Source organism: Mixophyes fleayi, chromosome 10 (genome assembly GCF_038048845.1).
Source record: "Mixophyes fleayi isolate aMixFle1 chromosome 10, aMixFle1.hap1, whole genome shotgun sequence".
Lineage (NCBI taxonomy): Eukaryota > Metazoa > Chordata > Amphibia > Anura > Limnodynastidae > Mixophyes > Mixophyes fleayi.
This window is the reverse complement of record NC_134411.1, coordinates 48,307,880-48,816,677: the sequence shown is the minus strand read 5'-3', so window position 1 is coordinate 48,816,677 and position 508,798 is coordinate 48,307,880. Positions and strand designations below refer to the sequence as shown.

Genomic DNA, 508,798 nt, shown 5'->3' with positions numbered 1-508,798 from the left:
TCCCTATAGCCTTGCCATCATTAGAATCTATAAAGAAACTAGGAGGTAACATTTGTTTCAGATTTTTCACTTGTCTAAGTACTATATTCTTCCCTTTATTTACATGCGGACCTAATAACTCATCTAGTTCCAAGATTGCTGAATTCTTGTATATTATACTTCTGATCTTATCTGCATCCGAATTATATTTAGTAACAAACACTAGAGACTTATCCATACCTCCTCTTTCTTTCCTTTTATCTTTTTTGGGAACCATAAGGCTACCCTGATCTAATTCTCGAACTTCTTTCATGCCTTGATCCAACAATCCCTTAGGATAACACTGAACTACAAATGTCTTTGCATGCCTATCAAAAGCACTCAATTCAGTACAATTCCTCCTTGTCACGGTCTCCGACGGTAGCAGGTCTTTACGATGTGAATCCCAGGGTTCTTACAGTTTGGCACTACTCCAGCAGGGTGCGGAGTCTAACAAACAGACGGTGTTCACCAGGAACCGCCGCAAAGCAGTATGGTCTTAGCTGCATCTACTCGCAGGTCACGGCCCCTGCTAGAGTGCTGAGCGAGACCCCTTGGGAACGCAGGAGAATAGTGGGGGTATAGGCTCAGAAGACCAGAAGAGTAGTAGATACTTGGTTGAAGCATGAGCTCACTAGACCAATAGAATAGCAGGTACTTGATTGAAGAGTTAGCTCACTAGACAAGATAATAGCAGGTTCTTGATTGGAGCGTCAGCTCACTAGACAAGATAATAGCAGGTTCTTGATTGGGGCGTCAGCTCACTAGACAAGCAGAACAGTAGGTACTTGATTGAAGCGTCAGCTCACTAGACAAGATAATAGCAGGTTCTTGATTGGAGCGTCGGCTCACTAGACAAGATAATAGCAGGTTCTTAATTGGAGCGTCAGCTCACTAGACAAGATAATAGCAGGTTCTTGTTTGGAGCGTCAGCTCACTAGACAAACAGAATAGTAGGTACTTGATTGAAGCATCAGCTCACCAGACAAGATAATAGCCGGTCCTTGATTGAAGCGTCAGCTCACCAGACAAGATAATAGCATGGAGAGCAGTCACAACAGGTACTCAGGGGCAACTGAAGAACAGGCACTGAATGAATGGAGGAAGTGCCTTTTGTATTTAACGCCAGGATTGCCTGGCCAATAGGGAAGCCGACATAGGTTTTATAAGTTGCGGGTCCCGAATCCAAGATGGCGGCGCCCGGGATGGAGCGGACCGCCGGAGCCAGGTAGGTTTGCCTGTGGACGGGTGGGCTGCCCGATACCCTGGTGGATGACACTCCTAATGCGGAGAAAATGACCTTTGGGGATGTTATTTTTCTAACTCTTGGCAGGATTACTCTTATAATGTAAATAATTGAAGCTATCAACTTCTTTAGTGTTTGTCATTGTGCAAATTCTATTGTTCCTGACTGATAATGCATAACATCCAGGTAAGTGATTTTGATAGCATCATGTTGACTTATAAACTTTATGCCAAAGTCATTACTATTTAAATAAAGCATAAATCATGTAATAGAAGCCAATTCACCATCCCAAACAAAAAACAAATAATCTATATACCTGCCATAGAGAACCAGGCTCAAATGGCGAATCCCAAATCTATCAGTCCTCGAACAGACCCATATAAAGATTTGCATAGCTCGGGGCGAATCTAGTTCCCATGGCAGTACCTCATGTCTGAAGAAAAAATTGTGAATCAATAACAAAGTAATTGTGCTCTAAAATAAATTTAATTGATTCAATCAAAAGTCACACATTTTAATATACATTAAATTGTCTCTCCAAATAAAATAATCAATTGCCCTCAAACCACAATCATGTGGAATATTTGAGTATAGAGACTCCACATCACATGTTAAAAAATGATAAGTATATTTCCACTTAATCCCGTCAATCAAATGTAAAAATTGTTTTGTGTCCCTAATGTGTGACTTTAACTTTCACACATAACTTTGTAAATAAGACTAAAAATAAAGATAGATTACTAGTTATCATCATCAACATCATCTATTTATATAGTGCCACTAATTCCGCAGCAATGTACATCAGTCCCTGCTCCATTGGAGTTTACAATCTAAATCCCCCAACATACACACACAGACCGAGAGAGGCTAAGAGCAAATTAATAGCAGCCAATTAACCTACCTGTATGTTTTTGGAGTGTGAAAGGAAACCGGAGCACCCAGAGGAAACCCACGCAAACACGGGGAGAACATACAAACTCCACACAGATAAATCCATGATCGGGAATCGAACTCATAATCCCAGTGATGTGAGGCAGAAGTGCTAACCACTAAGCCACCGGAAATACCCAACACCTGAAATAATAGATCTCCCAGGAGGTTATATCAGTGGTTTGTGAATCTTGGGTAACTGATAATAAGTGGGTGTGACTGGGTGTGCTAAAAAAAGAAAACAAAAAATATCCTTACTAATTACACCATCAGCGAGGACAACTTATATAAGAAATTTCATTTCTCACTGAAAATCAAGCGTAGGATACTTAGGAAGTCTTTTATAAAAATCTTCATTATTGTCTCTTTGCCTCTTGTTTATATTCCACCACATTCTGTACTACCAACCCCCCCCCCCCCCTGCCTTTATTGGCGGGCTTAATATTTATTGAGTTATCTGATATAAATTTTGATGGGGCCCTTCTTTCCTAATTCATCAAATTACCTTTAAAAGTTCTTTTATTAGATTGCTCACAAAGAGTTTTGAAGTCCTTCATGGTACTTCCATAGAAGCTTTCAATGTAGGGAACTTTGTGTTGTAGAGCGTAGAAATTTGATTTGCTCTTTAATATCCTTGAAGTCCCTGGATGTTAAATATAAAAAACCTCAGTAACTTGTGTCTGAGTGGAGTCCAGTAATTCGGATATAAGTGAGCTCAGATCTTCTAATGCCTGTCTATCATCAATATTCAAAAGAATAGGGGAGTAAGGAAGATTCTTTTAATAAGTTTTTGTGCAAAAAATCTTTTTCTACTTAGAGATCTTATATAGTGATTAAGGTCAACAAATAAGTCAAATAGATTGGGTCTAGACGCCGGGACAAATTTTAGACTTCTCTCTCGAGAGGTCTAAAGAGGTCTTAATTTCCTGTGGATGTACAGTTCTCGATGAAAGGTTAAAAACCCCTTCATTACCTAATTTAACCTTACATTTTTGGAACGTTTTAATGTCTCCTACTCTGCATTCTCTCTTTCTAGATCTCGATTTCTTTTTACAGTTTGTGCGCCTTTGAATCTTACCCTTTCTGCATATGCAACTGGGGACCAACCTGTTCCTCAAAAAAAAAAGCTGACATATTGCCTTCTGTTTCAGTAGTAAAGACTTCCGAATTTACCATCTCATCTTCTCTTGCAATTTTAGTTTTATAACCTTTCCTTCTCTCAGGAGTATCAGATTTACCTTGATTACTTTCTGATGTTCTTGGTCTCATCCCCTTTTCCTCATATAGACCCTGCGAGTCATCAGAACTAAACCTTTCACGTAGGGGACTGTTAAATATGATTTTTTTGTTAAGGCCTCATAAAGCCTTTGTTCAGTCATTTATTGAAACTTGCATAGAAATATTATTTGCTAAAAGAGATTATTTATTTTTCTGCTGATTTGCAGTCTTACAAGATGTGAGCCTATGGCCTTGAGGTTAAGCTGACATAGAGAACACCTGAAGAATGTATCAAGGTATGAAAACAATAAGCAGTTTCATGTTCAGCTCGTAGTGTGGGAGCTGTGCCCTTGATGTTGGACATAGCATACCTCCAGCTCCCATTGAGATAAAAATAATAGGCTCATCTGTCCTTAGAAGGGGGAGAAAGTAAACACCTCAAGAATACGTGAGATAGTTAATTGGTAGCGCTTCCCATAGACATTGTATGCATATGACGTAGGATTCATTTATTCAGTAGGCTATAAAGACTTGTACCTTTGTATCAATAAATCAGAGAATATTCCTTGTATACAGAACTTGGTCTGTGTCAATTCTCTCCAGCTGATTGAAGCGCTTCCAGATATACTTGACACCACAGGCAGACTTGGGTCAGAATTTTAGATCTAACAACTTGGAGGTCGCCACAGAGATTCACTGTCCAGCAGGCTACAAGACAGACAAAGGAGGTTTCCCAGGACATTTAACCCCAACATCGCGGTCAGTAGATTTCTACTCATTGGTCTTCCTAGTCTGGGTTACCTCATGTCTGTCTGAGGCACCTGACACGTGAATTTGTGAGTCTCAAGTATCATCTGATTAATATAATACAGTACTAACCCAATTTGTTTACTGTAATTGTATTTATGATTAGATTTTTGAAAGATGAGTGAATTTTGAGTGCATGTGTTTGTACCTATTGTATGATGTATAAAGGATAAAAAGTCACATAAGACATTGATCAAAGAAGCATGTAATGGAATAGAGGTATTTAGAGAGTTACTGTTCTGAACATTGAGTGAACATTTTAGACACCATCCCCAGAGATATATCAAAGATTCTGTAATTTGCTCAAAGTGTAAGAGAGATTTCCAAAAGACCTTCGTCCCAGATACTGTCAAAGAAGCTATTTAGCACAGACATCCAGTACAAGAAGTCCACAGAACGGGACGTCCACTACAATGACAACCCACAGAAACTAGATAAGAGTCCCGATTTGGACTCAACAGAATACTGTCAATATGGGTAATATAGATAGTAAACAGATGACAGCAGCTCCCTCATAGATATGATGCACAAGGACTTTAGAGAAATGGGGGAGTAGAAGGTCTGCAGGGAATTTTTCAAGAAAGCGGGGATAGCCAAAGAAGGAATTGATATGTGTGGATGGAGAAACAAAGGTGTTGCAAGTGGTAATGTCACAAGAACAAAGGGGTATTGAGATCAAACCCCAAAAGATCGTTTGAGGTGGCACAGAAAAGTTAATAAGAGATCTGGAAAGTCGCAATATATGTGAATATGCTAAATTCATTAGAAGCTGAATGATGAATCAACTGTTCAAAAACTGATACAAATAATATAATGACTAAAATAATGAATCAAGTAGGTTGTGTACTAAAAATGTATGTTTGATGCTGCGCAGCTGAAGAGTGAAATGTGCCCCTCCCTTATTCTGTGTAAAATATTTCAGTGTGTTGAGATAAGAAGCACTCTGTTTTTTGTTATCTGACAATGTATGTAAAATTGATAAAATATGTCGAGTGCTGAGGGATAATAACATTTTGAAGCTAATTTGTATTTAGTCTAATGCTGGGACTTGTAGTTCCACAGCAGTAGGTTGGAAGATATCAGTTAAGTTTTCTTTCTCTGTATGTGAGTTTTGTCTCCGTCTTACTGCGTGTGAGGGAGATCCGTGATAAGTTCACGCTGTTTGTTCTCTGTCTTAGTGCTCTGTAAGGGAGATGTGTGATTTAGTTTAAATCACAATGTTTGTCTGTTTTGTCCGTTTTAAAAGATACATGTTTCAAGGTTGAAAAAGTTGACATTTGTGTCAGAACAAAGCTGGCTGGCTGGGATCCAACAAGCCGTTTCTGTATTTGAACAAAATAATTTTGTTTCTGAAGTTGAGAAAAATAGCTTTCTCTTTAATGAAGTTGAGAATTGTGGGAGTGAGTTTTACATGCAGAGATATTAAAAGCTGTTTTTATCTGTATTAAAATGGCGCTGATAAATGTTCTCAGAAATCAAGAGGGTTTGTTATGCCTTTAAAGAATGTTACGAGATAAAATGTCGTCTGTGAGCGAGAATTGTGAATATATATTTTTACTTTTAACCTGGAAATCACAGAATCTGGAAATACGTGTGAATATTTGGTCACAGGAGATTTTGTTGAGAAAATGTTGAGTGATTTACAGAGACAATGTGAGGTGTCTAACGATAGTACTCTGATTTATAAGAGAAGCAATGTAGCTTTTAAAATGGCTGACTGCCTGGAACCAAGATTACAGATTGAATGTTTGCAAACTCGGAAAACATATTAGTGTCATTCAAGAGGGCTGTACTAAGAGATGATGAGAAAGGAGTGGCTTTGAACACTCGCCCAGGTCTCGTCACTTTGACATTCCCTGTTTGTGAGATTAGGGACTGCCCCTTTGAGGGAATCAAGGCATGGAACGCATAGTGTCACAGTTAAGCTTTTAGCAGCTGTTCACTGGTTACCTGATAAAGGTGTACTGATACTGACAAGCATGTTAGTTACTGTAATTCCTAGTGAATAAATGTTAATCTCTATGCAAAAGTTTTTTTTATTCACAGGTCTCCAGCTGCAAAGACCCATTAGGCAATCCAGATTGCATTGATCCAACTTCCAATGAATAGAAGTTTGCAATATGTTTTGGTCTACAGCCACAACAAACATAAGTATAAACTAATGAAGGATTTAAAGAACGTAGACTCTGCTGAGTAATGATTACCTTGTTTTGGAAAGAGATATTAGAGTTTATGGGCTATTCGCATAGCAAATGCATGAACTAGGTGGTTTTTCTGTATGTGCAGAAAGCAAAAGGTTTTTTTTTGTATCCTCATTACAGTTTTGAGTCAATCAGTGTTGTAAAGACATTTACTGCCCTTATTTACTGTGCTATAATCATCATATACTGTAAATAATTCTTTGTATCGTGGGTATGGTAATGCATTGATGCGAATTCAATATTTGTACAGAAATGAAAAAGATTTAAGACTTTAAGAGCTATTATCTGTGCTCCTGCATTAGCATTTCTGGATGATAGCAAGCCATTTACACTCTCCTCTGAGCAGAACCAAATGTTTAACCAATTTTAAGCTGAAGTAACTTCAGCACCAGCACTGGCTTTGCCAGATTATGACAAGCCTTTCACGTTATTTTTTTATGAAGTCAGTGCACATGTACAAGGGGTACTGACACAAATACATGGTCGCAAGCTAAGGTCACTTGCATACTACTCTGCACAATTAGACCCAGTACTACCAGCAGCACCCACCTGCGTAAAAGCAATAAGCTGCAGCTGCTTTAGGGCTTGAAAAGAGTATAGATATTGTGCTAGGACACCCAGACACCTTAACGGTACCGCACGCTGTGATAGAAACCAAGCACAAAAATTTTTTTTTTTACCGGCCAGATTTACTAAATATGAAGATATACAGCACAACGGACAATCGCTTCTATTGTGAAATAATTGACATATAACACTTGCCAAGCGCACTGTGTATTTTCTTCCTCCCTTTCCTTTTTTAACCTTCCCTAAGAAATCCAGAATTAGAAGACAAAAAAGGAAGCCCAAGAGGCCCCAGAGTCTCTCATGTTCACAGATATATGTTAAGATCTTCAGACAAGGGGAGTCTGAGTAAAAAGTTTTTTACAAGTTATTTGAAAGGTCCAAGGGACACCAGAGAATGGAGTTCATTGATATTAGCAGGAGGAATATAGATTGCACATTATTTTCCTTTGCTGTAAGCTGTAGATGTGTACTAGTCTAGAAAGGAAAGCCAGGTCTGGAAGAACCAGACTCACACCAATAGTAATGTAAAGATCATTATACATAATTAAAAAATTCTAATATGGAAGTTTAACCCAACCAAATAAAGAAAAGAGCAACCCATGACTGTAGGGGTTTACACCCAATACAGAAATGTATTTGTGAGTATTGTGGCCCAACACATTATTGCATTTACACAAGACAATAGGTTAATATTGGTCTACCTGACAGCTTAGTCTGGAGGGCGCTGCCTGACCCTAAATATTTAAATTGAAGCCCAGGGTTGCACCTTTTTAACTAGTGATGCAGATGATGCAGAGAAAATGTTTGATAAACACTTACAAAAATTAAGACATGAAATATACATTTTTAAAGGAGCACACTGGAGATGCTTATCGAGAAAGATAATTTTCATGGCTGTGCCTGTCCGATTGGGTCAAGGGTATAGGAGGATTGGTAGCAGGTTTTATACATGTTGTACTTCAAGGACTGTTATTAATCCTTATTATTATTATTATTATTATTATTATTATTATTATTATTATTATTATTATATACACTAATAGAACTGATGATGTGGCTTATTAACAAGTGTATTAAAGCTAAGTGTTTCTCTTCCAGAAAAATTAAAGTTACCACATCTGTCTTAACTGCTGTACTGTACACCCCATCTAATTAGTGTAAACCTTGTGTAACTCAGAAACCAAGAACCTTTTCCTTGGATTCCACATGCTCCTTAGTGAAGCCTATCCTTATGAAGTAGCACTGCTAACTCCCAGTAACGTTACATTTAAGCAGTGCACAATGTTGAATCCTGCTGCCTTATTGCAGCAAGTTTCAAAAGATGGGAGAAGTACCTGTATATATTGGGGTTACCCTAGGGATTTGGGGGAATTCCATCCTAGCTTAAACAGGAAGAAAAAAAAATGCAAACACAAAATTTTTCTGAACATTTTCTGAACATGATTGTATAGAACTAATGAAACAAGAATTTCTGGTTTTATCTGACATTAAAGATAAACCATTACCAGTTGCAAACATCACTCTTTTTGTAGATGGTTCACACTATTACATAGATCCTGTCTCTTATACAGGGTGTGCTGTAACCACACACACAGAAATAGTGATTCAACAGACTCTACCGAGTCACACCAGCAAAAGAAGCTGAACTAAAGGCCCTGACACTGGCATGCATATATGCAAAAGGACAAAGAGTAAATATTTACACTGATTCAAGTTCTGCGTTTGTAATTGTGCATGATTATGGTCCTATATGGAAAAGTAGGGACCTTATAGGTTCAGCAAGCAAACCAGTCAATATGCTGAACATACAAGGGCACTGTTCCCTGCATTCCAGCTGTCCTCCAAATAGTGATGAAGGTGAAGACACACACAGAGATACTACCCCCGAAGCTAAGTGAAATAGACTGGTAGACCAGGCCGCACGAGAAGCCACCATAGCCCCAGTACCCCAAGGGGAGTCTATTTACATGGTGACCACCTGACCCCAAGTTTGACCAAACCACACTCCAGCTTATGCAAAGACAAGCAACAGAGAATAAGAAAAAGACTTGGGCAAAACATGGAGCGCTAGAAGTGCAAGGAGTGGTGTAAATTTCAGTGTTTGTGTCTGCCAAAAGTACTTTATCCCATTATGGCCAATATAGCACACTAGAAAGAGCGTCTAGGGAAAGATACTAAGGTTATACTCACTAACAGGTTATGGATAGCACCAGGCTTCACCCAAGCAGCACAGTCGTTAGTGGCAGGATCCCTAAATCTGTGCAGAGAATAACCTGGGTAAGTCTGTCCCAACTCCATGGAAAAGCACACCCCAGACACAGTATCCTTATAAGAGGATACAGATAGACTTTATACAACTTCCCAAATGCTCGGGCTTTGAGAATGTGCTAGTCTGTGTCGACTTCTTTAGTCACTGGCTGGAGACATGGCTGTATAGAAAAGCATTAGCCAAGAAAATTATGAGTGAGGTAATCGCTGATATGGGGTACCAGAGGTCTTTGAAAGTGACAGAGGGATACACTTTACGAGGCAAGGATTCCAGAAACTAGAAAAAGACATGGAAATCATATCTGCCCTTCACACCCCCTACAGACCCCAAAGTTCAGGATGTGTGGAGCGCCTAAATGGTACTCTGAAATTGAAAATGCAGAAACTAATGGCTGAGACAGGTCTGCCATGGATCTCATGTTTACCTGCACTCAGTAAGAAACACTCCTAGGAAAGACACAGGTTTAACACCAAATGAGATACTGTTTGGCACAGTAAACAAAACAGGCTGTTATTTTCCATAGCAACTACAGCATGTACATGGTGATTTGTTGAACTATGTTGCTTTATTATAGAAACAAGTAACTGAAATACATAGTCAAATGTTCGCCTCCATTCCAGACCTTAATTTTGATACAGACACCCATAAACTGCAACCTGGGGACTGGGAGGTCATGAGAAAGCACATCAGGAGAAGTCTTGAACCCAGATACAAGGGTCCTTATCAAGTCCTGTTGACGACTCCCATGGCAGTGAAAGTACAGGAAAGAAACACCTGGATTCACGCATCACACTGCAAAGTCTTCAAATCACGAGAGTCTTGTTCTGATAAATAGAAATGACTGTCTTATGGTATTGATATGTCTTGCCAGAATAATTGTGACTGAAGTAGGGATCAAGGCCTCCCTAACACAGTACGAAACAGACAGATAAGTGACAAATTGCCTATGCCACTATGAGAAACATATGGGAAGGAGTGCTCAACAATTTGCACTCATAGTAGAGTAAACTCTGAAAATGCCTTTGTGCAGATGCATAACCTCATTGGTAAAGTTGTCAGTAATGATTCATGTTGGATATTGAAAATATTGGCATTAGTAGCAAAGGGTTTTGCAATCCTGTTGATCGTATATGTGATAATGAAACTAAATATATGGCTGATTAAGAAGTTACTGATACTTGACTGTTGTCTCTCCAAAAAGGGAACCACTGAAAATCCCGAACCTCTGATGATCACAGAAATTACTGCTGAAACCAGACCTGACTATGAGCGTCATGAATTATTCGGAGTAGCAAAGCCAAAGAAAAGCACAGTTTGCAACAAGAAACTACTAAAGACTAAACGAAGAACATGCAAGGCCTGCAGAACTACTATAGACTCATTAACTACCTACTAAGAAACCAGCTTTCCTAGACATGGACATTTGCCAAATTGCATCTCCTCATAAATCAAATTAGGACAGGGAGGATCATAGGCTTATTAGTGGGGGATGAGTTGACAGATCCCTAAGGGGAACAACTCTATGTATGTGGCCTTCTACATGTGTATAAGCACCTGCTTAATCGACATAAGAATGTGGCTCTACAGATAGGTTAGGTAGGTAGGAAGAGAAAGGGCCGAAAATTGAATAAAAGATGGGAAATGTTAAATATGATTTTTTGTTAAGGCCTCATAAAGCCTTTGTTCAGCCATTTATTGTAACTTGCATAGAAATATTATTTGCTAAAAGAGATTATTTATTTTTCTGCTGATTTGCAGTCTTACAAGATGTGAGCTTATGGCCTTGAGGTTAAGCTGACATAGAGAACACCTGAAGAATGTATCTAGATATGAAAACAATAAGCAGTTTCATGTTCAGCTCGTAGTGTGGGAGCTGTGCCCTTGATGTTGGACAAAGCATACCTCCAGCTCCCCTTGAGATAAAAATAATAGGCTCATCTATCCTTAGAAGGGGGAGAAAGCAAACACCTCAAGAATAAGTGAGATAGTTAATTAGTAGGGCTTCCCATAGACATTGTATGCATATGACGTAGGATTCATTTATTCAGTAGGCTATAAAGACTTGTACCTTTGTATCAATAAATCAGAGAATATTCCTTGTATACAGAACTTGGTCTGTGTCAATTCTTTCCAGCTCATTGAAGCGCTTCTAGATATACTTAACACCACAGGCAGACTTGGGTCAGAATTTTAGATCTAACAGGACCAAATCTGTTTTTATGAAAGAAAGACCCAACAAATTCTTTCCTTCTCCTAAATTTACTTTTGTGTTGAGGGTTCCTACAATTTTCAAGTGTATATGGAAGTCTTCTTCTCTTCTCCCACCTATTCCCTCCATTTCTAATTTGATTGAAGGATGACCTATCTCTTCTAGAGCCTTGTGACCCTAACCTCGTCTTATAAGTTATTATTCAATCTGTCGCATAATCTTCCTGTTCTCGCATTCATTTTTTCTCCTTAGATTGTATTAGGGATTTCTCACATTCCTCTACTCTCCTGTTTATTTTCAGATCACGTTCTTCAAACTCCTTCCTATTTACATATTCAAGCAATTTGTTTTGAATAACATCTATTTCTTCCTGGATGGTTTCAATCTTCCTAGTTCTATAATTTACCAAAAGCTTCATTAAGCTAAACAAACAATGTCCAGTGTAGAATTCCATTCATCGGTAAATGCAGGGTCATCTCTAAAAGATGCCGACTTGAATATTCGCAATCCGGTTGGAATTATATATTATTTTTTTTTAAACTTTTTTTCTTAATGTTTTGTCATTAATAACAAAACATTAAGAAAAAAAGTTTAAAAAAAAACAAATTCCAATGAAAAACATTAGAATGCAAATTATGTCTACTGTACAGAAACAACATTTTTACAGTTGCTCTTGATTGCAAAACATGTTCTAGCATACACACTCAGCTGTCATTACCAGTAATCGGTACTTAGACTAGACCTGTAGTTAGAGCAAAAGATATGGTTGAAAAGCACGTACCTTAGAGATGCCCAGAGTTTCAATCAAATGCTGCTGTGTTTGTGCTTGGTACGTCCTTATTGTACATTGACTACTTTCTTTGGTGTATGGTCCGGTTCTGGGCATGTGCAGATTTATTGTGCGGATTCTGTGCACAAAATCGCCGTTAATGAATCAGGCACCAAGTGCCATGTGGTAACTTATTAACTGCCTGGCTGCAGCATTTTTGACAGTTGCCAGCATGCCATTCTTTTTCTGGAAGACCCAGGTAAAGAGCATTGCAGTGGTCCAAGATAACAAATGCTTGTATGAGTGTAGAAAGATCTCCTCTGGGAATCAAATGCTTGATTCTGGCAATGTTCATCAGATGAAAGACTGAAGATTTGATCATAGCTGACACCTGATGGTCAAGCAATCAAGGACAAAATCAAGATTCTACACATGATAATTCTTTGGAAACTCAGAACCCCAAGCTTAAACTCTATTGGTTGACCCAGCTGCAGTCTTATCATTTGACGGTGAGGTCCCATGATAAGATAAAAGCAAATCAAAACTCCCCAAAAGGGGGAATTAATAGGCACTAGCCAATTAATTGATATCTGAACAGGTGTAGTAATTAAAAAGTATAAAAAATGTTAACATACAAGTCAGTATTTAATAATACAAATTGATTTCTGCTCCTTAAAAGATTGTCGTGTAACAACCAAAAATACTGTAATAAAACAAACTACATAAAAAATAAGCGCATCCAATCCAGTTAGACTCTACGGTGCCACCATATAATAATACTCATCAATGATTTCAAATGAAAACATTTTAATAAACATTAAAAACATATATAACATATACCTAAAAGAAAACACTATTACCAACAATAGAAAAAATGAGAACCATGACACTTGTTTGTATTGCTCCAAAACTCCTCCCATTTCAGTGCACATAGGGGGAAGTCTTAAGATTCATTATCAAAACTACAGTTGTCGATGGCTATTATCAGCAAGAAAAATTATAGATCCTTAATCTTCACAAGACAATTTCAAAGGTGTCAATAATACATTGAATTGTAAAATATTAATTACCACCATCCAGTTCGCTTCACAGTCAGCCAGTTCAAATCGAGGTATATGTAGCGTGTGTTAGCGGTATCTTCAGCTGCTGTTGCTGAACACAGATTCCTGCTACCTCTCTCTTTTAAAACTCCTGGATTCTTTGCGATCAGACTACAGTGGACTTGAAAATGTATGCAAAATGTCTATTAATTAGACCCGGGTCTTACATATCTGGTGGTAGTCATTACACCGACTACCACAATCCCGATATCACTTACCCCGAGAAGGATTACCAGACCGTCTGTTTTCCTACATAGTTGTAAAGCCGAATGTTTATTAAACTGACTTACAAGAATTCCTAAGACATAGCATGCCGACAGCTATAAATTACGTCACTTTTAAAAGTGACAGTATTATTTCTAATCTTAAAGGGACCATTTAAGGAGGCGCCGGGTCAACAATGTGTTTTAGGTTTTTAAAATAATAGGCTTTTAAATTATAGAGGCGGCACCTCCTTAAATTATTCCTTTAACACCAGAAATAATACAATCGCCTTTAAAAATGATGTCATTTACAACTGACGGCATGTTATCTCATCAGATTTCTTGCAAATCAGTTTAACAAACATTCAGCTTTACAACTGTATACAAAAACAGACGGTCGGGTAATCTGTTTCTGGGTATGTCTTATCGGGTTTGTCGTAGTCGGTATAACATATCCAACCCTACATATCCAAGAATTCTTGAATCCGATATAAAGCCAATCAGACAAAATCACTACATTCACAAGTATCCAGGTTTACACAGTTACGCGTTTTTCCATTATTGTGGTCTCCTCAGAGACATCATTCAAGTGTAACCAGGCTTCCTTTTAAATCCATAACCAATCAGAATTAAACAGCCATTAAGCTAATGGAGATTGTATGTGACAAACAATGACGAGCGCATTTTCTAATATAATATACATATTCTCATTAAGCATATGGTGGCACTTCCTAAATCATCAAAACACTATACACATATAAATTTATAAAAATAAATATAAACCATAGATATTTTATCTTGCACTAATACACCTGAGCAACATCCAACCATTTTAAAAGACAAAAAAAGACCCTTTGATTAGAATTCATTCCACTTGGGGCTAAAACCCATAAACCTTTGTATCAGCCAGTAAGTATCCCAACTGAGCCACTAGCACTAATTAACTTCAAATAATGCTAACACAGATTGTAAACATCATGCTGAGTTTCTTCAGAGTATTATTACCACAATAGATTATACAAAGCTAAACAGAAATAATCATAACAAGGATTAATTATATATATATATATATATATATATATATTCATGGGTGTATGGGTGTATATATTTTGGCTTATTTGTCACAGTTCCCCTATAAGAAAGTAGGTAAAAACACAGCTAGTCTGCAGCAGCAGGCTGCAGACAGGGTTAAACTTTCCCTGGAATCATCTTTCAGCATATACAGTAGTTCGCTCTTGAATACTGTGGTCAGAGAATGACTGAAAACCAGTAGGAGCACAGCTATATTATATACACTCAGTGTTACAGTGAGAACAATGGAGATGGTGTGGCTTGCCTCTATTGGTCCAGGTATCAGGAAGGTCCATGAGTTGCAGATCATAGGCTAGTTCAAACTAAAGAATCCAAAGGTGGGGGTCATCTCTCCAGGGGATGTGCTCCAATCTTCCCGCCAAGACTCCAGTTTCAACTAGTCCATTAGCATTTTATCATTAAAGGTTTATTTCCTAACATCAATAACTAGAGTATGCAATGTGCGATCTCTTCACCGAATGAACCGGACAGCTGCTGATGAATAGGGGATTAAAATTATATCAGACATGACACATTTCCTATAACCTGAACCTAAACTAACACTGAAGTGTACATATAATCATAATATATAAACTAATAATAAACTAAATACTATCTGCTCATAAATCACTGTATAACGGAACCAATATGAATATGAATTATATAAATAACTAAGTGTTTTAGTGCGTGTGCGTGTGTGCGCATTTTACCGTGCGATCGCACCATGCGACGTGTTACGTGGAGTACTGATTGCAATCGCATGGCAAAACAATATTGACCAATATACTTTCGTTCATCCAATTATACGACTTTGACACACCGATGCTAATAAGTGGCCGGCTAGTAGTCAGGGAACTATTGTTTAGTCAGATGTAGGTGGTGAGAGATTTTATGATACATTTGCTGGATATGACTGCTATACCTTCGCTAAAACTATTTACCCATCTTGACAACTGCTAATAAACAGTGAAATGGTTCAGCAAACCTGTGTGAGATTCCAGTGAATGCCTTACTTTATCACATTTGGGGCTAGATTTACTAAGCTGCGGGTTTGAAAAAGTGGGGATGTTGCCTATAGCAACCAATCAGATTCTAGCTGTCATTTTGTAGAAGGTACTAAATAAATGAAAGCTAGAATCCGATTGGTTGCTATAGGCAACATCCCCACTTTTTCAAACCCGCAGCTTAGTAAATCTAGCCCTTGGTGTCATCATGGGATGTGTAGGACAGCTAAAACACAGCCGTCCTCCCAGCTTCCAGACACAAAGGTGGTGAGTGAAGTCTGTCAAAAACCACTATAATACATAAAAATCTTGCAATGCTTTGCTTCAAATGTATTTTATGTGGAGGGACAAACATGTGTACTGGGAACTGATAAGCAGATTAGACTACATCTCAGACTGATTAACTGATTATTTACCAGTGGAGGTTTCTAAAGCACATGTCAGCTTTGCAAAAAAAGGGGGTTTAAAAAAATATATATATTTTTTTTCTAGTAATTGTAGTGCCACACCTAGTGAATTGGGTGTGGTCCGCACAGTTTTGTTATTTGCCTGTGAATGCTGAGAGAATCTAGGTTCCACTTCCCAGAACAAACTGCTGTGAACATGGAAGACATTTTAAAAACACTAGTTAATGTGGCAGCAGTGCAGGAAGAAAATACCTGTCTTCTCCTTGAGGAGATCGCTCAGGGGAGACAGGACAGGGAGGCTCCAGCTACCCCCATGCTACAGAAATTAACTTCTGATGATGACGTGAAGGCATATCTAATAGCCTTTGAGCATTCCGCCACCCGAGCCATCATCATCATCACCATTTATTTATATACGCCACTGAATCCGCAGCGCTGTACAGAGACCTCATTCACATCAGTCCCTGCCCCATTGGAGCAGTCTAAATTCCCTAACACACACACACAGACTAGGGTCAATTTTGATAGCAGCCAATTAACCTACTAGTATGCTTTTGGAGTGTGGGAGTAAACCGGAGCACCTGAGGAAAACCCACGCAAACAGGGGGAGAACATACAAACTCCACACAGATAAGGCCATGGCCGGGAATTGAACTCATGACCCCAGTGCTGTGAGGCAGAGGTGCTATCCACTAAGCCACCGTGCTGCCCGAGCCAAATGGCCACCTGGGACTTGGTTTGAACACCTGGCTCCCGATCCTTCAGGAGAAGCACAGCAAACCTATATAGACCTAGATGAGGACCAGGATGGCAATTATCAGTGGCTGATAACCACCATCTTGAGGAGAGTTGGAGTCACCAGAGCAGGGGAGGCCCAAAGATATCATGACTGGAGACTCTCCAAAGATTTACCAGTTCAGGCTCAGCTTGCTGAACTTGGTAGAACACTAAAGAAGTGGTTGCAGCCAGAATAGAACACTGCGGGCAGAGTGATCGAAATTCTGGCGATTGACCATTGTATCCGAGGTATTTACAGAGGGCTCCAAAGCTGGGCACTGCAGGCGGACCCTCAGTCATATGAAGAATTGGCTGCTGTAGTGGAGAGATAGAGCCCCTTGCAGCATATGCCCAAACCTCAGTTACCCACTCCAAAGTTTGTGCCTTGGTAAAAATCTGGCATATGGAACTGTGGACCGGATGTTGGTGAGGAGAGATTGCCTAATTAAAAGGCAGCCAAACCTGCATTAAGTCCAGTCTGCTTTAGGTGCAAAGATCCTGGACATTTGAGGGCTCAGTGCCCAACGTTAGTAGAACCTATGGATTGCTCGCTAGCGCATACACAACCAACCTACCCGAGCTGCTGTACAATGAGTCCGGTTACCAGGAAGTCCTGCTTGTTCCGCGTGACTGTGTTTGTGAATCACCATCTGGTGCTGGCTCTGGTAGATTTGGGTAGTGAACTGTCCTTGGTTTCCAGCTCCATATTACCAGAGAAATTGATGCATAATCAGCCCAAAGTGAAGTTACTCTGCGTCCATGGGACTGCCGAGGAATATGACAGGCCTCTTTTGCCTGTTACTGTGAATGGACAATGGGCATATGGAACAGTGGACCGGATGTTGGTGAGGAGAGATTGCCTGATAAAAAGGCAGCCAAACCTGCATTAAGTCCAATCTACTTCGAATGCAAAGAGCCTGAACATTTGAGGGCTTCGTGCCCAACGTTAGTAGAACGTATGGATTGCACACAAATCAGTATATCACCCGCAGACTGATGGGTTACTGGAACGTTTTAATAGGACACTCAAACACATGGTGAGAAAGGCAGTGGCACAGGAAAAACGGGACTGAGATGTGTTATTACCCTATTTAATGTTCGCAGTGAGGGAGGTGCCTCAAACATCTACAGGGTTCAGCCCCATTGAATTGTATGGCAGGCAGCCAAGGGGATTTTTGGATGTTCTCAAGGAGGGCTGGGAGCAACAGAGTCTAAAAGAAGCCAATGTGATCCAATTTATGTCCCAGTTGTATGACAGATTGGTACAACATATGCATGAGCACAGATGAGACAAAAACGAAACAACAATAGGTCAGCTGTAATTAGGGCTTTCCAACCAGGTGACAAAGTTCTGGTCCTGGTACCCACAAAAGAGAGAAAGCTCTTCGCCCATTGACAGGGGCCATATGAGATAAATGAGGCTGTGGAGCCTGTTAATTATAAAGTCTGGCAGGAAGGCAGGAGAAAACCTATTCAGACATATCATGTCAACTTGCTGAAACCTTGGCATGATTGGGAGGAGCCACAAACCGCGTTGGTAAACGCAGTTGTGCAGGAAAACAAAGTTCCCTTAAGGGACGATCTGTCGCCAATGCGGAGACGACAGACTGAGGAAATGGACCAGAGGAACCTTGACGTGTTTTCTGAGGTGCCAGGCCACACCATGCTCATAGAACACGACATAGTTACACCTCCTGGGGTGGTGGTGAGAGAAAGACCATGCCGCATTCCTGAAGCTAGACGTGTAGCTGTGAAACAGGGGATTAAAAAATGTTGGACCTCTTTGGTTGGGCCACCCAGTACATTCATGTGCCCAATATAACGCATTGAAAGTGTTTTTGATGTATCTTCTTTGGTTAAAAGGTGCCGATATATTGTTGTGTTCCTTACCCACTATGTACCCCCCCTCCCCTTTTACCCATTTGTTTATTGTCCTTTCCTCCTCCCCACTTCCCCCCCTTTTTTATTTCTGTACCCCTTAAAAACTTTTGCAAAATTTAATAAAAACTTTTAAAGAGAAAAAAAATGTTGGACCTCGATGTCATTGAGGAATCCAATAGCAACTGGAATAGCCCCATTGTATTAGTGGCCAAGCCAAACGGGAGTATTCGTTTTTGCAAGGATTTTAGGAAATTAAACGTCTCCCATTTTGACACATATCCGATGCCCCGAATTGATGAATTAGTGGAAACCTTAGCCAATAGTTGGTACCTTGAAATGTTAGATCTAACCAAAGGCTACTGGCAGATTCCCCTAACGCCATCTGCCAAGGCTAAGACAGCCTTTTCAACCCCAGATGGGTTATTCCAGTACAAAGTTCTGCCTTTCGGGCTACATGGGTCTCCCGCCAGCTTCCAAAGAGCCATGAATCATCTCTTAAAACCACACCAGGAGTATGCAGCTGCATACTTAGATAATATAGTCATCCACTCCCAGGACTAGGAGACACATCCACCCAAATTGGAGGCAGTATTAGCCTCACTAAGGGAGGCGGGTCTAACTGCCAATCCGGAGAAATGCGTGAGGCCAAATACTTGGGGCATGTTGTGGGACAAGGTCAGGTCAAACCCCAAGTTGACAAAGTAAAAACTGTCAGAGATTGGCCCAAGCCTGTGCGGAAGACCCAGCTGAGAACCTTTATGTGTCTAGTTGGGTACTATCGCCGGTCTATGGCTAATTTTTCCACTAGGGCTGCTCCTCTTACCGAGCTCTTAAAAAAAGCTTGAACAGACAAGTTAGTCTGGTCGGAAGCAGCGGAGACTGCCTGGCGGGATCTTCGAGTGGCTCTGTGTTCGGCACCAATACTCCAAGCACCGGATTTCAGCAGGAGATTATATCTCCAAATCGATGCCTTTGGAGTAGGTTTAAGCACCATGCTCTCGCAGAGGTTTGATGGGATAGAGAAACCCATCCTCTATCTGAGCCGCAAACTTCTGCCCAGGGAGAAGAAATACTCCACTGGGGAACAGGAGTGCCTAACCATCAAATGGGCCACCAAGGCTCTCAGGTACTACCTCCTGGGTAGAGAATTCACCTTGGTCACAGACCATGCACCACCGAAGTGGATTGTCACTCGCCGGATCTCTGGTTCCTCTGGACCTAGATCCAGGCCACTCACCTCTCTGCCGGCGTCCGTGCAATTCCGCGGCCATCCACCGACTTAGGAATACTTCTGCGCATGTGAAGACCAGAAAAAACTTTAAAACCTTTCCTCACTTCGTATTGGCTGCCTATCAGCCTTCCCCTATGACCTTCTCGTAATTGTCTGTTTTTGATCCTCACTTCGCTGTGGTAGCCGTGGTCTACTCTCCAGTGGTTCCCGTTCCTCTCAGCGTCTCAGCATCTTCCAGACATCATCTGCTGGCCGGTTAACTTCATTGCCACGTCTGTGGTAATACCTGCATCTCGCGTCTCCTATACATCACCTGCTGGCTGCATAACCTCATCGCCATGTCCGTGGTAAATACCTGCCATCCGCTGATTATAGCTACATCTTCTATTATCTCATCTACTTGCCGGATAATCATTGCCATCTCTGTGGTTAATACCAGCCAACCGCTGTTCATAGCTATATCTCCCATTATCTCCTCTACTGGCCGGATAATCATCACCACCTCTGTGGTAAATACCAGCCATCCAATGATCATAGCTACATCTCCTATTATCTGATCTACTGGCCGGAGGATCGTAGCCACGTCTGTGGTAAATACCTGCCATCCGCTGATCATAGCCGCATCTTCTATAATTTCACCTGCTGGCTGGATAGTCTCATCGCCATGACGGTGGTATATCCCTGCCTTCCGCTGATCACAACAGTATCTCTTATTTCCTCACCTGCTTGTTGAATAACTCCATCTCCACGTCTGTGGTATCTACCACCAGCCACTCATCTGAACCTCTCTGCTGCTCCTGGGTTACTACCTGCATCCTCAGAGCACCTCATTGCGTTCTGTTATCCAGATTCCCATATCCTCAATTCTCATAGTTGTATGTCCGTTAACCCTGCCACACTCTCTTGAGGGCTGCGACCTACGCAGTGGTAGCCGCTAAACCCATACCCTCTTGCGGGGGTCCCTGGAGAAGACCAGCCGCTGCGTTAGACTCCGCGCCTTAGGTGTAGTGACAACTATTGGCAGAATCCTGGGTCGAGAATCTTAGTGACCGTGACATGGATGCACAGGAACACGGAGGTAAATGCACAGGAACAAGAATGCCTGGGTAACTAGGTGGTTCCTAGCACTGCAGCCCTACCACTTCACAGTGGAGCATAGGCAAGGGTGTCAGCACAAAAATGCAGACGCCTTTTCTCGCCTAGATGCGCTCTCTGCAGTGTGAGCATCACCGAAGTTAGCAACACTAAGGGGAGGGGTATGTGGCAAAAAGGCATATTTGTCACGGTTCCCCTATAAGAAAATAGGTAAAAGAACAGCTAGTCTGCAGCAGCAGGCTGCAGAAAGGGTTACATTTTCCCTAGGATCCTCTTTCAGCACATACACACACAGGTGTTCAACATGGGTGTAATTGGTTTGTTTTGCTGTGATTTGTATGTATCGCTTGGGTGGATGATAAAGACACTGATTGTATTTGTGGGCGGGACCACCGATGCCAGTATGTGGCCGGTTAGTAGTCAGGGAACTATTGTTTAGCCAGATGTAGTTGGTGGGAGATTTTGTGATACTTTTGCTGGATATAACTGCTGTACCATTGCTGAAACTGTTTAGCCATCCTTGTAACTGCTAATAAACAGTGAAATGGTCCTGCAAACCTGTGTGAGGCTCCAGTGAATGCTGTACTTTATCACACGACTTACAAAATGTAACTTTAATCTGTTTTAAATAAATTGTTTTACGATATCACACTATTGGAGTTTCCCTCTCTCTTTGCTTGCATGTCATAACAATGGAGAAACCAAGAAGGAACAAGAGCCACTTTAACAAAGAGACTATGCATATGTGGACAGTGATTGGGTATAGATACTGATATAAGTATATGAATAGGGTGTTGCTTTTGCAGCTAAGAAACTTTGATATCAAGCGATTTGCATTGTGCAGTGTTTGCTTAGGGATCCTTGCACGAATACATTACATCTCACCAATACCCAGTAAAAATCTATTGCAATTATACATTCTGTCATCTTATTTAGAATCCATTCCCAACTCCTATCCTTCCCTATTGCGCCTTCTCCCTATATAAGCTATCCGCTATATTTACGCTGGGATTTTTTAAGCCAAATCCAAGGGAGAAATGGCTGCATCCTAACCACCCTTTCCCCAACTTGGCGGAGCGCAGGCGTAGCAATTTACATTTTTTCTAAAGGTAAATACATATTTAGCAAACAAATGATTTGTGAGGCCTATACTTTTCTGCAGAAACAACACACTAGAACATTCTACTATATTATGAAATCAAGATACTTACATTCTTCTTCAGGGGCTTGGGATAGGCCCCCTACCTTCTCCAGCTGTGGTTCCATCAAGGTCAGGGCCGCCGCTCCCATTAGGCAGCCTTAGGCAGCTGCCTAGGGCGCCGGCCTCTGGGGGGCGGCACTAAGGACTACTTTATACATAAATAATGCGGGCCGAGGGCAGATCGCCCGCCCGCCCGCACCCCCGCCCGCAATAATGCGGTGCTGCACTGTAGCAGCACCGCATTTTAAAATTTACCTGGCGCCTAGTTCCCGGCTTCTGGTGCCGGGTAGTGACGTCACGCCGCTGCCGCTGCGAGTGTAGAGGAGCAGAAGACAGAGAAAGAAGCAAGCAAGAAGAGAAAGGAAAGAAAATGAAGAAACTAAGGTGAGTACAGGAAAGTGGAGGCTACAGAAAACAGGAGAGGATGGGGGACGGATGCTATACATATGGGGGAGAGAACGGAGGCTACATAAAGGGGGGATGGAGGCTACAGTAAGGAGGGAGAATGGAGGCTATACAAGGAGGGGGGGATGGAGGCTACAGCAAGGAGGCAGAATGGTGGCTATACAAGGAGGGGGGGATGGAGGCTACAGCAAGGAGGGAGAATGGAGGCTATACAAGGAGGGGGGGATGGAGGCTATACAAGGTGGGGGGGAATGAAGGCTATACAAGGAGGGGGGGATGGAGGCTATACAAGGAAGGGGGGATGGAGGCTACAGCAAGGAGGTAGAATGGTGGCTATACAAGGAGGGGGGATGGAGGCTACAGCAAGGAGGGAGAATGGAGGCTATACAAGGAGGGGGGGATGGAGGCTACAGCAAGGAGGGAGAATGGAGGCTATACAAGGAGGGGGGGATGGAGGCTACAGCAAGGAGGCAGAATGGTGGCTATACAAGGAGGGGGGATGGAGGCTACAGCAAGGAGGGAGAATGGAGGCTATACAAGGAGGGGGGGATGGAGGCTACAGCAAGGAGGCAGAATGGTGGCTATACAAGGAGGAGGGGTGGAGGCTACAGCAAGGAGGGAGAATGGAGGCTATACAAGGAGGGAGAATGGAGGCTATACAAGGGGGGGGAATGGAGGCTACAGCAAGGAGGGAGAATGGAGGCTATACAAGGAGGGAGAATGGAGGCTATACAAGGGGGGGGAATGGAGGCTATACAAAGGGGGAGAGAGAACGGAGGCTACAGAAAGGGGGCGAGAGGAGAGAACAGAGGCTACAAAAAGGGGGGAAGAATGGAGGCTACAAAAAGGGGGGGAGAATGGAGGATATACAAAGGGGAGAGAATGGAGGATACAGAAAGGGGGGAATGAATGCTACAGAAAGGGGGAGAATGGATGATACAGTAAATGTGTGTGGGGGAGAATGGATGCTACAGAATATTGGGGAGGGGGAGGAGGCTGGAGAAAATAGGGAATTGGGGGATTACAATTAGAAATGTCCTTGAGTTAGAGACTCTGGGGTCTTGTACTAAAATAGTGTCCTGACAAAATGCAGCTATGCATAATGAAGCACAGCTTTAATTCACCTTGCTGGGGCTACTCTAGGATAGTTAAGGAACCATTTATGTGTTTTAGTATTTGCACTCTATTTGGCTCTCCTCTGTTGCCCTCTATTAGTATAATTAATTTTACATCTGCAGAATACATTAACAAATGCAAATAAAATAGAACGGTCTAGATTATCTGTCATTTAGATTACCTTTCTCTATTTATTTGCATGTGTTAGTATATTTAATATATCATCTACAGAATACATTAATAGACAGCAACAGAGGAGAGCCAAGTAGTGGCCAAATACTAAAAAAAAAAGCCAAGTAGTGGGCAGGGGGGCATGTGAGTAAAGCTGGTGTTATGTGGCTAGCATATGTGACACAAGCTGATGGGCAAGGGGGTACATATGTGAGAACAGCTAGTGGGCAGATGGGCATGTGTGAGTGAAGTTGGTGGGCAGCGGGGTACATGTCAGTGTGTAACAGGTGAGTGATGTCATGTTTTCTTTTCTTTGTTTTGCTCTGAAGTCTAGCATTTGGAGCCTGCCCTCTAGATATCCTGTGTTTGCTCCTGGGCATCAGTGAAGCCTGGACAGCATTCTGCATCAGACATCAGTGCTGCGTTAGACATCTAGACTGCATTGTAGCCAGCCAAGAGGAGGAAAGAGTTATTATTTTTAAGTGTGTTAGGGGCTGGGAAAATAGATTTTCTTTTTTTTTTTTTTTGGGGGGGGGGGGGGGGGGCGGCAAGCTTAACCTTTGCCTAGAGTGCTGGGCAACCTTGCACCGACCCTGATCAAGGTTGATCCTCTGCCTCCTCCCTGCCCTCCAGTTGGCAGCTGCAATGGTGGTGTTGTGTTTGAAGAAATATTTTTGGGGAAATATGTCACACATTATTTTAATAATCTCTCGCTCTCTCGTTAATGGTAAGTTAGTTAACACAAGTCCATAAACACAGTTGAAACAGGATCCTAGGATTACCAGGTTAGCTGAGACACAGGAGTATTGGATACCTGGCACAACAGGGTAATTGTAAGTAAAGGTTTGACAGAATAGTCATGTTTATGTTATCTATGACTGTAGGTACAGATTTGTCAGGCTAAGAGTCTGCGCTAGAGCATGGAACTGGAATCCATCGTAGCAATACTCTGGAACTGTTCGTGGGAACACAATCCCAGAACCTGTAACCAGGGACATGGAACTGGAACCCACTATTAGGAACTCAGAATGTGTAACACAATGAAACTCAGAGCAGAATGAGCTGGAACTGGAGACAGGAACTCAGGACTGTGACTAGGAATGGAGAACTCAGGACTGTCATCATCATCACCATTTATTTATATAGCACCACTAATTCCACAGCGCTGTACAGAGAACTCACTGACATCAGCCCCTGCCCCTTTGGGGTTTACAGTCTAAATTCCCTAACACACACACACACACACACACACAGACAGAATAGAGTCAATTTGGTTAGCAGCCAATTAACCTGCCAGTATGTTTTTTTTGTAGTGTGAGAGGAAACCATAGCACCCGAAGGAAACCCACGCAAACACGGGGAGAACATACAAACTCCTCACAGATTAGGCCATGGGCGGGAATTGAACTCATGACCCCAGTGCTGTGAGACAGAAGTGCTAACCACTACGTCACTGTGCTGACTGTGTGACAGAAACAGACCTGGAACCCACAAACAGATACACAGAACTGGAAATAAGCCCTAGAAACAAAGAACCAGCCTCAGCTAAAGAACTGGTGATACTGGCAAAACATCAGGCACTGCAGAATAAGCACTAGATAGTAAGCATTCTTGATGAATGTAGAAATCTTACAGAAAGATGAGCCATTTTGAACTGCAGGGTACTTGCAGAGAGATGATCACTTGGTAATGCAGGGTATTTGCAGAAAGATATGCACTTAGGGAATGCAGGATGCTTGTAGATAGATGAAGGAGACTGGATTACCAGGTTTAGCCACTGGAGCAGGAAATACTGGTGTCCAGGTATAACAAATGAAGTGCAGTCACAGGGAGACTGGATTACCAGGTTTAGCCAGGAAGCACCGAGGATCCGTGGGAGAATCAGGCAAAGGGAGGGTCAGGTAAATCAGGGCTCAGAAGCCGTTATATCCACAATAGTCCCAGGGTGTAAGCAGGAGCAATGTCTAACAAAGCTGGGGTCTGGGTCATAAGAGAAGGTGCAAAACAAGCAGGAGTCAAATAGCAAGTAGAAGGTCAGGATCAGATCACAGGACTTTTCCCAGGGAGACCAGCAGGAGTGACAATTTATGAACTGGTCCAGATTGCTGGGAAAGGCAGTCTCTTAAAGGCCAGACACAGGTGAGTAGGATCCAGGAGTATTGATGAAGGTTTAACCTCTTGAAAGCAGGATCAGATGAAGACAGTGTAGCATTTAGAGAGGAGATACTGAACTGCAGCCTGAGGCATATTGTGACACGTTTATTAAACCAATTGACCTATCATTGTATGTTTATAAACAAGTACCACAGATGGAGCAATACTTCACCATTGCAGAATCTATTACAAACACCTCTACACCACTTGCATATGGACTTGACCTAGGAAGTGTTTTAAAAATAACAAATGCCTTTGTTATGTGAATGGTATTACACGCAACATGACTATATATATATATAATACTTTTTCTTCTACACTGGGATATAACTACATGGTCTACTTAAATTTTTGTTTTTTGGTAATAGTGAACTTATGCCTTGTTTTACCCTCCTAATTTCTGCAATCAGCTGCAGCTGTCTCCTGTGGAGGTCACTGCATCTGCGCTACAAGTGCAGAATACTCCACCTGCTGCCCACTCTGTGGTACAAATTGAGTTTTGTAGCCATATATCCTGCATTTGTGTACACATTGTGGACATATTGCTGTGTTGGACCTAAAAAAAAGCCCATTACACGTATCAGAGCCCGGAGCTCTGACAAGTGTAAGAAATTTGCTGAATGCATTTTTGCAAATGAATGAGACTTTTCAACATTCTCATCGCTGATTGACTGGCAGAATACATGTGGGCATAGGTATTTTCCCAGATCATTTCTAAAAAAGAGGATATACTTTACTGTAACTTACCATAATGGAGTGACTAAAAGCCCCGTTCAGCATGCAGTGCGTACACACTATAGAGGTTGGACACGATTTACCATCTGAACTCAGTTTTTCGTCTGTCATAACCATGGGCTCGAAGGATTGTGACTCCATACACACTGTATAGATATATGCTGTCCCAGCAGCAAAATGCTAAAATAATTTAAATAAAGGGCTGAACCTCAGCGGACACATCACCCATAAACATACATCCAGAAACAGGAAAAACCAACATCGCCATTCATTCCATTGTTCAGCTTTGTGTAAAATGTACATTAGGCAACTCAGTTGACAACTGTACACTTGTCACGATTTATTGTAATATAATGCCCTCCTTCAGAGGAGAAGGAGGAACAAATAAAGGAAGGGGAGAGAGAGGTTATAAAAGAGATTGTAATCCACGATGGCGGGCGCAACCTGACAAATGCATTGCTCAGTAGAAAGACCTGCGTGGAGCAGGTAAGTATGCTGGGACCCAATCACAGGCCTGGCGTTTGACAGACTCCTATTCACATATGTCCCCCTGCTACAGGAGATACGCGACAACATGCAGAAGAATTAAGGATGAATAATCCCGCATTCCAGGCGCTGTTCCAGCGTGTCGTCCCACTCATCCAGAAGGATAACATACTACCATTCCATGTGTACTACCATTCACATAACGAAGGCATTTGTTATTTTTAAAACACTTCCTAGGTCAAGTCCATATGCAAGTGGTATAGAGGTGTTTGTAATAGATTCTGCAATGGTGAAGTATTGCTCCATCTGTGGTACTTGTTTATAAACATACAATGATAGGTCAATTGGTTTAAGAAACGTCACAATATGCCTCAGGCTGCAGTTCAGTATCTCCTCTCTAAATGCTGCACTGCCTTCATCTGATCCTGCTTTCAAGAGGTTAAACTTTCATCAATACTCCTGGATCCTACTCACCTGTGCCTGGCCTTTAAGAGACTGCCTTTCCCAGCAATCTGGGCCAGTTCATAAATTGTCACTCCTGCTGATCTCCCTGTGAAAAGTCCTGTGATCTGATCCTGACCTTCTACTTGCTATTTGACTCCTGCTTGTATTGCACCTTCACTTAAGAAGACCCATATCTGCAGAGCAGAGACTGGTTGCTACCCTACGATATTTGGCTACAGGATGGACACTGGCTGATCTCAAGTTCAACACAGCTATTTCATCGCAAGCTCTGGGTTTGATAATACCTTAGACCTGTGAGGCTATCATACAAGTTCTCCAGGGACAATATATGAAGGTAGGTGAAAGAAACACTTATTTTAAACAAACTTTTTTATTATTACAATAGAAACTGGACATATTAACCACAACCTGACCAAATAACATATTAAAGAAAACCATAAAACCTATAAAACCCTAAAATAAATAATAATAAAGATAAACATAGTAACAGGTGATCATAATGATATTGTTCAATGCTTTCCAATAAGGAAGGCCTTCCAGTCTATTGAAGCATACTTGCGCTGCAAATTGGTAGGAAATTCCTATAGGTAGGAGGGGTAGTGGTTTGGCTTGCCATGATAGGAAATTGCGTGTGGGGAGGGAGAAGCTGGAATATATGGGATTGGGCAGGCTGGAAAATTTGCTCCTGTGTGGTGGGGCAGTCTGTCAATCTAGTGTGTGTCATAATTTCCTCCCTCAGTGTCCTATAGAGCACGTAATTGACCAAATGGTCTATCTCCAGTTTCATTTCAACTGGCAGTCATTTAATTTTTTCCGTGACTGTTGCTCCCAACAGTTCACAATCATCTGGCTCCTTTCTCATAACTGATTCGCGGATTTGATCATCTTGCGAGTCAGCATGTCTGTTTGTTCCTGCTCACGTCCCCTTTTCTTTCCCCTCCTGCCAGTTTGTTCCCCCTTGTTTCCTGCATGGGTTGGTCTGTGGTTTGCTGTGGGGGCTATTGTGTTGGCTCTGTTCATTGCTGGCTATCTTGTGTCAGCTGCGTTCGAGGAGGCATCATCACAGGTTCCTCTGCAACATTACATAGTCCTGCATCAGATAAGACAGCTGGCTGTGTAATACAAACAGAATTTTAAATAGTTAGTATGAAAATATATGCATGTATTGATTTAACATTACAACAATCTTTCTCTTGCAGTTCCCAGTGACGGTTGAGAAATGGCAACTTATTTCCGAACAATTTGACAAATTGTGGAATTTCCAAATTTTGACAGGGCCATAGATGGCAAAAATGTCAGAATTATGCCATCCTCTAAAAGTGGATGTCTGTGTCTTCCTCTCTGTCTGTCTGTCTCCCTCTCTGTTTGTCTGTGTGTGTCTATATTTGGGAATTTAGACTGTAAGCTCCAATGGGGCAGGGACTGATGTGAATGAGTTCTCTGTACAGTGCTGCGGAATTAGTGGCGCTATATTAATAAATAATGATGATAACTACAAGGGATTCTTCAGCATTATCCTGATGGCTATAGTGGATGTCAAATATGAATTTATCTTTGTGGACTTTGCTAAACATGGAAAAGTGTCAGATGGTGGGGCATTGAAGCAGACTACTTTCCATGACAAACTTAGAAACAATGCACTTAATTTGCCACCATGCACCAACACACAATTAGAACTAAATTTTGTTTTTGTAGCTGATGAAGCCTTTGCGCTGCACAAATATATTAAAACCTTATCCCAAAAAAAGTTTCACATCAGAAAGGAGGATCTTTAATTACAGATTATCAAGAACAAGGCGATTTATGGAAAATGCTTTTGACATATTGAGTAAAAGATTTAGGATTTTCCATTACGCCATAAATCCATGCCTAGACAAAATAGTGTGGTTTTGGCTTGTTGTGTCCTACACAATTTTCTTAGGCAGAAAAGCCCTAGTGTGCACAGCGCACTTACTACTATAGAGATTGCTCTAGAATTTGAGAAAGTGGTAGGGTTGACACCACTGGAGTCTTCCCAGATGAGAAATGCCAGCCACATTACGTTATGTACATTCTCATTGTATGTATATTGAAGAACTATTTATCAACTACATGTAAATAAATATTTTATGCATTAATGATTTTGTATGTTTACTTACTATATCACTTGCCGGTATGTCTTCTGCTTCCAGGTGACAAACTATGGTCCAATTGGGGCATGTTGCTAGTTGATGATCTTGCAACTTCCTGGTCACATCAAACACAGGAGGTGAAAGGAGAAAAGCAAAGGGAGGAATAATAAGACTAAAGAAAAAGAGAGAGAGAGAGTCTTGTTGAGGGAGACAAGGTAATAGCAGATCATCTTAATAATTATTTTTCCTCAATGTTCACTACAGAAAGAGAGGGAAAGGGGCCACAGTTAGGTTGCAAATATATTCACAAAAATGAGATAAATACAAGTACAATTACAGAGGAGAAGGTCCTAACAGAGCTCTCAAAACTGAAAGTAGATAAATCAAGGTGCCAGATGGGATACATCCAAGGATACTAAAAGAGCTTAAAGGGGTGCTGATAACACCATTACCAGATTTATTCAACAAGTCACTAGCTACAGGAGTGATTCCAAAAGAATAGAAAAAAGCAAAATGTAGTCCCACTGCACAAAAGTGGAAGCAAGGAAGAGACAAGCAACTACTGACCAGTAAGCCTTACATCAGTTATAGGGAAATTTATGGAAACACTGTTAAAAGAAAGAGTTGTAGAATATCTCAAATTCAGTAACTTACAGGATCCCAAACAGCATGGATTTACTGGGGGGATATCATGTCAAACAAATCTTATTGACTTTTTTGACTAGATGACTAAAGTAATAAATCAAGGGGGGGGCACAAATATAGCTTATCTAGATTTCAGTAAGGCTGTTGACACTGTCCCATATCGCAGACTGTTAAATAAACTCAAAAGCTTGGGATTGGATTCTAAGATGGTTGAATGGACAAGATCTTGGTTGCAGGATAGGAAACAGAGAGTTGTAGTAAATGCAGTGTATTCACAGGAGGGAATGGTTACCAGTGGAGTATCCCAAGGATCAGTATTTGGATCAGTGATTTTCAATATTCTCATTGGTGACATTGTAAATGGTATTGAAGGAAAGTATGCCTTTTTACAGATGACACAAAGATATGCAACAGACACACTAGGATGGGTAAAATACATGATTGATGATCTAAGTAAACTAGAGGAAAGGTAAAGATAGTGGCAACTACAGTTTAATACAGAAAAATGCAAAATATTGCTCTTGAGTCTCAAAAACAACAAAGGCTAAATATAGTATTAATGGCACTATAATGGCAACTACTGAGGGGGAAAGGGATCTAGGAGTCACTATTTCTGGTGACTTAAAGACAGTTAAGCAATGCAACAAAGCAATGAGAAAGCCAAAGTCTGATGCTTGGTTGCATAGGGAGAGGAATTAGTAGCAGAAAGAAATTAGTAATTATGCCACTGTATAGATTATTGGAACGGCCTCATCTAGAATACTGTGTTCAATTCTGGAGGTCATATCTCCAGAAGGATATAAATACATTAGAGACTGTACAAAGAAGGGCAACTAAAATGGTGCATGGCCTACAGCGCAAAAACGTACCTGGAAAGACTAAAATATGTATTAATATGTATAGTTTGGAGCAGAGAAGAGAAGGAGGGGGCATGATAGAAACTTTCAAATATATTTTGAATCTTGATTAAGTTTGTGTTTTGGTTTTGGCAAAACATCCCTTGCCTGTTTTGGTTTTGGATCCCTATTTTTTTTCTAAAATCACATAATTTTGCTTTTTGTCCCCCCTACATTATTATTATTAACCTCAATAACACTAATTTAAAGTCATTTGCAGTCAATTTTGACTATCTCACAGGTCACAATATTAGTTTCATACACTTTCAAACAAAGACTGCAGCGACCTGGCTGGATGCTAAGCCAAAGAGCAATGACTCAAACACATGGCAGTTCATAGCACATCTAGGAAACATTTCCACACAGCAGTGGCAGAAAAGAAAAGTGGTGCAAGATGGAATTGTCCTTGGATCATGAAATCACTTATGGTTCATTTGATCGCTCCACCCGTTCCTTGGATAACTGTGGTAATTCTAAGCTAATACATGCCAATGAGCGCTGACTTCCTCCGGGATGCATGCTTTTATCAGACACAGACCAATCCAGGGTGCCAGACAATGCCCTAAAAAGAGCCATTGTAATTCACAGCAAAAAGAAAGTTCATCACTGAGCTTCGAATTAGCCCCAATTCCCCAAAAATTATTATATAGTTAGGTAACTTTGGCATAAAGTGCAGATTGCAAACACTTTGTGCAATACTGATGAAACAGCACCAAAGTGGAAGGTTTCAGTAATACATATACCCATCTATTTAGACATCCATGCTTACATTACTTCTGCAAGCAACATTGTTCTTTGTAAATAAAACTGTTGTCTTTATACCGTTCAAAAAAATGTAAAATAATCCTCCACCATTCTTTGGATGTTGATAGTTGATAGTAGGATCAGGTGGAGTTACAGCAGAGGTGTCACTAATTCTGTTCAATTCTTTTACAAGATGTTGTGCTGAGTCATCTGCATCATCAATGGGTGTCTAAGATTTTTGCAAAGCACACAACAGCATATAGCACATTTAGGTAACTTTGGCACACAGCAGCAGCTGAAAGAAAAAGTGGTGCAAGATGGAATTGTCCTTGGGCCCTCCCACCCACCTCTATGCTGGATCTTAAAAAGGACATGCACACTTTAACAAACTAAACACTTCAGCGACAAGGAGTGCCACTTTTAAGGCTGAGGTGCTTGTTTTGTTTGGGCTTCCACAAAACAATCTAACAATGGCCTTAAGGTACCTAAGGTAACAGCAATGTTAATGAACTCTACTGTGGCAAGATGTTGCTGTCATCATCCTCAGCCTCATGCTCATCAGTTTGCACATCATCCTCACACATTATTAATTCATCACCGCTGGAATCCACCATTACAGAAGTCTCAGTATTTTGATGTAATTGGCGAGAAAGGCCTTCCTCGTGGAAATTGAAGTTCATTTTTATGAACATCATCTCTTCCACATTTTGAGGAAGTAGCCTCCTATGTCGACAGGGTTCCCAGCTGTGCTGAAAACTCTTTCCAAGTACACACTGGAGGGTGGGCAGCTTAGGCAGTGCAAAGCGAGTTGGTACATGGGGCTCCAAATTCCCTTTTATTCCTCACAGTATGTAAAGGGACTGTCTGATGTCTATTTCTATGCAGTCGTTAAAATAATCCTCCACCATTCTTTGAATGTTGATAGTAGGATCAGGTGGAGTTACGGCAAAGGTGTCACGTTTTTTGGTCAATTCTTTTAGACTAGACCAGATGTTGAAATGTTATGCTGAGTCATCTGCATCATCCCTGGGTCTCTTGAGAAAGTTACGTTTTTTCCTAGCAGCAGTTGACTGGGAAACTGAAGGAAGAGATGCCGTCCTGTCACTAAACACTTGAGCTGTCATCTTACTCAGCGGAGCTCCTTGCATCTCTTCAGATCTGGGTCAGTTGGAAACAAAGAGAAGACATAGCTCTTAAACCTAGGATCAAGCACAGTCGCCAAAATGTAGTGATCTGATTTCAAGATTTTGATAACTCTTGGATCCTGGGGAAGCGAATAAAGTGCTTGGTCTACAAGTCCGACATACTTAGCGTAATTGTTTTGTTTAATCTCCTCCTTCAGTTTCTCAAGCTTTTCCAAAAGTCAAGCTATCAGTGTCTGAACTCACTTACAGGTGACTACTTCGAATGATTTCAGCACCTTGCACAACATGGAAAGTATTCTCCCTTGCGCTCGAGTAAAATACATCCCCCTCCTTTCCCAATGTCATGGCTTGTGGAGTAAGCGTGGATGGCCTTTCACTGTTACTCCATTCGCAGAAGCATATACATTTGGTGGCAGGGCAAATTAAATTGCTCTTGTAGCTGCTGCAATCTCCTACATGCTGTTGCCAAATGCCGGAAATGTCAGATATTTTACGGGCCACAGGTAGCTCATCCTGCACGTCCCTGTCATTTTTTAAAAAGCTCTGTACCATCAAGTTTATTGTGTGAGCAAAATAGAGAATGTGATGGAATTCACCCAGCTGTAAGGCTTTCACTATATTGGTGGTGTTATCAGAAATGACATATCCTGAGTCCAAGTGGGATAAGCCATGTTGCAATGACATCTGAATAATGTCACGTACTTGGGTACTTGCTGCTGCTATTCCTGCTGGTGATGGCGAATCACCAACCCAGTGGGCTGTCACAGTCATATAATCTTTATTTTGCACAGTTCCGCTTGTCCACATATCTGTGGTTAAGTGTACAGTGGGTAGCATTGCATTTTATAGCCCAATAATTACATTTTTACGAACCTTCTGAAAGAGGTGAGGAATAGCTTTTCTAGTAAAATGGTGTTATGATTAAATTTGGTAACGGGGACACAAGATCTCAAGTAACTGTCTAAAGCCAGCTACATTAATAATATGGATATTGGACGCAGCTCTAATACTAGCATAGTCGCCATGGTGTCTGTGATCCGTTTTGCGACTGGGTGACAGCTTTCATACTTGCTTCCTCTTGTAAAGTATTGCTTAACAGTCAATTGTTGTAAACTACTAGTAGTCTTCTTCTTGGTCTGCTTCTGGGATGAAGATCCACCCCCAGCAGCAGCAGCAGTGGAACTAACGCTCAATAATTCTTCTGAGGAATCCAGGATAGTGGAGGTGTCATCTAACCTTACCAACTTGCATGCAGGTCTAACTTCGATTGCTACTGAAGATATTGATGAGGACAGTGTTGTGGGTGTGGATTGCAGGTGTCAGGATCTAGCTAAGAGAAGGGACCTAGCTCATGATGGACTGCTTGTTGTTATTTTGTTAGCATAAGTTTCCGATTTTCCCAACAGTTTGCCATGAACTCGCTTCATCATGGATGAAGTTCCTAGATGGTTAAGGTCCCTACCTCTATTGACTGTGGCTTTACAAACACTACAAATGGCTAGACAACTGTTGTCAGGATTTGGGTAAAACTAATTCCACACATAAGAGGTGGATTTTTTGCTCTTAAGCCCAGGCATGACAATGGCCTTCTTCTTATCACGTGGAAGTACTGCTTCCACTGGTGAAAGACTTATACAAACAACACCATCCTCATCAGCATCCTCATTAGCGCCCTTGTCAACTACACAAATATCCCCCTCATCCTGTTGTAATTCCAAAGTTGGTGTATCACCGGCTACACTCGGGTTGTTCAGGCACACATCTGCAGGAATGCTGAAAGGGGCCTTCTTTATGGGTACACTATCAGAAAGGTCAGGATTAACTCTCCTCAGGGGTTTGTGTAATCTCTTAATCTCAACATACATTTTCCTCTAATGCCTTACTGTTTTCTTCCAGCTCGGGTTTTACACGTAAAAGTATTTGGACACCACTTTTGGAGTCCGAATGACAAGGTCTTGCTTGGTCATGACTGACCTTACAAGAAGTTGCCTCAGTGACAGTTGCAGAACTAACACTCATAGAGAAGGGCAAAGGCCTCATTCTTTCCTTGCCACTGCCTGTGTAGAATGGCATGTTGGCAATTTTATTGTTTTCTGCAGATAACTTTGCCTGTGTTACAGGTCTTTTTTTCATGACCAAGGTAAAAGGTGTTTTTTTACATTTTTGTTTCCCTGACTTAAAAACCACTATGCCCTATAACATGGGCTTTAGCAGATGACGTAGATGGATTACTATCATCATGACTGGTGCCAGCAGTTGCTTGGTGCTCCTGGCCTTCTGTGTACTGCTGTGAATCCATTTTGATAACACAGTACAATGTGACTGCAGATTAATAACAACACTGCCAGCCCTATTATTTGTATTTCAGCAATGACAATTAGCAATGGAGTAATGGAGCTGTCCTCTTTGTGTGTTACATATATAACACAGTACAATGTGACTGCATATTTAGAAGACCAAGCCTGCCTGCCCTATTATTTCTATTTCAGCAATGACAGTTAGCAATGGAGCAATGGCGCTCTCCTCTTTGTGTGCTACATATATAACACAGTACAATGTGACTGCAGATTTAGAAGACCAAGCCTGCCAGCACTATTATTTCTATTTCAGCAATGATAATTAGAAATGGAAAAATGGAGCTCTCCTGAATGTCACTGGAGACTTTGAAGAACACTGCTATCCCTCCTCTTTCTTTTGTACCTATGACGCTGCCCAACTGCACTAGAGACTGTCAAGAACCATGCTACCCCTTCTTTGTCCCTCTGTGAAATGGCGCTGGATCGCCATGGATGGCGGTACTTATAGAATCCAAAACTCGTGAGATCTGACAATGTAACAATGATGTTTTGCCTCGTTTTCAATTCCGAGGGCGTGAGAAAGTACTCGATCTGCTAAGTTGTGTTCGGTTCTCGGGGAACCGAGCCTGAGCATCTCCAGTTTTAACAAGGTACAGGAGGGAAACATTCTTCAAAGGAAGAGAAATATTAGAACATGAGAACATGCACTAAAACCAGAGGGAAGTAGGTTCAAAGGAAATATGAGGAAAAACGTCTTCACTAAAAAGGTAGTGGAAAAGTGAAATAGACTTCCATCAGAGGTGGTAGAGGCTAATAAAGTAGAGCAACTTAAAACATTCTTGGGATAGACATAATGATATCCTTACAAAGAATAACTGATCAAATAGGGTTTGAGGTTACCATAGGTTAGAAAATGGGCAGACTAGATGGGCCAAGCGATTCTTATCTGTGTTATGATCTGCCTTATAGTTTTGTGTGTATTTTACCCTGTGTTATTGTTTGCCTTGTTCTCCTGTGTGCATATTAATCATCCACACCTGTCTGTGGCCTATATATGCCTGCATTTTCCTGTATCCTTTGCTGGTCATTGAAGTTCCTGGCCTGCTCATGTGGCTCTGTTCCTGAATTACCTGCATGTATCTCTGTTCCAGGTTTCAGTTAAGTTATTGGCTGCATTTCTTTATCATTTACTGTTGTCTGCCAAGATTTGGAAATCCATTGTTTCATTCAACTTGAACTATTTACTGTTTATTTGCCTTCCCTGGACTATACCTTTACTGCAATAAACAGTTTAAACATTTATATCATGTGTCTGGCTCCATGGCTGTAATCAAGGAATGGGTTTTGAACAGAACCATAACAGAATGACCAGCCAAAAAGGAAGCCTTGGAGTCATGTGGAAAAACCCTGCTTCAGATTTAGTAACATAGTAACATAGTTGATGAGGTTAAAAAAAGACACCAGTCCATCAAGTTCAACCTATTTTGGATCTCCTGCGATCCTGCACTTATATTTTAAATTAATCCAGAGTAGGCAACCGCCCATCTGTTTCAATTTTGAAAATCCCCCCAGACTCAATATTGCAATCCAATTTTTACCCTATATCCACTACTATCCTTTATTTTAAATTAACGGTCGTATCCCTGGATACACCTTTCCGCTAAAAATTTGTCTAACCCTTTCTTAAACATATCTATTGAATCTGCCATCACAACCTTCCCTGGCAATGAATTCCATATCCTGACTGCCCTTACTGTAAAGAACCCCTTCCTTTGCTGGTTGTGAAATTTCCTCTCCTCTAACCTTAGGGGATGACCACGTGTCCTGTGTATGGTCCTTGGGGTAAAAAGTTCCCATGAAAGCTCTCTGTATTGACCCCTAATGTATTTGTACATAGTAATCATATCTCCCCTTAGACGCCTCTTTTCTAAAGTAAACATGCCTAAACTGGCTAACCTTTCCTCATAACTTAATGACTCCATACCCTTTATCAATTTTGTCGCCCTTCTCTAAACCCTTTCTAGTTCCAAATTATCTTTTTTATAGAGTGGTGCCCAGAACTGTACTGCATATTCAAGATGAGGTCTTACCAATGATTTATACAGTGGCAAAATTACACTGTCTTCCCTTGCATCTATGCCCCTTTTTATGCATGCCAATACTTTGTTTGCCCTTGCAGCTGCTGCTTGACATTGAGCACTATTGCTAAGTCTACTGTCTACGAGCACTCCCAAATCCTTTTCCATTATAGATTCTCCCAAATTAATTCCATTTAATTTATAGATTGCGTTCTTGTTTTTGATCCCTGAATGCATAACCTTACATTTATCTGTGTTAAACCTCATATTCCATTTAGCCGCCCAATCCTCCAGTTTATTTAAGTCCCACTGTAGAGAAGCTACATCTTGCTCTGATTTTATTACTTTACAGAGTTTAGTGTCATCTGCAAAAATAGAAACTTTACTCTCTAAACCATCAACAAGGTCATTAATAAATATATTAAAAAGGAGTGGTCCCAGCACGGAACCTTGAGGTACTCCACCTAAGACCTTTGACCAATTAGAAAATGTTCCATTTATCACAACTCTCTGTTCCCTATTCTCTAACCAGTTTTCGATCCAAATACAAATTTTGATTTCTAGACCCAGTTCCCTTATTTTGTAAACCAACCTCTTGTGTGGCACTGTATCAAAGGCCTTTGCAAAATCTAAGTAGACCACATCTACTGTCCTGCGCTGGTCTAAGTTCCCACTAACTTCCTCGTAGAAACTAATTAGATTAGTTTGACATGACCTATCCCTCACAAATCCATGTTGATTCCCACTAATAATTTTATTGCGTACCAAGTAATCCTGAATACTGTCCCTTAAAATACCTTCCAGTAGTTTCCCCACTATTGATGTCAGGCTTACAGGTCTATAATTCTCTGGTTGTGATCTCGTCCCCTTTTTAAACAACGGCACCACATCTGCTATTCGCCAATCCCTTGGTACTGAGCCTGATGAGATTGAATCTCTGAAAATTAAGAATAGCGGTCTAGCTATTTCCGAGTTTAACTCCATAAGGACCCTTGGGTGTATGCCATCTGGACCTGGAGCTTTATTTATCTTAATATTCTTCAGTCGCCTTTGGACTTCTTCCTCTGACAACCAAGTATTAATTAATGGCATGGTTTCATTTCCATTTTTATGTATTACTCCTGCCATTTGTTCCTCTCTGGTAAATACTGAAGAAAAGAACGTGTTTAATATCTCTGCTTTTTCCTTAGTATGATTTATCAATTCACCCATGTCACTTCTTAGGGGTCCTATATTATCTTTTTTAATCCTTTTGCCATTTATATACTTAAAAAACTTTTTGGGGTTTGTCTTACTTTCTTTTGCAACGTGCCTTTCATTTTCTAATTTAGCCAATCTAATTTCCTTTTTGCATGTTTTATTACATTCCTTGTACCTATGGAAGGACTCCTCTGACCCTTCAGACTTAAACAATTTAAATGCACGCTTCTTCCTTTGCATTTCTTCCCTTACCTTTTTATTTAGCCACATTGGTTTAGACTTAATTCTTTTACATTTATTTCCCATAGGAATGAACTTATACGTGTATGTTTCCAACAACATTTTAAAGACAGCCCACATTTCTTCCGTATTTTTTCCTTCAAAGGCTTTGTCCCAGTCTATGCTCTTTATAGACTCCTTTAGCATATTAAAATTTGCCTTTTTAAAGTTTAAAGTCCTAGTTGATCCCTTATACTGTTGTTTCTGGAAACTAATTTCAAATGAGACCATATTATGATCACTGTTTCCCAAGTGCTCCTTTACTTGAATATTTGATATTACGTCTACATTGTTTGTTATTACTAGGTCCAAAATAAGCAATTAGCTGAGCGCTCATTGACTAGGGCATTCTATCTATTAATGTAGGATGATGCCCATGCGAACATGAATTATAAGTAACACAATTTAATGACATAAAAACAAAATACAAAAAATGTCAGAATTCCCTAACGGACACAACATATTGTTTATCTTTGAAATGTTATTGTTTTTATCCCTTTTAATGTCCTTTCATGTATTTCCACAAGTCTTCAGTCTAGACCTATAACGGTTGTTGTTAATGTGTGTTTTTGATTGTGCTTTTTAACCCTTTTAGGGAATTCTGACATTTTTTGTATTTTGTTTTTATGTCATTAAATTGTGTTACTTATAATTCATGTTCGCATGGGCATCATCCTACATTAATAGATAGAATACCCTAGTCAATGAGCGCTCAGCTAATTGCTTATTTTAGTACTGTTTCTGGAGGGAGGGATACCCTCAGCTGGTGCAGCTCTTGTCTAAACATCATAGAGAGCGCGATCCTTCCTAGTTATATTACTAGGTCCAGTATAGTTCCTAGTTGGTTCCTCAACTAATTGGGACATGTTATGGTCTTTTAGCGTGCTCAGAAACCTATTTCCCCTAGCTGTACCGCAGGTCTCAGTACTCCAATCAATGTCCGGATAATTAAAATCCCCCATAATTAAAATTTGACCTAGTTGTGTAGCCTTTTCAATTTGCTGTTGGGCTTCCTCAATCGTACTAATATCTGGCGGTTTATAGCATATCCCTATCAGAAACTTCTCTGAACTTTTTCCTCCGCTGGATATTTCCACCCACAATGCCTCTATATTATCACCAATATTCTCGTATATAACTTCCTGATAACTTGGTTTTAATTCTGGCTTAATATAAAGACATACTCCTCCTCCCCTTTTATTTACCCTATCCCTCCTGAAGAGAGAATAGCCTTCCAAGTTGACTGCCCAGTCATGTGTATCATCCCACCAGGTCTCAGTAATACCTATAATATCATACTGCTCATTCATTGCTACTAGTTCTAACTCCCCCATTTTACCTGTCAGGCTTCTTGCATTTGCAAGCATACACTTAAGTCTATTGCCTCCCTTAGGTATTTCTTTTTGCTTTAAAAAGGGCCGCTCCTTATCGGCTATGCTTCCCTTCCCCCCCTCTCCACCCCCTTTACTCTTGTTAAATTCCTCCTTACTACTCTCAATGTCTATCCCATAAATACTTGCTTGCCCCTCCCCCCCGGAGCCTAGTTTAAAATCTCCTCCAACCTTCTAACCATCCTCTCCCCTAGCACTGCAGCCCCCTCCTCATTCAGGTGCAATCCATCACGACAATAAAGATGGCAACTGACCGAGAAATCAACCCAGTGCTCTAAGAATCCAAAACCCTCCTTCCTACACAAATCTTTTAGCCACGCATTAACCTTCCTAATCTCCCGCTGCCTCCCTGGACTAGCGCGTGGCACAGGTAGTATTTCCGAAAATACTACCTTGGATGTCCTTGCCTTAAGTTTGTGACCTATGTCCCTGAAATCATTCTTTAGGACACCCCTTCTTCCTCTAACTCGGTCATTGGTGCCAACATGCACCAAAACCGCTGGGTCATTCCCAGCCCCTCCCAACAATCTGTCCACCCGATCCCCAATATGCCGAGCCCGAGCACCCGGGAGACAACACACTGTTCGGCATGCACGGTCCCGGTAACAGATTGCCCTATCTACCTTCCTAATAATTGAATCCCCTACCACCACAATCTGCCTGGGTCCCTGAGTAACTTTGGTCCCCTCTGTGCTGGAGAGACCATTCCCCTGGTTGCTAGAGGAAGCAGTGTCATCCAACTCTACCAATTCTGAACTGCCTTCCACAGTATCTTCATCCAATCTGGCAAATCTGCTGGGATTGCCTAGCTCAGATCTGGCCTGCCTCTTCCTCCCTCTGCTACCCCTAGTAACTGTTACCCAGCTGCCTACCTGTGCATCCTCCTCTGTCTCTGCTCCACCCTGCTCAGCTAACGCATCAACGGTGAGCTGTAAACTCTGCTCCAGGTTGGCAATGTCTCTCAATGTTGCAATGGTCTGCTTTAGATCAGTTACCTGGGCTTCCAATGAGACCAATTGCTCACATTTCTCACAGAGGTATAAACCTTGGAACACTTGCTCCAAGTGTGCATACATATGACAAGATATGCATTGAGTGAGATCATCAAGCCTGCTACTACTCATCTTATTATGGCTAACCTAACTTCTTATAGCCTACAGTGAACAATAGTACTAGCCTTTTTCTAGCCACTTACCAGATTAAACCCCTTCCTGGATTCAACTCCTTACTGGAACCAACTCCACACTTTAAACAAAAACAGCACTTGAAATCAAAAAAGCAGTGAAATCACAAGCTCAATGAAATCGCTTGCTACCTCCTGTTAAATAGAGCTTGCACTAACCAGCTGTATCAACTATGCAATTAAACCACATCCACTAGCTCTAACAGAGCTCTCATTGCAATTGATTTCATTTGTTTTCTCCCTGCAATATGTCTGCTCTACAAATGGCTGAACAGCCTCTGCTTCAGTGTCTACAAACGGACATAATTCTGTTACGCTCTCAGCTGGCTCAATTTTCTGCTATACTTTTGGACCCACTCAGAAGACTATCAGAATCTGTTTCTCTGAAATCCAATACTGTTGATTTGCTTTAGCCAACTCTGTCTGCTGCTGAAATTGTGCTGCCAGTATCTCTTAATAGTACTATGACAAATTTGCATTTTACTAACAACTACAGTGTAACAAATGCCCGGTTCACAGGTGGTCCATGCCTCCACCTGACCGAAGCGGAGAGACAGCGCAGAATAACCAACAAACTGTGTCTCTACTGTGCAAGTAATATACACTTCTTACAAGCCTGTCCTCTCCGCCTGTTCCGGGGTGCCAGCATCTGTCTCCTGTCTTGAGGTGCCAGCCTCTGTCTCCTGTCCCGAGGTGCCAGCCTCTGTCTCCCCTCCTGAGGTGCCAGCCTCTGTCTCCTGTCTCGAGGTGCCAGCCTCTGTCTCCAGCTCTGAGGTCACATCATCTGCCTCAAGCTCTGAGGTCACATCATCTGCCTCCAGCTCTGAGGTCACATCATCTGCCTCCAGCTCTGAGGTCACATCATCTGCCTCCAGCTCTGAGGTCACATCATCTGCCTCCAGCTCTGAGGTCACATCATCTGCCTCCAGCTCTGAGGTCACATCATCTGCCTCCAGCTTGGAGTCTGCTGCCACTGTGTCTGGTCCTGAGCCTGCTGCCACTGTGTCCGGTTCTGAGCCTGCTGCCACTGTGTCCGGTCCTGAGCCTGCTGCCACTGTGTCCGGTCCTGAGCCTGCTGCCACTGTGTCCGGTCCTGAGCCTGCTGCCACTGTGTCCGGTCCCGTGTCTCTTGCTGCAGGCGTTGCACCCGAGTCTCCTGCCACTGTGTTGCCCGGTTCCGAGTCTCCAGCCGCTGCCTCCAGTTCCGAGTCACAATCTGCTGTCATTGTTCCTGAGCTCCAGTCTGCTCCAGAGGGGGCGCTGCCCTTCCAGTCTGCTCCAGAGGGGGAGCTGCCCTTCCAGTCTGCTCCAGAGGGGGCGCTGCCCTTCCAGTCTGCTCCAGAGGGGGCGCTGCCCTTCCAGTCTGCTCCAGAGGGGGCGCTGCCCTTCCAGTCTGCTCCAGAGGGGGCGCTGCCCTTCCAGTCTGCTCCAAAAGGGGACGCTGCCCTTCCAGTCTGCTCCAAAAGGGGGCGCTGCCCTTCCAGTCTGCTCCAGAGAAGGCCCTGTCCCTCCAGTCTGCTCCAGAGAGGGCCCGGTCCCTTCAGTCTGCTCCAGAGAGGGCCCGGTCCCATGCGGTTCAGCCCGAGTTGCCAGTCCATGCGGTTCAGCCCGAGTTGCCAGTCCATGCGGTTCAGCCCGAGTTGCCAGTCTCTGTCTCCTGTCCTGAAGTGCCAGCCTCTGTCTCCTGTCCCGAGGTGCCAGCCTCTGTCTCCTGTCCCAAGGTGCCAGCCTCTGTCTCCTGTCCCAAGGTGCCAGCCTCTGTCTCCTGTCCCAAGATGCCAGCCTCTGTCTCCAGCTCTGAGGTCACATCATCTGCCTCCAGCTCTGAGGTCACATCATCTGCCTCCATGTCACTCACCGGACTGTGAGTGCCATTTCCCGTGTGTTCAGGAACCGTGGCCGTCCGCCATCCTGAGGGTCTGCGCATGTGCAGCCCTTATCAAACCTTCAGTACCTGTTGCTTTTAATTGATTGGATGATCAGGCAACCCTCCCTATTTAAACCACCTGTGATCATTACCTGGTTGCCTGATCTTGGAGTCTCATTCCCCATGAGCCTCTGAAGGTGTTCCTGTGTTCCTCGTGTATTCAGCTCCTGCTGATTCCTGTTTACTGCTATTGTGGTTTCCAGACCACTTCAACTCTCCTGTGTTCATCGTGCCTGCACTCAGCTGATTCCTATCTGCTATTACTACCGGACTCCTGTTCGTTTCAACTCTCCTGTGTTCATCGTGCCTGCACTCAGCTGATTCCTATCTGCTGCCTTTGTTACTACTACAGAGTTCCTGTTCGTTTCAACTCTCCTGTGTTTATCGTGTCAGCTCTCCGCTGCCTCCGTTACTACTACAGGGTTCCAGACCGCCTCTACTCTCCCGTGTTCAGCGTGCCTTCTCTCCGCTGCCTCCACCACTACTACTGGTTACCAGACAGCCTCAACTCTTCCGTGTTCATCATGTTTCCAGTTTCACTTACTACTGCTTCCTGAGTATTGCTTCGTTGATTCTGGATTACCTGCCGTGCGCTGCACCAACCTGATTACCACTTCCACCCTCCAGTGGTCTCTCCTCCTGCCGGCCTTCAGCGTTCAGGTATCCCTGCACGTCTCTCTGACAGCCTGCTCTCCTGAACCGCGGTATGCATACTTTCCATTGACTTTGCTTTTGTAATGCATATCCATCTGGACTGAGTTGTGTTCTCCTCCGGAGCCTCCTATCCACTGAAGCTATTGTTACCATTGACTTTGTTTCCTATTGCCTGGATAGCTATTGTGACTTTGTATACTTCAAGCAGTGCTTGGCAGTTATCGTTGTATTGTGGATATCATCGTGGGATCAAGTTCTGTGTGCCCCGTGTATACTCTGCTTTACATTCATCTCCTCCTGCCCCTCCTCATATATATATATCAGTGGTACAACTTGCTGACGCAGACCACTGACTCCTGTTCCCTGTGACACCAGTTTCAAGTATCCTCTCACATAAGCAGTGGTACAACTTGCTATACGCAGACCACTGACTTCCCCGTTACCTACTTTCACATGGATTCAATTCCTTCACTATAGACAGCGGTACAACTTGCTATACGCAAACCGCTGACTCTCACTACCTCCTTGCTACTCCTGGACATTCCTCCTCACTATAGCAGTGGTACAACTTGCTATACGCAGACCACTGACTCTCCTCACGTTTCCTTGTCCATCTGGTTCCTCGTGTACATTCATCTACTCATTACCAGTTGCTGCTAGTCATAGACTTTCCTTTAGCATTCTCTCACCATCTGCTGTTTCTCCTGTTCCGTTGTCACCCTGCTACCAGAGAACCATAGTACCAGCTATATTACTCTGGTAAGTCCATCATCTGGTGATATCCTGGGCAAAGACTCCTAGTGCCCGTGACACTCCAGCTCTGAGGTCACATCATCTGCCTCCAGCTCTGAGGTCACATCATCTGCCTCCAGCTCTGAGGTCACATCATCTGCCCCCAGCTTGGAGCCTGCTGCCACCGTGTCTGGTCCTGAGCCTGCTGCCACCGTGTCCGGTCCTGAGCCTGTTGCCACTGTGTCTGGTCCTGAGCCTGCTGTCACTGTGTCCGGTCCCGAGTCTCCTGCTGCAGCCGTTGCACCCGAGTCTCCTGCCACTGTGCTGCCCGGTTCCGAGTCTCCAGCCGCAGCCTCCAGTTCCGAGTCACAAGCTGCTGTCGTTGTTCCTGAGCTCCAGTCTGCTCCAGAGGGGGCGCTGCCCTTCCAATCTGCACCAGAGGGGGCGCTGCCCTTCCAGTCTGCTCCAGAGGGGGCGCTGCCCTTCCAGTCTGCTCCAGAGGGGGCGCTGCCCTTCCAGTCTGCTTCAAAAGTGGACGCTGCCCTTCCAGTCTGCTCCAAAAGGGGGCGAGTTGCCAGTCCATGCGGTTCAGCCCGAGTTGCCAGTCTATGCGGTTCAGCCCGAGTTGCCAGTCCACGCGGTTCAGCCCGAGTTGCCAGTCCATGCGGTTCAGCCCGAGTTGCCAGTCCACGCGGTTCAGCCCGAGTTGCCAGTCCACGCGGTTCAGCCCGAGTTGCCAGTCCATGCGGTTCAGCCCGAGTTGCCAGTCCATGCGGTTCAGCCCGAGTTGCCAGTCCATGCGGTTCAGCCCGAGTTGCCAGTCCATGCAGTTCACCTCGAGTTGCCACTCTTTGCGGTTCAGCCCGAGTTACCACTTGGTGCTGTCTGTTTTGCGGCTCCTCACAGTGCTGTCTGCTCTGCGGCTCCTCACAGTGCTGTCTGCTCTGCGGCTCCTCACAGTGCTGTCTGCTCTGCGGCTCCTCACAGTGCTGTCTGCTCTGCGGCTCCTCACAGTGCTGTCTGCTCTGCGGCTCCTCACAGTGCTGTCTGCTCTGCGGCTCCTCACAGTGCTGTCTGCTTTGCGGCTCCTCACAGTGCTGTCTGCTCTGCGGCTCCCCATAGTGCTGTGCAGTCCGAGTGGTGTGCTCAGTTTGGGCAATCCATCCAATGTGCCCAGCTTGTCGTTCCAGTCAGGGACTCCTGCTCTGCTGTCCCAGTGGGGGACTCCTGCTCTGCCGTCCCAGTCGGGGACTCCTGCTCTCCTTTCCCAGTCGGGGACTCCTGCTCTGCCGTCCCAGTCGGGGACTCCTGCTCTGCCGTCCCAGTCGGGGACTCCTGCTCTGCCGTCCCAGTGAGGGATTCTCCAGAGACTGCTGCTCAAGTTGAGGACTCTTCAGAGTTTCCTAGTAAGCCAGAATGCCCAGATGCCTCTTCCAAGTCATCAGATCCTCCTCCAGTCTTTTTTGATGGAGACATCAAACAGTTAATTTCGGCTCTTTAGCTTTCCACAAAACTGTTTCAAGACTCTCCAGATTACTTTGCCAACCAATTTAACCAATTGGGTTCTATGATCATGAGTTTTAGAGGGGAGCCACAGACCTGGGCCTTCTCCCTTTTAAATTCCGATAACCCCATTATCCATAATACCATGGACTTTGTTAACACTGTGTGCAAGAAGTACTCTCCATCAACAGTTGAGTTTCCTGGTCATTGTTCTTCTGTTTCCATTCCAGCCTGTGTTTCTGCACCTAAGCTTATTTGCAAATCATCAATTTCCGTTGCTTCCATTGGTCAACGTATATCTTCAAAAAATAAAAAGAACAATCACAAACAACAAACCTTGGTTACCGGCTTCATGGGCATTTCACCATCTTCTCATAAAATTAACAGTCCTGTTCCGACTCTAGAATGGGATTCAGACTCTGAGTCTGAGATTGATACTTCTAGAGACTTGGTGGATGAACTTGACAGTTCTTTTTGTGCTTTTGAAGAATTGGGCTTTGTCTGCACTCCATTGGGGAAGGACTCCATTATGTCTCCTAGAAAATCCCAGAAGAAGAGAAAAGCCTGAAAGACTTTATATGGAGCGTCTGGAATCTGCTCCTGTAAGGGGGGTATAATGTTATGATCTGCCTTATAGTTTTGTGTGCATTTTACCCTGTGTTATTATTTGCCTTGTTTTCCTGTGTGCATATTACCCTGCAGTACCTGTGCTTCTCCAGAGGTGCTGTTGTTTGGCCTTCCTATCAGGGGTTAACCAGCACTGCTTATTAATCATCCACACCTGTCTGTGGCCTATATATGCCTGCATTTTCCTGTATCCTTTGCTGGTCATTGAAGTTCCTGGCCTGCTCATGTCGCTCTGTTCCTGAATTACCTGCATGTATCTCTGTTCCTGGTTTCAGTTAAGTTATTGGCTCCATTTCTTTATCATTTACTGTTGTCTGCCAAGATCTAGAAATCCATTGTTTCATTCAACTTGAACTATTTACTGCTTATTTGCCTTCCCTGGACTATACCTTTACTGCAATAAACAGTTTAAACATTTATATCATGTGTCTGGCTCCATTGCTGTAATCAAGGAATAGGTTTTGAACAGAACCATAACAATCTGCAGTCAAATTTTGTGTTTCTAAGTTCCTTTCTGAAGACAGTCTTCCTGTTCTGGATCTTCTCTAAATCTATAATAGTCTCTGGATAATGGGGATGGCTAACTCTCAGCATGTCCTCCAAAACCAAGCTCCTCTCCTGCCTGTTGGAATACTCTATTGACTTAAATTGCCACAAGCATGGATGGAACCTGTAGGCCTCAATGAAGTCCTTCATGAGCTCTACAGTTTTGTCAGATGCCATCTTAAATGTTCTACAAAAAAAAAAATTCTTACATGTCTTGTAGTATACATACACGCAAAAAAAACAGTCTCATGTAATAAAGTACTTACTTTTCTATAATAGCAATGAAATTAGGTAAAGAAATTTTAGCATCCGATAGTAAAATATGAAAACTTCAACCAAAATTCTCAAAGCAGAACTGCAAATACCAAAGCAGACGAACGCTAGACACGAATCAACGTTCACCCACAATGCTCTACTCTGCAGCTAGAGCTGCCGTGATTGTTCCATACCAACTGTTAACACCCACATATGCACTAGAAGTGTCTCTATAAACAAAGAGGAGCCCCAGGCTATCACCATCGGTATGTGACCACATGACAGATGAGCAATGGAAAGATAAAAGTGAAGTGCGGAGTGGAGGGGGAAGGAGAAGGAGAGATGCCATTGGAAGAGGTGAAAAGAGCCAAGCCAATGAGTCCAGGGGAGATTGAGATGGTGGTGAGAGTGCTGGATCAGCATGACTGACTGACACAAGAAGAAATACCTAAATGTTAAGTACAGAAAACAATTAATCATGCAGAAGCTGATTAATTTGCTGCATGACAAACTTGGAAAAAAGAAGCAAGAACCAGAGACAAAAAAAGATGATCAGATTTGAAGAACAAGGAGCAATGAAAGTTGAAGAGACTACAAACAAACATTAAAAAAAGTGATTAGTAAAAGTGGTTATTAAAACTTTGTAAAACTTATTAGTAAATGTGTTAGTGATTAACAAAAATAATAACAATTAGTAAAACTGTGACATCTATTTACAGAAAGGAAAATTGTGTGATGAAGTGTGAACAGAAAAAGAAAAATGGAAAAAGAAATAGTGAATATAAAAGAGGAAAAACAGACAGAGGACTTAGGGAAACAAAAAAAGGAACCAAATGTATTGTGGACCCTGTACATTATATATATATATATATATATATATATATATATATATATATATATATATATATATATATATGGATCAAATAACGAACAATGCAGAAAACAAAACACAGCATAGAGTAGTATTGTCAAGATGTGCAATCACACCACCTGTGAGTATATACACCACCTATAGGGCTTCCTTAGCGTGAGCAAACAACTACGCCCAGAATAAAAACAATTGTAGTATACAGGACAACCGTGTGTTCCAACCATATAGATAAGGTAAAAACTGCGTACCAGATGGTCTCTCCAAAATAGCATGGAATTATTTCTTTAGAGGATCAATTGGGTACTCTCTCTCTCCCAGTCTGTCCTTTCCAGGTGACAGAGAATCCTACCACTGCTGCTCTATATATATATATATATATATATTACTTTTTAAAAAACTGTTTATTTATAACAGCAGGTAATAAATATACAGGTCATGGAATACATTAGATGTGATTGAAAAGAAAAAGCAACGAAGAGACAGAGACAAGGTATACATAGCAAGCAATACTAAAAGTAATGCATTACCATTGTAGGTCTCAGGTAAATGCTAGGTGCTCGTGTCTCAGCTTGAACTTCAAATAACGGTGAAGTTCAAGAACAAAAAATAGTGAGACTGTGTAGGGGTGGGGACATACGAAAGGTGGATAACACTGCTGGGTTTTTTGGGTTTGAAGGGATGGGACCAGGGGAGGGTGGGGGGTGGGAGCTAATACTAGAAATGCGTGCTCCAAACCAGGGGGTTGCTATGCCAATACCCCCCCCTTTGTACCCCTCCCATTAGATAACGGAGGGGTGGAAAGAGGGGGAGCAGATACAGAAAAGTGGAGAGTAACACAACAGAGTGGCAAAGAGAGCCTGTCGGGGTACCGAGGCTTGGTGTCACTCTGATAACCTGATTTCCCAATAACAGCAATCTTCAGTCAACTGGAGAGTATGAAACAAAACTCAGTCATGTGGTTAAGTTGCAGAGTCAGCTCTGGCTGCTTTCCAGTCCTGCTCGTATATATATCTATATATGCATATATACATATATATATATATACATATATATATATATATATTGTAGTATAATCAGGGGAACAGGTATCATCTCCTGGGTGAACAGCAGCAGTAAGACACATGAGTCCAGGAGTTTCAGGATAATGGCCACAGCCAGTTTATTCGCTAGCTTGTAAATAAACAAAATATAAACAAAATCCTAGCCGTCTGGCTGCTAACTAATATGTTTATGAGGCCCTCTCTCATGTTTAGGACCTTATGTCCCACACCCACTCCAAACCATATGTATATTTTTGCTAACTGCAGTAGAGTGTCTCAGGAGGCAACTCACCTCCTCCCAGGTCTGAGACACTGGCTGCATATCCAAGCTGCCTTATCACAGGCACCACTCAGGTGCATCTCTTGATTAGTCTGTTTAACCTACAAAAGACAGGAACCTGGGACTTCTGTACCTGCCATTTATCACTTGCCCAGAGTTTCTGTCACAATATATATATATATATATATATATATATATATATATTGTAACAAAAGGAGGCATTTAGCTGGCAATATGCAGAGAAAGCAGGGAAGTAGAGTAAAACATTGGCACAGTTATGTACCTAGGTGGAGATTAAACCAGGTAAAAACATATGTGTAGTTTAAAATTGGTTTACTTACATGATTTAAAAGCTGCTTCCTCTCAGCAAACAGACAGGGTGGGTCTGATAGTCTAAACAGAGCCAGGGATCAGCGTTTCCTTTTAAAGAGAAGGTGGGTGTGTCACCTGTCCATCAAGCTAGGCCTGTGGGAGGAGTGTCAGGTATAAAACCCTGCTTGTTTCATTGTTCAGGGAGTTCAACGCTGGGCTAGCTGGCTGATCTGGACAGAGAGCTGGACTATGTATAGTAAGCTTTGAGGGTCTCCATAATTGCTGTGCAAGTGTACGGTGTCAAAACATTATTACCATCCTGACAATAAAGAACCATAAAAAGGAAGAAGTTGTACGCGTGTGCTTCTGCAGTAGCGGGCTCTGGGCGGAGTTATACACTGACCTTCTAAATTCTTAGTGTGTGTGGGAAAAAAAATTCAGAAAGGGCTGAAATTTGGTATACTAAGATGTTTTTAATTTGTTAATTTAATTTGTTAATTGTTAAAAGTGTTTATAAAAATTTTAAAAAAATATATATATATTTCTTCTAGGAGAAGTGACAGTTGGGAGTGGTTGGTGGTTGCCTGGGGTGACAGTGGGGAGTGGTTGGTGGTTGCCGGGGGTGACAGAATGAGAGGAGTGTGATACTCAGGATCGCTGAGAGAGATCCCTGTGTCTGGATAGACATCTGGATAGATGTGGCGATGAAAATGAAGGATGAGGTGATGGAGAAGAATGATGAGGTGGTGACATGTGGACAAAACCACGTTAAAAAAGGGCGCTTACGTCGGGAAGTAACGCTCTTCCCCTGAGGAGGCCTGGGCTATGGCCCAAATGCATGACAAGAACCTTTTTAACACCTTAAGTAGCTTGATTTGACTAGAATGCATGAGTATCATGCACGGGTTAACTTGTATATATATATACACACACACACACACAGAATTAGGCTGTTGTCCAATAACTGTAAAGCATAGCTTAACGGATGCTGAAGTCCATATATGGTGATAAAGGTGAGTTTTCCTTATCAAGCTTAGCAGATGACTGATCTAGGCGTTGGCTTCAGACTCCAGTACGCAAACAAAAATATATCTGGAGGTAAATGTATAAAGGTGCAATTCCAGCGATTTTCCTGGGAGAGTTGAAAGTCGCTGATGTATGAATTTGAGATTTCATGTAAAATCATTGTGTTTCTGTCAAAATCGCTATTTACAAAATCGATAGAGATCAAAGTCCCGACTGTTTGCCACTCTAGCTATACAAGTCTCAAATGTATGAAGCTCCTGAGTTTGCTTTAAAAATCGCTACATACAACACGCTGCATCCTAGCAGCGTGTTTACTAAACACATCACTGTTACACTGCTCTTTCTGTACTTTGGAATTACAAATATATTTGGGACATTTAAAAACAGGACTTTGGAATTACAAATACTTTTGGACATTTCAAACAGGGACTTGGATTTACATATTTATTTGGACTTGGTTTCCAAAATTTTTGGATTAAAAATTGCTGACGACAGATGAAAACATCACTGGGGAGTATTTGGGATTTATTATTTGTATAAAATTATGTGGTATAAATGAGGGTGTTTAGTGTCTTTATTGGGGACTTATTATTTTTCTTAAAACTATGTGGTTTGAATGAGGGAGTTGTGGTTTTGTAAACTATTTATTTTGTGGAATTACATGTGTCAGACAGCCATGGGTGTCAGGGCATGTTGGCACTTGTTATTCTCCAAGTGCCAGCATGCCCAGGCTGCCATGGGTATGCTGGTGCTTGTGGTAGTACTAGCATCAGCATGCCCACACTGTTTAGGGCAGCCCGGGCTGTCGGGGAATTGTAGTTCCACAAAAGAAAATGGCGTCTGTTCATTTTGTTGCACATATTGTTCACCGTTATTACCCTACACCCACCACCCAGGGGTGTAGGTAGAGCCCCAGTGCTTTCAGCATTGGGCTGGTTATTCCAAGAGGGGGGGCTAGCTCTTTTTTTTCGGCAGACCACACTTCCTAGGGAATCCATCTCAGCGCTGAACAGCCTGTGGTTGGTTTGTCATTATGGCAGGGGGACCCCTGCCACGTGTCCCCCTGCTATAGTGCCACCCACCCCGGCTGGTTTGCCTAGTTCCGGTAATTTAACATTATGGGGGACCCCATGCAAATTTTTCCCCCGATTTTCACATAACCAGCAGTAGGCTGGCAGCACTAGGGTTAATAGTGTTCGGGCCAGGGGACCCCCCACTTTTTTTTTTTTTACTATTATCTATTTTTATACTTTCAACAGCTGCCAGGACCTCCAGCTGTCTAGACAGGGCAGTGTAACAGTGATGTGTTTACTAATCACGCAGGAAACACAGGAGAGTTAGCTAAAGACGGGAGTGTTTGACATCACAGCAAATCGCCAGAGATGACCAGCGATTTTTAAGATCAGAGTAAAAATCGCCGTTTAATACATCTGGCAACTTGGGGACTAAAATCGCTGGTTATCATCCGCGATTTGCCACGATTTTAAAATGCTGAAAGAATCGGAACTTGATACATTTATCCCCTGGTCTTTATTATTTAAAGTTATAACAACATTTTATAATTCACTTATCAATAAAGAAAATATAATTTTCACCCTCACAAGCCAAAGGGTGGGAGGCAAATGAAAGAGAGCCAAAGGACCTAGAGAGTGGGAGGCATGTTACCACCATTGTAAGAGTACCAGGGGCCTCACACTCTATGAAAGGCAGAAACAGTGTCATGGAGGAGGCTCATGACATATTCCATAGAGGTGGTGTGCCTGATACTGTTTATAACAGCAGTTCTAGAGGGCTGCAAGGGTTTCTACCAATCACTGCCTATATGAAGTTTAACTGCATTGTACATGTGACAGATAAGCTTATCAGATGATTTGGGAACCTCCCTAATAGGTTAACACAGTAGCATGGATAAATGATCCTTACGCACATTTGTTTTTTAGTGATCTGAGTAATCAAGAGTAAGACGTCATCCCAAATTCTAGATATGACTGGGCAGTCCCACCATATATGGAGGAAGGTACCTGTCTGTCTGCAGTTATGCCAACAAAGATCAGTGGTGTGAGGATAGTAGAGTGGAATCTCATGGGAACCATGTACCACCTACTGTAAATCTTGTAGATTTATTCTTGCATAGTCGTGTTAATGTAAGATTTTGCAATCCATTGGTGGAGGAGCGATCATTCCTCCTCATCCAGTTATATTCTGAGATACTGCTCCCACACGCGTTCAAAAGGTTCTACAGGCAGAAGACAGAAGAGCTGTACAGAATCAAAATATAGCCTCGCCGTCTTGGGTTATAATAAATGGTTGTAACGATACTGGTGGTATTATCTGAAGCCCAATAGCGAATTAGATATCCAGCGAGTAGTCAGATGTTTGCTGGGTCAGTACACAAGCAGGGTAGTCAGACGTTTGCTTGGTCAGTACACAAGAGGGTAGTTACGAATGCAAGGAAGTGCAGCAAGTAGCAGGAGCTGAGCAGGGAGAAAATTCAAGCACATGTCTGATCCAGAAAGTGCTTATTATAGGCCCAAATTGGAAACAGGATCCAAGATGTTTTTTCCTTGATGCCATTCTGGCCATCTTGGATAAGGGCAGATCTGAGGGCAAGTTTACAAATGCTGAGACCTCTAGTGGGCGGAGGTGCAAAAATCAAAGTAATTCCTTACAGTATTCCCCCCCTTTCAAAAACATCCTCTGGACGGTGCTATGCTGGGTTTCTCTGGGTATTTTGATGAAATTCCTGCAACAATTGAGGTGCATGGACATTCCCTTCTGGTTCCCATGAATTGTCTTCTGGACCATATCCCTGCCAATGTATCAAATATTGAAGTTTATTTCTAAATATTCGCGAATCTAGTATTTTCTATACTAGAAATTCTTCATGTTCATCAATTTGAACAAGATCCGGAGGAGGCAAGGTGCAACCAGGAAAAGGATTTGGAATTGCTGGCTTCAGTAAAGACCACAGGATGAACCTTCATAGATCCTGGGAGTTCAAGTCGAAAGGCAGAGGAACTGACTTGTGTCAAAATCTTAAAGGGACCTATATATTTTGGTTCTAGTTTAAAAGTAGGCATGCTTACTTTTAGATTTTGTGTGGAGAGCCAAACATCATCTCCAATGTTTAAAACTGGTGCAGCTTTTTTTTTTTCTTTGAAAAAAAAATTTTTTTGTGATTTTTGCAGAACAATATATTAAATACATACCAAACATTATACATATAATTGACAAAATGTTTAGACAAAAAGGAAAGTGACAAATATTGAGGAAAACTCAAATTTGCAGAAGGCGATGTAGGTATGTTATGATAACGGAAGAAGAATGTTGTTTTTCTTGTTTTTTTTCTCTTGGTGGGGGGAGACAAACATAGGAAGAAAAATGTTAGTGGGGGAAAAAAAGGGACATAGGAGTTTGCTACTTATTGAATTGTAAATTAATGATGGAGAAAGTGATAAGTAGTATCCAGAGTTGTAAGAAAGTATGCATAGATTATGCATATCTATCATGCAGGGATATAAATCATCCAAACATAAAGTAGTCACGTGTTATAAAGACAGGGGAATGTCAAACGGTTATTAATGGGAGTTTGGCATTATTGTAATTCGTCCAGGAAGATCATGGGATAAATGTATCATACTCCGGTTTCTTCAACTCGCGGGAGTTCGGCGAGATGATAGCTAAAATTTAAAGCGGCGCTGCCTTGTAAAGGCAAGTTTCCCTTTACAGGGCAATGCCGCTTTAAATTTTAGCTGTCATATCGCCGAACTCCCGCGAGTTGAAGAAACCGGAGTATTATACATTTACCCCCATGTGTTTTTGAAATTCACTGGTGTGTCATTGAGAACAGCTGATATGCTTTCCATTCTATAAACTGACCAAACTTTGTTGATAGTGGCAGAGAGCGAGGAGGGGAAGTGTTGTCAGTAAGACTGTAGCATTGGGCAATGCCACCAAATGTGCAATAGGGTACCACTCAATCAGCAACCCTCTCCAACATCGGTCTGTGGAAGTTGTAAATATAGTAAGTAGGTGGGAGGGGACCAAATACCATCTGTAGTAAAGCTTGTAGGAAATTTATTTTATTCTGAGATTGATGACTTGGCTAGGTTAGCTCTAATCTTTGACCATTCTTTTGGAGTCAGGGTGTCCCCAGTGTCCCGCTCCCAAGTCAACTCATGTGGGTCTTTGTCTGGCTGATTAAAGTTATTAATCAGTTGGTACAGTGTGGATATTACATCTCTGGTAATGGGAGAGTTGCAACATAGAGTTTCCAAAGTTGAGCATTGGTCCGATGGGAGAGGTGTTTGTAGAGTTGGATGAAGGTGTCCGTTTTGGAGATATTGATAGAAAATTTTGTGGGGCAAGTCTAATCATGTTTGTAAATCTGAAAATGTAGGGAAAAACCTTACTGGAGCTAGGTCCCATACAAAAAGTTGCGAGAAGTCCAGTGGTAAAACATTTTAGGATCTAGGCCCGATGCAAAACTGGTGCAGCTTTATAGTGCCTGTCTGCAATTCTTTTATAACTGTCCTGAGCATGTTGCAATGTCTCTCTTAATACTTCAAGATTATTTTGTAGTGACTCTCACCTAGATGTAACAGCAGGAATGGAAGTATCCTGTGGAAAATTGGGTCGTAGGTTTGGATGGTACCCCAAATTGGCATAATAAGAACTTTGTCTTGTGGATGAGTGTTGCAAGTTGTTGTATGAAAACTCTGCCATAAGCAGAACATTAATCTAGTCATCTTGCAGATGGCAAATGTAGCAGAGAATTGTTCCAGTGTCTGGTTGGTGCATTCTGTCTGTCCATTTGATTGGGATGGAAAGCAGTTGATAATTTAATATTAATATTAAGAGAACTACAAAACTACTTCCAAAAATGTGAAGTAAATTGCACTCCTCTGTCGGAAACTACATAATCAGGAACTCCATGTAGATGAAAAACTTCCCTGATTAGTTATTCTGCTGTTTCTTTTGCAGAAGGAAGTCCACGAAGGGCACAAACTTGCCATCTTTGTGAGTCGATCTACAACCACCAAAATTGTAGTCATACCCTTGGATGATGGTAAAAATAAAATCCATGAAGATTGAACTCCATGGCCGGCAAAGGCTGTAAAGGTCCAAGTGGAGCAGTGTGGGGAGTCTTAAACTGGGCACAAGTGCTGCAGGATGAGACAAATCATTTAACATCCTCCTTGTATTTCGGCCACCAGAAGTAACAAGATTATAATTCATAAGTTTTGTAAACATCCTTGTGGCCTGCCAGGCTAGACTCATGAACAAATTGTGGTACTTTTAATCTTGCTGCTGCTGGTACATACAAGCAATGTTCATACTTCCATATGTTATCTCAATAGGTTAGGTGTAAATCTGTAGTGGGGGTCTAAAAGGATTGGATGCGTTCTGTAACCCTCTTTAATGTCAGACAACAGCTCATCAGTGCCAATAGCTATCAGGAAATTTGATTAAGAGAGGATTGTCTCTTCTGGCTCAACCTGTGGCGAGTCTTCCATATATACTCTGGATAGAGCATCAGCTTTCCCATTTCTGGATCCAGGTCGATAACAAAGTCGAAATGATTTAGAATAAACTCCATCTGACTTGTTGAGGAGACAAGACAGTCTTTTTGCAGATCAAACAAATTCTAGATACTGGTTGGTCAGTGAGCACAGTTATTTGATGTGCAACGCTTTCAAGCAAGCTTTATTTCCTGCATCATAATTCCTTTCTGAATCAGTCATTTGACGAGAGAAAAAAGCACATGAATGCAAAAGCATTTTCTCTTCTATTCTCTGTGATAATATTTCCCCTACTACTGAAGCTGAAGCATCTGCCTCAAGGATAAAAGGAAGTTAAGGGTTTGGATATATTAATATAGGATCTGTAGTAAACCTTATCTTAAGCAGATAGAAAACACTTTCATATTCTGGAGACCAATGGAAAGATGATCCCTTCTTGTTTAGTTGAGAGATTGGTGTCACGATCTTGGAGAAGTCTTTAATCAAACGTCTATAGAAGTTAGTAAAACCTACAAACCTTTGTAACTCTTTATCATTTCTTGGAGCTGGCCAATCTACTATAGCCTCGACCTTGCTAGGGTTCATTTTCAAACCTTGAGGTGAAATGATAAAGCCAAGAACTGAATCTGTGTTTGGTGGAATTCACACTTTCCCAACCTAATTACGACCTGTGTTTGCAAAGATGTTCCAGTACAGTTCAAACTTGTTGTTGATGCTCCTCTTGAGAATTTGAAGAAAATTAGTATATCATCAAGGTAGATGACAACAAATTGGTCAATTAAATCTTTAAAAATGTAATTCATGAAATGTTGGAATGTAGCAGGAGCATTGCACAGTCCAAAGGGCAAAACCAAATGTTCAAAATGTCCATATTTACATCGAAAGGCAGTCTTCCATTCATCGCCAGATCATATGGGAATTAAATTATAGGTTCCTCGTAGATTTAATTTAGTAAAAATCCTTGCTGAGCGAAGCTCCTCCAGTAATTCTGAAATAAGTGAGAGCGGGTAACGGTTCTTGATTATAACTTTATTTAATGCTCTAGAATCAATGCATGGTTGTATTGAACCATCATTCTTCTTCACAAAGATAATAGGTGCGCCTGGAAGAGATGTGGAGGGACGAATACAACCCCTTTTTAAACTTTCATTCACATAATCCTTGAGGAACTTTAACTCGGGCTCGTATTAAAGTAATTCTATCGTTTTCAAATAAGCATTGCCCAAGCGATTGCATTGTGTTTCCGAAGCACAAGCAATTTATTTAGCAAAAGCAATTTGTTTAGCAGTTCAATAAATAAGTACAATACAGTACAATATAGCCGATACATGATACCTATTAAAGATGTTACATTAAAGCAGGAAAGTATAAAAACACTGAATACATTACATCTTCCTTATAGGTTTCACTCAGGTTCAATGAATGCAGCCATGCGGCCACATTTCCAGCTTCAAAGAGAGGGAGAACAAAAGCTAGCATGCTTGTATATACTTGTCCAGCTAACACTTAGTAAGGTCTTCATTGGTCCAGGCTTAATGGCATTCCAGTTCCTTGCAAGTTATAGGTCAGTTCATTTGATCCTTACATAGGGTGAGGGGAACATCCCCCACCATATTGTTCCCATGATTTGACTCTGAATGACCAGTGCAAACTGACCCACACAAAAGTAATTTTTTTAGCATTAATCTTATATTGCTTGTATCTTGCAATCGCTAGATGCGATCGCTATTCCGTCCACACCAGGTTAATGCTGGTGAAATAAGCTTTAATATGAGACCAAACTCTTTATCTTTTAAAACACCTGAACCATAAAAACCTTTACTACAGTATTATATATGAATAAATATACAATCTAATACATTTTACTAATAAATGAATGTGGATTGGAACCTTAATAAATATGAAATATATAAATAACCAAATGTTGTAGTGCGAGTGTGTGCGTGCGTATTTTACCACGTGATAGCGCCATGCCCCGTGTAGCGTGGCATACTAAGTGCAATTGCACGATACAACAATATTAACCAATATACTTTTGTTCATCCAATTATACGACTTCGACACTCGGCTAATGGATAGGTGCGTCAAAAGTGTATGGCAGCCCCAGGTAACTAATCCACCGGGCAATCATAGGGTCTGTGAAGTGGCAACTTGTCAGCATTCTTCTTACTACAGACATCAGAAAAGTCTTTATATTGTGGTGGTAGCTGGTACAATACATGAGGAGGGGAATTATATAACTTGTTCACCTCTTCAACAGAGGGTTCAGGTTTAGTCTCGGGAGCATAGATTTCTTGTGAAAATAAAAGAGTCTTTGATTCCCAGTTAATGGATGGATTATTTGCAGCCAACCAAAGAATTCCCAGAATAATAGGAATATTGGGAGAAGAGATCAGTAATAAAGTCAGAGTCTCTTGGTGATTTAGCTTAATTATGAGGTCCAAAGGTTCAGTTTCATGAGTGACTGGACTAGAGTTCCATTAACACAGGTATCTGTCTCTTTCTAAACTCAAGCTTGTTTCTCTTAGCAAACATAATGTCCATAAAGTTGCCGTTTGCACCAGAGTCCACCATTGCTCTACTGGAAATCCAGTGTTCACCGATCTGGAATCAAATCGGAATTGAGAAATTTGAGTTATTATTTACCTTATTTAGCTCGGTTAATGCTCAGGAGGAAAGACAAGTAATAATTGCATTCAAATGCTTAGAAATATCGGAAATCACAGACTCCTGATCTGAAGAGCCTGCATCTGCTAAGGTGGCCACAGTCCTCTGAGGTTCTTTTAGGACAATTTGAGACATAATGTCCTGGTTTGCCAGAATAAAGGCTCAAGTTCTCTTGACGTTGTTGCTCCCTTCTCTCAATGGAACTAAGTGAAGTTTGTGAAGTGTGTCTACTTGCATGGGTTCAGACTCAAATTCCTTAGTGGATTTGACCTCAGAATTCCCATAATAGTTTGAATTTGTGGATTCCCGATAACTGGGGTACGTCCAGGATAAGGCCCTCCTTTCTTGTCGTCTCCCAATCAATCGAGCATCAATGCAAATGCAATGGTTGTACGGTGGGTGCCTTTGCTTGGGCTAATTAATCTTTAATGGCATCAGAAAGACCTTTTCAATAAACAGACAACTCTGTCTCAGAATTCCAGAACCCATCTTCGAACATCTGCAGTATTTTTCAAAACTGAACTTCTTCCCTGACGTAATTTCAATAAAGCCTTTTCAGCAAGTTTGAATCATCAAAGGTTTGCTTTATCACTTTGAAGAAGTCATCAAGTTTCTCTAATATTGGACTAGAAGCCTCGATATAGGGAGAAGCCCATGTGAGGGCACTGTCCTTAAGTAGTAAAAGCACACCGGACCTTTGACTTGTCAGCCTGAAAATGAGACTCATACATTTGGAAATTAGTCTGACATTGATTAATAAATCCACCAAACTTTTGAGAGTCCCCTCTAAACCAAGCTGGTGGGAGAGGGAGAGTAGCAGGGGATAGTGATGTTACAGGCACCTGCGGTGATTTGTTCTTCAACTCTGTTATATGGTCCTCATGTTGAGACAGCGTAATTAGAAATTCCTGGAAATCACTACGTGCGTCACAAGCCTTTTGTGAGACAACTTGAATCTCTTGCTTAACCTGTGATTCGAGAGCTAAAAAAACTGTCCTTCAGAAATTTCAGCTCCGTCTGGCATTCAATTAGCATGGTGGTTAAACTTGCCACGCGCCGCTTAACAGCGGGATCCATTTCAAGGCTTGAATATCCTGCAATGATATTGGTGGTATTATCTGAAGCCCAATAACCAAGTAGATATCCAACGAGTAGTCAGATGTTTGCCGGTTCAGTAGACAAGCAGGGTAGTCAGATGTTTGTCGGGTTGGTACACAAGCAGGGTAGTCATGAATGCTAGAAAGTACAGCAAGTAGCAGGAACTGAGCAGGCAGAATACTCAAACACATGTCTGATCCAGGAAATGTCTATTATAGTTCCAAACAGGAAACAGGATCCAAGATGGTTTCTCCTTGATGCCAGTCTGGCCATCTTTTATAAGGTCAAATCTGAGGCAAGTTTACAAATGCTGAGACCTCTAGTGGTCGGAGGTGTCAAATGTCAAAGTAATTCCTTACAATGGCATTCAAACTGCATTGGAGTATGAAGCTTAAATGAATGTGTCCCGGCTTGTATGAAGCTTTTCAATTGGTTGTAATAGAATTGGAGGTTGCTGGGGAGGTCATATTTCTTGCGCATGTCTGTGAAGGATCGCAGTGCATCTTCACCCATCAGATATAAACACCTGTCCAGACCCACTCTCAGCCAAGGGAGAGCAAAAGCCCTGATACAACCCAGAGGGAACTGAGGGTGTTTACAGAGCGGAATAAGTGGGGAAGGATAGGGGGCCAATCACACTGATTTTTTAGTTTGTCCTACATCTCCAAGGTGAAGCGAGTGGAGGGGGCTGCATAGGCGATGTCTGTGTTTAGTAAGAAAAGGGGGATGGTAGTTAGCACAAATTTTGGGGTCTTAATTAGGTTTGGGTATAACTATAATAGTTGAGTGGGTGGTGCCCTGGTGAAACTTTCCCCAATGAAGAACAGAGTTAAAACTGGAAAGGAAATGCGGGATCAAAATGTGCGAGAAAGTCCTATAGTACTAGATAATGACTCCATCACGGCTAGGGTTTCTGAACCTTGAGATCCTCTCTTAGCTCCTCCTCAGTAATATCCTTGTTCAGTTTGGTAGCCAGTGTCCTATGGAGTTTTGGCAATATGCAGGTATTTATGTACTGCTGTCTTCATGCTGGGTGATATGGGCCCACCCTTATGCAAATTATAAAGGGACTTGTAAAATCGGTGGAAGAAGTCATAGCTAAGTGTTCCCTTCTTGTCTCTTACTGCCGTGATAGTCTGCACAGCCAGTTTAGCTTTCAACTTGTTTGCAAGCATGGTGTCTGACTTATTGCTCTTTTCCTAAAATTTGTAGTTTAACCACGGAAGGGCCTATTTAGTTTTGTTCCACTAGTAGCAAGTGAAGTTCCCCCCTAACTGAAAGGAGTTGTTTATAAACTGATTCTGAATGGTTCTGTTTATGGATATGCTCAAGCTGTTGCAGTTAGGTAGTAAGAGAGTCGAGTTTCAGTGAATGTTTCTTGCTAAATGATGCATATTTAATAATAACCACTCTATGACTGGTTTATGTGCTTTGCACACAGTGAGAATAGGGTATTCAGGAGTCAAGTTAAGAGTTGGGATGACAGCTGCTCTATAAACTGGGGAAGCATGAGCAAGGATTCGTTTTTTCTCCAAGATGAGCTACCTGTAGTGCAGTCCAAGAGATCAAACAAAGCCTTGACCACCAAATGGCCAGACCAGATTTGTAACAATCCTAACCGTGTTTGTTACCTTTCCCTGTACCTCTGCATTTCTGTGTGGATCACATGACTCATCCACAGGGCGGGTCATTCAAATCTGCTCTATTTCAACCTGGTGCTTACAGCTGTTCAGTGTCAGTGCAACTTGTTTGCTAGCCTGATTCCATGGATCCCTGTGTATTCTCTGATTCTTGTGTATTCCTGAACTTACCTGTTCGATTCCCTGTGGGTGAACCTGCTTCATCAACCAACTGCTGTGCACTATTTTTGGGACTCTCCTGTTTACAAGTAACTCTATGCATCATTTTACAAGACTTTGTTTATTATGCCAAGTGTGCAGATTCTCAACATTGCGATATACTGAACTGCCATCTCACCTATACTACTGTAAAAGCACTTATTTGATACCTTCCGTGCTGTTTCACTGACGCTGCTATTCCTACACACTGCGGTGATCAGACCCTTAGCTTGCATATATATTGTAGTACTAATCTCTACTAATAACTGGACCCCTGTGGCATCTTGAACATCGTTAAGCACCAACATATTTACTGTGTACAGGACTTTGCTAGTCTCTATCCTTGTCATAGACATATATAGATCGATACATACATTAGGCGCTGTCTTCACACACACTGGGAAGAAGGATGTATATTTCATATAGGAACAATGTCCAAAGTTCAATAGTCTGGAGTATGAAACATAATACACAGAAAAAACTGATGGTGAAGTATGTTGGCAAAAGTGTGATCTTGATAAATCTATAACACTCCTATATAAATATATGCCCGTGCCAGATATTGATGGTACACATAACACCCGTGTTTTCACTCTGTGGAGGTCCCCTATAGGGTATGCGCTTACTCAATGGTAGAAATAATCAGGCCCTCAGAGGATATAGCGATGTTTCACTTGATCCTAATATTTCTCATTGGCGATTTTCACCCAAAAATAAGAAGAATAAAACCAATCTGGTGCATTACCTTTTATAAAACAATCAAATGAAATACAAATACATATTGCTCGTACCGGAAAGCGGATTAGTTCTCGCGTGCAACAACAAGGTGGATGTATCCCTCACCCCAATCGATACCATCCATCCATGCGTGTGTCCGACAATCCTGGTAAGTCAGCTGTTCAAAACCAACGTGTTTCAACCTAATTGTGGTCTTTTTCAAGGTGTAATAGTCTGTGAGCCCAGTGTCCTATTTATTCTCCGGACACACCCACTATTCAAAACGAGGCTTGGTTGTATAGTTGAAAAGCGGAAGTTCCGGAATCCCATTCGTCGGAGCCCGATCTCCGTTGCCATGGTCACTTGAACGTTTATAGTATTCTCCGTTCCATTCATACACCCATGCTGGAAATGTATCAGGAAGTCACAAAAACGAAAGTCTTGTTATCCCTTTTCTCTATGCCTAATCTCTGTTCCAATAGTGGTTTAAATAGTTTTGTTTGTAAGTTCGTGAGGGAGACCAATTGGAGGGCTCACAGTAAAATATAAAAAATAAAAAATATAAAGATAAGAATAAATGCATACATATAAAAACATGTAGAAAAATACATTTAAATATTGACAATGTTAACTGGTTAACATCAACTGTGACATTCTGGAATAATGTTGTTTAAAATACCTTCCATATGATCTAGAAATTAAAAAAACAACCCCAATGATGATGTACCAATATCATAAAAACCACTTTAATTCAAAATCTGAATTTAGGCCTTTTGGGATCAGTGTATCTACATTAAAAATCCATTTAATTTCCGATCTGGATAAATGGCCCACAATATCTTTATTTTTCCATGATTCCTCTACTTTCTGTAGTCCCCAAAAACCAATAACTTGCTCATCAGAACATGAATGGTGAGTTTTAAAGTGCTGTGATAGTGCATGCGTTTCCAAGCCTCTTCTAATGTTATAGAGGTGTTTCCTCAAACGCACCTTTAATGGGCGAGTGGTTCTACCTATATAGATTTTATGGCAACTACATTCAATGGCATAAACTACGTTTTTGGAATGACAGGTAATAAAATGTTCTATCTGAATCTTTTTTCCATTTAAGGTGAGAGTCGTGGTTTTATTGTGTTCCATTTTACACGTTCTACAAGCAATGCACTGAGCACACCTATGGAAACCTTTGCTTCTATCCGACACTCTTTTCTCTTCTGGTAAATGACTCCTAATGAGTCTATCCTTTAGATTATTTGCCTTCCTGTATATGAAGGTTGGTTTTTCTGGAATCATGTGCCCTATTATTGTATCCTGCCTTAACAAATACCAATATTTCTGTATTGTTTTTTCCATCTGTTTTTGTTGAGAATTAAAACCCGAAATAAAAGCCCATTCATATTTCCTGTTCTTCTTTGAGCCCTTATTCTTGGGGACTAGAAGATCTTCTCTTTTAATATCATGCACTGTTTTCTCTGCTTTATTAAGTGTTTCCTCTGTATATCCCTTCTGACTGAAATTCTGTTTCATCTCCTCTATTTGCTGTTCAAAAACCCTCCCCTCTGTACAGTTTCGCCTGACTCTTGTCATTTGACTTAGAGGTACGCTATCTAGCCAACAACGATGATGATTGCTATTATAATCAATATAGCTGTTCATATCGGTTGGCTTGTGGAAGGTCTTGGTTTGTATGAAATTATTTTCAATATAAACCATAATGTCAAGAAAGTTGACACTAACTTTACTCCATTCGAATGAGAGTTCGATGTTACAATCATTCCCATTTAGATGGTCACAGAAAGACTGTAGTTCCTGTTCTGAACCTCTCCATACGAAGAAAATATCATCGATAAAATGGCGCCTGATACAAGCAGGGCGGCATATCTTAGTGGAGCGCCACGGACACAGCTCAACATTGTTACATTTATTGTCTCTTTTTCACCATAGAACTGGTGACTGTGGCTGCATCATGTTCACACATAGGGATTTGAGATCCACCTTCATTGCAGATACTTTTGAATGTGGTTTTGATACCAATGGGGATAATATTGACATAGAGAAGGAGGATTATGTTAATATCATGTATAAATTAGAAAAAACATTGTTGAAGGAAAATCGTATATGGTGGGAGATTTTGAGCTTAGAACACTATATAGCTGAACACATGATCCCCAAGGGCTTAATAATTCAGAAGCAACCATCATTCAACAATGCTACTATTGGTTTTAAAGATGAATGGAACACGATCTTAAAGACATGCTCTTTTTCCTTGATTAATTTAATTATAAAAGAAAGAAGAAGGTAATTAAATGTATTGGAAGATGAGATCACCAATTTCAATATTCTGATTAATCCATTCAAGGATCAGGGAGAATTTGTAAAGATTGAAGAAAAAAATCAAGGGGAGGATACATAAGGACAATGTAGAAATTATGAATAGAAAAAAGAAAAAGTTCATAAGGGATAAACATCTGTTGCTGGGAATACCTCAGGAAAAATTAGCATCGCCCAGTAAACATGTAACAGTTACTGTAGATTCACATGTAAAATATACAGAAAGAAAAAAAGGGAAAAAACCTAGGTTTCAGGACAGATGGACAGAGAATACATCTGGACCATATCACAGCCCTGTCCAGAATAAAAGATCATTTAGAGGAACATGGAAGGGTAATAGTAGAGAACATGATAGAAGACGTTTTAGAGAAGAGAGGGAGAGACGTGCACCTAAACAAACGTGGAGGGAACCTCTTCATGGAAGAGGAGTTAACCATGATTCCCCAAGAGTAAAGTATAGACCCGAATTTAATATACCTACCAAGAATAGGTTTGACAGATTAGCTGAGGAACAAAGTAGAGATGCACTTTCCCATCTTTTTTAGATTGAGGCGGAAGAAAATGGCTAAAGAAATAATACCTAAGGCCAAATATAATAAACATAGGAAAAGAGGAAAGAAAGGGGGTTCTAAAAAGAGAAAAAGGAAAAGAAAAGAAAGGACCAGTGTTAGCAATGTGAGGGACTCTAATGATATAATTCAAGATACTTCAACACCTCCAGAAGTAAGTAACAAACCTGAGATGTCTAACATTTTTAATCTTAGTTCCCACGTCCTTACAGAAGGGGAAATGACTCTCTTGAACAAAGGTTTGACGTTTGCTCCCACCAATCCTATTGCTCCCTTTGATACGTACATAGATCTGCAAAAATTTGTGCGGAAAATTACGATTAAATTTTTTTTTGAAGTCAAGACAAATAAAGAAAGTGATATACTCATAGGGAAATCTGAGGAACAAAAGAAATTCAAAAATAAATCAACTTTTTACCCTTCCTATCTGAAGGGCAATTTCATTGATACTTTCAATGAGTTGGTTACAAAGGACATTAAATTAATTAATGGTAAACAGAAAGGAGGCAATAAGAATCATCTGAATTTAAACATGAAGGAAAGGAGGGCTATTAAAACCCTGAAAGACAATCAACAGATTGTCATCAAACCCGTCGATAAGGGCGGGGGGGTTGTCATAATGGACAGGGAGAAATATGTATTAGAGGTTCAGAGACTATTGAATATGGAGGATACATATAAAAAGTTAAGAAAAGATCCGGTAGAACAGATTAGTAAGGACCTCAGAATATTTCTAGAAAAGTACAAGAATATGGGCTCTATAGATGAAGATACTGTGAATTATATATTGATTCAATATCCACGAACACCGGTCATATATATACTCCCGAAGGTACACAAAGATAGAGAGAATCCACCGGGGAGACCCATTGTGTTGGGGTCAGGATTGATCACCATCAACCTATCAGAGGTTCTAGATTCTTACCTGCAACCATTGGCACAAAAGTCCAGATCGTATCTTAAGGATACGACGGATTTTTTGAGTCATTTGTCAAACATCAATTGGGAGGACAATATGATACTGGTTACAGGGGACGTCAAGTCCCTATATACTATTATAACGCATAATATAGGATTAGAGGCTGTAAAGCAAAGTCTGGTGGGCACAACTCTTTCAGAAGAAACAAGAAACTTCATATTGGAGGGAATAGAGTTTGTGCTGTTTCATAATTATTTTAGATTTGAAGGAGAATATTTCTTACAATGTATCGGCACGGCAATGGGCACCAGGTTCGCCCCAAGCTACGCTAATATATTCATGGCCCAATGGGAGACAACACAAGTGTGGTCAGGTCATGAGTTTGGGGCGAGCCTGGTGTCGTGGCGCAGTTTTATCGATGATATTTTCTTCGTATGGAGAGGTTCAGAACAGGAACTACAGTCTTTCTGTGACCATCTAAATGGGAATGATTGTAACATCGAACTCTCATTCGAATGGAGTAAAATTAGTGTCAACTTTCTTGACATTACGGTTTATATTGAAAATAATTTCATACAAACCAAGACCTTCCACAAGCCAACCGATATGAACAGCTATATTGATTATAATAGCAATCATCATCATTGTTGGCTAGATAGCGTACCTCTAAGTTAAATGACAAGAGTCAGGCAAAACTGTACAGAGGGGAGGGTTTTTGAACAGCAAATAGAGGAGATGAAACAGAATTTCAGTCAGAAGGGATATACAGAGGAAACACTTAATAAAGCAGAGAAAACAGTGCATGATATTAAAAGAGAAGATCTTCTAGTCCCCAAGAACAAGGGCTCAAAGAAGAACAGGAAATATGAATGGGCTTTTATTTCGGGTTTTAATTCTCAACATAAACAGATGGAAAAACAATACAGAAATATTGGTATTTGTTAAGGCAGGATACAGTAATAGGGCACATGATTCCAGAAAAACCAACCTTTATATACAGGAATGCAAATAATCTAAAGGATAGACTCATTAGGAGTCATCTACCAGATGAGAAAAGAGTGTCGGATAGAAGCAAAGGTTTCCATAGGTGTGCTCAGTGCATTGCTTGTAGACCGTGTAAAATGGAACACAATAAAACCACGACTCTCACCTTAAATGGAAAAAAGATTCAGATAGAACATTTTATTACCTGTCATTCCAAAAACGTAGTTTATGCCATTGAATGTAGTTGCCATAAAATCTATATAGGTAGAACCACTCGCCCATTAAAGGTGCGTTTGAGGAAACACCTCTATAACATTAGAAGAGGCTTGGAAACACATGCACTATCACAGCACTTTAAAACTCACCATTCATGTTCTGATGAGCAAGTTATTGGTTTTTGGGGACTACAGAAAGTAGAGGAATCATGGAAAAATAAAGATATTGTGGGCCATTTATCCAGATCGGAAATGAAATGGATTTTTAATGTAGATACACTGATCCCAAAAGGCCTAAATTCAGATTTTGAATTAAAGTGGTTTTTATGATATTGGTACATCATCATTGGGGTTGTTTTTTTAATTTCTAGATCATATGGAAGGTATTTTAAACAACATTATTCCAGAATGTCACAGTTGATGTTAACCAGTTAACATTGTCAATTTTTAAATGTATTTTTCTACATGTTTTTATATGTATGCATTTATTCTTATCTTTATATTTTTTATTTTTTATTTTTTATATTTTACTGTGAGCCCTCCAATTGGTCTCCCTCACGAACTTACAAACAAAACTATTTAAACCACTATTGGAACAGAGATTAGGCATAGAGAAAAGGGATAACAAGACTTTCGTTTTTGTGACTTCCTGATACATTTCCAGCATGGGTGTATGAATGGAACGGAGAATACTATAAACGTTCAAGTGACCATGGCAACGGAGATCGGGCTCCGACGAATGGGATTCCGGAACTTCCGCTTTTCAACTATACAACCAAGCCTCGTTTTGAATAGTGGGTGTGTCCGGAGAATAAATAGGACACTGGGCTCACAGACTATTACACCTTGAAAAAGACCGCAATTAGGTTGAAACGCGTTGGTTTTGAACAGCTGACTTACCAGGATTGTCGGACACACGCATGGATGGATGGTATCGATTGGGGTGAGGGATACATCCACCTTGTTGTTGCACGCGAGAACTAATCCGCTTTCCAGTACGAGCAATATGTATTTGTATTTCATTTGATTGTTTTATAAAAGGTAATGCACCAGATTGGTTTTATTCTTCTTATTTTTGGGTGAAAATCGCCAATGAGAAATATTTGGATCAAGTGAAACATCGCTATATCCTCTGAGGGCCTGATTATTTCTACCATTGAGTAAGCGCATACCCTATAGGGGACCTCCACAGAGTGAAAACACGGGTGTTATGTGTACCATCAATATCTGGCACGGCATATATTTATATAGGAGTGTTATAGATTTATCAAGATCACACTTTTGCCAACATACTTCACCATCAGTTTTTTCTGTGTATTATGTTACATATTCCAGACTATTGAACTTTGGACATTGTTCCTATATGAAATATACATCCTTCTTCCCAGTGTGTGTGAAGACAGCGCCTAATGTATGTATCGATCTATATATGTCTATGTCATTGTAAAGTTGTGGTAAACTTTTCCTGATACAAACAGGGCGGCATATCTTAGTGGAGCGCCACGGACACAGCTCAACATTGTTACATTTATTGTCTATCCTTGTCATGTCTTGTCCCAGCTAATCACCATTCATGCTGCATACAGAGCGCTGCCAAGTACCAATCCATTGCCACGCTCTGCCGTGGCTAATTAACATCTTCTACCATGCAGAGAATTCTGCTAACATCTCCATTACTATATCTTGTCATGGCACCCACTACCTGCTGTGTATCTATCAGTGCTGCACTCTGGCGTAGCTAAGTCTATTCCGTGCTGATATGGATAATCAATTCACACAAAATGGAAGTTTAATTAAGGCTGGTTATAAAAAATAGCAGTATGCGTAAGAGTTAAAAAAGCTACAGTGCATATATATATATTGACAAATTTTTCTCCTATTCAGACAGTGTTGCTTAAGGTGTGTGGGGAAACAGGTCTAAGGTCTTATATGATGCTTTTATCTACGTATTAGTTTGTGGTTTTAGGGCATGAAAGATTTCATGTGCCTGTGCTTCCTGTCATTGTCTGCTTGCACACTCATCAAATTCTTTTCAACTTTCTTAAAAAGTTTATTGCTCTCAGTGTTTGTAAGTAGTGCAGTGAATGACTGGACTAGATCTCTGTAAGTTTGATGCAACGTTTTATAATTTTTTTCTAACTTATTCAAAACATAGTCATTTGGTAATTAGAGTTATTCTATCATTTCTCTTAATTAATTTGTGTTCCATTACTGTCATGTGTAATGCTTAACCATTCCTTGTAATGTCATATATGACAATCTGCTTATCATCTTATTACAATTGTTTATCATGTGTTGATATGCACTTATGTTCATATTAAAGTACTTATTACGCAGACCCATTGTCTTGTGTCTTTATTCTCTAAGCATTGTATGATCCTGACCCAGCTAAGTCGCATACACGGGCCTTCGTGGGAACCGCCCACTAGGCCTCAAATGTTTCCAGCCCATAACAGTATGTCAGTGCGAGTGAGCAGTTGAACAGCTTTACAACAGCCTATTATCATGTCAATTCTAGAGTAGGATTTCTGAGGATGCAAGTAAAAAGTATAATCCCGAGATGAAGGATTGTGAATCCTCGAAGAGTCAAACAGACCAGCCCCAGCCATATATTTGACTAGCGCTTTGGTGTGTGTTAAATGTGCCTCGAGCCTGATCTTTCCAGCTCTGCTGACAAAATAATGTTGAGGTCCCCGCCTACCAGAAGGAGACCTCTTTGTATTTTATTCAGTTCCATAAAAAATTTGTCAAATAATCTAGCCTGCCCTGAAATGGCGACACACAGATTCACCAAAGTGATAATTTGGTGTCCTACCTGACCCACCAGTTTAATGAAGTAGCCCTCATGATCTACAGTAGAAGAGGTAACCTGCAAAGAAACTGAATTCCTGATCATGATGGCAACCCCATTCCTCTTGGGGGCAGGGAGGCATATTCCAAGGTGGGGAATCTTCAGGAGAACAAGGCCCTGTTTAAAGTGCATTTCCTATAAAAAGAAAAATGGCCTGATTCATTAAGGAAAGTAAGACAAACAATTAGTTTTCTCTTGGACATAACCATGTTAAAATGCAAGGGGTGCAAATTAGTTTATTATTGTGCACATAAGATAAATATTGGCTGTTTTTTCTTGTTGCAAACAAATACTTGATAGCTTTATTGTACACTGAAATGTAAAGTTGATCTAGGATATGCCCTACTCCAACTATGAATCTTCCATCACATTTTAAATTTACCTCCCCCTCCAATGCAACATGGGGTTGCCAAGGTGCTTTACATTCCTTAATGAGTCAGTCCCAAAAGCTGCATTAAAGTACTTAACAGATCTATGTAAAAGTGATCGCTTATGGGGATTATTAAGCCCCTTGACATTAAGTATTAGATAATGTTCAAAAATATAGAAGAGAAGGAAGAGACAAGCAGTGCTGCGAGTGCAGGTAAAAGGTTGGGGGAGGGGTCGGAGGGTGGACGGGGATGGAAGGATAAGGGTAGGCGGTGGTCAACCTCCCAGAAAAAAAAAAAGAAGAGGCGTGGCCACTGAGGTTGAACCCATAGAGAGAATGATAAGTCGGTCTGTTTAAGTAAGTACAGACCAAGTGAGCTCAAAGTTTGGGAAGGGTAGTCTGTATCTATGAGGGAACATCCTCACTTCACTCAACCTGAAAGTAACTGCAAAGTTAATGCACCACGCATACATGCAAACAAATATAACAGGTAAAAATAAGCAAAAACCATGTAAAACAAGGTACATAACAAGGGTCCATGAAGTGCAATAAATAAATTTGCAGCAATATTTAACTTAAGAGGAATCCGCTTAAATCTGACACCACCCCAGGAGAGTCATGTCTGGGATATAGCATCTCTGGTCAGGGCTCCAAGGCAGGTGCTAGAGAACAACAGGAACTCGAGTCACAGTAGGAGTGGTTATTATGTTCAAAAGCATTCAAGATGGAAAGAAACCAAAAGCGAGCATCACAGTTGGAAGGCCAGTTCCAGTGCTGTGCAGCCAGGGGCGGGCTGGGCCGGGGGCAGGGGGGCATCGGCCCCCCCGGGCCACTCAGAACTACCGATGTTGGGGCCGCCCCCCAGATTTAAAATCGCCGTTTTTTCCCGGCGGCCGCATCCCATGACAAGAGATGCGGCCGCGTCATCGCACAGGCGGCCGCATCACATGACACAGGATGCGGCCGCGTCATCAATGATGCGGCCGCATCCCTTGTTATGGGATGCGGCCACCTGTGTGCCCCCCGGGCTGAAACTTCCAGCCCGCGCCTGTGTGCAGCCCAGGCCAAATTTCCGTAACAGAACTCCTCTTTCTTTGGAGTTACGCACAGTGAGTTGGCGGCCCCCCACTTACACAATCAGCCAAAAAAGAAAGCCTCACTTATGTTTATAGCCATGTTCTCGCAATGTTATCACCACTTCCCTGAAGCCTTTTGGTCCGGGGTGCAAGGCCCTATGGGCACTCTCAATGTGAATGTCTTGATCAGAAAGCTTGGGGACCAGGGATTGAAATATGCGAATCAGGTATGGTTCTAGTTTTGGTTAATCCACCATCTCAGGAATATTTTGGATCTGAAGATTATTCCGGTGTTCCCTATTCTCGAGATCCTCTGCTTTGACTTTAAAGAACTCCAGCGCTCTGTGAAGCTAATCAATATCCTGTGTTGCTTCATCCAGCATTTTAGTATTTGAGTCCACTTTGTATTCAATCGATGCGATCATTTAGTCAGCAGTGTAATTATACCATGAAGGTCATCTGACGGTTTTTGAAATTCAACAGTGAAGGAATTCTGAAGAGACACCATCATAGCTTAAATATTAGCCAGAGCATCCGTAGGATCCGTTGGCACTGCAGTTGAAGCTTGAGAAGATGTAGGGGAGAATCCTGCTTCGTCATATGTTGAAGGATCTCCATTCAAGTCCCTCTCCTGCCTCTGGCAGTATTTTTCTGCAAAGCAGAAGCAGGTAAAGAGTAGATTTTGACAAGAAACGTGTTTCCAGGTAAGCCAGTCCAGATAGAGTTAATTATGCAGACATGCAAAAGAGGATGCACATCTTAAATGTGCGGTGGTGAGAATATAAAGTGTGGTCAGAAGGATCAGTCCGGGAAAAGTCAGATATCACAGATGAAGCTCTATAAAGTTGACACTAGGTGGCAGGTTTGTAGCAAGTATAGTGTTAGACAAATCGTAAGCCTCATAGAAGCAGGTAACAATCTCTTTTCATAGGGGATATGCTACTGTGTGTGGTCTTTAAGTGGTAGGTGGTGCAGAGTGGCTCCTGTTTGTGATATAGAGGCAGTGCAGCTGGACACTATAACTCAGTAGAAGGGTGGAGAGGGACAGGCTGTGTGTGCTCCAGCAGTAATTTAGGCACCTTTTTTCCTCTTCCTGGCTGGAAGGGTTCCAGGGGTCCCCCAGGAGAGATGTATAGGAAGACATGGTAGCAGCAGTCACCTGGCAGACAGCACTGTACCTGGCTCCTATTGTGAGAGTTTGATGATGTTGTGGAGTCCTTATCCCTTTCCTGAGTCTGTGCCCAGCGTGCATGGGGAGATGCACTGATAGATGGGTTCCCATTACAGGTAGCTGGGCAAGTGGGTGGCATCTGTTTTAGGGTTCCTGGAAGGTCCTGCCAGCTTGGCAAAAGCAGGTTGCAGATGTGTGGGTTGTGGGAAACTCAACTACTCGGGTCACAGATGGAATAGGCCGAGGTCTGCCGCAAAAAACAACAATAATCCCTTGGCGCTAAAATGGCGGTGAAATGGTAACCACTACGTCTGCGTTCTTGCAAATAAAATAGAGTATATCAAAGAAAAAATCGTAGCGGAATCTCAGATCACCAGCAAAATAACAACTAATACACTGTGGTCATAAAAAATGATTTATTAAAACCTTTAATAAATAAAAAATGTATACTATATCACTGGGAATCTGCTGTGAACACAATACAAATTGGGATATTGAAACCAAATATTTAAATGCATATATAGGTGCACCTATAATGCAACATATGTATCATAAGATATAATTGTCCCAAACATTCCAAGCATCAAACGACTAAAGATCTGCTCCGACGCCTGGGCAGCGTCAGAGCAACTTCCTATGTTCCCTGACTTGGTGATTTCTGTGTGGATTCTCCGTGTACCAGTTCTGCTTTGCTGACTTCCCAGGCTTCTCTCTCCAAGTGTACCAGACCCAGTCTTGCTGACCACGTATTATCTCCGCTCCAAGTGTACCAGACCCAGTCTTGCTGACCACGTATTATCTCCGCTCCAAGTGTACCAGACCCCGTCTTGCTGACCACGTATTATCTCCGCTCCAAGTGTACCAGACCCCGGCTTGCTGACTACGTATATATATCCACTCCAGTGTACCAGACCCGGACTTGTTGTACCACGCATTATCTGTATCCAGTGTACCAGACTTCGGCTATCCTAACCACGGAGTGGTTAATACTACCTTCCAGTTCCAGTGTAATCGTAAGCTACCTCCTACATCCTTACCTCTAGAGGCAGATCAGTGGACCGCGACCTGCGATCCTCCGCAGCAAAGCCCATCCCGCCTTGCGGCGGTTCTTGGTGAACACCAGGGGGTTCGTTAGACTCTGCAACACCGGCCGGCCAGCGCTGATCTAGAGTAAGGCAAGTACTCCATATTTTATACCTACATTACTGCATTGTTGTACACGTTACATAATTGTTACAATAATATATAGAGAACATCGATAGGACTGATTAATTACTGCATCAGATGTTAGATGTGGTTATTATATCATATCAATCTTCAGGGAAAACAATAGTCTAACATTTCCCTAATATTTTGAGATTATGAGATTGGATATCTATCGCTGTTTGAAGAGCCTACTTTGTTTGAATTATACTCACAGCGTGAGGATTTTATTAGATTATATCGTTATTGAAGGAATTTACTACAAGCTTTCAGGTTATTCATGCATGATTTAACCAAATTGCACAGGAGCAATATTCTATCCTTCAAAGAATCGGCATTGGAACCTTGAAGCACTCCAGAGTCTTTTCCTCATATGTATAAAGATCCAGGAACTTTCAACTAAGTTTAACGTTTCCGGAGGTAATTATATCTGGCAACACTATTAGCACACAGGCACGGACAGAGCGGAGAAGCACGAACTGAATGCTGAAACACCGTCCAGAGGTCTGGTAAGAAAGCGCTTCTCATGTCCTTTGGTGCAGATTGCCTATCCTCCAACACAGTTGATTATACATGATATGTGATATTGACTGTGATAGATACTTCACCATATTCCGGATTTGCTCAGGAATTGTATGACTATATTCCTCACGCTGTATATCAGAGATTTCAATCCATAATGGCTCATATAGGCTCGGTTTGATGCTTGGAATGCTTGGGACAATTATATCTTATGAAACATATGTTGCATTATAGGTGCACCTATATATGCATTTAACCATTTGGTTTCAATATCCCAATTTGTATTCCCAGTGATATAGTATCCATTTTTTATTTATTAAAGGTTTTAATAAATCTTTTTATTATCACAGTGCATTAGTTGTTATTTTTTTGGTGATCTGAGATTCCGCTACGATTTTTTCTTCGAGGTCTGCCGCACCTTCACAATAGGACCTTCAGGCTGTCAAAAAAGTTCCTGTGGCACCTCCATCTCTCTCTCTGCAATCTCCCCAAGAGAGAAATTTTGGGCCATATACTCTTATTAGAAATCCAAAAAGAACTCATGGCTGCAGGATCAGAGTGAAGACATGTCTGCCTAAGATGGCCACCCAGGCGCAACCCCCCCGATCTTGTGCCTAGATTTTAATAATTGTGTTCTATATTTCAGTTGGTATGGACCATCACAGCAGCATGCCTGGACAAACCTAGGAAGGACATCAACACAAAGTGATTTTAAGCAGTATCCAAGGTGAGCAAATGGTAGTTGTCCCACTGAGAGTTTAAAATGATATGTCCTGTTACAGTGTTATAAATAAGTTAATAATTTTTTTGTTTTTCATTTAGATACCATTGGCATTTCTGATGGAAGTTTGGAAGGAGAGAAGGAAGGTTTTTAAGCTTCCTGTCAGGCAGTGTTCTGACTGACTCCTTAATTGATAAGATCTGGAGCTAAATGTATCCAGGTCCGTTGTTTTCAGCGTGTTAAAAGCGCGGAAAATCGCGGGTTATCACCTGCGATTTTAGTCCAAAATTTCTCAAATGTATCAAGCTTTTTCAAGCTCCTGATCTTCAAAAACGCTGGTCATCTCTGACGCTTTCTTGCAATGTAAAACACTCCCGTGTTAGCTAGCTCTCCTGTGCTGTAGCAGTGTGTTCGATAAACACATCCCTGTTACACTGTTCTGCAATACAACAGGAGGTCCGGCAGCTGTAAAAAGTGTTAAAAATAGATCAAAGTTAAAAAAAAATTGTGGGGTCCCCCTCTATTCAGTATTAGCCCTAGTGCTGCCAGACTACTGCTGGTTCCGTGAAAATCGGGGAAAAAATTTGCGTGGCGTCCGCCCGATTTTCATGGAACCAGTCCTAGGCAATCCAGCCAGGGTTGGTTGCACTATAGCAGGGGAACACGCGGCAGGGGTCCCCCTGCCATAATGACAAACCAACCCCAGGCTGTTCAGCGCTGGGCTGGATTCCATAGGGAGTGGGGTCCGCCAAAAAAAATCGAACGGGCCGCACCGCTAGGGACACCCAGCCCAGTGCTGATAGCACTAGGGCTCTTCCTACACCCCTGGGCGGTGGGTGTAGGGTAATAAATGGCGATTATGCTTGAAAAAAATAACAGACGCCATTTTGTTTTGTGGAACTACAAGTCACAGCCTGCCTGGGTGCCATAAATAGTGTGGGCATGCTGATACTTGTATAACTACAAGCAGCAGCATACCTATGGCAGCCAAAGCATGTTGGCACCTGGAGAACCACAAGTGCCAACATGCCCTGACACCCACGGCTGGCTGGGACCTGTAGTTCCACAATACAAAATGTTTACAAAATCCCAACACCCTCATTAAAACCACTAACATTTAATAAAAACAATTAATCCACAATAAAGACAGTAAACACCCTTATGTAAACCATATATTTTTAAAAAAATAATATACACCCTATACTTACCACAGATGTTTTCATCTGTCGTCAGCAGCTTTTAATCCAAAAACGCCATACCTACAATTTTATTTTGGACTTTTCAAGCAGGGACTTTGGATACAAATTTATTTTGGACTTGGGTGACAGCCATTATTGGATTAAAAGCTGCTGACGACAGATGAAAACATATGTTTTCATCTATCTTTCATCTTTCAACAGCCTCGGGTTGGTTTGTCATTATGGCACGGGGACCCCTGCCGCGTGTCCCCCACACTTTTTCTTTTTTAAAACTCTTATCTATTCTTTACAGTATTAACAGCTGCCGGAGCTCCGTCAGTATTACAGGGCAGTATAAGAGTGATGTGTTTATACAATACAAGCAGCGTGTGTATCTGGCGTGTTTTAAAGCAAACTCTCCTGAGTTTGCTTAATCGCAGCTTCATATATTTGAGACTTGTATAGCCAGAGTGACAAACAGTCGAGAGTTTGATCTCTATCGATTTTAGAAATAGCGATTTTGACAGAAGCACAACTCTGGCGATTTTCCATGAAATCTCAGCTTCATATACATCTGCGAGTTTCAACTCTCCCAAGCAAATTGCTGGATTTGCAAAATCACACCTTGATACATTTACCCCCAGGTGCGTGTGTGTGTATTTAACCCTCTCCGCAACTTTAGGCTGTGGTTTACGGGGAAACCATCACTCTTTCAACTATTAGAAGGTGGCAAAGTGTCCCAATTGCCACCATATATATATATATATATATATATATATATATATTGTGAAAAGCGTGCAAACAGATGGCTCCTCACACGGGTTTTCTGAAGCACTTTGACGTTTATTTTACTTGTCAGGATGGATAAACAGTCTTGGCAGTGTCTTCAGCAAGCAAAATGAACCTTTCACAGCAATAAACATTATCCAATAGCCCTCAACTCTGGTTATAACAGTTAGGTCCCTAACTAGTCACTGACTACTTTTTGGCACCAGTCTCCCAATCACAACACAAGATAGCTATTTATGTCTCCTCCCCAGCACTACTCTAGCTGTTTCCTTGATTGCTTAGACCCAGGTGCTCCACCTGGTCTCCTGTGCTGTGTGTGTGTTCGTGCAGATTTAACCCTCTCTGCACCTATAGGCTGTGGTTTCCCAGGGAAACCACCACTCTTTCCTCTAGCAGAAGTTGGAAAAGTATCCCAATTGCCACATACCCATCCCCTTAGCTTCGTCCAGCTACATGAAGCGGACTCTGAGGGGAGCGTAAAAGTGCCCTCTTTGTCATACACCAGTCTCTTTGGCTTCATCAACCCCAGTGAAGCAGATATTGCAGGGAGCACATTTTTATGGAAGTGGGCATCTGCAGGTTTTAGTTTAGATTCTAGTCTATGCCCTCTCAGTGGGGTCTCCTCATGCCTGGTTTTTAGAACAGCAACATGTTCAACTTGTCATTTTTTATTTCAACTGGCGGACTCTCTTTCTCTTCTTCTTATACAAGAATGGGGCCCTGTAGTCAGGTTTTGGACAGGTATTTTTACAGTTTGGGCAAGATAAGTAATAGCTTTTTAAAGCCCTATGTATTCCTGGCCACTAACAGCATAGTAAAACTCTTTGCCGAATCTTATCCTCTCCTAAATGACCCCCACAAAGATGTGTGTGTGCGGTTTCTAATATTAAAGGCACTTGTACCTGCAGTATTAACAGCTGTTCAATTTTCTTTCTAAAAACATCTGAACATCCCCCGCCTTATACAACAGATTCCCTTTAATAAAGAAATACGGTACACATTCTGCCGGCCTGGAAGCTTTCACCACATCATTAATTTTGACCACAGATCTAAAGGCAGTTTCAAGGTTAGCATCATTATGTTGATCCCTAGCAAAGACCTGTAATGAAATGAATCTTGGAATTGGGAACCAGTTGTCAACTTCCTCTGCTGACCCCAAAGTCTCCATGCATGACTGTGTCACTGATAAATGATTGGCTCGAGTTCCCCTTTTGTTTCCTTGGGTGAGACTTGGGACGAGTAGCGGTCGTGGACTTGTATTCAGCATCCATAGGCGACAGTTCTGTTGTCTCTTTTCCCAGGCCGAGTTAGAGTTGGACAAGTTCCGTTAAGATTGGACTTTCTGCCGGTGTGTCAGTTGCCGATATGTCCAGCCGGATCCGGTCATTAAGAACCTCCTAGAACATGGGAAAGTCTCACTCCAGGATAAGGGGGTAAGGTAGTTTTTGTGCTATAGTAGCCACTACCTCAACCGTTTGGCCTTTTAGGGTTATTGGATGTAGAGGAGACTAATGTGAACTCGATTCCCAAATCCACCAGGCCCTAAACAGCACGCCTATTCAACAGGACAGGCACTCAGAATAATGAAGGACTCCCCATGGAGGAAGACATAGCACAGCAACTAGTAAAGGCTGACCTCCGTCAAGCCATAGTACAGTCCATTGGTTCCTGTTGCTTTGGATATTCAGCACGGAAGTGCCCAGGTTCATTACATTCCAAACAAACAGGTGGAGAAACTTTTCTCACTGGCTCTGCCAGCCATTGTGTCCACTTTGGTTTGAGCAATAGCCTTGGATTCTCCTCTGGAGCCTTAGATATGGGTCGCAGTGCTGAGTAATGGTCTATTGCCATAGCAAGTTCCTCATAAGACTGTGGATCCACTTGTAGCATCATCTCTGTAAGCTCCTTTCCAGCCCACGGACACAATGGTCAATTGCCAGTATCTCCAACATGCTGTCACGAGCCGCGGCTTTGCTTCCAGCCACCGCTGCTCGCTTACTCTCAGTGCCCCTCGTCCTGGCCGTCATCATGACGACCGGGACGTCACTTCTGCCCCTTTCCGGCCGTTGCCCAGGCAACGGTTGGAAGCTACCTAGCTTTATTTGCGCTTCCCGGCAGCTAAGACACTGCCGGGCGCACAATATATTCTAATTAGTGCTGTAACCCGGGCACAGGCGCAGTGTGGTTCCTTTCAGCTGGGTCCCATTCTTGTGATTATAGAGCTTGTCTCCTAATTGGATTGTGTTTAGCCTCCCTGCCAGTTATAGCATCCGGTTCCATGTCTGCTAACCTGCTCCTGTGCTGTTTGGTGTGTACCTTCTGGTTTGATCTTCTGTGTATGACCCTGCCTGTACTTTGGACCTTGCCTGTTTGCCTTTGACCCTGATTCGTTTGCCTGTACCTTGGACCCCGCTATATAGCCTGTGACCCTGACCTTTGGTGGGTTTCCTGATTATTCTGCTTGCTAGTGACTTCTGACCTCGGCTTTTGTCTGACCACCCGCTGCCATCTAAGCTGCCTCCTGGCCTGCCGCTATGGTTTTGTATTACAAACTCACACTACATCTGGAGATAAGTCCTGGGGGCATCTGAGTCCCGGTGAGCATATAAAGCTCTATGGAAAAGGCGGCTGCTAAAGGTGAAGACCTCCGCCAATTAGTTCTGTGAGTTTGTGAACAGACTGTCAGCGTAACATTATAACCGGCCCATAAAGTTCTGGAGAAATCGCTTCCATGGATGAAAGCGGGGCGAACCTCTCTCCAGCCCAAGTTCTGGCAGGTCAGATCCAGTCCATCTCACAAGTGGTCCAGAACCTTGTTCAGCGTTTGTCTACCCAGGAAGAGGCCACCAGAGCAGCGCAAGTCCAGCAAGGCCCATTAGCTCCCACCGTGGAGCCCAAGTTGAATTTACCGGACCGATTCTCTGGGGACAGAAGCTTGTTCCGCAACTTTAAGGAGAGTTGCAAACTTTACTTTAGTCTACGACCTTGCTCCTCCGGCTCTGAATGGGTCTAATGATTTCGCTACTTCAGGGTGACCCTCAGTCCTGGGCCTTCAGCTTGCCTTCTGACAGTCCTTCTTTTAGGTCAGTGGATTCTTTCTTCGATGCCCTAGGTCTCCTGTATGACGACCCGGATCGGGTAGCCTCCACTGAGGCCCACCTCAGATCCTTAAAACAAGGCCGACGCTCTGCGGAAGAATACTCTGCCGAATTCCGACGGTGGTCCACTGACAGTGAGTGGAACGACCCAGCTTTGCACAGCCAGTTCCGTTTAAGGTTTTCTGGACAAATTAAGGATTCCCTGGTACAATATCCCTCACCTACCTCCCTGTAGGGACTTATGCAGCTCACTATCAATATTGATAGACGCCTCAAGGAAAGAAGAGCTGAGAGGGAAGCACCTACTCCTAGTACATTCCTTTCTGTGCCTCCTCCTAATATGGAAGCTGCGGAGCCTATGCAGCTAGGGGCCTGTTGCCTCTCCCAGAAAGAGAGAATTAGCAGACGCACCTTAGGTCTCTGTCTATATTATGGAACCAAAGTTCACTTTCAACGTTCCTGTCCCAACAAGTCTGAAAAAGATCTGGCCTAGAGAATGTGGAAGAAATTCACCTAGGTCTGCAATTCATTTCTTCCAAAAATGCGCTATTAGTTTCCCCTCACCTCTACTTCGGATCACGTTCCTTCGCCATCTCAGCATTTATTAATAGTGCTTCCGCAGGGAACTTCTTGGATGTCGGCTTTGCCAACTCTATTGGGATCCCTCTCATGAAAATTAACTCGGCAATCACTGTCTGTGGTCTGAATGGAGGGCCCTTACCCAGAGGCAGGATTACCTTCATAACTCCGTCACTACAACTTACTTCGGGGGTTCTACATTCCGAAACCCTGTCCCTTTTTCTCATTGATTGCCCTTCTGTTCCGCTAATTATGGGTCATCCTTGGCTCCACCTCCATAACCCAGTAATCGACTGGAACCTTGGAGAAATTTTTCGCTGGAGTACCCACTGTTCTCAAAATTGTTTGGCCTTGTCTCTTCGGCTTCTGCAGCCTCTACAGGAACAACTGCCTTCTGCCTATCGTGAATTCCAGGACGTGTTTTCCAAGAAGGCGGCCAATTCTCTACCTCCACACCGGGACTTTGATTGTGCTGTTGACCTGCTTCCAGGATCCAAATTACCCAAAGGAAAGTTATACTCCCTCTCTGATCCTGAAACTAAGGCAATGCAAGATTATGTGTAGGAAAATCTACAGAAAGGTTTTATCAGACTTTCAAAGTCTCCAGTAGGAGCTGGGTGTTTTTCCGTGTCCAAAAAAGACGGTAGTCTATGCCCATGCATCAACTTTTGTGCCGTAAACAAAATCACTGTTAAAAACACATATCCGCTCCCGCTCATTTCTTTCCTGTTTGACCAATTAAGGGATGCTACCATTTACACCAAGATTGATCTGCGTGGCGCTTACAACCTCATACGCATCAGGGAGGGCTATGAGTGGAGGATGACCTTTATCACTCAATCTGGCCATTATAAATACCTGGTCATGCCCTTCGGTCTGTGTAATGCGCCCGCGGTCTTCCAGGATATTATCAATGAGGCTCATTGTAATTTCCTTGGATGGTTTGTTGTAGTATATCTGGATGACATCCTGATATATTCTCAGTCCCTGCCTCAGCATTGAAATCACGTCAAACAAGTTCTTTAAGGCTAAGAGAGCATCATCTATTCTCCAAACTGGAGAAATGCGAATTTGATGTCCAGAGGGTGTCCTTCCTTGAATACATAATCTCAAAGCAAAGTCCAAGCCATCCTGGAATGGGAATGTCTCACGAATTTGAAAGCAATCCAAAGATTCCTTGGCTTCGCAAATTATTGTCGGAGATTCATCCAGGCCTTTTCTAATTTAGTGGCTCCCATCACTGCTCTTATCCGCAAAGGGGCGGATCCCAGTAATTGGTCACCGGTGGCCATTGCATCATTCAAAGCCCTTAAGAAAGCATTTACTACGGCCCCGATCCTCAAGCATCCTAATCCACAGTTATCATTCATTCTGGAGGTGTATGCCTCTGAATTAGGTGCTGGTGCTCTCCTATCCCACAGGGACCCCGGTGATCATAAAATTCATCCATGTGCTTTCTTTTCATGCAAATTTTCTGCAGCCGAAGTCAACTACAATGTGGGCAATCGGGAGCTTCTAGCAATCAAGTGGGCCTTTGAGGAGTGGCTTTACTGGCTAGAGGGAGCAAGTCATACTATTTCAGTCTTCACTGATCATAAGAACCTTTTGTATATCGAGTCTGCCAAACGCTTAAACTCCAGACAAGCTCGATGGGCATTATTCTTTACTCGTTTCAACTTTATCCTAACCTACAGACCCGGTTCTAAAAATACCAAGGCGGATGCTTTGTCCAGGAGTTTTTTACCTCATCAACTACCTACTGGAGAACCGCCGCTCATTATTCTAGCTTCCGTTATTCACGCTGGTTTGACCTAAGACTTGGGGAACACAGTGCGTCAATTTCAGAACATAGCCCCTTTTGAGACACCTGCAGGGCGCCTTTTTGTTCTGATGCATCTACGAAGAGCTGTCCTCTCTGAGGCCCATGAAAACAAATCAGACGGGCATCCGGGTATCTCCAAAACCCTTGAAATCCTTGCACGTTCAGTATGTTCAGTATGGTGGCTTTCCCTGTCCTCGGATGTTGAGAGCTCTGTCCGTACTTGAAGATTGAGCAAAAACAAAACCTCCAGAATCTCTCCTTCAGGTCCACTTATGCCTTTGTCTACGCCTACGAAACCCTGGACACATGTGTCAATGGATTTTATTGTGGATCTGCCATATTCTTCAGGAAACAACACTACTTGGGTGGTAGTGGATCGTTTCAGTAAAATGTCCCATTTTATTCCACTGACCAAGCTCCCTAGTGCTCAGGATCTGGCTGTGCTATTCGTACAGCATGTTTTTCGTCCTCATGGCCTACCTATCGATATTGTTTTGGATCGTGGCTCCCAATTTTTTGCCCAGTTCTGGAAGTCCTTCTGTAGCCTCGTTGGGATTAACATCAGTCTCTCCTCAGCCTATCATCCTCAATTCAATGGACAGACTGAAAGAGTGAATCAGTTGTTGGAGCAATTTCTACGTTTCTATACCACAGAGTTTCAAGACAATTGGTCATCTTTGCTTCCGTGGATTGAGTTGGGATATAATAACACATCTTATTCCTCCACTCAACCTTTTCAATTTTTCTGTAATTTTGGTTCCCATCCAAGATCCAACTCATTGTCCTTGCTCAACTATTCTGGCCTTCCGGAGATGCAGTCCACGGCTTCACATCTCAAAGCTGTTTGGAAAAAAGTTCACATTGCACTAAAACGGGCCTCTTTCCAGTTTAAAAAATTCACAGACCGTCATCGGAAGGATTGTTCATTTAAGGTGGGGCAAAAGGTCTGGTTATCCACATGCAATATTAAGCTCAAACACCCCTGTAAAAAACTTGGCCCTAGATTTATTGGCCCATTTCCTATCATCAAACAGGTCAATCCTGTCACCTTCAGGCTTAAGCTTCCTCATTCACTTAGGATGCTGAACACTTTCCACTGTTCTCTCCTGAAGCCTGCTATTCCTGCACGCAAGTCTAGGCTCCGTTACTTACGGAATCTCAGCCGGTCAACCTGGAAGATCATCAGGAATTCGTGGTGGAGAAGATTCTGGACTCCAAAACGGTCCAGGGGAAAATCCATTTCTTAGTTCAGTGGAAAGATCGTGGCCTGGAGGAACGATTCTGGATTCTGTGGAGACGTTTACACGCCAGCAAACTCATTAAGGAATTCTTCAAGCAGTTTCCTGATAAACCTTGATGTCGGGGGTTCCTTTACCCCTCCTCAAGGGGTGGGGGAGTACTGTTACGAGCCGCGGCTTTGCTTCCAGCCGGCTTTGCTTCCTCTCAGTGCAACTCGTCCCGGCCGTCGTCATGATGACCGGGACGTCACAACGGCCGGACAGCTCCGTAGCTCTAAGTGCGCATCCCGGCTGCTAAGACACTGCCGGTTGCATGATATATTCTATCAGCGCTGTAACCTGGGTGCAGGTGCAGTGTGGTTCCTTTCAGCTGGGTCCCATTGTTGTGATTATGGAGCTTGTCTCCTCATCGGATGTTGTCAGTATTTAAGGCAGGGAGGGCTTAGCCTCCCTGCCGGTTATAGCGTCCAGTTCCATGTCTGCTAACCTGCTCCTGTGCTGTTTGGTGTATACCTTCTGGTTTGATCTTCTATGTATGACCCCTGCCTGTACCTTGGACCTTGCCTGTTTGCCTGTGACCCTGACCTTTGGCGTGTTTCCTGATTATTCTGCTTGCTAGTGACCTCTGACCTCGGCTTTCGTCTGACCATTCGCTGCCATCTACGCTGCCTCCTGGCCTGTCGCTATGGTTTTGTATTACAAGCTCACACTACATCTGGAGATAAGTCCTGGGGGCATCTGAGTACTGGTGAGTGTATAAAGCTCTATGGGAAAGGCGGCTGCTAAAGGTGAAGACCTCCGCCAACTAGTTCTGTGAGTTTGTGAACAGACTGTCAGCGTAACACATGCGGCCAGGTTTATTAGTATTTGGCTGCAACCAACTCTTTATCACTTTAGAGAGATCAGCCATCTTTGAGTGAACCGATTTTGCTTGGAGATAACGTCAGTCATGGTAGCGCTGAGCTCTCCCTGCTCCAGTCACACCTATCCGGACCAAGATTTCGGCTTTTACTTCCTGATAGTCAGCAGCCTGCTCATCAGATAAACCAACATAAGCACGCTGAGCTTCACCGCTCAAATATGGCGCCAGCTTCTCCGCCCTGGTTCCTGGTGGCCATTTTAGTCTTGTGGCCACTTTCTTAAAGGCTAAGAGATATGTTTCCACATCATCTGAGGTTGTCATTTTCTGCAAGACAGGCACCTCAGACACATCATGCACCTGTCTTACTTGTGCTAGTTCTTTACTCAAGAGACTAGTATTTTCTATCGGGGCCTCTGCAGCCTGTAATATTTGGACCTACTGTGCTGGTTGTGTAGCAGCTACAGATAGCAATGCCCCCTGCTGTTCCTGCTGCCTATTGGTCCCATTCACCAGAGCCCTCAAGAATTCCTCCATATTGCTATTTTGGTGTGAAGGAAAATTAAACTTGTAGTATGTCACTATAAACAACCATCAATCAATTTCATACACCTGCTTTGTGGTTAAAGTTTGAATCACCTATAAACTCCACATATTTGCAGCAAAGATTTTGTAATAAACACTTTTACACATTTGTTTTGTGATTAAGGTTTGTGTCATCTATAAATTCCTCACATTAGCAGCAAAGATTTTGTAGTCAACAGTTTTAAACATTTGCATACAAACATTTGAAATAAGCAGGTTTTTGCAGTACTTGCAAGCAACAACAACAAAAAAACTTTATGCATTAACTTTTGTGTTCAGAGTTTTCTACACTTTTTGAATGCGGCAAACAATCAATGTAGTCAGGAGGTTTTGCATAATTCAATACCCTGGATCTCTTGACTTTGGGGACAGCAATGATCTAGCTGTCTTTTGCACATTCCACGATGACACCATTTGTGAAAAGCGTGCAAACAGATGGCTCCTCACACGGGTTTTCTGAAGCACTTTGACGTTTATTTTACTTGTCAGGATGGATAAACAGTCTTGGCAGTGTCTTCAGCAAACAAAATGAAACTTTCACAGCAATAAACATAATCCAATAGTCCTCAACTCTGGCTATAACAGTTAGGTCCCTAACTAGTCACTGGCCACTTTTTGGCACCAGTCTCCCAATCACAACACAAGATAGCTATTTATGCCTCCTCCCCAGCACTACTCTAGCTGATTCCTTGATTGCTTAGATCCAGGTGCTCCATCTGGTCTCCTGTGCTGGATGTGTGTGTGTTCATGCAGAATTAACCCTCTCCTATAGGCTGTGGTTTCCCAGGGAAACCACCACTCTTTCTTTTGGTTACCTTGCTACAATACAAATTATATGCACTAAATCCATAAACAATTCCCTACATATAAACTATAAAACATTTTTTTTAAAAGTCCAAAGGCAAATAGCAGCTTTTTTCTTCTAAACATCCACACCCGAAATTGAAAATAGAATAATGTAAGGCGGCGGTTCCCAAAGTGTGTGCTGCGACTTCCAGGGGTGTCGCGGTGCTGTCACAGGGGTGCCGCAGCCGGGGGAAGAGGGAAAAAAAACAAACCCACAAACTTACCCATCCTCCTCCCTCCTCACTTCTCACTGAATGTTGGGAGTGACGTCATCACGGCCGACATTCAGTGACAAGCGGGCAGGAGAGAGGAGGATGCTGGGTCCCGGACGCCACCGGATTGGTAAGTTTCTTTTGCTGTTTTTTTTTTATTCTTCCTGGCCCCTGGGATGCAGAGGGGGCACAGAGTCAGCGGAGATGGAAGGGGCACAGTCAGCGGAGATAGAGGGGGCACAGAGTCAGTGTAGAGATGCACAGCGGGCACAGTCAGCGGAGATGCAGAGGGGGCACAGAGTCAGCGGAGATGCAGAGGGGGCACAGAGTCAGCGGAGATGCAGAAGGGGCACAGTCAGCGGAGATGCACAGGGGGGACAGTCAGCGGAGATGCAGAGGGGGCACAGAGTGAGGGGAGATGCAGAGGGGGCACAGAGTGAGGGGAGATGCAGAGGGGGCACAATGTGAGGGGCGATGCAAAGGGGGCACAGAGTGAGGGGAGATGCAGAGGGGGCACAGAGTGAGGGGTGATGCAGAGGGGGCAGAGTGTGTAGTGATGCAGAGGGGGCATAGTGTGTGATGATGCAGAGGGTGCACAAAGTGAGGGGGGATGCAGAGGGGACACAGAGTGAGGGATGATGCAGAGGGGGCACAGAGTGAGGGATGATGCAGAGGGGGCACAGAGTGTGTGGAGATGCAGAGGGGGCACAGAGTGAGGGGAGATGCAGAGGGGGCACATTCAGGGGAGATGCAGAGGGGGCACAGAGTGAGGGGAGATGCAGAGGGGGCACAGAGTGAGGGGTGATGCAGAGGGGGCACAGAGTGTGTGGAGATGAAAGAGGGCACAGTGTGAGTTAGCTGTAAATTATTCTTTGACAGAAATATAATTTAAAAAAATATATAAAAATATTCTTTTCCCTTGGATTTATGTGTATTATTTCTGCATACAACTAATAAGTATTTCTGTCCTGAACTAAATACGTATTACATTTTTTTGCCCCAACTGCTTATAAAACGGGACTGTTCGGTTAATTATTTTGGAGGGGTGCCCTGAAAAAATTATGGAGACTCTAAGGGTGCCGCAAACTGCAAATGTTTGGGAACCACTGATCTAAGGTATAAAAAAATAGGAAGAAAGGGTGCTCATGGTGTAGTAATTAATGTAAAATCAGCAAAATATTGAAAGAAAGCAGCATACATTTTTCAAATAAAAATAAAACGTATCTGTCAAATGTTTGATAAATGTACTATAGGCAGGATTCTCAGCTCTCACTTATAGTCACTTTATTGGAGGAAATACACATCGAGAAGACAACCGCCCATTTGTGAAATATTTTAAAAACAATTTTTATTTTGAAGAAAGGTTAAAGACCCTTACAAAAGGTAGCACAAAATCTGTTAACTCCATATTGAGTGTAGACAGGAAAAAAATTCACCACACCTGCAGAGTATATAAGGTGACTCCTCCTCCACACTGGTGTCTTTTAGTAACTTCACAAGCTGACCTGCAAAATGTAACTATATACCATGGGTGGGAAACATAGGGCTGCCATGGAGTATTTCAAGGAAAGATAATAAGCGGGGAGTATAACGCTCCAATTTTCCTTTTCCTGCTCTGTGGCAGCCCACACAATGGGATGTACCAAAGCAGTCTTTAGCAGTATAATAGTAGGGCGGGAAAAGAAAATAAACACACTGATAATGCTCTAATAAGTATTTATTAAACAGTTTCTCCCAAACTGCGCCATCAGCCATACATGAAACATCTAGCAAATAACCAAATAAAAAAACGTGTGAATTGATGACCACCCAGCTGCCTTGCACATATCGATCGCTGATTTCCTGGCCTAGCATGCCCAGGAGGTAGCCAGAGCACTTGTTGAGTGTGCCTTTAACAGTTTAGACACTTTACGCCCATTCCTCCTGTAGGCCTGTGCATTACTTCCTTGATCAATCTTGCCAACGTGGATTTTGAATGGGCACACCCTTTGCGCGAACCTTCGAGAAGTAAAAAAGAGTTGCTTTGTTTTCCTGAGACCTTTGGTTCTGGCGATATAAATAGATATTGCTCTGACCACATCCAGAGTATCCAGCAGAACTAATTCTTAATTGATATGGAAGGAAGAAACAACCTTTGGTAGATAATCCGAATTAGTCCTTAAGACCACTCTATCCATATAGATGTATAAGAAGGGTTATTCACACCATAGAGCATGTAGATCTTGAGTCTTAAAAGCGATTGTTCAATCTCCAAGCCATCAATGAAAGAGGGTTCGGGTGAAGAACTGGACCTTGATGTATAAGATTTGGTCTGTGCGGCAGATGCCACGGTTGTTCCTGAAGCATTCCCCAGGCCACTGAATACCATGGGTCCAAAACAGGAGGATCGTTATCACTTCTTGACCTTCCTCAGTACTCTAGCAATGATGGGAAAAGGCGAGAACACATACCCTAGCAGTTCCATGGCACTGACTTATCTTCTCTGTGATGGGATTAAAACTGGGGAACTTTGGCCTGCCTCCCCGTTGCCATAGGGTCTATTTCGGGGACTGAGAACTTTTGGCTTAGTAGGTGAAATACTTCCTTGTGTAATGCCCACTCCTTTGGGTGTATTTGACACCTGCTAAGTTAATGTGCTACAACACTATCTTTCCCTGCCACATGAAGGGCTGAAAGATACTTCAGATTCTTTTCCACCCACAACATTAGGGTGGTCACCTCTGTCATCATTGCTTTGCATTTGGTGCCAGTTGCTTGTTTATAAAAGCCACTACTATTCTGTTGTCGGAAAATATTTTTAGCTGTTTGAACCATAAATAGGACTGAAAATGCTGGATCGAACGCCAAACTGCTCTCATTTCCAGAACATTCCCCTGGAGAGCTCTCTCCTCTTCCAACCAGGTGCCTTGAATTATTCTCATATGCAGATGAGTACCGCAACCTACAGAATTGGAGTCTGTCATGAGAATCATCCACTCTGGCTCGGACAAAAACCACCCCTTGATCCCTAAAACTTGGATGCTGCCACCACCCGAGATATTCTTTTGCAGCTCTAGATAGGTTGAGCATGAAGTCTAAAGACCCCACAGTGTGGTCCCATTTCACAAGTAGATTCAACAGGAGGTCCCTCATATGCCACCTTGCCCAGAGAAGAATGCCTATGGCATGGAAAAGTGGACAGGCTTTTCCTAGCAGGCGGACACAGGTCCTCACTGAAATTCGTGATTGAGTTTGGACATCCCCTTCTGCTTACCCCCATGAGGCAGCATGGGAATGTGACCTGGGTGTCCCTCTGGACGATGAGGACTGGTCTGAAATTCGGGACAATGCTGCCTCTAGCTCAATTTGAGTATGAATAAAAGAGAATGTCTATAAGCTTCTTTTTTGCTGGTACTACGTCCCTTCCCGCCTTCACAAGTTTGTTACCTGACTCCTCTGATAGATGTTGGTGTTTATGCTCTGTTATGGGCAGGTTTGTACACATATGATGGGATTGTCTGAAACGAACCCCTTTTTGGCACTAGGTCGAACCCGATTGTCACGAAAGCCAGATAGTGGGAATGGTCTTGATCTCTGCTTGAGTGACAGTTTGACCCCAGAGAGGTGCGGAGTCTAACGGAAGAAAGGTATATACCAGGGATTCCCTAAAGGGAATATGGCCTTAGCTGCTCTCATCCGCAACTCGCGGTCCTCTAGGCGGCGCAGAGCAGATAATTTGGAGAACAATGAAGTAACTGTACGGCAGAATGGAATGTAGCCTCAAGTATATGGAAATTCAGGAACTGGACAGATGCTGTGCGATGATCAGCAGTATAGCCACGAGTCTCGATAGTGCAATAGGCTAAGCAGGTAGTACTGTGAGGCGATGAGCTGCCGGACTCAGAAGGACCAAGATATACACTAGTGTAGAAATTCAGGAGCAGGACAGAGCAATGAAGTATAGTCACAGGTCTTAACAGCAGAATAAGCTGAATGATGATGCTGTGAAGCGATGAGCTGCAGGACTCAGGACTGAGGTATACACTAGTGTAGTAATTCAGGAACAGAACAGATGCTGAGTGATGCAGTATAGTCACAGGTCTTAACAGCAGAATAAGCTGAACGATGATGCTTTGAAGCGATGAGCTGCAGGAGTCAGAAGGACTGAGGTATATGCTAGTGTAGTAATTCAGGAACAGGACAGATGCTGAGCAATGCAGTATATTCACAGGTCTTAACAGCAGAATAAGCTGAACGGTGATGCTGTGAAGCGATGAGCTGCAGGACTCGGAAGGACTGAAGTATACGCTAGTGTAGTAATTCAGGAACAGGACAGATGCTGAGCGATACAGTATGGTCACAGGTCTTAACAGCAGAATAAGCTGAATGATGATGCTGTGAAGCAATAAACTGCAGAGAGCAGAAGCACTAAGATACACACATGTGTTATAACTCTGGAACAGCAGCGATATCGATTAAAGCTGCAACCAATGAATGAATGGCCGAACCCACAAAGAAAGGAACAAAGGTAAGTATAAGCACAAACAGGAGTCAGAGGTGATGCTTCCTATCAGGTAGGGAGACCTGATGATCTGACACCCATAGAAAGGAGGAGGACCCTTATAAGATAGAGGAAAACCAGGCTGTACAGTAGATAGCAGTAACCAAGGGAAACCAATGTATAGAAGGATCAGAATGGAACTAAACCAGTGAGATGCGTGATACTGATAAAGTCTGTAATTCAAACATCCCTTCCTCTCAACCCTAAATTCTTCCTCTTACCTCTTGGATTTCCCTCAGCAACTAAACATCTAAACAAACTAGCTCGCCATATTCTCTCTGTAGCCACTTGCCAAATTGCCTTCGACTGTAAGCATGGCTCCCCCTCCCTCATCTCCACCGTGATCGCCAGGATTTGCAAGTCGAATGGAATATATGACCAATATTATTCACATTTCCTTTAAAGCCTTTAACAAGACCTGGGAGCCCTGGATGTCTTACTTCCAGTATCGCTCCCCCTTTACCTAGATTACATACTTCCATCCTTCCCCTCCTCCCCTTCCCCCCATTGTTCTCAGGGTGAAGACTGCCACACCACCCCTTAACCTCTTTCTTTCTCAGCTCCCTTTCCTCTTTACTATTTTCTTCTCTCCTCCATTTTCTATCTATTCCCGTGTCTCAGGACTTCAGCTCTCCTTTTTCTTCTCCTTCTCTTTTTTTGAGACTTTCATAATACACGAAAAACTCCCGGTCATTCTTTTCTTACTCTTACAAGGTGTCTGATTAACGTTCTTTCCATTTACTGTTGTTCTCTTTCAATTGTGTATGTTATTTTATCTCCAAATGTGTCTCTTTCCTGTGGTTCTACATGTTTGACCATTAATAAATATATGTTTAAAAAAAAATAAAATGCGCATTTCTGCTGCCAACGGAGATTGGATCTGAAGACAGTCATTGTGTTCTTTGCTGTCCTTGACTGCCACTTCTCGTCTTAAAGGGCCAAAAGGACTGTCTTGCCTTGCCATCAAACTGTCTGGAGTACTGTTTTCCAGGTTTGTAGCTTTACAACACCTGGAGTGCCACAGGTTAGCCAAGCCTGCACTAGACTCAGAACATTTGACAGTCTGACCTACCTGTTCTTGTCACTTTTAGCACCTGTGGCTGCTGGTTTCTTTAGTTGCGGCTTGTCTGAATTCTGGAATGTTGTGGGCCCTATTTGGAAAAAATAATGGGTACATTTAGAAAATTCAAACCAGCTCGGCATTAAATCAATAGGACCCACAATTAATAATTAGGCCTTCCTCCAGCCCCAACATTAAAGTAATAGTATTCCCATTTAATAAACCTATTTCCCTCCCTCCAGACAGCCCCTGCAATAAATTAATCGCATTTACGTATAATAAATATACCTATTTCCCGCAACCATCACTGCCATTAAATAATTCATATTCACATTTAATAAATAGACCTCATGCTCCTCAAACTCAGCCTCACATTCAATTAATAGCCCTCAAACCACCCCATTTTAAATTAATTAATAGTCCCCACTATAAAATTAAATTGCCCCACCTTCATCCTACAAACAAAATAGCACCCATTATTAAGCCACCACCTACCACACACACATTACTGTGTGGGATGCCCCGCTGAGACATCACACACACACACACACACACACACACACACACACATTACGGTGCCCCTTCATCACCATGCTGTGACTCCTTATGATCACACTGTGCCCTCCATGATGCTTTTGCTCCCCCCTTCATCACACTCTGCCAGGGGGGCCAGAGGGGGCAGCTTGACCCCTGGCACACTCTGCCATGCTGCTTTGGCCCCCCTTTCACACTCTGCCTTGCTGCTTTGGCCCCCCTTTCACTCTCTGTCATGCTGTCTGTGCTCCCCCTTTTCACTCTCTGCCATACTCCCCCTCCTCACTCTCTGTCGTGCTCCCCCTTTTCACTCTCTGTCGTGCTCCCCCCTCACTCTTCCATGCTCCCCACTTGCTTCCGTTCCTTCACTTACCATTTCTATCGGATTCTTTCTTCTCTTCTTCCGAACTCCTCTCTGCGGTGCTCCTGACATTTTGTGTGAATAGAGCAGAGAGGAGTCGGTGAGCGCCGCAGTCACGTCAGTATTTTTTTTTTTTTGTTATGCTTCCTGCTCCCCCCACCAATGAAGAGGGGAGCGATCAGGGTCGAGGCCTACTGGGGGTAGCCCAGTCTGACCCTGGGTACACATATGGAGGAGTGCATATGCAAAGGATTTAGTGGTTGGGATTAGGTAATCTGGGAGAAATAAGTGCGTTTTACATGACAGAACAGCATTTTTTTTACATTTCTGCATTGACATGGTGTATAAAACAGCTGTCATTCCAAAATAATCAGCTGTCATTCCATGAAAATCCACACGTAAAACATGACAAAGTATCTTAGTATTACTTGTGTGAAATATATAATTCAGAAGTATAAGATTTTTTAAAATATACATAAAATATAATTTTGCTATCATAGTAGTCATTGGCATTCCTTTTAGAAAACTGGAGTTGTCATTCCTTTTAGTATGTCCCGTTACAGTTCATATTTCATTTGTAGGTCTTCAAATTCATTTGATTACAACTTATATTAAATTGCAGTTTGGACTGTTAATATAGGACTGTTAATTGTTAATGTTGGACTGTTAATATACAGCGCAAAGGGGACATTTAATTCATTCTTAGCGGTGTGCACAAAAACCGATTTGTTATAGGCAAAATATATTAATTATTTAACAAAAGTAACTGAAAACACGTCTCTCCCGTCATCACCTTCAGCACCTCACTAATACTGTATTTTTATTCCCGACGCAGACGTGGGGATTAACGAAATCTATATGCCTCTGTATTATTTGTGTTCTGAGTCGCTGTCTTCGTTGACATGTCGTCTGTTCTTGTGACAGAGACAGTTTCTTGGGGCTCTAGTGTTAGAGCTCCGTGACACTATGTTGCTATGGTGCAGACCAATCAAATCACAGCTTCACGCACCATCGCGCCGAATCCAATGTCGTCCAATTGTTTGACCAATGAAGAAACAAGACCAATACACCAATTAGAATGTAGCGTCTCATCCAATCCATTGAGAAGCATCATCGCTCAGCCAATCAGAGGGCCGTGACCCCTGTCATCCGTCCAATTATACCATATTTCTGAAGTCGGCGGGTTCTCCCAGGAACAGAGAGCCGGGTATTGCGGCAGCCATGTCCGAGGCTCTTGAAGGGGTATCCGGATCTGGGCTGTGCATGGTGTCCATTCTCTGCTGCTTGGCACTTGCCTGCTCCTACGTAGGCAGCTTGTATGTGTGGAAGAGCGAGCTGTCTAGGTACAGGTGTGAGGGTCTGGGGCAAAATGTGGTATGGGGAATGGCAGACAGAGAATAATGTTATTGGTCAGTGTGGGGTAGATGTTGGGTGGAAAGGAAAAGTGAGCTGTAAGTCACTACAGAAGTGTCACTGAAGCTAATACACAATGTTACAAGTGTCTCGGTGTGTGCAGCACCAATCAGTAGTGATAGACTGTTACAGGGATTGGGTAAGTGAGTTACCACCTACATTTTCACCGTTTAGGGACCACCCTGCGGTCATCAAGAGGAGATTCACCAGTGTATTGATTGTATCTTCACTATCACCTTTATTCCTATTGGTGTGGAAAGAGGTCACAGGCTTTAAGGTATGTACCAACAAGACGAGAATACATCTGCTTTCCACAGTATTGTCAGGCCATACTCCGTAAAGGATGAACAACACTGACTTGTCACATTCATGGACACAATTTGTAAACATGACACCAAGTTGGTTGGCTGGCTGTTTTTCCATTTTTTTAAGCACGTACTGTATATGTTTGTATATTTGGTCAACATTCAAAATAATTGAATGCAGCTTGGGCATCAATCTGCATTCAATAATAAACAATTTCCCACTGTGGTGTCAGTTATACCAAATTCAATTTCAAGCTAATCTGAATTCTTGTGTTCACTTTATGGCAACACCAAACTGTTTAAATGAACTGAAATTTCTGGCTTGAAAGAATTAACTGACTTTTTTTATGTATTAATCTTTGTGAGCTAAATATTCAGTTAGTTGCTCGTCTTTTGTAGCGTCACTAAACTGTCAAAGCCTAATATCCTGGTTTTATTCCATCTTGTGTTAAGGAATTTTTTTTCTCTAATGCAGTTCTATTTTTTTCTTCCTGTTACTGACCTTCTGATTTGATCATTTCTTTCCTGTGAAATAAGATGTAACATTTAGTAGTAGCATGAAACATGATTTTACCAATATATGTGTATCATAGTGTACAGTTATACTACGTTTGTGTCCCAGTTACACAACATGGGCAAAAGTATATGGCCACCCCAACATCACAATCATATGTGCTTGTTTAACATATCACTTGAAAGCCATGGGCATTAATATGGAGTTGGGTCAGTCCTGTGCTCCTAAAACAGCGTCCATAGTTCTGGGAAGGCTTTCAACCAGATTTTCGAAAATGACTGGGAAATTTGCATCCATTCAGTCAAAAGACCTTTAATGAAATTGGGCGATAAGGCCTGATTCGAGGTCAGCATTTTAATTCATCTCAAAGGTATTCAGTGGGGTTGAGGCCAGGGCTCTACACAGGCCAGTCAAGCTCTTAAAAACTAAACTTTCAAAATCATTGTTTGATGGACTTTGGTTTGTGCATGGGGGCATTGTCCTGCCGAAACAGAAAAGCGCCTTCCCAAAACTATTGTCTCAAAGTTAGGAGCTCACAATTCTATTGAATGTCATTGTATTGCTGTTGAATTATAACAGTGTTGGCTAACCTCTGACACTCCAGGTGTTGTGAAACTACAAGTCCCAGCATGCTTTGCCAATATATATAGCAGCTTATTGCTGGAAGGGAATGCTGGGACTTGTAGTTTCACAACACCTGGAGTGTCACAAGTTAGCCAACACTGGATTATAATTTTTCTTCACTAGAACTAATGGGCCAAGGTCTGCCCCATTACTCTTCCTCCACCAAACTGTACAGTTGTTCTGAACACGTTCGGGTAGGAAGGTTTCTCCTGGCATCTGCCAAACTCTCATTCATCCTGTAGACTGCCAGATGGTGATTTGTCACTCCAAATAACACGTTTTCGCTGCTCTAGAGTACAGTGAGTGTTTGCTTTACACCATTCCATTTGATGTTTTTCATTGCACATGGTGATCTGAGGTTTATGTGAGGCTGCTTGGCCATGGAATCCCAAATCCATGAAGCCGCTGACAAAACGTTCTTCTGCTGGCGTTGATTCTGGAGGCAGTTTGGCACTTAGTAGTTATTGTTGCAACTGATGACAGACTGCTTCAGCTCTCGGCAGACCCATTCTATGAGCCTGTGTAGCCTACCGCTTCACTGTTGAGCATAGGCAGATATTTGTAGAGTGTAGAGAATCAATCTTTTTAGCAGATGACAGATCTGAAGGTAAATCGTGTAGGTGTGTACACATGAATTGAAATGCTCATCGGGACTTTCAGCTATTGGTAAAATCGGTGCAGAAATGGCATCTGCAGTAATTTTCTGTAGTGTGTACCCAGCTTTATAATATTAATTATAAGTTGCTCTGCCAACACCCTTTTGCTTTTAAATGGTGACAGAATTAATCAGAGACTTCTAATATCAATGTGATTTATGGTAAGGAGTACATAATCCCATATTATAACATGATTAGTGTATTATACTCATTCCACTGTTTTGGTTTATGTTCTATATCGCTATACTGCAGTTAAAATAATTTGTGCACTTCCGCGTAATATATTACTTCACCCTCATTTGATGGTGTACTGCTGCAGATCTACATTAAATCAAGAGGCATATTTGAAACTGACAATGATTTTCTGTTTGTTTTTTGCTTTGATTTTGTTTTCAAACCCCAAAGCTTCTCCATAAACCTGATTTCACTTTCCTGCTGTTTTCAAGAGGATGTGTTGGCAGATGTCCTGCATCTCTAAGGCCTAGCTATAAGAACTATCTTACAGGGCAACACGGTGGCACACTGGTTAGCATTGCCGCCTTGCAGTGCTGGAAAACTTTTGCTTAATTCCGACTAGAGTGCAGTCTGTTTGGAATATGTTCTCTCTCTGTGTGCATGTTGGTTTCTTCCCCTGTTCAAAGATATACTGTTAGGTTAATTGTCATTAGATTAAATTGTCCCTGTTTGTTGTGTGTGCTTGTGGTAAAACACTGGCGACCGGGATTGATGTGCTTTGTGACGAATGATAATAATTATAGTTTTATGCACCAAAACTTTTCTTAAGGAAAAAAAACTTGATGGCCGTTTCATTTCTTGTATAAAATGTTTTTACCCATAGTTGATATATTTGCTTGTTATGAAGAAGTTCTTCGGACACAGGGAGCTTGATTAAAAACATACTTTAAATTACTGTCCCTTATCTCCAGACAGATGCAGCCATACTCTCACTTATGGGTTTCCGTCTTGAGGGAATCCTCACAGCAACAGTATTACCCTTGCTACTCACTATGGTAAGACTGAACATTCTGAGAGCTAAATAGATAAACATTTCAAATTAAATGAAATTCCTTTTTTTTTTTTTTTTTTTTTTTTTTTTTTTTTAGCAAAAAACTAACAAGCAAAAAAATAAACAACTTTGTCTCTATATATAGATATTATTCCTTGGCCCTCTGGTCCAGCTCTCTGTGGATTGTCCATGGGATTGTCTTGATGGATTAAAAGTTGCTTTTGGTAAGTGCTTATAAGAGACATGTTATCTGCTGTGTTTACAAAATTGTTGTAATTGTTTTACATTACATTATTAGTAGACACATGATGTCCCATTATAAATGTAACTAGTTGTTTGTAAATTAACAGATCTTCGTTTTTGGATGCTTTGTGTAACTGACATGCGGTGGCTTCGTAACCAAGTGATTGCCCCTCTTACAGAGGAGTTGGTCTTTAGAGCCTGCATGCTGCCCATGTTAGTACCATGTACTAGCCCTGGGATAGCTATCTTCACATGTCCGTTGTTCTTTGGCATAGGTGAGTACAGCACAATTTAGGTGATATTGTTTATTTCTATCTCATGTGAAATTTATCTGCAAAAAGTGACAGTTGGTTTTACTTTATATATAACATTGAGAACATATTCTAAATACATATTACCTTTTGATACAGACATGGATTAATTATAAAGTCTGCATTGTTGTGTAACAACGCATCTTGCCATTCAGATCAGGGATGCATGCAAACACTACATGTTGTGTCTGCATATTTATGATGTGAGACCTCCACATTATCAGCTTTTGTGTTTCAATAGACAGAAAGTAAATTCAGTAATTGACAGAAGTAAAATTAAAGAACTCCTAGTGCCGTATCCTCCATTATGAAATTGATAATATGACTCTATGTAATAAAAAGCAAAATCCAATATTAGTAGGAATACTCTGCATATTTGTTTGTTTGTTTTTTTTTGTTTAAAAGTCAACAGGATGGTATTATCTATGTAAATATCTTCAGTCCTGATGGTGGGCAAATATGTTTTCCAATGCACATCAGACTTCTGGCATCTAAAGCTGAGTTGGACGTATATGTTTGTCAAAAAAAAGAAAGTAGTATATTTACATGCATAGTCCCAGTACGACACGTCTGAAGATGTCCGGCTCTGCACTAGAAGCATTTGTGCCGAATTTATGTATGCATCAGATACTTTTACACCCAACTCAACCCATTTGTGAATTGTGAATGCTGTGCGACTACCCCATTTATTTTTTTCTTTACATTTGTTTTGATAGCAAAAGACGCATTTGCTATTCTATTTAGTTTAAGGTTAAAAAAACAAAACCTCTATAATAGTTATATAGTAGGAATGTTTGTGTTCCAAATGCCATACATTTTACAAATAACTAATGTTATTTATTGTTGGGGCATAATACAATTTGCGACTTGTCCTGCTATTTTCGTCATGTTGAATAACTACGGCACCAGTGACATTTCTTATGTTCTAAGGAGACCTCTTTCTACTCAACCTTCTAAGCATTCGCCTTGTACCACCTCATCTCTAGAAAGAGTCCCAGCTGTGACCAGGGACGGACCTAGACTTGATGTTTAGGGGGATGGGGGGCGATTTTGCATAATCACACCCCTCCTTTACTCTGATAAGCTGGCCCACGTTTAACCCTACCTTCCGCTCACGATTGGCCCTGTCCCTCCCGTTTTGATCAGCGGCTGGGACCTATTTTAAAGGTAGGCTTTCTCCTGCTAGGGGGGGGGGGGGGCGAATGCCCTGGATCCGCCACTGGCTGTGTCGCTAAACGGTCACTCTGAAGAGTCTGTGAGAGCTACTCGCATGACTCATTTGTTTGACCGGGTTCTATACCACCCAAGTATCTATTGTCCTCCATATCCAACAGCCCACGTTGGATATGTGTTAATCGCTAACGCATCAATTGATGTGTTAATCGCTAAATCCCCACAGTTTTACTATCAATGTTATTAGATATTACTAAACCACTCTCAAAAGTGAGTTCACAGCTTAAATCTTAGCCTGTAAAGTGTTACCCCATTAAGTCGCTACATTACCTCTGTATGTGTATGTTGATGCGTATATATAAAGATAGAAATAATGTGTGTTTGGGTATGTGTGTGTATGTTAGGAAATTTAGACTGTAAGCTCCAATGGGGCAGGGACTGATGTGAATTAGTTCTCTGTACAGCGCTGCGGAATCAGTGGCGCTATATAAATAAATTGGTGGTGATGATGTGTGGTATCAATGTTTCCTCTCTGTTACATGCGTCTATTTGTATTTGAGAGTGAGCGTAAGCACGCATGAGTGACCATCTGTGTTTTCCCCAGAGAATTTTGCCAACCGGGTGGTATTAAGAAGTTACTGGATGGGGGCAGTTGTAAAACTTTGCAATAATATTGAAAAATGTTTGAGGTTATTGCCCACACTGCCAGGACTGGTCAGACTGATGGTCAGTGAACTAACACACACTGCTGGCTGTAGTGCTTACATAGTGCCTGTTCTAATAGGAGAAATAATGGTTTATTCTATTATAATAAGACTCTGTTGGGCTCCAAGAGCCGGGTGGAGCACCCGGGAAATAGGTGCTGGGGAAAACACTGACCATTGTAGGATAAAGTACATTATTGTAAAGATAGATAGGGTTAAGTAACATAGAATGGCAGGGTTAAATTAGATTCTAGGACACTGATGGCTAACCTGTGACACTCCAGGTGTTGTGAAACTACAAGCCCCAGCATGCTTTGCCAGTAGATAACTAGCTGATAGCTGGCAAAGCATGCTGGGGCTTGTAGTTTCACAAACACCTGGAGTGTCACAGGTTAGTCATCACTGTTCTAGGGCAAAAGATACATAGTTTGTAGTGTAAAGTAATAGCTTGCAAGGTTATTCAGGGAAATAATTAATGAGATAAAGTTAATGCAGAGTATCTGAAAGATGCACAAGAAAGCGTGCTGAATATGACGAGGCAGCATGGAAACAGGTCTGTGTTTCTGTTGTGCAGTGGCAGAGAGACCCAATGGAGATGGGACCTGGGCTTATATACCTTTACCACTGCCCACAACTATACGTTGCACACTCCTGGCTGTGCAGGAAGTTCCCCCAGGTATGAGCTGGCTTCAGAACAGTTTGTGCTCTGTCCTGTGCATGTGCTGATCTGTGCATTGCAGGGCATAGGCGGCTCTGTCCACATGCAGGCTGCATAGTTTCAAAGCAGCGCCCATTATTAGAATCCCTACCTGGTTCACACATAATCCTCTTACTTGTGTGACAATGAAAGTAGCAAAACTTTTACTGTAAAGTACACTTACAAAGTCGTATAAAATAGTTCTTTTTTTCATTACTTGTGCCTGTCTGCTTCAGAGGTCAATCGGAAGACTAGTGCTGGCGACTGTCTTCACCAGCTTGTATTTGCACCTGCTCTCAGGAACCTGAAAGTAATATGGCTGAGATGCGTATCCGTGTCTCCTTCATGTGGGTCTGCATCAGTTGCAGTTACACAGACACACCCTTACTGTACTTGGACTGCTTTTGCCCGCCCCTTCCCTAAGTTCCGGCCTTTCCAGTCGCAAATGGTTTTTTTTGTGACCATGTGCAGCACCATTTTACGTTTCTTGCGCTAAACAATTCAACGTACTTCCGGCTCAGCATCAGATCCTTGTCTTTAATTTTACAGGAAATGTAACTTCAAAATGTTTCTTTGCATACTTAAAAATTCTTTGATATTCTTGAGTAAATTTAGTAGGTTGTGTCTGCTACATCTAACTGTACTGTCTTAGGTTGTTTGTTTTTCTTTTCGGATATAGTCACCAACAGAGATGTCTTTATCTGCATGCTCCAAGATATTGTATTGTGAGAGATACTGTATATACAACACAAATGCAATTGACAGGACAGCTCTGTGATCTTTCCTTTTTCTTCTTTTTTTTTTTTTTTTTTTATAGCTCATTTTCATCACGTCATTGAGCAGCTAAGGTTTCGACAGGGAACTGTTGTGAACATATTCCTGTCTGCTGGTGTGTAATATATTTCATATTTTTTTAATCGTTTGTGGTTTTCTATGTTTGTTTGTTTTTAAATCCCTCTTTGAAGTGTCCTCATTTTTATTCCCCTTTGTATTATTTGCCCACCCTTTATTGTTGCTTTTGAACAATTTAGGTATTTGTTTTGCTTTTCTTGTAGTGTTTCAATTTTCATACACAGCAGTGTTTGGAGCATACACAGCATTTATCTTCATAAGAACAGGTGAGAACTTCTTGGCTTGATCCAAAAGTAGTTTACAATACTTTTTTACAAACTTTACATAGTAGTTGTAGTACCAAAAAAGTTAATTTGGGCACAGATAAAGAAATGGTTGGGGTGATTTATGGTATGTATTGATAGGTACCTTATTCCTGCCTGTGCTCTGTTGCTGCAGCAACATGGTTAACACAGTTAAATGCATTTGTTTTCTCTCCCCAAGTCTAGATGGAAAATGAGAAGGGGTGTAAAGGGTGGGCGGTATTTCCATTGTGGTGCAAACCATCTTGGTTTGTTGCCCAGATGGTTGTGGGGTGTTGGTGGGGATCCTTCAGTGAGAGGGGGGATGTATTGTTTATCCTTGTGGTTTGCACCACAAAAGTAAGACCGGCCATCCCGAACACCCATCTTTTTCATTTTCCATCTAGGTTGCTAAGTATACAACAGCATTTTTACGCAATGGTACCCCACAGTACTAAAACAAATATACCATTAGTCTGCTCCTTTGTCTTGTTACTGCCAGTGCTTGAGGTGTGCCAGTATGATATACCGGCACTTCGAAAATTCTCACTGTCTCTGAAGATTGTATGAACTCTGCAAGCATGCATTTTGCTTGCAGAGATTGCATGTACAAGTATACAATACTGCCATAGCAGAATGCAGAGGTTCCTAGATCGATTCATTGGTGTGTGTAGGTAGGGGAGGGTTGGTTGTGGGGGAGGGTGTGCGGGTTGTTGAGCTGCAGCAGTAATAGAGATTACTTGTAGATGTGTCATCAGTGGGGGGTGAACTGGACTCCAGTGGTGTGTCATAGTCAATCACTCAACTGTCTTACTGCTGCACCTCAAGGCTCTATATTTACTAAACTGCGGGTTTGAAAAGATGGAGATGTTGCCTATAGCAACCACTCAGATTCTAGTTATTTAGTACATTTTACAAAAGGACAGCTAGAAGTGGATTGGTTGCTGTCGGCAACATCTCCACTTTTTTGAACCCGTAGTTTAGTAAATCTAGCCCTTGGTGAGGTGACTGTACACAAGAGACTTGAGGGAGTGGTGGCAGCCCACAGGGTAAAGGTAATTGGATCTAATAGTACATGCTGTTGTAGTTACTAATTGATCCAGTTGAATTTGGATCTATTGGTAATAAAAACAAGAATACTTATCTGAATCTCTAACTGAAAAACCAAACCAACAAAAAACTCCACCATGATAAAGCTTGGCAGGTTTCTGTCCCTATAACTCCCTAAAACCTTGAATAAAAGTATACATATATGGTATCTGTACTTGGGACAGACAAACTCTAGGGTAATGTTTTTAGTTTACTCAGAACTAAAAGTAACCACATGAAGGATCGTTAACAATTTTTATTTATTTTTTTTGTGACCTATTTATATTTCACTTGCTAATGGACATAAAACAAAAAGCTATCTATTTCAATATGTTACCAAACAGATCTATGTATGTCCCGAGAAACAGTATAAAATTTGCTTGGGTAAAAATGAATATTGGTAAGTAATGGCATGCAAAATAAGACACTGCATGAACAATGAAAGGGGACCTGTTTATAGAGGTGTAAACCTCCTCTAGTTTTGAAAGGGTTAAACCTCACCAAACCCAGTTTTTGGTGAATAGGTGAAATTACCTATGATCATTTTGCAAAACAGGACACACTGAAGAGGAGGAGATGAAATGAACAGAGTTAGAAAAACTTTCAGCCAATTAGAGCATTAAAATGTCAACGGTAGCATAAAGCAGTGTTTCTTAAATGTGGTGCTCATGACCCCTAACAGGCCATGTTTTCCTTATGTCCTTGCTTTAGCACAGATATTTTCATTACTGATTGACACATTGTAACAGATCCACAGGTGGTATAATTATTTCCCTTGTCACCTGGAAAACATGCACTGTTAGGGGTCCTGAGGACTGGGTTTGAGAAACTCTGGCATAGCATATATAAGCTCACAGCCAACACCTGTATATTCATGTATAAGCAAGTTTGAAGGGACAAGTGCTAGGCTATTATGTGTTATTCACTCACTATGTTTGGTTTATTTTTAGGACATTTTATAGGACCTGTTCTTTGCCATTCCTTCTGTAACTACATCGGATTTCCAGCCATATTTACAGCTTTGGACCATCCACAACGTACGACTATTCTTCTTTTCTACGTTCTGGGTGTTGTACTGTTCTTTTTGCTGCTATATCCTGTAACCGATCCAACATTATATGGTGACATTCCTGTCTGCTATTTACTGGAGAAGGGAACCACAAGCCACCGTTCTCTTTGCTCTTGACAACAGCAACAGCTCATGGCACTGACCTCAACAGTCACATTAAGGCTGAAGGAATATTAGCTGGACTGTATTGGTGAACAGATTTCATCCACAGGTAGATTAATCTGCAAAAAGTAACAGACTAACCTGGTGCAGACGTGGTTGGTGAAACTTCATGTAGATGTCACGTGAATGTTATCAAGAGGACTAGTTTTGTACGAGCCATCTTTTTAGTAACTAAAAACAAAACACAAACTTATTTTATTTTTTTGCAAATCTACTGTACCCATTCAGATTGATGGGCCTCTAACTGAGCTTTCATATCGAAATACATTTTTAAGACCAGGTGTTCCTTGCCATATATATATTATATTTTATTTTATTTTTTGGGACAGAAATGTATTCCATAGTGCTCTATTTTTTTACTTTGGATGTGGGCCCAAATATAAATTATTTTCAGCTTTTTTTGGAAGATGAATAAAGGTTTCTGACTTTTCTCTGGAAACCTTACAATGAACATTCAAAACTTTGTGCTGTCATTTCTCTTTGTAATAGTACCTGTAGGCGCTAGTTGCAACACTGGGGAATTAGCAAAACAGGTTAATTATATTTTTATGCAAATCTGTCAAAGCTGCTATTAGAGATCTTGTTGCAAACTAAAGGATTTATGCGTAATTCTGTCAGCACAACACTCATTTTAAACTTGGAAAATTGTGAACCTGCTTCTGTTAACTTTTATTTTTATTTTTTTTAAACTTTTTGCTCATTCCAGCTACGTTCATATAAAGGTAATAGTCTTTGTTATGTTTGTATCACTTGGACTTTTCACTTTATAACATTTTATCTGCAGGTAAAAAGGTAAATGGACCAATGCTTTGAGTCATTGTACATGAACAAGAAATGTGTACAATTATTTGGAAGGTATTTAATAGAGTGATAGCAAAAGTAGTCTTCATCACGTTCGACTCAAAATTGGTAAAATAGATCACTCATTTTTTTATAGAAAAGCTGCTTGAAACACCAGGATGTTGTGCTGAAAAGAAAATTAAATTGTTTACATTGTTATGGTGGAGCTTTCACTCCGAGAAAATCCCAGTACTACTTCGTGGTTACTTGTTGCAATAACTTCATTGTTGCTGCTACAGACCTTACTGTCTGAAACCAAGTATGATAGAGTAATATTGTGTTGAGGATGTCTGATCATGTAACTGTTCAGTTAACATTATAATGAGTAATTCTACTACTGATCTGTGGATAGTAATGGCATAATCATTTTACTTTTTTCCATTTATGTTTTTATTGTGCATAAATGACAATCCTTTACATGCTCCTTAATTGATTAAACCTTAGGACTCAGAGGGGGGGAATTAAGTTGGCCGCAAGATGCTGTGCACATTGCTGGCCTATATGGTGCAGAATCTCCACTCAGTTTCACTCAACGTCTATATGGGGCACGAGGGAAAATGAACAGAGATTTTAGTAAAAACCCTGACGTGATGTACTTTATTAGTTGCAAATCATAGTCTATTTTGTGGTTAGAGATTTTGCCTTGTTCCTTAACTGCATTTTTCTTTTCCCTTGGCAGCTATGTAAAGTATTTATACCTTAATCTGTTTAGTAGTAGTAATAACAATGTTCATATTATGAAAGGCACATCACCAATATTAAAACTTCAGACATCACAGAAATGTATTCTCGAGTTTAGAAATACGATAAAACACACACATACTTTGCTTGTGTCATGTTACCAGTCTAAATTTGGATGGTTGACCGCAAACTTAATGTTGGATGGAATTAAAATAGGTTAAATAAAATACTAACGGGCATATTCAATTGTCGCGGATTTCCGCGGCAAGCTGAAATCCAGTGAGAAAACTACCATAATAACGGTAATCGTGCGTGGTGTGAGAGATTTTCGGCGTTTCTGCCGACAATTGAATATGCCCCTAACTATTGCAAACTGGCACTACATATATTTGGTGGCCAGTGAATGAGAGCTTCTCTCTTGCTACCTCTTGTCTGATTCAGTCCATGTAAATGGAAAGCTAATGTAAGAGAGGCTTCAACAATCCCACAGTTCATTTAAAAAGGGTATGTGCAAGCAGAAGAGGATCTGTGCTGGCCTTGAGCTATAACCAAGATATCCTCATCATAACATTGATACATGGTATAGTGAGATAAAAAAAAATATATATATATATATTTTATAAAATCTTCTAAAGCACAACAGGTCGGTGCTGCCAGATTGCTTTTAATTTCTGTTTAGTAAATGAACTACTGAAATGTAGAATCTTTAAAATTGCACTACAGGGAAATAAATTACGGTTGCTAACAATATATGTTTTGTAGTAATATTTGTAGTAATACCTTAATACCTGAATTGTAAAAGCTGCATAATCTGCAATTACTGGCATGTTTTGCCAAAGGCTGTAAATAGTTTCTAGCGTTCACATGAGCAGTCTCTCATTGTTATTCCTCCATAAACAGGCTTTGCCTACTTGTGACTTCACTGACCTTCAATATGTTTGTTTTGAAATGCTCAACATAAAATACAACAAAATATAAAAATCATCTTCTATAAATATTACTTGGTGGCTAAATGGCTCTTATTTAGGAGTGTATGATTCATTTTGCCTCGGCAATATACCAGCTCTCATTCAATTTGTAAAGGGAAAAGTTGAGGTTCTTATATGTAACAAGAATACATATCTCTGTAAAAAAACAAAACAAAACTAAACCTAGTGTGTGGTCAATATAAAGACTGTTTTGTTTTTTTCTATTTGTTGGGGAGGTTGCCAACCTCCCTTTCTCCCCTAGGTTCCCTACGGTTTTTCCTTTTTCATCTGAGCTCCAAATTTCACCAAATTGGGTAGGTACATGGAGGCAGGAGGAGCTGCTGGAGAAGGATTCTGTAAGCTTGCACACAAGTAGACAGCCAGTTCCTGATGGGGAGAAGTGTGGGTGTTAGGGGCCTACTGTGTTTTTTTTGTGTTTTGTTTTTTTTTACCATTTGTCAAATCTAGGTTTTACAGGCCACTATCCAATACGTTTACAACATTTTCATGAACATTTACATTGTGACTTCATGACAGTAGTTGAGAAGCATTTTTAGATGAGGTTACAACACTGAAGGATACCAGTGCTGCTAATTTGTTTCATTTAAAAAAATATATATATATATATATATATATATATATATATATATATATATATATATATATATATATATATATATATATATATTTTATATATATATATATATATATATATATATATATATATATATATATATTTTATATATATATATATATATATATATATATATATATATATATATATATTTTATATATATATATATATTTTATATATATATATATATTTTATATATATATATATATATTTTATATATATATATATATATTTTATATATATATATATATATTTTATATATATATATATATATTTTATATATATATATATATATTTTATATATATATATATATATTTTATATATATATATATATATTTTATATATATATATATATATTTTATATATATATATATATATTTTATATATATATATATATATTTTATATATATATATATATATTTTATATATATATTTTTTATATATATATATATATATAATTTTCAGAGATCTGAATAATTAAGTGTATTTATGAATCGGTACATTTCTGAATTGACACTTTTTATGGGTTAAGATGTATATTTGCAAGTGTTAATAAATGAAGTGCTATTTTTGTTCACCTTTGGCAATTAAATATATCTATTTATTCTTACTCTTGCTATACATAGTGTTCTGGATTGATTTATTTTTCTTCTGAGTGATGTAAAACTGAATCTTCTAGGACAGTATTAATAAACCTTTTATATTTAATGTTTATCCCTCTAGCACAGTTAAAAATTAAGCAAAGTGGTTTTTTTTTAAGCTGCCTGCAGTGCATTTTATAAATATTACTTCAAATACTATAACATGTAAAGCACAGAATATAGTTTTCTGTTTTTGTGTCCATGGAATTGATGCACAAGAGCTCTTAGATTGAAAAATTGTAAATACAAATCCCCTCTCCATGAAGAAATCTATCCATGCCCCCCAGGGCAGCTGGGAATTTATTTTTGTGTACTGGGCTTTCTCTGGTTTTCCCGTTCCAGTGATGCACCATTTGTGGTGTAAGCTGAAGTCAGTTCAGCAACTAGGGGACTATAGTGCTGCTACCACCAGCAGCAACATTAGCAATACATAGTATATTTGCAAATCGCACCTCAGAGCACTGGAGTGGTTTCTGTGCATGCACACACTGAAATTAGACTGAAATCACCATGAAATGGCTGTAGGGCCCAGAACTGCTATACAGAATCATTCTCCAAATGGAGAGCACTGTTCTCTCTTCAAATACTGTTAGAAAATAGTTTTTCCTGTGCATCAAGTGGTAAAAGAGCTAATCTATAAGCAACTAACACAGGTGCAGAATTGTCAATGCACAAATACTGGAACAGATATATTCAGTTGGGAATGAGGAAGTTCTGAAGTGACGCTTAATTCCAAGAGTAGATGCAGCTATAACTACTATATGATGAGGCACAAGGTCTCTTGAAGTAACAAAATATAAAATAGTCATTTATTTCATTCACATCAGAGGGGGACACAGAAGCAGAGATAAATATGTACTTAGACATGTACAAGCTTTTATATACCTTTTTAACAATATTACACCGTGTAATGACCTTTACTCTAATTCACATTGACTATCTTAAGATAATCAACATTGTTTAAAGAATATGTGATGGCATTGTATGTCACTTTTACCTTATGTTGCTTGACATTTCAAATACCTATGCACAAAGCCTGTCCTGATATCATTAAAAATACATCAAAGCAGACTTTACCTTTTTATCCCTTTTTAAGCTCACTTTGAAAAGAACATAATTGGGCACACTTATTAACCTCCCTAAAAATTAAGTATATTGTATTACTGAATTGATACAATATTAACCATAAACATTCATATTGTGTCAATCAGATTAGCTTCTACCTCATTCCTCCCTTTAGTCACACTCTATTTTTAAAAAATAAATAAAAATTAACTAACAAGAAGGTTTAGGATGACTTATAAATAAGAGTACTAGGAAAATGCATAGAGGATTGGGCCAAGGGCCTGTATTTTTCATACAGAACTACAAACAATCACTCACCCACCTGTTTTCTCGAATTTCTTTGCATATACGTATAGTCTGGCATAATTTTCATCTTATATGGTTTTGTACATGTACTGTAAATAATTGGTATACTTTTATACAATGCATAGTGCAATAAAAAATAGCTACATATTGGATAAATGATAGCAAGAAATTATGAATGCACTTGTAAATAAACCACATATTGATGATAAGGTGTGAAGAACATGAGCGAATTGTATCCACAATAGAGCAAATATGAACTGTCTAAGGCATATGGAGAATTGCACGTGCGGATGATGGTGAAGTAGATATAAACCGTATTAAACATGTTTAAACATAGAAGTACAGCATAGTCATAGACACCGATCAGCCACAACAGTCGTCTTACCAAAACAGCTCTGACCCATTGAGTCATGTACTTCACCAGACCTCTGAAGGTGTACTGTGGTATCTGGCATCAAGACGTTGGCAGCAGATCCTTCAAGTTCTGTAAGTTGTGAGGTGGGGCCTCCATGGCTTGGATTTGTTTTTCCAGCACATACAGTAGATTTTTGATCAAATTAATATCTGGGGAATTTGGAGGCCAGGTCAACATCTTGTACTCTTTGTCCAGTTTCCACATATTCTATTCACCTTGCTGGAGTGAGCTCACTCACAATTTTGCCTAAGAACACAGTTATGAATAAAGAATGGTACAAAAACATCTTCCAAGAGCAACTTCTTCCAATCATCCAAGAACAGTTTGGTGACGAACAATGCCTTTTCCAGCACGATGTAGCACCTTGCCATAAGGCAAAAGTGATACCGAAGTAACTCGGGAATCAAAAGATTGAAATTTTGGGTCCATGGCCAGGAAATTCCCCAGACCTTAATCCAATTGAGAACTTGTGGTCAACCCTCAAGAGGCGGGTGGACAAACAAAAACCCACAAATTCTGACAAACTCCAAGCATTGATTAGGCAAGAATGAGCGGCCATCAGTCAGTATGTGGCCCAGAAGTTGATTGACAGCATGCTTGGGCAAATTGCAAAGGACACTGCAAATATTGACTTTTTGCATAAACTTAATGTAATTGTCAATAAAACCCTTTGAAACTTATGAAATGCTTGTAATTTTACTTCAGTATACCATACAAACATCTGACAAAGGTCTAAAAACATTAAAGCTACAAACTTTGTGAAAGTCAATACTTGTCATTCTGAAAATGTTTGGCCATGACTATACACTATTTGACATACAGAAATATACATACATAAGTGACTGTCACAGTAATCAAAAACAGCAATTGAAACAAGATTCATATATATATGTTAAATTGCTGACATGGGTGCTATATATAATTATGCTGTATTTCTGTGTGTAAATATGTATAATACAGTTTATATCTGCTTCACCTACCATATGCATGTACAATTCACATTTGCACTGTTGAAGATTCGATTCACTTCTGGGGATAAATGTATCAAGCTGAGAGTTTTCCGGTGGGTTTGAAATACCAATCCGATTCTAGCTATCATTTATTTAGTACATTCTACAAAATGATAACTAGAATCTGATTGGTTGCTATAGGCAACATCTCCACTTTTCAAACCCGCCAGAAAACTCTCAGCTTGATACATTTACCCCCTGTTCTTCACACCTTATTGTCAATACTTGTTTCATTTACAAGTGCATACATATGCTCCTTTGTATACATACTGGTGCACTTAGACTAATTACCTGCCATCATTTACACAAGCTGTTGGGGATGGGTTACCCCACAACCCGGGTCAGCGCTTAGGGAAATATCTGTATATGCATATTGAATAACAACTGTAGTAATGTGTTATACTCCTTTAACTATCCAAAGGGATCCCATCCTCACCTGGTTTGTTCCTTATTTGCTGCTGAAGCTTGGTTATCTCATCAATATGTCCCTGTACGCTATCATAATTATCAGGAATGTATGTACAACATTCTTGTCCTACTATGGTATGAACTCCACCTATATCTGCTAATAAGAAGTCAAGTACTATTCCATTTAAAGCTACACTTCTAATTTGTGATACCTCTTCCTTTATTTTGTTAAAAGAATCCATAGTGTCATTACCTGTCCTATGTAAGATTTCAGAATATTCTTGCAGTTTATCAGACAGCATTCTTACATCTACTTGTGGAAAGAAAGAGTAGAAAAATTGTTCATATTTATTTTTGTAAGCTGTACTACTTTTGGTTAAAATATGTTCATGACTATTGCTAGGATTTCCATAAAGTCTTTTTATTATCATTATTCCCGGTATTACTTTTCCTAAATAACATGTCCCATTTGCACCAAGTGGTAGCCATGAGTAGGCTGCTCTACCGCACACAAAATACAACCCTCTGGGGAGTCTATGTGACACATTATAATTAATATTAATCTTTATAGGGCGCTTCCTGTGCGCAATCGCATCCGTTGCCAGGCAACAGGATTTCCTTTCTTCAGCATTTCTGTTTTGGCTCTACTGATTACATGGTTTGATCTTGGCTATTCCTGACTACTGCTGCTCTCTGATTTGATTTTATTGATTCCCTGGCACTGACCTTTGCTGTCACTGACTACACTATTGGATTCAGATTTGGCTCCAGTTTCCACATATGTCTTAACGTTGACTTGTCTGACAATTCTATACACCTTGCTGCTTTACCAGTAACTGACATTGAGGACCGCAACCTGCACGTCCCATGCAGCTAAGCCCATACCTCCTTTCAGGTGTCTCTGGTGGACTCTGGGGGCATGTAATATCCGTGCCTCTTTGCTCAGTTGTGTCAACTACTGGTAAGTGACTGACATCAATTCCCTTGTGAACGTTAGAGTGTAGTGCAACTTATACTCCAGCACCATACACCTGTAGAGGCAGATTGCGCAATTGCAAGTTGATGACGGTAAGGACGCGTGCACATTGTAATCTAAATTATTCACATCTCCCTGAAATGGAAACATAAAAATTGTGGCTTCATTCAACTTGGTTTAAAGATACGTGCTAGTAATCATCATCAACACTTATATCTACTGTTGTAAAAATAAGCAAATTATACTCGCTGAGTATTTTGTTTAGAATTCTCAATTGTACTACTTATTGATGGATTTTAACTTACTCAGCTGAATACAGACATAAAACATTAACACCTTGGAAGGTATATAATGTGACTCCTTCCAAGGCTTCTTTCCAAAACTTTCCAAGCGGCCTCTGAAAAACAACATAATCATCTACAACATGGTAGGGAATGTTAGGACTGCCATTGGGGATTTCCAGGAAAAGTGGAGTCTAATATGCTATTCCATGACAGCCCTTACTGATGTACCCAAGCAATACCCTGGGGTGGGTTAAAATGAATAGTCAGTTTCAAAATCCTGCATATAAACTTATTTATTGCTTACAGCTTGTAAATAATTGTATGACTTCAAATAGTGCTACTGGACTGGAAAAAGTGTGCAGCAAAGTCCAGCCTGCACCTATGCATGAGTTCTATGTGCCAATTAGTTTGCCACTGCCCTTGTTGAGTGTGCCCTAAATATTTTTGGCACCTCTTCTTCGTTCCTCTTATAGACATGTACGATTACAGGTCGGATCCTTCTTGCTAGAATGTCTTAATGGTTTTTGTCCTTGGCGTGGATCTTCCAGGATTACAAATAGATGCTCTGTTTTGCTAAATTTCTCTATCCTTCGAAATATACACTGAAATTGCTCTTTTTAAATACTCTGATGGAGAACTGTGCTGCCTTCTGTTAAATGTTTAATAGATGGAAGTGCTGCTCTTGGTCAGTGGATCTCCCCCACTTGTATAGAAATCATGTAAAAAAAGTTGAATTTTACCTTGGCACACTTCCTTCTAGTATTGTACAATTATCAGGTCTAATGTGTTATTTTTTTTTTAATCTTTATTTTTTTCTAATTTTTCAATTTTCTACCACAATACAATAGAACTGCATAGAACAGTCATATATTGAAGATGTAATAATACAGTCAGGGGCAATGCCAGAGCAACTGCAAAATATAGCCTGGCATAGACTGATATTTAGAACAGAGTGAATTCATCTTCTCCACAAACATAACCATTCTTATAGGAGTAAGATAGGATCTATAAATAATATAAAATGTAATCTGTTGAAATCTAATAGACTCACAGCGCCTGATTCATTAAAGAACTTAGGCAATAAATTAAGTTTTCTTAATACTTAATACTTTCGTAATACTTGATAGCTTATTTGTACACTGAAATTTAAAGTTGATATTTGTATGCTGCATGAAAAAGAGCTAGTATTTAACTTATGTGCAAAATAATAAACTAATTTGCACTCCTTGCATTACAACATGGTTTTGTCCGGGAAACTTATGTAAGAAAACTTACTCAAATTCTTGCCCAAGTTGCGTAATGAATCAGGCCCACAGTGGCTAGACAATATACTGACCCATTCCTCGTCTTGCAAGTTTCATAATTCTGCCTCCCATTTAACTCTGAGGCTTAGCAAAGTGTCTCTGTTTAGTTCTACCAACAGGGCAGAATATAAGAAAGAGCTTTGTTTGCTAAGTCCCTTAGAATACAAAAATTATCTTACCAGGAGCTTTAGTTATGACCAGGGGTTGGGATTCGAACTGAGAAGCCAAGGCATGATGGAGAGGCAAATACCTAAAGAACATTGTATTTGTGACACTAAACTCATCCCTAAGTGGTTCTAACAGCTCAAGAAAACATAGTCAGACATACTCACCACAAATCTTTAATGCAAAAATGGTTCTCAGGATTCCCAAACAAATGCTCCTGACGTCACAAAATCGCAGGACTGGATGAATACCTGAGCAGTGTTTAAATAGAGCACATATGTGCGTTTTAATGTGATTGCGGGTGCAATCATTTCCGAATCACGGTGCATGTTTAGCAAGGGGATGGGCACGCCCCCAATTGATTGGACACCAAAAATAATTGAGAGTTGAGGCAAACATCTTCGACAATCCACAAGTGACGTGTCTACGCCAATACGTGCACTGAGAGCCAATCACAGTGCTGAATGTTGGAGAATCATCCACTTGGAAACATGAGGCCACAGACATTTGCACGGGCAGAGCTGCACATCCTTACTGCCACAATGGATGCTTTGTACAGGCCTCCTGGCCGGTACATCACAAATGAGGACAACTTGAGGCAATATTTTGCCATGCGCCGCTGAATATGGAGCCAATTCAATAGGAGTGTCACTCACCAGACTGTGAGTGCTTCTTCCCGTGTATTTAGGAACCGTGGCCGTCCACCATCCTGAGGGTCTGCGCATGCGCAGCCCTTTCAAACCTTCAGTACCTGTCCCTTTAGTTAATTGGCTGATCAGGCAACACTCCCTATTTAAAGCACCTGAGTTCCATACCTCGTGGCCTGATCTGGGAGTCTCATTCCCCATGAGCCTCTGAAGGTGTTCCTGTGTTTCCTCGTGTATTCAGCGCTGCTGATTCCTGTGGTTTCCAGACCACTTCAACTCTCCTGTGTTTCATCGTGACTGTTTAGCTGATTCCTATCCGCTGCCTCCGTGCACTACAGTCTTCAGACCACTTCAACTCTCCTGTGTTTCATCGTGACTGTTTAGCTGATTCCTATCCGCTGCCTCCGTGCACTACAGTCTTCAGACCACTTCAACCCTCCTGTTTTTCATCGTGACTGTTTAGCTGATTTCTATCCGCTGCCTCCGTGCACTACAGTCTTCAGCTCACCTCAACTCTCCTGTGTTTCATCGTGACTGTTTAGCTGATTCCTATCCGCTGCCTCCGTGCACTACAGTCTTCAGCTCACCTCAACTCTCCTGTGTTTCCTCGAGACTGCAACAGCTGATTCCTATCTGCTGCTCTCCGTGATCAACAGTTCCAGCTCAGCTCTACTCTCCCGTGTTTCATCGTGACTGCACCTGCTGATTTCTATCCGCTACCTCCGTGTACCTGCAGAGTCCTGCTGGCTGCTACTCCTCAGTTCTACTCGTGTCTGCAGCAGCTGATCCGCTCTCCGTGCTTCTCAGTGTTCCTGCCGGTGTCTACTCGCCAGTCTGCATCGGATCTACGCCTCACTGCTTTCATCTCGTCTAGACCATCGCTACTCTTCACTGTTCCCCAGGAGTCCAGTTCTACATACTACTGCTTCCTGAGTATTTGTTGCTATCCTTGTTGGTCTACCTACCTGTGCGCTGCACCTACTTGATTACCGCTTCCCCCTCCAGGGACTTCGCATCCTGTCGTCCTCCAGCTGTTCAGGTATCTCTGCACTCCTGTCTGACAGCCTGCTCCTGAACCACGGTATGCATACTTCTCATTGACTGTGCTGGTGTATTGCATATCTTGCTGGACTGAGTTGTTCTCCTCTGGAGCTTACTATCCGCTGAGACTATTACCATCATTGACTGTGTTATCTTTTGCCCGGATAGTTTCTGTGACTTTGTATTATTGCAGTGCTGTTCAGTCATTACTATATTGTGCATGTCATCGTGGATTAAGTTCAGAGTGTCCGTGTATCCTCTGTATTGCAGTCTCTCCCCGTGCTCCTCACATATATATTCAGTGGTACAACTTGCTAGTGGCAGACCACTGATCCCTGTTTCCTGTGTCACCTGTTCCAGTGTCCTCTCACATAGCAGTGGTACAACTTGCTAACACAGACCACTGACTCCCCGGATACCTCCACCTGGATTCCATTCCTTCACCTAGACAGCGGTACAACTTGCTAAACGCAGACCGCTGACTCTCATCACCTCCTCATTGCTGTTGGACATTCCTCCTCACTATAGCAGTGGTACAACTTGCTACCGCAGACCACTGACTACCCTCACGTTTCCTTTGTCCATTCAGTTCCTCGTGTATTACTACATATATATTACCAGTGCTGCTAGTCATAGACTTTCACGAGCATCTCTATCATCTGCTGTCTCCTGTTCCGTGATCACCCCGCTACCAGAGTACCATATTACCATCTATACGGCTCTGGTAAGCCCATCACCTGGTGATCCCTGGGTAAAGACTCCTAGTGCCCGTGACAAGGAGGTGGACTATTTTGCAGCTCCAGCGATCTTTGTAGGCGCCAGCTGCAGCTCCTTGAAGATTTTACTGCTGAGCTTAGACTATGTGAGTTCTCTACTAATCGCAATGTTTTTTATTTTTATTTTTTTTATACTTGTTTAACTGTTTTTTTTGGTTAATGAAATGCTATTATTGGTAATATGTTTCATTGGACAAAGTACAAAGCCTTAGACCAATACCACATATGTAAAATATCTGCCTCACCTGACAATTATTCTCTCAACAACTTTATCCTGTATTAAATACCTTTCCGATTCACTATGTGCTTGATATTACCCAAGTCCATCAAGTGGTGTAGAGGTTTTTTTTAATAGCCACTCAAGTCTATTCCGGTGTACAAAAACTAACCTTTTTCAGGATATATGTCACAGCAGGGGCTCTCTGAAGCTGTCACAGGTGACACTGCTTACACTGGGATGTGCAGAGTCCCTGAATACACATAGGACTTTTTGACTTCACATTTTACACTTTAGTAGCTCATCTTATCAATGAATTCAATGAATATACCATATTTACACTGCAGTTATGATTTAGGCATTATTCCTCACAATCATGTGATGGGTTAACCCTTATAAGTAACTGTAAAGTTCATGACACCATTCTACTGGATAGATTAAAAAGTTTTTCCCAGATAATCTCACAGAGTGCAAAACCCCCAAAAATGGTTCCAATCTTGAAGGGTTTAAGACAACATATCCTTTATAGTTGTAAATAACATTCACTTAAGGTAGATCAGTCACAATAGATACTTAGCAAACAATAAGTTTGGTTATGCAAAATACATTCACACTGATGCTATGGAACATGGGAAATGTGGCAGAAATATGTAAGCAGTAGGACAAGCACCTATAGGGGGATATTTCTGTATTAATTTGCAAAAACAAATCATTTTAAAGTGTAAAGTAGAATATGTACAACTACACAATATAATCTTAGGAATTGACAGATGCTGTATTTAAAAGCAAAAAGTGCCTCTAGTGAGAGTGCCGCATTTTCAAGTTGCAGTACACAAGTTCTTCATTTACACCATAGTGTTTGGCATCTGTATTCGCCACTGCAAGGGATTTTAAGATGGTAATATTGTAGGTATGTTTCCATATCTAATGTCTTACCTGTGGAAAACTGAGATGTTAGCCTCCAAATCACATTATTTGTTTCATATTGAAATTAGACCAACAAATTCAATATTCTGATTGGAAGCCACATTCAAGACAATGGAATGAAACAACTAAGCTTCCTGTTCAGGAGAAGGAATATTTTAATTATCCATTAATATTTTAGTATAATGGTGATTATGGATAAAGGATACAATGGGCCCCAACACATATAGAGGGAAACAACAAAATAGCACAAATGTCAACATAATAACAGCTATAAAAAGACCCAAAAAAGGCATTGAGACTCATGGGGGGCGGGCCAAAATGGCGTGATTCCGCGAGAATCGCTTCATGCTGGCTCTAATATGCTCAGTTCACTAGTGAAGTTGGCAGATGCTGGAGAATTGGCAGGTCTCCCGGGATTCCGGGAGATTCCCTTTTTCCAGGTAGGTCTGGGAGTATTGGCATGTATTAGGTCAAAGGTAAGTTGTTGGGGTTTTTTTTGTTTTTTTTTATCTAATCACTATATTTTAAAAATAAAAAATTGACACTTTATAATACTCTGAATTAGGGTCTTTTTCATTTGCACATTATGGAAATAAAAAATAAAAATGAAAATGTAATTAACTTTGCAGAGCTCAACATGTCACTACTAGTTTTTGTATAAGTGATTGCCCTTTTTAAATTATTAAAAATGATCAGACATATTAACCTTATCTGATCATTTTAACAGGACTATAACTCATCTAATGAGGTAGTAGTAAATATGCCTACAGTATGTGTAATAGACTAAATCTATGTCTCCAATCACTTCTCAGCAGTGTTCCACAGCCAGTGATCTAACTGAACTAACTGAGACAAATGAGCCAAATGAACTAATATTTTGAAATAATCTGTTGACTGGACTAGATCAGAATGAACTAATCTCCAAAATAAACTAGATTTCCCATCACTATTTTAAACTGTTAGTTCATTTTAATATTTGCTTCTTAAGAGTCGCTGCTTAATTAAAGATAAGAAAGTGTGATGTAACGGCTAACGTGGAAGGTGTGAATGGTTTGTTTACAAATGTAAAAACACATTTGGAGTATATTATGCAGTACTGTTGTTAATTTTGTATTGCTTGTAACACTTACATGTTTATATAGCCTGGGACAAATGACTTTGCAGTGTAATCTGCTAAAGTAATACACCTACATAAAAGTTTGTATGATGAGTTTAGCTTTGAAGTAAGAATTTGGATGCAAAAGCATTTCTGAATAATTCGCTAGCATACCTAAACATGCATATTACAATAAATATTAGTGTATTTTTAAAATAAATTAAAAAATGTGTAGTGCACTCTTCCATAATCAATACATAGTAGAGTACATACAACCTCCACACAGGTAAAGGTATATGAGACAGGAATCAAACTCATGACTCCATTCTTGGAAGGTGGATAGGCTTTCAGTTGCAAATAAAAATACATTCTTTAGACTACAGTGAGAAGCACAACAATACAGCATGTGTGCAACAGATGTAAGAGCTACACAATAGTACTATTCCTTATTACCCACAAATATAGGCCAGTTAAGATCTGCATGGGTACCTTAGTGGTTGGCACTTCTGGCTCACAACACTGGTGTCGGGAGTTCGAATATTAAGCATGGCCGTAGCGTCTGTGTGCAGTTTGTGGCCCTTATTCATTGATGAAAGGAATACGGGGAACTTTGACCAAACCAGCCTATGTTTTGCTTTTGCAACGGCTAGTATAGGATAGCATTTAGTTAATAAGGAAAGTAATGGTTTGTTTTATTGTATCACACAAACACTTGTTAGCTTGATTTTTACTGTGCCGTTCAAACGTGATCGAATACATGCTCTACCACAATGATAAATCTGTCCTCAGATTTTAGATGCATCTCCCCCTCAAATGCAACTTTGTTAGAGCAAGGTGCATTTTTTATTTAATACAATGTTTTACTTTCAAAAAGGATTATGCCCTGAAATGGACTTACCTGATCACCGCCGCTCCGTCCGGATGCCGCACTTCCGCAACCCAGAGGCGGGGATTTTGAATCCCCGTCAGCATAAAAACCTCACTCTGACACTCGCTGAGTGTCAGAGCAACACTTACCTGTTCCTGGCTCCTGCACTTCGTGGATTGCTGTGTCTTCCAGTCTCCAGTGTCTCCAGTGTCTTCCTGTGTGCTGATCTCTGCCTGTTTGACTACCCTGGCTCTCCTATCCCTGTGTACCGACCCGGCTTGCTGACCATTCTTCTGTTCTTGTGACCCGTGTACCGAACCTGGCTTGTTGACTCCGAGTTGCCTTCTGATCCTGCCTGACTCCATTCCTGTGTACCGAACCGGCTTGTCTGACTCCGCTACCTCTGCTCCACTCTGCTGTACTACATCTTGGGGCGAACCTGAGGACCGCGACCTGCGACTCCTGGCAGCGAAGCCCACCCCGCCTTGCGGCGGTTCTTGGTGAACACCGTGGAGATCGTTAGACTCCGCACCTCAGGTAAGCCAGCGCTAATCAAGATTAGTAGTAGAAGTATCCAGAATCTGTTACAGTTTGCTCTGACCATGGATGCCGCAGCTAAAGATCTGTTGGAGCATTTAGTGGGGAGGATGGATAAGCAAGAAGCTAACCAAGAGCAACTTTTAAAATTCCTCAATAGTCTATCTACTCGGTTGGATGTTGTCCAGAACACCCTAGTGGCTGGTGGACCACCTGGGCCAGCAGTGGCCCCTGTACCTCAGACCGTAGCAGCAGCTTCTTCCTCACAGTTACGGTTGCCTAAACCACCCAAGTTCGATGGGGACCCCAAGTATTGCAGAGGATTTTTAAATCAATGCTCCATACAATTCGAGCTATTACCAGGGAACTTCCCTTCCGAAAAAACGAAAGTGGCCTATGTGATTTCTTTACTGTCCGGTCAAGCCTTAGCATGGGCTTCCCCCTTATGGGAGAGGGATGACCCCATTCTACATAACTTCAGCGTCTTTTTGTCCACTTTCAAGAAAATATTTGATGAGCCAGGGAGGGTGTCCAATGCCGCTTCCGGCTTATTACGTCTCCGCCAGGGAAACCAGTCTGTGGGACAGTATGCGGTCCACTTCAGAACTATGGCCTCTGAACTTCGCTGGAACGATGAGGCCCTAGTAGCTATGTTCTGGCAGGACCTTTCAGACCGGATCAAAGACGAACTAGTATCTCAGGAACTCCCTACGTCTTTGGATGATATTATCTCTCTCTGTGTCAAAGTTGATTTGCGTTTCAAGGAACGTAATTCCGAGAAGGAACAGTCTTGGCGTAGTATGATTCGCTTGGCCCCCAACTTCCAAACCCCTGTTCTTCCTCTAGAAGAGCCCATGCAACTGGGGAGGACCTGCCTGTCAGCCGAAGAAAGGGAGAGGAGATTTCGGAACAAGTTGTGTTTATATTGTGGAGAGAGCGGACATCTTCTGAGATCTTGTTCTAAACGCTCAGGAAACGTCAGGGCCTAACGAGTTCAGGAGCTGTATCGTTGGGCCTCTTCTCTCAGTGTCAGTCAGTTCCCAGTAGTAATTATTGCCTGTCTATTCCCATTTCCCTTCAGTTAGGACAAAAGACTTTCCCGCAGTCGGCTCTTCTTGATTCCGGAGCCGCAGGAAATTTAATCTCTGCCGCAGTAGTTAAACAATTCGCTATTCCCACACAAGCTTTGGAACAACCCATCTCTCTGATGGCCATTGATGGGGGAAGAATTCCTGAGGGGTCCATTCTGGTACGCACTATTCCCCTTCTGCTTCAGATAGGAGCGCTTCATCGGGAGAAGATTTATTTTCTAGTAATTCAGAAATCTACCAACCCAGTCATCCTAGGACTTCCATGGCTTCGTCTCCACTCCCCCACCTTAGACTGGAAATCAGGTCACATATTGTCCTGGGTACAGTCCTGCTTCTCTCACTGCCTTCAGAGAGTGGTTCCTCCGAATAGTCCCAGACGTTGCCAAGAATTTCCTGTGACTCTTTTGCCTGAACCATACCAAACCTTTTCTGATGTTTTTTGTCAACAAGAAGCCACTAGACTTCCTCCTCACAGAATCTGGGATTGTGGCATTGATCTGATACCTGGTAAACCCATTCCTAGGGGCCGTGTTTACCCCCTTTCCCTCCCGGAGTCTAAGGCTATGGAGGAGTACGTCCAAGAAAATCTAAAAAGGGGCTTCATCCGCAAGTCTGCCTCCCCAGCTGGGGCTGGCTTCTTCGTAAAAAAGAAAGATGGGGGCCTCCGCCCTTGCATTGATTACAGAGGCCTGAATGCCATTACCATTAAAAATCGGTATCCTCTGCCACTAATTTCCGAATTGTTTGACCGGATTAAGGGTGCCACCATCTTTTCTAAACTTGATCTCAGAGGAGCGTATAACCTCATACGCATTAAGGAGGGGGATGAATGGAAAACGGCGTTCAATACCCGAGACGGCCACTTTGAATACCTGGTCATGCCCTTCGGGTTATGCAATGCCCCGGCCATCTTTCAGGGCTTTATGAATGAGCTTTTTCAAGACCTCTTGTATCAATCCGTAGTCATCTACTTGGACGACATTCTCATCTTTTCTCAAGATATAGTATCTTATCGCAGTCATGTACTGGAGGTCCTCTCTCGTATCCGGGAAAATCATCTATTTTGTAAATTAGAAAAATGCACCTTCGAGCAAAAACAAATTCCCTTCCTGGGATATATTATTTCTGGCACCGGTCTACAGATGGATCCCACGAAACTGAAAGCCATACTTGACTGGCCCCAACCACCAGGTCTTAAGGCCACCCAACGCTTCCTAGGATTCTCCAACTATTATCATCAATTTATCAAAGGATACTCTTCTCTCGTGGCTCCCATCACGACATTGACCCATAAATCTGCTGATGCTAGTATTTGGTCCACTGAGGCTATCCAAGCCTTTATATTATTAAAGTCTCTTTTTTCATCTGCACCCATTCTTCAACAGCCGGATTGTTCACGTCCATTTGTCCTGGAGGTAGATGCCTCTTCCCTTGGCACTGGAGCCGTACTGTCACAGCGAAGCCCTTCTGGAAAAACTTCATCCCTGCGGATTCTTTTCCCGTCGCTTATTACCTGCTGAGAGGTATTATGGGATTGGCGACAAAGAGCTCCTGGCCATCAAGCTGGCTCTCTCCGAATGGAGACATCTACTAGAAGGGGCGCAATTTCCTATCACCATATATACCGACCATAAGAATTTGCTTTACTTACGCACGGCTCGATGTCTAAACCCTCGGCAAGCATGGTGGTCCTTATTCTTCTCACACTTTGATTTCAACATCACTTTTCACTCTGGATCCAAGAATACGAAGGCAGACGCCTTATCTCGCTCTTTTGATTCAGCCGACATGGAATCCTTGGAAGACAATAAATTCATTGTAGTATTGGCAACTACACACCTGAACAAGGGTTGTCCTCCGGGCAAAACATTCATCTTGCCACGTCTACGCACTCGGCTCCTTAACTGGGCTCATCACTCTCTCTTCTCTGGGCATTCCGGTATCCGCAAGACCTGGGACTTGTTGTCCCGAATTTACTGGTGGCCTTCTTTGCTGGACGATGTGAAGAGATTTGTTTCGGCTTGTTCCAAATGTGCTCAACACAAGACCTCTAGGAAGAAGCCTTATGGATGGTTGCTCCCATTACCCATTCCTGATTACCCGTGGTCACAGATCTCCATGGATTTTATCACAAACCTTCCTCCTTCCAAATCCTGTACTGTGGTGCTAGTGGTCACGGATCGCTTCTCTAAAACAGCTCACTTTATTGCTCTTAAAGGCCTTCCTTCTTCCTCCTCCTTAGCCGATATTTTTATTAAAGAAATATTTCGCCTCCATGGCTGTCCTCAACATATTGTGTCCGATCGGGGATCACAATTCATATCAAAATTTTGGCGGTCTTTTTGCAATAAGTCCGGAATTAAGCTTGACATCTCTTCCGCATATCATCCCCAGTCCAATGGGTCTACTGAAAGAACTAACCAAGAATTAGAGAAGTTTCTAAGAATATTTATCTCAAGTAACCAAGATTTATGGCTGCCATCCTAGACTACCCACCTTCTCTCAAATCTCATCTTCGGAAGTTCCGGCAGTGGACTCTCTGTTTCGTAATTTGTCCGCTCTTTGGGAACAAACCAAGATAAATTTTAAGAAAGCAACCACTCGTTCCAAAAAATTCTACGATAAAAGGAGGAGAATGACTCCAAGTTTTTCAGTCGGTGACAGGGTATGGCTATCCACCCAGAACATTCGTTTAAAGGTTCCCAGTAAAAAATTTGCTCCCAAGTTCATTGGCCCATTCGCTATTTCTGAGATTATTAATCCCATAGCCTTTAGATTGAGTCTGCCTCCCTCCTTACGCATACCCAATGTCTTTCATGTCTCCTTGTTAAAACCGATGGTAACCAACAGATTCTCCACCTCATCCAGAACTCCTCCTCCTGTTGTGGATCGGGATCAAGGCGAATACGAAATTAAAACTATCCTAGATTCTCGTAAATTTCAAGGTGCCATACAGTTCTTGGTGGATTGGAAGGGTTACGGCCCTGAGGAGCGCTCATGGGTAAGAGCCATTGATCTCCATGCTCCCCGTCTACTTAAATCTTTCCATAAAAAATTTCCTTTGAAACCCTATTAGGTGTTCGGAGTCCACCTTTATGGCAGGGGGTACTGTAACGGACTTACCTGATCCCCGCCGCTCCGTCTGGATGCCGCACTTCCGGGTTCGGCGGTCACATGACCACAACCCAGAGGCAGGGATTTTGAATCCCCGTCAGCATAAAAACCTCACTCTGACACTCGCTGAGTGTCAGAGCAACACTTACCTGTTCCTGGCTCCTGCACTTCGTGGATTGCTGTGTCTTCCAGTCTCCAGTGTCTTCCTGTGTGCTGATCTCTGCCTGTTTGACTACCCTGGCTCTCCTATCCCTGTGTACCGACCCGGCTTGCTGACCATTCTTCTGTTCTTGTGACTCGTGTACCGAACCTGGCTTGTTGACTCCGAGTTGCCTTCTGATTCTGCCTGACTCCATTCCTGTGTACCGAACCGGCTTGTCTGACTCCGCTACCTCTGCTCCACTCTGCTGTACTACATCTTGGGGCGAACCAGAGGACCGCGACCCGCGACTCCTGGCAGCGAAGCCCACCCCGCCTTGCGGCGGTTCTTGGTGAACACCGTGGAGATCGTTAGACTCCGCACCTCAGGTAAGCCAGTGCTAATCAAGATTAGTAGTAGAAGTATCCAGAATCTGTTACATGCCCACAGGTCACATTCTCATTATTTTCCGCATACTGACATCTATTACTATGAATGGCCTAAGTCTCAGAGGGGGTTGCCTTGATTTTGAGGGGACTTTCTTGGACTAAATTGCAACATTGTCTTGAAACCTTGTTTTTTTTTCTCCATCTACGGCTTGTATGTGTTATGTTATGTACTCAACTTTGCAAAAAGTGAATGTAGACCACAGCGATGAGGTTTAGTTGCTTGCACTACTACCTTACGGCACTGGGGTCATGAGTTCAATTCCCAAACATTACCTTATATGTGTGGACATTATATGTTCTCTTCCATGTTTGTGTGAGTTTACTCTGACATTCCAAGTTGATGTATGCTATGCTCTATTTCTTATTTTAATGGGACCTCATACATTTCACATTAACCTCCCCCTTCAATGCAAGATGGTTTTGGGAAGGTGTTAATTTGGTTTGCCATTTGGCATATACCTTCTTTAATGTTTCACGTCCTCAGGGCACCTTATATGTATGATATTACTAGGAATGGCCTACCTTTTGGGGGGGGGGGGTGTTGTTGTGAAATGCAATTAGCATTAGCATCTGCCAACCTTGTTTTTTCATCTCCAGCTTGTATGTTATGTCCCCATCTTATAAGGAAAAACACTGCAACCAATACTGGGTCTTCACGGTGGTTTAGTGTGTAGCACCTCTGCCTTCCAGTGCAGGGGTCATGAGTTTGTTTCCTGCCCATTGCCTTATGTGTGTGGAGTTAGTGTTCTCCCCGTGTTAGTGTGGCTTTCCTCACAAAATCCAAAGACATATTAGTCGCTTCATTTGCTGCTAACAAATTGACACCAGTCTGTCTGTGTTACAGTTTTTACATTGGCACAATGTTATTATTGTATTATTGAAATCTCCCTTCTTTATTCTCCTCATACTCACATGTTGTGCAATTGTAATATATTAAAGACACACACAACAATGAATCTGTTTCATTATATTATATTAAATAGCAAATTTCGCAAAAAAATAACATATGTGTAATTCAGAAAAAAAAAATAACCATAAAGGTCATGTAACATTTTTAAATCGGCTTAGATTTTTTCAGGGATTTCCTACCAGTAGAATGGACGTCTAAATGTGAGTAAGTAATGTAAAGGCTTTAGTGTCAATACTTACCATCTACCAAGGCCTTCGCCTATTGGCTGTCCGCCGCCACCTCGCCTTCCTCCACCACCTCAGCGACCTCCACCTCCTCTGCCTCCAACACCGCCTCCACCACTGTCTCCTCCTCCTGCTGAGGCTCTCTAACTGCCTCCACCTCCTCCACCTGAGGCTCCCCAACCGCCTCTACCTCAACCCCCTCTGCCTGAGGATTCACCACTGCCTCCACCTCTTCCTCCTCTGCCTGGCGCCGGTCACAATGTCTACGGTTTGTTTAAACAATACACTTATATGTTATATTTATTCTAAGATCAACCTGGTTAACAATTATATAGATGTAGTCCGATAATAATTTGATCAGACATTGTGAAACATTTATGTTGCACCACAGATAAAGAAAATCTTTACAAAAAGGATATAAACATGACAGACACAAACAACTTTCACATGGCCTGTAACAATGTTTGCTTTTGACTTAGGGATGTGGACTATCTCAGTTTTAGTTTGTAATTTTTTTTATAGTCTTTTTTTGGGGGGCCCATCATAATTAAATCAACCAAATAATTACTGACTGATTAGGGACATATAATACAGGAGCTATTTGTATTTGGCCTGTGAATATGGGAAAATCATCTTAGGCCAACTGTGAGTATGAGCGTTGTGTACAAAGATGGAGTTCAACTCTTTTTGCAATATAACACATCTGCCACTTTCATATTAAAAATGTCTGTAAGGTAATGTCAGCACGTTGCTTTAGTGGTTAGCACTTCTGCCTCCCAGCACTGGGGTCATGAGTTTGAATCCCAAACATTTGGGCCTCAATCATTAGGGAAAGTAAATGTTGCACCATAAAATTAGGATATTGGGGCCTAAGTATGTGACATTGGAGAGGGATTAACATTTCTAATCTGGAGTCAGATTTATCTTTGGGGTAGGGCACCTCCTTGGCAAACTTTTTTAAAATATTCTTTAGAATAATGCAATTGTTTGTCTTTCATTATTTTATAAGATTAATAGAGAACTCACATCTTATTATCTCCTCCCTGAGCTCCGCCAAATGCTGGGGCTGGAGCCAGCATAGATCGCTCCAGTGACGTTGCAGCTGGACGACCAAGCGCCAGCTGTGAAAACACAGCCAGATATGGCGGCACACCATCTGGTACGCTCGCAACTTTAATTCATTGCTCACGTACTGACCAGAGTACATGCTATCCATGCCCTCGGTCAGTACATGTACTTTGCGTCTGGCAAAAGTGGTGGACATCATCTTTGCAGTCTCTCACTCACAATCTAATACTCTGCTCTGTGATTGGTTCGCAGAGCACGTTTAGGCAAGCTGGGGACTGCTTTGAAATATTTATAGGCATCTCTCCAAAGATATTCTTTACCATTTGAAATAAACTATACAATCAGGGGCTCTCTCTGATAGGTCACTTATTATCCCAATATCGTTAACTATGATACATTAGCTAGTCATCATTATAACCTCTACCAAGGGGATTCCTCTGATCTATATTGGCATCTTTTTAGATCCTATATATTGCTTAAGATACCTAGGAGTCATTATTGTTAATAGGGAATCCTTCTCAATAGTGGAATTTACTATTTCTATATCAACTAATATATTATAATAGCGATATCCTCCATTTTGAGTTTATTATCTATTACATGACCACTGAGCTAAGTTTGCAGTGGATCTGCAATTTTAACATTTTTTGTTTTTGGTTTCTAATATTTCGCCAGCTTTTGGGTTTAGGATTAAATGTTTATTCATAATTTTAAGGTATATCAATAAAAAATTATTTTATTTCACATACACACTCATCCATCGTCTCTGAGTGCCCCTCAGTCACCTCCTTTTCTTCTCTCTGATATTTCAAAAATAAGATAAGTCAACTTAACTTCCAATTTTAAAATTACTGGATTACAAGCATATACTATTTTTATGAACTAAAACTTAGTGTAGTTTAAGACTACATTTATTCCCATTAGCAGAAAGGCCAGTTTCTATTCAACAAACTACCTTTTTCCCATTTTAAATCACCAGAAGAGATATGTTGAGTATGGAAATATTTAAAGATTGATTGGTTAATCAGAACATAAAGATGGTTTCACTGGGGATTGAACCCAGGACCTTCTGCGTGTAAAGCAGATGTGATAACCACTACACTATGAAACCAAGACATAACCTGCTTCTGCACAGTTCAGCAAAGTTGAATGACTCGACATATGATATGAAACCTGGAAATGTGCAATTTTTGAATTGTTGGTCAAACTTCTGTTTAAACCATTGGAATCAAGTTTAGAGAAGATTTTTGAGTAGTTAATATTTCAATTTTAAAGAGAAAAATGTGACAGAATTCATGATGTTTAATGACTTGTAGTTTTATCATTCAGTAGCCCTACATTTTTAAGGATTCATTTCCAGTGATTTAGCAAGCCTTGTTATGAACAGATGCCTTTTTTAGGAAGACATATAAATAAAATTCCTTTTCATAACATACATCAAACTTTACACGAAAAACTAAAACATGTCTGATAACCACTACACTGTAAATCCAAAGACAAAATCTAAATTCTTTAATGCTCAACTACCATATACTAGTTTTGGAAAGAACTTGTTTTCATTGAAACGAACTCTTTTGAAAGCAAATGTCACTACACAGCATAGTATTTAAAGAATTTGATTTTCTTTAATCAGAGGATGACTAATTTGCAACTGAAATTAAATTTCCAAAGATATTGCCTGCTGGTGATCAAAAACCAGCAGTCAACTGTGAGCCCTGAAAATTTCACACAGAAAGTTTTTTCCAGGGTTCTCCTATTTTAGTATTCTCACAACAGCACATATTTTTTTTTTTTTTTAAAGATTTTATTTTTTGCAAGGGTCAACCAAAAGTAACATTCTGTACAGCACTGTGTTATAAACATCTGAAGAATACATATGTAATAAAACATACAGGGTCTTATTAGAAGAGAGCATTAGTAAGGATGTTGACCCAATTTTTCAAGGGAAGCAATAATTTTAGAAAGAGAAGTAAGACTGAGGAGAGTAAGGAGGGGGGGGGGGGGGCGGCATGGCGGGCCGCCTAAGTATAAGAGAGAGGAAGGAGTGTAGTAGAATATGGAAAAAGAAAATGGAGAGATGGGAGGGATGGAATAGGGAAGGAGAAAAAAAAAAAAAAAAAAAGAGGATCCAGATGGAGTGATGCTGTAGAATCAAATGACAAAAGGGGTTTGGATTTGGAAGTATGAGGTCCACGGCCCCCAAACCTTAATGAATGATTTAGAGGTATTACGGATTATGCATGTCATGTATTCCATTTGATAAACATACCAAATCTTGCCGATAATCGTCTGTAGAATTGGAGCATTGGGCTGCTTCCAGTCCGTAGCAATCTGGCATAGGGCAGCAGAGACTACATGGCGAAACATTTTCATTTGATGTTTGGTGGCCGATGGGATCCCGAGAGGGAGAAGGAAAATCCCGGGAGAAAACGGGATGTCAAGCTGCAGTAGCTGTGAGGCGAAGTCCCGAAGTTCCGTCCAAAATGGGGCAAGCTTAGGACACTGCCACCAGATATGGAGGAAGGACCCTTCTGCGCCACAACCTCTCCAACATGTGCTAGATGAATCTGGGAAGATTTTTTGTAGTTTGGTTGGAACCAGATACCAACGATAAAGTAGTTTATAAGCATTTTCTTTCAGTTTAACACAAATTGAACTGGAGGCTGTGTTAGTTCTAATTTCCTCCCAGTCTTCTAGTCTTGTCTAGTGTTTCCCCCAGGTCTCTCTCCCAAGCCCTCTCATGAGAATCTCGGTCGTCCGAATCAGGGACTTTGAGTTCCCAGTATAGTAAGGAAATGAGACCTTTGGTAGAAGATCGCCGGAGCGAAAGCGCTTCGAAAAAGGTCAACGGTCTACGACCTAGAGTTAATTTATTGGTAGAGTGAAAGTTTCTTAATTGCAGGTATTGGAAAAAATATGTGTTTGGGGTATTAAGTTTTGTTTTTAATTCATCAAATGAGGGAAACGAGATGTCTTTGGTGATATCATTGAGGTAGCGTATGTCTTTTCGTTTCCAGTGTTCAAAAGATGAAGTTATACACCCTGGTGGAAATTTGGGGTTATCAAATATTGGAATGATCGGGCTGGGAGTAGGAGCAAGGTTAAATTTCATGTTTGCTCGATCCCAAAGAGATAACGAGTGGGCTACAATTGGGTGGTGAGAAATGGATTGTGGACGACTGGTGCGAGGGAGCCACAGGAGAGAGGATGCAGAAGAGACACCCAAGCTTTCTGCTTCGATCGAGACCCAGACCCTGGAGGAATTAGGAGAGTTCCATAACACGCATTGGGCAAGTTGCGCTGCTAAATAATACTGCCTAAAATTGGGTACCCCTAAGCCACCACCCCGCGCCGACCTCTGCAGGACTAGAAGGCGGACTCTTGGGCGTTTTTTGCCCCATATAAATTGCGATGTGTAGTGTTGTAGAAATTTGAAAACATATGGGGGAATGCGTATTGGTAAGGCTTGATATAGATAGTAATCTAGGCAAGATGTTCATTTTGATTGAATTGATGCGCCCTATCCATGAGATAAAGTGTTGGTTCCAAGCTTCAAGATCAGATTTAATCTGGGAGAGTAATTTTGGGTAATTAGCTTGAAAAAGTTGGTTATATTGCTTAGTGACGTGAATGCCTAAATATTTAATCTTTTTTTGATGCCATTTGAAGGGGAATTGCTGAGAGAAGGAAGATCTAGTTTTATCTGTCAGAAAGAAATCAAGAATTTCTGTTTTTTGGGGATTTATTTTGTATCCTGAGATGGCGCTGTAAGTGTTGATATCTGCAAGGAGGGGGGGTAGAGAGACTGCTGGGTCCGAGAGAGTCAGGAGAACATCGTCAGCATACAATGATATTTTGTGTTCAGATTTCCCTGCTTTAATTCCATGAATAGCCTTATTAGAACGAATCTTTGCAGCTATTGGTTCAATTAGAAGGGCAAAGATTAAAGGTGAGAGGGGGCAGCCTTGCCTTGTCCCGTTGGAAATTGAAAAGGGGGAGGATGAGACCCCATTGGCCACCACCGTTGCCCTGGGTGATTGGTATAGAGCTAGTAGACCGTCTAGAAATTTACCAGAAAAGCCCATTGACCTCAAGATCCTAGACATGAAGGGCCAGGAAATTCGGTCAAATGCCTTTTCAGCGTCAAGCGCCATAATCAGTGATGGGTGTTTAGTGGCATTAATAGAGTGTACGAGGTCAATAGCGCGTCTAGTGTTATCTATGGCTTGGCGGCCTGGTATAAACCCAACCTGATCTGGGTGGATCAGGGAAGGAAGGAGGACATTCAACCGATTAGCTAAAATTTTTGCGTATATCTTAAGATCTACATTCAGTAGCAATATTGGTCTATAGCTGGAGCACAAGGTGGGATCTTTGTCTGGTTTTGGTATAACAACGATGGTGGCCAAGGTCGTCGCTTCGTTAAACGCTGAACCTGTTAATACTTTATTAAAAAAGTCTGTCATGTGAGGGGCAAGAACTTTAGCGAATTTTTTGTAATATTGTGGGGTAAGTCCGTCAGGGCCCGGGGTAGAAGATGATTTCATCATCTTAATCGCCGAGACCATCTCTGTCTGAGTGATATCAGCGTTTAAGAAGGCGAGGTCACTGTCTGAGAGATGCGGCAATGAAAGAGATGATATAAAAGATGTTATCTTCTCGTCAAGAGAGTCGGCAGAGGATGTGGCACCGTGGAGATTGTACAGTGCTTTATAATAATCGTGAAATTCTTGGGCGATTTGCACAGGGTCATACACCGGCTGAGAGTTAGATGTTTTTTTAAGTTTTGTGATCAGTCCTTTAGCTTTTCTCTGTCGAAGTTTATTAGCTAGTATAGAGTCTGCTTTGTCAGTTTTATCATAGTATTGCTGGTTTAATTTTTTAAGTGTATTTGCAGCTCTGCGGGAGAGGATTGTATTCAGTTGGCCTCTGACTGCAGAAATTTGTGTTAGAAGAGTAGTAGATGGGTGTAGTTTATGTTGGGAGAGCAGTAAGGCTAATTTTTTCTCAAGGCATATTATTTCTTGAGAGGCCAATTTTTTAGCTGCGGAAGTCTTGCTTATCATTTTGCCTCGAATGGTAGCCTTATGAGCTTCCCAAATAATTCCTGGGGCGATCTCTTCTGAAGTATTCAGTTCAAAGTATTCTTTAATTGCTTCATTAATCTCTTGATGGACAGAGTGGGACAACAACAGTGAGTCATCCAGGCGCCATCGACGAGGTTTTGGAGCTAATTTTATCAAGTCAAGAGTGATATCTACTTCTGCATGATCTGTCCAGCTAAGAGGGGTAATTCCTGCATCTAATATCGCACGAGTGAGTGAATGGGAAACAAAAATCATGTCTATGCGAGAATAGCTGCCATGAGGGGCTGAATAATGTGTGAAGTCTTTTGCATCCGCATTTTTAAGTCGCCAAGTGTCATGTAGAGCCAAATTGTGTAGACATGCCAGTAGAGATTGAGAGTCTCTTAAGGAAGTGGGTGAAGGTTTTTGGTTGGAGGTGCTAGAGGATCTGTCTAGTGTTGGATGTAAAATTGTATTGAAGTCCCCAGCAAGAATTATATGACCCTGTGCAATGCGCCCAACACGATTAAACACTTCCGAAAAAAAGGAACTCTGGCCCTGATTAGGTGCATATAGAGAAATTAGTGTAATCTGCTCAGATCGGAGTGTGCCAATCAGAATCAAGTACCGACCGTCTGGGTCTGAATATGATTTAGTTAGGAGAAAGGGAACCCTATTGTGTATTAAAATTGCCACCCCACGCTTCTTGCAGTCCGCAGAGGCAAAAAACATTTGGGTATAAAGCTTACTTTGTAGACGAGTGTGTTGTCCTGTGAGGTGGGTCTCTTGAAGGAAGACTATATCAGCTTTCTCTCTCCTGCAGGCTCCCAAGACCACCGCACGTTTAGTAGGCGAGTTCAGACCATTGACATTAATCGAGAGTATCTTAAGCGCCATGGGTGCAGGAGGAAGCGTAATTCCTACATAATTTTAGTAAAAAAATTACATGAGTGAATAAAAAATAAAAAAGATCTTTAGTCCATCTGGAAGCTTGGGGGAAGGATGGGGGAAAGGGAGGGATGCCACAGGTAAGAGAAAGGTAGAAAGAAGAAAGAGAAAGAGGCCTAATTAGGCCAATACCCTCAGAGAGGAGAGCCCTGGGTAGGGCAATCAATAAAATTATCAAACAATGAAGAAAAAACATTGTAATACAAGTAAGGGTGCGTGTGGGGGGTGGTTAGTTTTAGTGAGATACTGATAGGCCGCAAAAGGGGCCAGGTATAATTATCTAGTATGATAGATTGGAGTATTCTGAGCAAAGTTGGAGTGGATAAGTGACCAGAGGAAGGGGTGTTGGGGGGAAAAGGGGGGAGAGGCGAAAATAGCAGAAAGGAGGGAGGGGTGGTGGAAGTTGGGGGTGGGTGGAGGACAAAGGGGGAAAGTGTGTAGGAGGAGAGAAGTAAGGAAAGAACGGTTGTGAAGGAAAGGGATGGGAAGAAGGGAGAATCCGGAAGGTAGAGCTGGAAAAGGGGGGGGGGGGGAGTGAGAGGAGAAATTAGACTAAACAATATGAACATTCATGTAATGTTAAATTTGTAACAACAACATCAAGGTGACATCTGACCAAGTCCCTAATAAGACTGTCAGACATCCGAGGACTTGTTTACATTATAACTCCCGTAAGGGGACATAATATAAAAGCAGAGAAATACTAGGAGTACATGACAAAAGGCAATTTGGTTATTAAGTGCCTACAGTGAGCAGAAGGCAAGCAAGAGTTAGGTGTTAGACTTAAGTCCAAGAAAAAGTTTGAAAAATGTAATGAATTTTTTGTGAGTTACCACTCAGTCTGGATCAATGGAAGGTCTTGTTGATCGACGATTCACCGTGGTCCAGTCAGGAGGCGGTGCTAAATCTCTTGCAGGTCTTGAGGAGTTGTTGCGTGTTGTGGATGAGGTAGAATCTGGAAGAATTTTAAGCTTGGAGAGGATGTCTTGTCCTTGGTCAAGCGATTTGGCATATAGGACAGAGTTCCCAGCAAATACTTGTAATTGGAATGGAAACCCCCATCGATACCGGAAGTTGTGTTGACGTAGTATTCTTGTTACCGGTTGAAGATCTCTACGTTTCTGAATAGTAGAGGGGGCCAAATCTTGGAATATCTGAAGCTGCATTTCTTTAAAGTCAATCGAATCTGTGAGTCTGGTTGCATTAAGTAATTTTTCTTTTGTTTGATAATAATGAAGGCGGACTATGATGTCTCGCGGTCTTTGATCAGCTGCTGGTTTGGCTCTAAGAGCTCGGTGTGCCCGATCCATCAGAATTTCGCTATCTGTTAGGTCTGGAAGTAGGTGTTTGAAAAGGCTGGAGAGGAAGTCAGGCAGAGAAGAGCTTGTTACAGATTCTGGTACTTGGCGAATCCTCAAATTGTTTCGCCGTGATCTGTTCTCTTGGTCTTCTTGTTTCTCTTTCACCGAGTCCACCTCAGTATGAAGCAAGGCTAATTCACGCTCGAAAGACATCTGAGCACGGCACATGTCATCAGTTTTTGATTCAAGAGTATCAGTTCTATTGCCGAGGGCTGCTATTTCTAATTTGAATTCAACAATAGCTTTTTTAAGTTCCTGTTGGAAAGTAAGTTTTATATCATTCGCTAAGTTAGTAATAGCTGCTTGAACTGTGGGATCTAAGTCCGAATCTAGCGGAGAGCTGGGACTTGAGGTGCGAGATTGATCTACTGGAGGCGAAGAAGCCGTCACTTTTTTAGAGGCAGCAGTAAAGATGGGAGCTGTCCCTCCTGTGGCATGTTTTTTGTTTTTAGTAGACATCTTCACTGGGACTTTTTCGTGTTTTTCAGTTATTTTTTATTTGTTTTATAAAGAATTTTTTTTTTAATTTTTTATTATTTATTTATTTATTTTTGGTTTGTTTTTTATTTTTGTTTGTTTTTTTGTTTTTTTTTTTGTTTTTATTTTTTTTTAAAAATTATTATTTCTCCTGAAATTCCTCTACCAGAGCGATGGAATAGGTGAGAGGGGAGAGCGGGAGGGTGTAGAAGGGGGACTGGTCACATAGATAGCGAATGAGAGAATACACTTATCAGGTCATCCTGGCCTCTTAGGCGGCCGAATCCGCTTGGGGTTTACATTTGTTTATTTCTTTTGAAGTTATGGGAGTGTGGTTCAACACATCAGTGTGCCACAGAGAACAAGTAGTTAATCAGCAGCAAGGGGTTATCAGAGTATTAGAAATAGGTAAGTTCAATAAATGGCCACAAGGTGGCAGCAAAGTTCCTTACAGAGAATGAAGCAATCTGATCTGTGCAATCTGCTAAGTCTGAAGCCGGCAACTGTCACAAAGAACTCAACAATGAAGGACACTCACCATCAGTCGCTGGACCTATGAATCAAAGGAAGTCCTGGGCAGTGTATGCTGCTCTGAGATGTCAGAGGATCCTGTTACCAGACAGAGGCTGTAGGCAGACGGAGACACACTCCGACGCTGGAGCTGGATTCAGCAGCTGTCAGCGCATGCAGAGCAGAGATCCAGGGCAGAGAAGGAGCTCCAAGATCACTTGCACCGCGGGCTGGATCAGGTATGTTGATTGTGGAGAATGATGTCTCTGGGAGCGCTGTAGGTACACTAGGATATTTTGGAAAAACTTCTTGGTCCCGCGGCCAGTTAGCGCAAATAGCAGTTCTAGGGTATAGATCTGTGCCACCAAGCTGTCGCAGCGGATTAGATGCACCTGTCAGTTGTGCAGACGGTGTTTCCGCTATCAGGGTTCTTCTTCTCTTTAATTCTATTTTATTTAATGTCGGGACTGCCGACGACGGGGGCGCTGCTTCAGCTCCCGTAGGAGAGAGAGGGATCACGAGGATATAGAGAGAGGTTTTGTCTCGGGTGGATGTGGGCTCTGGAAACCCGATGCCTGGGTCCCGCAGCAACGGGATTTCTCCCCGAAATTTGGCGGGAAAACAGGCCCAAAATCAAAAGTGGAGTCTGCTTATTTCAGATGGGGCAAAACAGAGCTGACCGTGGGTACGGGTGGTCTCGGTCACTTCCCTGAGCTGTCAGTGGTCACGAGCAGGTTGTGAGCGGTTTAAATCAGCGATTTAGGGGTATCCGAGCACGAAGCTCAAATGAAACACGTCTCACTACAATGGCATCCAGGCCACGCCCCCCAACAGCACATATTTTTGTTTCTAATATTAAGCAGTCACAATGGTGGGCATGAACATATTGAATCACAGAAAAATATCATTCTCTGTGATAGCAGCTTCTTAATGGTCCTCCTCATCACACCCACTCTCTGCAGTGTCCCACTATCCCTAGGTCTCAGCCAGGGCTGTCAGTCGAGCAGTGGAGATATGGAAGAAACAATTGCATGGAGAAGCTTATGAGATTTCAATTTTACAGAGAAAATTTACACAGCATAAAGTATATTCATTAATGTAGAAAAATGAACAAAAAAACATTTTAACAAGCTCTTTTGCTTTAAAAATATATAGAAATCATGAAAATACATTGTTGGCAAAAAGGAGATAAGACAACTTAACTTTCAATTTTAAAATTACTGGATTACAAGTATATACTATTTTTATGAACTAAAACTTAAAGTGTAGTTTAAGACTACATTTATTCCCATTAGCAGAAAGGCCAGTTTCTATTGAACAAACTACCTTTTTCACAGTTTAAATCACCAGAAGAGATATGTTGAGTATGGAAATATTTAAAGATTGATTGGTTAATCAGAACATAAACATGGTTTCATTGGGGATTAAACCCAGGACCTTCTGCGTGTAAAGCAGATGTGATAACCACTACACTATGAAACCAAGATGTAGCCTGTTTCTGCACAGTTCAGCAAAGTTGAATGACTCGACATATGATATGAAACCTGGAAATGTGCAATTTTTGAATTGTTGGTCAAACTTCTGTTTAAACCCTTGGAATCAAGTTTAGAGAAGATTTTTGAGTAGTTAATATTTCAATTTTAAAGAGAAAAATGTGACAGCATTCATGATGTTTAATGCCTTGTAGTTTTATCATTCAGTAGCCCCACATTTTTAAGGATTCATTTCCAGTGATTTAGCAAGCCTTGTTTTCAACATATGCCTTTTTTAGGAAGACATATAAATAAAATTCCCTTTCATAACATACATCAAACTTTACACGAAAAACTAAAACATGTCTGATAACCACTACACTGTAAATCCAAAGACAAAATCTAAATTCTTTAATGCTCAACTACCATATACTAGTTTTGGAAAGAACTTGTTTTCATTGAAAATAACTTTTTTGAAAGCAAATGTCACTACACAGCATAGTATTTAAAGAATTTGATTTTCTTTAATCAGAGGATGACTAATTTGCAACTGAAATTAAATTTCCAAAGATATTGCCTGCTGGTGATCAAAAACCAGCAGTCAACTGCGAGCCCTGAAAATTTCACACAGGAAGTTTTTTCCAGGGTTCTCCTATTTTAGTAGTCTCACAACAGCACATATTTTTGTTTCTAATATTAAGCAGTCACAATGGTGGGCATGAACATATTGAATCACAGAAAAATAGCATTCTCTGTGATAGCAGCTTCTTAATGGTCCTCCTCATCACACCCACTCTCTGCAGTGTCCCACTATCCCTAGGTCTCAGCCAGGGCTGTCAGTCGAGCAGTGGAGATATGGAAGAAACAATTGCATGGAGAAGCTTATGAGATTTCAATTTTACAGAGAAAATTTACACAGCATAAAGTATATTCATTAATGTAGAAAAATGAACAAAAAAACATTTTAACAAGCTCTTTTGCTTTAAAAATATATAGAAATCATGAAAATACATTGTTGGCAAAAAGGAGATAAGACAACTTAACTTTCAATTTTAAAATTACTGGATTACAAGTATATACTATTTTTATGAACTAAAACTTAAAGTGTAGTTTAAGACTACATTTATTCCCATTAGCAGAAAGGCCAGTTTCTATTGAACAAACTACCCTTTTCACAGTTTAAATCACCAGAAGAGATATGTTGAGTATGGAAATATTTAAAGATTGATTGGTTAATCAGAACATAAACATGGTTTCACTGGGGATTGAACCCAGGACCTTCTGCGTGTAAAGCAGATGTGATAACCACTACACTATGAAACCAAGACGTAGCCTGTTTCTGCACAGTTCAGCAAAGTTGAATGACTCGACATATGATATGAAACCTGGAAATGTGCAAATTTTGAATTGTTGGTCAAACTTCTGTTTAAACCCTTGGAATCAAGTTTAGAGAAGATTTTTGAGTAGTTAATATTTCAATTTTAAAGAGAAAAATGTGACAGCATTCATGATGTTTAATGCCTTGTAGTTTTATCATTCAGTAGCCCCACATTTTTAAGGATTCATTTCCAGTGATTTAGCAAGCCTTGTTTTCAACATATGCCTTTTTTAGGAAGACATATAAATAAAATTCCCTTTCATAACATACATCAAACTTTACACGAAAAACTAAAACATGTCTGATAACCACTACACTGTAAATCCAAAGACAAAATCTAAATTCTTTAATGCTCAACTACCATATACTAGTTTTGGAAAGAACTTGTTTTCATTGAAAATAACTTTTTTGAAAGCAAATGTCACTACACAGCATAGTATTTAAAGAATTTGATTTTCTTTAATCAGAGGATGACTAATTTGCAACTGAAATTAAATTTCCAAAGATATTGCCTGCTGGTGATCAAAAACCAGCAGTCAACTGCGAGCCCTGAAAATTTCACACAGGAAGTTTTTTCCAGGGTTCTCCTATTTTAGTAGTCTCACAATAGCACATATTTTTGTTTCTAATATTAAGCAGTCACAATGGTGGGCATGAACATATTGAATCACAGAAAAATAGCATTCTCTGTCATAGCAGCTTCTTAATGTTCCTCCTCATCACACCCACTCTCTGCAGTGTCCCACTATCCCTAGGTCTCAGCCAGGGCTGTCAGTCGAGCAGTGGAGATATGGAAGAAACAATTGCATGGAGAAGCTTATGAGATTTCAATTTTACAGAGAAAATTTACACAGCATAAAGTATATTCATTAATGTAGAAAAATGAACAAAAAAACTTTTTAACAAGCTCTTTTGCTTTAAAAATATATAGAAATCATGAAAATACATTGTTGGCAAAAAGGAGATAAGTCAACTTAACTTCCAATTTTAAAATTACTGGATTACAAGTATATACTATTTTTATGAACTAAAACTTAAAGTGTAGTTTAAGACTACATTTATTCCCATTAGCAGAAAGGCCAGTTTCTATTGAACAAACTACCTTTTTCACAGTTTAAATCACCAGAAGAGATATGTTGAGTATGAAAATATTTAAAGATTGATTGGTTAATCAGAACATAAACATGGTTTCACTGGGGATTGAACCCAGGACCTTCTGCGTGTAAAGCAGATGTGATAACCACTACACTATGAAACCAAGACGTAGCCTGTTTCTGCACAGTTCAGCAAAGTTGAATGACTCGACATAGGATATGAAACCTGGAAATGTGCAAATTTTGAATTGTTGGTCAAACTTCTGTTTAAACCCTTGGAATCAAGTTTAGAGAAGATTTTTGAGTAGTTAATATTTCAATTTTAAAGAGAAAAATGTGACAGCATTCATGATGTTTAATGCCTTGTAGTTTTATCGATCAGTAGCCCCACATTTTTAAGGATTCCTTTTTAGTGATTTAGCAAGCCTTGTTTTGAACATATGCCTTTTTTAGGAAGACATATAAATAAAATTCCCTTTCAGAACATACATCAAACTTTACACGAAAAACTAAAACATGTCTGATAACCACTACACTGTAAATCCAAAGACAAAATCTAAATTCTTTAATGCTCAACTACCATATACTAGTTTTGGAAAGAACTTGTTTTCATTGAAAATAACTTTTTTGAAAGCAAATGTCACTACACAGCATAGTATTTAAAGAATTTGATTTTCTTTAATCAGAGGATGACTAATTTGCAACTGAAATTAAATTTCCAAAGATATTGCCTGCTGGTGATCAAAAACCAGCAGTCAACTGCGAACCCTGAAAATTTCACACAGGAAGTTTTTTCCAGGGTTCTCCTATTTTAGTAGTCTCACAACAGCACATATTTTTGTTTCTAATATTAAGCAGTCACAATGGTGGGCATGAACATATTGAATCACAGAAAAATAGCATTCTCTGTGATAGCAGCTTCTTAATGGTCCTCCTCATCACACCCACTCTCTGCAGTGTCCCAGAATCCCTAGGTCTCAGCCAGGGCTGTCAGTCGAGCAGTGGAGATATGGAAGAAACAATTGCATGGAGAAGCTTATGAGATTTCAATTTTACAGAGAAAATTTACACAGCATAAAGTATATTCATTAATGTAGAAAAATGAACAAAAAAACTTTTTAACAAGCTCTTTTGCTTTATAAATATATAGAAATCATGAAAATACATTGTTGGCAAAAAGGAGATAAGTCAACTTAACTTCCAATTTTAAAATTACTGGATTACAAGTATATACTATTTTTATGAACTAAAACTTAAAGTGTAGTTTAAGACTACATTTATTCCCATTAGCAGAAAGGCCAGTTTCTATTGAACAAACTACCTTTTTCACAGTTTAAATAACCAGAAGAGATATGTTGAGTATGGAAATATTTAAAGATTGATTGGTTAATCAGAACATAAACATGGTTTCACTGGGGATTGAACCCAGGACCTTCTGCGTGTAAAGCAGATGTGATAACCACTACACTATGAAACCAAGATGTAGCCTGTTTCTGCACAGTTCAGCAAAGTTGAATGACTCGACATATGATATGAAACCTGGAAATGTGCAATTTTTGAATTGTTGGTCAAACTTCTGTTTAAACCCTTGGAATCAAGTTTAGAGAAGATTTTTGAGTAGTTAATATTTCAATTTTAAAGAGAAAAATGTGACAGCATTCATGATGTTTAATGCCTTGTAGTTTTATCGATCAGTAGCCCCACATTTTTAAGGATTCCTATTTAGTGATTTAGCAAGCCTTGTTTTCAACATATGCCTTTTTTAGGAAGACATATAAATAAAATTCCCTTTCATAACATACATCAAACTTTACACGAAAAACTAAAACATGTCTGATAACCACTACACTGTAAATCCAAAGACAAAATCTAAATTCTTTAATGCTCAACTACCATATACTAGTTTTGGAAAGAACTTGTTTTCATTGAAAATAACTTTTTTGAAAGCAAATGTCACTACACAGCATAGTATTTAAAGAATTTGATTTTCTTTAATCAGAGGATGACTAATTTGCAACTGAAATTAAATTTCCAAAGATATTGCCTGCTGGTGATCAAAAACCAGCAGTCAACTGCGAGCCCTGAAAATTTCACACAGGAAGTTTTTTCCAGGGTTCTCCTATTTTAGTAGTCTCACAATAGCACATATTTTTGTTTCTAATATTAAGCAGTCACAATGGTGGGCATGAACATATTGAATCACAGAAAAATAGCATTCTCTGTGATAGCAGCTTCTTAATGGTCCTCCTCATCACACCCACTCTCTGCAGTGTCCCAGAATCCCTAGGTCTCAGCCAGGGCTGTCAGTCGAGCAGTGGAGATATGGAAGAAACAATTGCATGGAGAAGCTTATGAGATTTCAATTTTACAGAGAAAATTTACACAGCATAAAGTATATTCATTAATGTAGAAAAATGAACAAAAAAACATTTTAACAAGCTCTTTTGCTTTAAAAATATATAGAAATCATGAAAATACATTGTTGGCAAATAGGAGATAAGTCAACTTAACTTTTAATTTTAAAATTACTGGATTACAAGTATATACTATTTTTATGAACTAAAACTTAAAGTGTAGTTTAAGACTACATTTATTCCCATTAGAAGAAAGGCCAGTTTCTATTGAAAAAACTACCCTTTTCACAGTTTAAATCACCAGAAGAGATATGTTGAGTATGGAAATATTTAAAGATTGATTGGTTAATCAGAACACACACATGGTTTCACTGGGGATTGAACCCAGGACTTTCTGTATGTAAAGCAGATGTGATAACCACTACACTATGAAACCAAGATGTAGCCTGTTTCTGCACAGTTCAGCAAAGTTGAATGACTCGACATATGATATGAAACCTGGAAATGTGCAATTTTTGAATTGTTGGTCAAACTTCTGTTTAAACCCTTGGAATCAAGTTTAGAGAAGATTTTTGAGTAGTTAATATTTCAATTTTAAAGAGAAAAATGTGACAGCATTCATGATGTTTAATGCCTTGTAGTTTTATCGATCAGTAGCCCCACATTTTTAAGGATTCCTTTTTAGTGATTTAGCAAGCCTTGTTTTGAACATATGCCTTTTTTAGGAAGACATATAAATAAAATTCCCTTTCATAACATACATCAAACTTTACACGAAAAACTAAAACATGTCTGATAACCACTACACTGTAAATCCAAAGACAAAATCTAAATTCTTTAATGCTCAACTACCATATACTAGTTTTGGAAAGAACTTGTTTTCATTGAAAATAACTTTTTTGAAAGCAAATGTCACTACACAGCATAGTATTTAAAGAATTTGATTTTCTTTAATCAGAGGATGACTAATTTGCAACTGAAATTAAATTTCCAAAGATATTGCCTGCTGGTGATCAAAAACCAGCAGTCAACTGCGAACCCTGAAAATTTCACACAGGAAGTTTTTTCCAGGGTTCTCCTATTTTTGTAGTCTCACAACAGCACATATTTTTGTTTCTAATATTAAGCAGTCACAATGGTGGGCATGAACATATTGAATCACAGAAAAATAGCATTCTCTGTCATAGCAGCTTCTTAATGGTCCTCCTCATCACACCCACTCTCTGCAGTGTCCCACTATCCCTAGGTCTCAGCCAGGGCTGTCAGTCGAGCAGTGGAGATATGGAAGAAACAATTGCATGGAGAAGCTTATGAGATTTCAATTTTACAGAGAAAATTTACACAGCATAAAGTATATTCATTAATGTAGAAAAATGAACAAAAAAACTTTTTAACAAGCTCTTTTGCTTTATAAATATATAGAAATCATGAAAATACATTGTTGGCAAAAAGGAGATAAGTCAACTTAACTTCCAATTTTAAAATTACTGGATTACAAGTATATACTATTTTTATGAACTAAAACTTAAAGTGTAGTTTAAGACTACATTTATTCCCATTAGCAGAAAGGCCAGTTTCTATTGAACAAACTACCTTTTTCACAGTTTAAATCACCAGAAGAGATATGTTGAGTATGGAAATATTTAAAGATTGATTGGTTAATCAGAACATAAACATGGTTTCACTGGGGATTAAACCCAGGACCTTCTGCGTGTAAAGCAGATGTGATAACCACTACACTATGAAACCAAGATGTAGCCTGTTTCTGCACAGTTCAGCAAAGTTGAATGACTCGACATATGATATGAAACCTGGAAATGTGCAATTTTTGAATTGTTGGTCAAACTTCTGTTTAAACCCTTGGAATCAAGTTTAGAGAAGATTTTTGAGTAGTTAATATTTCAATTTTAAAGAGAAAAATGTGACAGCATTCATGATGTTTAATGCCTTGTAGTTTTATCGATCAGTAGCCCCACATTTTTAAGGATTCCTTTTTAGTGATTTAGCAAGCCTTGTTTTGAACATATGCCTTTTTTAGGAAGACATATAAATAAAATTCCCTTTCATAACATACATCAAACTTTACACGAAAAACTAAAACATGTCTGATAACCACTACACTGTAAATCCAAAGACAAAATCTAAATTCTTTAATGCTCAACTACCATATACTAGTTTTAGAAAGAACTTGTTTTCATTGAAAATAACTTTTTTGAAAGCAAATGTCACTACACAGCATAGTATTTAAAGAATTTGATTTTCTTTAATCAGAGGATGACTAATTTGCAACTGAAATTAAATTTCCAAAGATATTGCCTGCTGGTGATCAAAAACCAGCAGTCAACTGCGAACCCTGAAAATTTCACACAGGAAGTTTTTTCCAGGGTTCTCCTATTTTAGTAGTATCACAACAGCACATATTTTTGTTTCTAATATTAAGCAGTCACAATGGTGGGCATGAACATATTGAATCACAGAAAAATAGCATTCTCTGTCATAGCAGCTTCTTAATGGTCCTCCTCATCACACCCACTCTCTGCAGTGTCCCACTATCCCTAGGTCTCAGCCAGGGCTGTCAGTCGAGCAGTGGAGATATGGAAGAAACAATTGCATGGAGAAGCTTATGAGATTTCAATTTTACAGAGAAAATTTACACAGCATAAAGTATATTCATTAATGTAGAAAAATGAACAAAAAAACTTTTTAACAAGCTCTTTTGCTTTAAAAATATATAGAAATCATGAAAATACATTGTTGGCAAAAAGGAGATAAGTCAACTTAACTTTCAATTTTAAAATTACTGGATTACAAGTATATACTATTTTTATGAACTAAAACTTAAAGTGTAGTTTAAGACTACATTTATTCCCATTAGCAGAAAGGCCAGTTTCTATTGAACAAACTACCTTTTTCACAGTTTAAATCACCAGAAGAGATATGTTGAGTATGGAAATATTTAAAGATTGATTGGTTAATCAGAACATAAACATGGTTTCACTGGGGATTGAACCCAGGACCTTCTGCGTGTAAAGCAGATGTGATAACCACTACACTATGAAACCAAGACGTAGCCTGTTTCTGCACAGTTCAGCAAAGTTGAATGACTCGACATATGATATGAAACCTGGAAATGTGCAATTTTTGAATTGTTGGTCAAACTTCTGTTTAAACCCTTGGAATCAAGTTTAGAGAAGATTTTTGAGTAGTTAATATTTCAATTTTAAAGAGAAAAATGTGACAGCATTCATGATGTTTAATGCCTTGTAGTTTTATCGATCAGTAGCCCCACATTTTTAAGGATTCATTTCCAGTGATTTAGCAAGCCTTGTTTTGAACATATGCCTTTTTTAGGAAGACATATAAATAAAATTCCCTTTCATAACATACATCAAACTTTACACGAAAAACTAAAACATGTCTGATAACCACTACACTGTAAATCAAAAGACAAAATCTAAATTCTTTAATGCTCAACTACCATATACTACTTTTGGAAAGAACTTGTTTTCATTGAAAATAACTTTTTTGAAAGCAAATGTCACTACACAGCATAGTATTTGAAGAATTTGATTTTCTTTAATCAGAGGATGACTAATTTGCAACTGAAATTAAATTTCCAAAGATATTGCCTGCTGGTGATCAAAAACCAGCAGTCAACTGCGAGCCCTGAAAATTTCACACAGGAAGTTTTTTCCAGGGTTCTCCTATTTTAGTAGTCTCACAATAGCACATATTTTTGTTTCTAATATTAAGCAGTCACAATGGTGGGCATGAACATATTGAATCACAGAAAAATAGCATTCTCTGTGATAGCAGCTTCTTAATGGTCCTCCTCATCACACCCACTCTCTGCAGTGTCCCAGAATCCCTAGGTCTCAGCCAGGGCTGTCAGTCGAGCAGTGGAGATATGGAAGAAACAATTGCATGGAGAAGCTTATGAGATTTCAATTTTACAGAGAAAATTTACACAGCATAAAGTATATTCATTAATGTAGAAAAATGAACAAAAAAACATTTTAACAAGCTCTTTTGCTTTAAAAATATATAGAAATCATGAAAATACATTGTTGGCAAAAAGGAGATAAGTCAACTTAACTTTTAATTTTAAAATTACTGGATTACAAGTATATACTATTTTTATGAACTAAAACTTAAAGTGTAGTTTAAGACTACATTTATTCCCATTAGCAGAAAGGCCAGTTTCTATTGAACAAACTACCTTTTTCACAGTTTAAATCACCAGAAGAGATATGTTGAGTATGGAAATATTTAAAGATTGATTGGTTAATCAGAACATAAACATGGTTTCACTGAGGATTGAACCCAGGACCTTCTGCGTGTAAAGCAGATGTGATAACCACTACACTATGAAACCAAGATGTAGCCTGTTTCTGCACAGTTCAGCAAAGTTGAATGACTCGACATATGATATGAAACCTGGAAATGTGCAATTTTTGAATTGTTGGTCAAACTTCTGTTTAAACCCTTGGAATCAAGTTTAGAGAAGATTTTTGAGTAGTTAATATTTCAATTTTAAAGAGAAAAATGTGACAGCATTCATGATGTTTAATGCCTTGTAGTTTTATCGATCAGTAGCCCCACATTTTTAAGGATTCCTTTTTAGTGATTTAGCAAGCCTTGTTTTCAACATATGCCTTTTTTAGGAAGACATATAAATAAAATTCCCTTTCATAACATACATCAAACTTTACACGAAAAACTAAAACATGTCTGATAACCACTACACTGTAAATCCAAAGACAAAATCTAAATTCTTTAATGCTCAACTACCATATACTAGTTTTGGAAAGAACTTGTTTTCATTGAAAATAACTTTTTTGAAAGCAAATGTCACTACACAGCATAGTATTTAAAGAATTTGATTTTCTTTAATCAGAGGATGACTAATTTGCAACTGAAATTAAATTTCCAAAGATATTGCCTGCTGGTGATCAAAAACCAGCAGTCAACTGCGAACCCTGAAAATTTCACACAGGAAGTTTTTTCCAGGGTTCTCCTATTTTAGTAGTCTCACAACAGCACATATTTTTGTTTCTAATATTAAGCAGTCACAATGGTGGGCATGAACATATTGAATCACAGAAAAATAGCATTCTCTGTGATAGCAGCTTCTTAATGGTCCTCCTCATCACACCCACTCTCTGCAGTGTCCCAGAATCCCTAGGTCTCAGCCAGGGCTGTCAGTCGAGCAGTGGAGATATGGAAGAAACAATTGCATGGAGAAGCTTATGAGATTTCAATTTTACAGAGAAAATTTACACAGCATAAAGTATATTCATTAATGTAGAAAAATGAACAAAAAAACTTTTTAACAAGCTCTTTTGCTTTAAAAATATATAGAAATCATGAAAATACATTGTTGGCAAAAAGGAGATAAGTCAACTTAACTTTCAATTTTAAAATTACTGGATTACAAGTATATACTATTTTTATGAACTAAAACTTAAAGTGTAGTTTAAGACTACATTTATTCCCATTAGCAGAAAGGCCAGTTTCTATTGAACAAACTACCTTTTTCACAGTTTAAATCACCAGAAGAGATATGTTGAGTATGGAAATATTTAAAGATTGATTGGTTAATCAGAACATAAACATGGTTTCACTGGGGATTGAACCCAGTACCTTCTGCGTGTAAAGCAGATGTGATAACCACTACACTATGAAACCAAGACGTAGCCTGTTTCTGCACAGTTCAGCAAAGTTGAATGACTCGACATATGATACGAAACCTGGAAATGTGCAATTTTTGAATTGTTGGTCAAACTTCTGTTTAAACCCTTGGAATCAAGTTTAGAGAAGATTTTTGAGTAGTTAATATTTCAATTTTAAAGAGAAAAATGTGACAGCATTCATGATGTTTAATGCCTTGTAGTTTTATCGATCAGTAGCCCCACATTTTTAAGGATTCCTTTTTAGTGATTTAGCAAGCCTTGTTTTCAACATATGCCTTTTTTAGGAAGACATATAAATAAAATTCCCTTTCATAACATACATCAAACTTTACACGAAAAACTAAAACATGTCTGATAACCACTACACTGTAAATCCAAAGACAAAATCTAAATTCTTTAATGCTCAACTACCATATACTAGTTTTGGAAAGAACTTGTTTTCATTGAAAATAACTTTTTTGAAAGCAAATGTCACTACACAGCATAGTATTTAAAGAATTTGATTTTCTTTAATCAGAGGATGACTAATTTGCAACTGAAATTAAATTTCCAAAGATATTGCCTGCTGGTGATCAAAAACCAGCAGTCAACTGCGAACCCTGAAAATTTCACACAGGAAGTTTTTTCCAGGGTTCTCCTATTTTAGTAGTCTCACAACAGCACATATTTTTGTTTCTAATATTAAGCAGTCACAATGGTGGGCATGAACATATTGAATCACAGAAAAATAGCATTCTCTGTCATAGCAGCTTCTTAATGGTCCTCCTCATCACACCCACTCTCTGCAGTGTCCCAGAATCCCTAGGTCTCAGCCAGGGCTGTCAGTCGAGCAGTGGAGATATGGAAGAAACAATTGCATGGAGAAGCTTATGAGATTTCAATTTTACAGAGAAAATTTACACGGCATAAAGTATATTCATTAATGTAGAAAAATGAACAAAAAAACATTTTAACAAGCTCTTTTGCTTTAAAAATATATAGAAATCATGAAAATACATTGTTGGCAAAAAGGAGATAAGTCAACTTAACTTTTAATTTTAAAATTACTGGATTACAAGTATATACTATTTTTATGAACTAAAACTTAAAGTGTAGTTTAAGACTACATTTATTCCCATTAGAAGAAAGGCCAGTTTCTATTGAAAAAACTACCCTTTTCACAGTTTAAATCACCAGAAGAGATATGTTGAGTATGGAAATATTTAAAGATTGATTGGTTAATCAGAACACAAACATGGTTTCACTGGGGAGTGAACCCAGGACCTTCTGCATGTAAAGCAGATGTGATAACCACTACACTATGAAACCAAGATGTAGCCTGTTTCTGCACAGTTCAGCAAAGTTGAATGACTCGACATATGATATGAAACCTGGAAATGTGCAATTTTTGAATTGTTGGTCAAACTTCTGTTTAAACCCTTGGAATCAAGTTTAGAGAAGATTTTTGAGTAGTTAATATTTCAATTTTAAAGAGAAAAATGTGACAGCATTCATGATGTTTAATGCCTTGTAGTTTTATCGATCAGTAGCCCCACATTTTTAAGGATTCCTTTTTAGTGATTTAGCAAGCCTTGTTTTGAACATATGCCTTTTTTAGGAAGACATATAAATAAAATTCCCTTTCATAACATACATCAAACTTTACACGAAAAACTAAAACATGTTTGATAACCACTACACTGTAAATCCAAAGACAAAATCTAAATTCTTTAATGCTCAACTACCATATACTAGTTTTGGAAAGAACTTGTTTTCATTGAAAATAACTTTTTTGAAAGCAAATGTCACTACACAGCATAGTATTTAAAGAATTTGATTTTCTTTAATCAGAGGGTGACTAATTTGCAACTGAAATTAAATTTCCAAAGATATTGCCTGCTGGTGATCAAAAACCAGCAGTCAACTGTGAGCCCTGAAAATTTCACACAGGAAGTTTTTTCCAGGGTTCTCCTATTTTAGTAGTCTCACAACAGCACATATTTTTGTTTCTAATATTAAGCAGTCACAATGGTGGGCATGAACATATTGAATCACAGAAAAATAGCATTCTCTGTGATAGCAGCTTCTTAATGGTCCTCCTCATCACACCCACTCTCTGCAGTGTCCCAGAATCCCTAGGTCTCAGCCAGGGCTGTCAGTCGAGCAGTGGAGATATGGAAGAAACAATTGCATGGAGAAGCTTATGAGATTTCAATTTTACAGAGAAAATTTACACAGCATAAAGTATATTCATTAATGTAGAAAAATGAACAAAAAAACATTTTAACAAGCTCTTTTTCTTTAAAAATATATAGAAATCATGAAAATACATTGTTGGCAAAAAGGAGATAAGTCAACTTAACTTTTAATTTTAAAATTACTGGATTACAAGTATATACCATTTTTATGAACTAAAACTTAAAGTGTAGTTTAAGACTACATTTATTCCCATTAGCAGAAAGGCCAGTTTCTATTGAACAAACTACCTTTTTCACAGTTTAAATCACCAGAAGAGATATGTTGAGTATGGAAATATTTAAAGATTGATTGGTTAATCAGAACATAAACATGGTTTCACTGGGGATTGAACCCAGGACCTTCTGCGTGTAAAGCAGATGTGATAACCACTACACTATGAAACCAAGACGTAGCCTGTTTCTGCACAGTTCAGCAAAGTTGAATGACTCGACATATGATATGAAACCTGGAAATGTGCAATTTTTGAATTGTTGGTCAAACTTCTGTTTAAACCATTGGAATCAAGTTTAGAGAAGATTTTTGAGTAGTTAATATTTCAATTTTAAAGAGAAAAATGTGACAGCATTCATGATGTTTAATGCCTTGTAGTTTTATCGATCAGTAGCCCCACATTTTTAAGGATTCATTTCCAGTGATTTAGCAAGCCTTGTTTTGAACATATGCCTTTTTTAGGAAGACATATAAATAAAATTCCCTTTCATAACATACATCAAACTTTACACGAAAAATTAAAACATGTCTGATAACCACTACACTGTAAATCCAAAGACAAAATCTAAATTCTTTAATGCTCAACTACCATATACTAGTTTTGGAAAGAACTTGTTTTCATTGAAAATAACTTTTTTGAAAGCAAATGTCACTACACAGCATAGTATTTAAAGAATTTGATTTTCTTTAATCAGAGGATGACTAATTTGCAACTGAAATTAAATTTCCAAAGATATTGCCTGCTGGTGATCAAAAACCAGCAGTCAACTGCGAGCCCTGAAAATTTCACACAGGAAGTTTTTTCCAGGGTTCTCCTATTTTAGTAGTCTCACAATAGCACATATTTTTGTTTCTAATATTAAGCAGTCACAATGGTGGGCATGAACATATTGAATCACAGAAAAATAGCATTCTCTGTGATAGCAGCTTCTTAATGGTCCTCCTCATCACACCCACTCTCTGCAGTGTCCCAGAATCCCTAGGTCTCAGCCAGGGCTGTCAGTCGAGCAGTGGAGATATGGAAGAAACAATTGCATGGAGAAGCTTATGAGATTTCAATTTTACAGAGAAAATTTACACAGCATAAAGTATATTCATTAATGTAGAAAAATGAACAAAAAAACATTTTAACAAGCTCTTTTGCTTTAAAAATATATAGAAATCATGAAAATACATTGTTGGCAAAAAGGAGATAAGTCAACTTAACTTTTAATTTTAAAATTACTGGATTACAAGTATATACTATTTTTATGAATTAAAACTTAAAGTGTAGTTTAAGACTACATTTATTCCCATTAGCAGAAAGGCCAGTTTCTATTGAACAAACTACCCTTTTCACAGTTTAAATCACCAGAAGAGATATGTTGAGTATGGAAATATTTAAAGATTGATTGGTTAATCAGAACATAAACATGGTTTCACTGGGGATTGAACCCAGGACCTTCTGCGTGTAAAGCAGATGTGATAACCACTACACTATGAAACCAAGACGTAGCCTGTTTCTGCACAGTTCAGCAAAGTTGAATGACTCGACATATGATATGAAACCTGGAAATGTGCAATTTTTGAATTGTTGGTCAAACTTCTGTTTAAACCATTGGAATCAAGTTTAGAGAAGATTTTTGAGTAGTTAATATTTCAATTTTAAAGAGAAAAATGTGACAGCATTCATGATGTTTAATGCCTTGTAGTTTTATCGATCAGTAGCCCCACATTTTTAAGGATTCATTTCCAGTGATTTAGCAAGCCTTGTTTTGAACATATGCCTTTTTTAGGAAGACATATAAATAAAATTCCCTTTCATAACATACATCAAACTTTACACGAAAAACGAAAACATGTCTGATAACCACTACACTGTAAATCCAAAGACAAAATCTAAATTCTTTAATGCTCAACTACCATATACTAGTTTTGGAAAGAACTTGTTTTCATTGAAAATAACTTTTTTGAAAGCAAATGTCACTACACAGCATAGTATTTAAAGAATTTGATTTTCTTTAATCAGAGGATGACTAATTTGCAACTGAAATTAAATTTCCAAAGATATTGCCTGCTGGTGATCAAAAACCAGCAGTCAACTGCGAGCCCTGAAAATTTCACACAGGAAGTTTTTTCCAGGGTTCTCCTATTTTAGTAGTCTCACAATAGCACATATTTTTGTTTCTAATATTAAGCAGTCACAATGGTGGGCATGAACATATTGAATCACAGAAAAATAGCATTCTCTGTGATAGCAGCTTCTTAATGGTCCTCCTCATCACACCCACTCTCTGCAGTGTCCCAGAATCCCTAGGTCTCAGCCAGGGCTGTCAGTCGAGCAGTGGAGATATGGAAGAAACAATTGCATGGAGAAGCTTATGAGATTTCAATTTTACAGAGAAAATTTACACAGCATAAAGTATATTCATTAATGTAGAAAAATGAACAAAAAACATTTTAACAAGCTCTTTTGCTTTAAAAATATATAGAAATCATGAAAATACATTGTTGGCAAAAAGGAGATAAGTCAACTTAACTTTTAATTTTAAAATTACTGGATTACAAGTATATACTATTTTTATGAATTAAAACTTAAAGTGTAGTTTAAGACTACATTTATTCCCATTAGCAGAAAGGCCAGTTTCTATTGAACAAACTACCCTTTTCACAGTTTAAATCACCAGAAGAGATATGTTGAGTATGGAAATATTTAAAGATTGATTGGTTAATCAGAACATAAACATGGTTTCACTGGGGATTGAACCCAGGACCTTCTGCGTGTAAAGCAGATGTGATAACCACTACACTATAAAACCAAGACGTAGCCTGTTTCTGCACAGTTCAGCAAAGTTGAATGACTCGACATATGATATGAAACCTGGAAATGTGCAATTTTTGAATTGTTGGTCAAACTTCTGTTTAAACCCTTGGAATCAAGTTTAGAGAAGATTTTTGAGTAGTTAATATTTCAATTTTAAAGAGAAAAATATGACAGCATTCATGATGTTTAATGCCTTGTAGTTTTATCGATCAGTAGCCCCACATTTTTAAGGATTCCTTTTTAGTGATTTAGCAAGCCTTGTTTTGAACATATGCCTTTTTTAGGAAGACATATAAATAAAATTCCCTTTCATAACATACATCAAACTTTACACGAAAAACTAAAACATGTCTGATAACCACTACACTGTAAATCCAAAGACAAAATCTAAATTCTTTAATGCTCAACTACCATATACTAGTTTTGGAAAGAACTTGTTTTCATTGAAAATAACTTTTTTGAAAGCAAATGTCACTACACAGCATAGTATTTAAAGAATTTGATTTTCTTTAATCAGAGGATGACTAATTTGCAACTGAAATTAAATTTCCAAAGATATTGCCTGATGGTGATCAAAAACCAGCAGTCAACTGCGAGCCCTGAAAATTTCACACAGGAAGTTTTTTCCAGGGTTCTCCTATTTTAGTAGTCTCACAATAGCACATATTTTTGTTTCTAATATTAAGCAGTCACAATGGTGGGCATGAACATATTGAATCACAGAAAAATAGCATTCTCTGTGATAGCAGCTTCTTAATGGTCCTCCTCATCACACCCACTCTCTGCAGTGTCCCAGAATCCCTAGGTCTCAGCCAGGGCTGTCAGTCGAGCAGTGGAGATATGTAAGAAAAAATTGCATGGAGAAGCTTATGAGATTTCAATTTTACAGAGAAAATTTACACAGCATAAAGTATATTCATTAATGTAGAAAAATGAACAAAAAAACATTTTAACAAGCTCTTTTGCTTTAAAAATATATAGAAATCATGAAAATACATTGTTGGCAAAAAGGAGATAAGTCAACTTAACTTTTAATTTTAAAATTACTGGATTACAAGTATATACTATTTTTATGAACTAAAACTTAAAGTGTAGTTTAAGACTACATTTATTCCCATTAGAAGAAAGGCTAGTTTCTATTGAAAAAACTACCCTTTTCACAGTTTAAATCACCAGAAGAGATATGTTGAGTAGGGAAATATTTAAAGATTGATTGGTCAATCAGAACACAAACATGGTTTCACTGGGGAGTGAACCCAGGACCTTCTGTGTGTAAAGCAGATGTGATAACCACTACACTATGAAACCAAGATGTAGCCTGTTTCTGCACAGTTCAGCAAAGTTGAATGACTCGACATATGATATGAAACCTGGAAATGTGCAATTTTTGAATTGTTGGTCAAACTTCTGTTTAAACCCTTGGAATCAAGTTTAGAGAAGATTTTTGAGTAGTTAATATTTCAATTTTAAAGAGAAAAATGTGACAGCATTCATGATGTTTAATGCCTTGTAGTTTTATCGATCAGTAGCCCCACATTTTTAAGGATTCATTTCCAGCGATTTATCAAGCCTTGTTTTGAACATATGCCTTTTTTAGGAAGACATATAAATAAAATTCCCTTTCATAACATACATCAAACTTTACACGAAAAACTAAAACATGTCTGATAACCACTACACTGTAAATCCAAAGACAAAATCTAAATTCTTTAATGCTCAACTACCATATACTAGTTTTGGAAAGAACTTGTTTTCATTGAAAATAACTTTTTTGAAAGCAAATGTCACTACACAGCATAGTATTTAAAGAATTTGATTTTCTTTAATCAGAGGATGACTAATTTGCAACTGAAATTAAATTTCCAAAGATATTGCCTGCTGGTGATCAAAAACCAGCAGTCAACTGCGAGCCCTGAAAATTTCACACAGGAAGTTTTTTCCAGGGTTCTCCTATTTTAGTAGTCTCACAATAGCACATATTTTTGTTTCTAATATTAAGCAGTCACAATGGTGGGCATGAACATATTGAATCACAGAAAAATAGCATTCTCTGTGATAGCAGCTTCTTAATGGTCCTCCTCATCACACCCACTCTCTGCAGTGTCCCAGAATCCCTAGGTCTCAGCCAGGGCTGTCAGTCGAGCAGTGGAGATATGGAAGAAACAATTGCATGGAGAAGCTTATGAGATTTCAATTTTACAGAGAAAATTTACACAGCATAAAGTATATTCATTAATGTAGAAAAATGAACAAAAAAACATTTTAACAAGCTCTTTTGCTTTAAAAATATATAGAAATCATGAAAATACATTGTTGGCAAAAAGGAGATAAGTCAACTTAACTTTCAATTTTAAAATTACTGGATTACAAGTATATACTATTTTTATGAACTAAAACTTAAAGTGTAGTTTAAGACTACATTTATTCCCATTAGCAGAAAGGCCAGTTTCTATTCAACAAACTACCTTTTTCACAGTTTAAATCACCAGAAGAGATATGTTGAGTATGGAAATATTTAAAGATTGATTGGTTAATCAGAACATAAACATGGTTTCACTGGGGATTGAACCCAGGACCTTCTGCGTGTAAAGCAGATGTGATAACCACTACACTATGAAACCAAGATGTAGCCTGTTTCTGCACAGTTCAGCAAAGTTGAATGACTCGACATATGATATGAAACCTGGAAATGTGCAATTTTTGAATTGTTGGTCAAACTTCTGTTTAAACCCTTAGAATCAAGTTTAGAGAAGATTTTTGAGTAGTTAATATTTCAATTTTAAAGAGAAAAATGTGACAGCATTCATGATGTTTAATGCCTTGTAGTTTTATCGATCAGTAGCCCCACATTTTTAAGGATTCCTTTTTAGTGATTTAGCAAGCCTTGTTTTGAACATATGCCTTTTTTAGGAAGACATATAAATAAAATTCCCTTTCATAACATACATCAAACTTTACACGAAAAACTAAAACATGTCTGATAACCACTACACTGTAAATCCAAAGACAAAATCTAAATTCTTTAATGCTCAACTACCATATACTAGTTTTGGAAAGAACTTGTTTTCATTGAAAATAACTTTTTTGAAAGCAAATGTCACTACACAGCATAGTATTTAAAGAATTTGATTTTCTTTAATCAGAGGGTGACTAATTTGCAACTGAAATTAAATTTCCAAAGATATTGCCTGCTGGTGATCAAAAACCAGCAGTCAACTGCGAGCCGTGAAAATTTCACAAAGGAAGTTTTTTCCAGGGTTCTCCTATTTTAGTAGTCTCACAATAGCACATATTTTTTTTTCTAATATTAAGCAGTCACAATGGTGGGCATGAACATATTGAATCACAGAAAAATAGCATTCTCTGTGATAGCAGCTTCTTAATGGTCCTCCTCATCACACCCACTCTCTGCAGTGTCCCAGAATCCCTAGGTCTCAGCCAGGGCTGTCAGTCGAGCAGTGGAGATATGTAAGAAAAAATTGCATGGAGAAGCTTATGAGATTTCAATTTTACAGAGAAAATTTACACGGCATAAAGTATATTCATTAATGTAGAAAAATGAACAAAAAAACATTTTAACAAGCTCTTTTTCTTTAAAAATATATAGAAATCATGAAAATACATTGTTGGCAAAAAGGAGATAAGTCAACTTAACTTTTAATTTTAAAATTACTGGATTACAAGTATATACTATTTTTATGAACTAAAACTTAAAGTGTAGTTTAAGACTACATTTATTCCCATTAGAAGAAAGGCCAGTTTCTATTGAAAAAACTACCCTTTTCACAGTTTAAATCACCAGAAGAGATATGTTGAGTATGGAAATATTTAAAGATTGATTGGTTAATCAGAACACAAACATGGTTTCACTGGGGAGTGAACCCAGGACCTTCTGCGTGTAAAGCAGATGTGATAACCACTACACTATGAAACCAAGATGTAGCCTGTTTCTGCACAGTTCAGCAAAGTTGAATGACTCAACATATGATATGAAACCTGGAAATGTGCAATTTTTGAATTGTTGGTCAAACTTCTGTTTAAACCCTTGGAATCAAGTTTAGAGAAGATTTTTGAGTAGTTAATATTTCAATTTTAAAGAGAAAAATGTGACAGCATTCATGATGTTTAATGCCTTGTAGTTTTATCGATCAGTAGCCCCACATTTTTAAGGATTCCTTTTTAGTGATTTAGCAAGCCTTGTTTTGAACATATGCCTTTTTTAGGAAGACATATAAATAAAATTCCCTTTCATAACATACATCAAACTTTACACGAAAAACTAAAACATGTCTGATAACCACTACACTGTAAATCCAAAGACAAAATCTAAATTCTTTAATGCTCAACTACCATATACTAGTTTTGGAAAGAACTTGTTTTCATTGAAAATAACTTTTTTGAAAGCAAATGTCACTACACAGCATAGTATTTAAAGAATTTGATTTTCTTTAATCAGATGGTGACTAATTTGCAACTGAAATTAAATTTCCAAAGATATTGCCTGCTGGTGATCAAAAACCAGCAGTCAACTGCGAGCCCTGAAAATTTCACACAGGAAGTTTTTTCCAGGGTTCTCCTATTTTAGTAGTCTCACAACAGCACATATTTTTGTTTCTAATATTAAGCAGTCACAATGGTGGGCATGAACATATTGAATCACAGAAAAATAGCATTCTCTGTGATAGCAGCTTCTTAATGGTCCTCCTCATCACACCCACTCTCTGCAGTGTCCCTCTATCCCTAGGTCTCAGCCAGGGCTGTCAGTCGAGCAGTGGAGATATGGAAGAAACAATTGCATGGAGAAGCTTATGAGATTTCAATTTTACAGAGAAAATTTACACAGCATAAAGTATATTCATTAATGTAGAAAAATGAACAAAAAAACATTTTAACAAGCTCTTTTGCTTTAAAAATATATAGAAATCATGAAAATACATTGTTGGCAAAAAGGAGATAAGTCAACTTAACTTTCAATTTTAAAATTACTGGATTACAAGTATATACTATTTTTATGAACTAAAACTTAAAGTGTAGTTTAAGACTACATTTATTCCCATTAGCAGAAAGGCCAGTTTCTATTGAACAAACTACCTTTTTCACAGTTTAAATCACCAGAAGAGATATGTTGAGTATGGAAATATTTAAAGATTGATTGGTTAATCAGAACATAAACATGGTTTCACTGGGGAGTGAACCCAGGACCTTCTGCGTGTAAAGCAGATGTGATAACCACTACACTATGAAACCAAGATGTAGCCTGTTTCTGCACAGTTCAGCAAAGTTGAATGACTCGACATATGATATGAAACCTGGAAATGTGCAATTTTTGAATTGTTGGTCAAACTTCTGTTTAAACCCTTGGAATCAAGTTTAGAGAAGATTTTTGAGTAGTTAATATTTCAATTTTAAAGAGAAAAATGTGACAGCATTCATGATGTTTAATGCCTTGTAGTTTTATCGATCAGTAGCCCCACATTTTTAAGGATTCCTTTTTAGTGATTTAGCAAGCCTTGTTTTGAACATATGCCTTTTTTAGGAAGACATATAAATAAAATTCCCTTTCATAACATACATCAAACTTTACACGAAAAACTAAAACATGTCTGATAACCACTACACTGTAAATCCAAAGACAAAATCTAAATTCTTTAATGCTCAACTACCATATACTAGTTTTGGAAAGAACTTGTTTTCATTGAAAATAACTTTTTTGAAAGCAAATGTCACTACACAGCATAGTATTTAAAGAATTTGATTTTCTTTAATCAGAGGATGACTAATTTGCAACTGAAATTAAATTTCCAAAGATATTGCCTGCTGGTGATCAAAAACCAGCAGTCAACTGCGAGCCCTGAAAATTTCACACAGGAAGTTTTTTCCAGGGTTCTCCTATTTTAGTAGTCTCACAACAGCACATATTTTTGTTTCTAATATTAAGCAGTCACAATGGTGGGCATGAACATATTGAATCACAGAAAAATAGCATTCTCTGTGATAGCAGCTTCTTAATGGTCCTCCTCATCACACCCACTCTCTGCAGTGTCCCACTATCCCTAGGTCTCAGCCAGGGCTGTCAGTCGAGCAGTGGAGATATGGAAGAAACAATTGCATGGAGAAGCTTATGAGATTTCAATTTTACAGAGAAAATTTACACAGCATAAAGTATATTCATTAATGTAGAAAAATGAACAAAAAAACATTTTAACAAGCTCTTTTGCTTTAAAAATATATAGAAATCATGAAAATACATTGTTGGCAAAAAGGAGATAAGTCAACTTAACTTTCAATTTTAAAATTACTGGATTACAAGTATATACTATTTTTATGAACTAAAACTTAAAGTGTAGTTTAAGACTACATTTATTCCCATTAGCAGAAAGGCCAGTTTCTATTGAACAAACTACCTTTTTCACAGTTTAAATCACCAGAAGAGATATGTTGAGTATGGAAATATTTAAAGATTGATTGGTTAATCAGAACATAAACATGGTTTCACTGGGGATTGAACCCAGGACCTTCTGCGTGTAAAGCAGATGTGATAACCACTACACTATGAAACCAAGACGTAGCCTGTTTCTGCACAGTTCAGCAAAGTTGAATGACTCGACATATGATATGAAACCTGGAAATGTGCAATTTTTGAATTGTTGGTCAAACTTCTGTTTAAACCATTGGAATCAAGTTTAGAGAAGATTTTTGAGTAGTTAATATTTCAATTTTAAAGAGAAAAATGTGACAGCATTCATGATGTTTAATGCCTTGTAGTTTTATCGATCAGTAGCCCCACATTTTTAAGGATTCCTTTTTAGTGATTTAGCAAGCCTTGTTTTCAACATATGCCTTTTTTAGGAAGACATATAAATAAAATTCCCTTTCATAACATACATCAAACTTTACACGAAAAACTAAAACATGTCTGATAACCACTACACTGTAAATCCAAAGACAAAATCTAAATTCTTTAATGCTCAACTACCATATACTAGTTTTGGAAAGAACTTGTTTTCATTGAAAATAACTTTTTTGAAAGCAAATGTCACTACACAGCATAGTATTTGAAGAATTTGATTTTCTTTAATCAGAGGGTGACTAATTTGCAACTGAAATTAAATTTCCAAAGATATTGCCTGCTGGTGATCAAAAACCAGCAGTCAACTGCGAGCCCTGAAAATTTCACACAGGAAGTTTTTTCCAGGGTTCTCCTATTTTAGTAGTCTCACAACAGCACATATTTTTGTTTCTAATATTAAGCAGTCACAATGGTGGGCATGAACATATTGAATCACAGAAAAATAGCATTCTCTGTGATAGCAGCTTCTTAATGGTCCTCCTCATCACACCCACTCTCTGCAGTGTCCCTCTATCCCTAGGTCTCAGCCAGGGCTGTCAGTCGAGCAGTGGAGATATGGAAGAAACAATTGCATGAAGAAGCTTATGAGATTTCAATTTTACAGAGAAAATTTACACAGCATAAAGTATATTCATTAATGTAGAAAAATGAACAAAAAAACATTTTAACAAGCTCTTTTGCTTTAAAAATATATAGAAATCATGAAAATACATTGTTGGCAAAAAGGAGATAAGTCAACTTAACTTTTAATTTTAAAATTACTGGATTACAAGTATATACTATTTTTATGAACTAAAACTTAAAGTGTAGTTTAAGACTACATTTATTCCCATTAGCAGAAAGGCCAGTTTCTATTGAACAAACTACCCTTTTCACAGTTTAAATCACCAGAAGAGATATGTTGAGTATGGAAATATTTAAAGATTGATTGGTTAATCAGAACATAAACATGGTTTCACTGGGGATTGAACCCAGGACCTTCTGCGTGTAAAGCAGATGTGATAACCACTACACTATGAAACCAAGATGTAGCCTGTTTCTGCACAGTTCAGCAAAGTTGAATGACTCGACATATGATATGAAACCTGGAAATGTGCAATTTTTGAATTGTTGGTCAAACTTCTGTTTAAACCCTTGGAATCAAGTTTAGAGAAGATTTTTGAGTAGTTATTATTTCAATTTTAAAGAGAAAAATGTGACAGCATTCATGATGTTTAATGCCTTGTAGTTTTATCGATCAGTAGCCCCACATTTTTAAGGATTCCTTTTTAGTGATTTAGCAAGCCTTGTTTTGAACATATGCCTTTTTTAGGAAGACATATAAATAAAATTCCCTTTCATAACATACATCAAACTTTACACGAAAAACTAAAACATGTCTGATAACCACTACACTGTAAATCCAAAGACAAAATCTAAATTCTTTAATGCTCAACTACAATATACTAGTTTTGGAAAGAACTTGTTTTCATTGAAAATAACTTTTTTGAAAGCAAATGTCACTACACAGCATAGTATTTAAAGAATTTGATTTTCTTTAATCAGAGGATGACTAATTTGCAACTGAAATTAAATTTCGAAAGATATTGCCTGCTGGTGATCAAAAACCAGCAGTCAACTGCGAGCCCTGAAAATTTCACACAGGAAGTTTTTTCCAGGGTTCTCCTATTTTAGTAGTCTCACAATAGCACATATTTTTGTTTCTAATATTAAGCAGTCACAATGGTGGGCATGAACATATTGAATCACAGAAAAATAGCATTCTCTGTGATAGCAGCTTCTTAATGGTCCTCCTCATCACACCCACTCTCTGCAGTGTCCCAGAATCCCTAGGTCTCAGCCAGGGCTGTCAGTCGAGCAGTGGAGATATGTAAGAAAAAATTGCATGGAGAAGCTTATGAGATTTCAATTTTACAGAGAAAATTTACACGGCATAAAGTATATTCATTAATGTAGAAAAATGAACAAAAAAACATTTTAACAAGCTCTTTTGCTTTAAAAATATATAGAAATCATGAAAATACATTGTTGGCAAAAAGGAGATAAGTCAACTTAACTTTTAATTTTAAAATTACTGGATTACAAGTATATACTATTTTTATGAACTAAAACTTAAAGTGTAGTTTAAGACTACATTTATTCCCATTAGAAGAAAGGCCAGTTTCTATTGAAAAAACTACCCTTTTCACAGTTTAAATCACCAGAAGAGATATGTTGAGTATGGAAATATTTAAAGATTGATTGGTTAATCAGAACACAAACATGGTTTCACTGGGGAGTGAACCCAGGACCTTCTGTGTGTAAAGCAGATGTGATAACCACTACACTATGAAACCAAGATGTAGCCTGTTTCTGCACAGTTCAGCAAAGTTGAATGACTCAACATATGATATGAAACCTGGAAATGTGCAATTTTTGAATTGTTGGTCAAACTTCTGTTTAAACCCTTGGAATCAAGTTTAGAGAAGATTTTTGAGTAGTTAATATTTCAATTTTAAAGAGAAAAATGTGACAGCATTCATGATGTTTAATGCCTTGTAGTTTTATCGATCAGTAGCCCCACATTTTTAAGGATTCCTTTTTAGTGATTTAACAAGCCTTGTTTTGAACATATGCCTTTTTTAGGAAGACATATAAATAAAATTCCCTTTCATAACATACATCAAACTTTACACGAAAAACTAAAACATGTCTGATAACCACTACACTGTAAATCCAAAGACAAAATCTAAATTCTTTAATGCTCAACTACCATATACTAGTTTTGGAAAGAACTTGTTTTCATTGAAAATAACTTTTTTGAAAGCAAATGTCACTACACAGCATAGTATTTAAAGAATTTGATTTTCTTTAATCAGAGGGTGACTAATTTGCAACTGAAATTAAATTTCCAAAGATATTGCCTGCTGGTGATCAAAAACCAGCAGTCAACTGTGAGCCCTGAAAATTTCACACAGGAAGTTTTTTCCAGGGTTCTCCTATTTTAGTAGTCTCACAACAGCACATATTTTTGTTTCTAATATTAAGCAGTCACAATGGTGGGCATGAACATATTGAATCACAGAAAAATAGCATTCTCTGTGATAGCAGCTTCTTAATGGTCCTCCTCATCACACCCACTCTCTGCAGTGTCCCACTATCCCTAGGTCTCAGCCAGGGCTGTCAGTCGAGCAGTGGAGATATGGAAGAAACAATTGCATGGAGAAGCTTATGAGATTTCAATTTTACAGAGAAAATTTACACAGCATAAAGTATATTGATTAATGTAGAAAAATGAACAAAAAAACATTTTAACAAGCTCTTTTGCTTTAAAAATATATAGAAATCATGAAAATACATTGTTGGCAAAATGGAGATAAGTCAACTTAACTTTCAATTTTAAAATTACTGGATTACAAGTATATACTATTTTTATGAACTAAAACTTAAAGTGTAGTTTAAGACTACATTTATTCCCATTAGAAGAAAGGCCAGTTTCTATTGAACAAACTACCCTTTTCACAGTTTAAATCACCAGAAGAGATATGTTGAGTATGGAAATATTTAAAGATTGATTGGTTAATCAGAACATAAACATGGTTTCACTGGGGATTGAACCCAGGACCTTCTGCGTGTAAAGCAGATGTGATAACCACTACACTATGAAACCAAGACGTAGCCTGTTTCGGCACAGTTCAGCAAAGTTGAATGACTCGACATATGATATGAAACCTGGAAATGTGCAATTTTTGAATTGTTGGTCAAACTTCTGTTTAAACCATTGGAATCAAGTTTAGAGAAGATTTTTGAGTAGTTAATATTTCAATTTTAAAGAGAAAAATGTGACAGCATTCATGATGTTTAATGCCTTGTAGTTTTATCGATCAGTAGCCCCACATTTTTAAGGATTCATTTCCAGTGATTTAGCAAGCCTTGTTTTGAACATATGCCTTTTTTAGGAAGACATATAAATAAAATTCCCTTTCATAACATACATCAAACTTTACACGAAAAACTAAAACATGTCTGATAACCACTACACTGTAAATCCAAAGACAAAATCTAAATTCTTTAATGCTCAACTACCATATACTAGTTTTGGAAAGAACTTGTTTTCATTGAAAATAACTTTTTTGAAAGCAAATGTCACTACACAGCATAGTATTTAAAGAATTTGATTTTCTTTAATCAGAGGATGACTAATTTGCAACTGAAATTAAATTTCCAAAGATATTGCCTGCTGGTGATCAAAAACCAGCAGTCAACTGCGAGCCCTGAAAATTTCACACAGGAAGTTTTTTCCAGGGTTCTCCTATTTTAGTAGTCTCACAATAGCACATATTTTTGTTTCTAATATTAAGCAGTCACAATGGTGGGCATGAACATATTGAATCACAGAAAAATAGCATTCTCTGTGATAGCAGCTTCTTAATGGTCCTCCTCATCACACCCACTCTCTGCAGTGTCCCAGAATCCCTAGGTCTCAGCCAGGGCTGTCAGTCGAGCAGTGGAGATATGGAAGAAACAATTGCATGGAGAAGCTTATGAGATTTCAATTTTACAGAGAAAATTTACACAGCATAAAGTATATTCATTAATGTAGAAAAATGAACAAAAAAACATTTTAACAAGCTCTTTTGCTTTAAAAATATATAGAAATCATGAAAATACATTGTTGGCAAAAAGGAGATAAGTCAACTTAACTTTTAATTTTAAAATTACTGGATTACAAGTATATACTATTTTTATGAACTAAAACTTAAAGTGTAGTTTAAGACTACATTTATTCCCATTAGCAGAAAGGCCAGTTTCTATTGAACAAACTACCTTTTTCACAGTTTAAATCACCAGAAGAGATATGTTGAGTATGGAAATATTTAAAGATTGATTGGTTAATCAGAACATAAACATGGTTTCACTGGGGATTGAACCCAGGACCTTCTGCGTGTAAAGCAGATGTGATAACCACTACACTATGAAACCAAGACGTAGCCTGTTTCTGCACAGTTCAGCAAAGTTGAATGACTCGACATATGATATGAAACCTGGAAATGTGCAATTTTTGAATTGTTGGTCAAACTTCTGTTTAAACCATTGGAATCAAGTTTAGAGAAGATTTTTGAGTAGTTAATATTTCAATTTTAAAGAGAAAAATGTGACAGCATTCATGATGTTTAATGTCTTGTAGTTTTATCGATCAGTAGCCCCACATTTTTAAGGATTCCTTTTTAGTGATTTAGCAAGCCTTGTTTTGAACATATGCCTTTTTTAGGAAGACATATAAATAAAATTCCCTTTCATAACATACATCAAACTTTACACGAAAAACTAAAACATGTCTGATAACCACTACACTGTAAATCCAAAGACAAAATCTAAATTCTTTAATGCTCAACTACCATATACTAGTTTTGGAAAGAACTTGTTTTCATTGAAAATAACTTTTTTGAAAGCAAATGTCACTACACAGCATAGTATTTAAAGAATTTGATTTTCTTTAATCAGAGGATGACTAATTTGCAACTGAAATTAAATTTCCAAAGATATTGCCTGCTGGTGATCAAAAACCAGCAGTCAACTGCGAGCCCTGAAAATTTCACACAGGAAGTTTTTTCCAGGGTTCTCCTATTTTAGTAGTCTCACAACAGCACATATTTTTGTTTCTAATATTAAGCAGTCACAATGGTGGGCATGAACATATTGAATCACAGAAAAATAGCATTCTCTGTGATAGCAGCTTCTTAATGGTCCTCCTCATCACACCCACTCTCTGCAGTGTCCCAGAATCCCTAGGTCTCAGCCAGGGCTGTCAGTCGAGCAGTGGAGATATGGAAGAAACAATTGCATGGAGAAGCTTATGAGATTTCAATTTTACAGAGAAAATTTACACAGCATAAAGTATATTCATTAATGTAGAAAAATGAACAAAAAAACATTTTAACAAGCTCTTTTGCTTTAAAAATATATAGAAATCATGAAAATACATTGTTGGCAAAAAGGAGATAAGTCAACTTAACTTTTAATTTTAAAATTACTGGATTACAAGTATATACTATTTTTATGAACTAAAACTTAAAGTGTAGTTTAAGACTACATTTATTCCCATTAGAAGAAAGGCCAGTTTCTATTGAAAAAACTACCCTTTTCACAGTTTAAATCACCAGAAGAGATATGTTGAGTATGGAAATATTTAAAGATTGATTGGTAAATCAGAACATAAACATGGTTTCACTGGGGATTAAACCCAGGACCTTCTGTGTGTAAAGCAGATGTGATAACCACTACACTATGAAACCAAGATGTAGTGTGTTGCTGCACAGTTCAGCAAAGTTGAATGACTTGACATATGATATGAAACCTGGAAATGTGCAATTTTTGAATTGTTGGTCAAACTTCTGTTTAAACCCTTGGAATCAAGTTTAGAGAAGATTTTTGAGTAGTTAATATTTCAATTTTAAAGAGAAAAATGTGACAGCATTCATGATGTTTAATGCCTTGTAGTTTTATCGATCAGTAGCCCCACATTTTTAAGGATTCATTTCCAGTGATTTAGCAAGCCTTGTTTTGAACATATGCCTTTTTTAGGAAGACATATAAATAAAATTCCCTTTCATAACATACATCAAACTTTACACGAAAAACTAAAACATGTCTGATAACCACTACACTGTAAATCCAAAGACAAAATCTAAATTCTTTAATGCTCAACTACCATATACTAGTTTTGGAAAGAACTTGTTTTCATTGAAAATAACTTTTTTGAAAGCAAATGTCACTACACAGCATAGTATTTAAAGAATTTGATTTTCTTTAATCAGAGGATGACTAATTTGCAACTGAAATTAAATTTCCAAAGATATTGCCTGCTGGTGATCAAAAACCAGCAGTCAACTGCGAGCCCTGAAAATTTCACACAGGAAGTTTTTTCCAGGGTTCTCCTATTTTAGTAGTCTCACAATAGCACATATTTTTGTTTCTAATATTAAGCAGTCACAATGGTGGGCATGAACATATTGAATCACAGAAAAATAGCATTCTCTGTCATAGCAGCTTCTTAATGGTCCTCCTCATCACACCCACTCTCTGCAGTGTCCCACTATCCCTAGGTCTCAGCCAGGGCTGTCAGTCGAGCAGTGGAGATATGGAAGAAACAATTGCATGGAGAAGCTTATGAGATTTCAATTTTACAGAGAAAATTTACACAGCATAAAGTATATTCATTAATGTAGAAAAATGAACAAAAAAACATTTTAACAAGCTCTTTTGCTTTAAAAATATATAGAAATCATGAAAATACATTGTTGGCAAAAAGGAGATAAGTCAACTTAACTTTTAATTTTAAAATTACTGGATTACAAGTATATACTATTTTTATGAACTAAAACTTAAAGTGTAGTTTAAGGCTACATTTATTCCCATTAGCAGAAAGGCCAGTTTCTATTCAACAAACTACCTTATTCACAGTTTAAATCACCAGAAGAGATATGTTGAGTATGGAAATATTTAAAGTTTGATTGGTTAATCAGAACATAAACATGGTTTCACTGGGGATTGAACCCAGGACCTGCTGCGTGTAAAGCAGATGTGATAACCACTACACTATGAAACCAAGACGTAGCCTGTTTCTGCACAGTTCAGCAAAGTTGAATGACTCAACATATGATATGAAACCTGGAAATGTGCAATTTTTGAATTGTTGGTCAAACTTCTGTTTAAACCCTTGGAATCAAGTTTAGAGAAGATTTTTGAGTAGTTAATATTTCAATTTTAAAGAGAAAAATGTGACAGCATTCATGATGTTTAATGCCTTGTAGTTTTATCGATCAGTAGCCCCACATTTTTAAGGATTCCTTTTTAGTGATTTAACAAGCCTTGTTTTGAACATATGCCTTTTTTAGGAAGACATATAAATAAAATTCCCTTTCATAACATACATCAAACTTTACACGAAAAACTAAAACATGTCTGATAACCACTACACTGTAAATCCAAAGACAAAATCTAAATTCTTTAATGCTCAACTACCATATACTAGTTTTGGAAAGAACTTGTTTTCATTGAAAATAACTTTTTTGAAAGCAAATGTCACTACACAGCATAGTATTTAAAGAATTTGATTTTCTTTAATCAGAGGGTGACTAATTTGCAACTGAAATTAAATTTCCAAAGATATTGCCTGCTGGTGATCAAAAACCAGCAGTCAACTGTGAGCCCTGAAAATTTCACACAGGAAGTTTTTTCCAGGGTTCTCCTATTTTAGTAGTCTCACAACAGCACATATTTTTGTTTCTAATATTAAGCAGTCACAATGGTGGGCATGAACATATTGAATCACAGAAAAATAGCATTCTCTGTGATAGCAGCTTCTTAATGGTCCTCCTCATCACACCCACTCTCTGCAGTGTCCCACTATCCCTAGGTCTCAGCCAGGGCTGTCAGTCGAGCAGTGGAGATATGGAAGAAACAATTGCATGGAGAAGCTTATGAGATTTCAATTTTACAGAGAAAATTTACACAGCATAAAGTATATTCATTAATGTAGAAAAATGAACAAAAAAAACATTTTAACAAGCTCTTTTGCTTTAAAAATATATAGAAATCATGAAAATACATTGTTGGCAAAATGGAGATAAGTCAACTTAACTTTCAATTTTAAAATTACTGGATTACAAGTATATACTATTTTTATGAACTAAAACTTAAAGTGTAGTTTAAGACTACATTTATTCCCATTAGCAGAAAGGCCAGTTTCTATTGAACAAACTACCTTTTTCACAGTTTAAATCACCAGAAGAGATATGTTGAGTATGGAAATATTTAAAGATTGATTGGTTAATCAGAACATAAACATGGTTTCACTGGGGATTGAACCCAGGACCTTCTGCGTGTAAAGCAGATGTGATAACCACTACACTATGAAACCAAGACGTAGCCTGTTTCTGCACAGTTCAGCAAAGTTGAATGACTCGACATATGATATGAAACCTGGAAATGTGCAATTTTTGAATTGTTGGTCAAACTTCTGTTTAAACCATTGGAATCAAGTTTAGAGAAGATTTTTGAGTAGTTAATATTTCAATTTTAAAGAGAAAAATGTGACAGCATTCATGATGTTTAATGCCTTGTAGTTTTATCGATCAGTAGCCCCACATTTTTAAGGATTCATTTCCAGTGATTTAGCAAGCCTTGTTTTGAACATATGCCTTTTTTAGGAAGACATATAAATAAAATTCCCTTTCATAACATACATCAAACTTTACACGAAAAACTAAAACATGTCTGATAACCACTACACTGTAAATCCAAACACAAAATCTAAATTCTTTAATGCTCAACTACCATATACTAGTTTTGGAAAGAACTTGTTTTCATTGAAAATAACTTTTTTGAAAGCAAATGTCACTACACAGCATAGTATTTAAAGAATTTGATTTTCTTTAATCAGAGGATGACTAATTTGCAACTGAAATTAAATTTCCAAAGATATTGCCTGCTGGTGATCAAAAACCAGCAGTCAACTGCGAGCCCTGAAAATTTCACACAGGAAGTTTTTTCCAGGGTTCTCCTATTTTAGTAGTCTCACAATAGCACATATTTTTGTTTCTAATATTAAGCAGTCACAATGGTGGGCATGAACATATTGAATCACAGAAAAATAGCATTCTCTGTGATAGCAGCTTCTTAATGGTCCTCCTCATCACACCCACTCTCTGCAGTGTCCCAGAATCCCTAGGTCTCAGCCAGGGCTGTCAGTCGAGCAGTGGAGATATGGAAGAAACAATTGCATGGAGAAGCTTATGAGATTTCAATTTTACAGAGAAAATTTACACAGCATAAAGTATATTCATTAATGTAGAAAAATGAACAAAAAAACATTTTAACAAGCTCTTTTGCTTTAAAAATATATAGAAATCATGAAAATACATTGTTGGCAAAAAGGAGATAAGTCAACTTAACTTTTAATTTTAAAATTACTGGATTACAAGTATATACTATTTTTATGAACTAAAACTTAAAGTGTAGTTTAAGACTACATTTATTCCCATTAGCAGAAAGGCCAGTTTCTATTGAACAAACTACCTTTTTCACAGTTTAAATCACCAGAAGAGATATGTTGAGTATGGAAATATTTAAAGATTGATTGGTTAATCAGAACATAAACATGGTTTCACTGGGGATTGAACCCAGGACCTTCTGCGTGTAAAGCAGATGTGATAACCACTACACTATGAAACCAAGACGTAGCCTGTTTCTGCACAGTGCAGCAAAGTTGAATAACTCGACATATGATATGAAACCTGGAAATGTGCAATTTTTGAATTGTTGGTCAAACTTCTGTTTAAACCATTGGAATCAAATTTAGAGAAGATTTTTGAGTAGTTAATATTTCAATTTTAAAGAGAAAAATGTGACAGCATTCATGATGTTTAATGCCTTGTAGTTTTATCGATCAGTAGCCCCACATTTTTAAGGATTCCTTTTTAGTGATTTAGCAAGCCTTGTTTTGAACATATGCCTTTTTTAGGAAGACATATAAATAAAATTCCCTTTCATAACATACATCAAACTTTACACGAAAAACTAAAACATGTCTGATAACCACTACACTGTAAATCCAAAGACAAAATCTAAATTCTTTAATGCTCAACTACCATATACTAGTTTTGGAAAGAACTTGTTTTCATTGAAAATAACTTTTTTGAAAGCAAATGTCACTACACAGCATAGTATTTAAAGAATTTGATTTTCTTTAATCAGAGGATGACTAATTTGCAACTGAAATTAAATTTCCAAAGATATTGCCTGCTGGTGATCAAAAACCAGCAGTCAACTGCGAGCCCTGAAAATTTCACACAGGAAGTTTTTTCCAGGGTTCTCCTATTTTAGTAGTCTCACAACAGCACATATTTTTGTTTCTAATATTAAGCAGTCACAATGGTGGGCATGAACATATTGAATCACAGAAAAATAGCATTCTCTGTGATAGCAGCTTCTTAATGGTCCTCCTCATCACACCCACTCTCTGCAGTGTCCCAGAATCCCTAGGTCTCAGCCAGGGCTGTCAGTCGAGCAGTGGAGATATGGAAGAAACAATTGCATGGAGAAGCTTATGAGATTTCAATTTTATAGAGAAAATTTACACAGCATAAAGTATATTCATTAATGTAGAAAAATGAACAAAAAAACATTTTAACAAGCTCTTTTGCTTTAAAAATATATAGAAATCATGAAAATACATTGTTGGCAAAAAGGAGATAAGTCAACTTAACTTTTAATTTTAAAATTACTGGATTACAAGTATATACTATTTTTATGAACTAAAACTTAAAGTGTAGTTTAAGACTACATTTATTCCCATTAGAAGAAAGGCCAGTTTCTATTGAAAAAACTACCCTTTTCACAGTTTAAATCACCAGAAGAGATATGTTGAGTATGGAAATATTTAAAGATTGATTGGTAAATCAGAACATAAACATGGTTTCACTGGGGATTAAACCCAGGACCTTCTGTGTGTAAAGCAGATGTGATAACCACTACACTATGAAACCAAGATGTAGCGTGTTTCTGCACAGTTCAGCAAAGTTGAATGACTTGACATATGATATGAAACCTGGAAATGTGCAATTTTTGAATTGTTGGTCAAACTTCTGTTTAAACCCTTGGAATCAAGTTTAGAGAAGATTTTTGAGTAGTTAATATTTCAATTTTAAAGAGAAAAATGTGACAGCATTCATGATGTTTAATGCCTTGTAGTTTTATCGATCAGTAGCCCCACATTTTTAAGGATTCATTTCCAGTGATTTAGCAAGCCTTGTTTTGAACATATGCCTTTTTTAGGAAGACATATAAATAAAATTCCCTTTCATAACATACATCAAACTTTACATGAAAAACTAAAACATGTCTGATAACCACTACACTGTAAATCCAAAGACAAAATCTAAATTCTTTAATGCTCAACTACCATATACTAGTTTTGGAAAGAACTTGTTTTCATTGAAAAGAACTCTTTTGAAAGCAAATGTCACTACACAGCATAGTATTTAAAGAATTTGATTTTCTTTAATCAGAGGATGACTAATTTGCAACTGAAATTAAATTTCCAAAGATATTGCCTGCTGGTGATCAAAAACCAGCAGTCAACTGCGAGCCCTGAAAATTTCACACAGGAAGTTTTTTCCAGGGTTCTCCTATTTTAGTAGTCTCACAATAGCACATATTTTTGTTTCTAATATTAAGCAGTCACAATGGTGGGCATGAACATATTGAATCACAGAAAAATAGCATTCTCTGTGATAGCAGCTTCTTAATGGTCCTCCTCATCACACCCACTCTCTGCAGTGTCCCAGAATCCCTAGGTCTCAGCCAGGGCTGTCAGTCGAGCAGTGGAGATATGGAAGAAACAATTGCATGGAGAAGCTTATGAGATTTCAATTTTACAGAGAAAATTTACACAGCATAAAGTATATTCATTAATGTAGAAAAATGAACAAAAAAACATTTTAACAAGCTCTTTTGCTTTAAAAATATATAGAAATCATGAAAATACATTGTTGGCAAAAAGGAGATAAGTCAACTTAACTTTTAATTTTAAAATTACTGGATTACAAGTATATACTATTTTTATGAACTAAAACTTAAAGTGTAGTTTAAGACTACATTTATTCCCATTAGCAGAAAGGCCAGTGTCTATTGAACAAACTACCTTATTCACAGTTTAAATCACCAGAAGAGATATGTTGAGTATGGAAATATTTAAAGATTGATTGGTTAATCAGAACATAAACATGGTTTCACTGGGGATTGAACCCAGGACCTTCTGCGTGTAAAGCAGATGTGATAACCACTACACTATGAAACCAAGACGTAGCCTGTTTCTGCACAGTTCAGCAAAGTTGAATGACTCAACATATGATATGAAACCTGGAAATGTGCAATTTTTGAATTGTTGGTCAAACTTCTGTTTAAACCCTTGGAATCAAGTTTAGAGAAGATTTTTGAGTAGTTAATATTTCAATTTTAAAGAGAAAAATGTGACAGCATTCATGATGTTTAATGCCTTGTAGTTTTATCGATCAGTAGCCCCACATTTTTAAGGATTCATTTCCAGTGATTTAGCAAGCCTTGTTTTGAACATATGCCTTTTTTAGGAAGACATATAAATAAAATTCCCTTTCATAACATACATCAAACTTTACACGAAAAACTAAAACATGTCTGATAACCACTACACTGTAAATCCAAAGACAAAATCTAAATTCTTTAATGCTCAACTACCATATACTAGTTTTGGAAAGAACTTGTTTTCATTGAAAATAACTTTTTTGAAAGCAAATGTCACTACACAGCATAGTATTTAAAGAATTTGATTTTCTTTAATCAGAGGATGACTAATTTGCAACTGAAATTAAATTTCCAAAGATATTGCCTGCTGGTGATCAAAAACCAGCAGTCAACTGCGAGCCCTGAAAATTTCACACAGGAAGTTTTTTCCAGGGTTCTCCTATTTTAGTAGTCTCACAATAGCACATATTTTTGTTTCTAATATTAAGCAGTGGGCATGAACATATTGAATCACAGAAAAATAGCATTCTCTGTGATAGCAGCTTCTTAATGGTCCTCCTCATCACACCCACTCTCTGCAGTGTCCCAGAATCCCTAGGTCTCAGCCAGGGCTGTCAGTCGAGCAGTGGAGATATGGAAGAAACAATTGCATGGAGAAGCTTATGAGATTTCAATTTTACAGAGAAAATTTACACAGCATAAAGTATATTCATTAATGTAGAAAAATGAACAAAAAAACATTTTAACAAGCTCTTTTGCTTTAAAAATATATAGAAATCATGAAAATACATTGTTGGCAAAAAGGAGATAAGTCAACTTAACTTTTAATTTTAAAATTACTGGATTACAAGTATATACTATTTTTATGAACTAAAACTTAAAGTGTAGTTTAAGACTACATTTATTCCCATTAGCAGAAAGGCCAGTTTCTATTGAACAAACTACCCTTTTCACAGTTTAAATCACCAGAAGAGATATGTTGAGTATGGAAATATTTAAAGATTGATTGGTTAATCAGAACATAAACATGGTTTCACTGGGGATTGAACCCAGGACCTGCTGCGTGTAAAGCAGATGTGATAACCACTACACTATGAAACCAAGACGTAGCCTGTTTCTGCACAGTTTAGCAAAGTTGAATGACTCGACATATGATATGAAACCTGGAAATGTGCAATTTTTGAATTGTTGGTCAAACTTCTGTTTAAACCCTTGGAATCAAGTTTAGAGAAGATTTTTGAGTAGTTAATATTTCAATTTTAAAGAGAAAAATGTGACAGCATTCATGATGTTTAATGCCTTGTAGTTTTATCGATCAGTAGCCCCACATTTTTAAGGATTCCTTTTTAGTGATTTAGCAAGCCTTGTTTTGAACATATGCCTTTTTTAGGAAGACATATAAATAAAATTCCCTTTCATAACATACATCAAACTTTACACGAAAAACTAAAACATGTCTGATAACCACTACACTGTAAATCCAAAGACAAAATCTAAATTCTTTAATGCTCAACTACCATATACTAGTTTTGGAAAGAACTTGTTTTCATTGAAAATAACTTTTTTGAAAGCAAATGTCACTACACAGCATAGTATTTAAAGAATTTGATTTTCTTTAATCAGAGGATGACTAATTTGCAACTGAAATTAAATTTCCAAAGATATTGCCTGCTGGTGATCAAAAACCAGCAGTCAACTGCGAGCCCTGAAAATTTCACACAGGAAGTTTTTTCCAGGCTTCCCCTATTTTAGTAGTCTCACAATAGCACATATTTTTGTTTCTAATATTAAGCAGTCACAATGGTGGGCATGAACATATTGAATCACAGAAAAATAGCATTCTCTGTGATAGCAGCTTCTTAATGGTCCTCCTCATCACACCCACTCTCTGCAGTGTCCCAGAATCCCTAGGTCTCAGCCAGGGCTGTCAGTCGAGCAGTGGAGATATGGAAGAAACAATTGCATGGAGAAGCTTATGAGATTTCAATTTTACAGAGAAAATTTACACAGCATAAAGTATATTCATTAATGTAGAAAAATGAACAAAAAAACATTTTAACAAGCTCTTTTGCTTTAAAAATATATAGAAATCATGAAAATACATTGTTGGCAAAAAGGAGATAAGTCAACTTAACTTTTAATTTTAAAATTACTGGATTACAAGTATATACTATTTTTATGAACTAAAACTTAAAGTGTAGTTTAAGACTACATTTATTCCCATTAGAAGAAAGGCCAGTTTCTATTGAAAAAACTACCCTTTTCACAGTTTAAATCACCAGAAGAGATATGTTGAGTATGGAAATATTTAAAGATTGATTGGTTAATCAGAACATAAACATGGTTTCACTGGGGATTGAACCCAGGACCTTCTGCGTGTAAAGCAGATGTGATAACCACTACACTATGAAACCAAGATGTAGCCTGTTTCTGCACAGTTCAGCAAAGTTGAATGACTCGACATATGATATGAAACCTGGAAATGTGCAATTTTTGAATTGTTGGTCAAACTTCTGTTTAAACCCTTGGAATCAAGTTTAGAGAAGATTTTTGAGTAGTTAATATTTCAATTTTAAAGAGAAAAATGTGACAGCATTCATGATGTTTAATGCCTTGTAGTTTTATCGATCAGTAGCCCCACATTTTTAAGGATTCCTTTTTAGTGATTTAGCAAGCCTTGTTTTGAACATATGCCTTTTTTAGGAAGACATATAAATAAAATTCCCTTTCATAACATACATCAAACTTTACACGAAAAACTAAAACATGTCTGATAACCACTACACTGTAAATCCAAAGACAAAATCTAAATTCTTTAATGCTCAACTACCATATACTAGTTTTGGAAAGAACTTGTTTTCATTGAAAATAACTTTTTTGAAAGCAAATGTCACTACACAGCATAGTATTTAAAGAATTTGATTTTCTTTAATCAGAGGATGACTAATTTGCAACTGAAATTAAATTTCCAAAGATATTGCCTGCTGGTGATCAAAAACCAGCAGTCAACTGCGAGCCCTGAAAATTTCACACAGGAAGTTTTTTCCAGGGTTCTCCTATTTTAGTAGTCTCACAATAGCACATATTTTTGTTTCTAATATTAAGCAGTCACAATGGTGGGCATGAACATATTGAATCACAGAAAAATAGCATTCTCTGTGATAGCAGCTTCTTAATGGTCCTCCTCATCACACCCACTCTCTGCAGTGTCCCAGAATCCCTAGGTCTCAGCCAGGGCTGTCAGTCGAGCAGTGGAGATATGGAAGAAACAATTGCATGGAGAAGCTTATGAGATTTCAATTTTACAGAGAAAATTTACACAGCATAAAGTATATTCATTAATGTAGAAAAATGAACAAAAAAACATTTTAACAAGCTCTTTTGCTTTAAAAATATATAGAAATCATGAAAATACATTGTTGGCAAAAAGGAGATAAGTCAACTTAACTTTTAATTTTAAAATTACTGGATTACAAGTATATACTATTTTTATGAACTAAAACTTAAAGTGTAGTTTAAGACTACATTTATTCCCATTAGCAGAAAGGCCAGTTTCTATTGAACAAACTACCCTTTTCACAGTTTAAATCACCAGAAGAGATATGTTGAGTATGGAAATATTTAAAGATTGATTGGTTAATCAGAACATAAACATGGTTTCACTAGGGATTGAACCCAGGACCTTCTGTGTGTAAAGCAGATGTGATAACCACTACACTATGAAACCAAGACATAGCCTGTTTTTGCACAGTTCAGCAAAGTTGAATGACTCGACATATGATATGAAACCTGGAAATGTGCAATTTTTGAATTGTTGGTCAAACTTCTGTTTAAACCCTTGGAATCAAGTTTAGAGAAGATTTTTGAGTAGTTAATATTTCAATTTTAAAGAGAAAAATGTGACAGCATTCATGATGTTTAATGCCTTGTAGTTTTATCGATCAGTAGCCCCACATTTTTAAGGATTCCTTTTTAGTGATTTAGCAAGCCTTGTTTTGAACATATGCCTTTTTTAGGAAGACATATAAATAAAATTCCCTTTCATAACATACATCAAACTTTACACGAAAAACTAAAACATGTCTGATAACCACTACACTGTAAATCCAAAGACAAAATCTAAATTCTTTAATGCTCAACTACCATATACTAGTTTTGGAAAGAACTTGTTTTCATTGAAAATAACTTTTTTGAAAGCAAATGTCACTACACAGCATAGTATTTAAAGAATTTGATTTTCTTTAATCAGAGGATGACTAATTTGCAACTGAAATTAAATTTCCAAAGATATTGCCTGCTGGTGATCAAAAACCAGCAGTCAACTGCGAGCCCTGAAAATTTCACACAGGAAGTTTTTTCCAGGGTTCTCCTATTTTAGTAGTCTCACAATAGCACATATTTTTGTTTCTAATATTAAGCAGTCACAATGGTGGGCATGAACATATTGAATCACAGAAAAATAGCATTCTCTGTGATAGCAGCTTCCTAATGGTCCTCCTCATCACACCCACTCTCTGCAGTGTCCCAGAATCCCTAGGTCTCAGCCAGGGCTGTCAGTCGAGCAGTGGAGATATGGAAGAAACAATTGCATGGAGAAGCTTATGAGATTTCAATTTTACAGAGAAAATTTACACAGCATAAAGTATATTCATTAATGTAGAAAAATGAACAAAAAAACATTTTAACAAGCTCTTTTGCTTTAAAAATATATAGAAATCATGAAAATACATTGTTGGCAAAAAGGAGATAAGTCAACTTAACTTTTAATTTTAAAATTACTGGATTACAAGTATATACTATTTTTATGAACTAAAACTTAAAGTGTAGTTTAAGACTACATTTATTCCCATTAGAAGAAAGGCCAGTTTCTATTGAAAAAACTACCCTTTTCACAGTTTAAATCACCAGAAGAGATATGTTGAGTATGGAAATATTTAAAGATTGATTGGTTAATCAGAACATAAACATGGTTTCACTGGGGATTGAACCCAGGACCTTCTGCGTGTAAAGCAGATGTGATAACCACTACACTATGAAACCAAGACGTAGCCTGTTTCTGCACAGTTCAGCAAAGTTGAATGACTCAACATATGATATGAAACCTGGAAATGTGCAATTTTTGAATTGTTGGTCAAACTTCTGTTTAAACCCTTGGAATCAAGTTTAGAGAAGATTTTTGAGTAGTTAATATTTCAATTTTAAAGAGAAAAATGTGACAGCATTCATGATGTTTAATGCCTTGTAGTTTTATCGATCAGTAGCCCCACATTTTTAAGGATTCATTTCCAGTGATTTAGCAAGCCTTGTTTTGAACATATGCCTTTTTTAGGAAGACATATAAATAAAATTCCCTTTCATAACATACATCAAACTTTACACGAAAAACTAAAACATGTCTGATAACCACTACACTGTAAATCCAAAGACAAAATCTAAATTCTTTAATGCTCAACTACCATATACTAGTTTTGGAAAGAACTTGTTTTCATTGAAAATAACTTTTTTGAAAGCAAATGTCACTACACAGCATAGTATTTAAAGAATTTGATTTTCTTTAATCAGAGGATGACTAATTTGCAACTGAAATTAAATTTCCAAAGATATTGCCTGCTGGTGATCAAAAACCAGCAGTCAACTGCGAGCCCTGAAAATTTCACACAGGAAGTTTTTTCCAGGGTTCTCCTATTTTAGTAGTCTCACAATAGCACATATTTTTGTTTCTAATATTAAGCAGTGGGCATGAACATATTGAATCACAGAAAAATAGCATTCTCTGTGATAGCAGCTTCTTAATGGTCCTCCTCATCACACCCACTCTCTGCAGTGTCCCAGAATCCCTAGGTCTCAGCCAGGGCTGTCAGTCGAGCAGTGGAGATATGGAAGAAACAATTGCATGGAGAAGCTTATGAGATTTCAATTTTACAGAGAAAATTTACACAGCATAAAGTATATTCATTAATGTAGAAAAATGAACAAAAAAACATTTTAACAAGCTCTTTTGCTTTAAAAATATATAGAAATCATGAAAATACATTGTTGGCAAAAAGGAGATAAGTCAACTTAACTTTTAATTTTAAAATTACTGGATTACAAGTATATACTATTTTTATGAACTAAAACTTAAAGTGTAGTTTAAGACTACATTTATTCCCATTAGCAGAAAGGCCAGTTTCTATTGAACAAACTACCCTTTTCACAGTTTAAATCACCAGAAGAGATATGTTGAGTATGGAAATATTTAAAGATTGATTGGTTAATCAGAACATAAACATGGTTTCACTGGGGATTGAACCCAGGACCTGCTGCGTGTAAAGCAGATGTGATAACCACTACACTATGAAACCAAGACGTAGCCTGTTTCTGCACAGTTTAGCAAAGTTGAATGACTCGACATATGATATGAAACCTGGAAATGTGCAATTTTTGAATTGTTGGTCAAACTTCTGTTTAAACCCTTGGAATCAAGTTTAGAGAAGATTTTTGAGTAGTTAATATTTCAATTTTAAAGAGAAAAATGTGACAGCATTCATGATGTTTAATGCCTTGTAGTTTTATCGATCAGTAGCCCCACATTTTTAAGGATTCCTTTTTAGTGATTTAGCAAGCCTTGTTTTGAACATATGCCTTTTTTAGGAAGACATATAAATAAAATTCCCTTTCATAACATACATCAAACTTTACACGAAAAACTAAAACATGTCTGATAACCACTACACTGTAAATCCAAAGACAAAATCTAAATTCTTTAATGCTCAACTACCATATACTAGTTTTGGAAAGAACTTGTTTTCATTGAAAATAACTTTTTTGAAAGCAAATGTCACTACACAGCATAGTATTTAAAGAATTTGATTTTCTTTAATCAGAGGATGACTAATTTGCAACTGAAATTAAATTTCCAAAGATATTGCCTGCTGGTGATCAAAAACCAGCAGTCAACTGCGAGCCCTGAAAATTTCACACAGGAAGTTTTTTCCAGGCTTCCCCTATTTTAGTAGTCTCACAATAGCACATATTTTTGTTTCTAATATTAAGCAGTCACAATGGTGGGCATGAACATATTGAATCACAGAAAAATAGCATTCTCTGTGATAGCAGCTTCTTAATGGTCCTCCTCATCACACCCACTCTCTGCAGTGTCCCAGAATCCCTAGGTCTCAGCCAGGGCTGTCAGTCGAGCAGTGGAGATATGGAAGAAACAATTGCATGGAGAAGCTTATGAGATTTCAATTTTACAGAGAAAATTTACACAGCATAAAGTATATTCATTAATGTAGAAAAATGAACAAAAAAACATTTTAACAAGCTCTTTTGCTTTAAAAATATATAGAAATCATGAAAATACATTGTTGGCAAAAAGGAGATAAGTCAACTTAACTTTTAATTTTAAAATTACTGGATTACAAGTATATACTATTTTTATGAACTAAAACTTAAAGTGTAGTTTAAGACTACATTTATTCCCATTAGAAGAAAGGCCAGTTTCTATTGAAAAAACTACCCTTTTCACAGTTTAAATCACCAGAAGAGATATGTTGAGTATGGAAATATTTAAAGATTGATTGGTTAATCAGAACATAAACATGGTTTCACTGGGGATTGAACCCAGGACCTTCTGCGTGTAAAGCAGATGTGATAACCACTACACTATGAAACCAAGATGTAGCCTGTTTCTGCACAGTTCAGCAAAGTTGAATGACTCGACATATGATATGAAACCTGGAAATGTGCAATTTTTGAATTGTTGGTCAAACTTCTGTTTAAACCCTTGGAATCAAGTTTAGAGAAGATTTTTGAGTAGTTAATATTTCAATTTTAAAGAGAAAAATGTGACAGCATTCATGATGTTTAATGCCTTGTAGTTTTATCGATCAGTAGCCCCACATTTTTAAGGATTCCTTTTTAGTGATTTAGCAAGCCTTGTTTTGAACATATGCCTTTTTTAGGAAGACATATAAATAAAATTCCCTTTCATAACATACATCAAACTTTACACGAAAAACTAAAACATGTCTGATAACCACTACACTGTAAATCCAAAGACAAAATCTAAATTCTTTAATGCTCAACTACCATATACTAGTTTTGGAAAGAACTTGTTTTCATTGAAAATAACTTTTTTGAAAGCAAATGTCACTACACAGCATAGTATTTAAAGAATTTGATTTTCTTTAATCAGAGGATGACTAATTTGCAACTGAAATTAAATTTCCAAAGATATTGCCTGCTGGTGATCAAAAACCAGCAGTCAACTGCGAGCCCTGAAAATTTCACACAGGAAGTTTTTTCCAGGGTTCTCCTATTTTAGTAGTCTCACAATAGCACATATTTTTGTTTCTAATATTAAGCAGTCACAATGGTGGGCATGAACATATTGAATCACAGAAAAATAGCATTCTCTGTGATAGCAGCTTCTTAATGGTCCTCCTCATCACACCCACTCTCTGCAGTGTCCCAGAATCCCTAGGTCTCAGCCAGGGCTGTCAGTCGAGCAGTGGAGATATGGAAGAAACAATTGCATGGAGAAGCTTATGAGATTTCAATTTTACAGAGAAAATTTACACAGCATAAAGTATATTCATTAATGTAGAAAAATGAACAAAAAAACATTTTAACAAGCTCTTTTGCTTTAAAAATATATAGAAATCATGAAAATACATTGTTGGCAAAAAGGAGATAAGTCAACTTAACTTTTAATTTTAAAATTACTGGATTACAAGTATATACTATTTTTATGAACTAAAACTTAAAGTGTAGTTTAAGACTACATTTATTCCCATTAGCAGAAAGGCCAGTTTCTATTGAACAAACTACCCTTTTCACAGTTTAAATCACCAGAAGAGATATGTTGAGTATGGAAATATTTAAAGATTGATTGGTTAATCAGAACATAAACATGGTTTCACTAGGGATTGAACCCAGGACCTTCTGTGTGTAAAGCAGATGTGATAACCACTACACTATGAAACCAAGACATAGCCTGTTTTTGCACAGTTCAGCAAAGTTGAATGACTCGACATATGATATGAAACCTGGAAATGTGCAATTTTTGAATTGTTGGTCAAACTTCTGTTTAAACCCTTGGAATCAAGTTTAGAGAAGATTTTTGAGTAGTTAATATTTCAATTTTAAAGAGAAAAATGTGACAGCATTCATGATGTTTAATGCCTTGTAGTTTTATCGATCAGTAGCCCCACATTTTTAAGGATTCCTTTTTAGTGATTTAGCAAGCCTTGTTTTGAACATATGCCTTTTTTAGGAAGACATATAAATAAAATTCCCTTTCATAACATACATCAAACTTTACACGAAAAACTAAAACATGTCTGATAACCACTACACTGTAAATCCAAAGACAAAATCTAAATTCTTTAATGCTCAACTACCATATACTAGTTTTGGAAAGAACTTGTTTTCATTGAAAATAACTTTTTTGAAAGCAAATGTCACTACACAGCATAGTATTTAAAGAATTTGATTTTCTTTAATCAGAGGATGACTAATTTGCAACTGAAATTAAATTTCCAAAGATATTGCCTGCTGGTGATCAAAAACCAGCAGTCAACTGCGAGCCCTGAAAATTTCACACAGGAAGTTTTTTCCAGGGTTCTCCTATTTTAGTAGTCTCACAATAGCACATATTTTTGTTTCTAATATTAAGCAGTCACAATGGTGGGCATGAACATATTGAATCACAGAAAAATAGCATTCTCTGTGATAGCAGCTTCCTAATGGTCCTCCTCATCACACCCACTCTCTGCAGTGTCCCAGAATCCCTAGGTCTCAGCCAGGGCTGTCAGTCGAGCAGTGGAGATATGGAAGAAACAATTGCATGGAGAAGCTTATGAGATTTCAATTTTACAGAGAAAATTTACACAGCATAAAGTATATTCATTAATGTAGAAAAATGAACAAAAAAACATTTTAACAAGCTCTTTTGCTTTAAAAATATATAGAAATCATGAAAATACATTGTTGGCAAAAAGGAGATAAGTCAACTTAACTTTTAATTTTAAAATTACTGGATTACAAGTATATACTATTTTTATGAACTAAAACTTAAAGTGTAGTTTAAGACTACATTTATTCCCATTAGAAGAAAGGCCAGTTTCTATTGAAAAAACTACCCTTTTCACAGTTTAAATCACCAGAAGAGATATGTTGAGTATGGAAATATTTAAAGATTGATTGGTTAATCAGAACATAAACATGGTTTCACTGGGGATTGAACCCAGGACCTTCTGCGTGTAAAGCAGATGTGATAACCACTACACTATGAAACCAAGACGTAGCCTGTTTCTGCACAGTTCAGCAAAGTTGAATGACTCAACATATGATATGAAACCTGGAAATGTGCAATTTTTGAATTGTTGGTCAAACTTCTGTTTAAACCCTTGGAATCAAGTTTAGAGAAGATTTTTGAGTAGTTAATATTTCAATTTTAAAGAGAAAAATGTGACAGCATTCATGATGTTTAATGCCTTGTAGTTTTATCGATCAGTAGCCCCACATTTTTAAGGATTCATTTCCAGTGATTTAGCAAGCCTTGTTTTGAACATATGCCTTTTTTAGGAAGACATATAAATAAAATTCCCTTTCATAACATACATCAAACTTTACACGAAAAACTAAAACATGTCTGATAACCACTACACTGTAAATCCAAAGACAAAATCTAAATTCTTTAATGCTCAACTACCATATACTAGTTTTGGAAAGAACTTGTTTTCATTGAAAATAACTTTTTTGAAAGCAAATGTCACTACACAGCATAGTATTTAAAGAATTTGATTTTCTTTAATCAGAGGATGACTAATTTGCAACTGAAATTAAATTTCCAAAGATATTGCCTGCTGGTGATCAAAAACCAGCAGTCAACTGCGAGCCCTGAAAATTTCACACAGGAAGTTTTTTCCAGGGTTCTCCTATTTTAGTAGTCTCACAATAGCACATATTTTTGTTTCTAATATTAAGCAGTCACAATGGTGGGCATGAACATATTGAATCACAGAAAAATAGCATTCTCTGTGATAGCAGCTTCTTAATGGTCCTCCTCATCACACCCACTCTCTGCAGTGTCCCAGAATCCCTAGGTCTCAGCCAGGGCTGTCAGTCGAGCAGTGGAGATATGGAAGAAACAATTGCATGGAGAAGCTTATGAGATTTCAATTTTACAGAGAAAATTTACACAGCATAAAGTATATTCATTAATGTAGAAAAATGAACAAAAAAACATTTTAACAAGCTCTTTTGCTTTAAAAATATATAGAAATCATGAAAATACATTGTTGGCAAAAAGGAGATAAGTCAACTTAACTTTTAATTTTAAAATTACTGGATTACAAGTATATACTATTTTTATGAACTAAAACTTAAAGTGTAGTTTAAGACTACATTTATTCCCATTAGCAGAAAGGCCAGTTTCTATTGAACAAACTACCCTTTTCACAGTTTAAATCACCAGAAGAGATATGTTGAGTATGGAAATATTTAAAGATTGATTGGTTAATCAGAACATAAACATGGTTTCACTAGGGATTAAACCCAGGACCTTCTGTGTGTAAAGCAGATGTGATAACCACTACACTATGAAACCAAGACATAGCCTGTTTCTGCACAGTTCAGCAAAGTTGAATGACTCGACATATGATATGAAACCTGGAAATGTGCAATTTTTGAATTGTTGGTCAAACTTCTGTTTAAACCCTTGGAATCAAGTTTAGAGAAGATTTTTGAGTAGTTAATATTTCAATTTTAAAGAGAAAAATGTGACAGCATTCATGATGTTTAATGCCTTGTAGTTTTATCGATCAGTAGCCCCACATTTTTAAGGATTCCTTTTTAGTGATTTAGCAAGCCTTGTTTTGAACATATGCCTTTTTTAGGAAGACATATAAATAAAATTCCCTTTCATAACATACATCAAACTTTACACGAAAAACTAAAACATGTCTGATAACCACTACACTGTAAATCCAAAGACAAAATCTAAATTCTTTAATGCTCAACTACCATATACTAGTTTTGGAAAGAACTTGTTTTCATTGAAAATAACTTTTTTGAAAGCAAATGTCACTACACAGCATAGTATTTAAAGAATTTGATTTTCTTTAATCAGAGGATGACTAATTTGCAACTGAAATTAAATTTCCAAAGATATTGCCTGCTGGTGATCAAAAACCAGCAGTCAACTGCGAGCCCTGAAAATTTCACACAGGAAGTTTTTTCCAGGGTTCTCCTATTTTAGTAGTCTCACAATAGCACATATTTTTGTTTCTAATATTAAGCAGTCACAATGGTGGGCATGAACATATTGAATCACAGAAAAATAGCATTCTCTGTGATAGCAGCTTCTTAATGGTCCTCCTCATCACACCCACTCTCTGCAGTGTCCCAGAATCCCTAGGTCTCAGCCAGGGCTGTCAGTCGAGCAGTGGAGATATGGAAGAAACAATTGCATGGAGAAGCTTATGAGATTTCAATTTTACAGAGAAAATTTACACAGCATAAAGTATATTCATTAATGTAGAAAAATGAACAAAAAAACATTTTAACAAGCTCTTTTGCTTTAAAAATATATAGAAATCATGAAAATACATTGTTGGCAAAAAGGAGATAAGTCAACTTAACTTTTAATTTTAAAATTACTGGATTACAAGTATATACTATTTTTATGAACTAAAACTTAAAGTGTAGTTTAAGACTACATTTATTCCCATTAGAAGAAAGGCCAGTTTCTATTGAAAAAACTACCCTTTTCACAGTTTAAATCACCAGAAGAGATATGTTGAGTATGGAAATATTTAAAGATTGATTGGTTAATCAGAACATAAACATGGTTTCACTGGGGATTGAACCCAGGACCTTCTGCGTGTAAAGCAGATGTGATAACCACTACACTATGAAACCAAGATGTAGCCTGTTTCTGCACAGTTCAGCAAAGTTGAATGACTCGACATATGATATGAAACCTGGAAATGTGCAATTTTTGAATTGTTGGTCAAACTTCTGTTTAAACCCTTGGAATCAAGTTTAGAGAAGATTTTTGAGTAGTTAATATTTCAATTTTAAAGAGAAAAATGTGACAGCATTCATGATGTTTAATGCCTTGTAGTTTTATCGATCAGTAGCCCCACATTTTTAAGGATTCCTTTTTAGTGATTTAGCAAGCCTTGTTTTGAACATATGCCTTTTTTAGGAAGACATATAAATAAAATTCCCTTTCATAACATACATCAAACTTTACACGAAAAACTAAAACATGTCTGATAACCACTACACTGTAAATCCAAAGACAAAATCTAAATTCTTTAATGCTCAACTACCATATACTAGTTTTGGAAAGAACTTGTTTTCATTGAAAATAACTTTTTTGAAACAAATGTCACTACACAGCATAGTATTTAAAGAATTTGATTTTCTTTAATCAGAGGATGACTAATTTGCAACTGAAATTAAATTTCCAAAGATATTGCCTGCTGGTGATCAAAAACCATCAGTCAACTGCGAGCCCTGAAAATTTCACACAGGAAGTTTTTTCCAGGGTTCTCCTATTTTAGTAGTCTCACAATAGCACATATTTTTGTTTCTAATATTAAGCAGTCACAATGGTGGGCATGAACATATTGAATCACAGAAAAATAGCATTCTCTGTGATAGCAGCTTCTTAATGGTCCTCCTCATCACACCCACTCTCTGCAGTGTCCCAGAATCCCTAGGTCTCAGCCAGGGCTGTCAGTCGAGCAGTGGAGATATGGATGAAACAATTGCATGGAGAAGCTTATGAGATTTCAATTTTACAGAGAAAATTTACACAGCATAAAGTATATTCATTAATGTAGAAAAATGAACAAAAAAACATTTTAACAAGCTCTTTTGCTTTAAAAATATATAGAAATCATGAAAATACATTGTTGGCAAAAAGGAGATAAGTCAACTTAACTTTTAATTTTAAAATTACTGGATTACAAGTATATACTATTTTTATGAACTAAAACTTAAAGTGTAGTTTAAGACTACATTTATTCCCATTAGCAGAAAGGCCAGTTTCTATTGAACAAACTACCCTTTTCACAGTTTAAATCACCAGAAGAGATATGTTGAGTATGGAAATATTTAAAGATTGATTGGTTAATCAGAACATAAACATGGTTTCACTAGGGATTGAACCCAGGACCTTCTGTGTGTAAAGCAGATGTGATAACCACTACACTATGAAACCAAGACATAGCCTGTTTCTGCACAGTTCAGCAAAGTTGAATGACTCGACATATGATATGAAACCTGGAAATGTGCAATTTTTGAATTGTTGGTCAAACTTCTGTTTAAACCCTTGGAATCAAGTTTAGAGAAGATTTTTGAGTAGTTAATATTTCAATTTTAAAGAGAAAAATGTGACAGCATTCATGATGTTTAATGCCTTGTAGTTTTATCGATCAGTAGCCCCACATTTTTAAGGATTCCTTTTTAGTGATTTAGCAAGCCTTGTTTTGAACATATGCCTTTTTTAGGAAGACATATAAATAAAATTCCCTTTCATAACATACATCAAACTTTACACGAAAAACTAAAACATGTCTGATAACCACTACACTGTAAATCCAAAGACAAAATCTAAATTCTTTAATGCTCAACTACCATATACTAGTTTTGGAAAGAACTTGTTTTCATTGAAAATAACTTTTTTGAAAGCAAATGTCACTACACAGCATAGTATTTAAAGAATTTGATTTTCTTTAATCAGAGGATGACTAATTTGCAACTGAAATTAAATTTCCAAAGATATTGCCTGCTGGTGATCAAAAACCAGCAGTCAACTGCGAGCCCTGAAAATTTCACACAGGAAGTTTTTTCCAGGGTTCTCCTATTTTAGTAGTCTCACAATAGCACATATTTTTGTTTCTAATATTAAGCAGTCACAATGGTGGGCATGAACATATTGAATCACAGAAAAATAGCATTCTCTGTGATAGCAGCTTCTTAATGGTCCTCCTCATCACACCGACTCTCTGCAGTGTCCCAGAATCCCTAGGTCTCAGCCAGGGCTGTCAGTCGAGCAGTGGAGATATGGAAGAAACAATTGCATGGAGAAGCTTATGAGATTTCAATTTTACAGAGAAAATTTACACAGCATAAAGTATATTCATTAGTGTAGAAAAATGAACAAAAAAACATTTTAACAAGCTCTTTTGCTTTAAAAATATATAGAAATCATGAAAATACATTGTTGGCAAAAAGGAGATAAGTCAACTTAACTTTTAATTTTAAAATTACTGGATTACAAGTATATACTATTTTTATGAACTAAAACTTAAAGTGTAGTTTAAGACTACATTTATTCCCATTAGAAGAAAGGCCAGTTTCTATTGAAAAAACTACCCTTTTCACAGTTTAAATCACCAGAAGAGATATGTTGAGTATGGAAATATTTAAAGATTGATTGGTTAATCAGAACATAAACATGGTTTCACTGGGGATTGAACCCAGGACCTTCTGCGTGTAAAGTAGATGTGATAACCACTACACTATGAAACCAAGATGTAGCTTGTTTCTGCACAGTTCAGCAAAGTTGAATGACTCGACATATGATATGAAACCTGGAAATGTGCAATTTTTGAATTGTTGGTCAAACTTCTGTTTAAACCCTTGGAATCAAGTTTAGAGAAGATTTTTGAGTAGTTAATATTTCAATTTTAAAGAGAAAAATGTGACAGCATTCATGATGTTTAATGCCTTGTAGTTTTATCGATCAGTAGCCCCACATTTTTAAGGATTCCTTTTTAGTGATTTAGCAAGCCTTGTTTTGAACATATGCCTTTTTTAGGAAGACATATAAATAAAATTCCCTTTCATAACATACATCAAACTTTACACGAAAAACTAAAACATGTCTGATAACCACTACACTGTAAATCCAAAGACAAAATCTAAATTCTTTAATGCTCAACTACCATATACTAGTTTTGGAAAGAACTTGTTTTCATTGAAAATAACTTTTTTGAAAGCAAATGTCACTACACAGCATAGTATTTAAAGAATTTGATTTTCTTTAATCAGAGGATGACTAATTTGCAACTGAAATTAAATTTCCAAAGATATTGCCTGCTGGTGATCAAAAACCAGCAGTCAACTGCGAGCCCTGAAAATTTCACACAGGAAGTTTTTTCCAGGGTTCTCCTATTTTAGTAGTCTCACAATAGCACATATTTTTGTTTCTAATATTAAGCAGTCACAATGGTGGGCATGAACATATTGAATCACAGAAAAATAGCATTCTCTGTGATAGCAGCTTCTTAATGGTCCTCCTCATCACACCCACTCTCTGCAGTGTCCCAGAATCCCTAGGTCTCAGCCAGGGCTGTCAGTCGAGCAGTGGAGATATGGAAGAAACAATTGCATGGAGAAGCTTATGAGATTTCAATTTTACAGAGAAAATTTACACAGCATAAAGTATATTCATTAATGTAGAAAAATGAACAAAAAAACATTTTAACAAGCTCTTTTGCTTTAAAAATATATAGAAATCATGAAAATACATTGTTGGCAAAAAGGAGATAAGTCAACTTAACTTTTAATTTTAAAATTACTGGATTACAAGTATATACTATTTTTATGAACTAAAACTTAAAGTGTAGTTTAAGACTACATTTATTCCCATTAGAAGAAAGGCCAGTTTCTATTGAAAAAACTACCCTTTTCACAGTTTAAATCACCAGAAGAGATATGTTGAGTATGGAAATATTTAAAGATTGATTGGTTAATCAGAACATAAACATGGTTTCACTGGGGATTGAACCCAGGACCTTCTGCGTGTAAAGCAGATGTGATAACCACTACACTATGAAACCAAGATGTAGCCTGTTTCTGCACAGTTCAGCAAAGTTGAATGACTCGACATATGATATGAAACCTGGAAATGTGCAATTTTTGAATTGTTGGTCAAACTTCTGTTTAAACCCTTGGAATCAAGTTTAGAGAAGATTTTTGAGTAGTTAATATTTCAATTTTAAAGAGAAAAATGTGACAGCATTCATGATGTTTAATGCCTTGTAGTTTTATCGATCAGTAGCCCCACATTTTTAAGGATTCCTTTTTAGTGATTTAGCAAGCCTTGTTTTGAACATATGCCTTTTTTAGGAAGACATATAAATAAAATTCCCTTTCATAACATACATCAAACTTTACACGAAAAACTAAAACATGTCTGATAACCACTACACTGTAAATCCAAAGACAAAATCTAAATTCTTTAATGCTCAACTACCATATACTAGTTTTGGAAAGAACTTGTTTTCATTGAAAATAACTTTTTTGAAACAAATGTCACTACACAGCATAGTATTTAAAGAATTTGATTTTCTTTAATCAGAGGATGACTAATTTGCAACTGAAATTAAATTTCCAAAGATATTGCCTGCTGGTGATCAAAAACCAGCAGTCAACTGCGAGCCCTGAAAATTTCACACAGGAAGTTTTTTCCAGGGTTCTCCTATTTTAGTAGTCTCACAATAGCACATATTTTTGTTTCTAATATTAAGCAGTCACAATGGTGGGCATGAACATATTGAATCACAGAAAAATAGCATTCTCTGTGATAGCAGCTTCTTAATGGTCCTCCTCATCACACCCACTCTCTGCAGTGTCCCAGAATCCCTAGGTCTCAGCCAGGGCTGTCAGTCGAGCAGTGGAGATATGGAAGAAACAATTGCATGGAGAAGCTTATGAGATTTCAATTTTACAGAGAAAATTTACACAGCATAAAGTATATTCATTAATGTAGAAAAATGAACAAAAAAACATTTTAACAAGCTCTTTTGCTTTAAAAATATATAGAAATCATGAAAATACATTGTTGGCAAAAAGGAGATAAGTCAACTTAACTTTTAATTTTAAAATTACTGGATTACAAGTATATACTATTTTTATGAACTAAAACTTAAAGTGTAGTTTAAGACTACATTTATTCCCATTAGAAGAAAGGCCAGTTTCTATTGAAAAAACTACCCTTTTCACAGTTTAAATCACCAGAAGAGATATGTTGAGTATGGAAATATTTAAAGATTGATTGGTTAATCAGAACATAAACATGGTTTCACTGGGGATTGAACCCAGGACCTTCTGCGTGTAAAGTAGATGTGATAACCACTACACTATGAAACCAAGATGTAGCTTGTTTCTGCACAGTTCAGCAAAGTTGAATGACTCGACATATGATATGAAACCTGGAAATGTGCAATTTTTGAATTGTTGGTCAAACTTCTGTTTAAACCCTTGGAATCAAGTTTAGAGAAGATTTTTGAGTAGTTAATATTTCAATTTTAAAGAGAAAAATGTGACAGCATTCATGATGTTTAATGCCTTGTAGTTTTATCGATCAGTAGCCCCACATTTTTAAGGATTCCTTTTTAGTGATTTAGCAAGCCTTGTTTTGAACATATGCCTTTTTTAGGAAGACATATAAATAAAATTCCCTTTCATAACATACATCAAACTTTACACGAAAAACTAAAACATGTCTGATAACCACTACACTGTAAATCCAAAGACAAAATCTAAATTCTTTAATGCTCAACTACCATATACTAGTTTTGGAAAGAACTTGTTTTCATTGAAAATAACTTTTTTGAAAGCAAATGTCACTACACAGCATAGTATTTAAAGAATTTGATTTTCTTTAATCAGAGGATGACTAATTTGCAACTGAAATTAAATTTCCAAAGATATTGCCTGCTGGTGATCAAAAACCAGCAGTCAACTGCGAGCCCTGAAAATTTCACACAGGAAGTTTTTTCCAGGGTTCTCCTATTTTAGTAGTCTCACAATAGCACATATTTTTGTTTCTAATATTAAGCAGTCACAATGGTGGGCATGAACATATTGAATCACAGAAAAATAGCATTCTCTGTGATAGCAGCTTCTTAATGGTCCTCCTCATCACACCCACTCTCTGCAGTGTCCCAGAATCCCTAGGTCTCAGCCAGGGCTGTCAGTCGAGCAGTGGAGATATGGAAGAAACAATTGCATGGAGAAGCTTATGAGATTTCAATTTTACAGAGAAAATTTACACAGCATAAAGTATATTCATTAATGTAGAAAAATGAACAAAAAAACATTTTAACAAGCTCTTTTGCTTTAAAAATATATAGAAATCATGAAAATACATTGTTGGCAAAAAGGAGATAAGTCAACTTAACTTTTAATTTTAAAATTACTGGATTACAAGTATATACTATTTTTATGAACTAAAACTTAAAGTGTAGTTTAAGACTACATTTATTCCCATTAGAAGAAAGGCCAGTTTCTATTGAAAAAACTACCCTTTTCACAGTTTAAATCACCAGAAGAGATATGTTGAGTATGGAAATATTTAAAGATTGATTGGTTAATCAGAACATAAACATGGTTTCACTGGGGATTGAACCCAGGACCTTCTGCGTGTAAAGTAGATGTGATAACCACTACACTATGAAACCAAGATGTAGCTTGTTTCTGCACAGTTCAGCAAAGTTGAATGACTCGACATATGATATGAAACCTGGAAATGTGCAATTTTTGAATTGTTGGTCAAACTTCTGTTTAAACCCTTGGAATCAAGTTTAGAGAAGATTTTTGAGTAGTTAATATTTCAATTTTAAAGAGAAAAATGTGACAGCATTCATGATGTTTAATGCCTTGTAGTTTTATCGATCAGTAGCCCCACATTTTTAAGGATTCCTTTTTAGTGATTTAGCAAGCCTTGTTTTGAACATATGCCTTTTTTAGGAAGACATATAAATAAAATTCCCTTTCATAACATACATCAAACTTTACACGAAAAACTAAAACATGTCTGATAACCACTACACTGTAAATCCAAAGACAAAATCTAAATTCTTTAATGCTCAACTACCATATACTAGTTTTGGAAAGAACTTGTTTTCATTGAAAATAACTTTTTTGAAAGCAAATGTCACTACACAGCATAGTATTTAAAGAATTTGATTTTCTTTAATCAGAGGATGACTAATTTGCAACTGAAATTAAATTTCCAAAGATATTGCCTGCTGGTGATCAAAAACCAGCAGTCAACTGCGAGCCCTGAAAATTTCACACAGGAAGTTTTTTCCAGGGTTCTCCTATTTTAGTAGTCTCACAATAGCACATATTTTTGTTTCTAATATTAAGCAGTCACAATGGTGGGCATGAACATATTGAATCACAGAAAAATAGCATTCTCTGTGATAGCAGCTTCTTAATGGTCCTCCTCATCACACCCACTCTCTGCAGTGTCCCAGAATCCCTAGGTCTCAGCCAGGGCTGTCAGTCGAGCAGTGGAGATATGGAAGAAACAATTGCATGGAGAAGCTTATGAGATTTCAATTTTACAGAGAAAATTTACACAGCATAAAGTATATTCATTAATGTAGAAAAATGAACAAAAAAACATTTTAACAAGCTCTTTTGCTTTAAAAATATATAGAAATCATGAAAATACATTGTTGGCAAAAAGGAGATAAGTCAACTTAACTTTTAATTTTAAAATTACTGGATTACAAGTATATACTATTTTTATGAACTAAAACTTAAAGTGTAGTTTAAGACTACATTTATTCCCATTAGAAGAAAGGCCAGTTTCTATTGAAAAAACTACCCTTTTCACAGTTTAAATCACCAGAAGAGATATGTTGAGTATGGAAATATTTAAAGATTGATTGGTTAATCAGAACATAAACATGGTTTCACTGGGGATTGAACCCAGGACCTTCTGCGTGTAAAGCAGATGTGATAACCACTACACTATGAAACCAAGACATAGCCTGTTTCTGCACAGTTCAGCAAAGTTGAATGACTCGACATATGATATGAAACCTGGAAATGTGCAATTTTTGAATTGTTGGTCAAACTTCTGTTTAAACCCTTGGAATCAAGTTTAGAGAAGATTTTTGAGTAGTTAATATTTCAATTTTAAAGAGAAAAATGTGACAGCATTCATGATGTTTAATGCCTTGTAGTTTTATCGATCAGTAGCCCCACATTTTTAAGGATTCCTTTTTAGTGATTTAGCAAGCCTTGTTTTGAACATATGCCTTTTTTAGGAAGACATATAAATAAAATTCCCTTTCATAACATACATCAAACTTTACACGAAAAACTAAAACATGTCTGATAACCACTACACTGTAAATCCAAAGACAAAATCTAAATTCTTTAATGCTCAACTACCATATACTAGTTTTGGAAAGAACTTGTTTTCATTGAAAATAACTTTTTTGAAAGCAAATGTCACTACACAGCATAGTATTTAAAGAATTTGATTTTCTTTAATCAGAGGATGACTAATTTGCAACTGAAATTAAATTTCCAAAGATATTGCCTGCTGGTGATCAAAAACCAGCAGTCAACTGCGAGCCCTGAAAATTTCACACAGGAAGTTTTTTCCAGGGTTCTCCTATTTTAGTAGTCTCACAATAGCACATATTTTTGTTTCTAATATTAAGCAGTCACAATGGTGGGCATGAACATATTGAATCACAGAAAAATAGCATTCTCTGTGATAGCAGCTTCTTAATGGTCCTCCTCATCACACCCACTCTCTGCAGTGTCCCAGAATCCCTAGGTCTCAGCCAGGGCTGTCAGTCGAGCAGTGGAGATATGGAAGAAACAATTGCATGGAGAAGCTTATGAGATTTCAATTTTACAGAGAAAATTTACACAGCATAAAGTATATTCATTAATGTAGAAAAATGAACAAAAAAACATTTTAACAAGCTCTTTTGCTTTAAAAATATATAGAAATCATGAAAATACATTGTTGGCAAAAAGGAGATAAGTCAACTTAACTTTTAATTTTAAAATTACTGGATTACAAGTATATACTATTTTTATGAACTAAAACTTAAAGTGTAGTTTAAGACTACATTTATTCCCATTAGAAGAAAGGCCAGTTTCTATTGAAAAAACTACCCTTTTCACAGTTTAAATCACCAGAAGAGATATGTTGAGTATGGAAATATTTAAAGATTGATTGGTTAATCAGAACATAAACATGGTTTCACTGGGGATTGAACCCAGGACCTTCTGCTTGTAAAGCAGATGTGATAACCACTACACTATGAAACCAAGATGTAGCTTGTTTCTGCACAGTTCAGCAAAGTTGAATGACTCGACATATGATATGAAACCTGGAAATGTGCAATTTTTGAATTGTTGGTCAAACTTCTGTTTAAACCCTTGGAATCAAGTTTAGAGAAGATTTTTGAGTAGTTAATATTTCAATTTTAAAGAGAAAAATGTGACAGCATTCATGATGTTTAATGCCTTGTAGTTTTATCGATCAGTAGCCCCACATTTTTAAGGATTCCTTTTTAGTGATTTAGCAAGCCTTGTTTTGAACATATGCCTTTTTTAGGAAGACATATAAATAAAATTCCCTTTCATAACATACATCAAACTTTACACGAAAAACTAAAACATGTCTGATAACCACTACACTGTAAATCCAAAGACAAAATCTAAATTCTTTAATGCTCAACTACCATATACTAGTTTTGGAAAGAACTTGTTTTCATTGAAAATAACTTTTTTGAAACAAATGTCACTACACAGCATAGTATTTAAAGAATTTGATTTTCTTTAATCAGAGGATGACTAATTTGCAACTGAAATTAAATTTCCAAAGATATTGCCTGCTGGTGATCAAAAACCAGCAGTCAACTGCGAGCCCTGAAAATTTCACACAGGAAGTTTTTTCCAGGGTTCTCCTATTTTAGTAGTCTCACAATAGCACATATTTTTGTTTCTAATATTAAGCAGTCACAATGGTGGGCATGAACATATTGAATCACAGAAAAATAGCATTCTCTGTGATAGCAGCTTCTTAATGGTCCTCCTCATCACACCCACTCTCTGCAGTGTCCCAGAATCCCTAGGTCTCAGCCAGGGCTGTCAGTCGAGCAGTGGAGATATGGAAGAAACAATTGCATGGAGAAGCTTATGAGATTTCAATTTTACAGAGAAAATTTATACAGCATAAAGTATATTCATTAATGTAGAAAAATGAACAAAAAAACATTTTAACAAGCTCTTTTGCTTTAAAAATATATAGAAATCATGAAAATACATTGTTGGCAAAAAGGAGATAAGTCAACTTAACTTTTAATTTTAAAATTACTGGATTACAAGTATATACTATTTTTATGAACTAAATCTTAAAGTGTAGTTTAAGACTACATTTATTCCCATTAGCAGAAAGGCCAGTTTCTATTCAACAAACTACCCTTTTCACAGTTTAAATCACCAGAAGAGATATGTTGAGTATGGAAATATTTAAAGATTGATTGGTTAATCAGAACATAAACATGGTTTCACTGGGGATTGAACCCAGGACCTTCTGCTTGTAAAGCAGATGTGATAACCACTACACTATGAAACCAAGACGTAGCCTGTTTCTGCACAGTTCAGCAAAGTTGAATGACTCGACATATGATATGAAACCTGGAAATGTGCAATTTTTGAATTGTTGGTCAAACTTCTGTTTAAACCCTTGGAATCAAGTTTAGAGAAGATTTTTGAGTAGTTAATATTTCAATTTTAAAGAGAAAAATGTGACAGCATTCATGATGTTTAATGCCTTGTAGTTTTATCGATCAGTAGCCCCACATTTTTAAGGATTCCTTTTTAGTGATTTAGCAAGCCTTGTTTTGAACATATGCCTTTTTTAGGAAGACATATAAATAAAATTCCCTTTCATAACATACATCAAACTTTACACGAAAAACTAAAACATGTCTGATAACCACTACACTGTAAATCCAAAGACAAAATCTAAATTCTTTAATGCTCAACTACCATATACTAGTTTTGGAAAGAACTTGTTTTCATTGAAAATAACTTTTTTGAAAGCAAATGTCACTACACAGCATAGTATTTAAAGAATTTGATTTTCTTTAATCAGAGGATGACTAATTTGCAACTGAAATTAAATTTCCAAAGATATTGCCTGCTGGTGATCAAAAACCAGCAGTCAACTGCGAGCCCTGAAAATTTCACACAGGAAGTTTTTTCCAGGGTTCTCCTATTTTAGTAGTCTCACAATAGCACATATTTTTGTTTCTAATATTAAGCAGTCACAATGGTGGGCATGAACATATTGAATCACAGAAAAATAGCATTCTCTGTGATAGCAGCTTCTTAATGGTCCTCCTCATCACACCCACTCTCTGCAGTGTCCCAGAATCCCTAGGTCTCAGCCAGGGCTGTCAGTCGAGCAGTGGAGATATGGAAGAAACAATTGCATGGAGAAGCTTATGAGATTTCAATTTTACAGAGAAAATTTACACAGCATAAAGTATATTTATTAATGTAGAAAAATGAACAAAAAAACATTTTAACAAGCTCTTTTGCTTTAAAAATATATAGAAATCATGAAAATACATTGTTGGCAAAAAGGAGATAAGTCAACTTAACTTTTAATTTTAAAATTACTGGATTACAAGTATATACTATTTTTATGAACTAAAACTTAAAGTGTAGTTTAAGACTACATTTATTCCCATTAGAAGAAAGGTCAGTTTCTATTGAACAAACTACCCTTTTCACAGTTTAAATCACCAGAATAGATATGTTGAGTATGGAAATATTTAAAGATTGATTGGTTAATCAGAACATAAACATGGTTTCACTGGGGATTGAACCCAGGACCTTCTGCGTGTAAAGCAGATGTGATAACCACTACACTATGAAACCAAGACGTAGCCTGTTTCTGCACAGTTCAGCAAAGTTGAATGACTCGACATATGATATGAAACCTGGAAATGTGCAATTTTTGAATTGTTGGTCAAACTTCTGTTTAAACCCTTGGAATCAAGTTTAGAGAAGATTTTTGAGTAGTTAATATTTCAATTTTAAAGAGAAAAATGTGACAGCATTCATGATGTTTAATGCCTTGTAGTTTTATCGATCAGTAGCCCCACATTTTTAAGGATTCCTTTTTAGTGATTTAGCAAGCCTTGTTTTGAACATATGCCTTTTTTAGGAAGACATATAAATAAAATTCCCTTTCATAACATACATCAAACTTTACACGAAAAACTAAAACATGTCTGATAACCACTACACTGTAAATCCAAAGACAAAATCTAAATTCTTTAATGCTCAACTACCATATACTAGTTTTAGAAAGAACTTGTTTTCATTAAAAATAACTTTTTTGAAAGCAAATGTCACTACACAGCATAGTATTTAAAGAATTTGATTTTCTTTAATCAGAGGATGACTAATTTGCAACTGAAATTAAATTTCCAAAGATATTGCCTGCTGGTGATCAAAAACCAGCAGTCAACTGCGAGCCCTGAAAATTTCACACAGGAAGTTTTTTCCAGGGTTCTCCTATTTTAGTAGTCTCACAATAGCACATATTTTTGTTTCTAATATTAAGCAGTCACAATGGTGGGCATGAACATATTGAATCACAGAAAAATAGCATTCTCTGTGATAGCAGCTTCTTAATGGTCCTCCTCATCACACCCACTCTCTGCAGTGTCCCAGAATCCCTAGGTCTCAGCCAGGGCTGTCAGTCGAGCAGTGGAGATATGGAAGAAACAATTGCATGGAGAAGCTTATGAGATTTCAATTTTACAGAGAAAATTTACACAGCATAAAGTATATTCATTAATGTAGAAAAATGAACAAAAAAACATTTTAACAAGCTCTTTTGCTTTAAAAATATATAGAAATCATGAAAATACATTGTTGGCAAAAAGGAGATAAGTCAACTTAACTTTTAATTTTAAAATTACTGGATTACAAGTATATACTATTTTTATGAACTAAAACTTAAAGTGTAGTTTAAGACTACATTTATTCCCATTAGCAGAAAGGCCAGTTTCTATTGAACAAACTACCCTTTTCACAGTTTAAATCACCAGAAGAGATATGTTGAGTATGGAAATATTTAAAGATTGATTGGTTAATCAGAACATAAACATGGTTTCACTGGGGATTGAACCCAGGACCTTCTGCGTGTAAAGCAGATGTGATAACCACTACACTATGAAACCAAGACGTAGCCTGTTTCTGCACAGTTCAGCAAAGTTGAATGACTCGACATATGATATGAAACCTGGAAATGTGCAATTTTTGAATTGTTGGTCAAACTTCTGTTTAAACCCTTGGAATCAAGTTTAGAGAAGATTTTTGAGTAGTTAATATTTCAATTTTAAAGAGAAAAATGTGACAGCATTCATGATGTTTAATGCCTTGTAGTTTTATCGATCAGTAGCCCCACATTTTTAAGGATTCCTTTTTAGTGATTTAGCAAGCCTTGTTTTGAACATATGCCTTTTTTAGGAAGACATATAAATAAAATTCCCTTTCATGACATACATCAAACTTTACACGAAAAACTAAAACATGTCTGATAAGCACTACACTGTAAATCCAAAGACAAAATCTAAATTCTTTAATGCTCGACTACCATATACTAGTTTTGGAAAGAACTTGTTTTCATTGAAAATAACTTTTTTGAAAGCAAATGTCACTACACAGCATAGTATTTAAAGAATTTGATTTTCTTTAATCAGAGGATGACTAATTTGTAACTGAAATTAAATTTCAAAAGATATTGCCTGCTGGTGATCAAAAACCAGCAGTCAACTGTGAGCCCTGAAAATTTCACACAGGAAGTTTTTTCCAGGGTTCTCCTATTTTAGTAGTCTCACAACAGCACATATTTTTGTTTCTAATATTAAGCAGTCACAATGGTGGGCATGAACATATTGAATCACAGAAAAATAGCATTCTCTGTCATAGCAGCTTCTTAATGGTCCTCCTCATCACACCCACTCTCTGCAGTGTCCCACTATCCCTAGGTCTCAGCCAGGGCTGTCAGTCGAGCAGTGGAGATATGGAAGAAACAATTGCATGGAGAAGCTTATGAGATTTCAATTTTACAGAGAAAATTTACACAGCATAAAGTATATTCATTAATGTAGAAAAATGAACAAAAAAACATTTTAACAAGCTCTTTTGCTTTAAAAATATATAGAAATCATGAAAATACATTGTTGGCAAAAAGGAGATAAGTCAACTTAACTTTCAATTTTAAAATTACTGGATTACAAGTATATACTATTTTTATGAACTAAAACTTAAAGTGTAGTTTAAGACTACATTTATTCCCATTAGCAGAAAGGCCAGTTTCTATTGAACAAACTACCTTTTTCACAGTTTAAATCACCAGAAGAGATATGTTTAGTATGGAAATATTTAAAGATTCATTCGTTAATCAGAACATAAACATGGTTTCACTGTGGATTGAACCCAAGACCTTCTGCGTGTAAAGCAGATGTGATAACCACTACACTATGAAACCAAGACATAGCTTGTCTCTGCACAGTTCAGCAAAGTTGAATGACTCGACATATGATATGAAACCTGGAAATGTGCAATTTTTGAATTGTTGGTCAAACTTCTGTTTAAACCCTTGGAATCAAGTTTAGAGAAGATTTTTGAGTAGTTAATATTTCAATTTTAAAGAGAAAAATGTGACAGCATTCATGATGTTTAATGCCTTGTAGTTTTATCGATCAGTAGCCCCACATTTTTAAGGATTCATTTCCAGTGATTTAGCAAGCCTTGTTTTGAACATATGCCTTTTTTAGGAAGACATATAAATAAAATTCCCTTTCATAACATACATCAAACTTTACACGAAAAACTAAAACATGTCTGATAACCACTACACTGTAAATCCAAAGACAAAATCTAAATTCTTTAATGCTCAACTACCATATACTAGTTTTAGAAAGAACTTGTTTTCATTGAAAATAACTTTTTTGAAAGCAAATGTCACTACACAGCATAGTATTTAAAGAATTTGATTTTCTTTAATCAGAGGATGACTAATTTGCAACTGAAATTAAATTTCCAAAGATATTGCTTGCTGGTGATCAAAAACCAGCAGTCAACTGCGAGCCCTGAAAATTTCACACATAAAGTTTTTTCCAGGGTTCTCCTATTTTAGTAGTCTCACAATAGCACATATTTTTGTTTCTAATATTAAGCAGTCACAATGGTGGGCATGAACATATTGAATCACAGAAAAATAGCATTCTCTGTCATAGCAGCTTCTTAATGGTCCTCCTCATCACACCCACTCTCTGCAGTGTCCCAGAATCTCTAGGTCTCAGCCAGGGCTGTCAGTCGAGCAGTGGAGATATGGAAGAAACAATTGCATGGAGAAGCTTATGAGATTTCAATTTTACAAAGAAAATTTACACAGCATAAAGTATATTCATTAATGTAGAAAAATGAACAAAAAAACATTTTAACAAGCTCTTTTGCTTTAAAAATATATAGAAATCATGAAAATACATTGTTGGCAAAAAGGAGATAAGTCAACTTAACTTTTAATTTTAAAATTACTGGATTACAAGTATATACTATTTTTATGAACTAAAACTTAAAGTGTAGTTTAAGACTACATTTATTCCCATTAGAAGAAAGGCCAGTTTCTATTGAAAAAACTACCCTTTTCACAGTTTAAATCACCAGAAGAGATATGTTGAGTATGGAAATATTTAAAGATTGATTGGTTAATCAGAACATAAACATGGTTTCACTGGGGATTGAACCCAGGACCTTCTGCGTGTAAAGCAGATGTGATAACCACTACACTATGAAACCAAGACGTAGCTTGTCTCTGCACAGTTCAGCAAAGTTGAATGACTCGACATATGATATGAAACCTGGAAATGTGCAATTTTTGAATTGTTGGTCAAACTTCTGTTTAAACCCTTGGAATCAAGTTTAGAGAAGATTTTTGAGTAGTTAATATTTCAATTTTAAAGAGAAAAATGTGACAGCATTCATGATGTTTAATGCCTTGTAGTTTTATCGATCAGTAGCCCCACATTTTTAAGGATTCATTTCCAGTGATTTAGCAAGCCTTGTTTTGAACATATGCCTTTTTTAGGAAGACATATAAATAAAATTCCCTTTCATAACATACATCAAACTTTACACGAAAAACTAAAACATGTCTGATAACCACTACACTGTAAATCCAAAGACAAAATCTAAATTCTTTAATGCTCAACTACCATATACTAGTTTTGGAAAGAACTTGTTTTCATTGAAAATAACTTTTTTGAAAGCAAATGTCACTACACAGCATAGTATTTAAAGAATTTGATTTTCTTTAATCAGAGGATGACTAATTTGCAACTGAAATTAAATTTCCAAAGATATTGCCTGCTGGAGATCAAAAACCAGCAGTCAACTGCGAGCCCTGAAAATTTCACACATAAAGTTTTTTCCAGGGTTCTCCTATTTTAGTAGTCTCACAATAGCACATATTTTTGTTTCTAATATTAAGCAGTCACAATGGTGGGCATGAACATATTGAATCACAGAAAAATAGCATTCTCTGTCATAGCAGCTTCTTAATGGTCCTCCTCATCACACCCACTCTCTGCAGTGTCCCACTATCCCTAGGTCTCAGCCAGGGCTGTCAGTCGAGCAGTGGAGATATGGAAGAAACAATTGCATGGAGAAGCTTATGAGATTTCAATTTTACAGAGAAAATTTACACAGCATAAAGTATATTCATTAATGTAGAAAAATGAACAAAAAAACTTTTTAACAAGCTCTTTTGCTTTAAAAATATATAGAAATCATGAAAATACATTGTGGGCAAAAAGGAGATAAGTCAACTTAACTTCCAATTTTAAAATTACTGGATTACAAGTATATACTATTTTTATGAACTAAAACTTAAAGTGTAGTTTAAGACTACACTTATTCCCATTAGCAGAAAGGCCAGTTTCTATTGAACAAACTACCTTTTTCACAGTTTAAATCACCAGAAGAGATATGTTGAGTATGGAAATATTTAAAGATTAATTGGTTAATCAGAACATAAACATGGTTTCACTGGGGATTGAACCCAGGACCTTCTGCGTGTAAAGCAGATGTGATAACCACTACACTATGAAACCAAGACGTAGCCTGTTTCTGCACAGTTCAGCAAAGTTGAATGACTCGACATACGATATGAAACCTGGAAATGTGCAATTTTTGAATTGTTGGTCAAACTTCTGTTTAAACCCTTAGAATCAAGTTTAGAGAAGATTTTTGAGTAGTTAATATTTCAATTTTAAAGAGAAAAATGTGACAGCATTCATGATGTTTAATGCCTTGTAGTTTTATCGATCAGTACCCCCACATTTTTAAGGATTCCTTTTTAGTGATTTAGCAAGCCTTGTTTTGAACATATGCCTTTTTTAGGAAGACATATAAATAAAATTCCCTTTCATAACATACATCAAACTTTACACGAAAAACTAAAACATGTCTGATAACCACTACACTGTAAATCCAAAGACAAAATCTAAATTCTTTAATGCTCAACTACCATATACTAGTTTTGGAAAGAACTTTTTTTCATTGAAAATAACTTTTTTGAAAGCAAATGTCACTACACAGCATAGTATTTAAAGAATTTGATTTTCTTTAATCAGAGGGTGACTAATTTGCAACTGAAATTAAATTTCCAAAGATATTGCCTGCTGGTGATCAAAAACCAGCAGTCAACTGCGAGCCCTGAAAATTTCACACAGGAAGTTTTTTCCAGGGTTCTCCTATTTTAGTAGTCTCACAACAGCACATATTTTTGTTTCTAATATTAAGCAGTCACAATGGTGGGCATGAACATATTGAATCACAGAAAAATAGCATTCTCTGTGATAGCAGCTTCTTAATGGTCCTCCTCATCACACCCACTCTCTGCAGTGTCCCAGAATCCCTAGGTCTCAGCCAGGGCTGTCAGTCGAGCAGTGGAGATATGGAAGAAACAATTGCATGGAGAAGCTTATGAGATTTCAATTTTACAGAGAAAATTTACACAGCATAAAGTATATTCATTAATGTAGAAAAATGAACAAAAAAACATTTTAACAAGCTCTTTTGCTTTAAAAATATATAGAAATCATGAAAATACATTGTTGGCAAAAAGGAGATAAGTCAACTTAACTTTCAATTTTAAAATTACTGGATTACAAGTATATACTATTTTTATGAACTAAAACTTAAAGTGTAGTTTAAGACTACATTTATTCCCATTAGCAGAAAGGCCAGTTTCTATTGAACAAACTACCTTTTTCACAGTTTAAATCACCAGAAGAGATATGTTTAGTATGGAAATATTTAAAGATTCATTCGTTAATCAGAACATAAACATGGTTTCACTGGGGTTTGAACCCAAGACCTTCTGCGTGTAAAGCAGATGTGATAACCACTACACTATGAAACCAAGACATAGCTTGTCTCTGCACAGTTCAGCAAAGTTGAATGACTCGACATATGATATGAAACCTGGAAATGTGCAATTTTTGAATTGTTGGTCAAACTTCTGTTTAAACCCTTGGAATCAAGTTTAGAGAAGATTTTTGAGTAGTTAATATTTCAATTTTAAAGAGAAAAATGTGACAGCATTCATGATGTTTAATGCCTTGTAGTTTTATCGATCAGTAGCCCCACATTTTTAAGGATACATTTCCAGTGATTTAGCAAGCCTTGTTTTGAACATATGCCTTTTTTAGGAAGACATATAAATAAAATTCCCTTTCATAACATACATCAAACTTTACACGAAAAACTAAAACATGTCTGATAACCACTACACTGTAAATCCAAAGACAAAATCTAAATTCTTTAATGCTCAACTACCATATACTAGTTTTGGAAAGAACTTGTTTTCATTGAAAATAACTTTTTTGAAAGCAAATGTCACTACACAGCATAGTATTTAAAGAATTTGATTTTCTTTAATCAGAGGATGACTAATTTGCAACTGAAATTAAATTTCCAAAGATATTGCCTGCTGGTGATCAAAAACCAGCAGTCAACTGCGAGCCCTGAAAATTTCACACATAAAGTTTTTTCCAGGGTTCTCCTATTTTAGTAGTCTCACAATAGCACATATTTTTGTTTCTAATATTAAGCAGTCACAATGGTGGGCATGAACATATTGAATCACAGAAAAATAGCATTCTCTGTCATAGCAGCTTCTTAATGGTCCTCCTCATCACACCCACTCTCTGCAGTGTCCCAGAATCTCTAGGTCTCAGCCAGGGCTGTCAGTCGAGCAGTGGAGATATGGAAGAAACAATTGCATGGAGAAGCTTATGAGATTTCAATTTTACAGAGAAAATTTACACAGCATAAAGTATATTCATTAATGTAGAAAAATGAACAAAAAAACATTTTAACAAGCTCTTTTGCTTTAAAAATATATAGAAATCATGAAAATACATTGTTGGCAAAAAGGAGATAAGTCAACTTAACTTTCAATTTTAAAATTACTGGATTACAAGTATATACTATTTTTATGAACTAAAACTTAAAGTGTAGTTTAAGACTACATTTATTCCCATTAGAAGAAAGGCCAGTTTCTATTGAAAAAACTACCCTTTTCACAGTTTAAATCACCAGAAGAGATATGTTGAGTATGGAAATATTTAAAGATTGATTGGTTAATCAGAACATAAACATGGTTTCACTGGGGATTGAACCCAGAACCTTCTGTGTGTAAAGCAGATGTGATAACCACTACACTATGAAACCAAGACGTAGCTTGTCTCTGCACAGTTCAGCAAAGTTGAATGACTCGACATATGATATGAAACCTGGAAATGTGCAATTTTTGAATTGTTGGTCAAACTTCTGTTTAAACCCTTGGAATCAAGTTTAGAGAAGATTTTTGAGTAGTTAATATTTCAATTTTAAAGAGAAAAATGTGACAGCATTCATGATGTTTAATGCCTTGTAGTTTTATCGATCAGTAGCCCCACATTTTTAAGGATTCATTTCCAGTGATTTAGCAAGCCTTGTTTTGAACATATGCCTTTTTTAGGAAGACATATAAATAAAATTCCCTTTCATAACATACATCAAACTTTACACGAAAAACTAAAACATGTCTGATAACCACTACACTGTAAATCCAAAGACAAAATCTAAATTCTTTAATGCTCAACTACCATATACTAGTTTTGGAAAGAACTTGTTTTCATTGAAAATAACTTTTTTGAAAGCAAATGTCACTACACAGCATAGTATTTAAAGAATTTGATTTTCTTTAATCAGAGGATGACTAATTTGCAACTGAAATTAAATTTCCAAAGATATTGCCTGCTGGAGATCAAAAACCAGCAGTCAACTGCGAGCCCTGAAAATTTCACACATAAACTTTTTTCCAGGGTTCTCCTATTTTAGTAGTCTCACAATAGCACATATTTTTGTTTCTAATATTAAGCAGTCACAATGGTGGGCATGAACATATTGAATCACAGAAAAATAGCATTCTCTGTCATAGCAGCTTCTTAATGGTCCTCCTCATCACACCCACTCTCTGCAGTGTCCCAGAATCTCTAGGTCTCAGCCAGGGCTGTCAGTCGAGCAGTGGAGATATGGAAGAAACAATTGCATGGAGAAGCTTATGAGATTTCAATTTTACAGAGAAAATTTACACAGCATAAAGTATATTCATTAATGTAGAAAAATGAACAAAAAAACATTTTAACAAGCTCTTTTGCTTTAAAAATATATAGAAATCATGAAAATACATTGTTGGCAAAAAGGAGATAAGTCAACTTAACTTTTAATTTTAAAATTACTGGATTACAAGTATATACTATTTTTATGAACTAAAACTTAAAGTGTAGTTTAAGACTACATTTATTCCCATTAGAAGAAAGGCCAGTTTCTATTGAAAAAACTACCTTTTTCACAGTTTAAATCACCAGAAGAGATATGTTGAGTATGGAAATATTTAAAGATTGATTGGTTAATCAGAACATAAACATGGTTTCACTGGGGATTGAACCCAGGACCTTCTGCGTGTAAAGCAGATGTGATAACCACTACACTATGAAACCAAGATGTAGCCTGTTTCTGCACAGTTCAGCAAAGTTGAATGACTCGACATATGATATGAAACCTGGAAATGTGCAATTTTTGAATTGTTGGTCAAACTTCTGTTTAAACCCTTGGAATCAAGTTTAGAGAAGATTTTTGAGTAGTTAATATTTCAATTTTAAAGAGAAAAATGTGACATCATTCATGATGTTTAATGCCTTGTAGTTTTATCGATCAGTAGCTCCACATTTTTAAGGATTCATTTCCAGTGATTTAGCAAGCCTTGTTTTGAACATATGCCTTTTTTAGGAAGACATATAAATAAAATACCTTTCATAACATACATCAAACTTTACACGAAAAACTAAAACATGTCTGATAACCACTACACTGTAAATCCAAAGACAAAATCTAAATTCTTTAATGCTCAACTACCATATACTAGTTTTGGAAAGAACTTGTTTTCATTGAAAATAACTTTTTTGAAAGCAAATGTCACTACACAGCATAGTATTTAAAGAATTTGATTTTCTTTAATCAAAGGGTGACTAATTTGCAACTGAAATTAAATTTCCAAAGATATTGCCTGCTGGTGATCAAAAACCAGCAGTCAACTGCGAGCCCTGAAAATTTCACACAGGAAGTTTTTTCCAGGGTTCTCCTATTTTAGTAGTCTCACAACAGCACATATTTTTGTTTCTAATATTAAGCAGTCACAATGGTGGGCATGAACATATTGAATCACAGAAAAATAGCATTCTCTGTGATAGCAGCTTCTTAATGGTCCTCCTCATCACACCCACTCTCTGCAGTGTCCCACTATCCCTAGGTCTCAGCCAGGGCTGTCAGTCGAGCAGTGGAGATATGGAAGAAACAATTGCATGGAGAAGCTTATGAGATTTCAATTTTACAGAGAAAATTTACACAGCATAAAATATATTCATTAATGTAGAAAAATGAACAAAAAAACATTTTAACAAGCTCTTTTGCTTTAAAAATATATAGAAATCATGAAAATACATTATTGGCAAAAAGGAGATAAGTCAACTTAACTTTCAATTTTAAAATTACTGGATTACAAATATATACTATTTTTATGAACTAAAACTTAAAGTGTAGTTTAAGACTACATTTATTCCCATTAGCAGAAAGGCCAGTTTCTATTGAACAAACTACCTTATTCACAGTTTAAATCACCAGAAGAGATATGTTGAGTATGGAAATATTTAAAGATTGATTGGTTAATCAGAACATAAACATGGTTTCACTGGGGATTGAACCCAGGACCTTCTGCGTGTAAAGCAGATGTGATAACCACTACACTATGAAACCAAGACGTAGCCTGTTTCTGCACAGTTCAGCAAAGTTGAATGACTCGACATATGATATGAAACCTGGAAATGTGCAATTTTTGAATTGTTGGTCAAACTTCTGTTTAAACCCTTGGAATCAAGTTTAGAGAAGATTTTTGAGTAGTTAATATTTCAATTTTAAAGAGAAAAATGTGACAGCATTCATGATGTTTAATGCCTTGTAGTTTTATCGATCAGTAGCCCCACATTTTTAAGGATTCATTTCCAGTGATTTAGCAAGCCTTGTTTTGAACATATGCCTTTTTTAGGAAGACATATAAATAAAATTCCCTTTCATAACATACATCAAACTTTACACGAAAAACTAAAACATGTCTGATAACCACTACACTGTAAATACAAAGACAAAATCTAAATTCTTTAATGCTCAACTACCATATACTAGTTTTGGAAAGAACTTGTTTTCATTGAAAATAACTTTTTTGAAAGCAAATGTCACTACACAGCATAGTATTTAAAGAATTTGATTTTCTTTAATCAGAGGGTGACTAATTTGCAACTGAAATTAAATTTCCAAAGATATTGCCTGCTGGTGATCAAAAACCAGCAGTCAACTGCGAGCCCTGAAAATTTCACACAGGAAGTTTTTTCCAGGGTTCTCCTATTTTAGTAGTCTCACAACAGCACATATTTTTGTTTCTAATATTAAGCAGTCACAATGGTGGGCATGAACATATTGAATCACAGAAAAATAGCATTCTCTGTGATAGCAGCTTCTTAATGGTCCTCCTCATCACACCCACTCTCTACAGTGTCCAACTATCCCTAGGTCTCAGCCAGGGCTGTCAGTCGAGCAGTGGAGATATGGAAGAAACAATTGCATGGAGAAGCTTATGAGATTTCAATTTTACAGAGAAAATTTACACAGCATAAAGTATATTCATTAATGTAGAAAAATGAACAAAAAAACATTTTAACAAGCTCTTTTGCTTTAAAAATATATAGAAATCATGAAAATACATTGTTGGCAAAAAGGAGATAAGTCAACTTAACTTTCAATTTTAAAATTACTGGATTACAAGTATATACTATTTTTATGAACTAAAACTTAAAGTGTAGTTTAAGACTACATTTATTCCCATTAGCAGCAAGGCCAGTTTCTATTGAACAAACTACCCTTTTTACAGTTTAAATCACCAGAAGAGATATGTTGAGTATGGAAATATTTAAAGATTGATTGGTTAATCAGAACATAAACATGGTTTCACTGGGGATTGAACCCAGGACCTTCTGCGTGTAAAGCAGATGTGATAACCACTACACTATGAAACCAAGACGTAGCCTGTTTCTGCACAGTTCAGCAAAGTTGAATGACTCGACATATGATATGAAACCTGGAAATGTGCAATTTTTGAATTGTTGGTCAAACTTCTGTTTAAACCCTTGGAATCAAGTTTAGAGAAGATTTTTGAGTAGTTAATATTTCAATTTTAAAGAGAAAAATGTGACAGCATTCATGATGTTTAATGCCTTGTAGTTTTATCGATCAGTAGCCCCACATTTTTAAGGATTCATTTCCAGTGATTTAGCAAGCCTTGTTTTGAACATATGCCTTTTTTAGGAAGACATATAAATAAAATTCCCTTTCATAACATACATCAAACTTTACACGAAAAACTAAAACATGTCTGATAACCACTACACTGTAAATCCAAAGACAAAATCTAAATTCTTTAATGCTCAACTACCATATACTAGTTTTGGAAAGAACTTGTTTTCATTGAAAATAACTTTTTTGAAAGCAAATGTCACTACACAGCATAGTATTTAAAGAATTTGATTTTCTTTAATCAGAGGATGACTAATTTGCAACTGAAATTAAATTTCCAAAGATATTGCTTGCTGGTGATCAAAAACCAGCAGTCAACTGCGAGCCCTGAAAATTTCACACAGGAAGTTTTTTCCAGGGTTCTCCTATTTTAGTAGTCTCACAATAGCACATATTTTTGTTTCTAATATTAAGCAGTCACAATGGTGGGCATGAACATATTGAATCACAGAAAAATAGCATTCTCTGTCATAGCAGCTTCTTAATGGTCCTCCTCATCACACCCACTCTCTGCAGTGTCCCAGAATCTCTAGGTCTCAGCCAGGGCTGTCAGTCGAGCAGTGGAGATATGGAAGAAACAATTGCATGGAGAAGCTTATGAGATTTCAATTTTACAGAGAAAATTTACACAGCATAAAGTATATTCATTAATGTAGAAAAATGAACAAAAAAACATTTTAACAAGCTCTTTTGCTTTAAAAATATATAGAAATCATGAAAATACATTGTTGGCAAAAAGGAGATAAGTCAACTTAACTTTTAATTTTAAAATTACTGGATTACAAGTATATACTATTTTTATGAACTAAAACTTAAAGTGTAGTTTAAGACTACATTTATTCCCATTAGAAGAAAGGCCAGTTTCTATTGAAAAAACTACCTTTTTCACAGTTTAAATCACCAGAAGAGATATGTTGAGTATGGAAATATTTAAAGATTGATTGGTTAATCAGAACATAAACATGGTTTCACTGGGGATTGAACCCAGGACCTTCTGCGTGTAAAGCAGATGTGATAACCACTACACTATGAAACCAAGATGTAGCCTGTTTCTGCACAGTTCAGCAAAGTTGAATGACTCGACATATGATATGAAACCTGGAAATGTGCAATTTTTGAATTGTTGGTCAAACTTCTGTTTAAACCCTTGGAATCAAGTTTAGAGAAGATTTTTGAGTAGTTAATATTTCAATTTTAAAGAGAAAAATGTGACAGCATTCATGATGTTTAATGCCTTGTAGTTTTATCGATCAGTAGCCCCACATTTTTAAGGATTCATTTCCAGTGATTTAGCAAGCCTTGTTTTGAACATATGCCTTTTTTAGGAAGACATATAAATAAAATTCCCTTTCATAACATACATCAAACTTTACACGAAAAACTAAAACATGTCTGATAACCACTACACTGTAAATCCAAAGACAAAATCTAAATTCTTTAATGCTCAACTACCATATACTAGTTTTGGAAAGAACTTGTTTTCATTGAAAATAACTTTTTTGAAAGCAAATGTCACTACACAGCATAGTATTTAAAGAATTTGATTTTCTTTAATCAGAGGATGACTAATTTGCAACTGAAATTAAATTTCCAAAGATATTGCTTGCTGGTGATCAAAAACCAGCAGTCAACTGCGAGCCCTGAAAATTTCACACAGGAAGTTTTTTCCAGGGTTCTCCTATTTTAGTAGTCTCACAATAGCACATATTTTTGTTTCTAATATTAAGCAGTCACAATGGTGGGCATGAACATATTGAATCACAGAAAAATAGCATTCTCTGTCATAGCAGCTTCTTAATGGTCCTCCTCATCACACCCACTCTCTGCAGTGTCCCAGAATCTCTAGGTCTCAGCCAGGGCTGTCAGTCGAGCAGTGGAGATATGGAAGAAACAATTGCATGGAGAAGCTTATGAGATTTCAATTTTACAGAGAAAATTTACACAGCATAAAGTATATTCATTAATGTTGAAAAATGAACAAAAAAACATTTTAACAAGCTCTTTTGCTTTAAAAATATATAGAAATCATGAAAATACATTGTTGGCAAAAAGGAGATAAGTCAACTTAACTTTTAATTTTAAAATTACTGGATTACAAGTATATACTATTTTTATGAACTAAAACTTAAAGTGTAGTTTAAGACTACATTTATTCCCATTAGAAGAAAGGCCAGTTTCTATTGAAAAAACTACCTTTTTCACAGTTTAAATCACCAGAAGAGATATGTTGAGTATGGAAATATTTAAAGATTGATTGGTTAATCAGAACATAAACATGGTTTCACTGGGGATTGAACCCAGGACCTTCTGCGTGTAAAGCAGATGTGATAACCACTACACTATGAAACCAAGATGTAGCCTGTTTCTGCACAGTTCAGCAAAGTTGAATGACTCGACATATGATATGAAACCTGGAAATGTGCAATTTTTGAATTGTTGGTCAAACTTCTGTTTAAACCCTTGGAATCAAGTTTAGAGAAGATTTTTGAGTAGTTAATATTTCAATTTTAAAGAGAAAAATGTGACATCATTCATGATGTTTAATGCCTTGTAGTTTTATCGATCAGTAGCTCCACATTTTTAAGGATTCATTTCCAGTGATTTAGCAAGCCTTGTTTTGAACATATGCCTTTTTTAGGAAGACATATAAATAAAATACCTTTCATAACATACATCAAACTTTACACGAAAAACTAAAACATGTCTGATAACCACTACACTGTAAATCCAAAGACAAAATCTAAATTCTTTAATGCTCAACTACCATATACTAGTTTTGGAAAGAACTTGTTTTCATTGAAAATAACTTTTTTGAAAGCAAATGTCACTACACAGCATAGTATTTAAAGAATTTGATTTTCTTTAATCAAAGGGTGACTAATTTGCAACTGAAATTAAATTTCCAAAGATATTGCCTGCTGGTGATCAAAAACCAGCAGTCAACTGCGAGCCCTGAAAATTTCACACAGGAAGTTTTTTCCAGGGTTCTCCTATTTTAGTAGTCTCACAACAGCACATATTTTTGTTTCTAATATTAAGCAGTCACAATGGTGGGCATGAACATATTGAATCACAGAAAAATAGCATTCTCTGTGATAGCAGCTTCTTAATGGTCCTCCTCATCACACCCACTCTCTGCAGTGTCCCTCTATCCCTAGGTCTCAGCCAGGGCTGTCAGTCGAGCAGTGGAGATATGGAAGAAACAATTGCATGGAGAAGCTTATGAGATTTCAATTTTACAGAGAAAATTTACACAGCATAAAATATATTCATTAATGTAGAAAAATGAACAAAAAAACATTTTAACAAGCTCTTTTGCTTTAAAAATATATAGAAATCATGAAAATACATTGTTGGCAAAAAGGAGATAAGTCAACTTAACTTTTAATTTTAAAATTACTGGATTACAAGTATATACTATTTTTATGAACTAAAACTTAAAGTGTAGTTTAAGACTACATTTATTCCCATTAGCAGAAAGGCCAGTTTCTATTGAACAAACTACCCTTTTCACAGTTTAAATCACCAGAAGAGATATGTTGAGTATGGAAATATTTAAAGATTGATTGGTTAATCAGAACATAAACATGGTTTCACTGGGGATTGAACCCAGGACCTTCTGCGTGTAAAGCACATGTGATAACCACTACACTATGAAACCAAGACGTAGCCTGTTTCTGCACAGTTCAGCAAAGTTGAATGACTCGACATATGATATGAAACCTGGAAATGTGCAATTTTTGAATTGTTGGTCAAACTTCTGTTTAAACCCTTGGAATCAAGTTTAGAGAAGATTTTTGAGTAGTTAATATTTCAATTTTAAAGAGAAAAATGTGACAGCATTCATGATGTTTAATGCCTTGTAGTTTTATCGATCAGTAGCCCCACATTTTTAAGGATTCATTTCCAGTGATTTAGCAAGCCTTGTTTTGAACATATGCCTTTTTTAGGAAGACATATAAATAAAATTCCCTTTCATAACATACATCAAACTTTACACGAAAAACTAAAACATGTCTGATAACCACTACACTGTAAATACAAAGACAAAATCTAAATTCTTTAATGCTCAACTACCATATACTAGTTTTGGAAAGAACTTGTTTTCATTGAAAATAACTTTTTTGAAAGCAAATGTCACTACACAGCATAGTATTTAAAGAATTTGATTTTCTTTAATCAGAGGGTGACTAATTTGCAACTGAAATTAAATTTCCATAGATATTGCCTGCTGGTGATCAAAAACCAGCAGTCAACTGCGAGCCCTGAAAATTTCACACAGGAAGTTTTTTCCAGGGTTCTCCTATTTTAGTAGTCTCACAATAGCACATATTTTTGTTTCTAATATTAAGCAGTCACAATGTTGGGCATGAACATATTGAATCACAGAAAAATAGCATTCTCTGTGATAGCAGCTTCTTAATGGTCCTCCTCATCACACCCACTCTCTGCAGTGTCCCAGAATCCCTAGGTCTCAGCCAGGGCTGTCAGTCGAGCAGTGGAGATATTTAAGAAACAATTGCATGGAGAAGCTTATGAGATTTCAATTTTACAGAGAAAATTTACACAGCATAAAGTATATTCATTAATGTAGAAAAATGAACAAAAAAACATTTTAACAAGCTCTTTTGCTTTAAAAATATATAGAAATCATGAAAATACATTGTTGGCAAAAAGGAGATAAGTCAACTTAACTTTTAATTTTAAAATTACTGGATTACAAGTATATACTATTTTTATGAACTAAAACTTAAAGTGTAGTTTAAGACTACATTTATTCCCATTAGCAGAAAGGCCAGTTTCTATTGAACAAACTACCCTTTTCACAGTTTAAATCACCAGAAGAGATATGTTGAGTATGGAAATATTTAAAGATTGATTGGTTAATCAGAACATAAACATGGTTTCACTGGGGATTGAACCCAGGACCTTCTGCGTGTAAAGCAGATGTGATAACCACTACACTATGAAACCAAGACGTAGCCTGTTTCTGCACAGTTCAGCAAAGTTGAATGACTCGACATATGATATGAAACCTGGAAATGTGCAATTTTTGAATTGTTGGTCAAACTTCTGTTTAAACCCTTGGAATCAAGTTTAGAGAAGATTTTTGAGTAGTTAATATTTCAATTTTAAAGAGAAAAATGTGACATCATTCATGATGTTTAATGCCTTGTAGTTTTATCGATCAGTAGCTCCACATTTTTAAGGATTCATTTCCAGTGATTTAGCAAGCCTTGTTTTGAACATATGCCTTTTTTAGGAAGACATATAAATAAAATACCTTTCATAACATACATCAAACTTTACACGAAAAACTAAAACATGTCTGATAACCACTACACTGTAAATCCAAAGACAAAATCTAAATTCTTTAATGCTCAACTACCATATACTAGTTTTGGAAAGAACTTGTTTTCATTGAAAATAACTTTTTTGAAAGCAAATGTCACTACACAGCATAGTATTTAAAGAATTTGATTTTCTTTAATCAAAGGGTGACTAATTTGCAACTGAAATTAAATTTCCAAAGATATTGCCTGCTGGTGATCAAAAACCAGCAGTCAACTGCGAGCCCTGAAAATTTCACACAGGAAGTTTTTTCCAGGGTTCTCCTATTTTAGTAGTCTCACAACAGCACATATTTTTGTTTCTAATATTAAGCAGTCACAATGGTGGGCATGAACATATTGAATCACAGAAAAATAGCATTCTCTGTGATAGCAGCTTCTTAATGGTCCTCCTCATCACACCCACTCTCTGCAGTGTCCCACTATCCCTAGGTCTCAGCCAGGGCTGTCAGTCGAGCAGTGGAGATATGGAAGAAACAATTGCATGGAGAAGCTTATGAGATTTCAATTTTACAGAGAAAATTTACACAGCATAAAATATATTCATTAATGTAGAAAAATGAACAAAAAAACATTTTAACAAGCTCTTTTGCTTTAAAAATATATAGAAATCATGAAAATACATTATTGGCAAAAAGGAGATAAGTCAACTTAACTTTCAATTTTAAAATTACTGGATTACAAATATATACTATTTTTATGAACTAAAACTTAAAGTGTAGTTTAAGACTACATTTATTCCCATTAGCAGAAAGGCCAGTTTCTATTGAACAAACTACCTTATTCACAGTTTAAATCACCAGAAGAGATATGTTGAGTATGGAAATATTTAAAGATTGATTGGTTAATCAGAACATAAACATGGTTTCACTGGGGATTGAACCCAGGACCTTCTGCGTGTAAAGCAGATGTGATAACCACTACACTATGAAACCAAGACGTAGCCTGTTTCTGCACAGTTCAGCAAAGTTGAATGACTCGACATATGATATGAAACCTGGAAATGTGCAATTTTTGAATTGTTGGTCAAACTTCTGTTTAAACCCTTGGAATCAAGTTTAGAGAAGATTTTTGAGTAGTTAATATTTCAATTTTAAAGAGAAAAATGTGACAGCATTCATGATGTTTAATGCCTTGTAGTTTTATCGATCAGTAGCCCCACATTTTTAAGGATTCATTTCCAGTGATTTAGCAAGCCTTGTTTTGAACATATGCCTTTTTTAGGAAGACATATAAATAAAATTCCCTTTCATAACATACATCAAACTTTACACGAAAAACTAAAACATGTCTGATAACCACTACACTGTAAATACAAAGACAAAATCTAAATTCTTTAATGCTCAACTACCATATACTAGTTTTGGAAAGAACTTGTTTTCATTGAAAATAACTTTTTTGAAAGCAAATGTCACTACACAGCATAGTATTTAAAGAATTTGATTTTCTTTAATCAGAGGGTGACTAATTTGCAACTGAAATTAAATTTCCAAAGATATTGCCTGCTGGTGATCAAAAACCAGCAGTCAACTGCGAGCCCTGAAAATTTCACACAGGAAGTTTTTTCCAGGGTTCTCCTATTTTAGTAGTCTCACAACAGCACATATTTTTGTTTCTAATATTAAGCAGTCACAATGGTGGGCATGAACATATTGAATCACAGAAAAATAGCATTCTCTGTGATAGCAGCTTCTTAATGGTCCTCCTCATCACACCCACTCTCTACAGTGTCCAACTATCCCTAGGTCTCAGCCAGGGCTGTCAGTCGAGCAGTGGAGATATGGAAGAAACAATTGCATGGAGAAGCTTATGAGATTTCAATTTTACAGAGAAAATTTACACAGCATAAAGTATATTCATTAATGTAGAAAAATGAACAAAAAAACATTTTAACAAGCTCTTTTGCTTTAAAAATATATAGAAATCATGAAAATACATTGTTGGCAAAAAGGAGATAAGTCAACTTAACTTTCAATTTTAAAATTACTGGATTACAAGTATATACTATTTTTATGAACTAAAACTTAAAGTGTAGTTTAAGACTACATTTATTCCCATTAGCAGCAAGGCCAGTTTCTATTGAACAAACTACCCTTTTTACAGTTTAAATCACCAGAAGAGATATGTTGAGTATGGAAATATTTAAAGATTGATTGGTTAATCAGAACATAAACATGGTTTCACTGGGGATTGAACCCAGGACCTTCTGCGTGTAAAGCAGATGTGATAACCACTACACTATGAAACCAAGACGTAGCCTGTTTCTGCACAGTTCAGCAAAGTTGAATGACTCGACATATGATATGAAACCTGGAAATGTGCAATTTTTGAATTGTTGGTCAAACTTCTGTTTAAACCCTTGGAATCAAGTTTAGAGAAGATTTTTGAGTAGTTAATATTTCAATTTTAAAGAGAAAAATGTGACAGCATTCATGATGTTTAATGCCTTGTAGTTTTATCGATCAGTAGCCCCACATTTTTAAGGATTCATTTCCAGTGATTTAGCAAGCCTTGTTTTGAACATATGCCTTTTTTAGGAAGACATATAAATAAAATTCCCTTTCATAACATACATCAAACTTTACACGAAAAACTAAAACATGTCTGATAACCACTACACTGTAAATCCAAAGACAAAATCTAAATTCTTTAATGCTCAACTACCATATACTAGTTTTGGAAAGAACTTGTTTTCATTGAAAATAACTTTTTTGAAAGCAAATGTCACTACACAGCATAGTATTTAAAGAATTTGATTTTCTTTAATCAGAGGATGACTAATTTGCAACTGAAATTAAATTTCCAAAGATATTGCTTGCTGGTGATCAAAAACCAGCAGTCAACTGCGAGCCCTGAAAATTTCACACAGGAAGTTTTTTCCAGGGTTCTCCTATTTTAGTAGTCTCACAATAGCACATATTTTTGTTTCTAATATTAAGCAGTCACAATGGTGGGCATGAACATATTGAATCACAGAAAAATAGCATTCTCTGTCATAGCAGCTTCTTAATGGTCCTCCTCATCACACCCACTCTCTGCAGTGTCCCAGAATCTCTAGGTCTCAGCCAGGGCTGTCAGTCGAGCAGTGGAGATATGGAAGAAACAATTGCATGGAGAAGCTTATGAGATTTCAATTTTACAGAGAAAATTTACACAGCATAAAGTATATTCATTAATGTAGAAAAATGAACAAAAAAACATTTTAACAAGCTCTTTTGCTTTAAAAATATATAGAAATCATGAAAATACATTGTTGGCAAAAAGGAGATAAGTCAACTTAACTTTTAATTTTAAAATTACTGGATTACAAGTATATACTATTTTTATGAACTAAAACTTAAAGTGTAGTTTAAGACTACATTTATTCCCATTAGAAGAAAGGCCAGTTTCTATTGAAAAAACTACCTTTTTCACAGTTTAAATCACCAGAAGAGATATGTTGAGTATGGAAATATTTAAAGATTGATTGGTTAATCAGAACATAAACATGGTTTCACTGGGGATTGAACCCAGGACCTTCTGCGTGTAAAGCAGATGTGATAACCACTACACTATGAAACCAAGATGTAGCCTGTTTCTGCACAGTTCAGCAAAGTTGAATGACTCGACATATGATATGAAACCTGGAAATGTGCAATTTTTGAATTGTTGGTCAAACTTCTGTTTAAACCCTTGGAATCAAGTTTAGAGAAGATTTTTGAGTAGTTAATATTTCAATTTTAAAGAGAAAAATGTGACAGCATTCATGATGTTTAATGCCTTGTAGTTTTATCGATCAGTAGCCCCACATTTTTAAGGATTCATTTCCAGTGATTTAGCAAGCCTTGTTTTGAACATATGCCTTTTTTAGGAAGACATATAAATAAAATTCCCTTTCATAACATACATCAAACTTTACACGAAAAACTAAAACATGTCTGATAACCACTACACTGTAAATCCAAAGACAAAATCTAAATTCTTTAATGCTCAACTACCATATACTAGTTTTGGAAAGAACTTGTTTTCATTGAAAATAACTTTTTTGAAAGCAAATGTCACTACACAGCATAGTATTTAAAGAATTTGATTTTCTTTAATCAGAGGATGACTAATTTGCAACTGAAATTAAATTTCCAAAGATATTGCTTGCTGGTGATCAAAAACCAGCAGTCAACTGCGAGCCCTGAAAATTTCACACAGGAAGTTTTTTCCAGGGTTCTCCTATTTTAGTAGTCTCACAATAGCACATATTTTTGTTTCTAATATTAAGCAGTCACAATGGTGGGCATGAACATATTGAATCACAGAAAAATAGCATTCTCTGTCATAGCAGCTTCTTAATGGTCCTCCTCATCACACCCACTCTCTGCAGTGTCCCAGAATCTCTAGGTCTCAGCCAGGGCTGTCAGTCGAGCAGTGGAGATATGGAAGAAACAATTGCATGGAGAAGCTTATGAGATTTCAATTTTACAGAGAAAATTTACACAGCATAAAGTATATTCATTAATGTTGAAAAATGAACAAAAAAACATTTTAACAAGCTCTTTTGCTTTAAAAATATATAGAAATCATGAAAATACATTGTTGGCAAAAAGGAGATAAGTCAACTTAACTTTTAATTTTAAAATTACTGGATTACAAGTATATACTATTTTTATGAACTAAAACTTAAAGTGTAGTTTAAGACTACATTTATTCCCATTAGAAGAAAGGCCAGTTTCTATTGAAAAAACTACCTTTTTCACAGTTTAAATCACCAGAAGAGATATGTTGAGTATGGAAATATTTAAAGATTGATTGGTTAATCAGAACATAAACATGGTTTCACTGGGGATTGAACCCAGGACCTTCTGCGTGTAAAGCAGATGTGATAACCACTACACTATGAAACCAAGATGTAGCCTGTTTCTGCACAGTTCAGCAAAGTTGAATGACTCGACATATGATATGAAACCTGGAAATGTGCAATTTTTGAATTGTTGGTCAAACTTCTGTTTAAACCCTTGGAATCAAGTTTAGAGAAGATTTTTGAGTAGTTAATATTTCAATTTTAAAGAGAAAAATGTGACATCATTCATGATGTTTAATGCCTTGTAGTTTTATCGATCAGTAGCTCCACATTTTTAAGGATTCATTTCCAGTGATTTAGCAAGCCTTGTTTTGAACATATGCCTTTTTTAGGAAGACATATAAATAAAATACCTTTCATAACATACATCAAACTTTACACGAAAAACTAAAACATGTCTGATAACCACTACACTGTAAATCCAAAGACAAAATCTAAATTCTTTAATGCTCAACTACCATATACTAGTTTTGGAAAGAACTTGTTTTCATTGAAAATAACTTTTTTGAAAGCAAATGTCACTACACAGCATAGTATTTAAAGAATTTGATTTTCTTTAATCAAAGGGTGACTAATTTGCAACTGAAATTAAATTTCCAAAGATATTGCCTGCTGGTGATCAAAAACCAGCAGTCAACTGCGAGCCCTGAAAATTTCACACAGGAAGTTTTTTCCAGGGTTCTCCTATTTTAGTAGTCTCACAACAGCACATATTTTTGTTTCTAATATTAAGCAGTCACAATGGTGGGCATGAACATATTGAATCACAGAAAAATAGCATTCTCTGTGATAGCAGCTTCTTAATGGTCCTCCTCATCACACCCACTCTCTGCAGTGTCCCTCTATCCCTAGGTCTCAGCCAGGGCTGTCAGTCGAGCAGTGGAGATATGGAAGAAACAATTGCATGGAGAAGCTTATGAGATTTCAATTTTACAGAGAAAATTTACACAGCATAAAATATATTCATTAATGTAGAAAAATGAACAAAAAAACATTTTAACAAGCTCTTTTGCTTTAAAAATATATAGAAATCATGAAAATACATTGTTGGCAAAAAGGAGATAAGTCAACTTAACTTTTAATTTTAAAATTACTGGATTACAAGTATATACTATTTTTATGAACTAAAACTTAAAGTGTAGTTTAAGACTACATTTATTCCCATTAGCAGAAAGGCCAGTTTCTATTGAACAAACTACCCTTTTCACAGTTTAAATCACCAGAAGAGATATGTTGAGTATGGAAATATTTAAAGATTGATTGGTTAATCAGAACATAAACATGGTTTCACTGGGGATTGAACCCAGGACCTTCTGCGTGTAAAGCACATGTGATAACCACTACACTATGAAACCAAGACGTAGCCTGTTTCTGCACAGTTCAGCAAAGTTGAATGACTCGACATATGATATGAAACCTGGAAATGTGCAATTTTTGAATTGTTGGTCAAACTTCTGTTTAAACCCTTGGAATCAAGTTTAGAGAAGATTTTTGAGTAGTTAATATTTCAATTTTAAAGAGAAAAATGTGACAGCATTCATGATGTTTAATGCCTTGTAGTTTTATCGATCAGTAGCCCCACATTTTTAAGGATTCATTTCCAGTGATTTAGCAAGCCTTGTTTTGAACATATGCCTTTTTTAGGAAGACATATAAATAAAATTCCCTTTCATAACATACATCAAACTTTACACGAAAAACTAAAACATGTCTGATAACCACTACACTGTAAATACAAAGACAAAATCTAAATTCTTTAATGCTCAACTACCATATACTAGTTTTGGAAAGAACTTGTTTTCATTGAAAATAACTTTTTTGAAAGCAAATGTCACTACACAGCATAGTATTTAAAGAATTTGATTTTCTTTAATCAGAGGGTGACTAATTTGCAACTGAAATTAAATTTCCATAGATATTGCCTGCTGGTGATCAAAAACCAGCAGTCAACTGCGAGCCCTGAAAATTTCACACAGGAAGTTTTTTCCAGGGTTCTCCTATTTTAGTAGTCTCACAATAGCACATATTTTTGTTTCTAATATTAAGCAGTCACAATGTTGGGCATGAACATATTGAATCACAGAAAAATAGCATTCTCTGTGATAGCAGCTTCTTAATGGTCCTCCTCATCACACCCACTCTCTGCAGTGTCCCAGAATCCCTAGGTCTCAGCCAGGGCTGTCAGTCGAGCAGTGGAGATATTTAAGAAACAATTGCATGGAGAAGCTTATGAGATTTCAATTTTACAGAGAAAATTTACACAGCATAAAGTATATTCATTAATGTAGAAAAATGAACAAAAAAACATTTTAACAAGCTCTTTTGCTTTAAAAATATATAGAAATCATGAAAATACATTGTTGGCAAAAAGGAGATAAGTCAACTTAACTTTTAATTTTAAAATTACTGGATTACAAGTATATACTATTTTTATGAACTAAAACTTAAAGTGTAGTTTAAGACTACATTTATTCCCATTAGCAGAAAGGCCAGTTTCTATTGAACAAACTACCCTTTTCACAGTTTAAATCACCAGAAGAGATATGTTGAGTATGGAAATATTTAAAGATTGATTGGTTAATCAGAACATAAACATGGTTTCACTGGGGATTGAACCCAGGACCTTCTGCGTGTAAAGCAGATGTGATAACCACTACACTATGAAACCAAGACGTAGCCTGTTTCTGCACAGTTCAGCAAAGTTGAATGACTCGACATATGATATGAAACCTGGAAATGTGCAATTTTTGAATTGTTGGTCAAACTTCTGTTTAAACCCTTGGAATCAAGTTTAGAGAAGATTTTTGAGTAGTTAATATTTCAATTTTAAAGAGAAAAATGTGACAGCATTCATGATGTTTAATGCCTTGTAGTTTTATCGATCAGTAGCCCCACATTTTTAAGGATTCCTTTTTAGTGATTTAGCAAGCCTTGTTTTGAACATATGCCTTTTTTAGGAAGACATATAAATAAAATTCCCTTTCATAACATACATCAAACTTTACACGAAAAACTAAAACATGTCTGATAACCACTACACTGTAAATCCAAAGACAAAATCTAAATTCTTTAATGCTCAACTACCATATACTAGTTTTGGAAAGAACTTGTTTTCATTGAAAATAACTTTTTTGAAAGCAAATGTCACTACACAGCATAGTATTTAAAGAATTTGATTTTCTTTAATCAGAGGGTGACTAATTTGCAACTGAAATTAAATTTCCAAAGATATTGCCTGCTGGTGATCAAAAACCAGCACTCAACTGCTAGCCCTGAAAATTTCACACAGGAAGTTTTTTCCAGGGTTCTCCTATTTTAGTAGTCTCACAATAGCACATATTTTTGTTTCTAATATTAAGCAGTCACAATGGTGGGCATGAACATATTGAATCACAGAAAAATAGCATTCTCTGTGATAGCAGCTTCTTAATGGTCCTCCTCATCACACCCACTCTCTGCAGTGTCCCAGAATCCCTAGGTCTCAGCCAGGGCTGTCAGTCGAGCAGTGGAGATATGGAAGAAACAATTGCATGGAGAAGCTTATTGAGATTTCAATTTTACAGAGAAAATTTACACAGCATAAAGTATATTCATTAATGTAGAAAAATGAACAAAAAAACATTTTAACAAGCTCTTTTGCTTTAAAAATATATAGAAATCATGAAAATACATTGTTGGCAAAAAGGAGATAAGTCAACTTAACTTTTAATTTTAAAATTACTGGATTACAAGTATATACTATTTTTATGAACTAAAACTTAAAGTGTAGTTTAAGACTACATTTATTCCCATTAGCAGAAAGGCCAGTTTCTATTGAACAAACTACCCTTTTCACAGTTTAAATCACCAGAAGAGATATGTTGAGTATGGAAATATTTAAAGATTGATTGGTTAATCAGAACATAAACATGGTTTCACTGGGGATTGAACCCAGGACCTTCTGCGTGTAAAGCAGATGTGATAACCACTACACTATGAAACCAAGACGTAGCCTGTTTCTGCACAGTTCAGCAAAGTTGAATGACTCGACATATGATATGAAACCTGGAAATGTGCAATTTTTGAATTGTTGGTCAAACTTCTGTTTAAACCCTTGGAATCAAGTTTAGAGAAGATTTTTGAGTAGTTAATATTTCAATTTTAAAGAGAAAAATGTGACAGCATTCATGATGTTTAATGCCTTGTAGTTTTATCGATCAGTAGCCCCACATTTTTAAGGATTCCTTTTTAGTGATTTAGCAAGCCTTGTTTTGAACATATGCCTTTTTTAGGAAGACATATAAATAAAATTCCCTTTCATAACATACATCAAACTTTACACGAAAAACTAAAACATGTCTGATAACCACTACACTGTAAATCCAAAGACAAAATCTAAATTCTTTAATGCTCAACTACCATATACTAGTTTTGGAAAGAACTTGTTTTCATTGAAAATAACTTTTTTGAAAGCAAATGTCACTACACAGCATAGTATTTAAAGAATTTGATTTTCTTTAATCAGAGGATGACTAATTTGCAACTGAAATTAAATTTCCAAAGATATTGCCTGCTGGTGATCAAAAACCAGCAGTCAACTGCGAGCCCTGAAAATTTCACACAGGAAGTTTTTTCCAGGGTTCTCCTATTTTAGTAGTCTCACAATAGCACATATTTTTGTTTCTAATATTAAGCAGTCACAATGGTGGGCATGAACATATTGAATCACAGAAAAATAGCATTCTCTGTGATAGCAGCTTCTTAATGGTCCTCCTCATCACACCCACTCTCTGCAGTGTCCCAGAATCCCTAGGTCTCAGCCAGGGCTGTCAGTCGAGCAGTGGAGATATGGAAGAAACAATTGCATGGAGAAGCTTATTGAGATTTCAATTTTACAGAGAAAATTTACACAGCATAAAGTATATTCATTAATGTAGAAAAATGAACAAAAAAACATTTTAACAAGCTCTTTTGCTTTAAAAATATATAGAAATCATGAAAATACATTGTTGGCAAAAAGGAGATAAGTCAACTTAACTTTTAATTTTAAAATTACTGGATTACAAGTATATACTATTTTTATGAACTAAAACTTAAAGTGTAGTTTAAGACTACATTTATTCCCATTAGCAGAAAGGCCAGTTTCTATTGAACAAACTACCCTTTTCACAGTTTAAATCACCAGAAGAGATATGTTGAGTATGGAAATATTTAAAGATTGATTGGTTAATCAGAACATAAACATGGTTTCACTGGGGATTGAACCCAGGACCTTCTGCGTGTAAAGCAGATGTGATAACCACTACACTATGAAACCAAGATGTAGCCTGTTTCTGCACAGTTCAGCAAAGTTGAATGACTCGACATATGATATGAAACCTGGAAATGTGCAATTTTTGAATTGTTGGTCAAACTTCTGTTTAAACCCTTGGAATCAAGTTTAGAGAAGATTTTTGAGTAGTTAATATTTCAATTTTAAAGAGAAAAATGTGACAGCATTCATGATGTTTAATGCCTTGTAGTTTTATCGATCAGTAGCCCCACATTTTTAAGGATTCCTATTTAGTGATTTAGCAAGCCTTGTTTTGAACATATCCTTTTTTTAGGAAGACATATAAATAAAATTCCCTTTCATAACATACATCAAACTTTACACGAAAAACTAAAACATGTTTGATAACCACTACACTGTAAATCCAAAGACAAAATCTAAATTCTTTAATGCTCAACTACCATATACTAGTTTTGGAAAGAACTTGTTTTCATTGAAAATAACTTTTTTGAAAGCAAATGTCACTACACAGCATAGTATTTAAAGAATTTGATTTTCTTTAATCAGAGGGTGACTAATTTGCAACTGAAATTAAATTTCCAAAGATATTGCCTGCTGGTGATCAAAAACCAGCAGTCAACTGCGAGCCCTGAAAATTTCACACAGGAAGTTTTTTCCAGGGTTCTCCTATTTTAGTAGTCTCACAACAGCACATATTTTTGTTTCTAATATTAAGCAGTCACAATGGTGGGCATGAACATATTGAATCACAGAAAAATAGCATTCTCTGTGATAGCAGCTTCTTAATGGTCCTCCTCATCACACCCACTCTCTGCAGTGTCCCACTATCCCTAGGTCTCAGCCAGGGCTGTCAGTCGAGCAGTGGAGATATGGAAGAAACAATTGCATGGAGAAGCTTATGAGATTTCAATTTTACAGAGAAAATTTACACAGCATAAAGTATATTCATTAATGTAGAAAAATGAACAAAAAAACATTTTAACAAGCTCTTTTGCTTTAAAAATATATAGAAATCATGAAAATACATTGTTGGCAAAAAGGAGATAAGTCAACTTAACTTTTAATTTTAAAATTACTGGATTACAAGTATATACTATTTTTATGAACTAAAACTTAAAGTGTAGTTTAAGACTACATTTATTCCCATTAGCAGAAAGGCCAGTTTCTATTGAACAAACTACCTTTTTCACAGTTTAAATCACCAGAAGAGATATGTTGAGTATGGAAATATTTAAAGATTGATTGGTTAATCAGAACATAAACATGGTTTCACTGGGGATTGAACCCAGGACCTTCTGCGTGTAAAGCAGATGTGATAACCACTACACTATGAAACCAAGACGTAGCCTGTTTCTGCACAGTTCAGCAAAGTTGAATGACTCGACATATGATATGAAACCTGGAAATGTGCAATTTTTGAATTGTTGGTCAAACTTCTGTTTAAACCCTTGGAATCAAGTTTAGAGAAGATTTTTGAGTAGTTAATATTTCAATTTTAAAGAGAAAAATGTGACAGCATTCATGATGTTTAATGCCTTGTAGTTTTATCGATCAGTAGCCCCACATTTTTAAGGATTCATTTCCAGTGATTTAGCAAGCCTTGTTTTGAACATATGCCTTTTTTAGGAAGACATATAAATAAAATTCACTTTCATAACATACATCAAACTTTACACGAAAAACTAAAACATGTTTGATAACCACTACACTGTAAATCCAAAGACAAAATCTAAATTCTTTAATGCTCAACTACCATATACTAGTTTTGGAAAGAACTTGTTTTCATTGAAAATAACTTTTTTGAAAGCAAATGTTACTACACAGCATAGTATTTAAAGAATTTGATTTTCTTTAATCAGAGGGTGACTAATTTGCAACTGAAATTAAATTTCCAAAGATATTGCCTGCTGGTGATCAAAAACCAGCAGTCAACTGCGAGCCCTGAAAATTTCACACAGGAAGTTTTTTCCAGGGTTCTCCTATTTTAGTAGTCTCACAACAGCACATATTTTTGTTTCTAATATTAAGCAGTCACAATGGTGGGCATGAACATATTGAATCACAGAAAAATAGCATTCTCTGTGATAGCAGCTTCTTAATGGTCCTCCTCATCACACCCACTCTCTGCAGTGTCCCACTATCCCTAGGTCTCAGCCAGGGCTGTCAGTCGAGCAGTGGAGATATGGAAGAAACAATTGCATGGAGAAGCTTATGAGATTTCAATTTTACAGAGAAAATTTACACAGCATAAAGTATATTCATTAATGTAGAAAAATGAACAAAAAAACATTTTAACAAGATCTTTTGCTTTAAAAATATATAGAAATCATGAAAATACATTGTTGGCAAAAAGGAGATAAGTCAACTTAACTTTCAATTTTAAAATTATTGGATTACAAGTATATACTATTTTTATGAACTAAAACTTAAAGTGTAGTTTAAGACTACATTTATTCCCATTAGCAGAAAGGCCAGTTTCTATTGAACAAACTACCTTTTTCACAGTTTAAATCACCAGAAGAGATATGTTGAGTATGGAAATATTTAAAGATTGATTGGTTAATCAGAACATAAACATGGTTTCACTGGGGATTGAACCCAGGACCTTCTGCTTGTAAAGCAGATGTGATAACCACTACACTATGAAACCAAGACGTAGCCTGTTTCTGCACAGTTCAGCAAAGTTGAATGACTCGATATATGATATGAAACCTGGAAATGTGCAATTTTTGAATTGTTGGTCAAACTTCTGTTTAAACCCTTGGAATCAAGTTTAGAGAAGATTTTTGAGTAGTTAATATTTCAATTTTAAAGAGAAAAATGTGACAGCATTCATGATGTTTAATGCCTTGTAGTTTTATCGATCAGTAGCCCCACATTTTTAAGGATTCATTTCCAGTGATTTAGCAAGCCTTGTTTTGAACATATGCCTTTTTTAGGAAGACATATAAATAAAATTCCCTTTCATAACATACATCAAACTTTACACGAAAAACTAAAACATGTCTGATAACCACTACACTGTAAATCCAAAGACAAAATCTAAATTCTTTAATGCTCAACTACCATATACTAGTTTTGGAAAGAACTTGTTTTCATTGAAAATAACTTTTTTGAAAGCAAATGTCCCTACACAGCATAGTATTTAAAGAATTTGATTTTCTTTAATCAGAGGATGACTAATTTGCAACTGAAATTAAATTTCCAAAGATATTGCCTGCTGGTGATCAAAAACCAGCAGTCAACTGCGAGCCCTGAAAATTTCACACAGGAAGTTTTTTCCAGGGTTCTCCTATTTTAGTAGTCTCACAATAGCACATATTTTTGTTTCTAATATTAAGCAGTCACAATGGTGGGCATGAACATATTGAATCACAGAAAAATAGCATTCTCTGTGATAGCAGCTTCTTAATGGTCCTCCTCATCACACCCACTCTCTGCAGTGTCCCAGAATCCCTAGGTCTCAGCCAGGGCTGTCAGTCGAGCAGTGGAGATATGGAAGAAACAATTGCATGGAGAAGCTTATGAGATTTCAATTTTACAGAGAAAATTTACACAGCATAAAGTATATTCATTAATGTAGAAAAATGAACAAAAAAACTTTTTAACAAGCTCTTTTGCTTTAAAAATATATAGAAATCATGAAAATACATTGTTGGCAAAAAGGAGATAAGTCAACTTAACTTCCAATTTTAAAATTACTGGATTACAAGTATATACTATTTTTATGAACTAAAACTTAAAGTGTAGTTTAAGACTACATTTATTCCCATTAGCAGAAAGGCCAGTTTCTATTGAACAAACTACCTTTTTCACAGTTTAAATCACCAGAAGAGATATGTTGAGTATGGAAATATTTAAAGATTGATTGGTTAATCAGAACATAAACATGGTTTCACTGGGGATTGAACCCAGGAACTTCTGCGTGTAAAGCAGATGTGATAACCACTACACTATGAAACCAAGACGTAGCCTGTTTCTGCACAGTTCAGCAAAGTTGAATGACTCGATATATGATATGAAACCTGGAAATGTGCAATTTTTGAATTGTTGGTCAAACTTCTGTTTAAACCCTTGGAATCAAGTTTAGAGAAGATTTTTGAGTAGTTAATATTTCAATTTTAAAGAGAAAAATGTGACAGCATTCATGATGTTTAATGCCTTGTAGTTTTATCGATCAGTAGCCCCACATTTTTAAGGATTCATTTCCAGTGATTTAGCAAGCCTTGTTTTGAACATATGCCTTTTTTAGGAAGACATATAAATAAAATTCACTTTCATAACATACATCAAACTTTACACGAAAAACTAAAACATGTTTGATAACCACTACACTGTAAATCCAAAGACAAAATCTAAATTCTTTAATGCTCAACTACCATATACTAGTTTTGGAAAGAACTTGTTTTCATTGAAAATAACTTTTTTGAAAGCAAATGTCACTACACAGCATAGTATTTAAAGAATTTGATTTTCTTTAATCAGAGGGTGACTAATTTGCAACTGAAATTAAATTTCCAAAGATATTGCCTGCTGGTCATCAAAAACCAGCAGTCAACTGCGAGCCCTGAAAATTTCACACAGGAAGTTTTTTCCAGGGTTCTCCTATTTTAGTAGTCTCACAACAGCACATATTTTTGTTTCTAATATTAAGCAGTCACAATGGTGGGCATGAACATATTGAATCACAGAAAAATAGCATTCTCTGTGATAGCAGCTTCTTAATGGTCCTCCTCATCACACCCACTCTCTGCAGTGTCCCACTATCCCTAGGTCTCAGCCAGGGCTGTCAGTCGAGCAGTGGAGATATGGAAGAAACAATTGCATGGAGAAGCTTATGAGATTTCAATTTTACAGAGAAAATTTACACAGCATAAAGTATATTCATTAATGTAGAAAAATGAACAAAAAAACATTTTAACAAGATCTTTTGCTTTAAAAATATATAGAAATCATGAAAATACATTGTTGGCAAAAAGGAGATAAGTCAACTTAACTTTCAATTTTAAAATTATTGGATTACAAGTATATACTATTTTTATGAACTAAAACTTAAAGTGTAGTTTAAGAATACATTTATTCCCATTAGCAGAAAGGCCAGTTTCTATTGAACAAACTACCTTTTTCACAGTTTAAATCACCAGAAGAGATATGTTGAGTATGGAAATATTTAAAGATTGATTGGTTAATCAGAACATAAACATGGTTTCACTGGGGATTGAACCCAGGACCTTCTGCGTGTAAAGCAGATGTGATAACCACTACACTATGAAACCAAGACGTAGCCTGTTTCTGCACAGTTCAGCAAAGTTGAATGACTCGATATATGATATGAAACCTGGAAATGTGCAATTTTTGAATTGTTGGTCAAACTTCTGTTTAAACCCTTGGAATCAAGTTTAGAGAAGATTTTTGAGTAGTTAATATTTCAATTTTAAAGAGAAAAATGTGACAGCATTCATGATGTTTAATGCCTTGTAGTTTTATCGATCAGTAGCCCCACATTTTTAAGGATTCCTTTTTAGTGATTTAGCAAGCCTTGTTTTGAACATATGCCTTTTTTAGGAAGACATATAAATAAAATTCCCTTTCATAACATACATCAAACTTTACACGAAAAACTAAAACATGTCTGATAACCACTACACTGTAAATCCAAAGACAAAATCTAAATTCTTTAATGCTCAACTACCATATACTAGTTTTGGAAAGAACTTGTTTTCATTGAAAATAACTTTTTTGAAAGCAAATGTCCCTACACAGCATAGTATTTAAAGAATTTGATTTTCTTTAATCAGAGGATGACTAATTTGCAACTGAAATTAAATTTCCAAAGATATTGCCTGCTGGTGATCAAAAACCAGCAGTCAACTGCGAGCCCTGAAAATTTCATACAGGAAGTTTTTTCCAGGGTTCTCCTATTTTAGTAGTCTCACAATAGCACATATTTTTGTTTCTAATATTAAGCAGTCACAATGGTGGGCATGAACATATTGAATCACAGAAAAATAGCATTCTCTGTGATAGCAGCTTCTTAATGGTCCTCCTCATCACACCCACTCTCTGCAGTGTCCCAGAATCCCTAGGTCTCAGCCAGGGCTGTCAGTCGAGCAGTGGAGATATGGAAGAAACAATTGCATGGAGAAGCTTATGAGATTTCAATTTTACAGAGAAAATTTACACAGCATAAAGTATATTCATTAATGTAGAAAAATGAACAAAAAAACTTTTTAACAAGCTCTTTTGCTTTAAAAATATATAGAAATCATGAAAATACATTGTTGGCAAAAAGGAGATAAGTCAACTTAACTTCTAATTTTAAAATTACTGGATTACAAGTATATACTATTTTTATGAACTAAAACTTAAAGTGTAGTTTAAGACTACATTTATTCCCATTAGCAGAAAGGCCAGTTTCTATTGAACAAACTACCTTTTTCACAGTTTAAATCACCAGAAGAGATATGTTGAGTATGGAAATATTTAAAGATTGATTGGTTAATCAGAACATAAACATGGTTTCACTGGGGATTGAACCCAGGACCTTCTGCGTGTAAAGCAGATGTGATAACCACTACACTATGAAACCAAGACGTAGCCTGTTTCTGCACAGTTCAGCAAAGTTGAATGACTCGATATATGATATGAAACCTGGAAATGTGCAATTTTTGAATTGTTGGTCAAACTTCTGTTTAAACCCTTGGAATCAAGTTTAGAGAAGATTTTTGAGTAGTTAATATTTCAATTTTAAAGAGAAAAATGTGACAGCATTCATGATGTTTAATGCCTTGTAGTTTTATCGATCAGTAGCCCCACATTTTTAAGGATTCATTTCCAGTGATTTAGCAAGCCTTGTTTTGAACATATGCCTTTTTTAGGAAGACATATAAATAAAATTCCCTTTCATAACATACATCAAACTTTACACGAAAAACTAAAACATGTCTGATAACCACTACACTATAAATCCAAAGACAAAATCTAAATTCTTTAATGCTCAACTACCATATACTAGTTTTGGAAAGAACTTGTTTTCATTGAAAATAACTTTTTTGAAAGCAAATGTCACTACACAGCATAGTATTTAAAGAATTTGATTTTCTTTAATCAGAGGGTGACTAATTTGCAACTGAAATTAAATTTCCAAAGATATTGCCTGCTGGTGATCAAAAACCAGCAGTCAACTGCGAGCCCTGAAAATTTCACACAGGAAGTTTTTTCCAGGGTTCTCCTATTTTAGTAGTCTCACAATAGCACATATTTTTGTTTCTAATATTAAGCAGTCACAATGGTGGGCATGAACATATTGAATGACAGAAAAATAGCATTCTCTGTGATGGCAGCTTCTTAATGGTCCTCCTCATCACACCCACTCTCTGCAGTGTCCCAGAATCCCTAGGTCTCAGCCAGGGCTGTCAGTCGAGCAGTGGAGATATGGAAGAAACAATTGCATGGAGAAGCTTATGAGATTTCAATTTTACAGAGAAAATTTACACAGCATAAAGTATATTCATTAATGTAGAAAAATGAACAAAAAAACATTTTAACAAGCTCTTTTGCTTTAAAAATATATAGAAATCATGAAAATACATTGTTGGCAAAAAGGAGATAAGTCAACTTAACTTTTAATTTTAAAATTACTGGATTACAAGTATATACTATTTTTATGAACTAAAACTTAAAGTGTAGTTTAAGACTACATTTATTCCCATTAGCAGAAAGGCCAGTTTCTATTGAACAAACTACCCTTTTCACATTTTAAATCACCAGAAGAGATATGTTGAGTATGGAAATATTTAAAGATTGATTGGTTAATCAGAACATAAACATGGTTTCACTGGGGATTGAACCCAGGACCTTCTGCGTGTAAAGCAGATGTGATAACCACTACACTATGAAACCAAGACGTAGCCTGTTTCTGCACAGTTCAGCAAAGTTGAATGACTCGACATATGATATGAAACCTGGAAATGTGCAATTTTTGAATTGTTGGTCAAACTTCTGTTTAAACCCTTGGAATCAAGTTTAGAGAAGATTTTTGAGTAGTTAATATTTCAATTTTAAAGAGAAAAATGTGACAGCATTCATGATGTTTAATGCCTTGTAGTTTTATCGATCAGTAGCCCCACATTTTTAAGGATTCCTTTTTAGTGATTTAGCAAGCCTTGTTTTGAACATATGCCTTTTTTAGGAAGACATATAAATAAAATTCCCTTTCATAACATACATCAAACTTTACACGAAAAACTAAAACATGTCTGATAACCACTACACTGTAAATCCAAAGACAAAATCTAAATTCTTTAATGCTCAACTATCATATACTAGTTTTGGAAAGAACTTGTTTTCATTGAAAATAACTTTTTTGAAAGCAAATGTCCCTACACAGCATAGTATTTAAAGAATTTGATTTTCTTTAATCAGAGGATGACTAATTTGCAACTGAAATTAAATTTCCAAAGATATTGCCTGCTGGTGATCAAAAACCAGCAGTCAACTGCGAGCCCTGAAAATTTCACACAGGAAGTTTTTTCCAGGGTTCTCCTATTTTAGTAGTCTCACAATAGCACATATTTTTGTTTCTAATATTAAGCAGTCACAATGGTGGGCATGAACATATTGAATCACAGAAAAATAGCATTCTCTGTGATAGCAGCTTCTTAATGGTCCTCCTCATCACACCCACTCTCTGCAGTGTCCCAGAATCCCTAGGTCTCAGCCAGGGCTGTCAGTCGAGCAGTGGAGATATGGAAGAAACAATTGCATGGAGAAGCTTATGAGATTTCAATTTTACAGAGAAAATTTACACAGCATAAAGTATATTCATTAATGTAGAAAAATGAACAAAAAAACTTTTTAACAAGCTCTTTTGCTTTAAAAATATATAGAAATCATGAAAATACATTGTTGGCAAAAAGAAGATAAGTCAACTTAACTTCCAATTTTAAAATTACTGGATTACAAGTATATACTATTTTTATGAACTAAAACTTAAAGTGTAGTTTAAGACTACATTTATTCCCATTAGCAGAAAGGCCAGTTTCTATTGAACAAACTACCTTTTTCACAGTTTAAATCACCAGAAGAGATAAGTTGAGTATGGAAATATTTAAAGATTGATTGGTTAATCAGAACATAAACATGGTTTCACTGGGGATTGAACCCAGGACCTTCTGCGTGTAAAGCAGATGTGATAACCACTACACTATGAAACCAAGACGTAGCCTGTTTCTGCACAGTTCAGCAAAGTTGAATGACTCGATATATGATATGAAACCTGGAAATGTGCAATTTTTGAATTGTTGGTCAAACTTCTGTTTAAACCCTTGGAATCAAGTTTAGAGAAGATTTTTGAGTAGTTAATATTTCAATTTTAAAGAGAAAAATGTGACAGCATTCATGATGTTTAATGCCTTGTAGTTTTATCGATCAGTAGCCCCACATTTTTAAGGATTCATTTCCAGTGATTTAGCAAGCCTTGTTTTGAACATATGCCTTTTTTAGGAAGACATATAAATAAAATTCCCTTTCATAACATACATCAAACTTTACACGAAAAACTAAAACATGTCTGATAACCACTACACTGTAAATCCAAAGACAAAATCTAAATTCTTTAATGCTCAACTACCATATACTAGTTTTGGAAAGAACTTTTTTTCATTGAAAATAACTTTTTTGAAAGCAAATGTCACTACACAGCATAGTATTTAAAGAATTTGATTTTCTTTAATCAGAGGGTGACTAATTTGCAACTGAAATTAAATTTCCAAAGATATTGCCTGCTGGTGATCAAAAACCAGCAGTCAACTGCGAGCCCTGAAAATTTCACACAGGAAGTTTTTTCCAGGGTTCTCCTATTTTAGTAGTCTCACAATAGCACATATTTTTGTTTCTAATATTAAGCAGTCACAATGGTGGGCATGAACATATTGAATGACAGAAAAATAGCATTCTCTGTGATGGCAGCTTCTTAATGGTCCTCCTCATCACACCCACTCTCTGCAGTGTCCCAGAATCCCTAGGTCTCAGCCAGGGCTGTCAGTCGAGCAGTGGAGATATGGAAGAAACAATTGCATGGAGAAGCTTATGAGATTTCAATTTTACAGAGAAAATTTACACAGCATAAAGTATATTCATTAATGTAGAAAAATGAACAAAAAAACATTTTAACAAGCTCTTTTGCTTTAAAAATATATAGAAATCATGAAAATACATTGTTGGCAAAAAGGAGATAAGTCAACTTAACTTTTAATTTTAAAATTACTGGATTACAAGTATATACTATTTTTATGAACTAAAACTTAAAGTGTAGTTTAAGACTACATTTATTCCCATTAGCAGAAAGGCCAGTTTCTATTGAACAAACTACCCTTTTCACAGTTTAAATCACCAGAAGAGATATGTTGAGTATGGAAATATTTAAAGATTGATTGGTTAATCAGAACATAAACATGGTTTCACTGGGGATTGAACCCAGGACCTTCTGCGTGTAAAGCAGATGTGATAACCACTACACTATGAAACCAAGATGTAGCCTGTTTCTGCACAGTTCAGCAAAGTTGAATGACTCGATATATGATATGAAACCTGGAAATGTGCAATTTTTGAATTGTTGGTCAAACTTCTGTTTAAACCCTTGGAATCAAGTTTAGAGAAGATTTTTGAGTAGTTAATATTTCAATTTTAAAGAGAAAAATGTGACAGCATTCATGATGTTTAATGCCTTGTAGTTTTATCGATCAGTAGCCCCACATTTTTAAGGATTCCTTTTTAGTGATTTAGCAAGCCTTGTTTTGAACATATGCCTTTTTTAGGAAGACATATAAATAAAATTCCCTTTCATAACATACATCAAACTTTACACGAAAAACTAAAACATGTCTGATAACCACTACACTGTAAATCCAAAGACAAAATCTAAATTCTTTAATGCTCAACTACCATATACTAGTTTTGGAAAGAACTTATTTTCATTGAAAATAACTTTTTTGAAAGCAAATGTCACTACACAGCATAGTATTTAAAGAATTTGATTTTCTTTAATCAGAGGATGACTAATTTGCAACTGAAATTAAATTTCCAAAGATATTGCCTGCTGGTGATCAAAAACCAGCAGTCAACTGCGAGCCCTGAAAATTTCACACAGGAAGTTTTTTCCAGGGTTCTCCTATTTTAGTAGTCTCACAATAGCACATATTTTTGTTTCTAATATTAAGCAGTCACAATGGTGGGCATGAACATATTGAATCACAGAAAAATAGCATTCTCTGTGATAGCAGCTTCTTAATGGTCCTCCTCATCACACCCACTCTCTGCAGTGTCCCAGAATCCCTAGGTCTCAGCCAGGGCTGTCAGTCGAGCAGTGGAGATATGGAAGAAACAATTGCATGGAGAAGCTTATGAGATTTCAATTTTACAGAGAAAATTTACACAGCATAAAGTATATTCATTAATGTAGAAAAATGAACAAAAAAACATTTTAACAAGCTCTTTTGCTTTAAAAATATATAGAAATCATGAAAATACATTGTTGGCAAAAAGGAGATAAGTCAACTTAACTTTTAATTTTAAAATTACTGGATTACAAGTATATACTATTTTTATGAATTAAAACTTAAAGTGTAGTTTAAGACTACATTTATTCCCATTAGCAGAAAGTCCAGTTTCTATTGAACAAACTACCCTTTTCACAGTTTAAATCACCAGAAGAGATATGTTGAGTATGGAAATATTTAAAGATTGATTAATCAGAACATAAACATGGTTTCACTGGGGATTGAACCCAGGACCTTCTGCTTGTAAAGCAGATGTGATAACCACTACACTATGAAACAAAGACGTAGCCTATTTCTGCACAGTTCAGCAAAGTTGAATGACTCGACATATGATATGAAACCTGGAAATGTGCAATTTTTGAATTGTTGGTCAAACTTCTGTTTAAACCCTTGGAATCAAGTTTAGAGAAGATTTTTGAGTAGTTAATATTTCAATTTTAAAGAGAAAAATGTGACAGCATTCATGATGTTTAATGCCTTGTAGTTTTATCGATCAGTAGCCCCACATTTTTAAGGATTCCTTTTTAGTGATTTAGCAAGCCTTGTTTTGAACATATGCCTTTTTTAGGAAGACATATAAATAAAATTCCCTTTCATAACATACATCAAACTTTACACGAAAAACTAAAACATGTCTGATAACCACTACACTGTAAATCCAAAGACAAAATCTAAATTCTTTAATGCTCAACTACCATATACTAGTTTTGGAAAGAACTTGTTTTCATTGAAAATAACTTTTTTGAAAGCAAATGTCACTACACAGCATAGTATTTAAAGAATTTGATTTTCTTTAATCAGAGGATGACTAATTTGCAACTGAAATTAAATTTCCAAAGATATTGCCTGCTGGTGATCAAAAACCAGCAGTCAACTGCGAGCCCTGAAAATTTCACACAGGAAGTTTTTTCCAGGGTTCTCCTATTTTAGTAGCCTCACAATAGCACATATTTTTGTTTCTAATATTAAGCAGTCACAATGGTGGGCATGAACATATTGAATCACAGAAAAATAGCATTCTCTGTGATAGCAGCTTCTTAATGGTCCTCCTCATCACACCCATTTTCTGCAGCTTCCCAGAATCCCTAGGTCTCAGCCAGTGCTGTCAGTCGAGCAGTGGAGATATGGAAGAAACAATTGCATGGAGAAGCTTATGAGATTTCAATTTTACAGAGAAAATTTACACAGCATAAAGTATATTCATTAATGTAGAAAAATGAACAAAAAAACATTTTAACAAGCTCTTTTGCTTTTAAAATATATAGAAATCATGAAAATACATTGTTGGCAAAAAGGAGATAAGTCAACTTAACTTTTAATTTTAAAATTACTGGATTACAAGTATATACTATTTTTATGAATTAAAACTTAAAGTGTAGTTTAAGACTACATTTATTCCCATTAGCAGAAAGTCCAGTTTCTATTGAACAAAATACCCTTTTCACAGTTTAAATCACCAGAAGAGATATGTTGAGTATGGAAATATTTAAAGATTGATTGGTTAATCAGAACATAAACATGGTTTTACTGGGGATTGAACCCAGGACTTTCTGCATGTAAAGCAGATGTGGTAACCACTACACTATGAAACCAAGACATAGCCTGTTTTCTGCACAGTTCAGCAAAGTTGAATGACTCGACATATGATATGAAACCTGGAAATGTGCAATTTTTGAATTGTTGGTCAAACTTCTGTTTAAACCCTTGGAATCAAGTTTAGAGAAGATTTTTGAGTAGTTAATATTTCAATTTTAAAGAGAAAAATGTGACAGCATTCATGATGTTTAATGCCTTGTAGTTTTATCGATCAGTAGCCCCACATTTTTAAGGATTCCTTTTTAGTGATTTAGCAAGCCTTGTTTTGAACATATGCCTTTTTTAGGAAGACATATAAATAAAATTCCCTTTCATAACATACATCAAACTTTACACGAAAAACTAAAACATGTCTGATAACCACTACACTGTAAATCCAAAGACAAAATCTAAATTCTTTAATGCTCAACTACCATATACTAGTTTTGGAAAGAACTTGTTTTCATTGAAAATAACTTTTTTGAAAGCAAATGTCACTACACAGCATAGTATTTAAAGAATTTGATTTTCTTTAATCAGAGGATGACTAATTTGCAACTGAAATTAAATTTCCAAAGATATTGCCTGCTGGTGATCAAAAACCAGCAGTCAACTGCGAGCCCTGAAAATTTCACACAGGAAGTTTTTTCCAGGGTTCTCCTATTTTAGTAGCCTCACAATAGCACATATTTTTGTTTCTAATATTAAGCAGTCACAATGGTGGGCATGAACATATTGAATCACAGAAAAATAGCATTCTCTGTGATAGCAGCTTCTTAATGGTCCTCCTCATCACACCCATTTTCTGCAGCTTCCCAGAATCCCTAGGTCTCAGCCAGTGCTGTCAGTCGAGCAGTGGAGATATGGAAGAAACAATTGCATGGAGAAGCTTATGAGATTTCAATTTTACAGAGAAAATTTACACAGCATAAAGTATATTCATTAATGTAGAAAAATGAACAAAAAAACATTTTAACAAGCTCTTTTGCTTTTAAAATATATAGAAATCATGAAAATACATTGTTGGCAAAAAGGAGATAAGTCAACTTAACTTTTAATTTTAAAATTACTGGATTACAAGTATATACTATTTTTATGAATTAAAACTTAAAGTGTAGTTTAAGACTACATTTATTCCCATTAGCAGAAAGTCCAGTTTCTATTGAACAAAATACCCTTTTCACAGTTTAAATCACCAGAAGAGATATGTTGAGTATGGAAATATTTAAAGATTGATTGGTTAATCAGAACATAAACATGGTTTTACTGGGGATTGAACCCAGGACTTTCTGCATGTAAAGCAGATGTGGTAACCACTACACTATGAAACCAAGACATAGCCTGTTTTCTGCACAGTTCAGCAAAGTTGAATGACTCGACATATGATATGAAACCTGGAAATGTGCAATTTTTGAATTGTTGGTCAAACTTCTGTTTAAACCCTTGGAATCAAGTTTAGAGAAGATTTTTGAGTAGTTAATATTTCAATTTTAAAGAGAAAAATGTGACAGCATTCATGATGTTTAATGCCTTGTAGTTTTATCGATCAGTAGCCCCACATTTTTAAGGATTCCTTTTTAGTGATTTAGCAAGCCTTGTTTTGAACATATGCCTTTTTTAGGAAGACATATAAATAAAATTCCCTTTCATAACATACATCAAACTTTACACGAAAAACTAAAACATGTCTGATAACCACTACACTGTAAATCCAAAGACAAAATCTAAATTCTTTAATGCTCAACTACCATATACTAGTTTTGGAAAGAACTTGTTTTCATTGAAAATAACTTTTTTGAAAGCAAATGTCACTACACAGCATAGTATTTAAAGAATTTGATTTTCTTTAATCAGAGGATGACTAATTTGCAACTGAAATTAAATTTCCAAAGATATTGCCTGCTGGTGATCAAAAACCAGCAGTCAACTGCGAGCCCTGAAAATTTCACACAGGAAGTTTTTTCCAGGGTTCTCCTATTTTAGTAGTCTCACAATAGCACATATTTTTGTTTCTAATATTAAGCAGTCACAATGGTGGGCATGAACATATTGAATCACAGAAAAATAGCATTCTCTGTGATAGCAGCTTCTTAATGGTCCTCCTCATCACACCCATTCTCTGCAGTGTCCAAGAATCCCTAGGTCTCAGCCAGGGCTGTCAGTCGAGCAGTGGAGATATGGAAGAAACAATTGCATGGAGAAGCTTATGAGATTTCAATTTTACAGAGAAAATTTACACAGCATAAAGTATATTCATTAATGTAGAAAAATGAACAAAAAAACATTTTAACAAGCTCTTTTGCTTTAAAAATATATAGAAATCATGAAAATACATTGTTGGCACAAAGGAGATAAGTCAACTTAACTTTTAATTTTAAAATTACTGGATTACAAGTATATACTATTTTTATGAATTAAAACTTAAAGTGTAGTTTAAGACTACATTTATTCCCATTAGCAGAAAGTCCAGTTTCTATTGAACAAACTACCCTTTTCACAGTTTAAATCACCAGAAGAGATATGTTGAGTATGGAAATATTTAAAGATTGATTGGTTAATCAGAACATAAACATGGTTTTACTGGGGATTGAACCCAGGACCTTCTGCGTGTAAAGCAGATGTTGTAACCACTACACTATGAAACCAAGACATAGCCTGTTTTCTGCACAGTTCAGCAAAGTTGAATGACTCGACATATGATATGAAACCTGGAAATGTGCAATTTTTGAATTGTTGGTCAAACTTCTGTTTAAACCCTTGGAATCAAGTTTAGAGAAGATTTTTGAGTAGTTAATATTTCAATTTTAAAGAGAAAAATGTGACAGCATTCATGATGTTTAATGCCTTGTAGTTTTATCGATCAGTAGCCCCACATTTTTAAGGATTCCTTTTTAGTGATTTAGCAAGCCTTGTTTTGAACATATGCCTTTTTTAGGAAGACATATAAATAAAATTCCCTTTCATAACATACATCAAACTTTACACGAAAAACTAAAACATGTCTGATAACCACTACACTGTAAATCCAAAGACAAAATCTAAATTCTTTAATGCTCAACTACCATATACTAGTTTTGGAAAGAACTTGTTTTCATTGAAAATAACTTTTTTGAAAGCAAATGTCACTACACAGCATAGTATTTAAAGAATTTGATTTTCTTTAATCAGAGGATGACTAATTTGCAACTGAAATTAAATTTCCAAAGATATTGCCTGCTGGTGATCAAAAACCAGCAGTCAACTGCGAGCCCTGAAAATTTCACACAGGAAGTTTTTTCCAGGGTTCTCCTATTTTAGTAGTCTCACAATAGCACATATTTTTGTTTCTAATATTAAGCAGTCACAATGGTGGGCATGAACATATTGAATCACAGAAAAATAGCATTCTCTGTCATAGCAGCTTCTTAATGGTCCTCCTCATCACACCCACTCTCTGCAGTGTCCCACTATCCCTAGGTCTCAGCCAGGGCTGTCAGTCGAGCAGTGGAGATATGGAAGAAACAATTGCATGGAGAAGCTTATGAGATTTCAATTTTACAGAGAAAATTTACACAGCATAAAGTATATTCATTAATGTAGAAAAATGAACAAAAAAACTTTTTAACAAGCTCTTTTGCTTTAAAAATATATAGAAATCATGAAAATACATTGTTGGCAAAAAGGAGATAAGTCAACTTAACTTTCAATTTTAAAATTACTGGATTACAAGTATATACTATTTTTATGAACTAAAACTTAAAGTGTAGTTTAAGACTACATTTGTTCCCATTAGCAGAAAGGCCAGTTTCTATTGAATAAACTACCTTTTTCACAGTTTAAATCACCAGAAGAGATATGTTGAGTATGGAAATATTTAAAGATTGATTGGTTAATCAGAACATAAACATGGTTTCACTGGGGATTGAACCCAGGACCTTCTGCGTGTAAAACAGATGTGATAACCACTACACTATGAAACCAAGACGTAGCCTGTTTCTCTACAGTTCAGCAAAGTTGAATGACTCGACATATGATATGAAACCTGGAAATGTGCAATTTTTGAATTGTTGGTCAAACTTCTGTTTAAACCCTTGGAATCAAGTTTAGAGAAGATTTTTGAGTAGTTAATATTTCAATTTTAAAGAGAAAAATGTGACAGCATTCATGATGTTTAATGCCTTGTAGTTTTATCGATCAGTAGCCCCACATTTTTAAGGATTCATTTCCAGTGATTTAGCAAGCCTTGTTTTGAGCATATGCCTTTTTTAGGAAGACATATAAATAAAATTCCCTTTCATAACATACATCAAACTTTACACGAAAAACTAAAACATGTCTGATAACCACTACACTGTAAATCCAAAGACAAAATCTAAATTCTTTAATGCTCAACTACTATATACTAGTTTTGGAAAGAACTTGTTTTCATTGAAAATAACTTTTTTGAAAGCAAATGTCACTACACAGCATAGTATTTAAAGAATTTGATTTTCTTTAATCAGAGGATGACTAATTTGCAACTGAAATTAAATTTCCAAAGATATTGCCTGCTGGTGATCAAAAACCAGCAGTCAACTGCGAGCCCTGAAAATTTCACACAGGAAGTTTTTTCCAGGGTTCTCCTATTTTAGTAGTCTCACAATAGCACATATTTTTGTTTCTAATATTAAGCAGTCACAATGGTGGGCATGAACATATTGAATCACAGAAAAATAGCATTCTCTGTGATAGCAGCTTCTTAATGGTCCTCCTCATCACACCCACTCTCTGCAGTGTCCCAGAATCCCTAGGTCTCAGCCAGGGCTGTCAGTCAAGCAGTGGAGATATGGAAGAAACAGTTGCATGGAGAAGCTTATGAGATTTCAATTTTACAGAGAAAATTTACACAGCATAAAGTATATTCATTAATGTAGAAAAATGAACAAAAAAACATTTTAACAAGCTCTTTTGCTTTAAAAATATATAGAAATCATGAAAATACATTGTTGGCAAAAAGGAGATAAGTCAACTTAACTTTTAATTTTAAAATTACTGGATTACAAGTATATACTATTTTTATGAATTAAAACTTAAAGTGTAGTTTAAGACTACATTTATTCCCATTAGCAGAAAGGCCAGTTTCTATTGAACAAACTACCTTTTTCAGAGTTTAAATCACCAGAAGAGATATGTTGAGTATGGAAATATTTAAAGAGTGATTGGTTAATCAGAACATAAACATGGTTTCACTGGGGATTGAACCCAGGACCTTCTGCGTGTAAAGCAGATGTGATAACCACTACACTATGAAACCAAGATGTAGCCTGTTTCTGCACAGTTCAGCAAAGTTGAATGACTCGACATATGATATGAAACCTGGAAATGTGCAATTTTTGAATTGTTGGTCAAACTTCTGTTTAAACCCTTGGAATCAAGTTTAGAGAAGATTTTTGAGTAGTTAATATTTCAATTTTAAAGAGAAAAATGTGACAGCATTCATGATGTTTAATGCCTTGTAGTTTTATCGATCAGTAGCCCCACATTTTTAAGGATTCCTTTTTAGTGATTTAGCAAGCCTTGTTTTGAACATATGCCTTTTTTAGGAAGACATATAAATAAAATTCCCTTTCATAACATACATCAAACTTTACACGAAAAACTAAAACATGTCTGATAACCACTACACTGTAAATCCAAAGACAAAATCTAAATTCTTTAATGCTCAACTACCATATACTAGTTTTGGAAAGAACTTGTTTTCATTGAAAATAACTTTTTTGAAAGCAAATGTCACTACACAGCATAGTATTTAAAGAATTTGATTTTCTTTAATCAGAGGATGACTAATTTGCAACTGAAATTAAATTTCCAAAGATATTGCCTGCTGGTGATCAAAAACCAGCAGTCAACTGCGAGCCCTGAAAATTTCACACAGGAAGTTTTTTCCAGGGTTCTCCTATTTTAGTAGTCTCACAACAGCACATATTTTTGTTTCTAATATTAAGCAGTCACAATGGTGGGCATGAACATATTGAATCACAGAAAAATAGCATTCTCTGTGATAGCAGCTTCTTAATGGTCCTCCTCATCACACCCACTCTCTGCAGTGTCCCACTATCCCTAGGTCTCAGCCAGGGCTGTCAGTCGAGCAGTGGAGATATGGAAGAAACAATTGCATGGAGAAGCTTATGAGATTTCAATTTTACAGAGAAAATTTACACAGCATAAAGTATATTCATTAATGTAGAAAAATGAACAAAAAAACATTTTAACAAGCTCTTTTGCTTTAAAAATATATAGAAATCATGAAAATACATTGTTGGCAAAAAGGAGATAAGTCAACTTAACTTTCAATTTTAAAATTACTGGATTACAAGTATATACTATTTTTATGAACTAAAACTTAAAGTGTAGTTTAAGACTACATTTGTTCCCATTAGCAGAAAGGCCAGTTTCTATTGAATAAACTACCTTTTTCACAGTTTAAATCACCAGAAGAGATATGTTGAGTATGGAAATATTTAAAGATTGATTGGTTAATCAGAACATAAACATGGTTTCACTGGGGATTGAACCCAGGACCTTCTGCGTGTAAAGCAGATGTGATAACCACTACACTATGAAACCAAGACATAGCCTGTTTCTGCACAGTTCAGCAAAGTTGAATGACTCGACATATGATATGAAACCTGGAAATGTGCAATTTTTGAATTGTTGGTCAAACTTCTGTTTAAACCCTTGGAATCAAGTTTAGAGAAGATTTTTGAGTAGTTAATATTTCAATTTTAAAGAGAAAAATGTGACAGCATTCATGATGTTTAATGCCTTGTAGTTTTATCGATCAGTAGCCCCACATTTTTAAGGATTCATTTCCAGTGATTTAGCAAGCCTTGTTTTGAACATATGCCTTTTTTAGGAAGACATATAAATAAAATTCCCTTTCATAACATACATCAAACTTTACACGAAAAACTAAAACATGTCTGATAACCACTACACTGTAAATCCAAAGACAAAATCTAAATTCTTTAATGCTCAACTACCATATACTAGTTTTGGAAAGAACTTGTTTTCATTGAAAATAACTTTTTTGAAAGCAAATGTCACTACACAGCATAGTATTTAAAGAATTTGATTTTCTTTAATCAGAGGATGACTAATTTGCAACTGAAATTAAATTTCCAAAGATATTGCCTGCTGGTGATCAAAAACCAGCAGTCAACTGCGAGCCCTGAAAATTTCACACAGGAAGTTTTTTCCAGGGTTCTCCTATTTTAGTAGTCTCACAATAGCACATATTTTTGTTTCTAATATTAAGCAGTCACAATGGTGGGCATGAACATATTGAATCACAGAAAAATAGCATTCTCTGTGATAGCAGCTTCTTAATGGTCCTCCTCATCACACCCACTCTCTGCAGTGTCCCAGAATCCCTAGGTCTCAGCCAGGGCTGTCAGTCAAGCAGTGGAGATATGGAAGAAACAGTTGCATGGAGAAGCTTATGAGATTTCAATTTTACAGAGAAAATTTACACAGCATAAAGTATATTCATTAATGTAGAAAAATGAACAAAAAAACATTTTAACAAGCTCTTTTGCTTTAAAAATATATAGAAATCATGAAAATACATTGTTGGCAAAAAGGAGATAAGTCAACTTAACTTTTAATTTTAAAATTACTGGATTACAAGTATATACTATTTTTATGAATTAAAACTTAAAGTGTAGTTTAAGACTACATTTATTCCCATTAGCAGAAAGGCCAGTTTCTATTGAACAAACTACCTTTTTCACAGTTTAAATCACCAGAAGAGATATGTTGAGTATGGAAATATTTAAAGAGTGATTGGTTAATCAGAACATAAACATGGTTTCACTGGGGATTGAACCCAGGACCTTCTGCGTGTAAAGCAGATGTGATAACCACTACACTATGAAACCAAGATGTAGCCTGTTTCTGCACAGTTCAGCAAAGTTGAATGACTCGACATATGATATGAAACCTGGAAATGTGCAATTTTTGAATTGTTGGTCAAACTTCTGTTTAAACCCTTGGAATCAAGTTTAGAGAAGATTTTTGAGTAGTTAATATTTCAATTTTAAAGAGAAAAATGTGACAGCATTCATGATGTTTAATGCCTTGTAGTTTTATCGATCAGTAGCCCCACATTTTTAAGGATTCCTTTTTAGTGATTTAGCAAGCCTTGTTTTGAACATATGCCTTTTTTAGGAAGACATATAAATAAAATTCCCTTTCATAACATACATCAAACTTTACACGAAAAACTAAAACATGTCTGATAACCACTACACTGTAAATCCAAAGACAAAATCTAAATTCTTTAATGCTCAACTACCATATACTAGTTTTGGAAAGAACTTGTTTTCATTGAAAATAACTTTTTTGAAAGCAAATGTCACTACACAGCATAGTATTTAAAGAATTTGATTTTCTTTAATCAGAGGATGACTAATTTGCAACTGAAATTAAATTTCCAAAGATATTGCCTGCTGGTGATCAAAAACCAGCAGTCAACTGCGAGCCCTGAAAATTTCACACAGGAAGTTTTTTCCAGGGTTCTCCTATTTTAGTAGTCTCACAACAGCACATATTTTTGTTTCTAATATTAAGCAGTCACAATGGTGGGCATGAACATATTGAATCACAGAAAAATAGCATTCTCTGTGATAGCAGCTTCTTAATGGTCCTCCTCATCACACCCACTCTCTGCAGTGTCCCACTATCCCTAGGTCTCAGCCAGGGCTGTCAGTCGAGCAGTGGAGATATGGAAGAAACAATTGCATGGAGAAGCTTATGAGATTTCAATTTTACAGAGAAAATTTACACAGCATAAAGTATATTCATTAATGTAGAAAAATGAACAAAAAAACATTTTAACAAGCTCTTTTGCTTTAAAAATATATAGAAATCATGAAAATACATTGTTGGCAAAAAGGAGATAAGTCAACTTAACTTTCAATTTTAAAATTACTGGATTACAAGTATATACTATTTTTATGAACTAAAACTTAAAGTGTAGTTTAAGACTACATTTGTTCCCATTAGCAGAAAGGCCAGTTTCTATTGAATAAACTACCTTTTTCACAGTTTAAATCACCAGAAGAGATATGTTGAGTATGGAAATATTTAAAGATTGATTGGTTAATCAGAACATAAACATGGTTTCACTGGGGATTGAACCCAGGACCTTCTGCGTGTAAAACAGATGTGATAACCACTACACTATGAAACCAAGACGTAGCCTGTTTCTCTACAGTTCAGCAAAGTTGAATGACTCGACATATGATATGAAACCTGGAAATGTGCAATTTTTGAATTGTTGGTCAAACTTCTGTTTAAACCCTTGGAATCAAGTTTAGAGAAGATTTTTGAGTAGTTAATATTTCAATTTTAAAGAGAAAAATGTGACAGCATTCATGATGTTTAATGCCTTGTAGTTTTATCGATCAGTAGCCCCACATTTTTAAGGATTCATTTCCAGTGATTTAGCAAGCCTTGTTTTGAACATATGCCTTTTTTAGGAAGACATATAAATAAAATTCCCTTTCATACATACATCAAACTTTACACGAAAAACTAAAACATGTCTGATAACCACTACACTGTAAATCCAAAGACAAAATCTAAATTCTTTAATGCTCAACTACCATATACTAGTTTTGGAAAGAACTTGTTTTCATTGAAAATAACTTTTTTGAAAGCAAATGTCACTACACAGCATAGTATTTAAAGAATTTGATTTTCTTTAATCAGAGGATGACTAATTTGCAACTGAAATTAAATTTCCAAAGATATTGCCTGCTGGTGATCAAAAACCAGCAGTCAACTGCGAGCCCTGAAAATTTCACACAGGAAGTTTTTTCCAGGGTTCTCCTATTTTAGTAGTCTCACAATAGCACATATTTTTGTTTCTAATATTAAGCAGTCACAATGGTGGGCATGAACATATTGAATCACAGAAAAATAGCATTCTCTGTGATAGCAGCTTCTTAATGGTCCTCCTCATCACACCCACTCTCTGCAGTGTCCCACTATCCCTAGGTCTCAGCCAGGGCTGTCAGTCGAGCAGTGGAGATATGGAAGAAACAATTGCATGGAGAAGCTTATGAGATTTCAATTTTACAGAGAAAATTTACACAGCATAAAGTATATTCATTAATGTAGAAAAATGAACAAAAAAACATTTTAACAAGCTCTTTTGCTTTAAAAATATATAGAAATCATGAAAATACATTGTTGGCAAAAAGGAGATAAGTCAACTTAACTTTCAATTTTAAAATTACTGGATTACAAGTATATACTATTTTTATGAACTAAAACTTAAAGTGTAGTTTAAGACTACATTTGTTCCCATTAGCAGAAAGGCCAGTTTCTATTGAATAAACTACCTTTTTCACAGTTTAAATCACCAGAAGAGATATGTTGAGTATGGAAATATTTAAAGATTGATTGGTTAATCAGAACATAAACATGGTTTCACTGGGGATTGAACCCAGGACCTTCTGCGTGTAAAGCAGATGTGATAACCACTACACTATGAAACCAAGACATAGCCTGTTTCTGCACAGTTCAGCAAAGTTGAATGACTCGACATATGATATGAAACCTGGAAATGTGCAATTTTTGAATTGTTGGTCAAACTTCTGTTTAAACCCTTGGAATCAAGTTTAGAGAAGATTTTTGAGTAGTTAATATTTCAATTTTAAAGAGAAAAATGTGACAGCATTCATGATGTTTAATGCCTTGTAGTTTTATCGATCAGTAGCCCCACATTTTTAAGGATTCCTTTTTAGTGATTTAGCAAGCCTTGTTTTGAACATATGCCTTTTTTAGGAAGACATATAAATAAAATTCCCTTTCATAACATACATCAAACTTTACATGAAAAACTAAAACATGTCTGATAACCACTACACTGTAAATCCAAAGACAAAATCTAAATTCTTTAATGCTCAACTACCATATACTAGTTTTGGAAAGAACTTGTTTTTATTGAAAATAACTTTTTTGAAAGCAAATGTCACTACACAGCATAGTATTTAAAGAATTTGATTTTCTTTAATCAGAGGATGACTAATTTGCAACTGAAATTAAATTTCCAAAGATATTGCCTGCTGGTGATCAAAAACCAGCAGTCAACTGCGAGCCCTGAAAATTTCACACAGGAAGTTTTTTCCAGGGTTCTCCTATTTTAGTAGTCTCACAATAGCACATATTTTTGTTTCTAATATTAAGCAGTCACAATGGTGGGCATGAACATATTGAATCACAGAAAAATAGCATTCTCTGTGATAGCAGCTTCTTAATGGTCCTCCTCATCACACCCACTCTCTGCAGTGTCCCAGAATCCCTAGGTCTCAGCCAGGGCTGTCAGTCAAGCAGTGGAGATATGGAAGAAACAGTTGCATGGAGAAGCTTATGAGATTTTAATTTTACAGAGAAAATTTACACAGCATAAAGTATATTCATTAATGTAGAAAAATGAACAAAAAAACATTTTAACAAGCTCTTTTGCTTTAAAAATATATAGAAATCATGAAAATACATTGTTGGCAAAAAGGAGATAAGTCAACTTAACTTTTAATTTTAAAATTACTGGATTACAAGTATATACTATTTTTATGAATTAAAACTTAAAGTGTAGTTTAAGACTACATTTATTCCCATTAGCAGAAAGGCCAGTTTCTATTGAACAAACTACCTTTTTCACAGTTTAAATCACCAGAAGAGATATGTTGAGTATGGAAATATTTAAAGAGTGATTGGTTAATCAGAACATAAACATGGTTTCACTGGGGATTGAACCCAGGACCTTCTGCGTGTAAAGCAGATGTGATAACCACTACACTATGAAACCAAGATGTAGCCTGTTTCTGCACAGTTCAGCAAAGTTGAATGACTCGACATATGATATGAAACCTGGAAATGTGCAATTTTTGAATTGTTGGTCAAACTTCTGTTTAAACCCTTGGAATCAAGTTTAGAGAAGATTTTTGAGTAGTTAATATTTCAATTTTAAAGAGAAAAATGTGACAGCATTCATGATGTTTAATGCCTTGTAGTTTTATCGATCAGTAGCCCCACATTTTTAAGGATTCCTTTTTAGTGATTTAGCAAGCCTTGTTTTGAACATATGCCTTTTTTAGGAAGACATATAAATAAAATTCCCTTTCATAACATACATCAAACTTTACACGAAAAACTAAAACATGTCTGATAACCACTACACTGTAAATCCAAAGACAAAATCTAAATTCTTTAATGCTCAACTACCATATACTAGTTTTGGAAAGAACTTGTTTTCATTGAAAATAACTTTTTTGAAAGCAAATGTCACTACACAGCATAGTATTTAAAGAATTAGATTTTCTTTAATCAGAGGATGACTAATTTGCAACTGAAATTAAATTTCCAAAGATATTGCCTGCTGGTGATCAAAAACCAGCAGTCAACTGCGAGCCCTGAAAATTTCACACAGGAAGTTTTTTCCAGGGTTCTCCTATTTTAGTAGTCTCACAACAGCACATATTTTTGTTTCTAATATTAAGCAGTCACAATGGTGGGCATGAACATATTGAATCACAGAAAAATAGCATTCTCTGTGATAGCAGCTTCTTAATGGTCCTCCTCATCACACCCACTCTCTGCAGTGTCCCACTATCCCTAGGTCTCAGCCAGGGCTGTCAGTCGAGCAGTGGAGATATGGAAGAAACAATTGCATGGAGAAGCTTATGAGATTTCAATTTTACAGAGAAAATTTACACAGCATAAAGTATATTCATTAATGTAGAAAAATGAACAAAAAAACATTTTAACAAGCTCTTTTGCTTTAAAAATATATAGAAATCATGAAAATACATTGTTGGCAAAAAGGAGATAAGTCAACTTAACTTTCAATTTTAAAATTACTGGATTACAAGTATATACTATTTTTATGAACTAAAACTTAAAGTGTAGTTTAAGACTACATTTGTTCCCATTAGCAGAAAGGCCAGTTTCTATTGAATAAACTACCTTTTTCACAGTTTAAATCACCAGAAGAGATATGTTGAGTATGGAAATATTTAAAGATTGATTGGTTAATCAGAACATAAACATGGTTTCACTGGGGATTGAACCCAGGACCTTCTGCGTGTAAAGCAGATGTGATAACCACTACACTATGAAACCAAGACATAGCCTGTTTCTGCACAGTTCAGCAAAGTTGAATGACTCGACATATGATATGAAACCTGGAAATGTGCAATTTTTGAATTGTTGGTCAAACTTCTGTTTAAACCCTTGGAATCAAGTTTAGAGAAGATTTTTGAGTAGTTAATATTTCAATTTTAAAGAGAAAAATGTGACAGCATTCATGATGTTTAATGCCTTGTAGTTTTATCGATCAGTAGCCCCACATTTTTAAGGATTCATTTCCAGTGATTTAGCAAGCCTTGTTTTGAACATATGCCTTTTTTAGGAAGACATATAAATAAAATTCCCTTTCATAACATACATCAAACTTTACACGAAAAACTAAAACATGTCTGATAACCACTACACTGTAAATCCAAAGACAAAATCTAAATTCTTTAATGCTCAACTACCATATACTAGTTTTGGAAAGAACTTGTTTTCATTGAAAATAACTTTTTTGAAAGCAAATGTCACTACACAGCATAGTATTTAAAGAATTTGATTTTCTTTAATCAGAGGATGACTAATTTGCAACTGAAATTAAATTTCCAAAGATATTGCCTGCTGGTGATCAAAAACCAGCAGTCAACTGCGAGCCCTGAAAATTTCACACAGGAAGTTTTTTCCAGGGTTCTCCTATTTTAGTAGTCTCACAATAGCACATATTTTTGTTTCTAATATTAAGCAGTCACAATGGTGGGCATGAACATATTGAATCACAGAAAAATAGCATTCTCTGTGATAGCAGCTTCTTAATGGTCCTCCTCATCACACCCACTCTCTGCAGTGTCCCAGAATCCCTAGGTCTCAGCCAGGGCTGTCAGTCAAGCAGTGGAGATATGGAAGAAACAGTTGCATGGAGAAGCTTATGAGATTTTAATTTTACAGAGAAAATTTACACAGCATAAAGTATATTCATTAATGTAGAAAAATGAACAAAAAAACATTTTAACAAGCTCTTTTGCTTTAAAAATATATAGAAATCATGAAAATACATTGTTGGCAAAAAGGAGATAAGTCAACTTAACTTTTAATTTTAAAATTACTGGATTACAAGTATATACTATTTTTATGAATTAAAACTTAAAGTGTAGTTTAAGACTACATTTATTCCCATTAGCAGAAAGGCCAGTTTCTATTGAACAAACTACCTTTTTCACAGTTTAAATCACCAGAAGAGATATGTTGAGTATGGAAATATTTAAAGAGTGATTGGTTAATCAGAACATAAACATGGTTTCACTGGGGATTGAACCCAGGACCTTCTGCGTGTAAAGCAGATGTGATAACCACTACACTATGAAACCAAGATGTAGCCTGTTTCTGCACAGTTCAGCAAAGTTGAATGACTCGACATATGATATGAAACCTGGAAATGTGCAATTTTTGAATTGTTGGTCAAACTTCTGTTTAAACCCTTGGAATCAAGTTTAGAGAAGATTTTTGAGTAGTTAATATTTCAATTTTAAAGAGAAAAATGTGACAGCATTCATGATGTTTAATGCCTTGTAGTTTTATCGATCAGTAGCCCCACATTTTTAAGGATTCCTTTTTAGTGATTTAGCAAGCCTTGTTTTGAACATATGCCTTTTTTAGGAAGACATATAAATAAAATTCCCTTTCATAACATACATCAAACTTTACACGAAAAACTAAAACATGTCTGATAACCACTACACTGTAAATCCAAAGACAAAATCTAAATTCTTTAATGCTCAACTACCATATACTAGTTTTGGAAAGAACTTGTTTTCATTGAAAATAACTTTTTTGAAAGCAAATGTCACTACACAGCATAGTATTTAAAGAATTTGATTTTCTTTAATCAGAGGATGACTAATTTGCAACTGAAATTAAATTTCCAAAGATATTGCCTGCTGGTGATCAAAAACCAGCAGTCAACTGCGAGCCCTGAAAATTTCACACAGGAAGTTTTTTCCAGGGTTCTCCTATTTTAGTAGTCTCACAACAGCACATATTTTTGTTTCTAATATTAAGCAGTCACAATGGTGGGCATGAACATATTGAATCACAGAAAAATAGCATTCTCTGTGATAGCAGCTTCTTAATGGTCCTCCTCATCACACCCACTCTCTGCAGTGTCCCACTATCCCTAGGTCTCAGCCAGGGCTGTCAGTCGAGCAGTGGAGATATGGAAGAAACAATTGCATGGAGAAGCTTATGAGATTTTAATTTTACAGAGAAAATTTACACAGCATAAAGTATATTCATTAATGTAGAAAAATGAACAAAAAAACATTTTAACAAGCTCTTTTGCTTTAAAAATATATAGAAATCATGAAAATACATTGTTGGCAAAAAGGAGATAAGTCAACTTAACTTTTAATTTTAAAATTACTGGATTACAAGTATATACTATTTTTATGAATTAAAACTTAAAGTGTAGTTTAAGACTACATTTATTCCCATTAGCAGAAAGGCCAGTTTCTATTGAACAAACTACCTTTTTCACAGTTTAAATCACCAGAAGAGATATGTTGAGTATGGAAATATTTAAAGAGTGATTGGTTAATCAGAACATAAACATGGTTTCACTGGGGATTGAACCCAGGACCTTCTGCGTGTAAAGCAGATGTGATAACCACTACACTATGAAACCAAGATGTAGCCTGTTTCTGCACAGTTCAGCAAAGTTGAATGACTCGACATATGATATGAAACCTGGAAATGTGCAATTTTTGAATTGTTGGTCAAACTTCTGTTTAAACCCTTGGAATCAAGTTTAGAGAAGATTTTTGAGTAGTTAATATTTCAATTTTAAAGAGAAAAATGTGACAGCATTCATGATGTTTAATGCCTTGTAGTTTTATCGATCAGTAGCCCCACATTTTTAAGGATTCATTTCCAGTGATTTAGCAAGCCTTGTTTTGAACATATGCCTTTTTTAGGAAGACATATAAATAAAATTCCCTTTCATAACATACATCAAACTTTACACGAAAAACTAAAACATGTCTGATAACCACTACACTGTAAATCCAAAGACAAAATCTAAATTCTTTAATGCTCAACTACCATATACTAGTTTTGGAAAGAACTTGTTTTCATTGAAAAAAACTTTTTTGAAAGCAAATGTCACTACACAGCATAGTATTTAAAGAATTTGATTTTCTTTAATCAGAGGATGACTAATTTGCAACTGAAATTAAATTTCCAAAGATATTGCCTGCTGGTGATCAAAAACCAGCAGTCAACTGCGAGCCCTGAAAATTTCACACAGGAAGTTTTTTCCAGGGTTCTCCTATTTTAGTAGTCTCACAATAGCACATATTTTTGTTTCTAATATTAAGCAGTCACAATGGTGGGCATGAACATATTGAATCACAGAAAAATAGCATTCTCTGTGATAGCAGCTTCTTAATGGTCCTCCTCATCACACCCACTCTCTGCAGTGTCCCAGAATCCCTAGGTCTCAGCCAGGGCTGTCAGTCAAGCAGTGGAGATATGGAAGAAACAGTTGCATGGAGAAGCTTATGAGATTTTAATTTTACAGAGAAAATTTACACAGCATAAAGTATATTCATTAATGTAGAAAAATGAACAAAAAAACATTTTAACAAGCTCTTTTGCTTTAAAAATATATAGAAATCATGAAAATACATTGTTGGCAAAAAGGAGATAAGTCAACTTAACTTTTAATTTTAAAATTACTGGATTACAAGTATATACTATTTTTATGAATTAAAACTTAAAGTGTAGTTTAAGACTACATTTATTCCCATTAGCAGAAAGGCCAGTTTCTATTGAACAAACTACCTTTTTCACAGTTTAAATCACCAGAAGAGATATGTTGAGTATGGAAATATTTAAAGAGTGATTGGTTAATCAGAACATAAACATGGTTTCACTGGGGATTGAACCCAGGACCTTCTGCGTGTAAAGCAGATGTGATAACCACTACACTATGAAACCAAGATGTAGCCTGTTTCTGCACAGTTCAGCAAAGTTGAATGACTCGACATATGATATGAAACCTGGAAATGTGCAATTTTTGAATTGTTGGTCAAACTTCTGTTTAAACCCTTGGAATCAAGTTTAGAGAAGATTTTTGAGTAGTTAATATTTCAATTTTAAAGAGAAAAATGTGACAGCATTCATGATGTTTAATGCCTTGTAGTTTTATCGATCAGTAGCCCCACATTTTTAAGGATTCCTTTTTAGTGATTTAGCAAGCCTTGTTTTGAACATATGCCTTTTTTAGGAAGACATATAAATAAAATTCCCTTTCATAACATACATCAAACTTTACACGAAAAACTAAAACATGTCTGATAACCACTACACTGTAAATCCAAAGACAAAATCTAAATTCTTTAATGCTCAACTACCATATACTAGTTTTGGAAAGAACTTGTTTTCATTGAAAATAACTTTTTTGAAAGCAAATGTCACTACACAGCATAGTATTTAAAGAATTTGATTTTCTTTAATCAGAGGATGACTAATTTGCAACTGAAATTAAATTTCCAAAGATATTGCCTGCTGGTGATCAAAAACCAGCAGTCAACTGCGAGCCCTGAAAATTTCACACAGGAAGTTTTTTCCAGGGTTCTCCTATTTTAGTAGTCTCACAACAGCACATATTTTTGTTTCTAATATTAAGCAGTCACAATGGTGGGCATGAACATATTGAATCACAGAAAAATAGCATTCTCTGTGATAGCAGCTTCTTAATGGTCCTCCTCATCACACCCACTCTCTGCAGTGTCCCACTATCCCTAGGTCTCAGCCAGGGCTGTCAGTCGAGCAGTGGAGATATGGAAGAAACAATTGCATGGAGAAGCTTATGAGATTTTAATTTTACAGAGAAAATTTACACAGCATAAAGTATATTCATTAATGTAGAAAAATGAACAAAAAAACATTTTAACAAGCTCTTTTGCTTTAAAAATATATAGAAATCATGAAAATACATTGTTGGCAAAAAGGAGATAAGTCAACTTAACTTTCAATTTTAAAATTACTGGATTACAAGTATATACTATTTTTATGAACTAAAACTTAAAGTGTAGTTTAAGACTACATTTGTTCCCATTAGCAGAAAGGCCAGTTTCTATTGAATAAACTACCTTTTTCACAGTTTAAATCACCAGAAGAGATATGTTGAGTATGGAAATATTTAAAGATTGATTGGTTAATCAGAACATAAACATGGTTTCACTGGGGATTGAACCCAGGACCTTCTGCGTGTAAAGCAGATGTGATAACCACTACACTATGAAACCAAGACATAGCCTGTTTCTGCACAGTTCAGCAAAGTTGAATGACTCGACATATGATATGAAACCTGGAAATGTGCAATTTTTGAATTGTTGGTCAAACTTCTGTTTAAACCCTTGGAATCAAGTTTAGAGAAGATTTTTGAGTAGTTAATATTTCAATTTTAAAGAGAAAAATGTGACAGCATTCATGATGTTTAATGCCTTGTAGTTTTATCGATCAGTAGCCCCACATTTTTAAGGATTCATTTCCAGTGATTTAGCAAACCTTGTTTTGAACATATGCCTTTTTTAGGAAGACATATAAATAAAATTCCCTTTCATAACATACATCAAACTTTACACGAAAAACTAAAACATGTCTGATAACCACTACACTGTAAATCCAAAGACAAAATCTAAATTCTTTAATGCTCAACTACCATATACTAGTTTTGGAAAGAACTTGTTTTCATTGAAAATAACTTTTTTGAAAGCAAATGTCACTACACAGCATAGTATTTAAAGAATTTGATTTTCTTTAATCAGAGGATGACTAATTTGCAACTGAAATTAAATTTCCAAAGATATTGCCTGCTGGTGATCAAAAACCAGCAGTCAACTGCGAGCCCTGAAAATTTCACACAGGAAGTTTTTTCCAGGGTTCTCCAATTTTAGTAGTCTCACAATAGCACATATTTTTGTTTCTAATATTAAGCAGTCACAATGGTGGGCATGAACATATTGAATCACAGAAAAATAGCATTCTCTGTGATAGCAGCTTCTTAATGGTCCTCCTCATCACACCCACTCTCTGCAGTGTCCCAGAATCCCTAGGTCTCAGCCAGGGCTGTCAGTCGAGCAGTGGAGATATGGAAGAAACAATTGCATGGAGAAGCTTATGAGATTTCAATTTTACAGAGAAAATTTACACAGCATAAAGTATATTCATTAATGTAGAAAAATGAACAAAAAAACATTTTAACAAGCTCTTTTGCTTTAAAAATATATAGAAATCATGAAAATACATTGTTGGCAAAAAGGAGATAAGTCAACTTAACTTTTAATTTTAAAATTACTGGATTACAAGTATATACTATTTTTATGAATTAAAACTTAAAGTGTAGTTTAAGACTACATTTATTCCCATTAGCAGAAAGGCCAGTTTCTATTGAACAAACTACCCTTTTCACAGTTTAAATCACCAGAAGAGATATGTTGAGTATGGAAATATTTAAAGATTGATTGGTTAATCAGAACATAAACATGGTTTCACTGGGGATTGAACCCAGGACCTTCTGCGTGTAAAGCAGATGTGATAACCACTACACTATGAAACCAAGACGTAGCCTGTTTCTGCACAGTTCAGCAAAGTTGAATGACTCGACATATGATATGAAACCTGGAAATGTGCAATTTTTGAATTGTTGGTCAAACTTCTGTTTAAACCCTTGGAATCAAGTTTAGAGAAGATTTTTGAGTAGTTAATATTTCAATTTTAAAGAGAAAAATGTGACAGCATTCATGATGTTTAATGCCTTGTAGTTTTATCGATCAGTAGCCCCACATTTTTAAGGATTCCTTTTTAGTGATTTAGCAAGCCTTGTTTTGAACATATGCCTTTTTTAGGAAGACATATAAATAAAATTCCCTTTCATAACATACATCAAACTTTACACGAAAAACTAAAACATGTCTGATAACCACTACACTGTAAATCCAAAGACAAAATCTAAATTCTTTAATGCTCAACTACCATATACTAGTTTTGGAAAGAACTTGTTTTCATTGAAAATAACTTTTTTGAAAGCAAATGTCACTACACAGCATAGTATTTAAAGAATTTGATTTTCTTTAACCAGAGGATGACTAATTTGCAACTGAAATTAAATTTCCAAAGATATTGCCTGCTGGTGATCAAAAACCAGCAGTCAACTGCGAGCCCTGAAAATTTCACACAGGAAGTTTTTTCCAGGGTTCTCCTATTTTAGTAGTCTCACAATAGCACATATTTTTGTTTCTAATATTAAGCAGTCACAATGGTGGGCATGAACATATTGAATCACAGAAAAATAGCATTCTCTGTGATAGCAGCTTCTTAATGGTCCTCCTCATCACACCCACTCTCTGCAGTGTCCCAGAATCCCTAGGTCTCAGCCAGGGCTGTCAGTCGAGCAGTGGAGATATGGAAGAAACAATTGCATGGAGAAGCTTATGAGATTTCAATTTTACAGAGAAAATTTACACAGCATAAAGTATATTCATTAATGTAGAAAAATGAACAAAAAAACATTTTAACAAGCTCTTTTGCTTTAAAAATATATAGAAATCATGAAAATACATTGTTTGCAAAAAGGAGATAAGTCAACTTAACTTTCAATTTTAAAATTACTGGATTACAAGTATATACTATTTTTATGAACTAAAACTTAAAGTGTAGTTTAAGACTACATTTATTCCCATTAGCAGAAAGGCCAGTTTCTATTGAACAAACTACCTTTTTCACAGTTTAAATCACCAGAAGAGATATGTTGAGTATGGAAATATTTAAAGATTGATTGGTTAATCAGAACATAAACATGGTTTCACTGGGGATTAAACCCAGGACCTTCTACATGTAAAGCAGATGTGATAACCACTACACTATGAAACCAAGACGTAGCCTGTTTCTGCACAGTTCAGCAAAGTTGAATGACTCGACATATGATATGAAACCTGGAAATGTGCAATTTTTGAATTGTTGGTCAAACTTCTGTTTAAACCCTTGGAATCAAGTTTAGAGAAGATTTTTGAGTAGTTAATATTTCAATTTTAAAGAGAAAAATGTGACAGCATTCATGATGTTTAATGCCTTGTAGTTTTATCGATCAGTAGCCCCACATTTTTAAGTATTCATTTCCAGTGATTTAGCAAGCCTTGTTTTGAACATATGCCTTTTTTAGGAAGACATATAAATAAAATTCCCTTTCATAACATACATCAAACTTTACACGAAAAACTAAAACATGTCTGATAACCACTACACTGTAAATCCAAAGACAAAATCTAAATTCTTTAATGCTCAACTACCATATACTAGTTTTGGAAAGAACTTGTTTTCATTGAAAATAACTTTTTTGAAAGCAAATGTCACTACACAGCATAGTATTTAAAGAATTTGATTTTCTTTAATCAGAGGATGACTAATTTGCAATTGAAATTAAATTTCCAAAGATATTGCCTGCTGGTGATCAAAAACCAGCAGTCAACTGCGAGCCCTGAAAATTTCACACAGGAAGTTTTTTCCAGGGTTCTCCTATTTTAGTAGTCTCACAATAGCACATATTTTTGTTTCTAATATTAAGCAGTCACAATGGTGGGCATGAACATATTGAATCACAGAAAAATAGCATTCTCTGTGATAGCAGCTTCTTAATGGTCCTCCTCATCACACCCACTCTCTGCAGTGTCCCAGAATCCCTAGGTCTCAGCCAGGGCTGTCAGTCGAGCAGTGGAGATATGGAAGAAACAATTGCATGGAGAAGCTTATGAGATTTCAATTTTACAGAGAAAATTTACACAGCATAAAGTATATTCATTAATTTAGAAAAATGAACAAAAAAACATTTTAACAAGCTCTTTTGCTTTAAAAATATATAGAAATCATGAAAATACATTTTTGGCAAAAAGGAGATAAGTCAACTTAACTTTTAATTTTAAAATTACTGGATTACAAGTATATACTATTTTTATGAATTAAAACTTAAAGTGTAGTTTAAGACTACATTTATTCCCATTAGCAGAAAGTCCAGTTTCTATTGAACAAACTACCCTTTTCACAGTTTAAATCACCAGAAGAGATATGTTGAGTATGGAAATATTTAAAGATTGATTGGTTAATCAGAACATAAACATGGTTTCACTGGGGATTAAACCCAGGACCTTCTGCGTGTAAAGCAGATGTGATAACCACTACACTATGAAACCAAGACGTAGCCTGTTTCTGCACAGTTCAGCAAAGTTGAATGACTCGACATATGATATGAAACCTGGAAATGTGCAATTTTTGAATTGTTGGTCAAACTTCTGTTTAAACCCTTGGAATCAAGTTTAGAGAAGATTTTTGAGTAGTTAATATTTCAATTTTAAAGAGAAAAATGTGACAGCATTCATGATGTTTAATGCCTTGTAGTTTTATCGATCAGTAGCCCCACATTTTTAAGGATTCCTTTTTAGTGATTTAGCAAGCCTTGTTTTGAACATATGCCTTTTTTAGGAAGACATATAAATAAAATTCCCTTTCATAACATACATCAAACTTTACACGAAAAACTAAAACATGTCTGATAACCACTACACTGTAAATCCAAAGACAAAATCTAAATTCTTTAATGCTCAACTACCATATACTAGTTTTGGAAAGAACTTGTTTTCATTGAAAATAACTTTTTTGAAAGCAAATGTCACTACACAGCATAGTATTTAAAGAATTTGATTTTCTTTAATCAGAGGGTGACTAATTTGCAACTGAAATTAAATTTCCAAAGATATTGCCTGCTGGTGATCAAAAACCAGCAGTCAACTGCGAGCCCTGAAAATTTCACACAGGAAGTTTTTTCCAGGGTTCTCCTATTTTAGTAGTCTCACAACAGCACATATTTTTGTTTCTAATATTAAGCAGTCACAATGGTGGGCATGAACATATTGAATCACAGAAAAATAGCATTCTCTGTCATAGCAGCTTCTTAATGGTCCTCCTCATCACACCCACTCTCTGCAGTGTCCCACTATCCCTAGGTCTCAGCCAGGGCTGTCAGTCGAGCAGTGGAGATATGGAAGAAACAATTGCATGGAGAAGCTTATGAGATTTCAATTTTACAGAGAAAATTTACACAGCATAAAGTATATTCATTAATGTAGAAAAATGAACAAAAAAACATTTTAACAAGCTCTTTTGCTTTAAAAATATATAGAAATCATGAAAATACATTGTTGGCAAAAAGGAGATAAGTCAACTTAACTTTCAATTTTAAAATTACTGGATTACAAGTATATACTATTTTTATGAACTAAAACTTAAAGTGTAGTTTAAGACTACATTTATTCCCATTAGCAGAAAGGCCAGTTTCTATTGAACAAACTACCTTTTTCACAGTTTAAATCACCAGAAGAGATATGTTGAGTATGGAAATATTTAAAGATTGATTGGTTAATCAGAATATAAACATGGTTTCACTGGGGATTAAACCCAGGACCTTCTGCGTGTAAAGCAGATGTGATAACCACTACACTATGAAACCAAGACGTAGCTTGTTTCTGCACAGTTCAGCAAAGTTGAATGACTCGACATATGATATGAAACCTGGAAATGTGCAATTTTTGAATTGTTGGTCAAACTTCTGTTTAAACCCTTGGAATCAAGTTTAGAGAAGATTTTTGAGTAGTTAATATTTCAATTTTAAAGAGAAAAATGTGACAGCATTCATGATGTTTAATGCCTTGTAGTTTTATCGATCAGTAGCCCCACATTTTTAAGGATTCATTTCCAGTGATTTAGCAAGCCTTGTTTTGAACATATGCCTTTTTTAGGAAGACATATAAATAAAATTCCCTTTCATAACATACATCAAACTTTACACGAAAAACTAAAACATGTCTGATAACCACTACACTGTAAATCCAAAGACAAAATCTAAATTCTTTAATGGTCAACTACCATATACTAGTTTTGGAAAGAACTTGTTTTCATTGAAAATAACTTTTTTGAAAGCAAATGTCACTACACAGCATAGTATTTAAAGAATTTGATTTTCTTTAATCAGAGGGTGACTAATTTGCAACTGAAATTAAATTTCCAAAGATATTGCCTGCTGGTGATCAAAAACCAGCAGTCAACTGCGAGCCCTGAAAATTTCACACAGGAAGTTTTTTCCAGGGTTCTCCTATTTTAGTAGTCTCACAATAGCACATATTTTTGTTTCTAATATTAAGCAGTCACAATGGTGGGCATGAACATATTGAATCACAGAAAAATAGCATTCTCTGTGATAGCAGCTTCTTAATGGTCCTCCTCATCACACCCACTCTCTGCAGTGTCCCAGAATCCCTAGGTCTCAGCCAGGGCTGTCAGTCGAGCAGTGGAGATATGGAAGAAACAATTGCATGGAGAAGCTTATGAGATTTCAATTTTACAGAGAAAATTTACACAGCATAAAGTATATTCATTAATGTAGAAAAATGAACAAAAAAACATTTTAACAAGCTCTTTTGCTTTAAAAATATATAGAAATCATGAAAATACATTTTTGGCAAAAAGGAGATAAGTCAACTTAACTTTTAATTTTAAAATTACTGGATTACAAGTATATACTATTTTTATGAATTAAAACTTAAAGTGTAGTTTAAGACTACATTTATTCCCATTAGCAGAAAGTCCAGTTTCTATTGAACAAACTACCCTTTTCACAGTTTAAATCACCAGAAGAGATATGTTGAGTATGGAAATATTTAAAGATTGATTGGTTAATCAGAACATAAACATGGTTTCACTGGGGATTAAACCCAGGACCTTCTGCGTGTAAAGCAGATGTGATAACCACTACACTATGAAACCAAGACGTAGCCTGTTTCTGCACAGTTCAGCAAAGTTGAATGACTCGACATATGATATGAAACCTGGAAATGTGCAATTTTTGAATTGTTGGTCAAACTTCTGTTTAAACCCTTGGAATCAAGTTTAGAGAAGATTTTTGAGTAGTTAATATTTCAATTTTAAAGAGAAAAATGTGACAGCATTCATGATGTTTAATGCCTTGTAGTTTTATCGATCAGTAGCCCCACATTTTTAAGGATTCCTTTTTAGTGATTTAGCAAGCCTTGTTTTGAACATATGCCTTTTTTAGGAAGACATATAAATAAAATTCCCTTTCATAACATACATCAAACTTTACACGAAAAACTAAAACATGTCTGATAACCACTACACTGTAAATCCAAAGACAAAATCTAAATTCTTTAATGCTCAACTACCATATACTAGTTTTGGAAAGAACTTGTTTTCATTGAAAATAACTTTTTTGAAAGCAAATGTCACTACACAGCATAGTATTTAAAGAATTTGATTTTCTTTAATCAGAGGGTGACTAATTTGCAACTGAAATTAAATTTCCAAAGATATTGCCTGCTGGTGATCAAAAACCAGCAGTCAACTGCGAGCCCTGAAAATTTCACACAGGAAGTTTTTTCCAGGGTTCTCCTATTTTAGTAGTCTCACAACAGCACATATTTTTGTTTCTAATATTAAGCAGTCACAATGGTGGGCATGAACATATTGAATCACAGAAAAATAGCATTCTCTGTCATAGCAGCTTCTTAATGGTCCTCCTCATCACACCCACTCTCTGCAGTGTCCCACTATCCCTAGGTCTCAGCCAGGGCTGTCAGTCGAGCAGTGGAGATATGGAAGAAACAATTGCATGGAGAAGCTTATGAGATTTCAATTTTACAGAGAAAATTTACACAGCATAAAGTATATTCATTAATGTAGAAAAATGAACAAAAAAACATTTTAACAAGCTCTTTTGCTTTAAAAATATATAGAAATCATGAAAATACATTGTTGGCAAAAAGGAGATAAGTCAACTTAACTTTCAATTTTAAAATTACTGGATTACAAGTATATACTATTTTTATGAACTAAAACTTAAAGTGTAGTTTAAGACTACATTTATTCCCATTAGCAGAAAGGCCAGTTTCTATTGAACAAACTACCTTTTTCACAGTTTAAATCACCAGAAGAGATATGTTGAGTATGGAAATATTTAAAGATTGATTGGTTAATCAGAATATAAACATGGTTTCACTGGGGATTAAACCCAGGACCTTCTGCGTGTAAAGCAGATGTGATAACCACTACACTATGAAACCAAGACGTAGCCTGTTTCTGCACAGTTCAGCAAAGTTAAATGACTCGACATATGATATGAAACCTGGAAATGTGCAATTTTTGAATTGTTGGTCAAACTTCTGTTTAAACCCTTGGAATCAAGTTTAGAGAAGATTTTTGAGTAGTTAATATTTCAATTTTAAAGAGAAAAATGTGACAGCATTCTTGATGTTTAATGCCTTGTAGTTTTATCGATCAGTAGCCCCACATTTTTAAGGATTCATTTCCAGTGATTTAGCAAGCCTTGTTTTGAACATATGCCTTTTTTAGGAAGACATATAAATAAAATTCCCTTTCATAACATACATCAAACTTTACACGAAAAACTAAAACATGTCTGATAACCACTACACTGTAAATCCAAAGACAAAATCTAAATACTTTAATGCTCAACTACCATATACTAGTTTTGGAAAGAACTTGTTTTCATTGAAAATAACTTTTTTGAAAGCAAATGTCACCACACAGCATAGTATTTAAAGAATTTGATTTTCTTTAATCAGAGGATGACTAATTTGCAACTGAAATTAAATTTCCAAAGATATTGCCTGCTGGTAATCAAAAACCAGCAGTCAACTGTGAGCCCTGAAAATTTCACACAGGAAGTTTTTTCCAGGGTTCTCCTATTTTAGTAGTCTCACAACAGCACATATTTTTGTTTCTAATATTAAGCAGTCACAATGGTGGGCATGAACATATTGAATCACATAAAAATAGCATTCTCTGTCATAGCAGCTTCTTAATGGTCCTCCTCATCACACCCACTCTCTGCAGTGTCCCACTATCCCCAGGTCTCAGCCAGGGCTGTCAGTCGAGCAGTGGAGATATGGAAGAAACAATTGCATGGAGAAGCTTATGAGATTTCAATTTTACAGAGAAAATTTACACAGCATAAAGTATATTCATTAATGTAGAAAAATGAACAAAAAAACATTTTAACAAGCTCTTTTGCTTTAAAAATATATAGAAATCATGAAAATACATTGTTGGCAAAAAGGAGATAAGTCAACTTAACTTTCAATTTTAAAATTACTGGATTACAAGTATATACTATTTTTATGAACTAAAACTTAAAGTGTAGTTTAAGACTACATTTATTCCCATTAGCAGAAAAGCCAGTTTCTATTGAACAAACTACCTTTTTCACAGTTTAAATCACCAGAAGAGATATGTTGAGTATGGAAATATTTAAAGATTGATTGGTTAATCAGAACATAAACATGGTTTCACTGGGGATTGAACCCAGGACCTTCTGCGTGTAAAGCAGATGTGATAACCACTACACTATGAAACCAAGACGTAGCCTGCTTCTGCACAGTTCAGCAAAGTTGAATGACTCGACATATGATATGAAACCTGGAAATGTGCAAATTTTGAATTGTTGGTCAAACTTCTGTTTAAACCCTTGGAATCAAGTTTAGAGAAGATTTTTGAGTAGTTAATATTTCAATTTTAAAGAGAAAAATGTGACAGCATTCATGATGTTTAATGCCTTGTAGTTTTATCGATCAGTAGCCCCACATTTTTAAGGATTCATTTCCAGTGATTTAGCAAGCCTTGTTTTGAACATATGCCTTTTTTAGGAAGACATATAAATAAAATTCCCTTTCATAACATACATCAAACTTTACACGAAAAACTAAAACATGTCTGATAACCACTACACTGTAAATCCAAAGACAAAATCTAAATACTTTAATGCTCAACTACCATATACTAGTTTTGGAAAGAACTTGTTTTCATTGAAAATAACTTTTTTGAAAGCAAATGTCACTACACAGCATAGTATTTAAAGAATTTGATTTTCTTTAATCAGAGGATGACTAATTTGCAACTGAAATTAAATTTCCAAAGATATTGCCTGCTGGTGATCAAAAACCAGCAGTCAACTGCGAGCCCTGAAAATTTCACACAGGAAGTTTTTTCCAGGGTTCTCCTATTTTAGTAGTCTCACAATAGCACATATTTTTGTTTCTAATATTAAGCAGTCACAATGGTGGGCATGAACATATTGAATCACATAAAAATAGCATTCTCTGTCATAGCAGCTTCTTAATGGTCCTCCTCATCACACCCACTCTCTGCAGTGTCCCACTATCCCTAGGTCTCAGCCAGGGCTGTCAGTCGAGCAGTGGAGATATGGAAGAAACAATTGCATGGAGAAGCTTATGAGATTTCAATTTTACAGAGAAAATTTACACAGCATAAAGTATATTCATTAATGTAGAAAAATGAACAAAAAAACATTTTAACAAGCTCTTTTGCTTTAAAAATATATAGAAATCATGAAAATACATTTTTGGCAAAAAGGAGATAAGTCAACTTAACTTTTAATTTTAAAATTACTGGATTACAAGTATATACTATTTTTATGAATTAAAACTTAAAGTGTAGTTTAAGACTACATTTATTCCCATTAGCAGAAAGTCCAGTTTCTATTGAACAAACTACCCTTTTCACAGTTTAAATCACCAGAAGAGATATGTTGAGTATGGAAATATTTAAAGATTGATTGGTTAATCAGAACATAAACATGGTTTCACTGGGGATTGAACCCAGGACCTTCTGCGTGTAAAGCAGATGTGATAACCACTACACTATGAAACCAAGACGTAGCCTGTTTCGGCACAGTTCAGCAAAGTTGAATGACTCGACATATGATATGAAACCTGGAAATGTGCAATTTTTGAATTGTTGGTCAAACTTCTGTTTAAACCCTTGGAATCAAGTTTAGAGAAGATTTTTGAGTAGTTAATATTTCAATTTTAAAGAGAAAAATGTGACAGCATTCATGATGTTTAATGCCTTGTAGTTTTATCGATCAGTAGCCCCACATTTTTAAGGATTCCTTTTTAGTGATTTAGCAAGCCTTGTTTTGAACATATGCCTTTTTTAGGAAGACATATAAATAAAATTCCCTTTCATAACATACATCAAACTTTACACGAAAAACTAAAACATGTCTGATAACCACTACACTGTAAATCCAAAGACAAAATCTAAATTCTTTAATGCTCAACTACCATATACTAGTTTTGGAAAGAACTTGTTTTCATTGAAAATAACTTTTTTGAAAGCAAATGTCACTACACAGCATAGTATTTAAAGAATTTGATTTTCTTTAATCAGAGGGTGACTAATTTGCAACTGAAATTAAATTTCCAAAGATATTGCCTGCTGGTGATCAAAAACCAGCAGTCAACTGCGAGCCCTGAAAATTTCACACAGGAAGTTTTTTCCAGGGTTCTCCTATTTTAGTAGTCTCACAACAGCACATATTTTTGTTTCTAATATTAAGCAGTCACAATGGTGGGCATGAACATATTGAATCACAGAAAAATAGCATTCTCTGTCATAGCAGCTTCTAAATGGTCCTCCTCATCACACCCACTCTCTGCAGTGTCCCACTATCCCTAAGTCTCAGCCAGGGCTGTCAGTCGAGCAGTGGAGATATGGAAGAAACAATTGCATGGAGAAGCTTATGAGATTTCAATTTTACAGAGAAAATTTACACAGCATAAAGTATATTCATTAATGTAGAAAAATGAACAAAAAAACATTTTAACAAGCTCTTTTGCTTTAAAAATATATAGAAATCATGAAAATACATTGTTGGCAAAAAGGAGATAAGTCAACTTAACTTTCAATTTTAAAATTACTGGATTACAAGTATATACTATTTTTATGAACTAAAACTTAAAGTGTAGTTTAAGACTACATTTATTCCCATTAGCAGAAAGGCCAGTTTCTATTGAACAAACTATCTTTTTCACAGTTTAAATCACCAGAAGAGATATGTTGAGTATGGAAATATTTAAAGATTGATTGGTTAATCAGAACATAAACATGGTTTCACTGGGGATTGAACCCAGGACCTTCTGCGTGTAAAGCAGATGTGATAACCACTACACTATGAAACCAAGACGGAGCCTGTTTCTGCACAGTTCAGCAAAGTTGAATGACTCGACATATGATATGAAACCTGGAAATGTGCAATTTTTGAATTGTTGGTCAAACTTCTGTTTAAACCCTTGGAATCAAGTTTAGAGAAGATTTTTGAGTAGTTAATATTTCAATTTTAAAGAGAAAAATGTGACAGCATTCATGATGTTTAATGCCTTGTAGTTTTATCGATCAGTAGCCCCACATTTTTAAGGATTCCTTTTTAGTGATTTAGCAAGCCTTGTTTTGAACATATGCCTTTTTTAGGAAGACATATAAATAAAATTCCCTTTCATAACATACATCAAACTTTACACGAAAAACTAAAACATGTCTGATAACCACTACACTGTAAATCCAAAGACAAAATCTAAATTCTTTAATGCTCAACTACCATATACTAGTTTTGGAAAGAACTTGTTTTCATTGAAAATAACTTTTTTGAAAGCAAATGTCACTACACAGCATAGTATTTAAAGAATTTGATTTTCTTTAATCAGAGGGTGACTAATTTGCAACTGAAATTAAATTTCCAAAGATATTGCCTGCTGGTGATCAAAAACCAGCAGTCAACTGCGAGCCCTGAAAATTTCACACAGGAAGTTTTTTCCAGGGTTCTCCTATTTTAGTAGTCTCACAACAGCACGTATTTTTGTTTCTAATATTAAGCAGTCACAATGGTGGGCATGAACATATTGAATCACAGAAAAATAGCATTCTCTGTCATAGCAGCTTCTAAATGGTCCTCCTCATCACACCCACTCTCTGCAGTGTCCCACTATCCCTAGGTCTCAGCCAGGGCTGTCAGTCGAGCAGTGGAGATATGGAAGAAACAATTGCATGGAGAAGCTTATGAGATTTCAATTTTACAGAGAAAATTTACACAGCATAAAGTATATTCATTAATGTAGAAAAATGAACAAAAAAACATTTTAACAAGCTCTTTTGCTTTAAAAATATATAGAAATCATGAAAATACATTGTTGGCAAAAAGGAGATAAGTCAACTTAACTTTCAATTTTAAAATTACTGGATTACAAGTATATACTATTTTTATGAACTAAAACTTAAAGTGTAGTTTAAGACTACATTTATTCCCATTAGCAGAAAGGCCAGTTTCTAATGAACAAACTACCTTTTTCACAGTTTAAATCACCAGAAGAGATATGTTGAGTATGGAAATATTTAAAGATTGATTGGTTAATCAGAACATAAACATGGTTTCACTGGGGATTAAACCCAGGACCTTCTGCGTGTAAAGCAGATGTGATAACCACTACACTATGAAACCAAGACGTAGCCTGTTTCTGCACAGTTCAGCAAAGTTGAATGACTCGACATATGATATGAAACCTGGAAATGTGCAATTTTTGAATTGTTGGTCAAACTTCTGTTTAAACCCTTGGAATCAAGTTTAGAGAAGATTTTTGAGTAGTTAATATTTCAATTTTAAAGAGAAAAATGTGACAGCATTCATGATGTTTAATGCCTTGTAGTTTTATCGATCAGTAGCCCCACATTTTTAAGGATTCATTTCCAGTGATTTAGCAAGCCTTGTTTTGAACATATGCCTTTTTTAGGAAGACATATAAATAAAATTCCCTTTCATAACATACATCAAACTTTACACGAAAAACTAAAACATGTCTGATAACCACTACACTGTAAATCCAAAGACAAAATCTAAATTCTTTAATGCTTAACTACCATATACTAGTTTTGGAAAGAACTTGTTTTCATTGAAAATAACTTTTTTGAAAGCAAATGTCACTACACAGCATAGTATTTAAAGAATTTGATTTTCTTTAATCAGAGGGTGACTAATTTGCAACTGAAATTAAATTTCCAAAGATATTGCCTGCTGGTGATCAAAAACCAGCAGTCAACTGCGAGCCCTGAAAATTTCACACAGGAAGTTTTTTCCAGGGTTCTCCTATTTTAGTAGTCTCACAACAGCACATATTTTTGTTTCTAATATTAAGCAGTCACAATGGTGGGCATGAACATATTGAATCACAGAAAAATAGCATTCTCTGTCATAGCAGCTTCTAAATGGTCCTCCTCATCACACCCACTCTCTGCAGTGTCCCACTATCCCTAGGTCTCAGCCAGGGCTGTCAGTCGAGCAGTGGAGATATGGAAGAAACAATTGCATGGAGAAGCTTATGAGATTTCAATTTTACAGAGAAAATTTACACAGCATAAAGTATATTCATTAATGTAGAAAAATGAACAAAAAAACATTTTAACAAGCTCTTTTGCTTTAAAAATATATAGAAATCATGAAAATACATTGTTGGCAAAAAGGAGATAAGTCAACTTAACTTTCAATTTTAAAATTACTGGATTACAAGTATATACTATTTTTATGAACTAAAACTTAAAGTGTAGTTTAAGACTACATTTATTCCCATTAGCAGAAAGGCCAGTTTCTATTGAACAAACTATCTTTTTCACAGTTTAAATCACCAGAAGAGATATGTTGAGTATGGAAATATTTAAAGATTGATTGGTTAATCAGAACATAAACATGGTTTCACTGGGGATTGAACCCAGGACCTTCTGCGTGTAAAGCAGATGTGATAACCACTACACTATGAAACCAAGACGGAGCCTGTTTCTGCACAGTTCAGCAAAGTTGAATGACTCGACATATGATATGAAACCTGGAAATGTGCAAATTTTGAATTGTTGGTCAAACTTCTGTTTAAACCATTGGAATCAAGTTTAGAGAAGATTTTTGAGTAGTTAATATTTCAATTTTAAAGAGAAAAATGTGACAGCATTCATGATGTTTAATGCCTTGTAGTTTTATCGATCAGTAGCCCCACATTTTTAAGGATTCATTTCCAGTGATTTAGCAAGCCTTGTTTTGAACATATGCCTTTTTTAGGAAGACATATAAATAAAATTCCCTTTCATAACATACATCAAACTTTACACGAAAAACTAAAACATGTCTGATAACCACTACACTGTAAATCCAAAGACAAAATCTAAATTCTTTAATGCTTAACTACCATATACTAGTTTTGGAAAGAACTTGTTTTCATTGAAAATAACTTTTTTGAAAGCAAATGTCACTACACAGCATAGTATTTAAAGAATTTGATTTTCTTTAATCAGAGGATGACTAATTTGCAACTGAAATTAAATTTCCAAAGATATTGCCTGCTGGTGATCAAAAACCAGCAGTCAACTGCGAGCCCTGAAAATTTCACACAGGAAGTTTTTTCCAGGGTTCTCCTATTTTAGTAGTCTCACAACAGCACATATTTTTGTTTCTAATATTAAGCAGTCACAATGGTGGGCATGAACATATTGAATCACAGAAAAATAGCATTCTCTGTCATAGCAGCTTCTAAATGGTCCTCCTCATCACACCCACTCTCTGCAGTGTCCCACTATCCCTAGGTCTCAGCCAGGGCTGTCAGTCGAGCAGTGGAGATATGGAAGAAACAATTGCATGGAGAAGCTTATGAGATTTCAATTTTACAGAGAAAATTTACACAGCATAAAGTATATTCATTAATGTAGAAAAATGAACAAAAAAACATTTTAACAAGCTCTTTTGCTTTAAAAATATATAGAAATCATGAAAATACATTGTTGGCAAAAAGGAGATAAGTCAACTTAACTTTCAATTTTAAAATTACTGGATTACAAGTATATACTATTTTTATGAACTAAAACTTAAAGTGTAGTTTAAGACTACATTTATTCCCATTAGCAGAAAGGCCAGTTTCTATTGAACAAACTATCTTTTTCACAGTTTAAATCACCAGAAGAGATATGTTGAGTATGGAAATATTTAAAGATTGATTGGTTAATCAGAACATAAACATGGTTTCACTGGGGATTGAACCCAGGACCTTCTGCGTGTAAAGCAGATGTGATAACCACTACACTATGAAACCAAGACGGAGCCTGTTTCTGCACAGTTCAGCAAAGTTGAATGACTCGACATATGATATGAAACCTGGAAATGTGCAAATTTTGAATTGTTGGTCAAACTTCTGTTTAAACCATTGGAATCAAGTTTAGAGAAGATTTTTGAGTAGTTAATATTTCAATTTTAAAGAGAAAAATGTGACAGCATTCATGATGTTTAATGCCTTGTAGTTTTATCGATCAGTAGCCCCACATTTTTAAGGATTCCTTTTTAGTGATTTAGCAAGCCTTGTTTTGAACATATGCCTTTTTTAGGAAGACATATAAATAAAATTCCCTTTCATAACATACATCAAACTTTACACGAAAAACTAAAACATGTCTGATAACCACTACACTGTAAATCCAAAGACAAAATCTAAATTCTTTAATGCTCAACTACCATATACTAGTTTTGGAAAGAACTTGTTTTCATTGAAAATAACTTTTTTGAAAGCAAATGTCACTACACAGCATAGTATTTAAAGAATTTGATTTTCTTTAATCAGAGGGTGACTAATTTGCAACTGAAATTAAATTTCCAAAGATATTGCCTGCTGGTGATCAAAAACCAGCAGTCAACTGCGAGCCCTGAAAATTTCACACAGGAAGTTTATTCCAGGGTTCTCCTATTTTAGTAGTCTTATAACAGCACATATTTTTGTTTCTAATATTAAGCAGTCACAATGGTGGGCATGAACATATTGAATCACAGAAAAATAGCATTCTCTGTCATAGCAGCTTCTAAATGGTCCTCCTCATCACACCCACTCTCTGCAGTGTCTCACTATCCCTAGGTCTCAGCCAGGGCTGTCAGTCGAGCAGTGGAGATATGGAAGAAACAATTGCATGGAGAAGCTTATGAGATTTCAATTTTACAGAGAAAATTTACACAGCATAAAGTATATTCATTAATGTAGAAAAATGAACAAAAAAACATTTTAACAAGCTCTTTTGCTTTAAAAATATATAGAAATCATGAAAATACATTGTTGGCAAAAAGGAGATAAGTCAACTTAACTTTCAATTTTAAAATTACTGGATTACAAGTATATACTATTTTTATGAACTAAAACTTAAAGTGTAGTTTAAGACTACATTTATTCCCATTAGCAGAAAGGCCAGTTTCTAATGAACAAACTACCTTTTTCACAGTTTAAATCACCAGAAGAGATATGTTGAGTATGGAAATATTTAAAGATTGATTGGTTAATCAGAACATAAACATGGTTTCACTGGGGATTAAACCCAGGACCTTCTGCGTGTAAAGCAGATGTGATAACCACTACACTATGAAACCAAGACGTAGCCTGTTTCTGCACAGTTCAGCAAAGTTGAATGACTCGACATATGATATGAAACCTGGAAATGTGCAATTTTTGAATTGTTGGTCAAACTTCTGTTTAAACCCTTGGAATCAAGTTTAGAGAAGATTTTTGAGTAGTTAATATTTCAATTTTAAAGAGAAAAATGTGACAGCATTCATGATGTTTAATGCCTTGTAGTTTTATCGATCAGTAGCCCCACATTTTTAAGGATTCATTTCCAGTGATTTAGCAAGCCTTGTTTTGAACATATGCCTTTTTTAGGAAGACATATAAATAAAATTCCCTTTCATAACATACATCAAACTTTACACGAAAAACTAAAACATGTCTGATAACCACTACACTGTAAATCCAAAGACAAAATCTAAATTCTTTAATGCTTAACTACCATATACTAGTTTTGGAAAGAACTTGTTTTCATTGAAAATAACTTTTTTGAAAGCAAATGTCACTACACAGCATAGTATTTAAAGAATTTGATTTTCTTTAATCAGAGGGTGACTAATTTGCAACTGAAATTAAATTTCCAAAGATATTGCCTGCTGGTGATCAAAAACCAGCAGTCAACTGCGAGCCCTGAAAATTTCACACAGGAAGTTTTTTCCAGGGTTCTCCTATTTTAGTAGTCTCACAACAGCACATATTTTTGTTTCTAATATTAAGCAGTCACAATGGTGGGCATGAACATATTGAATCACAGAAAAATAGCATTCTCTGTGATAGCAGCTTCTTAATGGTCCTCCTCATCACACCCACTCTCTGCAGTGTCCCAGAATCCCTAGGTCTGAGCCAGGGCTGTCAGTCGAGCAGTGGAGATATGGAAGAAACAATTGCATGGAGAAGCTTATGAGATTTCAATTTTACAGAGAAAATTTACACAGCATAAAGTATATTCATTAATGTAGAAAAATGAACAAAAAAACATTTTAACAAGCTCTTTTGCTTTAAAAATATATAGAAATCATGAAAATACATTTTTGGCAAAAAGGAGATAAGTCAACTTAACTTTTAATTTTAAAATTACTGGATTACAAGTATATACTACTTTTATGAACTAAAACTTAAAGTGTAGTTTAAGACTACATTTATTCCCATTAGAAGAAAGGCCAGTTTCTATTGAAAAAACTACCCTTTTCACAGTTTAAATCACCAGAAGAGATATGTTGAGTATGGAAATATTTAAAGATTGATTGGTTAATCAGAACATAAACATGGTTTCACTGGGGATTGAACCCAGGACCTTCTGCGTGTAAAGCAGATGTGATAACCACTACACTATGAAACCAAGATGTAACCTGTTTCTGCACAGTTCAGCAAAGTTGAATGACTCGACATATGATATGAAACCTGGAAATGTGCAATTTTTGAATTGTTGGTCAAACTTCTGTTTAAACCCTTGGAATCAAGTTTAGAGAAGATTTTTGAGTAGTTAATATTTCAATTTTAAAGAGAAAAATGTGACAGCATTCATGATGTTTAATGCCTTGTAGTTTTATCGATCAGTAGCCCCACATTTTTAAGGATTCATTTCCAGTGATTTAGCAAGCCTTGTTTTGAACATATGCCTTTTTTAGGAAGACATATAAATAAAATTCCCTTTCATAACATACATCAAACTTTACACGAAAAACTAAAACATGTCTGATAACCACTACAATGTAAATCCAAAGACAAAATCTAAATTCTTTAATGCTCAACTACCATATACTAGTTTTGGAAAGAACTTGTTTTCATTGAAAATAACTTTTTTGAAAGCAAATGTCACTACACAGCATAGTATTTAAAGAATTTGATTTTCTTTAATCAGAGGATGACTAATTTGCAACTGAAATTAAATTTCCAAAGATATTGCCTGCTGGTGATCAAAAACCAGCAGTTAAATGCGAGCCCTGAAAATTTCACACAGGAAGTTTTTTCCAGGGTTCTCCTATTTTAGTAGTCTCACAATAGCACATATTTTTGTTTCTAATATTAAGCAGTCACAATGGTGGGCATGAACATATTGAATCACAGAAAAATAGCATTCTCTGTGATAGCAGCTTCTTAATGGTCCTCCTCATCACACCCACTCTCTGCAGTGTCCCAGAATCCCTAGGTCTCAGCCAGGGCTGTCAGTCGAGCAGTGGAGATATGGAAAAAACAATTGCATGGAGAAGCTTATAAGATTTCAATTTTACAGAGAAAATTTACACAGCATAAAGTATATTCATTAATGTAGAAAAATGAACAAAAAAACATTTTAACAAGCTCTTTTGCTTTAAAAATATATAGAAATCATGAAAATACATTGTTGGCAAAAAGGAGATAAGTCAACTTAACTTTCAATTTTAAAATTACTGGATTACAAGTATATACTATTTTTATGAACTAAAACTTAAAGTGTAGTTTAAGACTACATTTATTCCCATTAGCAGAAAGGCTAGTTTCTATTGAACAAACTACCTTTTTCACAGTTTAAATCACCAGAAGAGATATGTTGAGTATGGAAATATTTAAAGATTGATTGGTTAATCAGAACATAAACATGGTTTCACTGAGGATTGAACCCAGGACCTTCTGTGTGTAAAGCAGATGTGATAACCACTACACTATGAAACCAAGATGTAACCTGTTTCTGCACAGTTCAGCAAAGTTGAATGACTCGACATATGATATGAAACCTGGAAATGTGCAATTTTTGAATTGTTGGTCAAACTTCTGTTTAAACCCTTGGAATCAAGTTTAGAGAAGATTTTTGAGTAGTTAATATTTCAATTTTAAAGAGAAAAATGTGACAGCATTCATGATGTTTAATGCCTTGTAGTTTTATCGATCAGTAGCCCCACATTTTTAAGGATTCATTTCCAGTGATTTAGCAAGCCTTGTTTTGAACATATGCCTTTTTTAGGAAGACATATAAATAAAATTCCCTTTCATAACATACATCAAACTTTACACGAAAAACTAAAACATGTCTGATAACCACTACAATGTAAATCCAAAGACAAAATCTAAATTCTTTAATGCTCAACTACCATATACTAGTTTTGGAAAGAACTTGTTTTCATTGAAAATAACTTTTTTGAAAGCAAATGTCACTACACAGCATAGTATTTAAAGAATTTGATTTTCTTTAATCAGAGGATGACTAATTTGCAACTGAAATTAAATTTCCAAAGATATTGCCTGCTGGTGATCAAAAACCAGCAGTTAAATGCGAGCCCTGAAAATTTCACACAGGAAGTTTTTTCCAGGGTTCTCCTATTTTAGTAGTCTCACAATAGCACATATTTTTGTTTCTAATATTAAGCAGTCACAATGGTGGGCATGAACATATTGAATCACAGAAAAATAGCATTCTCTGTGATAGCAGCTTCTTAATGGTCCTCCTCATCACACCCACTCTCTGCAGTGTCCCAGAATCCCTAGGTCTCAGCCAGGGCTGTCAGTCGAGCAGTGGAGATATGGAAGAAACAATTGCATGGAGAAGCTTATGAGATTTCAATTTTACAGAGAAAATTTACACAGCATAAAGTATATTCATTAATGTAGAAAAATGAGCAAAAAAACATTTTAACAAGCTCTTTTGCTTTAAAAATATATAGAAATCATGAAAATACATTGTTGGCAAAAAGGAGATAAGTCAACTTAACTTTTAATTTTAAAATTACTGGATTAAAAGTATATACTACTTTTATGAACTAAAACTTAAAGTGTAGTTTAAGACTACATTTATTCCCATTAGAAGAAAGGCCAGTTTCTATTGAAAAAACTACCCTTTTCACAGTTTAAATCACCAGAAGAGATATGTTGAGTATGGAAATATTTAAAGATTGATTGGTTAATCAGAACATAAACATGGTTTCACTGGGGATTGAACCCAGGACCTTCTGCGTGTAAAGCAGATGTGATAACCACTACACTATGAAACCAAGATGTAACCTGTTTCTGCACAGTTCAGCAAAGTTGAATGACTCGACATATGATATGAAACCTGGAAATGTGCAATTTTTGAATTGTTGGTCAAACTTCTGTTTAAACCCTTGGAATCAAGTTTAGAGAAGATTTTTGAGTAGTTAATATTTCAATTTTAAAGAGAAAAATGTGACAGCATTCATGATGTTTAATGCCTTGTAGTTTTATCGATCAGTAGCCCCACATTTTTAAGGATTCATTTCCAGTGATTTAGCAAGCCTTGTTTTGAACATATGCCTTTTTTAGGAAGACATATAAATAAAATTCCCTTTCATAACATACATCAAACTTTACACAAAAAACTAAAACATGTCTGATAACCACTACACTGTAAATCCAAAGACAAAATCTAAATTCTTTAATGCTCAACTACCATATACTAGTTTTGGAAAGAACTTGTTTTCATTGAAAATAACTTTTTTGAAAGCAAATGTCACTACACAGCATAGTATTTAAAGAATTTGATTTTTTTTAATCAGAGGATGACTAATTTGCAACTGAAATTAAATTTCCAAAGATATTGCCTGCTGGTGATCAAAAACCAGCAGTCAACTGCGAGCCCTGAAAATTTCACACAGGAAGTTTTTTCCAGGGTTCTCCTATTTTAGTAGTCTCACAATAGCACATATTTTTGTTTCTAATATTAAGCAGTCACAATGGTGGGCATGAACATATTGAATCACAGAAAAATAGCATTCTCTGTGATAGCAGCTTCTTAATGGTCCTCCTCATCACACCCACTCTCTGCAGTGTCCCAGAATCCCTAGGTCTCAGCCAGGGCTGTCAGTCGAGCAGTGGAGATATGGAAGAAACAATTGCATGGAGAAGCTTATGAGATTTCAATTTTACAGAGAAAATGTACACAGCATAAAGTATATTCATTAATGTAGAAAAATGAACAAAAAAACATTTTAACAAGCTCTTGTGCTTTAAAAATATATAGAAATCATGAAAATACATTGTTGGCAAAAAGGAGATAAGTCAACTTAACTTTCAATTTTAAAATTACTGGATTACAAGTATATACTATTTTTATGAACTAAAACTTAAAGTGTAGTTTAAGACTACATTTATTCCCATTAGCAGAAAGGCTAGTTTCTATTGAACAAACTACCTTTTTCACAGTTTAAATCACCAGAAGAGATATGTTGAGTATGGAAATATTTAAAGATTGATTGGTTAATCAGAACATAAACATGGTTTCACTGGGGATTGAACCCCGGACCTTCTGCGTGTAAAGCAGATGTGATAACCACTACACTATGAAACCAAGATGTAGCCTGTTTCTGCACAGTTCAGCAAAGTTGAATGACTCGACATATGATATGAAACCTGGAAATGTGCAATTTTTGAATTGTTGGTCAAACTTCTGTTTAAACCCTTGGAATCAAGTTTAGAGAAGATTTTTGAGTAGTTAATATTTCAATTTTAAAGAGAAAAATGTGACAGCATTCATGATGTTTAATGCCTTGTAGTTTTATCGATCAGTAGCCCCACATTTTTAAGGATTCATTTCCAGTGATTTAGCAAGCCTTGTTTTGAACATATGCCTTTTTTAGGAAGACATATAAATAAAATTCCCTTTCATAACATACATCAAACTTTACACGAAAAACTAAAACATGTCTGATAACCACTACACTGTAAATCCAAAGACAAAATCTAAATTCTTTAATGCTCAACTACCATATACTAGTTTTGGAAAGAACTTGTTTTCATTGAAAATAACTTTTTTGAAAGCAAATGTCACTACACAGCATAGTATTTAAAGAATTTGATTTTCTTTAATCAGAGGATGACTAATTTGCAACTGAAATTAAATTTCCAAAGATATTGCCTGCTGGTGATCAAAAACCAGCAGTCAACTGCGAGCCCTGAAAATTTCACACAGGAAGTTTTTTCCAGGGTTCTCCTATTTTAGTAGTCTCACAATAGCACATATTTTTGTTTCTAATATTAAGCAGTCACAATGGTGGGCATGAACATATTGAATCACAGAAAAATAGCATTCTCTGTGATAGCAGCTTCTTAATGGTCCTCGTCATCACACCCACTCTCTGCAGTATCCCAGAATCCCTAGGTCTCAGCCAGGGCTGTCAGTCGAGCAGTGGAGATATGGAAGAAACAATTGCATGGAGAAGCTTATGAGATTTCAATTTTACAGAGAAAATTTACACAGCATAAAGTATATTCATTAATGTAGAAAAATGAGCAAAAAAACATTTTAACAAGCTCTTTTGCTTTAAAAATATATAGAAATCATGAAAATACATTGTTGGCAAAAAGGAGATAAGTCAACTTAACTTTTAATTTTAAAATTACTGGATTACAAGTATATACTACTTTTATGAACTAAAACTTAAAGTGTAGTTTAAGACTACATTTATTCCCATTAGAAGAAAGGCCAGTTTCTATTGAAAAAAACTACCCTTTTCACAGTTTAAATCACCAGAAGAGATATGTTGAGTATGGAAATATTTAAAGATTGATTGGTTAATCAGAACATAAACATGGTTTCACTGGGGATTGAACCCAGGACCTTCTGCGTGTAAAGCAGATGTGATAACCACTACACTATGAAACCAAGATGTAACCTGTTTCTGCACAGTTCAGCAAAGTTGAATGACTCGACATATGATATGAAACCTGGAAATGTGCAATTTTTGAATTGTTGGTCAAACTTCTGTTTAAACCCTTGGAATCAAGTTTAGAGAAGATTTTTGAGTAGTTAATATTTCAATTTTAAAGAGAAAAATGTGACAGCATTCATGATGTTTAATGCCTTGTAGTTTTATCGATCAGTAGCCCCACATTTTTAAGGATTCCTTTTTAGTGATTTAGCAAGCCTTGTTTTGAACATATGCCTTTTTTAGGAAGACATATAAATAAAATTCCCTTTCATAACATACATCAAACTTTACACGAAAAACTAAAACATGTCTGATAACCACTACACTGTAAATCCAAAGACAAAATCTAAATTCTTTAATGCTCAACTACCATATACTAGTTTTGGAAAGAACTTGTTTTCATTGAAAATAACTTTTTTGAAAGCAAATGTCACTACACAGCATAGTATTTAAAGAATTTGATTTTCTTTAATCAGAGGATGACTAATTTGCAACTGAAATTAAATTTCCAAAGATATTGCCTGCTGGTGATCAAAAACCAGCAGTCAACTGCGAGCCCTGAAAATTTTACACAGGAAGTTTTTTCCAGGGTTCTCCTATTTTAGTAGTCTCACAATAGCACATATTTTTGTTTCTAATATTAAGCAGTCACAATGGTGGGCATGAACATATTGAATCACAGAAAAATAGCATTCTCTGTGATAGCAGCTTCTTAATGGTCCTCCTCATCACACCCACTCTCTGCAGTGTCCCAGAATCCCTAGGTCTCAGCCAGGGCTGTCAGTCGAGCAGTGGAGATATGGAAGAAACAATTGCATGGAGAAGCTTATGAGATTTCAATTTTACAGAGAAAATTTACACAGCATAAAGTATATTCATTAATGTAGAAAAATGAACAAAAAAACATTTTAACAAGCTCTTTTGCTTTAAAAATATATAGAAATCATGAAAATACATTGTTGGCAAAAAGGAGATAAGTCAACTTAACTTTCAATTTTAAAATTACTGGATTACAAGTATATACTATTTTTATGAACTAAAACTTAAAGTGTAGATTAAGACTACATGTATTCCCATTAGCAGAAAGGCCAGTTTCTATTGAACAAACTACCTTTTTCACAGTTTAAATCACCAGAAGAGATATGTTGAGTATGGAAATATTTAAAGATTGATTGGTTAATCAGAACATAAACATGGTTTCACTGGGGATTGAACCCAGGACCTTCTGCATGTAAAGCAGATGTGATAACCACTACACTATGAAACCAAGACGTAGTCTGTTTCTGCACAGTTCAGCAAAGTTGAATGACTCGACATATGATATGAAACCTGGAAATGTGCAATTTTTGAATTGTTGGTCAAACTTCTGTTTAAACCCTTGGAATCAAGTTTAGAGAAGATTTTTGAGTAGTTAATATTTCAATTTTAAAGAGAAAAATGTGACAGCATTCATGATGTTTAATGCCTTGTAGTTTTATCGATCAGTAGCCCCACATTTTTAAGGATTCATTTCCAGTGATTTAGCAAGCCTTGTTTTGAACATATGCCTTTTTTAGGAAGACATATAAATAAAATTCCCTTTCATAACATACATCAAACTTTACACGAAAAACTAAAACATGTCTGATAACCACTACACTGTAAATCCAAAGACAAAATCTAAATTCTTTAATGCTCAACTACCATATACTAGTTTTGGAAAGAACTTGTTTTCATTGAAAATAACTTTTTTGAAAGCAAATGTCACTACACAGCATAGTATTTAAAGAATTTGATTTTCTTTAATCAGAGGATGACTAATTTGCAACTGAAATTAAATTTCTAAAGATATTGCCTGCTGGTGATCAAAAACCAGCAGTCAACTGCGAGCCCTGAAAATTTCACACAGGAAGTTTTTTCCAGGGTTCTCCTATTTTAGTAGTCTCACAATAGCACATATTTTTGTTTCTAATATTAAGCAGTCACAATGGTGGGCATGAACATATTGAATCACAGAAAAATAGCATTCTCTGTGATAGCAGCTTCTTAATGGTCCTCCTCATCACACCCACTCTCTGCAGTGTCCCACTATCCCTAGGTCTCAGCCAGGGCTGTCAGTCGAGCAGTGGAGATATGGAAGAAACAATTGCATGGAGAAGCTTATGAGATTTCAATTTTACAGAGAAAATTTACACAGCATAAAGTATATTCATTAATGTAGAAAAATGAACAAAAAAACATTTTAACAAGCTCTTTTGCTTTAAAAATATATAGAAATCATGAAAATACATTGTTGGCAAAAAGGAGATAAGTCAACTTAACTTTCAATTTTAAAATTACTGGATTACAAGTATATAATATTTTTATGAACTAAAACTTAAAGTGTAGTTTAAGACTACATTTATTCCCATTAGCAGAAAGGCCAGTTTCTATTGAACAAACTACCTTTTTCACAGTTTAAATCACCAGAAGAGATATGTTGAGTATGGAAATATTTAAAGATTGATTGGTTAATCAGAACATAAACATGGTTTCACTGGGGATTGAACCCAGGACCTTCTGCGTGTAAAGCAGATGTGATAACCACTACACTATGAAACCAAGACGTAGCCTGTTTCTGCACAGTGCAGCAAAGTTGAATGACTCGACATATGATATGAAACCTGGAAATGTGCAATTTTTGAATTGTTGGTCAAACTTCTGTTTAAACCCTTGGAATCAAGTTTTGAGAAGATTTTTGAGTAGTTAATAGTTCAATTTTAAAGAGAAAAATGTGACAGCATTCATGATGTTTAATGCCTTGTAGTTTTATCGATCAGTAGCCCCACATTTTTAAGGATTCATTTCCAGTGATTTAGCAAGCCTTGTTATGAACAGATGCCTTTTTTAGGAAGACATATAAATAAAATTCCCTTTCATAACAAACATCAAACTTTACACGAAAAACTAAAACATGTCTGATAACCACTACACTGTAAATCCAAAGACAAAATCTAAATTCTTTAATGCTCAACTACCATATACTAGTTTTGGAAAGAACTTGTTTTCATTGAAAATAACTTTTTTGAAAGCAAATGTCACTACACAGCATAGTATTTAAAGAATTTGATTTTTTTTAATCAGAGGATGACTAATTTGCAACTGAAATTAAATTTCCAAAGATATTGCCTGCTGGTGATCAAAAACCAGCAGTCAACTGCGAGCCCTGAAAATTTCACACAGGAAGTTTTTTCCAGGGTTCTCCTATTTTAGTAGTCTCACAACAGCACATATTTTTGTTTCTAATATTAAGCAGTCACAATGGTGGGCATGAACATATTGAATCACAGAAAAATAGCATTCTCTGTCATAGCAGCTTCTTAATGGTCCTACTCATCACACCACCTCTCTGCAGTGTCCCACTATCCCTAGGTCTCAGCCAGGGCTGTCAGTCGAGCAGTGGAGATATGGAAGAAACAATTGCATGGAGAAGCTTATGAGATTTCAATTTTACAGAGAAAATTTACTCAGCATAAAGTATATTCATTAATGTAGAAAAATGAACAAAAAAACATTTTAACAAGCTCTTTTGCTTTAAAAATATATAGAAATCATGAAAATACATTGTTGGCAAAAAGGAGATAAGTCAACTTAACTTCCAATTTTAAAATTACTGGATTACAAGTATATACTATTTTTATGAACTAAAACTTAAAGTGTAGTTTAAGACTACATTTATTCCCATTAGCAGAAAGGCCAGTTTCTATTGAACAAACTACCTTTTTCACAGTTTAAATCACCAGAAGAGATATGTTGAGTATGGAAATATTTAAAGATTGATTGGTTAATCAGAACATAAACATGGTTTCACTGGGGATTGAACCCAGGACCTGCTGTGTGTAAAGCAGATGTGATAACCACTACACTATGAAAACAAGACGTAGCTTGTCTCTGCACAGTTCAGCAAAGTTGAATGACTCGACATATGATATGAAACCTGGAAATGTGCAATTTTTGAATTGTTGGTCAAACTTCTGTTTAAACCCTTGGAATCAAGTTTAGAGAAGATTTTTGAGTAGTTAATATTTCAATTTTAAAGAGAAAAATGTGACAGCATTCATGATGTTTAATGCCTTGTAGTTTTATCGATCAGTAGCCCCACATTTTTAAGGATTCATTTCCAGTGATTTAGCAAGCCTTGTTTTGAACATATGCCTTTTTTAGGAAGACATATAAATAAAATTCCCTTTCATAACATACATCAAACTTTACACGAAAAACTAAAACATGTCTGATAACCACTACACTGTAAATCCAAAGACAAAATCTAAATTCTTTAATGCTCAACTACCATATACTAGTTTTGGAAAGAACTTGTTTTCATTGAAAATAACTTTTTTGAAAGCAAATGTCACTACACAGCATAGTATTTAAAGAATTTGATTTTCTTTAATCAGAGGATGACTAATTTGCAACTGAAATTAAATTTCCAAAGATATTGCCTGCTGGTGATCAAAAACCAGCAGTCAACTGCGAGCCCTGAAAATTTCACACAGGAAGTTTTTTCCAGGGTTCTCCTATTTCAGTAGTCTCACAATAGCACATATTTTTGTTTCTAATATTAAGCAGTCACAATGGTGGGCATGAACATATTGAATCACAGAAAAATAGCATTCTCTGTGATAGCAGCTTCTTAATGGTCCTCGTCATCACACCCACTCTCTGCAGTATCCCAGAATCCCTAGGTCTCAGCCAGGGCTGTCAGTCGAGCAGTGGAGATATGGAAGAAACAATTGCATGGAGAAGCTTATGAGATTTCAATTTTACAGAGAAAATTTACACAGCATAAAGTATATTCATTAATGTAGAAAAATGAGCAAAAAAACATTTTAACAAGCTCTTTTGCTTTAAAAATATATAGAAATCATGAAAATACATTGTTGGCAAAAAGGAGATAGGTCAACTTAACTTTCAATTTTAAAATTACTGGATTACAAGTATATACTATTTTTATGAACTAAAACTTAAAGTGTAGTTTAAGACTACATTTATTCCCATTAGCAGAAAGGCCAGTTTCTATTGAACAAACTACCTTTTTCACAGTTTAAATCACCAGAAGAGATATGTTGAGTATGGAAATATTTAAAGATTGATTGGTTAATCAGAACATAAACATGGTTTCACTGGGGATTGAACCCAGGACCTTCTGCTTGTAAAGCAGATGTGATAACCACTACACTATGAAACCAAGACGTAGCCTGTTTCTGCACAGTTCAGCAAAGTTGAATGACTCGACATATGATATGAAACCTGGAAATGTGCAATTTTTGAATTGTTGGTCAAACTTCTGTTTAAACCCTTGGAATCAAGTTTAGAGAAGATTTTTGAGTAGTTAATATTTCAATTTTAAAGAGAAAAATGTGACAGCATTCATGATGTTTAATGCCTTATAGTTTTATCGATCAGTAGCCCCACATTTTTAAGGATTCCTTTTTAGTGATTTAGCAAGCCTTGTTTTGAACATATGCCTTTTTTAGGAAGACATATAAATAAAATTCCCTTTCATAACATACATCAAACTTTACACGAAAAACTAAAACATGTCTGATAACCACTACACTGTAAATCCAAAGACAAAATCTAAATTCTTTAATGCTCAACTACCATATACTAGTTTTGGAAAGAACTTGTTTTCATTGAAAATAACTTTTTTGAAAGCAAATGTCACTACACAGCATAGTATTTAAAGAATTTGATTTTCTTTAATCAGAGGATGACTAATTTGCAACTGAAATTAAATTTCCAAAGATATTGCCTGCTGGTGATCAAAAACCAGCAGTCAACTGCGAGCCCTGAAAATTTCACACAGGAAGTTTTTTCCAGGGTTCTCCTATTTTAGTAGTCTCACAACAGCACATATTTTTGTTTCTAATATTAAGCAGTCACAATGGTGGGCATGAACATATTGAATCACAGAAAAATAGCATTCTCTGTCATAGCAGCTTCTTAATGGTCCTACTCATCACACCACCTCTCTGCAGTGTCCCACTATCCCTAGGTCTCAGCCAGGGCTGTCAGTCGAGCAGTGGAGATATGGAAGAAACAATTGCATGGAGAAGCTTATGAGATTTCAATTTTACAGAGAAAATTTACACAGCATAATGTATATTCATTAATGTAGAAAAATGAACAAAAAAACATTTTAACAAGCTCTTTTGCTTTAAAAATATATAGAAATCATGAAAATACATTGTTGGCAAAAAGGAGATAAGTCAACTTAACTTCCAATTTTAAAATTACTGGATTACAAGTATATACTATTTTTATGAACTAAAACTTAAAGTGTAGTTTAAGACTACATTTATTCCCATTAGCAGAAAGGCCAGTTTCTATTGAACAAACTACCTTTTTCACAGTTTAAATCACCAGAAGAGATATGTTGAGTATGGAAATATTTAAAGATTGATTGGTTAATCAGAACATAAACATGGTTTCACTGGGGATTGAACCCAGGACCTGCTGTGTGTAAAGCAGATGTGATAACCACTACACTATGAAACCAAGACGTAGCTTGTCTCTGCACAGTTCAGCAAAGTTGAATGACTCGACATATGATATGAAACCTGGAAATGTGCAATTTTTGAATTGTTGGTCAAACTTCTGTTTAAACCCTTGGAATCAAGTTTAGAGAAGATTTTTGAGTAGTTAATATTTCAATTTTAAAGAGAAAAATGTGACAGCATTCATGATGTTTAATGCCTTGTAGTTTTATCATTCAGTAGCCCCACATTTTTAAGGATTCATTTCCAGTGATTTAGCAAGCCTTGTTTTGAACATATGCCTTTTTTAGGAAGACATATAAATAAAATTCCCTTTCATAACATACATCAAACTTTACACGAAAAACTAAAACATGTCTGATAACCACTACACTGTAAATCCAAAGACAAAATCTAAATTCTTTAATGCTCAACTACCATATACTAGTTTTGGAAAGAACTTGTTTTCATTGAAAATAACTTTTTTGAAAGCAAATGTCACTACACAGCATAGTATTTAAAGAATTTGATTTTCTTTAATCAGAGGATGACTAATTTGCAACTGAAATTAAATTTCCAAAGATATTGCCTGCTGGTGATCAAAAACCAGCAGTCAACTGCGAGCCCTGAAAATTTCACACAGGAAGTTTTTTCCAGGGTTCTCCTATTTTAGTAGTCTCACAACAGCACATATTTTTGTTTCTAATATTAAGCAGTCACAATGGTGGGCATGAACATATTGAATCACAGAAAAATAGCATTCTCTGTGATAGCAGCTTCTTAATGGTCCTCCTCATCACACCCACTCTCTGCAGTGTCCCACTATCCCTAGGTCTCAGCCAGGGCTGTCAGTCGAGCAGTGGAGATATGGAAGAAACAATTGCATGGAGAAGCTTATGAGATTTCAATTTTACGGAGAAAATTTACACAGCATAAAGTATATTCATTAATGTAGAAAAATGAACAAAAAAACATTTTAACAAGCTCTTTTGCTTTAAAAATATATAGAAATCATGAAAATACATTGTTGGCAAAAAGGAGATAAGTCAACTTAACTTTCAATTTTAAAATTACTGGATTACAAGTATATACTATTTTTATGAACTAAAACTTAAAGTGTAGTTTAAGACTACATTTATTCCCATTAGCAGAAAGGCCAGTTTCTATTGAACAAACTACCTTTTTCACAGTTTAAATCACCAGAAGATATATGTTGAGTATGGAAATATTTAAAGATTGATTGGTTAATCAGAACATAAACATGGTTTCACTGGGGATTGAACCCAGGACCTTCTGTGTGTAAAGCAGATGTGATAACCACTACACTATGAAACCAAGACGTAGCCTGTTTCTGCACAGTTCAGCAAAGTTGAATGACTCGACATATGATATGAAACCTGGAAATGTGCAATTTTTGAATTGTTGGTTAAACTTCTGTTTAAACCCTTGGAATCAAGTTTAGAGAAGTTTTTTGAGTAGTTAATAGTTCAATTTTAAAGAGAAAAATGTGACAGCATTCATGATGTTTAATGCCTTGTAGTTTTATCGATCAGTAGCCCCACATTTTTAAGGATTCATTTCCAGTGATTTAGCAAGCCTTGTTTTGAACATATGCCTTTTTTAGGAAGACATATAAATAAAATTCCCTTTCATAACAAACATCAAACTTTACACGAAAAACTAAAACATGTCTGATAACCACTACACTGTAAATCCAAAGACAAAATCTAAATTCTTTAATGCTCAACTACCATATACTAGTTTTGGAAAGAACTTGTTTTCATTGAAAATAACTTTTTTGAAAGCAAATGTCACTACACAGCATAGTATTTAAAGAATTTGATTTTCTTTAATCAGAGGATGACTAATTTGCAACTGAAATTAAATTTCCAAAGATATTGCCTGCTGGTGATCAAAAACCAGCAGTCAACTGCGAGCCCTGAAAATTTCACACAGGAAGTTTTTTCCAGGGTTCTCCTATTTTAGTAGTCTCACAACAGCACATATTTTTGTTTCTAATATTAAGCAGTCACAATGGTGGGCATGAACATATTGAATCACAGAAAAATAGCATTCTCTGTGATAGCAGCTTCTTAATGGTCCTCCTCATCACACCCACTCTCTGCAGTGTCCCACTATCCCTAGGTCTCAGCCAGGGCTGTCAGTCGAGCAGTGGAGATATGGAAGAAACAATTGCATGGAGAAGCTTATGAGATTTCAATTTTACAGAGAAAATTTACACAGTATAAAGTATATTCATTAATGTAGAAAAATGAACAAAAAAACATTTTAACAAGCTCTTTTGCTTTAAAAATATATAGAAATCATGAAAATACATTGTTGGCAAAAAGGAGATAAGTCAATTTAACTTCCAATTTTAAAATTACTGGATTACAAGTATATACTATTTTTATGAACTAAAACTTAAAGTGTAGTTTAAGACTACATTTATTCCCATTAGCAGAAAGGCCAGTTTCTATTGAACAAACTACCTTTTTCACAGTTTAAATCACCAGAAGAGATATGTTGAGTATGGAAATATTTAAAGATTGATTGGTTAATCAGAACATAAACATGGTTTCACTGGGGATTGAACCCAGGACCTGCTGCGTGTAAAGCAGATGTGATAACCACTACACTATGAAACCAAGACGTAGCTTGTCTCTGCACAGTTCAGCAAAGTTGAATGACTCGACATATGATATGAAACCTGGAAATGTGCAATTTTTGAATTGTTGGTCAAACTTCTGTTTAAACCCTTGGAATCAAGTTTAGAGAAGATTTTTGAGTAGTTAATATTTCAATTTTAAAGAGAAAAATGTGACAGCATTCATGATGTTTAATGCCTTGTAGTTTTATCGATCAGTAGCCCCACATTTTTAAGGATTCATTTCCAGTGATTTAGCAAGCCTTGTTTTGAACATATGCCTTTTTTAGGAAGACATATAAATAAAATTCCCTTTCATAACATACATCAAACTTTACACGAAAAACTAAAACATGTCTGATAACCACTACACTGTAAATCCAAAGACAAAATCTAAATTCTTTAATGCTCAACTACCATATACTAGTTTTGGAAAGAACTTGTTTTCATTGAAAATAACTTTTTTGAAAGCAAATGTCACTACACAGCATAGTATTTAAAGAATTTGATTTTCTTTAATCAGAGGATGACTAATTTGCAACTGAAATTAAATTTCTAAAGATATTGCCAGCTGGTGATCAAAAACCAGCAGTCAACTGCGAGCCCTGAAAATTTCACACAGGAAGTTTTTTCCAGGGTTCTCCTATTTTAGTAGTCTCACAACAGCACATATTTTTGTTTCTAATATTAAGCAGTCACAATGGTGGGCATGAACATATTGAATCACAGAAAAATAGCATTCTCTGTGATAGCAGCTTCTTAATGGTCCTCCTCATCACACCCACTCTCTGCAGTGTCCCACTATCCCTAGGTCTCAGCCAGGGCTGTCAGTCGAGCAGTGGAGATATGGAAGAAACAATTGCATGGAGAAGCTTATGAGATTTCAATTTTACAGAGAAAATTTACACAGCATAAAGTATATTCATTAATGTAGAAAAATGAACAAAAAAACATTTTAACAAGCTCTTTTGCTTTAAAAATATATAGAAATCATGAAAATACATTGTTGGCAAAAAGGAGATAAGTCAACTTAACTTTCAATTTTAAAATTACTGGATTACAAGTATATGCTATTTTTATGAACTAAAACTTAAAGTGTAGTTTAAGACTACATTTATTCCCATTCGCAGAAAGGCCAGTTTCTATTGAACAAACTACCTTTTTCACAGTTTAAATCACCAGAAGAGATATGTTGAGTATGGAAATATTTAAAGATTGATTGGTTAATCAGAACATAAACATGGTTTCACTGGGGATTGAACCCAGGACCTTCTGCATGTAAAGCAGATGTGATAGCCACTACACTATGAAACTAAGACATAGCCTGTTTCTGCACAGTTCAGCAAAGTTGAATGACTCGACATATGATATGAAACCTGGAAATGTGCAATTTTTGAATTGTTGGTCAAACTTCTGTTTAAACCCTTGGAATCAAGTTTAGAGAAGATTTTTGAGTAGTTAATAGTTCAATTTTAAAGAGAAAAATGTGACAGCATTCATGATGTTTAATGCCTTGTAGTTTTATCGATCAGTAGCCCCACATTTTTAAGGATTCATTTCCAGTGATTTAGCAAGCCTTGTTTTGAACATATGCCTTTTTTAGGAAGACATATAAATAAAATTCCCTTTCATAACATACATCAAACTTTACACGAAAAACTAAAACATGTCTGATAACCACTACACTGTAAATCCAAAGACAAAATCTAAATTCTTTAATGCTCAACTACCATATACTAGTTTTGGAAAGAACTTGTTTTCATTGAAAATAACTTTTTTGAAAGCAAATGTCACTACACAGCATAGTATTTAAAGAATTTGATTTTCTTTAATCAGAGGATGACTAATTTGCAACTGAAATTAAATTTCCAAAGATATTGCCAGCTGGTGATCAAAAACCAGCAGTCAACTGCGAGCCCTGAAAATTTCACACAGGAAGTTTTTTCCAGGGTTCTCCTATTTTAGTAGACTCACAACAGCACATATTTTTGTTTCTAATATTAAGCAGTCACAATGGTGGGCATGAACATATTGAATCACAGAAAAATAGCATTCTCTGTGATAGCAGCTTCTTAATGGTCCTCCTCATCACACCCACTCTCTGCAGTGTCCCACTATCCCTAGGTCTCAGCCAGGGCTGTCAGTCGAGCAGTGGAGATATGGAAGAAACAATTGCATGGAGAAGCTTATGAGATTTCAATTTTACAGAGAAAATTTACACAGCATAAAGTATATTCATTAATGTAGAAAAATGAACAAAAAAACATTTTAACAAGCTCTTTTGCTTTAAAAATATATAGAAATCATGAAAATACATTGTTGGCAAAAAGGAGATAAGTCAACTTAACTTTCAATTTTAAAATTACTGGATTACAAGTATATACTATTTTTATGAACTAAAACTTAAAGTGTAGTTTAAGACTACATTTATTCCCATTAGCAGAAAGGCCAGTTTCTATTGAACAAACTACCTTTTTCACAGTTTAAATCACCAGAAGAGATATGTTGAGTATGGAAATATTTAAAGATTGATTGGTTAATCAGAACATAAACATGGTTTCACTGGGGATTGAATCCAGGACCTTCTGCGTGTAAAGCAGATGTGATAACCACTACACTATGAAACCAAGACATAGCCTGTTTCTGCACAGTTCAGCAAAGTTGAATGACTCGACATATGATATGAAACCTGGAAATGTGCAATTTTTGAATTGTTGGTCAAACTTCTGTTTAAACCCTTGGAATCAAGTTTAGAGAAGATTTTTGAGTAGTTAATATTTCAATTTTAAAGAGAAAAATGTGACAGCATTCATGATGTTTAATGCCTTGTAGTTTTATCGATCAGTAGCCCCACATTTTTAAGGATTCATTTCCAGTGATTTAGCAAGCCTTGTTTTGAACATATGCCTTTTTTAGGAAGACATATAAATAAAATTCCCTTTCATAACATACATCAAACTTTACACGAAAAACTAAAACATGTCTGATAACCACTACACTGTAAATCCAAAGACAAAATCTAAATTCTTTAATGCTCAACTACCATATACTAGTTTTGGAAAGAACTTGTTTTCATTGAAAATAACTTTTTTGAAAGCAAATGTCACTACACAGCATAGTATTTAAAGAATTTGATTTTCTTTAATCAGAGGATGACTAATTTGCTACTGAAATTAAATTTCCAAAGATATTGCCTGCTGGTGATCAAAAACCAGCAGTCAACTGCGAGCCCTGAAAATTTCACACAGGAAATTTTTTCCAGGGTTCTCCTATTTTAGTAGTCTCATAACAGCACATATTTTTGTTTCTAATATTAAGCAGTCACAATGGTGGGCATGAACATATTGAATCACAGAAAAATAGCATTCTCTGTGATAGCAGCTTCTTAATGGTCCTCCTCATCACACCCACTCTCTGCAGTGTCCCAGAATCCCTAGGTCTCAGCCAGGGCTGTCAGTCGAGCAGTGGAGATATGGAAGAAACAATTGCATGGAGAAGCTTATGAGATTTCAATTTTACAGAGAAAATTTACACAGTATAAAGTATATTCATTAATGTAGAAAAATGAACAAAAAAACATTTTAACAAGCTCTTTTGCTTTAAAAATATATAGAAATCATGAAAATACATTGTTGGCAAAAAGGAGATAAGTCAATTTAACTTCCAATTTTAAAATTACTGGATTACAAGTATATACTATTTTTATGAACTAAAACTTAAAGTGTAGTTTAAGACTACATTTATTCCCATTAGCAGAAAGGCCAGTTTCTATTGAACAAACTACCTTTTTCACAGTTTAAATCACCAGAAGAGATATGTTGAGTATGGAAATATTTAAAGATTGATTGGTTAATCAGAACATAAAAATGGTTTCACTGGGGATTGAACCCAGGACCTTCTGCGTGTAAAGCAGATGTGATAACCACTACACTATGAAACCAAGACGTAGCCTGTTTCTGCACAGTTCAGCAAAGTTGAATGACTCGACATATGATATGAAACCTGGAAATGTGCAATTTTTGAATTGTTGGTCAAACTTCTGTTTAAACCCTTGGAATCAAGTTTAGAGAAGATTTTTGAGTAGTTAATATTTCTATTTTAAAGAGAAAAATGTGACAGCATTCATGATGTTTAATGCCTTGTAGTTTTATCGATCAGTAGCCCCACATTTTTAAGGATTCCTTTTTAGTGATTTAGCAAGCCTTGTTTTGAACATATGCCTTTTTTAGGAAGACATATAAATAAAATTCCCTTTCATAACATACATCAAACTTTACACGAAAAACTAAAACATGTCTGATAACCACTACACTGTAAATCCAAAGACAAAATCTAAATTCTTTAATGCTCAACTACCATATACTAGTTTTGGAAAGAACTTGTTTTCATTGAAAATAACTTTTTTGAAAGCAAATGTCACTACACAGCATAGTATTTAAAGAATTTGATTTTCTTTAATCAGAGGATGACTAATTTGCAACTGAAATTAAATTTCCAAAGATATTGCCAGCTGGTGATCAAAAACCAGCAGTCAACTGCGAGCCCTGAAAATTTCACACAGGAAGTTTTTTCCAGGGTTCTCCTATTTTAGTAGTCTCACAACAGCACATATTTTTGTTTCTAATATTAAGCAGTCACAATGGTGGGCATGAACATATTGAATCACAGAAAAATAGCATTCTCTGTGATAGCAGCTTCTTAATGGTCCTCCTCATCACACCCACTCTCTGCAGTGTCCCACTATCCCTAGGTCTCAGCCAGGGCTGTCAGTCGAGCAGTGGAGATATGGAAGAAACAATTGCATGGAGAAGCTTATGAGATTTCAATTTTACAGAGAAAATTTACACAGCATAAAGTATATTCATTAATGTAGAAAAATGAACAAAAAAACATTTTAACAAGCTCTTTTGCTTTAAAAATATATAGAAATCATGAAAATACATTGTTGGCAAAAAGGAGATAAGTCAACTTAACTTTCAATTTTAAAATTACTGGATTACAAGTATATACTATTTTTATGAACTAAAACTTAAAGTGTAGTTTAAGACTACATTTATTCCCATTAGCAGAAAGGCCAGTTTCTATTGAACAAACTACCTTTTTCACAGTTTAAATCACCAGAAGAGATATGTTGAGTATGGAAATATTTAAAGATTGATTGGTTAATCAGAACATAAACATGGTTTCACTGGGGATTGAACCCAGGACCTTCTGCGTGTAAAGCAGATGTGATAACCACTACACTATGAAACCAAGACATAGCCTGTTTCTGCACAGTTCAGCAAAGTTGAATGACTCGACATATGATATGAAACCTGGAAATGTGCAATTTTTGAATTGTTGGTCAAACTTCTGTTTAAACCCTTGGAATCAAGTTTAGAGAAGATTTTTGAGTAGTTAATAGTTCAATTTTAAAGTGAAAAATGTGACAGCATTCATGATGTTTAATGCCTTGTAGTTTTATCGATCAGTAGCCCCACATTTTTAAGGATTCATTTCCAGTGATTTAGCAAGCCTTGTTTTGAACATATGCCTTTTTTAGGAAGACATATAAATAAAATTCCCTTTCATAACATACATCAAACTTTACACGAAAAACTAAAACATGTCTGATAACCACTACACTGTAAATCCAAAGACAAAATCTAAATTCTTTAATGCTCAACTACCATATACTAGTTTTGGAAAGAACTTGTTTTCATTGAAAATAACTTTTTTGAAAGCAAATGTCACTACACAGCATAGTATTTAAAGAATTTGATTTTCTTTAATCAGAGGATGACTAATTTGCAACTGAAATTAAATTTCCAAAGATATTGCCTGCTGGTGATCAAAAACCAGCAGTCAACTGCGAGCCCTGAAAATTTCACACAGGAAGTTTTTTCCAGGGTTCTCCTATTTTAGTAGTCTCACAACAGCACATATTTTTGTTTCTAATATTAAGCAGTCACAATGGTGGGCATGAACATATTGAATCACAGAAAAATAGCATTCTCTGTGATAGCAGCTTCTTAATGGTCCTCCTCATCACACCCACTCTCTGCAGTGTCCCACTATCCCTAGGTCTCAGCCAGGGCTGTCAGTCGAGCAGTGGAGATATGGAAGAAACAATTGCATGGAGAAGCTTATGAGATTTCAATTTTACAGAGAAAATTTACACAGCATAAAGTATATTCATTAATGTAGAAAAATGAACAAAAAAAACATTTTAACAAGCTCTTTTGCTTTAAAAATATATAGAAATCATGAAAATACATTGTTGGCAAAAAGGAGATAAGTCAACTTAACTTTCAATTTTAAAATTACTGGATTACAAGTATATACTATTTTTATGAACTAAAACTTAAAGTGTAGTTTAAGACTACATTTATTCCCATTAGCAGAAAGGCCAGTTTCTATTGAACAAACTACCTTTTTCACAGTTTAAATCACCAGAAGAGATATGTTGAGTATGGAAATATTTAAAGATTGATTGGTTAATCAGAACATAAACATGGTTTCATTGGGGATTGAACCCAGGACCTTCTGTGTGTAAAGCAGATGTGATAACCACTACACTATGAAACCAAGACGTAGCCTGCTTCTGCACAGTTCAGCAAAGTTGAATGACTCGACATATGATATGAAACCTGGAAATGTGCAATTTTTGAATTGTTGGTCAAACTTCTGTTTAAACCCTTGGAATCAAGTTTAGAGAAGATTTTTGAGTAGTTAATATTTCAATTTTAAAGAGAAAAATGTGACAGCATTCATGATGTTTAATGCCTTGTAGTTTTATCGATCAGTAGCCCCACATTTTTAAGGATTCCTTTTTAGTGATTTAGCAAGCCTTGTTTTGAACATATGCCTTTTTTAGGAAGACATATAAATAAAATTCCCTTTCATAACATACATCAAACTTTACACGAAAAACTAAAACATGTCTGATAACCACTACACTGTAAATCCAAAGACAAAATCTAAATTCTTTAATGCTCAACTACCATATACTAGTTTTGGAAAGAACTTGTTTTCATTGAAAATAACTTTTTTGAAAGCAAATGTCACTACACAGCATAGTATTTAAAGAATTTGATTTTCTTTAATCAGAGGATGACTAATTTGCAACTGAAATTAAATTTCCAAAGATATTGCCTGCTGGTGATCAAAAACCAGCAGTCAACTGCGAGCCCTGAAAATTTCACACAGGAAGTTTTTTCCAGGGTTCTCCTATTTTAGTAGTCTCACAACAGCACATATTTTTGTTTCTAATATTAAGCAGTCACAATGGTGGGCATGAACATATTGAATCACAGAAAAATAGCATTCTCTGTAATAGCAGCTTCTTAATGGTCCTCCTCATCACACCCACTCTCTGCAGTGTCCCACTATCCCTAGGTCTCAGCCAGGGCTGTCAGTCGAGCAGTGGAGATATGGAAGAAACAATTGCATGGAGAAGCTTATGAGATTTCAATTTTACAGAGAAAATTTACACAGCATAAAGTATATTCATTAATGTAGAAAAATGAACAAAAAAACATTTTAACAAGCTCTTTTGCTTTAAAAATATATAGAAATCATGAAAATACATTGTTGGCAAAAAGGAGATAAGTCAACTTAACTTTCAATTTTAAAATTACTGGATTACAAGTATATACTATTTTTATGAACTAAAACTTAAAGTGTAGTTTAAGACTACATTTATTCCCATTAGCAGAAAGGCCAGTTTCTATTGAACAAACTACCTTTTTCACAGTTTAAATCACCAGAAGAGATATGTTGAGTATGGAAATATTTAAAGACTGATTGGTTAATCAGAACATAAACATGGTTTCACTGGGGATTGAACCCAGGACCTTTTGCGTGTAAAGCAGATGTGATAACCACTACACTATGAAACCAAGACGTAGCCTGTTTCTGCACAGTTCAGCAAAGTTGAATGACTCGACATATGATATGAAACCTGGAAATGTGCAATTTTTGAATTGTTGGTCAAACTTCTGTTTAAACCCTTGGAATCAAGTTTAGAGAAGATTTTTGAGTAGTTAATATTTCAATTTTAAAGAGAAAAATGTGACAGCATTCATGATGTTTAATGCCTTGTAGTTTTATCGATCAGTAGCCCCACATTTTTAAGGATTCCTTTTTAGTGATTTAGCAAGCCTTGTTTTGAACATATGCCTTTTTTAGGAAGACATATAAATAAAATTCCCTTTCATAACATACATCAAACTTTACACGAAAAACTAAAACACGTCTGATAACCACTACACTGTAAATCCAAAGACAAAATCTAAATTCTTTAATGCTCAACTACCATATACTAGTTTTGGAAAGAACTTGTTTTCATTGAAAATAACTTTTTTGAAAGCAAATGTCACTACACAGCATAGTATTTAAAGAATTTGATTTTCTTTAATCAGAGGATGACTAATTTGCAACTGAAATTAAATTTCCAAAGATATTGCCTGCTGGTGATCAAAAACCAGCAGTCAACTGCGAGCCCTGAAAATTTCACACAGGAAGTTTTTTCCAGGGTTCTCCTATTTTAGTAGTCTCATAACAGCACATATTTTTGTTTCTAATATTAAGCAGTCACAATGGTGGGCATGAACATATTGAATCACAGAAAAATAGCATTCTCTGTCATAGCAGCTTCTTAATGGTCCTCCTCATCACACCCACTCTCTGCAGTGTCCCACTATCCCTAGGTCTCAGCCAGGGCTGTCAGTCGAGCAGTGGAGATATGGAAGAAACAATTGCATGGAGAAGCTAATGAGATTTCAATTTTACAGAGAAAATTTACACAGCATAAAGTATATTCATTAATGTAGAAAAATGAACAAAAAAACATTTTAACAAGCTCTTTTGCTTTAAAAATATATAGAAATCATGAAAATACATTGTTGGCAAAAAGGAGATAAGTCAACTTAACTTTTAATTTTAAAATTACTGGATTACAAGTATATACTATTTTTATGAACTAAAACTTAAAGTGTAGTTTAAGACTACATTTATTCCCATTAGCAGAAAGGCCAGTTTCTATTGAACAAACTACCCTTTTCACAGTTTAAATCACCAGAAGAGATATGTTGAGTATGGAAATATTTAAAGATTGATTGGTTAATCAGAACATAAACATGGTTTCACTGCGGATTGAACCCAGGACCTTCTGCGTGTAAAGCAGATGTGATAACCACTACACTATGAAACCAAGACGTAGCCTGTTTCTGCATAGTTCAGCAAAGTTGAATGACTCGACATATGATATGAAACCTGGAAATGTGCAATTTTTGAATTGTTGGTCAAACTTCTGTTTAAACCCTTGGAATCAAGTTTAGAGAAGATTTTTGAGTAGTTAATATTTCAATTTTAAAGAGAAAAATGTGACAGCATTCATGATGTTTAATGCCTTGTAGTTTTATCGATCAGTAGCCCCACATTTTTAAGGATTCCTTTTTAGTGATTTAGCAAGCCTTGTTTTGAACATATGCCTTTTTTAGGAAGACATATAAATAAAATTCCCTTTCATAACATACATCAAACTTTACACGAAAAACTAAAACATGTCTGATAACCACTACACTGTAAATCCAAAGACAAAATCTAAATTCTTTAATGCTCAACTACCATATACTAGTTTTGGAAAGAACTTGTTTTCATTGAAAATAACTTTTTTGAAAGCAAATGTCACTACACAGCATAGTATTTAAAGAATTTGATTTTCTTTAATCAGAGGATGACTAATTTGCAACTGAAATTAAATTTCCAAAGATATTGCCTGCTGGTGATCAAAAACCAGCAGTCAACTGCGAGCCCTGAAAATTTCACACAGGAAGTTTTTTCCAGGGTTCTCCTATTTTAGTAGTCTCACAACAGCACATATTTTTGTTTCTAATATTAAGCAGTCACAATGGTGGGCATGAACATATTGAATCACAGAAAAATAGCATTCTCTGTGATAGCAGCTTCTTAATGGTCCTCCTCATCACACCCACTCTCTGCAGTGTCCCACTATCCCTAGGTCTCAGCCAGGGCTGTCAGTCGAGCAGTGGAGATATGGAAGAAACAATTGCATGGAGAAGCTTATGAGATTTCAATTTTACAGAGAAAATTTACACAGCATAAAGTATATTCATTAATGTAGAAAAATGAACAAAAAAACATTTTAACAAGCTCTTTTGCTTTAAAAATATATAGAAATCATGAAAATACATTGTTGGCAAAAAGGAGATAAGTCAACTTAACTTTTAATTTTAAAATTACTGGATTACAAGTATATACTATTTTTATGAACTAAAACTTAAAGTGTAGTTTAAGACTACATTTATTCCCATTAGCAGAAAGGCCAGTTTCTATTGAACAAACTACCCTTTTCACAGTTTAAATCACCAGAAGAGATATGTTGAGTATGGAAATATTTAAAGATTGATTGGTTAATCAGAACATAAACATGGTTTCACTGGGGATTGAACCCAGGACCTTCTGCGTGTAAAGCAGATGTGATAACCACTACACTATGAAACCAAGACGTAGCCTGTTTCTGCACAGTTCAGCAAAGTTGAATGACTCGACATATGATATGAAACCTGGAAATGTGCAATTTTTGAATTGTTGGTCAAACTTCTGTTTAAACCCTTGGAATCAAGTTTAGAGAAGATTTTTGAGTAGTTAATATTTCAATTTTAAAGAGAAAAATGTGACAGCATTCATGATGTTTAATGCCTTGTAGTTTTATCGATCAGTAGCCCCACATTTTTAAGGATTCCTTTTTAGTGATTTAGCAAGCCTTGTTTTGAACATATGCCTTTTTTAGGAAGACATATAAATAAAATTCCCTTTCATAACATACATCAAACTTTACAAGAAAAACTAAAACATGTCTGATAACCACTACACTGTAAATCCAAAGACAAAATCTAAATTCTTTAATGCTCAACTACCATATATTAGTTTTGGAAAGAACTTGTTTTCATTGAAAATAACTTTTTTGAAAGCAAATGTCACTACACAGCATAGTATTTAAAGAATTTGATTTTCTTTAATCAGAGGATGACTAATTTGCTACTGAAATTAAATTTCCAAAGATATTGCCTGCTGGTGATCAAAAACCAGCAGTCAACTGCGAGTCCTGAAAATTTCACACAGGAAGTTTTTTCCAGGGTTCTCCTATTTTAGTAGTCTCACAACAGCACATATTTTTGTTTCTAATATTAAGCAGTCACAATGGTGGGCATGAACATATTGAATCACAGAAAAATAGCATTCTCTGTGATAGCAGCTTCTTAATGGTCCTCCTCATCACACCCACTCTCTGCAGTGTCCCACTATCCCTAGGTCTCAGCCAGGGCTGTCAGTCGAGCAGTGGAGATATGGAAGAAACAATTGCATGGAGAAGCTTATGAGATTTCAATTTTACAGAGAAATTTTACACAGCATAAAGTATATTCATTAATGTAGAAAAATGAACAAAAAAACATTTTAACAAGCTCTTTTGCTTTAAAAATATATAGAAATCATGAAAATACATTGTTGGCAAAAAGGAGATAAGTCAACTTAACTTTCAATTTTAAAATTACTGGATTACAAGTATATACTATTTTTATGAACTAAAACTTAAAGTGTAGTTTAAGACTACATTTATTCCCATTAGCAGAAAGGCCAGTTTCTATTGAACAAACTACCTTTTTCACAGTTTAAATCACCAGAAGAGATATGTTGAGTATGGAAATATTTAAAGATTGATTGGTTAATCAGAACATAAACATGGTTTCACTGGGGATTGAACCCAGGACCTTCTGCGTGTAAAGCAGATGTGATAACCACTACACTATGAAACCAAGACATAGCCTGTTTCTGCACAGTTCAGCAAAGTTGAATGACTCGACATATGATATGAAACCTGGAAATGTGCAATTTTTGAATTGTTGGTCAAACTTCTGTTTAAACCCTTGGAATCAAGTTTAGAGAAGATTTTTGAGTAGTTAATATTTCAATTTTAAAGAGAAAAATGTGACAGCATTCATGATGTTTAATGCCTTGTAGTTTTATCGATCAGTAGCCCCACATTTTTAAGGATTCCTTTTTAGTGATTTAGCAAGCCTTGTTTTGAACATATGCCTTTTTTAGGAAGACATATAAATAAAATTCCCTTTCATAACATACATCAAACTTTACACGAAAAACTAAAACATGTCTGATAACCTCTACACTGTAAATCCAAAGACAAAATCTAAATTCTTTAATGCTCAACTACCATATACTAGTTTTGGAAAGAACTTGTTTTCATTGAAAATAACTTTTTTGAAAGCAAATGTCACTACACAGCATAGTATTTAAAGAATTTGATTTTCTTTAATCAGAGGATGACTAATTTGCTACTGAAATTAAATTTCCAAAGATATTGCCTGCTGGTGATCAAAAACCAGCAGTCAACTGCGAGCCCTGAAAATTTCACACAGGAAGTTTTTTCCAGGGTTCTCCTATTTTAGTAGTCTCATAACAGCACATATTTTTGTTTCTAATATTAAGCAGTCACAATGGTGGGCATGAACATATTGAATCACAGAAAAATAGCATTCTCTGTGATAGCAGCTTCTTAATGGTCCTCCTCATCACACCCACTCTCTGCAGTGTCCCAGAATCCCTAGGTCTCAGCCAGGGCTGTCAGTCGAGCAGTGGAGATATGGAAGAAACAATTGCATGGAGAAGCTTATGAGATTTCAATTTTACAGAGAAAATTTACACAGCATAAAGTATATTCATTAATGTAGAAAAATGAACAAATAAACATTTTAACAAGCTCTTTTGCTTTAAAAATATATAGAAATCATGAAAATACATTGTTGGCAAAAAGGAGATAAGTCAACTTAACTTTTAATTTTAAAATTACTGGATTACAAGTATATACTATTTTTATGAACTAAAACTTAAAGTGTAGTTTAAGACTACATTTATTCCCATTAGCAGAAAGGCCAGTTTCTATTGAACAAACTACCCTTTTCACAGTTTAAATCACCAGAAGAGATATGTTGAGTATGGAAATATTTAAAGATTGATTGGTTAATCAGAACATAAACATGGTTTCACTGGGGATTGAACCCAGGACCTTCTGCGTGTAAAGCAGATGTGATAACCACTACACTATGAAACCAAGACGTAGCCTGTTTCTGCACAGTTCAGCAAAGTTGAATGACTCGACATATGATATGAAACCTGGAAATGTGCAATTTTTGAATTGTTGGTTAAACTTCTGTTTAAACCCTTGGAATCAAGTTTAGAGAAGATTTTTGAGTAGTTAATATTTCAATTTTAAAGAGAAAAATGTGACAGCATTCATGATGTTTAATGCCTTGTAGTTTTATCGATCAGTAGCCCCACATTTTTAAGGATTCCTTTTTAGTGATTTAGCAAGCATTGTTTTGAACATATGCCTTTTTTAGGAAGACATATAAATAAAATTCCCTTTCATAACATACATCAAACTTTACACGAAAAACTAAAACATGTCTGATAACCACTACACTGTAAATCCAAAGACAAAATCTAAATTCTTTAATGCTCAACTACCATATACTAGTTTTGGAAAGAACTTGTTTTCATTGAAAATAACTTTTTTGAAAGCAAATGTCACTACACAGCATAGTATTTAAAGAATTTGGTTTTCTTTAATCAGAGGATGACTAATTTGCAACTGAAATTAAATTTCCAAAGATATTGCCTGCTGGTGATCAAAAACCAGCAGTCAACTGCGAGCCCTGAAAATTTCACACAGGAAGTTTTTTCCAGGGTTCTCCTATTTTAGTAGTCTCATAACAGCACATATTTTTGTTTCTAATATTAAGCAGTCACAATGGTGGGCATGAACATATTGAATCACAGAAAAATAGCATTCTCTGTGATATCAGCTTCTTAATGGTCCTCCTCATCACACCCACTCTCTGCAGTGTCCCAGAATCCCTAGGTCTCAGCCAGGGCTGTCAGTCGAGCAGTGGAGATATGGAAGAAACAATTGCATGGAGAAGCTTATGAGATTTCAATTTTACAGAGAAAATTTACACAGCATAAAGTATATTCATTAATGTAGAAAAATGAACAAAAAAACATTTTAACAAGCTCTTTTGCTTTAAAAATATATAGAAATCATGAAAATACATTGTTGGCAAAAAGGAGATAAGTCAACTTAACTTTTAATTTTAAAATTACTGGATTACAAGTATATACTATTTTTATGAACTAAAACTTAAAGTGTAGTTTAAGACTACATTTATTCCCATTAGCGGAAAGGCCAGTTTCTATTGAACAAACTACCCTTTTCACAGTTTAAATCACCAGAAGAGATATGTTGAGTATGGAAATATTTAAAGAATGATTGGTTAATCAGAACATAAACATGGTTTCACTGGGGATTGAACCCAGGACCTTCTGCGTGTAAAGCAGATGTGATAACCACTACACTATGAAACCAAGACATGGTCGCCTTCTGCACAGTTCAGCAAAGTTGAATGACTCGACATATGATATGAAACCTGGAAATGTGCAATTTTTGAATTGCGAGCCCTGAAAATTTCACACAGGAAGTTTTTTCCAGGGTTCTCCTATTTTAGTAGTCTCACAACAGCACATATTTTTGTTTCTAATCTTAAGCAGTCACAATGGTGGGCATGAACATATTGAATCACAGAAAAATAGCATTCTCTGTGATAGCAGCTTCTTAATGGTCCTCCTCATCACACCCACTCTCTGCAGTGTCCCAGAATCCCTAGGTCTCAGCCAGGGCTGTCAGTCGAGCAGTGGAGATATGGAAGAAACAATTGTATGGAGAAGCTCATGAGATTTCAATTTTACAGAGAAAATTTACACAGCATAAAGTATATTCATTAATGTAGAAAAATGAACAAAAAAACATTTTAACAAGCTCTTTTGCTTTAAAAATATATAGAAATCATGAAAATACATTGTTGGCAAAAAGGAGATAAGTCAACTTAACTTCCAATTTTAAAATTACTGGATTACAAGTATATACTATTTTTATGAACTAAAACTTAAAGTGTAGTTTAAGACTACATTTATTCCCATTAGCAGAAAGGCCAATTTCTATTGAACAAACTACCTTTTTCACATTTTAAATCAGAGATATGTTGAGTATGGAAATATTAAAGGTGTGATTGGTTAATCAGAACATAAACATGGTTTCACTGAGGATTGAACCCAGGACCTTCTATGTGTAAAGCAGATGTGATAACCACTACACTATGAAACCAAAACATAACCTGCTCCTGCACAGTTCAGCAAAGTTGAATGACTCGACATATGATCTGAAACCTGGAAATGTGCAATTTTTGAATTGTTGGTCAAACTTCTGTTTAAACCATTGGAATCAAGTTTAGAGAAGATTTTTGAGTAGTTAATATTTCAATTTTAAAGAGAAAAATGTGACAGCATTCATGATGTTTAATGCCTTGTATTTTTATCATTCAGTAGCCCCACATTTTTAAGGATTAATTTCCAGTGATTTAGCAAGCCTTGTTATGAACAGATGCCTTTTTTAGGAAGACATATAAATAAAATTCCCTTTCATAACATACATCAAACTTTACACGTAAAACTAAAACATGTCTGATAAACACTACACTGTAAATCCAAAGACAAAATCTAAATTCTTTAATGCTCAACTACCATATACTAGTTTTGGAAAGATCTTGTTTTCATTGAAAAGAACTCTTTTGAAAGCAAATGTCACTACACAGCATAGTATTTAAAGAATTTGATTTTCTTTAATCAGAGGATGACTAATTTGCTACTGAAATTAAATTTCCAAAGATATTGCCAGCTGGTGATCAAAAACCAGCAGTGAACTGTGAGCCTTGAAAATTTCACACAGGAAGTTTTTTCCAGGGTTCTCCTATTTTAGTAGTCTCACAACAGCACATATTTTTGTTTCTAATATTAAGCAGTCACAATGGTGGGCATGAACATATTGAATCACAGAAAAATAGCATTCTCTGTGATAGCAGCTTCTTAATGGTCCTCCTCATCACACCCACTCTCTGCAGTGTCCCACTATCCCTAGGTCTCAGCCAGGGCTGTCAGTCGAGCAGTGGAGATATGGAAGAAACAATTGCATGGAGAAGCTTATGAGATTTCAATTTTACAGAGAAAATTTACACAGCATAAAGTATATTCATTAATGTAGAAAAATGAACAAAAAAACATTTTAACAAGCTCTTTTGCTTTAAAAATATATAGAAATCATGAAAATACATTGTTGGCAAAAAGGAGATAAGTCAACTTAACTTCCAATTTTAAAATTACTGGATTACAAGTATATACTATTTTTATGAACTAAAACTTAAAGTGTAGTTTAAGACTACATTTATTCCCATTAGCAGAAAGGCCAGTTTCTATTGAACAAACTACCTTTTTCACAGTTTAAATCACCAGAAGAGATATGTTGAGTATGGAAATATTTAAAGATTGATTGGTTAATCAGAACATAAACATGGTTTCACTGGGGATTGAACCCTGGACCTTCTGCGTGTAAAGCAGATGTGATAACCACTACACTATGAAACCAAGACATAGCCTGTTTCTGCACAGTTCAGCAAAGTTGAATGACTCGACATATGATATGAAACCTGGAAATGTGCAATTTTTGAATTGTTGGTCAAACTTCTGTTTAAACCCTTGGAATCAAGTTTAGAGAAGATTTTTGAGTAGTTAATATTTCAATTTTAAAGAGAAAAATGTGACAGCATTCATGATGTTTAATGCCTTGTAGTTTTATCATTCAGTAGCCCCACATTTTTAAGGATTCATTTCCAGTGATTTAGCAAGCCTTGTTATGAACAGATGCCTTTTTTAGGAAGACATATAAATAAAATTCCCTTTCATAACATACATCAAACTTTACACGAAAAACTAAAACATGTCTGATAAACACTACACTGTAAATCCAAAGACAAAATCTAAATTCTTTAATGCTCAACTACCATATACTAGTTTTGGAAAGATCTTGTTTTCATTGAAAATAACTCTTTTGAAAGCAAATGTCACTACACAGCATAGTATTTAAAGAATTTGATTTTCTTTAATCAGAGGATGACTAATTTGCTACTGAAATTAAATTTCCAAAGATATTGCCTGCTGGTGATCAAAAACCAGCAGTCAACTGCGAGCCCTGAAAATTTCACACAGGAAGTTTTTTCCAGGGTTCTCCTATTTTAGTAGTCTCATAACAGCACATATTTTTGTTTCTAATATTAAGCAGTCACAATGGTGGGCATGAACATATTGAATCACAGAAAAATAGCATTCTCTGTGATAGCAGCTTCTTAATGGTCCTCCTCATCACACCCACTCTCTGCAGTGTCCCAGAATCCCTAGGTCTCAGCCAGGGCTGTCAGTCGAGCAGTGGAGATATGGAAGAAACAATTGCATGGAGAAGCTTATGAGATTTCAATTTTACAGAGAAAATTTACACAGCATAAAGTATATTCATTAATGTAGAAAAATGAACAAAAAAACATTTTAACAAGCTCTTTTGCTTTAAAAATATATAGAAATCATGAAAATACATTGTTGGCAAAAAGGAGATAAGTCAACTTAACTTTTAATTTTAAAATTACTGGATTACAAGTATATACTATTTTTATGAACTAAAACTTAAAGTGTAGTTTAAGACTACATTTATTCCCATTAGCAGAAAGGCCAGTTTCTATTGAACAAACTACCCTTTTCACAGTTTAAATCACCAGAAGAGATATGTTGAGTATGGAAATATTTAAAGATTGATTGGTTAATCAGAACATAAACATGGTTTCACTGGGGATTGAACCCAGGACCTTCTGCGTGTAAAGCAGATGTGATAACCACTACACTATGAAACCAAGACGTAGCCTGTTTCTGCACAGTTCAGCAAAGTTGAATGACTCGACATATGATATGAAACCTGTAAATGTGCAATTTTTGAATTGTTGGTCAAACTTCTGTTTAAACCCTTGGAATCAAGTTTAGAGAAGATTTTTGAGTAGTTAATATTTCAATTTTAAAGAGAAAAATGTGACAGCATTCATGATGTTTAATGCCTTGTAGTTTTATCGATCAGTAGCCCCACATTTTTAAGGATTCCTTTTTAGTGATTTAGCAAGCCTTGTTTTGAACATATGCCTTTTTTAGGAAGACATATAAATAAAATTCCCTTTCATAACATACATCAAACTTTACACGAAAAACTAAAACATGTCTGATAACCACTACACTGTAAATCCAAAGACAAAATCTAAATTCTTTAATGCTCAACTACCATATACTAGTTTTGGAAAGAACTTGTTTTCATTGAAAATAACTTTTTTGAAAGCAAATGTCACTACACAGCATAGTATTTAAAGAATTTGATTTTCTTTAATCAGAGGATGACTAATTTGCTACTGAAATTAAATTTCCAAAGATATTGCCTGCTGGTGATCAAAAACCAGCAGTCAACTGCGAGCCCTGAAAATTTCACACAGGAAGTTTTTTCCAGGGTTCTCCTATTTTAGTAGTCTCATAACAGCACATATTTTTGTTTCTAATATTAAGCAGTCACAATGGTGGGCATGAACATATTGAATCACAGAAAAATAGCATTCTCTGTGATAGCAGCTTCTTAATGGTCCTCCTCATCACACCCACTCTCTGCAGTGTCCCAGAATCCCTAGGTCTCAGCCAGGGCTGTCAGTCGAGCAGTGGAGATATAGAAGAAGCAATTGCATGGAGAAGCTTATGAGATTTCAATTTTACAGAGAAAATTTACACAGCATAAAGTATATTCATTAATGTAGAAAAATGAACAAAAAAACATTTTAACAAGCTCTTTTGCTTTAAAAATATATAGAAATCATGAAAATACATTGTTGGCAAAAAGGAGATAAGTCAACTTAACTTTTAATTTTAAAATTACTGGATTACAAGTATATACTATTTTTATGAACTAAAACTTAAAGTGTAGTTTAAGACTACATTTATTCCCATTAGCAGAAAGGCCAGTTTCTATTGAACAAACTACCCTTTTCACAGTTTAAATCACCAGAAGAGATATGTTGAGTATGGAAATATTTAAAGATTGATTGGTTAATCAGAACATAAACATGGTTTCACTGGGGATTGAACCCAGGCCCTTCTGCGTGTAAAGCAGATGTGATAACCACTACACTATGAAACCAAGACGTAGCCTGTTTCTGCACAGTACAGCAAAGTTGAATGACTCGACATATGATATGAAACCTGGAAATGTGCAATTTTTGAATTGTTGGTCAAACTTCTGTTTAAACCCTTGGAATCAAGTTTAGAGAAGATTTTTGAGTAGTTAATATTTCAATTTTAAAGAGAAAAATGTGACAGCATTCATGATGTTTAATGCCTTGTAGTTTTATCGATCAGTAGCCCCACATTTTTAAGGATTCCTTTTTAGTGATTTAGCAAGCCTTGTTTTGAACATATGCCTTTTTTAGGAAGACATATAAATAAAATTCCCTTTCATAACATACATCAAACTTTACACGAAAAACTAAAACATGTCTGATAACCACTACACTAAAAATCCAAAGACAAAATCTAAATTCTTTAATGCTCAACTACCATATACTAGTTTTGGAAAGAACTTGTTTTCATTGAAAATAACTTTTTTGAAAGCAAATGTCACTACACAGCATAGTATTTAAAGAATTTGATTTTCTTTAATCAGAGGATGACTAATTTGCTACTGAAATTAAATTTCCAAAGATATTGCCTGCTGGTGATCAAAAACCAGCAGTCAACTGCGAGCCCTGAAAATTTCACACAGGAAGTTTTTTCCAGGGTTCTCCTATTTTAGTAGTCTCATAACAGCACATATTTTTGTTTCTAATATTAAGCAGTCACAATGGTGGGCATGAACATATTGAATCACAGAAAAAATAGCATTCTCTGTGATAGCAGCTTCTTAATGGTCCTCCTCATCACACCCACTCTCTGCAGTGTCCCAGAATCCCTAGGTCTCAGCCAGGGCTGTCAGTCGAGCAGTGGAGATATGGAAGAAACAATTGCATGGAGAAGCTTATGAGATTTCAATTTTACAGAGAAAATTTACACAGCATAAAGTATATTCATTAATGTAGAAAAATGAACAAAAAAACATTTTAACAAGCTCTTTTGCTTTAAAAATATATAGAAATCATGAAAATACATTGTTGGCAAAAAGGAGATAAGTCAACTTAACTTTTAATTTTAAAATTACTGGATTACAAGTATATACTATTTTTATGAACTAAAACTTAAAGTGTAGTTTAAGACTACATTTATTCCCATTAGCAGAAAGGCCAGTTTCTATTGAACAAACTACCCTTTTCACAGTTTAAATCACCAGAAGAGATATGTTGAGTATGGAAATATTTAAAGATTGATTGGTTAATCAGAACATAAACATGGTTTCACTGGGGATTGAACCCAGGACCTTCTGCGTGTAAAGCAGATGTGATAACCACTACACTATGAAACCAAGACGTAGCCTGTTTCTGCACAGTACAGCAAAGTTGAATGACTCGACATATGATATGAAACCTGGAAATGTGCAATTTTTGAATTGTTGGTCAAACTTCTGTTTAAACCCTTGGAATCAAGTTTAGAGAAGATTTTTGAGTAGTTAATATTTCAATTTTAAAGAGAAAAATGTGACAGCATTCATGATGTTTAATGCCTTGTAGTTTTATCGATCAGTAGCCCCACATTTTTAAGGATTCCTTTTTAGTGATTTAGCAAGCCTTGTTTTGAACATATGCCTTTTTTAGGAAGACATATAAATAAAATTCCCCTTCATAACATACATCAAACTTTACACGAAAAACTAAAACATGTCTGATAACCACTACACTGTAAATCCAAAGACAAAATCTAAATTCTTTAATGCTCAACTACCATATACTAGTTTTGGAAAGAACTTGTTTTCATTGAAAATAACTTTTTTGAAAGCAAATGTCACTACACAGCATAGTATTTAAAGAATTTGATTTTCTTTAATCAGAGGATGACTAATTTGCTACTGAAATTAAATTTCCAAAGATATTGCCTGCTGGTGATCAAAAACCAGCAGTCAACTGCGAGCCCTGAAAATTTCACACAGGAAGTTTTTTCCAGGGTTCTCCTATTTTAGTAGTCTCATAACAGCACATATTTTTGTTTCTAATATTAAGCAGTCACAATGGTAGGCATGAACATATTGAATCACAGAAAAATAGCATTCTCTGTCATAGCAGCTTCTTAATGGTCCTCCTCATCACACCCACTCTCTGCAGTGTCCCAGAATCCCTAGGTCTCAGCCAGGGCTGTCAGTCGAGCAGTGGAGATATGGAAGAAACAATTGCATGGAGAAGCTTATGAGATTTCAATTTTACAGAGAAAATTTACACAGCATAAAGTATATTCATTAATGTAGAAAAATGAACAAAAAAACATTTTAACAAGCTCTTTTGCTTTAAAAATATATAGAAATCATGAAAATACATTGTTGGCAAAAAGGAGATAAGTCAACTTAACTTTTAATTTTAAAATTACTGGATTACAAGTATATACTATTTTTATGAACTAAAACTTAAAGTGTAGTTTAAGACTACATTTATTCCCATTAGCAGAAAGGCCAGTTTCTATTGAACAAACTACCCTTTTCACAGTTTAAATCACCAGAAGAGATATGTTGAGTATGGAAATATTTAAAGATTGATTGGTTAATCAGAACATAAACATGGTTTCACTGGGGATTGAACCCAGGCCCTTCTGCGTGTAAAGCAGATGTGATAACCACTACACTATGAAACCAAGACGTAGCCTGTTTCTGCACAGTACAGCAAAGTTGAATGACTCGACATATGATATGAAACCTGGAAATGTGCAATTTTTGAATTGTTGGTCAAACTTCTGTTTAAACCCTTGGAATCAAGTTTAGAGAAGATTTTTGAGTAGTTAATATTTCAATTTTAAAGAGAAAAATGTGACAGCATTCATGATGTTTAATGCCTTGTAGTTTTATCGATCAGTAGCCCCACATTTTTAAGGATTCCTTTTTAGTGATTTAGCAAGCCTTGTTTTGAACATATGCCTTTTTTAGGAAGACATATAAATAAAATTCCCTTTCATAACATACATCAAACTTTACACGAAAAACTAAAACATGTCTGATAACCACTACACTAAAAATCCAAAGACAAAATCTAAATTCTTTAATGCTCAACTACCATATACTAGTTTTGGAAAGAACTTGTTTTCATTGAAAATAACTTTTTTGAAAGCAAATGTCACTACACAGCATAGTATTTAAAGAATTTGATTTTCTTTAATCAGAGGATGACTAATTTGCTACTGAAATTAAATTTCCAAAGATATTGCCTGCTGGTGATCAAAAACCAGCAGTCAACTGCGAGCCCTGAAAATTTCACACAGGAAGTTTTTTCCAGGGTTCTCCTATTTTAGTAGTCTCATAACAGCACATATTTTTGTTTCTAATATTAAGCAGTCACAATGGTGGGCATGAACATATTGAATCACAGAAAAAATAGCATTCTCTGTGATAGCAGCTTCTTAATGGTCCTCCTCATCACACCCACTCTCTGCAGTGTCCCAGAATCCCTAGGTCTCAGCCAGGGCTGTCAGTCGAGCAGTGGAGATATGGAAGAAACAATTGCATGGAGAAGCTTATGAGATTTCAATTTTACAGAGAAAATTTACACAGCATAAAGTATATTCATTAATGTAGAAAAATGAACAAAAAAACATTTTAACAAGCTCTTTTGCTTTAAAAATATATAGAAATCATGAAAATACATTGTTGGCAAAAAGGAGATAAGTCAACTTAACTTTTAATTTTAAAATTACTGGATTACAAGTATATACTATTTTTATGAACTAAAACTTAAAGTGTAGTTTAAGACTACATTTATTCCCATTAGCAGAAAGGCCAGTTTCTATTGAACAAACTACCCTTTTCACAGTTTAAATCACCAGAAGAGATATGTTGAGTATGGAAATATTTAAAGATTGATTGGTTAATCAGAACATAAACATGGTTTCACTGGGGATTGAACCCAGGACCTTCTGCGTGTAAAGCAGATGTGATAACCACTACACTATGAAACCAAGACGTAGCCTGTTTCTGCACAGTACAGCAAAGTTGAATGACTCGACATATGATATGAAACCTGGAAATGTGCAATTTTTGAATTGTTGGTCAAACTTCTGTTTAAACCCTTGGAATCAAGTTTAGAGAAGATTTTTGAGTAGTTAATATTTCAATTTTAAAGAGAAAAATGTGACAGCATTCATGATGTTTAATGCCTTGTAGTTTTATCGATCAGTAGCCCCACATTTTTAAGGATTCCTTTTTAGTGATTTAGCAAGCCTTGTTTTGAACATATGCCTTTTTTAGGAAGACATATAAATAAAATTCCCCTTCATAACATACATCAAACTTTACACGAAAAACTAAAACATGTCTGATAACCACTACACTGTAAATCCAAAGACAAAATCTAAATTCTTTAATGCTCAACTACCATATACTAGTTTTGGAAAGAACTTGTTTTCATTGAAAATAACTTTTTTGAAAGCAAATGTCACTACACAGCATAGTATTTAAAGAATTTGATTTTCTTTAATCAGAGGATGACTAATTTGCTACTGAAATTAAATTTCCAAAGATATTGCCTGCTGGTGATCAAAAACCAGCAGTCAACTGCGAGCCCTGAAAATTTCACACAGGAAGTTTTTTCCAGGGTTCTCCTATTTTAGTAGTCTCATAACAGCACATATTTTTGTTTCTAATATTAAGCAGTCACAATGGTAGGCATGAACATATTGAATCACAGAAAAATAGCATTCTCTGTCATAGCAGCTTCTTAATGGTCCTCCTCATCACACCCACTCTCTGCAGTGTCCCAGAATCCCTAGGTCTCAGCCAGGGCTGTCAGTCGAGCAGTGGAGATATGGAAGAAACAATTGCATGGAGAAGCTTATGAGATTTCAATTTTACAGAGAAAATTTACACAGCATAAAGTATATTCATTAATGTAGAAAAATGAACAAAAAAACATTTTAACAAGCTCTTTTGCTTTAAAAATATATAGAAATCATGAAAATACATTGTTGGCAAAAAGGAGATAAGTCAACTTAACTTTTAATTTTAAAATTACTGGATTACAAGTATATACTATTTTTATGAACTAAAACTTAAAGTGTAGTTTAAGACTACATTTATTCCCATTAGCAGAAAGGCCAGTTTCTATTGAACAAACTACCCTTTTCACAGTTTAAATCACCAGAAGAGATATGTTGAGTATGGAAATATTTAAAGATTGATTGGTTAATCAGAACATAAACATGGTTTCACTGGGGATTGAAACCAGGACCTTCTGCGTGTAAAGCAGATGTGATAACCACTACACTATGAAACCAAGATGTAGCCTGTTTCTGCACAGTTCAGCAAAGTTGAATGACTCGACATATGATATGAAACCTGGAAATGTGCAATTTTTGAATTGTTGGTCAAACTTCTGTTTAAACCCTTGGAATCAAGTTTAGAGAAGATTTTTGAGTAGTTAATATTTCAATTTTAAAGAGAAAAATGTGACAGCATTCATGATGTTTAATGCCTTGTAGTTTTATCGATCAGTAGCCCCACATTTTTAAGGATTCCTTTTTAGTGATTTAGCAAGCCTTGTTTTGAACATATGCCTTTTTTAGGAAGACATATAAATAAAATTCCCTTTCATAACATACATCAAACTTTACACGAAAAACTAAAACATGTCTGATAACCACTACACTGTAAATCCAAAGACAAAATCTAAATTCTTTAATGCTCAACTACCATATACTAGTTTTGGAAAGAACTTGTTTTCATTGAAAATAACTTTTTTGAAAGCAAATGTCACTACACAGCATAGTATTTAAAGAATTTGATTTTCTTTAATCAGAGGATGACTAATTTGCTACTGAAATTAAATTTCCAAAGATATTGCCTGCTGGTGATCAAAAACCAGCAGTCAACTGCGAGCCCTGAAAATTTCACACAGGAAGTTTTTTCCAGGGTTCTCCTATTTTAGTAGTCTCATAACAGCACATATTTTTGTTTCTAATATTAAGCAGTCACAATGGTGGGCATGAACATATTGAATCACAGAAAAATAGCATTCTCTGTCATAGCAGCTTCTTAATGGTCCTCCTCATCACACCCACTCTCTGCAGTGTCCCAGAATCCCTAGGTCTCAGCCAGGGCTGTCAGTCGAGCAGTGGAGATATGGAAGAAACAATTGCATGGAGAAGCTTATGAGATTTCAATTTTACAGAGAAAATTTACACAGCATAAAGTATATTCATTAATGTAGAAAAATGAACAAAAAAACATTTTAACAAGCTCTTTTGCTTTAAAAATATATAGAAATCATGAAAATACATTGTTGGCAAAAAGGAGATAAGTCAACTTAACTTTTAATTTTAAAATTACTGGATTACAAGTATATACTATTTTTATGAACTAAAACTTAAAGTGTAGTTTAAGACTACATTTATTCCCATTAGCAGAAAGGCCAGTTTCTATTGAACAAACTACCCTTTTCACAGTTTAAATCACCAGAAGAGATATGTTGAGTATGGAAATATTTAAAGATTGATTGGTTAATCAGAACATAAACATGGTTTCACTGGGGATTGAACCCAGGACCTTCTGCGCGTAAAGCAGATGTGATAACCACTACACTATGAAACCAAGACGTAGCCTGTTTCTGCACAGTTCAGCAAAGTTGAATGACTCGACATATGATATGAAACCTGGAAATGTGCAATTTTTGAATTGTTGGTCAAACTTCTGTTTAAACCCTTGGAATCAAGTTTAGAGAAGATTTTTGAGTAGTTAATATTTCAATTTTAAAGAGAAAAATGTGACAGCATTCATGATGTTTAATGCCTTGTAGTTTTATCGATCAGTAGCCCCACATTTTTAAGGATTCCTTTTTAGTGATTTAGCAAGCCTTGTTTTGAACATATGCCTTTTTTAGGAAGACATATAAATAAAATTCCCTTTCATAACATACATCAAACTTTACACGAAAAACTAAAACATGTCTGATAACCACTACACTGTAAATCCAAAGACAAAATCTAAATTCTTTAATGCTCAACTACCATATACTAGTTTTGGAAAGCACTTGTTTTCATTGAAAATAACTTTTTTGAAAGCAAATGTCACTACACAGCATAGTATTTAAAGAATTTGATTTTCTTTAATCAGAGGATGACTAATTTGCTACTGAAATTAAATTTCCAAAGATATTGCCTGCTGGTGATCAAAAACCAGCAGTCAACTGCGAGCCCTGAAAATTTCACACAGGAAGTTTTTTCCAGGGTTCTCCTATTTTAGTAGTCTCATAACAGCACATATTTTTGTTTCTAATATTAAGCAGTCACAATGGTGGGCATGAACATATTGAATCACAGAAAAATAGCATTCTCTGTAATAGCAGCTTCTTAATGGTCCTACTCATCACACCCACTCTCTGCAGTGTCCCACTATCCCTAGGTCTCAGCCAGGGCTGTCAGTCGAGCAGTGGAGATATGGAAGAAACAATTGCATGGAGAAGCTTATGAGATTTCAATTTTACAGAGAAAATTTACACAGCATAAAGTATATTCATTAATGTAGAAAAATGAACAAAAAAACATTTTAACGAGCTCTTTTGCTTTAAAAATATATAGAAATCATGAAAATACATTGTTGGCAAAAAGGAGATAAGTCAACTTAACTTCCAATTTTAAAATTACTGGATTACAAGTTTATACTATTTTTATGAACTAAAACTTAAAGTGTAGTTTAAGACTACATTTATTCCCATTAGCAGAAAGGCCAGTTTCTATTGAACAAACTACCTTTTTCACAGTTTAAATCACCAGAAGAGATATGTTGAGTATGGAAATATTTAAAGATTGATTGGTTAATCAGAACATAAACATGGTTTCACTGGGGATTGAACCCAGGACCTTCTGCGTGTAAAGCAGATGTGATAACCACTACACTATGAAACCAAGACGTAGCCTGTTTCTGCACAGTTCAGCAAAGTTGAATGACTCGACATATGATATGAAACCTGGAAATGTGCAATTTTTGAATTGTTGGTCAAACTTCTGTTTAAACCCTTGGAATCAAGTTTAGAGAAGATTTTTGAGTAGTTAATATTTCAATTTTAAAGAGAAAAATGTGACAGCATTCATGATGTTTAATGCCTTGTAGTTTTATCGATCAGTAGCCCCACATTTTTAAGGATTCCTTTTTAGTGATTTAGCAAGCCTTGTTTTGAACATATGCCTTTTTTAGGAAGACATATAAATAAAATTCCCTTTCATAACATACATCAAACTTTACACGAAAAACTAAAACATGTCTGATAACCACTACACTGTAAATCCAAAGACAAAATCTAAATTCTTTAATGCTCAACTACCATATACTAGTTTTGGAAAGAACTTGTTTTCATTGAAAATAACTTTTTTGAAAGCAAATGTCACTACACAGCATAGTATTTAAAGAATTTGATTTTCTTTAATCAGAGGATGACTAATTTGCTACTGAAATTAAATTTCCAAAGATATTGCCTGCTGGTGATCAAAAACCAGCAGTCAACTGCGAGCCCTGAAAATTTCACACAGGAAGTTTTTTCCAGGGTTCTCCTATTTTAGTAGTCTCATAACAGCACATATTTTTGTTTCTAATATTAAGCAGTCACAATGGTGGGCATGAACATATTGAATCACAGAAAAATAGCATTCTCTGTGATAGCAGCTTCTTAATGGTCCTCCTCATCACACCCACTCTCTGCAGTGTCCCAGAATCCCTAGGTCTCAGCCAGGGCTGTCAGTTGAGCAGTGGAGATATGGAAGAAACAATTGCATGGAGAAGCTTATGAGATTTCAATTTTACAGAGAAAATTTACACAGCATAAAGTATATTCATTAATGTAGAAAAATGAACAAAAAAACATTTTAACAAGCTCTTTTGCTTTAAAAATATATAGAAATCATGAAAATACATTGTTGGCAAAAAGGAGATAAGTCAACTTAACTTTTAATTTCAAAATTACTGGATTACAAGTATATACTATTTTTATGAACTAAAACTTAAAGTGTAGTTAAGACTACATTTATTCCCATTAGCAGAAAGGCCAGTTTCTATTGAACAAACTACCCTTTTCACAGTTTAAATCACCAGAAGAGATATGTTGAGTATGGAAATATTTAAAGATTGATTGGTTAATCAGAACATAAACATGGTTTCACTGGGGATTGAACCCAGGACCTTCTGCGTGTAAAGCAGATGTGATAACCACTACACTATGAAACCAAGACGTAGCCTGTTTCTGCACAGTTCAGCAAAGTTGAATGACTCGACATATGATATGAAACCTGGAAATGTGCAATTTTTGAATTGTTGGTCAAACTTCTGTTTAAACCCTTGGAATCAAGTTTAGAGAAGATTTTTGAGTAGTTAATATTTCAATTTTAAAGAGAAAAATGTGACAGCATTCATGATGTTTAATGCCTTGTAGTTTTATCGATCAGTAGCCCCACATTTTTAAGGATTCCTTTTTAGTGATTTAGCAAGCCTTGTTTTGAACATATGCCTTTTTTAGGAAGACATATAAATAAAATTCCCTTTCATAACATACATCAAACTTTACACGAAAAACTAAAACATGTCTGATAACCACTACACTGTAAATCCAAAGACAAAATCTAAATTCTTTAATGCTCAACTACCATCTACTAGTTTTGGAAAGAACTTGTTTTCATTGAAAATAACTTTTTTGAAAGCAAATGTCACTACACAGCATAGTATTTAAAGAATTTGATTTTCTTTAATCAGAGGATGACTAATTTGCTACTGAAATTAAATTTCCAAAGATATTGCCTGCTGGTGATCAAAAACCAGCAGTCAACTGCGAGCCCTGAAAATTTCACACAGGAAGTTTTTTCCAGGGTTCTCCTATTTTAGTAGTCTCATAACAGCACATATTTTTGTTTCTAATATTAAGCAGTCACAATGGTGGGCATGAACATATTGAATCACAGAAAAATAGCATTCTCTGTGATAGCAGCTTCTTAATGGTCCTACTCATCACACCCACTCTCTGCAGTGTCCCACTATCCCTAGGTCTCAGCAAGGGCTGTCAGTCGAGCAGTGGAGATATGGAAGAAACAATTGCATGGAGAAGCTTATGAGATTTCAATTTTACAGAGAAAATTTACACAGCATAAAGTATATTCATTAATGTAGAAAAATGAACAAAAAAACATTTTAACAAGCTCTTTTGCTTTAAAAATATATAGAAATCATGAAAATACATTGTTGGCAAAAAGGAGATAAGTCAACTTAACTTCCAATTTTAAAATTACTGGATTACAAGTTTATACTATTTTTATGAACTAAAACTTAAAGTGTAGTTTAAGACTACATTTATTCCCATTAGCAGAAAGGCCAGTTTCTATTGAACAAACTACCTTTTTCACAGTTTAAATCACCAGAAGAGATATGTTGAGTATGGAAATATTTAAAGATTGATTGGTTAATCAGAACATAAACATGGTTTCACTGGGGATTGAACCCAGGACCTTCTGCGTGTAAAGCAGATGTGATAACCACTACACTATGAAACCAAGACGTAGCCTGTTTCTGCACAGTTCAGCAAAGTTGAATGACTCGACATATGATATGAAACCTGGAAATGTGCAATTTTTGAATTGTTGGTCAAACTTCTGTTTAAACCCTTGGAATCAAGTTTAGAGAAGATTTTTGAGTAGTTAATATTTCAATTTTAAAGAGAAAAATGTGACAGCATTCATGATGTTTAATGCCTTGTAGTTTTATCGATCAGTAGCCCCACATTTTTAAGGATTCCTTTTTAGTGATTTAGCAAGCCTTGTTTTGAACATATGAATTTTTTAGGAAGACATATAAATAAAATTCCCTTTCATAACAAACATCAAACTTTACACGAAAAACTAAAACATGTCTGATAACCACTACACTGTAAATCCAAAGACAAAATCTAAATTCTTTAATGCTCAACTACCATATACTAGTTTTGGAAAGAACTTGTTTTCATTGAAAATAACTTTTTTGAAAGCAAATGTCACTACACAGCATAGTATTTAAAGAATTTAATTTTCTTTAATCAGAGGATGACTAATTTGCTACTGAAATTAAATTTCCAAAGATATTGCCTGCTGGTGATCAAAAACCAGCAGTCAACTGCGAGCCCTGAAAATTTCACACAGGAAGTTTTTTCCAGGGTTCTCCTATTTTAGTAGTCTCATAACAGCACATATTTTTGTTTCTAATATTAAGCAGTCACAATGGTGGGCATGAACATATTGAATCACAGAAAAATAGCATTCTCTGTGATAACAGCTTCTTAATGGTCCTCCTCATCACACCCACTCTCTGCAGTGTCCCAGAATCCCTAGGTCTCAGCCAGGGCTGTCAGTCGAGCAGTGGAGATATGGAAGAAACAATTGCATGGAGAAGCTTATGAGATTTCAATTTTACAGAGAAAATTTACACAGCATAAAGTATATTCATTAATGTAGAAAAATGAACAAAAAAACATTTTAACAAGCTCTTTTGCTTTAAAAATATATAGAAATCATGAAAATACATTGTTGGCAAAAAGGAGATAAGTCAACTTAACTTCCAATTTTAAAATTACTGGATTACAAGTTTATACTATTTTTATGAACTAAAACTTAAAGTGTAGTTTAAGACTACATTTATTCCCATTAGCAGAAAGGCCAGTTTCTATTGAACAAACTACCTTTTTCACAGTTTAAATCACCAGAAGAGATATGTTGAGTATGGAAATATTTAAAGATTGATTGGTTAATCAGAACATAAACATGGTTTCACTGGGGATTGAACCCAGGACCTTCTGCGTGTAAAGCAGATGTGATAACCACTACACTATGAAACCAAGACATAGGCTGTTTCTGCACAGTTCAGCAAAGTTGAATGACTCGACATATGATATGAAACCTGGAAATGTGCAATTTTTGAATTGTTGGTCAAACTTCTGTTTAAACCCTTGGAATCAAGTTTAGAGAAGATTTTTGAGTAGTTAATATTTCAATTTTAAAGAGAAAAATGTGACAGCATTCATGATGTTTAATGCCTTGTAGTTTTATTGATCAGTAGCCCCACATTTTTAAGGATTCCTTTTTAGTGATTTAGCAAGCCTTGTTTTGAACATATGCCTTTTTTAGGAAGACATATAAATAAAATTCCCTTTCATAACATACATCAAACTTTACACGAAAAACTAAAACATGTCTGATAACCACTACACTGTAAATCCAAAGACAAAATCTAAATTCTTTAATGCTCAACTACCATATACTAGTTTTGGAAATAACTTGTTTTCATTGAAAATAACTTTTTTGAAAGCAAATGTCACTACACAGCATAGTATTTAAAGAATTTAATTTTCTTTAATCAGAGGATGACTAATTTGCTACTGAAATTAAATTTCCAAAGATATTGCCTGCTGGTGATCAAAAACCAGCAGTCAACTGCGAGCCCTGAAAATTTCACACAGGAAGTTTTTTCCAGGGTTCTCCTATGTTAGTAGTCTCATAACAGCACATATTTTTGTTTCTAATATTAAGCAGTCACAATGGTGGGCATGAACATATTGAATCACAGAAAAATAGCATTCTCTGTGATAACAGCTTCTTAATGGTCCTCCTCATCACACCCACTCTCTGCAGTGTCCCAGAATCCCTAGGTCTCAGCCAGGGCTGTCAGTTGAGCAGTGGAGATATGGAAGAAACAATTGCATGGAGAAGCTTATGAGATTTCAATTTTACAGAGAAAATTTACACAGCATAAAGTATATTCATTAATGTAGAAAAATGAACAAAAAAACATTTTAACAAGCTCTTTTGCTTTAAAAATATATAGAAATCATGAAAATACATTGTTGGCAAAAAGGAGATAAGTCAACTTAACTTCCAATTTTAAAATTACTGGATTACAAGTTTAAACTATTTTTATGAACTAAAACTTAAAGTGTAGTTTAAGACTAGATTTATTCCCATTAGCAGAAAGGCCAGTTTCTATTGAACAAACTACCTTTTTCACAGTTTAAATCACCAGAAGAGATATGTTGAGTATGGAAATATTTAAAGATTGATTGGTTAATCAGAACATAAACATGGTTTCACTGGGGATTGAACCCAGGACCTTCTGCGTGTAAAGCAGATGTGATAACCACTACACTATGAAACCAAGACGTAGCCTGTTTCTGCACAGTTCAGCAAAGTTGAATGACTCGACATATGATATGAAACCTGGAAATGTGCAATTTTTGAATTGTTGGTCAAACTTCTGTTTAAACCCTTGGAATCAAGTTTAGAGAAGATTTTTGAGTAGTTAATATTTCAATTTTAAAGAGAAAAATGTGACAGCATTCATGATGTTTAATGCCTTGTAGTTTTATCGATCAGTAGCCCCACATTTTTAAGGATTCCTTTTTAGTGATTTAGCAAGCCTTGTTTTGAACATATGCCTTTTTTAGGAAGACATATAAATAAAATTCCCTTTCATAACATACATCAAACTTTACACGAAAAACTAAAACATGTCTGATAACCACTACACTGTAAATCCAAAGACAAAATCTAAATTCTTTAATGCTCAACTACCATATACTAGTTTTGGAAAGAACTTGTTTTCATTGAAAATAACTTTTTTGAAAGCAAATGTCACTACACAGCATAGTATTTAAAGAATTTGATTTTCTTTAATCAGAGGATGACTAATTTGCTACTGAAATTAAATTTCCAAAGATATTGCCTGCTGGTGATCAAAAACCAGCAGTCAACTGCGAGCCCTGAAAATTTCACACAGGAAGTTTTTTCCAGGGTTCTCCTATTTTAGTAGTCTCATAACAGCACATATTTTTGTTTCTAATATTAAGCAGTCACAATGGTGGGCATGAACATATTGAATCACAGAAAAATAGCATTCTCTGTGATAGCAGCTTCTTAATGGTCCTCCTCATCACACCCACTCTCTGCAGTGTCCCAGAATCCCTAGGTCTCAGCCAGGGCTGTCAGTCGAGCAGTGGAGATATGGAAGAAACAATTGCATGGAGAAGCTTATGAGATTTCAATTTTACAGAGAAAATTTACACAGCATAAAGTATATTCATTAATGTAGAAAAATGAACAAAAAAACATTTTAACAAGCTCTTTTGCTTTAAAAATATATAGAAATCATGAAAATACATTGTTGGCAAAAAGGAGATAAGTCAACTTAACTTTTAATTTTAAAATTACTGGATTACAAGTATATACTATTTTTATGAACTAAAACTTAAAGTGTAGTTTAAGACTACATTTATTCCCATTAGCAGAAAGGCCAGTTTCTATTGAACAAACTACCCTTTTCACAGTTTAAATCACCAGAAGAGATATGTTGAGTATGGAAATATTTAAAGAATGATTGGTTAATCAGAACATAAACATGGTTTCACTGGGGATTGAACCCAGGACCTTCTGCGTGTAAAGCAGATGTGATAACCACTACACTATGAAACCAAGACGTAGCCTGTTTCTGCACAGTTCAGCAAAGTTGAATGACTCGACATATGATATGAAACCTGGAAATGTGCAATTTTTGAATTGTTGGTCAAACTTCTGTTTAAACCCTTGGAATCAAGTTTAGAGAAGATTTTTGAGTAGTTAATATTTCAATTTTAAAGAGAAAAATGTGACAGCATTCATGATGTTTAATGCCTTGTAGTTTTATCGATCAGTAGCCCCACATTTTTAAGGATTCCTTTTTAGTGATTTAGCAAGCCTTGTTTTGAACATATGCCTTTTTTAGGAAGACATATAAATAAAATTCCCTTTCATAACATACATCAAACTTTACAAGAAAAACTAAAACATGTCTGATAACCACTACACTGTAAATCCAAAGACAAAATCTAAATTCTTTAATGCTCAACTACCATATACTAGTTTTGGAAAGAACTTGTTTTCATTGAAAATAACTTTTTTGAAAGCAAATGTCACTACACAGCATAGTATTTAAAGAATTTGATTTTCTTTAATCAGAGGATGACTAATTTGCTACTGAAATTAAATTTCCAAAGATATTGCCTGCTGGTGATCAAAAACCAGCAGTCAACTGCGAGCCCTGAAAATTTCACACAGGAAGTTTTTTCCAGGGTTCTTCTATTTTAGTAGTCTCATAACAGCACATATTTTTGTTTCTAATATTAAGCAGTCACAATGGTGGGCATGAACATATTGAATCACAGAAAAATAGCATTCTCTGTCATAGCAGCTTCTTAATGGTCCTCCTCATCACACCCACTCTCTGCAGTGTTCCACTATCCCTAGGTCTCAGTAAGGGCTGTCAGTCGAGCAGTGGAGATATGGAAGAAACAATTGCATGGAGAAGCTTATGAGATTTCAATTTTACAGAGAAAATTTACACAGCATAAAGTATATTCATTAATGTAGAAAAATGAACAAAAAAACATTTTAACAAGCTCTTTTGCTTTAAAAATATATAGAAATCATGAAAATACATTGTTGGCAAAAAGGAGATAAGTCAACTTAACTTTTAATTTTAAAATTACTGGATAACAAGTTTATACTATTTTTATGAACTAAAACTTAAAGTGTAGTTTAAGACTACATTTATTCCCATTAGCAGAAAGGCCAGTTTCTATTGAACAAACTACCCTTTTCACAGTTTAAATCACCAGAAGAGATATGTTGAGTATGGAAATATTTAAAGATTGATTGGTTAATCAGAACATAAACATGGTTTCACTGGGGATTGAACCCAGGACCTTCTGCATGTAAAGCAGATGTGATAACCACTACACTATGAAACCAAGACGTAGCCTGTTTCTGCACAGTTCAGCAAAGTTGAATGACTCGACATATGATATGAAACCTGGAAATGTGCAATTTTTGAATTGTTGGTCAAACTTCTGTTTAAACCCTTGGAATCAAGTTTAGAGAAGATTTTTGAGTAGTTAATATTTCAATTTTAAAGAGAAAAATGTGACAGCATTCATGATGTTTAATGCCTTGTAGTTTTATCGATCAGTAGCCCCACATTTTTAAGGATTCCTTTTTAGTGATTTAGCAAGCCTTGTTTTGAACATATGCCTTTTTTAGGAAGACATATAAATAAAATTCCCTTTCATAACATACATCAAACTTTACACGAAAAACTAAAACATGTCTGATAACCACTACACTGTAAATCCAAAGACAAAATCGAAATTCTTTAATGCTCAACTACCATATACTAGTTTTGGAAAGAACTTGTTTTCATTGAAAATAACTTTTTTGAAAGCAAATGTCACTACACAGCATAGTATTTAAAGAATTTGATTTTCTTTAATCAGAGGATGACTAATTTGCTACTGAAATTAAATTTCCAAAGATATTGCCTGCTGGTGATCAAAAACCAGCAGTCAACTGCGAGCCCTGAAAATTTCACACAGGAAGTTTTTTCCAGGGTTCTCCTATTTTAGTAGTCTCATAACAGCACATATTTTTGTTTCTAATATTAAGCAGTCACAATGGTGGGCATGAACATATTGAATCACAGAAAAATAGCATTCTCTGTCATAGCAGCTTCTTAATGGTCCTCCTCATCACACCCACTCTCTGCAGTGTCCCAGAATCCCTAGGTCTCAGCCAGGGCTGTCAGTCGAGCAGTGGAGATATGGAAGAAACAATTGCATGGAGAAGCTTATGAGATTTCAATTTTACAGAGAAAATTTACACAGCATAAAGTATATTCATTAATGTAGAAAAATGAACAAAAAAACATTTTAACAAGCTCTTTTGCTTTAAAAATATATAGAAATCATGAAAATACATTGTTGGCAAAAAGGAGATAAGTCAACTTAACTTTTAATTTTAAAATTACTGGATTACAAGTATATACTATTTTTATGAACTAAAACTTAAAGTGTAGTTTAAGACTACATTTATTCCCATTAGCAGAAAGGCCAGTTTCTATTGAACAAACTACCCTTTTCACAGTTTAAATCACCAGAAGAGATATGTTGAGTATGGAAATATTTAAAGAATGATTGGTTAATCAGAACATAAACATGGTTTCACTGGGGATTGAACCCAGGACCTTCTGCGTGTAAAGCAGATGTGATAACCACTACACTATGAAACCAAGACGTAGCCTGTTTCTGCACAGTTCAGCAAAGTTGAATGACTCGACATATGATATGAAACCTGGAAATGTGCAATTTTTGAATTGTTGGTCAAACTTCTGTTTAAACCCTTGGAATCAAGTTTAGAGAAGATTTTTGAGTAGTTAATATTTCAATTTTAAAGAGAAAAATGTGACAGCATTCATGATGTTTAATGCCTTGTAGTTTTATCGATCAGTAGCCCCACATTTTTAAGGATTCCTTTTTAGTGATTTAGCAAGCCTTGTTTTGAACATATGCCTTTTTTAGGAAGACATATAAATAAAATTCCCTTTCATAACATACATCAAACTTTACAAGAAAAACTAAAACATGTCTGATAACCACTACACTGTAAATCCAAAGACAAAATCTAAATTCTTTAATGCTCAACTACCATATACTAGTTTTGGAAAGAACTTGTTTTCATTGAAAATAACTTTTTTGAAAGCAAATGTCACTACACAGCATAGTATTTAAAGAATTTGATTTTCTTTAATCAGAGGATGACTAATTTGCTACTGAAATTAAATTTCCAAAGATATTGCCTGCTGGTGATCAAAAACCAGCAGTCAACTGCGAGCCCTGAAAATTTCACACAGGAAGTTTTTTCCAGGGTTCTTCTATTTTAGTAGTCTCATAACAGCACATATTTTTGTTTCTAATATTAAGCAGTCACAATGGTGGGCATGAACATATTGAATCACAGAAAAATAGCATTCTCTGTCATAGCAGCTTCTTAATGGTCCTCCTCATCACACCCACTCTCTGCAGTGTTCCACTATCCCTAGGTCTCAGTAAGGGCTGTCAGTCGAGCAGTGGAGATATGGAAGAAACAATTGCATGGAGAAGCTTATGAGATTTCAATTTTACAGAGAAAATTTACACAGCATAAAGTATATTCATTAATGTAGAAAAATGAACAAAAAAACATTTTAACAAGCTCTTTTGCTTTAAAAATATATAGAAATCATGAAAATACATTGTTGGCAAAAAGGAGATAAGTCAACTTAACTTTTAATTTTAAAATTACTGGATTACAAGTTTATACTATTTTTATGAACTAAAACTTAAAGTGTAGTTTAAGACTACATTTATTCCCATTAGCAGAAAGGCCAGTTTCTATTGAACAAACTACCCTTTTCACAGTTTAAATCACCAGAAGAGATATGTTGAGTATGGAAATATTTAAAGATTGATTGGTTAATCAGAACATAAACATGGTTTCACTGGGGATTGAACCCAGGACCTTCTGCATGTAAAGCAGATGTGATAACCACTACACTATGAAACCAAGACGTAGCCTGTTTCTGCACAGTTCAGCAAAGTTGAATGACTCGACATATGATATGAAACCTGGAAATGTGCAATTTTTGAATTGTTGGTCAAACTTCTGTTTAAACCCTTGGAATCAAGTTTAGAGAAGATTTTTGAGTAGTTAATATTTCAATTTTAAAGAGAAAAATGTGACAGCATTCATGATGTTTAATGCCTTGTAGTTTTATCGATCAGTAGCCCCACATTTTTAAGGATTCCTTTTTAGTGATTTAGCAAGCCTTGTTTTGAACATATGCCTTTTTTAGGAAGACATATAAATAAAATTCCCTTTCATAACATACATCAAACTTTACACGAAAAACTAAAACATGTCTGATAACCACTACACTGTAAATCCAAAGACAAAATCGAAATTCTTTAATGCTCAACTACCATATACTAGTTTTGGAAAGAACTTGTTTTCATTGAAAAGAACTTTTTTGAAAGCAAATGTCACTACACAGCATAGTATTTAAAGAATTTGATTTTCTTTAATCAGAGGATGACTAATTTGCTACTGAAATTAAATTTCCAAAGATATTGCCTGCTGGTGATCAAAAACCAGCAGTCAACTGCGAGCCCTGAAAATTTCACACAGGAAGTTTTTTCCAGGGTTCTCCTATTTTAGTAGTCTCATAACAGCACATATTTTTGTTTCTAATATTAAGCAGTCACAATGGTGGGCATGAACATATTGAATCACAGAAAAATAGCATTCTCTGTCATAGCAGCTTCTTAATGGTCCTACTCATCACACCCACTCTCTGCAGTGTCCCACTATCCCTAGGTCTCAGCAAGGGCTGTCAGTCGAGCAGTGGAGATATGGAAGAAACAATTGCATGGAGAAGCTTATGAGATTTCAATTTTACAGAGAAAATTTACACAGCATAAAGTATATTCATTAATGTAGAAAAATAAACAAAAAAACATTTTAACAAGCTCTTTTGCTTTAAAAATATATAGAAATCATGAAAATACATTGTTGGCAAAAAGGAGATAAGTCAACTTAACTTCCAATTTTAAAATTACTGGATTACAAGTTTATACTCTTTTTATGAACTAAAACTTAAAGTGTAGTTTAAGACTACATTTATTCCCATTAGCAGAAAGGCCAGTTTCTATTGAACAAACTACCTTTTTCACAGTTTAAATCACCAGAAGAGATATGTTGAGTATGGAAATATTTAAAGATTGATTGGTTAATCAGAACATAAACATGGTTTCACTGGGGATTGAACCCAGGGCCTTCTGCGTGTAAAGCAGATGTGATAACCACTACACTATGAAACCAAGACGTTGCCTGTTTCTGCACAGTTCAGCAAAGTTGAATGACTCGACATATGATATGAAACCTGGAAATGTGCAATTTTTGAATTGTTGGTCAAACTTCTGTTTAAACCCTTGGAATCAAGTTTAGAGAAGATTTTTGAGTAGTTAATATTTCAATTTTAAAGAGAAACATGTGACAGCATTCATGATGTTTAATGCCTTGTAGTTTTATCGATCAGTAGCCCCACATTTTTAAGGATTCCTTTTTAGTGATTTAGCAAGCCTTGTTTTGAACATATGCCTTTTTTAGGAAGACATATAAATAAAATTTCCTTTCATAACAAACATCAAACTTTACACGAAAAACTAAAACATGTCTGATAACCACTACACTGTAAATCCAAAGACAAAATCTAAATTCTTTAATGCTCAACTACCATATACTAGTTTTGGAAAGAACTTGTTTTCATTGAAAAGAACTTTTTCGAAAGCAAATGTCACTACACAGCATAGTATTTAAAGAATTTGATTTTCTTTAATCAGAGGATGACTAATTTGCAACTGTAATTAAATTTCCAAAGATATTGCCTGCTGGTGATCAAAAACCAGCAGTCAACTGCGATCCCTGAAAATTTCACACAGGAAGTTTTTTCCAGGGTTCTCCTATTTTAGTAGTCTCACAATAGCACATATTTTTGTTTCTAATATTAAGCAGTCACAATGGTGGGCATGAACATATTGAATCACAGAAAAATAGCATTCTCTGTGATAGCAGCTTCTTAATGGTCCTCCTCATCACACCCACTCTCTGCAGTATCCCAGAATCCCTAGGTCTCAGTAAGGGCTGTCAGTCGAGCAGTGGAGATATGGAAGAAACAATTGCATGGAGAAGCTTATGAGATTTCAATTTTACAGAGAAAATTTACACAGCATAAAGTATATTCATTAATGTAGAAAAATGAACAAAAAAACATTTTAACAAGCTCTTTTGCTTTAAAAATATATAGAAATCATGAAAATACATTGTTGGCAAAAAGGAGATAAGTCAACTTAACTTTTAATTTTAAAATTACTGGATTACAAGTATATACTATTTTTATGAACTAAAACTTAAAGTGTAGTTTAAGACTACATTTATTCCCATTAGCAGAAAGGCCAGTTTCTATTGAACAAACTACCCTTTTCACAGTTTAAATCACCAGAAGAGATATGTTGAGTATGGAAATATTTAAAGATTGATTGGTTAATCAGAACATAAACATGGTTTCACTGGGGATTGAACCCAGGACCTTCTGCGTGTAAAGCAGATGTGATAACCACTACACTATGAAACCAAGACGTAGCCTGTTTATGCACAGTTCAGCAAAGTTGAATGACTCGACATATGATATGAAACCTGGAAATGTGCAATTTTTGAATTGTTGGTCAAACTTCTGTTTAAACCCTTGGAATCAAGTTTAGAGAAGATTTTTGAGTAGTTAATATTTCAATTTTAAAGAGAAAAATGTGACAGCATTCATGATGTTTAATGCCTTGTAGTTTTATCGATCAGTAGCCCCACATTTTTAAGGATTCCTTTTTAGTGATTTAGCAAGCCTTGTTTTGAACATATGCCTTTTTTAGGAAGACATATAAATAAAATTCCCTTTCATAACATACATCAAACTTTACACGAAAAACTAAAACACGTCTGATAACCACTACACTGTAAATCCAAAGACAAAATCTAAATTCTTTAATGCTCAACTACCATATACTAGTTTTGGAAAGAACTTGTTTTCATTGAAAATAACTTTTTTGAAAGCAAATGTCACTACACAGCATAGTATTTAAAGAATTTGATTTTCTTTAATCAGAGGATGACTAATTTGCTACTGAAATTAAATTTCCAAAGATATTGCCTGCTGGTGATCAAAAACCAGCAGTCAACTGCGAGCCCTGAAAATTTCACACAGGAAGTTTTTTCCAGGGTTCTCCTATTTTAGTAGTCTCACAATAGCACATATTTTTGTTTCTAATATTAAGCAGTCACAATGGTGGGCATGAACATATTGAATCACAGAAAAATAGCATTCTCTGTCATAGCAGCTTCTTAATGGTCCTACTCATCACACCCACTCTCTGCAGTGTACCACTATCCCTAGGTCTCAGCAAGAGCTGTCAGTCGAGCAGTGGAGATATGGAAGAAACAATTGCATGGAGAAGCTTATGAGATTTCAATTTTACAGAGAAAATTTACACAGCATAAAGTATATTCATTAATGTAGAAAAATGAACAAAAAAACATTTTAACAAGCTCTTTTGCTTTAAAAATATATAGAAATCATGAAAATACATTGTTGGCAAAAAGGAGATAAGTCAACTTAACTTTTAATTTTAAAATTACTGGATTACAAGTATATACTATTTTTATGAACTAAAACTTAAAGTGTAGTTTAAGACTACATTTATTCCCATTAGCAGAAAGGCCAGTTTCTATTGAACAAACTACCCTTTTCACAGTTTAAATCACCAGAAGAGATATGTTGAGTATGGAAATATTTAAAGATTGATTGGTTAATCAGAACATAAACATGGTTTCACTGGGGATTGAACCCAGGACTTTCTGCGTGTAAAGCAGATGTGATAACCACTACACTATGAAACCAAGATGTAGCCTGTTTCTGCACAGTTCAGCAAAGTTGAATGACTCGACATATGATATGAAACCTGGAAATGTGCAATTTTTGAATTGTTGGTCAAACTTCTGTTTAAACCCTTGGAATCAAGTTTAGAGAAGATTTTTGAGTAGTTAATATTTCAATTTTAAAGAGAAAAATGTGACAGCATTCATGATGTTTAATGCCTTGTAGTTTTATCGATCAGTAGCCCCACATTTTTAAGGATTCCTTTTTAGTGATTTAGCAAGCCTTGTTTTGAACATATGCCTTTTTTAGGAAGACATATAAATAAAATTCCCTTTCATAACATACATCAAACTTTACACGAAAAACTAAAACACGTCTGATAACCACTACACTGTAAATCCAAAGACAAAATCTAAATTCTTTAATGCTCAACTACCATATACTAGTTTTGGAAAGAACTTGTTTTCATTGAAAATAACTTTTTTGAAAGCAAATGTCACTACACAGCATAGTATTTAAAGAATTTGATTTTCTTTAATCAGAGGATGACTAATTTGCTACTGAAATTAAATTTCCAAAGATATTGCCTGCTGGTGATCAAAAACCAGCAGTCAACTGCGAGCCCTGAAAATTTCACACAGGAAGTTTTTTCCAGGGTTCTCCTATTTTAGTAGTCTCACAATAGCACATATTTTTGTTTCTAATATTAAGCAGTCACAATGGTGGGCATGAACATATTGAATCACAGAAAAATAGCATTCTCTGTCATAGCAGCTTCTTAATGGTCCTACTCATCACACCCACTCTCTGCAGTGTACCACTATCCCTAGGTCTCAGCAAGAGCTGTCAGTCGAGCAGTGGAGATATGGAAGAAACAATTGCATGGAGAAGCTTATGAGATTTCAATTTTACAGAGAAAATTTACACAGCATAAAGTATATTCATTAATGTAGAAAAATGAACAAAAAAACATTTTAACAAGCTCTTTTGCTTTAAAAATATATAGAAATCATGAAAATACATTGTTGGCAAAAAGGAGATAAGTCAACTTAACTTTTAATTTTAAAATTACTGGATTACAAGTATATACTATTTTTATGAACTAAAACTTAAAGTGTAGTTTAAGACTACATTTATTCCCATTAGCAGAAAGGCCAGTTTCTATTGAACAAACTACCCTTTTCACAGTTTAAATCACCAGAAGAGATATGTTGAGTATGGAAATATTTAAAGATTGATTGGTTAATCAGAACATAAACATGGTTTCACTGGGGATTGAACCCAGGACTTTCTGCGTGTAAAGCAGATGTGATAACCACTACACTATGAAACCAAGATGTAGCCTGTTTCTGCACAGTTCAGCAAAGTTGAATGACTCGACATATGATATGAAACCTGGAAATGTGCAATTTTTGAATTGTTGGTCAAACTTCTGTTTAAACCCTTGGAATCAAGTTTAGAGAAGATTTTTGAGTAGTTAATATTTCAATTTTAAAGAGAAAAATGTGACAGCATTCATGATGTTTAATGCCTTGTAGTTTTATCGATCAGTAGCCCCACATTTTTAAGGATTCCTTTTTAGTGATTTAGCAAGCCTTGTTTTGAACATATGCCTTTTTTAGGAAGACATATAAATAAAATTCCCTTTCATAACATACATCAAACTTTACACGAAAAACTAAAACATGTCTGATAACCACTACACTAAAAATCCAAAGACAAAATCTAAATTCTTTAATGCTCAACTACCATATACTAGTTTTGGAAAGAACTTGTTTTCATTGAAAATAACTTTTTTGAAAGCAAATGTCACTACACAGCATAGTATTTAAAGAATTTGATTTTCTTTAATCAGAGGATGACTAATTTGCTACTGAAATTAAATTTCCAAAGATATTGCCTGCTGGTGATCAAAAACCAGCAGTCAACTGCGAGCCCTGAAAATTTCACACAGGAAGTTTTTTCCAGGGTTCTCCTATTTTAGTAGTCTCATAACAGCACATATTTTTGTTTCTAATATTAAGCAGTCACAATGGTGGGCATGAACATATTGAATCACAGAAAAATAGCATTCTCTGTGATAGCAGCTTCTTAATGGTCCTCCTCATCACACCCACTCTCTGCAGTGTCCCAGAATCCCTAGGTCTCAGCCAGGGCTGTCAGTCGAGCAGTGGAGATATGGAAGAAACAATTGCATGGAGAAGCTTATGAGATTTCAATTTTACAGAGAAAATTTACACAGCATAAAGTATATTCATTAATGTAGAAAAATGAACAAAAAAACATTTTAACAAGCTCTTTTGCTTTAAAAATATATAGAAATCATGAAAATACATTGTTGGCAAAAAGGAGATAAGTCAACTTATCTTTTAATTTTAAAATTACTGGATTACAAGTATATACTATTTTTATGAACTAAAACTTAAAGTGTAGTTTAAGACTACATTTATTCCCATTAGCAGAAAGGCCAGTTTCTATTGAACAAACTACCCTTTTCACAGTTTAAATCACCAGAAGAGATATGTTGAGTATGGAAATATTTAAAGATTGATTGGTTAATCAGAACATAAACATGGTTTCACTGGGGATTGAACCCAGGACCTTCTGCGTGTAAAGCAGATGTGATAACCACTACACTATGAAACCAAGACGTAGCCTGTTTCTGCACAGTACAGCAAAGTTGAATGACTCGACATATGATATGAAACCTGGAAATGTGCAATTTTTGAATTGTTGGTCAAACTTCTGTTTAAACCCTTGGAATCAAGTTTAGAGAAGATTTTTGAGTAGTTAATATTTCAATTTTAAAGAGAAAAATGTGACAGCATTCATGATGTTTAATGCCTTGTAGTTTTATCGATCAGTAGCCCCACATTTTTAAGGATTCCTTTTTAGTGATTTAGCAAGCCTTGTTTTGAACATATGCCTTTTTTAGGAAGACATATAAATAAAATTCCCTTTCATAACATACATCAAACTTTACACGAAAAACTAAAACATGTCTGATAACCACTACACTGTAAATCCAAAGACAAAATCTAAATTCTTTAATGCTCAACTACCATATACTAGTTTTGGAAAGAACTTGTTTTCATTGAAAATAACTTTTTTGAAAGCAAATGTCACTACACAGCATAGTATTTAAAGAATTTGATTTTCTTTAATCAGAGGATGACTAATTTGCTACTGAAATTAAATTTCCAAAGATATTGCCTGCTGGTGATCAAAAACCAGCAGTCAACTGCGAGCCCTGAAAATTTCACACAGGAAGTTTTTTCCAGGGTTCTCCTATTTTAGTAGTCTCATAACAGCACATATTTTTGTTTCTAATATTAAGCAGTCACAATGGTGGGCATGAACATATTGAATCACAGAAAAATAGCATTCTCTGTCATAGCAGCTTCTTAATGGTCCTCCTCATCACACCCACTCTCTGCAGTGTCCCAGAATCCCTAGGTCTCAGCCAGGGCTGTCAGTCGAGCAGTGGAGATATGGAAGAAACAATTGCATGGAGAAGCTTATGAGATTTCAATTTTACAGAGAAAATTTACACAGCATAAAGTATATTCATTAATGTAGAAAAATGAACAAAAAAACATTTTAACAAGCTCTTTTGCTTTAAAAATATATAGAAATCATGAAAACACATTGTTGGCAAAAAGGTGATAAGTCAACTTAACTTTTAATTTTAAAATTACTGGATTACAAGTATATACTATTTTTATGAACTAAAACTTAAAGTGTAGTTTAAGACTACATTTATTCCCATTAGCAGAAAGGCCAGTTTCTATTGAACAAACTACCCTTTTCACAGTTTAAATCACCAGAAGAGATATGTTGAGTATGGAAATATTTAAAGATTGATTGGTTAAACATGGTTTCACTGGGGATTGAACCCAGGACCTTCTGCGTGTAAAGCAGATGTGATAACCACTACACTATGAAACCAAGACGTAGCCTGTTTCTGCACAGTTCAGCAAAGTTGAATGACTCGACATATGATATGAAACCTGGAAATGTGCAATTTTTGAATTGTTGGTCAAACTTCTGTTTAAACCCTTGGAATCAAGTTTAGAGAAGATTTTTGAGTAGTTAATATTTCAATTTTAAAGAGAAAAATGTGACAGCATTCATGATGTTTAATGCCTTGTAGTTTTATCGATCAGTAGCCCCACATTTTTAAGGATTCCTTTTTAGTGATTTAGCAAGCCTTGTTTTGAACATATGCCTTTTTTAGGAAGACATATAAATAAAATTCCCTTTCATAACAAACATCAAACTTTACACGAAAAACTAAAACATGTCTGATAACCACTACACTGTAAATCCAAAGACAAAATCTAAATTCTTTAATGCTCAACTACCATATACTAGTTTTGGAAAGAACTTGTTTTCATTGAAAATAACTTTTTTGAAAGCAAATGTCACTACACAGCATAGTATTTAAAGAATTTGATTTTCTTTAATCAGAGGATGACTAATTTGCTACTGAAATTAAATTTCCAAAGATATTGCCTGCTGGTGATCAAAAACCAGCAGTCAACTGCGAGCCCTGAAAATTTCACACAGGAAGTTTTTTCCAGGGTTCTCCTATTTTAGTAGTCTCATAACAGCACATATTTTTGTTTCTAATATTAAGCAGTCACAATGGTGGGCATGAACATATTGAATCACAGAAAAATAGCATTCTCTGTGATAGCAGCTTCTTAATGGTCCTCCTCATCACACCCACTCTCTGCAGTGTCCCAGAATCCCTAGGTCTCAGCCAGGGCTGTCAGTCGAGCAGTGGAGATATGGAAGAAACAATTGCATGGAGAAGCTTATGAGATTTCAATTTTACAGAGAAAATTTACACAGCATAAAGTATATTCATTAATGTAGAAAAATGAACAAAAAAACATTTTAACAAGCTCTTTTGCTTTAAAAATATATAGAAATCATGAAAATACATTGTTGGCAAAAAGGAGATAAGTCAACTTAACTTTTAATTTTAAAATTACTGGATTACAAGTATATACTATTTTTATGAACTAAAACTTAAAGTGTAGTTTAAGACTACATTTATTCCCATTAGCAGAAAGGCCAGTTTCTATTGAACAAACTACCCTTTTCACAGTTTAAATCACCAGAAGAGATATGTTGAGTATGGAAATATTTAAAGATTGATTGGTTAATCAGAACATAAACATGGTTTCACTGGGGATTGAACCCAGGACCCTCTGCGTGTAAAGCAGATGTGATAACCACTACACTATGAAACCAAGACGTAGCCTGTTTCTGCACAGTTCAGCAAAGTTGAATGACTCGACATATGATATGAAACCTGGAAATGTGCAATTTTTGAATTGTTGGTCAAACTTCTGTTTAAACCCTTGGAATCAAGTTTAGAGAAGATTTTTGAGTAGTTAATATTTCAATTTTAAAGAGAAAAATGTGACAGCATTCATGATGTTTAATGCCTTGTAGTTTTATCGATCAGTAGCCCCACATTTTTAAGGATTCCTTTTTAGTGATTTAGCAAGCCTTGTTTTGAACATATGCCTTTTTTAGGAAGACATATAAATAAAATTCCCTTTCATAACATACATCAAACTTTACACGAAAAACTAAAACATGTCTGATAACCACTACACTGTAAATCCAAAGACAAAATCTAAATTCTTTAATGCTCAACTACCATGTACTAGTTTTGGAAAGAACTTGTTTTCATTGAAAATAACTTTTTTGAAAGCAAATGTCACTACACAGCATAGTATTTAAAGAATTTGATTTTCTTTAATCAGAGGATGACTAATTTGCTACTGAAATTAAATTTCCAAAGATATTGCCTGCTGGTGATCAAAAACCAGCAGTCAACTGCGAGCCCTGAAAATTTCACACAGGAAGTTTTTCCCAGGGTTCTCCTATTTTAGTAGTCTCATAACAGCACATATTTTTGTTTCTAATATTAAGCAGTCACAATGGTGGGCATGAACATATTGAATCACAGAAAAATAGCATTCTCTGTCATAGCAGCTTCTTAATGGTCCTCCTCATCACACCCACTCTCTGCAGTGTCCCAGAATCCCTAGGTCTCAGCCAGGGCTGTCAGTCGAGCAGTGGAGATATGGAAGAAACAATTGCATGGAGAAGCTTATGAGATTTCAATTTTACAGAGAAAATTTACACAGCATAAAGTATATTCATTAATGTAGAAAAATGAACAAAAAAACATTTTAACAAGCTCTTTTGCTTTAAAAATATATAGAAATCATGAAAATACATTGTTGGCAAAAAGGAGATAAGTCAACTTAACTTTTAATTTTAAAATTACTGGATTACAAGTATATACTATTTTTATGAACTAAAACTTAAAATGTAGTTTAAGACTACATTTATTCCCATTAGCAGAAAGGCCAGTTTCTATTGAACAAACTACCCTTTTCACAGTTTAAATCACCAGAAGAGATATGTTGAGTATGGAAATATTTAAAGATTGATTGGTTAATCAGAACATAAACATGGTTTCACTGGGGATTGAACCCAGGACCTTCTGCGTGTAAAGCAGATGTGATAACCACTACACTATGAAACCAAGACGTAGCCTGTTTCTGCACAGTTCAGCAAAGTTGAATGACTCGACATATGATATGAAACCTGGAAATGTGCAATTTTTGAATTGTTGGTCAAACTTCTGTTTAAACCCTTGGAATCAAGTTTAGAGAAGATTTTTGAGTAGTTAATATTTCAATTTTAAAGAGAAAAATGTGACAGCATTCATGATGTTTAATGCCTTGTAGTTTTATCGATCAGTAGCCCCACATTTTTAAGGATTCCTTTTTAGTGATTTAGCAAGCCTTGTTTTGAACATATGCCTTTTTTAGGAAGACATATAAATAAAATTCCCTTTCATAACATACATCAAACTTTACACGAAAAACTAAAACATGTCTGATAACCACTACACTGTAAATCCAAAGACAAAATCTAAATTCTTTAATGCTCAACTACCATATACTAGTTTTGGAAAGAACTTGTTTTCATTGAAAATAACTTTTTTGAAAGCAAATGTCACTACACAGCATAGTATTTAAAGAATTTGATTTTCTTTAATCAGAGGATGACTAATTTGCTACTGAAATTAAATTTCCAAAGATATTGCCTGCTGGTGATCAAAAACCAGCAGTCAACTGCGAGCCCTGAAAATTTCACACAGGAAGTTTTTTCCAGGGTTCTCCTATTTTAGTAGTCTCATAACAGCACATATTTTTGTTTCTAATATTAAGCAGTCACAATGGTGGGCATGAACATATTGAATCACAGAAAAATAGCATTCTCTGTCATAGCAGCTTCTTAATGGTCCTCCTCATCACACCCACTCTCTGCAGTGTCCCAGAATCCCTAGGTCTCAGCCAGGGCTGTCAGTCGAGCAGTGGAGATATGGAAGAAACAATTGCATGGAGAAGCTTATGAGATTTCAATTTTACAGAGAAAATTTACACAGCATAAAGTATATTCATTAATGTAGAAAAATGAACAAAAAAACATTTTAACAAGCTCTTTTGCTTTAAAAATATATAGAAATCATGAAAATACATTGTTGGCAAAAAGGAGATAAGTCAACTTAACTTTTAATTTTAAAATTACTGGATTACAAGTATATACTATTTTTATGAACTAAAACTTAAAGTGTAGTTTAAGACTACATTTATTCCCATTAGCAGAAAGGCCAGTTTCTATTGAACAAACTACCCTTTTCACAGTTTAAATCACCAGAAGAGATATGTTGAGTATGGAAATATTTAAAGATTGATTGGTTAAACATGGTTTCACTGGGGATTGAACCCAGGACCTTCTGCGTGTAAAGCAGATGTGATAACCACTACACTATGAAACCAAGACGTAGCCTGTTTCTGCACAGTTCAGCAAAGTTGAATGACTCGACATATGATATGAAACCTGGAAATGTGCAATTTTTGAATTGTTGGTCAAACTTCTGTTTAAACCCTTGGAATCAAGTTTAGAGAAGATTTTTGAGTAGTTAATATTTCAATTTTAAAGAGAAAAATGTGACAGCATTCATGATGTTTAATGCCTTGTAGTTTTATCGATCAGTAGCCCCACATTTTTAAGGATTCCTTTTTAGTGATTTAGCAAGCCTTGTTTTGAACATATGCCTTTTTTAGGAAGACATATAAATAAAATTCCCTTTCATAACAAACATCAAACTTTACACGAAAAACTAAAACATGTCTGATAACCACTACACTGTAAATCCAAAGACAAAATCTAAATTCTTTAATGCTCAACTACCATATACTAGTTTTGGAAAGAACTTGTTTTCATTGAAAATAACTTTTTTGAAAGCAAATGTCACTACACAGCATAGTATTTAAAGAATTTGATTTTCTTTAATCAGAGGATGACTAATTTGCTACTGAAATTAAATTTCCAAAGATATTGCCTGCTGGTGATCAAAAACCAGCAGTCAACTGCGAGCCCTGAAAATTTCACACAGGAAGTTTTTTCCAGGGTTCTCCTATTTTAGTAGTCTCATAACAGCACATATTTTTGTTTCTAATATTAAGCAGTCACAATGGTGGGCATGAACATATTGAATCACAGAAAAATAGCATTCTCTGTCATAGCAGCTTCTTAATGGTCCTCCTCATCACACCCACTCTCTGCAGTGTCCCAGAATCCCTAGGTCTCAGCCAGGGCTGTCAGTCGAGCAGTGGAGATATGGAAGAAACAATTGCATGGAGAAGCTTATGAGATTTCAATTTTACAGAGAAAATTTACACAGCATAAAGTATATTCATTAATGTAGAAAAATGAACAAAAAAACATTTTAACAAGCTCTTTTGCTTTAAAAATATATAGAAATCATGAAAATACATTGTTGGCAAAAAGGAGATAAGTCAACTTAACTTTTAATTTTAAAATTACTGGATTACAAGTATATACTATTTTTATGAACTAAAACTTAAAGTGTAGTTTAAGACTACATTTATTCCCATTAGCAGAAAGGCCAGTTTCTATTGAACAAACTACCCTTTTCACAGTTTAAATCACCAGAAGAGATATGTTGAGTATGGAAATATTTAAAGATTGATTGGTTAATCAGAACATAAACATGGTTTCACTGGGGATTGAACCCAGGACCTTCTGCGTGTAAAGCAGATGTGATAACCACTACACTATGAAACCAAGACGTAGCCTGTTTCTGCACAGTTCAGCAAAGTTGAATGACTCGACATATGATATGAAACCTGGAAATGTGCAATTTTTGAATTGTTGGTCAAACTTCTGTTTAAACCCTTGGAATCAAGTTTAGAGAAGATTTTTGAGTAATTAATATTTCAATTTTAAAGAGAAAAATGTGACAGCATTCATGATGTTTAATGCCTTGTAGTTTTATCGATCAGTAGCCCCACATTTTTAAGGATTCCTTTTTAGTGATTTAGCAAGCCTTGTTTTGAACATATGCCTTTTTTAGGAAGACATATAAATAAAATTCCCTTTCATAACATACATCAAACTTTACACGAAAAACTAAAACATGTCTGATAACCACTACACTGTAAATCCAAAGACAAAATCTAAATTCTTTAATGCTCAACTACCATATACTAGTTTTGGAAAGAACTTGTTTTCATTGAAAATAACTTTTTGAAAGCAAATGTCACTACACAGCATAGTATTTAAAGAATTTGATTTTCTTTAATCAGAGGATGACTAATTTGCTACTGAAATTAAATTTCCAAAGATATTGCCTGCTGGTGATCAAAAACCAGCAGTCAACTGCGAGCCCTGGAAATTTCACACAGGAAGTTTTTTCCAGGGTTCTCCTATTTTAGTAGTCTCATAACAGCACATATTTTTGTTTCTAATATTAAGCAGTCACAATGGTGGGCATGAACATATTGAATCACAGAAAAATAGCATTCTCTGTGATAGCAGCTTCTTAATGGTCCTCCTCATCACACCCACTCTCTGCAGTGTCCCAGAATCCCTAGGTCTCAGCCAGGGCTGTCAGTCGAGCAGTGGAGATATGGAAGAAACAATTGCATGGAGAAGCTTATGAGATTTCAATTTTACAGAGAAAATTTACACAGCATAAAGTATATTCATTAATGTAGAAAAATGAACAAAAAAACATTTTAACAAGCTCTTTTGCTTTAAAAATATATAGAAATCATGAAAATACATTGTTGGCAAAAAGGAGATAAGTCAACTTAACTTTTAATTTTAAAATTACTGGATTACAAGTATATACTATTTTTATGAACTAAAACTTAAAGTGTAGTTTAAGACTACATTTATTCCCATTAGCAGAAAGGCCAGTTTCTATTGAACAAACTACCCTTTTCACAGTTTAAATCACCAGAAGAGATATGTTGAGTATGGAAATATTTAAAGATTGATTGGTTAATCAGAACATAAACATGGTTTCACTGGGGATTGAACCCAGGACCTTCTGCGCGTAAAGCAGATGTGATAACCACTACACTATGAAACCAAGATGTAGCCTGTTTCTGCACAGTTCAGCAAAGTTGAATGACTCGACATATGATATGAAACCTGGAAATGTGCAATTTTTGAATTGTTGGTCAAACTTCTGTTTAAACCCTTGGAATCAAGTTTAGAGAAGATTTTTGAGTAGTTAATATTTCAATTTTAAAGAGAAAAATGTGACAGCATTCATGATGTTTAATGCCTTGTAGTTTTATCGATCAGTAGCCCCACATTTTTAAGGATTCCTTTTTAGTGATTTAGCAAGCCTTGTTTTGAACATATGCCTTTTTTAGGAAGACATATAAATAAAATTCCCTTTCATAACATACATCAAACTTTACACGAAAAACTAAAACATGTCTGATAACCACTACACTGTAAATCCAAAGACAAAATCTAAATTCTTTAATGCTCAACTACCATATACTAGTTTTGGAAAGAACTTGTTTTCATTGAAAATAACTTTTTTGAAAGCAAATGTCACTACACAGCATAGTATTTAAAGAATTTGATTTTCTTTAATCAGAGGATGACTAATTTGCTACTGAAATTAAATTTCCAAAGATATTGCCTGCTGGTGATCAAAAACCAGCAGTCAACTGCGAGCCCTGAAAATTTCACACAGGAAGTTTTTCCCAGGGTTCTCCTATTTTAGTAGTCTCATAACAGCACATATTTTTGTTTCTAATATTAAGCAGTCACAATGGTGGGCATGAACATATTGAATCACAGAAAAATAGCATTCTCTGTCATAGCAGCTTCTTAATGGTCCTCCTCATCACACCCACTCTCTGCAGTGTCCCAGAATCCCTAGGTCTCAGCCAGGGCTGTCAGTCGAGCAGTGGAGATATGGAAGAAACAATTGCATGGAGAAGCTTATGAGATTTCAATTTTACAGAGAAAATTTACACAGCATAAAGTATATTCATTAATGTAGAAAAATGAACAAAAAAACATTTTAACAAGCTCTTTTGCTTTAAAAATATATAGAAATCATGAAAATACATTGTTGGCAAAAAGGAGATAAGTCAACTTAACTTTTAATTTTAAAATTACTGGATTACAAGTATATACTATTTTTATGAACTAAAACTTAAAATGTAGTTTAAGACTACATTTACTCCCATTAGCAGAAAGGCCAGTTTCTATTGAACAAACTACCCTTTTCACAGTTTAAATCACCAGAAGAGATATGTTGAGTATGGAAATATTTAAAGATTGATTGGTTAATCAGAACATAAACATGGTTTCACTGGGGATTGAACCCAGGACTTTCTGCGTGTAAAGCAGATGTGATAACCACTACACTATGAAACCAAGATGTAGCCTGTTTCTGCACAGTTCAGCAAAGTTGAATGACTCGACATATGATATGAAACCTGGAAATGTGCAATTTTTGAATTGTTGGTCAAACTTCTGTTTAAACCCTTGGAATCAAGTTTAGAGAAGATTTTTGAGTAGTTAATATTTCAATTTTAAAGAGAAAAATGTGACAGCATTCATGATGTTTAATGCCTTGTAGTTTTATCGATCAGTAGCCCCACATTTTTAAGGATTCCTTTTTAGTGATTTAGCAAGCCTTGTTTTGAACATATGCCTTTTTTAGGAAGACATATAAATAAAATTCCCTTTCATAACATACATCAAACTTTACACGAAAAACTAAAACATGTCTGATAACCACTACACTAAAAATCCAAAGACAAAATCTAAATTCTTTAATGCTCAACTACCATATACTAGTTTTGGAAAGAACTTGTTTTCATTGAAAATAACTTTTTTGAAAGCAAATGTCACTACACAGCATAGTATTTAAAGAATTTGATTTTCTTTAATCAGAGGATGACTAATTTGCTACTGAAATTAAATTTCCAAAGATATTGCCTGCTGGTGATCAAAAACCAGCAGTCAACTGCGAGCCCTGAAAATTTCACACAGGAAGTTTTTTCCAGGGTTCTCCTATTTTAGTAGTCTCATAACAGCACATATTTTTGTTTCTAATATTAAGCAGTCACAATGGTGGGCATGAACATATTGAATCACAGAAAAATAGCATTCTCTGTGATAGCAGCTTCTTAATGGTCCTCCTCATCACACCCACTCTCTGCAGTGTCCCAGAATCCCTAGGTCTCAGCCAGGGCTGTCAGTCGAGCAGTGGAGATATGGAAGAAACAATTGCATGGAGAAGCTTATGAGATTTCAATTTTACAGAGAAAATTTACACAGCATAAAGTATATTCATTAATGTAGAAAAATGAACAAAAAAACATTTTAACAAGCTCTTTTGCTTTAAAAATATATAGAAATCATGAAAATACATTGTTGGCAAAAAGGAGATAAGTCAACTTAACTTTTAATTTTAAAATTACTGGATTACAAGTATATACTATTTTTATGAACTAAAACTTAAAGTGTAGTTTAAGACTACATTTATTCCCATTAGCAGAAAGGCCAGTTTCTATTGAACAAACTACCCTTTTCACAGTTTAAATCACCAGAAGAGATATGTTGAGTATGGAAATATTTAAAGATTGATTGGTTAATCAGAACATAAACATGGTTTCACTGGGGATTGAACCCAGGACCTTCTGCGTGTAAAGCAGATGTGATAACCACTACACTATGAAACCAAGACGTAGCCTGTTTCTGCACAGTACAGCAAAGTTGAATGACTCGACATATGATATGAAACCTGGAAATGTGCAATTTTTGAATTGTTGGTCAAACTTCTGTTTAAACCCTTGGAATCAAGTTTAGAGAAGATTTTTGAGTAGTTAATATTTCAATTTTAAAGAGAAAAATGTGACAGCATTCATGATGTTTAATGCCTTGTAGTTTTATCGATCAGTAGCCCCACATTTTTAAGGATTCCTTTTTAGTGATTTAGCAAGCCTTGTTTTGAACATATGCCTTTTTTAGGAAGACATATAAATAAAATTCCCTTTCATAACATACATCAAACTTTACACGAAAAACTAAAACATGTCTGATAACCACTACACTAAAAATCCAAAGACAAAATCTAAATTCTTTAATGCTCAACTACCATATACTAGTTTTGGAAAGAACTTGTTTTCATTGAAAATAACTTTTTTGAAAGCAAATGTCACTACACAGCATAGTATTTAAAGAATTTGATTTTCTTTAATCAGAGGATGACTAATTTGCTACTGAAATTAAATTTCCAAAGATATTGCCTGCTGGTGATCAAAAACCAGCAGTCAACTGCGAGCCCTGAAAATTTCACACAGGAAGTTTTTTCCAGGGTTCTCCTATTTTAGTAGTCTCATAACAGCACATATTTTTGTTTCTAATATTAAGCAGTCACAATGGTGGGCATGAACATATTGAATCACAGAAAAATAGCATTCTCTGTGATAGCAGCTTCTTAATGGTCCTACTCATCACACCCACTCTCTGCAGTGTCCCAGAATCCCTAGGTCTCAGCCAGGGCTGTCAGTCGAGCAGTGGAGATATGGAAGAAACAATTGCATGGAGAAGCTTATGAGATTTCAATTTTACAGAGAAAATTTACACAGCATAAAGTATATTCATTAATGTAGAAAAATGAACAAAAAAACATTTTAACAAGCTCTTTTGCTTTAAAAATATATAGAAATCATAAAAATACATTGTTGGCAAAAAGGAGATAAGTCAACTTAACTTTTAATTTTAAAATTACTGGATTACAAGTATATACTATTTTTATGAACTAAAACTTAAAGTGTAGTTTAAGACTACATTTATTCCCATTAGCAGAAAGGCCAGTTTCTATTGAACAAACTACCCTTTTCACAGTTTAAATCACCAGAAGAGATATGTTGAGTATGGAAATATTTAAAGATTGATTGGTTAATCAGAACATAAACATGGTTTCACTGGGGATTGAACCCAGGACCTTCTGCGTGTAAAGCAGACTATGAAACAAAGACGTAGCCTGTTTCTGCACAGTTCAGCAAAGTTGAATGACTCGACATATGATATGAAACCTGGAAATGTGCAATTTTTGAATTGTTGGTCAAACTTCTGTTTAAACCCTTGGAATCAAGTTTAGAGAAGATTTTTGAGTAGTTAATATTTCAATTTTAAAGAGAAAAATGTGACAGCATTCATGATGTTTAATGCCTTGTAGTTTTATCGATCAGTAGCCCCACATTTTTAAGGATTCCTTTTTAGTGATTTAGCAAGCCTTGTTTTGAACATATGCCTTTTTTAGGAAGACATATAAATAAAATTCCCTTTCATAACATACATCAAACTTTACACGAAAAACTAAAACATGTCTGATAACCACTACACTGTAAATCCAAAGACAAAATCTAAATTCTTTAATGCTCAACTACCATATACTAGTTTTGGAAAGAACTTGTTTTCATTGAAAATAACTTTTTTGAAAGCAAATGTCACTACACAGCATAGTATTTAAAGAATTTGATTTTCTTTAATCAGAGGATGACTAATTTGCTACTGAAATTAAATTTCCAAAGATATTGCCTGCTGGTGATCAAAAACCAGCAGTCAACTGCGAGCCCTGAAAATTTCACACAGGAAGTTTTTTCCAGGGTTCTCCTATTTTAGTAGTCTCATAACAGCACATATTTTTGTTTCTAATATTAAGCAGTCACAATGGTGGGCATGAACATATTGAATCACAGAAAAATAGCATTCTCTGTCATAGCAGCTTCTTAATGGTCCTCCTCATCACACCCACTCTCTGCAGTGTCCCAGAATCCCTAGGTCTCAGCCAGGGCTGTCAGTCGAGCAGTGGAGATATGGAAGAAACAATTGCATGGAGAAGCTTATGAGATTTCAATTTTACAGAGAAAATTTACACAGCATAAAGTATATTCATTAATGTAGAAAAATGAACAAAAAAACATTTTAACAAGCTCTTTTGCTTTAAAAATATATAGAAATCATGAAAACACATTGTTGGCAAAAAGGTGATAAGTCAACTTAACTTTTAATTTTAAAATTACTGGATTACAAGTATATACTATTTTTATGAACTAAAACTTAAAGTGTAGTTTAAGACTACATTTATTCCCATTAGCAGAAAGGCCAGTTTCTATTGAACAAACTACCCTTTTCACAGTTTAAATCACCAGAAGAGATATGTTGAGTATGGAAATATTTAAAGATTGATTGGTTAATCAGAACATAAACATGGTTTCACTGGGGATTGAACCCAGGACCTTCTGCATGTAAAGCAGATGTGATAACCACTACACTATGAAACCAAGACGTAGCCTGTTTCTGCACAGTTCAGCAAAGTTGAATGACTCGACATATGATATGAAACCTGGAAATGTGCAATTTTTGAATTGTTGGTCAAACTTCTGTTTAAACCCTTGGAATCAAGTTTAGAGAAGATTTTTGAGTAGTTAATATTTCAATTTTAAAGAGAAAAATGTGACAGCATTCATGATGTTTAATGCCTTGTAGTTTTATCGATCAGTAGCCCCACATTTTTAAGGATTCCTTTTTAGTGATTTAGCAAGCCTTGTTTTGAACATATGCCTTTTTTAGGAAGACATATAAATAAAATTCCCTTTCATAACATACATCAAACTTTACACGAAAAACTAAAACATGTCTGATAACCACTACACTGTAAATCCAAAGACAAAATCTAAATTCTTTAATGCTCAACTACCATATACTAGTTTTGGAAAGAACTTGTTTTCATTGAAAATAACTTTTTTGAAAGCAAATGTCACTACACAGCATAGTATTTAAAGAATTTGATTTTCTTTAATCAGAGGATGACTAATTTGCTACTGAAATTAAATTTCCAAAGATATTGCCTGCTGGTGATCAAAAACCAGCAGTCAACTGCGAGCCCTGAAAATTTCACACAGGAAGTTTTTTCCAGGGTTCTCCTATTTTAGTAGTCTCATAACAGCACATATTTTTGTTTCTAATATTAAGCAGTCACAATGGTGGGCATGAACATATTGAATCACAGAAAAATAGCATTCTCTGTCATAGCAGCTTCTTAATGGTCCTCCTCATCACACCCACTCTCTGCAGTGTCCCAGAATCCCTAGGTCTCAGCCAGGGCTGTCAGTCGAGCAGTGGAGATATGGAAGAAACAATTGCATGGAGAAGCTTATGAGATTTCAATTTTACAGAGAAAATTTACACAGCATAAAGTATATTCATTAATGTAGAAAAATGAACAAAAAAACATTTTAACAAGCTCTTTTGCTTTAAAAATATATAGAAATCATGAAAATACATTGTTGGCAAAAAGGAGATAAGTCAATTTAACTTTTAATTTTAAAAATACTGGATTACAAGTATATACTATTTTTATGAACTAAAACTTAAAGTGTAGTTTAAGACTACATTTGTTCCCATTAGCAGAAAGGCCAGTTTCTATTGAACAAACTACCCTTTTCACAGTTTAAATCACCAGAAGAGATATGTTGAGTATGGAAATATTTAAAGATTGATTGGTTAAACATGGTTTCACTGGGGATTGAACCCAGGACCTTCTGCGTGTAAAGCAGATGTGATAACCACTACACTATGAAACCAAGACGTAGCCTGTTTCTGCACAGTTCAGCAAAGTTGAATGACTCGACATATGATATGAAACCTGGAAATGTGCAATTTTTGAATTGTTGGTCAAACTTCTGTTTAAACCCTTGGAATCAAGTTTAGAGAAGATTTTTGAGTAGTTAATATTTCAATTTTAAAGAGAAAAATGTGACAGCATTCATGATGTTTAATGCCTTGTAGTTTTATCGATCAGTAGCCCCACATTTTTAAGGATTCCTTTTTAGTGATTTAGCAAGCCTTGTTTTGAACATATGCCTTTTTTAGGAAGACATATAAATAAAATTCCCTTTCATAACAAACATCAAACTTTACACGAAAAACTAAAACATGTCTGATAACCACTACACTGTAAATCCAAAGACAAAATCTAAATTCTTTAATGCTCAACTACCATATACTAGTTTTGGAAAGAACTTGTTTTCATTGAAAATAACTTTTTTGAAAGCAAATGTCACTACACAGCATAGTATTTAAAGAATTTGATTTTCTTTAATCAGAGGATGACTAATTTGCTACTGAAATTAAATTTCCAAAGATATTGCCTGCTGGTGATCAAAAACCAGCAGTCAACTGCGAGCCCTGAAAATTTCACACAGGAAGTTTTTTCCAGGGTTCTCCTATTTTAGTAGTCTCATAACAGCACATATTTTTGTTTCTAATATTAAGCAGTCACAATGGTGGGCATGAACATATTGAATCACAGAAAAATAGCATTCTCTGTCATAGCAGCTTCTTAATGGTCCTCCTCATCACACCCACTCTCTGCAGTGTCCCAGAATCCCTAGGTCTCAGCCAGGGCTGTCAGTCAAGCAGTGGAGATATGGAAGAAACAATTGCATGGAGAAGCTTATGAGATTTCAATTTTACAGAGAAAATTTACACAGCATAAAGTATATTCATTAATGTAGAAAAATGAACAAAAAAACATTTTAACAAGCTCTTTTGCTTTAAAAATATATAGAAATCATGAAAATACATTGTTGGCAAAAAGGAGATAAGTCAACTTAACTTTTAATTTTAAAATTACTGGATTACAAGTATATACTATTTTTATGAACTAAAACTTAAAGTGTAGTTTAAGACTACATTTATTCCCATTAGCAGAAAGGCCAGTTTCTATTGAACAAACTACCCTTTTCACAGTTTAAATCACCAGAAGAGATATGTTGAGTATGGAAATATTTAAAGATTGATTGGTTAATCAGAACATAAACATGGTTTCACTGGGGATTGAACCCAGGACCTTCTGCGTGTAAAGCAGATGTGATAACCACTACACTATGAAACCAAGACGTAGCCTGTTTCTGCACAGTTCAGCAAAGTTGAATGACTCGACATATGATATGAAACCTGGAAATGTGCAATTTTTGAATTGTTGGTCAAACTTCTGTTTAAACCCTTGGAATCAAGTTTAGAGAAGATTTTTGAGTAGTTAATATTTCAATTTTAAAGAGAAAAATGTGACAGCATTCATGATGTTTAATGCCTTGTAGTTTTATCGATCAGTAGCCCCACATTTTTAAGGATTCCTTTTTAGTGATTTAGCAAGCCTTGTTTTGAACATATGCCTTTTTTAGGAAGACATATAAATAAAATTCCCTTTCATAACATACATCAAACTTTACACGAAAAACTAAAACATGTCTGATAACCACTACACTGTAAATCCAAAGACAAAATCTAAATTCTTTAATGCTCAACTACCATATACTAGTTTTGGAAAGAACTTGTATTCATTGAAAATAACTTTTTTGAAAGCAAATGTCACTACACAGCATAGTATTTAAAGAATTTGATTTTCTTTAATCAGGGGATGACTAATTTGCTACTGAAATTAAATTTCCAAAGATATTGCCTGCTGGTGATCAAAAACCAGCAGTCAACTGCGAGCCCTGAAAATTTCACACAGGAAGTTTTTCCCAGGGTTCTCCTATTTTAGTAGTCTCATAACAGCACATATTTTTGTTTCTAATATTAAGCAGTCACAATGGTGGGCATGAACATATTGAATCACAGAAAAATAGCATTCTCTGTCATAGCAGCTTCTTAATGGTCCTCCTCATCACACCCACTCTCTGCAGTGTCCCAGAATCCCTAGGTCTCAGCCAGGGCTGTCAGTCGAGCAGTGGAGATATGGAAGAAACAATTGCATGGAGAAGCTTATGAGATTTCAATTTTACAGAGAAAATTTACACAGCATAAAGTATATTCATTAATGTAGAAAAATGAACAAAAAAACATTTTAACAAGCTCTTTTGCTTTAAAAATATATAGAAATCATGAAAATACATTGTTGGCAAAAAGGAGATAAGTCAACTTAACTTTTAATTTTAAAATTACTGGATTACAAGTATATACTATTTTTATGAACTAAAACTTAAAATGTAGTTTAAGACTACATTTATTCCCATTAGCAGAAAGGCCAGTTTCTATTGAACAAACTACCCTTTTCACAGTTTAAATCACCAGAAGAGATATGTTGAGTATGGAAATATTTAAAGATTGATTGGTTAATCAGAACATAAACATGGTTTCACTGGGGATTGAACCCAGGACCTTCTGCGTGTAAAGCAGATGTGATAACCACTACACTATGAAACCAAGACGTAGCCTGTTTCTGCACAGTTCAGCAAAGTTGAATGACTCGACATATGATATGAAACCTGGAAATGTGCAATTTTTGAATTGTTGGTCAAACTTCTGTTTAAACCCTTGGAATCAAGTTTAGAGAAGATTTTTGAGTAGTTAATATTTCAATTTTAAAGAGAAAAATGTGACAGCATTCATGATGTTTAATGCCTTGTAGTTTTATCGATCAGTAGCCCCACATTTTTAAGGATTCCTTTTTAGTGATTTAGCAAGCCTTGTTTTGAACATATGCCTTTTTTAGGAAGACATATAAATAAAATTCCCTTTCATAACATACATCAAACTTTACACGAAAAACTAAAACATGTCTGATAACCACTACACTGTAAATCCAAAGACAAAATCTAAATTCTTTAATGCTCAACTACCATATACTAGTTTTGGAAAGAACTTGTTTTCATTGAAAATAACTTTTTTGAAAGCAAATGTCACTACACAGCATAGTATTTAAAGAATTTGATTTTCTTTAATCAGAGGATGACTAATTTGCTACTGAAATTAAATTTCCAAAGATATTGCCTGCTGGTGATCAAAAACCAGCAGTCAACTGCGAGCCCTGAAAATTTCACACAGGAAGTTTTTTCCAGGGTTCTCCTATTTTAGTAGTCTCATAACAGCACATATTTTTGTTTCTAATATTAAGCAGTCACAATGGTGGGCATGAACATATTGAATCACAGAAAAATAGCATTCTCTGTCATAGCAGCTTCTTAATGGTCCTCCTCATCACACCCACTCTCTGCAGTGTCCCAGAATCCCTAGGTCTCAGCCAGGGCTGTCAGTCGAGCAGTGGAGATATGGAAGAAACAATTGCATGGAGAAGCTTATGAGATTTCAATTTTACAGAGAAAATTTACACAGCATAAAGTATATTCATTAATGTAGAAAAATGAACAAAAAAACATTTTAACAAGCTCTTTTGCTTTAAAAATATATAGAAATCATGAAAATACATTGTTGGCAAAAAGGAGATAAGTCAACTTAACTTTTAATTTTAAAATTACTGGATTACAAGTATATACTATTTTTATGAACTAAAACTTAAAGTGTAGTTTAAGACTACATTTATTCCCATTAGCAGAAAGGCCAGTTTCTATTGAACAAACTACCCTTTTCACAGTTTAAATCACCAGAAGAGATATGTTGAGTATGGAAATATTTAAAGACTGATTGGTTAAACATGGTTTCACTGGGGATTGAACCCAGGACCTTCTGCGTGTAAAGCAGATGTGATAACCACTACACTATGAAACCAAGACGTAGCCTGTTTCTGCACAGTTCAGCAAAGTTGAATGACTCGACATATGATATGAAACCTGGAAATGTGCAATTTTTGAATTGTTGGTCAAACTTCTGTTTAAACCCTTGGAATCAAGTTTAGAGAAGATTTTTGAGTAGTTAATATTTCAATTTTAAAGAGAAAAATGTGACAGCATTCATGATGTTTAATGCCTTGTAGTTTTATCGATCAGTAGCCCCACATTTTTAAGGATTCCTTTTTAGTGATTTAGCAAGCCTTGTTTTGAACATATGCCTTTTTTAGGAAGACATATAAATAAAATTCCCTTTCATAACAAACATCAAACTTTACACGAAAAACTAAAACATGTCTGATAACCACTACACTGTAAATCCAAAGACAAAATCTAAATTCTTTAATGCTCAACTACCATATACTAGTTTTGGAAAGAACTTGTTTTCATTGAAAATAACTTTTTTGAAAGCAAATGTCACTACACAGCATAGTATTTAAAGAATTTGATTTTCTTTAATCAGAGGATGACTAATTTGCTACTGAAATTAAATTTCCAAAGATATTGCCTGCTGGTGATCAAAAACCAGCAGTCAACTGCGAGCCCTGAAAATTTCACACAGGAAGTTTTTTCCAGGGTTCTCCTATTTTAGTAGTCTCATAACAGCACATATTTTTGTTTCTAATATTAAGCAGTCACAATGGTGGGCATGAACATATTGAATCACAGAAAAATAGCATTCTCTGTCATAGCAGCTTCTTAATGGTCCTCCTCATCACACCCACTCTCTGCAGTGTCCCAGAATCCCTAGGTCTCAGCCAGGGCTGTCAGTCGAGCAGTGGAGATATGGAAGAAACAATTGCATGGAGAAGCTTATGAGATTTCAATTTTACAGAGAAAATTTACACAGCATAAAGTATATTCATTAATGTAGAAAAATGAACAAAAAAACATTTTAACAAGCTCTTTTGCTTTAAAAATATATAGAAATCATGAAAATACATTGTTGGCAAAAAGGAGATAAGTCAACTTAACTTTTAATTTTAAAATTACTGGATTACAAGTATATACTATTTTTATGAACTAAAACTTAAAGTGTAGTTTAAGACTACATTTATTCCCATTAGCAGAAAGGCCAGTTTCTATTGAACAAACTACCCTTTTCACAGTTTAAATCACCAGAAGAGATATGTTGAGTATGGAAATATTTAAAGATTGATTGGTTAATCAGAACATAAACATGGTTTCACTGGGGATTGAACCCAGGACCTTCTGCGTGTAAAGCAGATGTGATAACCACTACACTATGAAACCAAGACGTAGCCTGTTTCTGCACAGTTCAGCAAAGTTGAATGACTCGACATATGATATGAAACCTGGAAATGTGCAATTTTTGAATTGTTGGTCAAACTTCTGTTTAAACCCTTGGAATCAAGTTTAGAGAAGATTTTTGAGTAGTTAATATTTCAATTTTAAAGAGAAAAATGTGACAGCATTCATGATGTTTAATGCCTTGTAGTTTTATCGATCAGTAGCCCCACATTTTTAAGGATTCCTTTTTAGTGATTTAGCAAGCCTTGTTTTGAACATATGCCTTTTTTAGGAAGACATATAAATAAAATTCCCTTTCATAACATACATCAAACTTTACACGAAAAACTAAAACATGTCTGATAACCACTACACTGTAAATCCAAAGACAAAATCTAAATTCTTTAATGCTCAACTACCATATACTAGTTTTGGAAAGAACTTGTTTTCATTGAAAATAACTTTTTTGAAAGCAAATGTCACTACACAGCATAGTATTTAAAGAATTTGATTTTCTTTAATCAGAGGATGACTAATTTGCTACTGAAATTAAATTTCCAAAGATATTGCCTGCTGGTGATCAAAAACCAGCAGTCAACTGCGAGCCCTGAAAATTTCACACAGGAAGTTTTTTCCAGGGTTCTCCTATTTTAGTAGTCTCATAACAGCACATATTTTTGTTTCTAATATTAAGCAGTCACAATGGTGGGCATGAACATATTGAATCACAGAAAAATAGCATTCTCTGTCATAGCAGCTTCTTAATGGTCCTCCTCATCACACCCACTCTCTGCAGTGTCCCAGAATCCCTAGGTCTCAGCCAGGGCTGTCAGTCGAGCAGTGGAGATATGGAAGAAACAATTGCATGGAGAAGCTTATGAGATTTCAATTTTACAGAGAAAATTTACACAGCATAAAGTATATTCATTAATGTAGAAAAATGAACAAAAAAACATTTTAACAAGCTCTTTTGCTTTAAAAATATATAGAAATCATGAAAACACATTGTTGGCAAAAAGGAGATAAGTCAACTTAACTTTTAATTTTAAAATTACTGGATTACAAGTATATACTATTTTTATGAACTAAAACTTAAAGTGTAGTTTAAGACTACATTTATTCCCATTAGCAGAAAGGCCAGTTTCTATTGAACAAACTACCCTTTTCACAGTTTAAATCACCAGAAGAGATATGTTGAGTATGGAAATATTTAAAGATTGATTGGTTAATCAGAACATAAACATGGTTTCACTGGGGATTGAACCCAGGACCTTCTGCGTGTAAAGCAGATGTGATAACCACTACACTATGAAACCAAGACGTAGCCTGTTTCTGCACAGTTCAGCAAAGTTGAATGACTCGACATATGATATGAAACCTGGAAATGTGCAATTTTTGAATTGTTGGTCAAACTTCTGTTTAAACCCTTGGAATCAAGTTTAGAGAAGATTTTTGAGTAGTTAATATTTCAATTTTAAAGAGAAAAATGTGACAGCATTCATGATGTTTAATGCCTTGTAGTTTTATCGATCAGTAGCCCCACATTTTTAAGGATTCCTTTTTAGTGATTTAGCAAGCCTTGTTTTGAACATATGCCTTTTTTAGGAAGACATATAAATAAAATTCCCTTTCATAACATACATCAAACTTTACACGAAAAACTAAAACATGTCTGATAACCACTACACTGTAAATCCAAAGACAAAATCTAAATTCTTTAATGCTCAACTACCATATACTAGTTTTGGAAAGAACTTGTTTTCATTGAAAATAACTTTTTTGAAAGCAAATGTCACTACACAGCATAGTATTTAAAGAATTTGATTTTCTTTAATCAGAGGATGACTAATTTGCTACTGAAATTAAATTTCCAAAGATATTGCCTGCTGGTGATCAAAAACCAGCAGTCAACTGCGAGCCCTGAAAATTTCACACAGGAAGTTTTTTCCAGGGTTCTCCTATTTTAGTAGTCTCATAACAGCACATATTTTTGTTTCTAATATTAAGCAGTCACAATGGTGGGCATGAACATATTGAATCACAGAAAAATAGCATTCTCTGTCATAGCAGCTTCTTAATGGTCCTCCTCATCACACCCACTCTCTGCAGTGTCCCAGAATCCCTAGGTCTCAGCCAGGGCTGTCAGTCGAGCAGTGGAGATATGGAAGAAACAATTGCATGGAGAAGCTTATGAGATTTCAATTTTACAGAGAAAATTTACACAGCATAAAGTATATTCATTAATGTAGAAAAATGAACAAAAAAACATTTTAACAAGCTCTTTTGCTTTAAAAATATATAGAAATCATGAAAATACATTGTTGGCAAAAAGGAGATAAGTCAATTTAACTTTTAATTTTAAAAATACTGGATTACAAGTATATACTATTTTTATGAACTAAAACTTAAAGTGTAGTTTAAGACTACATTTGTTCCCATTAGCAGAAAGGCCAGTTTCTATTGAACAAACTACGCTTTTCACAGTTTAAATCACCAGAAGAGATATGTTGAGTATGGAAATATTTAAAGATTGATTGGTTAAACATGGTTTCACTGGGGATTGAACCCAGGACCTTCTGCGTGTAAAGCAGATGTGATAACCACTACACTATGAAACCAAGACGTAGCCTGTTTCTGCACAGTTCAGCAAAGTTGAATGACTCGACATATGATATGAAACCTGGAAATGTGCAATTTTTGAATTGTTGGTCAAACTTCTGTTTAAACCCTTGGAATCAAGTTTAGAGAAGATTTTTGAGTAGTTAATATTTCAATTTTAAAGAGAAAAATGTGACAGCATTCATGATGTTTAATGCCTTGTAGTTTTATCGATCAGTAGCCCCACATTTTTAAGGATTCCTTTTTAGTGATTTAGCAAGCCTTGTTTTGAACATATGCCTTTTTTAGGAAGACATATAAATAAAATTCCCTTTCATAACAAACATCAAACTTTACACGAAAAACTAAAACATGTCTGATAACCACTACACTGTAAATCCAAAGACAAAATCTAAATTCTTTAATGCTCAACTACCATATACTAGTTTTGGAAAGAACTTGTTTTCATTGAAAATAACTTTTTTGAAAGCAAATGTCACTACACAGCATAGTATTTAAAGAATTTGATTTTCTTTAATCAGAGGATGACTAATTTGCTACTGAAATTAAATTTCCAAAGATATTGCCTGCTGGTGATCAAAAACCAGCAGTCAACTGCGAGCCCTGAAAATTTCACACAGGAAGTTTTTTCCAGGGTTCTCCTATTTTAGTAGTCTCATAACAGCACATATTTTTGTTTCTAATATTAAGCAGTCACAATGGTGGGCATGAACATATTGAATCACAGAAAAATAGCATTCTCTGTCATAGCAGCTTCTTAATGGTCCTCCTCATCACACCCACTCTCTGCAGTGTCCCAGAATCCCTAGGTCTCAGCCAGGGCTGTCAGTCGAGCAGTGGAGATATGGAAGAAACAATTGCATGGAGAAGCTTATGAGATTTCAATTTTACAGAGAAAATTTACACAGCATAAAGTATATTCATTAATGTAGAAAAATGAACAAAAAAACATTTTAACAAGCTCTTTTGCTTTAAAAATATATAGAAATCATGAAAATACATTGTTGGCAAAAAGGAGATAAGTCAACTTAACTTTTAATTTTAAAATTACTGGATTACAAGTATATACTATTTTTATGAACTAAAACTTAAAGTGTAGTTTAAGACTACATTTATTCCCATTAGCAGAAAGGCCAGTTTCTATTGAACAAACTACCCTTTTCACAGTTTAAATCACCAGAAGAGATATGTTGAGTATGGAAATATTTAAAGATTGATTGGTTAATCAGAACATAAACATGGTTTCACTGGGGATTGAACCCAGGACCTTCTGCGTGTAAAGCAGATGTGATAACCACTACACTATGAAACCAAGACGTAGCCTGTTTCTGCACAGTTCAGCAAAGTTGAATGACTCGACATATGATATGAAACCTGGAAATGTGCAATTTTTGAATTGTTGGTCAAACTTCTGTTTAAACCCTTGGAATCAAGTTTAGAGAAGATTTTTGAGTAATTAATATTTCAATTTTAAAGAGAAAAATGTGACAGCATTCATGATGTTTAATGCCTTGTAGTTTTATCGATCAGTAGCCCCACATTTTTAAGGATTCCTTTTTAGTGATTTAGCAAGCCTTGTTTTGAACATATGCCTTTTTTAGGAAGACATATAAATAAAATTCCCTTTCATAACATACATCAAACTTTACACGAAAAACTAAAACATGTCTGATAACCACTACACTGTAAATCCAAAGACAAAATCTAAATTCTTTAATGCTCAACTACCATATACTAGTTTTGGAAAGAACTTGTTTTCATTGAAAATAACTTTTTTGAAAGCAAATGTCACTACACAGCATAGTATTTAAAGAATTTGATTTTCTTTAATCAGAGGATGACTAATTTGCTACTGAAATTAAATTTCCAAAGATATTGCCTGCTGGTGATCAAAAACCAGCAGTCAACTGCGAGCCCTGAAAATTTCACACAGGAAGTTTTTCCCAGGGTTCTCCTATTTTAGTAGTCTCATAACAGCACATATTTTTGTTTCTAATATTAAGCAGTCACAATGGTGGGCATGAACATATTGAATCACAGAAAAATAGCATTCTCTGTCATAGCAGCTTCTTAATGGTCCTCCTCATCACACCCACTCTCTGCAGTGTCCCAGAATCCCTAGGTCTCAGCCAGGGCTGTCAGTCGAGCAGTGGAGATATGGAAGAAACAATTGCATGGAGAAGCTTATGAGATTTCAATTTTACAGAGAAAATTTACACAGCATAAAGTATATTCATTAATGTAGAAAAATGAACAAAAAAACATTTTAACAAGCTCTTTTGCTTTAAAAATATATAGAAATCATGAAAATACATTGTTGGCAAAAAGGAGATAAGTCAACTTAACTTTTAATTTTAAAATTACTGGATTACAAGTATATACTATTTTTATGAACTAAAACTTAAAATGTAGTTTAAGACTACATTTACTCCCATTAGCAGAAAGGCCAGTTTCTATTGAACAAACTACCCTTTTCACAGTTTAAATCACCAGAAGAGATATGTTGAGTATGGAAATATTTAAAGATTGATTGGTTAATCAGAACATAAACATGGTTTCACTGGGGATTGAACCCAGGACCTTCTGCGTGTAAAGCAGATGTGATAACCACTACACTATGAAACCAAGACGTAGCCTGTTTCTGCACAGTTCAGCAAAGTTGAATGACTCGACATATGATATGAAACCTGGAAATGTGCAATTTTTGAATTGTTGGTCAAACTTCTGTTTAAACCCTTGGAATCAAGTTTAGAGAAGATTTTTGAGTAGTTAATATTTCAATTTTAAAGAGAAAAATGTGACAGCATTCATGATGTTTAATGCCTTGTAGTTTTATCGATCAGTAGCCCCACATTTTTAAGGATTCCTTTTTAGTGATTTAGCAAGCCTTGTTTTGAACATATGCCTTTTTTAGGAAGACATATAAATAAAATTCCCTTTCATAACATACATCAAACTTTACACGAAAAACTAAAACATGTCTGATAACCACTACACTGTAAATCCAAAGACAAAATCTAAATTCTTTAATGCTCAACTACCATATACTAGTTTTGGAAAGAACTTGTTTTCATTGAAAATAACTTTTTTGAAAGCAAATGTCACTACACAGCATAGTATTTAAAGAATTTGATTTTCTTTAATCAGAGGATGACTAATTTGCTACTGAAATTAAATTTCCAAAGATATTGCCTGCTGGTGATCAAAAACCAGCAGTCAACTGCGAGCCCTGAAAATTTCACACAGGAAGTTTTTTCCAGGGTTCTCCTATTTTAGTAGTCTCATAACAGCACATATTTTTGTTTCTAATATTAAGCAGTCACAATGGTGGGCATGAACATATTGAATCACAGAAAAATAGCATTCTCTGTCATAGCAGCTTCTTAATGGTCCTCCTCATCACACCCACTCTCTGCAGTGTCCCAGAATCCCTAGGTCTCAGCCAGGGCTGTCAGTCGAGCAGTGGAGATATGGAAGAAACAATTGCATGGAGAAGCTTATGAGATTTCAATTTTACAGAGAAAATTTACACAGCATAAAGTATATTCATTAATGTAGAAAAATGAACAAAAAAACATTTTAACAAGCTCTTTTGCTTTAAAAATATATAGAAATCATGAAAACACATTGTTGGCAAAAAGGAGATAAGTCAACTTAACTTTTAATTTTAAAATTACTGGATTACAAGTATATACTATTTTTATGAACTAAAACTTAAAGTGTAGTTTAAGACTACATTTATTCCCATTAGCAGAAAGGCCAGTTTCTATTGAACAAACTACCCTTTTCACAGTTTAAATCACCAGAAGAGATATGTTGAGTATGGAAATATTTAAAGATTGATTGGTTAATCAGAACATAAACATGGTTTCACTGGGGATTGAACCCAGGACCTTCTGCGTGTAAAGCAGATGTGATAACCACTACACTATGAAACCAAGACGTAGCCTGTTTCTGCACAGTTCAGCAAAGTTGAATGACTCGACATATGATATGAAACCTGGAAATGTGCAATTTTTGAATTGTTGGTCAAACTTCTGTTTAAACCCTTGGAATCAAGTTTAGAGAAGATTTTTGAGTAGTTAATATTTCAATTTTAAAGAGAAAAATGTGACAGCATTCATGATGTTTAATGCCTTGTAGTTTTATCGATCAGTAGCCCCACATTTTTAAGGATTCCTTTTTAGTGATTTAGCAAGCCTTGTTTTGAACATATGCCTTTTTTAGGAAGACATATAAATAAAATTCCCTTTCATAACATACATCAAACTTTACACGAAAAACTAAAACATGTCTGATAACCACTACACTGTAAATCCAAAGACAAAATCTAAATTCTTTAATGCTCAACTACCATATACTAGTTTTGGAAAGAACTTGTTTTCATTGAAAATAACTTTTTTGAAAGCAAATGTCACTACACAGCATAGTATTTAAAGAATTTGATTTTCTTTAATCAGAGGATGACTAATTTGCTACTGAAATTAAATTTCCAAAGATATTGCCTGCTGGTGATCAAAAACCAGCAGTCAACTGCGAGCCCTGAAAATTTCACACAGGAAGTTTTTTCCAGGGTTCTCCTATTTTAGTAGTCTCATAACAGCACATATTTTTGTTTCTAATATTAAGCAGTCACAATGGTGGGCATGAACATATTGAATCACAGAAAAATAGCATTCTCTGTCATAGCAGCTTCTTAATGGTCCTCCTCATCACACCCACTCTCTGCAGTGTCCCAGAATCCCTAGGTCTCAGCCAGGGCTGTCAGTCGAGCAGTGGAGATATGGAAGAAACAATTGCATGGAGAAGCTTATGAGATTTCAATTTTACAGAGAAAATTTACACAGCATAAAGTATATTCATTAATGTAGAAAAATGAACAAAAAAACATTTTAACAAGCTCTTTTGCTTTAAAAATATATAGAAATCATGAAAATACATTGTTGGCAAAAAGGAGATAAGTCAATTTAACTTTTAATTTTAAAAATACTGGATTACAAGTATATACTATTTTTATGAACTAAAACTTAAAGTGTAGTTTAAGACTACATTTGTTCCCATTAGCAGAAAGGCCAGTTTCTATTGAACAAACTACGCTTTTCACAGTTTAAATCACCAGAAGAGATATGTTGAGTATGGAAATATTTAAAGATTGATTGGTTAAACATGGTTTCACTGGGGATTGAACCCAGGACCTTCTGCGTGTAAAGCAGATGTGATAACCACTACACTATGAAACCAAGACGTAGCCTGTTTCTGCACAGTTCAGCAAAGTTGAATGACTCGACATATGATATGAAACCTGGAAATGTGCAATTTTTGAATTGTTGGTCAAACTTCTGTTTAAACCCTTGGAATCAAGTTTAGAGAAGATTTTTGAGTAGTTAATATTTCAATTTTAAAGAGAAAAATGTGACAGCATTCATGATGTTTAATGCCTTGTAGTTTTATCGATCAGTAGCCCCACATTTTTAAGGATTCCTTTTTAGTGATTTAGCAAGCCTTGTTTTGAACATATGCCTTTTTTAGGAAGACATATAAATAAAATTCCCTTTCATAACAAACATCAAACTTTACACGAAAAACTAAAACATGTCTGATAACCACTACACTGTAAATCCAAAGACAAAATCTAAATTCTTTAATGCTCAACTACCATATACTAGTTTTGGAAAGAACTTGTTTTCATTGAAAATAACTTTTTTGAAAGCAAATGTCACTACACAGCATAGTATTTAAAGAATTTGATTTTCTTTAATCAGAGGATGACTAATTTGCTACTGAAATTAAATTTCCAAAGATATTGCCTGCTGGTGATCAAAAACCAGCAGTCAACTGCGAGCCCTGAAAATTTCACACAGGAAGTTTTTTCCAGGGTTCTCCTATTTTAGTAGTCTCATAACAGCACATATTTTTGTTTCTAATATTAAGCAGTCACAATGGTGGGCATGAACATATTGAATCACAGAAAAATAGCATTCTCTGTCATAGCAGCTTCTTAATGGTCCTCCTCATCACACCCACTCTCTGCAGTGTCCCAGAATCCCTAGGTCTCAGCCAGGGCTGTCAGTCGAGCAGTGGAGATATGGAAGAAACAATTGCATGGAGAAGCTTATGAGATTTCAATTTTACAGAGAAAATTTACACAGCATAAAGTATATTCATTAATGTAGAAAAATGAACAAAAAAACATTTTAACAAGCTCTTTTGCTTTAAAAATATATAGAAATCATGAAAATACATTGTTGGCAAAAAGGAGATAAGTCAACTTAACTTTTAATTTTAAAATTACTGGATTACAAGTATATACTATTTTTATGAACTAAAACTTAAAGTGTAGTTTAAGACTACATTTATTCCCATTAGCAGAAAGGCCAGTTTCTATTGAACAAACTACCCTTTTCACAGTTTAAATCACCAGAAGAGATATGTTGAGTATGGAAATATTTAAAGATTGATTGGTTAATCAGAACATAAACATGGTTTCACTGGGGATTGAACCCAGGACCTTCTGCGTGTAAAGCAGATGTGATAACCACTACACTATGAAACCAAGACGTAGCCTGTTTCTGCACAGTTCAGCAAAGTTGAATGACTCGACATATGATATGAAACCTGGAAATGTGCAATTTTTGAATTGTTGGTCAAACTTCTGTTTAAACCCTTGGAATCAAGTTTAGAGAAGATTTTTGAGTAATTAATATTTCAATTTTAAAGAGAAAAATGTGACAGCATTCATGATGTTTAATGCCTTGTAGTTTTATCGATCAGTAGCCCCACATTTTTAAGGATTCCTTTTTAGTGATTTAGCAAGCCTTGTTTTGAACATATGCCTTTTTTAGGAAGACATATAAATAAAATTCCCTTTCATAACATACATCAAACTTTACACGAAAAACTAAAACATGTCTGATAACCACTACACTGTAAATCCAAAGACAAAATCTAAATTCTTTAATGCTCAACTACCATATACTAGTTTTGGAAAGAACTTGTTTTCATTGAAAATAACTTTTTGAAAGCAAATGTCACTACACAGCATAGTATTTAAAGAATTTGATTTTCTTTAATCAGAGGGTGACTAATTTGCTACTGAAATTAAATTTCCAAAGATATTGCCTGCTGGTGATCAAAAACCAGCAGTCAACTGCGAGCCCTGGAAATTTCACACAGGAAGTTTTTTCCAGGGTTCTCCTATTTTAGTAGTCTCATAACAGCACATATTTTTGTTTCTAATATTAAGCAGTCACAATGGTGGGCATGAACATATTGAATCACAGAAAAATAGCATTCTCTGTGATAGCAGCTTCTTAATGGTCCTCCTCATCACACCCACTCTCTGCAGTGTCCCAGAATCCCTAGGTCTCAGCCAGGGCTGTCAGTCGAGCAGTGGAGATATGGAAGAAACAATTGCATGGAGAAGCTTATGAGATTTCAATTTTACAGAGAAAATTTACACAGCATAAAGTATATTCATTAATGTAGAAAAATGAACAAAAAAACATTTTAACAAGCTCTTTTGCTTTAAAAATATATAGAAATCATGAAAATACATTGTTGGCAAAAAGGAGATAAGTCAACTTAACTTTTAATTTTAAAATTACTGGATTACAAGTATATACTATTTTTATGAACTAAAACTTAAAGTGTAGTTTAAGACTACATTTATTCCCATTAGCAGAAAGGCCAGTTTCTATTGAACAAACTACCCTTTTCACAGTTTAAATCACCAGAAGAGATATGTTGAGTATGGAAATATTTAAAGATTGATTGGTTAATCAGAACATAAACATGGTTTCACTGGGGATTGAACCCAGGACCTTCTGCGCGTAAAGCAGATGTGATAACCACTACACTATGAAACCAAGACGTAGCCTGTTTCTGCACAGTTCAGCAAAGTTGAATGACTCGACATATGATATGAAACCTGGAAATGTGCAATTTTTGAATTGTTGGTCAAACTTCTGTTTAAACCCTTGGAATCAAGTTTAGAGAAGATTTTTGAGTAGTTAATATTTCAATTTTAAAGAGAAAAATGTGACAGCATTCATGATGTTTAATGCCTTGTAGTTTTATCGATCAGTAGCCCCACATTTTTAAGGATTCCTTTTTAGTGATTTAGCAAGCCTTGTTTTGAACATATGCCTTTTTTAGGAAGACATATAAATAAAATTCCCTTTCATAACATACATCAAACTTTACACGAAAAACTAAAACATGTCTGATAACCACTACACTGTAAATCCAAAGACAAAATCTAAATTCTTTAATGCTCAACTACCATATACTAGTTTTGGAAAGAACTTGTTTTCATTGAAAATAACTTTTTTGAAAGCAAATGTCACTACACAGCATAGTATTTAAAGAATTTGGTTTTCTTTAATCAGAGGATGACTAATTTGCAACTGAAATTAAATTTCCAAAGATATTGCCTGCTGGTGATCAAAAACCAGCAGTCAACTGCGAGCCCTGAAAATTTCACACAGGAAGTTTTTTCCAGGGTTCTCCTATTTTAGTAGTCTCATAACAGCACATATTTTTGTTTCTAATATTAAGCAGTCACAATGGTGGGCATGAACATATTGAATCACAGAAAAATAGCATTCTCTGTGATAGCAGCTTCTTAATGGTCCTCCTTATCACACCCACTCTCTGCAGTGTCCCAGAATCCCTAGGTCTCAGCCAGGGCTGTCAGTCGAGCAGTGGAGATATGGAAGAAACAATTGCATGGAGAAGCTTATGAGATTTCAATTTTACAGAGAAAATTTACACAGCATAAAGTATGTTCATTAATGTAGAAAAATGAACAAAAAAACATTTTAACAAGCTCTTTTGCTTTAAAAATATATAGAAATCATGAAAATACATTGTTGGCAAAAAGGAGATAAGTCAACTTAACTTTTAATTTTAAAATTACTGGATTACAAGTATATACTATTTTTATGAACTAAAACTTAAAGTGTAGTTTAAGACTACATTTATTCCCATTAGCAGAAAGGCCAGTTTCTATTGAACAAACTACCCTTTTCACAGTTTAAATCACCAGAAGAGATATGTTGAGTATGGAAATATTTAAAGATTGATTGGTTAATCAGAACATAAACATGGTTTCACTGGGGATTGAACCCAGGACCTTCTGCGTGTAAAGCAGATGTGATAACCACTACACTATGAAACCAAGACGTAGCTTGTTTCTGCACAGTTCAGCAAAGTTGAATGACTCGACATATGATATGAAACCTGGAAATGTGCAATTTTTGAATTGTTGGTCAAACTTCTGTTTAAACCCTTGGAATCAAGTTTAGAGAAGATTTTTGAGAAGTTAATATTTCAATTTTAAAGAGAAAAATGTGACAGCATTCATGATGTTTAATGCCTTGTAGTTTTATCGATCAGTAGCCCCACATTTTTAAGGATTCCTTTTTAGTGATTTAGCAAGCCTTGTTTTGAACATATGCCTTTTTTAGGAAGACATATAAATAAAATTCCCTTTCATAACATACATCAAACTTTACACAAAAAACTAAAACATGTCTGATAACCACTACACTGTAAATCCAAAGACAAAATCTAAATTCTTTAATGCTCAACTACCATATACTAGTTTTGGAAAGAACTTGTTTTCATTGAAAATAACTTTTTTGAAAGCAAATGTCACTACACAGCATAGTATTTAAAGAATTTGATTTTCTTTAATCAGAGGATGACTAATTTGCTACTGAAATTAAATTTCCAAAGATATTGCCTGCTGGTGATCAAAAACCAGCAGTCAACTGCGAGCCCTGAAAATTTCACACAGGAAGTTTTTTCCAGGGTTCTCCTATTTTAGTAGTCTCATAACAGCACATATTTTTGTTTCTAATATTAAGCAGTCACAATGGTGGGCATGAACATATTGAATCACAGAAAAATAGCATTCTCTGTCATAGCAGCTTCTTAATGGTCCTACTCATCACACCCACTCTCTGCAGTGTTCCACTATCCCTAGGTCTCAGCAAGGGCTGTCAGTCGAGCAGTGGAGATATGGAAGAAACAATTGCATGGAGAAGCTTATGAGATTTCAATTTTACAGAGAAAATTTACACAGCATAAAGTATATTCATTAATGTAGAAAAATGAACAAAAAAACATTTTAACAAGCTCTTTTGCTTTAAAAATATATAGAAATCATGAAAATACATTGTTGGCAAAAAGGAGATAAGTCAACTTAACTTCCAATTTTAAAATTACTGGATTACAAGTTTATACTATTTTTATGAACTAAAACTTAAAGTGTAGTTTAAGACTACATTTATTCCCATTAGCAGAAAGGCCAGTTTCTATTGAACAAACGACCTTTTTGACAGTTTAAATCACCAGAAGAGATATGTTGAGTATGGAAATATTTAAAGATTGATTGGTTAATCAGAACATAAACATGGTTTCACTGGGGATTGAACCCAGGACCTTCTGCGTGTAAAGCAGATGTGATAACCACTACACTATGAAACCAAGACGTAGCCTGTTTCTGCACAGTTCAGCAAAGTTGAATGACTCGACATATGATATGAAACCTGGAAATGTGCAATTTTTGAATTGTTGGTCAAACTTCTGTTTAAACCCTTGGAATCAAGTTTAGAGAAGATTTTTGAGTAGTTAATATTTCAATTTTAAAGAGAAAAATGTGACAGCATTCATGATGTTTAATGCCTTGTAGTTTTATCGATCAGTAGCCCCACATTTTTAAGGATTCCTTTTTAGTGATTTAGCAAGCCTTGTTTTGAACATATGCCTTTTTTAGGAAGACATATATATAAAATTCCCTTTCATAACAAACATCAAACTTTACACGAAAAACTAAAACATGTCTGATAACCACTACACTGTAAATCCAAAGACAAAATCTAAATTCTTTAATGCTCAACTACCATATACTAGTTTTGGAAAGAACTTGTTTTCATTGAAAATAACTTTTTTGAAAGCAAATGTCACTACACAGCATAGTATTTAAAGAATTTGATTTTCTTTAATCAGAGGATGACTAATTTGCTACTGAAATTAAATTTCCAAAGATATTGCCTGCTGGTGATCAAAAACCAGCAGTCAACTGCGAGCCCTGAAAATTTCACACAGGAAGTTTTTTCCAGGGTTCTCCTATTTTAGTAGTCTCATAACAGCACATATTTTTGTTTCTAATATTAAGCAGTCACAATGGTGGGCATGAACATATTGAATCACAGAAAAATAGCATTCTCTGTGATAGCAGCTTCTTAATGGTCCTCCTCATCACACCCACTCTCTGCAGTGTCCCAGAATCCCTAGGTCTCAGCCAGGGCTGTCAGTTGAGCAGTGGAGATATGGAAGAAACAATTGCATGGAGAAGCTTATGAGATTTCAATTTTACAGAGAAAATTTACACAGCATAAAGTATATTCATTAATGTAGAAAAATGAACAAAAAAACATTTTAACAAGCTCTTTTGCTTTAAAAATATATAGAAATCATGAAAATACATTGTTGGCAAAAAGGAGATAAGTCAACTTAACTTCCAATTTTAAAATTACTGGATTACAAGTTTATACTATTTTTATGAACTAAAACTTAAAGTGTAGTTTAAGACTACATTTATTCCCATTAGCAGAAAGGCCAGTTTCTATTGAACAAACGACCTTTTTGACAGTTTAAATCACCAGAAGAGATATGTTGAGTATGGAAATATTTAAAGATTGATTGGTTAATCAGAACATAAACATGGTTTCACTGGGGATTGAACCCAGGACCTTCTGCGTGTAAAGCAGATGTGATAACCACTACACTATGAAACCAAGACGGAGCCTGTTTCTGCACAGTTCAGCAAAGTTGAATGACTCGACATATGATATGAAACCTGGAAATGTGCAATTTTTGAATTGTTGGTCAAACTTCTGTTTAAACCCTTGGAATCAAGTTTAGAGAAGATTTTTGAGTAGTTAATATTTCAATTTTAAAGAGAAAAATGTGACAGCATTCATGATGTTTAATGCCTTGTAGTTTTATCGATCAGTAGCCCCACATTTTTAAGGATTCCTTTTTAGTGATTTAGCAAGCCTTGTTTTGAACATATGCCTTTTTTAGGAAGACATATAAATAAAATTCCCTTTCATAACAAACATCAAACTTTACACGAAAAACTAAAACATGTCTGATAACCACTACACTGTAAATCCAAAGACAAAATCTAAATTCTTTAATGCTCAACTACCATATACTAGTTTTGGAAAGAACTTGTTTTCATTGAAAATAACTTTTTTGAAAGCAAATGTCACTACACAGCATAGTATTTAAAGAATTTGATTTTCTTTAATCAGAGGATGACTAATTTGCTACTGAAATTAAATTTCCAAAGATATTGCCTGCTGGTGATCAAAAACCAGCAGTCAACTGCGAGCCCTGAAAATTTCACACAGGAAGTTTTTTCCAGGGTTCTCCTATTTTAGTAGTCTCATAACAGCACATATTTTTGTTTCTAATATTAAGCAGTCACAATGGTGGGCATGAACATATTGAATCACAGAAAAATAGCATTCTCTGTGATAGCAGCTTCTTAATGGTCCTCCTCATCACACCCACTCTCTGCAGTGTCCCAGAATCCCTAGGTCTCAGCCAGGGCTGTCAGTTGAGCAGTGGAGATATGGAAGAAACAATTGCATGGAGAAGCTTATGAGATTTCAATTTTACAGAGAAAATTTACACAGCATAAAGTATATTCATTAATGTAGAAAAATGAACAAAAAAACATTTTAACAAGCTCTTTTGCTTTAAAAATATATAGAAATCATGAAAATACATTGTTGGCAAAAAGGAGATAAGTCAACTTAACTTTTAATTTTAAAATTACTGGATTACAAGTATATACTATTTTTATGAACTAAAACTTAAAGTGTAGTTTAAGACTACATTTATTCCCATTAGCAGAAAGGCCAGTTTCTATTGAACAAACTACCCTTTTCACAGTTTAAATCACCAGAAGAGATATGTTGAGTATGGAAATATTTAAAGATTGATTGGTTAATCAGAACATAAACATGGTTTCACTGGGGATTGAACCCAGGACCTTCTGCGTGTAAAGCAGATGTGATAACCACTACACTATGAAACCAAGACGTAGCCTGTTTCTGCACAGTTCAGCAAAGTTGAATGACTCGACATATGATATGAAACCTGGAAATGTGCAATTTTTGAATTGTTGGTCAAACTTCTGTTTAAACCCTTGGAATCAAGTTTAGAGAAGATTTTTGAGTAGTTAATATTTCAATTTTAAAGAGAAAAATGTGACAGCATTCATGATGTTTAATGCCTTGTAGTTTTATCGATCAGTAGCCCCACATTTTTAAGGATTCCTTTTTAGTGATTTAGCAAGCCTTGTTTTGAACATATGCCTTTTTTAGGAAGACATATAAATAAAATTCCCTTTCATAACATACATCAAACTTTACACGAAAAACTAAAACATGTCTGATAACCACTACACTGTAAATCCAAAGACAAAATCTAAATTCTTTAATGCTCAACTACCAAATACTAGTTTTGGAAAGAACTTGTTTTCATTGAAAATAACTTTTTTGAAAGCAAATGTCACTACACAGCATAGTATTTAAAGAATTTGATTTTCTTTAATCAGAGGATGACTAATTTGCTACTGAAATTAAATTTCCAAAGATATTGCCTGCTGGTGATCAAAAACCAGCAGTCAACTGCGAGCCCTGAAAATTTCACACAGGAAGTTTTTTCCAGGGTTCTCCTATTTTAGTAGTCTCATAACAGCACATATTTTTGTTTCTAATATTAAGCAGTCACAATGGTGGGCATGAACATATTGAATCACAGAAAAATAGCATTCTCTGTCATAGCAGCTTCTTAATGGTCCTCCTCATCACACCCACTCTCTGCAGTGTCCCAGAATCCCTAGGTCTCAGCCAGGGCTGTCAGTCGAGCAGTGGAGATATGGAAGAAACAATTGCATGGAGAAGCTTATGAGATTTCAATTTTACAGAGAAAATTTACACAGCATAAAGTATATTCATTAATGTAGAAAAATGAACAAAAAAACATTTTAACAAGCTCTTTTGCTTTAAAAATATATAGAAATCATGAAAATACATTGTTGGCAAAAAGGAGATAAGTCAACTTAACTTTTAATTTTAAAATTACTGGATTACAAGTATATACTATTTTTATGAACTAAAACTTAAAGTGTAGTTTAAGACTACATTTATTCCCATTAGCAGAAAGGCCAGTTTCTATTGAACAAACTACCCTTTTCACAGTTTAAATCACCAGAAGAGATATGTTGAGTATGGAAATATTTAAAGATTGATTGGTTAATCAGAACATAAACATGGTTTTACTGGGGATTGAACCCAGGACCTTCTGCGTGTAAAGCAGATGTGATAACCACTACACTATGAAACCAAGACGTAGCCTGTTTCTGCACAGTTCAGCAAAGTTGAATGACTCGACATATGATATGAAACCTGGAAATGTGCAATTTTTGAATTGTTGGTCAAACTTCTGTTTAAACCCTTGGAATCAAGTTTAGAGAAGATTTTTGAGTAGTTAATATTTCAATTTTAAAGAGAAAAATGTGACAGCATTCATGATGTTTAATGCCTTGTAGTTTTATCGATCAGTAGCCCCACATTTTTAAGGATTCCTTTTTAGTGATTTAGCAAGCCTTGTTTTGAACATATGCCTTTTTTAGGAAGACATATAAATAAAATTCCCTTTCATAACATACATCAAACTTTACACGAAAAACTAAAACATGTCTGATAACCACTACACTGTAAATCCAAAGACAAAATCTAAATTCTTTAATGCTCAACTACCATATACTAGTTTTGGAAAGAACTTGTTTTCATTGAAAATAACTTTTTTGCAAGCAAATGTCACTACACAGCATAGTATTTAAAGAATTTGATTTTCTTTAATCAGAGGATGACTAATTTGCTACTGAAATTAAATTTCCAAAGATATTGCCTGCTGGTGATCAAAAACCAGCAGTCAACTGCGAGCCCTGAAAATTTCACACAGGAAGTTTTTTCCAGGGTTCTCCTATTTTAGTAGTCTCATAACAGCACATATTTTTGTTTCTAATATTAAGCAGTCACAATGGTGGGCATGAACATATTGAATCACAGAAAAATAGCATTCTCTGTCATAGCAGCTTCTTAATGGTCCTCCTCATCACACCCACTCTCTGCAGTGTCCCAGAATCCCTAGGTCTCAGCCAGGGCTGTCAGTCGAGCAGTGGAGATATGGAAGAAACAATTGCATGGAGAAGCTTATGAGATTTCAATTTTACAGAGAAAATTTACACAGCATAAAGTATATTCATTAATGTAGAAAAATGAACAAAAAAACATTTTAACAAGCTCTTTTGCTTTAAAAATATATAGAAATCATGTAAATACATTGTTGGCAAAAAGGAGATAAGTCAACTTAACTTTTAATTTTAAAATTACTGGATTACAAGTATATACTATTTTTATGAACTAAAACTTAAAGTGTAGTTTAAGACTACATTTATTCCCATTAGCAGAAAGGCCAGTTTCTATTGAACAAACTACCCTTTTCACAGTTTAAATCACCAGAAGAGATATGTTGAGTATGGAAATATTTAAAGATTGATTGGTTAATCAGAACATAAACATGGTTCCACTGGGGATTGAACCCAGGACCTTCTGCGTGTAAAGCAGATGTGATAACCACTACACTATGAAACCAAGACGTAGCCTGTTTCTGCACAGTTCAGCAAAGTTGAATGACTCGACATATGATATGAAACCTGGAAATGTGCAATTTTTGAATTGTTGGTCAAACTTCTGTTTAAACCCTTGGAATCAAGTTTAGAGAAGATTTTTGAGTAGTTAATATTTCAATTTTAAAGAGAAAAATGTGACAGCATTCATGATGTTTAATGCCTTGTAGTTTTATCGATCAGTAGCCCCACATTTTTAAGGATTCCTTTTTAGTGATTTAGCAAGCCTTGTTTTGAACATATGCCTTTTTTAGGAAGACATATAAATAAAATTCCCTTTCATAACATACATCAAACTTTACACGAAAAACTAAAACATGTCTGATAACCACTACACTGTAAATCCAAAGACAAAATCTAAATTCTTTAATGCTCAACTACCATATACTAGTTTTGGAAAGAACTTGTTTTCATTGAAAATAACTTTTTTGAAAGCAAATGTCACTACACAGCATAGTATTTAAAGAATTTGATTTTCTTTAATCAGAGGATGACTAATTTGCTACTGAAATTAAATTTCCAAAGATATTGCCTGCTGGTGATCAAAAACCAGCAGTCAACTGCGAGCCCTGAAAATTTCACACAGGAAGTTTTTCCAGGGTTCTCCTATTTTAGTAGTCTCATAACAGCACATATTTTTGTTTCTAATATTAAGCAGTCACAATGGTGGGCATGAACATATTGAATCACAGAAAAATAGCATTCTCTGTCATAGCAGCTTCTTAATGGTCCTCCTCATCACACCCACTCTCTGCAGTGTCCCAGAATCCCTAGGTCTCAGCCAGGGCTGTCAGTCGAGCAGTGGAGATATGGAAGAAACAATTGCATGGAGAAGCTTATGAGATTTCAATTTTACAGAGAAAATTTACACAGCATAAAGTATATTCATTAATGTAGAAAAATGAACAAAAAAACATTTTAACAAGCTCTTTTGCTTTAAAAATATATAGAAATCATGAAAATACATTGTTGGCAAAAAGGAGATAAGTCAACTTAACTTTTAATTTTAAAATTACTGGATTACAAGTATATACTATTTTTATGAACTAAAACTTAAAGTGTAGTTTAAGACTACATATATTTCCATTAGCAGAAATGCCAGTTTCTATTGAACAAACTACCCTTTTCACAGTTTAAATCACCAGAAGAGATATGTTGAGTATGGAAATATTTAAAGATTGATTGGTTAATCAGAACATAAACATGGTTTCACTGGGGATTGAACCCAGGACCTTCTGCGTGTAAAGCAGATGTGATAACCACTACACTATGAAACCAAGACGTAGCCTGTTTCTGCACAGTTCAGCAAAGTTGAATGACTCGACATATGATATGAAACCTGGAAATGTGCAATTTTTGAATTGTTGGTCAAACTTCTGTTTAAACCCTTGGAATCAAGTTTAGAGAGGATTTTTGAGTAGTTAATATTTCAATTTTAAAGAGAAAAATGTGACAGCATTCATGATGTTTAATGCCTTGTAGTTTTATCGATCAGTAGCCCCACATTTTTAAGGATTCCTTTTTAGTGATTTAGCAAGCCTTGTTTTGAACATATGCCTTTTTTAGGAAGACATATAAATAAAATTCCCTTTCATAACATACATCAAACTTTACACGAAAAACTAAAACATGTCTGATAACCACTACACTGTGAATCCAAAGACAAAATCTAAATTCTTTAATGCTCAACTACCATATACTAGTTTTGGAAAGAACTTGTTTTCATTGAAAATAACTTTTTTGAAAGCAAATGTCACTACACAGCATAGTATTTAAAGAATTTGATTTTCTTTAATCAGAGGATGACTAATTTGCTACTGAAATTAAATTTCCAAAGATATTGCCTGCTGGTGATCAAAAACCAGCAGTCAACTGCGAGCCCTGAAAATTTCACACAGGAAGTTTTTTCCAGGGTTCTCCTATTTTAGTAGTCTCATAACAGCACATATTTTTGTTTCTAATATTAAGCAGTCACAATGGTGGGCATGAACATATTGAATCACAGAAAAATAGCATTCTCTGTCATAGCAGCTTCTTAATGGTCCTACTCATCACACCCACTCTCTGCAGTGTCCCACTATCCCTAGGTCTCAGCAAGGGCTGTCAGTCGAGCAGTGGAGATATGGAAGAAACAATTGCATGGAGAAGCTTATAAAATTTCAATTTTACAGAGAAAATTTACACAGCATAAAGTATATTCATTAATGTAGAAAAATGAACAAAAAACATTTTAACAAGCTCTTTTGCTTTAAAAATATATAGAAATCATGAAAATACATTGTTGGCAAAAAGGAGATAAGTCAACTTAACTTCCAATTTTAAAATTACTGGATTACAAGTTTATACTATTTTTATGAACTAAAACTTAAAGTGTAGTTTAAGACTACATTTATTCCCATTAGCAGAAAGGCCAGTTTCTATTGAACAAACTACCTTTTTCACAGTTTAAATCACCAGAAGAGATATGTTGAGTATGGAAATATTTAAAGATTGATTGGTTAATCAGAACATAAACATGGTTTCACTGGAGATTGAACCCAGGACCTTCTGCGTGTAAAGCAGATGTGATAACCACTACACTATGAAACCAAGACGTAGCCTGTTTCTGCACAGTTCAGCAAAGTTGAATGACTCGACATATGATATGAAACCTGGAAATGTGCAATTTTTGAATTGTTGGTCAAACTTCTGTTTAAACCCTTGGAATCAAGTTTAGAGAAGATTTTTGGGTAGTTAATATTTCAATTTTAAAGAGAAAAATGTGACAGCATTCATGATGTTTAATGCCTTGTAGTTTTATCGATCAGTAGCCCCACATTTTTAAGGATTCCTTTTTAGTGATTTAGCAAGCCTTGTTTTGAACATATGCCTTTTTTAGGAAGACATATAAATAAAATTCCCTTTCATAACAAACATCAAACTTTACACGAAAAACTAAAACATGTCTGATAACCACTACACTGTAAATCCAAAGACAAAATCTAAATTCTTTAATGCTCAACTACCATATACTAGTTTTGGAAAGAACTTGTTTTCATTGAAAATAACTTTTTTGAAAGCAAATGTCACTACACAGCATAGTATTTAAAGAATTTGGTTTTCTTTAATCAGAGGATGACTAATTTGCAACTGAAATTAAATTTCCAAAGATATTGCCTGCTGGTGATCAAAAACCAGCAGTCAACTGCGAGCCCTGAAAATTTCACACAGGAAGTTTTTTCCAGGGTTCTCCTATTTTAGTAGTCTCATAACAGCACATATTTTTGTTTCTAATATTAAGCAGTCACAATGGTGGGCATGAACATATTGAATCACAGAAAAATAGCATTCTCTGTGATAGCAGCTTCTTAATGGTCCTCCTTATCACACCCACTCTCTGCAGTGTCCCAGAATCCCTAGGTCTCAGCCAGGGCTGTCAGTCGAGCAGTGGAGATATGGAAGAAACAATTGCATGGAGAAGCTTATGAGATTTCAATTTTACAGAGAAAATTTACACAGCATAAAGTATATTCATTAATGTAGAAAAATGAACAAAAAAACATTTTAACAAGCTCTTTTGCTTTAAAAATATATAGAAATCATGAAAATACATTGTTGGCAAAAAGGAGATAAGTCAACTTAACTTTTAATTTTAAAATTACTGGATTACAAGTATATACTATTTTTATGAACTAAAACTTAAAGTGTAGTTTAAGACTACATTTATTCCCATTAGCAGAAAGGCCAGTTTCTATTGAACAAACTACCCTTTTCACAGTTTAAATCACCAGAAGAGATATGTTGAGTATGGAAATATTTAAAGATTGATTGGTTAATCAGAACATAAACATGGTTTCACTGGGGATTGAACCCAGGACCTTCTGCGTGTAAAGCAGATGTGATAACCACTACACTATGAAACCAAGACGTAGCCTGTTTCTGCACAGTTCAGCAAAGTTGAATGACTCGACATATGATATGAAACCTGGAAATGTGCAATTTTTGAATTGTTGGTCAAACTTCTGTTTAAACCCTTGGAATCAAGTTTAGAGAGGATTTTTGAGTAGTTAATATTTCAATTTTAAAGAGAAAAATGTGACAGCATTCATGATGTTTAATGCCTTGTAGTTTTATCGATCAGTAGCCCCACATTTTTAAGGATTCCTTTTTAGTGATTTAGCAAGCCTTGTTTTGAACATATGCCTTTTTTAGGAAGACATATAAATAAAATTCCCTTTCATAACATACATCAAACTTTACACGAAAAACTAAAACATGTCTGATAACCACTACACTGTGAATCCAAAGACAAAATCTAAATTCTTTAATGCTCAACTACCATATACTAGTTTTGGAAAGAACTTGTTTTCATTGAAAATAACTTTTTTGAAAGCAAATGTCACTACACAGCATAGTATTTAAAGAATTTGATTTTCTTTAATCAGTGGATGACTAATTTGCTACTGAAATTAAATTTCCAAAGATATTGCCTGCTGGTGATCAAAAACCAGCAGTCAACTGCGAGCCCTGAAAATTTCACACAGGAAGTTTTTTCCAGGGTTCTCCTATTTTAGTAGTCTCATAACAGCACATATTTTTGTTTCTAATATTAAGCAGTCACAATGGTGGGCATGAACATATTGAATCACAGAAAAATAGCATTCTCTGTCATAGCAGCTTCTTAATGGTCCTACTCATCACACCCACTCTCTGCAGTGTCCCACTATCCCTAGGTCTCAGCAAGGGCTGTCAGTCGAGCAGTGGAGATATGGAAGAAACAATTGCATGGAGAAGCTTATAAAATTTCAATTTTACAGAGAAAATTTACACAGCATAAAGTATATTCATTAATGTAGAAAAATGAACAAAAAACATTTTAACAAGCTCTTTTGCTTTAAAAATATATAGAAATCATGAAAATACATTGTTGGCAAAAAGGAGATAAGTCAACTTAACTTCCAATTTTAAAATTACTGGATTACAAGTTTATACTATTTTTATGAACTAAAACTTAAAGTGTAGTTTAAGACTACATTTATTCCCATTAGCAGAAAGGCCAGTTTCTATTGAACAAACTACCTTTTTCACAGTTTAAATCACCAGAAGAGATATGTTGAGTATGGAAATATTTAAAGATTGATTGGTTAATCAGAACATAAACATGGTTTCACTGGAGATTGAACCCAGGACCTTCTGCGTGTAAAGCAGATGTGATAACCACTACACTATGAAACCAAGACGTAGCCTGTTTCTGCACAGTTCAGCAAAGTTGAATGACTCGACATATGATATGAAACCTGGAAATGTGCAATTTTTGAATTGTTGGTCAAACTTCTGTTTAAACCCTTGGAATCAAGTTTAGAGAAGATTTTTGGGTAGTTAATATTTCAATTTTAAAGAGAAAAATGTGACAGCATTCATGATGTTTAATGCCTTGTAGTTTTATCGATCAGTAGCCCCACATTTTTAAGGATTCCTTTTTAGTGATTTAGCAAGCCTTGTTTTGAACATATGCCTTTTTTAGGAAGACATATAAATAAAATTCCCTTTCATAACATACATCAAACTTTACACGAAAAACTAAAACATGTCTGATAACCACTACACTGTAAATCCAAAGACAAAATCTAAATTCTTTAATGCTCAACTACCATATACTAGTTTTGGAAAGAACTTGTTTTCATTGAAAATAACTTTTTTGAAAGCAAATGTCACTACACAGCAAAGTATTTAAAGAATTTGATTTTCTTTAATCAGAGGATGACTAATTTGCTACTGAAATTAAATTTCCAAAGATATTGCCTGCTGGTGATCAAAAACCAGCAGTCAACTGCGAGCCCTGAAAATTTCACACAGGAAGTTTTTTCCAGGGTTCTCCTATTTTAGTAGTCTCATAACAGCACATATTTTTGTTTCTAATATTAAGCAGTCACAATGGTGGGCATGAACATATTGAATCACAGAAAAATAGCATTCTCTGTCATAGCAGCTTCTTAATGGTCCTACTCATCACACCCACTCTCTGCAGTGTTCCACTATCCCTAGGTCTCAGCAAGGGCTGTCAGTCGAGCAGTGGAGATATGGAAGAAACAATTGCATGGAGAAGCTTATAAAATTTCAATTTTACAGAGAAAATTTACACAGCATAAAGTATATTCATTAATGTAGAAAAATGAACAAAAAACATTTTAACAAGCTCTTTTGCTTTAAAAATATATAGAAATCATGAAAATACATTGTTGGCAAAAAGGAGATAAGTCAACTTAACTTCCAATTTTAAAATTACTGGATTACAAGTATATACTATTTTTATGAACTAAAACTTAAAGTGTAGTTTAAGACTACATTTATTCCCATTAGCAGAAAGGCCAGTTTCTATTGAACAAACTACCTTTTTCACAGTTTAAATCACCAGAAGAGATATGTTGAGTATGGAAATATTTAAAGATTGATTGGTTAATCAGAACATAAACATGGTTTCACTGGGGATTGAACCCAGGACCTTCTGCGTGTAAAGCAGATGTGATAACCACTACACTATGAAACCAAGACGTAGCCTGTTTCTGCACAGTTCAGCAAAGTTGAATGACTCGACATATGATATGAAACCTGGAAATGTGCAATTTTTGAATTGTTGGTCAAACTTCTGTTTAAACCCTTGGAATCAAGTTTAGAGAAGATTTTTGAGTAGTTAATATTTCAATTTTAAAGAGAAAAATGTGACAGCATTCATGATGTTTAATGCCTTGTAGTTTTATCGATCAGTAGCCCCACATTTTTAAGGATTCCTTTTTAGTGATTTAGCAAGCCTTGTTTTGAACATATGCCTTTTTTAGGAAGACATATAAATAAAATTCCCTTTCATAACAAACATCAAACTTTACACGAAAAACTAAAACATGTCTGATAACCACTACACTGTAAATCCAAAGACAAAATCTAAATTCTTTAATGCTCAACTACCATATACTAGTTTTGGAAAGAACTTGTTTTCATTGAAAATAACTTTTTTTGAAAGCAAATGTCACTACACAGCATAGTATTTAAAGAATTTGGTTTTCTTTAATCAGAGGATGACTAATTTGTAACTGAAATTAAATTTCCAAAGATATTGCCTGCTGGTGATCAAAAACCAGCAGTCAACTGCGAGCCCTGAAAATTTCACACAGGAAGTTTTTTCCAGGGTTCTCCTATTTTAGTAGTCTCATAACAGCACATATTTTTGTTTCTAATATTAAGCAGTCACAATGGTGGGCATTAACATATTGAATCACAGAAAAATAGCATTCTCTGTGATAGCAGCTTCTTAATGGTCCTCCTTATCACACCCACTCTCTGCAGTGTCCCAGAATCCCTAGGTCTCAGCCAGGGCTGTCAGTCGAGCAGTGGAGATATGGAAGAAACAATTGCATGGAGAAGCTTATGAGATTTCAATTTTACAGAGAAAATTTACACAGCATAAAGTATATTCATTAATGTAGAAAAATGAACAAAAAAACATTTTAACAAGCTCTTTTGCTTTAAAAATATATAGAAATCATGAAAATACATTGTTGGCAAAAAGGAGATAAGTCAACTTAACTTTTAATTTTAAAATTACTGGATTACAAGTATATACTATTTTTATGAACTAAAACTTAAAGTGTAGTTTAAGACTACATTTATTCCCATTAGCAGAAAGGCCAGTTTCTATTGAACAAACTACCCTTTTCACAGTTTAAATCACCAGAAGAGATATGTTGAGTATGGAAATATTTAAAGATTGATTGGTTAATCAGAACATAAACATGGTTTCACTGGGGATTGAACCCAGGACCTTCTGCGTGTAAAGCAAATGTGATAACCACTACACTATGAAACCAAGACGTAGCCTGTTTCTGCACAGTTCAGCAAAGTTGAATGACTCGACATATGATATGAAACCTGGAAATGTGCAATTTTTGAATTGTTGGTCAAACTTCTGTTTAAACCCTTGGAATCAAGTTTAGAGAAGATTTTTGAGAAGTTAATATTTCAATTTTAAAGAGAAAAATGTGACAGCATTCATGATGTTTAATGCCTTGTAGTTTTATCGATCAGTAGCCCCACATTTTTAAGGATTCCTTTTTAGTGATTTAGCAAGCCTTGTTTTGAACATATGCCTTTTTTAGGAAGACATATAAATAAAATTCCCTTTCATAACATACATCAAACTTTACACGAAAAACTAAAACATGTCTGATAACCACTACACTGTAAATCCAAAGACAAAATCTAAATTCTTTAATGCTCAACTACCATATACTAGTTTTGGAAAGAACTTGTTTTCATTGAAAATAACTTTTTTGAAAGCAAATGTCACTACACAGCAAAGTATTTAAAGAATTTGATTTTCTTTAATCAGAGGATGACTAATTTGCTACTGAAATTAAATTTCCAAAGATATTGCCTGCTGGTGATCAAAAACCAGCAGTCAACTGCGAGCCCTGAAAATTTCACACAGGAAGTTTTTTCCAGGGTTCTCCTATTTTAGTAGTCTCATAACAGCACATATTTTTGTTTCTAATATTAAGCAGTCACAATGGTGGGCATGAACATATTGAATCACAGAAAAATAGCATTCTCTGTCATAGCAGCTTCTTAATGGTCCTACTCATCACACCCACTCTCTGCAGTGTTCCACTATCCCTAGGTCTCAGCAAGGGCTGTCAGTCGAGCAGTGGAGATATGGAAGAAACAATTGCATGGAGAAGCTTATAAAATTTCAATTTTACAGAGAAAATTTACACAGCATAAAGTATATTCATTAATGTAGAAAAATGAACAAAAAACATTTTAACAAGCTCTTTTGCTTTAAAAATATATAGAAATCATGAAAATACATTGTTGGCAAAAAGGAGATAAGTCAACTTAACTTCCAATTTTAAAATTACTGGATTACAAGTTTATACTATTTTTATGAACTAAAACTTAAAGTGTAGTTTAAGACTACATTTATTCCCATTAGCAGAAAGGCCAGTTTCTATTGAACAAACTACCTTTTTCACAGTTTAAATCACCAGAAGAGATATGTTGAGTATGGAAATATTTAAAGATTGATTGGTTAATCAGAACATAAACATGGTTTCACTGGAGATTGAACCCAGGACCTTCTGCGTGTAAAGCAGATGTGATAACCACTACACTATGAAACCAAGACGTAGCCTGCTTCTGCACAGTTCAGCAAAGTTGAATGACTCGACATATGATATGAAACCTGGAAATGTGCAATTTTTGAATTGTTGGTCAAACTTCTGTTTAAACCCTTGGAATCAAGTTTAGAGAAGATTTTTGAGTAGTTAATATTTCAATTTTAAAGAGAAAAATGTGACAGCATTCATGATGTTTAATGCCTTGTAGTTTTATCGATCAGTAGCCCCACATTTTTAAGGATTCCTTTTTAGTGATTTAGCAAGCCTTGTTTTGAACATATGCCTTTTTTAGGAAGACATATAAATAAAATTCCCTTTCATAACAAACATCAAACTTTACACGAAAAACTAAAACATGTCTGATAACCACTACACTGTAAATCCAAAGACAAAATCTAAATTCTTTAATGCTCAACTACCATATACTAGTTTTGGAAAGAACTTGTTTTCATTGAAAATAACTTTTTTGAAAGCAAATGTCACTACACAGCATAGTATTTAAAGAATTTGGTTTTCTTTAATCAGAGGATGACTAATTTGCAACTGAAATTAAATTTCCAAAGATATTGCCTGCTGGTGATCAAAAACCAGCAGTCAACTGCGAGCCCTGAAAATTTCACACAGGAAGTTTTTTCCAGGGTTCTCCTATTTTAGTAGTCTCATAACAGCACATATTTTTGTTTCTAATATTAAGCAGTCACAATGGTGGGCATGAACATATTGAATCACAGAAAAATAGCATTCTCTGTGATAGCAGCTTCTTAATGGTCCTCCTTATCACACCCACTCTCTGCAGTGTCCCAGAATCCCTAGGTCTCAGCCAGGGCTGTCAGTCGAGCAGTGGAGATATGGAAGAAACAATTGCATGGAGAAGCTTATGAGATTTCAATTTTACAGAGAAAATTTACACAGCATAAAGTATATTCATTAATGTAGAAAAATGAACAAAAAAACATTTTAACAAGCTCTTTTGCTTTAAAAATATATAGAAATCATGAAAATACATTGTTGGCAAAAAGGAGATAAGTCAACTTAACTTTTAATTTTAAAATTACTGGATTACAAGTATATACTATTTTTATGAACTAAAACTTAAAGTGTAGTTTAAGACTACATTTATTCCCATTAGCAGAAAGGCCAGTTTCTATTGAACAAACTACCCTTTTCACAGTTTAAATCACCAGAAGAGATATGTTGAGTATGGAAATATTTAAAGATTGATTGGTTAATCAGAACATAAACATGGTTTCACTGGGGATTGAACCCAGGACCTTCTGCGTGTAAAGCAAATGTGATAACCACTACACTATGAAACCAAGACGTAGCCTGTTTCTGCACAGTTCAGCAAAGTTGAATGACTCGACATATGATATGAAACCTGGAAATGTGCAATTTTTGAATTGTTGGTCAAACTTCTGTTTAAACCCTTGGAATCAAGTTTAGAGAAGATTTTTGAGAAGTTAATATTTCAATTTTAAAGAGAAAAATGTGACAGCATTCATGATGTTTAATGCCTTGTAGTTTTATCGATCAGTAGCCCCACATTTTTAAGGATTCCTTTTTAGTGATTTATCAAGCCTTGTTTTGAACATATGCCTTTTTTAGGAAGACATATAAATAAAATTCCCTTTCATAACATACATCAAACTTTACACGAAAAACTAAAACATGTCTGATAACCACTACACTGTAAATCCAAAGACAAAATCTAAATTCTTTAATGCTCAACTACCATATACTAGTTTTGGAAAGAACTTGTTTTCATTGAAAATAACTTTTTTGAAAGCAAATGTCACTACACAGCAAAGTATTTAAAGAATTTGATTTTCTTTAATCAGAGGATGACTAATTTGCTACTGAAATTAAATTTCCAAAGATATTGCCTGCTGGTGATCAAAAACCAGCAGTCAACTGCGAGCCCTGAAAATTTCACACAGGAAGTTTTTTCCAGGGTTCTCCTATTTTAGTAGTCTCATAACAGCACATATTTTTGTTTCTAATATTAAGCAGTCACAATGGTGGGCATGAACATATTGAATCACAGAAAAATAGCATTCTCTGTCATAGCAGCTTCTTAATGGTCCTACTCATCACACCCACTCTCTGCAGTGTTCCACTATCCCTAGGTCTCAGCAAGGGCTGTCAGTCGAGCAGTGGAGATATGGAAGAAACAATTGCATGGAGAAGCTTATGAGATTTCAATTTTACAGAGAAAATTTACACAGCATAAAGTATATTCATTAATGTAGAAAAATGAACAAAAAAACATTTTAACAAGCTCTTTTGCTTTAAAAATATATAGAAATCATGAAAATACATTGTTGGCAAAAAGGAGATAAGTCAACTTAACTTTTAATTTTAAAATTACTGGATTACAAGTATATACTATTTTTATGAACTAAAACTTAAAGTGTAGTTTAAGACTACATTTATTCCCATTAGCAGAAAGGCCAGTTTCTATTGAACAAACTACCCTTTTCACAGTTTAAATCACCAGAAGAGATATGTTGAGTATGGAAATATTTAAAGATTGATTAATCAGAACATAAACATGGTTTCACTGGGGATTGAACCCAGGACCTTCTGCGTGTAAAGCAGATGTGATAACCACTACACTATGAAACCAAGACGTAGCCTGTTTCTGCACAGTTCAGCAAAGTTGAATGACTCGACATATGATATGAAACCTGGAAATGTGCAATTTTTGAATTGTTGGTCAAACTTCTGTTTAAACCCTTGGAATCAAGTTTAGAGAAAATTTTTGAGTAGTTAATATTTCAATTTTAAAGAGAAAAATGTGACAGCATTCATGATGTTTAATGCCTTGTAGTTTTATCGATCAGTAGCCCCACATTTTTAAGGATTCCTTTTTAGTGATTTAGCAAGCCTTGTTTTGAACATATGCCTTTTTTAGGAAGACATATAAATAAAATTCCTTTTCATAACATACATCAAACTTTACACGAAAAACTAAAACATGTCTGATAACCACTACACTGTAAATCCAAAGACAAAATCTAAATTCTTTAATGCTCAACTACCATATACTAGTTTTGGAAAGAACTTGTTTTCATTGAAAATAACTTTTTTGAAAGCAAATGTCACTACACAGCATAGTATTTAAAGAATTTGATTTTCTTTAATCAGAGGATGACTAATTTGCAACTGAAATTAAATTTCCAAAGATATTGCCTGCTGGTGATCAAAAACCAGCAGTCAACTGCGAGCCCTGAAAATTTCACACAGGAAGTTTTTTCCAGGGTTCTCCTATTTTAGTAGTCTCACAACAGCACATATTTTTGTTTCTAATATTAAGCAGTCACAATGGTGGGCATGAACATATTGAATCACAGAAAAATAGCATTCTCTGTCATAGCAGCTTCTTAATGGTCCTACTCATCACACCCACTCTCTGCAGTCTCCCACTATCCCTAGGTCTCAGCAAGGGCTGTCAGTCGAGCAGTGGAGATATGGAAGAAACAATTGCATGGAGAAGCTTATGAGATTTCAATTTTACAGAGAAAATTTACACAGCATAAAGTATATTCATTAATGTAGAAAAATGAACAAAAAAACATTTTAACAAGCTCTTTTGCTTTAAAAATATATAGAAATCATGAAAATACATTGTTGGCAAAAAGGAGATAAGTCAACTTAACTTTCAATTTTAAAATTACTGGATTACAAGTATATACTATTTTTATGAACTAAAACTTAAAGTGTAGTTTAAGACTACATTTATTCCCATTAGCAGAAAGGCCAGTTTCTATTGAACAAACTACCTTTTTCACAGTTTAAATCACCAGAAGAGATATGTTGAGTATGGAAATATTTAAAGATTGATTGGTTAATCAGAACATAAACATGGTTTCACTGGGGATTGAACCCAGGACCTTCTGCGTGTAAAGCAGATGTGATAACCACTACACTATGAAACCAAGACGTAGCCTGTCTCTGCACAGTTCAGCAAAGTTGAATGACTCGACATATGATATGAAACCTGGAAATGTGCAATTTTTGAATTGTTGGTCAAACTTCTGTTTAAACCCTTGGAATCAAGTTTAGAGAAGATTTTTGAGTAGTTAATATTTCAATTTTAAAGAGAAAAATGTGACAGCATTCATGATGTTTAATGCCTTGTAGTTTTATCGATCAGTAGCCCCACATTTTTAAGGATTCCTTTTTAGTGATTTAGCAAGCCTTGTTTTGAACATATGCCTTTTTTAGGAAGACATATAAATAAAATTCCCTTTCATAACATACATCAAACTTTACACGAAAAACTAAAACATGTCTGATAACCACTACACTGTAAATCCAAAGACAAAATCTAAATTCTTTAATGCTCAACTACCATATACTAGTTTTGGAAAAAAACTTGTTTTCATTGAAAAGAACTCTTTTGAAAGCAAATGTCTTTACACAGCATAGTATTTAAAGAATTTGATTTTCTTTAATCAGAGGGTGACTAATTTGCAACTAAAATTAAATTTCCATGAAAATACATTGTTGGCAAAAAGGAGAAAAGTCAACTTAACTTCCAATTTTAAAATTACTGGATTACAAGTTTATACTATTTTTATGAACTAAAACTTAAAGTGTAGTTTAAGACTACATTTATTCCCATTAGCAGAAAGGCCAGTTTCTATTGAACAAACTACCTTTTTCACAGTTTAAATCACCAGAAGAGATATGTTGAGTATGGAAATATTTAAAGATTGATTGGTTAATCAGAACATAAACATGGTTTCACTGGGGATTGAACCCAGGACCTTCTGCGTGTAAAGCAGATGTGATAACCACTACACTATGAAAGAAAGACGTAGCCTGTTTCTGCACAGTTCAGCAAAGTTGAATGACTCGACATATGATATGAAACCTGGAAATGTGCAATTTTTGAATTGTTGGTCAAACTTCTGTTTAAACCCTTGGAATCAAGTTTAGAGAAGATTTTTGAGTAGTTAATATTTCAATTTTAAAGAGAAAAATGTGACAGCATTCATGATGTTTAATGCCTTGTAGTTTTATCGATCAGTAGCCCCACATTTTTAAGGATTCCTTTTTAGTGATTTAGCAAGCCTTGTTTTGAACATATGCCTTTTTTAGGAAGACATATAAATAAAATTCCCTTTCATAACATACATCAAACTTTACACGAAAAACTAAAACATGTCTGATAACCACTACACTGTAAATCCAAAGACAAAATCTAAATTCTTTAATGCTCAACTACCATATACTAGTTTTGGAAAGAACTTGTTTTCATTGAAAATAACTTTTTTGAAAGCAAATGTCACTACACAGCATAGTATTTAAAGAATTTGATTTTCTTTAATCAGAGGATGACTAATTTGCTACTGAAATTAAATTTCCAAAGATATTGCCTGCTGGTGATCAAAAACCAGCAGTCAACTGCGAGCCCTGAAAATTTCACACAGGAAGTTTTTTCCAGGGTTCTCCTATTTTAGTAGTCTCATAACAGCACATATTTTTGTTTCTAATATTAAGCAGTCACAATGGTGGGCATGAACATATTGAATCACAGAAAAATAGCATTCTCTGTGATAGCAGCTTCTTAATGGTCCTCCTCATCACACCCACTCTCTGCAGTGTCCCAGAATCCCTAGGTCTCAGCCAGGGCTGTCAGTCGAGCAGTGGAGATATGGAAGAAACAATTGCATGGAGAAGCTTATGAGATTTCAATTTTACAGAGAAAATTTACACAGCATAAAGTATATTCATTAATGTAGAAAAATGAACAAAAAAACATTTTAACAAGCTCTTTTGCTTTAAAAATATATAGAAATCATGAAAATACATTGTTGGCAAAAAGGAGATAAGTCAACTTAACTTTTAATTTTAAAATTACTGGATTACAAGTATATACTATTTTTATGAACTAAAACTTAAAATGTAGTTTAAGACTACATTTATTCCCATTAGCAGAAAGGCCAGTTTCTATTGAACAAACTACCCTTTTCACAGTTTAAATCACCAGAAGAGATATGTTGAGTATGGAAATATTTAAAGATTGATTGGTTAATCAGAACATAAACATGGTTTCACTGGGGATTGAACCCAGGACCTTCTGTGTGTAAAGCAGATGTGATAACCACTACACTATGAAACCAAGACGTAGCCTGTTTCTGCACAGTTCAGCAAAGTTGAATGACTCGACATATGATATGAAACCTGGAAATGTGCAATTTTTGAATTGTTGGTCAAACTTCTGTTTAAACCCTTGGAATCAAGTTTAGAGAAGATTTTTGAGTAGTTAATATTTCAATTTTAAAGAGAAAAATGTGACAGCATTCATGATGTTTAATGCCTTGTAGTTTTATCGATCAGTAGCCCCACATTTTTAAGGATTCCTTTTTAGTGATTTAGCAAGCCTTGTTTTGAACATATGCCTTTTTTAGGAAGACATATAAATAAAATTCCCTTTCATAACATACATCAAACTTTACACGAAAAACTAAAACATGTCTGATAACCACTACACTGTAAATCCAAAGACAAAATCTAAATTCTTTAATGCTCAACTACCATATACTAGTTTTGGAAAGAACTTGTTTTCATTGAAAATAACTTTTTTGAAAGCAAATGTCACTACACAGCATAGTATTTAAAGAATTTGATTTTCTTTAATCAGAGGATGACTAATTTGCTACTGAAATTAAATTTCCAAAGATATTGCCTGCTGGTGATCAAAAACCAGCAGTCAACTGCGAGCCCTGAAAATTTCACACAGGAAGTTTTTTCCAGGGTTCTCCTATTTTAGTAGTCTCATAACAGCACATATTTTTGTTTCTAATATTAAGCAGTCACAATGGTGGGCATGAACATATTGAATCACAGAAAAATAGCATTCTCTGTCATAGCAGCTTCTTAATGGTCCTCCTCATCACACCCACTCTCTGCAGTGTCCCAGAATCCCTAGGTCTCAGCCAGGGCTGTCAGTCGAGCAGTGGAGATATGGAAGAAACAATTGCATGGAGAAGCTTATGAGATTTCAATTTTACAGAGAAAATTTACACAGCATAAAGTATATTCATTAATGTAGAAAAATGAACAAAAAAACATTTTAACAAGCTCTTTTGCTTTAAAAATATATAGAAATCATGAAAATACATTGTTGGCAAAAAGGAGATAAGTCAACTTAACTTTTAATTTTAAAATTACTGGATTACAAGTATATACTATTTTTATGAACTAAAACTTAAAGTGTAGTTTAAGACTACATTTATTCCCATTAGCAGAAAGGCCAGTTTCTATTGAACAAACTACCCTTTTCACAGTTTAAATCACCAGAAGAGATATGTTGAGTATGGAAATATTTAAAGATTGATTGGTTAATCAGAACATAAACATGGTTTCACTGGGGATTGAACCCAGGACCTTCTGCGTGTAAAGCAGATGTGATAACCACTACACTATGAAACCAAGACGTAGCCTGTTTCTGCACAGTTCAGCAAAGTTGAATGACTCGACATATGATATGAAACCTGGAAATGTGCAATTTTTGAATTGTTGGTCAAACTTCTGTTTAAACCTTTGGAATCAAGTTTAGAGAAGATTTTTGAGTAGTTAATATTTCAATTTTAAAGAGAAAAATGTGACAGCATTCATGATGTTTAATGCCTTGTAGTTTTATCGATCAGTAGCCCCACATTTTTAAAGATTCCTTTTTAGTGATTTAGCAAGCCTTGTTTTGAACATATGCCTTTTTTAGGAAGACATATAAATAAAATTCCCTTTCATAACATACATCAAACTTTACACGAAAAACTAAAACATGTCTGATAACCACTACACTGTAAATCCAAAGACAAAATCTAAATTCTTTAATGCTCAACTACCATATACTAGTTTTGGAAAGAACTTGTTTTCATTGAAAATAACTTTTTTGAAAGCAAATGTCACTACACAGCATAGTATTTAAAGAATTTGATTTTCTTTAATCAGAGGATGACTAATTTGCTACGGAAATTAAATTTCCAAAGATATTGCCTGCTGGTGATCAAAAACCAGCAGTCAACTGCGAGCCCTGAAAATTTCACACAGGAAGTTTTTTCCAGGGTTCTCCTATTTTAGTAGTCTCATAACAGCACATATTTTTGTTTCTAATATTAAGCAGTCACAATGGTGGGCATGAACATATTGAATCACAGAAAAATAGCATTCTCTGTGATAGCAGCTTCTTAATGGTCCTCCTCATCACACCCACTCTCTGCAGTGTCCCAGAATCCCTAGGTCTCAGCCAGGGCTGTCAGTCGAGCAGTGGAGATATGGAAGAAACAATTGCATGGAGAAGCTTATGAGATTTCAATTTTACAGAGAAAATTTACACAGCATAAAGTATATTCATTAATGTAGAAAAATGAACAAAAAAACATTTTAAGAAGCTCTTTTGCTTTAAAAATATATAGAAATCATGAAAATACATTGTTGGCAAAAAGGAGATAAGTCAACTTAACTTTTAATTTTAAAATTACTGGATTACAAGTATATACTATTTTTATGAACTAAAACTTAAAGTGTAGTTTAAGACTACATTTAGTCCCATTAGCAGAAAGGCCAGTTTCTATTGAACAAACTACCCTTTTCACAGTTTAAATCACCAGAAGAGATATGTTGAGTATGGAAATATTTAAAGATTGATTAATCAGAACATAAACATGGTTTAACTGGGGATTGAACCCAGGACCTTCTGCATGTAAAGCAGATGTGATAACCACTACACTATGAAACCAAGACATAGACTCCTTCTGCACAGTTCAGCAAAGTTGAATGACTCGACATATGATATGAAACCTGGAAATGTGCAATTTTTGAATTGTTGGTCAAACTTCTGTTTAAACCCTTGGAATCAAGTTTAGAGAAGATTTTTGAGTAGTTAATATTTCAATTTTAAAGAGAAAAATGTGACAGCATTCATGATGTTTAATGCCTTGTAGTTTTATCGATCAGTAGCCCCACATTTTTAAGGATTCCTTTTTAGTGATTTAGCAAGCCTTGTTTTGAACATATGCCTTTTTTAGGAAGACATATAAATAAAATTCCCTTTCATAACAAACATCAAACTTTACACGAAAAACTAAAACATGTCTGATAACCACTACACTGTAAATCCAAAGACAAAATCTAAATTCTTTAATGCTCAACTACCATATACTAGTTTTGGAAAGAACTTGTTTTCATTGAAAATAACTTTTTTGAAAGCAAATGTCACTACACAGCATAGTATTTAAAGAATTTGATTTTCTTTAATCAGAGGATGACTAATTTGCTACTGAAATTAAATTTCCAAAGATATTGCCTGCTGGTGATCAAAAACCAGCAGTCAACTGCGAGCCCTGAAAATTTCACACAGGAAGTTTTTTCCAGGGTTCTCCTATTTTAGTAGTCTCATAACAGCACATATTTTTGTTTCTAATATTAAGCAGTCACAATGGTGGGCATGAACATATTGAATCACAGAAAAATAGCATTCTCTGTCATAGCAGCTTCTTAATGGTCCTACTCATCACACCCACTCTCTGCAGTGTTCCACTATCCCTAGGTCTCAGCAAGGGCTGTCAGTCGAGCAGTGGAGATATGGAAGAAACAATTGCATGGAGAAGCTTATGAGATTTCAATTTTACAGAGAAAATTTACACAGCATAAAGTATATTCATTAATGTAGAAAAATGAACAAAAAAAATTTTTTAACAAGCTCTTTTGCTTTAAAAATATATAGAAATCATGAAAATACATTGTTGGCAAAAAGGAGATAAGTCAACTTAACTTCCAATTTTAAAATTACTGGATTACAAGTATATACTATTTTTATGAACTAAAACTTAAAGTGTAGTTTAAGACTACATTTATTCCCATTAGCAGAAAGGCCAGTTTCTATTGAACAAACTACCCTTTTCACAGTTTTAATCACCAGAAGAGATATGGAAATATTTAAAGAATGATTGGTTAATCAGAACATAAACATGGTTTCACTGGGGATTGAACCCAGGACCTTCTGCGTGTAAAGCAGATGTGATAACCACTACACTATGAAACCAAGACGTAGCCTGTTTCTGCACAGTTCAGCAAAGTTGAATGACTCGACATATGATATGAAACCTGGAAATGTGCAATTTTTGAATTGTTGGTCAAACTTCTGTTTAAACCCTTGGAATCAAGTTTAGAGAAGATTTTTGAGTAGTTAATATTTCAATTTTAAAGAGAAAAATGTGACAGCATTCATGATGTTTAATGCCTTGTAGTTTTATCGATCAGTAGCCCCACATTTTTAAGGATTCCTTTTTAGTGATTTAGCAAGCCTTGTTTTGAACATATGCCTTTTTTAGGAAGACATATAAATAAAATTCCCTTTCATAACATACATCAAACTTTACACGAAAAACTAAAACATGTCTGATAACCACTACACTGTAAATCCAAAGACAAAATCTAAATTCTTTAATGCTCAACTACCATATACTAGTTTTGGAAAGAACTTGTTTTCATTGAAAATAACTTTTTTGAAAGCAAATGTCACTACACAGCATAGTATTTAAAGAATTTGATTTTCTTTAACCAGAGGATGACTAATTTGCTACTGAAATTAAATTTCCAAAGATATTGCCTGCTGGTGATCAAAAACCAGCAGTCAACTGCGAGCCCTGAAAATTTCACACAGGAAGTTTTTTCCAGGGTTCTCCTATTTTAGTAGTCTCATAACAGCACATATTTTTGTTTCTAATATTAAGCAGTCACAATGGTGGGCATGAACATATTGAATCACAGAAAAATAGCATTCTCTGTCATAGCAGCTTCTTAATGGTCCTCCTCATCACACCCACTCTCTGCAGTATCCCAGAATCCCTAGGTCTCAGCCAGGGCTGTCAGTCGAGCAGTGGAGATATGGAAGAAACAATTGCATGGAGAAGCTTATGAGATTTCAATTTTACAGAGAAAATTTACACAGCATAAAGTATATTCATTAATGTAGAAAAATGAACAAAAAAACATTTTAAGAAGCTCTTTTGCTTTAAAAATATATAGAAATCATGAAAATACATTGTTGGCAAAAAGGAGATAAGTCAACTTAACTTTTAATTTTAAAATTACTGGATTACAAGTATATACTATTTTTATGAACTAAAACTTAAAGTGTAGTTTAAGACTACATTTATTCCCATTAGCAGAAAGGCCAGTTTCTATTGAACAAACTACCCTTTTCACAGTTTAAATCACCAGAAGAGATATGTTGAGTATGGAAATATTTAAAGAATGATTGGTTAATCAGAACATAAACATGGTTTCACTGGGGATTGAACCCAGGACCTTCTGCGTGTAAAGCAGATGTGATAACCACTACACTATGAAACCAAGACGTAGCCTGTTTCTGCACAGTTCAGCAAAGTTGAATGACTCGACATATGATATGAAACCTGGAAATGTACAATTTTTGAATTGTTGGTCAAACTTCTGTTTAAACCCTTGGAATCAAGTTTAGAGAAGATTTTTGAGTAGTTAATATTTCAATTTTAAAGAGAAAAATGTGACAGCATTCATGATGTTTAATGCCTTGTAGTTTTATCGATCAGTAGCCCCACATTTTTAAGGATTCCTTTTTAGTGATTTAGCAAGCCTTGTTTTGAACATATGCCTTTTTTAGGAAGACATATAAATAAAATTCCCTTTCATAACATACATCAAACTTTTAATTTTAAAATTACTGGATTACAAGTATATATTATTTTTATGAACTAAAACGTAAAGTGTAGTTTAAGACTACATTTATTCCCATTAGCAGAAAGTCCAGTTTCTATTGAACAAACTACCCTTTTCACAGTTTAAATCACCAGAAGAGATATGTTAAGTATGGAAATATTTAAAGATTGATTGGTTAATCAGAACATAAACATGGTTTCACTGGGGATTGAACCCAGGACCTTCTGCGTGTAAAGCAGATGTGATAACCACTACACTATGAAACCAAGACGTAGCCTGCTTCTGCACAGTTCAGCAAAGTTGAATGACTCGACATATGATATGAAACCTGGAAATGTACAATTTTGGAATTGTTGGTCAAACTTCTGTTTAAACCCTTGGAATCAAGTTTAGAGAAGATTTTTGAGTAGTTAATATTTCAATTTTAAAGAGAAAAATGTGACAGCATTCATGATGTTTAATGCCTTGTAGTTTTATCGATCAGTAGCCCCACATTTTTAAGGATTCCTTTTTAGTGATTTAGCAAGTCTTGTTTTGAACATATGCATTTTTTAGGAAGACATATAAATAAAATTCCCTTTCATAACATACATCAAACTTTACACGAAAAACTAAAACATGTCTGATAACCACTACACTGTAAATCCAAAGACAAAATCTAAATTCTTTAATGCTCAACTACCATATACTAGTTTTGGAAAAAACTTGTTTTCATTGAAAAGAACTCTTTTGAAAGCAAATGTCACTACACAGCATAGTATTTAAAGAACTTGATTTTCTTTAATCAGAGGGTGACTAATTTGCAACTAAAATTAAATTTCCAAAGATATTGCCTGCTGGTGATCAAAAACCAGCAGTCAACTGCGAGCCCTGAAAATTTCACACAGGAAGATTTTTCCAGGATTCTCCTATTTTAGTAGTCTCACAACAGCACATATTTTTGTTTCTAATATTAAGCAGTCACAATGGTGGGCATGAACATATTGAATCACAGAAAAATAGCATTCTCTGTCATAGCAGCTTCTTAATGGTCCTCCTCATCACACCCACTCTCTGCAGTATCCCAGAATCCCTAGGTCTCAGCCAGGGCTGTCAGTCGAGCAGTGGAGATATGGAAGAAACAATTGCATGGAGAAGCTTATGAGATTTCAATTTTACAGAGAAAATTTACACAGCATAAAGTATATTCATTAATGTAGAAAAATGAACAAAAAAACATTTTAAGAAGCTCTTTTGCTTTAAAAATATATAGAAATCATGAAAATACATTGTTGGCAAAAAGGAGATAAGTCAACTTAACTTTTAATTTTAAAATTACTGGATTACAAGTATATACTATTTTTATGAACTAAAACTTAAAGTGTAGTTTAAGACTACATTTATTCCCATTAGCAGAAAGGCCAGTTTCTATTGAACAAACTACCCTTTTCACAGTTTAAATCACCAGAAGAGATATGTTGAGTATGGAAATATTTAAAGAATGATTGGTTAATCAGAACATAAACATGGTTTCACTGGGGATTGAACCCAGGACCTTCTGCGTGTAAAGCAGATGTGATAACCACTACACTATGAAACCAAGACGTAGCCTGTTTCTGCACAGTTCAGCAAAGTTGAATGACTCGACATATGATATGAAACCTGGAAATGTACAATTTTTGAATTGTTGGTCAAACTTCTGTTTAAACCCTTGGAATCAAGTTTAGAGAAGATTTTTGAGTAGTTAATATTTCAATTTTAAAGAGAAAAATGTGACAGCATTCATGATGTTTAATGCCTTGTAGTTTTATCGATCAGTAGCCCCACATTTTTAAGGATTCCTTTTTAGTGATTTAGCAAGCCTTGTTTTGAACATATGCCTTTTTTAGGAAGACATATAAATAAAATTCCCTTTCATAACATACATCAAACTTTTAATTTTAAAATTACTGGATTACAAGTATATATTATTTTTATGAACTAAAACGTAAAGTGTAGTTTAAGACTACATTTATTCCCATTAGCAGAAAGTCCAGTTTCTATTGAACAAACTACCCTTTTCACAGTTTAAATCACCAGAAGAGATATGTTAAGTATGGAAATATTTAAAGATTGATTGGTTAATCAGAACATAAACATGGTTTCACTGGGGATTGAACCCAGGACCTTCTGCGTGTAAAGCAGATGTGATAACCACTACACTATGAAACCAAGACGTAGCCTGCTTCTGCACAGTTCAGCAAAGTTGAATGACTCGACATATGATATGAAACCTGGAAATGTACAATTTTGGAATTGTTGGTCAAACTTCTGTTTAAACCCTTGGAATCAAGTTTAGAGAAGATTTTTGAGTAGTTAATATTTCAATTTTAAAGAGAAAAATGTGACAGCATTCATGATGTTTAATGCCTTGTAGTTTTATCGATCAGTAGCCCCACATTTTTAAGGATTCCTTTTTAGTGATTTAGCAAGTCTTGTTTTGAACATATGCATTTTTTAGGAAGACATATAAATAAAATTCCCTTTCATAACATACATCAAACTTTACACGAAAAACTAAAACATGTCTGATAACCACTACACTGTAAATCCAAAGACAAAATCTAAATTCTTTAATGCTCAACTACCATATACTAGTTTTGGAAAAAACTTGTTTTCATTGAAAAGAACTCTTTTGAAAGCAAATGTCACTACACAGCATAGTATTTAAAGAACTTGATTTTCTTTAATCAGAGGGTGACTAATTTGCAACTAAAATTAAATTTCCAAAGATATTGCCTGCTGGTGATCAAAAACCAGCAGTCAACTGCGAGCCCTGAAAATTTCACACAGGAAGATTTTTCCAGGATTCTCCTATTTTAGTAGTCTCACAACAGCACATATTTTTGTTTCTAATATTAAGCAGTCACAATGGTGGGCATGAACATATTGAATCACAGAAAAATAGCATTCTCTGTGATAGCAGCTTTTTAATGTTCCTCCTCATCACACCCACTCTCTGCAGTGTCCCACTATCCTTAGGTCTCAGCCAGGGCTGTCAGTCAAGCAGTGGAGATATGGAAGAAACAATTGCATGGAGAAGCTTATGGGATTTCAATTTTGCAGAGAAAATTTACAAAGCATAAAAAACATTAATTAATGTAGAAAAATGAACAAAAAAACATTTTACAAGCTCTTTTGCTTTAAAAATATATAGAAATCATGAAAATACATTGTTGGCAAAAAGGAGATAAGTCAACTTAACTTCCAATTTTAAAATTACTGGATTACAAGTATATACAATTTTTATGAACTAATACTTAAAGTGTAGTTTAAGACTACATTTATTTTCCATTAGCAGAAAGGCCAGTTTCTATTGAACAAACTACCTTTTTCATAGTTTAAATCACCAGAAGAGATATGTTGAGTATGGAAATATTTAAAGATTGATTAATCAGAACATAAACATGGTTTCACTGGGGATTGAACCCAGGACCTTCTGTGTGTAAAGCAGATGTGATAACCACTACACTATGAAAGAAAGACGTAGCCTGTTTCTGCACAGTTCAGCAAAGTTGAATGACTCGACATATGATATGAAACCTGGAAATGTGCAATTTTTGAATTGTTGGTCAAACTTCTGTTTAAACCCTTGGAATCAAGTTTAGAGAAGATTTTTGAGTAGTTAATATTTCAATTTTAAAGAGAAAAATGTGACAGCATTCATGATGTTTAATGCCTTGTAGTTTTATCGATCAGTAGCCCCACATTTTTAAGCATTCCTTTTTAGTGATTTAGCAAGCCTTGTTTTGAACATATGCCTTTTTTAGGAAGACATATAAATAAAATTCCCTTTCATAACATATATCAAACTTTACACGAAAAACTAAAACATGTCTGATAACCACTACACTGTAAATCCAAAGACAAAATCTAAATTCTTTAATGCTCAACTACCATATACTAGTTTTGGAAAAAAACTTGTTTTCATTGAAAAGAACTCTTTTGAAAGCAAATGTCTTTACACAGCATAGTATTTAAAGAATTTGATTTTCTTTAATCAGAGGGTGACTAATTTGCAACTAAAATTAAATTTCCATGAAAATACATTGTTGGCAAAAAGGAGAAAAGTCAACTTAACTTTTAATTTTAAAATTACTGGATTACAAGTATATACTATTTTTATGAACTAAAACTTAAAGTGTAGTTTAAGACTACATTTATTCCCATTAGCAGAAAGGCCAGTTTCTATTGAACAAACTACCTTTTTCACAGTTTAAATCACCAGAAGAGATATGTTGAGTATGGAAATATTTAAAGATTGATTGGTTAATCAGAACATAAACATGGTTTCACTGGGGATTGAACCCAGGACCTTCTGCGTGTAAAACAGATGTGATAACCACTACACTATGAAACCAAGACGTAGCCTGTTTCTGCACAGTTCAGCAAAGTTGAATGACTCGACATATGATATGAAGCCTGGAAATGTGCAATTTTTGAATTGTTGGTCAAACTTCTGTTTAAACCCTTGGAATCAAGTTTAGAGAAGATTTTTGAGTAGTTAATATTTCAATTTTAAAGAGAAAAATGTGACAGCATTCATGATGTTTAATGCCTTGTAGTTTTATCGATCAGTAGCCCCACATTTTTAAGCATTCCTTTTTAGTGATTTAGCAAGCCTTGTTTTGAACATATGCCTTTTTTAGGAAGACATATAAATAAAATTCCCTTTCATAACAAACATCAAACTTTACACGAAAAACTAAAACATGTCTGATCACCACTACACTGTAAATCCAAAGACAAAATCTAAATTCTTTAATGCTCAACTACCATATACTAGTTTTGGAAAGAACTTGTTTTCATTGAAAATAACTTTTTTGAAAGCAAATGTCACTACACAGCATAGTATTTAAAGAATTTGATTTTCTTTAATCAGAGGATGACTAATTTGCAACTGAAATTAAATTTCCAAAGATATTGCCAGCTGGTGATCAAAAACCAGCAGTCAACTGCGAGCCCTGAAAATTTCACACAGGAAGTTTTTTCCAGGGTTCTCCTATTTTAGTAGTCTCACAATAGCACATATTTTTGTTTCTAATATTAAGCAGTCACAATGGTGGGCATGAACATATTGAATCACAGAAAAATAGCATTCTCTGTGATAGCAGCTTCTTAATGGTCCTCCTCATCACACCCACTCTCTGCAGTATCCCAGAATCCCTAGGTCTCAGCCAGGGCTGTCAGTCGAGCAGTGGAGATATGGAAGAAACAATTGCATGGAGAAGCTTATGAGATTTCAATTTTACAGAGAAAATTTACACAGCATAAAGTATTCTCATTAATGTAGAAAAATGAACAAAAAAACATTTTACAAGCTCTTTTGCTTTAAAAATATATAGAAATCATGAAAATACATTGTTGGCAAAAAGGAGATAAGTCAACTTAACTTCCAATTTTAAAATTACTGGATTACAAGTATATACAATTTTTATGAACTAAAACTTAAAGTGTAGTTTAAAACTACATTTATTCCCATTAGCAGAAAGGCCAGTTTCTATTGAACAAACTACCTTTTTCATAGTTTAAATCACCAGAAGAGATATGTTGAGTATGGAAATATTTAAAGATTGATTAATCAGAACATAAACATGGTTTCACTGGGGATTGAACCCAGGACCTTCTGCGTGTAAAGCAGATGTGATAACCACTACACTATGAAACCAAGACATAGACTCCTTCTGCACAGTTCAGCAAATTTGAATGACTCGACATATGATATGAAACCTGGAAATGTGCAATTTTTGAATTGTTGGTCAAACTTCTGTTTAAACCCTTGGAATCAAGTTTAGAGAAGATTTTTGAGTAGTTAATATTTCAATTTTAAAGAGAAAAATGTGACAGCATTCATGATGTTTAATGCCTTGTAGTTTTATCGATCAGTAGCCCCACATTTTTAAGGATTCCTTTTTAGTGATTTAGCAAGCCTTGTTTTGAACATATGCCTTTTTTAGGAAGACATATAAATAAAATTCCCTTTCATAACAAACATCAAACTTTACACGAAAAACTAAAACATGTCTGATAACCACTACACTGTAAATCCAAAGACAAAATCTAAATTCTTTAATGCTCAACTACCATATACTAGTTTTGGAAAGAACTTGTTTTCATTGAAAATAACTTTTTTGAAAGCAAATGTCACTACACAGCATAGTATTTAAAGAATTTGATTTTCTTTAATCAGAGGATGACTAATTTGCAACTGAAATTAAATTTCCAAAGATATTGCCTGCTGGTGATCAAAAACCAGCAGTCAACTGCGAGCCCTGAAAATTTCACACAGGAAGTTTTTTCCAGGGTTCTCCTATTTTAGTAGTCTCACAACAGCACATATTTTTGTTTCTAATATTAAGCAGTCACAATGGTGGGCATGAACATATTGAATCACAGAAAAATAGCATTCTCTGTGATAGCAGCTTTTTAATGTTCCTCCTCATCACACCCACTCTCTGCAGTGTCCCACTATCCTTAGGTCTCAGCCAGGGCTGTCAGTCAAGCAGTGGAGATATGGAAGAAACAATTGCATGGAGAAGCTTATGGGATTTCAATTTTGCAGAGAAAATTTACACAGCATAAAGTATATTCATTAATGTAGAAAAATGAACAAAAAAACATTTTAACAAGCTCTTTTGCTTTAAAAATATATAGAAATCATGAAAATACATTGTTGGCAAAAAGGAGATAAGTCAACTTAACTTTTAATTTTAAAATTACTGGATTACAAGTATATACTATTTTTATGAACTAAAACTTAAAGTGTAGTTTAAGACTACATTTATTCCCATTAGCAGAAAGGCCAGTTTCTATTGAACAAACTACCCTTTTCACAGTTTAAATCACCAGAAGAGATATGTTGAGTATGGAAATATTTAAAGATTGAATGGTTAATCAGAACATAAACATGGTTTCACTGGGGATTGAACCCCGGACCTTCTGCGTGTAAAGCAGATGTGATAACCACTACACTACGAAACCAAGACGTAGCCTATTTCTGCACAGTTCAGCAAAGTTGAATGACTCGACATATGATATGAAACCTGGAAATGTGCAATTTTTGAATTGTTGGTCAAACTTCTGTTTAAACCCTTGGAGTCAAGTTTAGAGAAGATTTTTGAGTAGTTAATATTTCAATTTTAAAGAGAAAAATGTGACAGCATTCATGATGTTTAATGCCTTGTAGTTTTATCGATCAGTAGCCCCACATTTTTAAGGATTCCTTTTTAGTGATTTAGCAAGCCTTGTTTTGAACATATGCCTTTTTTAGGAAGACATATAAATAAAATTCCCTTTCATAACAAACATCAAACTTTACACGAAAAACTAAAACATGTCTGATAACCACTACACTGTAAATCCAAAGACAAAATCTAAATTCTTTAATGCTCAACTACCATATACTAGTTTTGGAAAGAACTTGTTTTCATTGAAAATAACTTTTTTGAAAGCAAATGTCACTACACAGCATAGTATTTAAAGAATTTGATTTTCTTTAATCAGAGGATGACTAATTTGCAACTGAAATTAAATTTCCAAAGATATTGCCTGCTGGTGATCAAAAACCAGCAGTCAACTGCGAGCCCTGAAAATTTAACACAGGAAGTTTTTTCCAGGGTTCTCCTATTTTAGTAGTCTCACAACAGCACATATTTTTGTTTCTAATATTAAGCAGTCACAATGGTGGGCATGAACATATTGAATCACAGAAAAATAGCATTCTCTGTGATAGCAGCTTTTTAATGTTCCTCCTCATCACACCCACTCTCTGCAGTGTCCCACTATCCTTAGGTCTCAGCCAGGGCTGTCAGTCAAGCAGTGGAGATATGGAAGAAACAATTGCATGGAGAAGCTTATGGGATTTCAATTTTGCAGAGAAAATTTACAAAGCATAAAAAACATTAATTAATGTAGAAAAATGAACAAAAAAACATTTTACAAGCTCTTTTGCTTTAAAAATATATAGAAATCATGAAAATACATTGTTGGCAAAAAGGAGATAAGTCAACTTAACTTCCAATTTTAAAATTACTGGATTACAAGTATATACAATTTTTATGAACTAAAACTTAAAGTGTAGTTTAAGACTACATTTATTCCCATTAGCAGAAAGGCCAGTTTCTATTGAACAAACTACCTTTTTCATAGTTTAAATCACCAGAAGAGATATGTTGAGTATGGAAATATTTAAAGATTGATTAATCAGAACATAAACATGGTTTCACTGGGGACCTTCTGCGTGTAAAGCAGATGTGATAACCACTACACTACGAAACCAAGACGTAGCCTATTTCTGCACAGTTCAGCAAAGTTGAATGACTCGACATATGATATGAAACCTGGAAATGTGCAATTTTTGAATTGTTGGTCAAACTTCTGTTTAAACCCTTGGAGTCAAGTTTAGAGAAGATTTTTGAGTAGTTAATATTTCAATTTTAAAGAGAAAAATGTGACAGCATTCATGATGTTTAATGCCTTGTAGTTTTATCGATCAGTAGCCCCACATTTTTAAGGATTCCTTTTTAGTGATTTAGCAAGCCTTGTTTTGAACATATGCCTTTTTTAGGAAGACATATAAATAAAATTCCCTTTCATAACAAACATCAAACTTTACACGAAAAACTAAAACATGTCTGATAACCACTACACTGTAAATCCAAAGACAAAATCTAAATTCTTTAATGCTCAACTACCATATACTAGTTTTGGAAAGAACTTGTTTTCATTGAATTTACAAAGCATAAAAAACATTAATTAATGTAGAAAAATGAACAAAAAAACATTTTACAAGCTCTTTTGCTTTAAAAATATATAGAAATCATGAAAATACATTGTTGGCAAAAAGGAGATAAGTCAACTTAACTTCCAATTTTAAAATTACTGGATTACAAGTATATACAATTTTTATGAACTAAAACTTAAAGTGTAGTTTAAGACTACATTTATTCCCATTAGCAGAAAGGCCAGTTTCTATTGAACAAACTACCTTTTTCATAGTTTAAATCACCAGAAGAGATATGTTGAGTATGGAAATATTTAAAGATTGATTAATCAGAACATAAACATGGTTTCACTGGGGACCTTCTGCGTGTAAAGCAGATGTGATAACCACTACACTACGAAACCAAGACGTAGCCTATTTCTGCACAGTTCAGCAAAGTTGAATGACTCGACATATGATATGAAACCTGGAAATGTGCAATTTTTGAATTGTTGGTCAAACTTCTGTTTAAACCCTTGGAGTCAAGTTTAGAGAAGATTTTTGAGTAGTTAATATTTCAATTTTAAAGAGAAAAATGTGACAGCATTCATGATGTTTAATGCCTTGTAGTTTTATCGATCAGTAGCCCCACATTTTTAAGGATTCCTTTTTAGTGATTTAGCAAGCCTTGTTTTGAACATATGCCTTTTTTAGGAAGACATATAAATAAAATTCCCTTTCATAACAAACATCAAACTTTACACGAAAAACTAAAACATGTCTGATAACCACTACACTGTAAATCCAAAGACAAAATCTAAATTCTTTAATGCTCAACTACCATATACTAGTTTTGGAAAGAACTTGTTTTCATTGAAAATAACTTTTTTGAAAGCAAATGTCACTACACAGCATAGTATTTAAAGAATTTGATTTTCTTTAATCAGAGGATGACTAATTTGCAACTGAAATTAAATTTCCAAAGATATTGCCTGCTGGTGATCAAAAACCAGCAGTCAACTGCGAGCCCTGAAAATTTAACACAGGAAGTTTTTTCCAGGGTTCTCCTATTTTAGTAGTCTCACAACAGCACATATTTTTGTTTCTAATATTAAGCAGTCACAATGGTGGGCATGAACATATTGAATCACAGAAAAATAGCATTCTCTGTGATAGCAGCTTTTTAATGTTCCTCCTCATCACACCCACTCTCTGCAGTGTCCCACTATCCTTAGGTCTCAGCCAGGGCTGTCAGTCAAGCAGTGGAGATATGGAAGAAACAATTGCATGGAGAAGCTTATGGGATTTCAATTTTGCAGAGAAAATTTACAAAGCATAAAAAACATTAATTAATGTAGAAAAATGAACAAAAAAACATTTTACAAGCTCTTTTGCTTTAAAAATATATAGAAATCATGAAAATACATTGTTGGCAAAAAGGAGATAAGTCAACTTAACTTCCAATTTTAAAATTACTGGATTACAAGTATATACAATTTTTATGAACTAAAACTTAAAGTGTAGTTTAAGACTACATTTATTCCCATTAGCAGAAAGGCCAGTTTCTATTGAACAAACTACCTTTTTCATAGTTTAAATCACCAGAAGAGATATGTTGAGTATGGAAATATTTAAAGATTGATTAATCAGAACATAAACATGGTTTCACTGGGGATTGAACCCAGGACCTTCTGCGTGTAAAGCAGATGTGATAACCACTACACTATGAAACCAAGACGTAGCCTCTTTCTGCACAGTTCAGCAAAGTTGAATGACTCGACATATGATATGAAACCTGGAAATGTGCAATTTTTGAATTGTTGGTCAAACTTCTGTTTAAACCCTTGGAATCAAGTTTAGAGAAGATTTTTGAGTAGTTAATATTTCAATTTTAAAGAGAAAAATGTGACAGCATTCATGATGTTTAATGCCTTGTAGTTTTATCGATCAGTAGCCCCACATTTTTAAGGATTCCTTTTTAGTGATTTAGCAAGCCTTGTTTTGAACATATGCCTTTTTTAGGAAGACATATAAATAAAATTCCCTTTCATAACAAACATCAAACTTTACACGAAAAACTAAAACATGTCTGATAACCACTACACTGTAAATCCAAAGACAAAATCTAAATTCTTTAATGCTCAACTACCATATACTAGTTTTGGAAAGAACTTGTTTTCATTGAAAATAACTTTTTTGAAAGCAAATGTCACTACACAGCATAGTATTTAAAGAATTTGATTTTCTTTAATCAGAGGATGACTAATTTGCTACTGAAATTAAATTTCCAAAGATATTGCCTGCTGGTGATCAAAAACCAGCAGTCAACTGCGAGCCCTGAAAATTTCACACAGGAAGTTTTTTCCAGGGTTCTCCTATTTTAGTAGTCTCATAACAGCACATATTTTTGTTTCTAATATTAAGCAGTCACAATGGTGGGCATGAACATATTGAATCACAGAAAAATAGCATTCTCTGTGATAGCAGCTTCTTAATGGTCCTCCTCATCACACCCACTCTCTGCAGTGTCCCACTATCCCTAGGTCTCAGCCAGGGCTGTCAGTCGAGCAGTGGAGATATGGAAGAAACAATTGCATGGAGATGCTTATGAGATTTCAATTTTACAGAGAAAATTTACACAGCATAAAGTATATTCATTAATGTAGAAAAATGAACAAAAAAACATTTTAACAAGCTCTTTTGCTTTAAAAATATATAGAAATCATGAAAATACATTGTTGGCAAAAAGGAGATAAGTCAACTTAACTTTTAATTTTAAAATTACTGGATTACAAGTATATACTATTTTTATGAACTAAAACTTAAAGTGTAGTTTAAGACTACATTTATTCCCATTAGCAGAAAGGCCAGTTTCTATTGAACAAACTACCCTTTTCACAGTTTAAATCACCAGAAGAGATATGTTGAGTATGGAAATATTTAAAGATTGAATGGTTAATCAGAACATAAACATGGTTTCACTGGGGATTGAACCCCGGACCTTCTGCGTGTAAAGCAGATGTGATAACCACTACACTACGAAACCAAGACGTAGCCTGTTTCTGCACAGTTCAGCAAAGTTGAATGACTCGACATATGATATGAAACCTGGAAATGTGCAATTTTTGAATTGTTGGTCAAACTTCTGTTTAAACCCTTGGAGTCAAGTTTAGAGAAGATTTTTGAGTAGTTAATATTTCAATTTTAAAGAGAAAAATGTGACAGCATTCATGATGTTTAATGCCTTGTAGTTTTATCGATCAGTAGCCCCACATTTTTAAGGATTCCTTTTTAGTGATTTAGCAAGCCTTGTTTTGAACATATGCCTTTTTTAGGAAGACATATAAATAAAATTCCCTTTCATAACAAACATCAAACTTTACACGAAAAACTAAAACATGTCTGATAACCACTACACTGTAAATCCAAAGACAAAATCTAAATTCTTTAATGCTCAACTACCATATACTAGTTTTGAAAAGAACTTGTTTTCATTGAAAATAACTTTTTTGAAAGCAAATGTCACTACACAGCATAGTATTTAAAGAATTTGATTTTCTTTAATCAGAGGATGACTAATTTGCAACTGAAATTAAATTTCCAAAGATATTGCCTGCTGGTGATCAAAAACCAGCAGTCAACTGCGAGCCCTGAAAATTTCACACAGGAAGTTTTTTCCAGGGTTCTCCTATTTTAGTAGTCTCACAACAGCACATATTTTTGTTTCTAATATTAAGCAGTCACAATGGTGGGCATGAACATATTGAATCACAGAAAAATAGCATTCTCTGTGATAGCAGCTTTTTAATGTTCCTCCTCATCACACCCACTCTCTGCAGTGTCCCACTATCCTTAGGTCTCAGCCAGGGCTGTCAGTCAAGCAGTGGAGATATGGAAGAAACAATTGCATGGAGAAGCTTATGGGATTTCAATTTTGCAGAGAAAATTTACAAAGCATAAAAAACATTAATTAATGTAGAAAAATGAACAAAAAAACATTTTACAAGCTCTTTTGCTTTAAAAATATATAGAAATCATGAAAATACATTGTTGGCAAAAAGGAGATAAGTCAACTTAACTTCCAATTTTAAAATTACTGGATTACAAGTATATACAATTTTTATGAACTAAAACTTAAAGTGTAGTTTAAGACTACATTTATTCCCATTAGCAGAAAGGCCAGTTTCTATTGAACAAACTACCTTTTTCATAGTTTAAATCACCAGAAGAGATATGTTGAGTATGGAAATATTTAAAGATTGATTAATCAGAACATAAACATGGTTTCACTGGGGATTGAACCCAGGACCTTCTGCGTGTAAAGCAGATGTGATAACCACTACACTATGAAAGAAAGACGTAGCCTGTTTCTGCACAGTTCAGCAAAGTTGAATGACTCGACATATGATATGAAACCTGGAAATGTGCAATTTTTGAATTGTTGGTCAAACTTCTGTTTAAACCCTTGGAATCAAGTTTAGAGAAGATTTTTGAGTAGTTAATATTTCAATTTTAAAGAGAAAAATGTGACAGCATTCATGATGTTTAATGCCTTGTAGTTTTATCGATCAGTAGCCCCACATTTTTAAGGATTCCTTTTTAGTGATTTAGCAAGCCTTGTTTTGAACATATGCCTTTTTTAGGAAGACATATAAATAAAATTCCCTTTCATAACATACATCAAACTTTACACGAAAAACTAAAACATGTCTGATAACCACTACACTGTAAATCCAAAGACAAAATCTAAATTCTTTAATGCTCAACTACCATATATTAGTTTTGGAAAAAAACTTGTTTTCATTGAAAAGAACTCTTTTGAAAGCAAATGTCTTTACACAGCATAGTATTTAAAGAATTTGATTTTCTTTAATCAGAGGGTGACTAATTTGCAACTAAAATTAAATTTCCATGAAAATACATTGTTGGCAAAAAGGAGAAAAGTCAACTTAACTTCCAATTTTAAAATTACTGGATTACAAGTTTATACTATTTTTATGAACTAAAACTTAAAGTGTAGTTTAAGACTACATTTATTCCCATTAGCAGAAAGGCCAGTTTCTATTGAACAAACTACCTTTTTCACAGTTTAAATCACCAGAAGAGATATGTTGAGTATGGAAATATTTAAAGATTGATTGGTTAATCAGAACATAAACATGGTTTCACTGGGGATTGAACCCAGGACCTTCTGCGTGTAAAGCAGATGTGATAACCACTACACTACGAAACCAAGACGTAGCCTGTTTCTGCACAGTTCAGCAAAGTTGAATGACTCGACATATGATATGAAACCTGGAAATGTGCAATTTTTGAATTGTTGGTCAAACTTCTGTTTAAACCCTTGGAGTCAAGTTTAGAGAAGATTTTTGAGTAGTTAATATTTCAATTTTAAAGAGAAAAATGTGACAGCATTCATGATGTTTAATGCCTTGTAGTTTTATCGATCAGTAGCCCCACATTTTTAAGGATTCCTTTTTAGTGATTTAGCAAGCCTTGTTTTGAACATATGCCTTTTTTAGGAAGACATATAAATAAAATTCCCTTTCATAACAAACATCAAACTTTACACGAAAAACTAAAACATGTCTGATCACCACTACACTGTAAATCCAAAGACAAAATCTAAATTCTTTAATGCTCAACTACCATATACTAGTTTTGGAAAGAACTTGTTTTCATTGAAAATAACTTTTTTGAAAGCAAATGTCACTACACAGCATAGTATTTAAAGAATTTGATTTTCTTTAATCAGAGGATGACTAATTTGCAACTGAAATTAAATTTCCAAAGATATTGCCAGCTGGTGATCAAAAACCAGCAGTCAACTGCGAGCCCTGAAAATTTCACACAGGAAGTTTTTTCCAGGGTTCTCCTATTTTAGTAGTCTCACAATAGCACATATTTTTGTTTCTAATATTAAGCAGTCACAATGGTGGGCATGAACATATTGAATCACAGAAAAATAGCATTCTCTGTGATAGCAGCTTCTTAATGGTCCTCCTCATCACACCCACTCTCTGCAGTATCCCAGAATCCCTAGGTCTCAGCCAGGGCTGTCAGTCGAGCAGTGGAGATATGGAAGAAACAATTGCATGGAGAAGCTTATGAGATTTCAATTTTACAGAGAAAATTTACACAGCATAAAGTATTCTCATTAATGTAGAAAAATGAACAAAAAAACATTTTAACAAGCTCTTTTGCTTTAAAAATATATAGAAATCATGAAAATACATTGTTGGCAAAAAGGAGATAAGTCAACTTAACTTCCAATTTTAAAATTACTGGATTACAAGTATATACAATTTTTATGAACTAAAACTTAAAGTGTAGTTTAAGACTACATTTATTCCCATTAGCAGAAAGGCCAGTTTCTATTGAACAAACTACCTTTTTCATAGTTTAAATCACCAGAAGAGATATGTTGAGTATGGAAATATTTAAAGATTGATTGGTTAATCAGAACATAAACATGGTTTCACTGGGGATTGAACCCAGGACCTTCTGCGTGTAAAACAGATGTGATAACCACTACACTATGAAACCAAGACGTAGCCTGTTTCTGCACAGTTCAGCAAAGTTGAATGACTCGACATATGATATGAAGCCTGGAAATGTGCAATTTTTGAATTGTTGGTCAAACTTCTGTTTAAACCCTTGGAATCAAGTTTAGAGAAGATTTTTGAGTAGTTAATATTTCAATTTTAAAGAGAAAAATGTGACAGCATTCATGATGTTTAATGCCTTGTAGTTTTATCATTCAGTAGCCCCACATTTTTAAGGATTCATTTCCAGTGATTTAGCAAGCCTTGTTTTGAACATATGCCTTTTTTAGGAAGACATATAAATAAAATTCCTTTTCATAACATACATCAAACTTTACACGAAAAACTAAAACATGTCTGATAACCACTACACTGTAAATCCAAAGACAAAATCTAAATTCTTTAATGCTCAACTACCATATACTAGTTTTGGAAAGAACTTGTTTTCATTGAAAATAACTTTTTTGAAAGCAAATGTCACTACACAGCATAGTATTTAAAGAATTTGATTTTCTTTAATCAGAGGATGACTAATTTGCAACTGAAATTAAATTTCCAAAGATATTGCCTGCTGGTGATCAAAAACCAGCAGTCAACTGCGAGCCCTGAAAATTTCACACAGGAAGTTTTTTCCAGGGTTCTCCTATTTTAGTAGTCTCACAACAGCACATATTTCTGTTTCTAATATTAAGCAGTCACAATGGTGGGCATGAACATATTGAATCACAGAAAAATAGCATTCTCTGTGATAGCAGCTTTTTAATGTTCCTCCTCATCACACCCACTCTCTGCAGTGTCCCACTATCCCTAGGTCTCAGCCAGGGCTGTCAGTCAAGCAGTGGAGATATGGAAGAAACAATTGCATGGAGAAGCTTATGGGATTTCAATTTTGCAGAGAAAATTTACAAAGCATAAAAAACATTAATTAATGTAGAAAAATGAACAAAAAAACATTTTACAAGCTCTTTTGCTTTAAAAATATATAGAAATCATGAAAATACATTGTTGGCAAAAAGGAGATAAGTCAACTTAACTTCCAATTTTAAAATTACTGGATTACAAGTATATACAATTTTTATGAACTAAAACTTAAAGTGTAGTTTAAGACTACATTTATTCCCATTAGCAGAAAGGCCAGTTTCTATTGAACAAACTACCTTTTTCATAGTTTAAATCACCAGAAGAGATATGTTGAGTATGGAAATATTTAAAGATTGATTAATCAGAACATAAACATGGTTTCACTGGGGATTGAACCCAGGACCTTCTGCATGTAAAGCAGATGTGATAACCACTACACTATGAAACCAAGACATAGACTCCTTCTGCACAGTTCAGCAAATTTGAATGACTCGACATATGATATGAAACCTGGAAATGTGCAATTTTTGAATTGTTGGTCAAACTTCTGTTTAAACCCTTGGAATCAAGTTTAGAGAAGATTTTTGAGTAGTTAATATTTCAATTTTAAAGAGAAAAATGTGACAGCATTCATGATGTTTAATGCCTTGTAGTTTTATCGATCAGTAGCCCCACATTTTTAAGGATTCCTTTTTAGTGATTTAGCAAGCCTTGTTTTGAACATATGCCTTTTTTAGGAAGACATATAAATAAAATTCCCTTTCATAACATACATCAAACTTTACACGAAAAACTAAAACATGTCTGATAACCACTACACTGTAAATCCAAAGACAAAATCTAAATTCTTTAATGCTCAACTACCATATACTAGTTTTGGAAAGAACTTGTTTTCATTGAAAATAACTTTTTTGAAAGCAAATGTCACTACACAGCATAGTATTTAAAGAATTTGATTTTCTTTAATCAGAGGATGACTAATTTGCAACTGAAATTAAATTTCCAAAGATATTGCCTGCTGGTGATCAAAAACCAGCAGTCAACTGCGAGCCCTGAAAATTTCACACAGGAAGTTTTTTCCAGGGTTCTCCTATTTTAGTAGTCTCATAACAGCACATATTTTTGTTTCTAATATTAAGCAGTCACAATGGTGGGCATGAACATATTGAATCACAGAAAAATAGCATTCTCTGTGATAGCAGCTTTTTAATGTTCCTCCTCATCACACCCACTCTCTGCAGTGTCCCACTATCCCTAGGTCTCAGCCAGGGCTGTCAGTCAAGCAGTGGAGATATGGAAGAAACAATTGCATGGAGAAGCTTATGGGATTTCAATTTTGCAGAGAAAATTTACAAAGCATAAAAAACATTAATTAATGTAGAAAAATGAACAAAAAAACATTTTACAAGCTCTTTTGCTTTAAAAATATATAGAAATCATGAAAATACATTGTTGGCAAAAAGGAGATAAGTCAACTTAACTTCCAATTTTAAAATTACTGGATTACAAGTATATACAATTTTTATGAACTAAAACTTAAAGTGTAGTTTAAGACTACATTTATTCCCATTAGCAGAAAGGCAAGTTTCTATTGAACAAACTACATTTTTCACAGTTTAAATCACCAGAAGAGATATGTTGAGTATGGAAATATTTAAAGATTGATTGGTTAATCAGAACATAAACATGGTTTCACTGGGGATTGAACCCAGGACCTTCTGCGGGTAAAGCAGATGTGATAACCACTACACTATGAAACCAAGACATAACCTGCTCCTGCACAGTTCAGCAAAGTTGAATGACTCGACATATGATATGAAACCTGGAAATGTGCAATTTTTGAATTGTTGGTCAAACTTCTGTTTAAACCCTTGAAATCAAGTTTAGAGAAGATTTTTGAGTAGTTAATATTTCAATTTTAAGGAGAAAAATGTGACAGCATTCATGATGTTTAATGCCTTGTAGTTTTATCATTCAGTAGCCCCACATTTTTAAGGATTCATTTCCAGTGATTTAGCAAGCCTTGTTATGAACAGATGCCTTTTTTAGGAAGACATATAAATAAAATTCCTTTTCATAACATACATCAAACTTTACATGAAAAACTAAAACATGTCTGATAACCACTACACTGTAAATCCAAAGACAAAATCTAAATTCTTTAATGCTCAACTACCATATACTAGTTTTGGAAAAAACTTGTTTTCATTGGAAAGAACTCTTTTGAAAGCAAATGTCACTACACAGCATAGTATTTAAAGAATTTGATTTTCTTTAATCAGAGGGTGACTAATTTGCAACTAAAATTAAATTTCCAAAAATATTGCCTGCTGGTGATCAAAAACCAGCAGTCAACTGCGAGCCCTGAAAATTTCACACAGGAAGTTTTTTCCAGGATTCTCCTATTTTAGTAGTCTCACAACAGCACATATTTTTGTTTCTAATCTTAAGCAGTCACAATGGTGGGCATGAACATATTGAATCACAGAAAAATAGCATTCTCTGTGATAGCAGCTTCTTAATGGTCCTCTTCATCACACCCACTCTCTGCAGTGTCCCAGAATCCCTAGGTCTCAGCCAGGGCTGTCAGTCGAGCAGTGGAGATATGGAAGAAACAATTGCATGGAGAAGCTTATGAGATTTCAATTTTACAGAGAAAATTTACACAGCATAAAGTATATTCATTAATGTAGAAAAATGAACAAAAAAACATTTTAACAAGCTCTTTTGCTTTAAAAATATATAGAAATCATGAAAATACATTGTTGGCAAAAAGGAGATAAGTCAACTTAACTTTTAATTTTAAAATTACTGGATTACAAGTATATACTATTTTTATGAACTAAAACTTAAAGTGTAGTTTAAGACTACATTTATTCCCAGTAGCAGAAAGGCCACTTTCTATTGAACAAACTACCCTTTTCACAGTTTAAATCACCAGAAGAGATATGTTGAGTATGGAAATATTTAAAGATTGATTGGTTAATCAGAACATAAACATGGTTTCACTGGGGATTGAACCCAGGACCTTCTGCGTGTAAAGCAGATGTGATAACCACTACACTATGAAACCAAGACGTAGCCTGTTTCTGCACAGTTCAGCAAAGTTGAATGACTCGACATATGATATGAAACCTGGAAATGTACAATTTTTGAATTGTTGGTCAAACTTCTGTTTAAACCCTTGGAATCAAGTTTAGAGAAGATTTTTGAGTAGTTAATATTTCAATTTTAAAGAGAAAAATGTGACAGCATTCATGATGTTTAATGCCTTGTAGTTTTATCGATCAGTAGCCCCACATTTTTAAGGATTCCTTTTTAGTGATTTAGCAAGCCTTGTTTTGAACATATGCCTTTTTTAGGAAGACATATAAATAAAATTCCCTTTCATAACATACATCAAACTTTACACGAAAAACTAAAACATGTCTGATAACCACTACACTGTAAATCCAAAGACAAAATCTAAATTCTTTAATGCTCAACTACCATATACTAGTTTTGGAAAGAACTTGTTTTCATTGAAAATAACTTTTTTGAAAGCAAATGTCACTACACAGCATAGTATTTAAAGAATTTGATTTTCTTTAATCAGAGGATGACTAATTTGCAACTGAAATTAAATTTCCAAAGATATTGCCTGCTGGTGATCAAAAACCAGCAGTCAACTGCGAGCCCTGAAAATTTCACACAGGAAGTTTTTTCCAGGGTTCTCCTATTTTAGTAGTCTCATAACAGCACATATTTTTGTTTCTAATATTAAGCAGTCACAATGGTGGGCATGAACATATTGAATCACAGAAAAATAGCATTCTCTGTGATAGCAGCTTTTTAATGTTCCTCCTCATCACACCCACTCTCTGCAGTGTCCCACTATCCCTAGGTCTCAGCCAGGGCTGTCAGTCGAGCAGTGGAGATATGGAAGAAACAATTGCATGGAGAAGCTTATGGGATTTCAATTTTGCAGAGAAAATTTACAAAGCATAAAAAACATTAATTAATGTAGAAAAATGAACAAAAAAACATTTTACAAGCTCTTTTGCTTTAAAAATATATAGAAATCATGAAAATACATTGTTGGCAAAAAGGAGATAAGTCAACTTAACTTCCACTTTTAAAATTACTGGATTACAAGTATATACAATTTTTATGAACTAAAACTTAAAGTGTAGTTTAAGACTACATTTATTCCCATTAGCAGAAAGGCAAGTTTCTATTGAACAAACTACATTTTTCACAGTTTAAATCACCAGAAGAGATATGTTCAGTATGGAAATATTTAAAGATTGATTGGTTAATCAGAACATAAACATGGTTTCACTGGGGATTGAACCCAGGACCTTCTGCGGGTAAAGCAGATGTGATAACCACTACACTATGAAACCAAGACATAACCTGCTCCTGCACAGTTCAGCAAAGTTGAATGACTCGACATATGATATGAAACCTGGAAATGTGCAATTTTTGAATTGTTGGTCAAACTTCTGTTTAAACCCTTGGAATCAAGTTTAGAGAAGATTTTTGAGTAGTTAATATTTCAATTTTAAAGAGAAAAATGTGACAGCATTCATGATGTTTAATGCCTTGTAGTTTTATCATTCAGTAGCCCCACATTTTTAAGGATTCATTTCCAGTGATTTAGCAAGCCTTGTTATGATCAGATGCCTTTTTTAGGAAGACATATAAATAAAATTCCTTTTCATAACATACATCAAACTTTACATGAAAAACTAAAACATGTCTGATAACCACTACACTGTAAATCCAAAGACAAAATCTAAATTCTTTAATGCTCAACTACCATATACTAGTTTTGGAAAAAACTTGTTTTCATTGAAAAGAACTCTTTTGAAAGCAAATGTCACTACACAGCATAGTATTTAAAGAACTTGATTTTCTTTAATCAGAGGGTGACTAATTTGCAACTAAAATTAAATTTCCAAAGATATTGCCTGCTGGTGATCAAAAACCAGCAGTCAACTGCGAGCCCTGAAAATTTCACACAGGAAGATTTTTCCAGGATTCTCCTATTTTAGTAGTCTCACAACAGCACATATTTTTGTTTCTAATCTTAAGCAGTCACAATGGTGGGCATGAACATATTGAATCACAAAAAAATAGCATTCTCTGTGATAGCAGCTTCTTAATGGTCCTCCTCATCACACCCACTTTCTGCAGTGTCCCAGAATCCCTAGGTCTCAGCCAGGGCTGTCAGTCAAGCAGTGGAGATATGGAAGAAACAATTGCATGGAGAAGCTTATGAGATTTCAATTTTACAGAGAAAATTTACACAGCATAAAGTATATTCATTAATGTGGAAAAATGAACAAAAAAACATTTTAACAAGCTCTTTGCTTTAAAAATATATAGAAATCATGAAAATACATTGTTGGCAAAAAGGAGATAAGTCAACTTAACTTCCAATTTTAAAATTACTGGATTACAAGTATATACTATTTTTATGAACTAAAACTTAAAGTGTAGTTTAAGACTACATTTATTCCCATTAGCAGAAAGGCCAGTTTCTATTGAACAAACTACCTTTTTCACAGTTTAAATCACCAGAAGAGATATGTTGAGTATGGAAATATTTAAAGATTGATTGGTTAATCAGAACATAAACATGGTTTCACTGGGAATTAAACCCAGGACATTCTGCGGGTAAAGCAGATGTGATAACCACTACACTATGAAACCATGACATAGCCTGTTTCTGCACAGTTCAGCAAAGTTGAATGACTCGACATATGATATGAAACCTGGAAATGTGCAATTTTTGAATTGTTGGTCAAACTTCTGTTTAAACCCTTGGAATCAAGTTTAGAGAAGATTTTTGAGTAGTTAATATTTCAATTTTAAAGAGAAAAATGTGACAGCATTCATGATGTTTAATGCCTTGTAGTTTTATCGATCAGTAGCCCCACATTTTTAAGGATTCATTTCCAGTGATTTAGCATGCCTTGTTTTGAACATATGCCTTTTTTAGGAAGACATATAAATAAAATTCCCTTTCATAACATACATCAAACTTTACACGAAAAACTAAAACATGTCTGATAACCACTACACTGTAAATCCAAAGACAAAATCTAAATTCTTTAATGCTCAACTACCATATACTAGTTTTGGAAAGAACTTGTTTTCATTGAAAAGAACTCTTTTGAAAGCAAATGTCACTACACAGCATAGTATTTAAAGAATTTGATTTTCTTTAATCAGAGGATGACTAATTTGCAACTGAAATTAAATTTCCAAAGATATTGCCTGCTGGTGATCAAAAACCAGCAGTCAACTGCGAGCCCTGAAAATTTCACACAGGAAGTTTTTTCCAGGGTTCTCCTATTTTAGTAGTCTCACAATAGCACATATTTTTGTTTCTAATATTAAGCAGTCACAATGGTGGGCATGAACATATTGAATCACAGAAAAATAGCATTCTCTGTCATAGCAGCTTCTTAATGGTCCTCCTCATCACACCCACTCTCTGCAGTGTCCCAGAATCCCTAGGTCTCAGCCAGGGCTGTCAGTCGAGCAGTGGAGATATGGAAGAAACAATTGCATGGAGAAGCTTATGAGATTTCAATTTTACAGAGAAAATTTACACAGCATAAAATATATTCATTAATGTAGAAAAATGAACAAAAAAACATTTTAACAAGCTCTTTTGCTTTAAAAATATATAGAAATCATGAAAATACATTGTTGGCAAAAAGGAGATAAGTCAACTTAACTTTTAATTTTAAAATTACTGGATTACAAGTATATACTATTTTTATGAACTAAAACTTAAAGTGTAGTTTAAGACTACATTTATTCCCATTAGCAGAAAGTCCAGTTTCTATTGAACAAACTACCCTTTTCACAGTTTAAATCACCAGAAGAGATATGTTGAGTATGGAAATATTTAAAGATTGATTAATCAGAACATAAACATGGTTTCACTGGGGATTGAACCCAGGACCTTCTGCGTGTAAAGCAGATGTGATAACCACTACACTATGAAACCAAGACGTAGCCTGTTTCTGCACAGTTCAGCAAAGTTGAATGACTCGACATATGATATGAAACCTGGAAATGTGCAATTTTTGAATTGTTGGTCAAACTTCTGTTTAAACCCTTGGAGTCAAGTTTAGAGAAGATTTTTGAGTAGTTAATATTTCAATTTTAAAGAGAAAAATGTGACAGCATTCATGATGTTTAATGCCTTGTAGTTTTATCGATCAGTAGCCCCACATTTTTAAGGATTCCTTTTTAGTGATTTAGCAAGCCTTGTTTTGAACATATGCCTTTTTTAGGAAGACATATAAATAAAATTCCCTTTCATAACAAACATCAAACTTTACACGAAAAACTAAAACATGTCTGATAACCACTACACTGTAAATCCAAAGACAAAATCTAAATTCTTTAATGCTCAACTACCATATACTAGTTTTGGAAAGAACTTGTTTTCATTGAAAATAACTTTTTTGAAAGCAAATGTCACTACACAGCATAGTATTTAAAGAATTTGATTTTCTTTAATCAGAGGATGACTAATTTGCAACTGAAATTAAATTTCCAAAGATATTGCCTGCTGGTGATCAAAAACCAGCAGTCAACTGCGAGCCCTGAAAATTTCACACAGGAAGTTTTTTCCAGGGTTCTCCTATTTTAGTAGTCTCACAACAGCACATATTTTTGTTTCTAATATTAAGCAGTCACAATGGTGGGCATGAACATATTGAATCACAGAAAAATAGCATTCTCTGTGATAGCAGCTTTTTAATGTTCCTCCTCATCACACCCACTCTCTGCAGTGTCCCACTATCCTTAGGTCTCAGCCAGGGCTGTCAGTCAAGCAGTGGAGATATGGAAGAAACAATTGCATGGAGAAGCTTATGGGATTTCAATTTTGCAGAGAAAATTTACAAAGCATAAAAAACATTAATTAATGTAGAAAAATGAACAAAAAAACATTTTACAAGCTCTTTTGCTTTAAAAATATATAGAAATCATGAAAATACATTGTTGGCAAAAAGGAGATAAGTCAACTTAACTTCCAATTTTAAAATTACTGGATTACAAGTATATACAATTTTTATGAACTAAAACTTAAAGTGTAGTTTAAGACTACATTTATTCCCATTAGCAGAAAGGCCAGTTTCTATTGAACAAACTACCTTTTTCATAGTTTAAATCACCAGAAGAGATATGTTGAGTATGGAAATATTTAAAAATTGATTAATCAGAACATAAACATGGTTTCACTGGGGATTGAACCCAGGACCTTCTGCGTGTAAAGCAGATGTGATAACCACTACACTATGAAAGAAAGACGTAGCCTGTTTCTGCACAGTTCAGCAAAGTTGAATGACTCGACATATGATATGAAACCTGGAAATGTGCAATTTTTGAATTGTTGGTCAAACTTCTGTTTAAACCCTTGGAATCAAGTTTAGAGAAGATTTTTGAGTAGTTAATATTTCAATTTTAAAGAGAAAAATGTGACAGCATTCATGATGTTTAATGCCTTGTAGTTTTATCGATCAGTAGCCCCACATTTTTAAGGATTCCTTTTTAGTGATTTAGCAAGCCTTGTTTTGAACATATGCCTTTTTTAGGAAGACATATAAATAAAATTCCCTTTCATAACATACATCAAACTTTACACGAAAAACTAAAACATGTCTGATAACCACTACACTGTAAATCCAAAGACAAAATCTAAATTCTTTAATGCTCAACTACCATATATTAGTTTTGGAAAAAAACTTGTTTTCATTGAAAAGAACTCTTTTGAAAGCAAATGTCTTTACACAGCATAGTATTTAAAGAATTTGATTTTCTTTAATCAGAGGGTGACTAATTTGCAACTAAAATTAAATTTCCATGAAAATACATTGTTGGCAAAAAGGAGAAAAGTCAACTTAACTTCCAATTTTAAAATTACTGGATTACAAGTTTATACTATTTTTATGAACTAAAACTTAAAGTGTAGTTTAAGACTACATTTATTCCCATTAGCAGAAAGGCCAGTTTCTATTGAACAAACTACCTTTTTCACAGTTTAAATCACCAGAAGAGATATGTTGAGTATGGAAATATTTAAAGATTGATTGGTTAATCAGAACATAAACATGGTTTCACTGGGGATTGAACCCAGGACCTTCTGCGTGTAAAGCAGATGTGATAACCACTACACTACGAAACCAAGACGTAGCCTGTTTCTGCACAGTTCAGCAAAGTTGAATGACTCGACATATGATATGAAACCTGGAAATCTGCAATTTTTGAATTGTTGGTCAAACTTCTGTTTAAACCCTTGGAGTCAAGTTTAGAGAAGATTTTTGAGTAGTTAATATTTCAATTTTAAAGAGAAAAATGTGACAGCATTCATGATGTTTAATGCCTTGTAGTTTTATCGATCAGTAGCCCCACATTTTTAAGGATTCCTTTTTAGTGATTTAGCAAGCCTTGTTTTGAACATATGCCTTTTTTAGGAAGACATATAAATAAAATTCCCTTTCATAACAAACATCAAACTTTACACGAAAAACTAAAACATGTCTGATCACCACTACACTGTAAATCCAAAGACAAAATCTAAATTCTTTAATGCTCAACTACCATATACTAGTTTTGGAAAGAACTTGTTTTCATTGAAAATAACTTTTTTGAAAGCAAATGTCACTACACAGCATAGTATTTAAAGAATTTGATTTTCTTTAATCAGAGGATGACTAATTTGCAACTGAAATTAAATTTCCAAAGATATTGCCAGCTGGTGATCAAAAACCAGCAGTCAACTGCGAGCCCTGAAAATTTCACACAGGAAGTTTTTTCCAGGGTTCTCCTATTTTAGTAGTCTCACAATAGCACATATTTTTGTTTCTAATATTAAGCAGTCACAATGGTGGGCATGAACATATTGAATCACAGAAAAATAGCATTCTCTGTGATAGCAGCTTCTTAATGGTCCTCCTCATCACACCCACTCTCTGCAGTATCCCAGAATCCCTAGGTCTCAGCCAGGGCTGTCAGTCGAGCAGTGGAGATATGGAAGAAACAATTGCATGGAGAAGCTTATGAGATTTCAATTTTACAGAGAAAATTTACACAGCATAAAGTATTCTCATTAATGTAGAAAAATGAACAAAAAAACATTTTAACAAGCTCTTTTGCTTTAAAAATATATAGAAATCATGAAAATACATTGTTGGCAAAAAGGAGATAAGTCAACTTAACTTCCAATTTTAAAATTACTGGATTACAAGTATATACAATTTTTATGAACTAAAACTTAAAGTGTAGTTTAAGACTACATTTATTCCCATTAGCAGAAAGGCCAGTTTCTATTGAACAAACTACCTTTTTCATAGTTTAAATCACCAGAAGAGATATGTTGAGTATGGAAATATTTAAAGATTGATTGGTTAATCAGAACATAAACATGGTTTCACTGGGGATTGAACCCAGGACCTTCTGCGTGTAAAACAGATGTGATAACCACTACACTATGAAACCAAGACGTAGCCTGTTTCTGCACAGTTCAGCAAAGTTGAATGACTCGACATATGATATGAAGCCTGGAAATGTGCAATTTTTGAATTGTTGGTCAAACTTCTGTTTAAACCCTTGGAATCAAGTTTAGAGAAGATTTTTGAGTAGTTAATATTTCAATTTTAAAGAGAAAAATGTGACAGCATTCATGATGTTTAATGCCTTGTAGTTTTATCATTCAGTAGCCCCACATTTTTAAGGATTCATTTCCAGTGATTTAGCAAGCCTTGTTTTGAACATATGCCTTTTTTAGGAAGACATATAAATAAAATTCCTTTTCATAACATACATCAAACTTTACACGAAAAACTAAAACATGTCTGATAACCACTACACTGTAAATCCAAAGACAAAATCTAAATTCTTTAATGCTCAACTACCATATACTAGTTTTGGAAAGAACTTGTTTTCATTGAAAATAACTTTTTTGAAAGCAAATGTCACTACACAGCATAGTATTTAAAGAATTTGATTTTCTTTAATCAGAGGATGACTAATTTGCAACTGAAATTAAATTTCCAAAGATATTGCCTGCTGGTGATCAAAAACCAGCAGTCAACTGCGAGCCCTGAAAATTTCACACAGGAAGTTTTTTCCAGGGTTCTCCTATTTTAGTAGTCTCACAACAGCACATATTTCTGTTTCTAATATTAAGCAGTCACAATGGTGGGCATGAACATATTGAATCACAGAAAAATAGCATTCTCTGTGATAGCAGCTTTTTAATGTTCCTCCTCATCACACCCACTCTCTGCAGTGTCCCACTATCCCTAGGTCTCAGCCAGGGCTGTCAGTCAAGCAGTGGAGATATGGAAGAAACAATTGCATGGAGAAGCTTATGGGATTTCAATTTTGCAGAGAAAATTTACAAAGCATAAAAAACATTAATTAATGTAGAAAAATGAACAAAAAAACATTTTACAAGCTCTTTTGCTTTAAAAATATATAGAAATCATGAAAATACATTGTTGGCAAAAAGGAGATAAGTCAACTTAACTTCCAATTTTAAAATTACTGGATTACAAGTATATACAATTTTTATGAACTAAAACTTAAAGTGTAGTTTAAGACTACATTTATTCCCATTAGCAGAAAGGCCAGTTTCTATTGAACAAACTACCTTTTTCATAGTTTAAATCACCAGAAGAGATATGTTGAGTATGGAAATATTTAAAGATTGATTAATCAGAACATAAACATGGTTTCACTGGGGATTGAACCCAGGACCTTCTGCATGTAAAGCAGATGTGATAACCACTACACTATGAAACCAAGACATAGACTCCTTCTGCACAGTTCAGCAAATTTGAATGACTCGACATATGATATGAAACCTGGAAATGTGCAATTTTTGAATTGTTGGTCAAACTTCTGTTTAAACCCTTGGAATCAAGTTTAGAGAAGATTTTTGAGTAGTTAATATTTCAATTTTAAAGAGAAAAATGTGACAGCATTCATGATGTTTAATGCCTTGTAGTTTTATCGATCAGTAGCCCCACATTTTTAAGGATTCCTTTTTAGTGATTTAGCAAGCCTTGTTTTGAACATATGCCTTTTTTAGGAAGACATATAAATAAAATTCCCTTTCATAACATACATCAAACTTTACACGAAAAACTAAAACATGTCTGATAACCACTACACTGTAAATCCAAAGACAAAATCTAAATTCTTTAATGCTCAACTACCATATACTAGTTTTGGAAAGAACTTGTTTTCATTGAAAATAACTTTTTTGAAAGCAAATGTCACTACACAGCATAGTATTTAAAGAATTTGATTTTCTTTAATCAGAGGATGACTAATTTGCAACTGAAATTAAATTTCCAAAGATATTGCCTGCTGGTGATCAAAAACCAGCAGTCAACTGCGAGCCCTGAAAATTTCACACAGGAAGTTTTTTCCAGGGTTCTCCTATTTTAGTAGTCTCATAACAGCACATATTTTTGTTTCTAATATTAAGCAGTCACAATGGTGGGCATGAACATATTGAATCACAGAAAAATAGCATTCTCTGTGATAGCAGCTTTTTAATGTTCCTCCTCATCACACCCACTCTCTGCAGTGTCCCACTATCCCTAGGTCTCAGCCAGGGCTGTCAGTCAAGCAGTGGAGATATGCAAGAAACAATTGCATGGAGAAGCTTATGGGATTTCAATTTTGCAGAGAAAATTTACAAAGCATAAAAAACATTAATTAATGTAGAAAAATGAACAAAAAAACATTTTACAAGCTCTTTTGCTTTAAAAATATATAGAAATCATGAAAATACATTGTTGGCAAAAAGGAGATAAGTCAACTTAACTTCCACTTTTAAAATTACTGGATTACAAGTATATACAATTTTTATGAACTAAAACTTAAAGTGTAGTTTAAGACTACATTTATTCCCATTAGCAGAAAGGCAAGTTTCTATTGAACAAACTACATTTTTCACAGTTTAAATCACCAGAAGAGATATGTTGAGTATGGAAATATTTAAAGATTGATTGGTTAATCAGAACATAAACATGGTTTCACTGGGGATTGAACCCAGGACCTTCTGCGGGTAAAGCAGATGTGATAACCACTACACTATGAAACCAAGACATAACCTGCTCCTGCACAGTTCAGCAAAGTTGAATGACTCGACATATGATATGAAACCTGGAAATGTGCAATTTTTGAATTGTTGGTCAAACTTCTGTTTAAACCCTTGAAATCAAGTTTAGAGAAGATTTTTGAGTAGTTAATATTTCAATTTTAAAGAGAAAAATGTGACAGCATTCATGATGTTTAATGCCTTGTAGTTTTATCATTCAGTAGCCCCACATTTTTAAGGATTCATTTCCAGTGATTTAGCAAGCCTTGTTATGAACAGATGCCTTTTTTAGGAAGACATATAAATAAAATTCCTTTTCATAACATACATCAAACTTTACATGAAAAACTAAAACATGTCTGATAACCACTACACTGTAAATCCAAAGACAAAATCTAAATTCTTTAATGCTCAACTACCATATACTAGTTTTGGAAAAAACTTGTTTTCATTGGAAAGAACTCTTTTGAAAGCAAATGTCACTACACAGCATAGTATTTAAAGAATTTGATTTTCTTTAATCAGAGGGTGACTAATTTGCAACTAAAATTAAATTTCCAAAGATATTGCCTGCTGGTGATCAAAAACCAGCAGTCAACTGCGAGCCCTGAAAATTTCACACAGGAAGTTTTTTCCAGGATTCTCCTATTTTAGTAGTCTCACAACAGCACATATTTTTGTTTCTAATCTTAAGCAGTCACAATGGTGGGCATGAACATATTGAATCACAGAAAAATAGCATTCTCTGTGATAGCAGCTTCTTAATGGTCCTCTTCATCACACCCACTCTCTGCAGTGTCCCAGAATCCCTAGGTCTCAGCCAGGGCTGTCAGTCGAGCAGTGGAGATATGGAAGAAACAATTGCATGGAGAAGCTTATGAGATTTCAATTTTACAGAGAAAATTTACACAGCATAAAGTATATTCATTAATGTAGAAAAATGAACAAAAAAACATTTTAACAAGCTCTTTTGCTTTAAAAATATATAGAAATCATGAAAATACATTGTTGGCAAAAAGGAGATAAGTCAACTTAACTTTTAATTTTAAAATTACTGGATTACAAGTATATACTATTTTTATGAACTAAAACTTAAAGTGTAGTTTAAGACTACATTTATTCCCATTAGCAGAAAGGCCACTTTCTATTGAACAAACTACCCTTTTCACAGTTTAAATCACCAGAAGAGATATGTTGAGTATGGAAATATTTAAAGATTGATTGGTTAATCAGAACATAAACATGGTTTCACTGGGGATTGAACCCAGGACCTTCTGTGTGTAAAGCAGATGTGATAACCACTACACTATGAAACCAAGACGTAGCCTGTTTCTGCACAGTTCAGCAAAGTTGAATGACTCGACATATGATATGAAACCTGGAAATGTACAATTTTGGAATTGTTGGTCAAACTTCTGTTTAAACCCTTGGAATCAAGTTTAGAGAAGATTTTTGAGTAGTTAATATTTCAATTTTAAAGAGAAAAATGTGACAGCATTCATGATGTTTAATGCCTTGTAGTTTTATCGATCAGTAGCCCCACATTTTTAAGGATTCCTTTTTAGTGATTTAGCAAGCCTTGTTTTGAACATATGCCTTTTTTAGGAAGACATATAAATAAAATTCCCTTTCATAACATACATCAAACTTTACACGAAAAACTAAAACATGTCTGATAACCACTACACTGTAAATCCAAAGACAAAATCTAAATTCTTTAATGCTCAACTACCATATACTAGTTTTGGAAAGAACTTGTTTTCATTGAAAATAACTTTTTTGAAAGCAAATGTCACTACACAGCATAGTATTTAAAGAATTTGATTTTCTTTAATCAGAGGATGACTAATTTGCAACTGAAATTAAATTTCCAAAGATATTGCCTGCTGGTGATCAAAAACCAGCAGTCAACTGCGAGCCCTGAAAATTTCACACAGGAAGTTTTTTCCAGGGTTCTCCTATTTTAGTAGTCTCATAACAGCACATATTTTTGTTTCTAATATTAAGCAGTCACAATGGTGGGCATGAACATATTGAATCACAGAAAAATAGCATTCTCTGTGATAGCAGCTTTTTAATGTTCCTCCTCATCACACCCACTCTCTGCAGTGTCCCACTATCCCTAGGTCTCAGCCAGGGCTGTCAGTCAAGCAGTGGAGATATGCAAGAAACAATTGCATGGAGAAGCTTATGGGATTTCAATTTTGCAGAGAAAATTTACAAAGCATAAAAAACATTAATTAATGTAGAAAAATGAACAAAAAAACATTTTACAAGCTCTTTTGCTTTAAAAATATATAGAAATCATGAAAATACATTGTTGGCAAAAAGGAGATAAGTCAACTTAACTTCCACTTTTAAAATTACTGGATTACAAGTATATACAATTTTTATGAACTAAAACTTAAAGTGTAGTTTAAGACTACATTTATTCCCATTAGCAGAAAGGCAAGTTTCTATTGAACAAACTACATTTTTCACAGTTTAAATCACCAGAAGAGATATGTTGAGTATGGAAATATTTAAAGATTGATTGGTTAATCAGAACATAAACATGGTTTCACTGGGGATTGAACCCAGGACCTTCTGCGGGTAAAGCAGATGTGATAACCACTACACTATGAAACCAAGACATAACCTGCTCCTGCACAGTTCAGCAAAGTTGAATGACTCGACATATGATATGAAACCTGGAAATGTGCAATTTTTGAATTGTTGGTCAAACTTCTGTTTAAACCCTTGAAATCAAGTTTAGAGAAGATTTTTGAGTAGTTAATATTTCAATTTTAAAGAGAAAAATGTGACAGCATTCATGATGTTTAATGCCTTGTAGTTTTATCATTCAGTAGCCCCACATTTTTAAGGATTCATTTCCAGTGATTTAGCAAGCCTTGTTATGAACAGATGCCTTTTTTAGGAAGACATATAAATAAAATTCCTTTTCATAACATACATCAAACTTTACATGAAAAACTAAAACATGTCTGATAACCACTACACTGTAAATCCAAAGACAAAATCTAAATTCTTTAATGCTCAACTACCATATACTAGTTTTGGAAAAAACTTGTTTTCATTGGAAAGAACTCTTTTGAAAGCAAATGTCACTACACAGCATAGTATTTAAAGAATTTGATTTTCTTTAATCAGAGGGTGACTAATTTGCAACTAAAATTAAATTTCCAAAGATATTGCCTGCTGGTGATCAAAAACCAGCAGTCAACTGCGAGCCCTGAAAATTTCACACAGGAAGTTTTTTCCAGGATTCTCCTATTTTAGTAGTCTCACAACAGCACATATTTTTGTTTCTAATCTTAAGCAGTCACAATGGTGGGCATGAACATATTGAATCACAGAAAAATAGCATTCTCTGTGATAGCAGCTTCTTAATGGTCCTCTTCATCACACCCACTCTCTGCAGTGTCCCAGAATCCCTAGGTCTCAGCCAGGGCTGTCAGTCGAGCAGTGGAGATATGGAAGAAACAATTGCATGGAGAAGCTTATGAGATTTCAATTTTACAGAGAAAATTTACACAGCATAAAGTATATTCATTAATGTAGAAAAATGAACAAAAAAACATTTTAACAAGCTCTTTTGCTTTAAAAATATATAGAAATCATGAAAATACATTGTTGGCAAAAAGGAGATAAGTCAACTTAACTTTTAATTTTAAAATTACTGGATTACAAGTATATACTATTTTTATGAACTAAAACTTAAAGTGTAGTTTAAGACTACATTTATTCCCAGTAGCAGAAAGGCCACTTTCTATTGAACAAACTACCCTTTTCACAGTTTAAATCACCAGAAGAGATATGTTGAGTATGGAAATATTTAAAGATTGATTGGTTAATCAGAACATAAACATGGTTTCACTGGGGATTGAACCCAGGACCTTCTGTGTGTAAAGCAGATGTGATAACCACTACACTATGAAACCAAGACGTAGCCTGTTTCTGCACAGTTCAGCAAAGTTGAATGACTCGACATATGATATGAAACCTGGAAATGTACAATTTTGGAATTGTTGGTCAAACTTCTGTTTAAACCCTTGGAATCAAGTTTAGAGAAGATTTTTGAGTAGTTAATATTTCAATTTTAAAGAGAAAAATGTGACAGCATTCATGATGTTTAATGCCTTGTAGTTTTATCGATCAGTAGCCCCACATTTTTAAGGATTCCTTTTTAGTGATTTAGCAAGCCTTGTTTTGAACATATGCCTTTTTTAGGAAGACATATAAATAAAATTCCCTTTCATAACATACATCAAACTTTTAATTTTAAAATTACTGGATTACAAGTATATATTATTTTTATGAACTAAAACGTAAAGTGTAGTTTAAGACTACATTTATTCCCATTAGCAGAAAGTCCAGTTTCTATTGAACAAACTACCCTTTTCACAGTTTAAATCACCAGAAGAGATATGTTGAGTATGGAAATATTTAAAGATTGATTGGTTAATCAGAACATAAACATGGTTTCACTGGGGATTGAACCCAGGACCTTCTGCGTGTAAAGCAGATGTGATAACCACTACACTATGAAAGAAAGACGTAGCCTGTTTCTGCACAGTTCAGCAAAGTTGAATGACTCGACATATGATATGAAACCTGGAAATGTGCAATTTTTGAATTGTTGGTCAAACTTCTGTTTAAACCCTTGGAATCAAGTTTAGAGAAGATTTTTGAGTAGTTAATATTTCAATTTTAAAGAGAAAAATGTGACAGCATTCATGATGTTTAATGCCTTGTAGTTTTATCGATCAGTAGCCCCACATTTTTAAGGATTCCTTTTTAGTGATTTAGCAAGCCTTGTTTTGAACATATGCCTTTTTTAGGAAGACATATAAATAAAATTCCCTTTCATAACATACATCAAACTTTACACGAAAAACTAAAACATGTCTGATAACCACTACACTGTAAATCCAAAGACAAAATCTAAATTCTTTAATGCTCAACTACCATATACTAGTTTTGGAAAAAAACTTGTTTTCATTGAAAAGAACTCTTTTGAAAGCAAATGTCTTTACACAGCATAGTATTTAAAGAATTTGATTTTCTTTAATCAGAGGGTGACTAATTTGCAACTAAAATTAAATTTCCATGAAAATACATTGTTGGCAAAAAGGAGAAAAGTCAACTTAACTTCCAATTTTAAAATTACTGGATTACAAGTTTATACTATTTTTATGAACTAAAACTTAAAGTGTAGTTTAAGACTACATTTATTCCCATTAGCAGAAAGGCCAGTTTCTATTGAACAAACTACCTTTTTCACAGTTTAAATCACCAGAAGAGATATGTTAAGTATGGAAATATTTAAAGATTGATTGGTTAATCAGAACATAAACATGGTTTCACTGGGGATTGAACCCAGGACCTTCTGCGTGTAAAACAGATGTGATAATCACTACACTACGAAACCAAGACGTAGCCTGTTTCTGCACAGTTCAGCAAAGTTGAATGACTCGACATATGATATGAAGCCTGGAAATGTGCAATTTTTGAATTGTTGGTCAAACTTCTGTTTAAACCCTTGGAATCAAGTTTAGAGAAGATTTTTGAGTAGTTAATATTTCAATTTTAAAGAGAAAAATGTGACAGCATTCATGATGTTTAATGCCTTGTAGTTTTATCGATCAGTAGCCCCACATTTTTAAGGATTCCTTTTTAGTGATTTAGCAAGCCTTGTTTTGAACATATGCCTTTTTTAGGAAGACATATAAATAAAATTCCCTTTCATAACATACATCAAACTTTACACGAAAAACTAAAACATGTCTGATAACCACTACACTGTAAATCCAAAGACAAAATCTAAATTCTTTAATGCTCAACTACCATATACTAGTTTTGGAAAGAACTTGTTTTCATTGAAAATAACTTTTTTGAAAGCAAATGTCACTACACAGCATAGTATTTAAAGAATTTGATTTTCTTTAATCAGAGGATGACTAATTTGCAACTGAAATTAAATTTCCAAAGATATTGCCTGCTGGTGATCAAAAACCAGCAGTCAACTGCGAGCCCTGAAAATTTCACACAGGAAGTTTTTTCCAGGGTTCTCCTATTTTAGTAGTCTCATAACAGCACATATTTTTGTTTCTAATATTAAGCAGTCACAATGGTGGGCATGAACATATTGAATCACATAAAAATAGCATTCTCTGTGATAGCAGCTTTTTAATGTTCCTCCTCATCACACCCACTCTCTGCAGTGTCCCACTATCCCTAGGTCTCAGCCAGGGCTGTCAGTCAAGCAGTGGAGATATGGAAGAAACAATTGCATGGAGAAGCTTATGGGATTTCAATTTTGCAGAGAAAATTTACAAAGCATAAAAAACATTAATTAATGTAGAAAAATGAACAAAAAAAACATTTTACAAGCTCTTTTGCTTTAAAAATTTATAGAAATCATGAAAATACATTGTTGGCAAAAAGGAGATAAGTCAACTTAACTTCCAATTTTAAAATTACTGGATTACAAGTATATACAATTTTTATGAACTAATACTTAAAGTGTAGTTTAAGACTACATTTATTCCCATTAGCAGAAAGGCCAGTTTCTATTGAACAAACTACCTTTTTCATAGTTTAAATCACCAGAAGAGATATGTTGAGTATGGAAATATTTAAAGATTGATTAATCAGAACATAAACATGGTTTCACTGGGGATTGAACCCAGGACCTTTTGCGTGTAAAGCAGATGTGATAACCACTACACTATGAAACCAAGACATAGACTCCTTCTGCACAGTTCAGCAAATTTGAATGACTCGACATATGATATGAAACCTGGAAATGTGCAATTTTTGAATTGTTGGTCAAACTTCTGTTTAAACCCTTGGAATCAAGTTTAGAGAAGATTTTTGAGTAGTTAATATTTCAATTTTAAAGAGAAAAATGTGACAGCATTCATGATGTTTAATGCCTTGTAGTTTTATCGATCAGTAGCCCCACATTTTTAAGGATTCCTTTTTAGTGATTTAGCAAGCCTTGTTTTGAACATATGCCTTTTTTAGGAAGACATATAAATAAAATTCCTTTTCATAACATACATCAAACTTTACATGAAAAACTAAAACATGTCTGATAACCACTACACTGTAAATCCAAAGACAAAATCTAAATTCTTTAATGCTCAACTACCATATACTAGTTTTGGAAAAAACTTGTTTTCATTGAAAAGAACTCTTTTGAAAGCAAATGTCACTACACAGCATAGTATTTAAAGAACTTGATTTTCTTTAATCAGAGGGTGACTAATTTGCAACTAAAATTAAATTTCCAAAGATATTGCCTGCTGGTGATCAAAAACCAGCAGTCAACTGCGAGCCCTGAAAATTTCACACAGGAAGATTTTTCCAGGATTCTCCTATTTTAGTAGTCTCACAACAGCACATATTTTTGTTTCTAATCTTAAGCAGTCACAATGGTGGGCATGAACATATTGAATCACAAAAAAATAGCATTCTCTGTGATAGCAGCTTCTTAATGGTCCTCCTCATCACACCCACTTTCTGCAGTGTCCCAGAATCCCTAGGTCTCAGCCAGGGCTGTCAGTCAAGCAGTGGAGATATGGAAGAAACAATTGCATGGAGAAGCTTATGAGATTTCAATTTTACAGAGAAAATTTACACAGCATAAAGTATATTCATTAATGTGGAAAAATGAACAAAAAAACATTTTAACAAGCTCTTTGCTTTAAAAATATATAGAAATCATGAAAATACATTGTTGGCAAAAAGGAGATAAGTCAACTTAACTTTCAATTTTAAAATTACTGGATTACAAGTATATACTATTTTTATGAACTAAAACTTAAAGTGTAGTTTAAGACTACATTTATTCCCATTAGCAGAAAGGCCAGTTTCTATTGAACAAACTACCTTTTTCACAGTTTAAATCACCAGAAGAGATATGTTGAGTATGGAAATATTTAAAGATTGATTGGTTAATCAGAACATAAACATGGTTTCACTGGGAATTAAACCCAGGACATTCTGCGGGTAAAGCAGATGTGATAACCACTACACTATGAAACCATGACATAGCCTGTTTCTGCACAGTTCAGCAAAGTTGAATGACTCGACATATGATATGAAACCTGGAAATGTGAAATTTTTGAATTGTTGGTCAAACTTCTGTTTAAACCCTTGGAATCAAGTTTAGAGAAGATTTTTGAGTAGTTAATATTTCAATTTTAAAGAGAAAAATGTGACAGCATTCATGATGTTTAATGCCTTGTAGTTTTATCGATCAGTAGCCCCACATTTTTAAGGATTCATTTCCAGTGATTTAGCAAGCCTTGTTTTGAACATATGCCTTTTTTAGGAAGACATATAAATAAAATTCCCTTTCATAACATACATCAAACTTTACACGAAAAACTAAAACATGTCTGATAACCACTACACTGTAAATCCAAAGACAAAATCTAAATTCTTTAATGCTCAACTACCATATACTAGTTTTGGAAAGAACTTGTTTTCATTGAAAAGAACTCTTTTGAAAGCAAATGTCACTACACAGCATAGTATTTAAAGAATTTGATTTTCTTTAATCAGAGGATGACTAATTTGCAACTGAAATTAAATTTCCAAAGATATTGCCTGCTGGTGATCAAAAACCAGCAGTCAACTGCGAGCCCTGAAAATTTCACACAGGAAGTTTTTTCCAGGGTTCTCCTATTTTAGTAGTCTCACAATAGCACATATTTTTGTTTCTAATATTAAGCAGTCACAATGGTGGGCATGAACATATTGAATCACAGAAAAATAGCATTCTCTGTCATAGCAGCTTCTTAATGGTCCTCCTCATCACACCCACTCTCTGCAGTGTCCCAGAATCCCTAGGTCTCAGCCAGGGCTGTCAGTCGAGCAGTGGAGATATGGAAGAAACAATTGCATGGAGAAGCTTATGAGATTTCAATTTTACAGAGAAAATTTACACAGCATAAAGTATATTCATTAATGTAGAAAAATGAACAAAAAAACATTTTAACAAGCTCTTTTGCTTTAAAAATATATAGAAATCATGAAAATACATTGTTGGCAAAAAGGAGATAAGTCAACTTAACTTTTAATTTTAAAATTACTGGATTACAAGTATATACTATTTTTATGAACTAAAACTTAAAGTGTAGTTTAAGACTACATTTATTCCCATTAGCAGAAAGTCCAGTTTCTATTGAACAAACTACCCTTTTCACAGTTTAAATCACCAGAAGAGATATGTTGAGTATGGAAATATTTAAAGATTGATTTTTTAATCAGAACTTAAACATGGTTTCACTGGGGATTGAACCCAGGACCTTCTGCATGTAAAGCAGATGTGATAACCACTACACTATGAAAAAAAGACATATCCTGCTTCTGCACAGTTCAGCAAAGTTGAATGACTCGACATATGATATGAAACCTGGAAATGTGCAATTTTTGAATTCTTGGTCAAACTTCTGTTTAAACCCTTGAAATCAAGTTTAGAGAAGATTTTTGAGTAGTTAATATTTCAATTTTGTAGAGAAAAATGTGACAGCATTCATGATGTTTAATGCCTTGTAGTTTTATCATTCAGTAGCCCCACATTTTTAAGGATTCATTTCCAGTGATTTAGCAAGCCTTGTTTTGAACAGATGCCTTTTTTAGGAAGACATATAAATAAAATTCCCTTTCATAACATACATCAAACTTTACATGAAAAACTAAAACATGTCTGATAACCACTACACTGTAAATCCAAAGACAAAATCTAAATTCTTTAATGCTCAACTACCATATACTAGTTTTGGAAAAAACTTGTTTTCATTGAAAATAACTTTTTTGAAAGAAAATGTTACTACACAGCATAGTATTTAAAGAATTTGATTTTCTTTAATCAGAGGGTGACTAATTTGCAACTGAAATTAAATTTCCAAAGATATTGCCTGCTGGTGATCAAAAACCAGCAGTCAACTGCGAGTCCTGAAAAATTCACACAGGAAGTTTTTTCCAGGGTTCTCCTATTTTAGTAGTCTCACAACAGCACATATTTTTGTTTATAATCTTAAGCAGTCACAATGGTGGGCATGAACATATTGAATCACAGAAAAATAGCATTCTCTGTGATAGCAGCTTCTTAATGGTCCTCCTCATCACACCCACTCTCTGCAGTGTCCCATTATCCCTAGGTCTCAGTCAGGGCTGTCAGTCAAGCAGTGGAGATATGGAAGAAACAATTGCATGGAGAAGCTTATGAGATTTCAATTTTACAGAGAAAATTTACAAAGCATAAAGTATATTCATTAATGTAGAAAAATGAACAAAAAACCATTTTAACAAGCTCTTTTGCTTTAAAAATATATAGAAATCATGAAAATACATTGTTGGCAAAATAGGAGATAAGTCAACTTAACTTCCAATTTTAAATTTACTGGATTACAAGCATATACTATCTTTATGAACTAAAACTTAAAGTGTAGTTTAAGACTACATTTATTCCCATTAGCAGAAAGGCCAGTTTCTATTGAACAAACTACCTTTTTCAATTTTAAATCACCAGAAGAGATATGTTGAGTATGGAAATATTTAAAGATTGATTGATTAATCAGAACATAAACATGGTTTCACTGGGGATTGAACCCAGGACCTTCTGCATGTAAAGCAGATGTGATAACCACTACACTATGAAACCAAGACATCACCTGCTTCTGCACAGTTCAGCAAAGTTGAATGACTCGACATATGATATGAAACCTGGAAATGTGCAATTTTTGAATTGTTGGTCAAACTTCTGTTTAAACCCTTGGAATCAAGTTTAGAGAAGATTTTTGAGTAGTTAATATTTCAATTTTAAAGAGAAAAATGTGACAGCATTCATGATGTTTAATGCCTTGTAGTTTTATCATTCAGTAGCCCCACATTTTTAAGGATTCATTTCCAGTGATTTAGCAAGCCTTGTTTTGAACAGATGCCTTTTTTAGGAAGACATATAAATAAAATTCCCTTTCATAACATACATCAAACTTTACATGAAAAACTAAAACATGTCTGATAACCACTACACTGTAAATCCAAAGACAAAATCTAAATTCTTTAATGCTCAACTACCATATACTAGTTTTGAAAAGAACTTGTTTTCATTGAAAAGAACTCTTTTGAAAGAAAATGTTACTACACAGCATAGTATTTAAAGAATTTGATTTTCTTTAATCAGAGGGTGACTAATTTGCAACTGAAATTAAATTTCCAAAGATATTGCCTGCTGGTGATCAAAAACCAGCAGTCAACTGCGAGCCCTGAAAATTTCACACAGAAAGTTCTTTCCAGGGTTCTCCTATTTTAGTAGTCTCACAATAGCACATATTTTTGTTTTGTAATCTTAAGCAGTCACAATGGTGGGCATGAACATATTGAATCACAAAAAAATAGCATTCTCTGTGATAGCAGCTTCTTAATGGTCCTCCTCATCACACCCACTCTCTGCAGTGTCCCAGAATCCCTAGGTCTCAGCCAGGGCTGTCAGTCAAGCAGTGGAGATATGGAAGAAACAATTGCATGGAGAAGCTTATGAGATTTCAATTTTACAGAGAAAATTTACAAAGCATAAAGTATATTCATTAATGTAGAAAAATGAACAAAAAACCATTTTAACAAGCTCTTTTACTTTAAAAATATATAGAAATCATGAAAATACATTGTTGGCAAAAAGGAGATAAGTCAACTTAACTTCCAATTTTAAAATTACTGGATTACAAGCATATACTATTTTTATGAACTAAAACTTAAAGTGTAGTTTAAGACTACATTTATTCCCATTAGTAGAAAGGCCAGTTTCTATTGAACAAACTACATTTTTCACATTTTAAATCACCAGAAGAGATATGTTGAGTATGGAAATAATCAAAGATTGATTGGTTAATCAGAACATAAACATGGTTTCACTGGGGATTGAAGCCAGGACTTTCTGCGTGTAAAGCAGATGTGATAACCACTACACTATGAAACCAAGACATAGCCTGTTTCTGCACAGTTCAGCAAAGTTGAATGACTCGACATATGATATGAAACCTGGAAATGTGCAATTTTTGAATTGTTGGTCAAACTTCTGTTTAAACTATTGGAATCAAGTTTAGAGAAGATTTTTGAGTAGTTAATATTTCAATTTTAAAGAGAAAAATGTGACAGCATTCATGATGTTTAATGCCTTGTAGTTTTATCGATCAGTAGCCCCACATTTTTAAGGATTCATTTCCAGTGATTTAGCAAGCCTTGTTTTCAACAGATGCCTTTTTTAGGAAGACATATAAATAAAATTCCCTTTCATAACATACATCAAACTTTACACGAAAAACTAAAACATGTCTGATAACCACTACACTGTAAATCCAAAGACAAAATCTAAATTCTTTAATGCTCAACTACCATATACTAGTTTTGGAAAGAACTTGTTTTCATTGAAAAAAACTCTTTTGAAAGAAAATGTCACTACACAGCATAGTATTTAAAGAATTTGGTTTTCTTTAATCAGAGGGTGACTAATTTGCAACTGAAATTAAATTTCCAAAGATATTGCCTGCTGGTGATCAAAAACCTGAAAATTTCACACAGAAAGTTTTTTCCAGGGTTCTCCTATTTTAGTAGTCTCACAACAGCACATATTTTTGTTTCTAATCTTATGCAGTTACAATGGTGGGCATGAACATATTGAATCAACAGAAAAATAGCATTCTCTGTGATAGCAGCTTCTTAATGGTCCTTTCTCATCACACCTACTCTCTGCAGTGTCCCACAATCCCTGGGTCTCAGCCAGGGCTGTCAGTCAAGCAGTGGAGATATGGAAGAAACAACTGCATGGAGAAGCTTATGATATTCCAATTTTACAGAGAAAATTTACACAACATATATTATATTCATTAATGTAGAAAAATGAACAAAAAAACTCTTTAACAAGCTCTTTTGCTTTAAAAATATATAGAAATCATGAAAATACATTGTTGGCAAAAAGGAGATAAATCAACATTACTTCCAATTTTAAAATTACTGGATTAAAACTTAATGTGTAGGTTAAGGTTACATTTATTCCAATTAGCAGAAAGGCCAGTTTCTATTGAACAAACTACCTTTTTCACATTTTAAAATGGCAGGAGAGATCTGTTGAGCATGGAAATAATCAAAGCTTGACTGGTTAATCAGAACATAAACATGGTTTCATTGGGGATTGAAGCCAGGACCTTCTGCATGTAGAGCAGATGTGATATCCACTACACTATGCAACTAAGACTTACACTCATTCTGGATTGTCCATCAAAGTTGAATTCCTCGACATATGATATGAAACCTGGAAATGTGCAATTTGTACTGGGGAGGTATCTTATTACATCTAATTACAAGTGCTATTATTCCCGAAGATAACTTACTGAAAAATATTACAGTATCTTTTTCAGAACTGCTGATTGGAGAGTTTGCCACAACTTTTGGCAAACAGTACACAAAGTCTGCATTATACAGCTAAAATCTCATCTCTGAACCACCTGACACACTCATACCAAGATCTGGCCTTCAAGGTGTTAAGCAATAGCAGCAAAAGTTGATGATTAACATTACAGGGACGCCAAAACCAGCACACCGGACAGCTGAAGCCATGCCCAGCGCAGTGGGCGGTACATCATCTACAGCTGATGCCATTTCAAGACCGACCAAAAGTTCATTCATTGGATTACAGGGGAGGGTCCACCGAAAAGCTGACGCCACTTCCAGCGCAGCTAGCGGTACATTTTCTACAGCTGATGCCATTTCCAGCACTGCCAAAACGACATTCATCGCATCATAGGGTATGGTTCACCGAAAAGCTGACACCATGTCATGCGCAGCTGGCGGTGCACCATCTTCGGCTGATGCCATTTCCAGCGGAGCCATAAGGTAATTCATTGGATTACAGGAGAAGGTACACCAGAGAGCCAACGGCACATTCAGTACAGCTAGCGGTGCATCATAAGTCGTTGAAAGAGCAGCAGCGCGAAGTAGGGGAAAATAGGAGGAAGAAGAAGCTAGTGGGCCTCGGGGTGATGCGGTAAGGAAGAAACTTGTGCAAGTGGAGTCGCAGAAAGAAAATTTGCTCATACAGGCAAGTGTAGCTGTCGGTTGTGAGTTGAGAGCAGTGGCGGGACATTTGCCAAAACACACTAGGAAAGAAACTGAGAAGGGTAATTTTGCTGATCTATTTACATTAACTGAGATGGGACTCAAGGAAAAAGAGAGGGAGCAGCGCAAGCAAATGTGTACAAAACTATAGATAATTGGCTGAGCAGGATGTTTGTGCACTCTGGTTGTTACATGGGGGCATTCCCAGACAGTGCAATGGCAATGTGCATGCTAAAGTGCACAAACTTTATTCATTCAGTGTACAGAGAATACAGGGGGTCAGTATGGTGGAGATATGATGAGGTTTTTAGATTGAAATCACAAGGGCAAAGGCCCATAAGTTTCGGTATGGGATACATATTTGTCTAAGATCACAGTGGTGCAACAGTGGGAAGGAATGGTAAAGCGATAAGGTTTGGCGCAGGGAGGCCAGTAAAGGTGAGCAGGATGATAGAGTGGCTGGCTAGGTATTCAAAATAGGGAAGAAGCTAAGTTGTTGCATTTGCTGCAGGCAGGTTATTTATGGAAGGTTTTAGGATTTCTGTTACACGAAGCATCCCCCCATGGGGGAAGGGGGTCCACAGAAATTTAAAGTCAATTAACATGCAATCTGCAATACTCAGGGATAAGATTGTCAAGGAGCTGATATTGGTCCGAATGGCTGGCCCATTCCAGGAGCCTCCCATTTAGAATTTAGCCATTTCGCCTCTGGCTTTGGTTCCTAAGAAGGCAGCAGAAAATTTTAGGCTAATCCAGCACTTATCTTACCTGGCAGGGGCATCGGTTAGCGATGCTCTGGACAGTGAAAAGTGTTCAGTTCAATGAGACGCCGATTGGTCGGCCTACATCATTTAATGGTCCTTCTGGTCACACCCACTCTCTGCAGTGTCCCACAATCCCTGGGTCTCAGCCAGGGCAGTCAGTCAAGCAGTGGAGATATAGAAGAAACAACTGCATGGAGAAGCCTATGATATTCCAATTTTACAGAGAAAATTTACACAACATTTATTATATTCCTTATTGTAGAAAAATGAACAAAAAAAACACTTTTGCAAGCTCTTTGGCCTTAAAAATATTTAGAAATCCTAAAACTACAATGTTGGCAAAAATGAGATACATCAAATATTCTTCAAATTTTAAAATTACTGGATTACCTGCATATACTATTTTTATGAGCTAAAATTTACAGTCTAGGTTAAGATTATTAAAATCATTTATTCTCATTAGCAGAAAGGCTTTTTTCTATCGAACAAACTACATTTTTCACATTATAAAATAGCAGGAGAGATGTGTTGAGCATGGAGATAATCAAAGCTTGATTGGTTAATCAGAATATAAACATGGTTTTACTGGGGAATGAACACAGGACCTTCTGTGTGTAAAGCAGACATGATAATCACTACACTATGAAACCAAAACTTAACCAATTGCGGCCCAGTAGAATGATTCAATATATGATATTAAACCTGGAAATGTGCAATTTGTGAACGGTTGGTCAAATTTCTGTTTAAAGCTTTGGAATCAAGCTTTAGACAAGGCTTTTGAGTAGTTAATATTTCAATTTTACATAGAACAATTACACAACATTCATGATGTTTAACGCCTTGTAGTTTTATTATTCAGTAGTCCCACATTTTAAATAATTAATTTCACGTGATTTTGCATGCCTTCTTAATAACAGTTACCTTTTTTAGAAAGAAAAATAAATAAAATTTCTTTACATAACATACATTAAACTTTCCGTGCTAAACTAAAACATGCCGGATAACCACTACACTATAAATTCAAAGTCAAAACCTGTAAACTTTGGTGCGAAAAACTTCCATGCAATTGTTATTGAAGGATCTTTTTTTTTATTGAAAAGAACTCTTTTGGGAGCAAATGTCTCTAAACTACACAGTTTCAAAATAATTGTATTTTCTTTAATCAGACTAATTTGCAACTGAAATTAAATTTCCAAAGATATTATCCTGCTGGTGATCAACAACCAGCAGGCAAAAGTGATCCATGAAAACTGCACCCAGAAACAGTTTTTTCCAGGGTTCATCCATTTTATACCACTTTCACATTGCCGCCCCTGCAATTTCCCAGGTTTTTTGCCGTTGCACAGTACATCCCAGCTCAGAGACCCCTTTCACACTTTACCTTTCTCGGTTCAATCCTGCTCATACTGATCCCATGTCTACCCTGGCGGTAAGTGTGAGTCATCACAAGAGGAGCTTTGATTGGTTGACAAATGGTGACGTCATTCAAAGGGGACTTTTTTTATTTTCATACAAAGATGAGGCCAAAGCGGGTTGTGACTGTTCACAGAATTGCTTTAATCATGGCCGACAAGTTACTATTGTGTAGCCCGGAGTTCCGGCAGTGTTCTTGGCAGTCTCCAGTGACATTGTACTGTGCCATAGTTCACATTGAAACAGGAGGTAAGGCAGTGTTCTTGTTATCAGTCTCCAGTGACTTTGCTCTGTGCCATTGCTTATACAGAAACAGGAGGGTGGTAGTGTTCTTATAAGTCTCCAGTGACATTGCTCTGTGCCATTGCTCATATAAAAAAAGGTGGGGTGGTAGTGTTCTTTTTATCAGTCTCCAGTGACATTGTCATTCTCCAGTCACATTATTCTTGTCACTCTCCAGTCTCAGTGCCATTGGTCACACAGAAACAGGGATAGCAGTGCTCTTGTCGCTCTCCAGTCTAAGTGCCATTGCTCGCACAGACACAGAAGGGGTAGCAGTGTTCCTGTCAGTCTCCAGTGCCATAGCTCAGCGGCATTGATATGGCAACCAGTTGCTGACACTAGTCATGTTGATATTAGTCCTTCTACGTCATCTACTAAAGCCTATGCTCAAGAGCATAGTGGGTTTAAGTCAGGGAAACTGAAATCCAAAAAACAATCTTTTACATTGGTAAAGAATAAAACACCTCTCTAATAAAAGGAAAGTTTACTGTAGAAAAACATAAAATTGCCAAGATGCCGTTCTACCCAAAATATTAAGAAACATTCTAGCATCAGCTAGCTCCCTTCTCTCAGCTAGATCCCACCACCTGCATTCTACACTGTCATCATTCTCACCCTCATCAGTGTGTACATCATCCTCACACAATATTAATTAATCCCGCTGGAATCCACCATTACAGAAGTCTCTGTACTTTGTCTAATTTTATGTCACAAATTTTGGGCAATTCTTTTAGACCAGACTGTTGTCAAAATGTTGTGCTGACTCATAGGCATCACCACTGGGTCTCTTGGGAAAGATACGTTGTGTCATGTACCACTTGATCTGTCTACTTGCTGCACATTGCATCTCTTGAGATCTGGGTCACTTGGAAAGAAAGAGAAGACATAGCACTTAAATCTAGTCTCAAGCACAGTCGCCAATATGTAGTGATCCGATTTCAAGTTGTTAATAACTCTTTGATCCTGGAAAAGCAAATAAAGTACTTGGTCTGACATACTTAGCGTAATTTTTTTGTTTCATCTCCTCCTTTAGTTTCTCAAGCTGCTTTTCCAAAGTCTAATTAAGAGAATCACTTCGCTCAAGCTAGCAGTCTCTGAACTCACTCCACAGGCTGCTTCCATTGGTTTCAAAACCTTGCACAGAAAGTATTCTCCATTACACTGGACTAAAGTACATTCGCCCTCAAATGCGATTCTTCTTGTAGCTCCTACATGCTGTTGCAGAATGCTGAAAATGACCCGAAATATTTTGGGACTCAGACAGCATCTCCTGCATGTCACTGTCATTTTTTAAAAAGCTCTGCACCACCAAGTTGTTTGTGTGAGCAAAACAGGGAATGTGATGGAATTCTCCCTGCTTTAATGCACTAACAATATTGGTGGCGTCATCAGAAATCACATATCCTCAGGAGAGTTCAAGCAGGATAAGCCATGTTGCAATGACATACCTTAGTTTTTCAAACCGGTTGTCAGTTGTATGCCTCTTAATGAAAAAGGTGATACACAAAGCAGCCTGCCTCTGAAAGATCTGGCTGCAATTCCTGCTGCTGACGGCGATTCACCAATCTAGTCGGCTGTCACAGTCATATAATTTTTAGATTTCCCAGCTACACTTGTCCACATATCTGTGGTTAAGTGTACAGTGGGTAGAATGGCATTTCGTAAGCCAATATTTTGCTTTTTTGTAACCTCCTGGTACAGGTGAGGAATTGCTTGTCTAGTAAAATGGTGTCGAGATGGAATTTGGTAACGGGGACACATGACCTCAATTAACTGTCTAAAACCTGCTGCATTAATGGTGGATATTGGATGCAGATCTAATACTAGCATAGTCGCCAAGGCGACTGTGATCCGCTGTGCGACTGGGTGACAACTGTCATACTTGATTCCTCTTGCAAAGGACTGTTTAACAGTCAATTGTTCTAAGCTACTAGTAGTCTTCTTATTGGTCTACCTCTGAGTTGAAGATTCAACCCCAGCAGCAGGAGCAGCAGCAGCATGCCTTATGCTCAAGGATTCTACTGAGGAATCCTGGAAAGGGGAGGAGTCATCTAGCCTTAGCAACTTGGATGCCGGACTAACTCCAATAACTTGTGACGGTATTGATGATGAAGGTGTTGGGGATGTAGATTGCAGGTGCTGGGATCTAGCTGAGAGAAGGGAGATAGCTGATGATGGACTGCTTATTGCTATTTTTTTTAGCCTAAGTTTCAAAGTTTCCCAAGTACTTGTCATGAACTCGCTTTAAATGGCGTAACATGGATTAGGTTTCTAGATGGTTAAGGTCCCTACCTCTACTGACCGTGGCTTTACAAATGCTATAAATAGCTAGAGAACTGTTGTCAGGATTTGTGTAAAAATAATTCCACACATAAGAGGTGGATTTTTTGTCTTATGCCCAGGCATGACAATGGCCTTCTTCTTATCACTGGCAAGAACTGCTTCCACTGGTGCATGACTTGCCATAGTAGAGTTCATAAACAGCACTGTTAGCTTAGCTGCCTCAAGCCCATAGGTACCTTGTTTTGTGGGGGCCCAAACAAACCGAGCTCTTCAGACACAAAACTGGCACTACTTGTCGCTGCAGTGCTTGCTTTGTTAAACTGTACAAGTCCTTTTCAATATCTTACATAAGGGAGGGTAGGTGGGAGGGAGGGCACAAGGGCAATTTCATCTTGCACCACTTTTCTTTTCTGCCACTGCAGTGTGGCAATGTTTCCTAAATGTGCTATGCCGTGTGTTTGCGCCATTGATCAGTCGATTAGTAACCAGCCAGCTCCCTGCAGTCTTACAGTTCATTGGTTTGTTAAACTGCACTTGCTACCGCTCCTGTTTTTTATGGTTGTAAAGAAACAACTTAAAATTATAACGTTTAATTAAAGTTTGTAAGCTTTAAGCCGGAAATAACATTAAATGATTACACACTACTGTAGTGAAGGTCAATCAAGTTACAAATAATTCTTAACAAACGGCAACAATGCTTCAAAAAACATTTAATTTATGATTCAGATCTGTAGGTTCTTCATATGATATCCCACAACACTTTTCATTATAAGAGAATAACTCAACTATATAGCAAAGCCATGTTCAACCTAAAAAAAAGATACCACTGACCCTAAGGGTGATCTGTTTATTTTAAATGGCATAACTCAGATAAGGGACTCTATTAGATTAAATTTCTTTTAAAGGTACAAATGTTTAAAAAATGTTGTTTATATAGAGCGAGATGCAGAGGTTTTTTCAATCCGTACATGTTGTGCTTTATTACAGACTGCAAATGTAATGGGCAGCAAACTCAACATGAAAAGTACATGGATGCTATCACAAATAGTCTACCATTTACAGGAAAATTGCATCTTACTTAAAATAATTGCAACAACATGTATTTCAGTAGCTGTAGAGCAAGACTTAACAAGAAACAACAGTTTTGCTCTCCTGAAATGTGTTATCATAATTAAAATACAGTAAGGTATGTATGAAATAGTTCCCATTTTAACAATCAAATTAATTGAGATAATTGACCCTACTGTTCGTTAACATATGTAAGTGTACAAGTACTATAAAGCAAAATGCAGTATCCAACAAATAAAAGGTTAAAATGTTTTAGTCGTTCATGTGTCTGTGTAGAGAAACCCGTAAAAGAAACCTAAACTGCATATAGTGGATGTCTTTTACTTCTACACATCACCCTTATACATTAACTTTATGAGTGTGGTATGAATTAACGGCACTGACAATGCAAACAGTGTTTAGAACTAAAAAATAACCTCGAAAAAAAACAATAGTGGCAAGATGACAATATGGACTTACCATCTAGCAGGCACTTATTATGGTCGGCAGTTTTAATGATGTACACATGGAAAATGCGACTGTCATCAATATGTACATAAAGAAATCACGTAATTTCTAATATCATCAAAGCTGCTGAACATAAAAAGTGCCTGCTTAATGGTAAATCCATATTGTCATCTTGCCGCTATTATTGTTTTCGGGGTTATTTTGTAGTTCTAAACTCTGTCGGCACTGTCAGTGCCGATGACACCACTACCACCGAACTTCATGTATATAATTAAATAAAGACACAGACACCTTCTTGAGGTGGCAAATTGGTAGGTCACAGTTTATTTAAATCAATTGGTAAATTGGTGGCAGAGAAAGCACACTGCTGGACAGCTAACGACTGATAACTGAACCATATCGTGGATGGACAACTGGACATAAATCCACTTAACCAAGGATGCAATTTCTTACTGTATGGTAAGTGCTAAATCTGGCATCAGAGTGACTACACCTCCTCTAGACTCACATTAACCTGCCCTCACAAAGCAGATCAAGCGATCCTCCTCACTAAACGACCTTTACCTCGAAAGAGGCAGTGACCTGTGGCCAATCAGCGATAGTGCCATATGTATCAGTGGCTGATCATAGTGCTTCAGATTTTCAAATTATTTTTGGAAACTTATAGTAACAAACTTGAGAGTACAACATAACATTGGCTGAATAGTTAACATGCATATTGTTTTCTTGGAGCCTAAAGGTAGTAAAGGCGATCAGAAAGTGACAGATGTGGTTCTCTGTGGACAATTTGACACATCCCGAAAACATTACTTTATGGGTATCAGTTTGGCCCACTGAAAATGATAGTTTTTGGGCATCAGTGTGGCCCACCAAAATCCACTCCTGCATATCCATTATTTCAGCAAAGAAAGAGTCCTGCAGCTCGTGCTCATTATCCATGAAACGCTGGAGACGTGCGTCTTCTTGGCCCACCATAGCCATATCCATTTCATTGCTTTTGTTGCTTGTTCCATCTTACTTAGCTTCTTCTTCCTTTTAGAGACATTGTAAACTACAAATGGGAAAAAGAAAGGAAATACATTAGGGCCACAGAGGATGAATGAATATTGCTGCAAAATTAAATAGCAATTGTGACAAGATGAACCACCTATGCAACCGTCTGTTGCTGCTGGGAACCGGCTGGGCTTACTTTGCCACTGTTCCCTTTCATTATCCCGAATGTGCCCTCTAACCGCAATAGGAGGGGCTTACAAATGCTGTCACCATTAGACTCCTTTCCTCCAGTACCGGGTTACTTCTGGGTAACTGACGCTGCGAGTGTACCCCGTTACTGGTGTACCTGGGCTGGTACTCCTCACCTCTTCCTATGAATCAGGGTTGCTGGGGATGGATCCCCCTGTGGCCTATCACACTGGCCAGAGCTGCTGGGTAGTGGGAAGAGGGGTGGTACTGGATGCTGGGTCCAAACCTCAGAAACAGCCGGGAACGGATTAGATTTTGAGTTTAATCTGTAGGTCACAGGGTAAGCCAGCCCACTGAGGTATGAGCTATTTTTAGAATTAGGATGCAATTTGTTTACCCAAACATGGATTTACATGCAATGCAAAGCTAACAATATTACACTTATCTGTGATATCCTAAAACTTTCTGTGATTTCCTGCATCTTATTCTGGACACAGGAAATTTAACCGTAGCCTAATTAAACCTTCCTGTGCCTTCAGGTGCTAGACACTCACACATCAAAAGGTTTAATTTACATGATATTAACATGAGTCCTTTCTTCAGACAGTTGCAGAATACACATTCCCAAAGAAAGGAACAAAACTCCTAACAAGTCATTTTCTCACACCTCTAGTGTAACGTATACATTAGCTTGATATAAAAAAAACAGGTACAAATGTGACAAAAAATAAATAACTGTTCTGGACAATCCAGGTGTACATCAAAAAGGGAAGATAAATACATTATCATAATGAGTAAGCAAAAACGAAGACTCCCAGCAACTGCAATCAAAGAAAACTCAATAAAATTAGAGTATCAGATGGTACAGTTAAAAGAAGTCTGCGTAATGTAGGTCTAAATGGTCACATAGCGTGCAGAAAATCATTGTTATGAACTTTAAATAAAGTAAAGTGCCAAGGAACACCGATGAAAATGAACAGTTACACTAGTAATTGGGCACTGGATCAGTGGAGAAAACTATTTTGAACCGACAAGTCCAAATTTTAAATTTTTGAAGCCGGAAGATGTCAGTATCTTTGATGAATGGCTGGAGAACGTGTGTTAGATAATTGCATAAGTCATACAGTTAAACATGGTGGTGGTCATGTCATGATTTGGCGTGGTTTTGGTGTAGGAACGGTTGTAGATTTAGTTCAACTAACATCAACTCTGGATAATAAACGATACCACAGTGTTTTAGTACCAGATACAAGTCTAAGTATTGGAAAGGGGTGCAGGGTCGGACTGGGCCACTGGCGGGCTGGGCTATCCCCCGGTATGCCCTGACCCTGATCGCTCCCCTCTTCATTGGTGGGGGGAGCGGGTAACTTTAAAAACAAAAACCTAAAAAAAAAAATACTCACGTGACCGCGGCGCTTCCCGACTCCTCTCTGCTCCATTCACACTGAATGTTGGGCGTGACGTCATCACGCCCGATGTTCAGTGAGGAGCGGCACAGAGAGGAGTCAGCAAGAAGGGAGAAGATAGTAGAAGAGAAGAAAGAGGCTGATAGAAAAGGTAAGTGCAAGAATGGAAGCAAGGGGGAATAAAGGCAGCATGGCAGAGAGTGAAGGGGAAGCACAGACAGCATGGCAGAGAGTGAAGGGGCAAAGGCCGCATAGCAGAGAGTGAAAAGGGGCAAAGGCAGCATGGCAGAGAGTGCGAAGGGGCAAAGGCAGCATGGCATAGAGTGAAAAGTGGCAAAGGCAGCATGGCAGAGAGTGAAGGGGGGCCAAAGCAGCATGGCAGAGTGTGAAGGGGGGCCAAAGCAGCATGGCAGAGTGTGATGAAGGGGTGCCCGGAGAAGGGGGGGAGCTAAAGCAGCATGGCAGAGTGTGAAGGGGGGCCAGGAGAAGGGGGGGCAGATTCGAGCCCTCTTTTATCCGGTCAAAGAGCTGAGTTTTCAAAGGAATTGGATAACGATTTTTCAGAGTGATTACGTTAAGGCCCCTACAGGTGATGCAAGGGCGTAATGAGCCATCCTTCTTTCTAACAAAAAAGAAACCGGCACCGGATGGGGAGGAGGAAGGACGAATGAACCGCCTTTGAAAGTTATTTTTGACGTAATCTACCTCCGTCTCGGGAACCGACAGAGGTTAGACACGGCCCATGGGTGGCATCTTGCCAGGATGAAAATCAATGGGGTAGTCCCAGATACGATGCGGAGGTAAGACTTCAGATTTCTGTTTATCAAAAACATCAGCATTCAAGGAGTATTGGGAAGGAAAAAACACTTTGGTAGATTCTTCAATAATAGCAACAGAACGTAAGGGCTTCACATGTACCAAACACTTGGAATGACAGGATGGACCCCAAGACAGAACTTGAACTGACGGCTAATCAATATGAGGAGAATGTAGACAGAGCCAAGGTAAACCTAGGATAACCAGACTGGAGGTGTTATTTTATGTAACCTTGTAATGTAATCTCAACATGTGCTTTGCTAAATGACATGAGTTTGGACCTATGCAAGTGTCATTAATCTTTTGAAATTATCCAGAGATAGATAAGCAGCTCTGAGGAGTTTTTTTTGTATGCAGAGGATGTGGACCCGACCAGCCAAGCCGAATGAGCAAAGGTGAGAAATCAGGCCCTGTGACCATTCCAGAGCTCAGGACATCCCTAGCTCACTTTGAAAGTCATGCTACATCTGGGAGATCAATCTGTCTTTATTGATAGCTAAACTCCAAAGGTAATGGGGGGCAAGAGCTTTGTGGAGAAAGGTTTAAAATCTTCTGCCTTATAACGTGTGCATTTTCATGAGGGGGTCTATCAAGACTGTCCCATATTTCTCAATTGTGTTCCCTCACACACCAGGTCTTAACTAGTAAGTGGTGACTCTGGTTTTATTTCCTATTTTATTTTTTTAAACTTATTTGTGCAACATATTGTATGTCTTGCTATTATGTTTTGTATCTAAGCCTTGGAAGCATTTTTCCGATTAAATACATTTAATCTAGTGTGTTCTCCGTGAATCATTGTGAACTTACGAAGCCCAGGGAGGCTCATGCTACATAAGTATGTGATTTAAGTGTGAAACATTAATAAGTGGTTTTGGTGAGCATAAGGACACCATAATAAATCCTTTGTGGTGACAGAAAAGGTGTATTCATTGCTAAGTGACTAAGGTGACGCCAGTCACGGCTAGCTGTTCAGATTGCTATATCTGGGACAAACTGGGCGTTCATGACAAGCTAGCAGACAATTTATTAAATTCTGGAGAGGACTTGAAACTCCCCAATCTGACCTCTCAATCACAGATTAGGGTTTGGCATTTCCCTGATGTTTAGAGCATGAGACCAAGCGATGCCCTGGTTTAACACAATAGAGACAAAGTCCACTAAAAATTCTCCTCCTTCTCTCTTCAGGAGAGAGCCTAGAGCGTCCGAACTGCATAGGCTCCTCTGTGGCACTAGAAGGTAGGCTCTAAGTTACCATTAATACAGGATTCTGAGAAGGTTCTTTCTCTGAGGAACTCTCTCGATATCGGATGTCAACTCGGTGGCACAGAGCATCTAGAGTAGTAGGTAGTTCCTGCAAAGCTAAAACATCTTTAATTCCGTCAGCCAGCCCTTGCCAGAATATTTCCAGAAGGACTTCATTATTCCATTGCAGCTCGGATGAAAGTGTACGGAACTGGATAACGTATTGTGTAAGGATATGGGAACTCTGTAGGAGTGTGAGTAGACTTGAAGCGGCTGAGGAAACACGGCCTGACTCATTGAAAATATTTTGAATGGTTGCAGTAAACTCCGCACAATCCTGAAATAAAGAGTCTTTTCTCTCCCAGAGAAGGGAAGCCCATGGCAGAGCTTGTCCAGAGAGGAGAGATATGTTGTAAGCCACTTTATTGCGATCATTGGGAAAATTTTGCGGTAGTAGCTCATACTGAATTGAAAACTGTTTCAAAAACCCTCAACAAAGTTTAGGGTCACCATCAAACTTTTGAGGAGTAGGTAAACGTAGAGTTGAGGATTCAGTCTGGGAAACTTGACTGGGCTTGGAAACCGGTGGTGCCTGGGTGACCGGTAAGGTAGTAGTCAGAGAACCTAACCTAGAGGCTAGGGTCTGTAGGAATTGAAGAAGTTGCAGTTCTGTAGTATTCAGACGTTCAATGTGACTGACCAGGTTTTGCAGCATGTCTTTAGCAGATGGTTCCTGTCACGAGCAAGGTAGTTGGAAGGCCTTACCTGCTGGTATTTGCGCTGTTACGCAAGGAGGCCCAGATCTTCACCAGGGAACCCCGTAAGGAGTTTTGGACTTAGCCGCTGAGATGTGTCGGTTGCGGTTCTCCCAGGTAACTACCAGCGAGGTTACGTGAACAATCGTAATGAACAATCTAAGGTCAAATCCGTGCAGGCAACGAAGTACAGAGGAGTCAGGCAGGAGAGTCGTCAGGAAGCCGAGGGTCAGAACCAGGAGATCAAACAGGAACCAGGGAGAATCCGAGAGAGTAGTCAAAACAGGCAGGGGTCAGAATCCAGGAGATGCAGGCAGAATGGATATATACATCACAGGGGAGCCAAGAGAAAGACTAAGAGACTAGATACTCTGGCACCCTAGCCTAGCAACGGAGATGCGATGTTCGGGTGCATGCGCCCGAACATCCGGTAGCGGATCCAGAAGTGACGTGACGGGTAACGAAGCAGTCCCGGCACCAGGTAAGAGTGCGGGACGGCGCCTGACAGTACCCCCCCCTTTCTCCATCGAAGAGGTGCAGGCCTCGAGGATAGCTTCTTGATAAACTTAGCCAGGAGACGAGGGGCATGAAAATCCTCCTTAAATACCCATGACCGTTCCTCGGGTCCGAAGCCCTTCCAATGGACCAGGTACTGAGGACGTCCATGGAGTTACGGGTATCCAGAATGTGGCTGATCTCATACTCGTCACAGGTGGCAGTTAAAAGAGGCTGAGGTGAAGAGGTCTTGCGGGAGAATCTGTTGAGCACCAATGATTTTAGTAGGGAAACATGGAAGGAATTGTGGATTCTCAGAGAAGGGGGAAGGAGTAATTTGTATGTTACTGGGTTAATGACCTGTGTAACCAGAAATGGCCCAATGAATCGTGGAGCAAGTTTCATCGAGGGTACCCGCAGTCTAAGGTTCCGTGTGGAGAGCCATACTTTGTCGCCAATATGAAGAATGGGAACAACTCTACGGTGGCGATCAGCCATCTGTTTATATAGTTGAGTAGCTTTTTTTTTTTTTAAATCCAGTATTTTTATTGAAATTTTTTAAGATATAAACATACTAAACAACAAAAAGAAAAGAAAAACAATCGCATACATATCGGAATTAAATGACGGAATTTACAAGATTACATTAAAGCATAATAATAATAAATGTGCTATATTCATTCAGGATCATACATCGTAAATGCTTATACATAAGTATGTTACACATGCAGGGTTTATTACATGGACTCAGATACTTATTATAAGAACTGCGGTAGCCATACATTTAAGTAGATAGAGCATCTGTACTAGATGACATAGGATAGAATGGAGACTCTAACCATCTGTACCATATATTCTCAAATTCATTCAGAGCCTGTCTGCTAGTATAAACAAATCTCTCATGCCTTATGGTGGTATTGACCAGTGCCTTCCAATTTTTAACCGTGGGACTCGTCGGGGCCAACCACAGCCTCGCTATACAGACCTTAGCCAACATCAATAACTGTGAAATGTACATTTTTGTCAGTTTATTAACTTTCCCCTTCAATCGGAGCCCAAAGAGACAATTGGCCGGTGAACTAAGAGACGCTTCAATTCCAGTAACCTGAATACATCTCCTGATCCTTCGCCAGAAGATTTGTATACATGAACACTCCCATAGAAGGTGCCAAAAGTTAGCATTGATCGAATTGCATTTCGGACAGTTAGGGGTAGCATCCGGGTGAAATTTTGCCAATCTAATAGGGGTAAAGTAGGCCCTGTATAAGATAAACACCTGTATTTGTTGAAATTTTAATGATGAAGTATAACCTTTAGTACTGTCTGTAACCATTTCCCACTCCTTGTCTGATAAAGGGCCAATATCTATTTCCCACTGATTCCTCAAACCATCCAAATCATCTGCAGTGGATTCATACAGAAGACATGAATACATTCGAGAGATCAGACCTCTATAACCCAAGGCCTGTAATTGTTTCCTCAGTGGATCCACCCCAAACACCAAAGTCTCCCTGTCACTCACCGGACTGTGAGTGCTACTTCTAAAGTAGCTAGGAACCGTGTCCGTCCAAAATTATGAGGTACTGCGCATGTGCAGTCCCTTTTAACCTTCAGTTCTGTTCCTTTAACTTAATTGGCTGATCAGGCAACACTCCCTATATTAAGCACCTGTGGTCAATACCACGTTGCCTGATCTTGGAGTCTCATGGAGTCTCATTCCTCATGAGTCTCTGAAGGTGCTCCTCGTGTGTTCAGCTAATGCTGATTCCTGTTTGCCGTTTGTCGTTTCCAGACCACTTCTATTCCTCGTGTTCCTAGTGACTTCAGCAGCTGATTCCTATCCGCTGCCTCCGTGTATCTACAGCTACAGATTACTGCAAACTCTCCTGTGTTTCTTTGTGACTCCAGCAGCTGATTCCTATCCGCTGCCTCCGTGTATCTACAGCTACAGATTACTGCAAACTCTCCTATGTTTCATCGTGACTCCAGCAGCTGATTCCTATCCGCTGCCTCCGTGTATCTACAGCTACAGATTACTGCAAACTCTTCTGAGTTACATCGCTACTGTTCCAGCTGATTCCTGTTCGCTACTTCAGCGTGTCTACAGAGTCTGCTCGTCTCAGCGCTCCAGTCTGCATTCTACCTGCCGTCAGCTGACCCGCTGCCTACTGCTTCTACAGTGTGTCCATTTGTGTCAACTCGCCTGTTGCTTCGAGTCTACGCTCCTCGGCTTCCAGCTTTGCTACATCGCTTCAACTCTCCCGTGGTCTCCTGCTGTTCTATTCAATACTACTGCTTCCTGAGTATTTGTCATCTTTGCTGTCCTACCTACAGTGCGCTGCACCTACCTGCCGCTTCCATTCTGCAAGGACTTCGCATCTCGTCTGTTCCCGGCCGCTCAGGTATCCCTGCAGCTATCCCTAACAGCCTGCTCATCTGAACCACGGTATGCATACTTCTCATTGACTGTGCTGGTGTATTGCATATCCATCTGGACTGAGTTGTCCTCCTCCGGAATTTTCATCCTCTGAGACTATTGCTATTATTGACTGTGTTTCCTTTTGCTGGACTATTTGAGTGACTTTGTTTATCTGTGCAGTGCTGTTCATTCATTATTATCATTGTGTGCAGTTCAACGTGGGATCAAGTTCAGTGTACCCGTGTAGACTCTGCATAGCATTTATCTCCTCGTGTCCTTCCTCACATATATATTCAGTGGTACAACTTGCTAGAGGCAGACCACTGATTCCTGTTTCCCTGTGTCACCAGTTGCATATATCCTCTCACATAAGCAGTGGTACAACTTGCTACTCGCAGACCACTGACTTCCCCGTGACCTTTACATGGATTCCATTCCTTCACTATAGACAGCGGTACAACTTGCTATACGCAGACCGCTGACTTCCACCTCCTTATTACTCCTGGACATTCTTCTCACTATAGCAGTGGTACAACTTGCCGTGCGCAGACCACTGACTACCCTGACGTGCCTTGTCCATCCAGATCCTCATGTTCAGTTACCCATTGTTTACCAGTGCTGCTAGTCATAGACTTTCTGAGCATTCTCTAACCATCTGCTGTTTCCAGTTCCATTATCACCCTGCCATCAGAGTATCATATACCAACTCTACTGCTCTGATAAGACCATCAGCGGGTGATACTGGGTAAAGCCTCCTAGTGCCCGTGACAGTAAGATTAGGCCATGACAGACCCAGATTCGGAACCCACAGCTAAAGAGATGCTGCAGCATCTGGTCACCCGTGTGGAACAACAGGATGTTCGTCAACAACTATTACTACAATGTTACCAGACGTTAGTCACCCAAAGAACGTCTGGGCAGAATATTACACCTTCTGTTGATGCTCCTGTGCTTTCCTTCGTTTCCCCAGTGCCATCCCAGGTGTCTACGGCTTCCACGCTTCACCTGCCAACTCCGTTAAAGTATGATGGAGATCCCAAAACATGTAGAGGTTTCCTCAACCAATGCTCAGTACATTTTGAGCTCCAACCACAAAACTTTTCGACTCATCGTTCCAGAGTGGCCTATCTCATCTCATTATTCTCCGGACAAGCTCTCGCATGGGCTTCCCCTCTGTGGGAAAGAAATGATCCGTTGTTACAGGATAGTGCCAAATTTATTTCCATGTTTCGTAATGTATTTGATGAACCAGGTCGTGTTATTTCCGCTGCCTCCAGCATTCTACGTTTACGACAGGGTTCACGTACAGTAGGACAGTACGTCATTCAATTTAGGATCTTAGCCTCTGAGCTTCAGTGGAACACTGAAGCGTTAATTGCCGCCTTCTGGCAGGGGCTCTCGGACAAAATTAAAGACGCACTGACTACTCAAGAACTCCCTACGTCTTTAGAAGATTTGATTTCTCTTTGTCATCGTGTGGATCTCAGATTTCGTGAGAGGGACTCTGAGAGAACTACTTCAGCTAAAACATCTCTTCGTCCCACTTCTCAAATTCGTCCTGCTTCACCTCCGGTAATACCGATGGAGATTGGACGTTCCAAACTAACCTCTGCAGAGAGGAATCGAAGAATTAAGAATAGACTTTGTATCTATTGTGCTGATGCCACACATATGCTCCAGGCATGCCCCAAAAAATCGGGAAATGCCAGGCCCTAACTAGTTCTGGAGAGGTGAAGTTAGGGTCCCTGGAGTCCTCTCCATCTTCTACGAAATCAAAAATCTGTGCCTTTGACGTTACCATTTCATTTGCTACTAAGTCTTTTGAGTCCCAAGCTCTAATTGATTCAGGAGCTGCGGGAAATTTCATTTCAGAATCCCTTGTAAATCAATGGTCCCTACCAGTGATTACCCTGAAGACTCCTGTTACGGTGACTGCTATCGATGGATCACGTATTATCAACGGTCTCATCACCCAAAGTACGTCTTCAGTGACCCTTCAGATTGGTGTTCTACACCGAGAAGAAATTTCGTTTTTAATCCTTCCTGTTACTACAAGTGCGATTGTTTTAGGCCTTCCATGGCTTCAATGTCATTCTCCCCAGATTGACTGGCGGACTCCTCAAGTTACGTCTTGGGGACCTGAATGTCACCAACATTGTCTTTCTCGTGTTGTTCCTCGTAGAATACAGCAAACCTCCATTTCACCTTCCTCACCGGGACTTCCTCCTCAGTATGCTTCATTTGCCGACGTCTTTGATAAAGCTCAGTCTGAACGTCTTCCCCCTCATCGTTCATGGGATTGTCCGATTGACCTGTTACCTGGCAAGATTCCACCTAGGGGTCGTGTTTATCCACTTTCATTACCTGAGACTCAGGCTACTGCTGAATACATCCAAGAGAATCTCCAGCGAGGATTTATTCGACCTTCTACTTCTCCCGATGGAGCTGGGTTCTTTTTCGTGAAGAAGAAAGATGGAGCATTACGCCCCTGCATAGATTTTCGTGGACTTAATGCTATCACTATCAAAAATCGGTACCCCATTCCTCTGATTACTGAGTTGTTCGATCGGATCAAGGGAGCCCGGATTTTTACTAAGTTGGATCTTCGTGGTGCCTACAATTTGATTAGAATCAGGTCCGGTGATGAATGGAAAACAGCTTTTAACACCAGAGATGGGCATTATGAATACTTAGTAATGCCCTTCGGGTTATGTAATGCCCCTGCTGTTTTCCAGGGCTTCATTAATGAGATCTTTTGGGACTTGTTATATGTATGTGTCGTAGTATATCTGGACGACATACTCATCTTTTCCCAAGACCTGCCTTCACATCACCAACACGTGGCCGAAGTTCTTTCCAGACTCCGGAAAAATTCATTATTCTGTAAACTAGAAAAATGTTCATTTGAGTTGCCCCAGATTCCATTTTTGGGTTATATTGTTTCCGGAGTTGGTCTACAAATGGATCCAGAAAAGGTGAATGCTGTGTTACTTTGGCCTCAGCCAACCACTCTGCGGGCCATTCAGCATTTTTTAGGTTTCGCCAACTACTATAGACGCTTCATTCAAGACTTCTCTTCAATTGCATCTCCCATTGTGGCTCTTACTCGCAAAGGGGCCAATACTAAGCAATGGTCATCTGAGGCTCTCCAAGCCTTTCAATTTCTTAAAGAGTCCTTCTCCTCTGCTCCCATCCTTCGACAGCCTGATGTGATGCTTCCCTTCTTCCTAGAAGTAGACGCCTCTAATGTTGGTTTAGGAGCCATTCTCTCCCAGAAATCGGAGCAACAAAAGTTCCATCCTTGTGCCTTTTACTCTCGGGGTCTTCTGCCTGCGGAGAAGAATTACACCATCTGGGACAAGGAGTTGCTGGCTATTAAAGTAGCATTGGGGGAGTGGAGATATTTGTTAGAGGGAGCTCGTCATCCAGTGACAATTTTTACGGATCATAAAAATTTGTCATACCTACAGTCTGCTCAATGTTTAAATCCTCGTCAGGCAAGATGGTCTCTTTTCTTTTCCCGTTTTGATCTTATCATAACCTTCAAACCAGCTGCAAAGAATAAAAAAGCAGACACTCTATCTCGAGCCTTCGTGGCGTCCTCAGACGTTGAAGAGAATCCCAACCACTTTATATTAGACCCCAAATGTGTTTCTCTGGCTGCTTCTTCCACGAAAGTGCTACCATTTGGGAAAACCCTCGTGCCTCCTGCTCTTAGGAAAAAAATCCTTTCATGGTTTCACTCTTCTCGTTTCTCTGGACACGCTGGTGAACGCAAGACCTTTGAAATCCTCTCTCGAAGTTATTGGTGGCCTTCTATGAGGAGAGATATCAAAGAGTTTATCGCAGCATGCGATTTATGCTCCCAGTTCAAGACCCCCCGCAGAACTCCAGCGGGATTGCTTCAGCCACTACCCATTCCATCTAAGCCTTGGACCCATATTAGTATGGACTTTGTCACTGAGCTTCCTCCTAGTAAGAATTGCAACACCATTTGGGTAGTGGTGGATAGATTTTCGAAGATGGCGCATTTCGTTCCCTTGTCTGGTTTACCTTCTTCTTCTACCCTGGCTGAACATTTCATTAGAGAAATTTTCCGTATCCATGGATGTCCGTCCGAAATCGTGTCAGATAGAGGAGTACAATTCATTTCCAGATTCTGGCGGGCCCTTTGCAAGACCTTGGGCATACGATTGGCACTCTCATCTTCCTACCATCCCCAATCGAACGGACAAACTGAAAGAGTCAACCAAGATCTTGAGACTTTTTTAAGGATGTTCTCGTCAGCCAATCAAGACAACTGGGTAGAATTACTTCCTTGGGCTGAATTTGCTCATAACAACATGTATCATGAGTCATCATCTAAAACTCCATTCTTTGTGGTTTACGGTCACCATCCGTCTTTCCCGGAATTTCCTGCCCTCCCGCCCACCCAAGTTCCTGCTGTTGAGACTTTGTGTCAAACCTTCAAAAATATTTGGGCTCAGGTAAAAACCTGTTTAATGAAGACATCTGCCAGATAAAAGTCTTTTGCGGACAAAAAGAGACGGGCTATTCCACCATTGAAAGTCGGAGACCGGGTGTGGCTATCTACTAAGAATATTCGTTTGAAGGTTCCATCCATGAAATTTGCTCCCCGTTTTATTGGTCCATATAGGATCATTCAAGTTATTAATCCAGTTTGCTTCAAACTTTTACTTCCCAAGAGTCTTCGTATTTCCAATGCCTTCCATGTTTCCTTGCTCAAACCTCTCATCATCAACCGTTTCTCGGTCCCTCCTTCAGCACCGCGGCCACTTCAAGTTCATCATGAGGAATACTTTGAGATTACTCAGGTTTTGGATGCTAAAATTTCGCGAGGAGTTCTTAGTTTCCTCGTGCATTGGAAAGGCTTTGGTCCTGAGGAGCGTTCATGGATCAAAGCTGAAGATCTCAACGCTCCAGCTCTCTTGAAGAAGTTCTATACCAAATTCCCGGACAAACCCGGTTCCAGGTGTTCTGTGCCCACCTTTAAAAGGGGGGGTACTGTCACTCACCGGACTGTGAGTGCTACTTCTAAAGTAGCTAGGAACCGTGTCCGTCCATTATTATGAGGTACTGCGCATGTGCAGTCCCTTTTAACCTTCAGTTCTGTTCCTTTAACTTAATTGGCTGATCAGGCAACACTCCCTATATTAAGCACCTGTGGTCAATACCACGTTGCCTAATCTTGGAGTCTCATGGAGTCTCATTCCTCATGAGTCTCTGAAGGTGTTCCAGTGCCTCCTCGTGTGTTCAGCTAATGCTGATTCCTGTTTGCCGTTTGTGGTTTCCAGACCACTTCTATTCCTCGTGTTCCTAGTGACTTCAGCAGCTGATTCCTATCCGCTGCCTCCGTGTATCTACAGCTACAGATTACTGCAAACTCTCCTGAGTTACATCGCTACTGTTCCAGCTGATTCCTGTTCGCTACTTCAGCGTGTCTACAGAGTCTGCTCGTCTCAGCGCTCCAGTCTGCATTCTACCTGCCGTCAGCTGACCCGCTGCCTACTGCTTCTACAGTGTGTCCATTTGTGTCAACTTGCCTGTTGCTTCGAGTCTACGCTCCTCGGCTTCCAGCTTTGCTACATCGCTTCAACTCTCCCCGTGGTCTCCTGCTGTTCTATTCAATATACTACTGCTTCCTGAGTATTTGTCATCTTTGCTGTCCTACCTACAGTGCGCTGCACCTACCTGCCGCTTCCATTCTGCAAGGACTTCGCATCTCGTCTGTTCCCGGCCGCTCAGGTATCCCTGCAGCTATTCCTAACAGCCTGCTCATCTGAACCACGGTATGCATACTTCTCATTAACTGTGCTGGTGTATTGCATATCCATCTGGACTGAGTTGTCCTCCTCCGGAGTTTTCATCCTCTGAGACTATTGCTATTATTGACTGTGTTTCCTTTTGCTGGACTATTTGAGTGACTTTGTTTATCTGTGCAGTGCTGTTCATTCATTATTATCATTGTGTGCAGTTCAACGTGGGATCAAGTTCAGTGTACCCGTGTAGACTCTGCATAGCATTTATCTCCTCGTGTCCTTCCTCACATATATATTCAGTGGTACAACTTGCTAGAGGCAGACCACTGATTCCTGTTTCCCTGTGTCACCAGTTGCATATATCCTCTCACATAAGCAGTGGTACAACTTGCTACTCGCAGACCACTGACTTCCCCGTGACCTTCACCTGGATTCCATTCCTTCACTACAGACAGCGGTACAACTTGCTATACGCAGACCGCTGACTTCCACCTCCTTATTACTCCTGGACATTCTTCTCACTATAGCAGTGGTACAATTTGCCGTGCGCAGACCACTGACTACCCTCACGTGCCTTGTCCATCCAGATCCTCGTGTTCAGTTACCCATTGTTTACCAGTGCTGCTAGTCATAGACTTTCTGAGCATTCTCTAACCATCTGCTGTTTCCAGTTCCATTATCACCCTGCCATCAGAGTATCATATACCAACTCTACTGCTCTGATAAGACCATCAGCGGGTGATACTGGGTAAAGCCTCCTAGTGCTCGTGACACTCCCCTTTAAATTGTGTGCTTAGGGCGTGTCGTAACTGAAGGTAAGAATAAAACATTGTTCTGGGTACAGAGAATTCCCCAACCAACTGTTCGAAGGATTTAAGTACATTTGTATCATAAAGCTGACCTACCGACACCACACCCAACTGAGACCACTCCCTGGCCCTCTTCACTGTATTCAACTTCTCAAATTTCTTTGCCCCCCAGATAGGAGTATATGGATCAATGTCAGTTTGTTTCATTATTTTATTACAGTTTGTCCAAATCTTAACTGCCTAAATCAGGAGCGGAGGAGCCCGCATACCAAGCCGCCCCGCCAGCAGTGACTGTAAGGGAGTGTGATTAGAATTAAATTGGTGTACCAACACCCAATGTAGCTCATGGTAATCGGGGTCCGAAACCCATGCCTTAAGGTGGACCAATTGAGAGGCAAAATAATATAATTTCAAGTTAGGAAGTGCAAATCCACCAGAAGATCTGGATCTATACAGCGAGCTGAGCTTGACCTTAGCCCTTCCCCCTCCCCAAACCAATGAAATCAAATAGCTATCAATGCATCGGAAAATGGAGGGTGGAATATATACAGGTGACTGCTGGAGTATATATAAAAACTTTGGCTGCACCATCATCTTAATTAAAGTTATCCTAACGGAGACAGAAAGTGGGAGCTTCTTCCATACATGAGTTTTTTCTTTAATGTATTTGATCTGGGGCCGCAAAATAAGTTTTACATATTCAGCGGGGGTATTAGAGATCCATATTCCCAAGTATTTGAATTTCGATGCCCATTTTAACTGTAAGCCTTCTGGCATTGTCACGAGACACTCCCATCCCAGAGGGAACACGCTAGATTTATCCCAATTAATTTTTAGGCTGGAAAAAAACCCAAATCCATCAACCACCCGCAGCAAATGTTTTAGGGAAGTGTCGTGATCTGAAAGGAACAACAGCATATCATCTGCATATAATGCCACCTTATCCTCTCTGTGCTCTGATCTAAGTCCCACAATTTCTCTATCATGCCGGATCTTACAGGCCAGCGGCTCTATTGCTAATGCAAACAGGGCCGGAGACAATGGGCATCCCTGTCTAGTACCCCGCTCTAATTGAAATTGCTGAGAAAGATGCCCATTGACACAGACCCGCGCCACTGGATGTGAATACAAAATTTTAACCCATTTTATAAATTCCGGGCCCACTCCAAATCGGGACAATACCTCCCACAGGTATGGCCACTCCACCGAGTCAAACGCCTTGGCTGCGTCCAAGGACACCACAACTTCGCTCTCAGAAGAGGGTGACCGCACCTGCAGGAGAGTAAACAGCCTTCTAAGATTGATAGACGTGGACTTGCCTGGCATAAATCCTGTCTGATCCGGATTAATTAATTCCAGCACCACTCTACTTAACCTCAAAGCCAGTAATTTTGCTAGAATCTTAACATCATTTGACAAAAGTGAAATCGGGCGGTAGGACTAAGGGTACAACAAATCTTTCCCTGACTTAGGCAGCACCACCACTATTGCCTCTGCCATTAAAGGGGAAAGAGCGCCAATCTCACCCAGCTTGCTGAATGTATCCAACAACCTAGACACAAAAAAGGGCCGGTGTTTTTTATATAATTCAATTGGGATTCCATCTACTCCAGGGGCTTTACCATTAGGGAATGACATAACAGCTATATCAATCTCTTCAAGAGTAAAGAGTGAGTCCAAAAACTCCCTACTATCATCGGAGAGGACAGGAAGGGAGATACCATTCAAATACTGCTGTAACGTATCCATGTCATATCTGACCTGTGACTTATTTGTATTCGTGTGATATTTATGAAATACCTCAACAATATCAGGCATCAGATACTTCTTAACCCCACTGTCATCACAGATAACCGGTACTGCTGCATCTGCCCTCTCCGCCCCTTGTCAGATAAACCAGGAAGCTACCATTTCTATCGTCCTCTGCATATCGTACATGCTTAGAAAACAGAAATTTACGTTTGGATTTCTCAAATACATACTCTACCCACTCTCTCTGGGCCAACTGCCATGTTCCCCTTGCAACCTCAGTTTTGTCCGCAATGTATTGTGCTTCTAAGGATTTACACTTTTTCTCTAATATCTGTTCTTTTTGTCTGGACGACTTTTTAATTTCAGCTATGCCAGCAATTAATGTCCCCCTTAGGAAAGCCTTAAAAGCGTCCCAAACTATAGGTGGCCTTGCTGTTACCAGATTATCTACAAAGAAGCCTTCCCACAGTGTCACCAAGGTCGCTCCTGTACCCATCAAGGAGAGCCAGAAGGGATTTAATTTCCAAAAGGACTGGCCTCTATCAATTGCAAAATCAATAGATAGGTAGAGGGGCGAGTGGTCAGAAATTCCCCTAGCCCTATATTCCACGCTCCTTACCAGAGGTACCAGAGAGTGTGACAGCAGAGCCAGATCAATTCTTGAAAATGCATTATGTGATGTAGAAAAGCAGGAGAATTGGACATCTTCTGAGTGCCTCAAACGCCATACATCTACTAACCCCATTTCCTCAACCAGAGCAGAAAAAGCCGACTTAGAGTTGCCAACTACAGCATTTTTCTCTCGCCATCTGTCCACCTCTCCATTTATCACATTATTAAAATCCCCTATACAAATGGCTGGAACATCTGGGAACAATGCCATGAATTCTCCACATTTCCTTAACACCTCACCATTATATGGTGGGGGTATATATACAGCTAACAGAATCACCGGAACCCAATTAATGACAGCCTTCATCAGTACAAACCTTCCCCCTGCATCCACTTGAATTTTTTCCAAGGAGAAGCAGAGAAGTTTATGTACCAATATAGAGACCCCGATGAGAATTAGTCATGTACGTAGAGTGGTATGCCCTACCTACCCATGCTTTTTTAAGGGCGAGTATTCTATCACCGTGTAAGCGAGTCTCTATTAGACAAACAATATCAGGATCATTTTTTCTAATTTGTCTTAGTACAAGAGAACGTTTCACAGCATTATTTAGGCCCCGCACATTCCAGGAGAGAATTTTCAGCTCCTTATCAGATGTACCAGAATACATATAATAGTAGTCCCTTTTATCTCACTACCCCGCATCCCACACCCCTGCAGAGCATACATTGACATACTTATAAGCACATATAATCCTTGTCTATATATTTACGATAACATTAAAACTACCCACAACTTAAATAACTTTAATACTAAACCCATACCCCCACCCTGTATACTCCACCCAACTTAAGTATACCTTAAACCCTAACTAAAATTACCCTAAGATATTCAGCAGGCCAGCACATAGATAGAGGAAGGAAAAGGAAGGAAGGAAAAGGGGCGAATTGAGACAAGAGAGGAAAAGAACGGCCTTAAAGCCATGGGCAGACCTTTAAGGGGAACAAAGTGGGCCATCTTTGAAAATCTATCGACGATCACCCAAATAGTATTGAAGCCTTCAATGGGCTGGAGATCGGTAATAAAGTCCATGGAAATACTAGTCCAGGGGCGATCAGGCACAGGTAGAGGTAGGAGAAGCCCAGAGGGATGGGATCTAGGAATCTTGTTTTGGGCACATATCTCGCAAGATTCAATGAATTCCTTGAGATACGATCGGAGAGTAGGCCACCAGTAGCTCCGGGTAAGGAGAGAACAAGACTTCTTGAATCCGGCGTGGCCAGCAAACTTAGTAGCATGGGCCCAGCGGAGAGCTTTCAAGCGAAGGTGGGGTTCCAAGTAGGAGCAGCCAACTGGGGGAGTCTTGGCTGTAGTTAGAGCGATTATACTAGAAGGTTCGAGGATGTGAGGAGGTTTGGCTGCAGGATTTTCATCAGATTCATTGAAGGACCGGGAAAGAGCATCCGCCGTAGAATTCTGAGCACCGGAGCGAAAGGTGAGTCTAAAATCAAATCGAGCGAAGAAAGAAGACCATCTTGCCTGACGAGGATTTAGGCAGCGTGCCTCTCGGAGATAGGTTAGTTTTTTATGGTCCGTAAAGACCGTCACCGGGTGTCTTGCTCCTTCGAGAAGGTGACGCCATTCCTCTAGTGCTAGTTTGATGGCAAGTAATTCTTGATTTCCGATTCCATAATTGCGCTCAGCAGAGGAAAATTTCTTGGAGAAGAACCCACAAGGCCGAAAAAACCCCAGAGAGGGATCTTTGTGAGAGAACAGCTCCTACTCTGACAGATGATGCATTCACCTCTAGAAAGAAAGGTTCCTTTTGATCCGGTTGGGATAGAACAGGGGCAGATAAAAAGGCCTTTTTCAGGGAGGCAAAAGCAGTAATGGCCTCCGGGGGCCAAACCTTCAGATTAGCTGATTTTCTGGTGAGAGCTGTTATAGGAGCAATCAACATGGAGAATTGGTTAATGAATTGTCTATAATAGTTAGAAAACCCAATGAAACATTGAACAGCTTTCAAGCTCAGGGGTCGAGGCCAATTGGTGATAGCGAAACCTTCTCCGGATCCATCTTCAACACAGAACCAGAGACGATATACCCCAGGAATGGTATCTGAGGAACTTCAAAGATACATTTTTCAAGTTTACAGAATAGTTTGTTTTGCCGTAGTCGAAGTAGAACCTCTGTGACGGGAGAATGGTGGGCAGTGATATCGGAAGAAAAGATCAGTATATCATCCAAGTAGACTACCACTGAGCTATAGAGGATGTCCCTGAAGATCATGTTGACAAATGATTGAAAAACAGCAGGAGCATTGCATAATCCGAAGGGCATGACGAGGTACTCGTAATGTCCGTTGCGAGTACAAAATGCAGTCTTCCACTCGTCGCCTTCACGAATCCGGATCAAATTGTAAGCGCCCCGTAAGTCAAGTTTGGAAAAGTTCTTAGAACCACTAATCCGGTCAAAGAGTTCAGAAATGAGGGGAAGCGGATATCTGTTTTTAATAGTGATGGCATTAGGCTGTCAATAGTCGATACAAGGACGTAAGGTACCATCCTTCTTCTTCACAAAGAAAAAACCCGCTCCAGCAGGGGAGGTAGATCTCCTGATGAATCCGCGTTGCAGGTTTTCTGTGATATACTGAGACATGGCCTGATCCTCAGGAAGGGAAAGAGGGTAGATTCTGTCCTTGGGAATGGGCTTCCCCAGTTGTAACTCAATAGGACAGTCCCATGGGCGATGAGGAGGGAGGAGCTCTGAAGCAGCTTTGGAGAACACATCCAAAAATGACATGTAAGGAGCTGGAACCTCGAGATGAGAGGAGTGCGCCTGGTATGACGTGGAGGAGAGACATAACTTCTTGGGTTTGACCAAACTTAAACATCTCTTGTGGCATTGGGGGCCCCAGGAGGTGACCTGTGCTAAACTCCAATCGAATTGGGGCGCATGTAGTCTAAGCCATGGGAGACCTAGGATGACTGAATTTATGGATTGGGGTTAAACCAAAAATTCAATCAATTCAGAATGCAGAACCCCTACCGTCAGCCAAACAGGTGCAGTAACCTTGAAAATGGAGCCATTAGAGATGCGGTTTCCATCCACGGCAGTTAGGAATAGTGGCTGAAGCAAGTCAAGAATAGTAATTTGGAGTTGTGATGCCAAGGTGGCGGAGATGAAATTTCTGGCAGCGCCGGAATCCACGAAGGCAGAGGTCAGAAAAGGGCCACTAGGAGAGTCCAGTGTGATGGTCATAAGAAAATCTGGATTGGAGGTGGACAAGGGAGTGAAAAGTCTAATTTCTAGAATGGCCTCCCTGTCACCAACTAGGATGGTGCGTTTCCCGGCCGTTTAGGACAAGACAGTAACCGGTGTCCAGATTCTCCACAGTAGAGACAGAGATTTTGCCGGAGTCTTTTCTCCCTTTCCTCGGGAGATAAACGGGAGCCACCTATTTGCATGGGCACGTCGGGAACAGCTGGTGTTGGGTTCTGGAACCGAAGGGCTAGGCGAAGGAAAAAACGTCTAGTGGAGGATCTTTCTTGGGTACGTTCCCGGAGGTCCACCCTATTACCTAGAGAGATAAGAGAGTCTAGATCCGCTGGGAGCTCACGGGACATCAACTCATCTTTGATGCGATCCGAAAGACCCTTCCAGAAGGTCGCCACAAGTGCCTCATCGTTCCATTTAAGCTCAGAAGTGAGGGTGCCGAACTGTACCGCATATTGGCCAACAGTCAGAGAGCCTTGGCGTAAGGAGAGAAGACTGGAGGCTGCGGAGGATACTCGACCCGGCTCATCAAAAATCTTGCGGAATGCTGCGATGAAGGAAGAGACATTCTGAAGAAGAGAGTCATCTCGTTCCCACAGTGGTGAGGCCCATGCCAGGGCTTGTCCAGAAAGAAGCGACATGATGAAGGCCACCTTGGAACGTTCAGTGGAGAAAGCCCATGCGTTGCATTCAAAATGGATTGAACACCGATAAAGAAATCCCACGGCATTTCGTAGGATCCCCATCGAACTTCTCAGGCGTGGGCAGCCGCAGCGAGGAGGAAGCGACTGGGGTGGGAGCGAGGACAGGAGGGCTGGCCCCAGGAGGAGTGACGACAGAGGACTGAGGAACAGATAGCGAAACCTGCATGGAATCCAGATCGGTGGCTATACCCTGGATACACTGGAATAGCCTGGCTTGCTCGGCGTCCTGTTGTTCAACTTTTTGAGCCAAATGGAGTAACAGGTCCCGAGCAGAAGGTTCACCTTGGCCGTCCGAGGTCATGGCCAGAGTATTCTGTCACGAGCAAGGTAGTTGGATGGCCTTACCTGCTGGTATTTGCGCTGCTACGCAAGGAGGCACAGAGTCTAACCATGCCCCAGGTCTTCACCAGGGAACCCCGCAAGGAGTTTTGGACTTAGCCGCTAAAACGTGTCGGTCGCGGTTCTCCCAGGTAGCTACCAGCGAGGTTGCGTGAACAATCGTAGTGAACAATCCGAGGTCAAATCCGTGCAGGCAACGAAGTAGAGAGGAGTGAGGCAGGAGAGTCGTCAGGAAGCCGAGGGTCAGAACCAGGAGATCAAACAGGAACCAGGGAGAATCCGAGAGAGTAGTCAAAACAGGCAGGGGTCAGAATCCAGGAGATGCAGGCAGAATGGATATATATATCACAGGGGAGCCAAGAGAAAGACTAAGAGACTAGATACTCTGGCACCCTAGCCTAGCAACGGAGACGTGATGTTCGGGCACATGTGCCCGAACATCCGGTAGCGGATCCAGAAGTGAGGAAGCAGGCGTCCGTCTCGGCACCAGGTAAGAGTGCGGGACGGCGCCTGACAGTTCCCATTTGAGGTCCATTCTTAGTTTGGCCAGATCGTACGGTCATGAAGCCTGAGTTTGGAATAGACCTTGAAGCCCCACTCTAGGTAGACTTACCCCCAGAGAGGTGTGGAGTCTAATGGTGGAGAGGTATTCACCAGGGATCCCTCGAGGGAATATGGACTTAGATGCTCTCTAGCCTCAGGTCGCGGTCCTCTAAGAGAGATTAGAACAGGGTGAGATGGAACCGTGGAGTGGAGTAGGACTGCTGGACGATAAATGCAGAGATTCAGGGGTATAGCAGTGAACCGAAGCGTTGAGGTCTTTATAAAGCGAATTACTGAGAACAGTTTAGAAAAAACCATGGGGTAAATGTATGATCCTCCGATTTCTGCAAGTCGCAGGAAATTGGCAACTTTGCAGTGAAAATTTAAAGCGGTGATAGCTTGTAAAGGCAAACCTTTACAAGCTTTAAATTTTCACTGCAAAGTCGTCAATTTCTGGCGACTTGCAGAAATCGGAGGATCATACATTTACCCCCCAGTGTGCATATGCTCATTTCAGACCAGCAAGTGAATGCAGGGATTGAGAACCAAGCTAAACAGGTAAGAACAGTGACCAAAATGCAGGTTAGCTGGTGCAATGTGTGACACCTACTATGCTCTACTCCTGTCACTTCCCTCAATTTAAAATACCTGTGGGTGTGGTTTGACTTCATGTTTCTTCTGCAGACCACCTGGTGGATTTATAAAACAAAAAACTTAGGCCAAACATTAGGGGGCTGATGCAGAGTGGGACGTACACCAGTTCGCATAGCCACCTTAGTGAAATTGCACTGTGCATGCCCAGCAAGCATATACTCCTATGCAGAATTGTGTTATTCTGGCAATTATGCCCCCCTGTGCCCGGAGAAGTGGGACAGGAGAGGGAAGTGACGTGCAAATGCAGGTTGAGTACACTTGTTCACTGTGAGGAAACGGGGTGCTACTGGACTGAGAACTTTGTATTCATCACCCGTTTCTCATGGTTTAATGTACTTTTTAATCCTTGGCCCAGTCTAAGTATATACACCAGAGCATCGCTGTATTATGGGTATTATTATTTCATGTTATTAGGTACATTTTGCCCTTGCTATTTCCTGCAATATTGTATGTAGTATAAATATAAATAATATTACCATACTGTCAAAAGCAGTCATTTTGCTAATATAATTACCATTTGTCTCACATGTCTATTGTATGAGATGCAGCTGAGATTTGGTTTGCAATAAGAACAATGGGCCTGATTCATCAAGGTGCGCAAACGCACACGCATCTGCGTTGCATACTTTGAGTGACGCAAACCGATAGGCGAGTGAAATAAGCACCTCAAGCAGCAAAAACACACCCCCTTGTGGTCCATTACAACTAAGTGACGGAAATAAGCAGTGCAAACGTTAGAAAACACACCCACCTGCGGATCTTTAAACATGCTACACGCATAAGCGACGGCTCTCAACTGATTGACGGCAAGCTAAGCAATGTATACTTCACGCCCACTGTGGGAGGGACCAACAGTTTGTTTGTACATAACACAACACAAAAGTCTGGGGCTTATTTTTACCAGATAGCTGGTTACTCATTAATCACTCACAAATAACAATGATGTGGAACACTCTGAACGATTGTTTTTCCTTTGCTACTAATTAGCGTAATACGCACTTTTAACAAATACATAGCTCACGATCTTTCTGTGTTGAGGATTTCAAGTCGCCGTATAGTATGCAAAATGCATGGACATGGCTACATTAAAAACACATGAATAACGAATGTATTAAAATGTATGTCGTGTAAATGCATCTTGCATAGCATACTTTTCCATAAAGGATACACACATACAACTTCCACACAGAGGAAGGGTTTCTGCCTGGATTAGAACTCATGAGTGACTGTATGGAAAGTGGGAAAGCTACCCACTAGGCCAACCTGATATTTGAAAAAAAAACAGACAACACCAACCATACAGCATGCGTGCTACACAGGCAACTGACACTTAATACTACTCTTCATTATTCACACAAATTACTCACAAAATATCCATCTCACAGGTAGCTCACTGGTTAGCACTTTGGACTCACAACTCAGCAGACATGAGTTCAAATACAAGTTTACAACTGTTGTGTGAACTGGAAACATTATGCTAACAAGAAACGCAGGAATGTGACACAATGGTTTTATTTTGTAGATTTGATTTGTACTACATTGTTAGAAATGCTCTCCTAATTATCCTGTATTGTAATAAAATTTATTTTTGGTGGGAATTTTCAACAATGGCTCAGGACCCACAGTTCACAGGCATTATTATGTGCATGCTGACATTTATTACTACAAATGAACTAAGAGGGGGAGGGGGGGATTTGTATGGGACAGCCTTCTTTGAGTTAAATGCTACATTAGCTGCCATCCGACTTTTGACTTTCATCTGGAACCACGCCGTACACGTTATGTCATGTACTCAGCTGTTTCAAAACACAACAGACCGCTTACCACACTCCAGTACCATGGAGATTAGCTTCGCTTGTGTTAGGAACTTACCTTGTCCCCGTTCCACTGCGCTGTCAGCGGGAGCTGACAGCGGTGTCCATGTCTTCAGCGCTGCTCCCGTTAGCGCTGCCGCACTTCCTGCTTCTCTCTGCTGCTGATCATGTGACTCCTGGGCGGGGAATTCAAACTCCTATATCTTCCCTGCTCTGACACGCTGCCTGTGTCAGAGCAATGTGTTTCCTGTTCCTGGCTACAGTTCCTGTGTCCTGACTCCTGTGATCCCGCTCCCTGTTAACCCCTCTATTCCTCCTACTCCTGTGTACCTACCTGGCTGTGTGACCGACTATTCTCTGGATCCCCCTCTGGCACCGTATACCTGATACCTCCTGTGTACCGACCCGGCTGTGTGACCGACTATTCTCTGGATCTCCCTCTGGCACCGTATACCTGATACCTTCTGTGTACCGACCCGGCTGTGTTACCGACTATTCTCTGGATCCTGCCACGCACCCATTGCCTCCGTGGATCTACCGGTTCCTGTTCCAGACCTACTACGCCTGGAATTCACGGTTAGTGCCTGTACTTGCACCGCATTGTCTATTTTCTTGTCTGCCTGCCATCACTTAGAACTTTCTCCCTTACGTCAGTAGGCTAATCTGGGGGCCGCGACCTGCGGTTCTTCGGCAGCTAAGCCCACACTACCTTGCGGTAGTTCTTGGTGAAGACCGGAAGGCCGTTAGACTCCGCGCCCTAGGTAAGCCTGTGCTAATACTGACTAAGGCATCAAGATCGTAACAGTTTGCACTTCTGCCTTACACCACTTATGCCACTTCTGGGTACAGTTTCCATATGTTCTCTTCAATGTGTGACTGGCTTTGCTCTGACACTTGAACGTAACTTTGGACTATCACTACAATGACACATGATTTGGGGAAATTGTAAACTAGCTAGGGCATTTGACCTTTGGGAATTTATCTTGCACACAGGGCCTACAGATGCCATATCTCTTAGAGGGGTGGCTTGTTGGTGGAGGGCACATGTTCCTTTTGGATGAAATGCATACAGAAAAGCAACATCTTTTCTGCTAGAGAAATTATTTTAGCCAAAAACCATCTTGCTGAAATCTTACTCTTTTCGGCTTATTATATATATTCTCTTTTATCCTTACAACCACATGTAGGATAAATAGATGAATAAACACACACACACACACCAAGGTTTTTTTACTTAAACTTATATATTTTTAACATATTTACAAACAGAAACATCTTTGTACATTTATTATTTTAAACTATTTACATAAAAATTTAAAATAAAAAACTATTGATACAAAGCACAACAATAGGCCAGTTTGGCCTCAATGTCCTCCATGTGTTGCTCCTGCTCTTTTTGGAGGTCCTTAATTTTTTGCCACGAGGCTAAAATGTCGGCCCTCAACTCTGACAAGGTTGGTGGGGGGGAGGCCAATTGTCAGCTTCCTCCATGTGTGCTGAAAAAAAAATTACATGTATACCTATTTTGACAAACAGACAGGATTTACTAGAGATGCCTACTGTTACATTACTTTCAAATGTTAGGCCTCTAGGTACAAATGCATTTGGCCGCACAATAGACGTTGATAAGGCTTTAGTGTTGCATTTGGATAGATGTTCTACATTTGGTGTGGCCCGGGTAGAGGCCCGTGGACAGGGTGGTCTTAACAGCATTATAGGCCCCAAGGCAAAGCACTACAGTGGCCCACTATCTGCACAACCACTCACAGGAAGTTACAATATTTTTTAGTTTGAGTGGTTAAAGACATTAACATTTGTAGGGCCATTTAAACGTGTGACATTTAGGTTACCATTAAGTCAACATGTGCGAAAGCAGGTTTTTTTTTCAAGGATAATGGACATCTCAATGTTATCCAATTATGTCCAGCACTTATAGCAAATACTTACTATCTCCAAAGGCCTCTGGCTCTTAGATGGTCGATGCTGCCTCCTGCCGACTCTCCTCCTCCAGCACCACCCCCGGCAGACGCAGCTGGTCATCCTCCTGCTCCTCTGCCTCTGCCTCCACCACCTCCTCCTGCTCCTGCGCCTCTACCACCTCCGCCTGCTCCTCCTGCTCCTCTGCCTCCACCACCTCCTCTGCCTCCACCACCTCCTCCGCATCCACCACCTCCTCTGCCTCCGACTCGGACTCCACCACCACCGCCGCCACTGCCTCCTCCTGCTCCTCCTCCTCCTCCACTGGCTCCTCCGCTGCCTGCGCCTCCACCACTGCCCGGTCTGTTTAAAAAAAGGATTTTTAAAAAAAAGGGCATGTTAACACAAGCACCAGCTTAAAAAAATGATAGTATTTGGAAAATCTGATGATCATACATGTTTAATCAACTTGGCATTGGCAGGAGTCAGAAATATTAGCTACTCCCAAAGCAAGGAGCTAAAAATGATGGACACAAAGTATTTCACATGACCTGTCACAAATTTTAAATTTTTCCATAGAGATGTGGAAATGTGCAGTGGCCTCATGGTCAGCACTTTGCTCTCACAGCACTGGGGTCATGAGTTCAAGTCCCTGATTATTGTTTAATATGTGTGGAGTTTGCCGGCTTGCTCCATATTTGCATGTCTTGTCTACCACACTCCCCAAACATACTACTGGCCGGGTAATTTGCTTTTTTGACAAATTGCCAGTAGTATTTTTGTTAATGTTGGTAAATTTATGTCAGCAAACTCCCATGGGGCTGATAATGATGTCAATTAGTTCTCTCTTTACAGGATCACTGAATTAGTGTATGGATCTCAAAATATTAGAATGTTGAGTATACTTTGGAAATCACCCTTTGTTGGGACTAACTCACAGTCTAAAATTGTCTAAATAGGCAGGTAAATAAAGATTGATTAGCTTTATCTAGTACACTCTGTAATCTGTTTGCATCTTATGGGAGTTTTTAAAAATTAGTCTATACACTAAGGTGTTTGGAATTTGAAACCTGGCTTTAAAATCTTTGCCGAATAATGACAACACATCTGCCACTACAAAATGTTTTTAAGGTTAGACCAGCAAGTTACAGCACACGGGTCAAGAGTTAGAATGGCTGATTCCAAAACCCACCCTTAATGGTCAGATTTTTCACAATAAAACATTTAGGTCAGTAAATTGTCAGCAGACAAATGTAGGAGACAGGAGGCAAAGCATTTTGGGTGCACTGGAAGGGGCATGTCCTTTAGAGTGTGCTTGCACATTGTTATGTAGGCCATGTCAGATGATTAGGGTGAACATATTTACAAACATATAGCAAATATATTTGTGTACACATGGTTTTTGCGATTAATAGAGAACTCACTTCTTATAATCTCCTGGCGGAGTTCAGCAAGGAGCCTGGGCTGACAGTGCCGGAAATCGCTCCAGTGCCTCTGGAGCTGGACGACGCTCCTGCGTATCCGATACTGCAGGCGGAGATGTCTGCGGACCCATTGATAGGCCTGCAGTTTGACCTCATTACTTACATATCGCCCTGAGGGCACGTTATCCATGCCCTCTGTGAGAACACGGAGCTCACGGCGCGAGAAAATGCTGGCCCTCATTTTAACTCTAAGAAACCAACTCTGCAGCATTCTGAGCTCTGATTGGTTCTCAGAGCACGTATGGGCGTAACTCATGTTACACGCGGATCTTTCAGACACCTGTGTGTGTAGTGGGTGCCTCTCCCACCAAGAACATGGCGGCCCCCTACGATGAGACGAGTACTCTGTCCATTGCAATTAGGAAGAAGAGTGTACACCTGGTTTATTAATCCAAACCTCCATTTAAACCCACCTGTGCTTTGCCTTACTGCCTGTTCATGAGCTTATTTGGCTGGACAGGACAGGACACATTGAACTTTGTAACAAATTTAGCTGCTTTGCCTAATAAGCAAACAACAAACAGTAAGTACAAAAGTAAATCAGAGATTTTAATATATCCAATGTGTTTGTATCTTCTAATGTAGCTGTCGAAGTCGTATAATTGGATGAACGAAAGTATATTGGTTTAATATTGGTTTGCCGGGCGTATTGCGAAGCGTACACCACGTGTTATGTGGCGTGGTGCGTTCGCACGGTAAAATACGCACGCACACACTCGCATTACAACAGTTAGTTATTTATATAATTTCATATTGGTTCTGTTACACTGTAATTCAGGAGCAGATAGTATTCGGTCTATTATTAGTCTATATATATATATATATATATATATATATATATATAGTGATTATATGTACATTGTAGTGTTATTAAAGGTTTAGGTAATAGGAAAGGTGTCATGCCTGATATCATATTGAAGCCCTAATCATCAGCAGCTGTCCTGCAGTCGGCGAAGATATCGCACATTGCATACTTTAGTTATTGATATTAGAGAGTAAACCTTTGTATGATACTGGCTATGAAAAGGAGCAGACCCCCTGGAGAGAAGACCCCCACCTTTGGATTCCTTAGATTGAATCAACCTATTACCTGTCTGGCCTGGACCCACCCAACGTCTGGACCTATAGAAACCATCTACGTCATCTCTATTGTTCACAATGAAACACTGACTGTATATATATTAGCTGCATCTCACTGGGGCCTCAGTCAACTCTGACACAATATTCTATACAGAATATTGTCCATCGGGTCACGTGGTTGCGCAGCGTGCGCAAGCGATTGCAGCGGTATGTATGTATTATCTTTTGGTATTGGCTGTGCTGTACTGTACTTTATCATGATATAATAATGTATTGAATTGTTGACTATTTACATCTGTTAAAATAAATCACTTTGTGCTTTGGACACACATACAATTGATTGGGCAATGCTTATTTTAAAACGATAGAATTACTTTAATAATTTGGGGGCTCATGAGTTAGGAGTTACGTTACCGGCAGGTATGCAACGCTTACGATATTCGGTTCCTCAACAAAGGGTGGATTGACGGACGCGTCGCATAAAGCAGGAAAGAACGTAATGCGTCTAATACCTGTGGTTCACTGTGTGTTGCGAAACCGAATGTCCGTTGTTGCATAGACTGAAGGAACGCTAATTAGAATCTAGGGACAAGAAAGAAAAATGTTTCTTTTTATTGTCGTTATATGTTTTAAAGTGTATTGCATTGCTGTGCGTATGTGTACTTCCTGCTGTGCGTACGCGAACTTCCGGTAGATTTGCCACGTGGTTGAACAATCGTTTTGATAGTTATTATATGCATAGTATAATTACTTGTGAAAGCCTCTGAGTCATTATTACGGTTGTTGGGAACTTTCAATTTTCTGCTCAGAAAAGGTGTATAGTGTGCGATTTTGTAACGTAGATACACTGTTATTATTCATTGTACTCAGTTGCTGTCTGATGAGGCGGATTGCCCAACTGAAGGACGGTATACAGGGCAGGTATACCGAATGCGAAAACCGGGTTTTCGCAAAAGCGCTACCAATAGATCGCAAGGTTTGCTAATAATTAGTATTGGTAGGCAGTGCGATCTAATCGCACTGTTAGCGCGAATTGGTGAAGCAGCTAGGAGGAATTATGTTGGAACGGCTGGTTGATTGTATCGACTTTGTTCTCCCAGTTATAATAAACTCAGCAGATTTTGTGGTTGAGCCAGGGTATCGAGGAGCTGATAGCCCTTGGGGCCCACAGTGATATTTCTGTATTAGGGATCCTCGCCAGGGGCGAGAAAAGCGAGTGAACGTGGCTAAAGGAAATACGTTCACCGAGCATTAGAGATCTCTAGCGGGGATTATAGCAACAGAGTTGAAATTGTCAGCATGGGTGCTAAGCATACGCTAGAGATTGCCAATTTACTGCCTAAGGAAGGTCCTATTGAGTCAGCGAGATTTCTCATGTGTGAAAAATATGGTGCATACGCAACTGTGTATTGTGACACGTGGGTCGAAATGACCAAAGATTGTGATAGGCCTTTCCCAACAACAGGGAGTTTTAATGCAGAGGTGCTAAATACCGTAAAAGATAAAGTACGGTTGATTAAGTCAACGAAAGTGAGAAATACACATAATCATTGTTTAAAATCGTGGCAAATGGAAGGTAACACGTGGCAGAGCAGCGAACGCACAGCGGAAGTGAGTTTAAGGAAAAACACGTGTTCAGAGGAAGTAAGCATACCGGAAACAAGCATTCCGGAAGTGTGCGTTGCAAAGCGTGGCGAACTGAGCGCAAACACGCCCCCGATGAATTCGGTCGGGGCGGGAAGTACAGCCAATACCAAAAATGTAAAAACTGTAACTAGTAAGTTGTATGTTGTTTTAAGTAACGTTAAAAGTAATGTTTCAGGACAAAGAAGAGGAACGGTCCCACCAGCAGGGGCAGCTGCTGAAAGTGGTGAGAATAATGAAAAGGTTAACACAGGGGGAGACATCCATTGTACTGCAGCAGCAATTTCAGCAACTAGTTTCAGTGATTTGGTAGACTTACATCCTGTCTGCACAGCAGCAGTTCCCAATGGGAAAGCAGACAGGAATAGTGATGTTCCCTTAAAACATGTAGCAAAGCATGATCCATGCACTAGGTCTGAAACATTTTCAATTTTGTCTGATTTCCCTGATCCTAGGAAAGATTTGACCAAATGTCAGCAGTTTATTAGATATTATGGTAATGTGTATGAGCCAACTAATAACGATTGGCGAGTATTATTGAAGGCCTGTCTTCCTCTCAATACTGATATACAAAAGTTCATTAAGGATTGTATGTTGGAGGAGGATGAATCCTTAACCGAGGATGATAATCAGGACAATATTAAACAAATAATCACACGGTTGGCCACATATTTCCCAGTGATAGTGGACTAGAGTAAAATTTTTAGTATCCAGCAAAAAGATAGTGAAAATGCAACAGACTATTTTTGCAGAGCTCTGATAGCAATGGGCAAATATACTGGGGTACCAGACATAAAAGATAATCCATATTACAGAGAGGTTGCTGTTAAAGTTCTAATGGATGGCCTCAGGGAAAACTTGAAAAGAAGGGTGCAAACTTCATTACCATACTGGAAAGGAACCACTGTAAGTGCTCTCAGGGAGTCAGCTATAGAACATGATAAAAGTATAAACAAACAGAAAGAGACACTAAGTGATAGGGTAATGATGATAAGTATCCCAGCACTAGAGGGACTGCACACACGACCACCAGAATACAACCCACATAACAGGAAACCCAGAATAGTGAGATGTTACAATTGCAGAGAAGAAGGACACATTAGGAAAGATTGTAAAAAGGAAGAGAAACAACACGAGTTGAGGAAGTGTTTTCAAGGCAACAAAATAGGACACCTAGCAAAACATTGTGCAGACATGACAGGGACGTGCTTCTACTGCCATAAGAAGGGACACATGAGGAGGAACTGTGTAGAGAGAAGAATGGATACCTGGGTTGGAAACCACATAGACATCCACAAAGGAGGCGTACACTTCTCTCAGAGGTTCCCCTTTAATTGATTGCACACTCTGTAACAACTAATATTCTGGGGGAGAACTATAGCCAACTCTAGAGTTAATCTGTGGTGAGCATTAAGGTGCAAAATGTAAAAAGAAACTTATTTTTTTAAAAAGTAATCTTTGTTGATTTTGTTTGTTCATTTATGTTGTGAAATGTTTGTTTTCCTAAATTGCTAGCCGATGGCAAAGAATAGAAATGTTTGTTGTGTTTGCTGTTTTAAGATAACTATCTTGTTTTTCTTCTCACAGGTAAAGGGGACACAAAAGGAGTATAGACTTAGTGATCAAAAGGGGAGATAGAGAAATAGAAGACTCACTCTTGAAAGACAAATTAACAATAGACAATTGGAACACTCTTTTGTTTTAGGCTGCAGTGACTCATGATAAATTGTTTGGCAGAGAATCATTATCCAACAATGACGTATGTACATACTTTGCTCCAAAATATTGTTTTATGTATTTCAGAGAAAATATGAGTCACTAAGAGTAAATTTTTACATTTCTCTATCATAAGTTAGAAAAGTCCGTTGAAAAGGTATGTAGTCAATGAGATACCGAGTTCTTAATGAACAAATGACGGACGACACTGGATTGCACTGTTAAGACCCCCTAGTTGTCACGACTGTTAGTGGGTGTATGACTGGTAGGAGGTACCTGCTGTTGTTGGCGCAACTCAGAGGAAGGCGCGGAGTCTAACGTGCCCCTGGTATTCACCAGGAACCCCCGCAAGGAAGTATGGACTCCGCTGCAGGGACACGCAGGTCGCGGTCCTTCCTAGAGTCCACAGCGAGATACAAGGGGGTGTCAGACAGGCCGGTTCAGCAACGTTCAGGTAGAGGAGGTACAAAAGGGAAATCCAGAAGAATGGTGAGGCAAGCCGAGTCGGTAATCTTCAGGGAGCGCAGTACAAAGGCAGAATCCAGATAGGGGTGGTCAAACGGTCCGGGTCAAAAGGGTCACAGGCAGCACGAGGAAGGTCAGGAACAATATAGCAACTGGTACACAGAAACGCTGGAGGCAGGAAGACCTGATACTCTGGCACTGACTAGAGGACAGGAAGGGGTTTAAATAATGTGAGGATCCAATCAGCTTCAGCGCTGAGCGCTGTCATGCCTGCCGCCGGGAATACATAGCGTCCCGTTGCCTAGCAACGGGGCGCGTCATACTGCGGGGGAAATGGATGGCAGGGGGAATCCGGAAATGACGCGTCTGGTTGCCTAGCAACCAGACGCGCGATCACACAGTCAGGCGGCCGTGCGGACGGCGCCTGACAGTATACCCTCCTCTTCCTCCTCCTGTTTGAAGGAACTTTTTAAGAATTCTAGGAGCGTGAAAGTCCTGCTTGTCCACCCATGATCTCTCCTCTGGGCCAAATCCTTTCCAATGGACCAGAAATTGCTGTTTGCCACGAAGAATGCGAGAGGCCAAGATCCGACTGACTTCGAATTCAGTTCCATAAGAGGTTTGTATTGGTGGGGGACGACCGGGAGGTCGATAGAATTTATTGAGTACCAGTGGTCGTAGTAATGAGACATGAAAAGTATTATGACATCTCAGAGAAGGAGGAAGTTTCAATTTGAAGCATACAGGATTAATGACTTGCATGATGGTGTACGGGCCAATAAATCGAGGAGCCATCTTCATAGAAGGAACCTTTAGTCTTAGGTCCCGGGTGGATAGCCATACCTGGTCTCCCACCTTTAAGAGAGGAGTGGCCCTCCGATGACGATCTGCAAAGATCTTGTGATGCTGAGTAGCCTTGAGTAAAGCCGTCTTAGTCTTAGCCCAAATGAGAGAAAATTCCCGATAAAGAGTATCTACGGCTGGAACCGGTGAAGAGGATACTGGAAAAGGATCCGGAAACACAGGGTGACTTCCGTATACAATAAAGAACGGAGAGAATCCGGTAGACTCATGAATGTGTTGATTATGGGAGAACTCCGCCCAAGGAAGGAATTGAGACCATTTATTCTGGTTGTCGGAGGTAAAACAGCGGAGGAATGTCTCGAGATCCTGATTGATTCGCTCCGTCTGTCCGTTGGTTTGCGGATGGTATCCCGAAGAGAATTTCAATTCTATGTTTACTCTTTTACAAAAGGTTCTCCAAAACTGGGATGTAAATTGGACTCCGCGGTCCGAAATGATCTCCTTCGGGCACCCATGTAGTCTGAATATCTCCTTGATAAAGATATCTGCCAGACGACTGGCCGTGGGCAGTCCAGTTAGAGGAATAAAATGTGCCATCTTCGAAAATCGATCAATAACCACCCAGATAGTGGTAAACCCTGCACTGAGGGGTAGGTCTGTGATAAAATCCATGGCCACACTTTCCCAAGGAGCATCGGGGATAGGAAGTGGACGAAGAAGGCCTGCCGGGACTCTTCTACAAGTTTTGTGTTGAGCACAAGTAGTGCAGGAAGCAATAAATCTCTCAATATCGGCACGTACATTAGGCCACCAGAAGCGTCGGCAAAGCAGCGATGTTGTCTTCTTTATTCCAGCATGGCCGGCAATGCGGGATGAATGAGCCCACTGCAGGGTCTTGAACCGGAGATGGGGTTCCACAAATGACCGGCCTGGAGGAGGAGAGGACGTTTTGGTCCTAGTAAGGGCTACGATATTAGAAGGATCAATAATATGCTGCGGAACCAATGGTCTTAAACGATCGGAATCGTCAAATGAGCGAGATAATGCATCGGCACGTCCATTCTTGGCTCCCGGGCAGAATGTGAGTTTCATGTCAAATCGAGCAAAGAAGGATGCCCAGCGGGCTTGCCGAGGATTAAGGCAACGAGCCCCTTGAATGAACACTAGATTCCGATGGTCGGTAAACACAGTAACAGGAAATATAGCCCCCTCCAACAGATGTCGCCACTCCTCCAGAGCCGCCTTGATGGCCAGTAATTCCTTGTCCCCTATTCCATAATTACATTCGCTGGGAAGAAATCGTCTGGAGAAAAACCCACACGGGTTGTGTGAGCCAGCCGGAGACTCTTGAAAAAGCACCGCCCCAATGCCTACTGAGGATGCATCTACCTCTAGGAAGAAAGGTCGTTCTTGATCTGGCTGGGACAGAACTGGGGCTGAAGAGAATGCTTTCTTTAACGTTATGAAGGCAGACATGGCCTCCGAAGACCAGACCCTAGGGTTGGCAGTCTTCCTGGTTAACGCTGTAATGGGGGCTATAATGGTGGAGAATCCCTGAATAAATTGGCGATAATAGTTTGCAAAGCCGATGAACCTTTGAATGGCTTTAAGGCCTTGTGGCTGAGGCCAGTCCAGAATAGCTGACACCTTGGTGGGATCCATACAAAGACCTTGACTCGACACGATGAAACCAAGAAAAGATACCTGACTAATCTCAAACACACATTTCTCCAGCTTGCAATAGAGGTGGTGTTTCCGAAGTCTACGTAAGACCTCCTTTACTTGTTCCCGATGAGTCTTCAGATCTTTAGAAAATATTAATATATCGTCTAGATATACTACCACAGAAGTGTATAACAGGTCATGAAAGATATCGTTAACAAAGGTTTGGAAGATGGCTGGGGCGTTGCAGAGGCCGAAGGGCATCACCAGGTACTCGAAATGTCCATCTCTGGTGTTAAAGGCCGTTTTCCATTCGTCTCCTTCCTTGATGCGAATTAAATTATAGGCCCCACGGAGATCTAATTTGGAAAAGATTTGAGATCCACTGAGTTTATCAAAGAGGTCGGAGATGAGAGGTAGTGGATATCGATTTTTGACAGTGATGCGGTTGAGAGGACGATAATCAATACAAGGCCGGAGAGACCCATCCTTCTTCTTAACAAAAAAAAAACCTGCACCCGCTGGGGAAGTAGATTTGCGGATAAATCCCCGTTTCAGGTTTTCTGAAATATATTGAGACATGGCTGACGTCTCTGGACGAGATAAAGGGTAGGTCCGCCCTTTGGGGATGGGTTGGTCAGGAGATAAAACAATAGCGCAATCCCAGGGACGATGAGGAGGCAAGATCTCCGCTTCCACTTTACTGAATACATCCTGGAATTCCATATAGGCCTCAGGAAGGTGGGTTAGCTCGGACTGAGCCATTACTTGACATTTAGGAGGCAAGACTCTAGACAGACATTCAAAGCGACATCCTTCACCCCATGACATAACTTGAGCGTGGTCCCAATCCATCTGAGGAGAATGTCTTCTCAGCCATGGTAGCCCCAAGATGAGGGGATTAATGGACCTCGGCAACACCAAAAGTTGGATCATTTCGCTGTGAAGTACTCCTACCCTCAACCGAACAGGAGAAGTCACGGAGGAGATGGAGCCGTGAGTGACACGACTTCCGTCGACTGCCGTCAGAGATAACGGTTGGGGCAATGGGTTCAGAGGTATTTGGAGCTGCGAAGCTAGATCCGCCGAAATGAAGTTCCCGGAGGAGCCGGAGTCCACAAAGGCCGTGGTGGAAAAGGTACCCTTGGGGGTGCTCAGGATGACAGCCATCTGAAATTCTGGAGAATTTTCTTTAGCATAGGGAGCAACTGTGGATTCTCCTAAAACGGCCTCCCCGCCACCGTTTAGGAGGAAGAGTTTCCCGGTTTCTTGGGACAAACTCTTAGCAGGTGTCCCGGATCTCCACAATACAGACACAGGCGTTGTTTGAAGCGTCTCTCCCTCTCTTCAAGGGATAATTTAGAGCGTCCTACTTGCATTGGTTCGTCCACTGGCAGGATGGGATTTTGGAACTGGGGTGCTAGCCGTGGTATGAACCGTTTGCCAGGAGAGCGTTCCTGCGTGCGCTCTTGGTAACGCAAATCCACCTTGATGCACATGGAGATGAGAGAATCTAACTCAGCCGGGAGTTCTCTGGAAATTAACTCATCTTTAATCCGGTCCACCAGACCTTGCCAAAAGGTTGCCACCAGTGCTTCGTTATTCCATTTTAACTCGGAAGCCAGGGTTCGGAATTGAACTGCGTATTGCCCCACGGACAGGTCACCTTGGCGGAGGTTTAACAAGCTGGTAGCTGCAGAAGCAACTCTTCCGGGATCATCGAAGACTTTCCTGAAAGCTTCAATGAAAGAGTTGGAGTTATGAAGAAGTGGACCCCCTTGTTCCCATAAAGGTGAGGCCCAGGCAAGGGCTTGACCACTGAGGAGGGAGATGAGAAAAGCTACTTTGGTGCGTTCTGAAGAAAAGGCCCCTGGGTTGCACTCAAATTGGATGGCACATTGGTTCAGAAAGCCCCTGCACTTCTTGGGATCACCGTCAAACTTTTCGGGTGTCGGGATGCGTACACCGGAGGCCGCTGTAGAGACCGTAACCACACTGGATGCTGTGGATGCCGCAGAGGTTATGGCTGGTGTAGCGGGTGCAGCATTCTGAAATGTATCGAAGCGGGTAGCAATCCCTTGGACACATTGTAGAAGATGCGCTTGGGCTGCTTCTTGTTGCTCCACTCGTTGGGCCAAATGCAGAAGTAGGTCACGAGCAGACGGTTCACCAGACCCCTCCGTTGTCATGGCCAGAGTATACTGTCACGACTGTTAGTGGGTGTATGACTGGTAGGAGGTACCTGCTGTTGTTGGCGCAACTCAGAGGAAGGCGCGGAGTCTAACGTGCCCCTGGTATTCACCAGGAACCCCCGCAAGGAAGTATGGACTCCGCTGCAGGGACACGCAGGTCGCGGTCCTTCCTAGAGTCCACAGCGAGATACAAGGGGGTGTCAGACAGGCCGGTTCAGCAACGTTCAGGTAGAGGAGGTACAAAAGGGAAATCCAGAAGAATGGTGAGGCAAGCCGAGTCGGTAATCTTCAGGGAGCGCAGTACAAAGGCAGAATCCAGATAGGGGTGGTCAAACGGTCCGGGTCAAAAGGGTCACAGGCAGCACGAGGAAGGTCAGGAACAATATAGCAACTGGTACACAGAAACGCTGGAGGCAGGAAGACCTGATACTCTGGCACTGACTAGAGGACAGGAAGGGGTTTAAATAATGTGAGGATCCAATCAGCTTCAGCGCTGAGCGCTGTCATGCCTGCCGCCGGGAATACATAGCGTCCCGTTGCCTAGCAACGGGGCGCGTCATACTGCGGGGGAAATGGATGGCAGGGGGAATCCGGAAATGACGCGTCTGGTTGCCTAGCAACCAGACGCGCGATCACACAGTCAGGCGGCCGTGCGGACGGCGCCTGACACTAGTCAAGTATGGGGAGGGGTCATAGTTAGCAAATAGCTAAGGGGAACAGTGGAATGAATACAGCCATTTCCCCATAGAGTCAGAGTCCAATCCAGCTGTCATTTTGTTGTAAAAATCTCCCTTTCTATATGTATGTTTGTATTCAAACTTTTGTATTCCCATCATTCATTGCTTTCCTATTTCCCATTCTTTACACAAACGCTAGTCTCTCTCTCTCTCCCTCTCCCTCTCTCTCTCTCTCTCTCTCTCTCTCTCTCTCCCTCTCTCTCTCTCCCTCTCTCTCTCTCTCTCCCTCTCTCTCTCTCTCTCCCTCTCTGCTCTGGTAGAGATAAAATCAGACACAGTCCCAACAATGGGGCTAAAACATATTTTATTTTTTTACATAAGACAAATTCAGAGATACACACACTAGATTGACATGAGTTACAGAAACAGTCAGGGGGTTTTGTTTTCATGTGTATAGAAACTGCTGATTTTAAGCAGAAAGGTTCTGTTGTGGAAATACGATTCATGTGTTATAGATTGCATATCTGTTTTGTTTTTTTGTTTTGGCTCGTGCCTCCTGTACAAAAATGTGCCTTTATATGGATGCACAAAGGGTGGGCAGGACAGGAGGACAGAAGAATGCTAGAGGTGAGGCATATAGATATGCATCTCTGTATAGAACATTGGAGTAGGATTTTTACCACAAGATACGACATAATGTGAAACCCTAGAAAATGTAGAATTTTCATGTTTTATATTTTTTCACTGTTAGACAGACATGTACTGGATACTGTTATATTTGAAGAAAGTGTTATAGAAAGAGACCCCTTTGCCTTTCCCACTTAGTCAAGTAGCTGAATATGAGGTACTGAGAATGACATGTGAGTTGGCAGAGGGAAAATCGATTGATATACATTGGTCTTTAGCATTTTTCTAGTCTAGAGGGCGATGTTGAGGTGACTGAGAAATCGTTTTATAGCAATAACAGCACATGATTAGGACACTACATAGAGGTCTTTATACAGTGACACAGTTACCAACTGAAGTAGCTGCTAGTAAAGTCCACACTTACACGCACAACCATACAGGGCTGTCACACCAGGGAGAACATAGCTGTCAAATAGACAACAGGGTTTTATGTGACAGCTAACAAATCTATGTTTTGTTTGTTTTTCGTTGTATTGTTTTAGTTTTAAAATGTGAACACACACACATGCACGCATACACATATTGGTTAATATAGGAAGATTTGTGTTACCTGAGGGATAAACTGTCTGGAAGGTGAAGAGATGTGGTGAGGAGTCTGGTGGACTCTGGAGAGATGGACAAGGTAGACCAATAGAGCCATCCCATATCCCTCCTGCTGATGGGTTTTCCTCCAGGTAAAACAAATACACGTCATCCAATTACCACCATGCAGGATCCTCAAGTATACACAGGTGTACCAATGAAAAATGTCTGGGTAAAGGTGTATTGAAATGTGTCTAATGTATTGCTGTTTCATACTCAAAGCTTTTGTTATTTAATGTGATAGTCCTAGAGTTATAATAGATGATAGGGGTATTCATGTTATTGATAATAGATGTATAATATATGAGTAGTGGTAACAAATCACATACTTTCAGTTAGCCATAAACCAGTGTGAACATAAAGTAGTGGTACTCGGTAGAATGAATTGAATAGAATAAGAGTTGGAACTTGATTGAAGTGCCACTAGTCCTTTCCCACTACCAAAAGATCACTCCTGGGCAGACTCCTAACCTGTCAGTTTTTGAAATGTTCTTGACCCCTCGTGAGATGAGATTGTAACTGGGAGGCTAGGTTAGACCTTGAGAGAAGGTAAATAGTGAGACAGCAACCGAGAACGTCCAAAACACTGTTTCCTGAAAGGTCACACTAAATGTCAGGATGTTGGATCAGGAGAGTAAGTTGTGGAGCAGAAATTTCTTAAGCTTAGGTTATTTGCCAGACAGGTACCAGGTGTAGGCTACCAGCCTCACGGCTTCAAGGGTAGCAGAGACACACTGGTGCCCATACCACCCACTGCAGAGGGGCCAACACTCAGAGAAGGGTCCAAGGGCACTCATGAGTCTGTACTGGAAGGCCTCGAATGCAGTTAGTAGCACCTGAGCCAAAGGCTAAGACTGTTGTCCAGCATGAAGTTGTAGTTTTTCCTCTTTTGTGTTCTCTCATTTCACTCTCTTCTCAGGACGGTTAATTCTTTTGATTATTAGCAGGTGACAGAGACTGGTTCAGGTAATGATAAGGAGGTGTTGGGGAGGAAGAAGTTAGTAGCATAATCAGTCCGGCCAATTACTCTATTCAATTCAGGGGTAAAGGAAAATTTGGAAACCTTGGAGCTTGGAGAAAGTGCGAGGGGCTATTGTCTGAGTAGCATTACGTCCGTAAGTACGGCAACCCCATAGTTAAAAAGAGACACACCCAGCGATGCCAGTCCAGTAATATTCAGACTTGAGCAGGCATCCTTGAGAATGATTATCATTCTTGGGAGGGTAAGGTTTTAGACCAAACAAAGTGCTGGGCGTGCTCACACGTGCCTCAGTGATTATATCAAGTAGGATTAGTTCTCTATCCACTAAATATTCTTGAGGTACCCAAACTATAGGCGGGAGGTCACTAAGGGAAAAAGTATGACACCTAGGTCCCTTAGTCTGAAGTCTCCCAATGCTTTGCAAGCCGATCACTGTTAAATCTGAGTATTGAGAGACTGGGAAGAACGAACAGACAATAGCCCGCCCACAAGTGTTGATGAAAAGAACTGGTGACATTATTAGATGTGTGTATATTAACGTAAGCTGAAGGAGATTGCATATGACATTATTGATAGACATAGGATGATGCTATTGATGAACATGAAGTGTTTAAATGTATTCTGAGCTTAAAGACATGCGTTGGACAGAAGAACCTGTTAAACTTGAAGAACTGTAGTAGAGAATTCTGTATAGCTGATACACGTTCTACTGTACCTTGTACCTTTCCAAATAATGTATTAAGTGTTTTATTGCACCCTTGAAGGGCATACAAAAGGTTATCTCCAAGCTCCAGAAGTGTACGGTTTATAGTAAAAGAAGAAGTCGTTTAGAGGATTAAGACTCTCTCTTATGATAACTTGTTTAGATCTACAAACAGCGTGGACATACACCAAGGGGGATTTGTATTACATAACAATGAAACGTGGTACTGTAATTCAGGAGCAGATAGTATTCGGTCTATTATTAGTCTATATATATATATATATATATATATATATATATGTATATAGTGATTATATGTACATTGTAGTGTTATTAAAGGTTTAGGTAATAGGAAAGGTGTCATGCCTGATATCATATTGAAGCCCTAATCATCAGCAGCTGTCCGGTGCAGTCGGCGAAGAGATCGCACATTGCATACTTTAGTTATTGATATTAGAGAGTAAACCTTTGTATGATACTGGCTATGAAAAGGAGCAGACCCCCTGGAGAGAAGACCCCCACCTTTGGATTCCTTAGATTGAATCAACCTATTACCTGTCTGGCCTGGACCCACCCAACGTCTGGACCTATAGAAACCATCTACGTCATCTCTATTGTTCACAATGAAACACTGACTGTATATATATTAGCTGCATCTCACTGGGGCCTCAGTCAACTCTGACACAATATTCTATACAGAATATTGTCCATCGGGTCACGTGGTTGCGCAGCGTGCGCAAGCGATTGCAGCGGTATGTATGTATTATCTTTTGGTATTGGCTGTGCTGTACTGTACTTTATCATGATATAATAATGTATTGAATTGTTGACTATTTACATCTGTTAAAATAAATCACTTTGTGCTTTGGACACACATACAATTGATTGGGCAATGCTTATTTTAAAACGATAGAATTACTTTAATATAGCCTTCTGTTTTGTATGAAATATGTGTGTCCTAGCTGTAATAAAACTGCTATAAAAAGGGGCCTTGCCATCACATTTTAACATGGCAATAATGCTATATTAGCCTACAATAAGCCAAGTTATTTAACCTTATCAATCTTGCACTCAATAAAATTTGGATGTTAGCATTGTTAATAACATAACCGTACCTTGCATTTTAATTAACTTTATTTGTTGTTTTGCAGCCCACCCCAAGCATTACACACTGTCAATTTGCCTCTTTTGATCTTTGTGTGCAAATATATAAAAGTATAAATAGGTCAGATATATTGTAGTATATACCAATAGTTTGTATCTGCTTATTTAGCCATCTGTGTATGCACAAATATGTGTGTCATAGCTGTAATGAGAGTGTGACCAGAAGTGGGCTTGGCCTCACATTTAACTGGGAAAGAATACATTAGTAGCTTACACTATGCTAAGTACTGTTAGATTATCCATATCCCACACACTAATAACTGACTTATTGCATTGAGGGACACATGCATCAAAATGTTTAAATGTATTTGGACGCTTACATAACAAATTGCATTTGTAGTACACACTTAAGTGTGTTGGTGGCTGATTTGATTTTGATAAGTAATATTGCAAGCACCATATAGGGTTTGCTACTCGGACAAACTTAATGTGATATAATTAATTGAGGTGTGTGGCTAACCTGTTAACCAAGGTTAGCCTTTTAAAAGTGGCAACTGGTAGTAGTAGCTGAATGTTTAAGTAGTATTTGTCGACCATTAATGTAAAAATACAGTGGACAAAGTCAATGTTGGTTCAATATAGAAGCAACAATGTTGATTAGAATAAGGGACATGTGTTTTATACCTAGGTAGTAGTTTCCCAAATTAAACCTTTTAAGGGGGTGGATGGGCATACAATCTGTATTGGCACCTGACTGTTTGCATTGGCAAAACCTAATCTCATTATCTTTCCAATAGCCCGGGTGCGAGCAGGCACCCGGGCGGCCAAGTATGCGCAAAAAAAACTTCACCAATGAAGAACTTGAGGTTTTAGTGTCCGAGGTATTACAGAGATTTCACTCGGAAGAGCACCAGATTACTGGCCCTGAGCGTCACCACCATTGGGAGCTCATAACAAGAGCTATAAATGACATCTCGCCCCATGGTCAAAAACTGCATGAGGTCCAGAAACGGTACTAAGCCAATGTTTGACCAAAAGGCCTAGAGAATGTGAATGACTGTGTTGAGTAGTATTCCTTTGCTTTTGTTTCTCTCTCTCTCTCTCTCTCTCTCGATATAGATATAGATATAGATATAGATATATCTATAGATATGTATGTAGATTGTGTGTTAGTATTTCTTAGGCAACTGTGATGTAAAACCAGCCTTGTGTCCAGGGCCGCCATCAGGGGGGTACGGGGGGTACTATTGTACCGGGCCCGGGCTCACCAGGGGGCCCAGTATAACAGCGCAACATATACTTACCTGGGGGCCCACTGCTGGTCTCCGCTACTGTGTCTTCAGCCTGGCTGTCACCGTGACAGCCAGGCACCAGGATGCAATCGCAGGGGTGGAGGATTCATTCCCCCTGCGATCATGTGATCTGTCCCAGGCAGAGCACATGATCGCAGGGGGAATGAATCCTCCACCCCTGCGATCGCATCCTGGTGCCTGGCTGTCACGGTGACAGCCAGGCTGAAGACACAGTAGCGGAGACCAGTGGCGGGCCCCCAGGTAAGTATATCTTGCTGTTGCTCATGGGGAAGGGGCCCGGGGGACACGGGGGGCCCGTACTGGGCATGATTATTTCTGAAGGCGGCCCTGCTTGTGTCTATAAAGTATTTCCCTATCAGGGGCTTAGGTGATGTTTAAAAGCAGCATGGCCCTTGGCCACATTTACATAATCAGTTGTGCACATTAACCACGATTGAAAATCCCAAGACATTAGTGTACAATGTGCCATTAATAATTGTGGATAATGTTTTTTTTCTTTTTTTTTTTATCAAAAAGGCAGATATTTGACGCCATAATGTTTGTCTATTCCGCAGCTGGGCAGACTATAAAGCAAGACTCAAAAGCAAGCTGGCCCGCCAACACCGTCATGCCCAAGGGACAGGGGGTGGGCCACCAATGGATATTTCATTGAACCCCCTTGAGGAGCGTGCAAGGGCAGCAATTGCTCTGGTGGAGATTTTTGGGGTGGGCGACATAGACACTGGCTATAGCCCACCCCGAACAGGAGATTCCGGTCCATTAGGTACAATGATGAGTGTGCTTAGTTAATGTCTGTAAAGGTTTCTATCTGTCTGAGCAAATGTGTAAACTCTCAGGATATGTCTGAAGGATCACTTTGATTGCACAATGTCTTAGCCTATCAGATTGGAGGAAATGTAATGTAGACACTGAAGAAAAAATGTCTCTATATATACAGTTTTGTGCGTAAGTAAAATAAAAAATATGTGGTAATGTCTGCTTTTGGTGACTGTGAAGGGCTGCAAGCACATTAAATGTCATTTCAGACTTGACCAATGCTACATCAGGCATACCTCAATATGTGTAAAAATAACATTATTGTTCCGAAATGTTTTTATAGAATATCTTAGTGTTTGTATTTATTCTCTCTACAGATTCCGAGCAGCAGCCCACTGCACCCATTGAAGAAGTTGCCCGTGATGTGGAGGGGGATCAGGTGGATCCAGCTGAAGATGCATGGGAGCAGTCACTTTCACACGCATCCCAAAGACTTTACAGTGCCACAGAAGCACAGAATGTTCACCTGGCACTAATAGCGAGCACTGTCCAACACACAGATCAACAACTTACCAGTCTCAATAGCACACTCTCCACTTTCATGAGCACACACACCTCTTTAATGACCACACACAACTCTTTAATGACCACACACACCACCCAAATGGAAACTTTAAATAGAACAATGTCACATATCGAAACACTCCTGGGTGATCTCTTGCATGCCCACTCCCAACGCTCCTCCGGCACATTCCCTTCACCCAGTTCAGATTTTTATTTCACCAGCCCCCATACCCAGTTGGCTGGTGGCTCAAACCTCCCTGTTGTGTCTGACTCCTCCCTCCCTGTTGGTTCTGTTGCGTCCCCGCTCCCTGTTGGTTCTGTGGCGTCCCCCCTCCCTGTTGGTTCTGTGGCGTCCCCCCTCCCTGTTGGTTCTGTGGCGTCCTCCCTCCCTGTTGGTTCTGTTGCGTCCTCCCTCCCTGTTGGTTCTATTGCGTCCTCCCTCCCTGTTGGTTCTGACTCCTCCCTTCTTGACCCAAGCCTCTGTCGTCTTATGTGTTTAGCATTTGCCCGTGGCTTTGGCCAATCCCCTGTCGTGGTCCCTTCCCAATCCCCTGTCGTGGTCCCTTCCCAATTCCCTGTCGTTGTCCCTTCCCAATCCCCTGTCCATGAGGCTGCACCTTCACCTCGACGAACACAATCCGTTTCCCATGCAGGTTTGCCTGGTTCCTCTGACTCCTCTACATCACGGGTGACAAGAAGTAGGAGTTGGACACAGTCCATTCCGAATCCATACAAAAAGCCAAAACTAAAATAATTGTTTCTTTTGGTGAAGAAACCTCATGTCATATATTGCGTTAAAAATATGTATTCTTGTTTCACAATTATTATTTTTTTTATTAATCTAAGTATGTGTTTCTTTATTTACTATTACATAATCTATTATGGTTTCTTTTACGCAATACTTGTTATCAAGTCTAAGCAAAATATTAACTCGGAACACACGGCCGGGATCATTAAGGTTCTTTAAGGAATAGCTATCTAATTTCAGTGTGGTGTCCAAAAGGAAGTGCCAGATTGATTCAGGTTCATAAATGCAAAGGATCCTTATTACAATATCTGCTAGAAACCGTGTAATAATGCAAGGGTAGCAAATTATCACACGTTTTTTGGCTAAAGTTAAATACTGTCTGTATCTTAATATAGGGCACAAATACTTGTTAGCTTATTTAAACACGGAAATGTTAAGTTCATCCAGGACCTCTCCTACCCCCCATAAGAAACAGCAAGCTCCATTTTTAAAACATACCCCTCCAATGCCACATGGTTTTGCCTGACTTAGTTACTTTGCCTTAACTTTCTAGAATGATTCAGGCCCATGGTTTGGTCAAGAAGAATTAAACAAGAAGTTTATCAAGCTAAGCTTCAGAATGAATTTGCCACAGTGTTTCTTGCTTTGCATGAGTAAATGTTTTTAAAACAAGCGTGCCACTACTACAGTGGCCCTTTATAGGTTGCAAAAATCATCCTGTAAAGGAAGTATTGTTTTTGTAAACTGTAAGCTGACACAAAGTAGCCGCAAAAAACAGGTGCAAATGGCACCAAAATACGCCTAACAATTTTTTGCATAATGCCACAGGTCAAGTATTGTTAGCTACTATTCAGAACCGTTCTGACTGTAGAAATTTGAAACAGATCTTATAAGGCATTTGCCTTTAACAATAGTACTAATGCACAGTGTGTGGTACACCGATCACCCTTTAGCATAACGCTTGTTTAAATGTTACTTAATGTCCTTATTGCACTAAGCACATATAGTTAGTGACTCAAATTGGGATCTTAGGCGCACGTACCCCATCCACCGCTGTCATATCACGGCTACCTTGGCCCCTTCTGGTCGTCTGCAACATTCCCGTCCTCCACACCTCCATTTGAAAACACACACTGTTTGTTCTGCTGCATGGGTTCGGGCAACTTGGATGCAGTCAGGTGATCATTCCAGACCAACCAGAATCACCAGCTCAGATAACATTAACTGATCAGCCAATAGTTGTTTTGGACACCCTATTTAAATCTGCTGCTGTGATCTGTTCATTGGCCGAACAACACACTTCTCTCCAGAGGATAGGTCTTGGATCCAGTGTTCTGGCCTCCATTTCAAAAGCAGAGTTTATGACCACATTTGTGGACTGGTCATTCGCCTGCTATATTCGACAATCATCAAGAACATGAGCAGGAAGATGATGCAGTTCTTATTCAGTCCTGCTCCAGCTAGTTCCAAGGCTCCATAATCGGAACAAGAAATACATATGACCGTGACATTTTTACACTATATAAAGGGTGTATGTAGTCTTGTGTGAGCTGTTTGCTGTGTGCCTGGCTAATCATGTAAGAAGGACACTAAAAACATGGCAGTTTGATTATGGTTTACTCTGGCAAATAAACACACCCTCTAATCCAATTAAGTATACACCACATTATCTACATCACCTAGTGATGGATATCCAAGAGGTAGTTTGTCACCCAAATTGCTCGATACAGTCGTTATTTTACTAAACTCTATGGTCCGATTCAACAATTGCATGACAGTTCAAAACAATTTGGAACCCTTAATATCTTATTTTTCTAAACAGACCTTATAGTTTATTTACTTATGAACACTGATTCATTCATTGCTATACTGGCCATGACACTCGGTTTTTGCTCCCTTCCAGTGGTGGATTATATTTAAGCAAGGGCAAGCTAATTGACATCACTTGCAAATTATTATGATGAGTCATTTGGTATGTTGAGATTTCGTGTTAATACAGACACAGGTACCCATTGCACATGATCACTGGGCCTGAATGATTAAGGATGTTAAAAGATTTGTATCCTTCTTTCAGTGTCCTGGACAAAACCATGTTACAATGCAAGAGGCGCAAAAGAGTCTTCACATTTACTAGCATGTTTAAACTGTCATAGCTTCTATTCTGCCCAATACTAACATAATTTACTATTTACACACACACTGACATATGATTTGTAGTCAAACCCAGCTGGAATGTGCCTTTTGTCAATATGTTATATTTACAGAGGGAAATCTAACAGATATTTGGATTGTCTAAAAATTACAAATTTATACACCACAATAAAAATAAAAACATACATTGTCAGGGGCACCAAACATGTCAAGTGACTGCTGCCAAACAATGTGTGTAATCAGACTAATGTACCTAGTGCTAATTTGGAATAAGTGTGTTGGCCGTAAACTGACAGTTCGCAGACTGCAGCTATTAAACAATCTAGGTGAAGTATTACTTATCACAACATTGAAACATTAGAAATACACCATGAAAAGGTTGTATACTGGATTATTTGCTGTTCCAAAGGTAGGTTACACATAATGTTAATCTGCCCTTGTAGCAAGACTACACTAGCTTAGGACACTAACGCATTTCCCATCATTGTTAGTGTTGGGTTTGTGTGTGCCATGTGGGTGTTGGGCCACTTTGAAACAAAGTGCCACTAGCACTGGCGAAAGATTGTTATCCTGTTTGTGCAAGGGCCAAAAGTTGATAGTGTTGGACGTAACACCGGTAACATTTTAGTATTATTTGTATGCGTTACACATTTTAAAATGCCTATATTGCTATGCACCTACCATGTTCCCTCTAAAAGCTGTAAAGTGTACAAGAAATTAACTACAAAGTAACCAAACACACATACAAACTTCCAAACTAAACTCAATTTCTATAACTGAACATAAACACCATAGAGTGTGTTTGTAGGCTATGGTGTGTCTGTGGCAAAGGACAAAAGAACCACACATTGAAATAATATATTTTCTAAGTATACCTGTTACAATAGTTAGGAAAGCAATACACATGGATTTATGTGTATTCAAAGAGAAATCACTGCACTATAGTAATGGTACGAAATGGCATGACAACAGATTGCAGAGTCATTTGCAGGATAAGATATATTTATTACATATATGAATCCAAACGTGCTAACAAAAACATAGCAAAGAAGTTAATGGTCTGTGTGTGGCAAAGATCCTTGGATGAAGAGATGACAATGTGGCCAGACTGAAGAGAGGCATAAGCAGGCTTGGAGCTCTGGAAAAATACTTCAACATGTAGTGAGACACAAATTGCACCACTCCAAAATCCAACTCAAAAGGAAAGTGCAATGCCACAAAGACCAGCACTCCAGGCCAAGTGTAATATACAGCCTGTAGATATAAGAAAAAAAAAGTGTGAAAAATGACCACTACAACACACTATGTGCCAAACAATAACCTATAAACCTCACATGTATAAATGACCAGAGTTAGGGAACATTTAAAATGTCACAATTTAGCAAACACATTATGACACTAGGGGACATTGACATACTAGACCGTTAGTGCCTTTTGTGACTTAGCTAATACAAGCATCAAGTGTACAAAGTCTGGACTGGGCAAACTGTAGCAAACATTTAAACCAAAAATCAATAATGTTGTGACATTAGGCTGTAGATGAAATCTAACACACTACGGTGCATTTAGCAAAAGACATTGAGGCAAAACTTAGAGGCATGAAAATATACTTTCTACACACATTGTAAAGGTTAAATACAGGTTGCAATGCTTTTTTTAAAAAAATTATTACACATTTCACTATCACACCAGTCCATGTCGAATTATATTGACATTTGAACTTAACATACCTTATATCATCTAACCTTGAATAAGCTTGCAGATGATTTGACCACACAGCTTTGAAATGTTAAGTTTGAAAAAATGCAAACAAATAAATTACCTCAAAAATAACGACCGACAACATAGCTCCTGAAGTTGGAGCCACGCACTGCTTCATGAGGGGGGGGGGGACTTGATCTTCCTCCACTTCCTCCTCCGCCTCCTCCTCCACCTCGTCCACCCCAGCAACCTCGTCCATGACCCCTGGTGCCCCACTCCTGATGGCAATATTATGGAACACCACACACAGAGCGATTATCCTACACACCTTCCTCGGCTCATACATCAGGGCGCCACCAGACCGGTCCAGGCATCTAAATCGAGCCTTCAGAAGTCCAAAGGCCCTTTCTATGACCGATCTGGTGGCCCTATGAGCCAAGTTATAGGCCTCCTCCTGCTCTGTGTGTGGGTTCAATATAGGAGTGAGGAGCCAAGGGCAGGAGGGATACGCATTGCCTCCTATGTAGGAAGAGAGGAAAGAAAAAAAAAAAAAAAAATTAATACCTTTTAAGAGTACAACTATACGTGATAAAAATGTAATGCTAACATTCTAATATATGAGGGCAAACTACATTCTAGCCCAAATAGTATGGTTACAACGTCTTAATACAGCATAATTAGCATCCTAAGAAAACTAGCCATGTCCTTTAATGCCTCTAAAACAAAGGTAAATCAACATTAGAGATTGGCAAAGTACACCTAACTAATAATTACACACCTGCCGGAGTCCACTATTCACAGGACACATGCCTTTTCCTAATAGGTGACTTTCAGTTATACGGCTACATTAACATTATATCTCTTACTATTCAAAACATTGATACAATCACTCTATAGTAGCGGAATCTATAAATACAAGGCACATGCACTATGTTACACATTGTGTAACAGTAAAATATCAAGTACTATATTATACTTTAACAATCTATGTCTGCCATACAATATTACTAAACATTTATAGTTGAGGGAACCATTATTTGCACATAATTACCAAGAAGCCACGCATCTCCATGTGGTGTGACACCCCCTTTCCTCTGTTGCAATCTAGGCCACAACCATGAGTTACGAAATGCATAGGAGTCATGGGTACTCCCAGGCCATTTTGCAACCAGGTTTCAAAACAGGAGAGATGGGTCACATATGGCCTGGACGTTTATTAAGTGAAAATGCTTCCGGTTCATGTAAACCGAAGCATCTCCACTCAACGGCACCAGTGCCACATGAGTCCCATCTACAGCCCCTATGACGTTTGGAAAGCCAGCTATGGTGGCAAACTGCTGCTTGATCCGCACAAGAGACTCCTCTTCGAGTGGCAGATGGATAAACAACATGGCTGAAGGTTGCCTGGGACATTCCTGCCGCGACCCCAACTGTGAACTGGAATGAACCAGTAGCACAGAAGTGCAGTACCGCCACAAGTTTGGTCAAAGGCGGTACTGCTGTCGGGATGATGCGCATTGGCTCAAGGTCACGCTCCACAATGCACAGGGTGTCCAAGATCACATGTGGAGGAAGCCGATAGCGACGGACAACCTCTGCATCTGACATCCCAAAGAGGCTGACACGTGGCCTGAAGATGCGCTCCCTCAGTTGCCGATTAGGACGGGGCACAGGAGCAGGCCCCTCGTGATGTATAATGTACTCGAACTCCAGGAGTACCTGTATGTGTTTCAAAAGGAAGAGGTCATAAACCAACACTTAGGTGAAACGTTTAGACTTTGCATTGTATGAGTTTGCCACAAATTACACAACCAATACTTACAATGATATCGTTATTCATGCTTTCTCTTAATGGTGTAAAAGGACAGTCCATAAGTAGATGAAAGTAATGTGGAAGGTGAGTTTGTTTAAAAAAAATTAGAAGCAAAATTAGAGAAACAAACCCTATTCATCGTCCAAACACCATATAGTCATATAGAACCACCACCGAAGTGCTTGCAAACGTGATACTTACAATCGCCATAGACCCTTTCACAATTCAGATTAGTTATATTCAACTTTATATGGCGTACAAATGTGAAGGGAGTGAAACACTAAATACAGAGTGTTAATGTGTTTTTAAGGTAGGGGGAAAAACACCACTTTAATAAAAGTGATTAGAGCACAAATAAATAAATAAAAAAAGCATGGCCATTCTTACTGCAAGGTGTTTTAACAAGGGGTATGTAAGAAACAATATCTGGTTTCTACTTACCACACACACAGACAAGATTGTCTTTAAATGCCACAGAACCCAAACAATGACAGAACTAAACTCGCCAGCAGAACCGATATCTGTGGGGGAGGGTAAACAGGTAAAAAATTAAGCAATGAAAAGGGATAATATTTATTCATTTCACTACATTCTAAAGGACTGTATGCAGTTCCGTCTCTAAGTATACACAGTGGGCTAAATATTAAAACTCTGCAGCTAACCAAACACTTTTCCACTAACCTTCAACATAAAAACTACTAGCACAGTACATTAAGCCCTTTCTGCAGTAATAGAGATTTCTTGCTCACCAACATATAGTTAAATATTTAAACATACTGAGTGCTGAGAAAGGTACAGCAGTAAACATCAGATTAAAAAACATTTGACCATCTACAGTCTACTTACCCAGAACTGTGAAACTCCCAACAACACAGAAGTGCCAGCAAGGTATTTTTAACTACCACTGTAATTAGTTAATTACATGCCGGTGAGTATGCCGGAGAGTATGCCGGACAGAAGTCATTAAGAGCACACAGGTGCGTACGAATTAAACAAGTGTGTTTTTGCCTCTAAGTCACCTGCCATGTTAGCAAAGTTGATTCAATGTACGGTAAGTTGATATTTAAACTATTATTACAGATGTAAATCATGCGCTTAGCTGTTACTGCTGTGGCAATATTATGGTAAAAATAGTTTGGACTATAATTATATTCCGTATAAATCATTTACATGTGTTAAATTAACATGTGACAACTTTATGTGTGAAACTATAGTGTCGTGGTTATGTATTCCACCCACCAATACTACGTGCAGGAGTTCAAGCCCACATGTCAACCATAAGCACAAAGTGATTTACGAGCCTCCATTAAGCATACTCACTAAAGTATAATGTAAATAAAAATATGCAAATGCTCGTAAGATACGCAACTTGCTCCCTTTTTTTTTTTTTAAGGTGAAGTCTTTCAAGGTCCTGATGCGTTCGACAAGCAATTATTTTTAGTTATGTGTGTGTATGTAGGGTTATGATTTTAATAGCACCTTATCTGTAATGCCGTTAACAATAAATGCAACCTGACAGATTTGTCAGACCTAAGACAGCGATTCAGCTGACCAAAATAAATATTGTGCAGTTTGGTGTGGGTTTTTCAATCTGAAGTATACCTTAGTGCAGTGGTTCCCAAACTTTTGCAGTTCGCGACACCCTTAGAGTCTCCAAATTTTTTCAAGGCACCCCTCCAAAATAATTATTGAGCAGTCCTGTTTTAGAAGTAGTTGGGTCAAAAAAATGTAAAAACTATTTAGGTCAGGACAGAAATACTTATTTAGTTGTATGCAAAAATGCCCCCTCTGCATCCAGACACACTGCCCCCTCTGCATCCAGACACTCTGCCCTCAGGCACTCTGCCCCCTCTGCATCCAGACACACTGCCCCCTCTGCATCCAGACACACTGCCCTCTCTCACACTGCCCCCTCTGCCCTCTGTCACACTGTCCCCCCTCCTCTGCTCTCTGTCATGCTGTCCCCCCTCCTCTGCCCTCTCTCACGATGTCCCCACCTCCACTGCACTGTCACGTTGTGCCCCTCCTCTGCAATCTGTCCCCTCCTCTGCCCTTTGTCACGCTGTCCCCTCCTCTGCCCTGTCACGCTGTCCCCCCCCTCTGCCCTCTGTCACACTGTCGCCCTCCTCTGCCCCTCTCATGCTGTGTTCCCCTCCACTGCCCATCTCACGCTGTGTCCCCCTCCACTGCCCCTCTCACGATGTGTCCCCCTCAACTGCCCCTTTCATGCTGTGTCCTCCTCCACTGCTCCTTCGGTCTTAGTTTTATCTTGCACTTTCTCTGGATTATGGACTCTCCTGCAGTGGGTGGAATGGACCCAAGTGTCTCTCTCTGCAACCTTCAGTGATGTCTTACTGGTCAGCAGCACATGGTACGGGCCTTCCCAACGGTCTGTTAAACAACCTGAACGTAAGAAATTGCGGATCATAACATAGTCTCCAGGTTCAACATCATGACAGTTCGTTTCTGGCATACCAGGTGACAGCATTTTTAGTTTTTGTTGTTGTTGCTTTAGCTGTCTACTCATTCTTATAAGATATTGTACAGTCACTTCATTATTACACTTCAAGTCGTCTTGCGGACTCACGATCAAATGAGGTTGTCGTCCGAACAGTATCTCAAAGGGGGACAGATTAAGAGGAGGTCTAGGAGTGGTCCGAATGCTATGGAGGACCAATGGCAAAGCCTCAGGCCATGCCAACCCAGTTTCAGCCATTATCTTACCAAGCTTGTTCTTTATAGTACCGTTTACTCTCTCCACCTTACCACTGGCTTGTGGTCGGTAAGGGGTGTGAAGTCTGCTACCGATTCCCATGAGTTTACACATATTTTGGAAGATATCGCCAGGTACCCCTATCACTTTCAATGATTCTAGGGATACCGAACCTACACACAAAGTCTTGTACAATTTTCTTTGCAGTGAACACAGCAGTATTAGTGGCTGCCGGATATGCTTCTACCCAACCGGAAAACACATCAATACACACTAACACATACTTTAGATTCCTGCACTGTGGTAATTCGATATAGTCAATTTGTATTACCTGAAAAGGTCCGTCTGTAGGAGGGATGTGGGATGGCTCAGTTGGAATAGTTTTCCCGATATTTTTCCTCAAACAAGTAAGACATGACATTGCCTTCTTACCAGCCTGAGAGGAAAATCCAGGAGCACACCAGTATGCTCTCACCAGTTTGCACATACCTTCTTTATCCAGGTGAGTCAGGCCGTGTGCTGCTTCAGCCAGGCTTGGATAGTACGTTCGGGGAGCTACAGGCTTACCTTGTCCATCCCTCCAGAGTCCTGAGGACTCTCGACCACATCCCTTCGCCTTCCAGACCGCCTTTTCCTGCAGGGAACACAAATCTTGCATTTCAATTAATTTCTGCATGTCTAATGTCTGAAAAACCATCATAGTCTCGGTCGATACAGTCATAGGTTGCCCTGCTGCCCATTTAGCAGCTTCGTCTGCCCTGTTGTTGCCCAATGACACTGGGTCTTCTTCAAAGGTATGGGCTTTGCACTTTATGACGGCTACTGTTCTGGGTAACTGTATCGCTGTCAGAAGTCCTTTTATGTGTTGTGAGAGTGCCACTGGCGTACCTGCTGCTGTCGTAAAGTTCCTAAGACGCCAAAGGGCCCCAAAATCGTGCACTACCCCGAAGGCGTACCTAGAGTCAGTATATATATTGGCTGATTTACCCTCTGCCAACTCACACGCTCTCCTTAGTACTACTAGTTCCGCCACCTGGGCTGAGTGAGGTGGACCAAGGGGTTCAGCTTCTACCACATCCTGATCGTCTACAACAGCGTAACCAGTACATAGCTCTCCCGCCTCTGTCTGTCTATGACAACTCATCTGTATAAAACGTAAAATCTACATTTTCTAAGGGGGTGTCACGTATGTCGGGCCTTGCAGTAAAGGTCTGATTCAGGTGTTCCATACAGTCATGCGTGTCAGTATTCTTGCCTAACTCATCATCAACCAGGGTCTCCTCACCTTCCACCCTTTGTGTCTCTTGAGACACATATGGAAGGTATGTAGCTGGATTTACGGTGCTACATCGTTTGATGGTGATGTTTGAGGGTGCCATCAGGGCTAGTTCCCACTTTGTGAATCTACCTGAAGAAACATGTCTGGTTTGGGCTGAATTTAACAGAGCTGATACAGCATGGGGTGTATAGATAGTTGAATTATGTCCTAATACTACGTCCTCGCTCTTACTTACCAGAAGAGCCATTGCTGCTACACTTCTGAGACATGTTGGGAGTGATCTTGCCACATTGTCTAATTGTGCACTGTAGTATGCTACCGGTCTGCTAGCGTCACCATGTTTCTGTGCAAGGACACCTGCTGCACAACCATCAGCTTCTGTACAAAATAGCTCAAAAGGCTTTTCATAATCAGGTATTCCCAATGCAGGTGCTCTAGTCAGACTGTCTTTAAGATTAAAGAATGCTTGCTCTGACTCTTCTGTGTGTACGACACGTTCTGGTTTTGAGGAAGAGACTAGCTCCTGCAATGGTAATGCCAGAATAGAAAAACCTGGGATCCAGGATCTGCAGTATCCACACATCCCCAGGAAAGTACGAATCTGCTTCTGGCTCTGCGGCAGAGTCATGTGTTATATGGCCTCAATCCTGTCGGTTGTCAGGTGTCTTAGCCCCTTAGTGAGCAGTGTCCTAAGTATTTGACCTTAGTCTGACATGGCTGTAATTTATCCTTTGCCACCTTGTGCCCTGTTTGTGAAAGATGAAGCAAAAACAATTTAGTATCATGTAAACATGACATAAAAGAATCAGAGCACAACAACAAATCGTCCACATATTGAATTAGAACAGACCCATTGTGTGGTTGAAAGGATTGCAAACAGTCATGTAAGGCTTGGGAGAAAATACTGGGGCTGTCAATGAACCCCTGGGGTAGTCTGGTCCATGTGTATTGCACTCCCCTGTAGGAGAATGCAAAAAGGTATTGGCAGTCAGGTTGAAGAGGGACTGAGAAGAAAGCAGAACATAGATCAATGGCAGTAAAATGACTGGCAGACGGTGAAATCTGCATGAGGATGACAGCTGGATTCGGCACTACGGGGAATTGGCTCTCAACAACTTTATTAATTCCCCTTAAGTCCTGGACTAATCTATAGCCCCTCCCCCCATTCTTCTTCACAGGGAAAATGGGACTATTTGCTGTACTGGCTGTACGAATTAAAATTCCTTGTTGTAATAGCCTCTCAATAACAGGATATACCCCTAGTTCCACCTCCGGTTTTAATGGATACTGTGGGATTTTTGGAGCTATCCTACCACTTTTTAGATTGACCATGACAGGGGCTACGTTTGCCATCAGTCCAGTGTCCTGTCCATCTCTGGTCCATAGTGAACCTGGTATTTCCAGCAACATCATCTTTACTTGAGATGGACTTTGTTCTATAACAGGAGAGTGTAACATTAACCTTTGAGGGGTGTCCAATATATCCTGTACCTCATGTGCGACCTTCTACGGTATCTCTAAGAACACACCATCAGAAGTACACTATATGACACATCCCATTTTACATAACAAGTCTCTCCCTAGCAAAGTTAGTAGGAGCCGCCGCAGCCAAGAGAAACGAATGCTTGGTATGCAGGGGCCCGATAGTAACCTCAGCTGGTTTAGTTAGTGGATAATGCAACACTTTTCCCGTTACCCCGATGGCTGGAATTGTTTTACTGGTCACCTGTAGATTGTCAACTATCATTGTTGGTTCTTCTCTCTGACTCTCAGTTAACCTCACTGGCTGTAGACTACAGGTATGACCTGACCCCTAGCACTGACTATTGCTTTCCCGCGCATCATTTGCTGCTATAACATGCGCAGGTAACGGTGTGTTCTCTTGCCTATGTGTGTTTCTCCGTGGAGGATGCCTATATGATTCCCTATCCATATGTGTATCCTGTCTTGCTTTTTTACAGTCTCTTGCAATATGGCCTTCTTCGTTACACCTGAAACATCTGATCACTTTAGGTTTCTTGTTATATGGGTTGTATGCTGGTGGTCGTGTATGCATCCCCTCTAGAGCCTGTATACTCACCATCATTAACCTATCACCTTTCTCCTCCTTCTGTCTAAAAAGGTTTTTGTCATGCTCCACAGCAGACTCCCTAAGAGAATCTACTGTGATGCCTCTCCAATTAGGTAATGTGGTTTGTACTCTGGTTTTTAAATTTTCTCTAAGGCCATCCATTAATACTCCTACAGCTACTTCCCTATGATGTGGGTCCTCCCCTATGTTGGATATCCCAGTAAACCGTGTTATCGCTGCTATAGCTCTAGCAAAATAATCTGAGGCTGTTTCACTATCCTTTAGTTTTATGGTGAAAATCTTACTCCAATTTACTACTACTGGAAAATAGATGGCTAAGTGTTTGACAATTTGTTCTATATTTTTTTGGTTGATCTCATCACTCAAGGTGTCATCTTCCTCCAACAAACAATCTTTAATAAATTTTTGTATGTCAGTATTGGGAGGAAGACACGCCCTCAACACTACACGCCAATCATTATCGGTTGGTTCGTGTGCATTTCCTAAGTCTTTAACAAATTTCTGGCACTTTGCCAACTCTTTTCTAGGATCTGGGAATTCAGTCATAATGGAACGCAATTCTGATCTAGTCCAGGGACAATGCATTGTAACATTTCTCAAAGGAACTACACCATCCTTATCCGGCTTCCCATTGGGAACTGATATTGTGCGGACTGGGTACGCACCCACTGGTTCACTGACTTCAGGGGACACTACAGGATTTGCTGTTTCAAGATTTAGAACGCTTTCACTCCTAGTGATCACGCTACTCTCACCTATCTAAGCCATTTTCTCATACTTGCGCTGAGCCTCTAGTACACTAACAGCATGGGCAATGGCCGAAATCACAGTTGGTTCATCTTCATCTTCAGATACACTTGATTTAAACTGGCTTAAAACCGCTTTAATAACGGCTGTATTTACCGCTCCCGCCACAGAAGGTGGCGGGGGCGCGCTTGCGCTGCGTTAGCCACGCTTCTCAACGGCCACGTCCGTTGTGCGCGCGCTTTTAGCCACGCCTACTTCCACTGTGCATTCGCTGCTCTGCCACGTGTTGCCTTCCATTTGCCACAATTTTAAACAATCATTATTTCTATTTCTCTTTTTGGTTGACTTGATCAAACATACTTTATCTTTTACAGTATTTAGTACCTCTGCATTAAAACTTCCTATTGTTGGGAAAGGCCTATCAAAATCTTTGGTCATCTTGACACACGTGTCACAATACACAGTTGCGTATGCACCATATTTCTTACACATGAGAAATCTCGCTGAACCAATAGGACCTTCCTTAGGCAGTACACTGACCTTCTCTAGCGTATGCTTAGCACCCATGTTGAACAACTCCAATCTACACGGAACACAGACACACCGCAATGCTCTGTTCCTTCCGGCCAACAATACTCTTCTCTGTGGAACACAGACACACCGCAATGCTCTGTTCTTTCCACCCAACAATTTCAACTCTGTTGCTACAATCACTGCTAGAGATCTCTAATGCCCTTGTGAACGTATTTCCAGATAGCCGCGTCCACTCGCTTTCTCTTGTTCCGAACAAGAATTCCCTAACACAGAAATATCACTGTGGGCCCCAAGGGCTATCAGCTCCTCGATACCCTGGCTCACCACAGAATCTGCTGAGTTTATTATCGCTGGGAGCACAAGTTGATAAAATCAACCTGCCTTTCCAGTATAATTCCTCCTAGCTGCTTCACCAATTTGCACTAACGGTGCGGTTAGATCGCACTGCCTACCAATACTAATTATTAGCAAACCTTGCGATCTATTGGTAGCACTTTGCGAAAACCCGGTTTTCGCATTCGGTATACCTGTCCTGTATACCGTCCTTCAGTTGGGCAATCCGCCTCGTCAGACAGCAACTGAGCACAATGAATAGTAAACAGTGTATCTACGTTACAAAATCACACACTATACACCTTTTCTGCGCAGAAAATCAAAAGTTTCCAACAACAGTAATAATGTCTCAGAGGTTTTCACAAGTAATTATACTATATACATATAATATCAAAACGATTGTCTAACCACGTGGCAAATCTACCGGAAGTTCGCGTACGCACAGCAGGAAATACACATATGCTAAGCAATGCAATACAGTTAAAACGCACAATGACAGTAAAAAGAAACAGTTTTATCTTTTGTCCCTAGGTTCTAGTTAGCGTGCCCTAGACAATGCAAAACGGACATTGGGTTTCACAACGCAGAGTAAAATTCAGGTTTTGAACACATTGCGTTCTTACCCGTATATGACGCGTCTCCACCCTCCACTGCCCCTCTCACGCTGTGTCCCCCTCCACTGCCCCTCTCATGCTGTGTCCCCCTCTACTGCCCCTCTCACGCTGTGTCCCCCTCCACTGCCCCTCTCACGCTGTATCCCCCTCCACTGCCCCTTTCATGCTGTGTCCCCCTCTACTGCCCCTCTCACGCTGTGTCCCCCTCCACTGCCCCTCTCATGCTGTATCCCCCTCCACTGCCCCTTTCATGCTGTGTCCCCCTATACTGCCCATCTCACGCTGTGTCCCCCTCCACTGCCCCTCTCACGCTGTATCCCCCTCCACTGCCCCTTTCATGCTGTGTCCCCCTCTACTGCCCCTCTCACGCTGTGTCCCCCTCCACTGCCCCTTTCATGCTGTGTCCCCCTCTACTGCACATCTCATGCTGTGTCCCCCTCTACTGCCCATCTCACGCTGTGTCCCCCTCCACTGCCCCTCTCACGCTGTGTCCCCCTCCACTGCCCCTTTCATGCTGTGTCCCCCTCTACTGCCCCTCTCACGCTGTGTCCCCCTCCACTGCCCCTTTCATGCTGTGTCCCCCTCTACTGCACATCTCATGCTGTGTCCCCCTCTACTGCCCATCTCACGCTGTGTCCCCCTCCACTGCCCCTCTCACGCTGTGTCCCCCTCCACTGCCCCTTTCATGCTGTGTCCCCCTCTACTGCCCCTCTCACGCTGTGTCCCCCTCCACTGCCCCTTTCATGTTGTGTCCCCCTCTACTGCCCATCTCATGCTGTGTCCCCCTCTACTGCCCATCTCACGCTGTGTCCCCCTCCACTGCCCCTCTCACGCTGTGTCCCCCTTCACTGCCCCTTTCATACTGTGTCCCCCTCTACTGCCCCTCTCACGCTGTGTCCCCCTCCACTGCCCCTCTCACGCTGTATCCCCCTCCACTGCCCCTTTCATGCTGTGTCCCCCTCTACTGCCCCTCTCATGCTGTGTCCCCCTCCACTGCCCCTCTCACCCTGTATCCCCCTCCACTGCCCCTTTCATGCTGTGTCCCCCTCTACTGCCCCACTCACGCTGTGTCCCCCTCCACTGCCCCTTTCATGATGTGTCCCCCTCTACTGCCCCTCTCACGCTGTGTCCCCCTCCACTGCCCCTTTCATGCTGTGCCCCCCTCCACTGCCCCTCTCACGCTGTGTCCCCCTCCACTGCCCCTCTCATGCTGTGTCCTCCCTCCACTGCCCCTTTCATGCTGTGTCCCCCTCCACTGCCCCTCTCACGCTGTGTCCCCCTCCACTGCCCATCTCATGCTGTGTCCCCCTCTACTGCCCCTCTCATGCTGTGTCCCCCTCCACTGCCCCTTTCATGCTGTGTCCCCCTCTACTGCCCCTCTCACGCTGTGTCCCCCTCCACTGCCCCTCTCATGCTGTGTCCCCCTCCACTGCCCCTCTCACGCTGTGTCCCCCTCCACTGCCCCTCTCATGCTGTGTCCTCCCTCCACTGCCCCTTTCATGCTGTGTCCCCCTCCACTGCCCCTCTCATGATGTGTCCCCCTCCACTGCCCCTCTCACGCTGTGTCCCCCTCCACTGCCCCTTTCATGCTGTCCCCCTCCACTGCCCCTGTCACACTGTGTCCCCCTCCACTGCCCCTCTCATGCTGTGTCCCCCTCCACTGCCCCTCTCACGCTGTATCCCCCTCCACTGCCCCTTTCACGCTGTGTCCCCCTCCACTGCCCCTCTCACGCTGTGTCCCCGTCCACTGCCCCTCTCACGCTGTGTCCCCCTCCACTGCCCCTCTCACGCTGTGTCCCCCTCCACTGCCCCTCTCATGCTGTGTCCCCCTCCACTGCCCCTCTCATGCTGTGTCCTCCCTCCACTGCCCCTTTCATGCTGTGTCCCCCTCCACTGCCCCTCTCATGATGTGTCCCCCTCCACTGCCCCTCTCACGCTGTGTCCCCCTCCACTGCCCCTCTCACGCTGTGTCCTCCCTCCACTGCCCCTTTCATGCTGTGTCCCCCTCCTCTGCCCCGCTGTCTGCCCCTCTGTCACACTTTTCTGCCCCGCTGTCTGCCCTGCTGTCTGCCCCTGTCACACTTCTCTGCCCCTCTGTCTGCCCCTCTGACACACTTCTCTGCCCCGCTGTCTGCCCCTCTGTCTGTCCCGCTGTCTGCCCCTCTGTCTGTCCCGCTGTCACGCTCCCTCTCACTCCTCTGCCGCGAGCCAGCCATAGGAGAAAAAAAACAAAGAGCACATAAACTTACCAATCCGCGCGGCGCCGGGACCCAGCAGACTCCTCTCTCCCGCAGCTGTCACTGAATATCGACGTCAGTGTCAGTGACAGCTGCGGGAGAGAGGAGTCTGCTGGGTCCCGGCGCCGCGCGGATTGGTAAGTTTATGTGCTCTTTGTTTTTTTTCTCCTATTGCTGGCTCGCGGCACCCCAGTGACAGCGCCGCTGCACCCATGGGAGCACTCCATTTTGGAAACTGTCATGAATGGGGAATGGAGTGTGCACTCCATTCCGGAAAGTGCCATGAATGGGGAATGGAGTGTGCACTCCATTTTGAAAGCCACAATGGATAGGGGGAGTGAAGGTAGAAAATATATCTGCCTAGCATACCAAACTGCAGTGTAGTAGCCCATAAAAGCCAGGCCTCTTTACTGAAGAGGCAGCAAGCAGCATAGTGCGCTATATTATAATTATTTTATATTAAATATTAATATGTGTGTTTGTTTAGCATATTTTTTTTACATTTTTCATACGCAGAGAATGTTTCTAAAAGCTTTTTACAGATGTTTGCGCTAGGTGTTTTGGCCTTACTTAACTTTTCTGAAAGATTTAAGACAGGAGTGACGTCAGTTTCACTCAACTGGACAGAGGGAACGCCTACTGTTCTCAAGTGAAAAAGCATAACGCCTACTTTACTCAAATGATGTTTCATCTCCGCCCAGTCCGCGCCTACTCTCTGCCCATTCCCACCCCTTTGTTCTCAAGTGGTCAGCAGCCATCTCAAATCTATTTGCGTTGTCCTTTGAGATTGCATTGACTTTGAGAGTAGTATCTGCCATGATTGCGTAGCGCAAGTGGCGTTTTGCGCATCTCAAGATGCGCAGAACCAATTAGCAGATGCGTATGCATTTGCGCACCTTGATGAATCAGGCCCAATGTCTGAGTTAACTAGTTGGCAGCCCATGTTAATTAGCTAGGTCAACAGGTAATCTGAGCAGAGCCGGATTTACACCTCATGGGGCCCTAGGCAAGATATCGGTTTGGGCCCCCCCTTCACACACACAGTGGCCCCTCACACACACACAGTGGCCCCTCACACACACACACAGTGGCCCCTCACACACACATAATACACGCACGCAGTGGCCCCTCACACACGCATAATACACGCACGCAGTGGGGACACACACACACATAATACACGCACGCAGTGGGGACACACACACACATAATACACGGACGCAGTGGGGACACACACACATAATACACGGATGCAGTGGGGGGACACACACATAATACACGGATGCAGTGGGGACACACACACATAATACACGGACGCAGTGGGGACACACACACATAATACACGGACGCAGTGGGGACACACACACATAATACACGGACGCAGTGGGGACACACACACAATACATGGACACAGTGGGGACACACACACACACACAATACCAGGACGCAGTGGACACACACACGCACAATACCAGGACGCAGTGGGGACACACACGCACAATACCAGGACGCAGTGGGGACACACACACACACACACTTAATATACTACCCCACCCCTCCCCCAACTTACCTTTTTCCTTGTAGGAGCTGTGGAGTATTCATCCCCTTCACACATGGGACGGCACTTGTGATGTAGTGCATGTCCCATGTGACACACAGCAGGCCAAACAGAGGAGGGAGGGAGGAGACCAGCCACCACACTAGCCCCATGTGGCCCCTCCCCCGATTCGCGGCACCCCCTCTCCTTATTATTAACAGGTTACATTAATTTTTTTTTCTGTGCATTTTTTTGAAAACTTATATTCCACATAGGTGTTGGACGAATCCTGCAGTGTCTTGTGTAGTCGAGCTCAACAGTCCTACACCCAAATTCATCAGCGCATGTATCTTTAGATCCAGTCCTCCTTGAATTCGGACATGCACAGACCCGAATTACGTGCGTTCTGAAACAAGCGCACATTACGGTCACTGTGAGTGCCTTGATGAATCAGGCCCGAATAATTTGACTTAGGTCAGCAAACTATTTCTGTCTTTTTATGCATCTATCTTTAAATAAAAACTTATGTTTGAGAGATAAAGTTTGTTTACACACAATTGGCAGACATGTGTGGCCCTTGGTGGTTCCTTCTACTTATTCCCTTTCAGACTCAGTGCATGTAATGGGCCCTATTGGTTCATCCTAATAATGTTCCAATAACGTATGCACTACAATTCTTGAAATACACAATACGAAGTGACTTTCACAGGTTTCGTTAGGCTGGCTCTAGCAATGCGGGAAGGCTCAGTGGGCGGCCATGTGCAGGGGTCAGTTCTCATGCGCAAGCTAGCATCAAAGGGGTGGTCCTTGAGGCCCTATTTAAGAAGGACATTGCTTTGAGAAAGTTCACTATAAGCGTCAGCTGGGAATTTGCCGTCTTCTTTTTGTGTGGATCCGAGAGACTGCTCTCACCATTCATTACTTAGGAAGGAACTGATTGTATGAGGAACTTGTAATGGATGATTCAGTTTCTGCCCTGGGCAGCTTTAGTGGTGCACACCTCCTTCAATGTGATTGTCAGGATCAACTCAATCCAGAGAGCCGCGATTGGTGAATACAAGTGGTAACTGTAAGAGGTATCATCCCTTTACTCCTTATATCCATTACAGCTGGATTATTTAGTGGCCACACTTATCCGGATATCTACTTGTTGGTTTAATGAATCTGTTTGCTGTGACTTCTACTGTACTATATTTAATAGGGGACATTTTTATCATCATCATCATCACCATTTATTTATATAGCGCCACTGATTTCACATCTGTCCCTGCCCCTTTGGAGCTTACAGTCTAAATTTCCTAATATACACATACAGACAGACAGACAGAGAGACTATGGTCAATTTTAATAGCAGTCACTTAACCTACTAGTATGTTTTTGGAGTGTGGGAGGAAACCGGAGCACCTGGAGGAAACCCATGCAAACACAGGGAGAACATACAAACTTCACACAGATAAGGCCATGGTCGGGAATTGAGCTCATGACCCCAGCGCTGTGAGGCAGAAGTGCTAACCACTTAGCCACCGTGCTGCCCATTTTCTCCCTAATGGAGTACTAATGTAAGTCTGATATCCTCAGTGCGGTCTGGATCCTATTATTTATCAGTAGCTCTCATGTTCATGATTTTGCTACTTGATTCTGCCATAGCTAGACATTTATTTTCACCCTATTAGTGCAAGAGACCTGTCTTTGATTATTGTGTTGTAGCCTTATTATTTATTATCTCCACCTGATTGTATGAGGCTAAGCTTTTGTTTCACATTTTAGCATTTTATATGATTTTAAGGGTAATAATTGGATTTTAACTGATTGGTTTCCACCGATTATTGTCCATTTGTCACCATCTTTTCCTCCACCACCTTGATACCTATTTTGCGCCTGAGTTATCAGTTTTTTTGGCTTTTTTGTGGGGTATCATTTTCCCATATCTAGCTGCAGTAAGGTTCTAGGTGACTGAGTGTATTTAGCTTTAGAGCTTGATATTCTATTGTTTCACTATTTAAGAAGGACACTGTCACATTCCAGAATCCTATCAGGTCTGTATGTACTTGACCTGTGTTGGGGTATTGACCTCAGCCTGTTTATCTGATTTCAGTCTTTATTTTGCTCTTTGGATCTTGTTGATGATTCCTGGTACCAACTTTGGCCAAACTGACCACACTCCTAACACTTTTATCTTGAACCCCACTAATTAACTCCTGCTTCAATTATCCTCATAGACTCTTAGCCATTTGAATGCTGTTCTATACTCAGTTTCTCCCAAAAATCTACAGTTTTCTAGTACTTGATGACAAGAAATTCCTGGCCTATATGGATTACATTGTAGCTAAATCAGCACCACCACACTCATTGCTACACCAAATTATTCAGGACATTTGGTCTCAGCTGGTAGCAGTTCAGACTTGTCGGAATACTTTGCAAGCTACAAGCCTGCAACTCCTCCACAGTCATTACCTCCTGTGGTAACTGATCCACAAGCTGTTATTGAACCACAGGTCACAATGTCGAAGATTTTTGGTGGCAACAAAGAACAGTACTGTCAATTTATTGCCCAATGTCACCTAATCCTCCAATTTAAGCTGTTGACCTATTCCAGAGATCCCCTGAAGTTTGGAATGATCCTTACTATCCTTACAGTGGGAAACTTTGGTTTGAGCCACTCCATACCTGGAGAGAAGTGGACTCTATCATGCATTGGCTGCCTCAGGTCTTGTAGGCCTTAACTGACATTTTTG

At 36.8% G+C, this 508,798-nt stretch overlaps 1 protein-coding gene, 1 long non-coding RNA gene and 228 other non-coding genes across 233 annotated transcripts; 1 reads left to right on the top strand and 229 right to left on the bottom strand.

Moving 5' to 3' along the window:
• Nucleotides 1-28,112: 28,112 nt before the first annotated feature.
• On the bottom strand, nt 28,113-71,319 carry LOC142104199 (uncharacterized). Of its 3 annotated transcripts, none has more exons than XR_012679526.1 (3): nt 71,208-71,319; nt 29,875-30,105; nt 28,113-28,848 (listed from the first exon to the last, which is right to left on the bottom strand). It is a non-coding gene; the product is annotated as an uncharacterized LOC142104199 (long non-coding RNA). The 3 variants fall into 3 exon arrangements; XR_012679527.1 differs by having other exon boundaries at nt 29,875-30,019; XR_012679529.1 differs by lacking the exon at nt 71,208-71,319 and adding an exon at nt 50,482-50,859 and having other exon boundaries at nt 29,875-30,019.
• Nucleotides 71,320-95,111: 23,792 nt separating this feature from the next.
• On the top strand, nt 95,112-107,573 carry RCE1 (Ras converting CAAX endopeptidase 1). 2 transcript variants are annotated; one of them, XM_075188726.1, is made up of 8 exons: nt 95,112-95,296; nt 95,541-95,643; nt 98,392-98,475; nt 98,617-98,695; nt 98,822-98,989; nt 102,417-102,488; nt 102,655-102,717; nt 104,772-107,573. In XM_075188726.1, exons 1-8 carry the CDS (start codon nt 95,175-95,177, stop codon nt 105,005-105,007), a joined length of 927 nt encoding a protein of 308 aa, XP_075044827.1. In that variant the 5' UTR covers nt 95,112-95,174; the 3' UTR covers nt 105,008-107,573. The 2 variants fall into 2 exon arrangements, with proteins under 2 accessions (XP_075044827.1, XP_075044826.1); XM_075188725.1 differs by having other exon boundaries at nt 95,114-95,302.
• A 21,319-nt stretch (nt 107,574-128,892) lies between these two features.
• Nucleotides 128,893-128,965, bottom strand: TRNAV-UAC (transfer RNA valine (anticodon UAC)). Its single transcript has one exon. It is a non-coding gene; the product is annotated as a tRNA-Val (tRNA).
• An 8,660-nt stretch (nt 128,966-137,625) lies between these two features.
• TRNAV-UAC (transfer RNA valine (anticodon UAC)) lies at nt 137,626-137,698 on the bottom strand. Its single transcript has one exon. It is a non-coding gene; the product is annotated as a tRNA-Val (tRNA).
• Nucleotides 137,699-138,938: 1,240 nt separating this feature from the next.
• TRNAV-UAC (transfer RNA valine (anticodon UAC)) lies at nt 138,939-139,011 on the bottom strand. Its single transcript has one exon. It is a non-coding gene; the product is annotated as a tRNA-Val (tRNA).
• Nucleotides 139,012-140,251: 1,240 nt separating this feature from the next.
• On the bottom strand, nt 140,252-140,324 carry TRNAV-UAC (transfer RNA valine (anticodon UAC)). Its single transcript has one exon. It is a non-coding gene; the product is annotated as a tRNA-Val (tRNA).
• Nucleotides 140,325-141,564: 1,240 nt separating this feature from the next.
• Nucleotides 141,565-141,637, bottom strand: TRNAV-UAC (transfer RNA valine (anticodon UAC)). The gene has a single exon. It is a non-coding gene; the product is annotated as a tRNA-Val (tRNA).
• A 1,240-nt stretch (nt 141,638-142,877) lies between these two features.
• TRNAV-UAC (transfer RNA valine (anticodon UAC)) lies at nt 142,878-142,950 on the bottom strand. The gene has a single exon. It is a non-coding gene; the product is annotated as a tRNA-Val (tRNA).
• A 1,240-nt stretch (nt 142,951-144,190) lies between these two features.
• TRNAV-UAC (transfer RNA valine (anticodon UAC)) lies at nt 144,191-144,263 on the bottom strand. The gene has a single exon. It is a non-coding gene; the product is annotated as a tRNA-Val (tRNA).
• Nucleotides 144,264-145,503: 1,240 nt separating this feature from the next.
• Nucleotides 145,504-145,576, bottom strand: TRNAV-UAC (transfer RNA valine (anticodon UAC)). The gene has a single exon. It is a non-coding gene; the product is annotated as a tRNA-Val (tRNA).
• A 1,240-nt stretch (nt 145,577-146,816) lies between these two features.
• TRNAV-UAC (transfer RNA valine (anticodon UAC)) lies at nt 146,817-146,889 on the bottom strand. The gene has a single exon. It is a non-coding gene; the product is annotated as a tRNA-Val (tRNA).
• Nucleotides 146,890-148,129: 1,240 nt separating this feature from the next.
• Nucleotides 148,130-148,202, bottom strand: TRNAV-UAC (transfer RNA valine (anticodon UAC)). Its single transcript has one exon. It is a non-coding gene; the product is annotated as a tRNA-Val (tRNA).
• A 1,240-nt stretch (nt 148,203-149,442) lies between these two features.
• On the bottom strand, nt 149,443-149,515 carry TRNAV-UAC (transfer RNA valine (anticodon UAC)). The gene has a single exon. It is a non-coding gene; the product is annotated as a tRNA-Val (tRNA).
• Nucleotides 149,516-150,755: 1,240 nt separating this feature from the next.
• Nucleotides 150,756-150,828, bottom strand: TRNAV-UAC (transfer RNA valine (anticodon UAC)). The gene has a single exon. It is a non-coding gene; the product is annotated as a tRNA-Val (tRNA).
• A 1,240-nt stretch (nt 150,829-152,068) lies between these two features.
• On the bottom strand, nt 152,069-152,141 carry TRNAV-UAC (transfer RNA valine (anticodon UAC)). The gene has a single exon. It is a non-coding gene; the product is annotated as a tRNA-Val (tRNA).
• Nucleotides 152,142-153,380: 1,239 nt separating this feature from the next.
• Nucleotides 153,381-153,453, bottom strand: TRNAV-UAC (transfer RNA valine (anticodon UAC)). The gene has a single exon. It is a non-coding gene; the product is annotated as a tRNA-Val (tRNA).
• Nucleotides 153,454-154,693: 1,240 nt separating this feature from the next.
• Nucleotides 154,694-154,766, bottom strand: TRNAV-UAC (transfer RNA valine (anticodon UAC)). The gene has a single exon. It is a non-coding gene; the product is annotated as a tRNA-Val (tRNA).
• Nucleotides 154,767-156,006: 1,240 nt separating this feature from the next.
• TRNAV-UAC (transfer RNA valine (anticodon UAC)) lies at nt 156,007-156,079 on the bottom strand. The gene has a single exon. It is a non-coding gene; the product is annotated as a tRNA-Val (tRNA).
• A 1,240-nt stretch (nt 156,080-157,319) lies between these two features.
• TRNAV-UAC (transfer RNA valine (anticodon UAC)) lies at nt 157,320-157,392 on the bottom strand. The gene has a single exon. It is a non-coding gene; the product is annotated as a tRNA-Val (tRNA).
• A 1,240-nt stretch (nt 157,393-158,632) lies between these two features.
• Nucleotides 158,633-158,705, bottom strand: TRNAV-UAC (transfer RNA valine (anticodon UAC)). Its single transcript has one exon. It is a non-coding gene; the product is annotated as a tRNA-Val (tRNA).
• Nucleotides 158,706-159,945: 1,240 nt separating this feature from the next.
• TRNAV-UAC (transfer RNA valine (anticodon UAC)) lies at nt 159,946-160,018 on the bottom strand. The gene has a single exon. It is a non-coding gene; the product is annotated as a tRNA-Val (tRNA).
• A 1,240-nt stretch (nt 160,019-161,258) lies between these two features.
• TRNAV-UAC (transfer RNA valine (anticodon UAC)) lies at nt 161,259-161,331 on the bottom strand. The gene has a single exon. It is a non-coding gene; the product is annotated as a tRNA-Val (tRNA).
• A 1,240-nt stretch (nt 161,332-162,571) lies between these two features.
• TRNAV-UAC (transfer RNA valine (anticodon UAC)) lies at nt 162,572-162,644 on the bottom strand. Its single transcript has one exon. It is a non-coding gene; the product is annotated as a tRNA-Val (tRNA).
• A 1,240-nt stretch (nt 162,645-163,884) lies between these two features.
• TRNAV-UAC (transfer RNA valine (anticodon UAC)) lies at nt 163,885-163,957 on the bottom strand. The gene has a single exon. It is a non-coding gene; the product is annotated as a tRNA-Val (tRNA).
• Nucleotides 163,958-165,197: 1,240 nt separating this feature from the next.
• Nucleotides 165,198-165,270, bottom strand: TRNAV-UAC (transfer RNA valine (anticodon UAC)). The gene has a single exon. It is a non-coding gene; the product is annotated as a tRNA-Val (tRNA).
• Nucleotides 165,271-166,510: 1,240 nt separating this feature from the next.
• On the bottom strand, nt 166,511-166,583 carry TRNAV-UAC (transfer RNA valine (anticodon UAC)). Its single transcript has one exon. It is a non-coding gene; the product is annotated as a tRNA-Val (tRNA).
• Nucleotides 166,584-167,823: 1,240 nt separating this feature from the next.
• Nucleotides 167,824-167,896, bottom strand: TRNAV-UAC (transfer RNA valine (anticodon UAC)). Its single transcript has one exon. It is a non-coding gene; the product is annotated as a tRNA-Val (tRNA).
• A 1,241-nt stretch (nt 167,897-169,137) lies between these two features.
• TRNAV-UAC (transfer RNA valine (anticodon UAC)) lies at nt 169,138-169,210 on the bottom strand. Its single transcript has one exon. It is a non-coding gene; the product is annotated as a tRNA-Val (tRNA).
• A 1,240-nt stretch (nt 169,211-170,450) lies between these two features.
• Nucleotides 170,451-170,523, bottom strand: TRNAV-UAC (transfer RNA valine (anticodon UAC)). Its single transcript has one exon. It is a non-coding gene; the product is annotated as a tRNA-Val (tRNA).
• A 1,240-nt stretch (nt 170,524-171,763) lies between these two features.
• On the bottom strand, nt 171,764-171,836 carry TRNAV-UAC (transfer RNA valine (anticodon UAC)). Its single transcript has one exon. It is a non-coding gene; the product is annotated as a tRNA-Val (tRNA).
• A 1,240-nt stretch (nt 171,837-173,076) lies between these two features.
• On the bottom strand, nt 173,077-173,149 carry TRNAV-UAC (transfer RNA valine (anticodon UAC)). Its single transcript has one exon. It is a non-coding gene; the product is annotated as a tRNA-Val (tRNA).
• A 1,231-nt stretch (nt 173,150-174,380) lies between these two features.
• On the bottom strand, nt 174,381-174,453 carry TRNAV-UAC (transfer RNA valine (anticodon UAC)). Its single transcript has one exon. It is a non-coding gene; the product is annotated as a tRNA-Val (tRNA).
• Nucleotides 174,454-175,693: 1,240 nt separating this feature from the next.
• On the bottom strand, nt 175,694-175,766 carry TRNAV-UAC (transfer RNA valine (anticodon UAC)). Its single transcript has one exon. It is a non-coding gene; the product is annotated as a tRNA-Val (tRNA).
• A 1,240-nt stretch (nt 175,767-177,006) lies between these two features.
• Nucleotides 177,007-177,079, bottom strand: TRNAV-UAC (transfer RNA valine (anticodon UAC)). The gene has a single exon. It is a non-coding gene; the product is annotated as a tRNA-Val (tRNA).
• A 1,240-nt stretch (nt 177,080-178,319) lies between these two features.
• TRNAV-UAC (transfer RNA valine (anticodon UAC)) lies at nt 178,320-178,392 on the bottom strand. The gene has a single exon. It is a non-coding gene; the product is annotated as a tRNA-Val (tRNA).
• A 1,231-nt stretch (nt 178,393-179,623) lies between these two features.
• Nucleotides 179,624-179,696, bottom strand: TRNAV-UAC (transfer RNA valine (anticodon UAC)). Its single transcript has one exon. It is a non-coding gene; the product is annotated as a tRNA-Val (tRNA).
• Nucleotides 179,697-180,936: 1,240 nt separating this feature from the next.
• TRNAV-UAC (transfer RNA valine (anticodon UAC)) lies at nt 180,937-181,009 on the bottom strand. Its single transcript has one exon. It is a non-coding gene; the product is annotated as a tRNA-Val (tRNA).
• Nucleotides 181,010-182,249: 1,240 nt separating this feature from the next.
• TRNAV-UAC (transfer RNA valine (anticodon UAC)) lies at nt 182,250-182,322 on the bottom strand. Its single transcript has one exon. It is a non-coding gene; the product is annotated as a tRNA-Val (tRNA).
• A 1,240-nt stretch (nt 182,323-183,562) lies between these two features.
• TRNAV-UAC (transfer RNA valine (anticodon UAC)) lies at nt 183,563-183,635 on the bottom strand. Its single transcript has one exon. It is a non-coding gene; the product is annotated as a tRNA-Val (tRNA).
• A 1,240-nt stretch (nt 183,636-184,875) lies between these two features.
• On the bottom strand, nt 184,876-184,948 carry TRNAV-UAC (transfer RNA valine (anticodon UAC)). The gene has a single exon. It is a non-coding gene; the product is annotated as a tRNA-Val (tRNA).
• A 1,240-nt stretch (nt 184,949-186,188) lies between these two features.
• TRNAV-UAC (transfer RNA valine (anticodon UAC)) lies at nt 186,189-186,261 on the bottom strand. Its single transcript has one exon. It is a non-coding gene; the product is annotated as a tRNA-Val (tRNA).
• A 1,239-nt stretch (nt 186,262-187,500) lies between these two features.
• TRNAV-UAC (transfer RNA valine (anticodon UAC)) lies at nt 187,501-187,573 on the bottom strand. Its single transcript has one exon. It is a non-coding gene; the product is annotated as a tRNA-Val (tRNA).
• Nucleotides 187,574-188,813: 1,240 nt separating this feature from the next.
• Nucleotides 188,814-188,886, bottom strand: TRNAV-UAC (transfer RNA valine (anticodon UAC)). Its single transcript has one exon. It is a non-coding gene; the product is annotated as a tRNA-Val (tRNA).
• A 1,240-nt stretch (nt 188,887-190,126) lies between these two features.
• TRNAV-UAC (transfer RNA valine (anticodon UAC)) lies at nt 190,127-190,199 on the bottom strand. Its single transcript has one exon. It is a non-coding gene; the product is annotated as a tRNA-Val (tRNA).
• Nucleotides 190,200-191,438: 1,239 nt separating this feature from the next.
• Nucleotides 191,439-191,511, bottom strand: TRNAV-UAC (transfer RNA valine (anticodon UAC)). Its single transcript has one exon. It is a non-coding gene; the product is annotated as a tRNA-Val (tRNA).
• Nucleotides 191,512-192,751: 1,240 nt separating this feature from the next.
• On the bottom strand, nt 192,752-192,824 carry TRNAV-UAC (transfer RNA valine (anticodon UAC)). Its single transcript has one exon. It is a non-coding gene; the product is annotated as a tRNA-Val (tRNA).
• Nucleotides 192,825-194,064: 1,240 nt separating this feature from the next.
• On the bottom strand, nt 194,065-194,137 carry TRNAV-UAC (transfer RNA valine (anticodon UAC)). Its single transcript has one exon. It is a non-coding gene; the product is annotated as a tRNA-Val (tRNA).
• Nucleotides 194,138-195,377: 1,240 nt separating this feature from the next.
• Nucleotides 195,378-195,450, bottom strand: TRNAV-UAC (transfer RNA valine (anticodon UAC)). Its single transcript has one exon. It is a non-coding gene; the product is annotated as a tRNA-Val (tRNA).
• Nucleotides 195,451-196,689: 1,239 nt separating this feature from the next.
• On the bottom strand, nt 196,690-196,762 carry TRNAV-UAC (transfer RNA valine (anticodon UAC)). Its single transcript has one exon. It is a non-coding gene; the product is annotated as a tRNA-Val (tRNA).
• Nucleotides 196,763-198,002: 1,240 nt separating this feature from the next.
• Nucleotides 198,003-198,075, bottom strand: TRNAV-UAC (transfer RNA valine (anticodon UAC)). The gene has a single exon. It is a non-coding gene; the product is annotated as a tRNA-Val (tRNA).
• Nucleotides 198,076-199,315: 1,240 nt separating this feature from the next.
• Nucleotides 199,316-199,388, bottom strand: TRNAV-UAC (transfer RNA valine (anticodon UAC)). Its single transcript has one exon. It is a non-coding gene; the product is annotated as a tRNA-Val (tRNA).
• Nucleotides 199,389-200,628: 1,240 nt separating this feature from the next.
• Nucleotides 200,629-200,701, bottom strand: TRNAV-UAC (transfer RNA valine (anticodon UAC)). Its single transcript has one exon. It is a non-coding gene; the product is annotated as a tRNA-Val (tRNA).
• Nucleotides 200,702-201,941: 1,240 nt separating this feature from the next.
• On the bottom strand, nt 201,942-202,014 carry TRNAV-UAC (transfer RNA valine (anticodon UAC)). Its single transcript has one exon. It is a non-coding gene; the product is annotated as a tRNA-Val (tRNA).
• A 1,240-nt stretch (nt 202,015-203,254) lies between these two features.
• Nucleotides 203,255-203,327, bottom strand: TRNAV-UAC (transfer RNA valine (anticodon UAC)). The gene has a single exon. It is a non-coding gene; the product is annotated as a tRNA-Val (tRNA).
• Nucleotides 203,328-204,567: 1,240 nt separating this feature from the next.
• Nucleotides 204,568-204,640, bottom strand: TRNAV-UAC (transfer RNA valine (anticodon UAC)). Its single transcript has one exon. It is a non-coding gene; the product is annotated as a tRNA-Val (tRNA).
• Nucleotides 204,641-205,880: 1,240 nt separating this feature from the next.
• TRNAV-UAC (transfer RNA valine (anticodon UAC)) lies at nt 205,881-205,953 on the bottom strand. The gene has a single exon. It is a non-coding gene; the product is annotated as a tRNA-Val (tRNA).
• A 1,240-nt stretch (nt 205,954-207,193) lies between these two features.
• Nucleotides 207,194-207,266, bottom strand: TRNAV-UAC (transfer RNA valine (anticodon UAC)). Its single transcript has one exon. It is a non-coding gene; the product is annotated as a tRNA-Val (tRNA).
• Nucleotides 207,267-208,505: 1,239 nt separating this feature from the next.
• Nucleotides 208,506-208,578, bottom strand: TRNAV-UAC (transfer RNA valine (anticodon UAC)). The gene has a single exon. It is a non-coding gene; the product is annotated as a tRNA-Val (tRNA).
• Nucleotides 208,579-209,818: 1,240 nt separating this feature from the next.
• On the bottom strand, nt 209,819-209,891 carry TRNAV-UAC (transfer RNA valine (anticodon UAC)). The gene has a single exon. It is a non-coding gene; the product is annotated as a tRNA-Val (tRNA).
• A 1,240-nt stretch (nt 209,892-211,131) lies between these two features.
• On the bottom strand, nt 211,132-211,204 carry TRNAV-UAC (transfer RNA valine (anticodon UAC)). The gene has a single exon. It is a non-coding gene; the product is annotated as a tRNA-Val (tRNA).
• A 1,240-nt stretch (nt 211,205-212,444) lies between these two features.
• On the bottom strand, nt 212,445-212,517 carry TRNAV-UAC (transfer RNA valine (anticodon UAC)). Its single transcript has one exon. It is a non-coding gene; the product is annotated as a tRNA-Val (tRNA).
• A 1,239-nt stretch (nt 212,518-213,756) lies between these two features.
• On the bottom strand, nt 213,757-213,829 carry TRNAV-UAC (transfer RNA valine (anticodon UAC)). The gene has a single exon. It is a non-coding gene; the product is annotated as a tRNA-Val (tRNA).
• Nucleotides 213,830-215,069: 1,240 nt separating this feature from the next.
• On the bottom strand, nt 215,070-215,142 carry TRNAV-UAC (transfer RNA valine (anticodon UAC)). Its single transcript has one exon. It is a non-coding gene; the product is annotated as a tRNA-Val (tRNA).
• A 1,239-nt stretch (nt 215,143-216,381) lies between these two features.
• TRNAV-UAC (transfer RNA valine (anticodon UAC)) lies at nt 216,382-216,454 on the bottom strand. Its single transcript has one exon. It is a non-coding gene; the product is annotated as a tRNA-Val (tRNA).
• A 1,240-nt stretch (nt 216,455-217,694) lies between these two features.
• Nucleotides 217,695-217,767, bottom strand: TRNAV-UAC (transfer RNA valine (anticodon UAC)). The gene has a single exon. It is a non-coding gene; the product is annotated as a tRNA-Val (tRNA).
• A 1,240-nt stretch (nt 217,768-219,007) lies between these two features.
• TRNAV-UAC (transfer RNA valine (anticodon UAC)) lies at nt 219,008-219,080 on the bottom strand. Its single transcript has one exon. It is a non-coding gene; the product is annotated as a tRNA-Val (tRNA).
• A 1,240-nt stretch (nt 219,081-220,320) lies between these two features.
• Nucleotides 220,321-220,393, bottom strand: TRNAV-UAC (transfer RNA valine (anticodon UAC)). The gene has a single exon. It is a non-coding gene; the product is annotated as a tRNA-Val (tRNA).
• Nucleotides 220,394-221,632: 1,239 nt separating this feature from the next.
• TRNAV-UAC (transfer RNA valine (anticodon UAC)) lies at nt 221,633-221,705 on the bottom strand. Its single transcript has one exon. It is a non-coding gene; the product is annotated as a tRNA-Val (tRNA).
• A 1,240-nt stretch (nt 221,706-222,945) lies between these two features.
• Nucleotides 222,946-223,018, bottom strand: TRNAV-UAC (transfer RNA valine (anticodon UAC)). Its single transcript has one exon. It is a non-coding gene; the product is annotated as a tRNA-Val (tRNA).
• Nucleotides 223,019-224,259: 1,241 nt separating this feature from the next.
• TRNAV-UAC (transfer RNA valine (anticodon UAC)) lies at nt 224,260-224,332 on the bottom strand. The gene has a single exon. It is a non-coding gene; the product is annotated as a tRNA-Val (tRNA).
• Nucleotides 224,333-225,573: 1,241 nt separating this feature from the next.
• On the bottom strand, nt 225,574-225,646 carry TRNAV-UAC (transfer RNA valine (anticodon UAC)). Its single transcript has one exon. It is a non-coding gene; the product is annotated as a tRNA-Val (tRNA).
• Nucleotides 225,647-226,886: 1,240 nt separating this feature from the next.
• TRNAV-UAC (transfer RNA valine (anticodon UAC)) lies at nt 226,887-226,959 on the bottom strand. Its single transcript has one exon. It is a non-coding gene; the product is annotated as a tRNA-Val (tRNA).
• A 1,240-nt stretch (nt 226,960-228,199) lies between these two features.
• Nucleotides 228,200-228,272, bottom strand: TRNAV-UAC (transfer RNA valine (anticodon UAC)). The gene has a single exon. It is a non-coding gene; the product is annotated as a tRNA-Val (tRNA).
• Nucleotides 228,273-229,512: 1,240 nt separating this feature from the next.
• TRNAV-UAC (transfer RNA valine (anticodon UAC)) lies at nt 229,513-229,585 on the bottom strand. The gene has a single exon. It is a non-coding gene; the product is annotated as a tRNA-Val (tRNA).
• Nucleotides 229,586-230,825: 1,240 nt separating this feature from the next.
• Nucleotides 230,826-230,898, bottom strand: TRNAV-UAC (transfer RNA valine (anticodon UAC)). The gene has a single exon. It is a non-coding gene; the product is annotated as a tRNA-Val (tRNA).
• Nucleotides 230,899-232,138: 1,240 nt separating this feature from the next.
• Nucleotides 232,139-232,211, bottom strand: TRNAV-UAC (transfer RNA valine (anticodon UAC)). The gene has a single exon. It is a non-coding gene; the product is annotated as a tRNA-Val (tRNA).
• A 1,240-nt stretch (nt 232,212-233,451) lies between these two features.
• TRNAV-UAC (transfer RNA valine (anticodon UAC)) lies at nt 233,452-233,524 on the bottom strand. Its single transcript has one exon. It is a non-coding gene; the product is annotated as a tRNA-Val (tRNA).
• A 1,240-nt stretch (nt 233,525-234,764) lies between these two features.
• Nucleotides 234,765-234,837, bottom strand: TRNAV-UAC (transfer RNA valine (anticodon UAC)). The gene has a single exon. It is a non-coding gene; the product is annotated as a tRNA-Val (tRNA).
• Nucleotides 234,838-236,077: 1,240 nt separating this feature from the next.
• TRNAV-UAC (transfer RNA valine (anticodon UAC)) lies at nt 236,078-236,150 on the bottom strand. The gene has a single exon. It is a non-coding gene; the product is annotated as a tRNA-Val (tRNA).
• Nucleotides 236,151-237,386: 1,236 nt separating this feature from the next.
• Nucleotides 237,387-237,459, bottom strand: TRNAV-UAC (transfer RNA valine (anticodon UAC)). The gene has a single exon. It is a non-coding gene; the product is annotated as a tRNA-Val (tRNA).
• A 1,240-nt stretch (nt 237,460-238,699) lies between these two features.
• Nucleotides 238,700-238,772, bottom strand: TRNAV-UAC (transfer RNA valine (anticodon UAC)). Its single transcript has one exon. It is a non-coding gene; the product is annotated as a tRNA-Val (tRNA).
• A 1,241-nt stretch (nt 238,773-240,013) lies between these two features.
• On the bottom strand, nt 240,014-240,086 carry TRNAV-UAC (transfer RNA valine (anticodon UAC)). The gene has a single exon. It is a non-coding gene; the product is annotated as a tRNA-Val (tRNA).
• Nucleotides 240,087-241,327: 1,241 nt separating this feature from the next.
• Nucleotides 241,328-241,400, bottom strand: TRNAV-UAC (transfer RNA valine (anticodon UAC)). Its single transcript has one exon. It is a non-coding gene; the product is annotated as a tRNA-Val (tRNA).
• A 1,241-nt stretch (nt 241,401-242,641) lies between these two features.
• TRNAV-UAC (transfer RNA valine (anticodon UAC)) lies at nt 242,642-242,714 on the bottom strand. The gene has a single exon. It is a non-coding gene; the product is annotated as a tRNA-Val (tRNA).
• Nucleotides 242,715-243,954: 1,240 nt separating this feature from the next.
• Nucleotides 243,955-244,027, bottom strand: TRNAV-UAC (transfer RNA valine (anticodon UAC)). The gene has a single exon. It is a non-coding gene; the product is annotated as a tRNA-Val (tRNA).
• Nucleotides 244,028-245,267: 1,240 nt separating this feature from the next.
• TRNAV-UAC (transfer RNA valine (anticodon UAC)) lies at nt 245,268-245,340 on the bottom strand. Its single transcript has one exon. It is a non-coding gene; the product is annotated as a tRNA-Val (tRNA).
• Nucleotides 245,341-246,580: 1,240 nt separating this feature from the next.
• On the bottom strand, nt 246,581-246,653 carry TRNAV-UAC (transfer RNA valine (anticodon UAC)). Its single transcript has one exon. It is a non-coding gene; the product is annotated as a tRNA-Val (tRNA).
• Nucleotides 246,654-247,893: 1,240 nt separating this feature from the next.
• On the bottom strand, nt 247,894-247,966 carry TRNAV-UAC (transfer RNA valine (anticodon UAC)). Its single transcript has one exon. It is a non-coding gene; the product is annotated as a tRNA-Val (tRNA).
• Nucleotides 247,967-249,205: 1,239 nt separating this feature from the next.
• Nucleotides 249,206-249,278, bottom strand: TRNAV-UAC (transfer RNA valine (anticodon UAC)). Its single transcript has one exon. It is a non-coding gene; the product is annotated as a tRNA-Val (tRNA).
• Nucleotides 249,279-250,518: 1,240 nt separating this feature from the next.
• Nucleotides 250,519-250,591, bottom strand: TRNAV-UAC (transfer RNA valine (anticodon UAC)). The gene has a single exon. It is a non-coding gene; the product is annotated as a tRNA-Val (tRNA).
• Nucleotides 250,592-251,831: 1,240 nt separating this feature from the next.
• TRNAV-UAC (transfer RNA valine (anticodon UAC)) lies at nt 251,832-251,904 on the bottom strand. The gene has a single exon. It is a non-coding gene; the product is annotated as a tRNA-Val (tRNA).
• A 1,240-nt stretch (nt 251,905-253,144) lies between these two features.
• TRNAV-UAC (transfer RNA valine (anticodon UAC)) lies at nt 253,145-253,217 on the bottom strand. The gene has a single exon. It is a non-coding gene; the product is annotated as a tRNA-Val (tRNA).
• A 1,240-nt stretch (nt 253,218-254,457) lies between these two features.
• TRNAV-UAC (transfer RNA valine (anticodon UAC)) lies at nt 254,458-254,530 on the bottom strand. The gene has a single exon. It is a non-coding gene; the product is annotated as a tRNA-Val (tRNA).
• Nucleotides 254,531-255,770: 1,240 nt separating this feature from the next.
• TRNAV-UAC (transfer RNA valine (anticodon UAC)) lies at nt 255,771-255,843 on the bottom strand. The gene has a single exon. It is a non-coding gene; the product is annotated as a tRNA-Val (tRNA).
• Nucleotides 255,844-257,083: 1,240 nt separating this feature from the next.
• TRNAV-UAC (transfer RNA valine (anticodon UAC)) lies at nt 257,084-257,156 on the bottom strand. The gene has a single exon. It is a non-coding gene; the product is annotated as a tRNA-Val (tRNA).
• A 1,240-nt stretch (nt 257,157-258,396) lies between these two features.
• TRNAV-UAC (transfer RNA valine (anticodon UAC)) lies at nt 258,397-258,469 on the bottom strand. Its single transcript has one exon. It is a non-coding gene; the product is annotated as a tRNA-Val (tRNA).
• Nucleotides 258,470-259,709: 1,240 nt separating this feature from the next.
• On the bottom strand, nt 259,710-259,782 carry TRNAV-UAC (transfer RNA valine (anticodon UAC)). The gene has a single exon. It is a non-coding gene; the product is annotated as a tRNA-Val (tRNA).
• Nucleotides 259,783-261,022: 1,240 nt separating this feature from the next.
• Nucleotides 261,023-261,095, bottom strand: TRNAV-UAC (transfer RNA valine (anticodon UAC)). The gene has a single exon. It is a non-coding gene; the product is annotated as a tRNA-Val (tRNA).
• Nucleotides 261,096-262,335: 1,240 nt separating this feature from the next.
• TRNAV-UAC (transfer RNA valine (anticodon UAC)) lies at nt 262,336-262,408 on the bottom strand. Its single transcript has one exon. It is a non-coding gene; the product is annotated as a tRNA-Val (tRNA).
• A 1,240-nt stretch (nt 262,409-263,648) lies between these two features.
• On the bottom strand, nt 263,649-263,721 carry TRNAV-UAC (transfer RNA valine (anticodon UAC)). Its single transcript has one exon. It is a non-coding gene; the product is annotated as a tRNA-Val (tRNA).
• Nucleotides 263,722-264,961: 1,240 nt separating this feature from the next.
• On the bottom strand, nt 264,962-265,034 carry TRNAV-UAC (transfer RNA valine (anticodon UAC)). Its single transcript has one exon. It is a non-coding gene; the product is annotated as a tRNA-Val (tRNA).
• Nucleotides 265,035-266,274: 1,240 nt separating this feature from the next.
• Nucleotides 266,275-266,347, bottom strand: TRNAV-UAC (transfer RNA valine (anticodon UAC)). Its single transcript has one exon. It is a non-coding gene; the product is annotated as a tRNA-Val (tRNA).
• Nucleotides 266,348-267,587: 1,240 nt separating this feature from the next.
• Nucleotides 267,588-267,660, bottom strand: TRNAV-UAC (transfer RNA valine (anticodon UAC)). The gene has a single exon. It is a non-coding gene; the product is annotated as a tRNA-Val (tRNA).
• Nucleotides 267,661-268,900: 1,240 nt separating this feature from the next.
• Nucleotides 268,901-268,973, bottom strand: TRNAV-UAC (transfer RNA valine (anticodon UAC)). Its single transcript has one exon. It is a non-coding gene; the product is annotated as a tRNA-Val (tRNA).
• Nucleotides 268,974-270,213: 1,240 nt separating this feature from the next.
• On the bottom strand, nt 270,214-270,286 carry TRNAV-UAC (transfer RNA valine (anticodon UAC)). Its single transcript has one exon. It is a non-coding gene; the product is annotated as a tRNA-Val (tRNA).
• Nucleotides 270,287-271,526: 1,240 nt separating this feature from the next.
• TRNAV-UAC (transfer RNA valine (anticodon UAC)) lies at nt 271,527-271,599 on the bottom strand. The gene has a single exon. It is a non-coding gene; the product is annotated as a tRNA-Val (tRNA).
• Nucleotides 271,600-272,839: 1,240 nt separating this feature from the next.
• TRNAV-UAC (transfer RNA valine (anticodon UAC)) lies at nt 272,840-272,912 on the bottom strand. The gene has a single exon. It is a non-coding gene; the product is annotated as a tRNA-Val (tRNA).
• Nucleotides 272,913-274,152: 1,240 nt separating this feature from the next.
• Nucleotides 274,153-274,225, bottom strand: TRNAV-UAC (transfer RNA valine (anticodon UAC)). The gene has a single exon. It is a non-coding gene; the product is annotated as a tRNA-Val (tRNA).
• Nucleotides 274,226-275,465: 1,240 nt separating this feature from the next.
• On the bottom strand, nt 275,466-275,538 carry TRNAV-UAC (transfer RNA valine (anticodon UAC)). The gene has a single exon. It is a non-coding gene; the product is annotated as a tRNA-Val (tRNA).
• A 1,240-nt stretch (nt 275,539-276,778) lies between these two features.
• On the bottom strand, nt 276,779-276,851 carry TRNAV-UAC (transfer RNA valine (anticodon UAC)). Its single transcript has one exon. It is a non-coding gene; the product is annotated as a tRNA-Val (tRNA).
• A 1,240-nt stretch (nt 276,852-278,091) lies between these two features.
• Nucleotides 278,092-278,164, bottom strand: TRNAV-UAC (transfer RNA valine (anticodon UAC)). The gene has a single exon. It is a non-coding gene; the product is annotated as a tRNA-Val (tRNA).
• A 1,240-nt stretch (nt 278,165-279,404) lies between these two features.
• Nucleotides 279,405-279,477, bottom strand: TRNAV-UAC (transfer RNA valine (anticodon UAC)). Its single transcript has one exon. It is a non-coding gene; the product is annotated as a tRNA-Val (tRNA).
• A 1,241-nt stretch (nt 279,478-280,718) lies between these two features.
• Nucleotides 280,719-280,791, bottom strand: TRNAV-UAC (transfer RNA valine (anticodon UAC)). Its single transcript has one exon. It is a non-coding gene; the product is annotated as a tRNA-Val (tRNA).
• Nucleotides 280,792-282,031: 1,240 nt separating this feature from the next.
• On the bottom strand, nt 282,032-282,104 carry TRNAV-UAC (transfer RNA valine (anticodon UAC)). The gene has a single exon. It is a non-coding gene; the product is annotated as a tRNA-Val (tRNA).
• Nucleotides 282,105-283,344: 1,240 nt separating this feature from the next.
• On the bottom strand, nt 283,345-283,417 carry TRNAV-UAC (transfer RNA valine (anticodon UAC)). Its single transcript has one exon. It is a non-coding gene; the product is annotated as a tRNA-Val (tRNA).
• Nucleotides 283,418-284,657: 1,240 nt separating this feature from the next.
• On the bottom strand, nt 284,658-284,730 carry TRNAV-UAC (transfer RNA valine (anticodon UAC)). The gene has a single exon. It is a non-coding gene; the product is annotated as a tRNA-Val (tRNA).
• A 1,240-nt stretch (nt 284,731-285,970) lies between these two features.
• TRNAV-UAC (transfer RNA valine (anticodon UAC)) lies at nt 285,971-286,043 on the bottom strand. The gene has a single exon. It is a non-coding gene; the product is annotated as a tRNA-Val (tRNA).
• A 1,240-nt stretch (nt 286,044-287,283) lies between these two features.
• On the bottom strand, nt 287,284-287,356 carry TRNAV-UAC (transfer RNA valine (anticodon UAC)). Its single transcript has one exon. It is a non-coding gene; the product is annotated as a tRNA-Val (tRNA).
• Nucleotides 287,357-288,596: 1,240 nt separating this feature from the next.
• Nucleotides 288,597-288,669, bottom strand: TRNAV-UAC (transfer RNA valine (anticodon UAC)). Its single transcript has one exon. It is a non-coding gene; the product is annotated as a tRNA-Val (tRNA).
• Nucleotides 288,670-289,909: 1,240 nt separating this feature from the next.
• Nucleotides 289,910-289,982, bottom strand: TRNAV-UAC (transfer RNA valine (anticodon UAC)). Its single transcript has one exon. It is a non-coding gene; the product is annotated as a tRNA-Val (tRNA).
• A 1,240-nt stretch (nt 289,983-291,222) lies between these two features.
• On the bottom strand, nt 291,223-291,295 carry TRNAV-UAC (transfer RNA valine (anticodon UAC)). Its single transcript has one exon. It is a non-coding gene; the product is annotated as a tRNA-Val (tRNA).
• A 1,240-nt stretch (nt 291,296-292,535) lies between these two features.
• TRNAV-UAC (transfer RNA valine (anticodon UAC)) lies at nt 292,536-292,608 on the bottom strand. Its single transcript has one exon. It is a non-coding gene; the product is annotated as a tRNA-Val (tRNA).
• A 1,240-nt stretch (nt 292,609-293,848) lies between these two features.
• On the bottom strand, nt 293,849-293,921 carry TRNAV-UAC (transfer RNA valine (anticodon UAC)). The gene has a single exon. It is a non-coding gene; the product is annotated as a tRNA-Val (tRNA).
• Nucleotides 293,922-295,161: 1,240 nt separating this feature from the next.
• On the bottom strand, nt 295,162-295,234 carry TRNAV-UAC (transfer RNA valine (anticodon UAC)). The gene has a single exon. It is a non-coding gene; the product is annotated as a tRNA-Val (tRNA).
• Nucleotides 295,235-296,475: 1,241 nt separating this feature from the next.
• On the bottom strand, nt 296,476-296,548 carry TRNAV-UAC (transfer RNA valine (anticodon UAC)). The gene has a single exon. It is a non-coding gene; the product is annotated as a tRNA-Val (tRNA).
• Nucleotides 296,549-297,788: 1,240 nt separating this feature from the next.
• Nucleotides 297,789-297,861, bottom strand: TRNAV-UAC (transfer RNA valine (anticodon UAC)). Its single transcript has one exon. It is a non-coding gene; the product is annotated as a tRNA-Val (tRNA).
• A 1,240-nt stretch (nt 297,862-299,101) lies between these two features.
• Nucleotides 299,102-299,174, bottom strand: TRNAV-UAC (transfer RNA valine (anticodon UAC)). Its single transcript has one exon. It is a non-coding gene; the product is annotated as a tRNA-Val (tRNA).
• Nucleotides 299,175-300,414: 1,240 nt separating this feature from the next.
• TRNAV-UAC (transfer RNA valine (anticodon UAC)) lies at nt 300,415-300,487 on the bottom strand. The gene has a single exon. It is a non-coding gene; the product is annotated as a tRNA-Val (tRNA).
• A 1,240-nt stretch (nt 300,488-301,727) lies between these two features.
• Nucleotides 301,728-301,800, bottom strand: TRNAV-UAC (transfer RNA valine (anticodon UAC)). The gene has a single exon. It is a non-coding gene; the product is annotated as a tRNA-Val (tRNA).
• A 1,240-nt stretch (nt 301,801-303,040) lies between these two features.
• Nucleotides 303,041-303,113, bottom strand: TRNAV-UAC (transfer RNA valine (anticodon UAC)). Its single transcript has one exon. It is a non-coding gene; the product is annotated as a tRNA-Val (tRNA).
• Nucleotides 303,114-304,353: 1,240 nt separating this feature from the next.
• TRNAV-UAC (transfer RNA valine (anticodon UAC)) lies at nt 304,354-304,426 on the bottom strand. The gene has a single exon. It is a non-coding gene; the product is annotated as a tRNA-Val (tRNA).
• A 723-nt stretch (nt 304,427-305,149) lies between these two features.
• Nucleotides 305,150-305,222, bottom strand: TRNAV-UAC (transfer RNA valine (anticodon UAC)). Its single transcript has one exon. It is a non-coding gene; the product is annotated as a tRNA-Val (tRNA).
• Nucleotides 305,223-306,462: 1,240 nt separating this feature from the next.
• On the bottom strand, nt 306,463-306,535 carry TRNAV-UAC (transfer RNA valine (anticodon UAC)). Its single transcript has one exon. It is a non-coding gene; the product is annotated as a tRNA-Val (tRNA).
• A 1,240-nt stretch (nt 306,536-307,775) lies between these two features.
• On the bottom strand, nt 307,776-307,848 carry TRNAV-UAC (transfer RNA valine (anticodon UAC)). The gene has a single exon. It is a non-coding gene; the product is annotated as a tRNA-Val (tRNA).
• Nucleotides 307,849-309,088: 1,240 nt separating this feature from the next.
• On the bottom strand, nt 309,089-309,161 carry TRNAV-UAC (transfer RNA valine (anticodon UAC)). Its single transcript has one exon. It is a non-coding gene; the product is annotated as a tRNA-Val (tRNA).
• A 1,241-nt stretch (nt 309,162-310,402) lies between these two features.
• TRNAV-UAC (transfer RNA valine (anticodon UAC)) lies at nt 310,403-310,475 on the bottom strand. Its single transcript has one exon. It is a non-coding gene; the product is annotated as a tRNA-Val (tRNA).
• A 1,240-nt stretch (nt 310,476-311,715) lies between these two features.
• TRNAV-UAC (transfer RNA valine (anticodon UAC)) lies at nt 311,716-311,788 on the bottom strand. Its single transcript has one exon. It is a non-coding gene; the product is annotated as a tRNA-Val (tRNA).
• A 1,241-nt stretch (nt 311,789-313,029) lies between these two features.
• Nucleotides 313,030-313,102, bottom strand: TRNAV-UAC (transfer RNA valine (anticodon UAC)). Its single transcript has one exon. It is a non-coding gene; the product is annotated as a tRNA-Val (tRNA).
• A 1,240-nt stretch (nt 313,103-314,342) lies between these two features.
• Nucleotides 314,343-314,415, bottom strand: TRNAV-UAC (transfer RNA valine (anticodon UAC)). The gene has a single exon. It is a non-coding gene; the product is annotated as a tRNA-Val (tRNA).
• A 1,240-nt stretch (nt 314,416-315,655) lies between these two features.
• TRNAV-UAC (transfer RNA valine (anticodon UAC)) lies at nt 315,656-315,728 on the bottom strand. The gene has a single exon. It is a non-coding gene; the product is annotated as a tRNA-Val (tRNA).
• A 1,240-nt stretch (nt 315,729-316,968) lies between these two features.
• Nucleotides 316,969-317,041, bottom strand: TRNAV-UAC (transfer RNA valine (anticodon UAC)). The gene has a single exon. It is a non-coding gene; the product is annotated as a tRNA-Val (tRNA).
• A 1,239-nt stretch (nt 317,042-318,280) lies between these two features.
• On the bottom strand, nt 318,281-318,353 carry TRNAV-UAC (transfer RNA valine (anticodon UAC)). The gene has a single exon. It is a non-coding gene; the product is annotated as a tRNA-Val (tRNA).
• Nucleotides 318,354-319,593: 1,240 nt separating this feature from the next.
• On the bottom strand, nt 319,594-319,666 carry TRNAV-UAC (transfer RNA valine (anticodon UAC)). The gene has a single exon. It is a non-coding gene; the product is annotated as a tRNA-Val (tRNA).
• Nucleotides 319,667-320,906: 1,240 nt separating this feature from the next.
• On the bottom strand, nt 320,907-320,979 carry TRNAV-UAC (transfer RNA valine (anticodon UAC)). The gene has a single exon. It is a non-coding gene; the product is annotated as a tRNA-Val (tRNA).
• A 1,240-nt stretch (nt 320,980-322,219) lies between these two features.
• Nucleotides 322,220-322,292, bottom strand: TRNAV-UAC (transfer RNA valine (anticodon UAC)). The gene has a single exon. It is a non-coding gene; the product is annotated as a tRNA-Val (tRNA).
• Nucleotides 322,293-323,532: 1,240 nt separating this feature from the next.
• Nucleotides 323,533-323,605, bottom strand: TRNAV-UAC (transfer RNA valine (anticodon UAC)). Its single transcript has one exon. It is a non-coding gene; the product is annotated as a tRNA-Val (tRNA).
• Nucleotides 323,606-324,845: 1,240 nt separating this feature from the next.
• TRNAV-UAC (transfer RNA valine (anticodon UAC)) lies at nt 324,846-324,918 on the bottom strand. The gene has a single exon. It is a non-coding gene; the product is annotated as a tRNA-Val (tRNA).
• A 1,240-nt stretch (nt 324,919-326,158) lies between these two features.
• TRNAV-UAC (transfer RNA valine (anticodon UAC)) lies at nt 326,159-326,231 on the bottom strand. The gene has a single exon. It is a non-coding gene; the product is annotated as a tRNA-Val (tRNA).
• Nucleotides 326,232-327,471: 1,240 nt separating this feature from the next.
• On the bottom strand, nt 327,472-327,544 carry TRNAV-UAC (transfer RNA valine (anticodon UAC)). The gene has a single exon. It is a non-coding gene; the product is annotated as a tRNA-Val (tRNA).
• Nucleotides 327,545-328,784: 1,240 nt separating this feature from the next.
• Nucleotides 328,785-328,857, bottom strand: TRNAV-UAC (transfer RNA valine (anticodon UAC)). The gene has a single exon. It is a non-coding gene; the product is annotated as a tRNA-Val (tRNA).
• Nucleotides 328,858-330,097: 1,240 nt separating this feature from the next.
• On the bottom strand, nt 330,098-330,170 carry TRNAV-UAC (transfer RNA valine (anticodon UAC)). Its single transcript has one exon. It is a non-coding gene; the product is annotated as a tRNA-Val (tRNA).
• A 1,240-nt stretch (nt 330,171-331,410) lies between these two features.
• On the bottom strand, nt 331,411-331,483 carry TRNAV-UAC (transfer RNA valine (anticodon UAC)). Its single transcript has one exon. It is a non-coding gene; the product is annotated as a tRNA-Val (tRNA).
• A 1,240-nt stretch (nt 331,484-332,723) lies between these two features.
• On the bottom strand, nt 332,724-332,796 carry TRNAV-UAC (transfer RNA valine (anticodon UAC)). The gene has a single exon. It is a non-coding gene; the product is annotated as a tRNA-Val (tRNA).
• A 1,240-nt stretch (nt 332,797-334,036) lies between these two features.
• On the bottom strand, nt 334,037-334,109 carry TRNAV-UAC (transfer RNA valine (anticodon UAC)). The gene has a single exon. It is a non-coding gene; the product is annotated as a tRNA-Val (tRNA).
• Nucleotides 334,110-335,338: 1,229 nt separating this feature from the next.
• On the bottom strand, nt 335,339-335,411 carry TRNAV-UAC (transfer RNA valine (anticodon UAC)). Its single transcript has one exon. It is a non-coding gene; the product is annotated as a tRNA-Val (tRNA).
• Nucleotides 335,412-336,651: 1,240 nt separating this feature from the next.
• Nucleotides 336,652-336,724, bottom strand: TRNAV-UAC (transfer RNA valine (anticodon UAC)). Its single transcript has one exon. It is a non-coding gene; the product is annotated as a tRNA-Val (tRNA).
• Nucleotides 336,725-337,964: 1,240 nt separating this feature from the next.
• Nucleotides 337,965-338,037, bottom strand: TRNAV-UAC (transfer RNA valine (anticodon UAC)). The gene has a single exon. It is a non-coding gene; the product is annotated as a tRNA-Val (tRNA).
• Nucleotides 338,038-339,266: 1,229 nt separating this feature from the next.
• On the bottom strand, nt 339,267-339,339 carry TRNAV-UAC (transfer RNA valine (anticodon UAC)). Its single transcript has one exon. It is a non-coding gene; the product is annotated as a tRNA-Val (tRNA).
• Nucleotides 339,340-340,579: 1,240 nt separating this feature from the next.
• TRNAV-UAC (transfer RNA valine (anticodon UAC)) lies at nt 340,580-340,652 on the bottom strand. The gene has a single exon. It is a non-coding gene; the product is annotated as a tRNA-Val (tRNA).
• Nucleotides 340,653-341,891: 1,239 nt separating this feature from the next.
• Nucleotides 341,892-341,964, bottom strand: TRNAV-UAC (transfer RNA valine (anticodon UAC)). Its single transcript has one exon. It is a non-coding gene; the product is annotated as a tRNA-Val (tRNA).
• Nucleotides 341,965-343,204: 1,240 nt separating this feature from the next.
• TRNAV-UAC (transfer RNA valine (anticodon UAC)) lies at nt 343,205-343,277 on the bottom strand. Its single transcript has one exon. It is a non-coding gene; the product is annotated as a tRNA-Val (tRNA).
• A 1,240-nt stretch (nt 343,278-344,517) lies between these two features.
• On the bottom strand, nt 344,518-344,590 carry TRNAV-UAC (transfer RNA valine (anticodon UAC)). The gene has a single exon. It is a non-coding gene; the product is annotated as a tRNA-Val (tRNA).
• A 2,537-nt stretch (nt 344,591-347,127) lies between these two features.
• TRNAV-UAC (transfer RNA valine (anticodon UAC)) lies at nt 347,128-347,200 on the bottom strand. Its single transcript has one exon. It is a non-coding gene; the product is annotated as a tRNA-Val (tRNA).
• Nucleotides 347,201-348,429: 1,229 nt separating this feature from the next.
• Nucleotides 348,430-348,502, bottom strand: TRNAV-UAC (transfer RNA valine (anticodon UAC)). Its single transcript has one exon. It is a non-coding gene; the product is annotated as a tRNA-Val (tRNA).
• A 1,240-nt stretch (nt 348,503-349,742) lies between these two features.
• On the bottom strand, nt 349,743-349,815 carry TRNAV-UAC (transfer RNA valine (anticodon UAC)). Its single transcript has one exon. It is a non-coding gene; the product is annotated as a tRNA-Val (tRNA).
• Nucleotides 349,816-351,055: 1,240 nt separating this feature from the next.
• Nucleotides 351,056-351,128, bottom strand: TRNAV-UAC (transfer RNA valine (anticodon UAC)). Its single transcript has one exon. It is a non-coding gene; the product is annotated as a tRNA-Val (tRNA).
• Nucleotides 351,129-352,357: 1,229 nt separating this feature from the next.
• TRNAV-UAC (transfer RNA valine (anticodon UAC)) lies at nt 352,358-352,430 on the bottom strand. The gene has a single exon. It is a non-coding gene; the product is annotated as a tRNA-Val (tRNA).
• Nucleotides 352,431-353,670: 1,240 nt separating this feature from the next.
• Nucleotides 353,671-353,743, bottom strand: TRNAV-UAC (transfer RNA valine (anticodon UAC)). Its single transcript has one exon. It is a non-coding gene; the product is annotated as a tRNA-Val (tRNA).
• Nucleotides 353,744-354,983: 1,240 nt separating this feature from the next.
• On the bottom strand, nt 354,984-355,056 carry TRNAV-UAC (transfer RNA valine (anticodon UAC)). Its single transcript has one exon. It is a non-coding gene; the product is annotated as a tRNA-Val (tRNA).
• A 1,229-nt stretch (nt 355,057-356,285) lies between these two features.
• Nucleotides 356,286-356,358, bottom strand: TRNAV-UAC (transfer RNA valine (anticodon UAC)). Its single transcript has one exon. It is a non-coding gene; the product is annotated as a tRNA-Val (tRNA).
• Nucleotides 356,359-357,598: 1,240 nt separating this feature from the next.
• TRNAV-UAC (transfer RNA valine (anticodon UAC)) lies at nt 357,599-357,671 on the bottom strand. Its single transcript has one exon. It is a non-coding gene; the product is annotated as a tRNA-Val (tRNA).
• Nucleotides 357,672-358,911: 1,240 nt separating this feature from the next.
• On the bottom strand, nt 358,912-358,984 carry TRNAV-UAC (transfer RNA valine (anticodon UAC)). Its single transcript has one exon. It is a non-coding gene; the product is annotated as a tRNA-Val (tRNA).
• Nucleotides 358,985-360,224: 1,240 nt separating this feature from the next.
• On the bottom strand, nt 360,225-360,297 carry TRNAV-UAC (transfer RNA valine (anticodon UAC)). Its single transcript has one exon. It is a non-coding gene; the product is annotated as a tRNA-Val (tRNA).
• A 1,229-nt stretch (nt 360,298-361,526) lies between these two features.
• Nucleotides 361,527-361,599, bottom strand: TRNAV-UAC (transfer RNA valine (anticodon UAC)). The gene has a single exon. It is a non-coding gene; the product is annotated as a tRNA-Val (tRNA).
• Nucleotides 361,600-362,839: 1,240 nt separating this feature from the next.
• TRNAV-UAC (transfer RNA valine (anticodon UAC)) lies at nt 362,840-362,912 on the bottom strand. The gene has a single exon. It is a non-coding gene; the product is annotated as a tRNA-Val (tRNA).
• A 1,239-nt stretch (nt 362,913-364,151) lies between these two features.
• TRNAV-UAC (transfer RNA valine (anticodon UAC)) lies at nt 364,152-364,224 on the bottom strand. The gene has a single exon. It is a non-coding gene; the product is annotated as a tRNA-Val (tRNA).
• Nucleotides 364,225-365,464: 1,240 nt separating this feature from the next.
• On the bottom strand, nt 365,465-365,537 carry TRNAV-UAC (transfer RNA valine (anticodon UAC)). The gene has a single exon. It is a non-coding gene; the product is annotated as a tRNA-Val (tRNA).
• A 1,240-nt stretch (nt 365,538-366,777) lies between these two features.
• TRNAV-UAC (transfer RNA valine (anticodon UAC)) lies at nt 366,778-366,850 on the bottom strand. The gene has a single exon. It is a non-coding gene; the product is annotated as a tRNA-Val (tRNA).
• Nucleotides 366,851-368,090: 1,240 nt separating this feature from the next.
• On the bottom strand, nt 368,091-368,163 carry TRNAV-UAC (transfer RNA valine (anticodon UAC)). The gene has a single exon. It is a non-coding gene; the product is annotated as a tRNA-Val (tRNA).
• Nucleotides 368,164-369,403: 1,240 nt separating this feature from the next.
• TRNAV-UAC (transfer RNA valine (anticodon UAC)) lies at nt 369,404-369,476 on the bottom strand. The gene has a single exon. It is a non-coding gene; the product is annotated as a tRNA-Val (tRNA).
• Nucleotides 369,477-370,716: 1,240 nt separating this feature from the next.
• TRNAV-UAC (transfer RNA valine (anticodon UAC)) lies at nt 370,717-370,789 on the bottom strand. Its single transcript has one exon. It is a non-coding gene; the product is annotated as a tRNA-Val (tRNA).
• A 1,240-nt stretch (nt 370,790-372,029) lies between these two features.
• On the bottom strand, nt 372,030-372,102 carry TRNAV-UAC (transfer RNA valine (anticodon UAC)). The gene has a single exon. It is a non-coding gene; the product is annotated as a tRNA-Val (tRNA).
• A 1,239-nt stretch (nt 372,103-373,341) lies between these two features.
• TRNAV-UAC (transfer RNA valine (anticodon UAC)) lies at nt 373,342-373,414 on the bottom strand. Its single transcript has one exon. It is a non-coding gene; the product is annotated as a tRNA-Val (tRNA).
• A 1,239-nt stretch (nt 373,415-374,653) lies between these two features.
• On the bottom strand, nt 374,654-374,726 carry TRNAV-UAC (transfer RNA valine (anticodon UAC)). Its single transcript has one exon. It is a non-coding gene; the product is annotated as a tRNA-Val (tRNA).
• A 1,240-nt stretch (nt 374,727-375,966) lies between these two features.
• On the bottom strand, nt 375,967-376,039 carry TRNAV-UAC (transfer RNA valine (anticodon UAC)). Its single transcript has one exon. It is a non-coding gene; the product is annotated as a tRNA-Val (tRNA).
• A 1,239-nt stretch (nt 376,040-377,278) lies between these two features.
• Nucleotides 377,279-377,351, bottom strand: TRNAV-UAC (transfer RNA valine (anticodon UAC)). Its single transcript has one exon. It is a non-coding gene; the product is annotated as a tRNA-Val (tRNA).
• Nucleotides 377,352-378,590: 1,239 nt separating this feature from the next.
• TRNAV-UAC (transfer RNA valine (anticodon UAC)) lies at nt 378,591-378,663 on the bottom strand. The gene has a single exon. It is a non-coding gene; the product is annotated as a tRNA-Val (tRNA).
• A 1,241-nt stretch (nt 378,664-379,904) lies between these two features.
• On the bottom strand, nt 379,905-379,977 carry TRNAV-UAC (transfer RNA valine (anticodon UAC)). Its single transcript has one exon. It is a non-coding gene; the product is annotated as a tRNA-Val (tRNA).
• Nucleotides 379,978-381,216: 1,239 nt separating this feature from the next.
• On the bottom strand, nt 381,217-381,289 carry TRNAV-UAC (transfer RNA valine (anticodon UAC)). The gene has a single exon. It is a non-coding gene; the product is annotated as a tRNA-Val (tRNA).
• A 1,240-nt stretch (nt 381,290-382,529) lies between these two features.
• TRNAV-UAC (transfer RNA valine (anticodon UAC)) lies at nt 382,530-382,602 on the bottom strand. The gene has a single exon. It is a non-coding gene; the product is annotated as a tRNA-Val (tRNA).
• A 1,236-nt stretch (nt 382,603-383,838) lies between these two features.
• On the bottom strand, nt 383,839-383,911 carry TRNAV-UAC (transfer RNA valine (anticodon UAC)). Its single transcript has one exon. It is a non-coding gene; the product is annotated as a tRNA-Val (tRNA).
• Nucleotides 383,912-385,151: 1,240 nt separating this feature from the next.
• Nucleotides 385,152-385,224, bottom strand: TRNAV-UAC (transfer RNA valine (anticodon UAC)). Its single transcript has one exon. It is a non-coding gene; the product is annotated as a tRNA-Val (tRNA).
• An 806-nt stretch (nt 385,225-386,030) lies between these two features.
• Nucleotides 386,031-386,103, bottom strand: TRNAV-UAC (transfer RNA valine (anticodon UAC)). Its single transcript has one exon. It is a non-coding gene; the product is annotated as a tRNA-Val (tRNA).
• Nucleotides 386,104-387,343: 1,240 nt separating this feature from the next.
• Nucleotides 387,344-387,416, bottom strand: TRNAV-UAC (transfer RNA valine (anticodon UAC)). The gene has a single exon. It is a non-coding gene; the product is annotated as a tRNA-Val (tRNA).
• Nucleotides 387,417-388,656: 1,240 nt separating this feature from the next.
• TRNAV-UAC (transfer RNA valine (anticodon UAC)) lies at nt 388,657-388,729 on the bottom strand. The gene has a single exon. It is a non-coding gene; the product is annotated as a tRNA-Val (tRNA).
• Nucleotides 388,730-389,965: 1,236 nt separating this feature from the next.
• Nucleotides 389,966-390,038, bottom strand: TRNAV-UAC (transfer RNA valine (anticodon UAC)). The gene has a single exon. It is a non-coding gene; the product is annotated as a tRNA-Val (tRNA).
• Nucleotides 390,039-391,270: 1,232 nt separating this feature from the next.
• On the bottom strand, nt 391,271-391,343 carry TRNAV-UAC (transfer RNA valine (anticodon UAC)). The gene has a single exon. It is a non-coding gene; the product is annotated as a tRNA-Val (tRNA).
• Nucleotides 391,344-392,583: 1,240 nt separating this feature from the next.
• Nucleotides 392,584-392,656, bottom strand: TRNAV-UAC (transfer RNA valine (anticodon UAC)). Its single transcript has one exon. It is a non-coding gene; the product is annotated as a tRNA-Val (tRNA).
• Nucleotides 392,657-393,194: 538 nt separating this feature from the next.
• Nucleotides 393,195-393,267, bottom strand: TRNAV-UAC (transfer RNA valine (anticodon UAC)). Its single transcript has one exon. It is a non-coding gene; the product is annotated as a tRNA-Val (tRNA).
• A 1,240-nt stretch (nt 393,268-394,507) lies between these two features.
• Nucleotides 394,508-394,580, bottom strand: TRNAV-UAC (transfer RNA valine (anticodon UAC)). The gene has a single exon. It is a non-coding gene; the product is annotated as a tRNA-Val (tRNA).
• Nucleotides 394,581-395,118: 538 nt separating this feature from the next.
• TRNAV-UAC (transfer RNA valine (anticodon UAC)) lies at nt 395,119-395,191 on the bottom strand. The gene has a single exon. It is a non-coding gene; the product is annotated as a tRNA-Val (tRNA).
• Nucleotides 395,192-396,427: 1,236 nt separating this feature from the next.
• TRNAV-UAC (transfer RNA valine (anticodon UAC)) lies at nt 396,428-396,500 on the bottom strand. Its single transcript has one exon. It is a non-coding gene; the product is annotated as a tRNA-Val (tRNA).
• An 806-nt stretch (nt 396,501-397,306) lies between these two features.
• TRNAV-UAC (transfer RNA valine (anticodon UAC)) lies at nt 397,307-397,379 on the bottom strand. The gene has a single exon. It is a non-coding gene; the product is annotated as a tRNA-Val (tRNA).
• Nucleotides 397,380-398,614: 1,235 nt separating this feature from the next.
• Nucleotides 398,615-398,687, bottom strand: TRNAV-UAC (transfer RNA valine (anticodon UAC)). The gene has a single exon. It is a non-coding gene; the product is annotated as a tRNA-Val (tRNA).
• Nucleotides 398,688-399,927: 1,240 nt separating this feature from the next.
• Nucleotides 399,928-400,000, bottom strand: TRNAV-UAC (transfer RNA valine (anticodon UAC)). Its single transcript has one exon. It is a non-coding gene; the product is annotated as a tRNA-Val (tRNA).
• Nucleotides 400,001-403,380: 3,380 nt separating this feature from the next.
• On the bottom strand, nt 403,381-403,453 carry TRNAV-UAC (transfer RNA valine (anticodon UAC)). Its single transcript has one exon. It is a non-coding gene; the product is annotated as a tRNA-Val (tRNA).
• Nucleotides 403,454-404,693: 1,240 nt separating this feature from the next.
• On the bottom strand, nt 404,694-404,766 carry TRNAV-UAC (transfer RNA valine (anticodon UAC)). Its single transcript has one exon. It is a non-coding gene; the product is annotated as a tRNA-Val (tRNA).
• Nucleotides 404,767-406,001: 1,235 nt separating this feature from the next.
• TRNAV-UAC (transfer RNA valine (anticodon UAC)) lies at nt 406,002-406,074 on the bottom strand. Its single transcript has one exon. It is a non-coding gene; the product is annotated as a tRNA-Val (tRNA).
• An 806-nt stretch (nt 406,075-406,880) lies between these two features.
• TRNAV-UAC (transfer RNA valine (anticodon UAC)) lies at nt 406,881-406,953 on the bottom strand. The gene has a single exon. It is a non-coding gene; the product is annotated as a tRNA-Val (tRNA).
• Nucleotides 406,954-408,193: 1,240 nt separating this feature from the next.
• Nucleotides 408,194-408,266, bottom strand: TRNAV-UAC (transfer RNA valine (anticodon UAC)). The gene has a single exon. It is a non-coding gene; the product is annotated as a tRNA-Val (tRNA).
• Nucleotides 408,267-409,501: 1,235 nt separating this feature from the next.
• TRNAV-UAC (transfer RNA valine (anticodon UAC)) lies at nt 409,502-409,574 on the bottom strand. Its single transcript has one exon. It is a non-coding gene; the product is annotated as a tRNA-Val (tRNA).
• A 1,239-nt stretch (nt 409,575-410,813) lies between these two features.
• TRNAV-UAC (transfer RNA valine (anticodon UAC)) lies at nt 410,814-410,886 on the bottom strand. Its single transcript has one exon. It is a non-coding gene; the product is annotated as a tRNA-Val (tRNA).
• Nucleotides 410,887-412,126: 1,240 nt separating this feature from the next.
• Nucleotides 412,127-412,199, bottom strand: TRNAV-UAC (transfer RNA valine (anticodon UAC)). Its single transcript has one exon. It is a non-coding gene; the product is annotated as a tRNA-Val (tRNA).
• A 1,239-nt stretch (nt 412,200-413,438) lies between these two features.
• On the bottom strand, nt 413,439-413,511 carry TRNAV-UAC (transfer RNA valine (anticodon UAC)). The gene has a single exon. It is a non-coding gene; the product is annotated as a tRNA-Val (tRNA).
• Nucleotides 413,512-414,750: 1,239 nt separating this feature from the next.
• On the bottom strand, nt 414,751-414,823 carry TRNAV-UAC (transfer RNA valine (anticodon UAC)). The gene has a single exon. It is a non-coding gene; the product is annotated as a tRNA-Val (tRNA).
• Nucleotides 414,824-416,059: 1,236 nt separating this feature from the next.
• Nucleotides 416,060-416,132, bottom strand: TRNAV-UAC (transfer RNA valine (anticodon UAC)). The gene has a single exon. It is a non-coding gene; the product is annotated as a tRNA-Val (tRNA).
• Nucleotides 416,133-417,367: 1,235 nt separating this feature from the next.
• Nucleotides 417,368-417,440, bottom strand: TRNAV-UAC (transfer RNA valine (anticodon UAC)). The gene has a single exon. It is a non-coding gene; the product is annotated as a tRNA-Val (tRNA).
• Nucleotides 417,441-418,246: 806 nt separating this feature from the next.
• Nucleotides 418,247-418,319, bottom strand: TRNAV-UAC (transfer RNA valine (anticodon UAC)). The gene has a single exon. It is a non-coding gene; the product is annotated as a tRNA-Val (tRNA).
• A 1,240-nt stretch (nt 418,320-419,559) lies between these two features.
• On the bottom strand, nt 419,560-419,632 carry TRNAV-UAC (transfer RNA valine (anticodon UAC)). The gene has a single exon. It is a non-coding gene; the product is annotated as a tRNA-Val (tRNA).
• A 1,235-nt stretch (nt 419,633-420,867) lies between these two features.
• TRNAV-UAC (transfer RNA valine (anticodon UAC)) lies at nt 420,868-420,940 on the bottom strand. Its single transcript has one exon. It is a non-coding gene; the product is annotated as a tRNA-Val (tRNA).
• A 1,239-nt stretch (nt 420,941-422,179) lies between these two features.
• TRNAV-UAC (transfer RNA valine (anticodon UAC)) lies at nt 422,180-422,252 on the bottom strand. Its single transcript has one exon. It is a non-coding gene; the product is annotated as a tRNA-Val (tRNA).
• A 1,240-nt stretch (nt 422,253-423,492) lies between these two features.
• TRNAV-UAC (transfer RNA valine (anticodon UAC)) lies at nt 423,493-423,565 on the bottom strand. Its single transcript has one exon. It is a non-coding gene; the product is annotated as a tRNA-Val (tRNA).
• Nucleotides 423,566-424,804: 1,239 nt separating this feature from the next.
• On the bottom strand, nt 424,805-424,877 carry TRNAV-UAC (transfer RNA valine (anticodon UAC)). Its single transcript has one exon. It is a non-coding gene; the product is annotated as a tRNA-Val (tRNA).
• Nucleotides 424,878-426,117: 1,240 nt separating this feature from the next.
• On the bottom strand, nt 426,118-426,190 carry TRNAV-UAC (transfer RNA valine (anticodon UAC)). Its single transcript has one exon. It is a non-coding gene; the product is annotated as a tRNA-Val (tRNA).
• Nucleotides 426,191-426,728: 538 nt separating this feature from the next.
• Nucleotides 426,729-426,801, bottom strand: TRNAV-UAC (transfer RNA valine (anticodon UAC)). The gene has a single exon. It is a non-coding gene; the product is annotated as a tRNA-Val (tRNA).
• An 806-nt stretch (nt 426,802-427,607) lies between these two features.
• TRNAV-UAC (transfer RNA valine (anticodon UAC)) lies at nt 427,608-427,680 on the bottom strand. The gene has a single exon. It is a non-coding gene; the product is annotated as a tRNA-Val (tRNA).
• A 1,236-nt stretch (nt 427,681-428,916) lies between these two features.
• Nucleotides 428,917-428,989, bottom strand: TRNAV-UAC (transfer RNA valine (anticodon UAC)). The gene has a single exon. It is a non-coding gene; the product is annotated as a tRNA-Val (tRNA).
• Nucleotides 428,990-430,228: 1,239 nt separating this feature from the next.
• On the bottom strand, nt 430,229-430,301 carry TRNAV-UAC (transfer RNA valine (anticodon UAC)). Its single transcript has one exon. It is a non-coding gene; the product is annotated as a tRNA-Val (tRNA).
• A 2,553-nt stretch (nt 430,302-432,854) lies between these two features.
• On the bottom strand, nt 432,855-432,927 carry TRNAV-UAC (transfer RNA valine (anticodon UAC)). Its single transcript has one exon. It is a non-coding gene; the product is annotated as a tRNA-Val (tRNA).
• A 1,241-nt stretch (nt 432,928-434,168) lies between these two features.
• TRNAV-UAC (transfer RNA valine (anticodon UAC)) lies at nt 434,169-434,241 on the bottom strand. Its single transcript has one exon. It is a non-coding gene; the product is annotated as a tRNA-Val (tRNA).
• Nucleotides 434,242-508,798: the final 74,557 nt, after the last annotated feature.

Excerpts from the sequence above, each read along its gene's own strand:
- RCE1 (XM_075188725.1), top strand. The coding sequence starts at position 95,175 with ATGTCCGAGGCTCTTGAAGGGGTATCCGGATCTGGGCTGTGCATGGTG. Across the intron at positions 95,303-95,540 it reads AGCGAGCTGTCTAGGTACAG|GGACCACCCTGCGGTCATCA; the intron begins GTGTGAGGGTCT and ends TTCACCGTTTAG. Across the intron at positions 98,476-98,616 it reads TACCCTTGCTACTCACTATG|ATATTATTCCTTGGCCCTCT; the intron begins GTAAGACTGAAC and ends CTCTATATATAG.